General features: G+C 39.3%; 6 protein-coding genes, 2 long non-coding RNA genes, 1 other non-coding gene and 2 pseudogenes across 26 annotated transcripts; 9 read left to right on the top strand and 2 right to left on the bottom strand.

The window, feature by feature from the left end:
- The first annotated feature begins 5,452 nt into the window (after positions 1 to 5,452).
- LOC129464302 (U6 spliceosomal RNA) lies at positions 5,453 to 5,559 on the top strand. The gene has a single exon (XR_008651529.2). It is a non-coding gene; the product is annotated as a U6 spliceosomal RNA (small nuclear RNA).
- Positions 5,560 to 57,245: 51,686 nt separating this feature from the next.
- On the top strand, positions 57,246 to 61,139 carry LOC129464065 (uncharacterized). Its single transcript, XR_008651417.1, has 3 exons — positions 57,246 to 57,306; positions 60,025 to 60,100; positions 60,254 to 61,139. It is a non-coding gene; the product is annotated as an uncharacterized lncRNA (long non-coding RNA).
- A 38,711-nt stretch (positions 61,140 to 99,850) lies between these two features.
- Positions 99,851 to 156,213, top strand: RCBTB2 (RCC1 and BTB domain containing protein 2). Of its 9 annotated transcripts, XM_063619151.1 has the most exons (16): positions 116,052 to 116,144; positions 119,844 to 119,942; positions 122,206 to 122,301; positions 122,643 to 122,707; positions 129,350 to 129,505; positions 129,733 to 129,883; positions 132,193 to 132,359; positions 132,914 to 133,072; positions 133,208 to 133,315; positions 134,334 to 134,476; positions 142,159 to 142,349; positions 143,210 to 143,336; positions 145,319 to 145,458; positions 148,727 to 148,857; positions 150,458 to 150,514; positions 154,926 to 155,007. In XM_063619151.1, exons 4-15 carry the CDS (start codon positions 122,666 to 122,668, stop codon positions 150,494 to 150,496), a joined length of 1,554 nt encoding a protein of 517 aa, XP_063475221.1. In that variant the 5' UTR covers positions 116,052 to 116,144; positions 119,844 to 119,942; positions 122,206 to 122,301; positions 122,643 to 122,665; the 3' UTR covers positions 150,497 to 150,514; positions 154,926 to 155,007. The 9 variants fall into 9 exon arrangements, with proteins under 9 accessions (XP_055100917.1, XP_055100918.2, XP_063475218.1 ...); XM_063619148.1 differs by lacking the exons at positions 116,052 to 116,144; positions 122,206 to 122,301; positions 150,458 to 150,514 and adding exons at positions 111,156 to 111,288; positions 127,483 to 127,809 and having other exon boundaries at positions 154,926 to 156,213; XM_055244938.2 differs by lacking the exon at positions 150,458 to 150,514 and having other exon boundaries at positions 116,059 to 116,144; positions 154,926 to 156,213.
- Positions 134,485 to 139,517, top strand: LOC129464063 (uncharacterized). The gene has a single exon (XM_055244945.2). It carries the CDS (start codon positions 138,393 to 138,395, stop codon positions 139,014 to 139,016), a length of 624 nt encoding a protein of 207 aa, XP_055100920.2. The 5' UTR covers positions 134,485 to 138,392; the 3' UTR covers positions 139,017 to 139,517.
- Positions 156,214 to 163,273: 7,060 nt separating the features above from the next.
- RB1 (RB transcriptional corepressor 1) lies at positions 163,274 to 347,079 on the bottom strand. 4 transcript variants are annotated; one of them, XM_055244932.2, is made up of 27 exons: positions 346,745 to 347,079; positions 343,390 to 343,516; positions 304,414 to 304,529; positions 301,976 to 302,095; positions 299,304 to 299,342; positions 298,155 to 298,222; positions 282,823 to 282,933; positions 279,989 to 280,131; positions 277,983 to 278,060; positions 275,351 to 275,460; positions 274,350 to 274,427; positions 269,444 to 269,531; positions 265,859 to 265,975; positions 263,236 to 263,292; positions 262,801 to 262,832; positions 262,644 to 262,720; positions 261,439 to 261,635; positions 186,030 to 186,148; positions 182,691 to 182,836; positions 179,194 to 179,339; positions 175,225 to 175,329; positions 173,993 to 174,106; positions 173,736 to 173,899; positions 171,778 to 171,808; positions 168,333 to 168,475; positions 167,772 to 167,821; positions 163,274 to 165,161 (listed from the first exon to the last, which is right to left on the bottom strand). In XM_055244932.2, the coding sequence occupies exons 1-27, from the start codon at positions 346,879 to 346,881 to the stop codon at positions 165,088 to 165,090; spliced, it is 2,787 nt and encodes a 928-aa protein (XP_055100907.1). In that variant the 5' UTR covers positions 346,882 to 347,079; the 3' UTR covers positions 163,274 to 165,087. The 4 variants fall into 4 exon arrangements, with proteins under 4 accessions (XP_055100907.1, XP_055100909.1, XP_055100908.1 ...); XM_055244934.2 differs by having other exon boundaries at positions 261,439 to 261,631; positions 262,640 to 262,720; positions 346,745 to 347,060; XM_055244933.2 differs by having other exon boundaries at positions 163,274 to 165,180; positions 346,745 to 347,060.
- On the top strand, positions 194,761 to 252,956 carry LPAR6 (lysophosphatidic acid receptor 6). 6 transcript variants are annotated; one of them, XR_010116041.1, is made up of 8 exons: positions 194,761 to 194,881; positions 215,872 to 216,012; positions 222,171 to 222,422; positions 244,857 to 244,951; positions 247,339 to 247,497; positions 248,751 to 248,839; positions 250,935 to 251,128; positions 252,715 to 252,956. XR_010116041.1 is itself a non-coding variant. In XM_055244944.2 (4 exons), the coding sequence occupies exon 4, from the start codon at positions 226,330 to 226,332 to the stop codon at positions 227,362 to 227,364; it is 1,035 nt and encodes a 344-aa protein (XP_055100919.2). In that variant the 5' UTR covers positions 194,772 to 194,881; positions 215,872 to 216,012; positions 222,171 to 222,422; positions 225,641 to 226,329; the 3' UTR covers positions 227,365 to 227,613. The 6 variants fall into 6 exon arrangements, 1 of the variants encoding a protein (XP_055100919.2); XR_010116040.1 differs by lacking the exon at positions 250,935 to 251,128; XR_008651413.2 differs by lacking the exons at positions 222,171 to 222,422; positions 244,857 to 244,951; positions 250,935 to 251,128 and having other exon boundaries at positions 194,765 to 194,881.
- Positions 316,982 to 322,830, top strand: LOC129464064 (PEST proteolytic signal-containing nuclear protein-like; annotated as a pseudogene).
- Positions 330,452 to 334,052, top strand: LOC129464057 (protein phosphatase 1 regulatory subunit 26-like; annotated as a pseudogene).
- An 84-nt stretch (positions 347,080 to 347,163) lies between the features above and the next one.
- LOC129464066 (uncharacterized) lies at positions 347,164 to 353,139 on the top strand. 2 transcript variants are annotated; one of them, XR_008651419.2, is made up of 3 exons: positions 347,164 to 347,308; positions 348,272 to 348,426; positions 352,842 to 353,139. It is a non-coding gene; the product is annotated as an uncharacterized lncRNA (long non-coding RNA). The 2 variants fall into 2 exon arrangements; XR_008651418.2 differs by lacking the exon at positions 352,842 to 353,139 and adding an exon at positions 349,370 to 349,804.
- Positions 353,140 to 389,678: 36,539 nt separating this feature from the next.
- On the bottom strand, positions 389,679 to 418,870 carry ITM2B (integral membrane protein 2B). The gene is made up of 6 exons (XM_055244286.2): positions 418,500 to 418,870; positions 397,588 to 397,716; positions 395,180 to 395,386; positions 393,332 to 393,442; positions 392,613 to 392,763; positions 389,679 to 390,411 (listed from the first exon to the last, which is right to left on the bottom strand). Exons 1-6 carry the CDS (start codon positions 418,614 to 418,616, stop codon positions 390,326 to 390,328), a joined length of 801 nt encoding a protein of 266 aa, XP_055100261.1. The 5' UTR covers positions 418,617 to 418,870; the 3' UTR covers positions 389,679 to 390,325.
- A 91,323-nt stretch (positions 418,871 to 510,193) lies between these two features.
- Positions 510,194 to 510,370, top strand: LOC129463567 (DNA-directed RNA polymerases I, II, and III subunit RPABC4-like). Its single transcript, XM_055244213.1, has one exon. The coding sequence runs from the start codon at positions 510,194 to 510,196 to the stop codon at positions 510,368 to 510,370; it is 177 nt and encodes a 58-aa protein (XP_055100188.1).
- The last annotated feature ends 5,089 nt before the right edge of the window (positions 510,371 to 515,459 follow it).

Raw genomic sequence — 515,459 nt, 5'->3', positions numbered from 1 at the left:
CTTGTTCCTCCATAAAAAATCCTCTTTCAGTCTTCACCTTCCTTCCCCTCTTGTTTGCATAGTTGACCATTGCCACTTTCCTGAAACTTTTCCCTTGTTTCTCTGACTTTCTTGATTATTTTTCTACCCCTCAGATCGCTCTTCTTTGCCTCACCTTCTGATGACTCTTCTTCCATCCCTTTTCTACGTGTGAGCTTTCCCCAGAGGTCTGTGTTCCGACTTCTTCCCTCCTTCTCTTGCTTTTATCTATCTGATCCACAATCATGGCCAAATTTAATGTGGCCCAGATGGAGCTTTTCTCTTCCCCTCTTAGGCCTGCATCCCCCCATCTACTCTGTCTAAGCAAATGGCACCACAATAAGTTAGCCAGTTAATCCATCCATAAACCTAGAAGTCACTTTTAACTTCCCTCTTTCTTCCACCACCCACTTCTGAGCCAACAAGTTCCATTTGTTCTGCCCATAAAATATGTTCCAAATCCAGCCATTACTCACCTCCCCATCACCGTTCAAATCCTCATTTCCTGGATAGAAAGCTGCAGTAACATTAAGCAAGAAAAATAAGTAAAAGGGATCCAAATTGGAAATACATAAGTAAAATTATGTCTGTTTGCAAATGATAAAATCTTATATGTAGAAAAACCTGAAGATACCATTCACACACACATACACAAAACCCCAATAGAACTAATAAGCAAGCAAATTGAGCAAAGTTGCAGGATAGGAAATCAATACATAAAAATCAGTTGCATTTATATACACTAACAATAAACAATCCAAAAACAGAAACTAAGGAAACTATTCCATTTACAATAGCATCAAAAAGAATAAAATACTTTGGATATATACTCAGTAGTAAGGTTACGGAATCTTGTTGAGATCTCTGCACTCTCATGTTTACTGTAGCACTATTCACAATAGCCAAAATAGGGATCACCCGAAATGTTCATCAACAGAAAGATGGATGAAAAATGTGGTATATATTCACAATTGAATACTATTTATTGATTTAAAAAGAACAAAATTTGTCATTTGTGGCAACATGGATGAGCTTGGAAGACATTATGTTAAGTGAAGTAAGCCAGGCATAGAAAGATAAATACTGCATGTTCTCACTCATATGTGGAAGCTAAAAAAGTTGATCTTATAGAAGTGGAGAGTAGAATAGTGGTTACTAGAGGCTGGGAAGGGGAGGAGGCAGGGAGAGATAGACAGAGGTTGATTAATGGCCACAAAAGTTGATCAATGGACATCTAGGTAAGAGGAATGTGTTCTAGTGTTCTACAACACTGTAGGATGACTGAAATAAACAACAATTTATTGTATGTTTTCAAATAGCTAGAAGAGCAAATTGTGAATGTTTTCAGAAATAAATGCCAAATGTTTAAGGTGGTGAACATGCTAATTACCCTAATTATACAGAAGAGCTGGCAAAGCCTGCAGCTGCCCTTGTCCTCTTCCCACTCCCAGCTCCCTCCCACATATGAAGAGCTCCACACTTTGGCATGGGGAATTCTAGTCCTCACGTCCATGTCCCCTCTCCCCTGAAAACAGCTGCTCTTGGCCACCTGTAGAACATAGGGCTACACAAACTGTATGCTCTGATGCAATTAGGGAAAAGGCCATAACCTTTGAGGTTCCCCCACTTGGCTGGGGAATTCTCAGGTATCCAGAGCACAATACAGACAAAGAAGTGTCTCTCAGCCCCACAGACTCCCAGCCCCCTCGGGACAAGAAAGGGCTTGGATGAGGATCAGGGAGGACTCTAACCTGTCTCTGGTCCTCATTCAGCCCTTTCCTGTCCTAAGGGGTTGGGACCCTTCTGATCCTTTCTGGTCTAAAGAATGGCACCAGGACAGTGTGTTCTTATGCCCAAGTCTAGGAGTACTTCGTCCTTCATGGTCCAACCCCAGATCCCCTTTCAGGTTCTATTCCTCTTGGTTGCCCTCCTGCTTTCTTCCCATGCTCCGGTCAAACTGAACTATTTGCTTATCCCTAAAAATAAAAAGCACTGTCTTGGGGCCTGAGAGGAGCACAAAATGGTAAACAAGGAGACTGGCTGCATTGGAAAGAGATTAGCAAATGCTTTCATGAAAATAAACAAGGCAGTCTTTGTTTGTTTTGCTTGTTTGCAGTTTGTTCGCTGGAACTGGAACAGACCTTAACAATCATGGAGTCTAATCCCTTCATGACACCCATGAAGAAACAGAGGCGCAGACTTGTTGAGCAGCTTGGTCATGGCACACAGCTAGTCAGTGTCACACTAGGCCTGGAACCCAGAGCAGGGCCTAGAGAGCTTGCTAACCGTCTCCAACACTGCCCTACCTACCCTATTCTCCTTGTGCCTTCTGCTGCCTCATGGCCATGGGAAAGACAGGCCCTGGCTCTTGCTATCCCCTCACCCAAGGCCTCCTTCAACCCTGGAAACCACTGGTTCTAGTGCACTTCCCCATCCCTTCCAAGCCCCGATGCTAGCCTGGTGCCAAGAGCCAAACCTCACACTATCTATAGCTCCCACAAGTGCCCAAAATCTTGAAACTTGGGGAAAATGAAAAGTAGGTCTTCATGGAAAGCTCTGAACTGCTGCTGCTGTGACAATGAAGAGGAAGAGGCCCTGGAGCCATTTCCTGCATGTCCCAGACCTCTCCAGCAATGACCATCACCAGGACAATGTAAATCTTACCTTCACATTCCAGAACTGGGGGTGAGGGTGAGTGGTTTTCTGTGCAGCTTCTTCATGCAGCTGTGGAGAAGGGGCTGGGACCAAGGTTGCTCCTCTGAAGACAAGGTTCTTCCTGGGTCTGGGATTCTATTTCTAATATTTTATTTATCCCAATTAGAACTCACAGTATACAAATGTTATAGTACCATTCTCATCTTTAGGGGGCAAAAAGCTTGAAACGACATTTAATTCTATAAGCAGTCACTATAGATATTCATTATCCTCCAATAAAAGCCCAATTGGCCGGGCGCGGTGGCTCAGGCAGGCCTGTAATCCCAGCACTTTGGGAGGCCAAAGTGGGCGGATCACGAGGTCGGGAGTTGGAGACCAGCCTAGCCAATACGGTGAAACCCTGTCTCTACTAAAAATACAAAAATTAGCCAGGCATGATGGCACATGCCAGTAGTCCCAGCTACTTAGGAGGCTGAGGCAGGAAAATCGTTTGAACCCGGAAGGTGGAGGTTGCAGTAAGCCAAAAAGCCCAATTAATTGACTAATGTTCATCTCATTAAAATAAATAAAGTGGGCTGGATGCAGTGGCTCACCCCTATAACCCTAGCACTTTGGGAGGTTGAGGCAGGAAGATTTCTTGAGTCCAGAACAGACTGAAAGCAGTCTGAGTGACACAGGGAGACCCCATCTCTAAAAAAAAAAAAAAATACAAAAATTGGCTGGGCATGGTGGCATGTGCCTATAGTCTCAGCTACTCAGGAAGTTGAAGTGGAAGGATTGCTTGAGCTGGGGATGCTGTGGCTGCAGTGAGCTGGAATCATACCACTGCACTCCAGCCTGGGTGACAGAGCAAGACTGCCTCAGAAAAAAAAAAAAAAAAAAAAAGGCTCATGCCTAATCCCAGCACTTTGGTGGGCTGAGGCGGGCGGATCACAAGGTCAGGAGTTTAAGACCAGCCTGGCCAAGATGGTGAAACCCCATCTCTACTAAAAATACAAAAAGTAGCCTGGCGTGGTAACAGGCACCTATAATCCCAGCTACTTGGGAGGCTAAGGCAGGGAATTGCTTGAACCCGGGAGGCAGAGGTTGCAGTGAACTGAGATTGTGCCACTGCACTCCAGCCTGGGCGAAAGAGTGAGACTCTGTCTCCAAAAATTAAAAAAAAAAGATAAAAAATTTTAAAAAATTAAAAACTTTAAAATAAAATGAACAGTGAAAAAAAAAATCGATCCTACACTCCGAGAGCTAACTTTTGAATATTAGGTTTTCAAGGAGCAGAATATGTTTCAAGAGTATTAGATAATGAGAGAAATGCTTTCTCCCTACTCCCTGCTTCAGAGTCTGTAAACCTCAGAGAAAGGAGAAACCTATTCAAGACTTTCTTTTATTTTTAGGACAGCCTGGGATCTCTAAGCCCTCCATAGGCAGTAAATTTGCTGGAGAGTGCCCTTTAGACACTCTTTCTTTGTACAATTTGGACAGATGATATAAAGAGATGCAATGTCATTTTAACCAGATTGGTCAGGATGGAGCATGAAATCATTAATTTAGAGTAGATAGGCAAAGGGTCGATGACTTTAAAAAGAAGATAATCCTAGGGAGCAGAGAAAGGAATAGATGCATTATCCTATGTGCTGCTCTTGATGATTTAAAGGAAAACATGGAAGCGTGTTTAATGTATATAGCACACAGAGAACTTCTCTGGAACTTTCAAAGGCCTGCAGAAGTAATCAAGAAATGAGAATCAACTCCAGTTTTGTAGGAGACTTCCAAGTTTGTTCTCAGTTGAACAAAGTGAGTTTAAGAGAATCAGGGCCAGTTTCTTGCTGATTACAGTAAGGTACTAGCCACAAGGCCTTTAGTTAGACTTTTAGAGACATAAGCTTGAGTCTAGAGGATATGTTCTGTAAACACAAACCTGTGATTTTCAAAAGATCAGAAGCACTATTAAGTTGCTAAGGCATCAGAGACAGTAGTTTGTTTTCATAGCCCAAGATTAAATACAAAGGAAGAAGTCAGCGTGAATCACGTTTCTATTTAGGTCATTAAGAAAGTGGAAGAACAGGCTGGGCGTGCTGGCTCATGCCTGTAATCCCAGCACTTTGGGAGGCCGAAGTGGGCAGATGACGAGGTCAGGAGTTCAAGACCAGCCTGGCCAACATGGTGAACACCTATCTCTACTAAAAATACAAAAATTAGCTGGGCATGGTGGCAGGTGCCTGTTATCCCAGCTACTTGGGAGGCTGAGGCAGGAGAATCGTTTGAACCTGGGAGGCAGAAGTTGCGGTGAGCCGAGATTGCACCATTGAACTCCTCAGCCTGGTCAACAAGAGCAAAACGCCATCTCAAAAAAACAAAAAGAAAGAAAGAAAGGGGAACAATGGAAACAAACTTGAAACCTCATGGAATTTAGAAAGCAACCAACTTTATGTGTAAGAGAGCCTGTTCTGTGATAAGACAGAGAAAAGAATTACCTAGTGTAGTGGGCTAAACATTGGCACCAAAGACATGCCCATATTCAAATTCTGGATTCTGTAAATGTGACCTTATGTGGCACAAATGGTGGTTAACTAAGGATCTTGAGGCAAGGAGTTTATTTTTCATTATCCAGGTGAGCCCAAAATACAATTACATGTATCCTTGTAAGAGAGATGACAAAGGAGTGTCAACAAGCTCACACAGGGGAGAAGGCCATGTAAAATGATTAGAGTGATGCAGCTATAAGCCAAGGAACACCTGGAGCCACTAGAACTGGTAAATCAATGAAAGACTCCCCCTAGTGCTCGCTTCGGCAGCACATATACTAAAATTGGAACGATACAGAGAAGATTAGCATGGCCCCTGCGCAAGGATGACACTCAAATTCGTGAAGCGTTCCATATTTTTTCAATCCTAAGCCAAAAGAACAAAGCTGGAGGCATCACGCTACCTGACTTTAAACTATACTACAAGGCTACAGTAACCAAAACAGCATGGTACTGGTACCACAACAGAGACATAGATCAATGGAACAGAACAGAGCCCTCAGAAATGATGCCGCATAGCTACAACTATCTGATCTTTGACAAACCTGACAAAAACAAGAAATGGGGAAAGGATTCCCTATTTAATAAATGGTGCTGGGAAAACTGGCTAGCCATATGTAGAAAGCTGCAACTGGATCCCTTCCTTACACCTTATACAAAAATTAATTCAAGATGGATTAAAGACTTATATGTTAGACCTAAAACCATTAAAATCCTACAAGAAAACCTAGGCAATACCATTCAGGACGTAGGCGTGGGCAAGGACTTCATGTCTAAAACACCAAAAGCAATGGCAACAAAAGCCAAAATCGACAAATGGGATCTCATTAAACTAAAGAGCTTCTGCACAGCAAAAGAAACTATCATCAGAGTGAACAGGCAACCTACACAATGGGAGAAAATTTTTGCAACCTACTCATCTGACAAAGGGCTAATATCCAGAATCTACAATGAACTCAAGCAAATTTACAAGAAAAAAACAAACAACCCCATCAAAAAGTGGGCAGAGGACATGAACAGACACTTCTCAAAAGAAGACATTTATGCAGCCAGAAAACACATGAAGAAATGCTCATCATCACTGGCCATCAGAGAAATGCAAATCAAAACCACAGTGAGATACCATCTCACACCAGTTAGAATGGCCATCATTAAAAAATCAGGAAACAACAGGTGCTGGAGAGGATGTGGAGAAATAGGAACACTTTTACACTGTTGGTGGGAGTGTAAACTAGTTCAACCATTGTGGAAGTCAGTGTGGCGATTCCTCAGGGATCTCGAACTAGAAATACCATTTGACCCAGCCATCCCATTACTGGGTATATACCCAAAGGACTATAAATCATGCTGCTATAAAGACACATGCACACGCATGTTTATCGCGGCACTATTCACAATAGCAAAGAGTTGGAACCAACCCAAATGTCCAACAACAATAGACTGGATTAAGAAAATGTGGCACATTTACAAGAAAAAAACAACCCCATCAAAAAGTGGGCAGAGGACATGAACAGACACTTCCCAAAAGAAGACATTTATGCAGCCGAAAAACACATGAAGAAATGCTCATCATCACTGGCCATCAGAGAAATGCAAATCAAAACCACAGTGAGATACCATCTCACATGGAATACTATGCAGCCATAAAAAATGATGAGTTCGTGTCCTTTGTAAGGACATGGATGAAACTGGAAAACATCATTCTCAGTAAACTATCGCAAGGACAAAAAACCAAACACCGCATGTTCTCACTCATAGGTGGGAATTGAACAATGAGAACTCATGGACACAGGAAGGGGAACATCACACTCCGGGGACTGTTGTGGGGTGGGGGGAGGGGGGAGGGACAGCATTAGGAGATACACCTAATGCTAAATGACGAGTTAATGGGTGCAGGAAATCAACATGGCACATGGATACATATGTAACAAAGCTGCACATTGTGCACATGTACCCTAAAACCCTAAAGTATAATTAAAAAAATAAATAAATAAATAAATTAATTAATTAATTTAAAAAAAATTAAAAAAAAAAAAAAAAAAAGAAAGACTGCCCCTAGAGCCTTCAGAGGGAGCGTGGCCCTGCTGGCATCTTGATTTCTGACTTCTGCCTCCAGAACTGTGAGAGAATGAATTTCTGTTGCTTTAATTTAAGCCATCAAGTGTGCAGTACTTTGTTATGGTAGTCCTAGGGAGCACATCTACATTTACCTTCTCCAACCAAGGAAACCCAAAATTTAGGGAGAAAGTTGTAAACTTGCCATAAGACACGCAATAGACTTAACTAATTCATAGTGAGTTTGCATCCTTTTTAGTTTGTTTTGATTTTCAGTCTCTCATATGTAATTCTCCCTTCAAAAAGAATAATTTAGGTTCCCAAGCAGTGTCAGCTCTCTGGAGAGGTGCTGAGGCTGGAGTGAGCATTAATATCCACTCCAGTTCAATCAGAGTTGGGAGAGGAAGTAGCCAGAGAACTGTGCAGTGCGTGGGTCACATGACACCCTCTCCCCACCCATCCCTGGCGTCCCCCCACATGCACATACATACACACTTACCTCTTTATCTAATTTTTTTTAGTATGTTGAGCAAACTGGAAGATTGCCAAATTAAGGATTCCAAAAGGGGGTTTTTCCAAAAGGGAGTTTTTCTTTGCATAATATTGTATGAGAGTGAGAATCAGAAGATTCCAGTTTGGACCCTAAGAGACCCAGCCAATGGCCCTTGGAGAGGAGCAGGCCCATGTCCCATGGCATGATTTATATCACAGGGTTCAGACAGAACAGTCTTTGTGGAGAGCATTGAGGACTGAACTCTGACCTTTTTCTCTTTGCTAAAAATTCTTTCCAAAAAAGTCCTGGAGGGAGTCATATCTACAGACCATCAATCTGGCTAAACATGTCATTTTGACCCAATATATTGTATCTTGCTCTCATAACCTGACTCTGGCATAGCATCACATGATGACTAGCAAGCTTCCTTCCTTTCACTTAAACATTTCTTTAAGCTGACTCCAAGTTTTTACACAGAGCTTTGTTCCTTTAACCAATTAAAGAATCTTTGATCCCACCTATGACCTGTAAGTCCCCCAATTCATGATATCCCACCTCTTGGGGTTGAACCAATGTATAAACCTCCATGTATCAATTTACAACTTTGCCTGTAGCTTCTGCTGCCCTGAAATGCTTAAAACAGAGTTACAGTCTGACTGCCTTGGGACCCCTTACTCACAGCTTCTTGGGTTTGTGTTTTCCCTGGGCCGTGGTAACTCATATTGGCCCAGAATAAACCTCTTTGAAATGTTTTGCAGAGTTTGGTTTTTCTGCTGACAGCATAAACATGGAGAAGGGAGCCAAAGTTACGTTAACACTCTTCAGTCCCCTATCAGATCCTTCCCTTTCTTTCAGCCACCTTTTCTCACATCCCTAAAATTTCCTGCTGCTCATGTAAGGCCTTTCCCATCCTGAGGGTACTAATTAGTCAAGTCACATAAGGCAAATTAGTGACTAAGAACATAGCATTCTGGAAAAAGAGCACAGAATTAGAGCCTCCACAAAACTCATGGTACAGAAGAGACCCTAAACCTGCCAGCTTAGTTTCAAATCTGCAATTCCTCATCATCCCTTTCTGTTCTCTTCTAAATCTTTGCAGTGAGTCTGAGCACTGCTTGACTGGACCTTGAGGCTGGCTCCCTGGATTCCGTGGCTTCAGTCTGGGCAGGTGAGTCCTTCTTCACTCATGCCTCTGTAGCCCTAGCTTCAGGCAGCAGGTGGCCACCAAGAACATGAGATGGAGATTTGAGAGATGATCTGGTCCTATTTCAGCCAGGCTGGTGTAGGGTCTTGGAAACACACCGTGGGAACTTCCAGGGCTTCTTGCATATTGCGTGTATACAAGGCTCTGGGGATGAGGAAGGAAGAAAGATACAAAGATAAGTAAGACCACTTCTAGAACTCAAGGGATCTCTGGAGTAAACTTAATTTCTTCACATGAAAATCATTCATAGTACCATCTCCCAAAAGACAAGCTTTTGGTGCATTCTCTGCCAGACAGTTTTCTAAGCTGTTGCTTGCTCATTTGTTGCTTCATTTCATAAAAATTTGCATCCTGCATTTTTCCCATTTACACTGTAACACAATGTTTACCACATCAGCATGAATGTTTTAATGATTGAATTATATTCCTATATTCCATCAACAGGATGCGCCGTAGTGGGGAGGATAAACTACATTTCTTGTTATTTTTTCCCCTTATGCATCCAGCTTTTCCCTAATCTAGGATCTAGGTTAGTTTCACTAATAGAATGTAAGAGGGAGTTTGCAAACAGTAAGTTTCACATGGCAGGTCAGGGAAGAAGGACTTCTTGAAAAAAATAGCAACTGAGCTATCAAAAAATCCTAAAGAAAGTTCTATTTTCCACCTACCCTGGGTTGAGACTGAGTTTGAAGCTAGAGCTTTAAGCACTAATGTAGGTGACTCAAGGGGAGGGTCCTCTCTGATAACACATGTGGTGGCCAGGCTCAGGGCCAGAGCACTGCGGCACAGCTACAGCACCTACCAGGGAGGTCTGCCGAGCACTGGGCACAGCACATGCAAGGCAGGAGCAGCATCATCACCTGGCTGCCCTCTGGGTGTGGCTCAGTGCAGAAACATGCTCAGACATCTAGCAGTGCGGGTGGTGGCTGCAGTGGGGCTGGTGTCTTTCCTCCTTTCCCACCTGTGGACGGGAGATGACCCAGCTCGAGCAGAAGACTCAAGAGAATTTGGAAAATAGGCATGAGGAAGGCTGGGCACAAGGACAGGAGGAGAGGAGATAGGTTGGAAACAAAATGTCACCCCAGATGAAGACCTCCAAGTCAGATAATTTCATTTGGTACCTTTACTGCCCAGGCTCGCGGGCCCACTGGGTGGGCTCAGTTCCCTTCCTCACCTCTCCCTTTCTCTACTCTCTATAGGGTGCAGTGAGGGCTCACCCCTAAAGCTCAGACCCCCATATCAGCCCAGCTTCTGGCTGGATTTGGCGCTGGTGGGAGGTGGGAAGGTGGAAAAAAAGGAGAAAAAAGCCAGAGCATTTCTCCCTGTATTAGTCCGTTCTCACACTGCTATAAAGAACTTCTGAGAATGGGTAACTTATAAAGGAAAGAGGCTTAACTAACTTATAGTTCTGTATGGTTGGGGAAGTTTCAGGAAACTTAACAATCACGGTTGAAGGTGAAGGGTAAGCAGGTACATTCTTCACAAGGCTGCAGGAGAGAGAAGTGAGGGAAAGAGCCCCTTATAAAAAAGAGGGAAAAGCCCCTTATAAAACCATCAGATCTCATGAAAACTCACTCACTATCATGAGAACAGCATGAGGGAACCATCCCCATGATTCAATTACCTCCACCTAGTTTCTCCCTTGACACGTGGGGATTATGCGGATTATAATTCAAGATGAGATTTGAGTGGGGACAAAAAGCCTAACCATATCACTCCCCATCTGTTCTGCAGGTGGCATTTCTGATGGCAACTATGTGTTCTGTGTGGCCCCAGCTTCTGTTGTGTGACTCCCAGGCTTGGGGAAAGCTGTCTCCTCCCTGTATCTCTGCAGCCCAGGCATGGTGATGGCTTCTTGCTGTGTTAAACTCTGTGTTATCTCAGTCCCCTGTTTGTCTCTCAGCCCTTTCATCACCTGAGTAAACCTTCCCTGCTTTAAATATTCAGAACAAATTCCCAGGTCCCTGTAACCTGAAGGGTGGGTTACTCTAGTGAGCTTCTAGCTCTATGAGGAGCACATGTTCACTATGTCCAAATACTCCAAGAGCCAGGTCCTGGGCTTCATCCGGGTGCCAGTTCTGTGTTAGGCACCTCACACAGATCTCATGTAGCCATTGCAATGACCCTTTGCATTTGTTATTGTCCCATTCTGAAAATACCTAAATGATGAGAAACTTGCATTTCCAAGATGCTAAATAACTATGCACCCTTTCTACCATTAGCCAATACTAGGGATACCAACAATAGATCCCTTTGACATTGTAAATATATCTTCCTCATATTAGGGACTTTCTACTTACTAGCAGAAACTATGGGCTTCTCTTGGCATTGGTGAGCATTTACATGACGCTCACATTAATTTGGTGCCACTATTGCCTTAGTTTATCTGGCTTTCCTTCATTTAACAGAGCTGAAGATAGGGGCAGCAAGTGCCTCTTAAAGTGAGCATGTGCAATCAAATATGCACAAGCTCATGGCCCGAGAAAACAACATCATGAAATGTACCATGCATTTAGTATCTAAGAGTACTTTGCAGTGGTTTTAATAGCTGGAGACTCCAGAATTCCACAGAGCCCAGGAAATTGCATTATTTCATCCAGGTCATTAGGAAGCAGGGGTTATTAGTCATTCATCCACTTAGGAACTGCCCAGACCAGACAATTCACTTTGCTTCTCAGAGATGCTCCTCTGGATGACAGTCCCAGGTGCAGTTAGCATTGCCCTCTGCTCTGGTGGGGAGGGGCAGATGCTGTGGAAAAGAGCCCTGCCTGGAGGCCAGCCTGAGCTCCATGCTGGTGGGGTGCAATGGGTGCTTTGGAAAAATAAACAAATGGGAAACGTGGCAGTGGAGAAGACATTCTGAAATTTGGATTTCCCACTTTCCAGGGATGTCAGTGTTTTTCACTTTCTTCTCCTGGTGCACATAAAAAGATTCTTCTGTTTTGAATGTGTTAAGTAATCAGGGGCCTAGAAGCATGAAACCCCAGGAAACCTAGTAGGGTATTTTAAAGAACCAGCTTGATACAAGACTGTTGCTTTCCTCTCTGTATAACATGGTAGAAAAATAATAAATCAGCTTCTCATGTGCCAGAACCAGAACACCTTAAGTATCAGTAACCCCTTTGTCTAAACTGTGACTGCCACATAACAAGTGCTCAATAAATATTTGTTGTATGGATGAAGAAAGGAATTGAATCACCTTGCCAACTTTAAGAAATACACCTGGTTTTCCCCTTTCCTTCATTCTTCCCTCTATCCATTTGCTAACAAACCCTAAGCAGAAGTGTGCCAGTCCCTGCCCTGGACAAGAAGTATACAATGACACCTAAGACATGGCTCCTGCACTTCAGAGGATCACTACTGCTAGAGAGAGGCAGGAGGTGAACGTTCCTGAGCACTTGTGCTGGCAGGGCATGGAGGAGGGAATGGCCGGTCCCAGGGCCCAGCTACCGCCTACAAGTGCCTCTGTGTGAAGGCTGACCCTTCTGGGTGTTAGGATTACCATAAGGTTTTCCTTTCATTGTTAGCCATAGCCTGGGGCAAGGACTCACCGGTTGCCAGGAACAGTAGCTGAATTTCCATCCCACCCCTTTCTTGGTCCAGGGCACAACTAGCACCGCTGTCTTGGCCTGCCCTGGTCAGCTCTTCCCAAGGAAGAGCACATCAGAAAATGCTTCTGAGAGGCAGTGGGGCAGGAACTGACTCTGGAAGAGAAGCAGGTGCCCCAGGTGAAGGCAGGGCCTTTGTGGCAGAGGGAATCATGGAAAAAATGCCAAGGCATTCTGCAGAGGGCCACATGTGCCAGCACAAGTGCTCAGGAACGTTCACCTCCTGCCTCTCTCTAGCAGTAGTGATCCTCTGGAGTGCAGGAGCCACGTCTTAGGTGTCATTGTATACTTCTTGTCCAGGGCAGGGACTGGCACACTTCTGCTTAGGGTTTGTTAGCAAATGGATAGAGGGAAGAATGAAGGAAAGGGGAAAACCAGGCCAACCTGGGCTTTAATCTATGTCATCATTTCCAGCTCTGTGTCCACATGTAGATGACCTACCTTCTCTGCTGTAGACTGAATGTTTGTGTCCCCCAATAATTCATCTGTTGAAATCCTCACCCACAAGGTGATCGTATTAGGAGGTAGGGCTTTGGGAGGTGATCAGGTCATGAGAGCAGAGCACTGGTGAATGGGATTAGTGCTCTAATAAAAATGACCCCAGAGAACTCCCATAGGATTTCAGACTTCTAGCCTCTACATCTGTGAGAAATAAATTTCTGTTGTTTCTATTCCACCCAGTTTGTTACAGCAGCCCAAGTGGACTAAGAGACGCTCTGAGCCCCTTTGCTCCCCATGAAATGGTGGTGAAGTGCACAGTGGGGTTGTTCTGAAGACTGAGTGAGTTCCTGCACATGAAGTGCTTAGCACAGGACCTGCTAACACACAGCAAATTCTGCTGTTTTGGGGGAGGATAAAAAATGAATTATAAATAGAGCCTCTCCTTCCAACAAATCTATAATCCTATATATATATATATATATATGATCTCATTTTATATTTGACGACACATGGTTGGAACACTTAATAAACTGCTTAAAATTACTTTGATTTCAAGAATATCTGACTCCAGAGCCTGTGCTCTTATTTTTATCCTCACCCCCTTCTCGCTTACTGGCACGTGGGGACCGGCGTAAGGCACTGCAATGGATATAAAGGCAATGTAAACTGCCTTAAAGAAATGGAGCCTATCAGAAAGGAGCCTAAAGTCTAGTACTTCAGAAAAGGCATGGACACAAAATTTGGACTCTAGATAGAATGAAAATTTTGCAGGGGAAGCTGATGAGTTTAGACTCCTATAATGTTGATTATCTTATAGGCAGGTGTGATGGTTATTGTATGTGTCACTTTGTCTAGGTCCAATTGTTTCGTCAATCACCAGTGTAGATGTTGCCATGAAGGTATTTTGAAGACGAGATTAATATTTAAAAACGTTGAGTAAAGCAGATTAGACTTCGTAATCCTTGATTAAGAGCAAAGACTGAGGTTCCCCAAAAGTAGAAAAAATTCTCAAGACTTCAACATGGAAACCCTACCTGAGTTTCAAATCTGTTGCCTGCAGAATTTGGACTCAAGACTACAACATCAACTTGTCAATCGAAGAAGATGATGAGACAAGTCTCAGTCATTTTTGGAGATTTATTTGCCAAAGTTAAGGATGTGCCTGGGAGACAGGTCTATGCTTTTCTCTGAAGATGATTTTGAGGGCTCCAAATTTAAAGGGGAAAGGGCAAAGGGTGGGGATATTGAGAAGCACACAGTTTTCACATAAACAAAAGGGGCAGAGGAAAAATGGGGGAAATCTGCATTTTACATAAGATAACACAGACAAAATGGGGTAGGGGAACAATCAGATATGTATCTGTGTCTGGCAGGCGGGAGTGACTACACCTGTAAGCTATCAATTTGCATTGCCATGGTGAAGTTTTAACAGCTCACTAGCAATTTCCTTGCGGGCAAAATATGGGGCAGGCGGGTAGCTCTTCATCTTGTAGACATCTTATTTGGGAACCAATAGGTGGAGGCAAGTTTGCATGACCCAGTTCCCAGCTTGACTTTTCCCTTTGGCTAAATGAGTTTGGAGTCCCCAAATTTAATTTCCTTTCACAAACTCTTCCTGGGATTTCCAGCTTACCAGCCTACCTTATGGTTTTTTAACTTGCCAGCCCCCACCACATGAGCAATTTATTAAATTAAACAGATCAGGCCCCACGTGCGTGTGTGTGTGTGCGTGCGCGTGTGTCCTTTTGGTTTGGTTTCTCCGGAAAACGCTAATACTGCATGGTTTGGGAAACATTTCAGGAAAACGTTGGCAGGGAGAGGGGCACAAAGGATAATTACCAACTAAATATCCAACTCTCTCACTTTGCAAGTTTCTAATTTGTGGCCTCCTTAGTCTCAGTTCCACATTATATTAAAACAGGCCTTCCTGAGAGTCCACAATTTCAAACAAACCTCTCAAGGAATTCGATTCACTGACCCAGAGGAGGCAAAGCTAATTATTTACTATTTGACTTGTAGCAGAAGCTACCTGACATTTTTATGCATGCTTTACGCCCTCTATCCAACTAGACTATAGCTTCCTTAGGGACTCTTAGCACCTAGCCTGCCATTCTAAACGTAATGCTCAATAAATGGTCAAATTGAATTGAGTCAAATATGTGGTTCTCAGATTGCTCCATTACAGTATGTCAACCTCCACAAATGGGAGCATTCTAGGCAGACCCAAAGGGATAGGAGATCATTTAGAGATAGCTCTTATCTCTTACTTCTTTTCTTCCTCCCCTCCACACACATTTCTAAATCTCATTTCTGCTCCCTGTTCTTCTCTCTGTGCCTGGCCTCATGCCCAAAATTTAGTCAGCAATTCTCAAGAACCAACTGGAGGTAGAGCCCTGCGCTTGATACCTGGTGGGGAAAAAAGGAACACAACTGCAGCTTCTTCGTTTCTTGGCCTCTTAGTCTAGTGGTCACTTTCTCCACCCACTTTAGCCATCTGTCCCTATGGACACAGCCTGCCTGGACTGTCTTCACCAATAAACCACAGCATCTCTAAAGTCTCTATTTCAAACATCCTGCTTATTCTTTTTTTTTTTTTTTTTTTTTGAGACAGGGTCTCACTATGTTGCTCAGGCTGGTCTCGATCTGAGCTCAAGCAATCCTCCTGCCTTGGCCCCCTAAAGTGCTGGGATTATAGGCGTGAGCCACTCTACCTAGCCAGTCCTTCTCATTCTTGGCCACCATCTCCTCACCTCCTGATTCACTCACTCAATTCCCCCACCCAGCTACACTGCAAACAAACTCACAATGTCCTCTACTCCCCTGTACACACACCATGCCATACAAACAGCCGCTCACTCAGTTCTCTCTTCCCTTGCTTAGAGCCCGTGGTCCTTTAGCCCCTTTCCTACAATCTGCCTCTTCTCTCCCTCCACTAGATTCACCTGGTAAAACTCCACTCCCGATTAAATGCAACTGTCTGCCTCCTTCACGCCAGCACTTCCGGGGAGGAAACCGGATGATGTCAATCAAACAATCTGACTGCTTGTTTTTCTCTTTGAACTCATGACAGTTCCCAATGGACGCTACATCTCCCTGGTAGATCCAGTCCCCTCTCTTTGTGGAGACTATTTGGCACCTTCTCCTCCCTTCTCAAACCCCTGAAAACCTTCTTTCTTTGCTTTTAGCTTGTGACTGCATTTCACACTTCACTGAGAAAATACTTACAATCAGATGAGAACTACCTCATCTTCCCACCACCAAACTCCAGAAACCTGTGTCCAGACCCACATATTTTGTCCTCTCACCTGATACAGAGGAAGAAAGACCCTGATCCTCTGCAAGGCCAGCCCCTGTCCTAGTGCTCTCCATCCAATGACCTCTCTCTACTCAAGATCTTGCTGCCATAGCATCAATTTTTTCCTTGCTGCCTCATTCCAATCAACATACCTCTATGCCTTAATGGGACCTATTTAAATAAATTCCTTGACTCCATGACCCTCTCTAGCTGTCTCTCAATTTCTCTGTTCTCCTCTAGAGCAGAAAAGTCATCTATCTTTCACTTTCTACTCCCTCACTCTCCATTCTTTATACAACTTCCTCCCACCAGGCTTTGTCCTCATCAGTCCACTGAATGACTCTTTGCAAGATCATCGACAGCTGCTTTGTCAAATCCAATGGTCAATTCTCTGTCCAAATCCTGCTTGCCCTCAGCAGCACTAGACATTGACCACTGTCTCCTCTGGGAAACACATTCTTCACTAGGTTTCATGACACCATAATATCCTGGAGGTTATCCTACTTGAGTGGTTACGCATTTCTTTTTCTATTTTACTTTTATATCATGGAACATTTTTAATGTATATAAAAGTATTCAGAAAAGTATAATAGCTTCAGCTATCTCTAAATAAGGACTCTTTTATAAGAGATGTAAGCACACTATCATTATAACATCGAAAAAATAATAATAATCTTTAATATCATCATCAAATACCAACGGCTACTTCCATCTATCTCTAAATAAGGACTCTTTTATAAGAGATGTAAGCACACTATCATTATAACATCTGAAAAAAAATAATAATCTTTAATATCATCATCAAATACCAATGGCTACTTCCTCTTAGCCTTTTTGCTGGCTCTCTCTTCTATCTGCCTTCTAAATTTTGGAGCATCAGGCTGTGTCCTCTGTTTTCTCTGTTTTTTTTTTTTTTTTTTTTGAGATGGAGTCTCACTCTGTCACCCAGGCTGGTGTGCAGTGGCGGGATCTTGGCTCACTGCAATCTCCACCTCCCAGGTTCACACCATTCTCCTGCCTCAGCCTCCGGAGTAGCTGGGACTACAGGCGCTTGCCACCACACCCAGCTAATTTTTCTATTTTTTAGTAGAGACGGGGTTTCACCATGTTAGCCAGGATGGTCTTGATCTCCTGACCTTGTGATCCACCTGCCTCGGCCTCCCGAAGTGCTGGGATTACAGGTGTGAGCCACCGTGCCTGGCCTTTTTCTGTTTTTATACCCTTTCTCTAGGTGACCTTATCCAATCATAGCACTTTAAATGCAACATGTATGCTGATGACTCCCCTGAGTTCCAGTTTTCTATATATAATATATTTATATATTATAGTATATATATACTATATATAGTACTATACATATTAATTAGGTTTTTTAACTCTTAGCTTAAATTTTAGTGAAAACTTTGGAGGCAAGAAATCTTGAATTGTCTGTCACATATTAGTATTTTATAGATAAGAACCATTTTTAGAAACATGTAACAATTTTTTAAATTAAAATGATCCAGGCATTTAATGAGTATTTATTATTTAACAAAACTTTAAGATTTCAAATTACATGAAAAGTTTATTTATAATGTTTACCCCATTTACATGTCAAACCCTGACATCTTAAAACATTTAGCAGAGACATGTATAAAACTTTCTGACCAGTAAACCTAGGAAATAAAATGTATGTTGACAATTTTGAAGACATTTCTATGATTATTTTACCAATAATTTTAACGAGCTTATTTATTAAATATTTACTTAAGTCATATGAACTTGGAAAATATTTGGGCTTGCTAATTTATGAGCTAATTCATTTATAAGTCAATTTGATACCATGTAGATACAACCTGTAACATAATATGTGTACATATACATAACACATATGCACACATAGAAATGAAGATCTTATAGCATTCATTCCTAGAATTTTGGTCATGAGATAGTAATACAGACTCACTGGTTTATAAAAGATGTCTGGATTCAAATTATATTTCTGACAAAATAGGGACCTGTTCACATGGCTAAACTTTATTTGTCCTGATGGGTAATCTAATGAAGGCTGTCAGCCAAAATTGTGTGCAAAGCAGTTTCATGGCAGTTTGGTTTAAAAACCTGTTTACCACCCTTTTCCTTTCAGTTTTAAATGAGTTTATGGTTAAATTTTCAATGTTTACATTTTAGCTTAAAGTGGCTGAATTGTATAAGAAAAACAAAATCTCCAAGTAGCCTTGAATTAGTACTATCTTAAAGAGTGTGTTTTTATCTGAGCATCAGTAGAAAAGTCATCAGATTCAAAGTAGGCAGGAAAAAATACTGAGATAGACAGAAGACTTAGAAGACTCTGCATTTTGACTTTACAGTTAAAATGGATTTTTGAATAATGATCATTTGAGTTCCAAATTTTTCGTGATGTAATTTGCCCATTGGTTTAAAAAATGCACAAGAACAGGCCATAATAGGTAGCCATCTGGAGTCCTGGAAAACCTGGCAGGCCTTAATGTTTGAGAATTCCATTTTTGACCATTTCAATATAGAATTTCCTTTAGTAAACCCCTCCCATCAAGGGAGATATTTGCAAGCATAGGCTCATTATGTGTTATACATTAAGCCACTCCTTCTTTTATCTTTCGACTAAAAGAATTTTCTTTCTTAAGAAATGAAAAGTTTTATTCAGAAGTCTTATTGAGAACTATAGACCAAGGCCTAAAGCTCAGGAGAAGTCTTTCAGAGATGTTCTGTCAGACTTCTCCAATGTATTTCAGTTAACGGTTTATATACAGGTGGTAAATATTAAGTACATACAAAATCACGTCAAAGTTTGGGTAAAAGAGTACATCTAGTTATAGACTACAGAGGAATAATCACTAACCCTGTCAGATGTTATCTTTTTTTTTTTTTTCTTTTTTGAGATGGAGTCTTGCACTCTGTCACTCAGGCTAGAGTGCAGTGGCATGATCGTGGCTCACTGCAACCTCTGCCTCCTGGGTTCATGCAATTCTCCTGCCTCAGCTTCCTAAGTAGCTGGGATTACAGGCTTGCACCACAACGCCCAGCTAATTTTTGGATTTTTAGTAGAGGCAGGCTTTCACCATGTTGGCCAGGCTGGTCTCGAACTCCTGACTTCCAAAGTGTTGGAATTACAGGCATGAGCCACTGAGCCCAGCCCAGATGTTATCTTTGGTATAGAAAAAGGCAAGGACTAGGATCCTTTATTTTTTAATGAATATAGTGACTTAGACAAGAGATGTGGAGGCCATGTGCTCTATTCTGTTTTGTCTTCAAGACATTTTCCTGGAAAGCTGCATGTCATCAGAGTCACGAGTTCAAGCAGAAATGAGCGAATATAACTTCTTACATTTACTACTTTGTCTTTCAAGACTTACCAGCTAAGCCTACCTCGGTATACCCCAGATAAAAGGATGAACATGATTACCCTAGGCAGGATGTGAGAGACAAAGCAGCCACAGTGTCAGTCTCTATTTGAATATAGTAAAGATGGAAAACAGAGAAAACAATATTACTCTGTTTTTTATGGGGCAACGATTGAACACAGATGAATAAAAAGAATTTCAGATGAAGAATGTTTAAGCAGGAAAACAAGGTCAATTATCCCAAATCTGCAGAGTTCTTGGTTTCAGAAAAATAGAAATCAACTCCAGCTAGCTTAGCAGAAGAGAAATTTATTGGAAAGCCCTTGGGAGCACAGAGAATTGCTAGGAAGGCCGGAGAACCAGGCTTGGAAGAGGCAAGGAACAAAGGGAATCAAGGCACTAACCCCTTCTGGGTCATCCCTCAGGACAGGCTTGTTGGCACATGGTTGCCCCTGAACATGGTTGCCCCTGAACATTCCACATTGCCCTGGCACTCAGCAGTGGCCTTACCACCACTGGACACTGGCTTCCCTCACTGCTACATTGCCATGAGCCCCTGAACAAAGGGAACCATACTGCCACCAGAACATATTTGAGCTGCCCTGGCTTGTTTGCGTACCTCACTCTAGATTCACAGTCCCTGGAAGAGCCCACAATGGGCCAAGCTTTGACCACATGGTCCCTCTGTAGCTGCTAAGGGGCAAAAAAGGCAATCATGGTCTTTTCAGCTTTCCTGGTAGAAGGTAGAGCCCTGCTTTACGGCCACACTTACACAGCACCAGGTTCCTCAGACATGGGAGGGAGGTTTAGATCACAGGTACCCTCTGCCTTAGTCTGCTCAGGCTGCCACAGTTAAATTCCAAAGACTGGGTGGCTTAAATAATAGAAATTTATTTCTCACAGTTCTGGAGATTGGAAGGCCGAGATCATGGTGTCAGCAGGGTTGTTTCCTCCTGAGTCCTCTCTCCTCAACTTGTAGATGGCTGTCTTCCCCCTGTGTCCTCACATGGCCGTCTCTCTGTGCATGTACATTCCTGGTGTCTAGATGTGAGTCCAAATTTCCTCTTCTTTTAAGTACTGCAGTCAGATTGGATTAGGTTCCACTCCAACAACCCCATTGTAACTTAATTTAAAGGCCCTATATCCACATATAGTCAGATTCTGAGGTACTGAAAGCTAGGGCTTCAACACACAAATTATGAAGGGACACACTTCACCCAGAACATTCTCCCAAATGGAAAATGCCTTCTACTCCAGTAACTAAAAGTGAGACAGTAAGTGGGAACTAGGTCCAGTATGTGCTTAAATATAGAATACCGAACTTGGTAGAAAAGCTCCTTGTAGCTGAAACATTGAAGCCAACAAGTATACTCAAGAAGCAATTATTCTAGGTCATTGCCTCTCATTCTGGTGGGCCAGCAGCAGTAGTGTCGCCTGGGAGTCCGTCAGACAAGCAGAACCTCAGGCTCCACCGTAGCCCCACCCAGTCAGAACTGGCACTTTGCCTGCATCCCAGGTGATGCTTCTGTACCTCACTGTTGGAGAAGCTCTGCTCCAGGCATTTCTTTAAGTAAAAATATTTGCTTCCTGCAGATAAGAGTGTGTGGGTTCACATGCCTCTGGGGTTCTGCCTGAATCCTGATGCAGAAAAGAGACCTAATCCCAAAAGCTATTCCAATGGGCTTCCTGCCTTAAGACCTGGCCACTAGCAGGAGTGGGCCCAGAAAGCCTTCATTCAAGGCCACCATGACAAGAGCATGGCAGAGACTGTTTCCTGGTTCGAGAGGGTCTCTAGTCTGTTTCCTGGTTTGAGAGGGTAACCGTTATAACATTTTGATATTTATTTTTAAATGTTTGTAGTAGACCGTGGGCCACTCTCTGAGTTTCCACCATTTCCTTAGGCAAGGTTCTTAAGCTCCTTATAGCTCAGTTTTCTCATCTGAAAATAGGGATAATAGCCCCTATCTCATAAAGCTGTCAGGAATCAATGGGGGTAATCCTTGTAGTCTCAGAATAATGCCTGGCACATAGTAAGTGCTACAGATATGAGCTATTACTATGATTATATTTACTCCAGAAAAGGCAAAAGTAGTACTGTGACCTCTTTTTTAGTTTTATTATACCCTAGGAGTCAACATCCAACCAGAGAATATATTCCTTGTGATCCATCTGGATGCCTGAACTGTTTGCCAGAATTTAAACTATTCATGCAAATATTTTCAAACCATACAAGCTCCTCTGGCTTTAGGGCCAGTTTCTGGCTCTGTTATTAAATATAATCTGGCTAGCAAATAGATTTACATGTGAAAGTTGAGTTACTGGAATCTAATAGTCAACCCCTAGCCTTAGGAAAGAGTGGAAGACAGAGACATACTTCTTCTAAAGGGGAGAACACAAAAGAAACCCAGTCAGATTGGGGGAAAACAATACAGAGCATTTTATACTTCTTTCACAGAGATGTTTTGTGTCTCCTTTGACAGGGAGAGAGAAGAAAGGAAAATTCTTAGAGCAAGGAGTCAAAGGAAAAAGACACACATTTTCACTATATACACATACCAGAAAGGCAAATCATTACCCTGTTTTGGTTAGCTCCAAAGCTGTCAGTCAGCTCTTCACCTGAAGGAGAAGGAAACTTGAACATTACAAAACACAAAATCAATCAAAGAGAAGCCATCAGGTCCTAGCTGAAGCTTAAAGAGTCATCTGAGGACAGCCAGTATGCCCTGGTCCCTGGTCACTACCAGACGGGGAAAGAACTGTGCATATTCAAACCCAGGGGTACATGGAAGAGGGAAGTGTGTTTGGTAAGATTTTGTTTTGTTTTGTTTCCCTTGAGCTCTGAAACCTTAATAGAACAGAGTAAGGCAAATCTGTGATCCAATGTGTCTGAGCCAGAAGCTTCAGGAACTGTAGAGGACGAACCAAAAGCCAGGGTGAAGAATCATCCTGCTCACTCTCAGTGCAAATGGGTCTGCATCTGGGGACTCCTCACATGAGAACAGGCTCTGCCTTTCTAGAAATAGTTTGGATCCCTGTCAAGTATAGTCTATAATTTCAGACTTCCAAGGAAATAATTAGGTGAACTCTCAAGGTCTTAATCATCTTCTGTGGAATTTGTGAGATTTGCCATTTTCCCACTGCTTTCCTTAGAAATCTGCCTTGGTGTCCAACTTGGCAAAAGCCTATATTCTGAATAGAAAAGGAACTGACCTCCTGCCACTTGAGGCCACAAACTTGATTCCACCAAAAAGCAGCTGTCATTGCCTTTTGCTGTTTGCTGACCTTGATGACAGGTGATAGAAGGAAGGGAAATCTAGCTTGAGAGAAGGTGTGACACAGGCCAATGTGCTCTGCCGGGAGTGTTCTCCCTTCAATTTGCATGCCTAATTTCTGCTCACCCATTAGATCTGAGTGTACCTATCACCTGCACAGAGTAGCCTTCCTGGTCACCCGCTCTACTGGACAAACCCGTGCAGTGATTAATTTTATGTGTCCAGTTGTCTGGGCCACAGTGCACCAAGATATTTGGTCACTTTATTCTGGATGTCTTTGAAAGACTGTTGTTGGGTGAGAGTTATATTGAAATCACTTGTCTTTAAGTAAAGTAGCTTGCCTTCCCTAGTGTTGCTTGGCCTCATCCAATCAGTTGAAGGCCTGAACAAAACAAAAGGCCAACCTCCCCTGAGCAAAGAGGAGTTCCCCAGCAGACGGCCCTCAACTTCATACAAAACGTGGGCTCTTCCTGGTACTACTGCAGACTGTCTTTGGACTGTAAACCAAAAGTAAGTTTTTAAGGTCCCCCGACCATCTGAATGGACTTCCTCCTCAACCAGGGCTCTGTTAAAATTTAACGTGACAGACTGTTACAGGCCATGATGGGAAGTGGGGGTCAGACATGCCCCCTCATACCTCTCTGGCATTAACATCAACACAAGACTTTAAGTCTGATAAGAAACATTTCACCTGTTCTCTCTGAAGCCTACTACCTGAAGGCTTCCTCTACAAATAAGAACTTGGGTCTCCACAGTCCTTTATCTTAACCCAGACACTCCTTTCTATTGATTCCAGGTCTTTAGGTAAACTCAACCAATTGTCAACCAGAAAAATTTTAAATTTACCTATAAGCTGGAAGCCCACCCCACCTCCCACCCCCACTGCTTTGAGATGTCCCACCTTTCTGGAACATAGCAATGTATTTCTTCAATGTATTTGACTGATGTCTCATGCCTCCCTAAAATGTATATAACCAAGCTGCATCCTGACCACCTTGGGCACATGTTCTCAGGACCTCCTGAGGACTGTGTCACAGGCCCATGGTTACACATATTTGGCTCAGAATAAATCTTTTCAAATGTTTTACAGAGTCTGACTCCTTTTGTTGACAGTACTCAAACTGTAACTCCTTCCTGCTGGCCTCTCCCATGAGACTTTGGACTCACCAAACCTCCACAATCACATGACCCAATTCTTTAAAATAAATGTCTTTCTATATCTATACACATCCTATTGATTCTGTTTTTCAGTAGAACCCTGACTAATACACCACCCACCCCACACACATTCTTAACCTCAGCCCTTGTTCATGCCCTTCAGAGGCTCATTCCAATATGCAGCCATTTTATTCATTGTTTCATCTGTTTCTTTGACGTCTTTACAGAATGTAAGTTCATAAAGGCTGGGCACGTCTGTCTTGTTCTTTCTGTTTGTGTCCCTAGTTCTTTTCAGAATGCTGGGCACATAGCCGAAGCTAGTAAATCTGGGTTGAATGAATGAATGGCTAAAGTTCTCCAATAGACTATGTACTGGGGAGGCCTCTATATGCAAACAGTTCTTTTGTTTTTTTTTGAGACAAAGTCTTGGTTTGTCACCAGGTTGGGGTGCAGTGGCAGGATCTCGGCTCACTGCAACATCCGCCTCCCGGGTTCAAGCAATTCTCCTGCCTCAGCCTCCCAAGTAGCTGGGGCTACAGGAGTGTGCCACCATGCCCAGCTAATTTTTATATTTTTAGTAGAGAGGGGGTTTCACCATGTTGGCCGGGATGGTCTCAATCTCTTGACCTCGTGATCTGCCCACCTCGGCCTCCCAAAGTGCTGGGATTACAGGCATGAGCCACCACATCCAGGCACAAACAGTTCTAATACATGTGAGAACACTGTGTTAAAAGTGCTCATGGCCAGGCAAGGTGACTCACCTGTAATCCCAGCACTTCGGGAGGCCAAGATGAGAGGATAGCTTGAGCCCAAGAGGTTGAGGCTGCAGTGGGCTGTGATTGAGCCACTGCACTCCAGCTGGATGGCTTCTTCTTTTTTTTTTTTTGGAGCCTGTTTCAAAAACCAAACTTGATGTGGTTTTTCTGTGTCCCCATCCAAATCTTGAATGCTAGCTCCCATAATTCTCATGTGTCACAGGAGACACCTGGTGGGAGGTAATTGAATCATGAGGGTGGGTCTTTCCCATGCTGTTCTCATGATAGTGAATAAGTCTCATGAGATCTGATGGTTTTATAAAGGGGAAGTTCCCCTGCACATGCTCTGTCTCCTGCCTGCTGCCATGTAGGACATCCCTTTGCTCTTCCTTCGTCTTCTATCACGATTGTAAGCCCTCCCTAGCCATGTGGAACTGAGAGTCCATTAAACCTCTTTCCTTTATAAATACTCAGTCTTGGGCTGGGTGCGGTGGCTCATGCCTGTAACCCCAGCACTTTGGGAGGTCGAGTCAGGCAGATCACTTGAGGTCAGGAGTTTGAGACCAGCCCAGCCAACATGGTGAAACCTCATCTCTACTTAAAATACAAAAATTAGCCGGGTGTGATGGCAGGTGCCTGTAATGTCAGCTACTTGGGAGGCTGAGGCAGGATAATTGCTTGAACCCAGGAGGCAGACGTTCCAGTGAGCCAGTACCGCACCACTGCACTCCAGCCTGGGTGACAGAGCAAAACTCTGTCTCAAAAAAAAAAGAAAGAAAGAAAGAAAGGGCATCCAAATTAGAAGGGAAGAAGTCAAATTATCCTTGTTTTAAGATGACATGATCTTATATTTGGAAAAACCTAAAGACTCCACCAAAAAACCATTAAAACTGATAAGCAAATTCAGTAAATTTGCAAGATACAAAATGAATATATAAAAATCAGTAGCATTTCTATATATCAACAGCAAACAATCTGAAAAAAGAACCAAGAAAGTAATCCCATTTACAATAGCCACAAATAAAATAAAATACCTAGCAATTAAACAAAGAAGTAAAAAATATCTACATTGAAAACTATAAAACACTGATGCAAGAAATAGAAGAGGACACACAAAAAATGGAAAAATATTCCATGTCATTGGATTGGAAGAATTAATATTGTTAAAGTGTCCATACTACCCAAAGAAATCTATAGATTTCATACAATTTCTATCAAAATACCAATAACATTCTTCACAGAAATAGAAAAAACAATCCTAAAATTTTAAACAATCCTAAAATTATATGGAACTGCAAAAGACCTAGAATAGGCAAAGCTATCCTAAGCAAAAAGTATGAAACTGGAGGAATCATATTACCTGACTTTAAATTATACTATAGAGCTACAGTAATCAAAATGGTATGGTACTGGCACAAAAACAGACACACTGACCAGAGGAACAGAATAGAGAACCCAGAAATAAATCCATACATCTACAGTGAACTCATTTTTGACAAAGGTGCCAAGAACATACACTGGGGAAAAGACAGTCTCTTCAATAAATGATACTGGAAAAACCAGATATCCATAGGAAGAAGAATGAAACTAGACCCCTATCTATCACTATATACAAAAATCAAATCAAAACGGATTAAAGACTTAAATCTAAGACCTCAAACTATGACAACCAAAGAAAAAACTGAGCAAATGAGTTCACATCAAGTTAAAAAGCTTCCACACAGCAAAGAAAACAATCAATAAAGTGAAGAGACAAGAATAGGAGGAAATATTTGCAAACTACCTACCTGACAAAGGATTAATAGCCAGAATGTATTAGGAACTCAAACAACTCTATAGGAAAAATCTAATAATTTGTTTTAAAATGGACAAAAGATATGAATAGACATTTCTCAAAAAAAGACATATATATTGCAAACAGGTATATGAAAAGGTGCTCAACATCATTGATCATCAAAGAAATGCAAATCAAAACTACAATGAGATAGCTCACTCTGGTTAAAATGGCTTTTATTCAAAAGTCAGGCAATAACAAATGCTGGAGAGGATGTGGAGAAATGGGAACCGTCGTGCACTGTTGGGAATGTAAATTAGTGCAACCACTGTGAAGAACAGTTTGGAGATTTCTTGAAAAACTAAAAATAGAGCTACCCTATCATCCAGCAATCACACTCCTAGGTATATACCCAAAAGAAAGGAAATCAGTATATAAAAGAGATATCTGCACTTTTTTTTTTTTTTGATACGGAGTTTTGCTCTTGTTGCCCAGGCTGGAGTACAATGGCACAGTCTCGGCTCACTATAACCTCTGCCTCCCGGGTTCAAGTGATTCTCCTGCCTCAGCCTCCTGAGTAGCTGGGATTACAGGTGCCCACCACCACACCTGGCTGATTTTTGTATTTTTAATAGGGATAGGGTTCCACCATGTTGGTTAGGCTGGTATCAAACTCCTGACCTCAAGTGATCCACCCACCTTGGCCTCCCAAAGTGCTGGGATTATAGGTGTTAGCCACCGCATCCAGCCTAGATATCTGCACTTCTATGTTTGTTGCAGCATTGTTTACAATAGCTAAGATTTGGAAGCAACCTAAGTGTCCATCAACAAATGAACAGATAAAGAAAATATGGTACATATACACAATGGAATACTATTCAGCCACAATAAAGAATGAGATCTTGTCATCTGTACAACATGGTTGGAACTGGAGGTTGGAATTTCATTAAGTTAAGTGAAATAAGCCAGGCACAGCAAGACAAACTTCACACATTCTCACTTTTTGTGGGAGGTAAAAAGTAAAACAATTGAACTTATGGCAATATAGAGTAGAAAAATGGTTACCAGAGGCTGGGAAGAGTACTTGGGGTTGGGGGGTTGGGGACTGTGGGGGAGAAGTGGGGAAGGTTAATGGGTACAAAAAATAGAAAGAATGGATGAGACCTAGTATTTACTAGCACAACAGGATGACTATAGTAAACAATAATTTAATTTTACATTTTAAAATAACTAAGAGTATAATTGGCTTTGTTTGTAACACAAAGGATAAATGCTTGAGGTAATGTATACCTATTTACCCTGATGTGATTATTATGCATTACATGCTTGTATCATAATATCATATGTGACCCCTAAATATATATACCTATTATATACCCACAAAAATTAAAAATAAAAATTTTTTAAAAAGAAATGAAATACTGATGCTGTATAACATGAATGAACCTTGAAGACATTATGCTAAGTGGAAAAAGTCTATCACAAAGGATCACATATTGGATAATTCCATTTATATGAAATGTCCAGAATAGTCAAATCTGTAGAGTAAAAACATAGATTAGTGGTTGCCTAGGACAAGTGGGGAATAGGAGGATTATGGAGGAGGGATGATGCCTAAGGGATGTGAAGTTACTTTTTAGGATGATAAAAATGTTCTAAAATTGATTGTGGTGATGGTCATTAAATTGTAGTTTTTAAATGAATGAATTGTATGATATGTGATTGTATCTCAAATATATTTAAAACTTTTTTAATAAATAAAGGTAAATATTTAGAGATTTTTCTGAAAAGCAATTATTCATGCAAAAAATCATATAGGTTAATTATCTCCTTCCCCCATCATTCTCCCACCCCAGAAGAAAAGAGCTAGCACTTGTTGAGCACCTCGTTGGTGCCAGGCAATTCTGGTTCCAACTCTGCCAAGGTCATACAAGCAATAAAAAGGGAGACCAGATCCCCTTGAGGAAGGACTCCGCTACATTGCCAAAAATGTATACCGTTTATCTTTCTCCCAGTCATCCCCAAAGGGACCTGCAGCGTTTTATCAGAGGAACTGTGCACTGGGGAAAAAGAAATAATCAGATTGTTTCAAGGATGACTGGACACTGGCTTTGAACTGATACTAATTTCAGGAGACCCAAAATATTACTGTGGTCTGCCAGTCACAGTAGGGGATTATGGCTGTTAGGTGAGGGGATGGTTAATTTTACGTGCTAACCACTGGGCTGCAGGGTGCCCAGATAAACATTATTTCTGCATATGTCTATGAGATTGTTCCTGGATGAGATTAGCATTTGAATCGGTGAACTCAATATAGATGGCCCTCTCCAATGCAGATGGGCATTATCCAATGTATTGAGGGCCTGAATAAAGCAAAATGTGGAGCAAGGAGGAATTTGCCCCTTTTATTCTGCCTCACTGGGACATCTCATCTCATCTTCTGCTCTTGAACTGGGATTTACACCATTGGCACCTCTGGTTCTCACGCCTTCAAACGTGGACTGAATTACACCACCAGCTTTCCTGGGTCTCCAGCTTATAGATGACAGATTGTGGGACTTCTCAGCCTCCATTATTGTGTGAGCCAATTCCTCATAATAAATTCCTCATTCCTCTCTCTCTCTGTCTCTCTCTCTCTCTCTCTCTCTCAGTCTTTTTCTCTGCAAATCCCTGACTAATATGGGTGATCAATAGAGTTTAACTACGTCCATCTCATAGTAGACCCAGCGGGTCCCTGAACGCATCCTGTGGTTATTTCCCCGTTTCTAGAATGCATAATTGGAATAGACTTACCCAGCAGCCTGCAGAATCCCCATATTGGTGGAATTCTAGACTGAAATTCAAGTCTGTTTTTTCTACTATGCTGAATGTCTCAAGGGCAAAAGACCAAAGTACTACCATGGGTGCCGGCAGCCCTGGAATTTATTCCTACTTTCTATGTAATGAATTTATGGTTGGGGATCTGGTTTCTCAGAGGCGATTAGAAGCAGCAAATTAGAAGGAGACACAAACTAGACAGAGACATCCTAATGTCAGCAGTGAGGGATAAACACTGACAACCTACAGTGAGGCAGAACCCACAGGAAGTAGGCAGGAACTCAGCGAGCAAAGCAGCCTGCCGAGGATGGGCAGAGGCTACCCGCCTCCACTGCCCTCAAGGGAACACCTCAGAGCAGAGTGGCCCTTCTCAAACTTCAGCATGCATGAGAAGCACCTAGAGGGCTTGTTAAAGCACAGATTGCTGGGCTCCACCCCCTGAGTTTCAGATGCAGCAGGTCTGGGGTGAAGTCTGCACTTACGTTTCTGAGAATTTGCGTTTCTAACAAGTCCCCAGGTTGAGGGGTTGCTGATGCTGCTGGTCCAGAGTCCACACTTTGAGAACCTCTGGCATATATTGGTGTTCCCAATAATGATCCTGAATCTTTAAAACAAGATTAGATTATTCTGGATTCCTATGTACAATGAATTTAAAGTAATTTGGGTCAAAATTAGTAAGAATAAACTCTTTGGCATTTAAAGAGTTAAGGTTTGAAAATTGGAAAAATTTATTCATAAAGACCCAGCCCCCGCATCACCAGAGGAGGTACAGGGCCTTCCCTGATTACTTAATCTGGTGGCCTCCTACAATATCACTCCCCCAATCTCCTGCCCACTTTATATCATTTCATAGCGCATATTGCAACCAGATATATGTTTATTTGTTTATGGTCTTTCTCCCACAAAATATAAGCTCCATGAGGACAGGGCTTGTTATCTTTTGTTCACCACAGAATCCCAAAATCTGGAACCTGGCCCATAGTATGGTCTTAATAAATAACTATTGAATGAATAAGTGAATAAACCAAATAAAACATTTATTTTGCTATAATGCTTGGAGGAAGCCAGAGTACAGGAAAGGGGCTGATTGCTGGGAGGTTACTCTTCAAGCAAAAGGACCCTTCCCACTCTACATGTCCTTTAAGAAAATGGAATTTAAGGGGAGCGGTAAATGAGAGAAAAGAAAATGCTGTTTTTGAAGAGGCTGTTCTCCTTCTCCATCTAGATGCTAAGAATGCAATTTCAGGCCTGACAAAGCGGCTCATGCCTCTAATGCCAACACTTTAGGAGGCGGAGGTGGGAGAATCACTTGAGGGCAGGAGTTTGAGACCAGCCATGGCAACATATGTAGATACTCTGAATGCTGAGGTGGGAAGATTGCTTGAGCCCAGGAGTTCAAGGTTACAGTGAGCTGTGATTGTACCACTGCACTCCAGCCTAGGTGGCAGAGCAACCCCCTGTCTCAAAAAAAAACCTCAAGAAAGGGGCGGAAAGGCCCCACAGAGCTCAGCACTCATACAAATTCCAGGTTATTTCTACCCAGGGACCTCCAGCTGAGCTCATGATGCTCCTTGGAAAAGTGCTGCCAGGGCTTGAAAGACTGGCTCAGCTTATCTAGGTTTATCTGCCATTCTGTGAGCTCAGTGTTGCTGGCAAAGGGGGCAGCGCTCTGTGGCAAATTCCCTGCACAGTGACTCGCCTGTGCTGCTGGAAAAGATTAAGGTTTCTGCTGGTGGAAAAATACAGAAAAAGCAAAACCACACATCATCCTTCCTCCTCTCCCTTTCTCTGCCAAACTATGTAGTGTTTTCCCTCCTAGTCACTCTTCCAAGAGGCCCACCACATACCTTCCTGACCGAGAAATATTAAACCAGGAAGCCAGGAGGTCAGCTAGGCTCGTTTCTTGATTACAGACGATGTCATTAAGTAGCACATCCAGGACTGAAATTCAACTCCATCCCACAACAGAGCTTTCTACCAGCCCCACCCCCCATCTGAAGACTATGAGCTCCTGTGGGGAGACAGCTGCTGCGTTCTCATGAACATGGTGTCTGGCACCTTAATAGGTCTCAAGAAATAGTTCAGGAATGAATTTGTGAATGGCTCACTCTTGTCTATTCCCACAAATACTTTGCAAGAGGTAGTATGATTGTTGCTGACATCTCTGTTGAGGTTTCAAAGAGAGAAGGATGCAATAGAGAAGTTCTAGAAGGATATGCAGGTATAGTGTGTCTCAGGAAAATTAATTTCATGAGGTCAGCACTTCCCAAGGTCTAGTCTAGTTGTTTGGGTCTAGAAACCCAATCTTTACAGTGCATTCATAGTTGAGTGTTGGAAACTGCCTCAAGCTAACTAAATTCACAAAATACCAGAATGCTATTAATTAATTCACAATATGCCAAAGGGACTGAGTATTTGAACTGGCTAATTCAACCGTTCTCTCCCCAAGGAAATATATAATTTGGGAAACCACCTCCTTTAACTGTGAGTACGTAGAGGGCCCTTATTATGTCACTCCAACCCCTAGCACAGTGAATAATCACATGGAAAGTTATTTTTCGTAGAAGATAGGCTCCATGAGGGCAGGCGTTGCCTGTCTTGTTCACTGCTATATCCCAGGCTCCTAAAAGAGTGCCTGCCACATACTAGGTTCTCAATGAGTGTTTGTTGAATGAATGGATACTGGAAGAGTTCTTTAATCAGCACAAAGTTAGGACAAATAAATTTTGTTTTATTGCCCTGTTGCTGTTGAAAAGCTTATGTGAAGTGATACAACCAACTCTGTTAAGAGAATGCAGCTGCCAAGCAGATGTTAAGGCCATGCTCCCCACTCCTGACTGGCATCTTCTTCATTGGGTGGTATTGAAATCACTGACATTTTGCTCTTTGACCTCTCTTTCACTCTGGAGATCTGCCCTCTGGTTGGCACATCCTTTCTTGAGACAAAGTGCTAGCCAGTTGTAATTTTCTCTGTTGTACTTGCCTTCTGATCACTCCTCCCCGTGACTACACCTTGGCATCCTGGTCACCCTGCTTGAAAGGCATGAGCTGAAGACTTGCTAACTGCACATCTGTACTTCTTGGAGGGAGTCCTATTCTACACATGTTGATTCATCCTTGTTTCCTCCACAAAGGGCAATAGAGTGTCCTGGTAGCCTAACCATAGTCTGTAGCAAGTGTAGGGGTGAAAGGGTAATGCCTGTCCTCACTCATTGCAAGGTCCCCAGCTAACACCCCTATGATGAAAGACAGATTCACAAAAGTATAACAAATTTATTTAACAAAGTTTTATGTAATACAGGAGCCTTCAGAAATGAAGACCCGAAGACCCAGAGAAAACTTTTTTTTAATGCTTAGGTTTGATGAAGACTGTACAGCCATGTAGAAATGTGATTGGACAAAAAGGGCATGTCCCAATGGTAATAAGCTGAGACAGGAATCCATCATGGCTTGTTTGTTTAGCTTCTTCTTGTGCATAATGCCTTAGAGTTATTGGCCTCTTGTGTAACATTTCTTTCTCCAGGATAAGGCAGGATCATCTGTCAAATGAGAGTTTTAAGGGGAGAAGAAAGGTCAGAGACTGACGTTTTTAGGTTTATGGTTTGCTTTGGGAAAGAGGGGTTCTAGTTTCTATGACTTGCCGTGGAAAAGAAATGAAAGAAAGAGAAAGGAGAGTGTGAGAAGGTCGGAAAGAACATCTTGCTTTGAAGGCCCTTCCAATCTCCTTCAGTGCAAAGTATTCAGCATACCAAAGTGCTATACTTGAGGTTCTCATGTTCTGATTCCCAACACAAACATTCAGAGGGAGTTGTGGAAAGAGCAGGCAATTGGAAGTACAAATGAAACGGGGGAGTTCCCTGACCCCCCTTGCAGGACGTGTGATGGGTGTGGCTCATCAATTTTGCCACCTTGCTCTCAAACCCCTTATGGGAGGGGAAGCATGCACACAGGCATGTGTAGGAGCTGGGGAAAGCACTTTTGGGCTCCAGCCCCATTGTTGCATCTCGGGGTGGGTGCCTGTGACTCCTGAAGCCCAAGTGGGCATGTGTTACAGTGCGCTCTTTCACCCTTGCTGTCCATGGATGGCTTAAGTGTTAAACAGCTCAGTGGACCCTCTGCCTTTTCGCAAGGGCAGAGGGCCAGTGTGACAGTTTTCTGTATTCCGAGCTCTTGTCCAGGGTCCAGGAAAAATCAGGTCACACCTGGACTTAAAGGATGGTAAACATGGGAGTTTTACTGAGTGGTGGAGGTGGCTCTCAGTGGGATGGATGGGGAGCTGGAAGGGGGATGGAATGGGAAGATGATCTTCACCTGGAGTTTGGCCATGCAGTGGCCAATCTCTTCTCCTACTGTCCCCAGCCTAGCTCCTCTTGACATTAAGAAGCTCCTTCTCTTCTCTCCTTCTCTGCTGTTCTGTTTGTCTGCTTGTGGAGCCTGGGGTTAGGGTTTGTAAGGGTACAGGATAGGTGGGTGTGGTGGGCCAAAAGGCAACTTTTGGGTGCAAAAACAGGAATACCTGTTCCCATGTAGGATTGAGGGTTTCCAGGATTGAGGGTGAGGCTTTTGCCGAGGAACCACCCTCTTCTACCTAGTATTTCCCTGTTTGCTGTCTGTATCATTTATCCTTGCACTCCATCTCCAAAATATGGGGCCCTCCTGAGCCACTAGCTCTCAGGTCTACCCATTCACTGCAAATTCCAATTAACATGTGCATAGTGCCTTAGAGTTTATTAATACTCTACACACTTTCCCTATTGCAGTTCCTCTGTCATAATAAATTGGCTCTAACTGGGTAGTGGGCAAGAAGAACCCATGGGGTGGTTACAAATACAAATTTAATTAAAAAATTGTGATATCACTCTATTAGTAGCTGGGGGAGGGAGAAGAAAGAAGGTGGAGAATGTTAAGACAGCTAAAACTTCATCTGCCATAATAGAACAACAATGGCTACTGTCTGGAACTGACAAGTTGGGAAATAGCAATATGTACATATTCCTTAGGAATATGGAGTTAAATACCAGAGAAAAATAGAAAGGGTTTATAAGGTTAAAAGTGGTTGCCTTCAAGAAACAGGAATAAGGAAACAGAAAGACAGAAATGTGAAGCAAGAAACCACCATTATTTGTGTAGGGGAGGAGAAAATAATTTTTTCTCTACCTTTCCTGAGTTTTTTGTTAGGACAGACCCCTGTACCAAAATTAACAAAAGAAAAAAAACACAAGTTTATTAATATGTATATCTCATGTATACATGGGAGATAGCCAGGGAATGAATAATTCTTGAGAGCAGATCTCAAATAGGTAGCTTTGACTTCAAGCTTAAAAACCATCCTTTGCTAGAGTTGGAACCAACCCAAATGTCCAACAACGATAGACTGGATTAAGAAAATGTGGCACATGTACACCATGGAATACTATGCAGCCATAAAAAATGATGAGTTCATGTCCTTTGTAGGGACATGGATGAAACTGGAAAACATCATTCTCAGTAAACTATCACAAGGACAAAAACCAAACACCGCATGTTCTCACTCATAGGTGGGAATTGAACAATGAGAACTCATGGACACAGGAAGGGGAACATCACACTCCGGGGACTGTTGTGGGGTTGGGGGAGGGGGGAGGGACAGCATTAGGAGATATACCTAATGCTAAATGACGAGTTAATGGGTGCAGGAAATCAACATGGCACATGGATACATATGTAACAAACCTGCACATTGTGCACATGTACCCTAAAACCTAAAGTATAAAAAAAAAAAAAAAAAAAAATCCTTTGCTAAAACAGAGAGGGAAGGGTGTGGAGAAGGCCAGTTTTTTTTTTAATTTTATTATTATACTTTAAGTTTTAGGGTACATGTGCACAAGGTGCAGGTTTGTTACATACATATACATGTGCCATGTTGGTGTGCTGCACCCATTAACTCGTCATTTAACATTAGGTATATCTCCTCATGCTATCCCTCCCCCTTCCCCCCACCCCACAATAGTCCCCGGAGTGTGATGTTCCCCTTCCTTTGTCCATGTGTTCTCATTGTTCAATTCCCACCTATGAGTGAGAACATGCGGTGTTTGGTTTTTGACCTTGCGATAGTTTACTGAGAATGATAATTTCCAGTTTCGTCCATGTCCCTACAAAGGACATGAACTCATCATTTTTTATGGCTGCATAGTATTCCATGGTGTATATGTGTCACATTTTCTTTTCTTTTCTTTTCTTTTATTATTATACTTTAGGTTTTAGGGTACATGTTCACAATGTGCAGGTTTGTTACATATGTATCCATGTGCCATGTTGTTTTGCTGCACCCATTAACTCGTCATTTAGCATTAGGTATATCTCCTAATGCTGTCCCTCCCCTCTCCCCCACCCCACAACAGTCCCCGGAGTGTGATGTTCCCCTTCCTGTGTCCATGAGTTCTCATTGTTCAATTCCCACCTATGAGTGAGAACATGTGGTGTTTGTTTTTTTGTCCTTGTGATAGTTTACTGAGAATGATGTTTTCCAGTTTCATCCATGTCCCTACAAACGACATGAACTCATCATTTTTTATGGCTGCACAGTATTCCATGGTGTATATGTGCCACATTTTCTTAATCCAGTCTATCGTTGTTGGACATTTGGGTTGGTTCCAAGTCTTTGTTATTGTGAATAGTGCCACAGTAAACATACATGTGCATGTGTCTTTATAGCAGCATGATTTATAGTCCTTTGGGTATATACCCAGTAATGGGATGGCTGGGTCAAATGGTATTTCTAGTTCTAGATCCCTGAGGAATCGCCACACTGACTTCCACCATGGTTGAACTAGTTTACAGTCCCACCAACAGTGTAAAAGTGTTCCTATTTCTCCACATCCTCTCCAGCACCTGTTGTTTCCTGACTTTTTAATGATGGCCATTCTAACTGGTGTGAGATGATATCTCATTGTGGTTTTGATTTGCATTTCTCTGATGGCCAGGGATGATGAGCATTTTTTCATGTGTTTTTTGGCTGCATAAATGTCTTCTTTTGAGAAGTGTCTGTTCATGTCCTTTGCCCACTTTTTGATGGGGTTGTTTGTTTTTTTCTTGTAAATTTGTTTGAGTTCTTTGTAGATTCTGGATATTAGCCCTTTGTCAGATGAGTAAGTTGTGAAAATTTTCTCCCATTTTTTAGGTTGCCTGTTCACTCTGATGGTAGTTTTTTTTGCTGTGCAGAAGCTCTTGAGTTTAATTAGATCCCATTTGTCAATTTTGTCTTTTGTTGCCATTGCTTTTGGTGTTTTAGACATGAAGTCCTTGCCCATGCCTATGTCCTGAATGGTAAGGCCTAGGTTTTCTTCTAGGGTTTTTATGGTTTTAGGTCTAACATGTAAGTCTTTAATCCATCTTGAATTAATTTTTGTATAAGGTATAAGGAAGGGATCCAGTTTCAGCTTTCTACATATGGCTAGCCAGTTTTCCCAGCACCATTTATTAAATAGGGAATCCTTTCCCCATTGCTTGTTTTTGTCAGGTTTGTCAAAGATCAGATAGTTGTAGATATGTGGCATTATTTCTAAGGGTTCTGTTCTGTTCCATTGATCTATATCTCTATTGTGGTACCAGTACCATGCTGTTTTGGTTACTGTAGCCTTATAGTATAGTTTGAAGTCAGGTAGCATGATGCCTCCAGCTTTGTTCTTTTGGCTTAGGATTGACTTGGCGATGCAGCCTCTTTTTTGGTTCCATATGAACTTTAAAGTAGTTTTTTCCAATTCTGTGAAGAAAGTCATTGGTAGCTTGATGGGGATGGCATTGAATCTATAAATTACCTTGGGCAGTATGGCCATTTTCACGATATTGATTCTTCTAACCCATGAGCATGGAATGTTCTTCCATTTGTTTGTATCCTCTTTTATTTCATTGAGCAGTGGTTTGTAGTTCTCCTTGAAGAGGTCCTTCACATCCCTTGTAAGTTGGATTCCTAGGTATTTTATTCTCTTTGAAGCAATTGTGAATGAGACTTCACTCATGATTTGGCTCTCTGTCTGTTATTGGTGTACAAGAATGCTTGTGATTTTTGTACATTGATTTTGTATCCTGAGACTTTGCTGAAGTTGCTTATCAGCTTACGGAGATTTTGGGCTGAGACAATGGGGTTTTCTAGTTATACAATCGTGTCATCTGCAAACAAGGACAATTTGACTTCCTCTTTTCCTAACTGAATACCTTTTATTACCTTCTCCTGCCTGATTGCCCTGGCCAGAACTTCCAACACTACGTTGAATAGGAGTGGTGAGAGAGGGCATCCCTGTCTTGTGCCCGTTTTCAAAGGGAATGCTTCCAGTTTTTGCCCATTCAGTATGATATTGGTTGTAGGTTTGTCATAGATAGCTCTTATTATTTTGAGATATGTCCCATCAATATCTAATTTATTGAGAGTTTTTAGCACGAAGTGTTGAATTTTGTCAAAGGCCTTTTCTGCATCTGTTGAGTTAATCATGTGGTTTTTGTCTTTGGTTCTGTTTATATGCTGGATTACATTTATTGATTTGCATATGTTGAACCAGCCTTGCATCCCAGGGATGAAGCCCACTCGATCACGGTGGATAAGCTTTTTGATGTGCTGCTGGATTCAGTTTGCCAGTATTTTATTAAGGATTTTTGTATCAATGTTCATCAAGGATATTGGTCTAAAATTCTCTTTTTTGGTTGTGTCTCTGCCCGGCTTTGGTACCAGGATGATGCTGGCCTCATAAAATGAGTTAGGGAGGATTCCCTCTTTTTCTATTGATTAGAATAGTTTCAGAAGGAATGGTACCAGTTCCTCCTCGTACCTCTGGTAGAATTCGGCTGTGAATCCATCTGGTCCTGGACTCTTTTTGGTTGGTAAGCTATTGATTATTGCCACAATTTCACAGCCTGTTATTGGTCTATTCAGAGATTCAATTTCTTCCTGGTTTCGTCTTGGGAGGGTGTATGTGTCCAGGAATTTATCCATTTCTTCTAGATTTTCTAGTTTATTTGCGTAGAGGTGTTTGTAGTATTCTCTGATGGTAGTTTGTATTTCTGTGGGATCGGTGGTGATATCCCCTTTGTCATTTTTTATTGCGTCTATTTGATTCTTCTCTCTTTTCTTCTTTATTAGTCTTGCTAGCGGTCTATCAATTTTGTTGATCTTTTCAAAAAACCAGCTCCTGGATCATTAATTTTTTGAAGGGTTTTTTGTGTCTCTATTTCCTTCAGTTCTGCTCTGATTTTAGTTGTTTCTTGCCTTCTGCTAGCTTTTGAATGTGTTTGCTCTTGCTTTTCTAGTTCTTTTATTGTGATGTTAGGGTGTCAATTTTGCGTCTTTCCTGCTTTCTCTTGTGGGCATTTAGTGCTATAAATTTCCCTCTACATACTGCTTTGAATGTGTCCCAGAGATTCTGGTATGTTGTGTCTTTGTTCTCGTTGATTTCAAAGAACATCTTTATTTCTGCCTTCATTTCGTTATGTACCCAGTAGTCACTCAGGAGCAGGTTGTTCAGTTTCCATGTAGTTGAGCAGTTTTGAGTGAGTTTCTTAATCCTGAGTTCTAGTTTGATTGCACTGTGATCTGAGAGACAGTTTGTTATAATTTCTGTTCTTTTACATTTGCTGAGGAGAGCTTTACTTCCAACTATTGGTCAATTTTGGAATAGGTGTGGTGTGGTGCTGACAAAAATGTATATTGTGTTGATTTGGGGTGGAGAGTTCTGTAGATGTCTACTAGGTCTGCTTGGTGCAGAGCTGAGTTGAATTCCTGGGTATCCTTGTTAACTTTCTGTCTCGTTGATCTGTCTAATGTTGACAGTGGGGTGTTAAAGTCTCCCATTATTATTGTGTGGGAGTCTAAGTCTCTTTGTAGGTCACTCAGGACTTGCTTTATGAATCTGGGTGTTCCTGTATTGGGTGCATATATATTTAGGATAGTTAGCTTTTCTTGTTGAATTGATCCCTTTACTATTATGTAACGGCCTTCTTTGTCTCTTTTGATCTTTGTTTGGTTAAAGTCTGTTTTATCAGAGACTAGGATTGCAACCCCTGCTTTTTTTGTTTTCCATTTGCTTGATAGATCTTCCTCCATCCTTTTATTTTGAGTCTATGTGTGTCTCTCCACATGAGATGGGTTTCCTGAATACAGCACACTGATGGGTCTTGACTCTTTATCCAATTTGCCAGTCTGTGTCTTTTAATTGGAGCATTTAGTCCATTTACATTTAAAGTTAATATTGTTATGTGTGAATTTGATCCTGTCATTATGATGTTAGCTGGTTATTTTGCTTGTTAGTTGATGCAGTTTCTTCCTAGCCTAGATGGTCTTTACAATTTGGCATGATTTTGCAGGGGCTGGTACCGGTTGTTCCTTTCCATGTTTAGTGCTTCCTTCAGGAGCTCTTTTAGGGCAGGCCTGGTGGTGACAAAATCTCTCAGCATTTACTTGTCTGCAAAGTATTTTCTTTCTCCTTCACTTATAAATCTTAGTTTGGCTGGATATAAAATTCTGGGTTGAAAATTCTTTTCTTTAAGAATGTTGAATATTGGCCCCCACTCTCTTCTGGCTTGTAGAGTTTCTGCTGAGAGATCCACTGTTAGTCTGATGGGCTTCCCTTTGTGGGTAACCTAACCTTTCTCTCTGGCTGCTCTTAACATTTTTTCCTTCATTTCAACTTTGGTGAATCTGACAATTACGCGTCTTGGAGTTGCTCTTCTTGAGGAGTATCTTTGTGGCGCAGAGAAGGCCAGTTATGGGGAGACCGCCAGGAAAGCACCTGAAACCAGGGTGAGGTTTGTGATGCAGATTTAAATCCATGCCTTTTCATTGATAAGAGTTTCTAGTGATTTAGAGTCATCCTTATCTTCCTGTAGCAGACAGGAAGACATCCTTATGTATGGAGATCTCCTTTATAGACATAAACTTTCTTTACAAAAGGGTAACTTCTACTCTTGTTTTCAGAGATTCTCCTCTGCTGCAGTTTCTCAAAATAATCAGCTCTGGCTGGGCGCGGTGGCTCACACCTGTAATCCCAGCACTTTGGGAGGCTGAGGCGGGTGGATCACAAGGTCAGGAGATCAAGACCATCCTGGCTAACGTGGTGAAAACCTGTCTCTAGTAAAAATACAAAAAAATTAGCCGGGCGTGGTGGCAGGCACCTGTATGCCCAGCTACTCGGGAGGCTGAGGCAGGAGAATGGCGTGAACCTGGGAGGTGGAGCTTGCAGTGAGCTAAGATGGTGCCACTGCGCTCCAGCCTGGGCGACAAGGTGAGACTCCGTCTCAAAAAAAAAATAATAATAATAGTTATTATTATTATAATAATCAGCTCAAAATAATCCTCATGCTAAAGAGGCATATTTGGGGGTGGCATGTTTCTGGTCTCCTAAAGTCATATTTGGGGGTGACATGTCCTGAATCCCATCATTTGTCTTAAGTCTTTTACTACTATTTGACATATATATGGCAAATATATATATATACATGTTACAGGAAAGGCATCCAGATCCAGACCCCAATAGAGGGTTCTTGGATCTTGAGCAAGAAAGAATTCAGGGCAAGTCCATAGAGTAAAGTGAAAGCAAGTGTATTAAGAAAGTAAAGAAAGCTGGACGCGGTGGCTCACATTTGTAATCCCAGCACTTTGGGAGGCCGAGGCAGGCATCTCACGAGGTCAGGAGATCGAGACAACGGTGAAACCCCGTCTCTACTAAAAATACAAAAAAATTAGCCAGGCTTGGTGGCAGGTGCCTGTAGTCCCAGCCACTCGGAGAGGCTGAGGCAGGAGAATGGCGTGAACCTGGGAGGCGGAGCTTGCAGTGAGCCTAGATTGCGCCACTGCACTCCAGCCTGGGTGACAGAGCCAGACTCCGTCTCAAAAAAAAAAGTAAGCAAAGAAATAAGGAAAGGCTACTCCGTAGGCAGAGCAACCCTGACAGCTACTGGTTGCCCATTTTTATGGTTATTTCTTGATGACATGCTAAACAAGGGGTGGATTATTCATGCCTCCTCTTTTTAGACTATATAGGGTAACTGCCTGATGTTGCCATGGCATTAGTAAGTGTCATGGCACTGGTGGGAGGGTAGCAGTGAGGACGATCAGGGGTCAGTCTCATCACCATATTGGTTTTGGTGGGTTTTGGCCGGCTTCTTTACTGCAACCTGTTTTATCAGCAAGGTCTTTATGACCTGTATCTTGTGCCGACCTCCTATGTCATCCTGTGACTTAGAATGCCTAACCTCCTGGGAATTCAGCCCAGTAGGTCTCAGCCTTATTTTACCCACTCCTATTCAAGATGGAGTTACTCTGGTTCAAACGCTTCTAACACACACACGTGTATACACACACATACGTGTGTATTTATGCTTACATATATGTGTATATGTTTGTATACACATATATCCACACCTTTTCTTGATAAAAGTTAAAAATGAGCAAAGAAGGCTAGGGTATGCAATGCATGATAAGGAAATTTTTATCAAAAATAGGTAGGGTCAAGAAGCAACCATTTTAGATTTAAGATGCAACCTCCAGCTCTCTGAAAAATGCTCTTCTTCACTCCCACACTGAAGTCAGCATGGCTTACCATATTCACTACACAAATCTCCTTTCGGGCTCTACCCGTTCCATTACCTGAGCAAACAAGAGCAAGCAGCAACCCAGGCTGCCAACTCACTCTCTGAGGTGAGTTCCAGAACCTACAGGGTGGCATTATCACATTCTTGGGCTGACAGCACTTTTGCCTCCGTGGCTCCCTCTTCGTTAAAAAAAAAAAAATTAAAAATTGTATTTGAAACAACTGTATTGGTATAAAAATTGACATAATCTAGATTCATTATTAGTTGTTCATTAATATTATATTTTTTCTTCTGATTTTGAAAGAATTAAAACACTTTCATGGGTCCCTAAAAGTCTCATGGGCTCTAGGCACAGTGCCTGCTCCACCTAATGGGGAAATCGGCCCTGAGAACCTGAGGCAGGAAGAAGGGACAGATCAGCAAAGCACTCTGCCACCCTCTGCAGGTCCTGGTAGAAAACTATCAAAAGCAAAGAAATAATAAAACCCTACTGGGGCAAAGTCATCCTTACATCAGCTGGTATTTGTTAGGGAGTTGTCAGGTGCAACTTGCAAAAACATCTTTTCAAATGTCCACAGCTTTCCTGTGAGGTAACTCTCACGTCCACAGATATCCAGTGGCCCCAGAGGTTAGGTTTCATGTCTCAGTTCACTCACGCCATTCATGGCAGCCCAGGAATGTGTAACCACTCAGCCTGGCTCTCCCCTGCTTGTCAAGGAGGTGAGGCCGTAGGGTGTGGGGTGGGTGGGACATCTGCTCCCTGTCACCCTCCAAGTCCTCCCTTCCACACCCACACTTTGCCTTGCACGGAAATTAAACATCAGTGACTAATAAATTTGAAGTCAAAATCTAATGTGCTTTTTTTCACTAGCGTCCATGTGAAGAGACCACCAAACAGGCTTTGTGTGAGCAACAAGGCTGTTTATTTCACCTGGGTGCAGGCGGGCTGAGTCTGAAAAGAGAGTCAGCGAAGGGGGGATAAGGGTGGGGACATTTTATAAGATTTGAGTGGGTAAAGGAAAATTACAATAAAAGAGGGGTTGTTCTCTGGCGGGCAGGGGTGGGAGTCACAAGGTGCTCAGTGAGGGAGATTTTTGAGCCAGGATGATCCAGGAGAAGGAATTTCACAAGATAATGTCATCAGTTAAGGCAAGGACCGGCCATTTTCATTTCTTTTGTAGTGGAATGTCATCAGCTAAGTCACCAATAGGCCATTTTCACTTCTTTTGTGATTCTTCAGTTACTTCAGGCCATCTGGGCGTATATGTACAGGTCACAGGAGATGTAATGGCTTAGCTTGGGCTCAGAGGCCTGACACTTTTACAATTCCATAAATATGCTTTCCTTTGCCTCTACAAAGATAAGAGTTTTTGTGACATTTTCCCCCTTCTATTTTAGTTCTTTCAGGCTGTGCATTCTGTTTAGTTCATTACAAAAATATCATAAACTGGATTGTTTATAAACAACAGAAGTTTATTTCTCACGGTTCTGGAGCTGGGAAGTCTAAGATCAAGGTGCCAGCTGATTCAGTGTCTGCTGAGAGCCTCTTTCCTGGTTCATAGACGACCGTTTTCTCACTGTTTCCTCACATGGAGGAAGTGGGGAGGGAGCTCTCTGGAGCCTCTTTTACAAGGGTACTAATCCCATCTGTGAGGACTCCTCCCTCATCACCTAATCACCTCCCAAAGGCCCTACCTCCAAATACCATCACCTTGGGGGTTAGGATTTAAACATATGAATTTTTGGGGGACGCATTTAGTCCGTTGCATGTTCAAATCTGAAAGATTCCTTAGTGGCATCCTTGTGTTTCTGTCCTATTAGTGTTGTGCTACTAACCTGGGTGGCAAAGGCTGAGCCTCCACTCCAGCTGGTCCATTTTGCAAATGCTGTGCTACGAGTATTTGCGTTTGCACAGTCAGGGTCACCTTTCCCCTGAAAATTCAACTGAGGCCACAGACAGCTGGCAATTTCAACTCCACCTCATTTTCCTCAGCTCTTACTCATTTCTGTGCCTGAGAGGGACTGAACGGGTGGGGGAAGGTGACAATTTGCATTTATATAGAATCCCAGCTTTAAGTTAATTAATTAAAACACTAAGCTACCCTGACAAATCCTTCAGGGAAAGCAGAAAGCTAAACCCTGCTGCACCTTGTTTGAAATAATGATTCAGGCTGCAGCAAAATCTCACAACAGGCCCCCTGAAGCTTGCAACCTACTACCTGCGGAAAATCTTTCTACAGAAGGACTTCGTTCACTTATCCCAACAAGATGATTTTCCTTTCCACTTTTCCTATCTCACCTCTGTACCCACTCCCCAGGCAAAAACACTCCATGAGTAAAGAGAGAAAATATGCTCAAGAGGAACAGAGATGTTTCCTGAAGTAAATAAGAAAAGTAAAACAATCCATGAAGGGCTGGGTTGCACGCCTGCCCTCAGGTGGGTTGAGACAGAGTGCCAGGCCCCAGGCAGTGGACACACACCAAGCAGGCATGACATCAGCAATCACACCCTTTGGGTTCCTCATGACACACTGTGGGAGGCTGTGAGGAAACCACCGAGGGAAGAATGGGCAGACTTGATGCAGAAATTTGATAAAGGATAGAATTCACCAGGAAATTAACATATGCAATGAATATTGGGGTGGGCCCCAAACTGTCCCTGGAGTAATTACTTTAGGGGAATAGGATGGAGAAGGAGGTGCAGGCATTCTTCACTTTATATTCTTCTGGAGGTTTGATACTGCTGGCCCTTGAATAACATGGTTTGAATTGCACTTTTATGCAGGTTTTTTCAATAAAAGTTACACTGAGTGTGCTGCCTCTCCTGCCTCTCCTTCCGCCTCCTTCACCTCTTCCACTTTTGCCACCCTTGAGACAGCAAGACCAATCCCTCCTCCCCACCCTCTTCCTCAGCCTGTTCAACGAGAAGACAAAGATGAAGATCCAACTTCACTTAATGAAGAGTGAATATACTTTCTCTTCCTCATGATTTTCTTAATACCATTTTCTCTTCTCTAGCTTACAGTTTATAATGCATATAATATTCTATATATGCATTAATCAACTGTTTATGTTATTAGTAAGGATTCTGGTCAGCAGTAGCCTATTAGTAGTTAAGTTTTGGGGGAGTCAAAAATGATACATGGATTTTCAACTGCATGGTGGTGGGGGCAGCAGTTAGTGCCCCAACCCCTGTGTTGTTCAAGGGTCAACTATCCTATTTTTGTTAAACAAAGAGCATGGATTGCTTTTACCACCAAAAAAAAAGCATTATAAAAAATAAATTATTTTCAGCTACTGCATAAAAGAAATTAAATTACAGCCACAGGAAAACCCCAAGGGGGAAACGATAAGGACAGAGAAGCTAGAATTAAAGGACTTGAATTCCTTATTCAGCTTTCTGAGCCTCAGATTCTTTATGCAAAAAATTGAGGAAATTGTAATACTTGCCCTCTGTGGTCACCCTAGGACGATTAAATGAGATAATAGGTGGAAAAAAGTGCAGCTTATTTTTCACTTGGTCCTTTAACTTTACGCAGTAATGAAGTTTAAATGCTATGGCCCCTGTAAACGAAAAATAAAATTCTAAGCCCCCAGCAGACTGAATGGACCCCCGGATTCAGGGGACCCAAAGAAAACCGGAAAAACTAGTTTAGGCTATGAGGTGAAGACAGGGAGTCAGACTTGTCTCCTTATACCCTCCCCCTTCTGGAATTCCCTTCTGGAATTCAGGCACAATTGACCCACATTAACATTAAAAACATTGCTACCTTGTAGCAATAAGATATCAAATTCCAACCTGACTCTAGTATAACATCACATGACAGATGAAGAAGGAAATCAAAATGTTTTACTCCAAAATATGTTTCTTTGCCATATTTTGAAATGGTCCTGCATAGCCATCTTTTATGGGGGAAAATTTGCATCTGTAAAGAATCTCTGTTAACATAGACTCTTTCCCCTTCCAGGCCCTCCTGATCCTGTAAAGATTAAGAGTCTAGCACCTTTTAAAGGCCTAAATAAGAAACATTTGCCAACTATTGTCTCTAAGAAGTCTCAACTGTGAGACTTCACCTATATAATAAGAACCTTGGTCTCCACAACCTCTTATCTTAACCCGGACATGCCTTTCTATTGACTTCAGGTCTTTAGATAATAACTTAACTCTTTCAACCAATTGCCAGTCAGAAAATCTTTGAATCCACCTATGACCTGTAAACTCTCCCCACCAAGTTGTCCTGCCTTTCCAGATCAAACCAATGCATACCTCACATGTATCGATTAATGTCTTGTTCTCCCTAAAAGGTATAACACCAAGCTGAGGGAAGAGAGAGACCCTCTCATATTGTTTTATATTGTTTCATACTCAGTACCTGTTTTAAGAAAAAACAACAAGGAAATAAAACCAAAGACAGGCAGCCCGGCGCCAGGCCCAAAACCAGGCCTGGGCCTGCCTTGGCTAAACCCAGTAGTTAAAAATCAACTCATAACTTAGAATCGGATGTTATTCATAGATTCCAGACATTGTATAGAAGAACATTGTGAAACTCCCTACCCTGTTCTGTTTCTCTCTGACCACTGGTGCATGCAGCCCCTGTCACGTACAGCCTGCTTGCTCAAATCAATCACGACCCTTTCATGTGAAATCTTTAGTGTTGTGAGCCCTTAAAATGGACAGAAGTTGTGCATTTGGGGAGCTCGGATTTTAAGGCAGTAGCTTGCTGATGCTCCCAGCTGAATAAAGCCCTTCCTTCTACAACTCGGTGTCTGAGAGGTTTTGTCTGCGGCTCGTCCTGCTACAAAGCTATAGCCTGACCACGTTGGGTACATGTTTTCAAAACCTTTGAGACTGTGCCTCAGGCTATGGTTGCTCATATTTTGGCTCAGAGTAAACCTCTTTAAATATTTTACGGAGTTTGGCCTTTTCATTGACACTCCCAAACAAAATTTTTCAAGGGACTTTCCTTCAGGTGTGTCTTAGGCAGTTTGAGGGCCACCAGCCCTGAGGAGCTGCCCAAGGAGACAATGGTGACCTCTCAGCCAGGTGACCAGGACAAAGCCATCAGACTCACAGACATGTCACCTAAACGGGTGTGCACACACACTGTTAGGTAAAGACAAACATAGAAACAACATTTACCAACATGAGGCAACAGAGAGGCCAAAACAGGTGTCACGGGCCAGGCACTGAGGGAACATGACTCTCAGGCTGGAGGGAAAGGGCATTTGTCCCTAAGCAAAATTCAGCTGCCCAAAGCAACATCCCGCTGAGGAATGAATGGTACTCTCTGAATTCCAGGGTCAAGTCAAGCTGCCACTAAAGTCTGATTTTGCTTCTTCTTTCTTTACTCATTCCTCAGCAGCCCCTCATCCTCCACAGACTAAGAATCACCACACACACTGGCCACCCCGCCAGCCAAGGGCGAGAGGTGAGGCAGAGAACATCTACAGTGGTGATATGGTTTGGCTGTGTCCCCACTCAAATCACATCTTGATTTGTAATCTCCATAATCCCCACGTGTCAAGGGAGGGCCCAGTGGGAGGTGATTGGATCATGGGGGCAGTTTTTCCCATGCTGTTCTCATGATAGTGAGTTCTCACAAGATCTGATGGTTTTACAAGGGGCGCTTCCCCTTTTGCTTCCTTCACACATGCTCACTCTCTCCTGCTGCCATGTGAGAAGGTCCAAGCTTGCTTACCCTTTGCCTTCTGCCATGATTGTAAGTTTCCCGAGGCCTCCCTAGCCATGCAGAACTGTGAGTCAATTAAACCTCTTTCCTTTATAAATTACCCAGTCTTGAGTAGTATATTTATAGCAGTCTAAGAACAGACTAATACAAGTAGGGTGGGGTGTGGGTGTGTCTTAGCTCAGGCTGCTGTGATAAAAATACCATAGCCTGGGTGGGTTAAACAACAAACATTTCTTTCTCAGTTCTGGAGCTAGAAGTCCAAGATCAGGGTACCAGCATGGCCAGGTTCTTGGTGAGGGCATTCTTTCTGCCTTCTTGTGTCTTCACCTGGCAGAGAGAGGAAGCAAGCTCTCTCCTGTCTCTTCTTACAAGGGGACAAATCCCATAATTAGCTCTCCACCCTCAAGAACTAATTAACTCCTGGGTTTCAATATATGAATTTGAAGGGTGGGGAGTGGGACACAAACACGGAGTTCATAACAGGACACTCTCCAGATTTGGACCCAGAACACTGCAGGAAGCAGAAACCAACTGTAGAGAAATAATATGCACCATCCCTAGTCTAAAGTATAACCTACCCACAATGGTCACCCCAGGAAGATTAAATGATATGCTAGTGGGAAAAAGTGCAGAAAAAAATATCTGCACTGGGTTGATAAGAATGGCATGCTGGGTTCCGGACAGAAGTATAGTTATAATTAATCATTAATCAGGCCACACTTTGGCCCAATTCTGTTTGCTAAAAGTCACTAGATCCTTACTATTTGCATCCCCATTGTTCCTAGAGATAGGATTTCTGATGTTAGGTCAAAAGACTATTTAAAAATTGATTTGCATCCACATTGTTACTATAAATAGGATCCCTGACATTAGAATCATTAGACTTTTATTTAAGGATTGCTTAAGATATTTTTCAGCCCCTAAATTCCAGCAACCAGTTTGAAAGCCCCCACAGAGAAACAGGATGAGCATGAGAGCACAACTGCTTTCATCTACCTGTCCTGTGACTGCACCCTGCACTCTTCAACCAATCAACACTCTCCACCCTTTGACCCCCTCCAAAACCCTTAAAAACTCGAACCCCAAATTCCTCAGGGACATACTTTTTTTTTTTTTTTTTTTGAGACGGAGTCTCCCACTATTGCCAGGCTGAAGTGCAGTGGTGCAATCTCAGCTCACTGCAGCCCCCGACTCCTTGGTTCAAGCAATTCTCCTGCCTCAGCCTCCTGAGTAGCTGAGATTACCGCATGCACCACCATGCCTAGCTAATTTTTGTATTTTTAGTAGACGGGATTTCACCATGTTGGCCAGCATGGTCTCGATCTCCTGACCTCATGATCTGCCCACCTCGGCCTCCCAAAGTGCTGGGATTACAGGCATGAGCCACTGCACATGGCTGGGAGATTAATTTGAGTTTTCCTCCCATCTCCTTTTTCAGTGACCCTATGATTAAACCTCTTTCTCAGCTGCAACCCAGTGTCTCAGTGTAATGACTTGCTGTGTGCATCGGTCAATGAGCTTATTAAAGTTAAACGACTACAAAGCTCATTGGGGAAGTGCCCCTCCATACTCACCCATCTGCCCACTGGAGCTGACAAGAATAGAGACTTGGGTGCCAGCAGACCAGATGGGGTGAAGTGGGGATTACTTAGAGAGAACTGGAAAGGAGGGGACTTTCCAACCAGAGGAATGGAAGGAAAGCATCACAAGTGGTCTAGTGGCACAAAGAGGCCAGGCTGCCTGGCTGGGTGTGTTCTACAGAAGGTGGTCGGTGTAACAGAAGAGGCACCAGCAAAAAGTCAGACTCTATGCCCCTGCCTCTCCTGACTGACACTAACCCTCAGCAAATAAGAGAGGCTGAGGGACAGACTGGGGAGATTTGGCTCGGGCCTGACGATGGGCACTTCAAATGTCAGAGTGGGTAGTTCAGACTTGATCCTGCCAGGGTCATCCTCTCTCTTGTGTCTAAGCAATGTAACTGCCCAATGGGCTCATCTTGCCCACTGCCCAGATACAGCTGATTTATCAAGACAGGGGAATTGCAATAGAGAAAGAGGAGTTAGCTAAATGAAAGACCAGGTTTTATTATTACTCAAACCAGCCTCCCTAAAAATCCAAAGGCTATAGTTTTTTAACAATAGTTTGGTGGGCAGGGGGCTAGGGAAGGAGTGCTGCTGATTTGTTGGGGATGCAATCATAGGGTAATGGAAAATAGTCCTCATGCACTGAGTCAGCTTCTGGGTAAGGGCCATGGGTCCGGGTGGAGTCGTCTGGTTGTCAGAAATGCAAAAATCTGAAAAGACATCTGGAAAAGCCAATTTTAGGTTCTACAATAGTGATGTTACTTACAGGAGTAATGGAGGAAATCACAAATCTTGTAACCTCCAGAACAATGACTGGTAATCATTTAACTATGCCCGCATCTTAGCAGAATTCAAGCCCCTCTAATAATCCTAACCTTCCTAACCTTGTGACCTTTCATTAGTTTTACAAAAGTAGTTTAGTTTTGGGAAGGCCTATTATAATCCTTGCCTTAAGATTAAACCAGAAACTAAATTTATCCAAAAGTTAGCTTGACCCATGCTCCAGAATGACCAAGGTTAATTTGAAGGTTAAAGGCAAGATGGAATTGGTTAGAGAAGGTCTCTGACTGTCATAACATTCTCACTGCTATAATTTTTGCAAAGGTGGTTTCAGCAATCCGGGGTAACTTGTATAACAGGTATCCTGTTCTTTTTCTTAATTTTATTTTATTTTATTTTATTTTTGAGATGGAGTTCCACTCTTGTTGCCTAGGCTGGAGTGCAATGGCATGATCTCAGCTCACTGCAACCTCCACCTCCCTGGTTCAAGCAATTCTCCTGCCTCAGCCTCCCATGTAGCTGGGATTACAGGCATCCACAACTGCGCCAGGCTAATTTTTTGTATTTTTAGTAGAGACGGTCTCACCACGTTGGCCAGGCTGGTCTCGAACTCCTGACCCCAGATGATCCACCCGCCTTGGCCTCCCAAAGTGCTGGGATTGTAGGTTTAATCCCACCACACCCAGCCTTTTTTCTCTTTTTTTAAGAAAATGTCTTGTTCTGTCACTCAGGGCGAGTGCAGTGGCAAAATTATGGCTCACTGCAGCCTCAGCCTTCTGGGCTCAAGCAATCCTCCCACCTTAGCCTCCCAAGTAGCTGAGACTACAAGCACATACCACCATGCCTGGCTAATTTTTCACTTTTTAGTTTTTTAGGGATGGGGGGATCTCACTATGTTGTCCAGGCCGGTCTTGAACTTTTGGACTCAAGAGATCCTCCCACCTCAGCCTCTCAAAGTGCTGGGATTACCTCTGTGAGCCACTGTGCCTGGCCTCAGATTAGCCTGTTCTTAAGCGTTTCTAAAATGCTCATCCTGCCTAGCCTGCTTCCAGGACTTCTGGGTATCTCTGCTTCTTCCATCCTTTATGTTAGTGCTCAAAATATCTACCAATTTCCACTTCCTAGTTGCTTTCCTGTGATTGTTTCTAAACCTTGTGGCCAAGCTATTAGCACTTCATTTCATCTAAAAAGTCAAAACATGCTTACCTTCCTCACCCCAAATATGCTCATCTCTGATGGTACAAATGATCCCCTGTGATTAGACCTTCCTGTCGTGTCTCCCCTGCAGCTAATCAGGAAAGCATCCACCTTTGACAATCACTCATCCTGGCAGCTCTGTTTCCTCTTTATCATTCATTCCCTGTTGCTTCCCTGAGCATAAGATCAGCTCGTGTTAGACCAGATAACCTGGAGCCCGTCAGCAGGCTCCAACACAGACCGCTGTAGACAGAGGCTGGACGTTAGCCCAACTCCGAGAAGGGGCCGCAGCCTTTCTGTGGGTGCAAGCACTTGGGAGGAAAACTTGGTTGTGGCAGCAGTCAAGACGGGAGCCTCCAGAAGTGAACACTGAAGCCTTCCGTTGTTGCTGCAATGCTCCCCTTCATGCCCCCAGATGACTATGTTAATTTTCGAAAGTAAAATAACGGGTTTCCTCCAAAAGTTTAACCCAAAATTTAAGTATCATCTTTAATTCATAAAAGCACTACTTAATAACTGAAAGGGTAGGTACAAGGTGATTGTTCTATTACTAGATTCAGAACTCATGGGATTCCCTAACCCATATAACCAAAGGATTTGAGAACTGCTGGTCTTCCTGCATGTTCCATGGTTGAAATAAAGGGATTCTTTTTTTTTATTTAAGAAAGTGAGACAAGTGGTGACAGAGATGGAAATAAAAAGGTGAAAGCTGAAAGGCAATAGTTATAAGCATCAAAAAAAAAAAAAAGAGAGAAAACAGACAAACCTCAGTCATTAAGGAAAAGTGTACCTTGTATGTATAACTGATAAATTCACTTTTGGTAGATAAAGAGTACATGTTCTTTTTTGATGTGTAAGGTAGTTCAAGGCTGTGTAGCAGTATTTCCTGAGATGAGGGATAAACAGATGAAACAAACATTTCAGTAAGGTATGAAAATTAGGACATTTGAATCCCTGTATAGAGTTGCCAGGTGAAACACAGGACACCCAGTCATATTTCAATTTCAGATAAATAATTAATAATTTTTAAACCCAAGCATGTTCCAAGTCTTATGTATTAAAGATTATTCATTATTTAGATGAAATTCAAATTTAACTGAGCATCTTATATTTTTATTTGCTAAGCCTGATAACCCTAATAATGCAGGAAAAAAAATGGAAAACAAAAACTCTCATGGAGTTTGGCATGAGAATGGCATTTAGAACACAAGAGAAAGGTCAGTGAGAGGTCATCCAATGAACACCACAAAGGGTTTTTATAGAGGATGTTGAAAAAAACATGTGGTAAAGAGCCAGCTTCTTGGCTCTTTGAAAGGCTGGCTTTGTTTCTTAGCAGGATGGAGGCTGCCCTCGCTAACCCCAATTTACAGCCAGATTGGAAAACTTTCTCAGAGTAGAACTGGTCTCCATGAGAACATGCTGGCTGCCAAATACCCAGAGGCTTTTTCAAGTGCCAGGTGTGCAGAGCCCAGAGAAAGCGCTCAATGGGAAATGGCAGGTTGAGTGAGAGGCAGTGGAGGAATTCTCTAAACTTTAGCATCTAAAGAATGGGCAACTATTTCATAAAATGAATTAGCAATCCAAAGTGTTCCTATCTGGACTCGTTGGCCCATGTTCAATTTTTAAGTATAAAAATAAACAGATTGGCCAGGCACAGTAGCTCACGCCTATAATCCCAGCACTTTGGGAGGCCAAGGTGGGTGGATCACTTGAGGCCAGGAGTTTAAGACCAGCCTAGCCATCATGGTGAAATTCCGTCTCTACTCAAAATTACAAAAATTAGCTGGGCATGGTGGCACGCACCTGTAATCCCAGCTACTTGGAAGGCTAAGGCACGAGAATTGCTGGAACTCGGGAGACGGAGGTTGCAGTGAGCCAAGATCGCATCACTGCACTCCAGCCTGAATGATGGAGCGAGACTTGGTCTCAAAAAAAAAAAAAAAAAAAAAAAAAGTCCTGTGTGGTGGCAAACGCCTATAGTCCCAACTTCTCAGGACGCTGAGTTGGGAGAGTTGCTTGTGCCAAGGAGGTAGAGGCTGCAGTGAACCGAGACTGCACCACTGCACTCCAGCCTGGGCAACAGAGCAAGACCCTATCTCTGGAAAAAGAAGAAAAGGAACAGATCTTCAGCCAAAGTCACTCAGTTGTTTAACAGCAGCACTAGGAACAAGAAGCTCCCAGGCAAGAAACCATCATGTCGGGCCATCTACCTTAGCACATATTTCCATTCAAGAACTTGCCTTCCCACTTGATAGCAAGACTTTCATCTTTATAGTATAGAATGAAACCACACTTTTCCAGAGGCATAATTGTTTATGCATTGAGTAATAAAACAATTTACACAGTCCCTGTTTTCTCAGTTCTTTGGTCCAGCTCAGTTGGTTTGCTTTGGAAAACCCTAACACTGCAGAATCCTTCCAACTATCCTCCTATTTATTTGCGGATTTATGATTATCCAAATGAACTTGGTCCCTGTCAATTTAGATATGCTTTAGGTAGAACTTTTTCGTCCCTTGTCCTGTTAGGTTGATGGAAAAGTAATTGCAGTTTTTTCCCATTAAAAGTAATGGCAAGAACCACACTTACTTTTGCACCAAAATACTTCTCGTTTATCCTGTCCCCATTAAGTGATGGTACATAACCCATCATTTAAATCTAAGCTACACATTTAGTTGGGAGTTGTATACTTTGGAGGTTCGGATGAAGTTTAATTTCTGTTTATTTTATTATGCATCTGTGTCTTTGATAAAATTTGGAAAGATTCCCAAAGACCTGTGGGCACTTGGCATGTTTTTAAAGCTATGGGAATCAACAAATGAATCAGGATCTTGAGCACAGTCTCTCCTATGAAAGGGAAAAAAAATCCATGAACTCAGACTGGGCTTCCTGTTTTCCCATGGATGCCCAACACACCAAGTTCGTCACTGAACTTGGGTCTACTGACCTTTAAGCACCAGGCAGCACCTTTGAAATGCTATCTGAAAGTATGCCATTGTGATATTGTAAAACGTATGTTTGGTCTTCCTACCCATTTCCTGAAATATAACTCCAAGAATTCTTGGAATCTTCAGTGATATGTGTCCTTCTGTGTGCCAACCAGCTGACTGGTGGCCGGCAGCCCCTAGATAGCTTCAGGATGGGGGCTGGTCACCAGAAAGACCAAGGCAGGACTAGAAGATGGGGACTTTCAGCCCCAGCCCCTACTTCCAGGGAGGGGAAAGGGGCCGAAGTTTAAGTTGATCACCAATAGCCAGTGGTTTTATCAATCATGCCCACATAATAAAGCCTCTATAAAAACTCAAAAGGACAGTGTTAGGAGAGCTTCCAGATAGCTAAACTCATGGAGGTTCCTGAAGGGTGGTGCTCCTGGGAGGTCATGGAAGCTTCATGCCTCTTCCCCCATACCTTGCCCTATGTGTCTCTTCATCTGTATCCTTTGTAATGTCCTTTATCATAAACCAGTAAATGTGTCTCTCTGAGCTGCTCTAGCAAACTGATTGAAGCCAAGGAAAGGGTTGTGAGAACCCCAATTTGTAGCCAGTAGGTCAGAAACACTGGCGAAATAACCTGGAGCTTGCAATTGGCATCAGAAGTTAGAGGTGGGGGCAATCTTGGAGACTGAGCCCTCAGCCTGTGGGATCAGACATCATCTCCAGGTAGACAGGTTGGAATCAAACTGGGCTAGAGGATACCTAGATGGTGTCCCCTCCAGAACTGATTGTTTGCTTGCTTGCTGGTGGGGAGACATCCCACACATGTGGTCACAGGTGTCTTCTGTGTTAATTGTTGGGGTATGGGAGCAGAGGACAAACAGTCTGAGTTTTTCCACACTTGGTCATCATCCATGACAAATTCCCTGATCACAATCACAATTCCCTCACCCTCATGGATGCCTTTTGCTGGAGCTCCAGAAGAAGCTATCAGGTTTTAGAACCCAACATGTTGTTCTTTAGACGTGTGGTGAGAAGAAGTGCCTGCTCTGATCTGAGGGAGTACAAATAGCAATTTCTGAGTACCTGCCCTGTACCAGATATTGAGCTAGACAGCTGGGAAGTACAGAGATGGAGTTGACTCTCTCTCTTCAAAGGGCCTTGAGATATGTAGTTAAAGAATTATAACGCAAGGCAAAACACAAGACATGCCCTTAAAAAGTACAGAATGTTGGCTAGGTGCGGTGGCTCTTAGCTGTAATCCCAGCACTTTGGGAGGCTAAGGTGAGTGGATCGCTTGAGGTCAGGAGTTCAAGTCGAGCCTAGCCAACATGGTGAAACCCCATCTCTACCAAAAATACAAAAAATTAGCCGAGGTGTTGGCACGAGCCTGTAATGCCAGTTACTCGGGAGGCTGAGGCAGGAGAATTGCTTGAACCCAGGAGGCAGAGGTTGCAATGAGCTGAGATCATGCCACTGCACTCCAGCCTGGGCAACAGAGGGAGACTCGGTTTCAAAAAAAAAAAAAAGGTACAGAATGTTAGAGGAGTGAAGAGGAAGCAGTAATCAGGAAATAGTATTATAGCTTTAAAAAGATTCCTATTTTTACAAAGGTGAAAGTCAAGGCGAGTCAGATATGGTGCAAAGGGGGAAGCAGGTTCTATCAACGGGCAGTGGTGCAGTACCTGAAATATCCTGGTCTGACTTTCAAGGTGATCCTCAGCAAACAGTGAATCATCTTAGTGTCTCCCTCTCACCCAGGCCCTATGGTGTAACTATCTTCGTCCACCCTAGGCACTTTGTCCAGCCACCCACCAGACAGGAAACCTCTTGACCTGTCTGTATGAACAGACAGCTGCTGTAAACTGGCATTCAGCTTTTGCTAGACAGCTCCTGGAGGCCAAAGTCATCTTCCAGACCTAGAGAAGGACGAGTTATTTTCCAGGAGTACTACTCTTGAAAAAGCATGACACAGGCATGTCACAGCCATGCCCTCTACGTGCCCCTGAAGGAAAGCTGTTAAAGACCAGAGCAAGAGTGGAGAGATAAGAAAAGCTACCTGAACATAAATGACCTCTTGCACCCTGGTCTGTGTCCAGGGCATGGCCCCAGGGAAGCTGTGTTCCTCCTCCAGTGAATTAGGCCAGCTGTCCACAAACTGAAGGATGTCACCCCTTAGATGGGATGTGGGCTCCACATCCTCAACCTCTGCATGTCCTCCTTAAAACTGATTGTCAGGGAAGTTCCTGGGGTAGCTCAGTGGGCTGCTCCCCTGCCTCTTGTACATTTCACAATCTCCCTTCTCTCTGTTTACAAGAGAAGACATACACCTTTTACCATCCTGAAACTTATAATACACTGTCCTGGTAATCCCAGCACTTTGGGAGGCTGAGGTGGGCAGATCACCTGAGGTCGGGAGTTCAAGACCAGCCTGACCAACATGGAGAAACCCCGTCTCTACTAAAAATACAAAATTAGCCAGGCGTGGTGGCACATGCCCGTAATCCCAGCTACTCGGGAGGCTGAGGCAGGGGAGTCACTTGAACCTGGGAGGCAGAGGTTGCGGTGAGCCAACATCACACCATTGCACTCCAGCCTGGGCAACAAAAGTGAAACTCCATCTCAAAAAAAAAAAGAACTTGCACTAAACAATGGGACAATAAGAAAATTTAGAGCTAAGACAGGAGAGTCCCATGAAAGTAAAACTCCTTTTGCTTTCTCAGAAGGCACCCCTAAAGGGGCAATGCCTGGGTCACCTGCGCCCGCTCTATCTAGTCACCTGCCTCAGTGTTAGAAGTCAGCAGTGCAATGATGTTCTCCAAAGCACTGTTCTGTTGAATTTAAGTCAGTCAGTGATATGGTTTGGCTGTGTCTCCACCCAAATCTCATCTTGAATTGTAGCTTCCATAATTCCCACGTGTTGTGGGAGGGTGCCAGTGGGAGATCATTGAGTCATGGGGGCGGTTTCCCACATACTGTTCTCATGGTAATGAATGTCTCACCATATTTGATGCTTTTATACGGGGTTTCCCCTTTCGCCTGGCTCTCTTTCTGTCTTGCCCGCTGCCATGTAAGACGTCCCATTGCTCTTCCTTCATCTTCCACCATGATTATGAGGCCTCTCCAGCCACATGGAACTGTGAGTCCATTAAACCTCCTTTTCTTTATAAATTACCCAGTCTCGGATAAGTCTTTATCAGCAGCGTGATTAATTTTTCTGTCAGAAAGCAATTCAAAGTTAGCTGATTGGTTTGACAATGAGGGCTGGCTTTGCCCACCAGGTGATACGGACTTTGTTTTTCATAAACTAAACTGGATACGCTCAATCTGCAACTATTTAAAGCTCAGAAAATGTGTGGGAAAGAACATCCTTTGCAACTATTAACATGATAAGGCAAATTTAGATGTCAACTTAAAAACATGCAAGGAGGCACATGATTATTCACAATTATTTTGGGGGGGATGTGAGAAAAGTCTGGAAGACCATTGAATCTTCCAGTTCTCTTCAAATTAACCAGTGTTGGGAAGTTCGTTTAACCACCTAGAGTTGTGATCCTAGTTTTGCTCTGCAGAGGGCAGCATTGCTAAAATATTACTCGACTGTAAAGAAAGGACTTTTTTTTTTTTTTTTTTTAACAAGCTCTTTTTAGGCTAATTTACCTCTCCTGTCTTGTGGCATTTTTTTTTTTAATTCTTGATTTTTAATTTTTGTGGGCACACAGTAGGTCTATATATTTGTGGGGTACATGAGATATTTGGGTACAGGCATGCAATGCATAATAATCACATCATGGAAAGTAGGGTATCCATCCCCTCAAGCATTTATCCTTTGTGTTACAAACCATCCAACTATACTCTTTTAGTTATTTTTAAATGTACAATTAAATTATTATTGACTATAGTCACCCTGTTGTGCTATCAAATACTAGGTCTAAGCTTCAGCATTTATGGCCTCGAGGAGAGAGTTGCTATTTGACCAGAACAGAAATACAAAAGACCTCTGTGTCAGGCACATTTTTCCAGGGCAGAAACAGCATTTTTTTCCTTTTCTAAACAATTATCTTTCTTTCCAGAGTCTAACACAGTGCCCAGCACCAACAAGTGAGTGCCCAAAAAGTGTATGATGGGTGAAAAGCAGTGCAGTCTCCAACTCCAGGGAAGCTTTGGGTTAAACATGCAAGACATGGCTCACCAGCATTCCTGAAACCCTAAAACCCGCCTTGATCAGATTGCTCCAAGTTCAAACAGTCCTTAGAAAGAGTAGCCACCACCTGGAAGGACTTTGGTACCGGCTAACACAAAATGGCCTGACTCCAGCTACACCTGGTTACGGTGCTCTTTGGCCCCCGGAAATCTTCTGATGCCATTTCACTAAGAAAGTCACATGATTTTCTTAGAGTTCGTAAATTCTTGCCAGGCCTTAAATAAATGGCCAAAATTTTACACTTAAAGCGCAGGTTAAGTACGGAGACAAATTACCCATACTTCCTGGTGAATTCAGCTGTAACAGGAATTGAAACTTTCTCTCAAAAATAAGAAAGGGAAGGGAGATCAGGTTGAAAGAAAAAGCATGAAGTAATGAATTTTGACTCTGAGGCTCTCAATTCCTCTTTTCCAACTTTGCGTCTCCTCCCTGTGGTGTTCAACTCCTACCCCCAGCTGAGTGTCTGCAAGTTATTTCTGGCTGCAGAAATTGTTTTCAGGCAAGTTTTAACTTGTGGGTGTTAACTGCTTCCACCAGGGCATCTGAGTATTTGTTTAATTTGAACTAAAATAAAGGGTTATGCTTCCTGTAAAGGGATCCCAGTATCAGGAACAAGTGTGGCAGGCAGCGTTTCCAGAGAACAGGCTTTCTGGCTGCTGCTAAACCTGGAGACAGGCAGGGGAGGAATACAGCGGCTTCCCCCAGTAGCCTCCCATGGAGCTGCAAAGGTCCCACCACTAATAAGATAGGGTGGGACTGAGTCAAGGTCTGTTGAACTAGAAACCTGTGTTCTTAACCCACCGGCTCTGCTATTCTCACTCTCTGGACTGGCCCAGACTGGCCCTGGACAGGCTCAATACACATTTGTTGAGTTAAAAACAAAAAAAAAACAAAATCTCATTGAGAAAGAAAAGAAACTTTATCTGAAGAATGTGAACCATTTTAAATTATCAGGCGCAAAGAGGCATTGAAATGTGACAGCAATTATGTCTCACTCCCCGCCTTGAGCTAAGTAATCACCTCTTGAAGCCACTTGCTATGTGGGCTCAAGACTGACTGACACCAAGTGGCCGTACATTAACCTAACAATGCCATATGCTAGATACCATAGCTCTTACCCTATAGCTCAACAAGGTATAGCCAATCACAAATCAATATTACTTCTGTAAGCCAGTGAGAATTCCTGCCAAACAACTTTGTATCAGCCTATTCCTTGTTCCCTTTTGCCTTTGGAAACCTGCTTGTGGTCGGGTGTCAGGGCTCATGCCTGTAAGTCCAGTATTTTGAGAGGCTGAAGCAAGAGGATCACTTGAGCCCGGAAGTTCGAGACCAGCCTGGGCAATATAGGGAGACCTTGTCTCTATGAAAAATTTAAAAATTAGCCAGGCATGGTGGCATGTACCTGTAATCCCAGCTACTTGGGAGGCTGAGATGGGAGGGTTGCTTGAGGCCAGCAGGCCAAGGCTGCAGTGAGCCATGATTATGCCACTGCACTCTAGCCTGGGTGATGGCGTGAGACCCTGTCTCAAAAAACAAACCAAAAAACAAAGACCCTGCCTGTGCAAATACATAAGACAACTTGGAAGTGTTTCCCGGGCTGCTGTCCTCACTGTGACTCAAGTTAACTCCTTAAAATTGTATTTTGTGCCTCAGCTTCTTCCTTTAGGTTAACTCCCATGAAGAGCTTTGAAAGAAATAAAAGGATATTACATCCTCTTGGATCAGTCTTGTAAGTAAAAATCACTAGGAAATACAATATTCATGGTCATAGCTAATATACTATTTCCGTTTGTGTCTTAGAAGGAGGAAGGGAAGGGAGAAGGAAAGGTGAGAGGAGAGGATGTGATGTCTTTGACCTGTGTCCACCTCTTTTTCCCAGTAGGCAAATGGAGAACCTGCTCTCTGGGAGAAAAGTCAAATCAGTCCCACGGGTCTCTTCTCCCCCTAAGAAAAACTGGTTCCTTCCTTCAGAGGAAGATGTGTTATTCCCACCAGTAGTGGTGAGCGCCTGGATTCCAAAAGGGTTAAGAATTCGGAGATGTGACCTGCCTCATTCTGAAGAACATGGCCCAGCATGTGTATGAAGCAACTAATTGCTCCACAAACCCTGAGAATTTGATCACTGGCCAGAGTAACGCTGAGGAGCCATCCTGTCTTCTGCTTGAGTGTCTTCACTCTGGGGATTCTAGTAGGCTGGTTTCCTGGCCAGATGTTTCTCATCCACACCTGTGGACCTCAGGAAACCAAAGGTAACCTCTGCTGGCAAGGCCTTGATTTCCTTTCCACCAATGCCCATGAGATGTGGAAATTGAGCGAACATCCACACCAGGACCGTACACTCAAACAAGCAGGTTGGAGCAGGGAAACTCCATCACATCATGGTGAGGCAGAGATGCTGCAGCCCCCCAGATCATTGTGTGGTAGAGGTGGCATCATTTTACTATGTCTCCTCCCTGCATTCAGTGAAGTCTATGAAGGGAGGGGTCAGTGCAGCAAGGAGCTCGCTCTTCCCCAGAGGAGAGGGTGGAATGTTTGAGGACACATGAAGGCAGTTACTCTGCCTACCTTTTAAAACCCTTTCCTCCTGGGGAACTGGTTTATTCTGTACTCCTAAACAGACTATATCCATTTATTCACTCCTTCTATAAGTATTTGAGAAAAACCTACTATATGCCAAGCACTTTTCTAGGCAAAGGAAATGCAATAGCCCTTGCTTCCCATAGCTTCCAGCCTGGTGGGGAATAAAGGAATTAAATAAGCAATTACAATAAAGGGTGCTCAGTGTCATAACAGGAGGGGTACAAGTGTCACAGAGCAGGTGCACCTAACGTTATTCAGGCTGTTTCTGCCAGCTGTGGGATTTGGTTTCATCCTACTCGTAAGCTAATTAGTTAGCCTGTTACTGTATCATGGATGTTGTCAGATGACATGAGACTCCTGGGTCAGAGACAAGGGGCCTTATTACTTACAGTCACCAAGCAGCATAAGCATTATGTTTGAGCTGTTTTCTTTGCTTCCAAGTCCCAGAGGGCAACATGGGGCTCAGATAAATGCTGCCATGCAATAGGTTGTATTACAGGAGAAAAACCTAGGCTTGGGGAATCCACCTGTTTCACAGTGGGTGGTAAGGAAACCTGCTCCTTGTTGGGGGGAGATATTATCTCATCCCTCAAGGTTATTCAGAGCAAATAACCTGAGAAAGGGCCCAAGTGAAAAGCAGTCAAGCCCTTGCATTCTTGGAAAAACCAGCAAGAACATTCTGAGCTCGAGTACAAGGATGCTCAGGGCCTCTCATAATAGTTCTCCAGGAATTCATATTCTGAATCCCCCTTCAAGCTCCACAGCTCTCTCTTTTGTCCAGAATTCTTTTTCCTTTTACCTTCCATTTTGATTTTAATCATGTGCTGCTTTTTGTTGCCATCTTTTGTAGTCCCACGATGTCATCCACAAATATTGGCTCCAAAACAACTTCTGAAGGAATAAAAGAAAGCCCTTCTGTAGCTACCTGTAGGTGACATGTGGACAGAGAAGAGGCAGGAACTCTTCATTTGTGATATTAACTCTGAAATTACCTTGGGCAAAGGGCTTAATTTCTTCCTTGTTAAATTCCTGGCCTGTAAATTGAAGATAATGATATTTGCCTACCTTGCCTTTGGAATTAATTAGTGGTTGTGTTGCATTTTGAGTCTACAGATGAAAGCCTTTTTGTAAGTACAGGGCACCATCATCATCATTATTATCACCATCATCATCATCTTCATCATTGCTATCATTGCCTTGGGTTCTGAAGATAAAAGTGGTGGAATTCCCACACATAGCTCCCAAGAAACTTGACCTTTCTAACCCTTTCAACCTCCTCCTCTATGCTTTTTAGAAGGACTAACTCACTTTCCCCTTTGTTGAGACCTCACTGTCAGGAACTGAGAGCCAGCCATAATTTCTGAGAGACCTAGGTTTTGTACACCCTAACTTGACTGTGCATTTCTCTTGGCAATCAAGCCTAGACCTTTCAACCATACTTCAAATCCAGAATATAAAAGAGCTGTATTAGAAGCAGAGGTAAGGAGACGCTTTTAAGAAAACTTTCCAAAAAAAATCTCGACCTGGCACAGTGGCTCACACCGGTAATCCCAGTACTTTGGGAGGCCAAGGCGGGTGGATCACAAGGTCAGGAGATTGAGACCATCCTGGCTAACATGGTGAAACCCCGTCTCTACTAAAAATACAAAAAATTAGCCAGGCGTGGTGGCACCTGCCTGTAGTCCCAGCTACTCGGGAGGCTAAGGCAGGAGAATAGCTTGAACCCGGGAGACGGAGGTTGCAGTGAGCCAAGATCAACCCACTGCACTCCAGCCTGGGTGACAGAGCACGACTCCATCTCAAAAAAAAAAAAAAAAAAAGAAAGAAAGAAACAAACTGCTTCCTTGTTTGAGGATTAAATGACTTATTTATGGAGTGCAGTGGCGCAATATCAGCTCACTGTAACCTCTGTCAGCACAGTGAGCAATAGGAGTATTCCCAGCAACAGCTTAACTCTACCTGGAAGAGGTTACAACACATATATACACATCCCACTAAACCCAAACTAAATGAATCTCCCATGCAACTTCCTAGAAATGCACAGACACACAATGCCACTGATAAATGAGGAAGAATGATGGGGGGAATCAGAAATGGGTGGAAGCGAACAGGGTTTTAATTGTTGGTGGTTCAAATATTTCTTACAGATTTTACAGAAATCATACGACCATAAGGTCTATCAAGCTTTTCCTTCTTTTTTTTTTTTTTTTTTATTTGTTTTCTCAAAAGTTATTTCTCTTCTTTTTTTTTTTTTTTATTATACTTTAGGGTTTTAGGGTACATGTGCACAATGTGCAGGTTTGTTACATATGTATCCATGTGCCATGTTGATTTCCTGCACCCATTAACTCGTCATTTAGCATTAGGTGTATCTCCTACTGCTGTCCCTCCCCCCTCCCCCCACCCCACAACAGTCCCCGGAGCGTGATGTTCCCCTTCCTGTGTCCATGAGTTCTCATTGTTCAATTCCCACCTATGAGTGAGAACATGCGGTGTTTGGTTTTTTGTCCTTGCGATAGTTTACTGAGAATGATGCTTTCCAGTTTCATCCATGTCCCTACAAAGGACACGAACTCATCATTTTTTATGGCTGCATAGTATTCCATGGTGTATATGTGCCACATTTTCTTAATCCAGTCTATCGTTGTTGGACATTTGGGTTGGTTCCAACTCTTTGCTATTGTGAATAGTGCCACGATAAACATACGTGTGCATGTGTCTTTATAGCAGCATGATTTATAGTCCTTTGGGTATATACCCAGTAATGGGATGGCTGGGTCAAATGGTATTTCTAGTTCTAGATCCCTGAGGAATCACCACACTGACTTCCACAATGATTGAACTAGTTTACAGTCCCACCAACAGTGTAAAAGTGTTCCTATTTCTCCACATCCTCTCCAGCACCTGTTGTTTCCTGATTTTTTAATGATGGCCATTCTAACTGGTATGAGATGGTATCTCACTGTGGTTTTGATTTGCATTTCTCTGATGGCCAGTGATGAGGAGCATTTCTTCATGTGTTTTTTGGCTGCATAAATGTCTTCTTTTGAGAAGTGTCTGTTCATGTCCTCTGCCCACTTTTTGATGGGGTTGTTTGTTTTTTTCTTGTAAATTTGTTTGAGTTCATTGTAGATTCTGGATATTAGCCCTTTGTCAGATGAGTAGGTTGCAAAAATTTTCTCCCATTGTGTAGGTTGCCTGTTCACTCTGATGATAGTTTCTTTTGCTGTGCAGAAGCTCTTTAGTTTAATGAGATCCCATTTGTCGATTTTGGCTTTTGTTGCCATTGCTTTTGGTGTTTTAGACATGAAGTCCTTGCCCACGCCTATGTCCTGAATGGTATTGCCTAGGTTTTCTTGTAGGATTTTAATGGTTTTAGGTCTAACATATAAGTCTTTAATCCATCTTGAATTAATTTTTGTATAAGGTGTAAGGAAGGGATCCAGTTTCAGCTTTCTACATATGGCTAGCCAGTTTTCCCAGCACCATTTATTAAATAGGGAATCCTTTCCCCATTTCTTGTTTTTGTCAGGTTTGTCAAAGATCAGATAGTTGTAGCTATGCGGCATCATTTCTGAGGGCTCTGTTCTGTTCCATTGATCTATGACTCTGTTGTGGTACCAGTACCATGCTGTTTTGGTTACTGTAGCCTTGTAGTATAGTTTAAAGTCAGGTAGTGTGATGCCTCCAGCTTTGTTCTTTTGGCTTAGGATTGACTTGGCGATGCGGGCTCTTTTTTGGTTCCATATGAACTTTAAAGTAGTTTTTTCCAATTCTGTGAAGAAAGTCATTGGTAGCTTGATGGGGATGGCATTGAATCTATAAATTACCTTGGGCAGTATGGCCATTTTCACGATATTGGTTCTTCCAACCCATGAGCATGGAATGTTCTTCCATTTGTTTGTATCCTCTTTTATTTCATTGAGCAGTGGTTTGTAGTTCTCCTTGAAGAGGTCCTTCACATCCCTTGTAAGTTGGATTCCTAGGTATTTTATTCTCTTTGAAGCAATTGTGAATGGGAGTTCACTCATGATTTGGCTCTCTGTTTGTCTGTGATTGGTGTACAAGAATGCTTGTGATTTTTGTACATTAATTTTGTATCCTGAGACTTTGCTGAAGTTGCTAATCAGCTTAAGGAGATTTTGGGCTGAGACAATGGGGTTTTCTAGATATACAATCATGTCATCTGCAAACAGGGACAATTTGACTTCCTCTTTTCCTAATTGAATACCCTTTATTTCCTTCTCCTGCCTGATTGCTCTGGCCAGAACTTCCAGCACTATGTTGAATAGGAGCGGTGAGAGAGGGCATCCCTGTCTTGTGCCAGTTTTCAGAGGGAATGCTTCCAGTTTTTGCCCATTCAGTATGATATTGGCTGTGGGTTTGTTGTAGATAGCTCTTATTATTTTGAGATACGTCCCATCAATACCTAATTTATTGAGAGTTTTTAGCATGAAGGGTTGTTGAATTTTGTCAAAGGCCTTTTCTGCATCTATTGAGATAATCATGTGGTTTTTGTCTTTGGTTCTGTTTATATGCTGGATTACATTTATTGATTTGCGTATGTTGAACCAGCCTTGCATCCCAGGGATGAAGCCCACTTGATCATGGTGGATAAGCTTTCTGATGTGCTGCTGGATTCGGTTTGCCAGTATTTTACTGAGGATTTTTGCATCAATGTTCATCAAGGATATTGGTCTGAAATTCTCTTTTTTGGTTATGTCTCTGCCAGGTTTTGGTATCAGGACGATGCTGGCTTCGTAAAATGTGTTAGGGAGGATTCCCTCTTTTTCTATCGATTGGAATAGTTTCAGAAGGAATGGTACCAGTTCCTCCTTGTACCTCTGGTAGAATTCAGCTGTGAATCCATCAGGTCCTGGACTCTTTTTGGTTGGTAAGCTATTGATTATTGCCACAATTTCAGAACCTGTTATTGGTCTATTCAGAGATTCAACTTCTTCCTGGTTTAGTCTTGGGAGGGTGTATTTGTCGAGGAATTTATCCATTTCTTCTAGATTTTCTAGTTTATTTGCATAGAGGTGTTTGTAGTATTCTCTGATGGTAGATTGTATTTCTGTGGGATCGGTGGTGATATCCCCTTTTTCGTTTTTTATTGCATCTATTTGATTCTTCTCTCTTTTCTTCTTTATTAGTCTTGCTAGCGGTCCATCAATTTTGTTGATCTTTTCAAAAAACCAGCTCCTGGATTCGTTAATTTTTTGAAGGGTTTTTTGTGTCTCTATTTCCTTCAGTTCTGCTCTGATTTTAGTTATTTCTAGCCTTCTGCTAGCTTTTGAATGTGTTTGCTCTTGCTTTTCTAGTTCTTTTAATTGTGATGTTAGGGTGTCAATTTTGGATCTTTCCTGCTTTCTCTTGTGGGCATTTAGTGCTATAAATTTCCCTCTACACACTGCTTTGAACGTGTCCCAGAGATTCTGGTATGTTGTGTCTTTGTTCTCATTGGTTTCAAAGAACATCTTTATTTCTGCCTTCATTTCATTATGTACCCAATAGTCATTCAGGAGCAGGTTGTTCAGTTTCCATGTAGTTGAGCGGTTTTGAGTGAGTTTCTTAATCCTGAGTTCTAGTTTGATTGCACTGTGGTCTGAGAGACAGTTTGTTATAATCTCTGTTCTTTTACATTTGCTGAGAAGAGCTTTACTTCCAACTATGTGGTCAATTTTGGAATAGGTGTGGTGTGGTGCTGAAAAAAATGTATATTCTGTTGATTTGGGGTGGAGAGTTCTGTAGATGTCTATTAGGTCCACTTTATGTAGAGCTGAGTTCAATTCCTGGATATCCTTGTTAACTTTCTGTCTCGTTGATCTGTCTAATGCTGACAGTGGGGTGTTAAAATCTCCCATTATTATTGTGTGGGAGTTTAAGTCCCTTTGTAGGTCACTGAGGACTTGCTTTATGAATCTGGGTGCTCCTGTGTTGGGTGCATATATATTTAGGATAGTTAGCTCTTCTTGTTGAATTGATCCCTTTACCATTATGTAATGGCCTTCTTTGTCTCTTTTGATCTTTGTTGGTTTAAAGTCTATTTTATCAGAGACTAGGATTGCAACCCCTGCCTTTTTTTGTTTTCCAGTTGCTTGATAGATCTTCCTCCATCCCTTTATTTTGAGTCTATGTGTGTCTCTGCACGTGAGATGGGTTTCCTGAATACAGCACACTGATGGGTCCTGACTCCTTATCCAGTTTGCCAGTCTGTGTCTTTTGATTGGAGCATTTAGCCCATTTACATTTAACGTGAGTATTGTTATGTGTGAATCTGATCCTGTCATTATGATGTTAGTTGGTTATTTTGCTCGTTAGTTGCTATAGTTTCTTCCTAGCCTCGATGGTCTTTACAATTTGGCATGTTTTTGCAGGGGCTGGTACCGGTTGTTCCTTTCCATGTTTAGTGCTTCCTTCAGGAGCTCTTTTAGGGCAGGCCTGGTGGTGACAAAATCACTCAGCGTTTGCTTGTCTGTAAAGTATTTTATTTCTCCTTCACTTATGAAGCTTAGTTTGGCGGGATAGGAAATTCTGGGTTGAAAATTCTTTTCTTTAAGAATGTTGAATATTGGCCCCCACTCTCTTCTGGCTTGTAGAGTTTCTGCTGAGAGATCAGCTGTTAGTCTGATGGGCTTCCCTTTGTGGGTAACCCGACCTTTCTCTCTGGCTGCCCTTAACATTTTTTCCTTCATTTCAACTTTGGTGAATCTGACAATTATGTGTCTTGGAGTTGCCCTTCTCGAGGAGTATCTTTGTGGCGTTCTCTGTATTTCCTGAATCTGAATGCTGGCCTGCCTTGCTAAATTGGGGAAGTTCTCCTGGATAATATCTTGCAGAGTGTTTTCCAACTTGGTTCCATTCTCCCCATCATTTTCAGGTACACCAATCAGACGTAGGTTTGGTCTTTTCACATAGTCCCAAATTTCTTGGAGGCTTTGTTCATTTCTTTGTATTCTTTTTTCTCTAAACTTCCCTTCTCTCTTCATTTCATTCATTTCATCTTCTATCAGCGATACCCTTTCTTCCAGTTGATCGCATCTGCTACTGAGGCTTCTGCATTCTTCGCGTAGTTCTCGAAACTTGGCTTTCAGCTCCATCATCTCCTTTAAGCCCTTCTCTCCATTGGTTATTCTAGTTATCCATTCTTCTAATTTTTTTTCAAAGTTTTTAACTTCTTTGCTATTGTTTTGAATTTCCTCTCGTAGCTCAGAGTAGTTTGATCGTCTGAAGCCTTCTTCTCTCAACTCATCAAAGTTATCCTCCATCCAGCTTTGTTCCGTTGCTGGTGAGGAACTGCATTCCTTTGGAGGAGGAGAGGTGCTCTGTTTTTTAGAGTTTCCAGTTTTTTTGCTCTGTTTTTTCCCCATCTTTGTGGTTTTGTCTACTTTTTGTCTTCGATGATGGTGATGTACAGATGGGTTTTTGGTGTGGATGTCCTTTCTGTTTGTTAATTTTCCTTCTACCAGACAAGACCCTCAGCTGCAGGTCTGTTGGAGTTTACTAGAGGTCCACTCCAGACCCTGTTTGGCTGGGTGTCAGCAGCGGTGGCTGCAGAACAGCAGATTTTCGTGAGACCACAAATTCAGCTGTCTGATAGTTCCTCTGAAAGTTTTGTCTCAGAGGAGTACCCGGTTGAATGAGGTGTCAGTCTGTCCCTACTGGGGGGGTGCCTCCCAGTTAGGCTGCTCAGGGGTGAGGGACCCACTTTAGGAGGCAGTCTGTCCGTTCTCAGATCTCCAGCTGCGTGCTGGGAGAACCACTACTCTCTTCAAAGCTGTCAGTCAGACAGGGACATTTAAGGCTGTGGAGGGTCTCGCTGAGTTTTTGGTTGTCTGTGCCCTGCCCCCAGGGGTGGAGCCTACAGAGGCAGGCAGGCCTCCTTGAGCTGTGGTGGGCTCCACCCAGTTCGAGCTTCCTGGCTGCTTTGTTTACCTAAGCAAGCCTGGGCAATGGCGGGCGCCCCTCCCCCAGCCTCGTTGCCGCCTTGCAGCTTGATCTCAGACTGCTGTGCTAGCAATCAGCAAGACTCTGTGGGCATAGGACCCTCCGAGCCAGGTGCGGGACACAATCTCCTAGTGTGCCGTTTTCCAGGCCCGTTGGAAAAGCGCAGTATTAGGATGGGACTGACCCGATATTCCAGGTGCCGTCTGTTTCCCCTTTCTTTGACTAGGAAAGGGAACTCCCTGACCCCTTGCGCTTCCCGAGTGAGGCAATGCCTCGCCCTGCTTCGGCTCGCGCACAGTGCGCTTCACCGACTGTCCTGCACCCACTGTTAGGCACTCCCTAGTGAGATGAAACCGGTACCTCAAGCAGAAATGCAGAAATCACCCGTCTTCTGTGTCGCTGGGGCTGGGAGCTGGAGACCGGAGCTGTTCCTATTCGGCCATCTTGGCTCCACCCTTTTCCTTTTTTCATTCATAAACTGCTATAGACACCTTGCTTTTGTAGTACTGCTTCAGACATGCCTATAAACTCAGAGATAGATGTTGTGGCATGTGATTCTCATCAATACAGGAAAGAAAAATACATATGGTATATTAAAGTCATCTATGCTGCATTTTCCGGTATATTCCTGACAGGAAAGAACTTGTATTTTGACTAGTCTTCTTTGACAACTGAATTTTCTACTTACTGACAATTGCAAGAATGCTCCATAGACTATCTTCCAGCTCCAAAGATTTCAAACCTTGTTTATCCTCCACTCTCCTTATACTTAAGGACATGGTCATGTTATGACATGGCCTCTGTCTCCTTCACCTTCCTGTCACGGCTCCCACGGAGTCAGCACAGTGAGCAATAGGAGTATTCCCAGCAACAGCTCAACTCTACCTGGAAGAGGCTACAACACACATATACACATCCCACTAAACCCAAACTAAATGAATCTCCTGCGCAACTTCTTAGAAATGCACGGACACACAATGCCACTGACAAATGAGGAAGAATGATGGGGGGAATCAGAAATGGGTGGAAGAGAACACGGTCTTAACTGATGGTGGTTCAAATATTTCTTACAGATTTTACAGAAATCATACGACCATAAGAACCTAGTTCTAGAGCCTTAGAAGGGCTGGCGCAAGTGAGGGCCCTGCCATGTAAGTTTCATTTCCTCTAGTTGGTGCTCAGGCAGGAAACAGGCAAATGTGCTAGTCCCTCCACCATGATGGAAACCATTATACACCTCTGCCCTGAGGATCCCAGGAGCTTGAAGACAGTGAACGGACAGGGCTGGCATCTGGCTCCCCAAAGCTGACCTTAGCTATGTGACTTGAGCAGGGTGAGTTGGGGGCAAGGATGGAACATTCATATCAGTATCACCCTGGGAGTGCTTTCCCTGCCTGCTGGCAAAGGATGTAGTGTGAGTGTGTATGTGTGTGTGATGGGAGAGGGCAAGAAAGAAAGGAAAAGCCATCTAACTTTTCTGACCCTCGACAGCTACTAGTAGTCACCAAAGGTCTCTTCTGACATTGAATCTTAGCTTCCCATCACCAAAATAATAAACTTATTTATGTATGACCATTTTTTCTAAACACAGCCATTTCTCCTTTATGTGCATGTATGTACACATTCTGTGAATTGTAACCACAGCAGACTACCACAAAGAGCACTTTGGATCTGTCTGTCTCATCATCAGTTGTATGTTCAAAAGAAATAAAAATTAATATTACTGGTAGACCAAGTAAAACATATACCAACTGGTGGATCAGTTTAAGGCAGAAAGGTAACATAACATATCCCATAGCCAAACAGAAATTATTCTTGAAAATCCTCTGTTTGCTTCGGGCTCTTGGAGGAAGAAACATTTTTAGAGGCCTACTTTGTGCCATTCATATTGTCTCCTTTAATCCTCACAAAGCTCCTGGGAGGAAGTATTTTTATGCATATTTTGCAGATGATGACACAAGACCATAGTGGAGAAGAATAGCAGGAAGTGTTGGGCCTGAACGAGACGACACAGATAACAAGGGTCATGTAACCCTCAAGCTTGTTTTCTCGCTAGCCTAGATTGATAACTGAAAACCCCATAGCCTCAAGTTCCCCTGATGGCCAGAGTCCTCCTCACCTAAGTGCTCAGCATGCAGAACTGTCACACTGGGCACCTGGGCCCTGACTGGAAGCAAAGAGAGGCTTTCCTTCAGAACCCAGCAAAACACCTTCCTTGGACTTTATAGGCTCCTCAATGTTTGCTGACTGAGCCAGGCAACTGATCAACGTATTTCATTATTTTTCTGAAGAATTACCACTACCCTTAGAGGTGAACCCCTAAGCTGGGATGGTTAGTAGAAAACTTATTTTAGAAGTACCTTAAAGCTCCATTTTGCAAACTCTACATTAAGGAGCATGGAAGGTCAATTGTGCCAAGTATGGGGTGCACTATATCGCAGAATTCACCCCTATATAATTCATCCATATAACCAAAAACCACTTGTACCCCAAAAGCTACTGAAATATGTGTATATAATATAATACACACACACTTTTTTTCTTTTTTGACCCAGGGTCTCACTCTATCACCTAGGCTGGAGTGAAGTGCCACGATCACAGCTCACTGCAGCCTTGACCTCCCAGCCTCAAGTGATCTTCTCACCTCAGCCTCCTGAGTGGCTGAGACTACAGGCACATGCCACCATGCCCGGCAAATTTTTGTATTCTTTTTGTAGAGACAGGGCTCTGCCATGTTGCCCAGGCTAGCCTCCAATTCTTGGGCTCAAGCAATCCTCCTGCCTCAGCTAGGAGTACAGGAAAGTGCTAGGAGTACAGGAAAAAAATGTTTAAAAAAAAAAAAAAAGAAATATAGGCCAGATGTGGTGGCTGATGCCTGTAATCCCAGTACTTTGGGAGGCCAAGGTGGGCAGATCACCTGAAGTCAGGAGTTCAAGACCAGCCTGGCCAACATGGTGAAACCCCATCTCTACTAAAAATACAAAAATTAGCTGTGTGTGGTGGCGGGCACCCGTAATCCCAGCTACTTGGGCAGCTGAAGCAGGGAGAATTGCTTGAACCCAGGAGGCAGACGTTGCAGTGAGCCGAGATCACGCCACTGTACTCCCAGCCTGGGTGACAGAGCAAGACTCTGTCTCACAAAAAAAAAAAAAAAAGAGAGAGAGAGAGAGAGAAAGAGAAGTATAAAAAAGAAAAAACCCTCCTCTAAATTCTGTCATCCAGAGACAAATACTGTTAACCTTTTGATGAATATTCTTCTGGATATTTCTCTATGCATCTACATTATTATCTATCTAAAAAAGTAAGAATGAATGTTCCATTTTCTCCAACATCTTTGGAGTCCTTTAAAATGTTCAAAAGGCCTATTGAGCATTTTCCATATTGACCTAATGAAATAATGAAAAAGAGTATTTGTCTACCTATTTATCCATCTACATATTATTCCCCATAAAAACTGCTGCTGGATTTAAAAGAATAGTGCCAAGTACGATGATTTTTTTTTTTAAAGTTCTCATTTTTTAGCCATTTTAAATAAATACAAGCAACGTTTTCACTCTGTACTCCTAGGAACCAGTCAGCCAAACATTGGCTTCCTCTCTGAGTTCACAGATCTGTAAGGAAAGTTGATACTTCTTGCTTGCGTGCCTGGGAGTTGTTTCAAAATGAAACCAGAATGTTCCTAGTCTGCAGGCAGCTGTGGTAGCTACAGACAACTGGAAATTATTCAGTTGCAATGAAGTAGGTTAGGGACTCTTCCAGCACCCCACACACAAACAGAGTGGTGCATAGATTCTTTTAAAATGAAGACTCAGGGCTCCATGACCGCAGTTACAGAGCAGCAACCCTCCTGGGGCTGTTTGCTGTCTGTGGAGTGGGCGGTGTGGGGCCTCAGGAGAGGAAGGGGCCTGGGGTACTAGCCTTTTGATTCTGCCAAAACTTTAGAGACATTTTTCGAAGAATAAGCACACTATCTCTTTCTCTCTCTCTCAAAAATAAAAAATAAAATAAAATAATTACATAAAACACATGGCAGGAAATGAAGGCTGTTGGGTTTTCTCCCACAATCTCGTATAGATATTTTAGGCTCTGTGGCAGCGAGAATGTCCTCCACCTGTCTGTGCTATTCACCATGCCCAACCCATGCCTGCAAGTTCAAGCTGCAGATAACTTTTCTTTGTTTCTTTTTTTTTTTTTTTCTGAATTATGGTCTCACTCTGTCACTCAGGCCGGAGTGCAGTAGCGCAATCATAGCTCACTGCAGCCTCTATCTCTCCAGGCTCAAATGATCCTCCTACCTCAGCCTCTAGAATAGGTGGGATTATAGGCATGCACCCATATGCCCAGCTAATTTTTTAAATTTTTAATAGAGAAGAGGTATCACTATGTTGCCCAGGCTGGTCTTGCACTTCTGAGCTCAAGCGATCCTGCTGCCTTAGCCTCCCAAAGTGCTGGAATTACATGTGAGTGTTTTTCATGACTTTTTAAATGACAAAAATAATCATCACTTATAAGTGACATCTTTCTCTTGGGCAGCACAAAGAGTTATATCCTTCTGGTTAGCCCTAGCCTTTCCCTGTGAAACTCTACATTTCATTCCACACAGGACTGTCGCGTGGCCGTTGGTGCCTGTGTCTCCCTGTCTCCAAGCATTCTCTCTCCCTCCCAGTGCCCTGTCATCTTCATCCCGCTAGAAGCCCAAGCCTCTTCTAATGACCCTAGATTCTCAGACCCCTGAAGCAGAGCTCAGGAGCTGCTACTACAGCCTTCCCGCTCCAGACCCAGAGGCCGGACCTTAATTGTGAGCTGTTTACAAACACAGGGTCCTAGAGCCCAGCTCAGACAGACCTGCTAAATGGAACCTGCATTCTGATGAGACTTTAGGTATGTGAAGCACTGGTCTACACCATTCTCCTGGGGCATAGTTTGAGCTTTGTCTCCTCAAACTTGCATGTGACCTGGGACAGGTCAGAACACATCTCTCGGGCCTCATTTTCTCATTTGTGGGGAGGAGGAAGTAAAGCCACTCCAGGGGACAGTGTGATAAACAGAGCAGGCTGCGGAGTCAGGCTGCCTGTTACACCTAAGTGATCCAAACTCTCTATGCCTCATTCTACTCATCTGCAAAACACCAACAGTAAGTACCCAAGTGTTAGGGCTGTCACATGAAGGTGGAGTGAGAACATCTGTATTCATTTCCTATGGCTGCTGTAAAAAAAAATTACCATAAATGTAGTAGCTAAAAACAACACAAATTTTTTAATCTTCCAGTTCTGGAGATCAGGAGTCTGAACTGGGTTTTGCTGGGCTAAGATCAAGGTATCAGCAGGGCCAGGAGGCTCTAGGGGAGAATCTATTTCCTTGCTTTTCTAGCTCCTAGAGGCTGCCTGCATTGCTTTGGCCTGTGGCCCTCTTCCATCTCAAAAACAGCAGTGACCAGTCAAGTCCTCAAATCACATCACATCACATCACTCCATCATGTGCTCCTGTCCTTTCAGCTCTTTCTCTGACTTGCCTGCCTGCCACTGTCACTTGCAAGGATGCTGTGATGACATGGGGCCCACCTGGATAATCCAGGACACTCTTCCCACCTCACGGTCAGCTGGTTAGCAACCTTAGTTTCTCCATTGCCTCGTAACATAGAATATTTACAGGCTACAGGGATTGGGGTATAGAGGTCTCTAGGGGGCCATTATTCTACCCACCACACATAAAGGGACTGCTTCTGTGCCTGGCAAGTAGCACACGATAAATGTCAGCTGTTTTTCTTGTGTTCTGTGATTCTGAAGACAGCCTGCCCCACCACGCGAGAGCAGAGCACAGGACTAGCTGTGTTTTTGCAGTGAAGCGACCAAGACATTGTCACTAGAAGCTTTCTCTTGTTCTGTCTTGTCTTACGCTCTCTAAATTTGGCTGCTGTGGCTGGACACCCACAGATGTGTCTCCCTCAGCCTCTGGCAAGCCAGTCACGGTGACCCACCCACCATTCCATGTCTGAAGATTGAGAAACTTTTATGTATTAACTATTCATGGTTGCTAAGTTATAGCCTCACTATGCAGTTATGGAATCCACTGCACCCATTTATCTGAATTCTTTCCTACAGACCACCCACTCTATTTTGTGCATTCATTCATGTGTGCATGCATTCATTTATGCAGGAAATATTGAACGCTTATCATGTGCTAGGCGCTGGAGTTAACATGGATGAGTGGTACTATCTGTCTCTCAGTAGAGGCCTCACTCCCTGCAGAGATGTTTTGTGAGCTACCAATGGGATCCAGAGGAAAGCTGAATGTCCCTGAGTCCCCCAGGCCTTGCTTCAATAGAGCAGCATCAAGTTTTTCTGTTTTACATATTGGGGTTCTTGTAAGATTTTGTTTGAAAACAGAGTCTTCTTTCTAGTGCCTGGCACACAGTAGGCACTCATAAATGCGAATGAGTGTCTGGAGACCGCTGGCTCAGGACATCAACTGCTGACACCCTGGGATCCTCATTTCAGGCTCCTTTGTCGCTAAGCCTGGAAACTCCTTTCCCCCCAGGCTCTCCCTATATGTGTAGCCTCCTCCTCCGACCTTTATTGGCCTTCATTTCTGATTTATTTATTTGTGTATTTACTGCTATTTCTGAGCCACATCTTTTGCCCTACTTCTGCTATTTCTGAAGCACATTTGGCCGTTCCTACCATCCTTTTCTCTCCTGTTAGCTAAATCCCATCTCATCATCGTAATTGCATTCTACAAACTGTTGTCACCTCTCGTGCCTTCCCCAACTTCAATATCTCCCTCCCCAACCCCAGCCCACCTTTACTGGGGAAGAGGAGTCATGCTACCTTCCCCACCTCAGCCCGCCCTCTCTTCTCTTATTACCACAGGGCAGTGCAAATATCTAACACTCTCACACAGCTCTTTTTACCCTGAGGCATTTGAGATTACTTGAATTAAGCTGCCCCATTATTTACTTTCAACAGCTTCTAATAACACCTTATATTTATAGTTCTTTAGAGTTTGCAAAGCTCTTTGACATTATCACATTTAATTTGAGCCTCAAACGCCCTTATGAGGTAAGCAAGAACGTGACTTTTATTTTTGCTTTACAGGGAAGGAAACAGCCTCAAAGAGAACCAATGCTTTGCCCAAGGCCACTTGGCACTAAAGCAGAAAAACTGGCCCCAAACCCAGATTTTCTGAAGTCCAGCACTTTCTGCACCGTGTGTTGGGCCTCAATTTCAAAGATGACAAAGCTTCAGGACCTGTTTCAGTTTTGTTTTACGAATGGATTTGGCAAAGGAAGAAGGCAGTACAGTTAATCCTGGCTGCAGCTGCTGGAAAATTTGCTACACCCTCCTCAGTGCTAGCTGTGTATTGAATTTGGAACCTCAAACAAAGCTTGGTAGAAGGAAGACAAAAAAGCTTCCGTTTGCATTCCATTTTGGTTCCCCATTTGACTTCAAAGAAAGGAAAGAGAAGGAGGAAATTCACATTTTTGTCATTGTTACAGTCATATTAATTATACAATGCTTTGTTATGAAACACAGTTTTCTTTTTATGAAATAGTGCAGCCCTTTGGAAGCAGTGAAAATGCTAAGTTCAGAAAAATTTTACACGGCACACCATTGACCTGCACAATGATAGAAGGATAATTAAGATGCTGTATCTTAATTATCTGGTAGCAGAAATATGAGTCTCCTAGTCTCAAGACTTCAAACAGTAAGCAGTGGACTGTACAAGATCACGAGGCAGTCACCCCCTCTCTGCTCTGTTCCCTCTCCTCTACAATCCTTGGAGAAAGCTGTATAGGTTGGGTCGTCCTCAAAACCTTAGACATATGTGAAATACACAGGATTTTGGAAAGTGGTGTTTTTGTTTGTTTGTTTTTTAAGGTACTAAAAGAAATAAGAGATTGTACCTTCTGAGTCAGGCAAAATGAATGGAAACTGTTGAAACTCCTTAGGAAAAGGGATCACGGTGAAAGCTAATCAGCCTTCACATCAGCTTTCCCTTACTGAGTCACTTTAGGAGCAAAATAAGAAATAAATGATTACAAACTTGAATATGAGTCAAGAAGCACTCCTGACTAGGGATCACTGATTTGAGTTAAAGAATGTAGAACGCCTTTCCATTAAAGGAAAAACTCTGTGGTTTTGAATTGGGAACAGGGGATTCAGTATGATTCAGTCACAATTTAAATAAATATGTATTCTGGCTATCTTTACTAAAGGGGCCAAGAAGCAGTAATATCTCAGTAGCAATGAACACATCTGATACCCAGATTTTGGTTTCTAAATATCATTGCACTGGGCATCTTGGAGAAACCGAATAGGTTCAGGGCTAGGAGAGGGAAAGTACAAGGTAAGCCTGTTCTGTACCAGAAAGTAGAAAAACATTCAAAGACCTATAGGTTTATGTAAAAAAAAAGACTTAAGATCATGCAGGCCCAAACAGGGATAAATGGCTCCCTGAGGAAGGAATCTAATGGACAGAAACAACTCTACCCACCAGTCATGTGGTTAATGATATGTAAATGATGCTTTTGAAGCCACTTAAACCATATAAAGTTTTTTGCTTTTTTTTTTAAGAGTTTCGCTCTTGTTGCCAAGGCTGGAGTGCAATGGCGTGATCTCGGCTCACCGCGACCTCTGCCTGCCGGGTTCAAGTGATTCTCCTGCCTCGGCCTCCTGAGTAGTTGGGATTACAGGCATGTGCCACCACACCTGGCTAATTTTTTGCATTCTTAGTAGAGACGGGGTTTCGCCGTGTTAGCCAGGATGGTCTCGATCTCCCAACCTCAGGTGATCCACCCGCCTTGGCCTCCCAAAGTGCTGGGATTACAGGCTGAGCCACCGTGCCTGGCCTATAAAGTCTTAAATACCCCAAATTAATCTTTGTCTTCTTTGTATATTCATTCTCCTCTTTCTTGCTCATAAGATTAGGTACTTAGTTTATATTTATGGATTTGATTTAGTTTTTTATTCTGTTTTGTTTTGTTTTGGTTTTTTCATTAAAAGGGACTTTTGGAAAGTAACCAATTATTTGATCATATAAATAATCACCTTGAGGGTTATCTGTTTTCCAACTTTAGATTTTCCTATACTGGATTTCCTAAAAGCAAAGAATACACACTTTACTCATATATGTATGCATATATTACAAAACTAAAAACTGTAAGTGGTGGTGTATGAAGTTTATAAATGAATTTAGGTAATTACTTTAATGGGAAAATTAGAATAAAGTTCCAAACATATTGCAAATTGTTTAATAGATGTTTGATTCAGACATCATCTTAAGTTTTATATTGTACTGTAAATATATTGAATAAGCTTTAATAACGAGTACAACTGAATTAAACACATAAAGTTTCTCTCCATCATCCCCTAACGCGCTCCCCACAGAAGACTTAAAGGCTTCATAATAACTAAGGGCCTGTGTGCCACAGACCCTAGGACACAAAAGGCAGGAATATCTTTGATGAGATTCTCACTCTCTAGTACCTCCTCCGAAATCTGGAGAATCCACCTGCGGTACCTCTGAGATGAAGGACATTTTGATTTGGTGTGGCAAAGTCAGATGAGCCACATGAAATTTCAAGAATACATTTCTCATGTTCCCAGTTGCAAGTATACCTGTGAAATATAGCCTAATGAATGGAATGTTACCTGAAGCCTACAGAAATTAAAGGCTGATGCCTCACGCTGTCCCTGGGCTAAATCTGTAGTCCTCAGAAGACTGACCTCACCAGCATGCCTCATCTGGGGCACACGCACATGCACACTCACACTCATGCTAACACACTCACACATACCTATGTTTGCCCCTCCCTGCTCTGCCTGATCGAGTTGCTTGTGTGCAGACTGTTTCATCATTGCAACTACTACTTGTTTTCTGGTCTGTACCTTGGCTAACTTGAGGAGGGCCACAGTTTTCTGTGTGCAGATATGAGAAAAAGCCTGAATTCTTCCTTCTGGTTGAATTAGTGACTACAGGAGTTTCTTATACTCTACCTAAGATTGGTGAAATAATCCAAGAATTCCCTGACTCAGGTGCAGTTTGGTGGCCTCTGGCCACGCACATTGGATCGGGTACCTTAAATCATGACCTAGCAGCCCCATCTCAGTCAGAGTTTCCTGACACCAGGCTTGGCGTATGGGAGGCCTTATCTATCTGGTCAACCTTCCAACTCTCTAGCAACAGAGCTGTTCCTCCCCTAAAAAGGCATACCACAGAAATCATCGGTCCACACCAAATGTTTATTAATTTTATCCTTATAATGCTCATCAGGGTTTCTCAGCTTCAGCACTATTGACATGTCGGACTGGGTAGCTGTTGTCTGGGTCTTTCCTGTGCATTGAAAGATGATTAGCAGCACCCCTGACCTCTACTCACTGAATGCCAGCAGACCTTCCAAAGTTGTGACAACCAAAAATGTCTCCAGGAATTGCCAAATGCCTCCTGAGAGACAAACTCATCTGTGAATGAGACACACTGATATACACAAATAATATTGTTCAAATTGGCTAAACATCTTGGGTTACAATCACCTGAAATCTGTACAATCGTCTTACCATTTCATACTTAGCAATTACCTACATTATCATAATGCAGGTATCAACTACATTTTAAAAAGCAGAAAATATTGAGTGGTCATAACAGTTTGAGCTATCATAGTCTTGGTTTTAAACTATATTCCTGCTTCCTCTAGTCAAATATATCTGTGACTTTTTTAGGCCCCTTTTTCCCCTCACAATACTCAATTCTAAGATAAATTGCAGTGCTCATTTGTTTTTATTTTCTTTTGCCTAAAGAAAGGACACGGGACAAAGTTACTGATAACTCCAAGTTGCAGAGTCAGTATTTGTAAAACCTCTCAAAGTGTCTCTTATCACTGTTATAATACAGCAGGTCAGCAGTCAAAAGAGGAAAGGAAACAGGGAAAGATGGTCTTTTTAAACCGGTGTAAACATCCTTCTTTATTTGCCATGGCCCCTTATTATCATCACTTTTTCTTAGCTGGGATAGCATAAATATTTTTTTCATGAGACATTATTGCCAATTTCTCCAGAGATAAGATAGCATTTATTTATCATTATGTCTACATAAGAAACTTGTGTTTTTCTGTCTTTGAAGTAGCAATTTCATTTTCAATCTCTCTCCAAGATGCTGATGGGCAACTGTATATCCTATCTTCCCTTGGGCGTTTTTACCAACAAACAGTCTAAAACATTAGCAGAATCTATTGCTGTGTCTTCCGGGTGAGTCACATAGCTTATTAAAAGCTTATCAAGGCCAGAGAAAGCTCAAGTGACTTGATAGTTGATGAAACAGAAAGGTTTTTTTATTTTTTAATTTAATGAAGTCTCACATGGCCTAATTAATGCTAAGATTCCTACGGCCATTGTCCCTTATAGTTTAAACACTTATATTTAAATATGATAATTACCCTTAAATAATTATAGCAATCCAGGCTTGAATACAAAGCAACCAGAAGAATGGGATTGATAATTGGAAACTTTATAGAATAATTAGGGAAGAAATTACTTTCTCTTGGTCCTCTGTAGAATTGGGAATTTTTAGAGCAGGGAGAGACTTTGGGGATTACCTAGACCAGTCCCTTTATATTACAGATGAGGAAGCTGGGAGTCAGGGTGATCTGGTGATTTATCTAAGGTCAGCAGACAGCTGTTGACCAAAAACAAAAAAAAAGAGAGAGAAATTTTCCCATGTTTTTCCATTAGACCATTGATTTATATTATTTTTGGACATTTGGACAATAAAGAAATCTATTTGTTAATTAAATTGAGTCTTTTTATAGCTAGACATGATAACAGTCAGGGACCATGATGATAATAAGGGGCCATGGCAAACAAAGGAGGATTTTTACACCAGTAGCACCAGTAGTGCTAGACGTTATATGTATCTCTTAGAAAGAGGTTTGTAGTACAGAGATCTGGGCATAGAGAAAAGTGTATTATTTATGGCTTCAATACAGATTTCTAGGAACATTTAGATATTGGGTACATTTAAGTTCAGTGAAGAAGAAAGAAAATCAAGTTCAATATTTTCTGATTTTTTTTTTTTTTTGAGACAGAGTCTTGCTCTGTTGCCCAGGCTGGGATGCAGTGGTGCAGTCTAGGCTCATTGCAATCTCCACCTCCCGGATTCAAGTGATTCTCTTGCCTCAGACTCCCGAGTAGCTGGGACTACAGGCATGCACCACCACACCTGGCTAATTTTTATATTTTAGTAGAGACAGGGTTTTGCCATGTTAGCCAGGCTGGTCTTGAACTCCTGACCTCAGGTGATCCACCCGCCTCGGCCTCCCAAAGTGCTGGGATTACAGGTGTGAGCCACTGCGCCCGGCCTGATTTTAATGAAGAACTGATTGCATTTGAAACAATTTTGACCAGCAGAGGAGATAGTCAAGTATTGCTGGAAATAAAATGTTTTCTGCCAGTTGCTTTTGGTTTCAGCAATCTTGAGTAGAGATACCATTGAAAAAGAAATCTGATAGGAAGAATTCAAGGCAAAGAGACCATTGTGGTTGAAGAGGCCTATCATTCTAGACAGAGACGGGAAATGGCATTGCCTAATATCTAAGTTAATCTAGACAGCAGCAATGGTCAGGAGCCCTTGTTCTGCAGCCTCCATTGCCCAGTTTCAAGCCACACCTGCTGTATTATATTAACCTCATCCACCTTTATCCTGCACGGCACTACTATAATTAGGTTCCTTCTCCCTTCAGGTAAGAAATCATTAAAAATTTTTTTGGTGTTCCCCTAGACTTTGTCCAAGCTTAGGCGTATTATTTAGTTGGTCTGAGGAAATTGTACCAAGTTCGAGTCTGCAATTTTGGGCAGAGAGGTTTACTCCATGGCAGAACAGAAACCCACACCTGAACCTCCCTGGTTCAAATATGAAGCCACACTTTGCATGAGTAAGTACTTCTGTGGTTCAGAACCAGCTCTCACTGCCTCTGTGGGAGCTAACTCTCATGCGAGCGGTCTGAGGTTTCCTTCTCTGAGGTGAGTGGTGCTTCCTGCAGATAAGGGACTAAACAGCTCACATCAGGGTGTATCACATGTTCTATGAAGGTGATATTCTGTGAAGAAGACACTGGTCCACATAAATTCTATTTGCAGTAGACTTGTTTTTTGATTTATCATCGTCATCCTCAAAGAATAGCTTTCAACAGCAGGTTTGTGTATACTTTTGGTCTGTGAGTCCATTTCAGTGAACATTTTCTAAACACTGTCATTGGGTTCACTGTTTTGACAGGTCCAGTAGAGAAAATGGTCCTTTCAGGGAGCAACATCTAGTTTATTTTTCCTGTCGCTTTACTGTAGTTTAGATACATTTGCTTCAAGTTGCATGGGTTGTTTTGTGTATCTCAGTCACTTACTTCCTTTTTCAAAAACATCAGAGCAGTAAATGGTGCAATTGCTGCTTAATTTTTTCATGTACTTTATTCCCCTGATTAAGAGTGTGTAAATTCACTGATTCAGATGCTACATAACAATAAACCTGAAAATAGTAATATCAATATTTATCAATGTTTACTTGGTAAATGACAAATTTATCATGACCTTAAATATTTAGAAAATTAAATATTACTGCAAATAGAGTCACAAAAAATGACTGAGCATTTTGGGTTGGATTTTCAAAGTCTTAATGGAATGAATAAGTCTGTTTTCTTAGCACTAATCTCTCAAAAAATCAAGGTGTTTGGGAAAGAGCCAATATTATAATGAGCTTGAAGAATATTATCAAATTAGTCCTTGTTGATGCAGTGACTGTCCTAACTTGTGAAGCCACCAGTCTCCACTGAAGATGTCAACATCAAAAGTGAAACAGTGCCCACAGTGCTCCAGGCAGTGAAGAGGAAACCGAAATGAAAAAGCCTCACCCCCACGAGCTTCTAATTACAGGGAAATAATAGGTAGGAGATTGTAAGGGACAAATGAACAGAAATAACAAGATAATATTGAGCAAGAAGAAATTTTAGAATGAGCTCGGGAAAATAATTCCATCAAACTTCTCAGTATAATCACTGGAGCCATTATACTGCATAATGTTGTTAGGGCTATTAGTATTAATAATAGTAATCATCATTATTACAAGTGCAGTGGAGAGAACAATTTTGCAGCTGTAGAAAGATAGTACAGATAGACTTCAAGAGAAATGTCCCTTCAGTCACATGATGCCATGTACAATATGAATTCTAAGAAGAAAACATCCTAACCTTTTCATTACCAAGAAAATGCTGCCTGAACACATTCGAGGGAAGTGTCTTCTTTACAACCACACTCTTTTAATTATAGAAGATAATTTTTTTTTTAGTTCGGGTCTCACTCTGTCTGCTATGGCACAATCATGGCTCACTGCAGCCTCTACCTCCTGGGCTCAAGCGATCCTCCTATCTCAGCCTCCCGAGTATCTGGGACTACGAGTGAGCCCCATCCCACCTGGCTAGTTTTTGTTGTTGTTGCAGGTCTTGCTATGTTGCATAGGCTGACCTTGAACTCCTGAGCTCAAGCAGTCTCTCGCCTTGGCCTCCCAAAGTCTTGTGATTATAGTAGTGAGCCCGGCAGAGAAGATGATTCTTAATATAACTGACTTGGCTGAAAAAACACTGGAACCAAGAAGGGTTGTTTTACTACTTGTTAGTTAGTAGCACATTTATCCATCTTACTATTTTCTTTCGTCTTTCAGAAATAACCCACAAAATAAGTTTACCTTGTAACCCTGTGTAAGAAATCAGGTAAATGGTATAAAATAGAATTTTAGATAAAAATTAAAGATGTATAGATTTAATAGAGCATTTTTATAGAAATTTTTTATTGAGATAATTGTAGATTCACATGCAGTTGTAAGAAATAATCCAGAAAATACTTTCTACCAGTTTCCCTCATTTTGCAAAACTGTAGTATAATATAACAATCAGGATATTGACAGTGATACAAGCCACCTATCTTATTCATATTTCCTCAGTTTAACATGTAAATATTTGTGTATTTAATTCTATCCAATTTTATCACGTATATAGGTTCGTGAATCCATCACCACAGTTAACATATAGAATATTTCATCACCACAAGGGTCCTCCTGCTGCCCGTTTATAACAACACCCACCTCTCCCCTCCCCCATCCTTAACCCCTGGCAACCACTAATCTCCATTTCTAAAAGTCTGTCACTTTTAAAATGTTACATAAATAGGATCATACAGGATGTAACCTTCCAAGATTGGCCTTTTTTCATTCACCATAATTCCCTGAAGAATCACCCAAATTATGGCCTACGTCAATAGTTTGTTCCTTTTAATTCCTGAGTAATAGTCCAAGGAATGTGTGTATCACAGTTTGTTTAATCATGTCTTGAAAGACATCTGGGCTGATTCCAGTTTTCAACTATTACAGAAAGATGCTATGAACATTCTTATACAGCTTTTTATTTCATTTGATCAAGAGTACAATTGCTCGTCATATCATAATTACATATTTAACCGTATAAGAAATTACCAAACTGTTTTCAAAATGACTGTATCATGTTGCATCCCCACCAACAATGTAGGAGTGATCCAGTTTCTCCATATCCCTGACAGCACCTGGTGTGGTCACTGTTTTTTTATTTTAGTCATTCTGATGTGTGTGCACTGATAGCTCATCATGGTCCTAAGCTGGATTTTCCTAATGGCAAGAGATGTTGAACATTTTTTCATATGCTTACTTGACAACCGTATGACCTCTTCAGTAAAATGTCTTTTCATGGCCTTTGTTCATTTTCTAATTGGATTGTTTGGGGTTTTTTGAATGTTACATTTTGAGAATTCTTTATATTTTCTGGAAACCAGTCCCTTGTTGACTATGTTGTTTGTAACTATTTTCTCCTAGTCTGTAGTTGATCTTTTCATCCTCTTCCCATAGACTTTTGCAGAGCAAAGTTTTTAACTTTGAGGAAGCCCAACTGGTGTAAAGTCTAAAAACTTTTTGCCTAGCCCTAGATCTTGAAGGTCTTCTTCCTGTTTTGTTTTTGGTTTGTTTGTTTGGTTGTTTTTTTGTTTTTTTTTTTTTTTGAGACAGAGTCTTGTTCTGTCACCAGGCTGGAGTGCAGTAGCACGATCTTGACTCACTGCAACCTCTGGCTCCTGGATTCAAGCAATTCTCCTGCCTCAGCCTTCTGAGTAGCTGGGACTACAGGCGTGCGCCACCACGCCCACCTAATTTTTTTGTATTTTTAGTAGAGACAGGGTTTCACCATGTTGGCCAGAATGGTCTCCATCTCCTGACCTCGTAATCCACCCCCCTCGGCCTCCCAAAGTTCTGGGTTTATAGGCGTGAGTCACCGCGCCCGGCCTTGTTTTTAACATTTTGTAGTTTTGTGTTTTACAGTTAAGTTCATCTTTCGGTTGTTTTGTATAATGTATGATATTTGGGTTGAGTTCTTTTGTTTTTGATTTGTATTGTTTTGTTTTTTGCCTATGGGTGTTCAATTGCTCCAGCACCATTTGTTGAAAAGATTTAACTTCCTCCATTCAATTGGTTTTGTGGATGTATTGTCAAATGATTTTTGTGTGAGTTGACACTGTCATATTATCTTTTCTTTAGGCCAATATACCAATGATTAATTTTGAATGTTGAACCAATCTTACATTCCTAGAATAAGTCCAAATTGGTCATGGCGTAGAATTCTTTTACACACTATTGGATTTAGTTTGCTAATATTTTGTTAAGGATTTTTATGTTTAAATTCATGAGAGATATTGGTTTGTAGACTTCTTTTCCTTTCTTCTTTATTTTTTAATACTGTCTATGTCATATTTTAGTGTCAAGGTAATACTGGGCTCATAAAATGAGTTGGGAAGTATTTCCACTGTTTCTATTTTCTGGAAGAGTTTATGTAAAACTAGTGCTAATTTTTTTAGATGTTTGGATAAATTCACCTGTGAAAACATCTGTGACTGAAGATTTATTTTTCATGAGCTTTTAAATTATGAATTTAATTTCTCTAATCGTTATAGCTACTCAGATTGTCTATTTCATCTTAGTCTAGAGTGGGTAATTTTTGGTTTTTAAAAAATTGATCCACTTAAGTTATCAAATATATAAGCATAAAGTTGTTTGTGGCATTCTTTTATTAACTTTTTAATAGCTATAATATCTGTAGTGATAGCTCTTATTTTGTTTTTGATTTTGATGATTTATGTCTTCTTTTTTATTTTGATCAGTCTTGCTAGAGGTTTATCAATTCTATTGTTTTTTTCAAAGAACTAGCTTTCAGTTTCATTGATTTCTCTCTGTTGTTTTCCTATTTCGATTGCATTGACTTCTGTTTTTACTTTGTTTCCCTTCTTCTGTTTACTTTGGATTTATTTTGATCTTTTTTTAAAAGTTTCTCAAGGTGTGAACTTAAATTATTGATTTGAGGCCTTTCCTCATTGCTAATTAAGCATTTACCGCTATAAATTTCCTTCTCAGGACTGTGTTAGTTGCATCCCACATGTATTGATATATTGTATTTCATTTCACTCAGTTCTATGTATTTTCTTTCCTTTGAGAATTCCCCACGGACAATTGGTTAGTTAAAAGTATATTATTTAATTTCCATATGTTTAGAGACTTTTCTATCATTTTTCTGTTATTAATGTCTAGGTTAATTTCATTGTGGTCAGAGAACATACTCTGTATGATTTCAATTTTTCTGTTGAGAGATTTTTTTTTAATGGCCTATGATATGATCTACTGGGAATGTTCTATGTAGCCTGAAAAAAAACTGTGTCTTCTGTTCTCATTTGGTGGGGGTATTCCATACATGTCAGTTAGAACCTGTTGTTTGACTGGGTTGTTTAGATCCTCTCAATCCTTGCTGTTTCTTAGTCTGTCAGTTCCTAAGAGAGGGTAGAAAAACATTTTGAACAGAAAACCTAGGCTAATTGTTTACTTTCTTTCACATATTAGTTTACTAATTCAATATGCACAGAACATTAAGAAAAATATTTAGCATTTTATGAAAAATAAACATTAATGATTACTGAAATAATCTCCACCTTTTTAATTTCAAAGAAATCTAAAAGTGAATGATTCAAAACCTAGAAGCTGTTTCTCCAACCTAAACAAGGCTTCTTTCCTCATTAAATCTTAAAGAGACCATTCATATTTTGCTAAATTTGCACCAGTTTCACATCTGATGATCAAACATTTTATTGTACCAAAATTCACGTTGTAAAGTAATCCATGCTGTTGTTTTCTACTATTTCTAAGATTTCTCTGTGTGTGGTAGGGATTAGTCTTGACTTACATGAATTTCGAGTAATGCAAAATCTCCACAACTACATGCCTTCCATGAAGTGTGACTGCTGTATAATAAAAAGCTAGTCAAGTGAAAAGAATATGGCCTTAGAGTTAAAAGGCCCAAGCTGATGAAAGAATCTTCAGATTGTGGAAGTATGAGTTATTAGCAAAAAAAAAAAAAAAGGAAATTTATTTTAGCTATTTCATAGTGAATCTGCATAATAAGAAGACTAATGAGGAAAAATGTTAAAGCAACCTGAGGAAAACACATATATTAAGAAGAAATGAAATTTAGACTCCAACAGCACATGACTCAACAGCAACAACAAAAACCAGATGGTAGTAGTCTGTTATCTTCAAATTGCTAAGGGAAAATAAATGCCAATCTAAAATTTTATATCAAGCTAAACTACGATTTAAATGTAAGGACAAAATGAAGACTTTTCAGCTAATGAAAACTGAGCTTACCATTTTTTATCACTCAGTGGTTGCTGAGTAATCAACAAAGGAATATAATTAAGTAAATAAGAAACAGGACACAAAATGAATATGGAGATATAAGAAGCAACATTAAGCAAAAAAAAAAACTGGGTAACGTGGGTATATCCAATGAATTATTAACTATAAACTGATTTAAATGATTAATTTTGAGATGTTTAAAGGGAATATAGAACCATAAAAAGACTACAGCATGGAATATTGGCAAGCATGGGAGAAACTGGAATTAAAGCATAAGAATGGCATGTGATTTAGTATGAGGGAAAAGATTTCATTAACATTTCAGTTATCTGTTGTCATGTAGAAATAGACGCCAAGTATCAGAGGCTTAAAACAACACCAATTTATTTGCTCACAATTCTGTGGGTAAATGGTTTTTTTCACTCACTTAATACTTGTATTAATTACTTTATTACTTGTTTTAATTTACTTGTATTAATTAATTGTTTAGTAGTATAGAGGTGGTTCAAACAACTGGATGCTGGCTGGAACACACAACTGGGACCATATGCTGGGACCTCAATTCTCATTGTCAGCTCAGTTCCTCAGTTCTCTTCCATGTGATCTCAAGGCTTCTCCCTCTCCATGTGGTTTTTCTATACAGTCTCTCCATGTGGCTCTCCAGCAAGTTAGCCCATGGTGCCTAAGAGTGCAAAAGAAGAAGCCGTTAGGCCTTTTAAAATGTTATATTCAGATCTGATGTCACTTCTGCCACATGCTATTGGTTAAACACAAGCCCAGATTCAAGAGAAGCAGACTACACAAGGGCCTGAATACTGAGAGACACTGTTCAGTGTGACAGAATATTACAATTAACTTTAGAGTTTGTTATATCAGTTATGCATGCTAAAAATTTAAGGTAACCAGTAAAATAATTAAAATAAAGTGTTGAGGGCCCAAGAAAACTCAATAAATCAAATACACTAGAGAAAAGTGATGGTAATAGGGAAAAGTAAAAACAAAGCATAGTAAATGCAAAACACAGAAAAAGATAGCAGACGTAAAACCAAACATGTCAGAATTTACAATAAATATAAATGGCTTAAATTAGCTTTTTAAAAGAAAACTTTTTATAAATTATAAAAAAATTAGCTTTTTATAAGAAAACACTCAAATTATAATGATCCAGAAAAATTGAAAGAAAAAAGAAAAAAAGAAAAATATATTAGGCAAATACTATCCAAAATGAAGATGATGTAGTTAAAGTAATATCAGATCATAGATACTTTAAGAAAAACTTTGGTTTTAGTGATAAAGAGGATTAAGACCTAGTGACAGAAAAAAACAATTGATCAGAAACAATCTTGAACCTGTATGCAATGAACAATATAGTCTTATATGCATATAAAGCAAAAAAAAATAGGAGAAATTGTGAAAATCTCATTAGGATGAGTGAAAGAGAAGAAAGAAGACAGAAAAAATAAGTCAATATATAGAAAAATTGAATAAAATGATATTAACAAGCTTAATATAAGAATACATGAGGAACTCTTACCAACAATTAAAGTTCTGAGCACCTATAGAGAATTTATAAAAACTGAGCACCCTTCTAGGCCACAAAAGAAGTCTTAAAATACAAATTATCAATAGCATATATAATAAACTGGTCACAAGGCAATAAAATTAGAAACTGAAATTTCAAAGTAGTCTGAAAGAAACAATTATAACTAAATTTGAGATGTGTTTAAACCTGAATGGCATTCTATTAGTATTGCATTTTAAAACTTATGAATTACAGATAGTGATACTAAGAGGAAAAATTATAGTTTTAAATGTCTATATTTTTAAGATAGAAAACAGATGAGTTAAATGTTCAATTAAAAGTTAGGAAAAATAGAACAGAGTAAACACCCCAAAATTAGAATTATATAAGAAAGTCTAAGTAATTCTCTGACAAGATTGATCAAGAAAAGAAGGCACAAACAAACCATATGAAAAATAAAAAAGTTTAACATAAAGATCATTAAAACTTAACTAAATACTATGAACAACTTCATGATAAAAAGGGCATTTTTGGTTTAATGTAAATTATGTAAATTGACTCAAGAAGAAATAAAAAACTTGAATAGGTCTATATCCAAGAGTAATATTTTAAAATATTCAACTGATACAGGATAGACAATGATGAAACCAAAGGACAACTAACAAATCCAAACAGACAATTGCTGAAAAAAACTGGTATTGACTTATCATGGGTATTAGATTATTTTCAACCCCACTCATAACTTTTGAAAAAATTAATTCAAAGGTTTAAAAAATAAACATACCAAGAAAGCACTATGCCCAGAAGAGTTTACAAACAAGTTTTACCAAAACTTTAAGGGGCAGGTAACTCTTTTTAATATTAGAAATGTTTCTAATAGAGGCCAGGTGCAGTGGCTCACGCCTATAATCCTAACACTTTGGTAGGCCAAAACAGGCAGATCACCTGAGGTCAGGAGTTTGAGACCAGCCTCGCCAACATGGTGAAATCTCATCTCTACTAAAAATATAAAAATTAGCTGGGTATGGTGGTGCACACCTGTAGTCCCAGCTACTTGGGAGGCTGAGGCAGGAGAACCGCTTGAACCCAGGAGGCAGAGTTTGCAGTTAGCTGAGATCATGCCACTGCACTCCAGCCTGGGCAACAGAGTGAGCCTCCATCTCAAAAAAGAAAAAAGAAATAAATGTTTCTAATGGAAAAGAAGACTCATTTCCCCACTTAGAACCAGGCAAGAAAATATAAGAAGGAAAAATTGAATGTAAGCTTATGTATAAATATAGATGCAAATACTGTAAATAAAATTTTAGCAAACTGAATTCAGCAATGTATGCAAAAATGTTATCATGACTTAGAAGCAGATAGTAGAATGATGGTACTAGATCCTGGGAAGGATAGTGGGAATAAGGGATGCCAGAGGTTGGTTAAGGGATCAAAAGTACAGTTAAATAGGAGAAATAAGTTCTAGCATTCTATAGCACTATAGGATGACTATAGTCAACAATAATTTATTGTATATTTTCAAACAGCTAGAAAAGAAGATTTTGAATGTTCCCAACATGAAGAAATAATAAATGTTTGAGGTGATGGAGATGGTAATTACCTTGATTTGATCATTACAGATTGTATGCATGTATAAAAATATCACCCTGTACCCCATAAATATGTAAAATTATAATAAGTCAGTTAAAAATAATAATTTAAAAAATTATTATGACTAACCAGTTTATCACAGGAATGTAAGGATAGTTTAAGGCATAAAAATATATTAATATAATTTGCCATATTAAAAAATTTTTTAAATATATGATAATCACAATATATGCCCAATAAAAGCATTTAATAAAATTCAACACTTATTCATGATTTTAAAATAAACAAAAAGAATATTTAATTGAAGAACAGAAGGAAATGTTCTTAAACCATCAAGAACATTTATTAAAAACTTACTACAAATGTCATACTTGGTGGTGAAATGAACTTTAAAAGATTGTGCTCTTAGTTCTTAGCGATGTAAAGGGAAAATGCAACATTATCACAAATGGGAATGAATTTTATTCCTTTGGCATTTCTCTTCATATCTAAAAATTTATTATTTGCTCTCATGATATACACCAAAAATATCTAAATTTTGTAGCATACAGTCCAAAGCTTTCTTGATTATTGCCACATAAAGTAGATAGTATCCCCACTGGCATCAGTTAAGATAGGTTCAGTTGGCCGGGCGTGGTGGCTTATGCCTGTAATCCCAGCACTTTGGGAGGCCAAGGCGGGCGGATCACGAAGTCAGGAGATCGAGACCATGGTGAGACCCCATCTCTACTAAAAATACAAAAAATTAGCCAGGTGTGGTGGCAGGCACCTGTAGTCCCAGCTACTCAGGAGGCTGAGGCCGGAGAATGGTATGAACCCAGGAGGCGGAGCTCGCAGTGAGCCAAGATCGCGGCACTGCACTCTAGCCTGGGTGACAAAGTGAGACTCTGTCTCAAAAAAAAAAAAAAAAAAAAGATAGGTTCACTTACAGTGTGCAGAACACACAAACAGTGGCTTATAGAAGACAAAAGTATGGTATGGCAACTCTACAGTCATCAGAAACCAAGGCTGTTTCTCAATTGTTGCTCTAACATCTTCAACATATGGTTTCCATCCTGTGGTCCAAGAAGCTACTTTAGGTCCAGCCATCACAGCCACGTTCTGGCCAAGCAGATGGAAAAAGTGAAAAAGATCAAATATCCCCTGTCTCTAAGGACATTTTCAGGATGTTGTACACATCACCTTATGCTTATATCCCATTGTCTGGAACTTAGCTATATGCCATACCTAGCTGCAAGGGCAGCTAGAAATGTAGTTTTTATTCCAAGTGGCTAGTACCCAGCTAAATTTTGGAGCTTCTATTATGGGGAAAGAAAAGAAGAACTGATATTGTGAGAATAATCAACAGTTTCTGACACACCATCCTTCTCCCTTTCTTTTCTCCTTCTCCAAAAGGGAGAATACTAATTTGATTCCAGAATATTGACTGGGTCATGTTGTCACAGAATCCTTGGGGTATCACTTCACCAGCCATAAACCTCTGTGGCCAGGGTGCCTTTTGCCTGAGTATTTCTCATTCTGCCCACTTGGCCCAGCAGGCTGCACTCAGCTCACACTACTGGCCCAGATCCCACACCTGCCAATTGCCAGCTAGGCACAGAGCAATGAGGGATGTGTGGGCGAGTAAGCACAGGGTCCAGACACTGCACACAGCCAGTCACACTGGTGGGGCAGGCAGCTCCAGGCATGGGCATAGGTACCAGCTCCATGCAAGGCTGCAGCTGGACTAGATGTACTGCATGCAGCTTCCACTATGGGCACCTGCAGCTGGACAAGAGGAATGTGGTGGCACCTGGAAGTTTGGAGATGCCAGAAACTGCAGAACCCCAAAGAGGCTGTCACAGCCTTGGTTCAGGGAGCCCCTAGGTCTGGGATGCCCAAAGGGCCATAGCTCTTCTCTCCTTGTCACACACAACATGGTGAGAGGGCAGCTGGGGGATGCATTTCAGCCCTGTTTGTGTTACAGCTCTTTTAGTCCTGCCATTTGGCAGGTCCCGAGTTCTTGTCCCATGTCCAGGAAGAATGAGGTACACAGACAAGTGGATGGTGAGCAAGGCAGAGAGGAGCTTCATTGAGCAGCAGAACAGTTCTCAGGAGACCCTAAGTGGGTAGCTCCTTTCTGCAGGCAGGTTGACTAATGAGTGTCCAGCCCTCAGTGGAGAGGAGACCCAGAGTGGGTAACTCCTATCTGCAAAAGGCAGGTTGTCCCATCATCAGTCTGAGTCTGGCTGAGTCCAGAGTTTTTATGGGCTTCAGAGGGGAGGGAGTGCATGCTGATTCATCGTGAGTGGCCATGGATGGGCCGGGAAAAAGCACCATAAATTCTCACCCCATTTGCAGAACCGGCAGCCTGGCCCCTCAGCTTCATGCCATCCCTGGCTTGAAGGTGGGGCTTCACTGGGGATCCGTCCCTTTCCACCCAGAAGCCTGTCTGCCTCCTGCCACCATCAACCTGCCCTCTATGGCACCCATGGCACCCAAGCTGTTTGTGCTCAGGGGTGCCTGGAGGCCCCTGCAGAGCTGTCCTCAGCATCCCCTCATCCTCCCTCTGGTGCTCATGTTGGAGCCCAAAGTCTGGAGGGAGCTGAGGTGGCAGGGGCTGGCATGTCAGTGCTGCTCCAAGCATGTGCACACCTGGCCAGGTTGCAACAATACTTGGGCTTGGCCTCAACTTTGCTCCTAAATTGGAGCAGGCACTAGGAGCAGGGAGAGGCCAAGCAGTGGGTACAGGCACTTTCAAGCCTGCAGGGGCAGGGGGGCTTCCTGGGTCCCCAAGAGCACAGGGATGCCTGGGTCCTCAGCCTCGGAGGGGTGGCTGCAGCTGTGCCCAGGAGGGCAGGGCTCTACTCCTCCAACTCAGAAGCCCCCACCTGTTCCCTGCTCCTGTCAACTCCATGGATCCTGCAGCCCCTGCTGCATCTTTTCCACTGCAGTTGGCATCATGACTGCTGCTGCCATCGATATTTACTCTTGAACAGAGCCACTGCACAATAAAAGGTCTCATGCACAGATGCATTGACGTAACCCTTCTTGGATGCTCTGCTCCATTTCTTCCCTACATTAAGCTGAACTGGTAAACGGATCAAGGCTTGGTCTGAGGGATAATCTAAGCATCTTTGTTTCTGGTCTCTTTTTCTTGATTTATAATTGTCTGGTTGTTCTCAGGGCAGCAGTTTGCTAGTGGCTTGCTTTGGGCATGCATGGGATGTGAATCACATGCTTCCTTCTACTTTACCCAAAAGTCATGTCTTAAGGGTTATGGGCTTGAGACCAGCTAATATGCAAAATAAAATGGATATATTGGTTTTAGTTTTAAAGAAAAAGTACTTGGAATCAAAGTCAAAATCTCAAGGCACTGCTCAAGTAATAAAAGATGGTAGCTAAATTGTTTTACATATAGAAGGAACCAAAGAGGCTGGAGGCTGTGAGGTGGAAGGATCAGAGGGAAAACCACCTACAGTAGGATGGGGCAAGGAGAGATGAGAAATGACAGTGGGGATCTGCAGGCTATGTTCTGGGCAAATACGTTGCCAAACTTCTCTTTTTTCTTATCTGTGAAATATTCAGTACAGTGTTCATTGTTCATTAAGGTATTATATAAGTAGATTCTTGATGGAATTCAAAGAGGAGGAGGAGACAGGTGACAATCTGGATTCTACCACTTGCAAGTTCAGAAACTCAAGACAAACTAACTTAAGGAAGAGAAAAGGAAAGTAAGTTTGCTTATAAAACAGAGAAGTCTGGGGATGAATTTAGATTTATGCATAGTAAATAACATTGTTTTCTCTCTCATTTCCCTTCTCTCTCCCTGCCCTTCAATCTCTCTCTGTCTCCTTCTCTCTCTCTCTCTCTTTCTTTCCATGGCTGCTTCTGTTTTCCTCTTTCTGTTGGCCTCACTCTTTTCCTTTCCACTGAAGACAGGCTTCCTCCATGCAACCAGGGAAGGCACCCACTGGCAGCCCCAGATTCACATTCTCCCAGCCCAGCCATCCCAGCACAAAAGCAATTCACTCACCACTTTTGTATATCAATTCAAAAGCAAGCTGTTCCTGTGGAATCATGTGGCTATTCTTAAACCAATCAGTATATCAAGCATATAATGAACCATGAGTGACCCAGTCTGGATCACATGACCATCCCATGGCCAGAAAGTAATTGACATCCTGTCAGTCCATTTGTGGTGCTATAACAAAATACCTGAGACTGGGTATTTTAGAAAGACAGAAATTCACTTCTTACATCCCTAGAGGCTGGCAAGTCCAAAATCAGGGCACAAGCGTCTTCAATCTGGTGAAGGCCTTCTTGCTGTGTCCTCCTGTGGTAGAAGATAGGACAAAAGGGCTCAAACTCCTTCCATCGAGCCCTTTTATAATGGCATGAATCCATTCATGAGGACAGAGCCTATATGACCTAAACACCTCCCAAAAGTCATCATCTCCCAACACTTGCACTGGGGATCAAGTTTCCAACACATGCATTTGGGAGGACAGATTCAGACCATAGCACAACCCCATCCAGACCATATGGAGTTAGGAAAATGTTCCCCAAGGCAAATGGGGTACTGGGACCAAATGTGCTGGGCAGGCAACAACAACAACAATAACAAGACCAAATAACCCAACAGTTTCCCCAGTCCACTATACTATGTTATGTTTTCTATCTTTAAACTAAGATTAAATCACCACCCCAGAACTGAGCAATTCATATTCTCCTACCACTGTGAAAGTGTTGAATGGATGCTGTGGAGAAATAAAAATGGGCCTAACAAGGACTGAGAATACCATTTTTGAGTCAGAGGAAAATTATGGAAAAAACTGGGTTTGGCTTGGCAGCTTTTGCAGGGATGCCAAGTTCATGACAGAATGGATTCCTAGAAATAAGATTAAGATGTCAAAGTATGTTCATATTAAATACTGACAGATTTTACCAAATTGCACTACAAAGAAGGGGTTTCAGTGTACACTCCCACCAGCAATGCCTGCTTCCCACACCCTCACCAAGCCTTTATATTGTAGAACTATTTAACCTCTTCCCTCTGAATAGTTTATATGATGGCTTTGCAAGGCAGGGTAGCTTGCAATTAATCATGAGAGAAAATACACGGTTTTTTCACCAGATTTCTTAGCTGAGGATGGATTCTGTCTTTTGTGTATGTAATGATCCACACCTATAATAAGTCCTTTTTATTTCCTTTTTTAAAATGAAAGGATGTTTTAAAATGGAGATAGTAATGTGCATTTACTCAGTATAGAGAACATATGTGTATTTTTTAGACCAATTCCATCAGTGTAGAATGTGATTTCATTTCAGGAGTTCAAGTGAACAGACTGAGAGAAACTATTGAAAAATACAAAAAATTAAAAGGCCTGAGAGATAAAACAGTTTTCATAGGGAAGAGAAAATCTTCTGGAGAAAGAAGCTAATTTTAAATTAAACAGACTGCATTCCCAAATTCACTTGCTGTATTTATGAAGCACTGTTGGAGAGAATCTGTGCTTCATGACCTGACACTGCTGAATGGTGCAATCCTCCCACGAATACCAGGGCCGGCCTATACCTGTGGTTTTGCCCCCAAAAGCCAAGGGCAAAGGTTACACTCAGCCAGAGTCTTAAATGCCTGGCTAAAAAAGTTCTGAAACACAAAAGCAAATATGGGTAGGTTTTCATTTATTCTTTTTCCAAAATGTCAATAGCAGATATTTATTTATTTATTTATTTGAGATAGGGTTTACTTTGTCACCCAGGTTGGAGTGCAGTGGGAGGATCATAGCTCACTGCAGCCTTGAACTGTTGGGCTCAAGTGATTCCCCGACCTCTACCTCCCCAGTAGCTAGGACTACAGATGTGTGCCACCACACCCAGTTATGACCAGGCCCATTCCAGAAATTATAAGAACACTCCGAGGTGCTAGAGATGGGGGTCTCATTATGTTGCCCAGAAGGTCTCGAACTCCTGACCTCGGTGGATCCTCCTAAAGTGCTGGGATTACAGGCATGAGCCACGTGCTTAGCCTTAATTTTTCTTTTTTTGAGACAGAATCTTGCTCTGTCACCCAGGCTGGAGTGAGTGCAGTGGCATAATCTCGGCTCACTGCAACCTCCATCTCCCAGGTTCAAGCGATTCTCCTGCCTCAGTCTACCGAGTAGCTGGGATTACAGGTGCACACCATCATGCCCAGCTAATTTTTGTATTTTAATAGAGATGGGTTTTCTCTGTGTTGGCCAGGCTGGTCACGAACTCCTGGCCTCAAGCAACCCACCTGCCTCGGCCTCCCAAAGTCGGGGGATTACAAGCATGAGCACCACGCCCAGCCTGGCCTTAATTTTTTAAATAAGAGGTTGTATACATGTCTTACCTACTAGATTTAAATAGAAATTTTCTGTGTGTAATTAAGACTAGTTATATATTAAGATAGAATTAACCATGTAAGCCTTCTGATATTGTAGCAACAAACACAGATGAAATGAAAGGATGCAATTTATACATTCTCATGAAACGGTCACTTGAGTTCCATTGAAATCTGCGTTCATAGCCTAAATGTAGTAAATTGAGATAATATGGATAATCTCAGTCAAAACTCATTTATCTCATCATTATTTAACTATATCAGGTCCAAGTTACGCCATGTGACTCAGCTCTTCATTTTCTAAAACTTTAAAGTTTTAAATCCATAGGAAGTTTCATCCATTTTTAAAATATGCTGTAAAAAGATGCTGGATTCAGACAGACCTGGGCTTGGTACTCAGTTCATCTTGAACCAGTTACTCAGCTTCTTTAAGCTTCCCTTTTATAAAATGAGGACAGTGACACAGTGCTCATCTCATGGAGTTATTGTGAGGCTTAAAATAAGTCATATGTAAGGGCTTGCAGCAATGCCTAAACATAATATGCATGCTCCAATATTGTCATTATCACTATGATTAATGGCCCATGGTGCCTAGTACACAGCACTCAATAAATGTTAGTTCCTTTTCTAACAGAAGCTCTTGTTGCCATGGTTCTGCATTTCAAATCATTTGCCATATACATGTCTTACCACTAATTTATATTCTAAAGCCAAATCAGTTCAGGGTAAAGGAGTTACACTGAGACAGGAGTTTCATGGACAATGCTAAAAACATCAACTTTGTATCTAAAAAATAGTTTTGATCATATTCTGTGAACAGAAGAGAAGTGTATGACTTAGCGGTGTCAGCTTTCTAGCATTATCTTCAAAACACAATTCTCCATTTCACAGTGGATGCATTCATAGGGATCCATAAGCCTGTATCCTCTGATGAGCCTAGAAAGCATCAGAATAATCCTCTTCAAGTCTCAAACACTGAAAGAAAAAGGGAGAGGACCAGCAGGTTTCCTGAGGATTGTCTCTTTGGGGTAGAAAATCCTCTGAGCTTTTTGGAAGATATGGGAGATGTGTCTGATCCATGAGCTGGTTCAAGTGGTCCTAGTGGGGAAGGAAAGGGAACAGGGAACTAGGAAGACTGGTTAAATGAGGGCCTGGACATTCCCATGAATGAAGTAAGTGGCAGTGCTGGGTCATAGGTGATCAGGAAAGACAGACTGCTATGGAAAATGTTGAGATACATAGGTGTGCTGGGAAAGCATTCTAGGATGTTGAAAACCCGAGTGAGCCAAGGAAAGCTAAATCCTAATCAAAGAGAAGTCCAAAAGAAAGCCCTGTCAATCTTGTGGAAAGAGATCAGAAATAGAAGTGAATTGAGGTGAAAAGTAAATAGAAGCGAGCATGGGGCATAGCCACAGAGCCTGGAGCATTGCATTGCATCTTCCCAGTTTCTCAATAGTGTAGGTCCTGCCTACTTGGCAGCCCTGTTGTAAACCATTGACTGATAATTGCCTCCAAATTTGCCTGTCTTATGCTTCATTTCTCCTTCTATAAATTACTTGAGAAGTCCCCTGGGAATAGAATCAACAACCGTTTCGGTGGTGATGTTGAGACAGGTTTTCAGTCCCATGGGCCATATCCCAGGCTGCATAGCTCCAGGGGATAGGGCCAGAAATTTTCTATAGACCTCTCTCTTAATTTTAATTTTGGAAACCCTGAAGCTGAGTTTACCTCAAACCCATCACAAGGGTAATCATTTCAAAGTACAGAAAAAATTAAAATGTTCATGTTGTTTCTTATTCCACTGTCAGGTATATGAGACCATCAGTTTAGACTATACTATTGAGCTTTAGAAACATTATACCAGGTCTTGCAAAATGAGACGATACATTGGTTTCCAAGGTTTCTCTAGCGACTTGTGTCTCAGGCCCCAAACCCTAGCTAGGAACTAGCATACCAGATAGGAATCTCAGGAGAGAGGATTAAATGGACACTGGTTCTAAATAATACAGACTCAATACCGTTTCTTCTAGGTGATGCTCTTAAACTTTCTCACTGACCCATGCATTGTGATTTCACAGCTGGGATGGCATTCTTGAGCCGAAGCTGATGTGAGATTCTGGATTTTGAAAAGCTTGGTCGGGAGACAGCCCCAACCTTCCTTCCAGGTTGCAGATTTGCTACAATATCTCCAGACCCATGTTGGCTCAGACTGGAACGGCAAGATCAGGTTTGAGTTCCTGCTGTTCCAGAGAAAACTTAGGAAGGGCTCATCTGACCTCTAACTAGATTTCAGAAGAGTCTGTTCCCTAAAATGAAATTCGAGTGAAGAGCCAGTTTTGTAGGAAGGCTGCAAATGATCATGCCCATTCCAGAAGTTATAAGAACACTCCAAGCTGAGGGTGTGAGGAACACCACCCCACTGAATACCCTAAAAGGAGAATAGAGAGAGGATATCAAGGCTCCAATATGGCCCTGGGATTGATGGCCTACTGTTTTTGTACTGGGTCAGGATCACATCTTTATCTGTATGTATGGGGAGGTGATTCCTACTGTCAGTCATCAAGTGAAGAGGTGGATCTGTCCAACCAAAACACAAATCTGCAGATGTCTTGGCTTAGTTTTACGAGTTCCATGCTGGCTGCCAGGAGCCAACTGTTCCTCCTTTAGAGCTCTGACTCAAGGATGGACAGAAAAATCTTGTTTTCAGTTTAACCCTTCTGAAGACTCCAATGATGCTAAGAGAAAACAAGAAAGAAATGAACAAAGAGACTATACAATGTAAGTATTTGCCTAATTCCTGCTTTCTCCTCTCCTCTCCATCTTAAAACCACTGCTCAAATTCCTCTGGATTCCTTCAACCACGTCTGTTTGTTTCCCTACATCCAACCTGTTCCCCTCATGTCATCCTCCAGACGGTATCTGCTCTGTTTAATATTTATCAATGCCCTTGAGGAACTGCCTTTCTAGATTAATCTCCAGCCTCGGCTCCACATGTTTCTTTCTGGCATTTCTGACTTTACGTTATGAGATCCAGAGAGTAAGCTTATAGCTTATGTTGAATTTGTCACAACAACTTTCATAACGCAGGGCATGCAGCACTGAGCCTATTTCCTTTGTCTACTGTGATAGCCTGGCCTTGACTCCCTGTGCAGGACCAGCCATTTAAAGGGTCATTAACAAAAGAAAGAAGACCCTTTTTCAATTTTACTCTGGAAGCCTAGAAATTTTTTTAAAAATATCCTTTCTGTTTTAAGAATATGCAGTGTCTTAGGAGAATTAAAAGGACCCAAGAAATTGAAATTTCTTAAAGGTAGGCTAAAGGGAGACTGCTTATCATTTTTACCACTAAGTGAAAAATGTACTAATTTCGTTTTTCTAGTGAGTAGAAAACATCTGTCTATAAAACTCATGTTTTTCTGAAAGTGTTTTCTCTGACAAGATGACTGTGTTCCACTGGGCTGGAAAGCATTATTAAGTATAACAATAAACTACACAAAGAAAAAAATCACAAAAATTTTCAGATCAGGAAATGCTTAAGTGTTTCCAAAAATGTTTATCAGTAAATGTTATTCTAGAATTAAAACATCTCCTGTTAATGATCATGCCATGGAGAAAATCATGTAATGCCAGTTATGAGATCTTATATATTTAGAAAAAAAACCCATTATAAGTAACATGAGATAAATAGGAATCATACTTTTTAAAAAAGATTATTATTCACATAAAAATTTAAACCTTAAACAATATAAAAATACAAGAGAGAAATAAATTAGTCAATATTTCAACTCTCAGAAATGACCACTCAATATTTAAGTATTTCCAAGCAGGTCTCAGTGTAAATAGACACACTTGTGTTCAATTTTACATATATAGTTTTTATGACTTGTATTTATATCAGCAACACATCCTGGACAGCTTTCCCTGTCAAAAAGTCCAGATCTGCAGTATTAGTGTTCACAATTGTGCATTTGTGTCACATGTATCCATTGAGATGTTCCAGGCTTCAGCAGCACCTCTCCAAACAAATCCTCATGTGACAACCTAAAAAAAGCAGGAAGGGAAGGAGGGGGCAGCTGGGTGGGTGGGCGGGCGTGTGTTTTCAGAAGCCTCCTAGTGGACTTCCTTGTATGAAATTGAAGCATGATATTTCCCTGACCCCTTCGTGGGACTCGCAAAGGGGCTGTCTTGTTTACTGAGCCCACAGCTCTCAATTCCTTGAGGGAGGGAGCATGCGAGCAAATGAGGGAGGAACTGGAGTGCACGGGTGCTGGAACTCGCAGCTGCTTCAGTGCCAGCAGGAGTGAACTCCACTCACTTGGATCTGCTGCGCTCCACTCCTTACAGGAGGGAGCACATAGGTGAGCAGGTGCAGGAGCCAGGGCGAGTGCTTTTGGGTACTGGCAGGAGTGAACTCTGTACAGGTCCTGCGGCCGCATCTGCAGGGGGGTGTGCCTGCAACCCCTGAAACCCCAAAGGGAGTGCTACAGTGCCCTTTTAGCTTTGCCTGCTGTACACAGACAACTTGAGTGTTAACAGCTCAGCAGGCCCTCTGCCTTTTCGCTTGAGGCAGCTGCCTTCTGCCAGTGAGGGCAAAGGGCAAGTGTGACAGCTTTTTTTGTATCTTCACTCATGGCTCCTGAGCTCTTATCCAGCATCCAGGAGAAATGAGGTCTCATGAATGAATTGAAGGATGGTAAATGCATGGATTTTATTGCCAATGAAAGTGATCTTCATTAAGAGAGGGAGCTGAAAAGGGGACAAGATGGGAAGGTAATCTTCCCGTGAAGTCTGGCAGTCTCCAGCCAGATTCTTCTCCAAAGTTACGCCACCAAGCTGTCCTTCTGAAGTCAGGCCGCTTCTCTCTGATGCCCAGCTGTAGTCCCTGACATTCAGCTGCTTCTCCTCTCTCTGCCAGCTGAGCCTGATGTTTTTATAGGCACAGGATCGGGGGCAGGGTGGGGCCATGGGTGCCTTGGAAAAGGCAGCATTCGAGCAAGGAAACAGGGGTGTAAGTTCTAACTCTGAGCCACAGTCTCAGGCTTTTCAGCTTGAGATGGGGCTTCACCGGGGACCTGCCCTTCTTTGCCTAGAATTTCTCTGTTCCCATCCCTATCAAAATGTCCATGGCTTGGACCAGTCACATGGCCACCCCAGACACTATCAAGTGAGAATGAATTGATATGACTGTCTCAGACAAGCCAGTCTTGCTCCTCTGTGATCGTCACAAAAATCAGAGTCCTGTGGGCAATAAAATGAGCTTAAATTCATGAATTCACAACAATATCAACAAAGAAACTCAATTAGTGGCCATTGCTGACTGCTAATGACCAACCCATTATTATAAAATTATTATAAAAACTGGCAAATTAAGAGACAGAATCAAATGCTTATCACACTTTTCCTATGTCATTGGGAAATCAAATCATTGAGGGAGAAAGTTTCCCTTTATAAAAGCATGTCAGCTAATAAATGAAGATGAAATGATAGGGTTAGGATATCACCATTTCCAGTATCTGTTAATGGATCTAGGTATTGAGCACTAACAGCTACCAATATCACAGAAAGAAACAACCCAACATTATATGCCTCCTGGTGGAAGGACACAATACCATTTAGGAAGTCATCTTGCCAAAAATATAGAACCTGAATCTAACCAAGACTCTGGATCTAATCACACCAATTTGAGGGAAATATGAAGGGTACATTCAAGGAAATCAGATTTTGGAAAACTCAGTGATTGGCACAATTGTAGGCTACAGTTTGTTTACACCTCTACTTGGTTTTTTTCTTTTTTTAATTTATTTTTTATTATTATACTTTAATTTTTGGGGTACATGTGCACAACGTGCAGGTTTGTTACATAGGTATACATGTGCCATGTTGGTTTGCTGCACCCATCAACTCATCATTTACATTAGGTAGTTCTCCTAATGCTATCTCTTCCCCAGTCCCCCACCCCTCAACAGGCCCCAGTGTGTGATGTTCCCCTCCCTGTGTCTACGTGTTCTCATTGTTCAGCTTCCACTTATGAGTGAGAACATGAGGTGTTTGGTTTTCTTTTCTTGTGTTACTTTGCTGAGAATGATGGTTTCCAGTTTCATCCATGTCCCTGTAAAGGACATGAACTCATCCTTTTTTATGGCTGCATAGGATTCCATGTACACCTCTACTTGTTATAATTCATGATGCACAGAAAAACCTTTAGGCCAAACTTAAAATATGTAAGGAGGCAGTTGTAAGCTAAACTTGATTTAACAATTATAAATGTTTCCTATCAGATTTAAGGTCTGCATTAATGTTAATGCTGGCTGGCTTTTCCTGAATTCCAAAAGGGAGGAGAGTATAATGAGGCATGTCCAACCCCTCCTTCCCATCATGGTCTGAACTAGGTTTTCAGGTTAACTTGGAGTGCACGTAGCCAAGAGGAGGGGTCCATTCAGATGGTTGAGGGGCTTAGAATTTTATTTTTGATTTACAACTATTAAGCATGAACCTAGCTTTCAGTGTGTGCAGCCACTTACTAAAGATTTCTTTGATCAAAAATGACTATTGGCTATTAAATTTTATCAAACATTTTTCTCATCATCAATTAAAACATTTCTATTCCTTTGACCTATCATTATGGAGGAATATATTAATCAATTTCTTAACACTGAATCATATTTACATCTGAAAGGAACCCAATCTTGGTAATCGTACAATATATTTTTAAAATTATTGCTAGTTTCTATTTGTTACATTTTATTTAATATATTTTTCCTACTTAATATGCAAAAAAGTGCCATCTTTATCACATTTTGTTATCAGTTGGCTTTGCAAAAATCTTAAAATATTAAAGAAACACTAAGTCTAATCCTCCATTTTTAAAGGTAAAGATTTTTGAGGCCCTCAGAATATTAAGTGACTTACTAAGTTCACACTGTTTTTTTATTCCCTGCAAGTGTTGCACATCTACTCTTTTTTTTTTTTTTTTTTTTTTTTTTTTGAGTTGTGGGGTCTTGAAAACTCTGTCACTCTGGCTGGAATACAGTGGCACAATCAAGGCTCTGTGGCCTTGAACTCCTGGGGCTCAAATGATCCTCCCACCTCAGCCTTTCTAGTAGCTGAGACTACAGACATGAGCCACCACATCCCACTAAGTTCTTTTGTGTGTGTGTGTGTGTGTGTGTAGAGACAGGATCTCACTGTGTTGCCCAGCCTGGTCTTGAACTCCTGGCCTCAAGCCATCCTCCTGTCTCAGCCCCACAAAGTGCTGGGATTACAAGTGTGAGGCACCACACCTGGCCATTTTCTACTCTTTATATCCAGTCTTGCTAATTTCGACTCCTAAAATTTTCTCAAATCCATGTTCTGCTCTCTCTTTAAGCCCACGCCACTGTTACACTGAGTTCAAGGACAGCTGGTGTCCTGCCAGGGTTGATGCAATAGTGTCTTCAAGTGGTTTCCCCGGCTCCAGGCTCACCCTTCTCCCCACTGGCATGATGGTGAGCCATCATGTTGTCCTCCTGCTCAAAATCTTTTGTTAGATCCTATGATACATCTTGCTATTACATTGCCAAGGCCTTCTATTATTTGGCCCACTTACCTTTACATCTCATTTGGAAAGAGGCCGCATGGCCCAGTGGAAAGAGCTTCAGATGGGAATCAAAGATGGATTTGAGTCCTAGTTCCACCTCTTACTACTTATGTGACCTTAGGCAAGTTACCTAAGTCTCCACTATCTCACCTGTAGGATGGGGCAAAAATGACTTAAGTTGCCAGTAACTGTAATAAAAATGACTTAAGTTGCCAGTAACTGTAATGTTGACAAAAAGAGTCAAACTCTGTAAAATATTTGAAGGGGTTTATTCTGACCCAAATATGAGTGACAGATGGCCCATGACACAGCCCTCAGAAGATTGTGAGAATATGTGCCCAAGGTGGTCAGGATAAAGCTTGGTTTTATACATTTTAGGGAGACATAAAACATCAGTCGATACATGTAAGGGGTATATTAGTTTAGTCCAGAAAGATGGGACAACTGGAAGGAGTGGCTTCCAGGTTATAGGTAGATTCAAAGTTTTTCTGATTGGCAATTGGTTGAAAGAGTTAAATTATTGTCTAAAGACCTAGAATCAATAGATAGGAATGTCTGGGTTAAGATAAGGGGTTATGGAGACCAGGGTTTCCATTATGCAGATAGAACCAATAGAAGGGGATGTCTGGGTTAAGATAAGGGGTTGTAGAGACCAAAGTTCTCATTATGCAGAGGAAGTCTCCAGGTAGCAGGCATCAGAGAGAATAGATTGTAAAAGTTTCTTGTCAGAGGTGATTCTCTCCTGGAATAGGAAAAAGGAGGGAGAAGGAAGGGGATTCTCTTTAGAATACAGATTTTCCCCAGAAGTCAGCTTCACAAGACTATCTCAAGATATGGCAAAGAAAATATATTTGGGCTTATAATATTTTGATTTGCTTCCTTATCTATCATGTGATGTTATGCCAGAGTCAGGTTGGAAAGTAGGTCACGTTATATAGCACTAAGTAAAACCTGTCTGATGAGACTATGGTTTGGAGGGCATGACTCCCCAGGCCCCAACATGGTGAAACTCGGTCTCCACTAAAAATACAAACATTAGCTGGGTATGGTGGCACGTGCCAGTAGTCCCAGCTACTTGGGAGGCTGAGGCAGGAGAAGCACTTGAACCTGAAAGGCAGAGGTTGCAGTGAGCCGAGATCGTGAAACTGCACTCCAGCCTGGGTGACAGAGGGAGACTCTGTCTCAAAAAAAAAAAAAAAAAATTGCTATTTTTAAACAACTAATTTTTACAAATTTATTTTTTAATTAACAAAATTCTTTATATTTATGGTGTATAACATGATCTTTTGATATATGGATACACTATGAAATGGCTGAATCAAGCTAAGTAATATATGCATTACCTCATATACTTATCATTGTGTGTGTCTGCTGAGCACATTTAACATCTGCTTTCTTGGTAATTTGTAAATATACAAAACATTGTTATTAACTACAATCATCCTATTGTACTATAGATATATTGAACTTATTCTTCCTACCTAACTGAATTTTTTTATTCTTTGACCAATATCTCCTTGATCCTCTGTAGCCCCAGCCCCTAGTAACCACCATTCAGCTCTTAACTTCTATGAGTTCAACTTTTTAAGGTTCCACATATGAATGAGATCATGTGATATTTTACTTAATGACCTCCAGGTTCATCCATGTTGTCACAAATGACAGAATTGTCTTATTTATTTTTTTAAAGGCTGATTGATTTTTGACAAGGCTGTGAACACAATGGGAAAAGAACAGTCTCTTAAAAAAAATGGTGTAGGTAAAACTGGATAGCCATATGCAGAAGAATGAAATGAAACCTTTTTCTCACACCAAATACAAAAACCAACTAAAAATGGATTAAAGACTTAAAACTTAAGACCTGAAACTATAAAACCACTATAACATAGGGGAAAACTCAATGACATTGGTCTGGGCAATGATTTTTTTGAAGATGACCCCAAAAGCACAGGCAACTAAAGCAAAAATAGACAAACGGAATTACATCAAACTATAAGTCTTCTGTACAGCAAAGAAAACAATCAACAGAGTGAAGAGAAAAGCTAGCAAGTTGGAGAAAATATATGCAAACCATACATCTGTTAGGGCGTTAATATCCAAAATATATAAGGAATTCAAACAATTCAATAGCAATAAAACAACCCAGTTTTAAAATGGGCAGTGGACCTGAATAAGCATTTATCCAAGAAGAGACACAAATGGCCAAGTAGATGAAAAAAATTTCAACATCATTAATCATCAGGGAAATGCAAGTTAAAACCATGATGAGATATCACCCCACACCTATAAAGACGGCTATTACAAAAAAGATGAAAAAATAACAAGTGTTGGCAAGATGTGGAGAAAAGGGAACCTTTGTTGATGGGAATGTAAATTAGTACAGGTATTACGAAAACCAGTACAGAGGTCCTCAAAAAATTAAAAATAGGACTACTTTTAGCAATCTCACTACTGAGTATAAGTCCAACGAAAATGAAATCAGTATGTTGAAGAGATATCTGTGCTCTCATGTTCACTGCAGCACTATTCACAATTGTTGAGATACAGAATCATCCTTAGTGTCCATTCACGAATGAATGGTTACTTTAATTTCCTACCATTGCCCTATTCCCTCCATATAGCCTTTGTTTCAGCCTTACTGAGCAATTTATAATTCTCAAACACATCACATTTCTTATTCTACTTAGACTACTTCCCTTCCCTAACACTTCCATCCCTAACCTTTGTTCTCTTAGCTAACTCATATACACACTGACTCAGCCTCCCAAGTGGCTAGGATTACAGGCACCCACTGCCATGCCTGGCTAATTTTTGTATTTTTAGCAGAGACAGGGTTTCACCATGTTGGCCACACTGATCAAGAACTCCTGGCCTCAAGTGATCCGCCCGTCTCCGCCTCCCAAAGTGCTGTAATTACAGGCATGAGCCACAGCACTCAGCCCACACTGAAAACTTAATACTAAAGTAATCTGTTTTGGAAAGCCTTCTTTGATCACCTCTTGGTATTTTGTCATTCTTTCACTATTGCCACAGTAAGTGTATATGTGCCTATTATCATCTTTATCACTTTTATATTCTAACACCAATTATAATACCATGCTGAGATGAACAATGCTATACAGCACGGTAATAGCATGCATCAGTAAAGGTGCAGTGTGACTGATATCTCTACAAAACACAGAGCTGGGCAGTGCAACAATTTAATGAAGTCTCAAGCAATTTAAGTTCTAGAAAACTAAGGTGCTACCCAAGGTCATTCACCTAATCAATGGCACATAGGGTACCAAAGTGCAGGCTGCTTGCAGTCATTCATTCATGCATTCAATCTGTAATAAGCAGAATGATGTAGAAATTTACTGGTGCTAAATTTTTGTTCCGGAGACTCAAAGAGGAAATAAAGAACATTTTCCTCTTCCCTGAAGCATAATTAGACTTTCTGAATTTCCAAGAAAAAGTCAAAAGATGGCCCCATCCAACTTTTCTTGTGATTAGGGCCTTGGTGCCTGGATACCTGAAAAGAAAAAAGCGAGATGAATTCCTCTGCTTTTGGATAAGTAAAGGAGGCTTAAAGATACCCCAAAAGCAGAAATAATTAGGGGGTTTTAAAAAGGGAAGAAAGGGAAGACTTTTATTGCAGCTGGATCCCCATTGTGGGCTGGAAAAGGACAAGGGCTCCTAGTTTCACAAGAGTAGTGTCATGAACTTGTTAGGACATAAGAAGAGGCAGGACTAAAACCATGTCTTGAAATAAAATTGCTAAGGGAATGAGAAGACAGAGAAGTCCAAGAACCAAACTCTGGGCATGCCAATGGCTGGAGAAGTGGAGAATGAGCCAATGGAGCTGCCAGTGAGGTGGACGAACCAAGAGACAGGGGCCACCTGAAGGCCAAGAGAAGATGAATGCTTCAAGATGGCAGCTGTAAGCAACTGTTTCTAATGCTGCTGATAGTTCAGGTGAGATAATGGAAAAGTAACCACTGATTTAGCAATTCTGAGGTCACTGGTGACTTTGCTAAGAGGAGTTTCAATGGAGGGGTAGGGGCAAAAGCCTGGCTGAAATAGATTCAAGAATGAACAGGAGGGCCAGGCATGGTAGCTCACATCTATAACCTCGGCACTTTGGAAGGCTGAGGTGGACAGATCACCAGAGGTCAGGAGCTCAAGACCATTCTGGCCAACATGGTGAAACCCCATCTCTATTAAAAATTCAAAAATTAGCTGGGCATGGTGGCACACACCTGTCGTTCCAACTACTTGGGAAGCTTAGGCACGAGAATCACTTAACCCGGGAGGCAGGAAGGTTGCAGTGAGCTGAGATTGCGCCACTTCACTCCAGCCTGGGCAACAGAACAAGATTCTATCTCAAAAAAAAAAAAAAAAAAAAAAAAAAGAGGATGAATAGGAGGAGGGGATGAGGATACAGTGAGTATAAGTGACTCTTTTAAGACATTTTGGAAGAGACCAGAGAATACGTTGGTAGCTGGTAGGGGACATATAATCAAGGAACTTTTTAAAAGATAGGCAAATGCTGCACAATGTTAATATGCTTATGGGGATGATCCAAAAATTAATGATACAAAAATTAATAATGTAGGATTGAGAGGTGACGACTACCTGAGTGAAAACCTTGAAACTGTGAGGAAGACAGGATCTAATACAAAGTGGAAGAGTTGAACTTAAATAAGAGCATGCACAGCTCATTCCCAGTAACGGGAAGGAATACAGAGTGCACAGGTCCAGATGTAGCTAAACTTGGGAGATGTGGTGATGGGAACTTTAACTCCTGAAATACTAACCTATACTCTCTCAGAGTCTAAACTTTTCGTCTACTGAATTCAGCAATACAGTGAAGTTTAGTAGACCAAATTATCCAAAAATTTTGAAGGAAACTTTTATGTGATCGAGACATTTTTACCTCTTACTTTTAATTTTGACCGCCCTGGGAAAAACTGTTGGACCCATATGAAATTAAAATCTTTAGTGAAACACATTCTTTTATAGGTATATTTTAAAGTTTTAACTTCTGAGATATCACAGTTTTCAAAACACTAAGACATGTTTTTATTGTTAGCTAATTGTCAGGCTTCAGCTGAAGCACAGTGTAAGGCCTGCATGAACTTCAGCTGTCCATAATGTGTAAAAGACCAAGTGTGCAAGGCAAACAGATCTTGCCATGGTTGCTGATGAAAGAAACTTAATCTCTTGGGGCCGGAGTTGCCTTATCTGTAAAGTAAGGATAATCCTTGCCTTACAGGATTATTGTGAGCTCCAAATAAGATAAAGCTCTTGGCACACAATAGGTGCTTAAAAAAAAAATGCCAGCTATCATCACTGAAGTGAGCTTTTTCTGAGAGCAAACATGTTTAACTCATAAATTTCTTTCATTGATAAGATGTAACCAATGGAGAAACTTGAGGCAGGCACACGATGCCTCTCTGCACTATCTTTGCAACTTCCTATTAATGTATACTTACTTTTTCTTCCATTTAGAGCTCTACAAGAAACACCTGTGTACCATCTTGCGCGCCTCCTTCTGAGGCTCAGTGGGCTATGCTCAGAGAACAGAGATAAATGTCTGCCCTCTGTAGCAGAAAGGCAGTTATACATTTTAGAATGATGTTTTTCCGAAGAAATGACAAAAGCCAGACGAAACAGACTGACACGCTCACTGTGGTTTGGAATCTCAGTTTTTCTATTTGGCTTTACTACTTTTGGCTCTACACCGGAGAGGAACCAGTGTCCTCATGAAACAGCCAGTATAAAAGCAAGCAGCTTACTTCACAGGAATAGCTAATAACATTTAACTGTTGAGCATTTCACCAAAACCCACTCAGATCAATTTAAGTGTAGTGCAGTGGAAGAAATTATTGCACACTGCAAAGTTGTGGTGCATTTTACTTAAATCTACAAAGGCCAACAGAAGTGCAGTGTAATATAACAAATTACTACAAGATATTATAATAATAAGGGGAGAAGGTGGCTGTTTCCGAAGCCCTCGGCCCCAAGGTAACTGAGGTTATCCCCCTGAACCCCCCAGCACACATCCCTCATTATTTCAGCATTTGTACTATAGGGGGTTACAAGACTTCCGTCCCACAGCAATGGGGTGAAAACGTGAAGTGATCGGAGCTCCCAGATGGAGGGGTCACCACTAGAAGAAAAGCTGGGGCAGGCTGGAGGAGAGGGGCTGTGGAAAAGGTTGCTCTCAGCATCATACACGCTTCATCCTTCTAGGTCGGGTATCCACAAATGCCCAAGATTTGCGAGAACATAACCCTGGAGAAGCTGGGGGTGACCCACGGAGGAACTCCCTGGAAAAGCGGAGGCGTCCCCAATGGGAGACTCCCGGGGGTCAACTCCGAGGGGAGGGGGCGTCTGCGAGAAAGGGGAGGGGCGGCGGTGGGCAGCCTAGGGAGGAGAGGAGGGGCGAGGCGCCGTCGCCAGCCCCCTCCCCTCGTCTGCGCTCCCTTCCTTTCCCTCTCGGCCGGGCACCGGAGCGCATCCCGCCGAGGCCGGGCCGTTTCAGGGGGAGGCGCCAACTCGTCGCGGCGCCGGGCCCCTGACCGTTGCAGTAACCGCTACCCAGGAGGCGGAGCGGACAAGGCTCCGGCCTGCGCGGAGGTAAGAGGGTGGAGGAGTGGTGTGGGAGGCCGAGGGGGATCGCGGCCGTGACGTGGGATGCTGTCAGGTACCCCTGGGGCAGGCCACCTCTCCCCGCCCCTGCGGCCCGACCTCCCCGCCAGAGACCGCTGGGGGGCCCAGGGGACTAGAGCCGCGACCGTGCCACAGGCCTAGGCGTCGTCGCGCATGCGTAAACCTGCTAGCGGGAGTTAGGGGCTAGGTTCTGGGGCTACACCCAGCCCAGGCCGCGGGCAGAGGCTGCCCTGCGCATGCGCAATTCCGCTGGCGTGGGCCCGGCGCGCTGCTCTGGGACTACATCCTGTCCAGGCCGCCGGCCCAGTCTGCGCTGCGCATGCGCGGGTCCTCTGGTAGGGGTCGCGTTTGGCGTCGTTCCTGGGTGATCACCTGCCCGGAGGCGGCTGTCATCCTAAGCTCCCGCGTCTGGTGTGGCTGGCGCGGGGGGCGGGGGGGGAGCGTCACAGGTTCCGAGGGAGCGTCCTGCCTGAAGTTTCTCCTTCCTAACCCACTCGCTGCACTGCATAGGTTGCTGACGTTTTCATTTCTGTGGCCTCGACCCCTAGGCTCCCGTCCCATAAATCTAGTACCCCAGGTCCCGGGCCCCGGACCGGCTCGCTAACTCAGTGGCAGTATATGCTTTCGACATTTGGTCCTGATGTCCAGGAATAGCGCGGAAAGTTTGACTTTGTTAGACGAATCTGTTTTGGAACTGTGGAGGGATGGGAAGAAATCGCCGAGCGTCTTAAGCCGCAACATACTGCTCTGCTCAGCCCTGGAAACAGATTTTCAGACATTGAAAACTTTCCAAGTGCTCCGTCTTGGCGGAGAAAGAACTGAGTTGGAAGGCGAATTTAGAATGAACTTTTTGCTTTTGTTCTTTGCAAAAATTACATAAAATGTTGCAACAGTTCGAGACCAGGACTATAACAAAACGCATTTCGTGGAGCTACTTTGTACCGTGCTTGGCGACTTACCTTGTGAGAGCTGAATAAAAGTGGTTGAGTTCACAAACAGTGCTCTGGATCCTTGCTCTTTCCCCCAGACTCGAAAGTGACAGTCACTGTTTAACGTTTTTATTGAGCCTCCTGGCTTTGCACCTTCCTAGTATTGCGTTCCTGCTGGGTTTTACACCTTACTAGACAGTGGGTCTTAGTTAAGTCAGTTTCGTGACTCCTGGGGCTACTGTGAAGAGTTTCTAACAATACTGTGTGCTTTGTAATCTTATATGATGTGCTGATACAGATATTTGGAGGCTGGAATAGAAGAGCCACTTAGGCTCAGAGAATGAGTACTCTAGGTGAAATGTAATCTCTTTATTTCCTGCTAGTACATGCGTGTTATTAAGCAGCAGGTAAAAGCAACAAGAATGATACGTTCTTGCATACCCCACTTCCACCACTCAGGCCTTATTGCTCTTGCTGGGCTCGCCAAGCGGACCCTCACCCCAGGGCTTTTGCGTTTGATATTTCCAGTATGCTCAATGCTCACTTTCCCATTCCTCGCAAATCTGCATGGCACAGAACTTTATTTAAGTCTTGAAACAATTGCCATCATTTCAGAGAGGTGACTGCCTCACCTAAAATGGCTGGCTCTCCAAACTCTTGTACGGCTAGTTTGGCTTTGTAGCACTTAATCACCATCTGATATTATATATTTGTAAGGGTATGATCAATCTATCTCCACCATAATTGAAGCTCAGAAGGTATTTGTTAATTGTAGAAATAAAATTGGAAACTAACTTACTCCAGAGATATTTTTGTACTAAACTCAACCTAGATTCATTCATTTATTCAACAAAAATTTATTTTCTATCAGGTCCTGTCCTTGATGCTTGGGATGCATCAATGAACAAAAGAGACAAAGATCCCTTCCCTCTGGAGCTTACATTTAGCAAAGAATGATAAAAAACATATTTGCATATTAGGTTAGAAAAGCACAAATGCTATGAAAAAATGAAAAAGGAGAACAGAGAAAGGGAATTGGGAGTGCAGGTGTGGGTTGCAATTTTAAACATCATGGATATGGTGAGTCTGAAGGATAAACCAAAGGTGATGTTTAACATGGAGAACTGGGTTTTAGAAATAAGTGTTCTTCTGGGAGAAAACGTTCTTTGTCATGCTCTACAATGTCTTTTATGGGAGCCCACAGCATGACCCTTGTGATAAATGTCACCATTTTTTATAGTATATAGGTGAAAAAACTTTTTTTTCCCAAATAAAAGTTCAAATTATTCAGGAGTTTACAGTTTAACTTAGCACATCCAATGAAGACACTGGACTTTTACAAGGAAGAGCTAGCCAGACATCTATGTAAATTGTGCTGAGAAAAACTGTACGTTGTCTCCACAGTTTTTTTGCAATTGCTTCTAAATGTCCCTCTGACTGTGGATGACTAGTGAAGATCTTTTCTAAGAATGGTCATTGCTTTTCTGTATTTGAAACTGTGTAGGAGAGGAGCTTAAATCACCTGGTGTGATGTTATGCTATAAGGTATTAAATGACCTCTCTTAAAGGTATCTGAATGAACCAGATAACCTAACTAAATTTCAATCCATAATTAAAGAAGTCTTAGAGAAAGAGGGTGATGGAGAGGAATAATGTTAGAAAGTAAAGTGTGTTTCCCCTCATGTCCTTTACTTACATAGATTACAAATACTCTGTTCAAACACCAAAATATTATTAATCTAGGACCATAAATGTAAGGAGTCCATGGAATTTGCTTATGCCCTATGAAATTGTCATATTCAAGTTTGGTTTTATCAGTTGGTTAAAGTAAAATTTAAATGCCCCAAGATACTGCTACTGTTGAGGTTTACTTGGATTTAAATTACTACAAATCAGGCCGGACGCGGTGGCTCACCTGTAATCCCAGCACTTTGAGAGACCGAGGCAGTCAAATATTCTTGAGCCCAGGAGTTAGAGACCAGCCTGGACAACATGGCAGAACTCTGTCTCTACAGAAAAACTAACAAAAAAAAAATTATCCAGGCATGGTGGCACACACCTGTAGTTTCAGATACTTGGGAGGCTGTGGTGAGAGGATCACTTGAGCCGGGAAAGTTGAGGCTGCAGTGAGTCGTGATCACACCATTGCACTCCAGCCTGGGCAATAGAGTAAGACCCCATCTTATAAATAAATAAATAAATATCGCTACAGATTAAAATTGTCCAAGAAAAGGCAGATTGGAGACCAGGAATTATTGGAGCTACAGAATGACATTAAGGACTCTTGTTAAAGACTAAAAGGAGTTCTACATGGAGATTTTACTTCAAAGGAGTGGATAGCTTGCCTCCTGGTAAGGGATATCATAATGTCCATCAATGGGAGGCTGAGATGATACTTCCAGCTTTCATTGTCTGGAAGGAACATGTGTCCAGTTCACATGGTGATCACATTCTAACAACGTGAAGGTTTCCAGGAAACTTAAACCATAATAATTTTTCAGCATTAATCTGACATTAGAGCAGGTTTCTTTTATGTCTTCAGCTTTGCTAATTGGCCTGAGCTAGTATCTCTTATGTATATCTCCCTATGGAAGATGTTTTGAGCTAACAAGTACCAGTAGGAGATAGTACATGAATAAAACATAAATTTTGACTGCATTATAATATGTCCTGTATGATGCTGCATGTATGCATGTATATAATAGTGAACAAAACCAATCTCAAGTGGAAATGAACCAAGGCCAAGAGGGCCTGCCATGTTGAAGGAATATATATGCTGTGGGTCAAAGATCTTTAACAATTAGGATCTCTGTAACAGGAGTGTTAAGATTTTTTTTTTGAAAAATTGGATTAAATCTATAAGGACCTAGATTTAAAATGGATTTACAAATGAGATCTCAAGTCTCAACTCACATTAGTGCATATAACAACTTAAAAATATTTTTATCATTTATGTTGGTTATTTTTCATATTTGAAAATGACACTTTTGCTGTATGTGGCTGAAAAGACCGAAGTTGTCAAGCTCAGTAATCTTTTCAATTAAATACCGCTTTGCTTTGTACTGAAGATCTGACTCATCACTCTTGTTGAAATTTGGAAAACTTTTTAAAAAAACAAATAATTAAAATAGCAACAGTGTTTCTGTATTCTACACAATAGTTTTCTGTTTTTCATGAACATATGGCAATACCATTTCCTTTGAGGTTGTGTGCTAGTTTTAGTTATGCTTTTAGTGTTTTAGTTTTGTCCGTCCTGTTTATAATTGTTCCATTTTAATTAGCCGTGTAGGTATTTTACTGTTACTTGTCATTGATTTTAGACATCTCATTTAAGTGGAGCTAACATTACAGCTAATACTATCCTTTTTTGCAAGTGAAAATTGGGATCATGTTTTATTGTACATGTATTTACATTATTTATAACTTGAAGATGACCCTTAAAAAGCTATTAAAGATACTATCTAATGACTTACCTAAGGATATATTTGGGACCATCATTATCCTATTGAAATTTATGTGGTCTGCAGCTCGTTAACACACCGATGCTGTAAACTGCATGCTGGTGCCCTGAAAGACATCGATATTATTTAATTTCCTGTTTCTTTTGATTATAAAAGCATCATCAAATGTGTTACCCACCCAGATGGGATAATTTTAAGCATAGATTTCTATATTGAGAGAATTCTAAAAATATTAATGTGTTTCTCAAACATAGCTTTAGAGTTGATCTCATTAAGTTGAATTTTAAAATATGTAATACTGGGACTTCTCTGCAGGAATTGCTGTTTTTTTCACCGCTTCTTCTGTAATCACTTCTAAAGAAGAATTATTAGCATTTAGAAGCCCCTGATTAACTGCAAAATATCAGCACTTAAAACCTACCATTGGGTTGAGGTAATGTGGACGAAGTCCCTAAGAGCTGGATATTGTTTTGCTCTGCGTTATTCTGTTTTCTCTCATGTATTTGCTTTCAATTCAGTGCCTACTGCAGGCACTGAATTAATATTTGTTGAATGAATTAGGCAAATGAACCTATGTCCCATAATCAGCTTAACTCATTTTTTAGGTCAGAGGTATTACCGTGTAATATAACACATTGTGTAGCAGATACACTGATTAATACTGATTACTTTACCAAAAATAATATGTACAGACTGCCTGTTATATGTTTTGCACAGGGAAATGAATTATTTGACTTTATGTGAGGATTAAGAATGAGTGTGTTTATCACATTATCCAAAGAGTGTCCCCTTGTTCAGTAGTCTTCAACTGTGTAGTTTTTAAGAGTGTAGAGAAAACTCTCAACATAGAGTATATAGAAATAAGGAGTTATCTGCCCCAAACAGGGATACTTTAAAAATAAATTAGTGAACCGTACAATTAGGAAAACAGCTGAAATAGGAAATGTCATGTGACAGATTACCTTAGTTGATATATATTTGGCTTTGAAACATTACTTTTGTACAGACTTGAAATACTGGCCACCGAGTGTCCCATTTGGAACCTTTAAAGACAGAGATCAGTGGCAGGAACTTCTGCTTGGAGAGGGTACTTATCATTCCGTTTTCTATTTATACTGCAAGGCAAACATTAGTACAATAAGATTCTGTAAAAGCAGTTTTAGGTTACATTTTAATAAAATGAGGAAATACATAAGAGTCTGTTTTGCAAAGAACAAAGCACTTTTTAATATAAATAACTATATATCATACATATATATCATATATATCATATATATCATATGTATATGATATATATGTATGATATATATGTATGATATATATATGTATGATATATATATATATATGTATGATATATATATGAGCCAAGTCATATATCTGAAAACAAACACATAAGGGAAAAACTAATAAAGTAACACATAGTAAGATAGTAAGATAATCTTACTGTCACCCAATAGTAAGATGATATGAGATGATCTTATGCTGTAACACCGTCACTATGAAGAAAATCTTCCCAATACTGTTGCCAGCTTCTGCCCTGGCTCTACAAAAAACATTGCACTCCTATGCAGAAGAGGGGGACATTTGTAAGCAGATTTAGACCATAGTATTTCTAAAATGGCACATTTTTGCCATTTTAATACACTGATATTAAACATTTTTTTTAACTATTTTGGATTTTTCTTACAGGTACAATAGTATAAATACTACTCATTGGATATGTTATTTAATCCTCCTATTTTAAAAAATCTATTTATTATTATTATTTTTTGAGATGGAGTCTCACTCTGTCACCCAGGCTGGAGTGCAGTGGTGTGATCTTGGATCACTGTAACCTCTGCCTCCCAGGTTCAAGTGATTCTCCTGCCTCAGCCTCCCAGCTAGCTGGGACTACAGGAACACACCCTTATGCCTGGCTAATTTTTGTATTTTTAGTAGAGATGGGGTTTCACCATGCTGGCCAGGCTGGTCTCCAGTCTTCTGACCTCAATTAATCCTCCCATCTCTGCCTCCCAAAGTGTTGGGATTACAGGCGTGAGCCACTGCGCCCAGGCTATTTTTATTTTTTTAGAGACAGAGTCTTGCTCTGTTGCTTAGGCTAATGTGCAGTGGTGTGATCATAGCTCATTTAGAAAAAGTATTTATTTATTTTTTATTTTTTGAGATAAGATCTTTGTCACCCGGGCTGAGTGCAGTGGTGCGATCATGGTTCACCGCAGCCTCGACATCCTGGGTTCAAGTGATCCACCTATCTTAGCCTCCTGAGTAGCTGGGACTACAGGTGTGTACTACCACATGTAGCTAATTTTTAAGTTTTCTGTAGAGACGGCATCTTCCTATGTTGCCCAGGCTAGTCTCAAACTTTTGGGGGTCTCAAGCGATCCTCAAAGTGCTGGGATTACAGGTGTGAGCCACCATGCCTGGTCTTCCTAGGGTATTGATTCAATTTTATTTTATAGATGTCTAAAGAAATTATAGTTTATGAGTTTTCATTACCAAACGTTTATTGAATTTCCATGTCCTTGGTAAAGGCAAAATTAGAATGACAGAATTCTCATTTTAAGAGTTTATTTTCTTTAACATTGGGTAACCTTAATCTCTCCATCCTGAGATGATTAATTTAAGCTTAAAATATTGAAAACCATGTTGCCAGATGGAAAAGCCATAGCATATCAATTCATTGACAAGAGTTACATGGGACCTTTTATCTCTGGTGTTCCCTCCACCAAAACTTCCCCGTGAAAAAATTCCCTTCAAAGTCTAGCCATGCATGTGTTGGTATCCATAACACATTAAAATAGTACTATCTTCTGCATATTTTAAAATGTTATCAAATAGTATACCATATGTATCATTTTGTGACTTAGTGATTTTGGTGAACATTGTAGATATACCTGTTTTGATTCTAGATAATTTATTTTAGTAGCTATATAGTATGCATATGCCACAGTTTATTGGTTTTGTTGATCAATTCGTTTGTTCTTTCTTGCTTTTTGCTATTGGGAATATTTGTGTGTATGCTCTAGAGTTTATCTAGGGCAGTGTTGCTAAAGTTGCAGGACTTGTTAGTGATCTGGAAATTAGTGGGCTGAGATCAGCATTTTCTTTTAAAATGAAATTGAACAGGATAAAATAGGATAGAGTAGGGTAGAATAAAATAGCATAAAGTAGAAAAATGGAAAAGATATCAAGCATCTCATGTAGGAGGAGTAAGAATTATTTTGTGAAATTTTTGTTTCAGTTATATATACATATCAAAAAAAGATGGAAAGACTGCTATGGTCTAAATATTGTTGAATTGTTCTGTAAAGTCACTGTACCAATTTACATTCCTTCTAGCAGTATATATGAGTGTGCCTTCTCATCCACATCCTCGCCAGCACTTGGCATTGTCCCCCTTTAACTTTTGATGATCTGATAGAAGAGATCTCTTATTGTGGTTGCATTTCTATGATAAATAACATGGTGAACTTGAGTATCTTTTAATACATTTATTAATTTATTCTTCTGTGAATTGCATGAATCCTTTGCTCACTTTTGAATTGTGTTGTTTGTTTTATTTTTACTGATTTGCAGGCATTCTTTATATATTTTGTGTATGGATCCTTTCCAAGCTGTCCATTACGTATGTTACAAATATCTTCTCCCATTCTGTGGCATATTTTTCCCTTTGTTCAAGTTTACTGCTCTTTTCTTTGTGTTTTATGCTTTCCTGTCTTATGTATGAAATCTTTAACTGCTCTGGGGTCATAAATATATTTCTATACTTCTAAAAGTTTGAAAGTTTTGATTTTTTTTACATTTCCACATGGATTCTCTTTTATTTTCCATATGGAAATACTATAGATTAAATTCTCCTTAGTGTGCATTTTTTCATGTGTTTCAGTGTCCAAATTGTTGAAACTCTCTCCTGAAGCTTATAAAGTATGATATTCTAAAGTTACATTTTACAACTTTAGTATTTTTATAATAGAGCATCTCTGCTGCTGACTTTTTAATAGTAGATAGCACAGATACAATTTTAAACTGTATTTTTCTCAGATAAAGAATGGATTGTTAAATTTGCAAGATAGTGTATTCTTTTCCTTCTGTTTTTCTCTAATAGAATTTATTTGTGTATTTATATTTCCAGTCACATTAACTTTGCTCTAGAAGACAACTTTACAAGGATCTAAAAGGAACAGGATTAAAGATGACTGAATACTGGGTTCCAGAAATTTAAAACAATCAGGTACAAAAGTTTTTGGAGGGAATGCTCCCAGCCAGTCAGTATAAAATAAAACTGTTGAGAATGTACACAAGAAAAACTTAAAGTATCTAGCCCTGAAATACAGTGGAGGGTCCCAAAACAAGGGCTTTGGAATAGTCCTGGTTCAAATAGTTACTGGCTCTGACACTGATTGGTTGGTGACTATTGGTCACGTTACTGAAATGTGTGAATAAAATGGAGGCAATGATTAACCTGTTTCATTTGGATATTATAAAGATTAAATGAGATAAGGTGAGGCACTTAGTGCCTGGCACAGAATAACTTTATTTTTACTGTTGTTATTGCTGTTGTTATTTAGAATACATTTTATCACATCATGGATATGGCTTTCTGTATGTATATTGTGAATTGTTATTTTAAGTATATATATCAACATATCATTAATAGCCTGGTGAAATCACATGGATAACAGGGTAAGGTAATCTTCACATGTATTGCACAAACTATACATGCAAATTGGGGATGATAGTTTTCTTTATTATGTATGCATCACATTGAAATAATGTAAAAAAAAAAAGCCAACCATCTCCCACAATGCTAAAAAATTCAAAACACTTTTTAATAGTATTATCCAATAGTAATTAATCTTGATTTATTTTTAAATCTTGAAGGACTTTCTGATTGACAAACATGAAATTATGTTAATCTTATATTTCATTCAGTTTGAATCCTGCACATCATTTCTTTGAATGTGGTAATTTCTATGACATACATACAATTATGTCTTAGCCTGATGTCAGATAAACAGAATGGTCTGTTTTCCCACCATTCTAATTTTAAAGAGTTTAATTATACTTGAAATTGATAAAAGACACTGAAAAGAGGTTATTTCCTACTCAAAAGCCCAGAATCACTTTTTCATGATTTTAGCACATTAGCAAGATTTCCCTTCTGCTAGAAACGAAAGGGGCCTAGGGTAGTGCAGTGAGGGGCAGTCATATCTCTACTTGGTCCCTTCTCCTTTTTTCTCTTCTCTCCCTCTTTCTTCTCCTCTCCTTTTATTTTTTATTCTAGTAAACTTGGGGCAAATATGGAAAAAGTGTTTCCTGGTAGGATGAGGCAGAAAGAGAGGGAACTTTGGTTACAGGCCAGTTCCAATATACAAAAAACTGGGTTCTAAGGATGCTTTGTATGAATACGTTGCGTTTTACTCTGAGCCATGGCTGTGGGTTATAGCAATGAAAGAATCATCGTCTGCCCTTTTGAAGAGCTTACCAATTAATAGAGAAGGTACATCATACAAGAATAACTGTCATATGAGGCAGAATTTGAAAAATGCCATCAATGTAGTTAAAAACAAAACAAAAAGTGCTGTGGAAATACAGAGAAGAGGTCCCAGCCCATTTGGGTAATTAGGATCCACATTGATGTAAATCTCAGTGGCAGTCATGCTGGGTCTTAGAGAAAATTAGGATTTTAACAGATCTGCTAAGATGCCATAGATAATATGTAGTAAGTATTAAGTAAAATGACAGAATATCTTTCCATATTGTCAGTCAGATCGATTTATAAATTTTTAAGTGAGAAACTTCTAAGTGATCTTCTTAAAAGCAAGCATATCTTTATTTGTTTCCAAATGTTAGAAAGTACTTTGCTATTAATTTTCATAATTTTAAGTTATAATAATTCTGAATAAATTATGATTTTTCGTATTCTGAGAGATCTTTTTATAGCTGAGGAAAAAAATTACTAATATCCTCAAGGGCATAGAAGACATTGATAAGGAACACTGTTTAGACTTGGCCGTATTTTGATTATTGTTTTTATCTGTCTATTATGAGGCTGTCACTCTACTGTAGAAAATATCAGATAAAATGTTCTGATGTTAGTACCTGAAATAATAGATTGTACTTAAGTAAATAGACCCTACCTAGTCAATTAGAAAAAGCAACATCATTAAATACAGCCTTATTAAATTACTTTTTGGAGGAGAGAGAATATTTTATTTTTATTTATTTTTAAATATGAAATAGTTAACTACATAATGATTAAACCGCAGTCCAGACATATTGCATAGCTTCTGCTAGAGCTGCTCCTGCTGTTACTTCTACCTGGTAGAAAGTAGGTGATGTGGGCATGGTTATTAAGGCAAGAACATTCACTGCATTGCTGCATATTTGATGGCTGTTGTTGCAGATTTTTCATTAAGTCCAGAATAACAAAGCCACATTCATTCACTCATTTTTTTCATCATTTTCATTCATTTCTCCTTTTCTTTTTCCAGCTTAGCAAATCATATATTCTTCTGTGGAGCTGAGAATTGATGTCTGCTCTTCCCAGTGATCTGGAACTTTCCAATCCCAGAGAAAAGTTGACAAAGGTCTAAAATTTATTTTTGCTTATCACAGGAAGTCAACTCTGAAATGAAAATTTTCTACCCATTTCCTTTATAGAGTTAAGGACCCATGTATATTTTGAGACTACTCAGACCTCAGCAGGAAGATTCCCGTAAGAGGCCATCCAGTAGTTCCAGAACAGTTAAAACATATTTGGAGTTTTATAGCTGTTAATTCCCATGCCTAAAGCTTAATTCCTTTATCTTCCTTTCACAACATTTGAGCTTAGCTTATTTTCTCTGCTAATTAGAAGTAAAGTAATTTTAACCTGCCTGGTTCCATCGAACATAAGGGATCCTGATTTTACCACATACTTTTTCCTCAGGGACTGCCCAGGACTGAGTCCATATGGAAGAAGAACTTCCTCTTTTCTCTGGAGACAGTGGCAAGGTTAGAAAAAAATCATGCCCTTGGAGCATGTGTGTTCTGTTGCATGAAACATACTTCATGAAGCACCTATTGGTCACCGGTAGGAAAATCAATGAGATACTATCTATCTTTGAGGGGCTCACAGTGTAATCACTGAGATGCCAACAGATAATCGTTGTGGGTATGGAGAATGCTGAAGGGGCCAGCAGGGAACTGATATACCTCAGGTGCAGAGAAAAGGCTCCCAGAGATGGTGACAGTGACGGATGAGGCTCAAAGGCCATCCTCTACTTTCGGACAGTGCTGGCCTGAAAGAGGCTATGAGTTGATCAATGTTTATCCCATTCCCAGAGATTTTTAAAATTATAAACTGTCTGATCTTAGATGATATGTTCTCAATTCATCATAGACATTCTTTAATTTCTTTCTTCATCACATCTGAACATGAGAGTCAACCAACTTAAGTCCACCCAGTGTCCAGTTGATGTTAAACCTCACATCTTCCTGCACGCATATTGATTTCCATCTTGTGTTATTTTGTTAAATTTGCATAATATCTGCTTATTGCTATTAACAGCTTAATATTAACTGTCACTATTATTTAGTAAAATCAGGTCAAAATTCAATAAAACTGTAAATAATTATGCAAAGCCAGCATCGTGTACAAAGATGGCAAAGCTTTTGAAACTAAACTGTAGCATTACCATGTGCAGACTTGTGTTCATTTGTGAGCCCTTGTAGGAAAGTCCAAAATTAGTTTACAAAAAGTAATGTATAGAACTCGAGAGTCTTACAAAAATGTTAACAGAAAAATCCCTAATTTTTCCTAGGACCAGGTTTCATAAAATAAAGAATAGATTCACAGAATCAGCAATGAAATTACTGTATTATTACTACATAGTGATTGAACATATACAAATATATATACAAAGTGTTATAATGAATGTTTATAATATAATGAATACTATATAGTGAATATATTTATAAGATATAATGAATATATATGAAGTGTTATAATGCTAGGAAGTACTCAAAAGGTGAGGTGTTGGCATTTTTTCTTAACTCTTTTTTGCTAGATATGCCTAACATGTAATTTTGATTCTCTTTAAATATACTGTATTTTAAATTGAATTGCAACAACTTGATAGTTGTCTGTAATTAAGTGAAGTATGGTTATACACTCGATTCTTCATATTGCTGGAGAAGCATAGTTATACAGGTATCACACACTCAAAGGAATAATAAGGTGCAATTTGGTCTCTAATTTTGTGGCAGATGTATTTCCTTAATTATGTTTTCCTTGAGCTAATGTTAAAATTTCACTACTTGACATTTCTCAAACAGACGCCAGGTCTTGAAGGAAGGGGAGGTGGACTAGATGTGAGAAAAGTAGTAAAAGAAAGCCAGCCTGGGTTAATTATCACCTGCGGTAGTGTTATTTGCAGTAAGGAGGGTTACCTGTGCCAAGCCAGGGCTGAATTCTAGACACCATATTGCCATGCTCTCATTCCTTAGTAGTGCTTTTTTCCCCATACAGATTTTTCTTTTGACCATACTTGGCTCTTGCTCAGTCAGTTTCTTACTTGACAGTTGGGCACGGAGTTGATTGGGTCATTCTGCAGAGACAGCTGCTGTCATGCAGAATGGCTGCAGATAGATTGAGGCTCCTACGGGGGACTATTGTGTGAATCCTACATTGTTTCATGAGTGTGCTGGACAGAATGTATATTGCTTCTGTGAACAAAGATGCTGTAATTCCTTTCTAGACTGACACAGGTAGAGTATTCCTTATCCGAAATGCTTGGGACCAGAAGTGTTTGGATTTCAGAGTTTTTTTTTTTTTAATTTTGGAATATTCGCATTATACTTACCAGTTGAGTATCTTTAATCTGAAAACCTGAAATCTGAAATGCTCCAATGAACATTTCCTTTGAGCAGGACCTTTGAGCATCGTAATTGTTGCTCAAAAAGTTGGGTTTTGGATTCAGATTTTTGAATTAGGGAGGCTCAGCCTGTATTAAATATGTACTTAAAAAAATGCAAATACGGCCAGGCGCGGTGGCTCACGCTTGTAATCCCAGCGTTTTGGGAGGCCGAGGCGGGCAGATCACGAGGTCAGGAGATCGAGACCACAGTGAAACCTCGTCTCTGCTAAAAATACAAAAAATTAGCCGGGCGTGGTGGCGGGTGCCTGTAGTCCCAGCTACTCGGAGAGGCTGAGGCAGGAGAATGGCGTGAACCCGGGAGGCGGAGCTTGCAGTGAGCCGAGATTGTGCCACTGCACTCCAGCCTGGGCGATAGAGCGAGACTCCATCTCAAAAAAAGAAAAGCAAATACATGCATTTTATAAATTTAGTCATCAGTTCCCTATGTAATAGTTGCCCTAACAGACTTAAAAGTTGAGTCTTTGATGACTAACTTCCAACAGCCAGCCTTCTGCTAGAAATTAAAAGCAATGTATTCACATCTCTGTTGTACTTAGGTTATATCGTAATTGTTTTCTATTAAATTGTGACCTCCTTGAAGGGAATGATCATGTCTTATTTTTGTATCTTAGTCAATGATACTATCAGATCCCACATTCTCTTGACTTGTAGCATCATTTCATAAAACTTACAGACTGGAGGTTTCATTAAAGAAAACACACACATTGGAATCCCAGTAGCCAGTATAGTTACGGGCTGGGTACCATAGGTTTTTATACAGGTGGGCCAGGAAGAAAGCCTAGAACTAATCATTTGTAGACAGGTGTGTAAGAGCTGGCTGGAATTTACAGCCTAATTCTAGACATCCAGAAAACCACTTGATTTTATAGCAGAGCAGGACGAAATATAAAACTCTGCTTGCAAGGGAAAAATGAAAGAGCAGTCAGTCATTGTATCTTTCCATGTGTGCTGTTTGTGGAAGACAACCCACAGTAGGTATTATTGCCTGTTCCTTAAGGAGTCTGAGAATAGACAAAGCCCTGCAAATGCAAGCAAACACTAGGTCTACCAACAGTATCACAGTTTATGTAAACTTTTTACTCAACAATCAGATGATATGTGGAAAGAACTCTGGGCTTTAATCTGGCTCATCCACTGAGAAGCTAGTGATCTTGAAAGATTACTTAGTCTCCCTGTGCCCCAGTTTCCCCATAGGTAACATGAGGATAATAATATCTATGTCCTACAATTGTTGTGAAGATCAGAAATAAGATATAGACATTATTAGATTATTCACATCTACATTAAATACTTGTTCCACTTCCTAAACCTTGTTCTTTTGGAAATTTACAGACTTAAAATAGGAAAAAAATTAAAAATGAAGACCTCATAGAAAATAAGATTTCTTCACGATATTGGGTGGTGGCGTAATTTAAAGTAGAAGCTTAACTAAAAACTAACGTAACAAAATTCCATCCTTGGCTCTATTGTGGCCTTGGGCAAGTTGCTCTTTTTTCAGTAAACTAAGTGTCACAGAGAAGAAATACAAATTTTAAATAAAGATTCTTGGATTCCTCGATTAATGTAACATCACCATAGAACACTGTGTTCCTAAAATTATATATATAATAAAATTGGGGACATAGTTTTACACTTGCATATAACTGGAACTTCTTACATATGTGAGTTTTTTTTTTGAATTCCAAATTCCAAATCAAGGTTGTCCTGTAGGAAATGCCTGTGGATTTTCCTACCTCTAATATATATATCATATATGAGATATATATATCATATATGAGATATATATCTCATATGTAACATATATCTCATATATGACATATATGCTCATATATGATATATATGAGATATATATCTCATATATATCACATGTATCATATATATGTATATATCCCATATATATCATATATATCTCATATATATCATATATGATATATATATCATATATATCTCTCATATATATCATATATGATATATATATCTCTCATATATATCATATATATATATATTTTTTGCAAAGTACTCTGTAACTAAAGTAAATGCAAAAACAGTAAGCACTGTTTCAAAAGTGAATGGGAGAACCAACTGTTGGTGTTGCCCAAAAGATAACAGAAGGTGTCCTTCTAAGGGCAAGGTCTTATGATCCAAGTGGCACCTGAGGGAACATGACTAGATTTGGCATCAGGAGAGCTTAGCCCTGGTACAGGCTCTGCCATTAACTCACAGGGTGATGCTGATAGCAGGGACAAGCTGCTTGTCTTCTCTTTAGTTTCTTTGTGCTGCTGTAACAAATGACTACAATTCAAACAACAGAAATTTCTTTTCTCACAGTTCTGGAGGCTAGATGTCTGAATCAAGGCATCATCAGGGCGATGCTCCCTGGATATCTCTCAGGAAGAATCTTCTCAGCTTCTGGTGGTGGCCCCCAGCAATCCTTGCTGCTCCTTGAATTCCAGATGCATTACTGCAGTCCCTGTCTCTGTTATCACCTGGCCTTCTTCCCTGTGTGTCACTGTGTGCCCTCTTGTCTTCTTATAAAGACATTTGTCGGACGTACGGTCCACTCTAATCCAGTATGACTCCATCTTAACTCATTACATTTGCAAAGACCCTATTTCCAAACAAAGTCACCTTCTGAGGTTCTAGGTGGATCTGGACTTTGTGGGGAAGCCATTCAACCCACTGCAGCTCCTCTCTGGGGTTTCTTCGGGTTTCTCAGAAAATTATCTCTGGAGCTCTTTTTAGCTACAGCATTCAATAGTGCCATGAAGATTATTCAGAAAAGATAGAAACCTGAAAACAAAGCTTTATTTACAAGAAAAAAGCTGGTGGCTCTGCTTGTTTTTGCTTTAGGTCCAGTGGCCATTGGGACAGCTGCTCCATGCATCCTAGCTTCCCTTTACTGACTGCAGACTTTACTTTGGATACAAGTTAATACTGTTGGCCGTGATCAGAAGGAAACTTAAAAGTTTGAGGACTTGGTAACAAAGTTGTGTTTGATGATATGGCTCAGGTGAAGTAGAAATGGAGAGCTCTGGAGCCGAGAGCAGGGATTTGGGGCTCAGTTTTCGGAATGACTTCCATGTGAAGGAGTTACAAAGGATGGGATGGAAAGGAGGCCTGTGAATCTGGAAGTGAGTCACAGCCATTCATTTACTTGTTCATTTCACCAACACAAAGGTAGGTATTGCATTGTTAGCTCCTTTCAAGGGATGGATGACATGGTGGTGAAAGACTCAGTCTCGGTCCTCCTGAAGTGTACTCAGGAGTCTGTGAAGGTGGCCTCAGAGAAATTCATGGTAATGAGGACAGGGGAGGCTCACTAAGTTAATAGTTTGGACTTGAGAAGAGCAGAGTTGCTGACTTGCACTCTCCTAAGGTGGAAGGGACAAGTAGGTGTTCAGATCTGTAGAAGGTAAGTGGATAGTCCAGTCAGTTATACACCAGACCGCATTCCCAGTAAGGTTGATTTAATCACTGATGGGCAAGAGAGGCCTTAGAAAATCTTTATTGCTTTAAATAATGTGTAAGTTTGTTGGTGTTGTGGGAAATAGCAGACATGCCATTTGATAGACATATTGGCTGTTTATGTATCTTATTATAACCTTCAAAATGTTGGCAAGTTGAAAAGTATATCAATAAAAATGCCTCCAAAGTAGTAAATAGGTAAAACTCTTTCAAACAAATTTATAACTTGCTCTTATAGGAGTGTGGGTGCTCGTGATCTTAATGTGTATGCTGTTAGGGGGTTAATTGTGACCCTGCAATATTTATGTGTTGAAGTCCTAACAGCCAGTACCTCACAGTACAACTTATTTGGAAATGGGGTCAATGCAGATGTAGTTAGTTAAGATGAGGTCATTAGGGTGGACCTTAATCCAGTATAATTGGTGTCCTTATAAAAAGGGGAAATTTAGATGCTGAGATATGCAGGGCATGGGGGGAGATGATGTGAACAGACATAGGGAGAAGACAACCATCCACAAGCTGAGAAGCACAGCCTGGAAGAGATCCTTCCCTCACAGCCCTCAGAAGGAGCTAGCTACCTGATACCTTGAGTTTGGATTTCCAATTTCCAGAACCATAAGACGGTAAATTTCTGTTGGTTAAGCCACCTCGCTTATCACTACTTTGTTACGGCTGCCTTAACAAACAAGTACATGTGTTTTCTGGGTGTTTCTTCCTGCCAACCCCCAAACTTGCTTGAGGGATGAGGAAACCCACCAGTTCCTCAAACTGAAGGCCAGGTAAAGCTTGCCCATCAACTGAAACTTCGGACCATTTCCTTGGTGTCACTTTCAGCATTGTTCTTTACCAAGCATTGTTCTTGACTTAGGCAGCAGATGACATGGCATCTCTCTCTCTCTCTCTCTTGCTTTTACAACCAGCCTAGTTTCCACAGCTACTTTTAAGACATAGCCAATATTTAAAGTATCTGCTGAACATTCAGTTCCCAGAAGCCCACCCTTGGATGACTGCTGTGTCCTTGAGGACAATGAGTAGGGGAGACCTGGTTCCATCCGGGCCTCCGCTGCTCGATGGCTGTGAGCCACCCAGAAGCAGCTGGCAGAGGCAGTCCCTGCAGCTGCGAGAGGCCTCTCAAAAATACATGCAGTGTGTTCCTCCCAAAACCAGTGTTCGCCCTCTTCTGCAGAACTGAAGGGGCAGAGAAAATTCACTTTTTAATTTGTCGTTTCAACATATATTTTTTCCTTTTCAGCCAGTACAGGCTACTCTGTCATCTTTGAAGATGTTAGATGTGGGAAAGTGGCCAATTTTTTCCCTTTGTTCTGAGGAAGAACTACAGTTAATTCGTCAGGCTTGTGTCTTTGGCAGTGCTGGCAATGAAGTTTTATACACTACAGTAAATGATGAGGTAATTTTGAAGAAAATAAATCAGCTACTCACATTTTTAGAAATGGATTTGCCAAATTGAAGATCTTGGGGGAACTAAGGAATAAAAGGTTAAAAAAAAGCATGGAAATTAGGTTTTATTTATTATATAAAGAAGCAGTTTGCTTAAGGAAGAGATTCCTATTTGGATGTAATTTATAGATTTGTTAGAAATAGAGCTGCTTGAACTAACAGTGGTTTTTCCCTTAGATTTTTGTGCTTGGCACAAACTGCTGTGGCTGTTTGGGGTTAGGTGACGTCCAGAGCACCATTGAACCTCGGAGACTGGATTCTTTAAATGGCAAAAAAATAGCCTGCCTCAGCTATGGGAGTGGTCCACATATTGTCCTTGCAACAACAGGTAACCTAGGAACCCCATGTAGAATTTCAGCTTTATTTGCAGCTGCCCTTGAGAACATTGTTTAACTGGTTGAGAGTTGCTAGCTCTTCCTGTGAAATTGACTATGTTTTGGATACCATAAAACATGAATGTATCTGAATGCCAGCATAAGGTGATGTGGCAGATGGAATCCAGGAATCACTGGCATTTTAGATGTATGAATGACAATGCTATAAGCCCAGTAAACACTGCCGAACTGATTGTGGACTTTGGCAAGTCTGTCTGAACTTTGGATTCTTGATCTATGAATTGAAAGACTAAACCTTGTGTCTAACATCCCCCCGCCAACTCTTAGCATTCTGTGATTCTTACACTAAAGAGTGACCGATGGCTGTAGTTGGCATTAGTAGTGGGGATTAGCCACTTCATAAGGGATTGACTAGAAAAATTCCTTGCACTGAGTGAAGCAAGGAGGAAAAAAGGAAGAAAATAAAGAAAACTTCTCCCCAAAAGGTTGTAGCCATGGATTTGTAGTTTAATTCACATGAAGACTGAACGGTCTAAGAAATCTCAACCCTTGAATTTATTCAAGGTACTGGATGGCAAGTGCCTTAAGGGCATGATAGAAGTTAATGCAGATCCTTTCTAGGGGAAGGCACCTTTATCCTAGGCCTGAGAGAATTAACCAAAATAATTGTTCAGTGGCAATAGGCAGCACATAGTCAGAGATAACCAGATATGCAGTAGTCTTCCGTTATCCTTGGTTTTACTTTCTCAGGTTTCAGTTACCTGCAGTTGACTGTGGTCTGCAAGTATAAATGTAAAATTTCCAGGAAAAACAATTCGTAAGTTTTAAATTGTGTGCCATTCTGAGTAGGGTGATACTTCACCGTCTTGCTCCATCCCACCTGGGACATGAATCATCCCTTTGTCCAGCATCTCTGCCGTAGACACTCCCACCGGTTAGTTACTTAGTAGCTGTCTCAGTTATTAGATTGACTGTCTTGGTTTCATAGTGCTTGTGTTCAAGTCACCCTTATTTTACTTAATAATGGCCCCAAAGTGCAAGAGTAGTGATGCTTGCAATTTGGATATGCCAAAGAGAAACCATACAGTTCTTGCTTTAAATGAAAAATGGAGAGTTTCCATGCTGAGGTTGTTAAGATTTATGGTAAGAACAAATCTTCTATCTGTGACATTGTGAACAGTACATTTTGTAATTGTTCTATTTTATTATTAGTTATTGTTGTCAATCTCTTACTATGCCTAACTTACAAATTAAACTTTATCATAAGTATATACATATAGGGAAAAACAGTATATACAGGTTCAGTGTGAGAGTCTCAGAATGTATCTCCTGCAGATAAGGGGGGCTTGTGATGCAAGGAGACAAGGTACCATGAATGGGAACCAGAAGAAACAACAGACAGCAAGAACGGAATACTAAATATCAGGCATTAAAATTATCAGACACCAATTATAAGACAGCTGTATTTATTGTTTGAAGAAATTAAAATGAGCTTGAAGATAATCTGCAGAGATTATAGAAGATTTGAAAAGATCCAAATAAACAATATGATTATCAAAATGAAAATTCAGTGGACAAATTTTGTAGCAGTTTGAACACAGCAAATTAGTAAAATTAGTAAACTGGAAGATAAATGAGAAGTCATTATTCAGAATATAACACAAAGGGACAACATGCTGGAAAATACAGATGAAATGAGTACAAACTGTATGATTCCATTTATTTAAATTTCAAAAACAGGAAAAACTAAACATTTGTATGCAAGATGCATATGTGAGGGCCTTTTGGGGGGTGATTATAAGGTTATATTTTTTTACTTAAGTAGTAGTACATGGGTGTGTGCTTTATAATTTATAAAACTGTACATATATGTTTTATGAACTTTTCTGTATATTATCCTACCCAATAAATAATAACAAAGATTTTTAAAAATCAACTTGGTGATTATTTTAAAGACAAGGAAATTAAGACCCAGGGGAATTAAGTGGCCTTATAATCTTTTGACTTCATTCTAATGTTTTTGCTGTTACTCCCAGCAGCCTTTTCTCTGCTCTTTATTAAAAACTTATTTTCCAGTTATTATAACTGCATGCATTTAAATTTCACCTTGTTGCTTTGAGGTAGAATGCAGTTTATACTTTCCAAATAGATTCTTTTGTAGAATGACTTTGGTGGAATGGGGAAGTTGACTAGCTTTTTGCACCTGAATTTTTATATTTCATTTGTAGAAGCTGTGCTACATATATTTTCGTATAACGAAGTAGATGTTGTAAAAACTGGTTGTCTTTCTTTTTATTTTCAGAAGGAGAAGTCTTTACCTGGGGTCATAATGCTTATAGCCAGCTGGGCAATGGGACAACTAATCATGGTTTAGTGCCCTGTCATATCTCTACTAATTTGTCAAACAAACAAGTCATTGAAGTTGCCTGTGGGTCTTACCATTCTTTGGTGCTAACATCTGATGGAGAGGTGAGAATAGTCAGCATAAAGCTCATTGATTTTTTTCAATAAGATTATGTAGACTTCTATAGTAGTCCTGGAAATACAATCATTTGATTAAAATAACCACCTCCCTCAAATTCAGCCTTATTTTTGGTACCAATTCAGAGTCAGGGTGTTGATGTTGTGACATTTACCTGTACGTAGTAAGGTCTTCCATAATTGCAAAATTTAAAAGGAGGTATTGTTCCTTCTCTGTTGCTGTAGTAAAGAGGTTATTTGCAATAAGAAAAATCCCCAAATGCTGGAAAAGATGGCTGGGGCAAAGTAGATACTTTCGTGTTACATTTTATTTAATAGTAATTATTACTGTTTGTATAGATAACACCAATAACCTAATTTTATAAAATCATGTACATTGTGTAAAAATGAATTTTGTAAACACTTCTCTGCCTGTGTTATGAGGATTTATGAATGTGAAGCACTTTGAGAGGAAAGACTGGGTGCCACAAGTACATATCAGTGTCCAGTTGAGACACTTTATAAATTAATGTGTTTCATTTACTGATCTTTCCTTTAAACAGGTATTTGCCTGGGGTTATAATAACTCTGGGCAGGTAGGATCTGGATCAACAGTTAATCAGCCAATCCCTCGAAGAGTCACTGGCTGCCTACAGAATAAAGTAGTTGTGACCATAGCATGTGGGCAGATGTGCTGCATGGCAGTAGTAGACACAGGGGAGGTAAGGAAGTTATTTTACATCGTTTAAAAACCATGTTGCCACATCAGTCTCATGCCAGTATGGTATGTCCCACATAACAGACAACTTGCTGGCCATTTGTGTCTTGAGAGGATTGAGGGTCTCATTTTCTCTCAGGTCTATGTCTGGGGTTACAACGGAAACGGGCAGCTCGGACTTGGCAACAGTGGCAACCAGCCAACCCCTTGCAGAGTGGCAGCTTTGCAAGGCATCCGTGTCCAGCGGGTACGTCCACTGTCAGTTTGTGTGCGTGTATTTTTAAGTCTTCACTGGCAAAGATATCAATGTATTAAAAACATAGATTTGTTGGCAGGATGAAAAGTTTAGCTGCTTGGATGTCTTCATTAAAGTAAAGGTTAAATCTCTTTTTCCTTGAATTAAATTGCAGCTGTTCAGAAAATTTCTGTTCCAGGGCACTGTCACATACCTTTCGGAATATAAATTGTTACAAGCTTTCCTGAGGAAGCTTTGGCATAGTGTACAAGAGCCTTAAAAGCCTTTATACCCTTTGACCTGTTGTTCTACTCCTAGGGAATTTCCCTGAGGAACCAACAATTCCTGTAACTGTCTATAGAATTAGTTAAGAAGATACATATACATATAAAAAAAGGATAACTTTAATAAAAAACAATAGGTGTAACAGAATTTACCAATCAAATCATAAGTTAATGATTAGATAAATTATGCCAAGTATATATGCTGGAAATGATGTATTGTATACAAAGAATTTTTAATGATGTGGGAAACTGCTATGTGTAATGGTAAGTAAAATGAAGCAAGATACAGAACTGCTTATACAACATGGTCAGTAAAAAAATGCTATAGGTGCATATCTCTATGTCTATATAGAAATAGAAAAAAAATGCCTCTGATCTTCAGAGTACTTTTATATTTATATTTTTCTATATTTTTCAAATTGAACATGTTTTATAATCAAAAAAGAAAATAATTATTTAAAAAATATAAGTGTCTGTTTCTTACATTCCCCTCATACCCCTCGATTTCTGTGAGTATTAAAGCTCCAGTGAACTGGGGCAGGTGCTCACGCCAGGGGACTCATGGCAATCTTACTGCAGTTCTGGCCCACATGTTCTGGAAGGATGTTGGTTAACTTAATGCTTGCCTCTACTACGGGTAGGCTGCCTCTTCCTTTTTTTTTCATTTTTGATTCTTAACCTACTTTGTGGAAGCAGTGAAATAATTACTTCTATTTGCAGTCCTGAGTGGATTTTTTTCCTTCCAGGTCGCCTGTGGCTACGCACACACATTAGTATTAACAGATGAAGGCCAAGTGTATGCTTGGGGCGCCAATTCTTATGGGCAGTTGGGCACTGGCAATAAAAGCAACCAGTCCTATCCTACTCCTGTCACTGTGGAAAAGGACAGGTAACATGGGCATTTTCACAGTCCCCACACTGGTCTTTGGTGATTGTGATTAAACAGGACTTTGATATATAGAGAATGGTGGAGAATGTACTGCTAGTGTTAGAATATTATTTAACAAGAGTATTTATTCCTTTAGAAAAATTGGCTTTGGAATTGTTGGGGAGTTTGATTGTATGTTAAATATGCTATTTTCACTTACCCATGTTTCATCTATACCTCCAACAGCTATTCTAAGCAAACTGCAGTGACTAAACTTGCAACAGCTATCCTGTTACTCTTCTACCTTACAAATCACCCTTTTGCCCTCCTCCTTTTCCTGTTTTACATTCTTAAGGGGGTGTCAATAACATTCGAGGTGGCTCTTCCCTGGCTTAGGAAAAGGTACCTTGCATGGGGTATAAAGCTGGTCACTCAGCTACATAGAAATTTGGCAGTTGAAAAGGATAGGGTTATTTCATTACTTTAACTCCCAAGCTGTCACTACGAGGAAGAGTAAAATGGTTAGGAAATTAAGATTTACTTTTGTGCACTTGTTTGCAAGGTTGTGATATGTAATTAGCACATCCAGAATTAGTTTCCACGTTATTCTGATGTTTTTGAAAGCCTTTGGAATTTCTCAAACATGGTCAGATCGCTGCCTTTTCACTTTTCATTTCTTGACAGTAGTATAGAGCAAAAACGTTTCAGTATCTTTTCTTTTAAACCAGGGTTGCAGTCATTGTAGAAATGAATGCTGCTGTTTTTACTGCGTATATCTTTATTATATTTAATTTTAAAAGAAATATATAGACAAACACATTAGCTCGCATTTATATGCAGTTCTTTTCTAATTTTCTGTTGGAATACTTAACAATGAAAATGAAGAACCAAATTGTCATTTTTCAACTGCCTCAGTTTTCATTTGAGTATTGTGAACTTGGTTAACTTTAACCTATGTTTTAAAAGTTTTATTTAACCAATTTAACATAGGTTAATTTTATAGGTTAAATAAAACTTTTTTCTCCAAAAACCTTAAAATTTAAGACCCCTGGCCCCTTCAGAATTGGGAGGAGGGACAATAATGGAGGCAAGAGGTGGTGCAGGCAGATGCCTGCAGCTGTTCATTCATACATCTTGTAGCTTAGAGCTCCTCAGAAGAGAAGGGACAGTCCTGAGGCTTTGAATAACCACGAAAGTGCCTCAGTTGGTAGGGACACTTAACATTTAAACTGAAAAACAGAGTTAAAGGATCAAATAAAGATGGCATGGAAATAAAAACGATGGATTTGTATGGCCCATTTTTTTTTATTTTTATTTTTTGAGACACAGTCTCCGTGTCGTCCAGGTTGGAGTGCAGTGGTGCAATCACTGCTCACTATAGTCTTGACTTCCCAAGCTCAGGCGATCCTCCCACCTCAGCCTCTGGAGTAGCTGGGACTACAGGAGCGTGCCACCATACCTAGCTAATTTTTGTGTTTTTTGTAGGGCCAGGGTTTTGCCACGTTGCCCAGGCTGGTAGCTCCTGGGCTCAAGCGATCCTCTTAGCTCGGCCTCCCAAAGTGCTGGGATTACAGGTGTGAGCCACTGCGCCTGGCCTGGCCCATTACTTTTTATGGTGCTCCTACACTTACCCAGAACTTTAGCACATCCGTCCCTGGTCTCACAGAATCTGCCGTCATTGCCCACCAGTGACTTGCTGCATTGCACTGCTGGTCCCTGATCCAGAATGATCACCCAAGGCTTCTGGTTCAGGTTCTCACTGGGGCAGATGGATTGTGGGGCATCAAGGTGGGAGAAAGAAAAAGTAGCAGAGAAGCAGGTAATGGGAATGGAAGCTGTGTGAGTGCCAAGTTGCTTTACTGGACGTTGGGAGTTATCTATTGCATTTCTGTCTTCTTAAACTACAGTTATTTTTGAATTATAATTTGGCTATAAAAATCGTGGATGGGCCAGGCACTCATGCCTGTAATCCCAGCACTTTGGGAGGCCAAGACAGGCAGATCACCTGAGTCAGGAGTTTGAGACCAGCCTGGCTAACATGGTGAAACCCTGTCTCTACTAAAAATACAAACATTAGCTGGGCGTGGTGGTGCACACCTGTAATCCCAGTTACTCGGGAGGCTGAGGCACGAGAATCCCTTGACCCTGGGAAGTGGAGGTTGCAGTAAGATTGCTACACTGCACTCTAGCCTGGGCAGTAGAGTGAGACTCTGTCTCAAAAAAAAAAAAAATCATGGATGAATGTTTTAAACGAGATGTTCCTGATTTTCTCAGTTTTCTGTACTTGAATTTCAAGTGGTGGTTTCTGAACTTGCACAGTTTCAACCAGGCACTCAATCACAGGCGTATTCCGAGGGAGGGGTTTATAGGTCTGTGCTGGGACTTGTTCTGCACTTCTCCACCCTTTCCAGGGATGGGAAAGTCAAGTATATGTCATAACTTATCCCTCAGGAACCCCGGAGCCTTACTTCTGACTCTTCTGCGGCCCATTACAGGAAAGCCTGACTAATTAGGAACTGGACTGAACGTAGGGTGGGGTGGGTTTCAGTTCTTAGTTACCTGTTCACAGAAGTGGGAAGGAGAAATCTGTCTACATTGTTTTCTTTGCTGGAACAACCATCCAAAGGAAACCTTTTAAAATCTCTCCCAGAAAAAGATTTTATTTATGATGGAGAATACTGATATTTGTCAGCAATTTATGTTTACATAAAAATAAGTTTAATGATTAAAATGATTGTCTTCTCCTAATCCAGTCATTCCCAATATTTCTGAAGTTTCAGTACCTTGGGCACAGATTGACCAACATTTGTATCTTTGTTCTTAACGTTCCCTAACAGCATATTTTAAACTAAGCTGAGGTAAAGCTAACTTTTCCTTGAATTTCTGAGAATTCTTCGACTTCTGAGGTAGTTGGTATAATACTTGGGCTCTTACAAAACCAGCATTGGGAATCCCTGCTGTGGATCTGTCATCTTTGCTGTTTCTTCAATATTCTTCTCCCTCACAGATGACCTTTCACCCCTCCTCAAGGTTTTCTGGTTTCTATTCTTTCTCACTCTCTGCTTTTTCATTTCTAGTACTTCATAGCCAATAAGCTCAGCAGTTGTTGTTGATCATTCCCTTGAGGTGACACAAAACCTGTTTATTATCAACATGTAGTGATTTTTTTTTCCCATTAAGATTGGCTACAAAATAAAGTGTGAAATACGCCCGACATCCTGACAGTAAAGGTTAGCTCAGTTGATAGTGATCGTCTGTCGCATGTTTGACTAGAAAATTGGAACGTCGGTGTTTGCTGCTTGGTAGGAGTCCAGTGTAAAAACCAATGATGACCTTAGGCAATGGCAGGGTTCCTTAGCGGTTGCTTGGGTCACAAGCCTAGACCTGAAAGTACCCTCTAAACTTTCTCCACTCTCATTCCTGTAGCAGCTACTGCAGCCAACGAAATCTGCGCCCCACCCGACTTCCCATGTGGAGCCGGGTGTGCCAGGTATACGTCACAAGGCCATGCTCAGGGATGGGCAGCATCACGTGGCCTTCCCTGACCGACCCTTTGGCTCTGTCTGTCCCAGCCCTTCTCTAGAGAGTAGTGTCCCACTTCAGGTCACCAGCTGCTCTAGGGGCAGAGGCTACCCCCTTTCATGGACGCTAATAACAAATAACAAACATCTCAGAAGGGAACATAGGAACCGCATTATTTGGCTTTTCTGATGTTGGGCAGATCAGTGAAAGATGCTGTTGTGCTTCAGTCACTGACATTTTTCATAGAACATTACCCCAAAAGACACAGAAATGATTCCAAAAAATGTAGAAGTCCTTGCCTAGTAGGTCACTGCAAAGTGCTAAAATCTGAAGAAAGGAAGAGCAGTTCACAAATGCTTATCTCCACATTGTTCATTGGGCTACCCTAACCTCCCCTGCTCCCAGAGAATACCAGATGGCTTTACAATCGAGGTGGTTCAAACACAGATGGCCCTTTTTCCTTTTATTAATTGCTCAGCTATCTGTACACTGGCCCCCACACCCGCCACCTGACCAGCACGGCTTCTGCCTCCCTCAGCACTGCCAGGCAGGGGTTTTCTTACACTCATCCTCTGGGCCACCTTCCGCTCCTCTCCCTCCCTCTTCATTAACATCCAGGCCACCCTCATTACTCCTTGGCAACCTAGCTTGGGTTGGCCTCCCCAGCCAGCCTTCCAGACTGTTCTTTCTCTCCCTTGCAGCCTGTCTTGCACACCACTGTGGCCAGGTCAGTCTTTCCGAGAATAGCATTTCCTCACATCATGGCCCTGTTTACAAAGCTGTTTCCCATTTGCCTATCACATCAGATCACATCAGAACCCTTCGGCTCTGCATTGAAGCCGACGCCACTGTTCCTGGCAAGCCTCGTTGCCCTCCAATCCCGGCGCTGGCCTCCGTCCCTGTCAGGCCTCGTACGACGCTGCTGTCTGCCATCCTGCCGTCTCCAGCTCTGCCTGCATGTTGGTCCTGCATTTATCTCCACCTCACAGACTCTTACTCCACAGCTCTGGGCAGTCCAAAGCATACATGGCCCAGTTAATTCTCTTTTACTTGAAATATTCCCTGAGGAGCCCCCAGGTATTTTTCCTTACTCACCGGAGACTTGTAGTCAGGGCCACACTGATGTCATTTGGGAATTATTTGCAAAGTCACAGATCTGGACTTCTCTATCCAGCTAAATCATGAGTTCCTCAGCTAAATCACGGGCCCACAGTTCCTGCAGCAGCTGGTAAACACTTTTAGTCACGGAAGGAAGCGTTTTTCGGTTCTCAGCTCTGCCAAGGAACTTATTTCACGTACACAAAACCACAAACCTTGAGAGGATTGCTGCCTGTATCCTGTTCCCCCTCATCTTTTTTTTCTTTAAAAAGATGGTAAAGCTGATTATAAGAATTTAAGTAACATGGCCCTAGAACTACACTCTGACTCTGAGCCCCGTGTCCTGCCCACAGCACCAGGCCACGAAGACAGACCATGTCGCTATCCTTACATTTGCTTGTAACTTAGGAGGCTTGCCAGTAAAATCGATGGTAACAGTGGACGTACCTCTCTTTGCATAAGTTTATTCTATTTCCTTCTCCCATTTTCTTTATTTGTTGAAAAGAATGGTGCTGATTGAGAAGCCAAATATTATTAACCATTTTCCCCATCTGGCACAGTTCTTTTGCACAGCACTGGATTAGGCCAGGGGACTGGCCTAACTCTGCAAATACCAGGAAAGGACTCTTCTAGGGAAAGTCGTACGAATCTGAATTGATCACTAGAAATACATGGTCTCTACCTAAAAGATGCTTTGTCACTTAAAAGGCTGAGTAGTCGTCATAATGTAAAGAAACCTCTATTGTCATGCAACCATTTGCACCCAGACATTGTGCCTGGTTGGCACTTAACATTTTATCATTTGATTCTCACACTAGCCTTGCAATGTGATGAAACCAAGGCTCCTAGGTGCTAAGTGACATTCCCCTAGTCACGCAGCCTAGTGGTAGAGCGAGGATTCAAACCTAGTTTTTGTTTTCCTTTGAACTGGAGCTGCAAGAAAAAAAAAAGAAAGAAATAAAAAACAAACCTAAGTTTGACTCCAAATCCTGAGCTCTCCGCTGTGGGCTATCGTAGCCTCTTTCCTCTAGTATTTGTGGGTAGTTTTCAAGGGCTAAGAACGATCCTCTAATAAGTCAGTGAAATTGCTGCACATGAGAACAGCATGTGTCAGCCTCTGAGGCGAGCCGGTACAAGCTCCAGGTTCTGTGATGACACCTCCCTCCTGGTTTGAGAGCAACTGCCTAAAGGAGGCAGCGGAGGACCATCCTCACCCTCAGGTGCTAGCCCGTGTCAGTAGGGTCTTACACAACCTTTGCTCTGTGTTGTTGAGTCTTCCTCAGTCAGTAAAGTGACCCATAGATTACATTCAGTAAGACACCATGTTATGTGCTTAGAATTAAGCCAGTGATTAGGCCTGCCGGAAACTGGTCATCTCGCTGAACAGGTGAAACGGATACATAAAGTAACAGGGCCAGGCTAGAGTGGTGTGGACAGGAAGTGCCGCAGGAGCTCAGGTGAGCGGGAGACCTCAAACTTGGGGCAGTTTGAACCGGGCCTTACAAGATGGGTAGGGTTTGTAAGGCAGAGAGAAAGAACATTCCTGAACAACCATGTATGAAGACATTGAAGGGCAATGAGAAAGCCTGTTTGTTGAAACAGGGTGTGTGGACAAACTTGACTTGTGAGATGTCTGTACAGAGGTGATGCCAAATCGTGGATGGAGTTATGTCTTGTGTCAGGATTTTATCTGAGAGAAGCCACTGCCCGTGTGAAAGTTCTGGTGAGAACGGTGTTCAAGAGGATGAGTAACCTGCCAGCACTGTGTGAGTTGGGGCAGAAGAGAGAGTCTAAGGCAAGGGAGACCCGGGAGGCTGTTGCAAGGGCCAGATGCGGGGTGTGCCTGACCCCCCAGTGGTGGCTGAGGGGAGACGTTACAAAGAAAGCATCTTTGTTATTTAACTGGATATTCTAAAGAAAGTGGTAAATGAGGAGGGAGAAGTCAAAGATGACCCTGAAGTTCTAAGCCTAAGTCTCTGAGGATGCTGGTACCATTGTCTGCTGTAGCAAAATCAAGATGGGGACTTCCCCTGGGTTAAAAGAGTTTACCATTTTCCTTTAATCTGTATGGTGGCTTATTCTGATGGAAAAGGAATTACTTCCAGATCAACAAGACAATGTTTTCCATTAAGAATTGTTCTGAGGCCGGGTGCAGTGGCTCACACCTGTAATCCCAGCACTTTGGGAGGCCAAGGTGGGCGGATCACTTGGGCTCTGGAGTTCAAGACCAACCTGGGCAACATGGCAAAACCTTGTCTCTACAAAAAATACAAAAATTAGTCAGGTGTGGTGGCTTGCACCTGTAGTCCCAGCTACTACAGAGGCTGAGGTAGGAGGATCGCTTGAGCCCAGGAGGCAGAGGTTGCAGTGAGCCAAGATCCAAGATGGTGCCACTGCACTCTAGCCTGGGTGACAAGGCAAGACTCCTCTGTCTCAAAAAAAAAAAAAACTGTTCTGAGAACTACCTCCTCATCAATCGTGAACTTAGAGCAGTAGGACATATCACATAGTGATCCTAGGAAACTGCTCTCCTGGGCTCCAGGTCATACAGCCCAGTGTGGTAGAACTACTGAATTTACTCTCTGCAATAGGAGTTGGAATGACCCATAGCATTCTAAAAATCAGTGAAGTCTTCATTAAAATATTTATTTATTGGCCCTCAGTCCAGATGACCCAAATCTTTATTATTTTCTTCAGTAAGTGATGTTTTAGGGGGAAAAAATTTAAACCACCCTTTTTTGGTGGGGGAGACCACTACTCTCTTGGGTTATACTTGAATTTCAAAACAGGATGGTGCATCTTTTTGTAGGCCTACTGGCTAGAAGTGGTACAAACAGATCTTCATGAGTTATAAGTGCCATTGAAGTGTGGCTTAAATGTAAATAACGGTTTGGTGCCTGATACTTTAGGAGATGAGGTGTATGAGTCATGTAGTGTTTTTTTTTGTTGGTTTTTTTTTTCCTTTTCCTGACCCTTTTTGTAATTTTATGATGTCCCACATCAGTTAAACCTGGCGGGAGGAGGACACAACTTATTTCTGCCCCTGGTCACTGTGCTTATGTGGTGTGTGTTTGTGAATTTAGGATTATCGAGATTGCAGCCTGTCACTCCACACACACGTCTGCGGCCAAGACGCAGGGTGGGCACGTGTACATGTGGGGCCAGTGCCGGGGTCAGTCCGTGATTCTCCCGCACCTCACCCACTTCTCCTGCACCGACGACGTGTTTGCCTGCTTTGCCACTCCCGCCGTCACGTGGCGCCTCCTCTCCGTAGGTAAGCTGGTCACTGTCCATTTGGGGGATGGCCTGAAAATCTGGGAAAGAACTCAGGGCTTTACTTTGATAATGAGGATTTTGTTAGGTGCACTATCATAATTTATTTCTCTCTGATGGGCTTCTGCAAAAGGGAACTAATTTTATTTTCTTCAGAGCATCAAAAATCAACACCAGTACTAAACTAAAAGTAATTTTATTTGACTACTATTTTTTGTTTGTTTGTTTAAGAGAGAAAGATGAGGTCTTGCTCTGTTGCCCAGGCTGGAGTGCGGTGGTGCAATCATAGCTCATTGTACCCTTCAGCCCCTGGGCTCAAGCGATCCTTTTGCCTTAGCCTGTTGAGTAGCTGGGACTATACATACCCACTACCACACCTGGCTAATTTAAAGAAACTTTCTTTGGAGGTGGGGTCTCGCTGTGTTGCCCAGGCTGGTCTTAAACCGTGGGCCTCAGGCCATCTTTCTGTCTCTGCCCCTGCCAAAGTGTTGGGATCACAGGTGTGAGCCATTGTGCCCTGCCCTTATTTGACTGCTTTTTAATTTTACCGAGAAACTGTGTTTTTTACTTTTAGCTAGCATATTTACTCAAATGTTTAAAATTTCATGCAAAATTAGTGATGTGGCTTGGGACTTTTTATTGTTATTTTGCCAGATGTATAAGCAGATATGTGTGAGATTCTTATTCTTAATGATTACAGAGATGCAAATCTGTCTTCAGGGGAAAAACCCATTGCTCAGTTGCTCAGTTATTTTGAGGAATTGGTACTTTGATGAGCATCAGTAGAGTAGTGCCATATCCTGTCCTGTGTGTTCATTATGTCTGTAGCTAACTCTGGAAGCATTTGCATTATTCTCCTAGAACCTGATGACCACCTCACGGTGGCTGAGTCACTGAAGAGGGAATTTGATAACCCGGACACTGCAGACCTGAAGTTTCTAGTTGATGGAAAGTACATTTATGCACATAAAGTCCTTCTCAAGATTCGGTAAGGAATCATTTATATGAGAATTGAGAAAAATAATTCATTCAACAATTATATTCTAAGTGTCGAACTATATTAGGCACCTCAGTAATAAAGAAAAATTGTAAGACTGTTTTTGCTCTTACAAGCATACAGTGGAGCTGGGAGAAATATACGTGAAACAAGAAATAACACAGGTTGTGTGTGGTTCAGGGAATCAGTACCATAGGCATTCCTTAGGCTTGAAAAGTGGGATGGTTACCTTGGCAGCAGGGAGCAGCCAGCGCACGCTGCAAGTGTGTCCTGTGCTCTGAACACCGTATTGATACTTGGACGTCCATCAGTTACCCTCTCTGCCTGGGAATCAAGCTCAGCTCATAATAATCACCTTCTTATAATCACTTGTGGGGTACTTTTAGATGGTTTAAAAAAGAGAAGATCAAGGCCTTTCCAGACCAAAAAGGTCTATAGTGAGGCTAGCACAGAAATTTTAAAAAATCACATTTGTGAATGTTTTTGAGCAGTGAGCTGTGTGCATTTCAAGTGTGCAGTTTGATGAGTGCTGACACATGTCCATGCCTGTGAAACCACTGCCCCACATCCAGACAGAGAACATTCCCATCACCCTTCAAAGACCCCTCGTGTCCTAGCCCTGGGTGACCGCAGCTCCTTCTGTCACTGTAGATGAGTTAGCATTTCTAGAGTGTATTTAGATGGGATGATACAGGATGCATTCATTTGTGCCTGGCTTCTTTCTCTTACATGATGATTTTGAAATTCATTATGTTGTTGTGTAACAGATATTTAAATCCTACTGCAGTGAGTCACAAACTCAACACAGCATTTTAGTCTCAAGTTCCTCTTTAGTAAGATCAAGCTGTGCAGCGTTTGTTCACTCTCTCTGTATCACATCAACCTGCATGAAGGAAGAGGGGTGGATTTGTTTGCTGTAACACTGTACTATAGCCCGGGTGGCTTAAGCAACATAAAGTTCTGGAGGCTGGAAGTCCCAGATCAAAAGTGTCAGCTGGATGGGTTTCTTGTGAGGCTGTGAGCGAGAATCTGTTCCTGCCCTCTTTCCTAGCTGCTGGGGATTTGCAGACAGTCTTTGGCCTTCCTTGGCATATGGCTGCTTAACTCCAGTCAGCATGTGGCATTCTCTCTTTGTGCATGTCTGTGTCCAAATTTCCCCCGACCTTTTTATTTTAGATGACAGAGTCTTTCTCTATTGCCCAGGCTGGAGTGCAGTGGCCTGATCTCGGCTCACTGCAACCTCCGCCTCCCAGGTTCAAGTGATTCTCCTGCCTCAGCCTCCTGAGTAGCTGGGATTACAGGTGCACACCACCATGCCTGGCTAATTTTTGTATTTTTAGTAGAGATGGGGTTTCACCATATTGGCCAGGCTGGTCTCGAACTCCTGACCTCATGATCCACCCGCCTCGGCCTTCCAAAGTGCTGGGATTACAGGTGTGAGCCACCGCACCCAGCCCAAATTTCTCCTTTTAATAAGGATGCCAGTCATATTGGATTAGGGCCCACCCTAGTGACCTTCTTATAACTTGATTACCTCTTTAAAGGTTCTCTCTCCCAGTAAGGTCACATTTTGAGGTATTGGCCATTAGGACTTCAACACAGGAATTTTGAGAGGACATCATTCAACCCATAATGGAGTGAGGAAACAGAATTACTTAGATTTTATAAAAATAAACCCACTGATTTCTGTAAATGCTGACAGTGGTTGTGGTGTGAGAGAGATGCCAGGGAGCCCAGCTCCGTCCTCATTAGCACGGCCACTGGGGCTGCTTCCCAGGCCACCCCTGGCAGCAGGTTTGCAGGTACACCCTTGCTGAATAAATGATTGTTTGAAAACCCAGGCCAGCAAAGAAAGTGAGGAGCCACAGCAGGGACGTGCCAGTGTGCACCTTCGAGAGAAGGATGTGGTCCTCACAGAGGCCGTCTGTCCTGGCTGGGAAGCTAGGACCTGACATGCTGCTTTTTCCCTTCAGATGTGAGCATTTTCGTTCGTCATTGGAAGATAACGAGGATGATATTGTAGAAATGAGTGAATTTTCATATCCTGTTTACCGGGCCTTCCTGGAATACCTGTACACAGACAGCATCAGCCTTTCTCCTGAGGAGGCAGTAGGTAATTGCCAAAGACTTCCAAAAACTTGGCAAAATGTTGAGGAACTGACAAGGTGGTTTCTATAGAACCTAAAAGAAAGTCACTGTGAGGGTAATTACAGAAGTATTCCTTTTTGTGTGTGTTGAATCCAAACATGTTTCCCTTGTTACTACTTTATTACAAAGGTTGACTGGACAGATAGAGAGGAATCAAATCATCACCACTGTGGAGCATTGCAGGCAGCAGCATGGAGGAAGGGACAGAGACCGAGGGCCATGCAGCAGATCCCCGTGTCTCCACCAGCAGGGCCTGGGAATTCCACTTATTTCAGACTGTAGGCCTGAGTCAATCAAGTCTGTGCCCAGTGGCTTAGGAGGCTGGGAAAATGGGCATTTCCAGATGGCTGTAGCTTGGCTAAAAATTCTATGGTTTCAGTAGAAAGGAAGAATGGATGTGTGTGAGAGAGAGAGAAGAGTGTGTGTGTGTGTGTGTGTGTGTGTGTGTGTGTGTGTGTGTGTGTTGGGGTAGGGGTTGGGAGGGAGGCAACTAGCAGCTTCTGCCACAGGAGAGATGTGGTCTGTGTTTAAAACATCTGTTATTATATTGGTTCAGGTGTGAGATGATGGTCTCCTGGGTTGGGGTTGTATAGCAGTGGAAGTATTGCAAAGAGATCAGATTCTAGATACATTTTAAAGAGGTTGCTGATGGGATTTGTTGATAGATGGGATGAGAGGTGTGAGTTGAGAGAGAAGGTTGGCTGCACTGAGGTACTTGGCCTGGGTAGCTGCCTTAATGGAAGTCCTATTCACTGAGGTGAGGAAGATGGAGAACAACAGGCTTGCTCTGGAATTTGAAAGTCAAAGGAGTTTGAGCTTCCCATTAGATACCCAAGTGGCAATTTTTTTTTTTTTTTTTGAGATGGAGTTTCACTCTTGTTGCCCAGGCTGGAGTGCAATGGCGCGATCTCGGCTCACCGCAACCTCCGCCTCCCAGGTTCAAGCGATTCTCCTGCCTCAGCCCCTCGAGTAGCTGGGATTACAGGCATGCACCACCACGCCTGGCTAATTTTGTATTTTTAGTAGAGGCAGGGTTTCTTCATGTTGGTCAGGCTGGTCTTGAACTCCCGACCTCAGGTGATCCGCCCGTCTTAGCCTCCCAAAGTCCTGGGATTACAGGCGTGAGCCACTGCGCCTGGCCCCAAGTGGCAGTTTTTTATAGGCCCACCACTAACATTTGTGGGGCTCTAGTCAAGACTCCAAATGGAGACCTATGTTCCATACATCTAAAAATTTAAAGTTATATGTCAAGCTAATGAACTTCAGATAAAAATATGTCCAATCCTCCCACCTTGAAAAATGTAATTTCATTAAGAACTGAAAGGACAGGTTTCAATTTTAGTTGACATTTAGAATTGCAGGACTTCTTGTGCCAGAACCCAATGGCACAGGCAGGACAGACCCCTCCTCCAGCAGAAGGGTGTGTGGGCACCCTAGCTTGCATTCCAAGCCCTATCCACTCCCAACCCAGGTTACCCTTTTGGGCCAGGGGGTCTGCACATTGATGGTGGGGTCTAAGGGAGGAAATACCCACACTTGTGGCCTCAGGGCCAATTATGCAGGCAGTCCCAGGTTCCCAGGTACCCAAAGTGTGGTCTAGAAGTGGGCATGTGGCTCCTTAGCCACCCTGTGCTGTGGGTGTGCTTGGAGGAGGCGCAGAGCCGCGGCTTGGGGCAGAATCCTCTCTTAGGGCAGTGCAGCTTGCATGTGTGTCTGAAGCTTGGGGCCAAAAACAATGAAGCCATTCACAGCTCAAGATTTCAATGTCCTCCAGTGAGCTATCTGTCTTTCCTCTATAACTTTGATAATATTTGTTATTAAAAAAGCAAGTTTCCAACCAAAGTCTACCACATGTATAAGATTTATTAGCAGATAGACAGAAAAACAATTAACATGGTAAAATTGATGAAATCCCAGCTCTTTATACTTCGTACACTCTATTAAGTACCTTGCATGAAAAGTTAGCTTGAGGTGGACATGACAGTGTTCTAGTAGCCGGATTCAGCTAACCTTTTGATCCTGGCTACCACTCATTTCACCAATGACAAACTAATTCTGACATTCTTTATGCTAATTACAAATCCTGTAATGAAGATTCAGAAAAACAAATAGGATCTTTCAGATGCTGATTGACTGCTTCAATTAGAGTACTTCCTATCATTCCTTGGGGTAGATTAAAATTAATTTACATATGTCACCTCACCCAGTCTACATTGAATTACTTGAAAATAGGTGACAGGTAATATAACAGGACTCACCTGCATATATAGATGATATTTAAAACCCTGGGGCTGGGGTTTTGGGAAGTAAGTGAGGAAAGTATCTGAAGATTTAACCCTGGGGCACTCAAACATTTGGAAGTCAGGAAAAATGATCCAGCCTAGAGAACTGAGGAGCAACTAATTAAAGAGAAGAAAAATGCAAGCAAGTGACAAAGTATCCTAAGGAGAGCATTATCGACCATATCAAATTCTGTGTAAATGTCGAGTAAGAGGAAACCAGAGAATATTGCACCCTCAAAGCCATTGTGACCGCCACAGGTGTGACCACCAAGGGTGTGACTGCAGTAATGGTGGGGATGAATGAGGTCAGAATGGGAGGTGGGAAAATGGAGACAGCAGATACAGACAGCTCTGTCTAGGAGTTTTGCTGTAGAGAGGAGCAGTGGGATAGGGTAACAGGAGGCAGACACGTGTCCATGAAAGGGTCTCCTCTCCCCTCCCGTCTTCTCTTCTCCCCTCCCCTCTTCTCTTCTCCCCTCCTCTCTTCTCCCCTCCCCTCTTCTCTTCTCCTCTGCCTTCCCTTCGCCTCCCTCTCCTCTCCTCTCCTCTTTTCTTTTCTTCTTTTGTTTTCTTTCTTTTCATGGCGGGCACTCTTACAGCATGTGTGTGCTCCTGGGAATGGCCCAGGAGAAGCTGACATTGAGATTGCAGGGGAAGGGGTCATTCAAGGCGCACATGCTTTTTTCCTAGGAAAAAAATATTAAAGCTATTTTCCCTGTGCTCCTGTTTTTCAACAGCTAATGATTTGTGTATCATATTTGCTCAGCTTGGCTGCTGTCCTGGGTAGAGCCCCACACTGAAGTGTAAGTGTCAGTCAGCATCAGTCTATGCAGCGCTTCACTGAGGATTATATCCAAAATAGTGTCAAAATCATCTCTGAGTGGCTGAGTAAGCGAGTGTAAATCAGGATGCTTGAAATCACTCCCCCTAATAAACACCTCTTTCTGCCAGGACTGCTAGACTTGGCTACGTTTTATAGAGAAAATCGTTTGAAAAAGCTCTGCCAACAAACTATCAAGCAAGGCATCTGCGAGGAGAACGCCATCGCTCTGCTCTCGGCTGCGGTGAAGTATGACGCCCAGGTAAGGAAAGCTTGCTTCCAGCTGCCGGCCTCTTGGAGAAATGGAACCCAGGTGTCTGCTTCGTACCTCAAACTAAAATAAAAGTCTGGGTAGAGGAAATATTTAATATTTTTAAAAAATGAAGTAACAAGAGTCCTAGACAACATATAAGTGAGTATTTATATAATGTTGGGATGGACATCAAAGGCAGAAGCCATAAAGGAAAGGATTTATAGCTCTGATTTAAAAAGACAAGAAACTTTTATCCATGTAAAAATACCATAGAGAAACTTACAAAGTAATGAGACACTGGGAAAAATACTTGCAACAGATAATGAAGTCTGTTTACCAGAGTGAAAAACAAAAAGACAATAGGAACAGTTTGGTTGAAAGAAATGGACCAAAGAACAAATGGCTCTATAAATAGACAAAAGCATAAATGAAGACAAGGTATAACTTTTCACCTGTCAAAGCAGGAATATATTTTTAGAGATAACGTACAGGATCAGAATAATGGTGTTCTCCTAAACTGCTGATGAGAGTACAAATTGGTATGGAGAACAATTTGGTATAATATGTATTAAGCGCTTTAAATTAAAGACATAATCCTTCAAGGAATTCACTCATAAGTATTTATCTTGAGGAAGTAATCATGGATTTGGACAAAGACTTAGTTTCAAAGGTGTTTACTGCAGCGGTTTATAATTTTGAAAAATTAGAAAAAGGTTAGTGTTAATAGTGGAGGCTTGTTTATAAAATGTTAATATCAAGAAATTATGCAGCTATTCAAGATATATCACCAAGTGAAAAACTGTTATTTTTATTTTTTAAAAAAGTATAAATAGCTGAATAAAAAACTAAAATTCATTATCTACGTAGAAAAAAAGACTGAAAACTATGCTTAGTGGTTATCATTGAATGGTGGGATTGTGGATGATTTTTATTTTCTTCTCTTTGCTTATTTTTTTTAACTTTTACAGTGACCATGTATTGTTATGATAATAAAGAAAGGAAAGAAAACCAATCTTAAAACCAGATCTTTAGGAAACAGGCCATAACATCTTTGAGTCAGTTTCCTTTTGTTATAAGGATATCCTCTCCTTTGGTCAAAAAAACAGAGACATTTTAGTAGATGAAAGGTTATAACTTTTTTTCTGTTTATATAAATAATACTATGCTTATTAAAGAAAATTTGTAAAAGACAAAAAGTGATGAAGGTAATGACTCATCAACCAGAGAACATTAGCACTTTCATATAACAGCTTCTGAGTTTTTGTTTTATGTCACATTATATATTTGTAAATACTTGAAACCTAGATTTTTTTTTTCACTTAACATTTAAAAAAAAAAGTACTACCTCAAAACAATGACATTTAAAAGCACAAAACAATGACATTTAAAAGTGAATGTTTTATATCAAGGCAATAACATATTGGGCACTTACCACACAAAATGTTTCATGGTCAAACAAAATCCATGCACTTTTCCTAGTCCATTCTTTAGTATCACGGTGGTGAACCATGGTGATGGAGGGCCATCTCAGATGTCAAGATGGTGGCACATGGTGTTTGCATCTGAATCAGGCTTCATTTTTAATACTTTTTTATATTCTCTATGGCAGGGACTTTGTTTTGCTCACAACCATATCCCCAGTGCCTAGGACAGCGTCTGACACAGAGTAGGTACTTATTAAATACTCCTTTCATGGATGTTCTGTTTTGCCTATAGAGATGCACTGTTTTACTACAGCCTGTCCAGCTAATTGCTGTACCCTAAATTAGTATAATAGACTATAAGTAAAATAGACTGTATATGTGCTTAATGTAAAATACAAGCTTTTGTAAATAAAGAACAGTGCTGTATTTGATTTGCCTGGCTCAAATAAGCAAGAAATGGGCTCTTTCAGCAAATTATTATCCCTCATGCTGGACTGTCACTTAGTACGTAATTAATATGAGCCAGGGATTATCCTAAGCACAGTTCATGTTTCATTTACTCCTCAAAACAACCTTATATGACATAGGCATTATTATATTAGATCCAGTTTATAAATGAGAAAACTGAAGCTTGGGGAGATTAAGTAATCTGAGTAAACTAGTAAACTGCAAAACTGGAATACAGTCCAAGATTGGGCAAATTTTAAAACCGCATGTTTAATTACAATTCTCCATTGTCCTCAGTATTTTGAAATCAGGAGTATTTATGCATGATTCAACAAATATTCATTGAGTGCCTGTTACATGCCCTGCACTGCCCTAGGCACTGGGGTACTGCAAATGAACAAAACAATCCAAAATCTCTGCTCTCATGGGAATTTCTGGTGAGGGGAGATGGGTGATCAATAAATGAATAAGATATATAGTATGTCAGATGATGACAAGTGATATGGAAAGAAGTAAGCCAGGGAAGATAGCCTGGGGAATGCCATCCTGAGATGAAAGTTGAAATATTAAATAGAGTGGTCAGGGAGGCAACACATCAGTGAGCAGGTGACTCAAGCAGAGCCCTGAAGGAGGTGTGGGTGGTGTGTTCGGGGAAAAGCAAGCCTGGTGTGGAGGGAGCACAGTGTGGAGGGAAGTAGCTGATGAGGCAGGGAGATGGTGCGGTGGAGGTGCACAGTGGCATGTGTGGGAGGAGGCAGGGCCTGCAGAGCCCATAGGCAAGTTTCAGGAATCAGAGTTCCAAGCTGAGTGGCCGTCAGAGGGTTTGGAGAGGAGCAGATATGATGGGCATTTGAAAGTAATCCTCCTGGCTGCTGTGTTGAGGAGGGAGGGAGGGAGGTAGGGGGTGAGAGAGAGAGAGAGAATGTGTGTGTGTGTGTAGGGGAAGGAGGGTACTTAGGAGGCTGTATAATCTAGTAAGTGATGATGGTGGATTGGTCCAAGTTATCACCTGTGGGGATGGTAAAAAGTGGTTAAGATTTCGAATACATTTTGAAAGTAGAGCCAACAGGATGTGTGGATGGATTAGATGTGAGGAAAGAAAAAAGACGACTGAGAAGGTTCTGTGCCTCAGCAACTGTAAGGATGAAAGTGGCATCTATTGAGATAGAGAAGATAGGAGCAACATTTTGGGGGAAATATCAGGAATTTGGTTTTGAATATGAGAAGTATGTGATGTCTATCAGACATCCAAATGGAAATGTCTAATAAGCAAATTGGATAAGCAAGCCTGGAAGGCAGAGAGAAATGTGCTGAAGTCAAAGCTATGAGGCAGTGACGTGAGACAGGTTTGAGGATTAAGTCCTGAGCACTGTGTGCTTAGAGGTTGAGGAGATAAGGAGACTGAAGAGGAGTGGGCCGTCATGGAAGAGAGAAACCAGCAGACCATTTCCCGGAGGCTGGTAAAGAAAGCAAAACAGGAAGGAGGAAGTCCGAACCACACCAGATGCTGCTGGCAGGTCTGCACGAGGACTGAGAACTGACAAGTGGGTTTGGCGATGAGAACGCCGGGGGGGCCTTGGCAAGCAGTTTTAGCGTAGTGAGGCGAGAAGTCTGATCAAAGCGTGGAAGTAGAGGAACTGAAGATGGGGAATAGAGGCAGCTTTTCATGGTAATTTTCTTATAAAGATAAAAAGGAAGAGGTTTGGGGGACATTTGAGGTAAAACATCTTTACTTTTTTAAGATGTAGGAAATGGAAGCTTGTCTAATGATGCAGATGACTCAGTGAAGGGCAACAAGCCAGTGATGCAGGGGACAGTTGGTAGAGCAGGGCCCCTGAGTTGGTGGAGCAGTGGGATCTAGTGACAGAGCAAGGGCTCTGCTTTCTATAGGGTCTTGGACCTTTGATCCAGAGAAGATTGCATCCACAGGCCTCTCTGTAATAGGCAAGGAGATGTAGTGGGGAGAGCTTGTGGAGGTTCTTTTCAAGTGATTCTGGTTCTCAGTGAAATAGGAAGTCATGTCAGCTGAGGATGAGGATGGGAGGGGAGATGTCAGGCTTATGGGGAGAAGTATGAGAGTCCTGTAGGAGAATGAGCAAACTAGGAGAATGTGGTAGGACTGCAGGACAGAACAGAGGGCCCCATTTTGAACATGAAGCCGTATAGAGTGGTAGCATTCAAAATAGACTACAATTCTTTAACTGAAAAATAATGGGGGCCTTGTTTTATATGGACAGAATTCCCTTATAACCAGTACCACCACCCTATGCCAATTTATTGAATTCTTAGAATCACAGGAAGTCTTTCCAAGTCCTGTCCTTAATTTAATATTTAGGGGAAGATCCCACTCTAGAATAAAGTAAAGGAGCATGGATCCAAGTGATAACTTTTTAGGGTCCTTTCATTCTCCCATGAATTAGCAGTTTTCCTGATGCTGTCCAGATCTGTGAGGCATCAAACTGCCCAGCCACCTAACTCCAGACACACTCTAATGTGTGTGGTGTAGGTATGAATTCCTCCATTCCTCTCTGTAGAGTTCAGCCAAAGAGATGATGCATCTCTATCTGGTTTCACTTTTGTGTGCTGTAGGCAAAAATGTCATTTCTAAAAATTTAAGCAACAGCACATAATTTTAAATGGATCCTGAGATATTCAGCATGTGTCATTGAAGCACATTTTTATGTATAGTATGCTGTGATGACAAGTGAGTGTGTGAATTTTCCCTGTTTATCACTGAGGGCTTACCTGGGACAGAGACACATCATATTGCTGGTGTGGTACCAACAGCCTGCCCAGTTATGTTCAGGCATGAAATAAACGTTTTCCTAGTATAGTTTCTTTCTTTTCTTTAAAGAAAATGTACCATAGGTTTATATGTACATTGGTAAGGCTATCAGCATTGCTATTTTTTTTTATTTTTTCCATCTTCAGCATTTGCTATAATTTATGTCTAAAGAAGAAAAGACTATCGTGTATAATGTGCATATGTCATTGCTTAGAAAGTATTTGGGGCCTTTATTTTTTATAAATTACCTACAGTAGCTTGGAGAGGAAACTTTTTTTTTTTTTTTTTTTGAGACAGAGTCTCGCTCTGTCACCCAGGTTGGAGTGCAGTGGCGCGATCTGGGCTCACTGCAAGCTCCGCCTCCCGGGTTCACGCCATTCTCCTGCCTCAGCCTCTCCGAGTAGCTGGGACTACAGGCGCCCGCCACCACGCCCGGCTAATTTTTTTTGTATTTTTAGTAGAGACGGAGTTTCACCGTGGTCTCGATCTCCTGACCTCGTGATCCGCCCGTCTCGGCCTCCCAAAGTGCTGGGATTACAAGCATGAGCCACCGCGCCCGGCCAAGGAAACTTTTAAAAATTGACCACCACCTAGTGGCATCTTGTCCTGGGCCGAGTAGCCTAGGGTTTGAGGCATATTGGAGGTCTCAGCAGCCTGCCCTCACTTCTCCAGGGCCAAAAAGCATCTGGTCAGCCGCATTCTGATTTTCAAGTTATAGTTCTAATTAGGAGAATTATTACAGCGTTATTCTTTGGCCCAGAGTGCATTACAGTAAGCCAGAAAACACCAATCTGTCGGGTCTCTCTTACCAGAGACTTGTAAGTCATGATTTCTTTAAAGCATTTTCCCAGTTGAGATTGCTGAAGGCATATATAGTGTGATCAAATCCATCCATCCCATCCTGTGTCGTCTCATAAAGGGAAAAGGCAGTGGCCTGTTAATGACTTCAGAGCAGCAATTTCCTGGCATTACTGCTTTTTATGGCTTACCTTTTTCTTCCATCAACTCTTTATAGGCAGACATACTTAAAGACCCTGATATAAATATAAAAGAAGAGTATAGGACTTTTAACAATTATTGAAAGTGAAATCAACAGTTACAAATACTGTCACTAGACAAAGGTACCAAGGAATTCACACACTCATGTGCCTATCTCTGGTAAGAAAAAGATTCTTTCCCTAGGTTAGTGCAGAGGAACTTGAATGTTACTCCGTGCTACTTAAATTTTTACAAGCATAGATGATTCATATTTGTTATACTTTTTATGACTATTCTTTAGGTATTACCATGCCATCATTTCCTCCACTTGGCTATCAAATCCTTTTTCCTTGCCTAACTTGTTTTAGCAATTTTCATGCTATGTTGCATTGAATTAGGAAATAATGAATTTATTAAACCATCTTTGTTGTTGTTGTTCCTAGGATTTAGAAGAATTCTGCTTCAGGTTTTGCATAAACCATCTGACCGTAGTAACACAAACATCAGGTTTTGCAGAAATGGACCATGATCTCCTGAAGAACTTTATCAGCAAAGCAAGCAGAGTTGGAGCCTTTAAAAATTGATCCCATCTGCAGGAAAGGAGTTTTTGAGCCTTTCCTTTTCCCCTGCAAAAGCCAGAGATGAATCACTTCTCTTTAATTAATAGTATGTATGATGAGCTACGTTTGGCTGAGTACTTGTATCTGTCAAAAGAAGGATGGTGGTGAGTGGTCTTCGTCTGCCTAAACCCAGAGTTTATGTAGAAAGCATTGACTGTTCTGATCAGATGTGACTAAGGTCAAGGAAAAAAAATTGAAATATCTTATTTACCATTTCCTCTTCTGAGTCACTTAAATTGGACACCTTTGGTACCCTGGTCTCTGTATATGCTAGTCTGGCCCAAATGTTCCATTATTCAGCTGGCTGATACCACATAGATAGCTTGACAAGGAGTGCTGTCCTTACCACATTTTCAGCACTCAGCACAGTGCCTTGTGTATAATAGGCACTCAATTTATTATAAATCTTCAGCATGTCCTGAGAACAGCTTTAGTTGTGGAATACTGGGGGAAGGAATAACTTTCACAAAATAAACTTAAAACAGCTTGTAATTATTGAGGTTCATATTCTTCTGGTATATCATTCTGAGAAATTGTGGCTAATTTAGAACATTGTTTAGAATTCACAAAAGGCCTTGGCAATTAAATTGTCAGAGGCCCAAGGGCTAATTTTAATTTTCTTTTTACTTGGAGTCATTCATTAATCTCTCACATGGGATTATGGAGTATGAAGTATTATCTTTGAATGAAATGCCTTGGCTGATCTGCCTTACATAATCACATAAGGTCCTTTGATTTTCTTTGTGTTAAGAGGGATTTGCCTCCGTAAATGAAAATGACAATGTGCTTTTCTTGTATTTGACTTTCATGTCACTATAAAATAGGTCTCTTAACCTGGCACCAGTATAACTATAAAGCACTAGCTGAGAAGGAACTGATACTTACATTTCATGGACAGCATTAACAAGAATGAGGTAAATTTATACTTTTTAGATTAAAACAAATTACCTAATTGCAAAAGAGAAACTGGAATGGAACATAGTCTCAGATTCTTCTAATGTGTATCTCACAATATCATGTAATGTAAAGAAAACCCTTTTGGAATTAGAATTCTTGTTCTGATGCTGAACTATTTGGTAATAAAGTGCTTATTTGCAGATAACAGAACAAATGTGTTGGGGTTTTTTTTATCCCAAAACAGCAGCAAAATTATAAAATGTCAACCTCATGTCTCTTAGATGTACATAAATCAGTTGGATATATTATACTCTTATCAAGCAGTTACTCAGATAAAGTCTCATAGGAAAGCCCACCCTAGAACACAAATAGCTTATAAACAACCTAATTATCATTCATATTATTGCCTTGGTCTGCTCTTTATTGGCGAGGTGACTTTTTTGAAGACATTTTTGTAGAGCAGTTTTAGGTTCACAGCAAAATTGTGAAGAAAATACAGTTTTCCCTTATGCCTCATGCCCCTACACATACACAGCCTTCCCTGCTGTCAACACCCCCCACCAGAGTGGTGCATTTGTTATACCTGATGAACCGGCTCGGACACATCATTATCACCCACAGTCCATAGTTTACATTAGAGTCCATTGTTGGTGGTGCACATTCTGTGAGTTTGGACAAATGTATAATGACCTGTGTCCATCATTATTGTATCATAGAGAGTGGTTTCATTGCCCTAAAAATCCTCTGAGCTCTGCTTATTCATCCCTTCCTCCTTTGCCCCTAACTCCTGGCAGCCATGGATCTTTTTACTGTATCCATAGTTTTACCTTTTCCAGAATGTCATATGGTTGGAATCATACAGTATATAGCCTTTTTGGATTGGCTTCTTTCACTTAATAATATGCAATTAAGTTTCCACAAGTCTTTTCGTGGCTTGATAGCTCATTTCTTTTTAGTGCTGAGTAATACTCTATTGCCTGGATGTACCACGGTTTATCCATTCACCTCCTGAAGGACATCTTGGTTTCTTCCAAGTTTTGGCAATTACGAATAAAGCTACTATAAACATCTGTGTACAGGTTTTTGTGTGGACATAAGTTTTCAACTCCTTTGGGTAAATACCAAGGAGCATGATTACTGGATTATATGTTAAGAGTATGTTTTTGTTTTTTTTGTTTTTTTAAGAAACTGTCAAACTGTAATTCAAAGTGGCTGTACCATTTTTCATGTCCATGAGCAGTGAATGAAAGTTCTTGTTGCTCCACATCCTCACCAGCATTAGGTATTGTCAGTGTTCCAGATTTGGGCCATTCTAATAGGTGTATAGTGCCATCTCATTTTTGTTTTAATTTGCATTTCCCTGATAACATACGATGGAGTATTTTTTCATGTGCTTAGTTGCTATCTGCATATCTTCTTTGATGAGGCATCTGTTCAGATTGGTAGCCAATTTTTAAATCTTTTTTTTTTTAATTGTTTTGAGTTCATTGTATATTTTGGGTAACAGTCCTTTATCAGGTACGTCTTTTGTAAATATTTTCTCCCAGTTTGTGGCTTGTCTTTTCATTCTCTTCGTTGGGTCACATTTTGAATCCATTATTTCTGCTATGATTTGGATGTGGTTTGTCCTTTGCCAGAACTCATATTGAAATTTGATCCCCACCATGGTGGTGTCGGGAGGCCTTAGGGCCTGGTGGGAAGTGTATGGGTCCTGGGGGCAGATCCATTGTGAATAGATTAATGCCCTCCAGCAAGAGTGGGTTCTGGTTCTCTTGGGACTGAATTCGTTCCCAAGACGGAGTTGTTATAAAAGGGATTTCAGGCCGGGCGCGGTGGCTCACGCGTGCAATCGCATCACTTTGGGAAGCCAAGGCGGGCGAATCACGAGGTCAAGAGTTCAAAACCAGCTTGGCAACATGGTGAAACCCCATCTCTATTAAAAATACAAAAAACTAGCTGGGTGTAGTGGCGGGCACCTGTAATCCCAGCTACTCGGGAGGCTGAGGCAGGAGAATCACTTGAACCTGGGAGGCGGAGGTTGCAGTGAGCTGAGATTGGCACCACTGCAGTCCAGCCTGGTGACAGAGTGAGACTCTGTCTAAAAAAAAAAGCGACCTTGGTTTCTCACCACATGATCTCTTTGTGCACGTCTGCCCCACTTTGGCTTGCCACCATGACTTGAAGCAGCCTGAGGTCCCCAGCAGATGCATCTGCCCAATCTTGAAGCTTCCAGCCACCAGAACCGTGAGCCAAATACACCCCTGTAATTTACTAATTAACCCAGCCTCAGTTATTCTGTTATAGCAACACTAAAGGACAGAGTTTCTCTTTAACAAATTGCTTAACCGTTTTTCTTCAGACTTTATCTGGTAGAGGCAGAGTCTTAGTGTCTCTAGATCTAAATCAGAATCCTGTTTTTAAAACTATATAGTTTTATTCTGTTATTTTAAAAGTAGCATTATACCATTTGTTTTCATTTTTTGATAAGTTTGCTATTTTATCCAACAAAAAAACATTCAAATGTGGCAAGTACCTATAGCATCCGTTCTGGCCATTAGACAACCACAGTCTTTGTGTCTTTGGTCTCTCCCCCACCTTCCTGTGCTAGCTGACTAAGCTTTTGTAGCTTCGCAGTATCTTCCTTTTTCTTGCTTATTTCTGACAGGGTCTTCTGAAGCTCCTCAGTGCCTTTTTCTTTTGTGAACTCATTTCATATAAAAATTGGAACACTCAAAGGGGAACAGGTAAGTTTACTTGGGGATGAAAAATGGACTACCCTTTACACACTCCACCATGGGTCAGTAGGCATACTGCCAGAGTACAGGTTGTTACTCTGGACTCTTACCCCGGTTTGCTCCATGAGCTTTGTTTTGTGTAGGTTTGCATGCTTCTTATCTCTGCACACAACAGAATAATCTATGGAATTTTTTTTTTTTTTTTTTTTTTTTGAGACTGAGTCTCGCTCTGTCACCCAGGCTGGAGTGCGGTGGCGCCATCTCGGCTCACTGCAAACTCTGCCTCCTGGGTTCACGCCATTCTCCTGCGTCAGCCTCCCAAGTAGCTGGGACTACAGGCACCTGCCACCACGCCCGGCTAATTTTTTGTATTTTTAGTAGAGACGGGGTTTCACCGTGTTAGCCAGGATGGTCTCGATCTCCTGACCTCTTGATTCACCCGCCTTGGCCTCCCAAAGTGCTGGGATTACAGGCGTGAGCTACCGTGCCCGGCCTTTTTTTTTTTTTTTTTTTTTAAGACAGAGTCTTGCTCTGTTTGCCCAGCAGGCTGGAGACGTGATCTCAGGTCACTGCAACCTCTGCCTCCCAGGTTCAAGCGATTCTCCTGTCTCAGCCTCCTAAGTAGCTGAGACCACAGGCGCACACCACCATGCCCAGCTAAGCTTTGTATCTTTAGTAGTGACAGGGTTTCACCATACTGGTCAGGCTGGTCTCAAACTCCTGACCTCAGGTGATCCACCCACTTGGCATCTCAGAGTGCTGGGATTACAGCCATGAGCCACCACGCCCTGCCCAAATTCAGTACATTTTAAAAGCTCCACAAGTAATTTGATGTTCAGCCAAGGATGAGAATTAGTGGTTTAGCCCTTAAAACTTCTGACGCCAAACAACAAAGAAGAGCTAGTTTTAGATCTGAGAGATGACAGATGAGTCCTGGGTGTGGGTACATCTGTCTGAAAAAACATACTTTCTTTCTGGTCTTTGAGGATAGGCTTGCCATTGACACTCCTATGGGAAGGAAAAAGATTTCCTTTTTAAAATTTCCTTCTGACAGATGAGTGTTTGAAGAACCTTAGTGATATGTGAGAGAAAAGGTAACTTTTCATAAGGACACTACATTAGAAATTAATGGATCCTTTTTTTTGCACGTTTATCTTAGATTTTCCCAAAAGTTTTGTTTCCTCTCTTGCTCACACGAGGAAGTCAATGTTTTAGTGCTTCTAAAATAATTGTCCACTAATTTACACAGAGAAAGGTTAAGATTTTATAGGAATGAAGAAGTGGCCTCATCTGCTGATAGAGGTTTGTGAAGATGCCATTGAATTCATTTTAAAAAACAAAGGTTAAGAATGTTAAGTATGTTCTTCAGGTTATAGTTCATGTAAATTGCCAGTCATTCTGGACCTTAACATGGAGAGTTTTATTTAGAGGCTGGATTCTTAACCAGGAATAATGAAAAGATGCAACTACAAACTATATAATCTTAACTATCTCATTATGCAACACCCCTTTACTACATCAACAGAGTTGGGTGAATTGTGAAGAGAAAGGAAAAAATCAAATCTTACTGTTATTTTTAATTCAATCTTTGTCAAAACACATAGAAATACAAAGCTTAACAATTTTCTCAGTAAATTCAGTTAAAAATAACATTTTGTGCTTAGGAAGTAACTGAGGTTGGTCTGTGTAGTAAATTTAACCTTTCATATTGTCATTGTTTAATATGACAATTGTCATATGTCAATACTAATATATATAGTCCCAAGAAAATGGACACACAAAAAAAGTATTGAGAATGGATGACTATGCTTACCGTGTATTAAAAGAGCTTGTTTGAATCTCACGTAGGTATTATACAGTGCTACCATAATATATTTCTATTTAAGAAGCTACGCCTATGGTGGAAATTTAATATTTCTGGAGGTAAGGTTTGAGTCGTCCTTTAAAATATCTATTTAGTCCAAAGGAAAATTCTACTGAAACTTTACCTATGCTGTGTGTACTATATTGGCCCTAAAATGAGGAACAAAAATATACTTCTAAAAGCAAGTTTCTATGAAATCATCCAGATGATAATAGAACTAGTATAACTAGTTTCCTCCTGGCCAGTTGTACCTTTAGAAAGCTGCAATGAAAAAGTAAATAGGCCAGGTGCAGTGGTTCACACCTGTAATCCCAGCAATTTGGGAGGCCAAAGTGGGCGGATCACCTGCAGTCAGGAGTTCGAGACCAGCCTGGTCAACATGACAAAACCCCATCTCTACTGAAAATACAAAAAGTAGCCGGCGTGGTGGTGCGCTCCTGCAATCCCAGCTACTGGGGAGGCTGAGGCAGGAGAATTGCTTGAGCCCCGGAGGTAGAGGTTGCAGTGAGCCAAGATCGTGCCATTGCACTCCAGCCTGGGCAACAAGAGTGAGACTCCATCTCAAAAAAAAAAAAAAAAAAAAAGTAAATAATATATGAATTTGAATTTGCCCCTTTTATTATAGTGAGTATTTATTCATTGGAATACTAAATTCATCTCTAGAAGTGAACAATTCTCTGCCATGCAGACAACATTTTTTAGTGTCATTTAGGCTGCTTGATTTTGACGTGACCTAAGAGACTGCATTTCATTTAAGATCTCCGCCCAATATAAATACAGCCTATTGAGATATGCTTGCTGCTTTTCCTGCTCTGCGCACTTTGCCTTTCTTCCTTCAGGAACAAATGTGTCGCTGTTCCAGAAGGAAAGAATTTCATCTGCCGTGTTTTTGAGAAATCATATAAATTTAAGATAGTCCCTTGTCTGAAACCCTTGGTGCCAGATGGGTTTCATAATTTTGGGGGAGTTTAGGATGATAATATGGTACATATGCCAAATAATACATAACAAACACCTAAGGTGGGTCTGGGTTAGCTCCCAATCAAACGTATTAATATTTCTGCAGTGAAATGAGAATATTCCAATTATAAAGATTATAAATAGCTCTGTGCCAGTTTACATATGGTTTTGATGCCATATGAGTTTTGGCACAAAACACACAGACTCACTTGGATTTTAAAGCTTTCTCAATTTTGGAACTACAGATAAAGGATTACAGACTTGTAATATACATAAAGGCCTTTTATATTTTGCATTAGATGAAGAGAGATACTTGCTGCCCATTTTGCTATGACCTCCTAATTGTTCTTCAAACACACCAGACATACTCCTACCTCTCTCTGTGGAATGTTTGACTCCTGTTTGTGTCTGGCTCACTCTCTTGTCTCCTTCAGATCTTTGCCCAAATATCACTCAAGTCTTTCCCTGATCACTCTCTTTTAAATTTTAAAACTCCTTTCCCTACCAGCCTTCCTTGCCCTCCTCTTTGCTTTGTTTTTCTCCTCAGTCTTTAATACAATCTCACATACCATGTATTCCTCATTTATTCATTCATTTGCTCTCTTTGCCTGAAACTAGAAAGTCAGTTCTGCAAGGATGGGGATTTTAGTTTTATTTATTCATTGTTATAGCTCTAGCATTTAGAACTGTGCCTGGAATATGGTAGATACTAGTACATGGCATTTTAAAAGAGGAAGAGAGTGTTGTTTGTTTTCACATACTTGGAAAAATATGGAAAACATATATTCTGTTTCTTCTTCTACAGATGGACTTTCTAGGTGCTAGACCTAAAGTGGTAAATAAGAATAGATAGGCTGATGGTACAATCTGGGGTGGGGAGTGGCTAGGGATGGGGAGACAGGTAACAAGAAAGGCAATTTCAGATGGTGGGAAATAGTGATAGATGGATGCTGTTACACTTTTGAAGGAGAATGATACAATACAAAGTGATGATTTTAGCTTGGTGGTCAAGGAAGCCCTCTGAGCTGAGTTCTGAAAGACAGAAAGGAACTGGCTATGCAAAACTGTGGGAAAAGAGCATTCCAGGCAGAAGGAAGAAGAAATATAAAAGCCTAAGGTAAGAATAGGCTTGGCATTTTAAAGAAAAAGGTTCAGTGTGGCTAAAGCATAGTGACAAGGAGAAAATTCTACAAGATGAGGATGGGAAGTCAGTAGGGGCTTTATAATTCCTGTTAAGTACTTCAAGTAGAGAGCAATGTGAATCAATTTATATTTTTAAACAATCATTTTTGTTCTTTATGGAGTTTGACCGTAAAGAAAGAAAGGGAACAGGGAGACTAGTTAGAAGTCTTCAGCAGTAGCCCAGACAAGAATTAATAGATAGCTCCTAAGTTTTTGACTTGATAAGTGTTTAATAAAATGGAGAAAGACCAGGGTAGGAAAAAAAAAGAAGATTTTTATTTATTTGATTTTAGTTTATATTTTGAGACATTGGGTAGAGGGGAGTAGGAATCAAGAGTTCTGTTGGCTGTAAGAGCCGTGACCTCTGTGAAAAGATCAGGGCTGAAGAAATAAATTTGGGAATCTCTAGCATATAGAGCCCCTTAAAGGCTAGGAGTGGATGAGATACTGGGAGAGTTATCTTCTATCTATCTTCTCCTAGACAGAGAAGAGAACATTAGTGTACTTAATACAAAGAACACAACATCAGACCATTAAGACTCTTAACAACTAATTTATTTTAAAATAGACAAACTATTAATTGTAGAAAATAGTAACATAGCAATTTTAAATGTACAGTTTTAACCAATACAAAAAAGCAATAAAGCAATAATATCTGAAGCATTATTTAAGAAATCTCAATACACGATCTCTGAAGTTCCTAAAATTCTGGCACTAATTCTAATGTGAACTTAGTAGCAAAAGACCCAGAAATAGTAAGCCCTTGACCTAAAAACTAACTGATTTGTATGATATTCATGCAGAAATAATGATGAAATTGAGTCAAATTTTCTAGTGTCGTTGTTATCAAAATAACTGTCAAAATAGTAAGTTTGAAACTTAATTCAGCACAAAATAAAATTTTGTTTTCTAACAAGACCAGATTTCTTTTTAAAAATAATTCTGAGTTAGACAAAGTGATTTTCCTAGAAACTAGCTGAAGCTACCTTAAATATCCCCTATTTTAAGTTACAGCATCTCTAAATAAGTTAATCACACAAGATAGTTTAAATACACCTTTAGGTGTAGGGGAGGGGAGAAGCGCCTCTTTTTCTAATGCAGCTGTTTTAATTTGAAGCTTTTGCACAAAATCAGATAGAAACATTAATGCCTAACCCATAATGACCCTTGATTACTTGTAATTTTGGACTAGAAATAATGTGGCTTTGAACATGCCAGTGTTAGACCATACTGACTTAAAAAAATAAAAGATAAATAGACAATTGCCAGTTCAAAAGATACATGGAAGACATGTACCATTCCAGAGAAAACACAAACCTTCCCAAATTGAGGGCAGAATAATTTTGAGATGCAATTAGACAAATCTCTATGAAAAAAAAAATTAAGTCTCCTATAGTTAACAGTATGTTTATGGAGTAAAATTAATTTGTATCTTAATTCTTCAGGACCCAGAAACATTAGAAAGTGCACTTGGGATATACTGTGTTAGGGTCCTCTATACCTAAGATCTGGCAGAACACTTTACTTTTTCAAGTACTAGATGGGTACTTTATAAATTCAGTGATCTGAATGGTATAAAAACCAAGAGTACTATCAATAATCCTCATTTAAAAACATAAGTTGGATGAAGATAGTAATCAGTAAGTTCTTTTAAGTTCTGAGGTATGAAATCTGTTTCAGTAGTATGATAGTATCATATGGTTATACTTTGCTTCCAGCTTTTATTTAATTAAAAGCAAAACTTTATAAAACAAGCACACAGTATATCAGATTCCAATAGTAAAATAAAATCTAATGTGTAAAATTAGTAATTTTTTTCTAATTTCTAACAATATCCATTTTTGCAGAAGAGTTCAGAACAATTTGGGTGAATGGGCAGTCAATCAAATTGCATTTGGAAGATCGATAGGACACATTTTCTAAGGGTGTTCATGTTAAATTAAAAAAATATACATATAAATTAATAAAAACAAGAGCAAACATCACCTATATGCTACAAAAGAAGGCAAAGTAGTCAGACAGGCATGGGTTATCAGGACTCCCACTCTAGGGCCATTCTTACTATCCATAAAGCACAGCAATTTTACTTTGGAAGAGAAAACAATCTGCTACAACTTTTAAATGGCAGGATTTACACAAGATTTTCAATCTTGTATAAATAACAATGACTAACATTTCAAGTGGCTTAGGAATCACCCAGAAAATTGCATCTGCACATTTTATATCCACAAAAAGAGCTGAAGATATCAAATGTGGCCATAAACAGAACCTGGGAAAGTTATACAGTCACATCTGTGAGAGACGATGAATCCAGAGGTGTACAGTGTCCACCAAGGTCCTGAGTTCCTCATTTCTCTTCCTTGTTTGAGGTATCCATGCTATCATTCATTTTCTGCTTTTGCATTCGTGTTCGAGTAGAAGCTGGAAAAAGGATGAAGAACTGTTAACAGCATTGATGGTACTGGGTAAGTTGGCAAGTGGCTGCCATATATATTATGCTCATGTGAAATTGATGGCGCTCAGGACCTTGCAAAAGCAGTGGTCTTCATTCTAGTATTTGACAGTACTGTAGGGAGTTATAGTTAATTTATTGCATATTTCAAAATAGCTAGAATTGTAATGTTTCCAACGCAAAGAAAAGATAAATGTTTGAGGTGATACGTATCCCAATAACCCTGATTTGATCATTATACATTGTGTACACGTATCAAAACATCACATGTACCCCTAAAATATGTATAACTATGATATATCAATTAAAAAAAACCCAAAAATTCCCTCCCCCCACAAAAAAAGCAGTGGTCTCCAAATCTTTAAAAATCATATATCCCTGTGAGTAAATTTTTTTCCAAGCCTATACCACAAAAATATGTATGTATGTACAAATTATAAAACACATACCCCAAGCAAACATTAAAATGAGATAAATAGAACTTTTATTTTATGTACCCCAAAAGATGATCTTGCATACTTCAGGTATGCCTCATTTTGTAGGCCACTATTCTAGAGATGAGGTGGTTGATGCTTGGCATATACTTCAGCAGACTAGAATACTTGGCTGGCCCAGACTGAATCTGCCAGAGTGAGTGGTGGTATTCTTTACAAAGCTATAGTTTCCCTTATGTTTGCAGATGCCTTGCAGGTACTGCAAATACATCAGATCATAGCTCATTTAAACTGGGCATGGATTTTTTTTTTTTTTTTTTTGAGACACCGTCTTGCTCTGTTGCCCAAGCTGGAGTGCAGTGGCACGATCATGGCTCACTACAGCTTTGACCTTCTGGGCTCAAGCAATTCTCTTACCTCAGCCTCTCCAGTAGCTGAGACTACAGGCACATGCCACCATGTGTGGCTAATTTTTGGATTTTTTTGTAAAGATGGGGTCTTGCTATGTTGCCCAGGCTGGTCTTGAACTCCTGGCCTCAAGCAATCCTCCCACCTTGCCCTCCCATAGTGCTGGTATTACAGACATGAGCCATCATGCCTACCCAGGGCATGGCCATATTAAAAGCATATTATGAATTACAATATAGACAAAGCCGGGATACTTATTAAATTTCTTAAAAATTCTTAACTTGATTTTAGAGGTAGGCATGAGCTCTTTATAAAGAAGCACATTTGGAAAAATGGAATGCCCTTCCATTCTGGGCAATCCAGCATTGTATGATGATCTTTTCTAAATGTAATTCTTTAAGAAAAGCTGAAGAGCATCCTAAAGAAATGCCTTAGCCTCAGGGGTTAAAATTCTGCCTGCTTTGTCACAATTTTGTAGATGCACAAAGGTCCTGAACTTTGGCCTGGCAGAGGAAGCTCGCCATCATAGCTAAGTGTGTCACTGGGAAGTGTACTAACTATAGCAACTGAACTCTTCTCTAGAAAATATACATGTTTTTACAGCTTTCAGCTCCTTTTTAAGTGCATATTTGTGGGTTCCAAAATGTTTCCATATGTCTTCAAGGCCTGATTTTGGTTATAAGCCTCTTGTCTATTTTTATGTACTGAGGGGAAAAGATGCAACTATTTAAAAGTTAAAATAGGAATATGTAAGTTGACATAAAACCCAAAAAGAGATTCGTTTATAACTAGAAAATTTTGTTTTATTTAGTTTTAATTACACTTTAAAAATAACATAGAAAAAAGCATTCTTTTAAATATCTTATTTTCAAAGTTAGTATCTACAAAGATGTATTAAAAGAAAGCCTCTCATTTTAATTGGTATTGTTCTCATTAGTGTGTCCTGTGACCTAGGAATGATAGTTTTAACACCTATCTCCTGAATATTTGTCTTCTTTCAAAATCCCAGTTCCTTTTCCTATCAGTGGATCTGGCAGCAGATACCGGGAAATGTTACACTCACTACCATAGCTACCTACCTAAGACAACCCAATAGTAGTTAGTGAACATTTATCTCTTTCCTAATGTGCTTTCCATCTACTATACTTGGATTAATTTTTTTTTCTAGTCTCAGAGTAGTTTTGAATAGAATTCCACTTACCCTAACATGATATCACTCTGTATAACTTGGAAAATGACATAGTGTTCTTTATTAAAATTCTAATTTCCAGTAATGGAAACTTTTGTTTGAAATTGTTTTAAGATTTGCAAATAAGGAAAGTTTAGTAATGGTAGAATCAAAGGTTATTCCTTAAATAAGGGTGATGATGTTTACATATGCTAGGTTTATAAAACCTTTCCCTATATCTAACACTCCTAAATAGTTCCTCTTTGTAGTCCTGCTGAAGTATTTTCTAACTGTAGCCATTTGTGTTGAATGTGGTCAAGCAATGTTTCACTTCTTAGTCTTCCTGCACGAAAGATCATAGAAACGGTGAAAATGACCTTCACTTTGCATCATACATTTAATCCACAAATGTTTGTAGATAAATAATATAACCTTGATTGAATTATATTTTAAATGCATAAACAAACCTGCCAACTGAAGAAATTATACATTCTTTTATATAATGGAAAGACTTCTTGCAGTGTAAACAATTGTTTCTTTCATTTACACAAGGTGAAATAAGTACTTACTCATTTCTGCCAGTTTCTGCTGAAATTTGGACTCTCCTGGGAGATGTTTACTGCAGATTAAAAAAATGCAAAACATTTCATGTGTATTTATAAATGGAAAACTCAAATTTCCAGTAACTATGATGCTTTCGATGACTTATTTTATGCTATTATTTTAGTGAGTAGCTTTTAATTTTAAAACTTAAAAACTAACCATCTAAAACATAAATGTCACAAATTTATGATGCTATGTATTTTTTCAGTGGTTCTTAAAAAACACAGTGGTTAATATTTTTCAAGAGTAAACATTTTTAAATTTAATGTTAAGCATAACAAAATTTTATCAATAGCTTTGTAAAAAAGATCAGGGTTTATTAGATATCTTCACTGAATGTTGGTACGCAATTTGTAAGGTGTTTTTAACTTTGCACTACACTCATATCTATTATTTTGAGCCATTCTCACAACTTCCAAATAAACTTGGCATGAAAGAAATTGGTATAAGCCAGGAGCAGTGCTGAGACTCTGGATTCCCCAGATGACCATCTCAGGTACTGGAAAACATTCAAAAGTGGTTCCTACCTTCCATCTGCTTCATCTGATCCTTCAATATCAAAGCGTAGTTTTTTCAGCGGTTTAGGAGGGTTGCTTCCTTCAGCACTTCTTTTGAGCACACGGTCGCTGTTACATACCATCTGATTTATTTTCTGGAACTTCTCAGAAGTCTACAAATTACAGAATTCTTTACTTTAAATCATTAAATGCCAGTGTTTTGTAGTTAGCAACCTCAAGTTATAGTTTGAGGTGTGTCAAAAATCAGGCAGAGGTAATAACTTCATTTAAATTTTCTCCTTCATTGGACCAAATAAAAGATATGAAAAATCTAAAAATCAGAATAACTACCTAATTCCATCCCCAATTAAACACCCACTCTTTGTAGATCCTCCTGTCTTTTCCCATGCAGCTCACATTCTTCCTCCAGCAACTGCCTACTCTGCAAGTCCTGGTTCCTCATTTTCAGAACCCACTATACAGGACTACTTTTCAGAAGTAGGCAAGTCAGAACAGCTTTCTGGAAACTTGCTTTTGTCATTTTTTTTTAGGCTATTATACAACCAGAAGGAAGGTCACAAGAATTTGATAAGAGATGATGTGTTCAATGAATAATAATTTTTTATTCACTTTATGGGTATTATGTTGACAAGTCACATAGACTTTCTGACAGAAATTATATCTGATTTGACTGATAGATTCAACAGTGAGGATTAGCTTTGCCAATTATACTTTATTTTCCAAAAATTAAATGAGCGAATTCTCCCAATATTAAATTCAAAACAGGTTTTGATGTTAAATCTATTTGGAGCACATATACAAATTTAACAAAAACTAAATCCCATGCTGCTATTAAATGTATAATATTTTAAATTATCAGCTTTAAGATACGGAAATACATTAAACTTTTTCCCAATATTTTAGAGGTTATGGCAAGCAAAAATGTTTGAAGACCATTATGTGATACCTAGCCAGCTCCAACTGTCCTTATAAGGCCCCACAGCTCCTTTGTAAAGCCTGACAGCTGCAGCCCATCGTGAACTATTTGTAGCACACATTTTAATATTTGGTCATTTGGCATACAAACTTTTACCTCTCCCTAGTTACTTGAGGCAGTGTGGTGGGCAGCCTCTCAGATGGCTCCCAATGACCCCACCTCCTGGTATTCACCTCCTTGTGTGATCCTCCTCCCCTCGTGCGTGGGCTAGATCTACTGTTGTCTTGCTTCTAACCAAAATAATATGCCAAAATTATTGGGCTGTCATTTCCAGAATTAGATTACAATAAGACTGTGACCTCTCTCTTGCTCTTTATTTCCCTGCCTCCTTCAGAGTCCCTGCTCTGGGCAAAGCAAGCTGCCATGTTGTAAGTAGCAAGTAGCACTATGGAGGGGCCCAAGGGCAAGAAACCAATAGAGGGGCCAATAGCCATCGAGGATCAGCCAACAGCCATTTGAATAAGCCTGCCAGTGAATGCTCCTCTAGTGGAGCCTTGAGATGGCTGCAGGCCCAGCTGACACTTTGATCACAGACTTTGGAGAAACTCTGGCCCAGCTAAGTCATGCCTAGATTATTGACCCACAGAAATGGAGATAATAAACGTTTGTTTTAAGTCACTAAGTTTGGGGGTAATGTATTATGTAGCAATACATAACATAGGCAGTCTTCCCATTCCTATAAGAATATAAGCTCTCTGGTCAGGCGCAGTGGCTCACATCTGTAATCCCAGTTCTTTGGGAGGCTGAGACAGGGTATCGTGGAAGCCAGGAGTTCAATACCAATCTGGCCAACATAGCAAGACCCTGTCTCTACAAAAAATTTTAAAATTAGCTGGACATGGTGGTGCATGCCTATAGTCCTGGCAACTTGGGAGGCTAAGGTGAGAGGACTGCTTGGGCCGAGGAGTTTGAGGTTACAATAAGTAGGTGACAGAGTGAGACACTGTCTCTAAAAATAAAAATTAAAAAATTAAAAATATAAGCTCTCAGGGGAGTGGAGATGGTGCAACATATTAACAGTAATGCATACTGAATATGGGACTGCTGAATTAGTGACTTTAATGGAAGGCCAACTAGGCTTGTGGATTTGCAGCCTAGAATAAATGTTTCAAAGCAAAACTTTCCCTTGGATCTCCTAGAATGAAGCTCTGCCACTTTCACTGAGGCAAGATCTCATGTAAACAATTTGTAATCAGTGTACCAGAAAAAGAATATCCTAGAAGTCTGAGAGAAAGGACAAGCAAAAAGTGCATATGTATGGAAGGAGACCACTAGGCAGGGACAGGCTGGTGACATTTGGATATCGGGCTTACATTTTGGAGTATCTCATTTCAAATCACACTCATAATGAGTGAATTTCAAAACTGTTTTATAAACATTCCTGTGAGGTTATGTACATACATACATGGTATCATCGAAAGATATTTGGCCTTTGTCCCCGGTTCCTGGAACAGAGCTCCTAAAACCCTTCGAATTTCCTGAGTGATAAGGGTGATGGGACCATCTTTTGTTCTAATGAGGTGATACTTGGTAGGTACCTAGCTAATTTAGGATGGAAGCTGGTTGCCAGAAAGACCAAGTCTTGAGTAGAAGCTTGGAACTTTCAGCCCCACCCTCTATCCAGGGAGGGGAGGGGGTAGGAGATTGAGTTAATCAATTATGCCTATATAATGAAACCCCCATAAAAACCCCTCAACAATAAGGTTGGGAGACCTTTGGAGTTGGTAAACATGTCTAAGTGCTAGGAAGGTGGTGCACCCCAACTCCCCAGGGACAGAAGCCCCTGTGCTAGGGACTCTTCTGGACCTCACCCTATATAATACTTCTTCATCTGGCTGTTCATTTGTATCTTTTATGATGAACTGATAATAGTAAGTAAAATATTTTCCAGAGTTTTGTGAGTATTTCTGGCAATGGATCAAACCTGTAAGGAAGAGGCACTATCGGAACCCCCCAACTTTGTATTCAAGTCAGACGGAAGTGTGGTGTAGCCTGGGGACCTGACACTTGTGACTGGTGTCTGCAGTGAGACCATTTTTGTGGGACTGAGCCCTTGAACCTATGGAGTCTGATGCTGACTCTGGGTAATTAGTGTCAGAATTGAATTGAATTGTAGAACACCAGAGAGTTGAAGAATAGATTTGTGTGAGAAAAAATCTCACACATTTGGTGATAGAAGTGTTGTGAGCAAAAACAGCTCACGTATATATGTATGTATATACACAAATGTATATATGTATTATATAATCTCAAATGGATATTTAGAAAAGTTTTGAAGTTCACCAATTAGGAGTATGATTTGAGATTAAACTTGATTTGAAATTAAATCTGAGATATATATATTTCATAAAATTCTATGCAATATGCCTGGATGAGGTGTTTGAATAATTGCATTTGGAAATTCACATTATAGAAAGCTTTAATTTCTTTTATACTTACAATGCATACTATTATATTTCATAGAAAGAAAATACTCACCCCAAATGATTCACCAATTGATACTAAGATTCTGTCAAGTTAAGATGAAATACCAATTAGTAATAAAAAACCATACACAATTTTGCAGAGATGAGCATAGATACATCACTCTGAACTATTAGGAATACCAAATTAAAGGTTACCTCTACCCTAGAACCACTGACAAACTATATTCATTTGGGAATTATTCTAAGAGTGCCCGTTTAATCATATACTCACCTAGTCTCTTAGTTTTAAAGCAAAAGCTATAGGTCTGCAAGAACATATTCTGCCATTGCCCATGTTTAGGGAGGGAAAAGGAAAGTTTCAAGTTTACCCCTACTTGGTTCTTCATAAATCAGTGGGTAAGTTATCAAATTTCTTTCATATTTTCTCATTTAAAATTCAAGTTATATTTGGAAAAAACTTGGAATATTAGGTAATAATCAGAATTCCAATTAGCATCTATATTGATACAGTAAAGGCTATTTATCATATATCATATATAGAGTCAGAAATCTTTATTAGTCTGTCTTTATTTGAACCATATAATTTATGTTCTTGATAATAAAGCTGAAGAACATCATTAGCCTGACATGACTCAACAAAGATTTGAAAACATGAACATGGAACTAGTGAATATAGAGATTTTTTGTCCTCCAATTCCTTGATAAGTGGCCATCATTCTACATATAATATTTGATTAACCAGAGTACCTAAATATACTGGGTAGAGTGTTAAGATGCTCTCCTAATGCCTGGTCAATGATTTATTAGTTAGGATGTTCAGAATGTGATGTTTTTGCTGAAGAATACCAACACAGAATTTATTTCACTAAGGATCAGCAAGTAGCCATCATTATCACCATAATATGGACTAATTATCACTATTAAAAAAACTACCTAAGTGTACATTTTCATATACTGGCATGGAACAATGTAAATTTTCTTAAATAGACATGATGTGGCATCTTAGCAGCTTAGAACAAGTAGTAGATATCAGTACACAGATATCCAACTACAAGAACATCAAATAAATAAAGGATGATACAGAGACACATGAGAGCATTTGTATCATATTGCCAATTATTTCTTACTTCATATTTTTCTGTAGAGTCTGAAATTTTTATAATGAGTATGTACTACTTAAATAATTAAATATACCACGCAAGTATTTTCTGAAAGGCCAATATATGCCCCCTTTTCTTGCCCATTAGCTACAGCCATACAGGCTGATAATTCCTGAGATGAGACCACATTAACTATACTAGCTAATCTGCCTCCTACTTTACACAAATAAAGTCAGTTTCAAATAGCCCATGGTAACATATAATTAGGCAATTGAAGCACTTCAAAGCCAGAGAGCACTTGTGGTTGGATGTGGAAGATAATATAATGATTTGTAGTTGCATACAACCTTTCATCTGAGAATTTAAAACAGCTTCATACTCATCATTTCCCTGATCCACAGCACCCTTGTGAAGTAGAGATAGAGACCTGCCCAAGGTGAGGTGGTAAAGAGGCCACCAGCAGGATTAGGGATGGACCTCTAAAGACTTAATTGACAGTAATCTACATTTAATATAACAAGCAAAAATCCACAGGAAGCAAAATTTACAGGACATCCAATAAACTACAAACTAAAAGTACTCAACCTAAAGTAACCTGCTTTGTTTAGCAGATTGGCTATTTACAAAAATATGAAAGTGTTTTGAAACATATAACCAAAGTGGTTCTCAAATCGTTCTCAAAAGAAGATACCCTAACAGTCAGGAAAGCTGATAACTAAATCTGTAAACCCATCCAAGTAAATCGATTTTCTTCACCTCGCCCCCATATTCTTATTATGTTTACTTAAATAAGCAAATAGAGTTTCAAGAGTCTAGCTTATTTGAAATGAAGAATGCTTTATATTTTTTATTCTTGGATCAAAATAATCCCCCTCATTCTTTACTACTTCCCTAAAGAGAAAACACACACCTTGATCTTGGAGTCATTTTTGTTGGTGTTGGCAGACCTTCTGAAATTTTATATGGACTCTTCAGGGGTGAAATATAGATGTTCCCTCCAGGAATCCGTAAGGGTGAACTAGGAAACTTATAAGGGCTTCGAGGAATGTGAGGTATTGGTGACAAGGTAGGGGGCTAGAGCAAAAACAAAAAAGTAGATTATTTATTTAATGTTTTGGTGGACCCATTACAGTAGATTTTTCCAATCAAAGGATACTTTCGACCTACCCTGGTGGAAGCATACTGCAAAATATTTGTTTTCAGTCTCTGCATGAAGACCGAGTTATAGAATACTATAATAGAATCATACTCCTCTTCTTTGATCAAAACACGTTTGAATGTCTGAGGAAGAACAGTAAAAAAAAAAAAAAAAAAAAAGTAAAATTTACTTGTTAAACGAATTTAAAAATTTCTGCCTGTAGATTTTCTTTTCTAATAGTTTATAATACTTTTTGACTGGTAAGAAGCACATATTATAAAGGAAAAAATAATAAATAAAATTACTTCTTAGGCTTGGATTATAGCTGCTCTTCTAGAAGTGAAATGTCACAGAATGATTGAGAGAAATAGCCAGGCAGCAGCAGATGGAATAGCTGGCCATCCAAGAAGAGAGGAGTAGATAGGCTGGTAGAATGGAAAGCATGATGGGAATCAAAGGGCCAGAGCTGAGCAAAAACCAATAATATTATCCATCAATATTTGGACTACATTCTCTGGCCTATACCTCCCGGTATCCCCCCAATCTATAAGGGTTTCAGTATGCATTACTCAATTGCAAGAAGTAGACATTTAGTAAAAGCACTATATTTTAGTGATAGTTAGATTTCACTCAAATTTTAGGTAAAAACACAGAGGTTATATCAGATGCCTCTGATATATACAATTAAAATGATTGAATTTAGAAAATAACTTCAAACATACAAACAAAAATGACTGGGTTTGTATTACTTTTGAAAACTCCAATAATAAATGGGAAAAATATCCCACAACTCACTTTTCACAGAACAATATGAAATGTGTCATACCAAGTATATTTTACTACTACTATTTCTCTAAAGGGAAGGTAAACCGGAAACACAAAATGTGTTTATACTGAACATTTGTATTATTTATTTGCAAGTCTGCATTTATACTGGATTTTCCTATAAAGTAATAAAAATGACTTCAAAGAATATCTAATGTTCTATGACTCATGTCAAGTTTATTACAAATACCTGCTTATTACAGAGATAAAATATTACTTATTAACTTTATAAAAAACTATGAATATGGGTAATTTCATAATTACCCTTATCTTTCCAATTCTATTTAAGTTACAAATAAATAATATAGAAGTTTTTATTTGGGAATTTACATAATAAGGTCAGACAGAATATATGATCTCATTAATGAATAAAATTACCTATGTTATGTTATGGATATGGATTTATCAAAAAAACTTACTATGGAAAATTACCTACCTCCTGAACAGCATGAGGAAGATCCTTGTATGCTGTTACAATGATTTTGAATTTAAGGTCTATATTCTTCACTTTGCATATGCCATACATGGAACACATCATAATCTAGTAAATAAATATGATGTAAAAGTAGTCAGAATTTTATTACATAGTTTTGTTCTTTAAAAATATCATTTTCTTTCTTTTAGCCTCAAAAAAGAAAGGTTTAATTTCCTACTGAGTTATTTCTTTCCATACTGAGCTCAGTTTGAAAGTCTACATGAAGTGTTTAACCCAAAGTGTGTTTAAAGAACAAAATGCAAATCACCAAGGCTCAATTATTCAGGACTGATCACCTGGTTTGTAAATTACCCTACCTTTGGCTCTTGTCTCTTAAATGTTTCCCAGAAAAGTTGAAACTAGAATCAGTTAATTTTGTATAACTAGCACTTTAAAAAGCCAGGTGTGAAAATGTTTCAAACTATTAGATAAAATAATATTGAACACACTTGGTGGTGATGGTAAGGAGGCTATGGTGACTGGAAAAGCATGTAAGAGAGTCTTCTGTGTTGCTGACAATGTCTTGTTTCTTGATCTGGATGCTGGTTATATAACTAAGTTCAGTTGATGAATTTTTGTTAGAATGTATCCTTTTGATACACAGGTTTTTACATATGTGTATTACATTTCAATAAAAGATATTTTAAATGCAAAAATAAGATCTGAAAATGATTCCCTGTGACTTTAAAATGTCAGACTTTATTTGTATGAATTTTATAGCCTAATTTAAGTACTCATTGCTTCTGCAACATTCTTGCTTTTACCTACTATTGCCAAGAATGCCAAATCATTTTTGCTTGGCATCCTACAGCCAAGTGTAGACAGTGTAGTCCTGGCATAAGAATAGCTTATGTAGATCAATGAAACAGAATTGAGAGTCCAGAAATAAATATTTATATATTTACAGTCAACTGATTTTTTGACAACTGTCAATGAGGAGAGAAAAAAACTTTTCAAAAAATGGTGCTGGAACAACTAGTTATCCACAAACAAAAGAATGAAGCTGGACTCCTACCTCAACTATATTAAAAAATTAGCTCAAAATGGAGCAAAACCTAAATGTAAGAACTACAACTATAAACCTTTTGGAGGAAAACAGGGATAACTCTTAACAACTTCAGATTTGGCACTGGTTTCTTAGATATGACACTAAAGCATCGGTAACAAGAAAACAACTACATAAATAGGACATCATCAAAATAAAAAATTTGTGTTTCAAAAGACACTAGCAAGAAAGTGAAACAACTCATAGAATGGGAGAAAATATTTTCAAATTATATATGTGATAAGGGACTTGTACGTAGACTACATAATGACCCCTTACAGTTCAATAATAACAAGACAAATAACCCTATTGAAAAATGGGCAGTCCGGGCATGGTGGCTCATGCCTGTAATCCCAGCACTTTGGGAGGCCAAGGTGGGTGGCTTACTCGAGCTCAATCGTTCGAGACCAGTCTGAGCAACATGGCAAAACCCTATCTCTACAAAAAATACAAAAATTAGCTCGGCGTGGTGGTGTGTGCCTATAGTCCCAGCTACTCAGGAGGCAGAAGTGGGAGGAACACTTGAGCCCAGGAATTCAAGGCTGTAGTGAGCTGTGATCATGTCACTGCACTCCAGCCTGGGTGACAGAGTAAGACCATGTCTCAAAACAAAATGGGCTGGGCATGGTGGCTCATGCCTGTAATCCCAGCACTTCGGGAGGCCAAGGTGGGTGGATCACAAGGTCAGGAGTTCGAGACCAGCCTGACCAACATAATGAAACCCCATCTCTACTAAAAATACAGAAATTAGCCAGGCATGGTGGCACACACCTGTAATCCCAGCTACTCAGGAGGCTGAGGCAGGAGAATTGCTTGAACCCAGAAGGTGGAGGTTGCCGTGAGCCAAGATCGTGCCACTGCACTCTAGCCTGGGCAACACAGCAAGACTCCGTGTCAAAAATAAAAAATAAAAATAAAAAAATAAAATGGGCAAAGGGTCTGAATAGACATTTCTCTAAAGAAGATATACACATGGCCAGTAAACACATGAAGAGGTGCTCACCATCACCAGCCATCAGAGAAATTCAAATCAAACCACACTGAGATGCCATTTTATACCCACTACGATGGCTATGATTAAAAAAAAAAGATTAAAAAGTTAGTGAGGATATAGAGAAATTAGAACCTCATACATTTTATTGGTAGGGATGTAAAATGGTATAGCCACTTTGGAAAATGATCTGGGCATTCCTCAAAAAGTTAACATAGAATTATCATATGACCTAGCAATTCTACTCCTAGGTATGTACCCAGGAGAAATGAAAACATGTACATGAATGTTCACAGTAACATTATTCATAATAGCCAAAAAGTGGAAACAACCCAAATGTTTATCACTTTAGGAATGATAAGCATAATGTGATATATAGCCATATGATGGAATATTATCTGGCAATGAAAAGGAATGAAGTACTGATACAAGCTACAATACAGATGAACCTTGAAAACATTATGCTAAATGAAAGAAGCCATACGCAAAAGACCACATATTATATAATTCGATGTATATGAAATGTCTAGAAGAGGCAAATCCATAGAGAGAAAATAGATTAGTATTGCCTTGGGCTGAGGGGGTAGGGAAATAGGGGGTGACTGCTTGAGGGTATGGAGTTTCTTTTTGGTGTGATACAGATTCTAAAATTGAATTGTGGTGGTGTTTGTATAACTGTGTGAATATACTAAAAACCATCAAATTGTACATTTTAAATGGGTGGTTTTTATGGTGTGTGAATTATTTCAGTAAAGCTATTAACTATATATGTATTTTTTTAATTAAAAAAAATTTTTTTTGAGACAAGGTCTTGCTCTGTTACCCAGATTAGAGCACAGTGGTGTGATCTCAGCTCACTTGCAACCTCCATCTCCTGGGCTCAAGAAATCCTCCCACTTCAGCCTCCCAAGTCACCATACCTGGCTAATTTTTAAATTTTTTGTAAAGACAGAGTTTTGTCAGGTTGGCTGGTTTCAAACTCCTGAGCTCAAGCGATCTGCCCACCTCAGCCTCCCAAAGTACTAGGATTACAGGCGTGAGCCACTGCACCCAGCCAAAAGTATATTGTTCTTATTAACCTATTTTATAGAGTAAAAGGAGGATTTGAAAAATGATTCTCTCATTGTAAACTAATTGACTTCATTCATTCATTCAATAGGTATTGTTTTAAATCAAGTGATTCTTAAGTCTCATGCTTTTTTCACACTAAAATGATATCTAGCTCACTACTACATAGAAAAAGCCTACGATAAGAAGGTTCTTCAGCTATTTTTTTTACAGGTAAGATCTTTTGTGTCATTAAATAAGCAGTTACTAAAATATACTCTTGAGTGTTAAAGCTTTAATTTGTAAGAATTACAACAAAAATGTAAATGGTAGCCAAAAAGTGAATATATACTAAGTCTAATAAATTGATCTAGTTTCTCATTTGAATCTAATATTTTCTTTAGAAATCACTTAACAAGGCTGGGTGCAGTGGCTCATGCCTGTAATCCCAACACTTTGGGAGGCCTTAGGCAGATGGATCACCTGAGGTCAGGAGTTTGAGACCAGCCTGGCCAACATGGTGAAAACCTGTCTCTACTAAAATACAAAAATTAACCAGGCGTGGTGGTACACACCTGTAATCCTAGCTACCTGGGAGGCTGAGGCAGGAGAATCACTTGAACCTGGGAGGCAGAGGTTGCAGTGAGCCGAGATTGCGCCACTGCACTCCAGCCTGGGCAACACAGTGAGACTCTATCTCAAAAAAACAAAAAAAAAAAAAAAGAAAGAAGAAAGAAAGAAAGAAAGAAAGAAAGAAAGAAAGAAAGAAAGAAAGAAAGAAAGAAAGAAAGAAATCAGTTAACAAGTAAGTAGGGAGGAGAGAAGGTGAAGTGCTTGATTTTCTTACTTGGTCCAAATGCCTGTCTCTCATGAGTTCATACTCATTCTGCAGGGTATGCTGGAAGAGGGTCCAGATGATGTGTTCTAGTTCTGGGTGCTCAGACAGAAGGCGTTCACAAAGTGTATTTAGCCGGAGATAGGCTAGCCGATACACTGTGGGAATAAGAAAAATTAGTCATTTTTACTGTTCATTTTGAATTACAAGTAGATTTTTTTCAAATCATGAAATTGCTCTAATTATAATGCTGTTAAGTAGCATTTTAACAGAAACCTCATTTCTACCACTCTTTTTTTTCCCCCCGAGAAACATGTTTACTGGTTTATTATGAAGGATATTACAAGGGATACAGATGAAGAAATGCAGAGGGCAAGGCATGTGAGAAGGGGCATGGATTTTCCTTGCCCTCCCCAGGCACGCTATTCTCCAGGAACCTCCAGCTGGGCAAAAATCCAGAAGCTCCCAGAACCAGGTCCTTTTGAGTATTTATGGAGGCTTCATTATGTAGGCATGAGTTTTTTTAAAAAATAGGTGTTTGGGGGAACAGGTGGTGTTTGATTACATGAATAAGTTCTTTAGTGGTGATGTTTAAGATTTTTCTACCACTATTTTCCTTAAAAATAATTGATTCCTTGTGTTAGCACAGTTCTAGGTACATATAAGGCAGAATGATACTTGCTGAACTAACTATTACAGCATGAAATTGGGGCAGAGGTGGGAAGTAGTGGAGGAAAGGTCATAAGACACTGTAAAATTAGACAAACCCAAATAGGGTTTGTTTCAATTCCATTAATAATCAATCACTCACCACTGGTCATTCCCACTATCAATATTAAAGAGGAACAATCATTTTTTTAAATTATATAATTGCCAGTGTCTATGAATTTTTCCAATCCTAAAAAAATTAAACCACACATTTCTCTATAAAATACCAATGGAACATACTCTGTTGAAAAATGGTAAACTTGTAGATTACCTAAATGTAAAATGACTGCAATATGTAATTTATTTAGTTTATAAAAAATACTACTGAAAATGCAAATTTGGTGAAAAGGAATCCATAAAATTGAATTTTCCTTCATCTACTTTAAATATCATAGAAAGATCCTTTATAAATCTCTTTCAACGACTTGCATGAGGTAATTTGAAATTTTTAAAGCTAACAATTTATCTCAGTGGTCTTAAACCTTAGCATACACCAGACTTAGCTGGAGGGTTGTTAAAACAAGGTTTTGAGGGCCCTATCTTAAGAGTTTCTGATTGAGCAGGTCTAGGTTGGAGCCCCAGAATTCTCATTTCTACAATTTCCAGGTGATGTGGATTCTGCTGGTTGGGAACGACACTTTGAAAACCACTGCTCTAACCTAAGGATAATATCTGACAATATGCCTGTAAAGCTCAGCATAATTCTTACTTGAATAAAATCAGGAAAAAGATTATCATGGAGGAACATGACCTTTTACCGTCTTTCAAAGAGCTCCAAGTGGATGTGCACTAGGAAGTATATACGCATGCACAGACACTCAAATCAACCTCCCCACCCCACCATATATATATATATACACTCAGAGAATGCTACATGACCTGGTTACTGGCCTTCTTAAATGTCCTGAAAATATCCAGGAAATGTGTCTGCAGTAGGCAACAACACACTACTTTTGTATGTACGTCACACCCGCTGCAGCAGGGAGGCATGGATGCGGCGGCATGCTCCAGGAAGCCCGGAGGAGCCAGGGACAAGCAGGAACCCCGCCCCTTCCGAGTTGGGACAGGAGCACCCCAGTGCTTCTGCAGCCACCCAAGCCACGCTGCGGACCCAGGCATCCCTGTGCTCTCTGGGCTGGGGAGCAGGTGGGAGTCCCACCTGCTCCCCAGTGCAGCTGCAGCCACCCAAACCGTGGCTGTGGACCCAGGCATCTCTGTATTCTTGGGGGCCTGGGAAGGCACCCCCCTACCGCCACCGCCCTCGCAGGCTCAGAAGTGCCTGCTCTCACTGACGGGTTTCTCCCTGCTGCCAGCGCCCACTCCAATCTTGGAGCAAAGTCAGGGCTGAGCCTGGGTGCTGCTGCAGCCCAGCCAGATGTGCGCACGCTCAAGGCAGCGCTGACACGCCAGCCCCCTGCCGCCTCAGCCCTCTCCAGACTTTGGGCGCTGACAAGCATGGGGGGGAAGCCGAGGCGGGGGCTGAGGGCAGCTTGGCACTGGCCTACAGGTGCCCATTGACGCATGGATGGCGGCAGGAGGCAGATGGGCTCCTGGGCAGAAGGGGATGAGTCCCTGTTGAGGCCCGACCTTCAGGCCAGGGAGCGCCTGAAGGCTGGGGGTGGGCGCTGCCAGTCCCACGGACAGGAGTGAGGACTTGTGGTACCTTTTCTGGGCCCACTAGTGGCCGCCCATGTACCAGTCGGTGCGCACTTTCTTCCCGCTGAGGCCCATAGAAGCCCGAGGCTCAGCCAGAGCAGAGCAGAGGATGGAGAGACAACTTAGCTGCAGAGAGGAACTACCCTCTCTACTGATAGCTGAACACTTGTCAGGACGAGCAGCTGCAGAGAGGAGCTACCCTTTCTGCTGAGAATTGGACACTTGTTGGGACGACCTGCCTGCAGAGAGGAGCTACCTTCTCTGCTAGGAGCTGAACACTCATCGGGACGTTGTGGTTACAGAGAGGAGCTGCCCACTGTGGGTCTTCTCTAAGCTGTTCTATAGCTCAATAAATCTCCTCTTAATCTTGCTCACCCTCCTCTTGTCTGTATACCTCATTCTTCCTGGTTGCAGGACAAGAACTCAGGACCCACCAAATGGCGAGGCTAAAAGGGCTGTAACACAAACAGGGCTGAAACATGCCCCTTGCTCGCCATGTTGTGGGTAAAGAAGAGAGAAGAGCTGCGGCCCCTCGGGGAGCCCACAATTGGGAGCTCCTTGAGCCAGGGCTGTGACTCCCTCTTTGGGGCCCTGTGGTTTCTGGTGTCTCCAAGCTTCTGGGAGCCATTTTATTGTTCCCCGGTGCCAGCTGTGGAAACTGCTTGCGGTGCGTCTGGTCCAGCTGCAGCCTCACAGAGAGCCGGCACCTGTGCCAGCACCTGGAGCTGCCTGCCCCGCTGCAGCAGCCAGCATTTCTGACTGTGTGCAATGGCCAGATCTCATGCTTGCTCACACACCCCTCTCCATTCCACGTCTGACTTGCTCCTGGCTGGCATGGACCCAGGCCAGTAGTGTGAGCTGAGTGCAGCCTGTCAGACCAAGGGGCTGAAATGAGCCCAGTGGGCCTGAGCAAAACTCAATCAAAGGCACCACCGGCTACAGAGGTTTCCGGCCAGAAAAACGACTCTGAATAGTCAGGAAAGATCTCGCAACATTATCATTTCCATTTTATAGATGAGGAAACTGAGCCACAGAGATATTAAGTGACTTGCCCAGTAATGTACCTAGAAAGTAGAAGAAACACGATTTGAACCCAGTCAGCCTAGTTTCAGAGTCCATGCTCTTGAAAATAATCATCTACTAACCTTTTTTATAAAACAGTGAAAGAGAGGTAGATTTCAATGGCTTCTGGGTCTGGAAGGCTGAGGTTGCTTGTGTCTCTGCATTTGCAGTAGAATTTACACGCGTAGTTGAACCTTTTTTCTTTGGAGATCTTACAGGAGAAAGATACCTAGATATATTTAAAGGAAAAGTCTTCATTTCAAGTTGGCTAAGAATCACAGATTATACATACACTTCAAGGTTGTACACCCAGATACATCTTGTCTATTTAATTGGTATTATATGAGCAGACTATTTAAATGCAAGCTGGGAAAGATATATTAATAGGAAAACTGCTTGTCATCATCCTATCTAACTCTATTTTAATAAATGGCTTTTCCTGGGGATTACTGCCTTATTAGAAAAAATAGCTATATATGTATAATGTACACTTTTAATAATTATAGTGGGATTGAGACCATAAGGTGATTCCAGCTTAAAAAACAATTTATTGATATTAAATAGTGTTATCTTGTTTTTGTGATTCTCCTCCTAAAAATTTTTTTATTGATAACTATGGTTCATATCTAAGATCTCAGTTACACACACACATTTACACACACAAAAATTACACAGTACAGAATTCTATGAATTAATACTTCAAATAACATTATTCAGACAGATTTACAGCATACTAAATATGTCAGGCATAACTCAAGGCAGGGATATTAGCAAATATTATAATTCTGTGCTGCCCCTATTTAACAGAATAATCTAGATCTACTTTCTGATTTTCTTTTGGTAGCCGGCAAATGAACTTATTTTTAAAGACATAAACTTTAAGAACAAAGAGAACAGGAAGTAGAATTTGTGCCTTATTATGGATGTTTCTACAACATGCAGTATATTAACCAGTACACTAAGAAAAGCGACTCATTATCACAATGATTTTAGAAGGACCCGTGTCTGGTCTAGTATCCACTTTGGATTTTCATTCAGTTCACTGACAGTATCGTAAACTGGCCTAACTTGGGCAAAGTTAGTCTCTGAAGTTCTAGGTGTAAATATCCAATTACCTACCAGATATAACTACTCGAATCTCAGACTTAATAAGAACAAGGCAGAGCTCTGGATTTATTTTCCCATCTCAAAGAATAGCTCTACATTACATCTAGTGTCTTAAGTCAAAAACCTAGGAGTTATTTTTAATTTCTCCATTTTCCAAATTCCTGAAATCCAACATAAAACCAATGTAAAACCTATTAATTTATCTCTAAATACACCCCAGATCTCTCCATTTCTATTTCTAATACCATACCTTAGACCAAGTCACCTACATCCCTCATCTGAACTACAGAAATAGTCTCCAAATTGGCTTCTCGCTTTTTGCCTTGCCCTGTCCCTTTCTTTCCTCCAAACCCACCTGGACTTCAGACAGCAGCTAGAGAGTGGACCTTTAAAAATACAAATTATAGCAAGCTCCATTCCTGCTTAAATGGTTTCCCACTATCCTTAGAGAATCCAAACTCCTTACTATGGCCTGTAGGAACCTATAAGATCTACCCCAGCTTAGCTCTTCAGTCTCATCTTGCACCACTCTCCTCTTCCAATACCCCAGCCACACTAGGATTTCTTTCTTTCTGTTCCTAAATCCAACTAAGTTTGATCTGCCCTACAGCCACTGCACTTGCTGTTTGTTCTGCCTGGAATGCACATAATGCAGATTTTTGCCTAGCTAGCATCAGCTTGCCCTTCCGGTGTCACGTCAAAATGTCACTTTATCAGAGAAAGGAAAGTCCCACTAAGCATTCTATCAGCCTCTCTGTTTCTCTCTTTCACATCATTCTGTTTATTTCCTTTGTAGCACTTATTATACTCTAAAATCATCTTACATCTTGGTTTACTTGTTCATTGCCTATGTTCCTCCTCCAGAATGTAAGCTCTATGAGGAGAAGGACCCAGGCCATCTTACTTCTGTATTCCCAGTGCCTACACCACTTCCTGGCAGTTAACAGATGACTGCTTCTTGAATTTAAAAAAAACAAGGCTTAACTTATTTATATAATGCATTACTTAGGAAACAAATGTATACATGAAGGCAGGGTCTCCATATGCCAGAAACACTTTGGGTACAAGTTAGCATGAAAATAACATCTCTGGAAAATGGCCCCTGCACTAATACAGAATACTGTAATGTCAGTTCCTACACAGAATTAAACAGAAACAAAATATTAGGCACATTTCTGTGAAAGGCAATGTAGCTAGAGTGATTAAGAGCCTGGGCTTTGGGATTAGATAGCTTAGGTTTGAATTCTGTTGACCTTAGGCAAGTTATCTTATTTCTCTAATTCCTATTTTATAGATAACAGGCTGACAGCAGTATCTACTACCTTATGGGCTGTTACGAAGATTACATGAAAAAATAAATCTTAAGTACTTAGGCCATTGCCCAGCACACAGTTAGTGATTGCTTTTGTGAAAGGAAAATAAACACTTGGGACCCCAATTCACTATGCCAAAAGGAAAAAATTAAGCTGAAATCTGAGTCATGCAAGAAACTGCCTTTCCTTTTGTTCCCACACAAATAAATACAGATAAAAGGTTAAATACTCCCACAGATAGCGGCTCTATGTTCACCTTATCTTATGTAAAGTGTGGATTCACTCAGCATGAGCTGGATAGATAATTGACGATTCCTCTACCTGCTCTTTTTCTCTTGCAACATGTGGATTACCATACCCTTTTTCTTTCCCCTCCAGACTGACTTTCTCATTTAAATATTGGAGCCCTCAAAATCATCATTGGAAAAAGGCACAGATCTCTCTCCTGGGCATGTCCTTAACCTTGGCAAAATAAACTTCTACATTGATTGAGACCTGTTTCAGATACGTTTGGGTTTACATTTTCTTTTCCCATCATCATCACCAGCACACACTAATCAACTGTGTGTTAGTCCACATCCCATACTTCTTCCTACACTTATCCTATGCTTCACTCCAAATGGACTGACCTGCACACACTGAAAAATGTTTTCTGCTTCCTTTGATATTTTTGAGTTAATGCCATTCTGACTCTTGGAACACACTCCTCTGTCTCCTCTATCCTCTCCAGTTTCCATGTTGAAATCCTATTCCACCTAAACTGCCAACTCTGCCATAAAAACTGCTCTCATTATGCAAATCCTAGGTGATTCAGTAGCACTCTGTACTCTTTTATATTACTTTATTTGGGTCATGTACCTTTTATTACTAATTTCTTAAAAACAGAAACAATTCTTATTCAAAATTCTATTCCCTACAGTTTCTTTATAGAATGTTACATTGCACTTATGCTTAAAATTTATTTGCAGTTTGAATGGTCAACATAACATGTATTTTGCTTACATATCTGCTGCAGTGTGATTATTCTGGAGAGGAAGATTAACAGGACAAGCAGATTCAAAGTGATCAGTTGGTCCTTCTCGGTCCTTTGATTGTTTAATAAGATCAAATAAAGGCGAATCCTATATGAAACATGATGAGATTAAAACCACATTAGTAAGCATAATTTTCCCAGGTACATATCAAAATCATATTGTTTGACATGGTAAGCACTATGAATTTTAGGCACAATTGACAGTGGCAATTTAAAAGTCAGAATGAAATATTTTTCTCTACTTCGAAATTCCCAATTGACAATTTTTGTACTTCCCACACACAAAAAAGTAGAAAAATGTGTAACCTTCAATGCTTATATTAGAAAATAAGTTAGAAGTTAGGGGGAAAGACAGAAAAAAACAAAGGAAGTGGAGAGAAAGAAATGAAGACATGAGCAGAACTTAATGAAACTGAAAACAAAGATAAAACACAGTTTGGTCAACGAAGCTAAAAATGGGTTCTTTGAAATAACTAGTAAATCTCCAGTCAGATTGATCAAGATAAAGAAAAGAGATAGATAGGCAGTATTAGGTATGAAAAATGGGACATAATCACAAAGATTAAAAAGATAATAGGGAATTATTATGAATAATTTTATATCAATAAATTGGAAAACGTAGACCAAGTGGAAAATTACTACAAAAATACAAATTACCAAAACTCAATAAAAAAGAAATAAAATAACTTACATAGTCCTGCAACTATTAAATAATTTGAATCAATAATTTAAAATCTTCCCATAAATAAAACATCAAGCTCATTTGGTTTTACCAGTAAATTCTACCAAACATTCAAGGGACAGATAATTCCACTTTTACTCAGATTTTCTTCCTGGAATGGAAAAACTAGAAACATTCCTCATCTCGTTTTATGAAGCTAGTACAATATTGATACTAAAACCAGTTCAAAGAGCAAACAAACCCCAAAGCTAGCAGAAGACAAAAAATAACCAAGATCAGAGCAGAACTGAAGTAGATAGAGACACAAAAAACTCTTAAAAAATCAATGAATCCAGGAGCTTATTTTTTGAAAAAATTAATAAAATAGACCACTAGCTAGACTAATATAGAAGGAAAGAGAGAAGAATGGAATAAATGCAATCAGAAATGACAAGGGAGATACCACCCTTACCCCACAGAAATACAAACAACCATCAGAAAACACTATAAACAACTCTATGCACATGAACTAAAAAATCTAGAAGAAATGAATACATTCCTGGACACATATACCCTCCCAAGACTGAACCAGGAAGAAATCAAATCCCTAAGTAGACCAATAACATGTTCTGAAATTGAGGCAGTAATAAATAGCCTGCCAACCAAAAAAAAAAAAAAATCCCAGGATCAGATGCATTCACAGCTGAATTCTACCAGAGGTACAAATTTCTACTGAAACTATTCTAAAAAATTGAAAGGAAGGGACTCCTCTGTAACTTATTTTATGAGGCCAGCATCATCCTGATAGCAAAACCTAGCAGAGATACAACAAAAAAAGAAAATTTCAGGCCAATATCTCTGATGCACGTCAATGCAAAAATCCACAATAAAATACTGGCAAACCAAATCCAGCACACACCAAAAAGCTTATCTACCACGATCAAGCTGGCTTCATCCCCAGAATGCAAGGCTGGTTCAACATATGCAAACCAATAAATGTGATTCATCACATAAACAGAATTAAAGACAAAAACCACATGATTATCTGTGGTTGCAGAAGAGGCCTTTGATAAAATTCAACATAATGTTAAAAACTCTGAACAAACTAGGTATTCAAGGAATGTACCTCAAAGAGCCATCTATGACAAACCCACAGCCAATATAATACTGAATGGGGAAAAGCTGGAAGCATTCCCCTTGAAAACCAGCACAAGACGAGGATACTCTGTCTCACAAATCCTATTTAACATAGTATTGGAAGATCTGGCCAGGGCAATCAGGCAAGAGAAACAAATAAAGATGTTCAGATAGGAAGAGAGGAGGACAAATTATCATCTTAACCCAAAACCTTCTTAAGCTGATAAGCAACTTCAGGAAAGTCTCAGATACAAAATCAATGTGCAATAATCACTAGCATTCCTATACACCAACAATAAGCAAGCAAAGAGCCAAATCATGAATGAACTCCAATTCACAATTGCCACAAAATGAATAAAATACCTAGGAATACAGCTAACAAGGGAAGTGAAGGGCCTCTTCAACAACTACCAACCACTGCTCAAAGAAATCAAAGAGGACACAAACAAATGGAAAAACATTCCATGTTTATGGATAGAAAGAATCAATATTGTGAGACTGACCATACAGCCCAAAGTTATTTATAGATTCAATGCTATTCCCATTAAACTACCATAGGCTTTCTTCACAGAATTAGAAAAAACTAATTCACATGGGACCAAAATTCATAAAATTCATATGGAACTAAAAAAGAGCGCAAATATCCAAGACAATCCTAAGCAAAAAGAACAAAGCTGGAGGCATCACACTACCTGACTTCAAACTATACTACAAGGCTACAGTAACCAAAACAGCATGGTATTAGTACAAGAGCAGACACACAGAAGAATGGAACAGAGTAGAGGACTCAGAAATAAGACCACACACCTACAACCATCTGATCTTTGATAAACCTGACAAAAACAAGCAATGGAGAAAGGATTCCCTATTAAATAAATGGTCCTGGGGGAATTGGCTAGTCATATGCAGAAAATTGAAACTAGACCCCTTCTTTAAACCTTATACAAAAATTAACTCAAGATGAATTAAAGACTTAAATGTAAAACCGAAAACTCTAAAAATCCTAGAAGAAAATCTAGGCAATACCATTTGGGACATAGGCATGGGCTAAGATTTCATGATGAAAACACCAAAAGCAATCACAACAAAAGCAGAAATTGACAATGGGATCTAATTAAATTCAACAGCTTCTGCACAGAAAAAAAAAAAAAAAAAAAAGCTATCATCAGAGTGCACAGACAACCTACACAATGGGAGAAAATTTTTGCAATCTATCCATCTGACAAAGTTCTAACATCCAGAGTCTACAAGGAACTTAAACTTACAAGAAAAAAAAACAACTCCATTCAAAAGTGGGCAAAGGATATGAACAGATCTGAATTCATATAAATTGGAAACTTCTGGATGACTAAAACTACAACAAACTAAATTAAATGGAATCTTTGGAAGATAAATAACATTGGTTAAAGATGGCAAATTGAATGCATACATTAACTTTCTCTCATAAAACCCCACTAAAACGGCAATAAACTGACTTATTTTAAAAGACACAAACCTTTCAGATACAACTTTTTTTTTTAAGAGACAGGGTCTTGCTCTGTCACCTGGGCTGGAGCATAGTGGCACAATCATGGCTCACTGCAGCCTCCTGAGTAGCTAGGACTATAGGAATGCGCCATGGTGCCCAGCTAATTTTCTAAAAATTTTTTTGTAGAGACAGGGTCTCCCTATGTTGTCCAGGCTGGAGATACAAAATTTTGAAAGTTTGGAAGGCAGATACACAAATGGTAACCTACTCAGCAGGTGAGAAAAAACTGAATTGGAACTCAGCAGTAAGGAAAGCCAACAGGCAAACCAGATAAACTTTTAACCCACCAAAAGGATGTGGCTTTTATGTGGCAATACCACGTACTTTGGGCAGTGAGGTACTGAGTAACAGGATAAAAGACCTAAAGATATGCAATGCGGGTTTCTTAAGAAATTACTCTATCAAATAACTATACAATGAAGTTCACAAACCTCACCCAGGTGCTCAGAGCTTCTAACTAATTTTTAGTGATTTACTCTTTTATATGAGCGGCAATCAAATATTTCCAGAAAGTCCCTAATATAAATGTGCCAAAACAAAACAACAAAAAGGAGATCTGGGAGATGCAGAAACTATGCAGGAGGAGAAATTTAAAAAGAAAGAAAAAAAATGGCGATTACTCAACAGTTCTTTCAAATAGGAAGTTACTCATGCCTAAGCAATACATTCCTAAATACTATTTTTCTTATTTATCCTGCTCTTAATTCACTCGACAAAAAAAAAAACACGAAGAACAAGTTTAAAAAAAGCCATTAGCAATAAAAGCACAGGTCCTGGAATTAGAGATATATAAGCTCAAATTCTTGTTTACTAGTTTGAAGTTTACTAGTAATGAAACGTTTTGCTCTCTGAACCTCAGTTTCATTACTTGAAAAGCAGGAATACAGCACTCATTTTGCAGGATTACATGATACATCACATGAAGTGACTTCAAGTAGCCACTTGAACATTCAACTCTTTTCTCAGCTTTCAGTGATTTGGCTTGATTATTTTATCTGAATCTCTTGGATGTGTGTATGAATGTGTTAAAGATGCGCTTTCAACTCTAAACTTTCAGGAGAAAAAAACTGTCTTCTTAAATTTACTCTTTTCCTTTCGACATGTCAAGTAGGTACTTGATAAGCTGTGAATAAAAAGAGGCATGATAATCATGTAGTCATTACACATATCACTGCAAAAGTTTAACAATTTTCAGCCCTTTTTCAGTTCCAGCAGACCAACAGGAGATGGGTTATTATCTGTAATAGTGACTCACTACAGAAATAATTCTTAAAGTGGAGATGGTGAGCATGAGTTGTCTCCTATGGAGGCATCAGAAAAAAAGGTGTCCTACAGGAGCTGGATTTTATGGGGGCAAGAAAAACAGAAGGTGGCATGTATGCTTTGGAAAAAGAAGCAGACTCTACAACTCCCATCATATAATTTTTGTTGACAAGTCATGTTTTCCTATATTCATTAGGGGCACTGCAGTATAAATAACGGCTTTCATCTGAGCTAAGTAATGCTAACAATTAACACTTAAGAAATTCATTCTAGCTGATACACATATTGTTATACTAAATATTTTATACTTCCTAGCCATGGATGAATTGAATATCTTTATTTAACTAAAATGGTATGAGTATAAACCCACATATATTCAAGAGTGGCCTACTACCAATTTTTCTCTCAAACAATGAAATTTTAGGAGACTATTGAGACCTTGCAAAGATGTGTGATTAATAGGACTTAAGTACACTAATTAGATATTTTAGATACCTTTCAGATATGAGATAAAACCTAGTTTGTGCTTCAGATTCACCCAATAGGATTATACTAAAAGCAAATTTCTCTTCCAAGGATTAAGGTGGCATTTTTCACCAATAGTCTTCATATTTCATTCAAATATCACTTTTATCACTCCATCACCCCAAACCAAATGGTCACACAGATATATAGATATTGGTTTATGATGATGAGTATGTCATGATCATGGGAAAAGTATAGTGCAGTAGGTAGGAGAACAAACTCTGGAGCCACACACAGTACATGGGTTCAAATCCTGGCCACCTGTAGTTACATGACCCTCAATAAGCTTCTCAACTGTAGAGCAGAGATACTAATGGTAATAGTAGTAACTTGAATCATAGTATATGAGAAGTGAATTAATAATGTTAAGAATTGGGAACAGTGCTTGACACAGAGTAATATAAAATATTTGATGTTATTATGGTTGTGATTCTTATTTACACCTATGAGTGCCATTATACAAAGAACACTCTATTTCCTCAAATGTATGACTGTATGCCTAGCTATCCATCCATCCACCCAGTGTATGTTGTATGTCTATGCTAGGAGGTAGAGCCATAAATGTAATAATGCTCCATTTGTCGGATACTAAATAGTCTTGAAGGAGTATTTCAGAAGCATCTGCCCTATTTGACCTTACTCAACATCTTCACTTGATGTCTATGTATAAAATAAACTTTAATCATCCTCTACCACCCCCCAAAAAGGCCTGCTTCTTCCTAGTCTTTACCATATCATTAAATCACTCCTTATATCCAGTTGCCCAAAGCAAAAAAGACAAGGAGTCATAATTATTATTCTTTCTCTCATACTTATCCAAGACACCAGGCAAGTCATATTGGCTCTAAATTCAAAATATATTCCAAGTCTAACTTCTTTTCATTACCTATACCATTGCTAGAGTCAAAGCAATTCTTATCTGTTTTCTGTCCCACTGCAAAAGCATCCTACAAACTGGTTTCCATACTTCTACTCTTGCTGCCTCCTAGATGTCCTCAGAGAGCTAATACGTTACTCCCTATCCCACCTCCATATTCAAAACCCTGCAAGAGCGTCCTGTCACACGTAGAATAAATTAAAATGCCTTATCTTGGTTTACAAAACACTACATGAGTTCTGGCCCCTTGATACCTCTCAGACCTCATGCTCTAACACTCTTCTTACTCCAGCCATCCTGGTCATCTTTCTATTCCATGACTGTGGCATAATTCTTCCTTTCTCTGGGTTTTTGTACTTGCTGTTTCCTCTGCCCGAAATACTCTTTGACCACGCTTCCTATGACTCACCCCACTCCATTATTCACACATGTCCTCAAATAGCACCTCCTAAGCAAAGCCTTGTCTAAACTTCTTGCCTAAGACAGCCATAATTCCCATTTATTTGCTACTCCTACCTCTGCTCTATTTCCTTCATAGTATTGATCACCACTTGAGGTTATGTTATAAATTCACTTATTTTCTTATTTATTATCTCTCTACTAGCAGGCAAGGTGCAGGAAGGCCTGGGCTTTGTCTATCTTATTCAATAGTGTCCCCAGTGTTTAAAACTGCCCGGCATGGCCGGGCGCGGTGGCTCACGCTTGTAATCCCAGCACTTTGGGAGACCGAGGTGGGCGGATCACGAGGTCAGGAGATCGAGACCACGGTGAAACCCCGTCTCTATTAAAAATACAAAAAAATTAGCCGGGCGTGGTGGCGGGTGCCTGTAGTCCCAGCTACTCAGAGAGGCTGAGGCAGAATGGCGTGAACCCAGGAGGCGGAGCTTGCAGTGAGCTGAGATTGCGCCACTGCACTCCAGCCTGGGCAACAGAGCGAGATTCCGTCTCTTAAAAAAACAAACAAACAAACAAACAAAAAAACTGCCTGGCACACAGTAAGGGCTCAATAAACATTTGTTGAATAAATGAACAAAGTGAGAAGGTTGATATTAAGGTAACTTAATCTCAAAGTTATCTGAGATTAACTCCACCTCAAAGTGAGAATAAGATTTAAAATGGGGCCAGGCGTGGTGGCTCAGGCCTGTAATCCCAGCACCTTGGAAAGCCGAGGCAGGTGGATCACCTGAGATCAGGAGTTCGAGACCAGCCTGGCCAACATGGCGAAACCCCATCTCCACTAAAAATACAAAAATTAGCCGGGCATAGTGGCACGCACCTGTAATCCCAGCTACTCAGGAGGCTGAGGCAGGGGAATCGCTTGAACCCAGGAGGCAGAGGTTGCAATGAGCCGAGATCGTGCCACTGTACTCTAGTCTGGGTGACAGAGCAGGATTCTCTCCCCCCAAAAAAATAAATAAGTAAAGGGAACCTTCTTAGTTATATATACCCTAAATCCTCTAAAAATATGTGTTATCTGCTCCTTTCCCCCATGTTTTTTACCTCAAATATTAGTCAAATAGAATACATGTACATGTATACCTTAGCCATTAAGTATAAACAGACACACAGTTTCAGACTTGGGTCTTTGAAATAATACTTCGTTCCTATTTACATGGTGCTTAGGGTCTGGTGAGAAGAGGCACACAAACAAGGAAATAAATATGTGATGACAAATTCAGAAAAATCCTATATAAGAACAGGGTTCTCTCATGAAGAATAAACAGGGAGATCCAGGTGGATGGGGTGAGTTCAAGGAAGGCTGATCTGGGAAGGTAACATGGATGCTGAGTCTTAAAATGTGAGAAAGAGGCTGTGCTTTGAAAGGAGAAGGGGCAGAGATCTTCCAAAAGATGAAAGATCATATACTAAGAAACTGATGTTCTTTCAGAAAATGAAAGAGGCCACCAGAACTAAAGTACCCAGATGGGATAGTGGAGAGGTTGCTAAAGAAGAGGTTGCTGTATGATCATGCAGAATCTGAAAGACCATGTTAAAACATTTAAATATTCTAAGAGAAACAGGAAACCAATTACAATAGAAACTCTGTTTTAGGATAAGTCACTAATATAGAGATAGCTAGTTCAATTGTGTCTGGCTTCCTATCACATCACTAGCACTTAGTACAGAATTGGGGTCCTAAAAATATTTGGCAATGATGACCTGTGTTGCTTTCAGGAAAGTATTCCAAGTGATAGGACCCACCATAATCCATATGGCCTTAGCTCTGTTACAAGTGACAAAATTTTCTGTCAATTTCCAACTTCCTAGCTCCAATGTCTCAAGAATATGCCAGGCGGGTGTAGGCACAGCTCCAGTGACAGCAAACAACTTTGGGGTTGTATGCATATAACTCAGGAGTTAACTCTATTGATCTGTGAAATTAAAAAAAAAACAACTACTATTTACTCAATTTACTTAAGTCTTTAACTTCATATTATGCAAAACTGAAAATATATAACAACTGTTGTGTTGTTATAATGTTGGGTGTGGTAGGCCTCAGGGGCAGGCCTCAGACCTTCTCTTGCCCTCCTTTAACCTGTTCCAAGGCAGGACTCTAATTTTTCCCCATCGTTGTAAATTGTGTGTCTTTAAGACCCTCCCCAGAGATGGTTTTTGCCCTATAGTGTAAGGGAGGAATGCTGACATCATAAAAATCCCAATGCTGACATCATAAAAACTGGATTAGGAGAGCTTCTGGATAGCTGAACACATGGAGGTTTCTGGAGGGTGGGGCCCCCAGAGGGCATGGAAGCTCTGCACCTCTGCTCCCATACCTCACCCTACGCATCTCCTCAACTGCATCCTTTGCAATATCCTTTGTAATAAACCGGTAAGTGTGTTTCCTTTGATTTTTTCTTTTTGTTTTTTCAGACAGTCTTGCTCTGTGGCCCAGGCAGGAGTGCAGTGGCACAATCTTGGCTCACTGCAATCTCTGCCTCCTGGGTTTAGGTGATTCTCATGCCTCAGCCTCTGGAGTAGCTGGGACTACAGGCGCATGCCATCACACCCAGATAATTTTTGTATTTTTAGTAGAGACGGGGTTTTGCCATGTTGGCCAGGCTGTTCTCGAACTCCTGGCATCAAGTGATCTGCCCACCTCGACCTCCCAAAGTGCTGGGATTACAGGCTTGAGCCACTGTGCCCAGTATCCTTGAGTTTTGTGAGCTGCTCCAGCAAATTAATTGAACCTAAAGAGTGTGATGTGAGAACCCCAATTTGAAGCCGGTAGGTCAGAAGTTCTGGAGGCCTAGGATGGTGTCTGGGGGTATGAGGGGCAGTCTTGGGCACTGAGCCCCCAACCAGTGGGATCTGACACTATCTCCAAGTAGACAGTATCAGAACTGAAATGGAGGATGCCCAGCTGGTATCTGCTGCTTAGTGTGTGGGGGAAAAAACCCACACATTTGGTCACAGAAGTCTTTTGTGTTGACGACTCTTGTGGTGGTATGAGAGCAGAAGAAAAACACAGTTGGAGAGAGTTTTTTCCTACACATCACTATGTTCTGGGTTTTTATTTCAGCAATAGCATGTCATCAACGAAAATGTTTTTCAGCTTATCTTTTTCCCAAAAGAAAAAAAAATGTATATAAGCAATATAAAACATAGCCAGGTCTAAAAGCAACAGTGGTGCCTAAGATGGAAAATTTAAGGAGGCATTTACTCTCACTTGCACAATCTTAGTATGAAATGTACCCTTGGTGCGCTGAACACTAACTGACAATAAAAGCTAGTTAATTTAAGATACACTGGCAAAATAGAATGATGTGTCTTACTTTCATGGTTTCCTTACACAAGAATGAAAGTACTTTCAGTTTAAAAGGTTTTATTTGAATGTATCACCTCATTTAATCTTCAAAATAAGTTAAAATTAAGTATTATTATTCATCTTATGAATCAGAAAACTTGGCTATTTTAGTAAACTGTGACTGAATACATTAGAAATATTTTTTGAGTGTGGAATAACATTTGAAGTTTATAGATATTAAAACAAAAACTCTTTTAAACTTCTTTTTAAAAATAAAAAAGCAAATGAATAGAGAAGCTTCCTAGAATTAAGTATTGAGATATTTATGACTCTTTATTTAAAACATTTTATTAATTTATTATTTTTCAGCTTTATCCATTCACTGAAAAAGGAATCTTTTTTCTTAGCTAAAAAATAGCTGAGCATTTTTTTAAGTCTTTCAAAACAGTAATCCTTTTGCTAAATTATAGATACTTTTAAGAACATAACAATGTTTAAAGGAATAGTAATGTTATATCAATGACACAATTTTATACACATGAACAAACACATTTATACCTTAAAATGTCTTTCAAAGTGGATTTATTAATTGATATCTTGGTCAAAATTTTCAAAGAAAATGAGAGATATATCAATTTGATTAGGTCTGATTTCAAAAATTTTTATTTTATTTTAAACTATGTTACTTTGTGATGTTGGGTATTTTTTTAAATATTTAAAGTATTTTGAAAAGTGCAATATGTAAAATATATTTTGTGTTTGTTCTGTTAATTTTAAAATATTGTTTAAAGAAAGGACTTCCTAACTCAAAATTAGCCAAGATTTCTAAAATTGGGTCCAGGTTTACTTGAGGATGTCTGATATACCAGCTCTGGGAGGCAGCTCCAAGGGAGATGACAAAATTCATGTAATTTTTTTTTTTTTTTTTTTTTTTTTTTTTTTTTTTGAGACGGAGTCTCGCTCTGTCGCCCAGGCTGGAGTGCAGTGGCGCCCTCTCGGCTCACTGCAAGCTCCGCCTCCCGGGTTCACGCCATTCTCCTGCCTCAGCCTCTCCGAGTAGCTGGGACTACAGGCGCCCGCCACTACGCCCGGCTAATTTTTTTGTATTTTTAGTAGAGACGGGGTTTCACCGTGGTCTCGATCTCCTGACCTCGTGATCCGCCCGCCTCGGCCTCCCAAAGTGCTGGGATTACAAGCGTGAGCCACCGCGCCCGGCCATGTAATTAAACTAAAATAGCCACTTATCTGAATGAGGTGTTACAGAAGTCAAAGTCCTCACCCATCATTACTATCTTCAGTTCAGTGAGGGTCTTCCTCCTTTCTAATAGCCAGGAAAAAAACCTTGTTAAAGAGTTTTTGTGGAATTTATCCTAAGTACAATAGGAAAGTTACCTTCTGAACCCAAAGAAAAAAATCTTGTTCTAACTGAAATGATAAGACAAAAATATCTATGATGAATATTTGCAAAATGAATAAAAATTCATACTGTATCCATCCTGGCTATCACAGTGAAACCCCATCTCTACAAAAAAATACAAAAAATTAGCCGGGCATGGTGGCATGCACTTGTAGTCCCAGCTACTCGGGAGGCTGAGGAAGGAAAAAGGCGTGAACCCAGGAGGCGGAGCTTGCAGTGAGTGGAGATGGTGCCACTGAACTCCAGCCTGGGCAACAGAGCAAGACTCCATCTCAAGAAAAAGAAAAAAATTCATACTCTAGGAAGAATTAATACTATAAAAGGAACTAATACAATGTGAGAAACAGACATTAAAAGAGGAACAGGAAAGTTCTTGAAGCTAGCATGTCTGAATATGATGAAAGTCAAAGATGCCTCACCAAATTTTGAAGGAGAGGGTTACGACTGAATAGAAAAACACAAGAAGGGTAAATTAGAGTTTAAAAGTCAGAAATAAACATGCTTGTACTGTTAAGTGACAAGGCATCAAATTATCTATTAATAATGCTCATGACTAAGACTTGTGAATAAGTTAAAAACAAGTGAATAAACAGATCCTATAATTAAATGATCAAAATTAAAGTCATTTGTAAATAATTCCTGCCTCTTAACTAGGACCTCTATACCACAGAATGAAAATCACCAGGTTTTTGCTGATAGGAATCTAACTGGTACCCTTTACCCATATCTATAATTCTATGATAGTAAATTGTGTCAAGTTTAAGCTATTCCTAGTGCTAAAGTTTTTTGTTAAAAATTGCTTAGTGATTAAACATGGTATAGTTTTATTTTCCAGTAAATAACACTTAAAAATTAAGCAACACTATTAAAAAATTTTACTGGTTTTTTGGGTTTTGCTGCTTCTACTTCTAGGTGGACCTACTCCAAGTTCCCAGAATTTCATAATCCTTAAAGCTTCCAATTCTGAAGCGGAACTAGATCTGAGACAGTAGGAGTAGGCTTATTAGCTAGTATTGGGTTCCTACCAAGTGATTTGTGTTGATATGCACATGTTACTACTTCTATAAGTTTGGAAACCCATTGGTCATTCTTGCCCTAGTGCCTTAAAATCAAAGGTTGGCCAGATACAATAGAAATGTGACATGTAAAGGTAACATAAGGGTCTTCAGGCACAATTTAGTTTCAGCACATCCATCATGAAAAGGATGATTAGTATCCTTATAAAAAGGACCCAGAGAGCTGCCTTGTCCCTTCCACCATCTGAGGACATGATAAGAAGGTGCCATCTATGAACCAGGAAACAGGCCTCCACCAGATATCAGATCTGCTGGAAACTTGATCTTGGACTTCCCAGCTTTCAGAACTGTGAGAAATACGTTTCTGTTGTTTATAAGCCACCAAGTCTATGTTATTTTGTTAAAGCAGACTGAACAGACCCAGTGTAATAAGAGTTCAGAAAATCTAATGATTAATTTCAAGCTTAGACTATCAAGGGCCTAGGTCATCCTTAGAATGTCTGTAGGATTCTTTTTTTCTTCCCTACATTTTAATTATAAGCAAACCTTGAATATTACAATATAGGGCATTCGTTTCTTAGCAATACAGATGAGAGTTTAAAAATCATAATTTTAAAATTGTTTTCTCTGATAACTATGTGTTCAATTTGCTTTTTAAGCTCCTTTCATTTTCTATTTATTATGAATAAATTAATTTTTTAAATGAAAAGTTAAGCAAGTATAAGAGATGTCTCTTTTTTACCCTTTAACAAAGAAAACCCTTTATCTATGAGTGCAACTACAATTTTAAATTTAACTAAGTTCTTCTTGGTTAAAACAAAATCATATAATTAATATTGACTCTACCCCTTGATCATAAATTCTTTGACACAGTAGAAGAAAGGCAAGGCAAGGCAGATCACCTTACCCTAATCTTTACATATATGAAGCCAAATACTAAATTTCAACCAAAAAATTAAACTTTGGATCATGTGCCCATCAGGCTATGCATGTAAATAACAAACATTAACGTTAAAAAATATGCATTAGCTATTTGTACATACGTAAATGAAAATTAACAGGGCCCAACATAGACAATATCATACATAAAAGAAAGATGTCTTCATCAACTCTAGCCTCCCTCGTCTTTGCCTCACCAAACATAGCAAAAGTTATCTCCCAAATTTCAACCACTTCTATCTCAGGAAAAATAATTAATATTTTCTAGAACATCTGACTTTAGTTTTCAGTTCTATTTTATACTGTAAACGCCTATTTTCTGATATGGCTTGTAATTTATTTGGGAGGCAGCATATATCAGAGTCCCCAAGGAAGCTTTATTAAACATGCATGCCAGGTTTCCCTTTTGCTCTCAGGATTTTGATAAACCCAAAAAGAGAGAATATCTACATGTTAGAAAAGCTCCTAAGCAGATTCTAATGTAATCTTACTATTCTATCTCTTTCCTACCCTATTCCTGATACTTCTCTCATATACATACAAATATATTTAGACCTATGTATATATGTATGCATGTATCTATCTAATCTCCTCCACCACCTCCTTAAGAAGTACAAACTACATTTCTGCGTTTTTCTAATTCTGATATAAATTTCTGAAAAGTGACTCAATATTCTTTCTTAAATAGCAATATTGTGATAACAATTCAATTTCTTGTCTTCTTAGGTTCAAAAAGGCCTTCTTTCAACTCTTCCCCAAAGCCTATTTTCTGGATACTAATAACTCAGGCAAATTTGAGGTCTATCAAATGTAAAAAGTACAGACTCTACTGTGAATCTCATCTCTAAATCATAACACATTCAATAGCTGACAGAAGACTTTTGTTTCTCTTTTTCCCAGCATTTGGGCTTAAGTGATGATACAGTAAGAAGGCAGAATATTCTAAACATTTCATTAACTTTAGTTTATGAGAATTAATTTTTAATTTTATCCCAGACTCAGTGGGCAAAAATGTTGTGTGGACTGGTGAGGATACTGCACTGTAAGGAAGATTAACAACCGTAATCTTTCTATCATGCCTGATTTTGATAACTATGATTAATGATTCAAAGTCATTACCTTATACTTCATGATTTTATTTTATTTCTCTCACTACCAAAATTCTGTCTTCATGATTATCTTAATTTAATAATAGTACTAGTTAATATTTATTGAATATCTACTATATGCTAGGTTCTATGCTAAATATTTTACATATATTATCTCATTTAATCTTCAAAATATGTCCATAAAGTAGATATGTGTATTTTATAGAAATTATAAATTTTGCCCCATATTATATGGCTGATGAGTGATGGAGCAGTGATTCAAACCCAAGTCTACCTGTTTCTACAACTTGTGCTGTTAGCTGCTATACTAGTATGGGAGTCACGTTCCCTTGCTTACTGTCTCTTTCACTCTTTCTTTGCCCATTGTCATGCTTTTAACCATGTTTCTAGGTTGCTGTTTACCCCTACAATTAGTTCCACTGGCCACAATTCCATCTATCATTCATTCACTGATCCATTCATCTGGAGATGCTAAGAGAAATGGCACATTCACAGTAGTACCCACTACATAGAGTTGTTGTGAAAATAAAATAACCTATATAAAAAGTTTGGTATGACACATGGCACATGATAAGCAATCAATAATTCTACCCTCAAAGAGTTTAAGAGATAACATTTATTGAATGCCAGACATAGCACTAACCACATTACTTATATTATTTAATTCTCATGACGAACTTTAGAAAGAAGGTAACTATTTTTAAAATGCCATTTTATAAGTGAAGAAAGGTAGACAAGGAGTAAATTGTCCAGTCACATGAATAAGTGGTGGATCCAGGACACAGTTCCAAACTGTTTGATTTCAGAGCCCTTGTTTTGAACTTTTATGCTATAGTTTACAGTCTAATGAAAAAAAAAACAGATAATAAAAAATAGCAATACAAAGTGCTAAGTACCACAATAAAAGAATACATAGGGTGCCATGAAAATCAGAAGAGACAACTAACTCAGATTAGGAGCATTAGAGAAAACTTCTTGGAAGAGATTATGCTTGAGTTGAATCCTAAAGAAAGAACAAATTATTTTAAGTAAAAAGCAGAAGAATAGTGTGCGCAGAAGCAAGAGAAGAAAAAGTAATATGGCCCTAGGGAAACTTCATGTAGCTAATCTACAAGATAAGAAAAATAATACTTACTATAGGGCTGTTTTGACAATTAAATTAGATAATAAATGTAAAGTGCTTAGAAGGGCACCTAGCACACAAGCCTTTGAGACAGAAATTTTTCTTTCCATAATGCTAAAATACAGATTTCACAGCAAGGAAATAGCAAAATATAAACTCACTGAAGGATTTTAGGCAGGTGACTACCAGGGTTCAGATGGGACTTTCAGGGAGTTCTTAAAATAAAATTCCAGTGCCAAGCATATAATGGACACTTGGTAAATATTTCCAGAATATTGACATATGATGCAGCCATATCATGAGTTAAATTAACTACAGCAAAGCACAAACAAGAAAACTGATAATAGGATTTGTTTTCTAATTGACACTAAGTCGTAACTACGGCAGCCAACATCCAAGATCACCCCAATAATCTCTGACACTGGGTATTTACACCCTTGTGTAGACAGTTCCTAAACTGTACCAGGGTTAGTCTGTGGGCCAATGACATAGGGCAGAAGTGATGGCATGTCACTTCTGAGATGAATTTACAAAAAACCTGCAGTTTCCATCTTAGGTTCTCTCCCTCTCTAGGATCTCTTCCACTGGGGTTGAGGCAGGGAGCTGCTATGGAGTAGCCCTAAGAAGAGGCTCACGTGGCAAAAAAAATGAAGCCCCTGGCCATCAGCCAGCAAAGAACTGAGGCCTGCCAACAACCACACGAGTGAACTTGGAGGTAGACTCTCCAATCCCAGTGAAGCCTTAAACTAGCTGCAGCCTTGGTTGACAATTTAAGAATCTCTCATGAGGAAACATGAGTCAAAACCACACAGTTAAGCCACTCCCAGTTTCCTGACTTTCAGAAATTGTGTGAGATAATAAACGTTAGTTGTTCCAACAGATAATTAATATAGCAATTGATTTTTTTAATTATAAAGAAAAGATTTCATGGAATACTTAACTTTTGAAAGTAAAATATGTATATTTCTTTCTAAAGCATTGTTTCTATCCAGGACTTGGGCAGTAGTTTTCTCTTGTACTCGTCTCATGTTATTACTTATCTACTCAAATTAACTGTCAGCCTAATTGCTCTCTGTACAACACTTCACTCTGTTTTGCTACTTAGCCTTGTGAAGGAAACCAGGCTCTCACTGTCAGCAAGATTAGTATAAATTTCACTGGGTAAATAATATTGATAGAAAAAGTAGAAGCTATAAGTCTGTTCTACATGACTTTTCATAACTAACATACATTTCTAAAGCAAGCATGAACTTGTCTAGAGAGTAAAGGACTCCAAGGCTATTAAGTCAAGGTGCTCCTAAAAGAGATTCTGATTATCAAAGTAAGTACAAGTCAGTAGTGCTAGTAGAAAAATTAACAATAGAGGAAGTAGAAGGCAGAAATTGCTATTGTTTTCTGGGTATTTTAAGGAATATTATTAGAACTACATTACAGGAAATGTTTTTGTACTACCCTAAGCTAAATTCCAAGACTGTTTTGCCTCACAAGAGGAAACTAGAATAGAAAATAGAAGAATTTTGGCAGACCTTGGCCTTTCTGAAGATCTTTTCCATTTTACCTTGCTGGTCCTTTAATACTAATATTTCTGCAGATCTGCTTGCCAATACATATGCTGGCTGAGCCACTATCAAGATTTTTTATTTTTATTTTTATTCATTTATTTATTTATTTATTTTATTTTATTTTTTTTTTGAGACAGAGACTCGCTCTGTCGCCCAGGCTGGAGTGCAGTGGTGCAATCTCGGCTCACTGCAAGCTCCGCCTCCCGGGTTCACGCCATTCTCCTGCCTCAGCCTCTCTGAGTAGCTGGGACTACAGGTGCCCGCCACCACGCCCGGCTAATTTTTTTTGTAGTAGAGACGGGGTTTCACCGTGGTCTCGATCTCCTGACCTCGTGATCCGCCCGCCTCAGCCTCCCAAAGTGCTGGGATTACAAGCGTGAGCCACCGCGCCCGGCCTTTTTATTTTTTTTAAGAGAGAGTCTTGCTCTTGTTGCCTAGGCTGGAGTGCAGCGGTGTAATCTCGGCTCACTGCAACCCCGTCTCCCGGGTTCAAGCGATTCTCCCGCCTCAGCCTCCCAAGTAGCTGGGATTACAGGCATGTGCCACCACACTCAGCCAATTTTTGTATTTTTAGTAGAGATGAGGTTTCACCATATTGGCCAGGCTGGTCTCGAACTTCTGACCGCAGGTGATCCGCCTGCCTAGGCCTCCCAAAGTGCTGGGATTACAAGCATGAGCCACAGCACTTGGCCTCATGATTTTAACTATATCTGTATTATTCCTAAGTCTACATTTCTGACTAAAACTATGCTTTCAAGTTCTAGATCCATATTTCCAACTGGAAACCAAAGATATCCACATGAATATGTGGCAAACATCTCAAATATAATAGGTTCAAACATTAACATGAACTAATTTCCTTAATCACCAACCACTTATGAGATGGTCTTTCAATACCTACTTTGGTTAATTGTGTTATCAACCACCTAATCACCCATAGCACAAATCTTAAAATTATCCTCAGTCCAGGACCTAATCTTTTCATTCATCCTTTTAACATATTCGTGTCTTTATATTTACAATAGATTTCTTTTGGATAGCATAGAGTTGGGTTTTGTTTTTCATCCACTCTGATAATCTCTGCCTTTTAATTGGGCTGCTTAGAGCACTGACATTTAATGCAATTATTAATATAATTAGTTTAAATTCTACATCTATTTGTCTCATCTTTTCTTTGTTCCCTTTTTGACAAAGATACAAAAGCAAATCAATAGAAAAAGGATAGACTTTAAAACAAATGGTACTGAAACAACTGAACATCCATGGTGCCCAACTCAGCACCCCCTAAAAAGAACCTCAACCCAAATCTCAAACTTTGTACAAAAATAAACTTAAAATGGATCATGGACTTAAAATGTGAAACTATAATTTTTTAAGTGTAAGGGAAAATCTTCAGGATCTGGAGTTCTTAGATTTGACACCAAAACACAATCCATAAAAGGAAAAAGTAATAAACTGGACTTTATGAAAATTAAAAACTTTTGGATGAGAAAGATGATGTGAAGAAGATGAAGAAAGAAGCTACAGGCCAAGAGAAAATATTTGCTAACCATGTATCTAACAAAAAAGACTAGTATTGAGAACATATAAAGAACCCTCAAAACTCAATGGTAAAAAACAAACAATCCAATCAGAAAATGAGCAAAGACATGAGGAGAAATTTTACCAGAGAGGAAATACAGGTCACAAATAAACAGGGAAAGGTTAATCAATATCATCAGCTATCATCCTGACGGGAAATGCAAATTATAACTTCACCGAGATATCCTTACACTATCAGAATGACTAAAATAAAAAATAAAGACACCACCAAATGATGGAAAGAATGCAGAGAAACTGGATCACTCACTCATATATTGCTGGCAGAAATTTAAAATGATTCAACCATTCTGGAAAATACTTTTGCAGTCTTTTATCAAAGAAAATGCACAATAACCATACAACTCTTCAATTTTACTCATTAGGCATTTATCCGAGAGAAAAGAAAACCCATGTTAATACAAAACATAAATGTTCATAGCAGCTTTATTTGTGATAGCCAAAAACTGGAACCTGCCCCCATATTCTTCAACATGTGTCTGGCCAAAGAAACTAGTACATTCATACTACAAAATACTAGTCAGCAATAAAAAGGTATGAACTATTGATACATGCAATATCGTGAATGGATCTCCAGAAAATTATACTGAGTGAGAAAAAAACTAATACTGTTTGATTCCACTTATGTAACATTTTTGAAATGATAAAATTTGAGAACTGAAGGGCAGATTAGTAGTGGCCAGGTGTTAGGGACAGGGGTAGAGACGCTGGAGGGATGTGGGTGCAATTGCTTGTGGTGGTGGATACATGGACCTACACATTTTCACCAGGTCAAGCTGCCTGGTGGAATGGTGTATAGTGGAAACCCCTGAATAGTGTCCCTCTACAGGCCTGGTGTTCCTGGGCTGAGAAAAAGAGTCTCGGCTGTAGGGTCAAAGAGACTTCCTGGGCCAGGGTGTTTTTTGTGGCTGGGTCCCTTCTGCTGGTTTCACTTGCTTGCCAGGAGCTTCCTAATGGGGAAGGGAATCTTTGGAGTCTTAGGCTTGTTGCATAAAAGCACCTGAAGCAAAATGACTAATGCTATTTCCACATATTGCTGACAGAGCAATATTGAAATAATCTATCTGTTAAAATTTTTTTCTCCCTTTTTATTATCAAGATTGAATCCAAAAACAGATTCACTGAAGAATAATTTTATTTATTTACTTATTTATTTATTTATTTATTAAATGGAGAGAGATTCTCATTATGTTGTCCAGGCCATTCTCAAACTACTGGCCTCAACTGATCCTTCTGCCTCAGCCTCCCAAAGTGTAAGGATTACAGGCATGAGCCACCAGGCCTGGCTCATTAAAGAAGAATTTTAAAACTTCAATGTTTCAATTTATAATATAATAAAATACAAAGCTATTGTGATTGAAGAAATTATTTAATTCTCAACATTTTAAGAACGTATATTCTTGTAACCTTTAAATAAATATTGAGGCCAGGCACAGTGGCTCATGCCTATAATCCCAGCACTTTGGGAGGCCGAGGCAGGAGAATAACTTGAGTCCAGGAGTTCAAGACCAGCCTGGGCAACACAGCAAGACCCTATCTGAAAAAAAGTATATATGTATATATATATATATAAATAAATAATATTGAGGTAATAAAGACAAAAGTTGTAAGATATGCTTCTTCTCAACAAGAAACCAATTCAAAGATGATGAATGGAATAAATCCGAATAAGCCAAAGTCCTTGTTTATCTAGTTTAACTGAAAGTTTTCCAAAAGATATCATTATTTTGTAATACAATGCCTACCTACTAAAGGTAAAAAAAAAAATGCATTTTTGTTAACAGTAAAACAAATAAAGCAGTGGAACAGTTTTATCAAGTATCAGTTATGCTTTTGTCATAGTATTTGGTGTAAGTTATAAAAAATGGTTTAATTTAAATACAGTATATCCTATGTGGCATACTTATTTAAGACTTATTTAGTGGCAGAAATTCTCTGAACAAAAATGTTTTCCAGATTCATCTCCAGCAGGTACTCTGAGGAAGTCCCTGAAAAAGCTCTTTTAAGTTACAAAGCAAGGTAACAGAATCCCAATTCTCTTCTTCAAATAGCATACATCTTAAATAAGAATTTTAATGCTTCTAATCAAAGATAATTTTAAAATTTAGAGTTAGTGGTATATTTAAATAATTTTAAATGTTTTAAAACATCAAAGTACATTTTCCTATGTTCTATATTTACCCAGGTATACTGGAATAAATAGAAAAGCACGTATGTATCTTTTTGAAAAAAAAATTAACGTCTAAAAGAATCTATTTCTAATAAGTCACGTTTTAGATATTTCATAATACTGAGGTTTAGTAGTTTACATGTATGTTCATATCAGAAATTAATTTATTTCTCATATTGTTTAAAATGTACAGTGGTTAAAATCACTTTGAGAAACTTATGGTATGACAGAGTTTATAAGACATAGTAGAAAGAGTTCTTACCTAAGAGCACATAAAAAGAAAGAGCAGTATTCCATTCCAAATCTTAAAGATATTATTCTCTGATTTCAACAATATAAGCATAATAGCAAAGATTGAAATTAAATCTGGAAAATCATAAACAGCTGATTTATTAGAGTTGTAGGGTTATGCTATCTTTTTTCCTTTTAATTTTATTCTGTCTCTTATAATTGCTTTTTAAGAGCCTTAATAGTAATATCTCTCCTATATTATAAATTAAAATTTTATTCCAAGGAAATAAAATTTTATATTCCTGTATGCTCACTCAAGCATAGTTAGGACAAATAATTAACAGAAGTCAAGGAAGACAGTTGACATAGGCTGTCAGATGTCCCTGCTATCAGGGAAATTAAATTCAGGAGAAGAAAGTTCAGTCTCTTGAGGTAAACAGGATGCTAACCAAAGCATCAAAGAGTGAAAGACATGAACCTAATCACTGAATGGGGAGAAGAGACAAGTCAGGGTGGAATGTGACTGAAATGGAACTGTTGACCTGGGGCTCTTTAATGAGAGACAGCTACTATCTTAGAAGTATTTAGTTTCAGAACACTGGCAAGTAGCCCAAAAACAAAACAAAACAAAACATGCATTCCTATTTTATGAGGTGCCATGAAAAATAAGAATCAGAAGCGGAAATGTAGAATCTTACCAAGTTGAAATATTGTTTAGAAATTTCTAATTGCCCCAAAGATCTTAGGGACATGAACATGGCGAGTGAATTTCTGGGAGGTGAGCTGAAAATACAGATTGGAGAAGGCCTTTTAAAGATGTTGAACAGTTAAAGGTTAATTCCCTGAGACAGCCACATGATTCATTCCTTCACTTCTTTCAAGTCTCTGTTCAAATGTCCCCTTATTAGCAAGGCCTTCTTTGACCTCCCTATATAGAACAGTAAAAGCCCACCCCCTTTTTCCTCCTAAATTATTTTTCTTCAGAGAACTTATCACCATATGACCAGTTGTATAATTGTTTATTTACTGATTGTCTTCTCCAAATAAAATATAAGCTCAGGGATTTTGTTTTATTCATTGTTATATTCCCAGCACCTAGAAAAGCACCTGGTACACAGTTACACTCAATAAATATTTTGCTACTGGATAAAAAATTAAGTATCAGTTGACCCAGAGATGAAGACAACATAGGCAGGAAAAAATTTTAATATGCCTGTCTTAATTTCCTATTTATATGGCCAGGGCAAAAATCCAGCAATCTTTTTCAGTTAGGTTGAAATAGTCCACTTCTGTTTAACTAAAACAACAACAAATGGCTGGGCTTTAACAGGGGGCCTTTTGTAGAAGCAGTCCTTTGGTCTTTTGTTTCTAACCTTTGTGGAGTAGTGCTCGTATCTTCTAGTATAGACAGGAAACCCTCAAATTTTCCAAACATGTGAAAACAGTTGATTAAAGCAAGCACACTAGAAAACCAATAAAAAGAAGTAACCACAGAAATTTCGTTCTGGGAATAGATGACTAGTGGCTTAGAATCATACCAATAATTCTTCTTTACCTTTGAGTATCAGTATTTGTTAAAGAGCTAGTCTCTTTCTTTGAATTCCAGTTGGGTTAAGAGCGAAACATTTATCTGCATAAATGCCTAAAGTCAAAATATGTTTTTGGTTTTAAGCATACTTGCTTTAATGTTCATAGCACTAGTCCTTAAAAATCAATCATCTATAATAAAAAGAAAAGAAAGAAGTCTAATCAAATATATAGTCATTTTTATTTTGAAGGCCAAAACTTAAAAAAAAATACAAATATTAAATTTGGGTACCTAAAATTGAGAACCACTTTTAAGTTAAGGACAAAATGATATGCTTGTTTAGATGCATTTCCCACCTTTTTGAATGGGTTGTTATTTTTTGTTAGTTTGTTCTAACAGACTTGTTTCCATAAAGAAATTTGTCATTTAACTATTCTGTAAATGTTATAACTCATATGATTCATATGATGGACTGATGTTTTCTTTCCACTTTATGTTGTTCTTGCAACAAAATTATTTAGTCAAACCTATCTTTTTATAAACATTAGATTTTATATAATACTTAGAAAGCCTCTACTGCTATTTTTAAATATTTTATTTTATTTTAATTGTTAGAGTTGGGCTGTCACCCAGGCTGAAGTAAAGTGGCACGGCTTACTGCAGCCCCAAACTCCTGGCCTCCAGAAATCAATCCTTCTGCTTCAGCCTCTTTGCTGGGATTACAGGTGTGAGCCACAGCGGGCCTCTACTGTTTTTTGTTTTTTTTGTTTTTGAGATGGAGTCTTGCTCTGTCACCCAGGCTAGAATGCAATGGCACAATCTCGGCTCACTGCAACCTCCACCCCCTGGGTTCAAGCCATTCTCCTGCCTCAGCCTCCTGAGTAGCTGGGACTACAGGCACGTGCCACCATGCCCAGCTAATTTTTGTATTTTTAGTAGAGACGGGGTTTCACCATGTTGGCTAGGCTGATGTCAAACTCCTGACCTCAGATGACCCATCTGTCTCACCTCCCAAAGTGCTGGGATTATAGGCATGAGCCACAGTGCCTGGCCTCTACTGTTATTTTTCTAACGTGCTCATTTTTTTCCAGAACTTATATGGAGTCATTTTTTAAATAGAGTCATTTTTTATTGAGATTATTGATCTAGCTAGAATTTATTTTGGTATAAAGAATAAATCAAAGTCTACCTCTATTTTTCAAATTGCTATCCTGATAACTCATGAGCATTTACTGAATTATCCTGAATTTTCTCCACTGATTTGAAGTGGATAAATTATCATACATTAACTTCCCCTGGGTATGGGATTATTTCTGGACTCCTTATAACTAAAGAAATGCAAACTAAACTAGATACTACTTTGACCTGTTAAAACTCTAATAATAATCTGGTTTGGGTGAAGGTGTGGAGAATGCAAATTAGGAAGGGATTTTTTGCTTAGAAATGAAACTGCTAGGCGATATAACCCACAGTATCTACAGGTGAACAAACTTGTAAAAACATGCACTGAAAACATACGAGATTTTTACTGGAATGGCATTAAATGTACAGATTTGTCCCAGGAAAACTGCCTGGCACATGTTCAAGTGTTCTCTTACGGCCTTTATTAAAGTTTTGTAGTCTTTTGCTTTGTTTTCATCTACATCCTGCACTTTGCCTATTAAACTTATTCCTAAAGTATCTTATACTATTTGTTATTGCTCTAAATGGAATATTTTTCATTACATTTTCCAGTTGATTATTGCTGGTACATAAATTGTCTTATTTGAGAGACTGGCACCAGTTAATTTAAAAAGCTAAGCAGGAAATCATTTAAAAATAATATATATAATTCCATATAACATTTTACTTTAATTTTAAAAACACAAAAAGTATATTCATTTGAAAATCTCTTTACATAAGGTCGTTTTTTGTTTTTTTTAGTTCTAAGTTGTTTTTCTTCTATAAACCACACCAATAATGTGGGTTTATGATTTTCACTATGTGCAGGGTGAGGACATAAAAATGCAAAGGAGTCTGAGGCCTAGAGACACAATCCTTCTACATTCCGACCTGGGCGGGTTCGCCCCTCCTTAGGCAACCTGGCGGTCCCCTGCTCCCTGGAGGTCACCATATTGATGCAGAACTTAGTGTGGACACCTGATCAGCATAGCGCACAGCCCAGAACTCCTGGGCTCCAGCGATTTTCCCACCTCAGCCTACAGAGTAGCTGGGACTACAGGCACGTGTCACTGCACCTAGCGATCCTTTCTAGTTTCTTACATTGCCCCCTCGTATCTTTTCTACATCTAACTCTACAATGTTTTCTGCAACTTGCCTCTGAGTCATTTCAAAGCACCGAACTTGGTTTGATTTAAACAACCCTTTTTTGCACTTCCATTTTATAACATTACAATAATATGAAAAACCAGCAAATATAAATCTGGGAGTAAACAATGCTTAAACTTTTAATACACACACAATTTCACTACTGGGAGCAAAAGAATTCAGGTATATCAGAGAATAGCTTTATAGCCACAAGCATTCAGCTTCCAGGAGCATCCTGAGAGACCAATCCTTTTCAACTTCTACCCCTCAGTAATAGGTAAAAGATACAAGTCAATAAGTGTTTACTTTAACTGAAGAGTACTTGGATTTCTGATAATAATCTATGCTGGAAGGTGTTAAATTTACTATTCACAGAAAACCCTAGTTCTAATTATTTGAAAGCAGCAGAGATATTTCCTGCTTTTGTATAAAACTTGGCACACTACTACGTACAAATGCAAACTTTTTAAATAAATAAAGATGAAGCTAAAAATGAAGGATGGTCATCATACGATTTTAATCTACAGAAGGATGAAAATGTCTAAAATCTCTTAATCTTAAATTTCTATCATAATGTTAGAATTTAGTGTTTTAAAAAGTCTATATAGCTTACTCATTTAAAGACAAAGTTCTTTGCTTAATATTTACCTAAGCTATGGACCAAGTTTCCTATTTTATGTCTGATAGGGTTTGAATGTTTGTCCCTTCCAAATCTCATGTTGAAATGGGATCCCCAATGCTGGAGGTGAGGTTTGGTAGAAGATGACTACATCATGGGGGTGGATCCCTCATGAATGGTTTAGCACCACCCCCTTGGTGATAACTGAGCTCTCGCTCAGTTAGTTCACAAGAGATCTGCTTGTTTAAAAAGGGTGTGGGACCTCCTCCTTCCTCTTGCTCCTATTGTCACCATGTGACATGCCTGTTCCCCCTCCGACTTCTGCCATTAATATAAGCTTCCTCAGGACTCACCAGAAGCTGAAGAGATGCTGGTGCCATGCTTCCTGTACAGCCTGAAGAACCGTGAGCCAACTAAACCCTACTCTTTTCTTTATAAATTACCCAGTCTCAGGTATTTCTTTACAGCAATGCAAGAACGAACTAGCACAACATCAGTAAGGAAAAAAGGGTGAAAGCTACCTGTTACAATGAGAACATTTGACTAGAAGTCAAGAAACTAGGATTCGAGTTCCTGCTCCAGCAATAATCAGCTATGGTTTTAGTTTCCTAAGTTGTACTTGAGTGACTGGAAGGAGAGTTAAACTATATACCAAAGAAGACGAATGGCTAGTTGTAACAGGGGTAAGGTGGACTTTTATTCTGAATTTCTAGGATCTAGTGCTAGCTCCAACATTAGAGGATATTAAGACTAATGCAATATGCAACGTGTTAACCACTAAGCAAACTAACTTAGAAATATATCTGGTCTTTTATAAGCAAAGCCTATGTCTATTTGATTTAAATTGGCTCTATATTAGCAGTGCTAAAAAAGGCATACCAGATGCATCACATGATCACTTCTTTATCTGACAGAGCACATGCATTCTATCTGGTCAAGAAAACAAAACAAATCTCATTGTTCCATGTTTTCCCACAACATAACCTTTATTTCTATAAAGTTAAGATATTATAGGTGATGTCATCTATAATAGTATCTTTTTAGAGTTGTACATTTAAAATATGTTTTCATTTCATTTTATTCTGAAAACTCTTCATAAGGTCAAAAGGACACGTCATATCCATCTTAAAGTTCAGGGCAGAGTTTGCCCAAGGTAAGGTCAAAATTTAGAAATCAAGGATTCTGGATATCTAGGTCACAGTGCTTTCTATTATCCCTTTATGCATGCACTCACTGACTTGTATTCTTTCATTAGACAAACGTATAAGGAACTGGGTTGGGTACTTCTTGTGAGGACCCAGTTTTTAGTTTTGACTTCATCATTCTCCACCAATAATCACTTTGTAATCCTAAGCAAGTCACAACCTCTCTGAATTTTAGTTTCTTGGTCTGTAAAATTGAGACAATAATATATGTTCTTTCTGTCATTCAAAATTAGTGTGGAGACTAAATTAGATAGAAAGCTAAGAGCTGAAAAGAATTCTATAGGTCTAATTTAATACTCTCCTTTTAGAAATATACAAGAGAGAAGCTAAATTATTTGCTCAAGGTCATGTCATTTTTTTTCCTTTAAGAGTTGAGGTCTCTCTATATTGCCCAGGCTAGACTGGAATTTCTGGGCTCAAGAGATCCTCCCACCTCTGCCTCCTGAGTAGGTGGGGCTCAGGAGACACACATTAATTTTTAGTAACTGGGATTAGAATCCAGGTCACTTAACACCTAGTGAAATTAGTCCTTTCATTACACTTTGCAGCTTCTAGAGTAGGTGAAAAAATTTTGAAAGCTACAACCCATCTAGCCTTTCCCAACTAAGGTTTTATGACCAAATTCAGCCTTTATGCCACAAGGCATATATTGTATGTGAAGAATTAACATCTTCCAGGAATTCAGAGTAGGACTAGGTTACATAGCATCCTTGAGAGAATGGAGAGAATAGTCACTCAAATAGTTTTCTGTGTTTTTGGATGAGAAAGGCAGCATGACTATATTAATGGGACATTATTACCAGGAATGGCTCTAGCCTTCAAGACCTGAAATTTAAAATTTGTATTCAACTGTAAAGGCTAGCCTTCATTACACATCATCTCCTCAAGAAGCTCTTTACTAAATTCGTAGACTCTCATGTCTATGTGTTACTAATAGCTGTTGTTATATCTTGTATTGCAATTATTTCTTTGTTTTGTATTCTTTTTTTTTTTTGAGACAGTCTTGCTCTGTCACCCAAGCTGGAGTGCAGTGGCATGACCTCCGTCACTGCAACCTCTGCTTCCTGGGTTCAAGCGATTCTCCCGCCTTAGCCTTCTGAGTAGCTGGGATTACAGGTGTGAGCCACCACACCTGGACAACTTTTTTGTATTTTTAGTAGAGACAGAGTTTCACCATGTTGGCCAGGCTGGTTTCGAAATACTGACCTCAAGAGGTCTGCCCGCCTTGGCCTCCCAAAGTGCTAGGATTACATGCATGAGACACCACACATGGCCTTGTTTTTCATTCTTAATTGAATTGCACGAATATGTCTTAAAAGGCAAACTAAGTACTGTGGAATTACAGAAAAGGAATTGATGAGATTAAGAAGACTCCATAGAAAAGACGTGATATGATTCTAAGAGTTGGAGATGAAGAAGCAACAAAAGAGTTCGGAAAAAAAGATAAGGAAGAAGGGACAATTCAAGTGTATGCACAGATAAATATGCTTATTCAAGTTTTAAATCTTACCACAATAACATTTTCACTCCTCTTGATTTACTTTCCCTACTTGTCTGAACCTGCTTCAACCATCATTCCCATCAACTTTTACTTTGCTCTAATCATCATTCATCACCCTTTAAATCCTTCCTCTTCTACTCCCATCCAACTGTATAAAAGTTGGTTCAACTCTTTGAACTTGGGTAGATGACTCACATTCTGGTAAAAAGTAACATAAAGTATTAAGTGTTTACAATAATGAAAGGAAGTTAAATCACTTCCAAATGATACCAATAGACTTATGGTAATACTAGTCTAGAATTTAAAATTTGTTCTCCTTAGGCTAAAAGATCTTTTTATAGAATATAAATATATTCTGTCAACATAAATTACAAATGTTCATTTCCCAAATTGAAAAAGGTTTATTTGTTTCTACACCTAAATAGAAAATTTTATCATAATGAGCATCAAAAGAATCCCAGATGAGAAAACTGCTTTTTTCATAAGTGTAAATTAGAGATGGAAGTCACATTTCACCATGGCAAACATTTGCTGCATGCAAAATGACTAAAGTAAGTTTAGAATAATTCTTTTTAAATTTTAAAATATCAATGTTCCATACTTTTTTCTTTCTTTCTTCTTTTAAGAGACAGTGTCTCATTATGTTGCCCAAGCTGGAGTGCTGTGGCTATTCATAGGTGTCATCATAGAGCAATGAAGCCCCAAACTCCTGTGGCCTTAAGTGATCCTCTTGTTTCAGCCTCTAGAGTAGCTTCGACTACAAGCGTGTACCACTATGCCTGGCTCACACTTTCTTTTGAACTTAAATGAATTTATTTCTGTTTTAAGTCTCACATACTCTCTCATCTGATTTTTTTTTTTTTTTTGCATATTCCCTGTTCTCAATGTTATGTACAATTTCAATTATGGCCTTCAAAACTTTTAATGAGAGAATTCTTTAAAGTTTTAATCGATTCCTCTGATCAATTTTATAGTAAAAGAACACGGTGCCTTACTGTGGAAAAAAATAGGTCTTTTAAAGAAGAATGCTATTGAAACATAAAGGGAAGCCTTTTACAAAATATTTAATCTTATACATGTTTCTTGTGCAACCTGGTTTCAAAAATCAGAAATCCTTAAACATAAAGAATGTAAGGTGACTCCTTGATGTATCATACCTAAGAGTGAAAAAACCCAACCTGCGGAGGTTGCAGTGAGCCGAGATCGTGCCACTGCACTCCAGCCTGGACGACACAGCAAGACTCCATCTCAAAAAAAACAAAAACAAAAACAAAAACCCAACCCAGCAGCTTCAGCAGTGAAAGTATTCAAAGAATCAGAATCAGATGTCACTAAATTTTAAAAACCGACGCATTACATAATGAAATTCACTATATTTCATTCTTTTTATTTATTTACTTATTTATTTGAGAACAAGCCTCTCTCTGTCACTCAGGCTGGAGTAAAATGGTACAATCATAGCTCAGTGCAGCCTCAGTCTCCCGGGCTCAAGTGATCCACTCACCTCAGCCACCCTAGTAACCAGGACTACAGGTGCACACCACCACACTTGGCTAATTTTTTGAAACAGGGTGTCACTATGTTGCCTAGGCTGGTCTTGAAATCCTGGTCTCAAGTGATCCTCTCATCTCAGCCTCCCAAAGCTTTGGGATTATAGGTGTGAACCATAAATCCTGGCCAAGATTCACTATATTTTGAATTGGTTGTATACGTAGGCTATATTCTTTCCTTTTTGTTTTTTTTTTTTAGACAAGGTCTTGATCTGTCACCAGGCTGAAGTGCAGTGGTACAATCAAGGCTCACTGCAGTCTCAACCTCCTAGGCTCAAACAATCCTCCCACTTCAGCCTCCCAACCAGCTGGGACCACAGGTTCACGTCACCACACCCAGGTAATTTTTAAATTTTTTATGGAGACAGGGTTTCCCTATGTTGCCAAAGCTGATACACTATATTTCAAATCAGTCTACAAGGTCATTTGCAACAGTCCTAAAAAAAGGCTTGTCTTCACCATTTTTTTAAAGTATTATACTTTAAGTATTGGGATACATGTACAGAACGTGCAGGTTTGTTACATAGGTATACACGTGCCATGGTGGTTTGCTGCACCCATCAACTTGTCATCTACGTTAAGTATTTCTCCTAATGCTATCCCTCCTCTAACCCCTCACCCCGACAGGCCCCGATGTGTGATGTTCCCTTCCCTGTGTCCACGTGTTCTCATTGTTTAGTTCCCACTTACTGAGTGAGAACATGTGGCGTTTGGTTTTCTGTTCCTGTGTTAGTTTGCTGAAAATGATGGTTTCCAGCTTCATCCATGTCCCTGCAAAGGACACAAACTCATCCTTGTTCATGGCTGCATAGTATTCCATGGTATATATGTGCCACATTTTCTTTATCCTATCATTGATGGGCATTTGGGTGGGTTCCAAGTCTTTGCTATTGTGAATAGTGCTGCAATAAGCATATGTGTGCATGTGTCTTTATAGTAGAATGATTTATAATCCTTTGGGTATATACCCAGTAATGGGATTGCTGGGTCAAATGGTATTTCTGGTTCTAGATCCTTGAGGAATCACCACACTGTCTTCCACAATGGTTGAACTAATTTACACTGCCACCAACAGTGTAAAAACATTCCTAATTCTCCACATCCTCTCCAGCATCTGTTGTTTCCTGACTTTTTAATGATTGCCATTCTAACTGCTGTGAGATGGTATCTCATTGTGGTTTTGATTTGCATTGTGGTTTTGATCATCACTGATGATGAGCTTTTGTTCATATGCTTGTTGGCCACATAAATGTCTTCTTTTGAGAAGTGTTGGTTCATATCCTTCACCCACTTTTTGATGGAGTTGTTTGCTTTTTTTCCTGTAAATTTGTTTAAGTTCCTTGTAGATTCTGGACTTTAGCCCTTTGTCAGATGGATAGATCGCAAAAATTTTCTCCCATTCTGTAGGTTGCCTGTTCACTCTGATGATAGTTTCTTTTGCTGTGCAGAAGCTCTTTAGTTTAATTAGATCCCATTTGTCAATTTTGGCTTTTGTTGCCATTGCTTTTGGTGTTTTAGTCATGAAGTCTTTGCCCATGCCTATGTCCTGAATGGTATTGCCTAGGTTTTCTTCTAGGATTTTTATGGCTTTAGGTCTTACATTTAACTCTTTAATCCATCTTGAGTTAATTTTTGTATAAGGTGTAAGAAAGGGGTCCAGTTTCAGTTTTCTGCACATGGCTAGCCAGTTTTCCCAACACCATTTATTAAATAGGGAATCCTTTGCCCAGTGCTTGTTTTTGTCAGGTTTGCCAAAGATGAGATGGTTGTAGATGTGTGGCATTATTTCTGAGGTCTCTCTTCTGTTCCATTGGTCAATATATCTGTTTTGGTATCAATACCATGCTGTTTTGGTTACTGTAGCCTTGTAGTATAGTTTGAAGTCAGGTAGCATGATGCCTCCAGCTTTGTTCTTTTTGCTTAGGATTGTCTTGGCTATATGGGCTTTTTTTGGTTCCATATGAAATTTAAACTAGCTTTTTCTAATTCTATAAAGAAAGTCAATGGTAGCTTGATAGGGATAGCATTGAATCTATAAATTACTTTGAGCGGTATGGCCATTTTCACAAGATTGATTCTTCCTATCCATGAGCATGGAATGTTCTTCCATTTGTTTGTGTCCTCTTTATTTCCTTGAGCAGTGAAGTTTGTAGTTCTTCTTGAAGATGTCCTTCACATCCCTTGTATGTTGTATGCCTAGGTATTTTATTCTCTTTGTAGCAATTGTGAATGGGAGTTCACTCATGATTTGGCTCTTTGTTTGTCTACTATTATTGTATAGGAATACTTGTGATTTCTGCACATTAATTTTGTATCCTGAGACTTTGCTGAAGTTGCTTATCAGCTTAAGGAGATTTTGGGCTGAGATAATGGGGTTTTCTAAATAGACAATCATTGTCTCTGCAAACAGAGACAATTTAATTTCCTCTCTTCCTATTTGAATATGCTTTATTTCTTCCTCTTTTCTGATTGCCCTGAACAGAACTTCCAATAATATGTTGAATAGGAGTGGTGAGAGAGGGCATCCTTGTCTTGTGCCAGTTTTCAAGGGGAATGCTTCCAGCTTTTGCTGATTCAGTATGATATTGGCTGTGGGTCTGCCATAAATAGCTCTTATTATTTTGAGATATGTTCCATCAATATGAAGTTTATTGAGAGTTTTTAGCATGAAGGGTGTTGAATTTCATTGATGGCCTTTTCTGCGTCTATTAAGATAATCACGTGGTTTTCTTTCATTGGTTCTGTTTATGTGATGGATTACATTTATTTATTTGCGTATGTTGAACCAGCCTTGCATCCCAGGGATGAAGCCAACTTGTCTGTGGTGGATAAGCTTTTTGATGTGCTGCTGGATTCAGTTTGCCAGTATTTTATTGAGGGTTTTCACATTGATATTCATCAAGGATATTGGCAAAAATTTTCTTTTTTTGTTGTGTCTCTGCCAGGTTACGGTATCAGGATGATGCTTGGCTTATAAAATGAATTAAGGAGGATTCTCTTTTTTTCTATTGTTTGGAGTAGTTTCAGAAGGAATGGTACCAGCTCCTCTTTGTACCTCTGGCAGAATTCGGCTGTGAATCCATCTGCTCCTGGGATTTTTTTGGTTGGTAGGCTATTAATTACTGCCTCAATTTCAGAACTTGTTATTGGTCTATTCAGGGATTCAACTTCTTCCTGGTTTACTCTTGGGAGGGTGTATGTGTCCAGGAATTTATCTATTTCTTCTAGATTTTCTAGATTATTTACATAGAGATGTTTATAGTATTCTGATGGTAGTTTGTATTTCTGTGGGATCAGTGGTGATATCCCCTTTAGCATTTTTTTATTGTGTCTATTTGATTCTTCTCTCTTTTCTTCTTTATTAGCCTGGCTAGTGGTCTATCTATTTTGTTAATCTTTTCAAAAAAACCAGCTCCTGGATTCATTGATTTTTTGAAAGGTTTTTCATGTTTCCATCTCCTTCAGTTCTGCTCTGACCTTAGTTATTTCTTATCTTCTGCTAGCTTTTGAATTAGTTTGCTTTTGCTTCTCTAGTTCTTTTAATTGTGATGTTAGGGTGTCAATTTTACATCTTTTCTGCTTTCTCCTGTGGGCATTTAGTGCTATAAACTCCCCTCTAAACATTGCTTTAGCTGTGTCCCAGAGATTTGGGTATGTCGTGTCTTGGTTCTCATTGGTTTCAAATAACTTCTTTGTTTTTGCCTTAATTTCATTATTTTCCCAGTATTCATTCAGGAACAGGTTGTTCAGTTTCCATGCAGTTGTGTGGTTTTGAGTGAGTTTCTTAATCCTGAGTTCTAATTTGATTGCACTGAGGTATCAGAGATTGTGTTATGATTTCCATTGTTTTGCATTTGTTGAGGAGTGTTTTACTTCCAATCATGTGGTTAGTTTTAGAATGTGATGTGGTGCTAAGAAGAATGTCTATTCTGTTGATTTGGGGTGGAGAGTTCTGTAGATGTCTATTTGGTCTGCTTGGTCCAGAGCTGAGTTCAAGTCCTGAATATCCTTGTTAATTTTCTGTCTCATTGATCTGTCAAATATTGACAATGCGGTGTTAAAGTCTCCCACTATAATTGTGTGGGAGTCTAAGTCTCTTTGTAGGTCTCTAAGGACTTGCTTTATGAATCTGGGTGCTCCTATATTGGGTGCATACATACTTAGGGTAGTTAGCTCTTCTTGTTGCATTGATCCCTTTACCATTATGTAATGCCCTTCTTGTCTTTTTTGATCTTCGTTTGTTTAAAGTCTGTTTTATCAGAGACTAGGATTGCAACCCCTGCTTTTATTTATTTATTTATTTATTTTGCTTTCCATTTGCTTGGTAAATCTTCCTCCATTCCTTTATTTTCAGCATGTGTCTTTGCATGTGAGATGAGTCTCCTGAATACAGCACACCAATGGGTCTTGACTCTTTATCCAATTTGCCAGTCTGTGTCTTTTAATTGTGGCACTTAGCCCATTTACTTTTAAGGTTAATATTGTTATATGTGAATCTGATCCTGTCATTATGATGCTAGCCAGTTAGTTTGCCCATTAGCTTCTTCATAGTGTCGATGGTCTTTACAATTTGGTATGTTTTTGCAGTGGCTGGGACCAATTTTTCCTTTCCATATTTAGTGCTTCCTTCAGGAGCTCTTGTAATGCAGGCCTAGTGGTGACAAAATCTCTCAGCATTTGCTTGTCTGTAAAGGATTTTATTTCTCCTTCACTTATGAAGCTTAGCTTGGCTGGATACAAAATTCTGGGTTGAAAAATTCTTTCTTTAAGAAAGTTGAATATTGGCCCCCACTCTTTTCTGGCCTGTAGAGTTTCTGCAGAGAGATCCACTATTAGTGGATGGGCTTCCCTTTGTAGGTAACCCAACCTTTCTTTCTGGCTGCTCTTAATATTTTTTCCTTCATTTCAACCTTGGTGAATCTGACGATTATGTGTCTTGGGGTTGCTCTTCTCGAGGAGTATCTTTGCGGTGTTCTCTGTATTTCCTGAATTTGAATGTTGGCCTGTCTTGCTAGGTTGGGGAAGTTCTCCTGGATAATATCCTGAAGAGTGTTTTCCAACTTGGTTCCATTCTCCCTGTCACTTTCAGGTACATCAATCAAACATAGGTTTGGTCTTTTCACATAGTCCCCTATTTCTTGGAGGCTTTGTTCATTTCTTTTCATTCTTTTTTCTCTAATCTTGTCTTCACACTTTATTTCATTAAGTTGATCTTCAATCTCTGATATCCTTTCTTCCGCTTTGGCTGTTGATACTTGTGTATGCTTCACGAAGTTCTTGTGCTGTGTTTTTCAGCTCCATCAGGTCATTCATGTTCTTCTCTAAACTAGTTATTTTAGGTAGCAATTCCTCTAACCTTTTTTCAAGGTTTTTAGCTTCCTTGCATTGGGTTAGAACATGGTCCTTTGGCTTGGAGGAGTTTGTTATTACCCACCTTCTGAAGCCTACTTCTGTCAATTCATCAAACTCATTCTCTGTCCAGTTTTGTTCCCTTGCTGGCGAGGAGTTGTGATTCTTTGGAAGAGAAAAGGCATTCTGGTTTTTGGAATTGTCAGCCTTTTTGCGCTGGTTTTTCCTCATCTTCATGGATTTATCTACCTTTGGTCTTCAGTGTTGGTGACCTTCAAGTGGGGTTTCTGTGTGGACATCCTTTTTGTTGATATTGATGCTATTCATTTCTGTTTGTTAGTTTTCCTTTTAACAGTCAGGCCCCTCTGCTGCAGGTCTGCTGGAATTTGCTGGAGGTCCACTCCAGACCCTGTTTGCCTGGATATCACCAGCAGAGGTTGCAGAACAACAAAGATTGCTGCCTGTTCCTTCCTCTGGATGCTTTGTCCCAGAGGGGCACCCACCAGATGGCAGCTGGAGCTCTCCTGTATGAGCTGTCTGTCGATTCCTGCTGGGAGGTGTTTCCCAGTCAGGAGGCATGGGGGTCAGAGACCCACTTGAGGAGGCAGTCTGTCCCTTAGCAGAGCTTGAGCACTGTCCTGGGAGATCTGCTGCTCTCTTCAGAGCCAGCAGGCAGGAACGTTTAAGTCTGCTGAAGCTGCACCAATAGCCACCCCATAGCACCCTTCCCCCAGGTGCTCTGTCCCAGGGAGATGGCGGTTTTATCTATAAGGCCCTGACTGGGGCTGCTGCCTTTTTTTCAGAGATGCCCTGCCCAGAAAGGAGGACTCTAGAGAGGCAGTCGGGCTACAGTGGCTTTGGTGAGCTGCAGTGGGCTCCACCCAGTTCAAACTTCCTGGCGACTTTGCTTACACTGTGAGGGGAAAACCACCTACTCAAGCCTCAGTAATGGCAGATGCCCCTCCTCCCACCAAGCTCCAGCATCCCAGGTGACTTCAGACTCCTGTGCTGGCAGTGAGAGTTTCAAGCCAGTGGATCTTAGCTTGCTGGGCTCTGTGGGGGTGGGATCCACTGAGCTAGACCACTTGGCCCCCTGGCTTCAGCCCCCTTTCCAGGGGAGTTAACAGTTCTCTCTCGCTGGTATTTCAGGTGCCACTAGAGTATGAAAAAGAAAACATCCTGCAGCTAGCTCTGTGTCTGCCCAAATGGCTGCCCAGTTTTGTGCTTGAAACCCAGGGCCTGGGTGGTGTAGGCACCCGAGGGAATTGCCTGGTCTGAGGGCTGTGAAGATCACGGAAAAGGCATAGAGTCTGGGCCGGAATGCACCGTTCATCATAGCACATTCCCTCATGGCTTCCCTTGGCTAGGGGAGGAAGTTCGCTGGCCCCTTGCGCTTCCCAGGTAAGGCGATGCCCCACCCTGCTTTGGCTTGCCTTCCATGGGCTGCACCCCATGTCTAACCAGTCTCAATGAGATGAGCTGGGTACCTCAGTTGGAAATAGAGAAATCACCCACCTTCTGCATTGATTTCGCTGGGAGCTGCAGACTCCAGCTGTTCCTGTGTTCACCATTTTAACATCTATCTGGCTCTGTTTAATTTTCGCTCCCCCCAAAAAATCCATATAAGAAATAAGTTGATTCTCAGAGTTAAGTTCCAGAAGTGTAGAGATCTCACATTAAAATAACAGTTTGCCTGAGTTTATCAAATACAAAAGTATCTATTAAATATAATTGATTATATGGATTCATTACCTCCCTTTGCAAGTAGTTACTCTGTATTTTTCCAATTATAACCTAAGAATTTTTCAAAGTTTCTAAATTCCCCTTTGCTTCCTTAATTAGAAGCCAAATTTAATATCTGGAAAAAATGCAGTATTCAATTATCTTCTTCCTGTTGAAACAGTCCCTCTGCTACCGCTCTTCCTCAGTAGAAACAACTTGCAACAAAATTCAAGTTTATGATTCACTCATCAGCAAACATGTGAGAATCATCTACAAAGAACCAAGAATTGTGTTAAGAATTATACAAATATTTACTATGATACTGATAATAATGAAAAGCCTAATTCAACAAATAGTGATCTATCCATTTTTAAGCCCCAGTAACTCAAACATTAAAAAACTATAGATGAACAGGCTGGGCACAGTGGCTCACACATGGAATCCTAGCACTTGGGGAGACAGAAGCAAGTGGATGACTTGAGGTCAGGAGTTCAAGACCAGCCTGGCCACATGGTGAAACCCTATCTCTACTAAAAATACAAAAATTGGCTGGGTGTGGTGGCGGGTGCCCATAATCCCAGCTACTCGGGAGGCTGAGGCGGGAAAATCGCTGGAACCTGGGAGGCAGAGGTTGCAGTAAGGCAAGATCGCACCAGTGCACTCCAGCCTGGGCGACAGAGTGAGAAAAAAAAAAAAGAAAGAAAGAAAAAGAAAAAGAAAAGAAAAGAAAAACTATAGATGAATGATTTAAGTGAATAACAAGTCAAGTGAGTAATGACAATATGTAGAATATTCCAAGTAGAATTAATACATTTTAATTCTTTGAATGAGAAAATGCCATATTCAAAATGAAAGTAAAAGTAGGATGAGATCAGCATATATAACTGCATATATTTCATTAATTAAAGATGACTAAAGAGGAGACTATCAATTTGAAAGAAGATTACTAAGATTTTGTTTTTTTAAAACATACTGAACCAAATAAAAAAAAAAACCAGTAAGACATAACTACTAACAGAAAATTTTTTCCAATGAGAATACAAGCTTATTAACCACTCCTTTTTTCATTAATGCTCACTCAGCTTCTACCAGCCTTCTAATAAGAACACACACATACCTTTTTTCTATACCAAATGTGATATAAAGATATTCAGCCCTTCAAAATTTTAAGTACTGGTTATAAATAATGTTCATCTTTTTTTGTCATTTGATAATAGATGAATTTTCTAGTCCAGACAGTAGAAATAGATTATAGTTCATCAACAAATGACAAAAATTGCTGAGTGTGAAAGAATGGTGCAAAACAACACAAAACATGTTACTGTAATAAGTTATTTTTAAGCTAGCTAAGTAATTTATGAGAAAAAAATAAAATTGTTCTTAAATTACTTAATACCAAAGAGGAAGAGTTTCAGCTTAAACTAGACCAAATTAAAAAAAATAATAACAGTAAGGCATAACTAGATCTAGCCTTTTCTGAAAAAAAAATATTTAAAATAAGAAAAACATGTGCTAAAGAGGTTGTGATATCCTCAATCTTTGAGGAAGTAACACCTACATTTAAGTACCCTCACTTACACACACTTTCTTCTTCTGATTTTGGAGTCTTTAAAATATAAGTATACTTTTTTTTTTTTTTTGAGATAGTCTCGCTGTCACCCAGGCTGGAGTGCAGTGGCTTGATCTCGGTTCACTGCAACATCTGCCTCCAGGGTTCAAGCAATTCTCCTGCCTCAGCCTCCTGAGTAGCTGGGACTACCGGCACGCACTATTGCCCTAGGCTAATTTTGTATTTTTGGTAGAGATGGGGTTTCGCCATGTTGGCCAAGCTGCTCTTGAACTCCTGATCTCAGGTGATCCACCTGCCTCGGCCTTCCAAAGTGCTGGGATTACTGGCGTGAGCCACTGCGCCTGGCCCAGAATATGAGTATACTTTAAATATAAATATATAAACCATTCATAGAAACTTTTAGATGAAGACAAAATCTGAAATATATTTCAATATATAGTTAATGCCATATTAATGGGTTAAGGGAAGAGCTGGGAGGAAGAAGGAAGATAAGACTATGAACCTAAAATTTTGCCAAGTAGTAGGATTTTTATTCTCTAAACCTTATTTCAACCAATTTAAGGTTAAAAAAATTTTGTTTAAAAAGATGCAACTTCATTTTGTGCTTAGAAAGCAAGATTAACACCACACCAAAGATAAACATTCTTGAGTTTGTTCTTTGGAGAAATGAGTAATTTAAAAATTTAAACAGCTCTAAAATATTAATTCAGCTTCATAGGAAAGAGGAAAGAATGTTAGAAAATTGCTTATCGAAAACTAATGAGACCCAGGATAAGAGCTACTCATAATGATAACAATTAAATACTGAGGATTTTTCAGAAACCAAGAGTCAAATGCTTTGTATACCTTAAAGGTTAAAGGCCTCTGTTTCATAGTCATTAAACAGTTCTTTGAAATGCTATGTTAAGATTTCAATTTATAAATACACACCCATATACATTTCAATTTATAATGTATAAATTTCAATTTATAAATACAGACCCATATACATTTTCTTTTCTAAACTGTCATATCCCAAACACGAAAAGAATCAAATAAGAGAACAGGCTTAATAGTGATTTTTTTCTTTCAATTATTACTACTGAAACAAATCAAAACAACTCTGAGAGGTTGCCAGCACCCCAGAAGGCATTTCCACATAAAAAGAGTTAATGAGCAGACCAGCCAGTGACCATTTGCAAGCCTCCTAGGTATATTCCCAGCAGACACATTATCAGATTAAAGGAAGTGCAAACAAACTGGGCTGAAAGTTTCTTTGTCCAAACCCAGCCTCTTCTTCCTGTGATGTCATATTACAAATCTAGGAAGCCTTTCTTTTTCACTTCAGAGAAAGCGACCTCAAGATACAGCTGGCAACTGAGGAAAAGGCCTCAATTCAGCAAGAGCTAACAAGCTTAAGGAATTTATTTTGGAATCTTTAAAAGACTCTTCTGCTTACCCACCATCTGGGATCCACTGCAGGAAAACAAAAAAGGAAAACTTAATTTAAAAGAAGCAAGAAGTAAAATGGGACAAATTGGGAATGTTTAAGTCTCTGAAACTCTGCACTGAAAAGAAAATACGATTGATAACTTAAGCTTAACATTCTGAGGCATGAAGAAACATTAACCTTGGAGTATTCATCTTAACTACTGAAATACAAGTTTAGAAGACAAGTGGTTTCCTTCTGGTCACAGATCACAGCTTTTCTTTAAATTTATGATTCTATGGGTTGGCCTCGTTGACTGTATTTTTTAAAGGTTGCTCATCAGTTAACTGAGCCTTGGAATTCATGGATTTTCTAAAGACTAACAAATGAAAATATTTTCCTGTTGAAGAACCCAGCGGAAATTTTACAGCAACAAATTTCATGTTTCTTTTGGATATTTCTGATAAAAAGGAAATATTTATAAAACCATCCAAAGATCCAGATAATTTGCAAATAAATTGGAGGTTATAGAGGTTATAATCTGGATACCAAAGGAGACTGCAGCTGATGAAAGTGCTTCCAAACTGAAAATTGGACGTGCCTTTACGATGGTAAGCGTTAACAGCTCCCACTGCTTCTATAATGACTCCTTTAAGTACACTTTGTATGGGTGCATGTTCAGCATGGTGTTTGTGCTTGGGTTAATATCCAATTGTGTTGCCATATACATTTTCATCTGCGTCCTCAAAGTCCGAAATGAAACTACAACTTACATGATTAACTTGGCAATGTCAGACTTGCTTTTTGTTTTTACTTTACCCTTCAGGATTTTTTACTTCACAACACGGAATTGGCTATTTGGAGATTTACTTTGTAAGATTTCTGTGATGCTGTTTTATACCAACATGTACGGAAGCATTCTGTTCTTAACCTGTATTAGTGTAGATCGATTTCTGGCAATTGTCTACCCATTTAAGTCAAAGACTCTAAGAACCAAAAGAAATGCAAAGATTGTTTGCATTGGCGTGTGGTTAACTGTGACCGGAGGAAGTGCACCCGCCGTTTTTGTTCAGTCTACCCACTCTCAGGGTAACAATGCCTCAGAAGCCTGCTTTGAAAATTTTCCAGAAGCCACATGGAAAACATATCTCTCAAGGATTGTAATTTTCATCGAAATAGTGGGATTTTTTATTCCTCTAATTTTAAATGTAACTTGTTCTAGTATGGTGCTAAAAACTTTAAATAAACCTGTTACATTAAGTAGAAGCAAAATAAACAAAACTAAGGTTTTAAAAATGATTTTTGTACATTTGATCATATTCTGTTTCTGTTTTGTTCCTTACAATATCAATCTTATTTTATATTCTCTTGTGAGAACACAAACATTTGTTAATTGCTCAGTAGTGGCAGCAGTAAGGACAATGTACCCAATCACTCTCTGTATTGCTGTTTCAAACTGTTGTTTTGACCCTATAGTTTACTACTTTACATCGGACACAATTCAGAATTCAATAAAAATGAAAAACTGGTCTGTCAGGAGAAGTGACTTCAGATTCTCTGAAGTTCATGGTGCAGAGAATTTTATTCAGCATAACCTACAGACTTTAAAAAGTAAGATATTTGACAATGAATCTGCTGCCTGAAATAAAACCATTAGGACTCACTGGGACAGAACTTTCAAGTTCCTTTAACTGTAAAAAGTGTCTTTTTGGACAAACTATTTTTCCACCTCCAAAAGAAATTAACACATGGACATTTTAAAGTCTTTAGTGTAAAGAAAATTTGTATTCAATGTGTTAAGCATTAACATGTATTTTATTTGTGTATCCACTCCATCTGATTTTTCTGAGCCATTTTGATTTGTTCCTTCATTAAAAAAACTCTTAAAGTTATTTAGTGTCTAAAAGTGACTGATTTAAATTATGTGGTGACAATCTGTAATGTCTTTGAATTCCTTTTTATATTAAATGATTTAATTTACTAAATTATTTTATACTAATTTATATGTTTAAATATGTAATATTTTATTCAACATACCATTTTTATTTTGAATTAAAACTACTAATCATATTTCTTAAACTATGATTAACAAATGAGAAAGAAGAGTAATTTGAAATAAATGTTTTGGGAATATTTAAAAAAAAAATATATATATATATAAAACTAAAAATGTAGTCTTCTGTAGAAATGATGACATATTAACGTTGTTGGAAGATCTTGAGCAGTAACACACTGATAACATTTTGGGAGTTTGGTCTGTGTAGGCAATTTGTAGAAAGCAGATGCTATCTATATGGCATGCTTTGAAGTTACTATTTTGATTTTCTGTATATAACGCACCCAATTTCAAAATGATATATGCCACAAAAATTGAGAGGGAGAAAACAAATAAAATGTCATTTTGCTAAGTTTTTACTTAGCAAAAAAATAAAATACTACCAGAGGTACATTTTATTTTATTTTTTATTTTTTATTTTTATTTTTATTTTTTTTTATTATACTTTAGGGTTTTAGGGTACATGTGCACAATGTGCAGGTTTGTTACATATGTATCTATGTGCCATGTTGATTTCCTGCACCCATCAACTCGTCATTTAGCATTAGGTGTATCTCCTAATGCTGTCCCTCCCCCCTCCCCCCACCCCACAACAGTCCCCGGAGTAAACTATCGCAAGGACAAAAAACCAAACACCGCATGTTCTCACTCATAGGTGGGAATTGAACAATGAGAACTCATGGACACAGGAAGGGGAACATCACACTCCAGAGGTACATTTTAAAGGTGCACTTACATCACAGTCAAGAACTTAATGTTTTAAGTATGTTAGGTCAGAGAAACACCAGAGATAGTGAAATATAGTACTTGGCATTTAGAAAGTAATATACAGTCACGTGTTGCTTATGATGCTTGCTTAGGTAATTATGTCGTGCAAACATCATAGTGTGTACTTACACAACCCTAGAAGGTATACACTATTACACACCTAGGCTTATATAGTGCACCCTGTTACTTCTAGGCTACAAACCTATACAGCATGCTACTGTAAAGAATACTGTAGGCACCTGTAAAATAATGGTACTTGTGTATCTAAATATATCTCAACATAGAAAAGGTACAGTAAAAATATAGTATGATAATCTTATGAGACCACCATCGTTTATGCAGTCATTGACCAAAATGCTGTTATGTGATGCATGACTGCAAATATTTTCTTTTCCTACACTCTTCTGGCCATTTTAGGCCAAATATTGGACAGTTCAAAACATTATTTCAAGTAGGCAAGATGTTATTGTACATCAAAATGATTAAGGACACAATTCCTTACATTATAAAGTAACAAAACTACAAGGCCAAATAACTAAACAAAACTATATTTTCATTTCACTAAACATAAAATGGGTCTGGCTCTGAGGTATACTTTAGAAAAAAAGTACCAAGTACACTAAAACTTTATTATCCAACATATTCCTTTTTTAAAAAAATTCAGGACGGGCGCGGTGGCTCACACCTGTAATCCTAGCACTTTGGGTGGCCGAAGCAGGTGGATCATAAGGTCAAGAGATCAAGACACTCCTGGCCAACATGGTGAAACCCCGTCTCTAATAAAAATACAAAAATTAGCTGGGTGTGGTAGCACACGCCTGTAGTCCCAGCTACTCGGGAGGCTGAGGCAGGAGAATCGCTTGAACCCAGGAGTCGGAGGTTGCAGTGAGCCAAGATCTCAACACTGCACTCCAGCCGGGTGACAGAGCAAGACTCCATCTCAAAAAAAAAAAAAAAAAAAAAAAAAAATCAAGCAGTTCTCCAAAGTTAACTAAAGAAGAATGCCTTCTATTTAAGAAAAAGGACATGTAATTAAATTCAGCATACCTCCTATCTGATTTCTACTGTCTTTATCTTTCAAGTCCTCCATATAACTTGGACAAAAAACTCTTTTAAGACATAAATTTGATTTTTGCTGTTCTGTGGGTTTGAGCTGTAATGATTTCAGAAAAACCACAATCATTTGCTAGACAGGTAAACCCATTTTCAATAAAATAACAGTGGGGAGTTTTCTTTAGGGATCCATGGTTTCCTTTAGATAAACCTAAAGCAAAATACATCTTTAATGCCTTCAGCCCAGGAGTTCCAAGTTATAGTGAGATATGATCACACCACTGTACTCCAGCATGGACGACAGAGCAAGACCCTATCTCGAAAAGAAAAGAAAAGAAAAGAAAAGAAAAGAAAAGAAAAGAAAAGAAAAGGCCGGGCGCGGTGGCTCACGCTTGTAATCCCAGCACTTTGGGAGGCTGAGGCGGGCGGATCACGAGGTCAGGAGATCGAGACCATGGTGAAACCCCGTCTCTACTAAAAATACAAAAAATTAGCCGGGCGTAGTGGCGGGCGCCTGTAGATCGCGCCACTGCACTCCAGCCTGGGCGACAGAGTGAGACTCCGTCTCAAAAAAAAAAAGAAAAGAAAAGAAAAATGCTTAAAAAAACCCCCAAAACTAGTGAAGATACTAACCATGGTCCTTTATATCCCAAGAGAAGTATATACATAATATAAATGTGTTTTCTTCCATTGACCTGAAATTCCTTTATTTGATATTACACTTCAGTAAATAAAAATACACTCTTTCTTAAACATACTGAGTTGAGAAGCAACTAACAGTCTACTGATCTGGGGGAAAGGGGTGTTGAATTCTATAACTTTGAGATTTCTCGGAACTCTCCTCAGCTTAAAGATCTCAACTTAAGGCAAGATCACAAAGCATGAATATAACTTTAAAATGCAAGTAAAACAGTCATTAAATAGTTGTTATTACTATGTTCATAAAGAAACTTTTTGGTGTCTCTTGTCAACAGGAAGATAAATCAAAAGTTTTGTAAGATTCTTCATAAAGCAATACATAACAGATAACAAATATGGTTTTCTCATCTAGAACTATGGAAAAAAAGTGTACCAGAACAAAATTTATTTTCCTTTGCTAGTGTTGTACTTTGTGGTAAGTCATATATTCTGAGGGTTTTCTCTTCCCTTCCCCCTTTATTCAGAAAAACCTATATTAATATTAGAACTCTGATGGTTTTACTTTTGACTACCTGAAAATGATAGCACTAAGCCCCCCTATAAAAACTGTGCCCACTGTTATTAACATTTTCATAAAACAGTAAATGATTTGACTAATCTTCCTTCCCACATTAATTCCCTTCAAAGGAACACAGTAAGCTGAGAAAATTTTTCGGTGTGGAAAATGGCTTTCCAGCATCCTAATAATTTCTGAACTTAGAAATCATCTTTTCTGAGAAAATATCAAGTATCTAGTTTATTTTAAAAAGCATAAAAATATATGTATTATATATAATATATTCACAGAAAATTAAACTGAAGACACTACTTAAGGAGCTATCAACAAACCTTAATATTCTACATTCAAAATGCTGAAAAATAAATTGGAAATACAAATCCTAATTATAGATATTGGTATTTAAAGAAATTAGTCACTAAATTGAGAAATATAAAATAGAAAATGGAGCAAACTTCATATTCCCATCCGAGAAACATTTGGTTCGTGAATGGTACATAGGTATCAAGAATCTGAAGCAATTGCTTTTTGGTCCTACAATTTTGGACACCTGATGAACCAAGTATTTTGTCTTTTGTCAATATATTAAGTTACTATTTCCAAGAAGAAGCATTACTACCTTCCAGCACCTAAACTTTTTTCGTGCCTAAATGCCAGTTCAACTCTGGATGTCACAAATGTTCTTAGTTGTGAATAAATTTTTGTGTAGAAACAATTTTATAAACAGTGCTTAGGCAGGGATGAAATCTTAAAGACTCAAAAAACAAACTTTTTAAAAAGCTTTTTGGGGCTTTCCTGAAAACTGAATTACCCATTTATAACACGGCTTCTAAGAAATAAATTACAAATTAAAAAGGACTAATGAAAAAACTTAAGAATGTAGAACATATTAATATCTAAACCGACCAGAGTATTTAATGATCAACAACATTACTTATTTAGCAATATTTTCCAGAGATCAACATGTACATAACTCCTAAAATCTCTAATTCTCAAATTTCTATTTTCTCTCTTTATCATTTTTACTTGATGTCAGTTTTATAAGAGTACAAAGAATGTCAATTAAGGCAACAGATCAGATAATAAATGAATAGGAGATTAACACCAGGCAAACTTCTCTCTCTTTTTTATTACCTTAAAATGATAGTGTTAAGCCTCTCCTACCTTCCTGTCTTCCTGCCCCCAAAAGATTTACTACAATAACCTCTTAAAAGGGTAGAAAATTACCTCTTTCATTGGAAAAGCAGTGTTAAAAACAGAATTCAAAAGATAGAGCCCCAGAAGGGGTATAATTCAAAAATTTAATAATCAGTTTTCTCAAAACTTGGTTTACTCATAATAGATTTCAAGTGATTTTTAAAAATAAATAATTGTAAGAAACAATTATGTATTGTATACTTACAGCAGAGTTACAGTTAATAGCCATGGGGTAAATGTGCTAAGTTCCATTATCGTCCTATCAAAATGGCTTCTGGAACATTCACAACTTAGAACAGAAAGGGTCTGATGGTCATCTGATATAACTACACCTTAGGCTGAGGAAACTGAGGAACTGTAAGACTAAATAACAGACACAATGTCACATAACAAATTAATATAGAGTTAGGGTAAGAACCTGTTTGTGTGTTTGTTTGTTTTAATAGAAAGATGAGGTCTTGCTGTACTGCCCAGGCTGGACTTGAATACCTGGGCTCAAGCAATCTTCCCACCTCAGCCTCTCAAGCAGCTGGGACTACAGGTGCAGGCACTGCACCTGGCTGAACCCAGTTTCTTTGTTTTTACTTGTCTAGTTATTTAATGGTGGCAAGGCAAGCGCCACAGGCAAAGGCCCTGTGGGACAGAACTTGGATATTGATAGAATTAAAACATTCAAAGTGGCTGGAGAAATAGGGCTGACATCTTACATGTACTTATATGCCATGTTAAGACCACGTTCAGTGCTGAGAAGCTGTGGAAAGTCCTCAAGAATTTCAAGGTAGGGGAGACATGATCAAATACAGGTTCGTCTGATACAGGGTAGAGATGTATTTGTCCTCAGCAAGAAAAGGAAAATAATCACAATAAGAACTATGTTTATACAATTTAAAGGGCTCTTCTTATCCTTTTTTTCTGATTTGTCCTTTCTCCTTTATTAAAATGGGAGAAATTCTTTTTTAAATGATGGTGATAATAGATGAGAAGAATATTTTAATGTCATTATTTGGCAAAATTTGGACAGTAGCCATCATGGAGAAATTGCTACCTTCATACATTTCTGGTGGGAATGAAAAACAGTACAAACCTTATGGATGGGACTTGGCAATATCTAACACAGACATACACACACACATTAACCCTTTGACCCAGCATTCTCACTTCTGGGTATTTATCCTCAAGACACAATTTCAATTATATGAACATATACACACATAACACACATATATACATACATACATACGCGCACACACACACACACACACACACAGTTATTTATTGTGGTAATAGTTGAAATTGCAAAATACTGGAAACTACCTAGATGTCCAATCATAGAAAACTGGTTGAACAGACTGTAGTATATATACAGAATACAGTACTATGCAGCTGTAATAATGAGAAATAGCTCTATAAACTGATATGGAATGACTTCAAGAAGGTAGTGTTAAATGAAAAAAAGCAAAAAAGAGCACACACAGTATGCCACCTTTTGTATAAGAAAAAGGCAAAATAAAACGTGTATAACTGCTTATTTTTATAAAAAGAAACACAGGAAGGATAAACCAAAAAACAAGAGTGGGGTTGGAAATGGGATAGAAGGAATATCAAAGAATATGACATTTTTCAGATTATACTTTTTTGTATAGTTACGACTTTGGGAAACATGTTAATGTTTTATATCGGGTATTGACAAACTTTCTTCTCAAGGAGTCGATAGTAAATATTTTAGGTTTGCAGGCTCTACTTTCTTGCTGCAACTTCTCAACTCTGTACTGCAGTGCAAAAGCAGCCACAGACAATATATAAATGAATAAAGTGGCTGCGTTACAACAACATTTATGGTCTGTGGGCTGTGCATGCCATCTCCTGTTATATGCGGTCAAAACTATGGGCCAACAAGGATGGGGAAAAAACACCCTAGAACTTCATTTATTTTAGGGTCTGGCACATAATTGGTCTCAATAATTAGAATGAATCTTAAAATTCTTCAAAAGCCCGAGGAAAAAAGGCAAATTTTCTTTCGTTAATACACAAATTCATTATTACTCTTATTACTTGATTTATCAACTTTAAACTGTATTTGTTAAATTCCCACCATTTAGATGAGGTTATACAATTGCTAAAAGAAACCATTTTGTTGTTGAAGGTATTCTTTATGAAACTATCTGATTTCTCACGTGGAACAAACATTTTCTGGGCTTGTTGCATCCTAGGATTTTTTGCATTTTTCTCTCTGCACTGGTGTGACAGTTTTTTTATTAGGTCTCATGATTTCCCTTTTGTGGATTCTTTTTTCATTTTGTTAAAGCATATTCCCTAGTAATTTCACTTCAAAAGAGCAGTCAAGAGATAAACATTCTGAGTCCTTGCATTTCCAAATTTCATTTTGCTGTCATATATGACAAATTTTAGGTTATAAAATATCCAGTATTCCTAGTGAGAACTTCTGTGCTGATCTGGATCTCATTCCCCTAAAATAACTTACTTTTTCTCTCTGGAAGCTTTTATAATGTTCTCATTATCTTTAGAATTCTGAATTTTTCGCTGGGTGGGGTAGCTCACGCCTATAATTCCAGCACTTTGGGAGGCCGAGGCAGGCGGATCACGAAGTCAGGAGTTTAAGACCAAGCTAACCAACGTGGTGAAAACCCGTCTCTACTAAAAATACAAAAATTATCTGGGCATGTTGTCGCGCGCCTGGAATCCCAGCTACTCAGGAGGCTGAGGCAGGAGAATCGTTTGAACCCAGGAGGCAGCGGTTGCAGTGAGCGGAGATCACACCATTGCACTCCAGCCTGGGCGACAGAGCGAGACTGTCTTAAAAAAAAAAAAAAAAGTGTCCACATTCATTCATCATGCTTGGCACTATGGGCCCTTTCCATCTGAAGCCCCCTGGTTTTCATTAGTTTTGAAATTTTTTTTCTGTTCTTTTTTATTATTTTCTCTCCATTTCCTCTGGTCTTTCTTATGGTAATGAATAAATATTGAACTGAGGTACCTGAAAATACCAAAGTAAGGAACTACATAACCTACCAGTACAATAGTTTGTTGTATTTTCCTCCTAGGAAGAATTGCCTTTCCTATTTCTTTTTCTTTAGGTCTGTTACAGAAGTCTGGGTTTACTACAATTTCTGTTCTGCTTCTCTTTGGCACCATCAGGAAACCTTAGCCCTGTGTCTGTAAGTGTACACAAAATTTGAAGGTGGACGCAGGCTTGTATCTGTATGGTTTATGCACTGCACAACAGCATGGGGCTTCAGCCTAAACTCTGCATACCAAGCTTAGGGTTGCTGTGTCCAGACGGCATCTTTTTATAATTCATTAGTAAAGAGGAAGGTGCTTTTTTTTTCTTTTTTCTTTGAGACAGTATCTCATTCTGTCACCCAGACTGGAATGCAGTAGCACAGTCACGGCTTACTGCAGCCTCAACTTCCCAGGCTCAAGCAATCCTCCCACCTCAGCCTCCCAAGTAGCTGGGACTACAGAGGTGCATTTTCTTTATTCTCCTAGGCTGGCATGGCCTTAGATGGGGGACTGGTCCAGGTGTTTTGCATTTTAAAATGTTGCTCACAAAGTGTAGTACCCAGACCAGCAGCATCAGTATCACCTGGAAACATATCAGAAATACAAATTCTTGGACCCTACACTGGAAACTTTGTGACTGGGCCCAGCAATCTGTAATATGTGTTTTAACAAGCCCTCCAGGTAATTTTGATGCATGTTCAAGTTTGAGGACCATTGCCAAACAGCACTTTAGAAAACCTTCCTGATTATTGCCCCACTCTCTGTATCTGCTACTTTGAGCTTGGGGGTTCTCTAAGACTCCCACTTCCACCAGTCCCCTTTCCTGGGGGTGTTGTGTGCTGTGGTTTTCTCTACTTTATTGTATCCACAATACACTGTTATTTTTTATACTAAAAAAAAAGAATCAACTCCTCCACTTCCCTCCACAGTTTTTCTGCTTCACAGTCTGAGTACTGCTGGGTTTCACTCCCCTGTGATATGTGTCTTTTTTGTCACTTCTGTAGGGTTTGTGGGGAGAAAGGAGGTAGAAGTGTGTGGTCAGTCTGCTATTCCGATACGCTGAGTTCCATTATCTCATTATAAATGAGAAATAGTTTCATTTTTAAAAGCAATTGCACAGTCCAAGTTACACAAAAAGTCTTACTACTTAAGCTTTTTTACTGCTGCTAAAAAATAAAGTGTTTTTACATCAAAACACAGGAGATCTTTAAATTACTAACAACATAACCTTCAATTTAATTTTCTTTTAAAACTGATAATTTTCCAATTAATTTTACCAATTATTGTTAGCTCATATTTTAATAGGACATAAAACCTATGAAACATAGGTTTTATATATAAAAAAGGTAAAAAGGTTTTATATATAGTACTTTATGAACAGAAGCAGTTTATTTAAATAAAAATGAATACTACTTAAGACTTAGCTCTAAAAAATTATACCATTTGATTTATATGTCATATAGGTAATTTTTGCTAATGGCCAAAATTATTGGACAAAAATTACTATACTTTATGTTGTGATCTCATAAGACTTCCTGAGATGAAAAAGACTGAAACACACGATTCAATATAATCTTAGCTACCTAAAACAAGGGGAAAAATGGACCTGCATTTAAAGAAAAACAAAGCAAAGGACACACATAAGTTTCTGTAGGCCAAGAGTAGTGGCTCATGACTAATCCCAGCACTTTGGGAAGCCAAAGCAATAGGATCACTTGAGTCTAGGAGTTTGAGACCAGCCTGGGCAACAGCAAGACCCCGTCTCTACAAAGAATAAAAAAATTAGCTGGGTGTGTTGGCTCACACCTGTAGTCACATCTACTAGGGAGGCTGAGGTGGGAGGATCACTTGAGCCCAAGAGTTCAAGGCTTCAGTGAGCTATGATTGTGTCATTGCACTCCAGCCTGGAAAAACAGAGTGAGACTCGTCTGTTAAAAAAAAAAAAAAAAAAAAAAAAGGTTTTCTTTTCTTTTTTTTTTTTTTTTTTCTTGAGATGGAGTCTTGCTCTGTCGCCCAGGCTGGAGTGCAGTGGCGCAATGTCGGCTCACTGCAAGCTGCGCCTCCCGGGTTCACGCCATTCTCCTGCCTCAGCCTCTCCGAGTAGCTGGTACTACAGGCGCCCGCCACCACGCCCGGCTAATTTTTTTGTATTTTTAGTAGAGACGGGGTTTCGCCGTGGTCTCGATCTCCTGACCTCATCATCCGCCCGCCTCGGCCTCCCAAAGTGCTGGGATTACAAGCGTGAGCCACAGCGCCCGGCCAAAAAAGGTTTTCTACAAGGGATTTCTTTACCACTCTCCATCCCTTCCCTAGGCCATTTGTTCTTCACTGGAACTGAAATGTGCAAAAGTTTATTTTCAGAAGACTCCATTAAAATATGTGGGTTCAACTAAATCAGATGCCAATCTAAAAGTGTATACTATTAAAGGTGCCCAATATTCGTATGAAAAAGATAATGCAAAAAAATTATATTTTCAAGAACAGATAGTAAGTTCAGTATTGGATTAGGGTATCCTATATTCATTTTTGTTTATGACTCATGTAAAAGACAAGTAATTTCACTTCTCCACCTTTTTCATCTTAATGTTTAAAAGAAAAAAAACTAAATGATAAAACCTAATATAAAAACTATCATTACTTAATATGTAAGTTTAAAAACTTTTAGACAATTAAATTATCTTAAAATAAAAAAAGGGCATAATGATAAAACGACCAGACTTAAAAGATAGCAAGACAGATTTATGTTAGTCTTTGAAGAATTCTTAATGAATATAATCAAAATCTTAAAGATAAATTTGTTGTTATCTTTAGTGGAGATAAGAAACACAGAAACTTAACCAAAGCCAGGCAGAGACACAACCAAAAAAGAGAATTTTAGACCAATATCCTTGATGAACATTGATGCAAAAATCCTCAATAAAATACTGGCAAACCAAATCCAGCAGCACATCAAAAAGCTTATACACCATGATCAAGTGGGCTTCATCCCTGGGTTGCAAGGCTGGTTCAACATACGCAAATCAATAAATGTAATCCAGCATATAAACAGAACCAAAGACAAAAACCACATGATTAACTCAATAGATGCAGAAAAGGCCTTTGACAAAATTCAACAACCCTTCATGCTAAAAACTCTCAATAAATTAGGTATTGATGGGACGTATCTCAAAATAATAAGAGCTATATACGACAAACCCACAGCCAATATCATACTGAATGGGCAAAAACTGGAAGCATTCCCTCTGAAAACTGGCACAAGACAGGGATGCCCTCTCTCACCGCTCCTATTCAACATAGTGCTGGAAGTTCTGGCCAGAGCAATCAGGCAGGAGAAGGAAATAAAGGGTATTCAATTAGGAAAAGAGGAAGTCAAACTGTCCCTGTTTGCAGATGACATGATTGTATATCTAGAAAATCCCATTGTCTCAGCCCAAAATCTCCTTAAGCTGATTAGCAACTTCAGCAAAGTCTCAGGATACAAAATCAATGTACAAAAATCACAAGCATTCTTGTACACCAATCACAGACAAACAGAGAGCCAAATCATGAGTGAACTCCCATTCACAATTGCTTCAAAGAGAATAAAATACCTAGGAATCCAACTTACAAGGGATGTGAAGGACCTCTTCAAGGAGAACTACAAACCACTGCTCAATGAAATAAAAGAGGATACAAACAAATGGAAGAACACTCCATGCTCATGGGTTGGAAGAATCAATATCGTGAAAATGGCCATACTGCCCAAAGTAATTTACAGATTCAATGCCATCCCCATCAAGCTACCAATGACCTTCTTCACAGAATTGAAAAAAACTACTTTAAAGTTCATATGGAACCAAAAAAGAGCCCACATCGCCAAGTCAATCCTAAGCCAAAAGAACAAAGCTGGAGGCATCATGCTACCTGACTTCAAACTATACTACAAGGCTACAGTAACCAAAACAGCATGGTACTGGTACCACAACAGAGATATAATCAATGGAACAGAACAGAGCCCTCAGAAATAATGCCGCATAGCTACAACTATCTGATCTTTGACAAACCTGACAAAAACAAGAAATGGGGAAAGGATTCCCTATTTAATAAATGGTGCTGGGAAAACTGGCTAGCCATATGTAGAAAGCTGAAACTGGATCCTTTCCTTACACCTTATACAAAAATTAATTCAAGATGGATTAAAGACTTAAATGTTAGACCTAAAACCATTAAAATCCTACAAGAAAACCTAGGCAATACCATTCAGGACATAGGCGTGGGCAAGGACTTCATGTCTAAAACACCAAAAGCAATGGCAACAAAAGCCAAAATTGACAAATGGGATCTAATTAAACTAAAGAGCTTCTGCACAGCAAAAGAAACTACCATCAGAGTGAACAGGCAACCTACAGAATGGGAGAAAATTTTTGCAACCTACTCATCTGACAAAGGGCTAATATCCAGAATCTACAATGAACTCAAACAAATTTACAAGAAAAAAACAAACAACCCCATCAAAAAGTGGGCAAAGGACATGAACAGACACTTCTCAAAAGAAGACATTTATGCAGCCAAAAAACACATGAAGAAATGCTCATCATCACTGGCCATCAGAGAAATGCAAATCAAAACCACAGTGAGATACCATCTCACACCAGTTAGAATGGCCATCATTAAAAAAGCAGGAAACAACAGGTGCTGGAGAGGATGTGGAGAAATAGGAACACTTTTACACTGCTGGTGGGACTGTAAACTAGTTCAACCATTGTGGAAGTCAGTGTGGCGATTCCTCAGGGATCTCGAACTAGAAATACCATTTGACCCAGCCATCCCATTACTGGGTATATACCCAAAGGTCTGTAAATCATGCTGCTATAAAGACACATGCACACGTATGTTTATTGCGGCACTATTCACAATAGCAAAGAGTTGGAACCAACCCAAGTGTCCAACAACGATAGACTGGATTAAGAAAATGTGGCACATATACACCATGGAATACTATGCAGCCATAAAAAATGATGAGTTCGTGTCCTTTGTAGGGACATGGATGAAACTGGAAAACATCATTCTCAGTAAACTCGCAAGGACGGCCGGGCGCAGTGGGTCACGCTTGTAATCCCAGCACTTTGGGAGGCCGAGGCGGGCGGATCACGAGGTCAGGAGATCGAGACCACGGTGAAACCCCGTCTCTACTAAAAATACAAAAAAATTAGCCGGGCGTGGTGGCGGGCGCCTGTAGTCCCAGCTACTCGGAGAGGCTGAGGCAGGAGAATGGCGTGAACCCAGGAGGCGGAGCTTGCAGTGAGCCGAGATTGTGCCACTGCACTCCAGCCTGGGCGACAGAGCAAGACTCCGTCTCAAAAAAAAAAAAAAAAAAAAAAACTATCGCAAGGACAAAAAACCAAACACCGCATGTTCTCACTCATAGGTGGGAATTGAACAATGAGAACTCATGGACACAGGAAGGGGAACATCACATTCCGGGGACTGTTGTGGGGTGGGGGGAGGGGGGAGGGACAGCATTAGGAGATATACCTAATGCTAAATGATGAGTTAATGGGTGCAGGAAATCAACATGGCACATGGATACATATGTAACAAACCTGCACATTGTGCACATGTACCCTAAAACCTAAAGTATAATAAATAAATAAATAAATAAATAAATAAATAAACACTAAAACTTAGCAAAGTAAGAAAAGTCTTTTTTGAAAAGGCTAAGAAACAAATCCAGCTGTTTCCTATTCTACATTTCCTTATCATGTTCTAAATCTAGGACTTACAGGAAGACACCAAAAATACCTTTGATATTTGGCCATTTCTGAGAAAAGCTGAAAATATGAAGAACCAATTAAGTAAATTAGTAACAACACCAAGGACCACAAATGTGTATGTTGAAACAGACTGGGTCGTGACAGTTCAGAGTTTTTAAAACATGCTATAAATATTTGGAAAAATGAAATGCCAAAAAGTTGTTCTATTTTATAATTAAAGTAAGCTTAGATGACTGAAGAACAATTTCCTTAGAGTAGTTCTAAAATTTTAGTAAACTCAATAATTAATAACCACCTTTTATTTTGCTGCAGAAATTCAGAAGCCACACTAATTAGGATCGATTTCTCCTATTTCTCTTCTTTGTTTCTTGCATATCCAGAATTCTAGAGCCCTTCCTCACAATTCCAGTTAAGCTATGACTGTAAGTTTACAAACTGAAAATTCTAAAACTAATTCAAGTAATTATCTAACATCATGACTCTTTATAAAATTCTCTGAATAAGAGTATATGTGCTTCTACCCCACAGGTTAAGTACAGAGAATATGTCCTAGCTATTCTTCTACCATTGCTACTTCCCTTCTTGTTTGTACTTGAATAGTGAACTAACACCACCCTCAGGGTAATTACTGACATGATTCATAACTAAAGCAATATAACAAATTCCAACTGTAATATAACAGTGAACACTGCCCATACTTAACAATGCTGGAGTCCCATGATGCCTTTTCCCCCTGAACTTTTTCCATTTTGAGAAGGTGATGGGGGAGGAGGGGTGCCTCAAGAGAAGAGAAAAATTCTCTGTACTTAGAGTAAGCCAAGATAAACAGGTTAATACTGTGTAACTCTATCCTCGGTTCTCTGTTCTTATGAAATCATTGCATAGTAGAGGAAAAGGAATGAAGGGTACTAACAATTAATTGTTACGTTTCTAATTACTATTCTCATAAATGCTCATTTATTCCTCATAACAACTCTGAAAGTTATCCCTATTTTACATACAAGGAAACCTGAGATACAGAGACATAATTTGCTCAGAACCACACCAAAGCAAGTTACATGACATCTCTGGACCTCAGGTCTCTTTATCTGTAAAATAGGGATAGCAATGTTTACACTTCCAGGCTTCTGTGAATATTAAGTAAGATCCGCTAATTCAAAGTCCAGGCCCTTTTTGCCATAGCATAGTAACACTCACAAACACAAAAATACAAACACAGATAAAACATGAGCAAATAAACTAATCATGACAATGCACATACCAAACAGTAAACTACTATACACTAAGAGGCAACATAGAGGCTAAAAGTATAGTCTCTGGAACCAGATAGCCTGAGTTAAAATTCTGGCTCTGTCACCAACCAGTTTTGTGGACAAGGGAAAGTTTCTCCATCTGTGAAACAGTGATGAGAGAATCTATTTCATAGAGTTGTGAGAAGTTATGAGTTAATACACTGAAGCACTTTTAACAGTACCTATAATAGGACATATGCAAAAACATTACCTATTATTACTTCTACATTGAAATGTCACACATATAAATGAGAGTTATTTTGATGCTGGTCTATATAAATTACCAAACAAACTTCCAAAGAAGTAAGCAAGTGATGAGTACTACTTCCTAAACTAAGTTTCTATGAGCTACCTACAGGACATTCCTGAGTTGTTAGATTTTTGTTTGTTTTTTATTTTTGGACATCCTTGAATTTCTTAGTCCCTTTTGCCAATTAATGAACAAAGAGAACGGGTAATGTGTATGATATGGATGGTGTGGTGGGGAGGAGTGACATGAATAGACAAGTTATGAATATTTCTCTACAGTAAACTGGCATTTTTTCATGTGTCAGAGTGTTTTAAAATTAAAGCAGGGGATAGATACATAGAGAAAAGAATAGACTTAGGGATCAGACATAGGACTCAGGTAGTATAAGTTACTTTAGCACAGGTTTAGAAATGAAAATGATTTTATGTTTAAAATCATAAACAGATCTGGATGAAGAACTCAGGCTTACATAAGCATTTAACACAGAATACCTGCATTGATTTATAAGTTATCTCAGTTTCTTTCGATTTTCTTATTGTTGCCCTTTTTAACATATGAGGACCCACATGAAAACCCATTTAATGCCTTATTAATCCTTTACAATGATGAAGAAAGAGAGTTATTTTATTACATTGAGCTTATATTCCTAGATCTTTAAGCAATCATCTAATTACATTTCATATGTAGCATATCCTTGCTACATTTCAGCGGATGATTATTCATATGAGTTAAATTACTATCCTTTTTTTGTTTGTATTCTTTCTGCTTATCTATCTTAAAATTTTTGTAGATTATTAGTTCACCAGCAGAAAAATAATGTCACTATAAAATATTTATTCCTAAGATATTGCCTTCTTTTATTTTCCCTTCTTTGTCGTTACATTTTTTCATTCGTATAGAAGATGACTTTAGGCATACCTGGAATCTTTTACTAAAAACAGAGAAAGAGTAAAACAACAACAAAAACCTCAGGTCTAATGTTTCAGTCTACGAAAACAATCTAGATGTCCATTTCACCTCATACTCACCCCTTCCCTTGAAAGTTCATCCAAATACCTAATTTCAACCTAAATTATTGTGGATTCTGAAAACACTTAGAGTAAAGTCTCATTTCTAGGAGGTGCATGAATGAAACATATATGCATATTAGCATTTACTTTTATAATATAGTTTGCTAATTTTTGTAAAGTCTTCTTTTAATCCTTCTTCCTGAGGAATAAATCAGACCAATAGTCACAGTGCACTGCACAAAGGAGCTAGTCAACAAATGTTACTTTTCCCTTTCTTGTTACTTATTAGCTCCTAGGCAAAACACTTCCCTTCTTACTCAGGATAAAAAATACACATACATATTATGCTTTCACTTAGAATAAAATTAACTTACTATTTATATTGCTCCCTTTATACTGTCCCATATGCCTGACTATATATTATAGAGGTAATAAAAACAGCATGAATGATTCCACAGAAATAATATAGTACAGTGACAGAGACCTTTACTAGAAACCAGTATGGAATCTGGAATCAAACCAATATGAGTTCAAATGCCAACTGAGTGACCTTAGACAAATTACTTAAAGAGAGCTGATGATCTGTTCTAGGGAAGTGTAATGACGTATATTAAAATAATAATATAATAAATATGAGAGACAGCTTTAAAAAAATTACAAGACTATCAAACTATTGAGAAAGAAAAGGAGAAAATGCTCAGTATTTAAGCCCAGATGATTTGAAAAGTAATGGAAAAATAGACATAGTGGGAAGCAAAGTTGCATTTAGAACAAGCTAAATCATTTCAGTTTTGAATAATGAAGTCAAGTCTCCTAAATCATTTGAGAAACTAGTATTTAGCTATGGAAGTCAAGGGCAAAGCTATATTAGGAATACATTGGGTCAGAGTGAGAAAGGTTAAAGCTTTATCTATGTTTTCAGAATTGAATTTTTTTAAATTAAAATAAAATGTTTCCTCTTTCTCACAAAGAAAAGCAAATACATGGTTATTTTAGGTAATTCATGAGAAGCTTTTAAAAATATAGCATAATTACTTTATCATTATATTAGCATGGCTGTTGTGTAAAAGTATATATGGCATCATACTGCTTCATTGTCCTGATCCATGCTTTTAAAAAGTGTTAAGTGTGGCTTAATCATTATCTTACAATTCACTTGCCTTCCTGAGTTGTAGCTCTCAGCAAAATATAACTTAAAACAAATAATGTCTAATGGTAAATACTTAAAATACTTCTGCAAAGTGCACCAAAGGTTAATGACCCACCATACAAACATACAACAGATATCCTTTTTGGTTTTTTGAGAGCCACAGACTGTTCTCCCTTTTGTGTTTGCTTCCCGTCATTTTGACATTTCAAAAGAATACCAAAAAAGCTTAAAATTTTATTTATAAGTTTGTCAATAAATCAGGACTCTAAAACTATGGGCTATTCATTACAAATTGTACTCACACATAAAATGACTCTCGATTTAAATTTGAAAAAATAATTTGAAAGATATATTTTAAATATTTTCTCTTTTTTTTTATTATACTTTAAGTTCTAGGATACACGTGCAGAACGTGCAGGTTTGCTACATAGGTATACGCGTGCCATGATGGTTTGCTACACCCATCAACTCATCATCTACATTAGGTATTTCTCCTAATGCTATCCCTCCCTTAGACCCGCACCCCCTGACAGGCCCTGGTGTGTGATGTTCCCCTCCATGTGTCCATGTGTTCTCACTGTTCAGTTTTAACTTATGAGTGAAAACGTGTTGTTTGGTTTTCTCTTCCTGTGTTAGTTTGCTGAGAATGATGGTTTCCAGCTTCATCCATGTCCCTGCAAAGGACACGAACTCATCCTTTTTATGGCTGCATAGTGTTCCATGGTGTATATGTGCCACATTTTCTTTATCCAGTCTACCACTGATGGGCATTTGGGTTGGTTTCAAGTCTTTGCTATTGTGAATAGTGCTGCAATAAACATATGTGTGCATGTTCTTTTTAGTAGAATGATTTATAGTCCTTTGGGTATATACTCAGTAATGGGATTACTAGGTCAAATGTTATTTCTGGCTCTAGATCCTTGAGGAATCGCCACACTGTCTTCCACAATGGTTGAACTAATTTACACTGCCACCAACAGTGTAAAACTGTTCCTATTACTCCATAGCCTCTCCAGCATCTGTTGTTTCCTGACTTTTTAATGATCACCATTCTAACTGGCATGAGATGGTATGTCACTATGGTTTTGATTTGCATTTCTCTAATGACCAGTGATGATGAGCTTTTTTTCATATGTTTGTTGGCCACATAAATATCTTCTTTCGAGAAGCGTCTGTTCATATCCTTCACCCACTTTTTGATAGGGTTGTTTGTTTTCCTGTAAATTTAAGTTCCTTGTAGATTCTAGACTTTAGCCCTTTGTCAGATGGATAGATTGCAAAAATTTTCTCCCATTCTGTAGGTTGCCTGTTCACTCTGAAGATAGTTTCTTTTGCTGTGCAGAAGCTCTTTAGTTTAATTAGATCCCATTTGTCAATTTTGGCTTTTGTTGCCATTGCTTTTGGTGTTTTAGTCATGAAGTCTTTGCCCATGCCTATGTCCTGAATGGTATTGCCTAGGATTTCTTCTAGGGTTTTTATGGTTTTAGGTCTTATGTTTAAGTCTTTAATCCATTTTGAGTTAATTTTTGTATATGGTGTAAGGAAGGGGTCCAGTTTCAGTTTTCTGCATATGGCTAGCCAGTTTTCCCAATATAATTTATTAAATAGGGAATCCTTTCCCCATTGCTTGTTTTTGTCAGGTTTGTCAAAGATCAGATGGTTGTAGATGTGTGGCATTATTTCTGAGGTCTCTGTTCTGTTCCGTTGGTTTATTTATCTGTTTTGGTACCAGTACCATGCTGTTTACATTATTGTGGCCTTGTAGTATAGTTTGAAGTCAGGTAGCGTGATGCCTCCAGCTTTGTTCTTTTTGCTTAGGATTGTCTTGGCTATATGGGCTTTTTTTAGGTTCCATATAAAATTTAAAGTAGTTTTTTCCAATTCTGTGAAGAAAGCCAAAGGTAGCTTGATGGGGATAGCATTGAATCTATAAATCACTGTGGGCAGTATGGCATTTTCATGCTATAATTCTTCCTATCCATGAGCATGGAATCTTTTGCCATTTGTTTGTGTCCTCTCTTATTTCCTTGAGCAGTGGCTGCTCTTAATATTTTTTCCTTCATTTCAACCTTGGTGAATCTGACGATTATATGTCCTGGGGTTGCTCTTCTCGAGGAGTATTTTTGTGGTGTTCTCTGTATTTCCTGAATTTGAATGTTGGCCTGTTTTGTTGGGTTGGGGATGTTCTCCTGGATAATATCCTGTAGAGTGTTTTCTAACTTGGTTCCACTCTCCCTGTCACTTACAGGTACACCAATCAAACATAGGTTTGGTCTTTTCACATAGTCCCCTATTTCTTGGAGGCTTTGTTCATTCTTTTTCATTCTTTTTTCTCTAATCTTGTCGTCACACTTTATTTCATTAAGTTGATCTTCAATCTCTGATATCCTTTTTTTCTGCTTGATCGATTCAGCTATTGGTACTTGTGTATGCTTCACAAAGTCCTCATGCTGTGTTTTTTCAGTTCCATCAGGTCATTTATGTTCTTCTCTAAACTAGTTATTCTAGTTAGCAATTCCTCTAACCTTTTTTCAAAGTTCTTAGCTTCCTTGCATTGGGTTAGAACATGCTCCTTTAGCTAGGAGGAGTTTGTTATTACACACCTTCTGAAGCCTACTTCTGTCAATTCGTCAAACTCCCCTTGCTGGGGAGGAGTTGTCATTCTTTGGAAGAGAAAAGGCACTCTGGTTTTTGGAATTTTCAGCCTTTTTGTGCTGGTTTTTCCTCATCTTCATGGATTTATCTACCTTTGGTCTTTGATGTTGGTGACTTTCAAATGGGGTTTCTGTGTGGACGTCCTTTTTGTTGATGTTGATGCTATTCATTTCTGTTTGTTAGTCCTCCTTCTAACAGTCAGGCCCCTCTGCTGCAGGTGTGCTGGAGTTTGCTGGAGGTCCACTCCAGACCCTGTTTGCCTGGATATCACCAGCGGAGGTTGCAGAAGAGCAAAGATTGCTGCCTGTTCCTTCCTCTGGAAGCTTCGTCCCAGAGGGGCATCCACCAGATGGCAGCTGGAGCTCTCCTGTATGAGGTGTCTGTTGATTCCTGCCGGAGGTGTATCCCAGTCAGGAGGCACGGGGGTCAGGGACCCACTTGAGGAGACAGTCTGTCCCTTAGCAGAGCTTGAGCACTGTGCTGGGAGATCTGCTGCTCTCTTCAGAGCCAGCAGGCAGGAACATTTAAGTCTGCTGAAGATGTGCCCACAGCTGCCCCTTCCCCCAGGTGCTCTGTCCCAGGGAGATGGGAGTTTTATCTATAGGCCCCTGACTGGGGCTGCTGCCTTTCTTTCAGAGATGCCCTGCCCAGAGAGGAGGAATCTAGAAAGGCAGTCTGGCTACAGTGGCTTTAGGGAGCTGCAGTAGGCTCTGCTCAGTTCGAACTTCCTGGTGGCTTTGTTTACACTGTGAGGGGAAAACTCAAGCCTCAATAATGGGGGATGCCCCTCCCCCTACCTAGCTCTAGCATCCCAGGTCAACCTCATAGTGCTGTGATGGCAGCGAGAATTTCAAGCCAGTGGATCTTAGCTTGCTTGGCTCCATGGGGGTGGGATCCACTGAGGTAGACCACTTGGCTCCCTGGCTTCAGCCCCCTTTCCAGGGGATTGAATGGTTCTGTCTCGCTGTTGTTCCAGGCACCACTGGAGTATGAAAGAAAACTCCTACAGCTAGCTTGGTGTCTGCCCAAACAGCCACCCAGTTTTGTGCTTGAAACCCATGGCCCTAGTGGTGTAGGCACCCGAGGGAATCTCCTGGTCTGTGGGTTGCGAAGACTATGGGAAAAGCATAGTATTTGGGCCGGAATGCAATGTTCCTCACGACACAGTCTGTCACAGCTTCCCTTGGGTGGGGGAGGGAGTTCCCCAACCCCTTGTGCTTCCCGGGTAAGGTGATGCCCCATCCTGCTTCAGCTTGCCCTCCGTGGGCTGCATGATCTGTCTAACCAGTCCCAACGAGATGAGCCAGGTACCTCAGTTGGAAATGGAGAAATCACCTGCCTTCTGGGTTGATCTGGCTGGCAGCTGCAGACTGGAGCTGTTCCTATTCGGCTATCTTGCCAGCCCATCCTAAATATTTTCTTATGTAAAAGTATGTTGGCCAAGTACTTGTGTAACTGAATGAAGAAATTTGCTAATATTTGGTGACCACAGAAAAAGAGTATGACAGAATCCAATTAGTAAGTCAGCTACATTTGACACATTTAAAGGAGACTCAATGTTTATGTGACTTACCAAAATTTAATACAAGAAAATAGTTAATAACTAGTACTTCTATGTTCTCCATATAGTAAGCACCCCTCTGAAACAGTATAATGCATCAGTCAGAAGACCTGATGCATTTAACACAAGGAAGCAGAAATGATACCCTAAATATTCTGTAAGTATACATATTTCATATTTATAAATAGTTCATCAATCACTAAGCCTTACATTTAGTAACCCTGCCAGCTCTGATGAAGAAACAGGGACCAGATTCGTTTAAACAACCACAAAATTGAAGAACATAAATAAAAGAATACTTTTTACACAATAAATAACAGGCAGTACAGAACAGCAATCCCTGGGAGAAGGAAAACAAATGGTGAGCCTCATTATTGCCACAGCTTACTGCCTGGGGACAGTTTATGGTCCACAGTCCAGAGATGAGAATCTGGAATGCAGGCCAGTGGTCCCCCAGTTGAAGAAACAGAGTTAAGAAATGGGAGATGCCAAGGCAAACTAAAATTAGCAGGACAGAATACTAGAGAGAAGAAAGCTACAAAAAGAGAATTCCAGAGGTCTGCAGAGGGTTAAGCTTGAGTCTTTAGCTGAGTACTGATCAGTGCATGGATGTGAGGATACTACTCAAAACCAGGGAAGAACCATGGGAAGGAGTAGAATCCTTCCAGGAGCTGACACAGGGTCAGGAAGAGTTCTGCTTTCCACTAGCCAGAGTGGAAAAACCTTGTCATATATGGGACATTCAGTAAAGTACTCAGAAGAGCAATGCCTGGATAGTGAAGGAAAATCAGCTATTGATTAAAGGCTGCTCTGACTGTGTCCAAAAACAAAAACCAGATAAATAAATAAATGAAGCCTTAAAAAAGTCAAATTATTTCCAGATAATTTAATTGTGTTCCAAAACACAGGTCAAAATAGTGAAAGGAATACAAAAATATCCAGGACCCAGTAAAGCAAAATTCACAATATCTGGCACCTAACAAAAAAATCACCAAGCAGACAAAAAAGCAGAAACATACGATTCTTTAAAAAAAAAAAAAAAAAAAAAAAGAGAGAGAGAGAGAGAACTATCAGTCAAGAGAAACAGACCTAAAAAGACATAGGTACTAGACTTAGTAGACAGGGACATTTAATAAGTTATAATACCTATATCCCATATGTTCAAGAAGGTAAAGAAAAGCATAAACATAATAAAAGTAGATATGGAAGATATAAAAAGGACCCAAATCAAATTTCTAGAAATGAAAAATATAGTAAGACTAAAAATACAATAAATGAGATTAATAGCAGATTAGATACCTCAGAAGAAAAAAATTAATAAACTTGAAGTCATAGCTTTAGAAGGTATTCAACATGAAATACAGAAAGAAAAACCTGCAGGAAAAAGATACAGCAAAAAAAGAACAAGGCCAGGCGTGGTGGCTCATGCTTGTAATCCCAGCACTTTGGGAGGCCAAGGTGGGTGGGTCACCTGAGATCAGGAGTTCGAGACCAGCCTGGCCAACATGGCGAAGCCCCATCTCTACTAAAAATACAAAAATTAGCCAGGCATGGTGGCATGTGCCTTTAGTCCCAGTCACTCGGGAGGCTGAGGCAGGAGAATCGCTTGAACCTGGGAGGCAGAGGTTGCAGTGAGTTGAGATCATGCCACTGCACTCCAGCCTGGGCAAAAGAGCGAGGCTCCATCTCAAAAAAAAGAAAAAAAGAAACAAGGCAAACCAGAAGACAGTAGAGCAATATTTTTAAAGCACTCAAAGAAAAAACAAAAAGACTGTCAACCTAGAATTCAATACCCAGCAAAAGACCTTTTAAAAATAAAGGTAAAATGTTTTTTTCCAGATATAAAAGCTGGAAGAATTCATCACTAGTAGACATGCACACAAGATATGTTTTTTGTTGGCTGGGTGCGGGGGTTCACACCTGTAATCCCAGCACTTTGGGAGGCCGAGGCAGGCAAATCACGAGGTCAGGAGTTTGAGACCAGCCTGATCAACATGGTGAAACCCTGTCTCTACTAAAAATACAAAAATTAGCCAGGCATGGTGGCATGTGCCTGTAATCCCAGCTACTCAGGAGGCTGAGGCAGGAGAATAGCTTGAACCCGGGAGGTGGAGGTTGCAGTGAGCCAAGATTGCGCCACTGCACTCCAGCCTGGGTGACAGAGAGAGACTCCATCTCAAAAAGAAAAAAAAATAGAAATGCCTTTTGTTTGTTTTATAAGAATAGAGACAGAGTTTTGCTTTGTTGCCTAGGCTTGTTTTGAACTCCTGGCTTCAAGAGATCCTCCCACCTCAGCCCCGCTAAGTGTTGGGATTACAGGTATCAGCCACTGCCCCTGGCCAAGAAATGTCAAAAAAAAAAAAAAAAAAAAAAAAAAAAAGTTTTACAGTCAGAAGGAAAACAAAAGGAATCTGGATCTACACAAGGAAGGAAGAGTACTGGAAAGGTAAATATGTAATCAAATAAAAATATCTTTTTTCTCTTGTTTTGAACTCTCTTTAAGAGATAATTAGTTTAAAACAAAAGTTATCTATGTATTGTAGAGCTTATAACTTCCGTTGAAGCAAAATGTATGACAACAACAGCCCAAAGGTTGGAAAAGGGAAAATGGAAATATACTATTCTAAGATTCTTATACTATATGTGAAGTAATGTAATACTATTTAAAGACTATGAAAGATTAAAGATGCATATATAAATCAAAAAACACCAATTACAAAATAAAACAAAGAAGTATAGACAGTAAGCCTACAAAGAAGATAAAACAGAGTTTTAAAAATTCAATCCAAAAGAAGGCCGAAAAAGAGGAAAGGGAGGAAAAGGAGATGAGAAAAATAGAAAATGAATAATAAGATGGAGAATTTAAACCCAACCATATCAATAGTCACATTAAATTTAAATCTAAACATCCCAATTAAAAGGCAGATATTGTTAGACGAGATTTAAGAAAGCAACACCCAACTATATGCTGCCTATAAGAAAATCACTTCTTTAAGAATAAAGACACATATAAGTTAAATAAAGAATGGGGAAAATATCCCATGTTAATATTAATGAAAAGAAAGCTGGAATGGCTTTACTAATATCAGGCACATGTAATTTTCAGAGCAAACAATATTACCAGGGATAAAGAGAGGGTCATTTTATAATGATTAAAGGGGTAAATTCATCAAAGGACATTACAAATCTAATGCTTTATGCACCTAAATTCTATATGTTAGACATTGGATTAGGTATTGAGAGAGAGATCTGTTTTTTTTTTAAGTGAGCCAGAAGTTTTGCTTTCAGGACCTCTCTAGCCCTCTGCCCCATTTAGTCCCACTTGTCTCCTGGTTACTCCCCTCAAGCATTGAAGATGTTAGTCTTTAGTTCAGTCACATTCCTCCTCGCTACATGTCCTGGACTCTTGCTCACTGTACTTTTTGGTTCCTTGACCAGGATCCTCATGCACTCCCAAGATCTGTTCTTAGAATACAGTAAACTACTCAGAAATGTTCTGTCTCCAGAAATTCTAAGGTGAAACAACTCTTTGACTACAACCTCCTACTCTTTCACTCTCATTATTACTCCCACTACACCTATTAAACTTCATTAAATTCATTAAGTTCAACTTCATTATTTAATGAATGAATTATTTAATGAAATATCCTGTTACTTTTTGTTTGTTTGTTTTGGGGTTGTTTGTTTTGTTTGTTTTTGAGGCAGGGTCTCCTTCTACCACACAGGTTGGAGTGCTGTGGTGCAATCACAGCTCACTGCAGCCTTAACATCCCAGGCTCAGGCAATTCTCCCAGTTCAGCCTCCCAAGTACCACAGGTGTGTGCCACCACACCTGGCTAATTTTAAAAATTATTTGTAGAGACAGGGTCTCCCTATGTTGCCAAGGCTGGTTTTGAACTCGGGCTCAAGCAATCCTCTCACCTTGGCTTCCCAAAGTGCTGGGATTACAGGTGTGAGACACTGCACCCTGCCAAATATCTTGTTTCTTAAAACCTCTACTTTCACTGTGAATCTCCTATCTTCTCTCTGCAGGTGAAAACTCCAAAGCTTAACATTCTAACCACTCTAGGGAGGGAGGATGGGAGGAAGAGAGCTGAGTGTGCACCAAGGAGCGGTAAGATGCCAGACTTGTGAGTGAAGAAGCATCTTGGAAGTGGACCCTATAGCTCCAGACACCTGCTGACACATAGTCAGAGACAAACCACCCAGTCAAGTTCTCCCCAAATTCCTGACCCAAAAAATCATAAGCAAAATAAAATATTTGTTTAAAGCCACTAATTTGTTATCTGGCAATAGAGAATACTTCTAATGGCTCTTTTCCATCAATATTTAAACCCTACCTTTCTCATTTAAAAAATATGTATATATTCCCCCACTTCACATACATCAAGCTGTATCTTTACTTCTGTTATATCTTTATTTCTCTTCACAGGCAAAACTTTTGGTAAAAGCCATCTATTATGACGGTGTCCACTTTATCTCTCATTCAGATCTCATCCTATCCCCACCTCTTCATTTAACAGTTCTTGTTGACTGTCACCAGTGACTTCATTGTTGCTAAAACTTTCCAGCTCTTATCTGAAAAGTCTGAGTGAGCAAGCACTCACTCAGACTTTGTAATGCTCTCTCTCTCCTTTTCCTTTTCTTCAATTTTTATTTTATTTTATTTATTTTTTTTTTTTTTTTGAGACAGAGTCTCGCTCTGTCACTGAGGCTGGAGTGCAGCGGCACAATCTTGGCTCACTCAACCTCCGCCTCCCGGGTGCAAGCGATTCTCATGCCTCAGCCTCCCAAGTAGCTGGAATTACAGGCATTCACCATCACACCCAGCTGATTTTTGTATTTTTAGTAGAGACAGGGTTTTGTCATGTTGGTCAGGCTAGTCTCGAACTCCTGGCCTCAAGTGATCCACCTGCCTCAGCCTCCCAAAGTGCTGGGATTACAGGCGGGAGCCATTGCACCTGGTCGGTCTCTCTATGATACCACTTCTCCTGATTTTCCTCTTATCTTCCTGGCTGTTCTATTTCAATCTCTTTTGTAGGCACAGGCTTCTCTTTTCTGTCCACCCTTTAAATGCTAGAGCTCCTCAGAATTCTATCTTTAGCCTCCTTCTCTTCTCATACTATATTCTTCCCTCAAGTGATCTTATCCCTTCTCCAAACTTCAGTTACTCAGCAAAACGTAAGGATTAATAGCTTTGGAGCCAGAAAGACCTGGGTTCAAATCATAGATTTTGCCATTTAGCTTGTGTGGTCTACGGCAAGTTATTAAACTTTTCTAAGCATTCATTTCCTGATCTAGGGTAAACTACTTCATGGATATTATGAAAATTAAATTTAAGAAGTGCTCACCAAAGTGCCTGGCACAAGATAAACTGTCAAAAAAGGGTGGCATTTTTTATTACACATGTGTGGCAGCTCTTAGATCCATAATCTCAGCCTAGATTTCTTTCCTAAGTTCCAGACACACATATCCAACTGCTACTTGACACCTCTATTGAAATGACCTATAATTACTTAAAACTCAATCAAATGAAATTCATCTTCCCAAGCAAACCTCATTCAATCCTAGGTATCTTATTTTAATGAATGACACTACTATCCACTTAAGTTATACAAGCCAGAAACCTGCATGTCATCATAAGTTGACTCCTCTCTGTCCTTTACCCTTATGTAATTAACTGCTACATTTTATAATACAATGTCAGATATTGTTTTAAGTACTTTACATGAATTTAACATGAGATATGCACATATAGTAAAACAAAGTTTATAAATGACTAGTAAGTATATAGATAATAAACAATTTAAGACTAAATGAGGGAAGAATGACTATAGACTAGGATGATCAGGAAAGGCAAAATGGACCTTAAAATCTGGTCAAGAAGAAGGCAGAGGAAAGCATTTCAAGACTCAGGGATAGGCAAAAACAAACACGGCTGTGTGAGTGAAAGACAAGTCTGAGTGGGGAAGAGAATATAGGCAAGGGTTCTCAAACTTTTTGGACTCAAAACCCTTTTATATTCTTAAAATTACTAAGGACCCCAAAAGCTTTTGTTTGTGTGGGTTAAATCTATTAATATTTACTTTGTTAGTAATTAAAACTTAATTTAGTTAAAATTTAATTAAAACTGAGAAATTAAAAAAATTACATCCTATACAATTCACCTATTTAATGTGTACAATTCAATAGTTTTTAGTATATTCACAGAGATGATAAAAGTGTTATAAAATTGACTATAATAGTGAGTCAATTTTACAACATTTTCATTATCTCAAAAAGAAACACCATATTGTCTAGCCATCATCCTCGAAACACCTAGTCCTCCCCACCAGCTTTAGGCAACCAATAATCTACTTCCTATCTCTACTGAATTGTCTCTTGTGGACATTTTATATAAATGAATTTATACAATATGTAGTTTTCTGTGACTGGCTTTTTTCAACATCATGTTTTCAAGGTGGTTATATATTCTTCCATTAGGAAGCATAAAGTAGCTAATAGCTTTTTTATATTAAAGGATGTTGAGGGCTCAAAAAAACTTGAGAAAATTTAAAAATATTTACCTTAATAAACCCATTATGTTAACATAAATAATTTTTAATTAAAAATAACCATATTCTACAAAACAAAAAAGATAGAACAATAGCACTGTTTTATGATCTTCTGAATGTGTTTACTATCTGGCATAATAGAAAAGAGCCGAATTTTCCTATCTGCTTCTACATTTACTTTGTTGCAATATGCTGTTTAGGTTGAAGTATACAAAGAAAAATCTGGCCTCATATGGAAAGAGGAAGAGTACTTTAATACCCTTTTCAGATAATTATGGTTATTGTTTTCTGACACTACGCCAAAACTCAACAAGTCATAGTTTCTTAAAGATTAGTTGCAGGGTGGAACTGGAAACAATCTTATTGAACCGAAATAAATTTTTCGTATTTTAAGACCTTAAAATCCATTGGTTTATCTTGAACTTTTAATGAATCTCTTACCCATGAATGATTTTATAACGATGTATTTGGTCATTTGGAAATACTGTTTCACTGAATTATGTACCTCTTGTAAATATTTACAAATCTCTGTATACAATATTTTAAAAATCACATTCATTGATATCACCACCAATTTCATCAGAAAAGTATTTTATATATTAGGACTCTGTCAAGCTTTCAGTGGTGGATACAAGTTTCTAAAATTCTAATTTTTACTTGAAAACACAAAATTTATCATTGGCAACCTTTACTGTCAGTTGTTTTCTTTGAAGTGACAGGCTCACTTTGTTCACTTTCAAGAATCTACTACATACCCAAGCATGAATAAACACAATTGCTCATCAGTCTTACAAGTAACACATGTGTTTCACAAAAAGAGTGACGGGTTCAGTTCACAATTCAACCAATAAAATAAGTATTTTTCCTCAAGACAACTATCATACTTTGGTATGCAACTCTCTACATACTTCAATTTCATCACATTGAATATTAAAAAGACATACTCAAGAGTGGAGATTAAAAAAATATATATCATACAGGTCTGTAGCCTAGAAGCAACAGGCTATTTCTACCCTGATGTGTAGTAGGCTATACCACCTAGGTTTGTGTAAGCACACTCTATGATGTTCACACAATGACAAAATTGCCTAAATGAAGTGTTTCCTAGAATGTATCCCCATCATTTAGCAATGGCTAACCAAAGTTAACTTAAAGCTCCCATTCTAGTTTTTTTGTTTTTATTTTTTATTTTTTTGAGACAGAGTCTTGCTGTGTTGCCTCAGCCTCCCAAGTACCTAGGACCACAGGAACATGCCACCATGCCACCACACCTAGCTTTTTTTTTTTTTTTTTTTTTTTTTAGAGATGGAGTCTTGCTTTGTTGCCCAGGCTGGTCTTGAACTTCTGGGCTCAAATGATCCTCCCACCTCAGCCTCCCAAAATGCTGGGGTTACAGGTGTGCACCACACACCTGGCCTAAAGCTCCTATTCTATAAACCTGCATTTGGTTTCTTTGACCTTCTTTCTATGCTGGATAATTTTAGAATTGTATCCTGAACATCATAAATGTTAAATTGTGAAGATCTTAAATTCTGTTATTTTTCTAAAATGAGAATGGTTTTGTTGTAAGAAGCAATTATCTTTGCTTAACTTGAACTGTTCTGTTTATTGGGCAGCAACTCCAGTCTCAGTTCAGATCTTTTGCCCTTCATTTGGCTGCTCTGAGTCTGTGACACACAGGAATTATTCAGGTTTCAGACAGAATCTGGGTACCCTTTCTTGGCTCTTTCCCTTGCAGGATTCTTCCACTCTCTTCAGTGGCCAAGGTTTCCCCAGCTTCAATTTTCCAGTTTCCCTGGTGAAGAGACCCATAGTTTTCCCACTGACATCCCTGCCCTACCTTACTGTCCTTCCCTATACCTACTGCACTTAGCCCTAGACTAAAAGCCTTCTCCTCAGGCTCCCAGCTCCCCTCTTCTCTTTCTCAGCTAGAGTCTGTTCTTCCTGTTCAGCAATTTCAGTCAGTTACTTTTTGTATTCCAAATAGGTAGTATAGTGGTCTTTTTTGCAGAAAGTCATATGGTAGGGTCTTCTTCCAACATTACCAGATGAATATGTCCTCCACAGGAGGTTTTTACCTGAGGAATTAGCATGATGAGATTTACATTATGAGCAGATTTCTCTGGCTGCTGTGAGAAAAATGGTCTCAAGGTAGCAAATGAGAGATCAATAGGAAGAATCCAGAATAATCCAGGAAAGACAGACCATATAGGGAATAAAGCATCTGACATACATTGATTTATAAACATTTATTGAAAAAATATGATAAATTATGAAAATACTGAAACTAAGGCATCCAAATTTCATTTCATCACCTGCTGGCATTATAAACCTCTTAACAGATTTAATATGGCCAAACTCTTGGAAGTCATTTCATCTAACCCTTAGGTATGATGCATTCTAAAGCACCTGTAATCCCCCAAATTTTCAGAGAATGAGATTTCACTAGGTTTCTCAACAGACTTTTCCAGCATCTTACACTCATATATTGCCCGTTAATCTCTCTGGGATGAAAAGAAACAGAAGTGGGCTTTTTCCTTCTTGATTTATTTTTTCTCAAGGCTGTCAAGCAAAAATGCTGAACCCAGTTCCCCACACAACCATTAAAAATAAGATGATGTTCTTTCTTTCATTAAATTATTGGCAGGAGAGAAGTAAGCAGCACCTCATTTGAAATTTCCCTCAGTCAACAACTCTGTGTGAATATGTTCCTATCAATCTACAGTTTTAACAAGAATTTTTTATTATGACACAGAATCGAAAGACTATGAAAGCTTGCTCTGGATCTTTATCTGGGTGTTGTTTACACGGATGTGTTCAATTTGTGACAAATTCACCAAACTGTCACTTGAGATATATACTTTTCTCAATATGTGTTATATTTCAAATTTAAAAAAAAGTCTGTGAAAACGCAAATGTATCTATGCCATATCCCTTCTCTATAATGTCAATTATTCTCACAGGAAAAATACACAGTATCCTGTTTGTGTGGCATAACATCTTCACAAAGTCATCCACTACCACTCAAGGTTTTTATGATTAAAAATGTAATATAAGACTCAAACACAAAAAATATATGACTAAATAAAAGTCTCTATAGTTTCATCTGCCAGAGATACTACATTTAATATTTAAATTCAGAGGCTTATGACTTCCACATCTCCTATTGTAAATCAATCATACTCTTTTTCAAACTTTGGGCTTGTCACTTTTTCTCCAAAAATTCTCAAAAATAAAGGAATATTGTTTAGAAGCCCTAAATAACTGAGCTAAACAGGCTTGAGTACAAGCAATTTTTAAACAGTAAATTTCTATTACTTCCTCCACAATTTTCCAAGCCTTTATCTTTTTTGTATCTTCACAATATCTCTCTCAATTCAAGGCATATGGTGTATGTTCAATAAATATGTGTTGATAGAAATAAAATTAATTCTCTAAAAGAAATAACAATAGTCACTTTCAGATGATACAGGAATATCTCAATATCAATTCCTGGGAGGAGAGGACACATAAGCCTTTAAAAAGTACTCTATGTGCTTATTTTATTTACTTATCTATTTATTTATTTTTACTTTCACTTAATTCCCCAGATTCAGAAAGCTTTCTTCTAAGTACTCCTTTTCAAGTGTAAATTCATTCCATAAGTAGTTATGAAATTCAATAATAGGAGTGTAACATTCTTCTATCAATTTCCCATGTTTCTCTCCTCTATTCACTCTGTCTATATGGCAATACAAGAAAACACTAAGAAATAAATTATCACTTAGTCATTAAAAATTCAAAACATAAGGAAATTAAAACTAAGGTTACATGTGCAAATTAGGATTATGGCATACCTAAAGTCTTAATTTTTTAATTACCATTTCTATATACTGATACAAATTAAAAGATATACACTTAACATGCAACACAGTTTCAAAAGAAACCATTAATCTACAAATCTGATGATTCACAAAGTATTATCCAACTATGTAGATTTGAAGACCATAACCTAAAGTTGCCACTTTTATTAAAACAAAAGCCTTATCAATAGTTATAATGCTATAAAGAGAATCCTAGACAATATAATTTGTGCCCCTATATTGATTGAACCAATACCTATAATTGAATAATAGTATAGATTTTTATACTTTAATAATGGGAAAAAATGAATCCTACTATATTTAACAAGAAAAAAATGCACTTTTTAATAATCTAAATAGCATAATCTCACAATTTAAGAGCAGACATTTACATTTTCAAATATATAACAACTGTTCTTTAAATAAATTATCTAAATACTTTAAAGAATCCGGTTTTGGTTTAGAACAGGGCCCTCAGAAGTAATACCACACATCTACAACCATCTGATCTTTGACAAACCTGACAAAAACAAGAAATGGAGAAAGGATTCCCTATTTAATAAATGGTGCTGGGAAAACTGGCTAGCCATATGTAGAAAGCTGAAACTGGATCCCTTCCTTACACCTTATACAAAAATTAATTCAAGATGGATTAAAGACTTAAATGTTAGACCTAAAACCATAAAAACCCTAGAAGAAAACCTAGGCAATACCATTCAGGACATAGGCACGGGCAAAGACTTCATGACTAAAACACCAAAAGCAATTGCAACAAAAGCCAAAATTGACAAATGGGATCTAATTAAACTAAAGAGCTTCTGCACAGCAAAAGAAATTACCATCAGAATGAACAGGCAACCTACAGAATGGGAGAAAATTTTTACAATCTACCCATCTGACAAAGGGCTAATATCCAGAATCTACAAAGAACTCAAACAAATTTACAAGAAAAAATCAAACAACGCCATCAAAAAGTGGGTGAAGGATATGAACAGACACTTCTCAAAAGAAGACATTTATGTGGCCAACAGACACATGAAAAAATGCTCATCATCACTGGCCATCAGAGAAATGCAAATCAAAACCACAATGAGATACCATTTCACACCAGTTAGAATGGCCATCATTAAAAAGTCAGGAAACAACAGATGCTGGAGAGGATGTGAAGAAATAGGAACACTTTTACACTGTTGGTGGGACTTTAAACTAGTTCAACCATTGTGGAAGAGAGTGTGGGGATTCCTCAAGGATCTAGAACCAGAAATACCATTTGACCCAGCCATCTCATTACTGGGTATATACCCAAAGGATTATAAATCATGCTGCTATAAAGACACATGCACACGTATGTTTATTGTGGCACTATTCACAATAGCAAAGACTTGGAAGCAACCCAAATGTCCAACAATGATAGACTGGATTAAGAAAATGTGGCACATATATACCATGGAATACTATGCAGCCATAAAAAAGGATGATTTCATGTCCTTTGTAGGGACATGGACATAGCTGGAAACCATCATTCTGAGCAAACTATTGCCAAGACAGAAAACCAAACACTGCATGTTCTCACTCATAGGTGGGAATTGAACAATGAGAACACTTGGACACAGGGTGGGGAACATCACACACCGAGGCCTGTCACGGGGTAGGGAGAGGAGGGAGGGATAGCATTAGGAGATATATCTAATGTAAATGACGAGTTAATGGGTGCAGCACACCAACATGGTACATGTATACATATGTAACAAAACTGCACGTTGTGTACATGTACCCTAGAACTTAAAGTATTAAAAAAAAAAATTCTGTTTTGTTTTAAAGTGCCATGTTTTAAGAAAAGCTATTCTTTTTTTTTTTTTGAGATGGAGTCTTGCTCTTTCGCCCAGGCTGGAGTGCAGTGGCGCAATCTCGGCTCACTGCAAGCTCCGCGTCCCGGGTTCACGCCATTCTCCTGCCTCAGCCTCTCCGAGTAGCTGGGACTACAGGCGCCCGCCACCAGGCCCGGCTAATTTTTTGTATTTTTTAGTAGAGACGGGGTTTCACCGTGGTCTCGATCTCCTGACCTTGTGATCCGCCCACCTCGGCCTCCCAAAGTGCTGGGATTACAAGCGTGAGCCACCGCGCCCGGCCACGAAAAGCTATTCTTAAATAAATCACTGTGCTGTATTAGATGGTTTAGGGTGCTCGAATAAAGCTCCATTCTAATATTCCACTTGATTCTTGGGCTACAGACTGAAATAACATTATTCATTAAATTCCCTATTTGTTCTTGAGGTAGACGTTAAGAAATACCTCTCACTAACGATAATTTGTTAGCCATATGCACATGAATGAATTTCTTCAATTATTTAGCTACTTACTGAGAGCCATGCAAGGGATTCCATGATTCGATGTTCACATCGTTCTAAATGTTTTATCATTTCTCTTGTCAAGTTGCCTTCTGCTTTGATAAAACTTTCAATCACTTTGTAAAAATCAAAGGCTTTTAAATTAAGCACATTCAGAATCCATGGGAAAGACAAATCTGTTCCAGAATCAAGATTCTGAGATGTACTTCCTAAAAATGGAAAAAAAAAAGTAACTATTTATGAAATATTAACCCTTGAGCTAGGTATTTTTTTTGGAAGGTTTTATCAGACAAAGAAAACAGTAGAAAGGTTAAACAATTTTTATTTAGAGCAGAATTTTTTATTTTAGAGTCTACGGACTCATAGGAAATAGCCTTCCAATTTTGAGTGTACGCACATCTGTGTTTTTCCTAGAGAAAGGACTTAGAGCTTATCTCAAATTTTCAAAGATTTAAATACCCTAAACTTAAATCAGGAACAGATTTAGTATCTTATCAGCCATTCATTAGCATATCTATTTTAATTCTCATTAATCCTTGGTAAGAGGATAGACAGATTCTTCAAGATTCTGCTAATTTCATTAGTTACAAAATGGTATCTCTTTAAAATACACATTTCTTGGTTATAAATGAGGATTCAGTTTTCCTTATTTGTTTACTAATAAGGAAACTAAAAGTTCCTCTTTTTCTGTGTTTTGCATCCTTATACAAATGTTCCTTTTGTTTCTGCAAGGGAAACTTTCTTTTCACATTTGCAACATAATTTGCAAAGTGATATACATTCATATTTTTAAAAACACTGTAATTGGCCTTTGTTCTGTTTATCCGGTGGATTCTAGCTTCAATCTTTAGTTTCATAACCATGGAGGTTATAGCAGTGCTTCCATATCAGTAGAGGCCACTCTTGAATACTCCTTTGGCACTCTACAATCTCAAAGGTCTTCGGAGGGATTTCAAAAGGTACCTTTTTTGGATTCAGTATACCAGTATGCTCAGAAGAGGAGCCTAGTGAATATTATCCCCAAGATGGCCTCAAATAACTCAAATAAGCCTCTTAAATGGCTTATAATGACCAATTACATTCTTCAGTATATAGTGATCTAAAATAAGCATTCCTTCTCCGTAACCTCACACTATCCCTCTCCCCCAACCAAAGAAACACACCACATTTTAACTTTAAATTGAACAAAAATGTTTATTTATGAAAATTTAACTTACTGCTATATGTGGCCATTACAACCTCAAGAGCGCATGCCAATAAAGACATATGAAAAACGTTGTCATTCAGAAGTTTGCTAAAAGAAAAAAAAAAAGATTATAAAATACTTACTTCTATAAAAAGAAAAAATTTTTTTACTAAAAGTAAAAAATTTACCTAAAATTTTGAATGGATAATCGTTCTTCTTCCTGAAACAGATAATTTAAAAAAAAAAAAAAGAAGAAGAAGAAGTTGTTTAATTGAAACCTTATTTGTGTCAGCATTGAATTTTTTTTTTTTTTTTTAGATGGTGTCTCGCTCTGTTGCCAGGCTGGGGTGAAGTGGCACGATCTTAGCTCACTGCAACCTCCACCTCCCCGGTTCAAGGGATTCTCCTGCCTCAGCCTGCCGAGTAGCTGGGACTACAGGTGTGCACCACCACGCCCAGCTAATTTTTGTACTTTTAGTAGAGACAGGGTTTCACCATGTTGGCCAGGATGATCTTGATCTCTTGACCTCATGATCTGCCCACCTCGGCCTCCCAAAGTGCTGGGATTGCACGCGTGAGCCACCGCGCCTGGCTGAAACTTTTTTATATTGTTTTTAACTTACTGATTTAAGCATGGATTCCATTACTCGGTAATACAAGCGAACTCCAAGTTTGTATCGCTACAAACAAACAAAAAGAAAAATAAGAGCCTGCTATTTTAGAAAATCACAATTATGAATTTTTTTTTTTTTTTTTGAGATGGAGTCTCACTGTTTTGCCCAGGCTGGCCTTCACACTCCTGGGCTCAAGAGATCCTCCTGCTATGGCCTCCCAAGAGGCTGGGATTATAGGCATGTACCACTATATCCAGCTGACAATTACTAATTGCTTAAAAAGCCTTTTCTTAAAACATACTTCTCACCCTTCTTAGAAATATTGCCGCCAAGACAACAAAAAAGCTGGCTTGTCTAAAACTCACGACTTAAGTATTAAGTGGTGATTAACATTCCCAAGTAAATTAACACGAGGGTAGGTCCAGTACCTGGATTTCCTTAACTCCATTTCAGTTTATATCATTCATACTAAAGATAGGTTATGTGCCCAGTACTATTTTAAGCACTTTATGTACCTTATATAACATTTCTCATGACCTAGGACATGTATTTTCAAGATAGCTGTTTAGGATTAAGAGGACAGTCTTTGTCCATAAATTTAGTAAAACTGACATAGGCAAAAATCAGATCAAACTGACCTTATGAGCAAGAAGTTTTAGCCAAATAACTAGTTCCCATTATTTGAAAGAATAACCAAATTTTAGAGATATAAACACACACCATATTATTTCATTCCAAATTAAGAGCAAAAATCTTATAATCATGCACCGCATAACAATGTTTTTGGTCAATAACTGACTGCATATTATCTAACAGTAGTCCCATAAGATTATAATGGAGCTGAAAAATTCCTATTGTTTAGTGTAATGTTGTAGTGCAATGCATTACTCACATCTTTGTGATGATGCTGACGTAAATAAAACTATTGCACTGCCAGTCATACAAAAGTATAGTACATACAATTATGTACGGTACACAATACTTAATAATGAATATGTTACTGGTTTATGTATTTATTATACTATACTTTTTACTAGTTTAGAGCATCCTCCTTCTACTTGTAAAAAAAAAAAAAAAGTTAACTGTAAAACACCCTCAGGCAGCTCCTTCAGGAGATATTCCAGAAGATAGCATCATCATCATAGGGGTTGACAGCTCTATGCATTTTATTGTCCCTGAAGACTTGGGACAGAATTTGGAGGCAGAAGACAGTGGTATTGTTAATCCTGATCCTGTGTAGGCCCAGGCTAATGTGTGTGTTTGTCTTTGTTTTTGGCAAAAATGTTTATGAAATTGAAAAAATTTTTAAATAGAAAAAAAGCGTATAGAATAAGGATTATAAAGAAAGAAAACATTTTTGTACAGCTGTACAAGGTGTTTGTGTTTTAAGCTAAGTGTTATTACAAGAGTCAAAAGTTTTTTACAAACTGAAGATTTATAAAGTAAAAACGTCGCAGTGAGCTATGGTTAATTTACTAATGAAGAAAGAAAAAATGTTTATGAAATTAGTTTAGCCTAAGTGTAGTATTTATAAAGTCTACGATAGTGTACAGTCATGTCATAGGTAATGTTGTAGGCCTTCACATTCACTTGCCACTCACTCACTGACTCATTCAGAGCAACTTTCAATCCTGTAAGCTCCATTCATAGTAAGTGCTCTGTGCAGGTGTTCCATTTTTTATCTTTTGTACGATATCTTTACCTTTTCTATGTTTGGATACATTTAGATACACAAATGGTAACACATTATGTTACCATTACTGACAGTATTCAGTACACGTGCTGTAGAGGCCTGTAGCCTAGGAACAAATAGGCTGTATCATACAGCTTAGATGTACAATCGGCTATACCATCTAGGCTTGTACAAACACACTCTACCAGGTTCACACAACAAAACTGCCTAATGATGCATTTGTCAGAACATATCCCTGTTAAGTGGTGCGTTGCTGTAGAATCAAAAAGAACCATTAAATATCAATGTTTAAAACACTGATGGCATCAAAATATAACCTCACTACACTGAAATACATGTGTACAGTAGACTCCAGTTTTCCAATATATTTTTGTATATTATCCTCATTAATGCCACACAACAAAGCAGAGCAAATATAGAACCTGAATCTCAGAGAAGTTAAATGACATGTCCAAGATCAACAATGGTAGAACCAAATATAAAGCCAGGGCTGTCACTCCATGGCCCATGCTCTTACCTATTATATTAGCTTTAGATTTCCTGAAATAATAATAATATCACTCAATAATATCACTGACAAATGGCATGTGTAGTCCCATTCACATTAGGATATGCATACATGAACAGTCATACATGTAGAAGTCAAAGCAAAATCAAAAATTTAATATCAAAGATTTCAATTTTTTTCTTAGTTGTATACTTTCCAAAATTTCTACAATGGCTATGTGTTCCTTTATTACATAGTTTTTATAATGGGGTGGGAGGTAGTTTTCCATAGTTTCCCATAAATAGCAGCATACATAGGCAGCAGGGATATAGTATCTGCCAGTATTTTATACTACTAGACAAATACTGTTAGAGTATTTATACAAACTGGAAAGATGATGCCTTTAACATTATTACTCTATAGTACCACTAATTAAAACAAATTTAAGTTACCTGTGATCCAATTTCGACACATCCCTGTCCCACAGCTTTAGCAAATTTCTCTTTAAAGATGTATCCTATATCCTTCACTCTTTTCAGTATACTTTCTTTTGGATTCACTGTGCAGTTCTTTAGGAGGTAAAAACAGAAATCAATGTCGAGGATACTGTGTAATCAGAATTAATATTTTCTGCTCCATAATATATGACTTTTTAAATTGTTTATAAAAATGTGGAAACACTTCCACAATAACTAGGTAACCACAACTACTGAACATAAGCAGACAGTATCATTTCACTGGATGTTAACGACCAAAAAACACTAGAGTACAACTAAAAAACCCTATTATCTAAATCTTCTGCCACTAGGCTAGAGAAGAGCAAATTTGTTAAGCTTTCCATCCATCAGAAAGAGCCTCATACATTCTCATAAAATATCTTCAATTAAGAGTTATATTGGGATGTATGTTGCTTCCAAAAAAGCAAATGAAATAAAACCAAGGCTTGAGCTTGGTATCATTTCCTAATTTTTTTTTTTTTTTTTCGAGATGAAGTGTCACTCTGTTGCCCAGGCTGGAGTGCAGTGGTGCAATCTCGGCTCACTGCAACCTCCGCCTCCCAAGTTTAAGTGATTCTCCTGCCTCAGCATCCCAAGTAGCTGGGATTATAGGCACGCGCCACCACGCCTCACTAATTTTTGTCTTTTTAGTAGAGACGGGTTTTTGCCATGTTGGCCAGCCTGGTCTCGAACTCCTAATTTCAGGTGATCCAACCACCTTGGCCTCCCAAAGTGCTGGGATTACAGGTGTGAGCCACCATGCCCGGCCCATTTCCTAATTTTAAAATGTGCTTCGAAAGAGTTATGAATTAGCTAAACCATTTAATTACATTTTCAGAAATACAAGATAGGGAAATTGTTGCAAAAGACGTTCCAATAGATGTATCATTTGGAGTGGGGCTATTCAACTTTAATAATTAAAACGCATCACAAGATGATGTATTAAAATGCATATTATAACATTATATAATTCATATTATGATATATAAAAAGTAATCACAGCATGATTCTCATCAGCTACAAAGATTTATTCTATTTTTTTATCCTTTATACATAAAACACATTCAATATATACATTCAAAAATAAAGTTTCTAAAATTAAGATTATGGCCAGGCACAGTGGCTCATGGCTGCAATCCCAGCACTTTGGGAAACTGAAGTGAGCAGATCACCTGAGGTCTGGAGTTTGAGACCCGCCTGTGAAACATTGTGAAACACCATCTCTACAAAAATTACAATAATTAGCTGGACATGGTAGCAGGCTCCTGCAATCCCAGCTACTTGGGAGGCTGAGGCACAAGAATCACTTGAACCCAGGAGGTGGAGGTTGTAGTGAGCCAAGATCATGCCATTTCACTCCAGCCTAGGTGACGGAGTGAAACTCTGTCTCAAAAATATATATATAAAAAAATAAAAATAAGATTATAATTTTCATTGTAATGTGCATTATCTGTCAACATTTTCACATTCTAGAATATCAGCAATTCTATATTCCTGAAAAAAAAAACAGCACACAAATCTTAGAAACATATAACAAACAAGCATTTCCTGTCATAAAAGAATTGTTGCCAAACTGTCCATTAAAATGTTCATAGCTTCTAAGATTTTACATGGAGGGAAGGTGGTGTTAATTTTAAAAATGAAGAAACGTGAACTAATAAGGAAGTAAAATGAAGGAAAAACATAATGACCTTCAAGGCATGTTCACTTTGACATATGCAACTTATCATCTACATAATTAAGCTTTTAAGCTTCATTAAAAGTTAAGCTTTAAATTGAGCTCTAGAAAATGTCTTTCACATGCACTCATATGTTCACTGGTGTGCTATTCACAATAGCAAAGACATGGAATTGTCTATGTAAGGGCAGTAGGTGCCCTTCAGTGGTGGATTGGATAAAGAAAATGTGGTACTTATACACTGTGGATGGAGTACTATACAGTCATAAAAAAGAATGAAATTATGCCCTTTGCAGCCACATGGATGTAGCTGGAGATCATTATCCTAAACAAATTAATGCAGAAAGAGAAAACCAAATACTGCATGTTCTCACTAATAAGTGGGAGCTAAATATCGGGTACTCATGGACATAAAGATGGCAACAATAGACACTGGAGACTACTAGAGGGAGGAGGGAAGGAAGGGAGCGAGGGTTGAAAAACTGTATAAAAACATAAATAAAGATCATACAGTTTCCAAGTTTAAAAAAAAGTCTTTGAGGCAGAATTTTTTTAAATAAAAAAGAACTCCTACATACTCCAAATATTGGAGGAAGTATTCAAAATGATATGAGAAGAAAGAGCTTATCATTCTTTTAAATTCTTTCATTATCCCTTGCTAAAAGGTTTAGGTAATTGGGTACATATGTTTTGGCATATATTCTTGAGCTATAGATAACTCATAAACAAAAGCGACTTTATGCATGTTGGACAAACAAAATCAATTCTGAGCCAAAACAATTATGAATATGATGACAGAAATTACTTTGCTAATTCCTGGGGGAACATAGCAAGAAATGACAACAGATTATGACAAAATCACAGGCAGGTTATGGCAATTAATGAATTGTTAACAAGTACAAAAAGCACAGTTGCTGAAATAAGCCAAATTTTAATAAGTCTCCTGACCCTATGTCCAATTTTAGCGGATGAGCATTTCAGTGGGTCCCAACCCTCATCTGAGTTTAAGTAAGGACTGAAGGAGCAAGCAAGCAATATAGATGATAGTTTCATTCTCTCTCTTTCTCTCTCCTTGTCTTCAGGGGAGAGAGGGTAGCAGATGCCTTCAGATATCAAACTCATTGTCTTAGCAGATGCCTTCAGATATCAAACTCATTGTCTATCAGGAGTTGCAAACTACAATGCTAACAGGGCCAGGTAAGAATTGTAAATAAAAATGGGTTAAATATTGGATGAAAAAGATAGTAGGGGTATGGGGAATGTTAAGTCCTATCTAATACTACATTCAAAGAAAAGATCTTAAAAGTAACCAGAGAGAAAAAGATAGATTAACTATAAAGGAACAACAGTTAGATTGAGTGGCATAAGACTTCTTAATTAGCAAAAATGGGATCCAGGTAATGTATTATCTTCAAACTTATAAGAGTCTAAAAAGTAAATGTCAACCTGGAATTGAAGATCCAACAAAGCTATCTCACAAAAAAATAAGGATAAGGAAAATTTCAGATCAAAAAACAAAACAAAACCTCAGAAAGTTCATCCCAAATTAATACCACTAAAGTAATTATCAAAGGATATATCTGAAGAAGAAAAAAATTATCTCAGAAGTGAGGCATAAGTTGCAAGGAAGAATGGTGAGCAAGGCAAATAGGTAAACAAAAATTTTTCAAATAACACTGTATGAATAAAACAATATTACTAATAATATATAATTTATAGGATTAAAAAAGCAAGAAAAGATTATGCATAGCTACATGTTAGATAGGAGATGAGTATTTTAAAAAGAACTCAGTACTTTAACTTTTAATTTCAAGTTTCTTTGCCAAGATATTACAATAAATAATGTTTCATATATGGCTTACGTTAAAATAGGAAATCAGATTTTCTGAAGGTTGATCACTTGCTGAATTTAAAATCATCATTAATTGTTGGATAGTGGTCATAACAGTCCTAGAGGGGATAAAAATAGGAAAATGTGTTAAGCAATGAAGGGAGAAAAAAAGAAAAAATGAAATGTTTTCTATCTCCCAAGTTAAATGTATCTTCAAATACACTGCCTCCCACTTGTCTTTACATTCCCTCAAATAAGACTGTGGTTTATAAGTAATTACATTTTACTTAAATCTTTAAGAAAATATGTATTCATAATCAATAAATTTATAGTTATAGAACAGATATACTTATTTACTAATAAAACTACATGTCAATAAAATAGTGGCATTATTTTTAGGAGAAACTACATAAACTGGCTACAAAATGGTATTGTTTTAAGAAAACATTATTACAACCAAATATTAAACATTTTCAAATTAAAGACAATAAGATATTTAGCAACTCAAGTAAAGAATCAGATGATTCTTCTTTACAGAGACCTTCAAGAAGAAAGAATACTAAGATCCTGTACATTTAAAAATCACCATTTTCACAGCATAAAATTAGGTCAATCTCTTAAGATCTTGTTAATTCTATAATTTTATGTGTGTGTATTATGAAGGGGGCAGTATATGGTAAATATCAATGTTACAATTTTGGAGTAGCTGAACATTTGGGACACTTAAATTATGCAAAGAACTGTAGAATGTTTAGGGCTGAAAAGATCCTCAACTATTATTTAGTAAAATATGCTCAGTGTTCTCAGCTAAGCATGTCTAAACCAGTATTTACACTTCCTCATCTTTCTTTTCTTTTTCTTTTCCTTTTTTTTTTTTTTCTTTTTGAGAAGGAGTCTTGCTCTGTCGCCCAGGCTGGAGTGCAGTGGTGCAATCTTGGCTCACTGCAACCTCCGCTTCCCAGGTCCAAGTGATTCTCTTGCCTCAGCCTCCTGATTATCTGGGATTACAGGTGTCCACCTGGGCTAAGTTTTGTATTTTTAATAGAGATGGGGTTTTGCCATGCTGCCCAGGCTGGTTTCGAACTCCTGCCCTCAGGTGATCCGCTCACCTTGGCCTCCCAAAGTGGGATTACAGGCGTCAGCCACCACACCCGGCCTTGTCTTTCAAATATATTGCAACGCAGCTTCTATATGCTTCTGTGTCCACTAATCATATTTAAGCTACAGTGATTAAAGCCACAAATGACCAACTGGTAAAAACAAAAGACTTTTCTCATTTGTTCTAATACTTGACCTTGCTTGAAGCATTTGACACTGTTAGAGAAATACTTGCTTTTAACGAAACTCCCTCCCTCCCTCAGCTTTCTTGGCTTCACTCTGTGCACTCCCCAACCATACTTTCCCATTCTCTAGAACAGCAGTCCCCAACCTTTTCGCAACAGGGACTGGTTACATGGAAGACAATTTTTCCATGGACCACGGAGGGTAGGGGGAATGGTATTGAACTGTTCTACCTCAGATCATCAGCCATTAAATTCTCATAAGGAGCACACAATCTAGATCCCTCACATGCGCAGTTCACAATAAGGTTCATGCACCTATGAGAATCTAATTCCACTGCTGATCTGACAGGAGGTAGAGCTCAGGCAGTAATGCTCACTTGCCTGTCTACCACTCACCTCCTGCTATATCACCCGGTTCATAATGGGACACAGACCGGTCTCTGGCCCGGGAACTAGGGACCCCTGCTCTAGAACCTAACAATTTCTATCTAGTCCTTAATGCTAGCATCCTTTAGGCTTCAGCCCTTAGCCACCCACTCTTGCCATTATGCACCCTCCCTTCAAGCAATCTCATTTCTTTTTATGGGTTTAACTCCCCTGATGATTCCCAAATCTATAGAAGGCTATCCTACTGCTTACTAGATATCTTCTTCAGAAATGCCTCAAGAACAACATTCTAAGTATGAATTCATCAAATATTTATCAAATCTGTTATTGTTCCTTCATTCCCACCACCATCGTTGGTTCAGATCTTTAAAACCTCTCAAGTAAACTGCTGCAACAGACAAGTCCAGAGATTTTTATACACTATGTCTGTGGTAGTAAGGCCTAGGCATATTCCTCAGTGGAATGGGACACAAAATTTTTAAAAAGAAAAAACAAAATTCCTCAGGTTATTCTAATTTGCACACCTGGTTAAGAACCACTGAGACAGACTGACAGGTCTATTTCTCACTTTTTCTTATTCTCCTCAGCCTATGCCCCCATAGACTATTACCATGTGAACTTGCAAAAATTATGTCTGATTTTATCCTTACCCCTGCTTAACATCCATTTATAGCACAGGCTATATCATGCACACGCTACAGTCCAAATTTGTGAGTATGGCATATAAGGCCCTTCATATCTAGTACCCACTCTCCTCTCCTGTGACTTCCTACTCTCATTTTATAGTCAATCAATACAGAGCTGCTAATAGTTCCCCAGACACATTGTGTTGTGTGATATTGTGAAATAGATGTTTGGTCTTTGACCCCATATCCTGACATACAACTCCTAAAATACTTAGAAACTCCAGTGATGTCTTTTTGTGTGCTAATGAATTGACATGGCTGGCAGCCCCTAGGAAGCTTCTGGATGGGGGCTGGTCACTAGAAAGCCCGAGGCAGAGTTAGAGGGTTGGAACCTTCAGCCCCAGCCCCCAACCTCTGGGAAGGGGAGGGAAGCTGAAGGTTAGGTTGATAAATAGCCAATGATTTAATCTGTCATGCCTATGCAATGAGGCCTCCATAAAAACCCAAAAGGGCAGGGTTCAGCGAACTTCCGGATAGCTGAACATGTGGAGGCTCCTGGACGGCTGTCCGGCCAGGGAGGGCATAGGAGCTTCCCATCCCATCCCCCATACCTCATCCTATGCATCTTTACATCTGTATCCTTTGTAATATCGTCTATAATAAACCAGTAAACAGAAGTGTTTCCTTGAGTTTTGTGAACCACTCTAGCAAATTAATTGAACCTAAGAGGTGTCATGGGAATCCCAACTTGAAGCCCCTTTGGTCAGAAGATCCAAAAACCCAGACTTGCAACTGGCATCTGAAGTTGGGGCCAGTTTTGGGGACTGAGCCCTCAATCTGTGGGATCTGACACTATCTCCAGGTAAGCAGTGTCAGAAGTAAATTAGAGGACACCCAGCTGGTGACTGCTGCAGAGCTGATTGCTTGTTTCTTGGTGAGGAAAACTTCCCCACATGTGCTCACAGAAGTCTTCTGTGTTGATTGTTGTCGGTGGTATGACAGCAGAGTTTTCTCCACTTACATGTTTCACACTTCCATCCCTTTGAACATGCTGTTCCCACTCCCTAAAATCTTTATCCTGTGACACAGGCCTTTGCATGTTTCAAAATTCAGTTCAGACATTGCTTTATAGTCCCTTCTGTGTCATCTCATTATCTTGTCCAAAGTACATACTATACTTATATGAAAATGTATTCATTTACATATCTATACAGTCATTTGAAATATATTACTGATTGCCTACTATGTACCAAGTTTTATAACAGGCCCTAATTATTAGACCTTGAACAAAAAAGTTATGGTCTCTGTGATATGGAATTTTAAGGCTATTTTGGGTATTAGTAAAAACAAGCAAACACAAATGAATCTATCAATATAAATTGGGATACATGCTATAAAGGAATGGAACAGGATGCTATGAGAAATAATAAAATACTTCAGAGAGAAATATCTTTTCAAAAGCAATATTTGTGCTGAATGAAGAGTAGCAGTTGGTAATCCATGGAAAGAAAAGGAGGAAGTTTCAAGAAGAGGGAATATCAAGTACGAGGGTTTTCAAAAAACTTGGAAAGCCCAAGAAACTGAGGGAAGGCCAATGTGTGGCTAACACAGAGTGAGAAAGAAAACAAGATGAGGTTGGAGAGGCAACAGAAACCAGATCATATAAGATCTTTTAGGCATTGTTAAGGAATTTGCACTGTATACCAATTGCAATGGGAAGCAGTCAGAGGGTTTAACAGCAAGGTGAACGTAACTGATTTACATTTCTAGGAGAAATTCTGGGGGCTCTATGGAGAATAGCTTTGATGGTGAGGAGACAGGAACAGTGATGAGACCAGAAGGAGCAAGATCAGGTAGTAGGCTACTGCAAAAAATCCAAGAGAAAGAGAACAATGTCTTGGACAAGAGTTGTGAGAGCAGAAATGGAGAAAAGTAGATGGACTCAGGAAATATTTTGGAGGTAGATTATTCAACAAGCCTTGATAACAGATTTTGATGTGGCAAATGAGTGAGGAAAAAGACATAAAAAATGGTTCTAATCCTTTAAGGTTGTATGCAGATCAAATAATGATACTTTAATTTTTTCTTTTTTATTTACTGAAATGGAACACATTCCTATTTTAGGTTATGTTCCTTAAGAACAGACAAAACTAGGTCCAACAACCATATCTTCAGCAACCAGTAAAATGCCCAGCACACACAGATTATATATATACATTTTTTTTTCTTTTTTTTTTTTGAGACAGAGTTTTGCTCTTGTCACCCACGCTGAAGTGCAATGGTGCGATCTCAGCTCTCTGCAACCTCCGCCTCCTGGGTTCAAGCGATTCTCCTGCCTCAGCCTCCCGAGCAGCTGGGATTACAGGCACACACCACAACCCCCGGCTAATTTTTGTATTTCTAGTAGAGACGGGGTTTCACCATGTTGGCCAGGCTGGTCTCAAACTCCTGACCTCAGGTGATCTGCCCACCTTGGCCTCCCAAAGTGCTGGGATTACAGGTGTGACCCACTGCACCTGGCCTTCAATATATATTTCTTACATGTATGTATGAATACATAAAGAAATGTGAACAAATCTGAAACACTATAAAGCAATGAATAACAAAATTATAATATAATTAAAAGTAGGAAAACTCATACCTAACTGGAGTGTGTGGAGGAATTACATTCACCTCTTCATCAAGGTTACTTTTTCGTGGTGTTCTCTGTGTTTCAAAACTAAATAACAATAAGCGAAGTCATTCACATACTGAAAATTTACAATTTGTGCTTTATGCATCAAAAAAGCAGTATAATGCTTCTGTTGTCTCATAAAATCATATAAAATGATAATTCAATAACAGATAGGATAGAAAATAGATGACCCAGCTGCTGCTTAAATAAAATATTTTTCACTACTGTTTTTAATTGTGGGTCTGTTTCCATTATGTTTATGACAAAGAGGTATACCAATCATTAAGTATTTTTTTAAAAGTGAAAGTCAGAGGCTTTCTCCCTGGTGGTATTGATAACCAAGTTGTTCAGTATTAAAAAGCATTAAAACTCAAGTTTTTCAATGCATTATTCCTTCTAAAAACTTTATTTCCACTTAAATAAAATTTAAAACATTTTACTGTGTTTAACTTCTAAATTACGCATATTTTCAGTTTCATATTAAAAGAGTTCATGCTAAAGGCACAAAATTAACTTTACTTATGATCAGTCAAAAATTTTAACAATCACTCTCAACCATTCCAATTTTAGGTTTCTACATGATAATAAAAGAGACTACACTTTTGTATTAACTTTTTTTAATAAACCAGGCAGGCAATAGTATATGAAAGGATAGAAGTAAGATAGAGATCACTATTTGAAGAAACTAATTACTTTAGCCATTATCGTTTGGTGCACATTTAAAAAAATTATATTCAGTTAACTATAAAAAGGTAACTGTTATAGGACACATGATTCACATTAAATCTATATTTGTAGATAAGTTATATGCTTAAAATACTGTTAACCTTTTCTTTGTATAAAGACATTTGAAAGTAATTTGTTATAAATGATATCTAAAGGTCACTAAGCTAAAAACTATATAATCTACCTATATCAGTATCAACCTATATCTAAAGCAAATCAATCAAATATACCATGTGCAATACCTGTCTATAGAATCAGTCTGAAGAGTTTTATCATGATCCAAAAATAATCTTGCATCTAGATCTTTATTTTTAAGATAAATTTCTTCATATCGTTTAGACAGACTTTCAACCTTGAAAGAAAAAAGTCACTGACAATTATCCTTTACATGTCATTACATCTATCAGCACACAGAGGCACAGATTTCATTAAAGAACTTTTGTATAATATACATTTAATTTTGCAATATACACTGAGTCCGCATGCAATATAAATAAGGTCTATCTAAAAGTGAGGTACAGAAAATTGCAACATTTGTTCAACTTTGATTTTAGGTCTATTTCATGCATAGAAAAGATTTATTAGAATTTTATGTAGACAAAGATAGCCAATGCTACAAAACAGTACCTAAGATAAAAATAGATATTATAGTAACTGTTTAACTGCCAAGATCTTCCAAACATCCCATATATGCTTTACTTTTAATCTTTTTTTTTTTGAGATGGAGTTTCACTCTTTCGCCCAGGCTGGAGTGCAGTGAAACGATCTCAGCTCACTGCCACCTCTGACCCCGGGGTTCAAGCAATTCTTCTGCCTCAGCCTCTCGAGTAGCTGGGATTATAGGTACCTGCTACCACACCCGGCTAATTTTTGTATTTTTAGTAGAGACAGGGTTTCGCCATGTCGGCCAAGTTGGTCTTGAACTCCTGACCTCAGGTGATCCACCTGCCTCAGCCTCCCAAAATACTAGGATTACAGGCGTGAGCCACTGCGCCCAGCCTACTTTTAATCTTTTATGCTTATCAATATAAAATATTTTTTCAAACATTGTTGCAAATCCTCTTGATTACATATTCTACCAATGTTTTCTAAACCCTTTGGTTCACTCCAGTACCCTTCAGTTAAGTATCTTGGGCAAGACAATTAGCTCAATTTATCAGTTCAATTAACACACTTGCACTATTTATTCCCAATCTTAGATACTTTTTCAATTGCTAGAATTCGTAAATCTTCCATCAGTTCTGATCCATAATTTTTTAATCACACTTTAAAAACCAATGCCCAAGAGAAAACTATTGGCATGCCTTCTACTGTGACTTTTAACACCAAAGTGATTCCAACCTCAGAGAAGTAAAATTGCATTTTAAAAGGAGTGATAGGAAGAAATCCAATTAAATGCAAACTTTTCATTAATCTTCGTAAATGTTTTAGATAGAACAGTAATCCATGCTTGATTAAGTTTAATCATTGTTCCTGTCCTACCTTAGTTGAGGCACTAATTACCAGTCAACTATTGATTGGCTATATTACGTGAAATATTGGAGAAAAAGTAAAATTATTTTTACATTTATATAAAATTAAGATTTATATTAAAACTGTAATCCTTTTAAAGGAGAAAAAAAGATTGCTACAACAGATTTTAAAGTTATGAACAGCCTATTTTTTGGTACCAAAAGTGGTAACAAGACTCATTAATATAACATTTGGTCCCTTCTTGCCTCTTCAGTACCATATTTTAATTGTTCTGCCCTGTATCCCAACCTTAATGAATTACTTAGAGTTCACTGATCAGACCATACTATCATACATCACTGCACCTTTGAATCTACAATGTCCATCCCTTGGAAATGCTATATCTGTAATGCATACTCAGATTTGAAATCACATCACCTCTAAACTATTTTCCACAAAACCTATCAGCCCTAGTTTGGATTAGGTATCTCTCCTTTGAGATATCACAGAACCCTGTGAATACTTGTAGACTCCTGTAATGGTCTATTTCTTTGTCAGCCTCTCCCACTAGCACTTTAAGGATAGTGACTGAGAGTGAAATCTCTGTATCCACAGTATCTAGCACATGCCTGACATATATTAAGCATTCGAAAAATATTTATTGAATTAATAAATTAATTCAAAAACTAGCTATCAATTCAGGTTACAGAACTAGCAGTCTAGCTATTTTATTTCATGCCTTTTGGTCATAGTGACTAATACTAGGTCTTCTAAAATACTGGTTTTGTTCTTCATCACTTATCACAGCATCCTTTTCTCCACATATTTCATCTTACCATGCAAAGCTCTCAGTTATTCTGTTCTCATTGGAAAGACATTTGCAGCAAAATGCGAAACAAAACAGATAGATGGATGGAATATCACTAAGGTAAAACACTTCTGCAATAGTCACAGTCATTTTAACAAATACATTTGTATTTTCAATTAAGCAGTTCTTAAAAATCCTCAAAAGAGATGTTCCACAATATAGTAATGCCAATAATGTTGATGGCATTAATCATGGTTCCTACACTTAATGATGCTTATCAAAGCAAATTTAACAGTTTATATTTAGCTATTAACATTTAGCTATTTAATGGTATTTAGAAGTTTAAAAGTCTATACTTTGATTTTGGAAAAAATTCAATAAAGATTGATTTCTAGTATAAATCACAAAATGATGCTAATACATTTGATTATATATACTCAAAAGCTTTTTGTTACTATACAAAAGTTAGTTTCACCACAATTCTACTTGGCTAGATTCTTCTTGGGCAAAAAAAAAAATTGATACACAGTAAATTGATCTAAGAAAGTTAGACAATTATCCTCCCTCCACAGTCTCAAAACATTAATATTTTATTAAATTTCCTTTCAGATTACCTCTGGAAGTCCATTAGATGTTACAAGTCCAAGAGAATTCATAAAAGGTATAAAATTTTTGAAATAAACATTTTTCACCTGAAAAAAATGAAGTTACAACATGATCATTAAAATTTAAAACAAAATCTAATCTCTTGACTCTTGAACAATGCAGGCTAAGTAGAAGTGTCAATCCCCCATGCAGTAAAAAATCTGTGTATAACTTTTTTATTTTTTATTATTTTCTTAGAGAAGGGGTCTCTCTATATTGCCTAGGCCGGAGTGTAGTGGCTATTCACAGGTGCCATCACATACATTACAGCTTCGAACGCTTGGGCTCAAGCCATCCTTCCACCTCAGCCTCTCAAGTAGCTGAGACTACAGGCCTATCGATTACTTTTGAGTACCCAAAATTTAACTAACAGCCTACTGTTGACTGGAAGCCAACCAATAACATAAAGATTCAATTCACATATATTTTGTATATGTACTATATATACATACTATATATGTCATCTTCTTATGATAAAGATAGAGAAAAGAAAATGTCAGGAAAATTGTAAGAAGACAAAATACATTTACAGTAAGTTTATGTCATCTGTTAACAAAAATCATCTGCCTGAAACAGCAGGCAACTGCAGCTACATTTTGTATATATTTTATGGTATAGTAAATGATAAAATAGACTAGTATCTACATATATTTTGTACATGCATGACATGCCTTTTTCTTAATTCTTTCTGTATTTGTAGGCTACATGGTTTGCTACAAGTTTTTTCAAATTATTGCAAATCTCCAAAATTTTTTCTAATATATGTAATTAAATATATCTGTGTGTAAGTGGACCCATGCAATTCAAACCTGTTGTTCAAGAGTCAACTGTATATTTGTTGAAATTAGTAAGCCATAGTGTAAAAACTATGATATATCTTGATAAATCATTCTAATACTTCTTAAACTAGATTTTAGGACCACACTCTCATTCCTTCCCAAAGTTAACAGAGAAATTTCAAAGATGTAACATTTTTTACTGCTATCTGGTGTTAGTGATTGTGGACAATAAAACAAACTATGAGAAAAACTGTATGCTAAAAAGGAAAGAAGCAGTAGTACCAGATATCCCAAAGTCTAATGTAGACTCTGTAAATAATAAGCTATTAGTCCCTGGAAGCTTGTTTACTCATTATAAAAAGGAGATTGAATATATTATTTGTAAGATTCCTTCTAACATCCACATTCTATGAACAAGACAAGTAATTCCTGGGTATTCGTATGTATTCTCCAGCAGTCATTATGTGCTGTAATATTTAGAAAGAGAGTAATTACAGAAGGCCAAACAGAAATTTAATGTTGGTATCACTTATCACTAAACTAAAACACTAGAGCACTAGAGTTTTCTAAGCAGGGCTTTTTTGGTTTGTTTGTTTTTGGAGACATAGTCTCACTCTGGCACCCGGGCTGGAGTGTGGTGGTGCAATCATGTCTCACTGTAACCTCAAACTTCTGGGCTCAAGCAATCCTTTTGCCTCAGTCTTCCAAGTAGCTGGGACTACAGGCACATGCCACCATGCCCAGCTCATTTTTTTAAATATGTATTTTGTAGAGATGGAGTCTCACTATGTTGTTCAGGCTGGTCTAGACCTCCTGGCCTCAAGAAATCCTCCCGCTTTGGCCTCCCAAAGAGCTGGGATTACAGTTGTCAGCCACCATGCCCAGCCTTGGCAGGGTATTTTAAAACATTAGGGGTATCAGTAACCTCAGAAGAATAAAAAAAAAAAAAACTACATTTGAAAACTATTGTCTTGATTATATACTTTTCAGTGATTCCAGAGTGAGGGAGCTACTCTCTTTAAAATCAAAGTAACTAAATATAACGAATTAATTTTTTCTAAATATTTTGCTACTGCAAAAGAGTTAGCACTAATCACAAAAAAACATGCTCATCACAAAAGAAGTAAATATTGTTAGGGAGAACTTATATCTAAATCTACTTTAACTGTTTTAAAGAAATCATGAAGTTAAATTACCTCATCTATATTACATTCATGTTCTTTACAGAGAACTTCAATAATTCTTGTATCATTTTCTAGTTGTTTTGCTATCCGTGCACTCCTGTTCTGACCTCGCCTGGGTGTTCGAGGTGAACCATTAATGGGTATAACAGCTGTTTCTGTAAAAGTGGTAAATTAGATAAGAACAATTGTATATCCATCATATAAAATAATGAAGTATTCTAACCACAACTTAGGTCAAAAATAATCTTGGTAACATTCTACTACTTTTACTTATTAGGTTTCATTAGAAGGATAACAATTTCATCCATATCTACTACGAATTATGTACTAATAATTAGTTTTTGCCATCCCTCTTCTACTCTGCTCCCAAATAGCCCAAAAAGGACTGTAAACTACAGTCTCATAAACAAATACAAAGAGAAGGCATGGAAATAGCCAACTTTCAAACTAAATCTAAGTGTATTTTCGTCTGCAAGAGGAAAAAAATGTTTTCTGTCCTACAGTCTTAAAAATAATTAGCAAATATTTCTGAATTCAATTTCTAGACATAGCATAAAAACAATATTTTAAGTTTTAGTAAATTATGATATCTTTAAAAGATAGGTATAAAATATATTAGAGTAAATATAATAATATGATAATAAACTGTGATTTAAAAAAAATCTCCTGGATTATTTTCAGCATTCCCAATCCAAACTAAATACAGGTTCAGCTATTAAAAATATTACAGTGGCTGGGCGTGGTGGCTCACGCCTGTAATCCCAGCACTTTGGGAGGCCAAGGAAGGTGGATCACGAGGTCAGGAGTTCAAGACCAGCCTGGCCAACATGGTGAAACCCCATCTCTACTAAAAATACAAAAATTAGCCTGGTGTGGTGGTGCATGCCCATAGTCCCAGCTACTTGGGAGGCTGAAGCAGGAGAATTGCTTGAACCCGGGAGGCAGAGTTTGCAGTGAGCCGAGATCGCGCCACTGCACTCCAGGCCTGGGTGACAGAGTGAGACTCTGTCTCAAAAAAAAAAAAAAAAAAAAAAATTACAGATGATTAAGTATAAAAATTATGTATTGCCTCTAGATCCAATCAACAACTTACAAGAAATTGAGAGGACAGAGGAACATGTTAAACTATACCACAGAATATGATCAGCAAAAACCACACTGTGGAAAACTCAAGACAATCTGATTATTTAAAAAATAAATTACAAGGAAAAAAAGAAAGGATGGAAGAAAAACTTTTAAAAGAGTTTTTAAAACATGTCAACCAAACACAATGTATAAATCTTATTTAGATTCTCATTCAAACTGTAAAAAATTTTTTAATTATTTTTATCAGAAAATCCGAGCACTTTCTAGATATTCCGTAATATTAAGGAGTCACTATTTATTGATTTTTAGGTGTGATAACAAATGGCACTGTAATTACGCTTTTTAAAAAATATTTTTTAGAGATACATACTGAGATGTATAAGGATGAAATGGTATGCAAAGATGTGCTTCCAAATAATACAGCTCAGGGAACTGAGCAGGCGATGGGGCTACAGATTAAGTCGTCTGTTGAAGTTACATGATAAGTACATGGTGGCTTATTATACTACTATTTTTGTATTCATTTGAAATTCTCTACAACAAAAATTAACTAAGAGTTACCATATTCAGTCAGTTCAATAATACTCCATGCTGATTTCTCTTTAACAGAGCACTTAGAGAATTCAAATGTACATTTGAATTATCCAAAAGAACAAAGATTGTCAACCTAAAGTAACTTGCAACATCAACTTATTAAAGTTATAACATTGAAAAAAAAGTGGGGAAAGGGTATATAAAGGAAATTTATAAAATTTGGGAGAAAATTTGAAGTATATTTGTTTTCTATATAGAATTTTTTTTCTTTCTTTCTTTGCATGTGGTTTCTGCTAAATGAACATTTCTGCCTTCTCTGCCAAACCATGTTCAACACATTTTCAAAATTCTGCTCCATACTTCATTTTTCCACTAAATTCTTGTTCACAAAGTTTAATGAGGCTTCATCCTTCCATCCATTTCAACAACATTTTGAAACTTCCATGTTACCTATTATTTTTAGCATTAATACTTTCATCATTTCAGAAGCAAGGAATTAGTCTGACCTTAGGTAAGTTTACATTTTTCTGTATATAATAATATAATAAGTGACTTTGAAATCCTACTCTTGAAGCCATGAAAGGAAGCAATTCTAGGCTAAAAGGAATATACCTTACTCATACTTCCTTAATGCTATCTAATTATATTAGCAAGTTATTTTTATTTAAATAGACTTCCCATCTCATCACTCATCACCCACTGAAATAGTATGAGTTATAGCTTATATACAAAAAAACACATAGTTATTACAACATCCAATAGTAATAAAAACTTAGTTAAGCTGTTCCCTTAGAATAGGCCACTTTTTCCCATGCAATTTCATTCATATCTTTTTCTTGTTTCTTGCTTTTCTTCACTGGGAATGCCCTCCCCCAACATCTTTACTGAGAATGCCTTTCCCCAGTCCTAACCACTCTTCCATGTTAATTTCAAATACTACTTCTTTTATATGGTATTCTTTGGTCTTCCACAGCTGGAAAAACGTTCTTGTCTCCCAAACCTCCATTTGTTGTATTTTGACCCAAACCACTTTCTACCATATACTCTAATCATTTGTTTCCCTGTCTTATCTTTCCTTCTATAACTTACACTACTTATGGGCAAAGTCCATGTCTGATTTATTTTTTATCATCCTGTCAGCCTTAGAACCATGTTTGGTACCCACTAGACATTCAATAAGCAACTGCTGAATGAGAAAGTAGAAGGGGCATAAATTAAATACTTACTATATGGTTCTTTGAGCAACACAGGAGGTGAGAGTTTAATAAAATAGTCAAGGACACATAGCATTAACTGAAATGAAATCACCAGATCATCTTCCATTTGTAATACTTCTCCTGAAAAAAAATTTATATTTTTAAAGAAAGTTAGATATTCAGATCTTTGTATGAGAGAAAATTGTAGGGTAGAGTATATCCATAAATTCATTCATTCAACAATCACTATCAGCATGGTAAAGATTTTCTTTCTTTTTTTGTAAAAAAAAAAAATCTGTTTTAAAGAGTATAAAATATGTAAAATAGAAATATATAAAGTTATGGAATTATAAATCAAGTGTTAAGTCTACTCTGAGAATTTTACATTTAAATATTTCTGTAATAATTAATTATGTCAAATCATTATAAATTTTGCTTTTTAAATTTATTTCTAATTTTAAGAACTATAGAATGTATGACTCCAGAGAAAGATTTTGAAGTATAATAAATGCTAATCTTTCATTCTAGTTTTATAAATATTTTATTTATATTTGTATAATAAATATTTTATTTATAATATAATAATTAGAATTCAAATATTTAATTCCAATTTTATAAGTATTATATTTATTATATAAAATTACTAAGTTTATTAGAATTTATTCTAATTCCAATTATTCAATTTATTCTCATCTAAAAATTTAAAATAATTATTTTATTTTATTTTATTTTATTTTTATTTTTTATTTTTTTGAGACGGAGTCTCGCTCTGTCGCCCAGGCTGGAGTACAGTGGCGCGATCTCGGCTCACTGCAAGCTCCGCCTCCTGGGTTCACGCCATTCTCCTGCCTCGGCCTCCCGAGTAGCTGGGACTACAGGCACCTGCCACCACGCCCGGCTAATTTTTTGTATTTTTTTTTAGTAGAGACGGGGTTTCACTGTGTTAGCCAGGATGGTCTCGATCTCCTGACCTCGTGAGCCACCCGCCTCGGCCTCCCAAAGTGCTGGGATTACAGGCGTGAGCCACTGCGCCCAGCCTAAAATAATTATTTTATTTATAAAATTATGATTTTATTCCAATTATTTATATATAAACCTTATATATTTTTAATTTCAACCCCTCTAAAATCTTACAATAACCAAAGCCATTAAGAGATAACAAAATTAGTATATAAATTTAAAGTCATCTATAAAATAATTGTTCACCATAAAATCTTTAAAGTTATTAGAATATATACACAACTAGATGGCTGTGAGAAAATAAATGCATATAACAGATACCTAAGAAAACAAATAGTGTAGCTACATAAAATATACAAATCATGATAAAACACAGCTATTACAAATTTGCTTATGGCTCCATGTTATACATTATTTTTAAAAGAGAAGTTCAATTTGATTCACTTTCTATTTCTGAGTATCTGACTGCTAAACTAGTAATAATCTCAGCAAACACTGGAAGTGCAGAAACTTTGTGAGAAAACAGATAACGTTGCATCTTTATGGGTTTTCTAGATACAATGGTATGGTGCAAAAAATATGTTTGCAATATATTCACAAATAAGTTATTTTAAAATATCATAGTGGTAAAGAACGATATCAAGGATTTCTAGGTAAAAACGGTAAAATGAAGTCAGATGAAAGAATCTCTCTCAAGTATATTCTTTTGCTTTCATTTCATTAGGTATTAAAGTGCTGGTACCGCCGGGCGCGGTGGCTCACGCTTGTAATCCCAGCACTTTGGGAGGCCAAGGCGGGGGGATCACGAGGTCAGGAGATCGAGACCACGGTGAAACCCCATCTCTACTAAAAAAAAAAAATACAAAAAATTAGCCGGGCGTGGTGGCGGGCGCCTGTAGTCCCAGCTACTCGGAGAGGCTGAGGCAGGAGAATGGCGTGAACCCGGGAGGCGGAGCTTGCAGTGAGCCGAGATCGCGCCACTGCACTCCAGCCTGGGTGACAGAGCGAGACTCCGTCTCAAAAAAAAAAAATAATAATAATAATAATAAATAAATAAAGTGCTGGTACCAATATCAAATGAGAGACTGACTGAGCGAAACTAACTCAAAGGGTATCCTCATCTTTTGCCTCTCTGACTTGGAGGGAGAAACTGCTGATAAGAGAAGGGTAAAATGGAGGAAGTAAACAACTATAGCTTATTTTTCTGACAACATAGAGACTCTAGCATACTGTGTTGAACTGGGGACAATTTGAATCCCAAACAATCCTGCTATAGAAAAAAGATAAACTGCCACTAGAAGTGTTCTGTTATAAAGTTCATTCTAACAAAAACTCAGAACAACGGCTTATATCATTACAGTTGAATTATCTACTTTCTCCCTTACCTCCTGACTAAAAGCAGATATAATAACAATGCCTGCTCCCATACCATAGCTCTTTGGGGAACAAAAACAAGTCACAGATTAAGTGCAGAGTGAAGGGATACTCACATTAAATCAGAGAAAACAGAACATCAAATCAGGGTTACACACACACAGTCCCAGCAATATGAGGAGGAAAAGCACAGTGATTATGTAAACATAGAAAATCAAAAAAGAATCACAACATAAGAAGGCGAAAAAATCAGACAGAGAACCCAACCTGAAAGATAATCTAAAAGAAGAAAATGCCCTATGAGTTCTTGCACTAAGAACTTAACCAGCTGAGGCTGATTTGAGTGATAACTCCAGTTCTCCCACATGGGCCAGCCTAGTGGTCAATTAAACTCTCTCTACTGCAATGCCACAATCTTGGTGGATTGATTTTGTCTGTGCAGCCAGCAGGAAGAATCCATTGGGGGATTACACTTTCCCTTTACATTCCTTATCGCAAATGTAGTTAAGTATTTCTGTGATTGTTCATTTAATGTCTATCTCCCTTACTTGACTGTAAGTTCTAGCTGAGCAAGGACCATATATATCTTCCACCACTTTAACCTAGCACCTAATATCATGCTTGAGACATTGTTAATTCTAATAAATAACTAGCTGTTGAATCAATAAATAAATGGTAATATTGAAGCTTCTCCTGATCATCATCTTACCCTCTCTGATGCACAACCATGAACTTTAGTCACCCGTAATGTACTATATGAAATGTAAACGTGCCTCTGAGATAAGAGGGTAGCATCACCATCACCACCTCATAGCTTTTACATGGCAGCCATCACATCACTAAGTGTACCCCTCCCTGTGGAGACCTGATCCTCATCTAGAGTCCTTCTTAACAGCATGGGCCGGGAAGCCACTAGCAATTGATCTGGGTTAGCAGGAGGGTTAAACTCCATTTGCTATTCTCAATATATTTGTTTAGTGATCCAAATACATATTATTGAATAATTCATCTATTATAAATCCAATTCAATAAAATGTATCATAAAAAAGAAATTGATGAACAAATTATATAAAAGTAAGGAACTAGACAAGCTAAGAAAAAAGCTGAGGACCAAATAACACCATTACAAAAATAGTTTAGCTCAAAATGGAAAAAATGCTTGAGATAAAAACAGCCAATATGTAAGAAAAAGATTTAAAAATTCAGAATAATATGAGAGAAGACAATAAATAGGGATGATAAAAGCAATCCAACATAAGAAAATGTTCCCAAAATACAATGGTATAGAACAACCTAGCTGAATAGAATATTTTTAAATAGAGTATGTTAAGATTTTCTAAAATGAACAGCAGAACCTTCAGTTTAAAAAGGGATATGGTGTTCAAAAAAAAAAAAGCTAATACAGAATAACAAAATCAAGAAATATTAACCTGGTTAAGATATTAAACCTCAAATTAAAAAGAAATTCTTCAGGAAGTAAATGAGGAGCGGAATTACACTAGTCTCAGCTTTCTCAACAGCAATGTTCAATGCCAGAAAATATTGTCCTTAGGGAAACAAAATATGGCACAAGAATAGAATACATGACAAAGCTGTCCTTCAAGTATAAAAACTATAGACATGATTCATAAACATGTCAAACATAAAGAACATGGAACCAAAAAGCATATTTTTAAAAACTTGCTGATTGTAAAACACAGCCAGCTAAGAGATGAATAAAAATAAAGAACTGAGAAATAGAGAAACTATGATACAGGAGTTACGATAACCTTAGAATCCATTTAAATACAGAACTGAGACTAACCAAATGCAATAATTATAATGACAAAATAGAATTTAAATGTTATAATACTTGATAATGTCATAACAATAAAATGGACTAATCTGAAAATGGAGAGGGGGAGGCACCAGGAAGAGTGAGGATAGTAACCTTCTTCAAACCAGATTAATGTATGTTGCTTTAAATAAAAACAGAAACTTAAATAAAATAAAGATTGCAACCTCTTAATTTTTTCACATTTTTTCCTAATCTTGGAGAAATAATTTTAAAAATAATATCACTTAAAGTGACAAAATACTTATCTAAATTTAAGCAATTCCTTCCACTTCTCTATTTTCTTCTATAAAATTTCAGTGAAATTAATTTTTATATTTTAAAGGTAGCACTGTCACAATTTCAGAGCCTGTTACTGGTCTATTCAGAGATTCAACTTCTTCCTGGTTTAGTCTTGGGAGGGTGTATTTGTCGAGGAATTTATCCATTTCTTCTAGATTTTCTAGTTTATTTGCATAGAGGTGTTTGTAGTATTCTCTGATGGTAGATTGTATTTCTGTAGGATCGGTGGTGATATCCCCTTTTTCATTTTTTATTAGATCTATTTGATTCTTCTCTCTTTTCTTCTTTATTAGTCTTGCTAGTGGTCTATCAATTTTGTTGATCTTTTCAAAAAACCAGCTCCTTGATTCATTGATTTTTTGAAGGGTTTTTTGTGTCTCTATTTCCTTCAGTTCTGCTCTGATTTTAGATATTTCTAGCCTTCTGCTAGCTTTTGAATGTGTTTGCTCTTGCTTTTCTAGTTCTTTTAATTGTGAAGTTAGGGTGTCAATTTTGGATCTTTCCTGCTTTCTCTTGTGGGCATTTAGTGCTATAAATTTCCCTCTACACACTGCTTTGAATGTGTCCCAGAGATTCTGGTATGTTGTGTCTTTGTTCTCGTTGGTTTCAAAAAACATCTTTATTTCTGCCTTCATTTCATTATGTACCCAATAGTCATTCAGGAGCAGGTTGTTCAGTTTCCATGTAGTTGAGCGGTTTTGAGTGAGTTTCTTAATCCTGAGTTCTAGTTTGATTGCACTGTGGTCTAAGAGACAGTTTGTTATAATTTCTGTTCTTTTACATTTGCTGAGGAGAGCTTTACTTCCAACTATGTGGTCAATTTTGGAATAGGTGTGGTGTGGTGCTGAAAAAAATGTATATTCTGTTGATTTGGGGTGGAGAGTTCTGTAGATGTCTATTAGGTCCACTTTGTGCAGAGCTGAGTTCAATTCCTGGATAGCCTACCAATCAAAAAGAGTACAGGACCTGATGGATTCACAGGCGAATTCTACCAGAGGTACAAGGAGGAACTGGTACCATTCCTTCTGAAACTATTCCAATCGATAGAAAAAGAGGGAATCCCCCCTAACACATTTTATGAGGCCAGCATCGTCCTGATACCAAAGACTGGCAGAGACATAACCAAAAAAGAGAATTTTAGACCAACATCCTTGATGAACATTGATGCAAAAATCCTCAATAAAATACTGGCAAACCAAATCCAGCACCACATCAAAAAGCTTATACACCATGATCAAGTGGGCTTCATCCCTGGGATGCAAGGCTGGTTCAACATACGCAAATCAATAAATGTAATCCAGCATATAAACAGAACCAAAGACAAAAACCACATGATTATCTCAGTAGATGCAGAAAAGGCCTTTGACAAAATTCAACAACCCTTCATGCTAAAAACTCTCAATAAATTAGGTATTGATGGGACGTATCTCAAAATAATAAGAGCTATCTATGACAAACCCACAGCCAATATCATACTGAATGGGCAAAAACTGGAAGCATTCCCTTTGAAAACGGGCACAAGACAGGGATGCCCTCTCTCACCACTCCTATTCAACATAGTGCTGGAAGTTCTGGCCAGAGCAATCAGGCAGGAGAAGGTAATAAAGGGTATTCAATTAGGAAAAGAGGAAGTCAAATTGTCCCTGTTTGCAGATGACATGATTGTATATCTAGAAAACCCCATCGTCTCAGCCCAAAATCTCCTTAAGCTGATTAGCAACTTCAGCAAAGTCTCAGGATACAAAATCAATGTACAAAAATCACAAGCATTCTTGTACACCAATCACAGACAAACAGAGAGCCAAATCATGAGTGAACTCCCATTCACAATTGCTTCAAAGAGAATAAAATACCTAGGAATCCAACTTACAAGGGATGTGAAGGACCTCTTCAGGGAGAACTACAAACCACTGCTCAATGAAATAAAAGAGGATACAAACAAATGGAAGAACATTCCATGCTCATGGGTTGGAAGAATCAATATCGTGAAAATGGCCATACTGCCCAAGGTAATTTATAGATTCAATGCCATCCCCATCAAGCTACCAATGACTTTCTTCACAGAATTGGAAAAAACTACTTTAAAGTTAATATGGAACCAAAAAAGAGCCCGCATTGCCAAGTCAATCCTAAGCCAAAAGAACAAAGCTGGAGGCATCACGCTACCTGACTTCAAACTATACTACAAGGCTACAGTAACCAAAACAGCATGGTACTGGTACCACAACAGAGACATAGATCAATGAAACAGAACAGAGCCCTCAGAAATAATGCCGCATATCTACAACTATCTGATCTTTGACAAACCTGACAAAAACAAGCAATGGGGAAAGGAATCCCTATTTAATAAATGGTGCTGGCAAAACTGCCTAGCCATATGTAGAAAGCTGAAACTGGATCTCTTCCTTACACCTTATACAAAAATTAATTCAAGATGGATTAAGGAGTTAAATGTTAGACCTAAAACCATTAAAACCCTACAAGAAAACCTAGGCAATACCATTCAGGACATAGGTGTGGGCAAGGACTTAATGACTAAAACACCAAAAGCAATTGCAACAAAAGCCAAAATTGACAAATGGGATCTAATTAAACTAAAGAGCTTCTGCACAGCAAAAGAAACTACCATCAGAGTGAACAGGCAACCTACAGAATGGGAGAAAATTTTTGCAACCTACTCATCTGACAAAGGGCTAATATCCAGAATCTACAATGAACTCAAACAAATTTACAAGAAAAAACAAACAACCCCATCAAAAAGTGGGCAAAGGACATGAACAGACACTTCTCAAAAGAAGACATTTATGCAGCCAAACGACACATGAAAAAATGCTCATCATCACTGGCCATCAGAGAAATGCAAATCAAAACCACAATGAGATATCATCTCACACCAGTTAGAATGGCCATCATTAAAAAGTCAGGAAACAACGGGTGCTGGAGAGGATATGGAGAAATAGGAACACTTTTACACTGCTGGTGGGACTGTAAACTAGTTCAACCATTGTGGAAGTCAGTATGGCGATTCCTCAGGGATCTAGAACTAGAAATACCATTTGACCCAGCCATCTCATTACTGGGTATATACCCAAAGGATTATAAATCATGCTGCTATAAAGACACATGCACATGTATGTTTATTGTGGCACTGTTCACAATAGCAAAGACTTGGGACCAACCCAAATGTCCAACAATGATAGACTGGATTAAGAAAATGTGGCATATATACACCATGGAATACTATGCAGCCATAAAAAATGATGAGTTCATGTCCTTTGTAGGGACATGGATGAAACTGGAAAACATCATTCTCAGCAAACTATCGCAAGGACAAACAACCAAACACCGCATGTCCTCACTCATAGGTGGGAATTGAACAATGAGAACTCATGGACACAGGAAGGGGAACATCACACTCTGGGGACTGTTGTGGGGTGGGGGGGGGGGGAGGGACAGCATTAGGAGATATACCTAATGCTAAATGACAAGTTAATGGGTGCAGCAAAACAACATGGCACATGGATACATATGTAACAAACCTGCACATTGTGCACATGTACCCTAAAACCTAAAGTATAATAATAAAAAAAAATTTTTCAAAAAATAAAAAATAAAGGTAGCACTGTAATATAAACCTAGTTTTAGAAAATTATATTCGTGAATGCACTCAACTACCCATCTTTTTAATCAAAATGTATATATGAAGATATATCTGGAATGACAATTACATAATTTTTTAAATTTTAATTTTTGTGGGTACATAGTACATATATTTATGGGTTATGTGCGATGTTTTGATACAGGCATGCAATGTGAAATAAGCACATTATGGAGAACGGGGTATCCATCTCCTCAAGCATTTATCCTCTGAGTTACAAACAATCCAATTACACTCTTTATTTTAAAATGTACAATTAAGGTATTATTGACTAAAGTCACCCTGTTGTGCTATCAAACAAGTCTTATTCATTTTTTCTATGCTTGTGGACCCATTAACCATCCTCATCTCTCCCAAACCTCCACCACCCTTCCCAGCCTCTGGTAACCATCCTTCTACTCTCTAGGTCCATGAGTTCAGATTTGATTTTTAGATCTCATAAATAAATGAGAATATGTGATGTTTGTCTTTCTGTACCTGGCTTATTTCATTTAACGTAATGATCTCCAGGTCCATCTATGTTGTCACAAATGACTAGATCTTGTTCTTTTTCATGGCTGAATAGTACTCCATTGTGTATATGTACCTTATTTTCTTTATCCGTTCATCTGTTGATGGACACTTAGGTTGCTTTCAAATCTTAGCTATTATAAACAGTGCTGCAACAAACATAGGAGTGCAGATACCTCTTTGATATACTGACTTCCTTTCTTTGGGTATATACCCGGCAGTGGGATTGTTGGATAATATGGTAGCTCAATTTTTAATTTTTTTGAGAAACCTCCAAACGGTTCTCCATAGTAGTTGTACTAATTTACATTCCCACCAACAGTGTACAGGGGTTCTCTTTTCTCCACATCCTAGCCAGCATTTGTTATTACCTGTCTTTTGAATATCAGCCATTTTAACTGCAGTGAGATAGATATCTCATTGTAGTTTTGATTTGCATTTTTCTGATGGTCACTGGTGTTGAGCACCTTTCCATATGCCTGTTTGTCATTTGTATGTCTTCTTTTGAGAAATGTGTATTCAACTCTTTTGCCAATTTTTTGGTCAGATTATTAGATTTTTTCCATAGAGTTGAGTCCCTGATATATTCTGGTTATTAATTGCTTGTCAGAGGGGTAGTTTGCAAATATTTTTTCCATTCTGTGGGTTGTCTCTTCACTTCATTCATTGTATCCTTTGCTGCATAGAAGCTTTTTAACTTGATGTGATCTCGTTTGTCCATTTTTGCTTTGGTTGCCTGTGTTTGTGAGGTATTGCTCAAGAAATTTTTGCCCAGACCAATGTCCCAGAGATTTTCCCCAATGTTTTCTTATAGTAGTTTCATAGTTTGAGGTCTTAGATCTAAGTCCTTAATCATTTTGATTTTTGTATATGGTGACAGATAGGGGTCTAGTTTCATTCTTCTGCATATGGATATCCAGTTTTCCCAGCACCATTTATTGAAGAGACTGTCTTTTCCCCAGCATATGTTCTTGGCCACTGTCAAAAATGAGTTCACTGTAGGTGTGTGGATTTGTTTCTGAGATCTCTGTTCTGTTCCATTGGTCTATGTGTCTGCTGTTATGCCAGTACCATGCTGTTTTGGTTACTATAGTTCTGTAGTATAATTTGAAGTCAAGCAATGTCGCCTTTTCGCTTAGGATAGCTTTCACTATTCTGCGTCTTTTGTAGTTCCATATAAATTTTAGGACTGTTTTTTCTATTTCTGTGAAGAATGTCATTGGTATTTTGATAGGAATTGCATAGAATCTATAGATTGCTTTGGGTAGTATGGACATTTTAACAATATTAATTCTTCCAATCTATGAACAACATAAAATATTTTTTCCATTTTTTTGGTGTGCTTTTCAATTTCTTTCATCAGTATTCTATGGTTTTCATTATAGAGATCTTTCACTTCTGTGGTTAATTCCTGGGCATTTTATTTTATGTGTGGCTATTGTAAATAGGATTACTTTTTAAATTGCTTTTTCACATTATTCACTGTTGGCATACAGAAACACTACCGATTGTTGTATGTTGATTTTCTATCCTTCAACTTTACTGAACTTGTTTATTAGTTCTAATAGTTTTCTTATGGAGTCTTTAGGTTCTTCCAAATATAAGATTGTATCAGCTGCAAACAAGGATAACTTGACTTCTTCCTTTCCAATCTGGATTCCCTTTATATCTTTTGCCTGACTACTCTATCTAGGACTTCCAGTACTATGCTGAATAACAGTGATGACAGTGGACATCCTCGTCATGTTCTAGATCTTAGAGGAAAGGCTTTCAGTTTTTCCCCATTAAGTATTATACTAGCTGTGGGTCTGTTATATATGATTTTTATTACATTAAGGTATGTTCCTTCTATCCTCAGGTTTTTTAGGGTTTTGGTCATGAAGGGATGCTGAATTTTATCAAGTGCTTTTTCAGCATCAATTGAAATGATCATATGATTTTTGTCCTTCATTCTGTTGATATGACTGACATACCACATTGATTTGTGTATGTTGAACCATCCTTGCATTGCAGGGATAAATCCCACTGTGACATAATGAATGATCTATCTAATGTATTATTGAGTTCAGTTTGCTAGTGTTTTGTTGAAGATTTCTGTATCAATATTCCTCAGAAATACTGGCCTATTTTCTTTTTTTAATGTGTCTTTATCTGGTTTTGGTATCAGGGTAATACAGGCCTTGTAGAATGAGTTTGGAAGTATTTCTTCCTACTCTATTTTTCAGAATACTGTAAGTAGGATTGGTATTAGTTCTTCTTTAAATGTTTGGTACAATTCAGCAGTGAAGCCATCAGGTCCCAGGCTTTTCTTTACTAGGAGACTTTATTATGGCTTCAATCTCATTACTTGTTATTGGTCTGTTCAGGTTTTGGATTTCTTCCTGGTTCAATCTTGGTAAGTTGTACATGTCTAGGGATTTGCCCATTTGTTCCATATTTTCCAGTTTATTGGCATATAGTTGCTTATAGAAGCCACTAATGATACTTTTCATTTCTGCAGTATCAGTTGTAATGTCTCCTTTTTCATTTCTGATTTTATTTGTATCTTCTCTCTTTTTTCCTTAGTTAATCTAGCTAAAGGCTTGTCAATTTTGTTTAACTTTTTAAAAAAACACTTTGTTTCATTGATCTTTTGCAATTTTTTTTCATTGCAATTTCATGTATTTCTGCTCTGATCTTTCTTTTCTTCTACTAATTTTGGGTTTGATTTGCTCTTATTTTTGTAATTCTTTAAGATACAATGTTAGATTGTTTATTTGAGTTTTTCCTCTTTTTTTGACCTATAACTAACCCACAGCCAATGTCATACTGAATGGGCAGAAGCTTGAAGCATTCCCTTTGAAAACTGGCACAAGACAAGGATGCCCTTTTTCACCACTCCTATTCAACAAAGTATTGGAAGTCCTAATCAGAGCAATCAGGTGAGAGAAAGAAATGAAGGGCATCCATATAGGAAGAGAAGGAGTCAAACTATCTCTGTGGCAGATGACAGGATTCTGTATCTAGAAAACCCTATAGTTTTAGAGCCGAAAACCTCCTTCAGCTGATCAACAACTTCAGCAAAGTTTCAGGATACAAAATCAATGTATAAAAATCACTAGTATTTCTATACACCAACAAGAGCCAAGCTGAGAGCCAAATCAGAAAGGCAATCCCATTAAAAATTGCCACAAAAAGAATACATAGGAATACGACTAACCAGGGAGGTGAAAGCTCTCTACAACAAGAATTTCAAAACACTGCTCAAAGAAATCAGAGATGATACAAACACATGGAAAAACATCCCATGCTCATGGATAGGAAGAATCAATGTCATTAAAATGGCCACACTGCCCAAAAAAATTTACAGATTCAAGGCTATTCCTATCAAACTACCAATGACATTCTTCACATAAATAAAAAAAAACTATTTTAAAATTCAGCTGGAACCAAAAAAGAGCCCGAATAGCCAAGGCAATCCTAAGCAAAAAGAACAAAGCTGGAGGCATCACACTATCCAACTTCAAACTATACTACAGGGCTACAGTAACCAAAACAGCATGTTATTAGTACAAAAACAGGCACTTTTTTTCAGAATAGTGTAGACCAATGGAACAGAATAGAGCACCCAGAAATAAGGCTGCACACCTAGGACCAGCTGATCTTTTTGACAAAGCTGACAAAAGCAAGCAATGGGGAAAAGACTCCCATTTCAATAACTGGTGCTAGGATAAGTGGCTAGCCATATGCAGAAGATTGAAGCTGGACCCATTCCTTACACCATATACAAAAATCAACTCAAGATGGATTAAAGATGGTCAGGCCAGGTGCGGTGGCTCATTCCTGTAATCCCAGCACTTTGGGAGGCTGAGGTACATGGATCACCTGAGGTCGGGAGTTCAAGACCAGCCTGGCCAACATAGTAAAATCCCATCTCTAGTAAAAATACAAAAATTAGCTGGGCATGGTGGTGCACACCTGTAGTCCCAGTTACTCAGGAGGCTGAGGCAAGATAATCACTTAAACCTGGGAGGCAGAGGTTGCAGTGAGCTGAGATTGTGCCACTGCACTCTAGCCTGGGCAAGAGAGTGAGACTCTGTCTCAAAAAAAAATACATCCTGGACATAGGAACGGGCAAAGACTTCATGATAAAGACACCAAAAGCAATCACAACAAAATCAAAAATTGACAAGTGGGATCGAATTAAACTCAAGAGCTTCTGCACAGCAAAAGAAACAATCAACAGAGTAAATGAACAACCTACAGAATGGGAGAAAAATTTTGCAAACTATGCATCTGACAAAGGTCTAATATCCAGCATCTATAAGGAACTTAGACAAATTTACAAGAGAAAAAAACCCAACCCCATTAAAAAGTAGGCAAGGCACATGAACAGACACTTTTCAAAAGAAAGCATATATGCAGCCAATAAGCATATGAGAAAAAAGCTACATGTCACTGATCATTAGAGAAATGCAAATCAAAACCACAATGAGATACCATCTCACACCAGTCAGAATGGCTATTACTAAAAAGTCAAAAAATAACAGATACTGGTGAGGTTGCAAAGAAAAGAGAACACTTACACACTCTTGGTGGGAGTGTAAATTAGTTCAAACATTGTAGAAAGCAGTCTGACGATTCTGCAAAGAGCTAAAAGCAGAACTACCCTTGGACCCAGCAATCCCATTACTGAGTACGTACCCAAAGGAATAGAAATTATTCTACCATAAAGACACAAGCACGTGAATGTTCACTGCAGCACTATCCACAATAGCAAAGACATGGAATCAACCTAAATTCTCATCAATGACAGACTGGATGAAGAAAATGTGGTACATATATACCATGGAATTCTATGCAGCCCATAAAAAAGAATGAGATCATGTCCTTCACAGGAACATGGATGGAGCTGGAGGCTATTATCCTTAGCAAACTAATGCAGGAACAAAAAACTAAATACTGCATGGCCTCACTTATAAGTGGGAGCTAAATGATGAAAACTTAAGAACACAAAGATGGAAACAACAGGCACTGGGGTCTACTTGAAGGTGGAAAGTGGGAGGAGGGAGAGAAACAGAAAAAATAGCTATTGGATACTGGGCTTAATTCCTGGGTGATGAAATAAGCTGTACAACAAACCCCTGTGACACAAGTTTACCTATGTAACAAACCATCACACGTATCCCCGAACCTAAAAGTTTTTTTTAAAAAAAGATGTTTTCCTCTTTTGTGATGTAGGCACTTACAGCTATAAACTTCCCTCTGTACTGCTTTTACTGTATCCCATAGGTTTTGGTTTGTTATGTTTCCATTATCATTTGTTTCAAAAAATTTTTTAATTTCCCTCTTAATTTCTTCATTGACCCCCGGTCATTCAGGAGCATATTGTTTAATTTCCATGTATCTCTACAGTTTCCAAAATGCCTTGTTACTAATTTCTAGTTTTATTCTATTGTGATCAGAGAATATGCATGATATTATTTCATGCTTTTTTAATGTTTTAAGCCTAACACATGGTCTATCCTTGAGAATGATTAATATGCAGAGAAGAAGAATGTATATTCTTGGATGAAATGTTCTTTAAATATCTATTAGATTCATATGGTCTATATAGTGCAGATTAAGTCTGATGTTTCTTTGTTGATTTTCTGTCTGGAAGATCTGTCCAATGCTGAAAGTGGGGTGTTGAAGTCTCCAGCTATTTCTATTGTATTGGGGCCTATGTCTCTCTTTAGCTCTAATAATATTTGCTTTAATCTGGGTGCACCAGTATTAGTTGCATAAATATTTAACACTGTTATATCCTCTTGCTGAATTGACCCCTTTATCATTATATAATGACCTTCTTTGTCCTTATAGTTTTGTTCTTGAAATCTACTTTGTCTGATATAAGTATAGTGACCCCTGCTCTTATTTTGGTTTCTGTGGGCATGGAATATATTTTTCCATCCCTTTATTTTCAGTCAGTATGTGTCTCTATAGGCAAAGTGTGTTTCTTGTAGGAAACAGATCAAATGGGTCTTGTTTTTCCATCATTCAACCAGTCTGTGTCTTTTAATTGGAGACTTTAGTCCATTTACATTCAATGTTATTATTGGTAAGTAAAGACTTACTCATGTCATTTTGTTATTTGTTTTCTGGTTATTTTGTGGTCTTCTCTTCCTTCTTTCTTTCCTTTCTGTCTTCCTTTAGTGAAAGTAATTTTCTCTGATGATATGCTTTAGTTTCTTGCTTTTTATTTTTCATGTCTACATTGTATGTTTTTTGGTTTGAAGTTACTATGAGGCTTGCAAATCCTATCTTATAACCCATTATTTTAACTGATAACAAGTTAACACTGTTTGCATAAACAAACAAAAATAATAAAAACTCTATACCTTAACTGAATCCCAATTATGTAATTTTAATGCCGATTATCCCTGGGTGGATTTTAGGTAATTTTTCTTTGTGCTTTCATGACCAAAATTATTTTGAGTTATTTATCATGAGCAAAATATCATTTTTATGAAAACAGTAACATCATTATTCTTCAAAAAAAAGAAAGGGAGGAAAGATGGAATATTAGAAACATAAATGAAATAAAGCATTTCCAAGGTTGTTTCTAGTACCAGAATTATAAGAACTTGCTAACAGTTAATAAGCCATGCAGAGAATGAGGGAGGAGTACATTACTCAATAAAAATTGGGGAATTTAGTCCAAAGGAATGCCAATTTAATTATTACATTTGAAATATTAGCATTTAATAAATATAATGAACTTACCTTTAGCTAATAAAAATGTGATCCAAGAAACTTTTAGCACCAATGCAGAATTTATTTCAGTAGATATCCTATTAAACAAATAGCAGAAAAAAAAACAGGAAAAATGTATCACTGAAAGAAAGTTTTCCAGATATATCTTTTGGGTGTTTCTTGTTGTGCATTTAAAAAAAAAAGACCTTAGTTAAATGCATAATAGAATGCAGTCCATTTTAAATGTGTAATTTACACCTGAGTTTATCTCTATTCATTTAATGTTTCTATGTCTTATAATTCTAAGATATGGTATTTAGCCCACAGAACAGTACACATTCTTGACCATGAGAAGCTGGAAAAAAAAAAAAATTAAGAAAAAAAGTATACATTTTGAGAGAAAAATTTTGTAAAAGAAATACTGAATATTTCAATTCTAATATAAAAATATATAAAAGACATAGTATGCTATAATATACTTTGTTTCAAATTACCTTAATATTTTTTGCTGTTTTTTCTGATTAATTATCAACACTGTGAGCAGAAAAATGATGGTTTGGATGACTTTAGTTTGCCAATTTAACACTTTGCCTTGATAATCTTTCCATAGACATTCACTTGTTGGAATTAATAGATTGATATCAATTGATCAGTAAATATACAATTTCCCTTTATATTAATTATCTTCAATACTACTCCAACGAGGCAGAAAATCTCATGCACTACTCATTCTGTTTCCAAGAAAAAACTCTGGAGCTCTTCATGGGCATACTGTTAGAGCATGCATTATACATTTAAAATAATCATTTGGAAATTTTAATACAGATTTTTACATTTATTCTCACACAGAAATTATGCTGATTATTAGTTAATAAAGTGCCTGTAACAGACCCTCAACAAAGATTTAGTCAATGAATTTGCATTTTTCTCAGAGTTGGTGATATGTTGTCCTGAATCAATTCCACCTTATTAGTTCTTCCTTGTAGCACAAGGCATGTATTTTATACTATTTTCTTTGTGAGAAGATAAATAATCTACACAGGACTTAAATCTACAGGCTTAATTTATGAAGTAGCCTGCTATAATCGATCAAACTAACCCTAACTATCAAGATGTTTGAGATTATTCTATAAAAATCTTTTTTTTTAAGTGAAAAATAACATTCTGTGAACTACTTACGAACTGCTGGGTTGTGTCAAATATATAAGTTCACATGTCCTGAAAAGAAAAACATTATGACTTTTTAACATTTTTTCATAATTTAGAAGTCATAGTAGTTTTCTCATGCTTTGTTCATCTTCTTTTAAGAAGTATACATTTTAAAAACAAAAAATGTACAGCATTATAAAACAAAGTTCAAGTAGATTTTCCCAATTTATGACATCTCACATCATTGTAATATATAATAACAGTTAATTCTCTCAATTACTCTTCAAAAAAAAGGTATAAATAAGATAGAAAAAACCCAGCTGATCCACCTAAGGTTAGTAAAGTTTACTCTTTACTCTAAATTATCTCATATGATTTGTCAATAAAAATTTTAACCCCTTTTACAAAGTCCTGAGTGGTCTTTTGAGGCCAAATCCGACTGTTACTCCCTAGTTTAAAATCATGCAAGGAGTTTCCACTGCCTGCAGGGCAAAGTCCAAGATTACTACCAATCTGACCCCTTCCTACCTTTCAGCCATTAGCAATATCAAAGTACATCCTGATATCACTGCTTTGGCTTTGTACACATGCTAATCTCTAAGATGCTCGCTCCCGTTCCCACTCATTTTGTTTGGTGAATTTCTATTTTTCCTATAAACCCTATTTGGACATTGCCTTCTATGGTTTTTTCTCTGACCAAAATCACCACTATAGTTACCTTTCACCCTTAAACATATACAATGTAATGCTTTGTCCACTATGTAATTTCTGCTTCTTACAACAGAAACAAATATCCAAGCAGATTCCTTATCTCAGACAGCAGAGCAAACGACTTGGAAGCATCCAGTCAAAATTACTATAGCAGGAAAAAAAAAATCAGAACTGCACCCCAAATCACTCCTACCAATGAGTCCCCAAATTCTATACCTAGAAAAAAAAACCCTGATGATTATAGCTCTTAAAGTACTTATATATATAGAATACTCATTAAAGTTGGCTTAAAGAAGTTTTTGCTTGCTTTGTTTACTAGAGAGGTAATACATCCTCCTTACAAATGTAAGTTACTCATATAAAACTTGGGTTAACATTGTGGTAAACTTCTCTCCAGTCATTTCATTCTATGCATTAGTTGTCTAGGTTTCTTCCTTACACATAGTCATAATCAGTATATATCCTGCTTCATTTGTTTAACATTAGAAACACTTTCCAATATTGCCATTATTCTTTATCACATTTTATTTTATATTTATAACATTTTATGTTTAGATATGTTTAATATTTATTGTTTAACTTCAGTTGTGAATATACAGTTGTTTCTAGTTTTTCAGGGGTCTAAATAATATTGTTCCAAAAAAAAATCTAGGGCAACGTTGTATTTAGGATCATATTAAAATAAGCTACCAGATATGAATTAAAAGGTTGTAAACAAGTTTAAAGAATAGAAAAAAATTTAGAAAGTCACAATTAGGTAAATTTTAAAAGCCAAACACACACACACACACACACACACACACACACACACACATATATAATATTCTACTCAATGTGAAACAATACCCAAAGGAAAGAAACATTCTAAAATATGAAAAGTGATTCTCTCCACTGTTGACATTTTGGTCGATTCATATTTTATTTATGCCTTTCTGTGTTTTCCAAGTATTCTATAATTAGTTCATGTTTGTTATGCAAATTAGTTAGATAATTTATCTCCATTAATAATTAAAAATTCCCCTTTTTCTTGTGCAAAAAGCTTCTATTCTCGTCAAGAAAAGACCAAAAAAAAAAAAAAAAAAAAAAAAAAAGATGGCCAATGCTACCATATTACAATTAAAACCAGGGGCAAGAAAAGACAGTCCTTCAAAAGCCCTAGGCCTTTGAGTTTTTTCTCTAATTTTTCTCATCCTCTACCACAGTTGTGAAGTTTTAGTGATCAAAAAAGAAAAAGGGGGAGAAAATAGAGGCATCCTCCTAAAGAGATGCTTCTTTCCACCTCTATCTCCGTCCTCATTCTCTCCAGAATAGGGCCATGCCTCTTTTACCCTTCTCCCTTTACCATGCTATTACACAATTGCTTATTTAGCTAACACAGTAACTTTCATATTCTCTTAACTGCAAATGAAATGAGCCTCAAAACAAACATGATAACAGACATGTGCCAAATTAAGGGCTGAAACATTTGGGGTAGGGGACTACAGTTTTGATGAAAAGTATAGAAAACACTTAACCGAAGCATATTAATTATGCTCCTACTTGAACTGTAATGGAAAAAGTCCTCTAAGCCACCACTGGGAATACAAATCATTACCTCATAGTATAGGTCATATTCACCATCCATTGCCAGTGTTTTCTCATTCCAAACTAAATAACACTATTAGGAAGAAGTTTAAATTTATGTCACCATTCTATTCAGAACTAGAAGTTTTCTGGCAAAGAAGGCTAAAATGGGAGATAACCTTAAAGTTTTCGAAAACAAATGGAAGACATGAAAGGATAATAAAACGGTTAATTTTCCAGGAAGCATTCAGAATGCATATTACTGGATAAATAAGAAAGCTAAGAATTAATGAGCTAACATTAAAAGGGACAAGTCTAAGAAGTAATACTTACTAACTTTACTAAATGTGTTAAATAATTCCCAGAATCTAATTATGAACAATGACATAAAAAATCAGAGTGTAACCCTAATAAAATGTTTACTTTACCTTTCCAATTTGCTGAAGAGTGCAAACAATACATCATACTTCTTCAACAGTCTTGACATAGCATTATCAACTTTGGTGCTGGTATCAATTTCTTTTAGTAAGTTAAAGAATTTATGGACACTACAAAGGAAAGAATAGAAAAAAGTAAATCAGTAATCTTAAAAATTTGTGTTATTTCGTTTTCAAATCATAGATACTTCAACTCAAAAGATTATCAGCTCTACATCAAATCACTACTATATCCTTTGGAAGGAATTACTTTTTGCAAAATCAATTCGCCTTCAACTTACACCTCTATTATCTATATACCTATGCTTATATCTATTTATCATTGAGAATATAAGAAAACGAAGGATCAAGAAGAGATATGCGTATATTTATTCTGTATCTGTCTATGTGTTTTAAAAAACATGAGTTCACATCCATTTATCCAATTCCAATATAAAACCATATGCTTCATTTTAGTGTTTCCCTTTCTATATTTGTAACTCTTCTTTGACAGTGGGAAACCTGGAACCCATTCATCCTCAGTTTACTTACTCAATCCCCCTGTAAGTAACCATCTTTCATCTCCAAAGCCACCCCCTCCCCCATGTGGACACTTTTCTGTTCTTCTCAGAACCGACTCCCAGTTCTGGACTTACCCCACCCCTTAGCATAGACACTTCCTCACCTCACTTGTGCTCTGACTCCCTGCACCGGCTGCCTGCACACCCTGCTTAGTCTCTGACACTGCACACAAAGCAGCCACATCAGGTTGCCCCCACACAAAGGATGCCCTCCTCACCCTACTTTGACTCTAACATCCTGCTCTGGGCCCTGTGGCACCCTCCTGTCAGAGATGCACACCAAAATGCATACTTTATTTGCCCCACCAATGATTTTAGAATTGAATTATTTTTGGAAAAGGAAAGTTGATTTTAAAAATTTAAGCAGTTTAAATAATAACTTTAAATCACTCTTCGTTACTGTTTTCAATAAAAATTAACCTATTTGAAACATCAATATATACATTTTCCAATAGGATATTAAAGATAGCAATCATTAACTACATCTCACATGCTAATTTCTAATCATGAATTTTGTATAAGGAATTATACCAAAGCAGCTAACTGAACCAAAAGATAGTCACTTGACCCATCCATAGGCTGTCCAGCAACCAATGAGTTATAGCCCTCACTCAAAAAAATGGGCTGGACCAATCAAACACTGGGGAAATAAGAGCTTCAGCTAATCAGCAGAGGAACCAAAAGGTTATTAAAGTTCCTATGACACAGAAAGGAATGGCGGAGCCATGACAAGCTATGTGAAAAAGCAAATAAAGAAAGAGTAGAAATGACAAAGAATAGAAGACCAGAAAGTTGATTAGAAGAGAAAAGGGAAAGGAACAAATGTGCAGATATATCCAGAGAAAAAGAAATTAGCCTCGGAATAGCATTTATTAAAGAACTACTCTCAGTTCCAGTTTTTTTGAGGTATATGGCAATATCTGTCCTGAGATTACCATGAAAACTGAATTGTTACAACAAAGTAGGGGAAACTTAAGGGAAGAAAAGAAGGAAGGGAGAGAAGCAGTGAGTGCCTGTAGTGTTGCAGGTATTGACTCTATGAACTATTTATGTTATTTCTATTTTTTGTATATTTACGAATATACAAGGCCTTCGTTTCCACATTTTATTTAGATATAGCCAAAAAAGTATTTCAAAAATGCAACAATTTAATCTACCTCATTTAAATAAAACATCAATTATGTTTAATTCTAGATGTTTTTGTTCAAGGAGAAACATAATTACCTATTTGGTAAAAATATATACTGTTGCATTTTTGTAAATATGTTGCAAAGAAAATGACTGGAAGTCCTGGATACTTTCTGAAGATAAAATTCATACATTATTGAAAACACATTAATAAACTCTTCTTATGAGGCTATAAACTCTACAACAAACACCTATTAAGTAATTAACTGGCTCAAGTATTGTAGCATGTTCAAATCAATATATAATCTGAAAAAAAAGCATTTAATTATAATATCCTCTATGTTAAAACAATCTTAGGCTTTAATAAATCTTACCTAAATTCCTTTAAGATAAACTCAAACTACTTATATAAAGGTTTTAATATAAAACAAGCCTATTTACAAATCTTCGCTTTTCTGTTCACTTTATTAACAGCCACAATCAAGAAAGCTTACACATGAATAGTGAGAGACACAATGAAAATTTTTCCAGGACACAAACTGCTACCTTTTAAAGAAATACAGCATAAATACACTTTCATAATGGCTCCATGAGAGAATGGCAGTTCACTATTTGGTCCAAGTTCTTTACGTTTTATTTTATTTTAGCATTTCTCACTAATTCACTAAAGTCTATTGAGAGGAAAATCCAGAATTTGTTTCCTTTTATGGCAGAGGCTTATATTTATACAAGAAACTTCACCTGATTTCTATGTTTTTCTGTAGCTCAGTAAAAGTGAACGGCATCTCATCTAGGTCAACTGCTGCAATAAAGATACAGATTCCCCACAGTTCCTTTTTCTTTTGAATATAACCTCCCTGGGAACAAAAAATAAAGATAAAATATTTCATTAAATAATTCACACACGGGATACTATGTTAAAACTGTATTATAACTGATTTTTTCTTATTCAGCATACAAAATAAATGTTTGTAATACTGTATATTTGTAACACATCCTTCTGATGGCATATATTTGAAAGGATTTCATTTCACACTAATAACAAACATACAAATTTTATATTATAAGGCAAAAAAGTACTAGAAAGATCAAAACATTAAATAAGTTACAGTAGAAACTTTAGGGGTCAGTCAATTCCTCAAAATAGTTTCATTTTTCAATAATCCAATGTCATCGAAGCCAAGTTAAGAGATTTAGAATCCATAACATATAATTTGTTTGAAAAAAACAAGTCCATGTTCTTATTCGCTTATTCTTTCCTTGCTCTATTCATTCATTACTTTTATCAATTTATTTATTCAAGTATTTTTAACCTTGTATTTCATGTTTCAGTTCCTTAACTGCCTTTTTTGTAAAATCAAAATAAGAATATGTACCCCATTTTGTAAGAATTAAATGAAATTATATTTATAAAGCCTTTGGCATAGTATACAGTATATAGTCAGTTCTTAATGATTGACAGCTATCATTATCACTAGAGTACTTTTTCATTATCTTTAGAACACGTTTTTCCCCACAATATATACCACCCCTAAATATTACATTTTATGGGTAAAATTTGGATTATATTAAGTTGGAAACAAAAGAAATGTCAAATTAATGTGGAAACAAAAGAAATGTCGAATTAATATTCATTAAATAGTTGGAACTATTTACTTACTCTTAACTGGAGATTACAATAGAGCTAAAAAGCATGTAATACGATTTTACATTATTTTGAAATATCAATTATATAAAAGCTTTAGGATAAGTAAGTTGTTCCAGATTACCAAATTTTACAGGTAATTAAAGGTTTACCACCATCCAACTCTAAACTTTTTCTTAATTTTAGCTACTTGGGATGTAAATATTTTACAACTTAAATTACAATTATATACCCACTAGAATAGTTAAAATGTAAAAGACTGACAATATCAAGGGTCAGTGAGGATGTAGTGCAATGGAATACTTAAACATCACTGGTAAAAATGTAAAATGGCACAATCATTTTGGAAAACAAGTTTGGAAGTTCTTACAGAGTTAAATATGCACTTTCCATAACACATAGCAATTCTACTCCCAGATATTCATACCCAAGAGAAATGAAAACATTATATGTGAATGTTCATAGCAGCTTCAGTCATAATGGCCAAAAACTACAAACAACCCAAATAAAAAAAAAAAAAAGAAGTGTATGGAAAAATAAATTGGGGTATATCCCTACAATGGAATGTTATTGAACAATCAAAAGGAAATGTCCTAATATATATAACAACATAGATAAATCTCAAAATTATTACACTGAGAAAAAGCCAGACTTAAAAGGATGCACTGCATAATTCCTTTCATATGAAATTCTAGAAAAGGCAAAACCAATCTTTAAAGTCAAAAAGTAGATCCATAGTTGCCTGCGGAACAGAAGGGAGGTGTTGGGAAATGACTGCAAAGGGGAATGAAAGAACTTTCTGGAGTGATCAAAAAGTTCTATATCTTAATGGTGGTGATTATATGAGTGAACATGTCTGTTAAAACATATTGAACCGTGCACTTAAAATTGGCATATTTTGTGTATGTAAATTATACCTCAATAAATCTGATTTGAAACTATGTTACATACTTACTGTTTCTGAAACTGAAGATACAAAGTATATACTGCTTCACTGTTTTCATGACTAATTAAGAATATATATTTTAATAAAATGAACAAAAATCAACTTCTATATTTGTGTTTATGTTAATATGGTCAATTCCTTGGGAACTAATAAGATGTCAAAGGTTGTTTGTCTCTTTAATAAATAACCCCAACTACCATAGTTTTTAAATTTTTATGCTTATTTCTTACCATTTTGGTTTGCTTCTTTGCACTCAGGCAATAACTGCTCTCAATATATGTCCTTTCATCAATTCCAGCCTTTTTTTTTTCTCTCTCTCTCTCTCTTAAAGATTAAAAAATGAAGCGAAAGTTGCTAAAATTTAGTATGTTTCTTATTCATTTTTTTAAAACAGCGAATTTTATTAGAACATTTAGTAGTCAAAACAATGAAACACAGGATAATCCGATATGATAAAATGCATAAGTGAAATGTTCTACAAGTAGGTTCTGATTTTTAAGGGCCCAAAGAACTTCCCTATGAGCAAAATGTGACCTTTATTTCTGATGCAGCTTGTGTTTTTACTTCCATAAGAAGTATATTCCAAGGAACAGAAGTTTTTAATTTTGATTAAGCTCAATTTATTCATTTTTTTCTTTTATGGGTTATGTTTTCAGTGGTAGGTATCTATGAAATCTTTGCCTAACCCAAGCTCATTAAGACTTTCTCCTATGTCACTTTCTAGAAGTTTAGGTCTATGCTTCATTTCTGGTTAGTTTTTATAAATGGTGTGAGGTAAGGATTGAAGTTCATTTTCTGCATTTGGATACCCAATTGCTCCAGCATTATTTGTTGAGAAGAATATCCTTCCTCCATTACCTTCGCATCTCTGTAGAAAATGAACTTATAATAATATATATATGTGGGTCTACTTCTGGATTATCTGTTCTGTTCCATTGATTTACTTGTCTTTTTTCACCAATATCATGTCTTCATTATTGTAGTTTTAAATATTTTGTTCATTTTTAGCTGAGTTTGATTCAAAATTTTTCAATCTAAAAAAGTCATTGGATTCACTTCTCATCATACAGATGAAAAATTAAAGACTAGAAGATAGCCGAATAGGAAAAGCTCCAGTCTACAGCTCCCAGCATGGGCGATGCAGAAGATGGGTGATTTCTGCATTTCCAACTGAGGTACCAGGTTCATCTCACTAGGGCATGTCAGAAAGTGGGTGCAGGACAGTGGGTGCAGCCAATCAAGCATGAGCCAAAGCAGGGCGAGGCATCGCCTCACCTGGGAAGAACAAGGGGACAGGGAACTCCCTCCTAGCCAAGGGAAGCTGTCACAGATGGCACCTGGAAAATAGGGTCACTCCCACCCTAATACTGCGCTTTTCCAACGTTCTTAGCGAACGGCACACCAGGAGATTATATCCTGCACCTAGCTCGGAAGGTCCCACACCCACGGAGCCTCGCTCATTGCTAGCACAGCAGTCTGAGATCGAACTGCAAGGCAACAGCGAGGCTAGGGGAGGGGCACCCGCCATTGCTGAGGCTTGAGTAGGTAAACAGAGCAGCTGGGAAGCTCAAACTGGGTGGAGCCCACTGCAGTTCAAGGAGGCCTGCCTGCCTCTGTAGACTCCACCTCTGGGGACAGGGCATAGCTGAACAAAAGGCAGCGTAAACCTCACTTAAATGTCCCTGTCTGACAGCTTTGAAGAAAGTAGTGGTTCTCTCAGCATGAAGTTTGAGATGTGAGAACGGACGGACTGCCTCCTCAAGTGGGTACCTGACCCCTGAGTAGCCTAACTGGGAGGCACCCCGCAGTAGGGGCAGACTGACATCCCACACAGCTGGGTACCCCTCTGAGACGAAGCTCAGGCAGCAACATCTGCTGTTCAGGCAGCAACATCTGCTGTTCAGCAATATTCACTGTTCTGCAGCCTCCACTGCTGATACCCAGGCAAACAGGGTCTGGAGTCAACCTCCAGCAAACTCCAACAGACCTGCAGCTGAGGGTCCTGTTAGAAGGAAAACTAACAAATAGAAAGGACATCCACACCAAAACCCCATCTGTATGTCACCATCATCAAAGACCAAAGGTAGATAAAACCACAAAGATGGGGAAAAAACAGCAGAAAAGCTGAAAACTCTAAAAATCAGAGTGCCTCTCCCCCTCAAAAGGAATGCAGCTTCTCGCTAGCAATGGAACAAAGCTGGATGGAGAATGACTTTGACGAGTTGAGAGAAGAAGGCTTCAGATGATCAACTTCTCTGAGCTAAAGGAGGAAGTTCGAACCCATCACAAAGAAGCTAAAAACCTTGAAAAAAGATTAGACAAATGGCCAACTAGAATAACTAGTGTAGAGAAGTCCTCAAATGACCTGATGGAGCTGAAAACCATGGCATGAGAACTACGTGATGAATGGACAAGCTTCAGTAGCTGATTCGATCAACTGGAAGAAAGGGTATCAGTGATGGAAGATCAAATGAATGAAATGAAGTGAGAAGAGAAGTTCAGAGAAAAAAGAGTAAAAAGAAACGAACAAAGCCTCCAAGAAATATGGGACTCTGTGAACAAAATCTATGTCTGATTGGTGTACTTGAAAGTGACGGGGAGAATGGAACCAAGTTGGAAAACACTCTGCAGGATATTATCCAGGAGAACTTCCCCAACCTAGCAAGGCAGGCCAACATTCAAATTCAGGAAATACAGAGCATGCCACAAAGATACTCCTCGAGAAGAGCAACTCCAAGACACATAATTGTCAGATTCAGCAAAGTTGAAATGAAGGAAAAAATGTTAAGGGCAGCCAGAGAGAAAGGTCGGGTTACTCACAAAGGGAAGCCCATCAGACTAACAGTGGATCTCTCAGCAGAAACTCTACAAGCCAGAAGAGAGTGGGGGCCGATATTCAACATTCTTAAAGAAAAGAATTTTCAACCCAGAATTTCATATCCAGCCAAACTAAGCTTCATAAGTGAAGGAGAAATAAAATCCTTCACAGATAAACAAATGCTGAGAGATTTTGTCACCACCAGGCCTGCCTTACAAGAGCTCCTGAAGGAAGTACTAAACATGGAAAGGAACAACCGGTACGAGCCACTGCAAAAACATGCCAAATTGTAAAGACCATCGAGGCTAGGAAGAAACTGCATCAACTAACGAGCAAAATAACCAGCTAACATCATAATGACAGGATCAAATTCACACATAACAATATTAACCTTAAATGTAAATGGGCTAAATGCTCCAATTAAAAGACACAGACTGGCAAATTGGATAAAGAGTCAAGACCCATCAGTGTGCTGTATTCAGGAGATCCATCTCACGTGCAGAGACACACATAGGCTCAAAATAATGGGATGGAGGAAGATCTATCAAGCAAATGGAAAACAAAAAAAGGCAGGGGTTGCAATCCTAGTCTCTGATAAAACAGACGTTAAACCAACAAAGATCAAAAGAGACAAAGAAGGCCATTACATAATGGTAAAGGGATCAACTTAACAAGAAGAATTAACTATCCTAAATATATATGCACCCAATACAAGAGCACCCAGATTCATCAAGGAAGTCCTTAGAGACCTACAAAGAGACTTAGACTCTCACACAATAATAATGGGAGACTTTAACACCCCACTGTCAACATTAGACAGATCAACAAGACAGAACATTAACAAGGATATCCAGGAATTGAACTCAGCTCTGCACCAAGTGGACCTAATAGACATCTACAGAACTCTCCATCCAAAATCAACAGAATATACACTCTTCTCAGCACATCGCACTTATTCCAAAACTGACCACATAGTTGGAAGTAAAGCACTCCTCAGCAAATGTAAAAGAACAGAAATTATAACGAACTGTCTCTCAGACCACAGTGCAATCAAACTAGAACTCAGGATTAAGAAACTCACTCAAAACCGCTCAACTACATGGAAACTGAACAATCTGCTCCTGAATGACTACTGGGTACATAACGAAATGAAGGGAGAAATAAAGATGTTCTTTGAAACCAATGAGAACAAAGACACAACATACCCAAATCTCTGGGACACATGTAAAGCAGTGTGTAGAGGGAATTTTATAGCACTAAATGCCCACAAGAGAAAGCAGGAAAGATCTAAAATTTGCACCCTAACATCACAATTAAAACAACTAGAGAAGCAAGAGCAAACACATTCAAAAGCTAGCAGAAGGCTAGAAATAACTAAGATCAGAGCAGAACTGAAGGAAATAGAGACACAAAAAACCCTTCAAAAAAATCAATGAATCCAGGACTTGGTTTTTTGAAAAGATCAACAAAATTGATAGACCGCTAGCAAGACTAATAAAGAAGAAAGAGAGAAGAATCAAATAGATGCAATAAAAAATGATAAAGGGGATATCACCACCGATCCCACAGAAATACAAACTACCATCAGAGAATACTATAAACACCTCTACGCAAATAAACTAGAAAATCTAGAAGAAATGGATAAATTCCTGGACACATACACCCTCCCAAGACTAAATCAGGAAGAAGTTGAATCCCTGAACAGACCAACAACAGGCTCTGAAATTGAGGCAATAATTAAGAGCCTACCAACCAAAAAAAGTCCAGGACCAGACGGATTCACAGCTGAATTCTGCCAGAGGTACAAGGAGGAGCTGGTACCATTCCTTCTGAAACTATTCCAATCGATAGAAAAAGAGGGAATCCTCCCTAACTCATTTTATGAGGCCAGCATCATCCTGATACCAAAGACTGGCAGAGACACAACAAAAAAAGAATTTTAGACCAATATTCCTGATGAACATCGATACAAAAATCCTCAATAAAATACTGGCAAACCAAATCCAGCAGCACATCAAAAAGCTCATCCACCATGATCAAATGGGCTTCATCCCTGGGATGCAAGGCTGGTTCAACATACACAAAACAATAAACGTAATCCATCATATAAACAGAACCAAAGACAAACCACATGATTATCTCAATAGATGCAGAAAAGGCCTTTAACAAAATTCAACAGCCCTTCATGCTAAAAACTCTTAATAAATTAGGTATTGCTGGGACATATCTCAAAATAATAAGAACTATTTATGAAAAATCCACAGCCAATATAATCTTGAATGGGCAAAAACTGGAAGTATTCCCTTTGAAAACTGGCACAAGACAGGGATGCCCTCTCTCACCACTCCTATTCAACATAGTGTTGGAAGTTCTGGCTAGGGCAATGAGGCAGGAGAAAGGAATAAAGGGTATTTAATTAGTAAAAGAGGAAGTCAAATTGTCCCTGTTTGCAGATGACATGATTGTATATCTAGAAAACCCCATCATCTCAGCCCAGAATCTCCTTAAGCTGATAAGCAACTTCAGCAAAGTCTCAGGATACAAAATCAATGTGCAAATATCACAAGCATTCCTATACACCAATAACAGACAAACAGAGAGCAAAATCATGAGTGAACTCCCATTCACAATTGCTTCAAAAAGAATAAAATACCTAGGAATCCAACTTACAAGGGATGTGAAGGACCTCTTCAAGGAGAACTACAAACCACTGCTCAATGAAATAAAAGAGGACACAAACAAATGGAAGAACATTCCATGCTCATGGGTTGGAAGAATCAATATCGTGAAAATGGCCATACTGCCCAAGGTAATTTATAGATTCAATGCCATCCCCATCAAGCTACCAATGACTTTCTTCACAGAATTGGAAAAAATGACTTTAAAGTTAATATGGAACCAAAAAAGACCCTGCATTGCCAAGGCAATCCTAAGCCAAAAGAACAAAGCTGGAAGCATCACCCTACCTGACTTCAAACTATACTACAAGGCTACAGAAACCAAAACAGCATGGTACTGGTACCAAAACAGAGATATAGATCAGTGGAACAGAACAGAGCCCTCAGAAATAATACCACACATCTACAACCATCTGATCTTTGACAAACCTGACAAAAACAAGAAATGGAGAAAGGATTCCCTATTTAATAAATGGTGCTGGGAAAACTGCCTAGCCATATGTAGAAAGCTGAAACTGGATCCCTTCCTTACACCTTATACAAAAATTAATTCAAGATGGATTAAAGACTTAAATGTTAGACCTAAAACCATAAAAACCCTAGAAGAAAACCTAGGCAATACCATTCAGGCCAAAGGCATGGGCAAGGACTTAATGACTAAAACACCAAAAGCAATGGCAACAAAAGCCAAAATTGACAAATGGCATCTTATTAAACTAAAGAGCTTCTGCACAGCAAAAGAAACTACCATCAGAGTGAACAGGCAACCTACAGAATGGGAGAAAAATTTTGCAATCTACTCATCTGACAAAGGGCTAATATCCAGAATCTACAATGAACACAAACAAATTTACAAGAAAAAAACAACCCCATCAAAAAGTGGGTGAAGGATATGAACAGACATTTCTCAAAAGAAGACATTTATGCAACCAACAGACACATGAAAAAATGCTCATCATCACTGGCCACGAGAGAAATGCAAATCAAAACCACAATGAGATACCATCTCATGCCAGTTAGAATGGCGATCCTTAAAGTCAGGAAACAACAGATGCTGGAGAGGATGTGGAGAAATAGGAATGCTTTTACACTGTTGGTGGGACTGTAAACTAGTTCAACTATTGTGGAAGACAGTGTGGTGATTCCTCAGGGATCTAGAACTAGAAATACCATTTGATCCAGCCATCTCATTACTGGGTATATACCCAAAGGATTATAAATCATGCTGCTATAAAGACAGATGCACATATATGTTTATTGTGGCACTATTCACAATAGCAAAGACTTGGGACCAACCCAAATGTCCAACAATGATAGATTGGATTAAGAAAATGTGGCACATATACATCATAGAATACCATGCAGCCGTAAAAAAGGATGAGTTCATGTCCTTTGTAGGGACATGGATGAAGCTGGAAACCATCATTCTGAGCAAACTATCGCAAGGACAAAAAACCAAACACCGCGTGTTGTCACTCATAGGTGGGAAGTGAACAATGAGAACACTTGGACACAGGAAGGGGAACATCACACACTGGGGCCTGTCATGGGGTGGGGGGAAGGGGGAGGGATAGCATTAGGAAAAATACCTAATGTAAATGACGAGCTAATGGGTGCAGCACACCAACATGGCTCATGTATACATATGTAACAAACCTGCATGTTGTGCACATGTACCCTAGAACTTAAAGTATAATAAAAAAAAAAATTAAAGACTAGAGAGTTAAGACTTACTCAACACAACCAGTTAATTGTCACAAACCCAAAACCCACGTTTCCTAACACTTAATTTAGTAATCTTCCATTTAAAGGTTTTTTTCTTATTACATTTCTATATTGATGTCCTTAACATTTTCCCTATCAAAATCCTTAATCTCATTGCCCCCATCAAGAGTTCTGTCCTCTTAACTAGGGGTCTTGATTTCTATTTTATTGGGAAGGCTGAAGATGCACATTATCTAAAAAAAAACCTCATATTCTTCTCCACATCAAATCCTTTTTTTTTTTTTTTTGAGAGAGAGAGTTTTGCTCTTGTTGCCTAGGCTAGAGTGCAGTGGCATGATCTTAGCTCACTGCAACGTCTGCCTCCCAGGTTCAAGTGATTCTCCTGCCTCAGCCTCCCAAGTAGCTGGGATTACAGGCACACCCCACCATGCCCAGCTAATTTTGCATTTTTAATAGAGATGGGGTTTCACCATGTTGGCCAGGCTGGTCTCGAACTCCTGACCTCAGGTGATCCACCTGCCTCAGCCTCCCAAAGTGCTGGGATTACAGGCATGAGCCACCACACCTGGCCCCACATCAAATCATTTCTAATCATCATATATTCTGGTCTTTCTCAAAATGTTTCTGCATCTTTATCTATAAATTCCTCTTCTCTTCTGACCTAGACAAATGGATATTCTCCCCCATTCTCAAATTAACAACTCTAATACCACCCCTATTCCCTCCCATTTTAGATCACACTGCCTCTCATATCCTTCAAGACCTAGTGTATTAATTCCTTTCTCTGTCTTTTATAACTTCTCTAACAGTTCTCTCTCTCAAAGTTTCCCTTTGGCTACAGGGAAGCTTACAATACTTGTCCCTCCATCCCTGGACCTTATCAAGCTACTGACTTCACTACACATATACTCCCCCTCACTATATACACACACCTCTCATTGTTCTCACTATTCCCACACACACTCACCATACGCACTATCAGAGTACACACACACCACACACACTGAACACACACCCCTCTCACCACACAAATACTATTTTACTGAGTCTATTCTCTAAGTCTGCAAAAATCTTGGCTTTCTAAATCAAATGGCCTTTTTTGGTTTCATCCAGAAAGACCTCTATGCAGCATCTGACACTGTTGCAATTTTTCTCCTTCAATATACCTCCATGCCACTTTTTTCATTAGCTTTTTTAAATGCCCTCACATCCTCATTCTCTTCTCTTTTCCTCTCACAACCTTTTCATGGGGTTTCTCAATTCCATGGGCTTTTTTCCCACCATTCCCTTTTTTCCTCAGCATTCTCATCCACTCCTATAGCCCTCATCATCTCCATATACAGATGATTCTCATATCTCATTCTGCTTTCCAGCCTGATTCCTCTTTTAAGCTCCAGGTCTCCTTTTCCAACAACAATTAGCAACCTAAAATCTGTAACTGACGTGTTTTCTTGAAAATTATGAAAAGGACTCAGGATAGCACTTTAAAAATTGTTGAAACAGAAGAAAAGTAATTCTTACCTAGCCAAAACAATTCCACCCCCCACCAAAAAAAGAACAAAAAATGGGGGGAAAAATGGGCAAAGAACAAGCACTTTGAAAAAAAAAAAAGGTACTTTCAACAAACATATTTTGAAAATGGTGAACCTCAGAATAATGTCAATTGAAGGACATTTTGTTAAGGTACATAAAAATCCTTAAAATACCTCAGTTTTATAGCTAAGAATTTAACAAGTAAAAACAGAGTTGAGTCAAGATTTAGAGTAACAGAATTGCATGCCTGCATCGGGGCATTTCATGTGCCCCATAAATGTGTACACTTGATATGTACCCACAAAAATTAAAAATTAAAAAAAGATTTAGTGTAATAGATGTTTGAAAAGTTATTTATAATAGCAAAAATAGTAAGAAGAGCCTAAAAATCTTAAAACAGAATGGTTAAACATATTGTGATAGAGCTATATCATAGAATAATATAAAACCCCAAAACAGTTTCAAGGAATATTAAAAGGATATGTAAAAATACCCAACATATAACGTTAAGAAAAAACAGCAGAATAAAAAGTTCTGCATATGTTTTGATTCCAATTTTGTGAAAAAACAAAAAAAGAGAAAATGAAAATATATATTAAAATGTTCATGATTATCTCTACATGGTAGGATTACGAACAGTTTTCATTTTCCTTATTAATCCTACATACATTTTCTAAATTATCTACAATTGTAAAATAGGAGAAAAGCCAATAAAAGCACTATATTTACATAAAGCAGGAGAGAGAAAAATTAGAAATACTCAAGAAAAATCTTTATCAAAATTTTAATCACATATATTACAGTTTAAATCAAAATCTACACTCAGTACTTGAAGAGAGTACCAATTATACCATCACTTAGTTGAGTTCATTTGAACCAATCTAATGATAACTCCTAATTAGTGACAACTTATACTTGCTTTTTTAAACAATGCACTTACTTATAAAAGAGCTCCACCAAGTGGTGACATAAATCATCTTGGAAATATCAGAAAATTACTACTATGCATGCTATCATAACTAACATAAATTTAAGTTGCAATTTCAAAAGTTAAAAATAATGTTCTATCTAGCTTGCACTTTGTGAAATATGAAAGATGAAAATAAGCCATAAGAAACGTGCTTTTGTGCTCTACCTCAGGGTCAAAAGTTACATCCTTACACATAGTTCATGAGACTGTAATAAGTAATTAGCAGTAGGGTTACATTAAATGAGATATGAAAGTATTACAGAGAAATAGGGGGAAGAGCTGCCTTTATCTTTTGCTCCTAGATTTCTTCCTTACCTAGGTGATACATAGGAACAAAAGGAATAACATGCTAAGACGCCAGAAAATTTCACCTGTATAATATGAGCTTACAGCAGTCTAGTGTTAAGGACATTCTTGGAAGTGCACAGAAGTAAAAGGCAAGAGTGGCAAAGCCAAGAAGAGGAATGTAAAAACTGACCTTACTTGTACTCAATCACATTTTTGAAACAACATGCAGGGGTGAACACCATGTGAATCAGTCACCCAGTTACACAATGCCTTTGTGGGTAAGAAAGTTGATTCTATTCCCAGAAAAACATGTACCTGGCAAATTCAGATTTACCTGGCCATCTGCCCAAAAGTTGAGCACCTGGGACTCCCTCCCTTAAGAACTCTTACAGATCATGCAGCATATGGTCAGAAAAATTAAATTTGAAAAACTCCTATGGAACTCAGTTCATAAACCTATGTCAGCTCTTAACGGAACTGTGACTTGCTTGCTTGCTCATTTGTCCCTATCTCAACTACTAATATGTAAGCATCCTGAAGGCAGAAATATTGTATCTAATTCACTACTTTACCCCAAGAGCCTTGTAGTGCCCAGCACTAACACTAACGTAGTTCTAAAAAGGAAAAAAAAAAAAAAAAAAAAAAAAAAAAGCTGTGGCAGTAGCTACAGAGTGGCTTTTTCTTTTTCTTTTTTTTTCTCCATATGCTCAGAGAAACAAGCAGCAACTGAACCACCGAAGTGTAAGTTAAGACTGTTGGTTCCACTATAGTTTCTTCAGCTCCCATTCACACATTGATAGCAAACTGGTAAGTATCAATAAGGGTCACACACACACACACAAAGAATGACATTACAGACCTCATTTTCTGAACAGATGACACATAACCTACCTAGAATTAAGTTTCTGGTCAAGCTCTCTGCTTAGATTATTGAGCTCAAAGCCCAAAAATGATCCATCCAAAAAGGTATAACCATATAGGAAAGAAAACTGCCACCATACTCAAAGGGCTACTAATTAGCTTTTCTGCAAAATAGCTACAAAACTGAAGTCTATTACTCTTGGAAACAAAGTTGAAAACCATTGAGTAAGCAGATTAATTCCTACAACTCAGATCCAATTATATGGATTAACAATATCAACTCCTTTTACCAAATATCACATATGCTGTTTCAAAAAAGGAAATCACCAACAAACAAATGAGGTGACATTTTTTTCCAGCTTTATGGAGGTACAATTGACAAATGAGAAAGTTTATATTTAAGGTGTTCAATGTGATATTTTGATACATCTATACAATAAGAAGTGATTACATCAGTCTTTCCATATCCATGGTTTCACTTTCCACAGTTTCAGTTTTCCATGGTCAACCATGGTTTGAAAACAGGTGAGCAGAGTACCTATTTTGAGAGAAGCAGACTACATTCACATATTTTTATTACAGTATCTTGTCATAATTGTTCTAGTTTCTTAGTCATTGTTACTAATCTCTTACTGTGGCTAATTTACAAATTAAACTTTAATACAGGTATATATGTACAGGATAAGAAAAAACATAGTATATATAGGGTTCAGTACTATCTGTGGATTCAAGCATCTATTGAAGGTCTTGAAACATACCCTCTGAGGATAAGGGGGGACTACTGCACTACAATTAAGCTAATTAACATATCTATCACTTCACATAGTCACCATTTTGTCTGTGTGTGTGTGGTAAGGATACTTAAGATTTCTCTTAGTGAATTTCAAGAATACAAAACATTATTATTAACTATAATCAACCATGCTGTAAATTAAGTGTCCAGAACTACTACTTTTTTTGTTTTTGTTTTTGAGACAGGGTCTCATGACAGGGTCTCACTCTGTCACCCAGACTGGATTGCTGAGGCACAATAATAGCTCACTGCAGCCTCAACCTCCTGGGTGCACAAGCACTCCTCCTATCTCAGAGTCTCAAGTAGCTGGGACTACAAGTACATGTCACCGCCTGCAAAATTTTTTTTAATTTTTGGTAGAGATGGGGGTCTCCCCATGTTGCCCAAGTTGGTCTCTAACTCTGGCCTAAAGCAATCCTCCTATCTTGGTCTCCAAACGTGCTGGGATTATAGGCGTGAGCTGCCACATGTAACGCTTATTCATTTTATAACTGAAAGTTTGTACCCTTTGACAAACATCTCCACATTCTCCCCAGGCTCCCCACCCCTGCTAACCACCTTTTTACTGTTTGTATGTATTTGACTTTTTAAAGAATCTACATGTAAATGAGATCATGCAGTATTTGTCTTTCTGTGTCTGACTAATACAACACAATGTCCTGTGGGTTCATCCGTGTTGTTGCAAATGGCAGGATTTCCTACCTTTTTTAAGGCTGAATAAAATTCCAATATATATAACAGATAGTCCTTGACTTACAATGGTTCAATTTGCGATTTTTCAACTGGGTTTGTCATGATCTTAATGCAATTTTAACTTAAGATATTTTTGACTTACAATGGGTTTATCAGGATATAACCCAATCAATAGTTTAAAACCATCTGTACCACATTTTATCTATACATCAAATGACAGACACTTAGGTTGTTTCCATATCTTTGTGACTGTGAATAATGCTGCAACGAACATGGGAGTGTATGTATCTCTTCAACATACTGACTTCATTCCTGTGGATATATACCAAAAGGTAGGATTGCTGAATCATGTGGTAGTTTTAGTTTTAATTTTTTGAGGAGCTTCCATACTGTTTTCCATAAAAGACATACCAATTTACATTTCCACTAACACTGAAAAATAGTTCCCTTTTCTCCACATCCTCTCTAACATCTGTTATCTTCTGACTTTTTGAATAATAGCTATGAGTCCTCAGAGTCCTGAGGTGGTGCAGGGTATCGCATGGTGAGAGAACTGAGCACGCTAAGATGTTAGCTTGGGATAAAGCCACTGATGCTACTCTCATGAAAACCAGTTAATCCATGAATAGATTGATCCATTCATAAAGGCAGAGACCTCAGGACTCAATCACCTCTTAAAGGCCCCCTCTTTAATACTACCATATTGGGAATTAAGTTTCAACATGAGTTTTAGAGGGGGAAGACATTCAAACTGTAGCAGATGTCTTTTATTTCTTTTTCTTGCCTAATATCTCTGGCTAGATTTCCAGTACTATGTTGAATGCAAGTGACAAAGTGAGTATCCTTGTCTTGATCCTGATCTTAAAGGAAAAGATTTTAGGTTTTCCCCATTGAATATAATGTTAGCTGTGGGCTTATCACATATAACCTTTTTTGTGTTGAGGTACATTCCTTTTATACCTAACTTGTTGAGAGTTTTCGTCATGAAAGAATGTTAAATTTTGCCAAACACTTTTTCTGGATCTATTAAGATGATCATATAATTTGTCCTTCATTCTGTTGAAGTGGTATATTTCTAGATTTGCATATGTTGAACCATCCTTGCATCCCAGAGATAAATCCAATTTCATCGTGATGTATGATCCCTTTAATGTGCTGTTGCTAATATTTTGTTGATGATTTTTGCACATATGTTCATTAGGGATATTAACCTATAATTTTCTTTTCTTGTGATACCCTTGCCTGACTTTGGTATCAAGGTAATGCTAGCCTTGTTAAATGAGTTTGGAAGTGTTTCCTCCTATTCAAATTTTTGAAAAAGTTTGATAAGGATTGCTATTCTTCTTCAAATGTCTGGTAGAATTCACCAGTGAAGCCATCAGTTCCTGAGGCTTTTCTCTATTGGTAGATTTTTGATTACTGATTCAGTCTCCTTATTTTTTATTGGTCATTCAGATTTTCTATTTCTTCATAATTCAGTCTTAGCAGGTAGCATGTGGCAAAAAATCTGTCTCTTTTAGGTCATCCAATTTGTTAGTATATAATTTGTTCAAAGTATTCTCAAGATTCTTTGTATTTCTGTGGTTTCAGTCATAATGTCTCCTCTTTCATTCCTTATTTTATTTATTTGAATCTTCTTTTTTTCTTATTCTAGCTAAAAGTTTATCAATTTTGTTTATCTTTTCAAAAAAACAACTCTTCATTTTGTTGCTCTTTTCTATTGCTTTTTGAGTCTTTCATTTATTTCTGCTGCGATCTTTCTTATCCCCCTTCTTCTATTAACTTTGGGTTTATTTGTTCTTTTTCTACCTAGTTCTGAGAGATGAAAAGTTAGGTTACTTATCTGAGGTCGTACTGTTTCCTTCATGTTGGTGTTTATCACTATAAAATCTCCTTTTAGAACTGTTTTGCTGCATTCCACAAATCTTGATGTGCTGTTTCCATTTTCATTTGTATCACATATATTTTTTTAATTTCCATTTTGATTTCTTATTTGACCACTGGTTGTTCAGGAACATGTTTAATTTTAACATATTTGTGTATTTCCCAGTTTTCCTGTTATTTTTGCTTTCTAGTTTTATGCCATTATGGTCAGAAAAGATGCTTGATATTATCTCAATCTTCTTAAATATATTAATACTTGTTTTATGGCCTGACATATGATTGATCCTGGAGAATATTCCATGTATGCTCAAGTATAAAGGCATTCTTTCCATGGTAGTTGTCAAAATTGGTGTTTCTGAAGGACAGCGCTACTATTCCACCATCGTGCTGACATCAGCTGTCTAACCATTCTTATTCTACACAATGCTGAAAATTATCTTAAACTGAAATTTCCATTTTGGGGAATATGTCCTGAGGAGGTACCAAGACAACAGAGGAAAGAATGGGTCTTTCCAAAAGAGCAATGAGTTGGCATTGGAATAAGAGAATTCCAAGTTGAAAGAGAACTGAAAGAGATCATTAACCATTAAGTCTCGTGGTTTGGGAGTTTCTAGGGTTCCAAGTCATATAATGATAATCTGGCGAATTTTCCAATACTTTAAAAAACCTATATGTTTGCTTTCAATAAAGCTATAATAACTAAAATAGCAAATACTTTACCTTTGCTAAAATTCAACGCAGTATAGTAACACAATTTACCTGATGCTGATGAAAAGCACTAGTTGGCAGCTTTGTATATCTTGAATAAAACTAGGGAAAATAATTACTTAATGAACAAAGTTTGGTAGACAGTTCCTGAAACACAGATTCAATGTGGGTGAAAACTAATAACGGGTACCTGATGATTTTCAAGTATACTGTAATTCTGAATCAACCTGTCTTTAAAAATAGTTTTTAGAATATGAAAATGCAATATCAAGATGCATATAAATGAGGTAAATTAAAACAAGAACATAAATAGAAATGTTTATTTTATATTCTTTGTTTGATAAAATAATTTACTCCCAAACTCTGCTAAATATCTAGGTCTCATAAACTTGACTAAATGTTTATAGTTGAATACATAAGAGACAGAAATAACTACCAATCTGAACATCAATAATTATGACTATCAGGCCTTTAAAATTATAATGTACATAAATAAGGAAAGTTATAATGTATATAAATAAGGAAAAAAATACTTCCCTGACATTATAGCCATCTATTTCAAGACATCTGTTAGATCTATAGTATATTTATATAGAATGTAGAGATATTTAAAGCACAGGAAAACAATTAGTTTTATTAAATTGAGACTTAAAGATATCCTAACTCATCTGGAGCCTATAATAATCTCCACACTGATTTGAATCCTATGAGAGAGGTGTTATAGCAATGTTTGATGTATCCTTCTTGTATCTACTTCTGAGAGAAAGGACAAAACTTAGGGCTTGACTCTTGACTGTTGGGAGCTGGGGGTGGGGAAAGTTAAAAGAAATACTTTGTAGCTATTTTCTATATCTAATTATTTATATCCCAACTTGTATTAGAAAGATTTCTAAAATCTTAAAAAAACAAGGCGGCGGGGAAAATGGCTGACGGGAAGGCGGGAGAGGAGAAGCCTGAAAAGTCGCAATGAGCTAGAGCTGCTGGAGTAATGGAGAGGAAAGTTCCAGTCGCAGCGCTGAGAAACGATCAGCTGAAGAAGAAGCTGCAGACCTCCAACAAAGCCTGCAAAGATCTCCAACTTTGGATTTGCCATAGGTAGTCAGACGACAAAGAAAGCATCATCCATATCCATCAAACTTGGATCAAGTAAGCCTAAAGAAACTGTTCCAACTCTTGCTCCAAAAACTCTTTCAGTAGCAGCAGGTTTTTTTTTTTTTTTTTTTGAGACGGAGTCTCGCTCTTTCACCCAGACTGGAGTACAGTGGTGCGATCTCCGCTCACTGCAAGCTCCGCCTCCCGGGTTCACGCCATTCTCCTGCCTCAGCCTCTCCGAGTAGCTGGGACTACAGGCGCCCGCCACCACGCCCGGCTAATTTTTTGTATTTTTAGTAGAGACGGGGTTTCACCTTGGTCTCGATCTCCTGACCTCGTGATCCGCCCGCCTCGGCCTCCCAAAGTGCTGGGATTACAAGCGTGAGCCACCGCGCCCGGCCAGCAGCAGCTTTTAATGAAGATGAAGACAGTGAACCAGAGGAAAAGCCTCCAGAAGCAAAGATGAGGATGAAGAATATTGCAAGGGATACACCAACATCAGCTGGACCAAACTTCTTCGATAAAGGAAAGCATGGGTTTTCGATAACCAGAAGCTATGGGAGCGGAATATAAAATCTCATCTTCGTTAATTAAATGATGTGTTGAAATTGGGGTGTGGGTGGGTATAAAGTTAAAAAGAACAGTTTCCTTTTTTTAAGAATGGTGTAAGACTATCTTTGGAGCAGCTTTTTTTTTCTTTTTCATCTTTTTAAAAGATTGAGTGGTACACTAATAAATGAGAGTTTGGAATTAGAGGTAATTTATGTTTTATATACAGATTTCAAGACATTTGCTAATTTGGTAGTTTCGTGTGATTAGTTTCCAAAGATTACAGATAATAAAGAAATCAGAAATGGTACCTTTTTAAGAATTGCCTATTTTTTTAGACACAACTATTAGCACATTAAGAGGGAAGCAAAAAGTTAATTGTCTATTTAAAACTGCAAGCAGTTACTCTCTTAACTCCCTTATTACCTAAACTTGTCTGGCTCCCAGGAACAGCCTTATAGAGAGAGGGAGTATTGTATTGGGAGGAAAATGATACTGAACTATTGACTGAAAGTATATTTAGATAAAATTAAAATACAGCTTTTTTTCTTTATGGGCATTTGTTTTCTTTCAAGTCATCATAAACTAGGTGTTGCATTGCTATCAGTGGATACAGACACTTAGCTCTTAAAATAACTTTTTTATATGTAAACTGTTGAATATTTGAAATAGCCCACTTCACCTTAATGGGTCTTGTCTATCTTCATTAGTCTTCAAAGAAAAACCATTCGCTACCAAAGTAAATCAGTATTTTGAATGTGCTTCTCTTAGCTAGTTCCTGTAAGCATTTCCATCAGAACTTGAAGTGAATCATAAGAAAACTGTTTCTTTTAAAATACAAACCACCACCAAAAATTTAAATGTACATATTGCTTAAGTATTTGGCTGCTTTTATTTTTTAAAAGGTATAAACACCAAAAAAAAAAATTTAACATTGTATGAAGATGGAAAACAAGAAGATGCACTTTCTGTAACTTTGTCTAAGGATTTAAATTACTAACTTGTGAAATCCAATTTGAATTGAACTTAACTACTGGCTTTCTTACTAGTAAAATTATATGGTTTATTTTAAATGTACACATATTGACCAATGGCCTCTCAAAAAGCACATTTTAGATACTGAAATAGAAGGAAAGAAAATGCATCTTCAAACATTTTTTGGAATCTCACCACACATACTTTGTTAATTTGCGTATTGTAGGGTGTTTTCGTATTTTTGTATTGTATACAAACTTTTTTTTAATGTGACAGTTAAACACATCTTTAAAAGCACAGTCACAGACAAAAAAAAATACAGTATAAAAATTTCCTTGAAAACTCCTACTACAATATTGTATTTGGAGGCAGCTTCAGACTGTTTCATTGGTGGTAACTGCTTGCTGACCTCTTTTAGTCAGTAATAACTCAGAGAAACAGCCTGTGTATATTCCTAACACTTTGTTCACCAGTATTTAAGTTTAGAATAAGCCCCAGGTAAAACAATGGAAATGTATATAGAACTCTTAGTTCTTATATGATTTAATTATATCAAGATACACGAATTTAACTCACTGTAATGTAGGCAAACTATCCATTTTTGTCCATTTTCCTGTTTGTTAAAATAACATACCTCTTTTCATATTCTTTTCTTGACCCAAATGAAATACTAACCTAAGGTCAAGCTGGGAGAAAGAAACGACTGAGATGAATGTCTTTAGTAAAATACCAATAAATTTGTCAAACTCAAAAACAAACAAAAAACAAGACCAAAAACATCCAAAATAAGTGGGTAAAGAAAGTCAGCATTTTTTTTGTATTCACTGAGATACAGAGGAAAAAAAAGAAATTGGGCATTTTTATGGAGGACAATTTTGTATACTGTTTGCTTATGTATTCGATTTATTCAATAAATATTTATTAAATGCCTACTAAGCACCAAACACTATTCTAACTAGTGAATAATTCTAACTAGTGAATTATTAGTGAACAAAACAAACATTCCTGTTTCCTGGAGCACAGGGAAAAAGACAGTAACCAAAAAGCAGTGTAAATAGGTAAACCATATACTATGCTAGAAAAAGAATAGAGTGCAATGGATAGAGAAGTTCAGGGAGAAGTAGGGGCAGGTTACAGTATTAAGCAGAGTGGTCACGATAGGCCTCTTTGGTAAAGCGAGATTTGAGCAAAGACTATTCTATGAGCAAAGACTTCATTCTATGAGCAAATTTAAAATTTTTAAATGTGAATACCTTCTGACCTAGCAGTTCTACTTCTAGGAATCTACACTATAAAAGTACTCTCATTTGTGCATGAAAATGTATATATAAGGATAATTCACCGCAACGGTTTGTAGTATCACACATTCAAGAACAAACTAAATGTCTCTCAACAATGAAATTCATAAATAAATTATGATATACCCAAAAAATAAAAAAAAAATCCACTAAAAGGATTAGGCTAAATACAGAGGGAGATGTGCTCTTCAATATATATTGCTAAGTGAAAAAAGCAAGGTGTAGAATAATGCAAAACTAGAAACTTTATTAGTTGCCTCTGAAGAGAAGTGGGTGGCTTAGGGAAAGGAATAGGAGACTTTTTACTGTTTATACTTTTCTTTCTTTTGAATCTTGAACCATGTGAATCTGACGCCTATTCCAAAATTACTGATGATGACTTGTTAAAGGGTGTAGATAAGTAAGACTTCAACTGGGTAAAATTAAAATCCTTATGTATATGCTGGAGGAAGGAAAAACTGGAGGGACAGAGTAAGCAAAAACTATCAGTGGTCATTTCTATGGATATAACTAGGAATAGAAAGAGAGCAATGTTTTTCAGGGACATGGATGGAGCTGGAGGCCATTATCCTTAGCAAACTAACGCAGGAACAGAAAACCAAATGCTGCATGTTCTCACCTATAAGTAGGAGCTAAATAATGAAAACACATGGACACACAGAGGGGAACAAGACACACTGGGACCTATCAGAGGGTGGAGGGTGGGAGAGGAAGCAGATTAGGACAAACAACTAGTAGGTATTAGACTTCATTCCTGGGCAATGAAATAATCTGTACAACAAACCCCCATGACATAAGTTTACCTATGTAACAAAACTGCACATGTACCCCTGAACTTAAAAAAAAAACAAATCCCATGCAATGAGATCCTACTCAGTAATGAGAATAAATTGTTGACGCATATGCCAACATGAATGAAGCTCCAAATAATTATGTTAAAACAGTAAAAAAAAAAAAAAAAAAAGTACAACTGCTTGTGGCAATGTAAATTAGTAGAGCCACTATAGAAGAATACTATGGAGGTTCCTCAAAAAAATAAAAATAAAACTACCATATGATACAGCAATCCCACCACTGGGTATATATCCAAAAGAAATAAAAACAGTGTATCAAAGAGATATCTGCATTCCCATGTTGAATGCTGCATTTTTCCCAACAGCCAAGACATGGAATTAACCTGAATGCCCATTAATGGATGCATGGATAAGGAAAATGTGGTACATATAAACAATGGAATGTTATTCAGCCATAAAATAGAATGAAATCCTGTCATTTGGAACCAGAGAACATCATGTTAAGTGAAATAAGCCAGGCACAGAAGGACAAGTACCGCATGTTCTCACTTATATGCAAGAGCTTAAAAAAAAAAATTGAACTCATGGAGACAGAGTAGAATGATGATTACCAGAAGCTGTGAAGGGTAATAGGGATGGGAGGATAAAAGAGGAGTTGGTTAATGGGTACAAAGAGACAGTTAGATAGAAGGAACAAGATCTAGTGTTCTATGGAAACACTATATAGTCACAATACAGTGACTATAGTGAAAAATAATTTGTTGTATATTTCAAAATAACTAAAAGATTAGAATTGGAATGCTCCTAACACAAATAAATGATAAAAGCTTAAAGTGATGGATACTCCAGCTACCATGATTTGATCATTACACATTATATGCTTGTATCAAAACATCACATGTATCCCGTAAATATGTCCACCTATTATGTCTCCATAATAATTAAAAATAAAAAATTTTAAAGTAAAAAAAGAGAGCAACAGAGACCCACTCTTTATTACTATAAAGTGTGATTTATGTTAAAACAAGTCTATTTATTTACTTATAATTGTGAAAGTAAAATATAGAAAGGTGAAAAAAATGACGAGAAAAATGTTAGTATCCCCCAGAATGCATGCTATCATGAAAGCTGGCAGTTAAAACAGTAACAAACAATTATAAGATTCATAGTATCCATAAGGTTAAATTAAATTAATTAGTTAGCTTCTCCAGAAAAGCTTAATGGGTCTTGGACCAAAGATTTCTTCCATGGTTTCTCATGAAGAAGAAAACACACTGTAGTAAATAATATTGGCCAAGAGTGAAAACTTTTATGAAGTCAAAGCCTTTAAGAAAAAGCAATTCTAAAAGTACAATTATATATAAGATATATCTGGCTATTTCATGATGAAAATACATGATGATGAACTTTAATAGAGTTATCCAATACACACATTAAGTATAAACATCAGATAGTGAAAAAACAGGGAAAAATTGTTTGATTAAAATTTTTTAGAGAATAGAGAAATAAAGAAAAATCAATAAAACCAGAAAAAAATTTTAAATCACCAACATTGAGAAACTTCTAGTTAGACTGACCAAGATAAAAGAGAGAAGGCTCAAATTAACCAAAATCAGGAATGAAATAAAAAAATTACTACTAACCTTACAGAAATAAAAAGGATTATAATGGCAATACCATGAACAATTATTTGCCAATGAACTAGGTAACTTAGATGAGGTAGACAAATTCCTAGAAAAATATAAACTATAAAAACTGATTCAAAAAGAAACTGACAAACTGAATAAACCTATAACAAGTAAAATGACTGAATTAGTAATTTTGAAACTTTCCACAGAGAAAAGTCCAGGCCCAGATGGCATCACTGATGAATTCTACCAAATATTTAAAGAAGAATTAATATCTATTCTTCACGAACTGTTCCATCAAAACAGAAGAGGAGGGAACACTTCCTGGTCCATTCTGTGAAAGGCCAGTATTATCTTGATACTAAAATCAGACAAAGACATCACAAGGAAAAAAACTAAAGACCAAAATCTCTTATAAATACACGTATAGAAATCCTCAAAAAAAAAAAAAAATTAGCAAACCAAATCTAGCAACATATCAAAAGGATTATACATTATGACCAAGTGGGACTTATTCCAGAGATGCAATGTTGGTTTAACACCTGAAAATCAACTAATATACTACAGCATTTCAATAAAGAACAAGAACTACATTATTATATCAATAGAAGCAGAAAAATCATTTGACAAAATCCAACACCTTTTCATAACAAAACACTCAACACCCTGGAAATAAAAAATTCTTCAGCTGATGAAAGGCATCTACAAAAACCCTAACAGCTAATATCTACTTAATGGTGAAAAACTGGATGGTCTCCCACTAAGATCCAGGAAAAGACAACAATGTCCTTCTCATCATTCTATTCAATATTCTATTGGAGATTTTAGACAAAGCAATTAGGCAAGAAAAAGAAATAAAAGGTATCCAGATTTTAAAGGAAGAAGTAAAACTATCTCTATTTGCAAATGACATTATTTTACATATAGAAAATCCTAAGGAATTCACTAAGAAACTACTGAAGCTAATAAATTAATTCACCAAGTTTTCAGAGTACAAAATCAACATACAAAAACCAGTTGTATTTCTATATACAGCTAAGTAATATGGAAACAACCTATGTGTCTGTCAACAGACAAGTGGATAAACAAAATGTAGTATATATAAACAATGGAATATTATTCAGCCATAAAAAGAAAGGTGATCCTGTCACTTGCCACAACACAGGTGGACATGGAGGCCATTATGCTAAGTGAAATAAGCAGACACAGAAAGAAAATTATTGCATGATCTCATTTATATGTGGAATCTAAAAAATAGGGGGTGTCACCAAAAACAAATGCAACAAAAACAAAACTAAGCAAATGGGACTTAAACTAAAAAGTTTCTGCATAGCAAAAGAAATAATCAACAGAGTAAACAGACAACCCTCAGAATGGGAGAAAATATTTACAAATTATACATCCAACAAATGATCCAGAATCTACAACAAACTAAAGAAAATCAGCAAGAAGAAAACAAATACTCCCGTTAAAAAGTGGACAAACTAGATGAATGGATTTTTGTTTTGGTTTTTGTTTTTGCAACGCAGTTTCACTCTGGTCGTCCAGGCTGGAGTGCAATGGTGCAACCTTGGCTCACTGCAACCTCTGCCTCCTGGGTTCCTGTCATTCTCCTGCCTCAGTCTCGAAGGTAGCTGGGATGACAGGCGCATGCCACCACGCCCAGCTGATTTTTGTATTTTTAGTAGACACGGAGTTTCACCATGTTAGCCAGGCTGGTCTCGAACTCCTGACCTCCAGTGATCCACCCGCCTTGGCTTTGGAAAGTGCTGGGATTACAGACGTGAGCCACCGCGCCCGACCAAAGGGACATTTTTCAAAAGAAGATACACAAATGGCCAACAAACATGAAAAATACTCAACATCACCAACCACAAGGGAAATACCCATTAAAACCATAATGAGACATCACCTTATCACAGTCAGAATGAGCATTATTAAAAAATCAAAAAAAGGTGCGGGGCGGTGGCAGCGGCGCTCGGGGAGGCGGGGCCCGGGCGGAGGCCCTTGCCCCTCCTCCCCGCGCGGGAGCCGAGGTGGACAGGGAGGCCATTATGCTAAGCGAAATAAACAGACATAGAAGGAAGATTATTGCATAATCTCATTTACATGTGGAATATCAAAAAGGGAGTGTCATCAAAAGCAAATGCAACAAAAACAAAACTAAGTAAATGGGCCAGCCCCAGAGACCCGGGCCCGCCGCCTCCCCCCGGATGCAGGACGCAAGCGCAGGCAGGGTCCGCGCCGCGGGTGGCAGGGGGCCGGGCCAAGTCAAAACTCTATTGAAAAAGCAGAGAGAGGATGCCTCGGAGTGATGAAGGCCTTATCCCTGGGGCGTCTGGGGACACTGGCTGCAGTTTCACAGTCGACCTGGATGCAAAGAGAATTTCAAGAGTTTGTTGGTCAGGTCAAGAATAAATCTATACGTAACGTCGTCCTGATCCTGGGTTTATAGTCGTCGCCCTTTTTAAACTGCAAAGAAGCATTTGCAGACTTTATCTCATGGGCACCACTTGCCAATCTTTTTTTTTTTTTTTTTTTTTTTGAGACGGAGTCTCGCTCTGTCACCCAGGCTGGAGAGCAGTGGCGCGATCTCAGCTCACTGCAACCTCCACCTTCCGGCTTCAAGCGATTCCCTGGCCTCTGCCTCACGAGTAGCTGGGACTACAGGCTCACACCACCACGCCCGGGTAATTTTTGTATTATTAGTAGAGACGGGGTTTCAGTATGTTGGCCAGGCTGGTCTCAAACTCCTGACCTCGCGATCCGCCCGCCTCGGCCTCTCAAAGTGCTGTGATTACGAGCGTGAGCCACCGCGCCCCGCCGCCAACCTTTTGAGTATATGAAGCTGGCAGAGAAATAAAGCGTCGTCCCTCTGCGCCTCCCTCCCCGTCTGCTACAATGTTTCTCAGGAACTCTACTCCAGGGGTTGCTCCCCACTCCAAATGGGAGGCCTTTGGCCTACCAGGGAGCTTTAGGTTCCCCGGGTGCTTCTCGGAGGCTGACGAGGGCGTGGAGAGCGTGTCGGTGAGCGCGCCGGTGCAGATGCTCATCAGCCCGCTGCAGCGCAGCGGGGCTGCTTAGGGCACCAGCGATGAGCGCGCTGCACAGAGGGGCCACAGGGCAGACGCCAAGCCAGCTGCCAAGCCCACCGTGCACAAGGAGCAGCCCACACTGCCTGCCTGTAGTCTTGTTGCTGACTTTGACCCCATGAGGAAAGAGGAAACTGCAGACTTTGGCCCGTTGGTGGTAGATTCAGACAATGATTCCGTGGACCGGGACATTGGGGAAGCCATCCAGGAGTACCTGAAGGCAAAGAGTAGAGCCGCACAGGCTGGGGCGGCAGGGGCCAGCCAGGCGCAGCCCAGCCTTTCAGGGCCACAGGCAGTGGCAGTAGATGTAAGCCAGAACTATCTCACGGCAGTGCCCCGACTTCCGTGTGTCCCCCCAAAACTTGCACCTGGCTCAGGTGGTGGCCCTGGCAGCCAGGTGAGATCCAGTGAAGACTAGGGTTCCGCCTCCCCGGTCAGCGCGAGCAGCAACGACTCCTTCGAGCAGAGCATTAAGGGGAAAATAGAACAGTTTCTGAATGAGAAGAGACAGCATGCGACCCAAAAATGTGATGGGGTCAACAGATAACCAGACCCAAACGAAAATTCGACCAAGTCACTCTTGAAATCCCACCAAGAGCCAGCCGCAAAGTTGGCGCATCGGTAGGGTCTGAGGGGCACCCATAAAGAGTTCGCCTTTCGCAAACCTCCCCGGTTAGCAAAGACGAACGTGCAGCCCAGAAGCCTCAAGTCCAGGGTCACGACCAAGCAGGAGAACAAGGGCAGCCCGAAGCCAGCAGCCCCCTGCCGCCCTTCAGAAGCACCACAGAATAAAAGCGGGGTCAAGAGGAGCGCTGGCGCCCTGAGAAGGGGAAAGCAAGTCACGAGTGCGCCACAGGCGCCCGAGGCGTCCGACTCCAGCAGCAACGACGGCACTGAGGAGGCCATCCAGGTGTACTAGCTGCGGCAAACACGCAAGGAGGCCAACGGGGACCTGCCCCAGAGGGCCCAGCTCCGGGAGGAGAGAGGACACCTGACCGTCCCGCACACAGCACAAGCAGCGCCACAAAAAAGTGCCTTGCGCGAGACCCACAGGAAAACACCCGGTTAGAGGAAGCCAGTGGCCACCAAGGCCACAGACCCTTGCCCGGGGCGCCTTGACGCTGACCATTCCCCACAAGCTCCCGAAGGAAACCAAAGCTCCGCCTCCAGCAAGCCTGGCTTCCAGGAGCGAGTTTGTAGAACGGTCCTCATGCCAGGCAGACAAGTCCGCTGAACTGACGCGCGCGGAAGCAATCTTGGGCATTTCCAAGACTACCTTGCTGGCCCCCATGTAAGGCAGCGACAGGTCCCTGTCTGCAAGCCCACTCTTCTAATCCCCGAATGTATCTTCCCGCTCTGACGGCGACAGTAGCTCCGTGGACAGCGACGACAGCATCGATCAGGAAATCCAGACGTTTTGACCCTCAAGGCACAGTCGGGGAGTTTGCTGGCCAGAGGTGAGAGCTGCTCGCAGGCTGCCCACGGCCCACTTTCACCGCCTGGCCCCAACAGCCAGACCAGTGGCCCCAAGGCCCGCCTCTCTAAAACACCGGACCCGCCGCTGAGCCGCAAAAGGAAACATAGAGGCGGCGGCCATGCCATGAGGCCGTCCACGCCCAAGAAAACGCCGGAGGTGGTGAAAGATGGTGGCCAGGATGCCAACCACAGCCAGGCGTGAGCCGTGCCCGGCCATGAGGGGCAGGACCTGCCCGTCCAGGGCAAAGCCAGCGAGGTCCCGAGAGGGGAGGGCGCAGCTAAGGGGCCCGGCGACACTCGCATGACGCAGGGCCAGGGTAAGACAGACGAGGTGAGGCACCTGGACGAGAAGGAGAGTTCCGAAGACAAGAGCAGCTCCCTGGACAGTGACGAGGACCTGGACACGGCCATCAAGGACTTAAGGTTCAAGCGAAAGCTCAAGGCGAGGTGCAGGGAACCCAGGGCTGCGTGCAGGAAGGTCAGGTTCAGCACTGCCCAGACGCACTTCCTGGAGCAGCTGGGCGGGCTCCGGTGAGACTGGAAAGACAGAAGCCCGCCGGTGCTTAATAGCTGATTCTCCAAGTGCAAGAGAGACAGCGGCGAGGGCCCAGGGAACAAACCTCCCAGTGTCTGTGGCAGTATGGCAGAGAGGACGAAGCAGGAGGGCGTCAGGAGCCAGGCCTTCCGAGTGAGGGGATGCGCCTCTGCCTCCGCCTCTGAAGAGAATCCATTTCCCCAGGGAATGCCAGGGCCCAGCTCCCAGCCCCGACTCCCTGTCTGACGACAGCAGTTCAGTGGACAGTGAGGAGAGCATCGAACTGTAGATTAGTAAGTTTTTGGCGGAAAAGGCCAAGGAGTCAGTGAGCAGTTCAGAAGTTCAGGCAGAGGGCCCTGCTGCTCTCGGGACGGGGGGCTCATTCAGGCCAGAGTTGCTGTGCAAGGAGCGGGCCCCACCGCCTGGCGTGTGCACGCGGAGCCAGTGGGCCAGGGGGGTCCCACAGCCGGCAGAAGGGCCGTGAGGTGCAGAGAGCGCTGGAGCACAGAGCACAGCCGGCCTGTTCAGCCAGGGCGGGAAGGGGCTCCCCGCTGCTCCCGCCCAAGGGGATCCGGCGCCGCCCAGGAGCACCAGTGGCAGTGTCTCCGCCAAGGGGCTCTCAGCGAGCAGGAGAAATGTTTACATTCAGAAAGACCAGCGCTCACGAGGGCCCGAGCATGCTGCCAAGCGCTTTTGTTCAGCTGCCCAGCAGTGCCACAGCGGGCACCGAGGCCGGAGGTGCTGGGGGGACCTTTCACGTGGGCTGCGGGAGCCGGGGCTTCCTGACCCCCAGCCAGGAAGCTGAGAGGGACTCTGGAGCCCAGGCTGACCACACTCTGCCCTCGAGCGACTTCACCCACTGGACCCCGTGCGCGCTGCGCTCGGAAGGTAGAGATGCGGAGTGGAGGCGGGGCGTCCGGGGCGGGAAAGACAAGGGGTCCGAGGGCCCCGCCTGGGTCTGCCCAGCCTACCCCTTGCGGGCTTCTCCCCGCGCTGTCCACCCAGCTCTTCCATTTTAGAAAGGATGTCTCCCGGGGGGCAGGCGGGCCAGCCTCTTCAGCCCGACATGGGGCTACCTCCGCAGGGCCCGTCCTTCTCTGCCTTCAGGGAGGCCCAGGCCGGGCCCAGCCCTGTCTTTGGAAGCCCACACTTGCTGGCGAAGGACGGCGGGCCCTGGCCAAGTAGCAAGGCACAGACAGGGCTGAATTTGCCCGACAGGAGGAACTCGGGCTCGGAGGAAAGCATTTTAGACCTGAGGTATTGACGAAGGGTCATCAATAGGGACGACCAGGACCAGGACGCCTTGGGCGGGGACGCCTTGGGCAGTGACCCCAGTGACTTCAGCGACACTCCGTGCACGGAGGACAGTGGCGGCAGCAGCTCAGCAGTGAAGGTCTAAGCCCTCGAGTTGTGGGTTCGCGTCCAGGTTTCCGTGCATTTGTGGAAAGGGGCGTATCTGTGCGTGTATCCGTGTGTGTGTGTGTGTGTGTGTGTGTGTGTGTCTGTGTGATGGTTCTGTGGTTGCAGGGAGGGGAAACAGGAGTCCGTTATACATAGCCCTGTATAGACGTACACCAACATGAAACAATGCTTTTATTTAACAGATGTGTCCTGGTAAATACGATTTTTGTAGCTTTTTGTAAATTATTTAAAGTGATGTGAAAAATATTTTTAGAAAATACTGTTGTTCAATTTTGTAGGGTGTTCCTAACTGCAATTTTCTGTGTTCTGCATACAAGTCTTAGATTAGAAAACATTTGGTTCTTATCATCGCAGCCAAGTTCACAGAGACTCGGATGTTTTTTGGTTGATTGCTGGTGAGAATGTCCGTCGGTGCCCTCCCTGGGAATCGCTCAGATGCCCCAAGGTGTCCGTCGGGAAGCTCGCAGGACAGCACTTTTTATACAGAGGACACCCCCGCCCCCCACCGCCCCCGGGTCCTTGGAGGCCAGAGCACATTTGAAAACTGCAGTCACAGCTGTCCGCTGGAAAAACGATTTGAAGCACAATGGCCAGCAAGCACGTGAGAGCTCCCTGTTGCATGTGAAATCCCCGCGGATGTCAGCGGCTGCTCTGCAGCTCAGCCCTGGGCCTGGGTGGATTCATGTCCAACCTTTTTAATCACTAGATGATTCTAACATCAAAATAAACTCCTTTTTATACGGAAAATAAAGTAAAAAAAATAGATGTTGGCGAGGATGCAGTGAAAAGGGAATGCTTATACACTGTTGGTGGAAATGTAAATTAGCACAACCTCTATGGAAAATAGTACGAGGATTTCTGAAAGAACTGGAAGCAGATCAACCATTCGATCCAGCAATCCCACTACTGGGTATCTACCCAAAATAAAAGAAGTCATAATATCAAAAAGAAACCTGCACTTGTTAGTATTGCAGCACAATTCACAACTGCAAAAGTATGGAATCAACCGAAGTGCCCATCAACCGATCAGTGGATAAAGAAAGTGTGGTATATAGCTCAACAAACTATGCATTGAAGGAACATATTTCAAAATAATAAGAACCATCTATGACAAATCCACAGCCAACATCATACTTAAGAGGCAAAAGTTGAAAGCGTTCCCCTTGAAAGGCAGAACAAAATAAGGATGCTCTCTCTCACCACTCCTATTCAACATAGTATTGGAAGTCCTAGCCACAGCAATCAGACAAGAGAAGGAAATAAAGAGCATCTGAATAGGAAAAAAGGAAGTCAAACTATTCCTGTTTGTAGATGATGATTTTACACCTAGAAAATCCCATAGTCTCTGCTCAAAAGTTCCTTCAGCTGATAAGCAAAGTTTCAGGATATAAAATCAATGTACAAAAATCACTAGCATTCCTATGTACCAACACCCAAGCTGACAGCCAAATCAAGAATGCAACCCATTCACAATAGCCACAATAAAGAATAAAATATCTAGGAATACAGCTAACTAGGGAGGTGAAAGCTCTCTACAAGAATTACAAAACACTGCTCAAATAAATCAGAGATGAACAAATGGAAAAACATTCCATGCTCATGGATAAGAAGAATCAATATCATTAAAATGGCCACACTGCCCAAAGCAATTTACAGATTCAATGCTGTTCCTATCAGACTACCAATGACATTCTTCACAGAATTAGGAAAAAGAAAAAAAAACTATCTTAAAATTCATATGGAACCAAAAAAGAGCCCGAATAGCCAAGGCAACCCTACACAGAAAGACCAAAGCTAGAGGCATCACATTACCCAATTGCATCCTTTGAAAAGATGTAGTTCAAAGGATACGAAGTAGCAAATACATAGGATGAACAAGTCCGGAGATCTAATGTACAACATGAGGACTATAATAAATAAAATGGTACTGTATTAGAGATTTTTGTTAAATACATAGATTTTAGCTGCCTTTTTTTTTTTTTTTTTTTTTTTTGCACAGGCTGGAGTGCAGTGGCGCGACTTCGGCTCACTGCAACCTCTGCCTCCCAGGTTCAAGCGATTGTCCTGCCTCAGCCTCCAGAGTAGCTGGGACCACAGGCACACGCCACCACACCTGGCTAATTTTTTGTATTTTTAGTAGAGACAGGGTTTCACCATGTTGGCCAGGCTGGTCTCAAATTCCTGACCCCAAGTGATCCACCCACCTCGGCCTCCCAAAGTGCTGAGATTACAGGTGTGAGCCTCCGCACCCAACTGATTTTAGCTGCTCTTATCCAAAAAAAATAGATTTTATTTCTATCCACCTACAATGAATAAGCCCAAAAGGAAAGAAAACAATTCCATTTATAATAATATCACCAAGAATAAATATTTAGTAAGATTTATACTCTGAAAACTAAAACACTGTTGAAAGAAATTAAAGAAGACTTAAATGAAAAGACATTCCATATGCATGCATCTGAAGACTTCATGTTGTTAAGATGGCAATATTCCCCAAATTGATCTACAGATCCAACATAATCCCTGTCAAAATCCCAGCTGCCTTTTTTTAAAACAGAAATTAACAAATTGATCCTAAAAATTCACATGGAAATTCAAGCACCAAGAGTAACAAAAGTAATCTTGAAAAAGAAAACCAAAGTTGTCTCACACTTCCCTATTTCAAAACATACTACAAAGCTATAAAACATACTACAAAACAGTATGGTACTATCATAAGAATAAACATATGGCCGAGTACGGTGGCTCACGCCTGTAATCCCAGCACTGTGGGAGGCCAAGGTGGGCGGATCACGAGGTCAGGAGATTGAGACCATCCTGGCTAACACAGTGAAACCCTGTCTCTACTAAAAATACAGAAAAATTAGCCAGGCGTGGTGGCAGGCACCTGTAGTCCCAGCTCCTCACGAGGCTGAGGCGGGAGAATGGCATGAACCCAGGAGGCAGAGATTGCAGTGAGCCAAGATTGTGCCACTGCACTCCAGCCTGGGCGACAGAGCAAGACTCCATCTCAAAAAAAAAAAAAAAAAAAAAAAAAAAGAATAAACATACAGAGCAATGGAATAGAACTGAGACTCCAGAAATAAACCCTGGTTTTTATAGTCAACTGATTTTCAACAAGGGCACCAAAACAATTCAATGAAGAAAGAATAGTCTTTTCCATAAGTGGTGCAGAGACAACTGGATATCCACATTCAAAAGACTGGAGTTAGACCTCTTCCTCACATCATACACAAAAATTAACTCAAAAAAAAAAAAAAAACCCAAGACTTACAAGAACTAAAAACCATATGACTTTTAGAAGAAAGCATAGAATAAGCCATCATGACCTCGGGTTAGTCAAGGCCTTCTTAGATACAACATCAAAAGCCCAAGCAACCAAAAAAAACAACCACCAAAAAAAAAAAAAAAATAGAAAACTGGACTTCATCAAAATTAAAATCCTACACTGCAAATGACATCATCAAGAAAGTGAAAAGGCAACTCACAGAATGGCGGGAAAAGTCTGCAAATAATATATCTTATAAGAGATATGCATAAAGGAGAAGCTTTAACTGCATCTTAAAAACAGAATTTAGGCTAAAGGAAAAAAGAAGGGTATTCCAAAAAAAAGGGGAGATAGCATGAATATGAGTACTAAAGGAGGAGAACACAGGCATTGGGGGCCATCAATGGAAATAAAAAATAAGACTGGAAGGAAGGTTAAAGCACAGACTATGGAGAACTACAAATACTGAGACAGTTTGGACTTTACTTCTTCATAATGGTGGTGGGAGCATGGGAGGGTGTTACAACGGAGGCTATTGAGAGTGGGTTGTAAAATGAAAGATAAATTTTAAAGCAAAAAGGGCAAACTGTAAGCCAATCTTTTCTAAAAATCAGGCACAGGATGGACTGGATGGAGAAAACAAGAGACTAGTCAGAAAGAGGCACTAAAACATGCATAAAAAAATGCTCAAGTCAATGACATAAGCTTCCACCTTCTGAAATTAAAAAAATAAAAAGGAAATTAAAACCAAAGCAAACAGTAAAAACCAAGCACTGCTGGTAAGAGAAATGAAGGGACAGATGTGAGAGGCAATGCAAAAAGATAACTTGAGTGGATAGGTTTAAAATAGAAGGAGTCTGGTATAGTTTTAATTAGTCCTATGGACAGACACTCAATACCAAGGTAAACCTGTAAAGAAAGCAAATGGTAATGTAAAATTCTACTTCTTCCTAGAATGTAGAAAGCTGCAAAGAGTATTGCTCCCACCCTCACAACAAGAACAAGCCAGATAAGGAATAAAAACATAACCTTTCTTGAAATCAACATATCCTTTCCTTGTATTTCAGATTATTTAATTTCCCCTAAAAAAAGGAACCTCCAGTGAGAGAAAAGATATAAATAATGGCTTATCTGTGGCACAACATGAAAGGAAGAGACATGGGGAACCCTAACAAAAGTAAAAAGTATTCAGCTAAAAATTTTTAATGAATGCTGATTACAAAACAACAAAAATCCATTTAAATATAAAAAAGAAATAGGTTAAAATCAAAATGAAGGTAAAAGATACACAATGTAAAGAGTGATCACAAGAAAAGTGGAATGGATATGTGGACACTGCAGAACAAAAAATATGTTTGGATTAAAAAGCACATTACATAATGATAAAGGTACCAATTTACCTAGAAGGCATAAAAATTCTAAACTTGTATGCACCCAAGAATAAAACTTTAAAATACACTAATAAAGGCCAGGCACAGTGGCTCACACCTGTAATGCCGGCACTTTGGGAGGCCGAGGAGGGCAGATCATGAGGTCACGAGTTCGAGACTAGCCTGACCAACACGGTGAAACCCCGTCTCTACTAAAAATACAAAAATTAGCCGGGTGTGGTGGCGCATGCCTATAATCCCAGCTACTCGGGAGGCTGAGGCAGGAGAATCGCTTGGACCCGGGAGGCAGAGGTTGCAGTGAGCGGAGATCATGCCACGCACTCCAGCCTGGGCCACAGAGCAAGACTCCATCTCAAAATAAAATAAAATAAAATAAAAAATACATTAATAAAAAACAGAATTTAAAAGGGCCATTCTAATTATAGTTGGAGGCTTCATATTTCTCCCTCAATAATTAGTAAAACACATAGAAAGAAAACCAGTAAGGATATGGAGGATCTACTTGTACCTTTTCTATGTATAGATATACAAATACTTACCGTTGTGTTACAATTGCCTACAATGTTCAGTGCAGTAACATGCTGTATACATTTGCAGACTAGGAGCAACATGCTATACCACACAGCATAGGTGTGTCATAAGCTATACCATCCAGGTTTATATAAGTACATGCTATGATGTTCACACAACGATGAAATCACCTAATGACGCATTTCTCAGATGTGTCCCCATTGTTAAGCAACACGTGACTGTATTTATTTAAAATATAACCACCATATCACAAAAATAAGTAAGTGGCTCTATCAAGGGCAATATATCCCAAAGCTCTTTATGTATATCATACATTTCATATACATATATATGTATGTATAACAAAAAGCCTATGAGGTTCACATTCAGGCATTATTTCTGCCTTACAGGTGAGCAAACTGAGACTCATAGAATTAACCAATTTGCCTAAAATCATATAGCTACAATATAATTACAACCAAAGTTTTCTGCCTTGAGGTCCAAGGCATTTTCCATTCTACCACACTACCAATCAAGATGCAGAAAGTAAACCAAAATTCTAACAGCTGATTCACCCTAAGTCTCAATACGAACAGCACCTTAGCCAATTTCTTAATGGAAAGTCCTATTCATATGCTATAAGCAGCATGAACACAATCTAACCTTATGAGCAAAGCTAATCTTTATTATTACACTTTACTAAATATTTATTTTAAAAAAAGAAAACACTTTTCTAGACAAAATACCACAAACTTTTCCTTTAAAGGGATTAATATATGCTTTCATGTATGCATAAACAACTTTTCTGACTCTAAAGTACTTAAGAATTTTAACAAACATACTACATCAAAATCACTACAGTGCATTTAAAATTGTAACCATTTTAACTGATATCCTAAGTTCTCCTAAAAAAATTACATTAATGATAAAATTTTCTGGGGTATTTCTTAAGTAAAATTATTCTGTTTGCAAGACCTAATATACACACTCACTGACTCTAATAAGAGCTTTATATGCATTAATTTATTTAATCTGCACATAACTCCAAGATCCAGAAATTATTGTCAGTCCTTTTTACAGATAAGAAAACTAAGGCTTGAAAATTGTAGATAACATGTTCAGGATAATGGAGTTAGGACATGGTATATCTGTTTGACTCTTAATCCTTGCTCTTAACCCATCCTCTATCCCAATAAACATCATCTACTTTCTACTGTTAAAAAGGGTTTCCTTTTTTGACAATATTCCTCCTCTTGTTTCAAAGAAGACAGACAACTGCCACTAGAACAGGTGCACTGGAAACACATTCATTCTGTCATTATATTTGCTTCTTAGAACACACTCTATCACGTTCTCCCTTAGATATTATTATATAAATGAAGGTTAAATTCTCAGGCCAACCCTCAAAAACTTAACTCTCACTTAAAATCATATTTCAAGGAAAAGTCTGTTGATTTACAACAGGACAACAGGACATCACCTTCCGTCATACCCTTCAAAAGCATACCTCAAATCCCAAAAATCCCTTTCTTACCTTCCTCCAGTACCTAGCCATAAATAATTTCACACATCCTAGTCCCCATCATGAGCTCCATTAGGAAATAAGATTTAAACTGGGCCAGTTCCCAGGGAAGGTAGAGACAAAGCCAGGATGAAAAAAGGGTAATAAAGCAGTAACATTTGCTTATATATGTATTCAATTCTGAAGCTCAAAAGAGCCTCTACTGTTAAAACTATTATTGTTACAGTTTAGTACAAAAAAATAAGTTATGTGAACTAGGCTGAAAACCTAACTACTATATCAAACTTGCAAACAGATTTGGAACACAATGCGCTTATAAATCGAAAACTACAGTATGTATATTCACTAATACTCTTTATAATCAGCTATCCCTTCCAAAATTTCTGAACACTAAAAATCTAGTATTTTAGGAAGAGAAAAGTGAAGGAGCTCTGATCCCATTTAATTGTATATGCACAAAAACAGCTTTGTACATGAAGTACCCAAGTCAGTTAAAATATACATTAGATGCCTGGGGATTATAATACCCAAGTCATACATTCAAGATAGTTCAGTATTCCTCTCTTTTTAGATAAGAAATGTGAGACTATGTTCAATTCTTTGGAAATTATGACACTTGTTTTCTCCTTTTTACTGCCAGAGATTTTATTTAATGGTTTTAAACAATTTTCTTATGGGACATACATAAACACATTCTGCTGTGTTAATCAGATCAGTAAAAACAGATATATACTCTTATACTACCATGTTGAGAAAGTAAATTCATTAAAAGTATCTGTCTGAAGTGTAATCTAGCAATAATCATCAAGAGTCATAAAAATGTTCATAGCTTTTGACTTAGTAATTCAACTTATAAGAATTTATTCTAATAAAATAATCAGAGGTTCATTCATTAATTTATTTAACAAGTTATCAAGGACTCACTTTGTGCCAGGCATTATTCTTATGAATACAAATGTTTATTACATTATTTTATAGCATCAAAAAGTTGGAAAAAACCCAAATATCCAGTAAGAGTTAACAAATTAAAATACATCCAACAGCTAAAATATTATACTATCACTAGAAACTATATTACAAAAAAACTTTAATAAGAAAATGCTCATATGAGAAAAAAACAGGAAAATACAAAACTATGTGTAACTACATGTAACTATATGTAAGTACATGTATAATCTCAAATTTATATTTGAGATCTTATTTCCTAGGAACCTTGGTCAAGTTACTCAACCTCACTCTACTCAGTGTCTTCATCTGTAAAATGAACATTTCACATTTTACACATAAAATAAAGATTTTATATTTCATATCTCAGTGATTTTTAAATGAGTTATTTGTAGATTTGTAAAGTTGTTTTGTTTTTTTTTTTTTTTTTGAGATGGCGTCTTCTCTGTTGCCCAGTCTGGAGTGCAGTGGCATGATCACGGCTCACTGCAACCTCTGCCTCCCGGGTTCAAGCAATTCTCCTGCCTCACCCTCCCAAGTAGCTGAGATTACAGGCATCTGCCACCATGCCTGGCTAATTTTTGTATTTTTAGTAGAGATGGGGTTTCACCATGTTGGCCAGGCTGGTCTTGAACTCCTGACCTCAAGTGATCACCTGCCTGGGCCTCCCAAAGTGCTGGGATTACAGGTTTGAGCCACCACGCCTAGCCTTATTTTTATTTATTTATTTTTTTGGCAACAGGGTCTTCCTCTGTTTCCCAGGCTGGAGTGCAGTGGTGCGATCTTGGCTTACTGTAACCTCCGCCTCCCAGGTTCAAGTGATCATCCCATCTCAGCCTCCCAAGTAGCTGGGACTACAGGCACACACCACCATGCCCCGCTATTTAAAATTCTTATACTACTGCCCCAGTACATATAAAACTCTAGTAATTATTTGCTGCTTTTATTAAACATATACATACATACATATGCAAAGAAAAACATGAAAGGAATATATCAAAATATTTTCAAGATCCTGAATTCTAACAAAACTAATTCTGAGTCAATCAGGAAATCTGAACACTGATTGCATATTAGAAGGTATAAAAATTATTTTATAAGGTATGGCAGTGTTTTTTTTAAAGTCCTTGTATCATAGTGAATAAAATATAACTAAGACCTGCTTTAAAACAGTTTGGTGGGAGGCATTTATGGAGGGATTTTTTTCAAACTTTTTTTTTTTTTTTTTTGAGACAGAGTCTCGCTCTGTTGCCAGGCTGGAATGCAGTGGCATGATCTCGGCTCACTGTAACCTCCACCTCCTGGGTTCAAGCAATTCTCCTGCCTCAGCCTCCCAAATAGCTGGGAGTACAGGCACATGCCACACCCTGCTAATTTTTTGTGTGTGTTTTAGTAGAGACAGGGTTTCACCATGTTGCCCAGGCTGGTCTCGAACTCCTGAGCTCAAGCAATCCACCCGTCTCGGCCTCCCAAAGTGCTAGGATTACAGGCAGGAGCCACCGCGCCCGGCCTCAAACATTTTTAATGTTAGCAGACGTAAATTTCCTCTGGGTAATGGAATTATTATTAGCTTCTATTGTCTTTATATTTTTCTACTTTTCAATTTTTGTATAGTGATTTGAAGTTGTTTTTAAAATGAGAAAAAAAAATTTTCAAAACGTTTTAAGAAAATCCTTACCAATACTCCATCCACAGATGAAACTTTCTCCCAAGTTAACCAAGCTCTCTCTCTGACATGATCTGGTATCTTTAATTTCTGACATAACGCAGTAAAATCAGGTTCTTCTGTTTCTTCAAACTCAAGCCTACCAAATGAAAATAATCATATAATTGGCATATACTTATATAGCAAATTGATTCAGTACACACTTGTTTCAATAGTTTGCACATAACACTATTGTGAAAGAGAACATTATTAAATACTTTAAGACCTTATTTTATCTTAGAAAAAATTACACTTCAAATTTAAACACATGATTATCTTTTTCATGGTCATTCCAAAATAAGGATACCACACGGTGAAAAATATTTGCTTGCATGGTAAGTCAAATATACTTCAAAGCAGCAAAACACTTCTGTGAAGGAAAGTAAATGTAATAGCTAAAGCTGTTTGGGAAAATAAGATAAAGATAACAACAAAAAGATAAAAACCCATAGATAATATTATACAATTCAACGCCAGTGACTTTGTTAAACTGTAGTCTTCTCTTATCAATGTTTCATATAATCTCTCTACCTACTAGCACATCTTACATGATATGACTGCTTATTTTTGTCCTTTCCCCTTAACAAAGACAAGCATTCAATAAATTCTTGTTGGCTAATTCATTTCCATTCATCTAATTTCTATGTGATATCTACTAATAAGAATAGTATGAAGAATAATTAATAATTTTTGAGTATTTACTATGATCCTGTAGAAAGTACCTTAAACACATGGTTTCACTGAATCCCGACATCAGCCCTTTTAGATAAGTATTCTTATCTGTAAACGTAGACATTTACAGATGTCTGTCAAATCAGAGAAATTAAAGAACTTACCTGAGGTCTCAGCCGGTAAGAGGTAAACCACCATGTGAGCCCAACAGTCTAACTCTATAATCCACGCCCTTGACCACTATTCTAGACTGCCAATTCTTCCTTCAAAACATAGTTTTTGGTTTTTTTCTTGTTTTGAAATAGGGTTTCACTCTGTTATCCAGGCTGGGGTGCAGTGGTGAAATCATGGCTCACTGCAGCCTCAAACTCCTGGGCTCAAGGGATCCTCCCACCTGAGCCTCCTGAGTAGATGAGCCTACAGGTGTGCCACAGCGACTGGCTAATTTTTTAAAATTTTTTTTTAGAGACAGGGTCTTGTTTTGTTGCCCAGGCTCCTCTCAAATTCCTGGCCTCAAACAATCTTCCCACCTTGGCCTCCCAAAGTGCTGGCATTACAGGCGTGAGCCAACATGCCTGGTCAGCTTTTTTGTTTGTTTTTTTAAAGACTGGGGTCTTGCTTTGTTGCCCAGGCTGGCCTCCAACTCCCAAGCTCAAGCGATCCTCCTGCCTCAGTCTCCTGAGTAGCATGGACTACATGTACACACCATCATGCCCAGCTCGAAACATGATTAACCTTTGGTTATTTCAACAATGAATGTGGTATGCTGTTCCTACTGACAGTTTCCCTTCCAGCTACATTACTTAGGCCAGAGATAAGGCAACAGAAATAAGATCTCAACTCTCAAATCAGGAATGGAATCTGTCACTGAAAGTGCAGTTGGACTGAGCCTTGATTCCAACTCCAGGCAAGATGCTCAGCATCAGACTGCACGGCAGTGGTCCTACCCTTGCTGGTTAATTTATAGCGTTCAACTGTCTATGTTAATGAAACCCTTTGTGGGTATGGATAATCAAGAACAGACTGTATCTTGTATGGTTTTGACTTATAAGAGAATTTTTTATAGTTCCATTACTTAAAATATATAAAATGAGTTTAAAAAATGAAAGAAACAGTCCTCTTTTTTCCAAGCAGTGGCCAGAACGTCAATATTCCGGGTTACCCTACATTAGAGTACGCTTCCAAAGCTGTGTGCATAACATGGAATTCTTTAGAGTAGCCATTACTGCATTTTCCCAAGGGAAATTTGCAAGAATTGGATACATCAGAATTTAATCAGAAACTAAAGTCATGTCTTTTCCCAGAACATGCCCCAGACGTGGTTTTTAATTTTTTGTTGTTGTTATTTTGGTTTTTTAACGAATATGGTTTTTAATTGACCTATAAGACAGTCCATTTAAATATATAAATTTTTAACAGCCTTCCACGGGCCATTTCCTAAATCCCACTTCAATCTTTTCTGCCGTGAATTCTGTTAGTGTCTACCGAGTGGAAAGAAATGGGTGAGGGTGAAAGGATTTGGTGATGGACAAGAATGGGAGAGAAAATAGTGAAAAACAGAAACAAGTCCCATTCCCCCTGCAATGAACTTGTGGTCTCAAAGTAGAACCAGTGCTGACAATAATGACAATTACACTCTTTCAATCATAGCTATTTAACCATAAAGTAGAACAACCAAGAAAAGTAAGACGCTGCAATACAATAAATACTTCCCTTCAAGTTCTAGTGCATTCGTATGGACTTGCTTAAATTTAGATTCCACTTAATAAGGGAAAACGAAAATTTCCATTTAAGCACAGAACCACTAATTTTGTGCCAAAAAGAGGGGACACGAGGATCCTTGCTGGTTCAAAGTCAAAAGGCAAAATGGAAGAAATAATGAGACAAGCTGAAGCCGACTAACACGCAGAAGAGTTCGTCCAACAGGAAAAAAAAAAAAGTTTAGAAACTTTCAAGCACTTCTGATAAATGTCTCACGAAAGTTTTGCCCATGTATCAGTTCCTCTGAGTTACGCTCCATCAATCACTACAGATGGCTTTGAGTCCCCAAGGCCTCGATGCATTATTGTTCTAAGGAAACGCCGCAAAGCTCCTGAGCCGAGTATCCTGTGGGCAATGGACACTCAGGACCCTGCGCTTCTTAAGAAGTCCAAGGCTTTCTGGTCGGCCTCTCCCACGAATGGACTTCAGATGCAGTGCACGCCCGGAAGAAAATACTTCCCAACTGTTGCATCGCGTGAGACCAAAACAGAAAGTCAGACGACCACCGGAGTACTCCAATTCTCCAATGAAAAACTCTCCCACAGACACCATTTTTGTATTTTTACTTTTCATTTTTTGCGTCTGATGGACGCTCGCAACGACCCTCTGCCTCCGAGCCTCACAAGAGGGAACTGCACCTGTCACTTCGCTCAGGACCCTAGCCCCACCCGCCCGACACCTGTCAAGTTGAAGCCGAGACCCCTCGCCCAAGACCCCAGAATCCTGTCACCATTCTGCAGACGCTCCGCGGTGGCGGGGGGCAGGGAGGGCACCTCCTCCCGCCGGGACCCGGCCCCTGGCGAGGACGCGTCCCCGCCGAGCCGCCTTGGCGCCCGCCCTACGCACACCCGGGGCGCACTTCCCGCGTGAGGCGACGGCGGCTCTGCTCGCTCACCTGACGAGAGGCAGGTCCTCCGGGCCGCTGTCCTGCTCTGGGTCCTCCTCAGGAGGTGGCGGCGGCGGCGGTGCCGGGGGTTCCGCGGCGGCAGCGGCGGCGGTGGCGGCCGTTTTTCGGGGGGTTTTGGGCGGCATGACGCCTTTCCGCGGCGGGAGCCAGCGAGCTGTGGAGGAGCGCCGGGGAGGACGACGCGCGCGCACGTCGGGGCACGCCCCGTCCTCTCCCGACTCCCGTTACAAAAATAATTTCAACGTCCCCTGAGAAAAACCGGACGCGCCCTCCCCCGCCCGGCAACTGAGCGCCGCGTCCAACCGCGGGAAAACGTCACTTCCGCCCGCGGCGTCACGTCCGCGAGGCTCCCGGGCCCGCCGGCGTCTGTGGTGAACTGGGGCGCCGGTCGGTGCGCGGGCTGGGACGCTAAGTCATGAGGGATTAAACTGGGAAACCTGGCGTGGGTCCAGGCGCCTTCCAGGAGGCATCCGGCGCGGCCCGGACGTGTTTCTACCCGGAACCACCCCCTCCAGGCCGGGGTGCCCTTAACGGGGCTATACAAAGAGTCTGGTGGGTGACTGTGGGCCTCATCCCTATCCCGGGGTCTGATAGGGAAGACTTTCGGGCCCCGCAGGGAATATCTGGCTAGTGCACCCTCTGCGGGCGCGCCCCTCTCCCTCCCCGGGCGGCGCCCGCCCTCTCATCCCGCCCAATCCGTTTTGCAAAGTCGGCCAAAACGAAAACAAACTTGAAGCGCTAATAGGTGCTGAACTTTACCAGTCACTAGAAGATAGAAAATGTTAGACAGTTGCTGGCCTTTTGGGGATCACTGGTTAGGGAAAGGAAGGGAGGGAGCTGTGGGGAATGAACGGATAGTAGTGTAATAGAGGATCGTAGTGGTGTAAGAACGGGAAGCACCGTGGAAACGTCTAAGGAAGATTTTCAGGGGAGCAGTAGCTGTTGAATAGAAGTTTGTCAGGCAGGCCTGACATTTACTATGTACCAGGAACTCTGCTGGCCACCTTACATAATTATCTTGTTTAATCCCCAGAAACAGTCTTTTTCTTTCTTTTTTTTTTTTACTTTAAGTTCCGGGATACAAGTGCAGAACGTGTAGGTTTGTTACATAGGCATACGTATGCCATGGAGGTTTGCTGCACCTACCAACCCGTCATCTAGGTTTTAAGCCTGGCATGCATTAGCTAAGAAACAGCCCTTTCAAATGGGTAGTGTTAGTTAGTCTACGTTGCAGATGAGGAAACAGGCTCAGAGGAGTTAATTTGTCCAATACCAGGGCAGATGGGTAGCAGAGAATTTGAACTCAACTGTATTTGATTCCGCTTGTCCATTATATTATGTTGATGAAGAAAACAGTGACAGAGAAGGAGCATGTGCAAAGGCACAAAGACATCAGAAAAGAGCTTGCTGGACTACCACCATCAAACATTGGCTTAAAGCTGTATCACTTCTATGTCTTGGTATTTGTACCAATACATTATCTAGTTTGAGTACATGTTTTTTTCTCTTTGGCAGACACTGTTATTGCCCACTGTGAACTCGTCAACTGAGAAGGAATGAGATGGTTTATGCTGTGAATAAAATACAGTTGTGCTCTGATGTAAATCCCCTCATCCTGGAGCAGCTGAGCAAGGTCTAAGGCAGGAAGAACCTTCAAGCAGGTCATGGCTGTAAGCCTCCTGAGTTTATCCCAGCAAGTTGTATAAGGGATTATCTTTTTATCTGCATATTATGACATATGTGAGGATGTGTAAAGGTTTCGCAAGCACTGGCCTACTCAACAGCCAGTCCTACCTAACTTCAGAAATCTTTCTTGGGGGCAAAGGTCAGGAGATAGGGCCCAGGCCCAGGTCCAGCTACAAAGAATGAATACAATTAAAGTGCTACTTCCATTCACCTCACCCCAGATTAGTTTAAGCAAGAACTCAGGATGCAGTTTTGACTTTTGAAAGATAAGGAGTAGTCTGCTGGGAGCCTGATAAATTTAAACACAAGGATGGCACAGTTCTAAATATTATTAAATAATAGTAATAATATTAAGTATTACTGAGGATGTGACACTTTTGATTGCTGCAGCCATTGTAACGTGAGGCAAGCCAACCTTAGAGAAGGTAGAAATGCTGATATTGGTGCAGGAGGAATTTCAAAAGAATCTGGATCCTCAGTGTTACAAATGAGCCTCTGATTTGGCCAGCCCTGGAGCTGACCTAAGCTGAGCTGAGGTTTTCACTTGTTTGCAACAGAAAGCATCATGACTGATAATGTTTCTCCTGTGCGTACCTTCAGGATAGAGACCAAATCTTGGGTATCATCGTTGCCTTAGTACCTAGCACAGTGTTACACACACAGTAAATGCTTGCTTACTAAAAGTAGGGATGGCAGGAAAGTGAAGGAAAGTTCTAGGAACTGAAGTAAACTCTTCATATGTAGATATCACTTGCTGTATTTAAAACCAGTTTATCAACATCTAGATTACATTTATGTAATCTAGATTTATTTATTACCATGTTACAATTATGATAAAGAGATTTCTCTATTTACAAAAGAATGTATATCTTGATCATGGATTAATTTAACTATGTTCACTAGTATGTAAAATATATTTTCCTGCAGCCATAAAAAGGAATGAGATCATGTGCAGGAACATGGATGGAGCCAGAAGCCTTTATCCTCAGCAAACTAACGCAGGAACAGAAAACCAAACACTGAGAACACTGCATGTTCTCACTTATAAGTGGGAGCTAAACAGTGAGAACACATGGACATGAAGAGGGGAACAACACACACTGGGGATTACTTGAGGGTGTAGGGTGAAAGAAGAGAGAAGATCAAAAAACTACCTATCAGGTACTACACTTGTTACCTGGGTGGTGAAAAAATCTGTACACACCAAACCCCAGAGACACACAGTTTATCTGTATAACAAACTTGCACATATATCCCTAACCTAAAATAATAGTTTGAAAAAAGTGTGGTGTATATATCATAATATATACACATAAATAGATACACACACACACACACACACACACACACACACACACCATAAAATAGACCCAGGAAGGGGAACAACACACACTGGGGCCTGTAGGGGGGGAAGGGTGGGGAGAGGGAGAGCATCAGGAGAGCTAATGGATGCTGGGCTTAATACCATGGTGATGGGTTGATCTGTGCAGCACACCACCATGGCACACATTTACCTGTGTAACCTGCACATCCTACAGATATACCCGGGAGCTTAAAATAAAAATTGAAGGAAAAAATAATAAAATATATTTTCATCCACACAACTCAGAAGCAATTAAGTTCACCATCAAAATCTTTAGTTTTCTGTTGCACTACCAAAGAAGTATTAGAATTTTGGCAGAGTCTAGACCAGGCACGGTGGCTCACGCCTGTAATCCCAGCACTTTGGGAGGCCAAGGCGGGTGGATCACCTGAGGTCAGGAGTTTGAGACCAGCCTGGCAAACATGGTGAAACCACATCTCTACGGAAAATACGAAATTAGCTGAGTGTGGTGGCAGGTGCTTGTAATCTCAGCTACTCTGGAGGCTGAGGCAGGAGAATCACTTGAACTCAGGAGGCAGAGGTTGCAGTGAGCTGAGATCATGCCACTGCACTCCAGCCTGGGCGACAAGAGCAAGACCCTGTCTCAAAAAATATATATATTTGTATATATATTTATATATATATATATAATATATAAATATATATATAAATATATATAAATATGTATATACATTTCAGCAGAGTCTTAAAAAAATTCCCCCTGAACTTCTTGAAATTCGTGGATCTCTTCCAACCTGCTTGGTAATTTTAAGAAGATTGCTGTAAGACTTCTACAAAAAATATATGTATTTCTTAGATTTTCTATCTAGAGAGGGAACTCTCTTCAGTTTGAGACTCCTTCAGTGATATTAAAATTTGGGGAAGGGTCTAAAAAGTCTTCATCGGTCTAAAAAGTCTTCCTTCAAAGTTTTTATACCCCCAAGCTATCACACTATTTCCATTTCTTAACCACCTAGCTCCTTAGAAGGGTAGTCCCCATTGGTTCTCTCTGCTTCCCCAATTTCTCAGCCTGCTGACCCCTGGCTTTCTTTCACTACCACCAAGAGCACCCTACTGAAATCACTCTTTCAAATGTCACTGATGATAATTGTCAATCCCATGGCTTCTTTTGGTCCTCAACCTACTTGACCTTTCTTGCAGGCAATATAGTTAACCACTTCCTCTTAAAAATTCCCTAGTCTTCCACAAATCTATGGTCTCCTTGTTCTCCTCCCTTGTTACTTCATAAATTCCTTCACTAGTTCTCTTTCTGCCAGTCCCTTCAATGCAAGTGTTCCCTAGAGTAATGCTACTCAAAGCGTGGTTCTTGGACTAGTGTCAGTCTGCAAACTGTTTGTGTTTAGTCCACAAGGAAATAAGTACAGAAATTAAAAGGATAAGTGCTTAGCAGTGTTGATATCAATTTGACATTTCAGGAATATCCAAGTGCATGATCATTGGACATTGCTTGTTAAACAGTTCAGGTATTCTTCAACCTGGTTCTTGAGTTGCAGGTGGCATGGTTGTGTCCTTGTCGTGCAATAGTACGATATTACAATGAGTAAAATTTCAAGGTTTGTCACCTGCAACCCAAGAGTAAAACTCTATGAAAATGTAAATATTTATTTACTTATATAACTTGTTATTTTTACAATCATTTTCATTTTTAATCAAGCCTATTTTTTGTAAATTCTTAGCTAAATTAGTAAAATTTGTGTCATTTGTTTTTAACCCTAAATTATAGATGGCAAAACAATCCTTACTGTCCAATTTTGCCAATACAAGACACACATCAGTAATGTGTTAGTAATCATAGTAGTAAACTAAATAATGATCAGAGAAGTAATTCCAAAGAATTAAACAAATAGGAGTTTGTACTAATTTTACTCAGAAGTATAATCCCTTGTTATTGAGTTTATAGCCATAACTCATAGTGAAGTGCTAAAATCATTGCAGACTAATGAAACAATAAAGCCATCAAACTTAAAGGACAGTTATATACAAAATATTAAAAAACTAATTATAAATTTGATAAAATATCTGAGTATTTTCTATCAAAACAAGCTCCACATGCAAGAAATTCATGGATCCAAAATCCGTTTATTTCATTGAAAGATAACTTGAGTGACAGTTTTTGAAACTGGCTACTGATGAAAGATTGAAGATGAATTTTGAAAATAACGCATTGTTTCCATCATTAAGGATAAAAGTTAAAAGTGATTATCCTGATATTGTTAAATTGCTTTAACTCTTCTTCCGTTCCCTTCAACATATTTTTGAGAGACTAGTTTTTCTACTACTAGTGTTGTTAAAATAAAATATAAAAGCAATTTAGATATACATCATCTCCTGCAAGTAGCATGTTACCAATCCAACCTAGATTAGATAATTTAACAAGCAAAGAGCCCACTGATTTGTCACATTAAAACTTCAAATATTAACATTCATGTTGTTTAGTGGGAAATTGCTACTTCACTCCCAACTTTTTGTTAGTTGTTATGGCTGTGAAGTGATAAATATTAGGAGGATAATGGCAATTCTCTTTATTAATTATCTATCTGGACACTTTGAATAAACAATGTACATTTTGTAATTTTTCTTTCATTTATGTTCTGATGATTTTTATTGAAATGTAATTCTATTTCTGTTTAATCTAAAATGTGAGCTTGTACAATATTTGGTGTGCCTCTGTTTTCATTGTAATTTTTTGCAATTTGTTTCTATTTTACATTCCAAAGTGTTAATATCAGTTCATGACAAACAGGTAATGAAAAAGAATGAAAAGTTCCTTCACAGATAGTGTGGGAAACACTGGTCTTCAAGCATCTTCAATTCTCCTCTCTTCTTGCTCTATTTCAATCCCATGACTTAAATAACTTCCTATATGTGCATGTTAGATTCTTTCAGGTTTCAAGGACTAGAGACCTGTTCAGTTTATCTGAATTATTCAGGGTTAATAATAAGGTTTGGGGGGAAAAGTGAAGAAAACAAAAAAGAACCCCTGCTGCTCCACTTATGTATCTTTTCATCCCCCAGCAGCAGACTCCCCTCCTTCCCGCCATTGTGAATATTATCATCTTCATCTTTTTATATTGTACTACTGCTACACTGACCTTCTCTCCATGCCACCAAACCACACTCCTCAGTGCAGAGAATATGATTGATTCTCCTACTATACCAATTTCCATGAGCAGGACCAATTACATAATCTGCAGGGTCCAGAGGAAAAGAATGCAGAACTCCTTATTCAAAAATTATTAAGAATTTCAAGATGGTGACAACAGAGCATTCAACCAACCACAGGGTCTTTCTAACATGGAGAACTAAGTGACTACACAGGCTGCATGTCCACGAAGCCAGACAGTCTATGAAGGTAGGTCTATATCTGTTCTAACCAGTGGGGCTGCATGCCTAACATGTGCCTGGCACATAGTAGACATTTGACAAATACTTTTCCAATGAATGACTCTAACAACCTCATTTTAACTTAATTACCTCCGTAAAGACCCTATCTCCACATGCAGTTTCATTCTGAGGTACTGGGAGTTAAGACTTCAAAATATAAATTTGAGGGAAACAGTTCAGCCCATGACACCTGGGGCAAGAATGTTGGTGAGACTTTAAGCTCTCTTCTGATAAAGAGGCTAGCTATTTCTCAAAACAGATGGGGAAGGAAATCAAATATTCAAACAAATCTAGCCATCACAAAGGCTCTGGCTCATTTCTGGGGTGGTGGGGTGGGTAACAGAGGTATAAAGATAACAGGCAGGCCTTTTAAAAAAAGAAAAAGTTAAAACATTTTTCATAATGTTTGTATTGATCCAATATTCTCATGCCTTCAGTGCAGGCTCAACTCTGCCTGGCAGTGGCAAGGGCCAGGGCCAGTGACTGAAGCAACAAAGTGCCAGATTACTGCAGCTCAAGCCAGTGCAGAAAGCCACTGCACCAAGAGAGGAAATTCTTCCATTTCCAAGTGTGTTGATTTCTCCTCATCAAGGAAAACAGCTAAGGCAATGTGTTGATATTTTCTTTGACCAAGTCATCAGGAGTCACATAGACCTACAGCACTTAAGAAGTGGCTGTGACTAAAGGCACATCTCGTTCATTTACAACCCTTGTAATCCCAACCTTTGTCTGATGCACAAACCCTTCCCTAGTTCTCCCCACCACCACCACTGCACCTCCAAGTGGGGACAATGAATTGTTTCATTTGCATGTGGTTTTTCTCATCAAAAATATCATTAACATGAGACAGCCCCAAACCAAGGAAACCAGAAGTGGGGTTTGTGCTATGTCTTACTGAGAGCTTTCCCTACTTGACCAGACCCCAACACTGTTCTAGATTTGTCTCTTGTGGGCTACAGGAATACAAATATTTTGTAGTTTCCTCTTTTTTGTTTTCTTAATGGCTTGATGAGCCACACATGTTTCTCTAAATGCACAGATTTAAATTCACACAATTTCTGCCAACTAAACTTAATGCATTTTCCTCCTCTTCTAATCAATAAGGGCCATCAGAATGTTTTGGGTGAAGATGAGCAGAAGGTAAGAAATTACATACTGTGGGCCAGGTGTGGTGACTCACACCTGTAACCCCAGCACTTTGAGAGGCTCAGGCATGCAGATCGCTTGAGGCCAGGAGTTCGAGACCAGCCTGGGCAACATGGCAAAATCCTATCTGTACTAAAAATACAAAAATTACCCAGTCGTGATGGCACATGCCTGTTGTCCCAGCCACTCAGGAGGCTGAGGCAAGAGAATCACTTGAATCTAGGAAGTGGAGGTTGCAGTGAGCTGAGATCACACCACTGGACTCCAGCCTGGGCAACAGAGTGAGACTCTGTCTCAAAAAAAAAAAATTACATACTGTCGAGTATGGCCTAAAAACATAGAGAGACTATATTTCAATAGTATGACAGGATTATGTTAGCTGCTAATAACAGAATCCAAAATAACAATAGATTAAATGAAAGATTAGTATCCCAGGTAAAAGTCTAGAGGTAGGAATTCTAGGACTAAGTGAAGGTTCTGCTCAGTGAAGTCCTCAGGGACACAGGCACCTTCAACTCATAACTCTATCATCCCTGGAGGGTGCTTAAGGGTCCAGGATGGCAGCCAAAAGTCGTACCCACATTTTAAACAGCAGGGTGCGGGAAGGCATAAAGAAAAAGCCAGGGGCACACGCCTGTTCTCACTTAAGGAAAATTCCTGGAAACTGCCACAATACACCTTCGCTTACATCCCATTGATCAAAACGTGGATGCAAAGCCACACCTTACTGTGGGGTACAGGGAAAAAAAAATTTTTTTTGAGAATCATGAATTCATTAACAGAATTCAGGGATCTCTTAATACAGAAGCAAGGGAGAACAGCAGTTTGGGGACCATCAGAAGTCTCTGCTCTAAAGAACAATGTAAATACCTGGTGGTAGACTGTAACACTGATGGCCTACAATGAATCACACCTACTGACATTCATGCCTTTGTGCAGAGTTCCACACTGATGCTGGGCTTGGCCTTGTGACTTGTTTGGCCAATAGGATCTCAGCAAGCACCTTGGTAAGTGCTTGTGCATTAGGGCTTGCTGTCCTGAAATCCCGGTGCCATGTAAGAAGTGTGGGTTAGTCCCTATGAAGATGACAGACCACATGGAGAAAGAGGCTGAGCCCATACCCACCCACCTGCCAGCGAGAATCAGCAGAAGAACCAGTGAATCATTATTGCTTTAGTCATTAATTTGGGGGCAGTTTGTTATACAGCGATAGATAAGTGGTACAGTACATAGACAAATTTCTGCAGTTCATCGAGCATTAGCACCAAATAAGTATACAACAGTGTTTGGAGCACTAAGGAGAGTATGCTTAAAATTGTTTCCTTGGCCTCATGAAACAGAAATCAGCTCTGATTAGCAAGCAAAAAATGAGAATTTATTGGAAGAACACTAAATGGAATTAAAGAAATGCTGAAAACCAAGATTCAAGAAGGGCAGTATTTTAGACATATCAAGCAGTGTATATGTCACCTATAAGCCAAACAGACTGGCCTAACTCCAGGGCCATTGACCACTTGTTTTCCCCAACTGCCACCATAGCAACCAACTGTATGGGCTCTGCCCAGAGACTACTGAAGCAACAGACTTTACATGGGCACATCCCAATGGTTCCCCTCCCTTTCCCCAAGCCACACACATCTCACCTCCCACCCCAGGAGGGCTGAGATAGTGCATAACTGTTGGGCTTGTAACAAAGTGTAGCCGTAAGTGCAGTGGAGTTAATGTCCTTGGGGTAAATCTAATCAAAACAAGGTGGGTCCAGCAGATAAACTCTCCTTCCTCCACCCAGACAGATTGTTCTGAAACACAGTAGTCCATACTACCTCTCAAAATATGACCCTCATGATACTAACCAATCAGCCGGGTTTGATACCAAGAGGTAGCTAGTTCAGTAATACACTATCGTATTATTAATAGTTTCTCTTCCTTCTTTGCCTAGCCCATTCGTCTTCACTCCAGTTTCTCTCAAACTACACTCAGGCTCTGTTTTCTACAGAACCCAGGCTAAAAGACTTGGCACCAGGAGTGTCCTGCAGACACTCAGGATGGAATGCTAGAGTTGGGTTACTTACCGACCATATGGCAATAAAGACCCATGGCACGGTGAGTGGGTAGTTATGAAGCAACACAGTGATACCGTGATTACAAAGGCTTCCCACCTGTAGCTAATTGAGATGCAGTGCAGATAGAAGGTGGGGCATTGGGATAGGTAGTAGCCATACTATTTGAACAGTGTGGGGACAGTAACTGTAAGGCCTATAGAGGGGCTTGATTCTGTTGATGGAATTGTATACCTTGTAAAATAAGATGATGCCTCAGGGCAGCCACCTCTCACCTTAAGTCACACCATGAAAGCCAGAGGGCCTCTACTGGCAATTTTTAGTAATATTTAGTATAGTTTGCTTTAGGCTACAGGAAGTCACAGGAGCTGATTGTAAGGGCAGACGAGTTGAAAAGGCAACCAAATGCATGGACTTTCAGAGTCTCCTAGCCCACATCTTGTTCTTGAAAGGAAAAAGAGTATTACCTTAAGACCTAGGATGGGGCATTTGGATAGATGAGCCTAAGAATATTGCATCTTCCAATTTACCCCTGACTCTGTAATGTACTGGAAAAAAATTTAACAACCAGCTCTCAGGAGAGAGGGTGGTGGGGAAGGACATTTTAATATTTGCCAATTTCTGTTATGTAAACACTCCCACCTTGGTCAATTTCAAGCTACCAGCATAATGTCACCAAACACAGAATTAAAAAGAAATGCACACAAATGGCTTCTGCAAGGTGGAATGTGCTCACTGCAGCCTGCTAGTGCTCTGAGCCCTCTGGCTGGCAGAAGCAGCACCTCAAGCTTGAGGAGTCTTCTCTTGCCTATAAGTTATGTAATGACTCCTTTTGATAGGTGGCTCCCCAAAATGACTTGTGGCCATTTGCTAGGTGAGAGCATGCACTGGAAGAAAGAGGAATTTCAAGTATTCACGAACTGTTAGATACAAAGTCTGAGCTGACCCTGATACCAACGTAATTCTCCAGTTAGAATGGGGACCAGTGGAATTTGGGCTCAATTCCAACTCACAGTGGATCTGATTGCCCCATGAATGCATTTTATGGTTAAATCACTGAATGTATAATTAAGGTAGTTAATCTTAGCTGGCAAAACCTTCACATTGGCTCCCTGGCCTATGGATTAATAGTCATTATGTAGGAGGACCAAGTAGAAGCCTTTGAAATTGCCACTGTCACCCCAAGTCAGGATAGTAAATCAGAAGCAAGACAGCATTCTAGGAAGAATTGCAAAGATTTACATCACCATCAAAGATTTAAAGAATGCAGGGGTCGTGGTTTCCCTTATATTACCATTCAATTCTCCTGTCTGACCCCTGCAAAAAATGGGATCATGGCAGATGACAGTAGATAACTATACTCTTAACTAGGTATTAGCCCCAAGAGGCGCTGCCATGCAGCATGTGGTATCTTCCCCTGAGAAAATCAACATTGACCTTGGTATGCAGTTACTAACTTGGTAAATGTGCCTTTGTTGATTCCCATCAGCAGGAAGGATCAAAAGCAGTTTGCCCTCATATACAAAAGATAAGAATACACATTTACTTTCTGGTCCAGGGCTATTTTAATTCTCCTACTCTCTGTCCAGGAGTACAAAGTACAAAGGGGCAAATACTCTGGATCAATGCTTCTGAAACTCTCCAATCCTTTTTTTATTTTTTCCACACTGTCTTAGAGCAATACTTTTGGAAATAACTGAGCTTGAACAGTATATATCTTGCTGCATGTGCAAATCACCATATGAGTTTGACAATAATCACAATGATCTATACTTTGTTCAATGAGATTAGTCTTCTGATCGTGTGCTTGGAAGTCACAGCAATGGCAAATTGCTATAAAATTTCTAAATACAGATTTTCAATTTATGAATTTATCTTTCCACAGGCCAGTAGCCAAGTGTTCACCAGCCAATATCTGTCTGTAGACTACACTTTGAGTAGAACAGGCTAAGTGGCCAGTAAAATACGTGTAACCCAAAGAATGGGAGATAAACTCCAAGATAATTGAGGGCTTGCCACATTGATGAAGTTGTTAAGATTCAGTGCTCTGGGTATGCTGGGAGCATCACCTTTAATGTAAACGACAATTTATTGCACTTCTCACCCCCTGCCACTAAGAAAGTGGCTTATCACTTAGTGGGCCTCCTTTGATTTTGAAGGCAGCATGTACTGTCTTTGGGAATACAGCTTCAACCCACTTATCAGGAGACTTAGAAAATGTCCAGTTGCTAGTGGGTACCGTAGTCGGAGACATCTCAAGATTAGCTCCAGGCTGCGGTGAAAGCTGCTACTTGAACTATATAATCCAGCAGATCCAGTGGTGTCAGAGGTATTTGCTGTAGATAAATGCTATCTGGTGTCCCTGGAAAGTCCCAATAGGAGGCACACCCCTGAGGTTCTGGAGCAAGGCCATAACTTCTGCAACAGAGAATTACTTTCTGTTTGAACTGCAGGCAGCCTCTAGGAGCTGACGGCACCCTCCAGCTGACATCCAGAAAGAAATTGAAGCCCTAGGTTGTGAAACCACAAGGACATGAATTCTGCCAACACATAATGTGAGTTTGAAAGCAGATCCTTCCGCAGTTGAACTACCATCTGAAAATCCAGTTTGGTCTAACAACTTGATTGCAGCCTTTCAAAAAAGAATCAGCTAAGCTGTATCCAGACTTCTGACCCACAAAAACTGTGAGATAGTATATGTGTGTTGCTTAAGCTGTTTATTTTGCAGCAATATTTAAGTTGTTGCTGTTAAGTTACATAGCAATAGATAAATATAAAATAGTACAACCACTCTGGAAAATAGTTTGACATTTTCTTATTGCATTAAACATACACCAACCAAATGACCCAGCAATTCTACACCCTAGAGAAGTGGAAAACATAGGTCCCTCCCAAAGACTTATACCTATGTTATAAATACCTCATTATTCATAACAACTTCATTTGTAATAGCTAAAAATCGGGAAAAAACGTCCATCAATACAAAAAAAGGATAAAGAAATTATAATATATAATTATAGTATGTAATTAATAGTATATATTAATTATAGTATATAATTAATACAGTACAATGGATGCAACTCAGCCATAAAATTGAATGAACTTTTGATATAAACACAACATGAATGAATCTCAAAAACATTATGCTAAGCTAAGGAAGCTGGACACAAAATAGTATGAACTGTGTGATTTCACTTTTATGAAATTTTGATACAGGCAAACATAATCTATGGTGAAAGAAATTGGCCCAGTGGATGCTCTGGGGATTGAGGGCAAGCATTGACTTGGAAAGGGAATGGGATAACTTCCTGCAGTGATGGACATGTTCTGTGTCTTGAGGTGTAGGTCACAGAGGTATATGCATTCGTCAAAACTTTGGAACTTAAGATCTGCCTTTGCTATTATTTGTAAATTATACCTCGATTTTCAAAAAAAAATTTTTAGAAAGCAAATAACAAGGGAACTATCTGTTTGCTAAAAGATGGTAGCATGTCTCAGCCAAATTACCCCCAAGACACTTGCAAAAATAAAGAGACTAACTAATGCCCTGTGGAGTCTGAAAGAACATAAGGCTCTGGGAAAAAAAAAGACACCTCTGACTGGTTGTGCCCTCTCAGTTGATCTTTTTGCTTTGAGCTTCATTGATTCAGTCCACCCAAAGAAAATCATCCCTTCAATGAAAGCCGTGAACTCCATATCCCATATGTAATCAATACGTAGTCAGAAAATAAGCTATACACAACCAAAGCTGCTCAAACAAGTTTCAGTGATAACTTGATCATCCTTACCATGTAGCTACTTCAAACATGATTTGCTTTTCACCAATTATAGATATTACTTAATTCAAAATAATATTTGTTGTGGTACTCTAGTGTAAGCAAAGTACAGAGAATAAATAACCAAAAGACCTATGAGCTCAAAACTGTCAGGGACATCAAAAATGAGAAAAATCTGAGACACTATCACAGTTTCAGGAGCTTAAGGAGAAAAGACGACTAAATGTAATGGGATATCCTCAATGGAATCTTGGAACAGGAAAAGGATATTAGGTAAAAACTAAGGAAATCCGAATAAAGTATGGACTTTAGCTAATAATAATGTTTCAGTGTTGGTTCCTTACTTGTAACAAATGTACCATATTAACTTAAGATGTGAATAATAGGAGAAACTATGTGCAGGGCCAGAGGTGGGAAGGTATGGGAACTGTATCATTTTATCTACTTCTCTATTAATGAAAAACTGCTCACAGCTAGGTGGGAGGAATAAGTTCTAGTGTTCTGTACCACCATAGCATGACTATAATTAACAATACTATATTATACAGTTTCAAATAGCTAGAAGGAGGGTATTGGAAATTCCCCACACAAAAAATGATAAATATTTGAGATGACAGATATGCTATTAATAATTATCCTGATCTGATCACATTATATATATTGAAACACTGCTGTGCATCCACACATATGTACAATTATTATGTGTCAATTATAAAAAAGAAATGCAAAGTTCTTGTTCCATCCACCACTCACAGGAAGATAATCATTACTCACGTTAGTGCTTTAGTTTGGACTTTGCTATGACTTGAATATGGTTTGTCCACACCAAAAAACAAACCATCAAACAAAAAAAATGCTCTAAAATTAAAATTTGTTTTTTTAAGAAGTAAAACCTATGAGAGCAAATTTTTATATAATAGGAAGTTCTGGGAGACAAGCACTGCAAGGGTGTGCTCTGGGAGATTTATCACATACAAAAGAGTAAGAGAGGACAGGATTAAAATATGAGGTCAGAAGAAAAACTCAACACCCCAGGAACAGAATCAGTGCTTTTTCCTCCAAATAGTTATTCTGAACGTAATCAGCATCAACCAGCCTCTCTTCTGCCAGCTCCTATTATTTCTATTTTATCCCCTGCCAATCTGGATGTGGGAAAAGTGCAAGTTCCTCCAAAGAAACTACTGGTGTAAAAGTATAAATGGGAAACATAGTTGTTTTTGATGATTTTGTAGGAAAAATGGGGAAGACATTTATGTTGAACATGGAAAACATGTTTTAAATCTCTTTATATTGGAGATTAGTAAGGATATTATTTGGACGATAGGGGAAATTTGAATATGGACTGAATATTAGATATTGTATTGTATCAAGTTTAAGTTTCTGAGTGGAATAATTATATTGTGGTCATGTAAGAGAACAGCCTTGTTCTTAGGAGACACATGCTGAAGTATTTGGTGGTGAAGTGTCATGATGCTTACAACCAATTCTCAAACGGTTCAGAAAATTATACACATGTGCACATTTGTCTCTTTATCTATTTATCTGCCTATCTATACACAAAATGTGTATACACAAATATTTATTAAAATATATACCCTCTTTTTCTATGTATTATATGTAAGGAGTATATGAATAATTACTATACTATTCTTGCAACTTTTCTAAATGATTGATATTTGTCAAAATAAAACATTTGTGAGAATCCCCCTTAATATGTCTGTTCCTCAAAACCCACACTTGGCTCCTCACTTCCAGGGTGCTCGTCTTTAACACTGTCCCAGCTTTGATGGCTCTGGAGTTTTCCACAAGATTTCTGTCTCTCTCCCATATCAAATATATTTCTTCTGTTATACAAAATGTTTACCTCTGCTTGGCATCTACCTCCAAACTCACAATCCTAAGCCCTTCAAAATGTTCTGTGAAATCTGGTGAGTTCCAGTTAATAAGGCCTGCTCCTCTCCTGAGAAGACAGTTTAGCTATCACCATGGGCAACCTGAGCATGCGTTTTTGAGATATCATCCCTACCCCAGGTCACAGAATACAGTGGTGTTTCTACCCAATGCTACTGCACAAGAATTCTGAGGAATGGAATTTTCTTAATGTCATTTCATAACTAGGACTCCAACACGATGCTAAATTAGAAACACTGACGTTATTTCGAAGCTTCACGCATGTCGCATGTCATCTGACGCTTGATTGGAAGTCGACTTCCTAATTCCCAGTTTTCAGAACACTGACAAGGACTTTCTCACGGAAGTATTAAACTTCCAGAGACGTCACAAAGCAAGAACGACTAGTTGAACTGACAGCCAAGGGCTTTCATAGTAAGCACAATAACTAAAAAGGATTTCTAGTAGTTGAAAGGTTGAATATTGATTTCTAAAGCCCCAAGTACTGTTAATGTCTTATACTAAGGGCATTTGGAAGTGATTGTCCTATTCTGGAACTCTAAGTACAGGTCAATTACACCTTACACTAATTCTAAATGGATCTCCAAGGTAAATGAGCAAGAGACTGACAGCTAAGCATCAGTAAACAGGATTTAATGTTATAATTATTTGACCTCAAGGCAGGATATCTGGGTTTGCCCCTAATACCCACATATCCCCTTTTCTCCCTTTTCCCCTCTTCTGAAATAGTTTTTTCCAATATGCCCATGTCCTTGTGTTGAGCTCTCTGTTTAGAGACCGCAGATGTGCTCAACACTTACATTATTCCTCCCCATTGTCTCCTCCACTGCAAACTGATACCCCAGATGGTGCAACTTTTTATTGTTTCAGAGCTCTTTCATGTAATTGGATCAATCCTCTCACTAATTCAGTGGGATGTGTTTCATTAGACCCTTTTTACAACTGAAGTAACTAGGCTCAGAGAAGTTAAGAGAATGCTAAAGGTCACACATCTATTAATGGGCAAAGTCAGAAATTCAACCTGGGTTGTGATTTTAAACCTAGCATTTTTTTCATACCTCAGATTAAATTCTAATTTCAATGGTTTAGGTTAAAGTATTTATGAATTCTGTATGAGAATCACAATGAAAACAAAAGGAATATTGGACATTCATTGGGCCCTTTTCCTTCTTCCTTTTTCTGTTGTCTCTTCTTTCTCATCCCATTAGAAAGAAGATCCTTTCCCAACTCCTCTCCTCTTCCTTTAAAATGCCCTCTAAGGCCGGGCGTGGTGGCTCACGCCTGTAATCCCAGCACTTTGGGAGACCGAAGTGGGTGGATTACTTGAGGTCAGGAGTTTGAGACCAGCCTGGCCAACATGGTGAAACCCCATCCCTACTAAAAATACAAAAATTAGCCAGGCATGGTGTTGGGCACGTGTAATCCCAGCTACTCAAGAGGCTGAGGCATGAGAATCACTTGAACCCAGGAGGCAGAAGTTGCAGTGAGCCCAGATCATGCATGCCACTGCACTCCAGCCTGGGCAATGGAGCGAGACTCAGTCTCCAAAACAAAACAAAACAAAACACTCTCTATTCTCACACTAGGTCACTAGGGACCCACATCCCACTCAGACCTACCTTTTAATAGTGAAACTAGGTTAGGGGATGCTATTTTTTTTTTTTTTGAGACGGAGTCTCGCTCTTTCACCCAGGCTGGAGTGCAGTGGCGCGTTCTCGGCTCACTGCAGGCTCCGCCCCCCGGGGTTCACGCCATTCTCCTGCCTCAGCCTCCCGAGTAGCTGGGACTACAGGCGCCTGCCACCTCGCCCGGCTAATTTTTTGTATTTTTAGTAGAGACGGGGTTTCACCGTGTTAGCCAGGATGGTCTCGATCTCCTGACCTCGTGATCCGCCCGCCTCGGCCTCCCAAAGTGCTGGGATTACAGGCGTGAGCCACCGCGCCTGGCCAGGGGATGCTATTAATAAAACAAACACTTTGTCCACATGATATGCGTATGAGGGATATTTGCATTTTAAAAGAGAATTGTGTAATGGTTTCAATTTGCAGCCCACAAACCTAGCTGTATAAAAACGTAACAAATTTATGTTTCTCTCTAATATTTTTTTCTATTTAGAGCCTCCGTCCTCTAAGCAGTAACAATTTAAAATTAGTCAATATGTAACTGCAGGGAAATAACTAATTTCTAGGGTGCTTGTGGCATGTCAACATGTGGGGAGATGGGGTACCTGGTCCTAGACTGCTATCACCTGGGCCTTCACTGGGCCATCCATCATCCTGTTTAGTGTTCGTTTCCTGACATGCAGATGATTGCTACCTTGTCCCTATGATCCCATTTAAAAGGCTCCTGCAGGTTTGACAACTATCCTTTCAACTTCTGTAAAGCCTTTGGGGTGCCCAGGAACTCATTCGACTGCCAGGCTGAGTCATGGAAACTGCAGGCTATGACCCAAGACCCATGGACTCCTGCGGCACTCTCAGGCCCCAGAACCATCCGTCTGCTTCCAGGCCACACTGTGACATATGGGACTCTGTAAGCTGTCCCAGACTCATATCTGCCATGTAGCACCTTAGTCTCTGAGATCTTGGGTCTTCTTGGGCCTTTGCCTGAGAACACTTCTAGATTGCCTCCCGTTTCAGTTCCCACAAACTTACCTGACATTTCTGTCATCTTCCTCTTCCCCACTGGAGCAGGCTTGGCACTCTTTTCAGTGACCCACCAGGATAAGTTCTCTCCACACTCCATTTACCATCTGGACGTTCCCTTTCCCCTCAGCCCAGGGAAGCTTTAGGCTGAAGTCAGGAAGCTTTTTCCCGATTCATATTACAATTAATTGTATATAATTTTTGTGCTCTCAGTCCTCCTCACAGGATGTGTGTGTGTGTGTGTGTGTGTATGTGTGTGTCTACACTCACCTGTGTAAGTATTTGGGGTGGGCCAGAGGGGAGGAAAGAGAGAGGTCGAGGAGAAGAAACTAGAGGAGAAGCTAGTCACTCATTCCTGTAGCTGTCTAATAACAGCATGTTGCATAGAAGGAAAAACTTCATAGCTATCACAAATGTGATAGAGCTATCGAAAGTGCATGAAGTTATAGGACTACATCTGTACTCACCAACTGGTGAAGCCCACAATAGCAACTTTTCCATATTTATTTTCGTTGATTTATTCGTCCAATAAATATTTATCAGACTCCTACTGTGTGGGTACTCAGAATTCAGGGGGAACTTTGATAGATATAGATCCTGCCTTCATGAACCTTACAATCCACTAAAGGAGGCACACATTACTCAGACCTGTAATTACAACCTATGGTGGAACGGGAGGCAGAGCTAGGAAAAGTATGATGGGAGAGTGGTGACTCAAGGACAGCTGCCCCGAGGAAGTGACATTTGAGCTGAGCTCTGAAGGATGAGTGGAAATTAATGAGTTGAAGAGTCAAAGGGACCAGCCTCTGGAAGGGCCTCAAGGCACTTGAGGAGCTAGAAGAAGGCCATGTGGCCTGAGCACAGCAGGGAGGAAGAAGGTGGCATGAGATGAGACCTGAGAGGTTGGCAAGGTCAAGGGCATGAAGGATCATGCAGGCCACCATGTGGGACACAGGAAAGGGTTTTAAACAAAGGAAGGACACAATCAGATTTCCTGACTACTGTGTGGGGAATCAAGAAGAGGGAAAGCACGGGCACAAGGACACCGGTTAGGAGGCCATTGTATTACTGCCTGATGTGGTAAGAACATCCTCATAGTCTCTTGTCTGGATCTGCAAGCCCAGCATCTTCTCGATGATGGGCTTCACCAGGAGGAGAAGGCCTTCAGGACATCTCTGTGACACCAGGTCAGTCTTTGGGCTGGTTGGCAGTCAGCCTTGCAGGACATGGTTTGATTAATGAGGTTTCCCAGACCACCCAAATTTCCAATGGCCTATGTAAGATGTGGGGGCTTGGCATATGGATCACAGGAAACACAATGGCTAAGACCAAATGGCTAGAAGTAAGAGAAACAGAAGCCCCTGGGGAGGATCATTTGAAAGGGACAATGCTGAGCCTCCTGTGGGCAATGGTACCTGGCTACACTGACTCACTCTTGGGTATCATCATGGGGGGCGGCATCCTTGGAGATGGGGAGGTAGGGATGTCAATCTTGAGTACTTGAGGCCCCTGGATAAAGTAAACTTGAACTGTTGTTACATTTTTGGTACAGCTAGTTTTATTGCCTGATTGACTTGGGGAGTTGCTGCCACTGCTGGAGAAGGTCAGTGAATGACTCCTGAAATTAATGACACAGTAAAGTTGGTGCCAATCTCTCTTTGGGTCCAGGAAGTGAAGGTTAGAGAAATTGTGGACCATTTACCAACTCTGATGGGTCATTAAACCTATACAAAAACCTATCCTATGTAGATGGCTCCGTCAGGGGATCTGCTTATGTTCATAGAAAGCTAACAATCTCCCTCCCAGTCCAACGGAAAATTGATTGTGTGTGGGACCTTGGCCACAGCTGTAGGATACAGGACCACCTATTAGCTTTATATTAATAGGAGTATCAAACTAGCAGAGTTCTCTGTAGGGCCTGACTGTGGGCAGTTCAGCTGGTAAGCCTTGTATCAGAACTATAAGTCTATGAACAAGTCTTTTCTTTGTGTTGATATAGCATTTTTATGCATGTAGAATGGCTAGATATGCAAATAGATTCTTCACAGTTTTACCGGAGAGAACTAGGGGTTGAAAAATAACATAAGTTCTCTTGCTTCTTGCTAGGAGCAGGAGCTGGCAGCACAGAAGGCAGATAGAGATAGAAGCATGTAGCAAGTTCAATCTTACTATTTATTTATTTTGAGATGGAGTTTCACTCTTGTTGCCCAGGCTGGAGTGCAATGGCGCCACCTCGGCTCACCACAACCTCTGCCTCCTGGGTTGAAGCAATTCTCCTGCCTCAGCCTCCTGGGTAGCTGGGATTACAGGCATGCACCACCACACCTGGCTAACTTTGTATTTTTAGTAGAGGCGGGGTTTCTCTGTATTGGTCAGGCTGGTCTCGAATTCCTGGCCTCAAGTGATCTGCCCACCTCGGCCTCCCAAAGTGTTGGAATTACAGGCATGAGCCACTGCACCTGGCCTGCAAGTTCAATCTTTGTCTAAGAAGCAGAAGAGACAGGCAGTACAGAATGAATCTGAGCAAAGATCAGGAATTGATATAAAATGATTCCAGTTCTCCATAGCTCACTCACTAGGTCTAACCAAATTAAGCACATTAGCCCCAGATATTTTGAAAATAAAAGGGATCTACTTAATGAGTACTTGGATAAAACTCAATATCAAAAAAGAGATCAGTGCCTCTCTAGCATCCCACTTCTGGTGGCAGATGCACACACGGACATTCCTCTTCAGGATGGCTGTGTTGCCAGTGGAGACACTGGCTCTATTTCTCTTCAACTGGCCTGTCTTTAGGCCAGAGTTAAAACAGGTCAGCGTAGGTTTCAAAGCATCATACGTATAAGCAAGATGGGAAACTCAGCAGCCTCACCCTTATAATGCTCCATCCAGATCTGTCCATCACAACAAAGCCAACTGCTTTTTGATTTCTCCACCCTAAAGCCACCTCATTAGAAGTGGAGGGCTCATTGAACTTAGGGAAACAAAATTTGAAAATAAACTGTTAGAAATCACAACACTTTTCTGGCCGGATTGAGGAGATCAATACAGAATGCCCTCTCATCCACTGTACATGTGAAACCAAATATTAAACGTTACTATACCTCTTGTTTCTCTTTTTCAAAGAAGTAAAACAAGTTGGCATGGACTTTACTTTTTTCCAATCCTTATGATTAGATAACCACAAATAAAACTCTAAAGAATTTCATCTATTATAGCTAACATATATTCTGTGCCTTCTTTCTTAATTCTCACAAACGTATAAGTTAGGTACTACCATTATACCCCTTTTATAGATGAGAAAACTGAGACTTTTGAGGGGCCCAGTAAATTACTCAAAGTTACAAACTTCACATGTAGCCAAGAAAGAATTTGAACTCAATCTCTTTGTGCTTTTACTTTCAACCATCCTAACACTACTGCCTCCTGACTGTGAGGATTGGCTGACAAGAAGTGAGTACAAAGACATTGGTGGGAAGTTGGGTGATGATTGGATGGCTTTAAGATAATTAGCATATGCCCCAGAGAGGCTTGAACAATCCTAGCCCAGCAATTCTCAAACATTTTGGCCTCCGAATCCATTTACATTCTTAAAAATTATTGAGGACTCCATATAGCTTTTGTTTATGTAGGTTGTATCTATCAATATTTACTATATTAGAAATTTAAACTAAGAACATTTTAAATATATATTTATCGATTTAATTAAAATAAAATAGTAAGCCCATTACATGTTAGCAAAATGACATAGTTTTATGAATTCGTTCCAAAATAAAAACATTTAGTGAGAGTCACATCTTATTTTAGAAAATCTCTAAGTGGAAGACAGCTGGATTCTTATGTCTTCTGCATTCAATGAGTTGCAATATCACCTGTCATATAACTCCTTGAAAAACTCCATTGCATACTTGAGAGAATAAAAGTGAAAAAGGGAAATAATATCTTAACTCATCAAGAAATAGTTCTGACCCCAAAGCCTCCCTGTAAGGATCTCAGGGAATCTCAGGGACCTTCAGTTTACACTTTAAGCCACTGTCCTAGCTTCCTGGTGAAAATGATGGAGAACAGATGCTTTCTATCGGATTGTTGGGAGGTTTGGAGGACATGGGGAGGTGGCAAGTATGGAAAGTGCTGCCCAAGTCAAACAACATTAAGTGCAGATAGAGGTGGGCCTGTCCCACTCACTGCCCCCAATTACAAACTGAAAATCAGGGGTAAATTGAGTCACTTTCTTGGTTGCCGTTTCTAGCCATGCCACAAGGAAAGAACACTGATAAAACTTTACTGCCAGGAAAGGAAAATGCTATGACATCTCTTGCCTCCCATCCGTTTCCAATTCAACCCAACAATTTGGGATTATTCGTGCACTATATGTTTCAACAAAGGAAGGGTGAATCTAATATTATCTAAGTTGGAGTTTCAATGGGATTTAAACTAAGAAGAGATGGCGCAGATAAGAGAAATAAAATCCTTCTTTCCAATCTCCTTCCCCTGGCTCCTTCAGGGTTCTTTAGAACTCCCTAATGTGCACACTATTTGAATTCGTTTTTATATTTATGTATTATTTACATGGTCCTTCATTCAGCTTTCTGCCCAATAAGTCAATGCAAAGTTTAAGAATCTCTCTAATTGCTTTTTTTGGCAAGTATCCAACCTGCAAAATTTTAAACTAAAGGCTAGAGGGAGATAAAGGACCTTTAAATTTTCCCTTTCACAAAGGTCATAAATTGATTTGCAGCTCTATGCCTCCTGATCTCAATGGTTGTCTGACAAAGAGCATAAACAACCACATGTACTATAGTAGGAAAGATCTAAAGATTCTACATTTCTAAGTTTGGTTTTTAGATGACACAACTATTATTTAAAATGAATCTTGATAGAATTGAAATAATATCATATGCTCTATTGTTTTTTATTTGGCAAAAATTAGCCAAATTTTTCTAAATCTTCAAAACTGTATGGCAATTGTTCTCAAAGTATAGTCCTGGACCAGCAGCAGCAACATCACCTGGGAATTGTTAGAAATGCAAATTATCAGGCCCCACCCCAGACCTGCTGAATCAGAAACTCTGAGGCAGGCTGTGTTTAATAAACCTTCCAGGTAATTCTGATTCAGTAGCCTAAATAAGTGATAAATTATACAATGTGGATTAGAAGCCAACATTATAAATATGTGAATTCTCCCAAATGTTTATTGACAGATGAATAGACAATGTACAAAATGATAAACAAAATATGTGGTATATAAGTACAATGGAATATTATTCAGCCTAAAGAGGAAGGAAATTCTGTCACATAGTATGCATACATAAACCTTGAGAGCATTATGCTAAGTGCAACAAGCCAGTCACAAAGAGACTAATACTGTGTGATTGCACTTATATGAGGTACCTAGAGTAGTCAGATTCACAGAGACAGACAGTAGTATGGTAGTTATCAGGGGCTAGGGGAAGCAGGGAATGGACAGCTATGTAACGATATTGCGTTCCAGTTTTGCAAAATGGAAAGAGTTCTAAGGATTGGTTGCAAAACAATCACTGTGAATGTACTTAACACTACTGAACATACACTCAAAATGCTTAAGATGGGGACCGGGAGTGATGGCTCACACCTGTAATCCCAGCACTTTGGGAAGCTGAGGCAGGTGGATCACGAGGTCAAGAGATCGAGACCATCCTGGCCAACATGGTGAAACCCCAACTCTACTAAAAACACAAAAATTAGCTGGGCGTGGTGGTGCGTGCCCGTAGTCCCAGCTACTTGGGAGGCTGAGGCAGGAGAACCACTTGAACTTGGGAGGCAGAGGTTGCAGTGAGCCGAGATAGTGTCATGGCACTCCAGCCTAGGTGACAGAGCGAGACTCCATCTCAAAACAAAACGAAACAAAACAAAACATGCTTAAGATGGTACATTTTAAAGTTTCGTGTATTTTACCACAATTAAAAAAATTTTAATTTTAATTTAAAAAATATTATCAGGCCAGGTGCAGTGGCTCACACCTGTAATCCCAAAACTTTGTGAGTTCGAGGAAGGTGGGTCATTTGAGCCCAGGAGTTTGAGACCAGCCTGGGCAACATGGTGAAACCATGTCTCTACAAAAAAAAAAATTTTTAATAAATAAATTAATTAATTAAAAACATTATAAGTCAGTTGCAAATGTATAGATCTTATCTGGTTACTGATTCAAACATACAAACTCAGGAAGAAAACAAAACATTTATGAGATCATTCAGGACATTTCAAGAGTAACTGTATACTTAATGATGAAACTAGACTGGCTAAGAATTGATAATTGTTGATGTTGGTTGATGGGTACATCAGAGTTACTTTTTCTGACCCCCACACCCAACCACACCCATACACTCACCCACACCCACACACCCCCTACATATATATATGTATATTTATACATAAACCTTGAGAGCATTATGCTAAGTGCAACAAGCCAGTCACAAAGAGACTAGTACTGTGTGATTGCACTTATATGAGATACCTAGAGCAGTCAGATTCACAGAGATACACAGTAGTATGGTGGTTATCAGGGGCTAGGGGAAGCAGGGAATGGACAGCTATTTAATGATATTGTGTTTTATATATATATATATATATATATATATAGAGAGAGAGAGAGAGAGAGAGAGAGAGAGAGAGGTCTTGCTTTGTTGCCCAGACTGGAATGAAGTGGTGCAATCATAGCATACTGTAACCTTGAACTTCTGGGCTCAAGTAATCCTCCCACCTCAGCCTCCTGAATAGCTGGGACTACCAGCATGCACTACCACATTTGGCTATTTTTTTAAAAAATTTTTGTAGAGACATGGTCTTGCCATGTTGCTCAGGAACTCCTGGCCTCAAGTGATCCTCCTACCTTGGCCTCCCAAAGCACTGGGATTACAGGCATGAGCCATCACATTAGGCCTCACTATATATTTTTAAAAATACCTTTTGTTTGAACATGGATGATATCTCTATACTATTCTTTACTACTGGATATGCATATAGAAAAGATGCTATGCTTCTGTCAATTTATTCTCAGCTCACAATGACAGAATTGTTTTCAACCTTGTGTAGTAAATCCGATTCCTTCTGTCAAGTACCATGGAACTAAATAGTTCCCGCATTTCAATTGCTCAGAAGCCAGAATAAATGGCCATTTACCACATGGCACTATCAGTTCCTGTACACAATCCAGAAATATCATTAGAAACTGGACAACTAATGAACATGTCTGTCTGCTGAAAGATATCCTGTGAGCCACAAAGTGTCAAAAACCTGTTGACTGATTACTACCCTACAAACAGGACAGCACTGGAGACACTGGGACTGATTTTAAGGTTAAATTTATCCATGAAGGAAACAGAGAGGCGATGTTTATATGAAATGGTAGGAAACTGGATACTAAGCACATCTTCTAGCTACTTCAAACCATTGTCCCAAGAATCTGTTGCTGAATGAACAATTAGCTATTTCCTGCCATTTGTTTCTGCCCTTTATGTTTGCACTTTAAAGTATAGCGTGATGAAAGATTTTCCACTAATTTTCCCTAGTGAGTTTTCCATATTTGTACATTTCTATATTCAAGCATTTCTATATAAGCCTATGTTCAGTAATATTACAAGCAATCTTATTCTCTACTACCTTTCTTTTGGAATTAAAAGGTTGAATGTTTCTTAAAAGGCATATTTATTTAAATTTAATCATGTATACAATTAGGTAAAAATAAAGAAACCCAAGAGAAAATATAATCTTAGCCTTATTTAAAATGTGTTTTCTCTCCCTGTCTGATGTCCTTATTGGAAAGCTGGTCCTCAGCTTTCACAATAGTAGGAAACCCTTCTTGGGATGTGTTTTACAACAGTAAGACATGCTTCTGAATCCAGTAAGTTCACTACTCATCCTAAGTGTAATGAAAAGATTACTGAAGCATTTTCTTCTGTTCATAGAAGAAAAAATCCTCAGAACAGGTTGAACTCATACAATGGTAATATACAACTGAAGGTGTAAAAGATGTTAAGTTCAATTCATGCCTTGTTATCAAAGTAGTTCGATGAGCTGCTGAAAAATCACTCAACCCATTGGAGTTTTGGCCTCCTCATTACATATTGAGAATATTCCAGCAGGTAATCTTTAAGACACCTGTCAATTCTAATATTCTATGCTTCTTTGAATTAACTCATGTGATTAAAATTGGTATGACATAAGATTTATAGATAATCCAAAACCCAATGTCCTCCATTACAGATTTTTGCCTACCTTTCTATTCTTTTTTCTATTTTAAGTTAAAAACTCTAACAGCCAGTACCACAAGAAAAGAGCAACAGTAAAGATGAGGCCAAACATGGAAAGCATGCAAAGCTGTGTTTTTAATCTATGAAAATGGAGGACTTTCTGTACTTGTTTTCATATGCCTAAATGAATTTGCCTGGCTAAATGTCAAATAAAATCTCTCAAGTATTCTAAGCCACTATTATGTTTTTTCATGCCCATCAAGTACATTCTTAACTGGCTAGATAGAATGGTCTTGTTTAACATCAATACCACAACATTCAGGAAGGAAATAAATATTAGGACTTTAGACTTGGAATCAAAAGACTCCACAACTCTTTGGACTTAGAATTAAAGACTCCAAGAGATCTGAGTATCAATCTCCTCTTTTATAAAGTGAGAATACAAGACCTTGCTGACAAGGCCATTGTGAAGATAAATACAAGTAATGTAAAAGTAATTGCTATGTAGCAGGTGCTCAAACTGTATTTTCTCCCTCCCTCCCTCCTTCTTTCTTTCCAGAATCACAAAAATAATATCAATCCAAAATATTTGTTAACCAGTGGGCTTATTGGATAATCTTTAAGGGGGCAGTGTAAATTCAGTAAGGAAGAGAAAGAAGGAAGTTTTAAGATTGATCAACCAAATAGAAAAAAAACTGAAAAGGTATATGCCAAATGTGAACAGTAGGCGTCTTTGGATTATAGGAATACCCTTGCTTTTTATTTTCCTCTTTGTTGCTATCTGTATTTTCTAATTTTTCTGCAATGAACATATTACATTCATAGTTAAGAATCTTGGCCGGGCGCAGTGGCTCACGCTTGTAATCCCAGCACTTTGGGAGGCCGAGACGGGCAGATCACGAGGTCAGGAGATTGAGACCACGGTGAAACCCCGTCTCTACTAAAAATACAAAAAATTAGCCGGGCGTGGTGGCGGGCGCCTGTAGTCCCAGCTACTCAGAGAGGCTGAGGCAGGAGAATGGCGTGAACCTGGGAGGTGGAGCTTGCAGTGAGCCGAGATTGTGCCACTGCACTCCAGCCTGGGCGACAGAGTGAGACTCTGTCTCAAAAAAAAAAAAAAAAAAAAGAATCTTAAATAAAATTAGATGAATCTACCTGAACCAATTAATTAAGCCGAACATCACTCTCTATTGATGTGATGCAATAGGAAGATTATAACACAATCAATAAAGTATTCTTGTCCCACAGATTAACTAATTAACAATAATAAGAATTGAATTGAAGCCCTCTCTACCTATCTGTTCACAAAACACATGGGGATACAGGGACATTTAAAATGACACCGTGGAGATTCCATCAGAAAAATCCAGAATGGGGAGACTTCTACAGGACATATGACCCAACTTTTCAATCAATAAATGGCAGGAAGGTGGAGAAAGAAACAGAAACTTATAGATTAGAACAGACTTAAGGGATATAGCAACCAAATGCAAAGTGTAAACCTTGTTTGAATCCCAATTCAAACAAACCACTATAAAAAGTGATATTTGAGCCAACTGAGCAAATTTGAACACAAATGTAGGTGTGTATTAGAAAATAAAAAATGATTACTAATTTTGTTAAAGACAGAAATAATAGTACTGGGATTTAGTTTAAAAAAAGATATATATACTGCAGTATTTATGGGTGATATGATTTGATGCTTCGAATTTGCTTTAAAATACTCCAGCAGAAATAAAAATGAAATCAAATAAGGGGATAGAGATGAAATGAGAAAGATAAATTATTGCTAATTTGTAAAGCTGAGTGATGGACTCATGAGAATTTATTATATCATTTTTGCCACTCTTGTGTCTGTGTTTAAAAATTTCCCTAATAAAAAGTAAAAAATGTATGTGATCTTTAAAAAACAAAAAGGAAGTTTAGTCCATGGACAAAAGTGTCTCTTCTGTTCCTGGTTGTTTCCTGCTGTGCTCCCTGCCTTGTCCCCTGTCCTGATCACATACCGTGTGAACACTTCCTCTATTCAGTAAGTCCTCACTTAATGCCATCAATAAATTATTAGAAACTGTGACTTTAAGTGAAACAACATATAACAAAACCAATTTTACCATAGGCTAATTGATGTAAACAAGAGTTAAGTTTCTACTCTATATTTCTGGTCACAAAAACATCACCAAATTTCTAAATAAAGACCTAGTATTAAACATCAAAATAAACGTGAGCTACATATTCATGTAAGAAAGATTAATAAAAACATTCCAGTTTAAGGTGGCTGGAACATATTCCGGCAGCTCAGGGCGCAAGGCGGGAGCCAGTGCTGGACAGGACACCATCCCATTGCAGGGCGCACTCTCACACACACCCACACTCACTCGCACTGAGACAATTTATACTCACCAGTTAACCTAACATGCACCACTTTGGGATGTGGGAGGAAACAGGAGTACCCAGAGAAGACCTACGCAGACATGGGGAGAACATGCAAACTCCACCCAGACAATGGCCCTGGCCAGGAATCCTTTTTTTTTTTTCCCTCTCATCAACATTATAAAGAACATTGTCGAGTGAACTAACATTATTCAAGGACCTGCTGTACATCTAGAAATGGCTGGGTGGGTCAGTAACATTGAAAATTGTGTTTCAAAGTCATTGCTGGGAGATTCGAAATTTTTAACAGTCATTCCAGGAAGCTCAAGGCTTTTGGGTAATGTATGACTCATGGAAGAAAGGACCTTCCATTTTTTAGCTAAGCCTCGATTCTTTGAGAAATCACAAGTTAATTGGTAGCAACTCATCTTAAGAACATCATTTTAAGGGGACTGCATCGACAATCGTCATCAACACTAAGCCAAGGAAGTTTCAGCCTGTTACCTTGTATCTTCATGTGGAATTGATTGTTTTTTGTTGGTCTGAACTCTTTTTTTTTTTTTTGAGACGGAGTTTCGCTCTAGTTGCCCAAGCCCAAGTGCAGTGGCGCAATCTCGGCTCACTGCAACCTCTGCCTCCCAGGTTCAAGTGATTCTCCTGCCACAGCCTCCCAAGTAGCTGGGATTACAGGCACGTGGCACCATGCCCAGCTAATTTTTTGTATTTTTAGTAGAGACGGGGTTTCACCATGTTAGCCAGGCTGGTCTCAAACTCCTGACCTCAGATGATCTGCCTGCCTCGGCCTCCCAAAATGCTGGGATTACAGGCGTGAGCCACTGCACCCAGCCAGTCTGAACTCTTATCTGTGACTTTTCCATTCTGGTTTAAATTTTCCTTGTCTGCAGTGCCCTGTGTTTGTAGATCTGTGATCAACCAGAGCCAGTCCTCCCCATCTTTGGCCAAACTCCCTGTGCCTGGAGTTGGTCTGTACTAGACTTTGATTGAGCAAATGATTAATATGCATTTTTTACTTTGCAGATTCAGACTTTGTGTATCCTCTGATACTTAAAAAGTGGGTTTCTTTGTTGTCTCTATTTATTCTGATTAGAATTTGGTGGGTAGAATGCCCTTGTGCTTGCAAGACCATAATAACCATCTTCCTGACCATGTTCTTTAAGTATCTGGGGAGGATGAGCTACATATTCAAGATTCACAACCTCTCAGGCCTGAGCCTCATGCCTGACTCCAAAATGAGCAGACATTATATCAAATCTGATATGTCAATATCTTTTCTTCCACTGGAAGCAATAGATTTACAGAGAAAGGAGTTTGAATCATAATCCCAAAAGACAGAGTCCTGAACGCCATAACCCTAAATGCTGAAATCCCTTAAAATCAAAAAATTCCTAAAATCTAAAATCCCAAAAATCACAATCACAGGGTAGGTATATCATGTTGGGTGGAACTATTACCTTGCTATTGTCTTTATTTGGAAATTAAATATGGTTGAAGGAGAGGCATATGGGTGCCAAGTTGACAAGGGGTAGACTGTGGACCTAATTTTAGGTGTCAACTTGACTGGATTAAGGAATACCAAGAGAGCTGGTAAAACATTATTTTGAGTGTGTCTGTGAGGGTGTTTCCAGGGGAGGTTAATGTGTGAATCTGAGTAGATTTAGTGGTGAAGATGTGCCCTGAACATTGGCAAGCACCATCCAATTGCCTGGGGCCCAGAGAGAACAAATATAGGAGGCAAATTGGTCTCCCTCTGAGAGCAGGGATGGATTTTTCTTCTGTTGCCTTGGACATCAGAATGACAGACAGGTTTGCTGGCTTTTGGACTCCACGACTTACACCAATGGCCCCCCCAGGTTCTGGGGCTTTCAGCCTTAGACTGAGAATTAACCATTAGCTTCCCTGGTCCTGAGGCCTTGGGACTTGGACTAAGCCATGTTGCTGGCATTCCAGGGTCTCCATCTTGCGACAGCCTGTTGTGGGACTTCTCAGCCACCATATTTGTGTGAGCCAATTCCTCTAATACATCCTCTCTCATATATCCATATACATATCTTATTGGTTGTGTCCCTGGAGAACCCTGACTAATATGGATTTGGTATTGGGGAGCCAAATATCAACCTTTCTAACTGTATTGCTTACAACACAATGGAAGAGATCTGTGAAATTGTCCCCTCACAAAAATGCTGTGATAAGTCTACTTACCAATAGTAAAGATGAAAGTTTAAAAGCTAATCATTATTGGTACTGCAAAAGCAGAAAATCACTTAACTGCAATGTCCAGGCAGGAACCAGACTTTAAATGGACATCATATACCTACAAAATTCGTGGACCACAACCACTTTCCAAATACAAGTGCGGTAACTGTTTCACAGATCACAGAAGTTAAAATGCAGGCAAAAAATACAAGGAATGTCTCCTGTTAAATTATCCAATCGTGTACAACTTCTGTGCCTTCACACAAAGCACCATGCTTATCTTAAATAATGCCCTTCATTGGCGAATAAAAAGAATTTGACAAGCTCAGTGACTTTCTGAACCAAAGACACTTGCTGATATTGAGGTTCTTCCAGTGTTAAAAATCACATTAAATGTTGAACTATTAATTAGGGATTTGACTGTCAAATAAAATAGACTTATATTTACCATTAAATCTAACATAGAAAAACTAGCACATGCTTCACTTTGGCTAATGGATGGCACTTTCAAAACTGTTTCTTATTAACTACATACAACTCATGCTCCTGTGGAATCTGAAAATTCTAGAACTCCTTTGCTCATTTATGTATTAATGACTGGAAAAAGTGAAACACTTCATAAATGCTTATTTGAAGATTTAGTGTAGAAGAAAATAGATTTTAATTGAATCCCCAAACCATAATGACAGATTTGGAATTAGGTAAAACCAAGGTTTCTAAAAGCAAATTTTGAGGGGTTGCCAACAAAGTTTGTTTCTTACTTTCAACCAAATGTGTTTGCATTTGAAAATTCAGATGAGTGAATTGGTCATGCAATACAGCAATGATGAAAACTTCAGTTTAAAAATGTGCCACTTGCCTGCATTGGCATTCCCTGTAGCTGATGACATGCCAGGAGCTTTCAATAAATTAAAGCAGCATGTGCCTGAAAAAGTCGGCTGGTTCAAAAATAATTAAGTGCGTGGTAGAATAAGAAGACACTTACATGACGGTGTTGCTGTTCAAGCACCAATATTATTTCTCCTGAATTTGTGGTCTGTATATGAGTGCATGTGAAATGGATTTATTTCCATGTGCACAAAAGACAACAAAGAAGCATGGCACAGAAAATGCAAAAATTTTATAGGGAATGCTTATGTCCATGTATACTGAATCCTAGAATAATTTCAAAAAGAGTAGTGCCAAATAGAAAATGAATGTGAAAGAGAGGTATGCTTTAAAAGAAAAAAAAAAGGCAGCTATTCATAGAGACCCAAGACTTCAAAATGATCATGAAAGTTGGCCAGCTCTTAGAAATTAGCTCTGGTGCAATTGCTCATACTCTATCCCTGTAATATACTTTTTCATATGTTAAATTTTCTTATTATTTGTGTTTTGGGATTTTTTTTTTTTTAGTTTTTTTTCCCACTATTTTAAATTGTCAGCATTGGTTTTTACAATTTGCTATGCTTTGAATCATTTCCAATACCTGAGATGTGAACTGTGTAAAGACTTTTAGAGTTCTAACTCATTTTATGCTTTTTTTTTTGCAAATTTGACTCCACAAGTGTTCTCACAACGACTTTGTGTGTAAACATTGTACTTTGTATGTATATCTTTGTGTAAAGATATTGAAACTTCCTCAATAAGTGATAAGATGTCCTTTTTGTACATCTGCATTTGTGAAAGGTAAAATCTCTTGAGATTTTGGTTCTTTGGACGACTGCCTATGTGGTGATGACCCATCATGGATTTCGATTGATCTCCTCAAATGACTTAGGTTGTCCATCATGGTATTTCAGATGACCACAGTTATATAAGCTATTTATGAATATGGTTCATCTGCTCATAATTGTCAGACCTGTGCAACTGCCATTAGTATGCCTGAGTGTTTATGCTTGCAAAAATATGTTACTCTTACCTATTTTAACGTGTAGAGTGGCCTATGAAGTATTCTGTCATATTTTTATGTTTCTCAAATAAATCTCCTTTGAAAAATGTAAACAAGCAACTTTTAAATAATTATTTAAAGTTATTTTTTCCAGAATTATATTTTTGGGATTTTGCTCTTTCAGGATTTCGACATTTGGGATTATGGCCTCGAGGATTATTTTTGGGGATTATGATCAACTCCCCAGAGAAAGATAGCCAAGTTTATTATTCTCCTTTCAACCAATACTCCCAGGCAGATAAGACCTGCAACCTCCTTTAGGGCAGAGTTTAGTGCTGTAATCTGCACATATGGGTGCTCACTATATGTTACTAATCAACTACCAGGAAATTTGAATTTCTGGGTCATGTTGTAGAAACTATTTCACTCTAATAACAATGTGGACTTCCAAAAAATAGAATTACACTAGATACTTGACAAAATTATTTGTTGGGTTGGTTGTAGTGGTTCATGCCTGTAATCCGAGCACTTTGGGAGGCTGAGGTGGGAGAATCTCTTGAGACTAGGAGTATAAGACCAGGCTGGGCAACATAATGTAGGCAAGACCTCATCGCTACAAAAAATAAAAACATAAATATTTATTTCTTTAATTTAAAAATTTGACCGGGCGCAGTGGCTTACGCCTGTAATCCCAGCACTTTGAGAGGTCGAGGCGAGTGGATCACAAGGTCAGGGGTTTGAGACCAGCCTGGCCAATATGATGAAACCTCATCTCTACTAAAAATACAAAAATTAGCCGGGTGTGGGGGGAGGGAGGAGGGATATCATTAGGAGATATACCTAATGCTAAATGACGAGTTAATGCTTCCGGCACACCAACATGGCACATGTATACATATGTAACAAACCTGCACATTGTGCACATGTACCCTAAAACTTAAAGTATAATAATAATAAAAGAAAAAAAAATTAGTTGGGCATGGTGGCAGGCACCTGTAGTCCCAGCTACTTGGGAGGCTGAGGCAGGAGAATTGCTTGAACCTGGGAGGCAGAGGTTGCAGTGAGCCAAGATCACGCCTCTGCACTCCAGCCTGGGCGACAGAGAGACTCTGTCTCAAAAAAAAAAAAAAAAAATTTAAAATTTAAAAATTATGTTAGAATGAATCAATGAGAAGCAGCTACCATTTCTATTTTGTGTCTCTACTATTCAAACCCATTCAGACCCCAAAACATGCAGATTTTTTTAAAAAGCAGTCCCTTTCTCAGAGTGTTGTCTCCAAGAGGCCTTTTACTTGTGAATCAGTCTGAATTTCAGTACACTCTTTGCCATTTTTTTTCTCCATTGTGATTCAGCACTATCACATTTAAGGGATCCCTACATTAGAGGTAATTTGAACTTCAGATATTAAAATAAGGTAATAGATTTTGATTCTGTCTACCGAAGGCACAAGGCCCAGCTCACTTTCTTAACATGGCAACATCACTAGCACCAAATCTGAGGTGTATATAACTTGCATTCCTGTGGCCATTCCCAGTCCTAGATGAAATTCTGAAACTACAATTAAAGAAAAAAAAAAAAGGGAAGAAAGCCAAGTTTGGTTTTGTTTGTTATCAGTTGCCCCTGAAGTCTATATAACAGAGCCAATTTTTGAAAAGGAGGCTACATAGAACCATGTTAAATTTATTGAACAAAATTCATTCAGTAAATATTTAGTGAGTACCTAATACATGCCAGGTGCTTTACTAGGTGCTGAGGATGTAACATGAACAAAAATAATAAAGTCTCTGTTTTTAGGGAATTTACATTTTATTTGTAGAGACAGACAATAAACAAATACAAACATAAATATATGTCAGATGGTCATAAGTACTATAGAGAAAAATAAGGTAGTGTGGTCATGGCCAGGAAGGCCCCTAAGAGGGCAGAATGGAAAAGTCTAAGAGCAGAGGCATAGATAAGGAGCAATGCTCATAGCCACAGGGATACCCGGGCATAAGCCTTCTTGATCAGCTCACTGGGCAGCAATATGATGGGGTTAAAGGAAGGGAAGCAGTGCCCACGGTTCTGTGCTTCTCTGCCCTAGTGGACATCTCACTCCACATGGGCTATGGAAACGACCACCTTCTGGAGGAGTCTCTGTGAGAAAAGAAGGGAAGACAAGGGAAAGCTTGTCTCCAATTACTCTCTCATTTATCTTTGCATTTCTTCTTAGCTGTTTTAGGAATCTTGAGCCAAGTCCTAGTCATTATTTTTGCCCATCCTCGAACTTGAAGCAGTCTTCATGGTCTGGCCTGCATTGTGCTAATCTGTATCGTTAAGAATACACTACAAACAGACATTGCCAGCATTGAGGGTGGAGGTGAGACTCACTTTAGAAAAGGTGATCAGGCAATACCTAACGAAGTGACATTCCAGCAGACTTAACTGAAGGAAGGCAGTGAGCCTTGGGATATATGTGAGGGAAGGAGGGTGTGGAATTCCTGGCCCAGAAACAGCAAGTGCAAAGGCTCTGAAGCAGGATTGCCCTTGGTACATTCAAAGGAAAGTGAGGCAGCTGTGTGGCTGTAGAGGAGTGAGAAAGGGAAAGAGTTATAGGAGGTGATGTAAGAAGAGCTTTGGAGGCCTAGGTTGCCTACAGGTAGGGCATTGTTCGACTTTTATTCTGAATAAAATGTTGGGATTTGAGCAGGGGAGTGACATGATGTGGCTTAGATTTAGCAAAGATCGCTCTAGCTACTCTGTTTAGAAGAGGCTCTAGGGGCCAAGTATAGAAGCAGGAAGATCAGTTGTGAGGCCATTGCACCAATCCAAGCAAGAGATGATAGCAGCTTTGACTAGTATGTTAGCAGTAGAGACAGTGAGAAGCGGCTGAATTCTGGATAATCTGTATCTTGAAGTTAGAGCACACCAGATTTGCTGATGGATTTGATGTGAGGTTTATGAAAAAGAGAGGAATCTAGAATGACTTCCTATTTTTAGCCTGTGCAACTGGAAAAAAAAAAGGAGCTGAGATGAGGAAACCATGGGAGGAAAATCAAGTTTGCCTTTGAACATGTTGTATCTGATAATGCCTATTGGATAAGCAAAACGGGAATTTGGAAAAGACAGCAACGTATGCCTTAAGGGGAATTTATATGAGAAGCTACCCAAGTTATGCTAGTTTACTTGAAGGGATACATTACATATTTGGTTAGACCTTCCATTCTAAAACAATGAGAAACTGAAATTTATAAATGGTTCTTAGTGTTTGTTATGACTGTAAACCCAGTAATACTTGGAATCCTGCATTGTGATGTATTTATTATTTACATTTTACCAATCTACCCTCAAAAAGATATGTTTACAATAAAGATGATTTTGCAATGAAATCATTAAATACTTTTTAAAACATGAGCTGTCTACAAAGACTTGTACATGCATGTTCATAGCAACTTTATTCATACTTCCCAACTTGGAAACAATCAAAATACCTACACAGAAAAAAATGATAAATTGTGGTATATACAAAAAATGGAATACTGGCAGGGCACAGTGGCTCATGCTTGTAATCCTAGCACTTTGGGAGGCCGAGGAAGGCGGATTGCTTTGAGACCAGGAGTTTGAGACCAGCCTGGACAACATGGCAAAATCCCGTCCCTACTAAAAAAAATACAAAAACTAACTAGGTACGGTGGCATATGCCTGTAGAGTCTTAGCTACTTGGGAGGCTGAGGTTGGAGGATGGCTTGAGCCCGGGAGACAGAAATTGCAGTGAGCTGAGATGATGCCACTGCACTCCAGCCTGAGTTGACAGAGCCAGACTCTGTCTCAAAAAAAATAAATAAATAAATTTCAAAAGCAGACACACACAAAAAAACCCAAAAGAAATGTACACAGCAACTGAAAAGAAAGAACTGCTGAGTCATGCTACAACATGGAGAAATGTCAAAACGTTATATTGAATTTTAAAAGCCAAACAAAAAGATTATATATGTACGATTCCATTCAAATAAAGTTCAAGAATAGCCGAAAACTAAACTATGGTCATAGAAATGAAAAAGTAGTTTTAGGAGAGGGAAGGAATATTTGCCGGAAAGGAGCACAATGGTATTTTCTGGGGCAATGAAAATGTTTTGATGATTGTTAACATGGACAAAGAGAAGTGTCAAAACTCACTGAGTTGAACACTTAAGATATATGCATTTCATTGCATGTAAACTATTTATAAAACTCACAACAAAATATGAGCAAACTGAAGGGTTACTTCAAGCCCTACCGAAAGGGTAATATACAGAAAAACCTAGGCTGAAAGTAATTAATCTAAGCACCGAGCTTGGCTCTTAGTTTCCCAGTAACCAAGGCAAAAGGGAAGCAAATAAATTATTTAGATGTACTACCTAATATTAACATGTATCCTAAGGAAAAAAATTTTCCTAATACTAAATTTTTAAATACTTGGATAAAAAGTACTAGATATGACATAATGCTTTTAACAGCACTTTTACAAAAGCTGAAGAAACATTTCTGGCTCATTTTTATTTCTATCAATCCTCAACGAAAGTCAAGAGAATAATATGCCATGGTTATACAAAGACATTTCTATGGGGAGCTAAAGGAAGGCACTCATAGTAGTTTTTTAGAGTGTCAACTAGCTGCAGGGCTAGAATCTAGGGACTCATTCCAGAGACATGAAGGATTCTCAGATTTCACAGGCTCATCTTCCTGGATGCCTCAGCAGTGTTTCTGACAGAACTCGGGTATCAGATAATTAGGGGTTAAATAAAGTGTAATGTTCCCTGGAGTTGATTAAAACTAGGTAAGTTTTAGCTGTTAAACTAGTATTTGGCTAATGATATGTTTTAAGAAATGTTCTAAGAACTTACCGTATTCATACCCAAATGGAAAACTATTCCTGCATCTTAGTCTGAAGGCTTAATGGATATATTTATCCCTGACATCCTGAAAGCTCTTCTCTCTCCTTTCATGCTTCCCAGCAGGGGCATAATTGGCAAATCAGGAAGGGCAGTAATTTGTTGTGCAGGACTCCTGGACTTTTAAGACATTTAGCATCCTGCCTGGCCTCACCTACTAAATACAAATGGCATCCTCTAGTCCTGTGACAATCAAAAATTCCCCCTACATTTTAAAATGTAGTGCCAATCCCTTTTGATAATCACTGGGCCTTAAAAGAATGTTGGTATGTTTTAAATGTGGAAAACCATCTGGCCCAAAATACTATCCTGGAAGAAGGTGGCATTATGGAAGAAGACATAATCTTGGCTTGAAATATTTGTAGATATATATATACTTCTGTCATATAAAAATCTTAATATGGCCCCCACAGAACATTTTACTTAAAATGAGGCTCTAACTTTGAACAAGCCCACCAAGATGAAATAGCCTCCAAGTATAACCCTTACCAGCTGAACGAGTTAATCCATAAAATGTAGCTCATTCATTCAACAAACATTAATTTCCATCTGAATAATGAAGATTGTCTGCCCAAAAAAAACCCCTTTGGTTTTAGTGAAGTAGATACCGTATTTTCTTTTTTTCTAGCTATAGTTACCAAGATGTTTATTCCTTCCTTCAATGTTAAGAAAACCTATTATGTGCCAAATACTGAGGACACAGTATGAGCATTTTGCTAATAGTCTAGAGGAGGACTGCATGAAGACAGGTGATAAAGTGTCATGAAAGATAGGAGAAATAGAGAGCTATGGTGGCATCTCTGAGGAAACTTTTAGTCTGAGATCTGAAAGATGAGTAAGAGTTAACTTATCTTTGTGGAGGGCAGGGGGTGGAGTGGGGACAGAGACAACTGTTTCAGGCAGGGCTGCAAGCTTATATGAAGCCAAAACTGAAAGGTTAGGATGCAAACAGAGAAATGGTGAGAGAAGTCTAGTGAGGGCAGGATTTTAGGGCTTGAAAAAAGGATTTTCTCTTAAGTGCAGCAGGACACCATCACTGAATCTTACAGAAGACATGATTAGATTTATATTCAAGGCAACTCACTCAGACCCATGGGAATGAGATCTGAGGAGAAAGCCAGACAACTGGTTGGGAAATATAATACCCAGAATAAAAATGACAGTGGGCAAGACTAGAGTGGTACAGGAAGGAATCATTCATTCATTCAATAAACAAGAGCTCCAACTATGTGTCAGGTGCCCTACTAAGGTATTGAGTAGTCTAGTGGGGGAAATATATTAACCAAACAAGCAACAAGGACAAAATATAAAATATTAATTATATTCAAGTCACAAAAAAAAGAGACAGATGATGCTATGAGACTGAGAAACAAGAGAAGCCTTTCCTAATGATTCAGGAAAGGTTTCTCTTGAGGAAGGGTCACCTGAACTAAATTCTGAAGGTTGAGTGGAAGCTAACTGAAGGGTGTCGGGGGAACAGATGGAAATAATCTTCGGGAAGTAGGAATAGTATTTACCAAGAAACAGTAAGTAAGTCAGGCAATGTGGTAGGACACTAGGAGCAAAGAGAGGTGTGATTAAGATGAAGCTGGAGAGTGGGTTGGGACTGGACTGTGCAGCATTAAGTATTTTGGTCTTTATCCTAAGAACCAGGGGAAGCCAGGAAAGTGTTTTAAGCTGGGGTGTGACAATGAAACCATCAAATTTGTGTTTTGGAAAGACTGTTGTGGCTCATGGGTGGGTGTGGGGAAGTAGAGAGAACCACTAGAGCACAACAGCAGGAAGCTATTAGGAGGTGGAGGTCACAGTGACTGTGAAGACTGTGGGGTCTCTGGCTTGGGTTTCTTAAATATACTCCATTTGCGATGGGGGTAAGACCACATCATTTGAAAAGAAGAAGGCGTTTGCATCTTCTTAGTCACTAGGGCAAGAACTAGGTCATTTTGTATCACACATTATTGTATCGCACGTTAAACTGTTGGGGAATGGGACTGAGGAAGGAGGATGGTAGAAGGGGGGGAACATTTACTTTTTACCTTCAAAAGCTGTATTGTTATTTTTACAATGAAAATATAAACACAAATGCAAGCTTAAAAATCAGATACAGAAGTCCCATCAAATTGTTATAATTGGGAGGAAGCTAGGATTATCTTGTTTTATACCACTTAGGTCTCAATTTTGACCCCTAAGCCCACTCCCACTCATCCTGCTTCTCAGAACCAATCTGCAATAGGTGGCTGGAAGATCAAAAGTGTGGAATCTACAATCCATACATGTGTGCTATCAGGAAATAATTTATGGCCTCAAAATTCAGTAAATATTTCAAAAAAAATCTTAAATTGTGCTTAATTTTTTCAGTAAGATAAAAGCCTAAAATGATCAATAGAGAGCTGAGACTAAATCATGCTTCTTCCTCAAAAAAGCATTAGCCACAAAGACTCAGAAAGAAGCAAGCTAGCAATAACTTTGGACAAGCTATTCAACAAACTGATGGCTGTGTAGCTTTGTGGAGATGAAGAAATGTTCTTTTTCTAAATAGAGACACATGAAGTCCTTATCTAGGAATCTAAGTCCCAAAGAGTTAAACATGTAAAGATTAGTGTCCAATAGAGTAGGATTTATGTAACTCTGGGCAACAAACTCTTGCTAGGTGGAAGAGAAGATGTCTAGTAAACTATTAAATGTGCACTTAGCAGAATCTTAGAGATTCTGCCAACATTAATTCATAACCACATTCAAACATAGAATCTAGACATTTTCTATTCAATAATCCATTTGCCTTTTCATTTGCATTATTAATCAGCCTTTAAGTTTTACACTCCTACTTCTATTATTCGAGATAAACAACATTTAGGACACTGTGTACATTTTTTTTTCTTGCTTCTCACTAATATGGGTGTGGAGTCTAAAAAGGGATACAGGGAAAGCAGAAATGAACAATTACACATTACAAAACAAGATCAGTGTTTGCTTGCTAACATATAGCAGTGATACGTTTCAAAAAAGGCACTGTCAACAACTGTACAGAGCTGTATGAAGTACTTTCATGCCTATTATTTTAATTCTCAGCCACCTTTTGAGCCAGATTCTCCAGATTCTCACTCCTGCGTCACAAATGAGCAATCACGGCCAACAACTTCTCAAGATTTATATAGTCTCATCTTGACTTCTGTACTCTTTTTTTAAACCAATGCAATAGGGGCAGAATGTGTTGCAAAGCAGCAAACTAGAGCTATCTTAGATAAATAAATTAATACACACACACACACACACACGATGGGGTGCATTATGGAACTTGCTATGGTTTGAATGTTTGTGTCCCCCTAAAATTCATGTTGAAATCCTTACCCCCAAGGTGATAGTATTAGGAAATGGGGCCTTTGAGAGGTGTTAGGTCATAAGAGTGGAACTCCCATGAATGGAACTAGTGTCCTTGTAAAAGGAACCCAGAGTAATCTGTGATATAAGGTCACAGAGAGAAGAGAGCTGTCTGTGAGGAAGGAGGACCTTATCAGACACTGAATCTGCAGGTGACTTGATCTTGAACTTTCCAGCTTCCAGAACTGCGAGAAATAAGCTTTTGTTGTTTAAAACCACTCAGTCTATGGTATTTTGTTATAGTAGCCCGAATGGACTAAGACAGAACTCAAGAACAGGGAAGGATAGCCAAGTCTCCCTGGAACCCACTGGGAGACCTGGCAGTTCTCTCTGCATGTCTGATTCTCTGTCATCTTCTCATCCACATCCTTCACTCTCTGGTTTTTCCATGCCACACCAAGACCACAGTTTCCAGCATGGCACAAGAGTTCAAAGGGCACATTATTCATTCAGGCCTAGAACAAATAATGAGCCTGAAATCTCAGTTGGAGTTCCAAAATTCCTGGGACATGACTAAGCTTAGGTGAGAGGCGTATTCTCTACTCAATTGACTCTAAAGGAAATTATCAGAATAGTAATGGAAATGAAGTAAAATCATGGGTACCATGTTAGACCAATCTGGCCAAATCAATGATTGCAAATGTTGTGAAGAATTATCAAATGTTTTACTAAGATGATTACACAAAAACCTTTAAAAATTCAAATGAAACAATTATATTTAGTAAAGTGTAAGTTTGGGTCCCTGGGAGTCTGGAGGTTGCCTGCCTTACTGGACTGTGATGAAAGCATATTCCTACTGCATTAAGCCAGTGAGATGTTGGGATTATTATTGCAGTTCAGCTACCCTGATACTGCATTACTACTATAATCAACAGGAAAACAAACTAATAAGCTCCTTCCAAAATGCAAACCTTCAATAGTGGCCCATGGTCTACTGAATGAAGTCCGTAAGATGACATACACGGTCTTCCATGACCTAATCCCATGCACTTCACATTCTGAAAGTCTCACTGACTCTCCTAAATGTTTTCCAAAGAACCTAGACCTGTTCTCCCTCACACTACTGATCCCACTGTATTGTAACTAGTTGGTTGCTGTCCCTCTCTTTTCCTAGGCTGTGAGTCTCCACGATGGCAGTGGCTTTTTTTCTTCTTTGCAGATTATCTTCAACACAATATCGTATGTTGGGCATATAAAAGATGCTGAATGAATAATGTGCTCCTAAATGTTCACAGCTCCCTAAAAATTCATGTAATTTTAGAGCCTGGAAAGTAGGAAAAACCAATTCTCATTTTATTGAAACATATTATCTTCTAAAATTGTTAATTCCTGAATACCCAACTCACTGACTTAAAGCTCTGACAATATTACTGAAATGAAATGAAAAGCCATGAGTAAATAATATCCTTTTGAATTAGAATTGGTTTCTAGGCCAAATCCTTTAAGAGTTTGAAGCTTTAAAAAACTCTGGCTTCCTAAAGTCAGAATTGAAATTTTTTGTCTTAGGAATTTGAGGTGAAATGAATCACAGATATTTTATTAAATGGGGGTGGATTCTGAATTATTTCAGAGAGGAAGCAACCTTAGAAATATAAAAATCATCATTATTAACTCAAAATGTTCCATTTGTGAGGGGGGTATTCTCAGAGAAGCACAGTTATTTTATGTTCCTTGGAAACTTTAGGCTTTGATTGCCCTTCCATCAAAAATAAAAGCATTTTATATTAAACAACATGATTCAAGGTTGAGGCTTAAATGTTACTTTAATAGTATCCACAAAGAATCTGGTTTAGTTATTAAAATGACTTATTTTTATTTAAAGAAAAAATCGTGATTTTACTCATTGTATATATAGAAGTGAATTTTTAAAAAATAGTTTCTTCTTTTATGTGGATTCTCTTGAGATACGAAGAACCGAACTATTCTTTGGTTTTATTATACGGGAAAAACAACACGCAGTCTAGTTAAACAACTTTGTGATATTTATATTCCATTGCACAGATATGGGTTATACAAATTAGTAACACAAGTTATTTCTTAAATTCCAAACATTTTCTAAAATATTATTACAGCAGATGCCTAGGATATTAAAACATAAAGGTGGAAATCATTCTCTAAATAGTTAAATATGATACTGAAAATACTGCACATTTTAATTAGAGGAAAATTAAAATGTGTGCTCAAATGCGCTAACAAACTAGGTAGCAGGGCAACTAACAACTACAAATAAGTCACTGTGGTCCATTTTTACGTATGCATATATATGATTATTCTCTAGATAATCCATCTTCTTGAAAATGCTAATAAAACATAAAAATCCAGATAAATGATTAAAAGAAATTGTAATTCTTCCTACTACCTAAGGTGACATGTACTATTATCTATGACTTCATACAGTTACTAATTCAAATATAAAAGACACCACACTTCGAAAGAAAAAAATTTTAAAGTAATGGTTTTAATTGAATTAATGAGATGAAAAGATAGTAAAGCCCTGTTTGCTACTTACATGAAAGAAGATTTTAAAAAATAATCACTGCACAAAATGTAAAGGGTGGGGTTATGCTGTGATATTAATTTTCCTCAATAATGTTTTTCTTGACTGTTCAAGAACAAATTAAAGTTTCCACGGCAAATTTGTTTTCAAAATGCCGAATTGCGAAACAATTGCTGGCTTCACGTTTCTGAATACCTGTTAGAGACGGGAAAAAAGTTTTTTAAAATTTTGGTTCTTTAAATAATAAATATTCACATCATTTTTATAGTTATTATTTAGACATATAGAAGTATTTCACTCTATACTCCATAAAAACTTCTACAGTTTGAATGTTTACACCGAAGAAAAGTAATTTTTCTCCCTTTTCTGAACCAAGTATTAATATCTTGACAGATCACAGCAACATTAATAATGCTATACAGACTGCTTACAAATTCATGAACTTGAAGGTATTGAAAATGTTTTGTATCTTGACTATGGTGGTGCTTGCAAGACCATGTGTATCTTTGTGGAAACTCAAGAGTTGCACACTAAAAAGGGTAAATTTCATGGCACGTGTAAGGCTGACTTTAAAAAAAATTATGAACCAAGAGAATTTTAAAATGTAAGAAATCAACACAGCAATAAAAAAGAATGAAATCATGTCCTTTGCAGCAATATGGATGCAGCTGGAGGCCATTATCATAAATGAATTAACACAGAAACAGAAAACCAAATACTTACCTTACGGTGCTCTCACTTATAAGCAGGAGCTTAAACACTGGGTACTCACTGACATAAAGATGGGAATGATATATACTGAGGACTATAAGGAAGGGAGGGAGGGAGGGAGGAGGTAAGGGTTGAAAAACTACCTATTGGGGAATGCTTTTACACTGTTGGTGGGAGTGTAAATTAGTTCAACCATTGTGGAGGAGAGTGTGGCAATTCCTCAAGGATCTAGAACCAAAAATACCATTTGACCCAGCAATCTCCTTACTGGTATATACCCAAAGGATTATAAATCATGCTGCTATAAAGACATATGCACATGTACGTTTACTGAGGCACTATTCACAATAGCAAAGACTTGGAACCAACCCAAATGTCCATCAAAGATAGACTGGATTAAGAAAATGTGGCACATATACACCATGGAATTTTATGCAGCCATAAAAAAGGATGAGTTCATGTCCTTTGCAGGGACATGGATGAAGCTGGAAATCATCATTCTCAGCAAACTATCACAAGATCAGAAAACCAAACACTGCATGTTCTCACTCATAAGTGGGAGGTGAACAATAAGAACACATGGACACAGAGAGGGGAACATCACACACTGGGGCCTGTCGGGAGGTGGGGGCCTAGGGGAGGGATAACATTAGGAGAAATATCTAATTTGGTGACAGGTTGATGGGTGCAGCAAACCACCATGGCACCTGTATACCTATGTAACAAACCTGCATATTGTACACACGTAACACAGAACTTAAAGTACAATTAAAAAAAAGAAAAGAAAAACTACCTATTGGGTACTATGCTCACTACCTGAGTGATGGGATCATCTGTACCCCAAACCTCACATCAGATAATATACCCTTTGTAACAAACCTGCACATGTACCCCTGAATCTAAAACAAAAGTTGGAAAAAAAAAAAAAAAAAAAGAAATCAAATTGGTTTCAGATGACTCAAAAGCCGGAGATGAGAGAACAGTATTATTTTAAATGCTAGCAAAAAGCCAGGAAAGCACTTTTACTGGGTGACACAATTCCAAAGAAATCACACCACAGTGTATCTGAATGGCACTTCTTACTTTCCACAGCTGCCACATGTACTTTCTTTTTATTTTCATAATGCTCTTAAAAGGAAATGGGGAGATATTGTAATTCTTATATTTCAGGTGAGAAAATAAAAGTTAAATGATTTGGCAAAGCTACAACATTAGTTGTATCAATGCTCTTAGTTCTTCACCCAAATTCCTTTCCAACTACCCTGACAGTGATTATTCCCAATATGATCCAAAAGGCAAACAGCCTGCTTAGAATCCAGATCCCTGAAAACACAGCTGAAGAGCTGGTCCCAAGAGACCCTCTGGATAATAAAAACCCTTTCAGTATGGCTGAACCAAAGTGGTAGGATGGGAAATTGGACAGGGTGACTAACTAGATGGAAAATGAGGTACCAGCATCTCAAGGCAATCACATTTCACATTGACCTTTTCTCTCCATCTGAAAAGAGTAGACTTATTAAATGGAATTAAGATAATTCTATAGAAACCTGGAAATATTATATATAACGACACAATATTACCTCACTCATGGCAGGTATATTGGTAACAATGACTAGGCTTTACCTAAATCTAGTTTAACGCACTGAACTTTTCTGCCCAACACTTTAATATTTTAAAAGTATTACCTTTAATAGTTTCTCTGCGTTGCAGTTTGTAAGTTTCCTTGTCATGACACAGTCGATAAATAAAGAAACCCAGGTGATCAATGTTTTCAATGCGATCAGTAATAACCATGTGCTCATGAATCAGATAGGACTGAGGCAAATAGGTTCCAGCCTACATTCAGAAAAGAATACATGACATGACTATCTCAGAACATACACTGAGTAGACTAGAGTAACAAGACAAAATTCTTACACATTATGGTATGGAACAGGTTGCCAAACTACTACCCACCAACTGTTTGTTTGTTTGTTTTATGTTCTCACTATGTTGTCCAGGCTGGTCTCAAATTCCTGGCCTCAAGCGATCCTCCCACCTAGGTCTCCCAAAGTCCTGGGATTACAGGCATGAGCCACTGCCCCCGGCTTGTTTTTATAAGTAGAATTTTTTTTGGAATATAGTCATGTTCATCTGTTTTACGTATTGTCTATGGCACCAGAATTAAGTAGTTGGCTAATATTTACTCCCTGGCTCTTTAGGAAAACTTAAAACATTATTTGAGAAATTTATTTCAATTTCAAGATACAAAACATTAAAAACAAAAACCATGAGTATTAGTTCCTCCTTGTAAAATTCTTAACTACAGTGTGATAAAATGGGCTCTATAGGGCTAATTTCTCAATAGGGAATTCCAAAACACTATAAAGGCATCATTCATCAAAAATAGTCAACATTCTTATACCTTGATGTTAATAAGTAACTCCAGTAGGTTTCTGGGTGGCATAACAATGGAAGTGTTCAGAGGGATCACATAGCACTTATCCAGGTTAAGATCTAAATAGGCTGTAAGTTTCTGGGAAGAAAAAAATACAGTGTAGTTACGGTAATACTTGCAAAACAGGCAGCAACTGGATTTTTAAGAATAATTTGTATAATTAAAATGAATTGGCTTTAGAATGTATAAATCACTTGCATTTCAACAAATTTGGAATTTGGCTGGATAAAGCTGGAAGTGGGAATGGGAGAGGAAAAAATATTGCTACCAGTAAACAAAATGCTCATCAAGGGTATATTTCTATAATAAGTAATAATACCTATTCAAATTAACTGCAAATACTCATTATATAATTAAGCAATTTAACTTCCTCAACTTATAAGCTCAAATGCCCTCTAAGGTTATCTGTCCATCGTATGTAAAGATTAACTTTTCTCGTATGTATCTTGAATACTACTACTATCCTTAGAACATTGGAAAAACAGTCATTTAAATGATTTTGTGTTCTGTGGTTCAAATGAGAAACGCTGGTTGGGAAAGACTGTCTCATAGAACGGTTTTTAAGAATAACTTAAACCAAACAATGTCAACATTTTGATTCTAAGAGCTCAGTAAGTGTTAACTATTATTATTTACTATTTGCTTTGGATGTTTATTTCCTTGAAATAAGTAAATTTTCAAACTGGTTTATAAACATCCATCAGATGTATTTATCAGGCACGAAATGTTTGCAAAGCTAACTTCAGTAATATATTCGAGTGTTCAAAATGGCAAGCTTACAGAGAGACATAAAAATCACAGGTGATACATGAACTTCTGAATCTATGAATCCTGATTTGAAAAAACAAAAAATTCTTGGGACAAAAATTGGGGAAATGTAAACATAAACAGAAATGTAAACATATTAAATACAGTAGTCCCTCTTATCTGAGGTTGTGCTTCCTGAGTTTCAGTTACCTTTAGTTAACTACAGTCCACAAATACCTAGGTGAGTACAGTATAATAAAATATTTTGAGAAACCACTTTCACATAACTTTTATTATAGTATTTTAACTGTTTTATTATTAATTATTGTTGTTAATCTATTACTGTGGCTAATTTGTAAATTAAATTTTAACATATGTATATATGTACACTAATAGAAAAAAAAAACAGTATATACAGGGTTTGGTACTATATGCAGTTTCAGACATCCACTGGGGGTCTTAGCATGTATCCCCCACGGATAATGGGGGACTACTGTCCTACAAGATGTTAATTTTCTTAGATGTGATGATGTGGTTACGTAGGAGGACAACTCATTCTTGAGAGATAATAGCATAAGTACTTATGTCAAATGACAGTAAAAGAGATGAAGCAAATATGGCAATATTTGGAACAAAGTGGAGGATTTTGGGTATTCAACTTTTCTGCATTGCATAAAAATGCTCAAAAGCTGGGGAAAATATAGAATGAGAACTTAAGAACAGATTAATAAAATTATTGATTTTGAAAACGCTACCAAGAAACAGGAACATAAATTACCTCTTATCTAAGAAAATGTGGGAACATATAAAAAATATTAGTTTGCCAGCAAAGGAGGAACAGTCATGAGGTGGACTTTAAGAGTAGGTAAGGCAAGGGGAAGGAAAGACAAGATATGAGAAGGCTGCGTCAGCAGGGTCTGCTTCAGACAAAGCAGAGCCCACCAAATGCTGACAGTTTATTAAACTAAACTCTAAATAAAATAAATTAGCAAATATTGGAATTAAAACTACAAAAAGCATAAACTACAGAACCTGCATTCTTTCTACAATTCTGGACACTTGGCTCACCTTGTTAAAGTCATGAACAATGTTGGCAGGATCACTATCTGCAAACTCTGGGACAGGCACACTGATAAATTCAACTTCCTCTTCTTCAAAGATTTTAATATTTTCTTCAATTGTCTGGTAGAGAGCAGCTGGGGCATCTGCGGAGGGCTCATTTAAGATGACATCATCTTTGATGTACTTTATTCCACAGTAGTACACGTCATCTGGCTATAGAGAGTTTAAAGATCCATTTCAGCAATTTAGCATGAGACAGGTTTTTAAATAAGCATTACTTAAGCTGCCACCTCTATCTAAATAGCATTTTGCTTGCAAACTCTTGCTTTTAGATGACAAGTCAGACAGTTTAATTACAGAGTTAACATATTCTTTAAGATCAGGTTTTGAAGCACTGTAAAAGAACAGCTTCAGAAGAAGAAAGGCAGCTGGTTTTCTCTTTACTTTTCATGGTAGGTGAAAATAGAACATAAAAATAATTAGCTATCCAGTAACAAATAAATATAAAGAAACAACAGACCTACTCTACCTGTCAGCAGTTTTTATAGAAGAATATATTCCAAAACTAGTCAAGTTTTTTCTGAAAGAATATATTAAAAAGTTTTGATATGGTCTACTAATTACTTTTTTCTTATTAGCCAAAAAAGGGATAATTTTTCTGAAATTTCCATATGCATATAGGTAGTTCTACTTTTCCCTTTATATCACAATTCAGTGGAAAATTAGATTACAGCACATCTTTATGCTACTGTCTCACTTTTACAAAAAGAAAAAACAGTATATATGGTCGGGTGCAGTAACTCATGCCTGTAATCCTAATACTTTGAGGGGAGGAGGCCTGAGACAGATGGACTGCTTGAGCCCAGGAGTTCAAGACCAGCCTGCGCAACATGGTGAGACCCTGTCTCCACAAAAAATAAAAAAAATTAGCTGGGCATGGTGCCACGCACCTGTAGTCCTAGCTACTACTGGGGAGGTTGAGGCAGGAGGATTGCCTGAGCCCAAGAGGTTGAGGCTGCAGTGAGCTGTGATTGCACCACTGCACTCCAGCCTGGGTGACAAAGTGAGACCCCATCTCAAAAAAAGCCAAACAAACACTACATGTACACACACACACACACACACACACACACTACACACACAATAAAGACTAAGGGTATATAAAATGTCAATACAGCGGGCCAGGCGTGGTGTGTCACGCCTGTAATCCTAGCACTTTGGGAGGCCAAGATGGGTGGATCACCTGAGGTCAGGAGTTCGAGACCAGCCTGGCCAACATGGTGAAACCCTGTCTCTACTAAAAGTACAAAAATTAGCCAGGAGTGGTGGCAAGCGCCTGTAATCGCAGCTACTTGGGAGGCAGAGGGAGGAGAACTGCCTGAACCTGGGAGGCAGAGGGTGCAGTGAGCCGAGATCACGCCATTGGACTCTAGCCTGGGCAACAAGAGAGAAACTCTGTCTCAAAAAAAAAGTTAATGCACCAAATGTTATCTCTGGAAAATGGAATTGCAATGATTTTTCCTATACTATATGTATTTCTTGCAAAAAAAACTATATTTAAAAAGATGACTAGTATTTTGGTAATGTCTATCAACATGTGATTATCTTGAAGAACACAGAAAATGAGCATGAAATTGAGAATGTTTCAAAATTAGTTAAATTATTTTAATTAAGTCTAGTTGTCAACTGTTTCTCCAAATTTTGAAACAGATGAAGTAGTCATAAACCTTGACAGTAATTTCCCCTTCAAAACTCCTAAAAAAAAAAACAAAAAAAAACTTCTGAATTATTGCCAAGAGAAATATATCACAAAATAGATTGTAAATTATAATTAATCAGGAGGAAGACCTTTGTCTTAACCCACTGGGATGACTATTAAACACTCAAAGTTATAACCAACTTTCATCCTATGTTATTTCAGTATCACTGCTGAAGTCACCCAGTTCTTTAGTGAAACCATGACTGGAAAAGAAGCAGAGACACAGTCTTACTGTATTCTGGGCCCAAGGGTACAGCAGGACCATAGGGGAGTCCAAGCTGACTATCAAGCTATGGCCTATCAACATGACAACATTTGTGGCTGATGTATTAATTCAACTGGCAATTGATAATACTATTCCTCTCAACCCTTAATTATAGTAGGAAAATAAAGGTTAGTAAAATCACCCAGTGACCTAAATAAATCCTTTAGTCAGCAACATTTCAAGTTACTCTGCTTTTAGTGACTGTGTGTGATGGGCTCAGCAAACATATCATGGAGAGATGTTTAAACACAGCTTTAAAATAGAACTACCACTCTGGCTGAAGGTCACAGATAAAAAGTACAAGCTTAGCGCAAATTGTAAACAATTTTGTAATGCACATCAGGAAAGGCAAAAAAAAAATCAGAGACACAAAATAATTTTTCCACTTACTTGAAGTGCAAAATATTTGTACAAGTATGCGCCTCCTAGAATAACACCTGCAAGCATAAATGCTAGTCCAAAGCACATGCACCAACACCAGGCTCTTCTTTGGCCAACTGGTACCACATCATCTGGGTCCTAAAATATGAAGAAGACAGTTAAATATCTTATCTCCAGACAGAATAACAGAAGGCTCAGGATTGGAAAAACCTTAAGGATTATCATTTTAATAAATGAAGACATAAAGACCAAATTAGTTGTGTCTCTCATCAAAATCAACCCAGGAATGATTAAGTGGTAGCTCCAGGGCTCATCTTAATGGTTCTTCGACTCGGACATTGGTCTCTAGGAGAGTTGTCTACTTCTAATCTCAACACCCCACCTGCTAACCCTGCCTCAAGCAATGATACACTCCATAATTTTTATTTTCCATGCACTTTTGGTGATATATTCTAAAATTTAATAATTTAGAAGAGGTTATGCTACAACTTAGTCATATAATATGACGATGAGCCTTGTAAATTATAAATCCAGGGCATCTCTCTATCTGATCATTTATGAAAGTATGTGTTAGGCCTGCTACAGGTGGTTTATATTTCATACGAGGTATAAAACTGTTCTAAACCATCCACAAGAAAAAATTACAGGAAAATAAGGAACAGAACAATGATACTAAAATTAAACAATTAGAATTTCAAAAAATAGGACAAAATTATATACATAGAAATACATAATCCTATTATCCCACTACTCTACCCTAAACCATGGTCTGATAAAATTCTTCACTTTCTTTTAAAGACAGAAGCAGTAGAAAAAAATGAGAAAATATTCAATGACAAAAATTTACTTATAAATTCAAGAAACAAAACTAGCACAAAATTTTATAGAATTTTCATTTTTATCCACTTAAGAAAACAATTTAGCATTAGAACATTATTTGGGGTCATGACATTCATAATTCCTAGATACTCCCTTCCTGTGCCCTTCTAACCTGATCCCTCTATTCTGCCACTTTAGAATTACAGCAAATTTCTGATTTGTACCCAAGTTCATGTGCAAAGAGCTAAGAAAACAAAGATACTTAAATAAGCAGTTACTCAATAAATAGTATTTATGCAAAAATTCACAGTATACATGAACAGCCTCTTGAAGTACAAGACTCTGTCCTTTACTTGGAAAACCCAATATGGGGTGGGCTTAAGGGAGAAAGTAGACTTCGCCTAAACCTATATAATAGGATATAAAATTAGGAAGAAAAACTGAATGATGCACAAAAACAGGATCGGTCCGGTCGGTCATTGGAACAGCACTCCACAACCTTTTTTGGCACCAGGGACCAGTTTCGTGGAAGACTATTTTTCCACAGACAGACTGAGGGGGGTTGGGATATGGTTTCGAGGTGAAACCGTTCCACCTCAGAAGATCATCAGGCATTAGATTCTCATAAGGAGCGCACAATCCAGATCCCTAACATGCACAGTTCACAATAGGGTTTGCGCTCCTAAGAGAATCTAATGCCCGGCTGATCTGAGAGGAGGCGGAGCTCAGGCAGCAATGCTCACTGTGCAGCCAACTTCCTAGCCAAGACCAGTGCCGGTACTGGTCTGTGGCCTGGCGGTTGGGGACCCCGGTATTAGAACATAGATTTGGTTGAAGCAAGAATTCAGTTACGAATGAAACCTAAGATTATGTTTTTAATTCTAAGATGAGGAACTTTAACATGATACAACTGAGAAAGGTCTAATCCCAGATGTTGAAGCAACCAAGAAAAATGTGATATGATATAGTGTGTTCCTAGGTTGAGATTTCAAACATAGAATTTAACATTGAACAACAAATACTGTTTATTCTAAGAATCAGTGCACTGCTATGAGAATGTCATGGTTTCTGTAGCACTTGTCAATATACTATGTGTGTAAGACAATGAGTGTATTGCAAGGAAGAAAAGTATGTAATGAGAATAAGTCTGAAGATTTTATCAAGCCATGTAAGATATCCCAGCTGTGAAAAGAAAGCTACAAGAATTCCATGGAGTCATAAGGTATTATGAAACTTTAATGATAAAGTATACATCTTTTGCTTGAGCCCTTGTCTGACATAAATATCTAACGAGGTAAGAAATCGTTCCTAACATAATTAATTTTAGAGTGGAAGGAGAGTGGGGGGGATGAAAATGACAGATGGAAATAGTTATTTCCAACATTTGGTATCAGCTGCTGAGACAGCCAAATGTGCGCACACACCCACCCCATTTGGCAGGCTTTCTCTTCCAATAGTACATAAATAAATAGCCAAACAGCACAGGCAGACATCTGTAGAAGAATATGCAGCCCCAACTGGCAAATTGATGACAAGTTTCAAGGCATTGTAATATATCATTTTTAACTGTTCAACAATCATTTTGAGAATAAATTATAAATGTCTACTATGTGCCAAGAACTGTGCTAGGCACTGGAAATGTATGCTCTGCCAAGAAAGAGACCCGTTGGATCAGTCCAGAAAACAGATAAATATACAAAAAGAAAATAAATATGATACGAACTCTAATAGGAAAATGCACAGAGAGCACATAAGAGGGGATGAGTTTCAGGAAGACTTCCCAAGGGAGAAAATACTTTAGTGAAATGTTAAAGGACAAATACTAATTACCTCAGCAGAAGATAGAGTTAAAGGAAATTATATATATGGCAAAATTTTTTCAAAAATTATGGAGCTAAAATGCATGACATTTCCAAGAGCCACATGTGCTTTGGCTGGAGTGCCCAATATGGTAGAGATGGGTATGAGAAATGATGGACAAGAAGCTGGTGCAGGTCACAAAAGACTTTTGTAAACCATGCTAGAGTTTGACTTCTCATGTTCATTCAAAAATCACTTCTCAGCACTATTGAATTTTTTAAAAAATTCAGTTTCTTGAGGAATTTCACTTACAAAATACTTCACTTATCCACAGGTCAATTTATTCAGCACCTCAACAACGTGAAACGTGGCTTAAGAATCAGGAAATAAACAAGAGTCTTTGGTCAGGCAAATTATAGACCCCAAACCTATGCACCACCATCATGTACTTCATAGAAGAGCTGTTAAATCTTCAAAGTCTATCTAATCTTTGTTCTCTAAATTCCTAGTTATCACTTTTCTTTCATTAGAATAATTCACATAAAGATCTTATCTCTCTCTACTAGGCTATAAGATCTTTTGAGTATCCGTTCATATTCATTTTGCATTACTGGCAGCTCCAAGCCAAGCTTAGGCTTGGCATTAGCTGGCACTCATATATTTGATGAGTGAATAAAACTTAGATCTTTTTTTTTTTTTTGAGATGGAGTCTCGCTCTGTTGCCCAGGCTGGAGTACAGTGGCGCAATCTCAGCTCACTGAAAGCTCCGCCTCCTGGGTTCACGCCATTCTTCTGCCTCTGTCTCCTGAGTAGCTGAGACTACAGGTGCCCGCCACCACGCCCAGCTAATTTTTTGTAGAGACAGGGTTTCACCATGTAGCCAGGATGGTCTTGATCTCCTGACCTCGTGATTCACTCTCCTCGGCCTCCCAAAGTGCTGGGATTACAGGCTTGAGCCACCGTACCCGGCCAACTTAGATCTATTTTTTTAAAAAGCCTGGTTATTTAATTTTTTATGATTCATAAAAGTTATACCAGCAGCCAGCGTGATAATGAGGGAAGGGAGAGATGCAACATAATTCATAACGTAAAACAAACTGTGGCTATTTAGCAAGAGCAGTAGCCTAGTTCAGCATTTATTAAGGCCTGCTATTTGCAATATACTGTGCTACATCCTGTGGGAAATCAAATGTGATTAAGACATGGCTCATACCTTGAGCGATTTATAGTCAAGAATTAACATCATGTATGATAGATAAATGATGTTCCATAATACAATCTGAGTCATGGAGAAGGGATTAAAGTATGCTCAAGATTTTAAAGTTTTTAATCTAAGAGATTTATTAAAAGTGTTTTTAGAGTGATTAAATTTTAACACTTCGAAGAGTAAGCTTTACTTAAAGAAAAAGCCACATAAGATTTAAGAAGAAAAACCTCATGACTATCTCAAAATATACAGAAAATGTATTTGACAAAATTCAATGTCCATTAAAAAAAAATCTTTGCAAACTAGCAAAGGGTGAAATTCTTTAACATCAGTAAGGCTAATAATCAAAAGCCTACAGAAAGCCTCATACTTAACGATGAAACTTTTATACTTCACCATACCCTTTTAATTGAGGAATACAGGAATGCCCACTAAAATTGACTGTTTCCATTGAACACTGTACTAGAGATCCTACAGCAAGTACACAAACGATAACAAGGTTAGGTATTAGAAAAAAGAAAACAAAACTTATTATTTGTAAATAATCTGTCTATGTAGAAAATCTAAGAAAGTCAAATTATTTAAACTAATCAGAGGGTGGCAAGATTTTTAAAGATCAATAATAAAAAATCAACGGAGTCAAAAATTTGTACATGAATATTTACAGCATCATTATTTATATACTCGCCCCAAACTAGAAACAACCCCAATATCCATCAACTGATGAATAAATTAATTGTGGTATATTCATACCATGAAATAGACAGCAATACAAAGGAACAAAATAACACACACCAGCAGGACTGAATCTCAAAAACATGCTAAGTGAAAGAAGTCTAGCACAAAAGATTACTCACTATATGATCACATCTTTATCAAATTCTAGAAAAGGCAAAACCATAATGACAAAAGCAGCTTACTGGCTGGGGAAGGGGAGACTGACTACAAACAGGCATGAGGAAACTAATTATTAGGGTGATAGAAATGTTTCATATCTTGATTGTTGGGGTAGATATACAACTTTATACAATTACCATAAATTCAATCAAATTGTACACATAAAATGCAGGAGTTTATTCCATGTAAATTATATTTTGATATGGAGGGTGGGGAAGAAATCAACTGAGTTCCTATCTACCAGACAATAAAAGAATGTCTAACACCAAGTGCTAGAAAAAGTGTGTAACAAAGAGAGCTTGGGAACTTCCACTCAACTGACAGAAATTTAGGTCCAATTGCTTTGGAGAACAATTTGGCAGTATCTAACAAACATACATCAAGCTTGTCCAACCCATGGCCCATGGCCGCGTGTGGCCCAGGACAGCTTTGAATGTGGCCCAACAGAAATTCATAAACTTTCTTAAACCATTATGACATTTTTTTGTGATTTTTTTTCCAGCTCATCAACTATTGTTAATGTATTTTATGTGTGGCTCAAGACAATTCTTCTTCCAATGAAAGCCAAGGAAAGCCAAAAGATTGGACACCTCTGACATACATTTATCTTATGACCTAGCAATTCCATTCCTAGGTATAAATCCTGGATAAACTTTTGAATATGTAAGGAAATATGTCCAAGAATATACACTACATTGTCAGCAACAACAAAAAAATTCGAAATAAATTATTATAGATTCATATAATATTGCTAAAAAGATTCAACTAGTGACCAGGCCCAGTGGCTTGTGCCTACACTCTCAGCAGTTTGGGAGGCAGAGGCAGGAGGACTGCTCAAGCCCAGGAGTTCCAGACCAGCCTGGGCAACATAGCAAGACCCTATCTCTTTTAAAAAATAAAAATAAAAATAAAAAAAACATATGTACTAGCACTGCTGATTTTTAGATAAGCCTAAGAAACGTAATTGCTGACCCCCCAAAAAAGGCAGGTTTCACAATATATAACACCACACATTTAAGTGTTATGTAAGTATGTGATATTTAAGACCTTCAAAACATATAAAATATACTTCAGGTTCTCTATATTTTGTGTGCTTGAAATATTCCATAATTTAAAAAAGAAAAAGAAAAAACACTAACAAGTAAGAGCTTCTTCACTGGGGTATATAACTTTACCTGGCCTAATTTAAAACAAGTCACCCAGACATTTCCACCCTTCTACTGCAATAAAACTGGTGCACCTTGCATCACGCTTAAAAGGTAACAGAACTCCCACAGGTGCTGTACAATTATCATCTAATTAATCTTCCTAAACCTCAAGTTTTTTAGCCCAGTTTATAAATGAAGACACTGCAGCACACACTGGCCTATAACCACCTTGCAACAGTAGATATAGAAAGACCTGGCTTTCAGAAGCACTCTCACTCTGGCACAGTACTAATTTCTAGTCCAAATAAATCTCAGCATTGGATAATAAAATAAAATTACTTAAGAAGTTATATCTTAAACAAAATGAAGGACAAATTCTTTTCTGGTACTTCAATTAGTTAAGATTTAGGTCACCTCAATCAGTTCCCTAAGAGGCTTTAGTAAATGTGCTTCAATTATAAACTTAAATAAAATGTATATTTTTTCATATAATTTTAATTCTGTTCTCAAACTGACAAATCACTTTACATTCTTAGGCACCTCTATTTGAACGTTTTTTTACAGGATGACTGAAGCTTTTAAGAGACATTTTTCAAAGTGCTCAGATACAACATTTTACATTTCTATATCAAATTCTACAACAATGCTTTAGGAACTAGGATACCAATGAGGAAAACATCACTTAGGGTTGAAAATTATATTATCAAAAAATATATATAAAGAAAAGAACCAATACAATTTATTCAACTGAAAATATACTGAACCTTCAGAAATAGATTTAGTTATTTAGAAACATGCTGGGTAACATAGGTAAATATGGGGGTGCACAGGCCAGCTGCCCACAGATGTGTTGTTTGGCTGGTATAATGCTTTCCAAAATGGAAAAACAGCTGGGACATTAAAAAAATTTAGTGATTCGCACTTTTAAAAACTAGGATTTCCCGGCTGGGCGCAGTGGCTCACGCCTGTAATCCCAGCACTTTGGGAGACTGAGGCAGGTAGATCACAAGGTCAGGAGATCGAGACCATCCTGGCCAACATGGTGAAAACCATCTCTAATAAAAATACACAAATTAGCTGGGTGTGGTGGTTTGTGCCTGTAATCCCAACTACTTGGGAGGCTGAGGCACGAGAATCACTTGAAACCAGGAGGCAGAGGTTGCAGTGAGCTGAGATGATGCCATTGCACTCCAGCCTGGTGACAGAGAGAGACTCCATTTCAAACAAAACAAAACCAAAAACTAGATTTCCCATCAATGTTCTAGTATTTTCAACTTCTCTCTTATCTTTTTTTCTCTCTACTTGGAGACCAAATATAGGTTTTGAACTCTGATCTTCATTTCCAGCTATGGAGACTCCATTTCAAACAAAACAAAACCAAAAACTAGATTTCCCATCAATGTTCTAGTATTTTCAACTTCTCTCTTATCTTTTTTTCTCTCTACTTGGAGACCAAATATAGGTTTTGAACTCTGATCTTCATTTCCAGCTATGACTGGGTATACTTCCTTCTGGGATCCTATTTATATTAAATAATCAATCAAAACTACTTCTCCATATAAAGAGTTTTGAGTTCTGGGTTTTGTACACTGGGACATATTCACTTGGTTTCTACATTAGGTTTCTTTCCTCAGTATGAAAGCATCAAAAGGACATGATGTGGTGATCCGCTAATTATTAACTGCATTGATTACCAGATATATCTGCTATATGTAAGACACAAAATCTCTGGCTGAGAAGTTAACAATCCATGAGGACATCAAACATTTGTTTGCATTTTTTCTTATTCACTTAAATCAGTATCTGAATTTTGCTTTTTAATTTGCCTTTTGAAATGAGATTGCTGCTGTCTTGACTGTAGTGAGGAAGTCTACATGATAAATGTTATGTTTGACACATAAAAAAGGAAGCAGTTTTCCAAGTGTCTGGCATTATACAGAAAGCTGCTCTCCATATTTGTGAGTACGGTATTTCACAAAGGCCTCTGACCTTTTGTCAATATTAGATTTCATTTAGTTAAGTTAAATTAGTATTTAGAGTCAAAATTGGGAATTATACCAACATGTTATGATTAATGAAGTTATGGAATTATTCTGTACCGGAATTCGAACAGAGGAAGGCTTTAAAAAGGAGAACTTAGGTTGCGTGCGGTGGCTCACACCTGTAATCCCAACACTTTGGGAGGCCGAGGCGGGTGGATCATGAGGTCAGGAGATTGAGACCATCCTGGCTAACACGGTGAAATTCCATCTCTACTAAAAATATAAAAAATTAGCTGGGGGTGGTGGCAGGCGCCTGTAGTCCCAGCTACTCGGGAGGCTGAGGCAGGAGAATGGCGTGAACCCAGGAGGCGGAGCTTGCAGTGAGCAGAGACCACATGCCACTGCACTCCAGCCTGGGCGACAAAGCAAGACTGTCTCAAAAAAAAAAAAAAAAAAAAGAAAAAGAAGAACTTAAACTACAAGGTCTATAAAACAGATTTCTCATTAACATACCTTTTTGTTAAAAAAATCCTGCAACATAAAAGCAGTAATATAGAATGAAAAAAATTAAAATTTAAAGCCATTGCATAATAATGTAACTATTGTGAGAAATCTATGAAACTTGAACCAAATTACTAGCATCACATAAAACTAGCACAGTCTTAGGTTAAACAAAAACAGGTTGGAACTTGAAAAAAAAAAAAAAAGGCAGACTATCAATGCAATGCATTTAGAACTGGATCATAACTTAATCACTTTTGTATCAGAGACAAGCAGAGTATCTAGTGCAAAGTAGAATATTTGTATGAATAAATTTAAAATCTCTTACTCTTTTTTCTACATAGTTTAAAAAACGGGTCGGGCGCGGTGGCTCACGCTTGTAATCCTAGCACTTCAGGAGGCCGAGGTGGGCGGATCACGAGGTCAGGAGATCGAGACCACGGTGAAACCCCGTCTCTACTAAAAATACAAAAAAATTAGCTGGGCGTGGTGGCGGGCGCCTGTAGTCCCAGCTACTCGGAGAGGCTGAGGCAGGAGAATGGCGTGAACCCGGGAGGCGGAGCTTGCAGTGAGCCCAGATTGCGCCACTGCACTCCAGCCCGGGCGACAGAGCGAGGCTCCGTCTCAAAAAAAAAAAAAAAGACCATCATTTCTATATAGTGTTTATTCAATCTATGCTGAACAGAACTGTATCCTTTTTTTTTTTTTGAGACAGAGTCTCGCTGTCACCCAGGCTGGAGTACAGTGGTGCCATCTCAGCTCACTGCAACCTCTGCCTCCCAGGTTCAAGCAATTTTCCTGCCTCAGCCTTCCGAGTAGCTGGGATTACAGGCACATGCCACCAGGCCCAGCTAACGTTTGTATTTTCAGTAGAGACGGGATCTCACCATGTTGGCCAGGCTGGTCTCGAACTCCTGACCTCAAGTGATACGGCTGCCTCGGCCTCCCAAAGTGCTGGGATTACAGGCATGAGCCACTGCACCCGGCCTTGTATCCGTTTTATAAAGTGAAATTTTAGCAGAATTTCAAATTCATATTGGTGAGTAAAAGGCATTGGGATAGCAAAAAGAAAGCCTAGATTAGCACAAACAGGTAAATGTTCATAAACAACAGCATTATATACAAATGTTATTTATTGTTAATAATATCCTTTACCAGGGATAAACTGGTGAAGACAGATTTTCTCTACCACTGGCTGAATGAAACTCGAGTCCACATTGTTACCAGTATCAACAGTTTCCCTAAAAATTTTAAGCACAATTCGAATGCTCTAATTTTATATAATTCATTATAAAATTCAGTGTCAAGATTAAAGAAAAAAAAGAACAAACCTGTTCTAGACTCACTTTTATACAAATGCTGGCTTTTAATGTCTTTCAACAAGATAATTATGCATTCATATTCAAATATGGGTAATTTCATTTAAAATGCAGAACTTTTGGTAAGAAAATTCCAAGTATATTCATCTGAAATTGTAACATAATTTAAATGCGGACAGTTAAGAGAAAATTTCTGTCCAAGTTTGGAATTTTAAATGTTAAACAAGATGACTACTAGAAAAAATAATTCTAGTTCTTGAGATGAGGAATACTTGTCTCTCTACATGTGGGAAGTGCTTTGACCCTATGAGCTCTACTGCCTAGCACTGAATGCATGTGCAATAAAAACTCAGTAGTAATACTGAATGTTGCTCCCTTATTCCACTACTCTCCTGGCTCTTGGATCCAGGGGTATGATTTTCTTCTAAGAATAAATATAGGCATTTAAATAGGTTGTGACTAATTTGGTTTTCATAACTGGTTGGTCTTTCCTAGCTACACAATGTTTCTTGAAAGCTGGGGTGCTTAGCAATTTTTAAATTCCAGGTATAGTACCTGGCTATCCAGTAGGTGCTTCTGAATATATGATCAATACAGTTCTCAGGAATAGATCCCCTATGGAAGTACCATGAAGGTAGTTTAATCCAATACATCATTTACAGATAAATATGAGGCCCAGAGAAGTAAAATTATTTATGTAATATCACAGAGCTAATAAAGTCTGAATATTATCTTGACTCCATGTGCTGCTTAAGGAAGCTGACTCAAACAGCTTAGGCAAATTAACTCTGGTAATAAATGAAGTGACAGACGCCATGTCACACTTGGATAATACTCCTTTCTAACCAGAAACCACATAGCCTGATTTTTTTTTATTAAATATATTTTTTAATTAATTAATTTTTTTTTTTTTGAGACAGGGTCTTGCTCTGTCACGCCAGCTAGAGTGTAATAGTGCAATCATGGCTCACTGCAGCCTCAACCTCCTGGGCTCAAGTGATCCTCCTACCTCAGCCTCCCGAGTAGCTGGGACTACAGATGTGCACCACCACACATGGCTAATTTTTTAATTTTTTTGTGGAAGTGGAGGTCTCACTATGTTGCCCAGGCTGGTCTTAAGCAATTCTCCTGCCTCAGCCTCCCAAAGTGCTGGCATTATAGATGTGAGCCGCCATGCCCGGCCCACAGCATGAATTTCTACTGTTGTAAAAGGTTTACTTAAATTGACCCACACTAATAAGCCCTACATGTGTGAACTATTACAAAGGCAGTAATATTACTTTTAATATGTTGTCAAAATCAATAGGGCTTTTCTCTGTTGTTCAACAAATTACAAAGGATGGTAGCAAAAAGTATTAAAATCATATACATGTGAACCTAAAACAATAAAGAAAAATAACTAAGGCACACCAGCACATAAGCATTTCAACATAAATGAAAAAGGCAAAATATTAATCACAAAAATGAAACTTAATAAGAGTTAGTTGGAGTAATAATGCCACAAAGCAAAACTACGAAGTTGGTAATGAGTTGCCTCTAAAATTCCTCATGAAGGAGACAATCTTGGAACTTTGAAGAGGACGATCAGAGGATGCCTCATCAATCTTTCTAGACTATCCTGTCTGATCTTAAATTAATGCTAATGGTAATTCAGATGGTTTCCATTATTATCCATTATTAATTATCATTAAGTCAATTTTTAATGTAAAAGGAAATATTCTAACAAATCTTTAAAAAGCTATCAAGATAGCTGAGTTGAAGTTCTAGTATTGATTTCCAGTTAAATGTTTGTTTACTTCCTCCTGAAAGCTCAATAAAGTGACAGTAAAGAGATAAAACAAATAAACCTTAAGCCACAAAGAATGAAAATGAATGACAGCAGACAAGTCATGTCAATAAAAATGTTGAAAGCTGAAAGCATAAGAAAAAAGAAAAAAAAAGGTATAAGGAGAAAATCTCCAGCCTGTAGACAACCAAAGGGGGAAAAAAAGTCATGTACAAACAAGGAATCAGAATGGCATCACATTAGAAGATAATGGAGCAATGCCATCAAAATGCTGAGAGAAAAATGAATGCTAACCTAGAATTTAACACCCAGATAAATTACCAAATATGAGGATGGAATAACAATTCTCAGACGCGTAAGATTTTTTAAAAATTTATCTTTTTCTTCAGATTTATGAAACTGTAGATCTAGCATGTGATGAAGACAAAGGCAATTCTTCCAAGATGATTATGACTCTCAGGACATTTGTATGAGTGCAACCAGTCTGGACTAGAAAACTAATGAATGATGGGCAAGAAATCATCCAAAAAAAAAAAAAAAAAAAGAAAGAAAGAAACTTGGTAAGTTACCTGGTGAGTTTGAAGATATAGAAAGGCAATTATACTGCTGTCAGAGTCTGAGGAATGAATGAGCAGTAAGTATAAACAAAATTAAGGAACCCTCTCTCCTGCCCCAAGAAGCATGATCAAATCCAGGGAAAATAAAAAGTTGTTATACAAGAAAGGAAGTAAAATAAAAGTATACTACAATACTCAAATGTAAATAATGTTTATGTTAATTATAATAAAAAACACTAAGTATCAATTTAACCAGAAATTGCTACAACAGGAGAAGAGATTATGTGTGCAGTGTGTAAATACACAGAAAAAGCTAAATATTCACCTCCCATGTAGCTATTACCAATAGGTATTATCTAAAACTGCAAAAAATTAAACAAATGAAAACAAACCATCAAACAGCAGTATAAGCAAATATTTAGAGTAGATGTTCTGCAAATGTGGTCCAGGAACACACCCTTTCAGGGGGTCCACAAGGTCAAACTTTTTTCATAATAAAACTAAGACTGTGTTAGTTTAAATAATAAAACTGTCATTTTCACTTTCATTCTCTCGCAATGTTTATATACAATAAAAATTGTACAGTGCAATTTTCCAGAAGCTAAGCATCATATCACAACAGACTGAATGAAGAAGCTGATAGGAAAATCCGGCTATCTTCTATTAAGCTATTCAGCAAAGGGCATTGCCGAATGTAAAACAATGTTACTGTTAGTCTTCTTAAATCTTTTTGGTTGTTTGGAAATATATATAACCTATATAAAACAAAAGCTCTTTGGGATCCTGAACAATTTTTAAGAGTATAAAGGGGTTCTCAGAGCAAAATGTTTAACAACCACTGATTTAGAGAAATAGGGAGTTAAAAGAGAAACATGGAGGGCCAGGTGCTGTGGCTCAGTCTGTAATCCCAGCACTTTGAGAGGCTGAGGTGGGTGGATCACTTGAGGTCAAGAATTCCAGACCAGCCTGGTCAACATGGTGAAACCCCGTCTCTACTAAAAATACAAAAATTAGCTGGAAGTGGTGGCGGACACCTGTAATCCCAGCTACTCGGGAGGCTGAGGCAGGAGAATCACTTGAACCTGGGAGGCGGAGGTTGCAGTGAGCCGAGATCATGCCACTGCACTCGAGCCTGGGTGACAGAGCAAGACTCTGTTGCCCGCCGCACCACGCCCCACAGGGGCAAAAAATGAGAAACATGGAGTTAAGATTGCCATGTATGGTTGGGCAGGTTGTTTCCAGTACAAGGACGCCAGGCCAAGGGAATCAGTAGGTCTAGAATCCAATTGATGTTCTATTCTCCAAACCACCAGTGAGGGGATCTTTTTCTAAACTGCACAAAGGCAGAAGAGGGTCTAGTGGTCACCATGGTAATAAAAGACCATAAGAAGCTAATAAGTTAATATGATTGCTTTGAATTAATCTATGGGGAGAAAAATTAGAATAGTGGTTACCTCTAAGGAGAACAAATTGTAAAAGGACACGAGATAACTTTCTGAGTTGATGACAATGTTCCAGCTTGATTGGGAGTCAGAGCCCAGGTATATAGACTTAAAATTATCTAACTGTACACTCATGATCTATGCATTTTACTGTATACAATGATGCTACAATTTTTTTAAAGAGTGTTCCTCTGACATAGGGCAGGACTATGTATTTGCATATTAAAATTTAGTATTACTTTGGTAAAACTCAAATTCTATTAACATCTATTATGCAATGAATAAATAACATTTTTACATGAAATGGGTACAGTTACTGAATCCTAAGGGTTTTTATGTTACAGGAATGAATCTTTACCAGAATGCCTAGCTGTGAAAAAAGTACCAACATTATTGTTATTGACATGTGAGACAGGGATAAGCAGTAACAGTAATATAAGAAGTAATATTCCAAAACAAGAATGATGAGGAGAGAAAACTGAGACTTTAATAATAGTAGCTGATCAAGAGGTCAGGAGTTCGAGACCAACCGGGCCAACATGGTGAAACCCCCGTCTCTACTAAAAATACAAAAAATTAGCCGGGCATGGTGGCAGGCGCCTGTAATCCCAGCTACTTGGGAGGCTGAGGCAGGAGAATCACTTGAACCCGGGAGGCAGAGGTTGCAGTGAGCCGAGATCGCGCCATTGCATTCCTGCCTGGGTGACAGGGCGAGACTCTTTCTCAACAACAAAAAAATAAAAATAACAGTAGCTGAAATCTACTAATTTTTAACTCTGTTCCAGGCATTGCGCTATTGTTGTTACACATTATTATTTTCCCTATTTTGCTGATGAAAAAACTGAGACACACAGAACTTAAGTAACTTACCCAAGGTATCACAGTAAGTGGTACAGACAAAACTTAAATCTTTTGAAGAATGACTGTATAACCTGAATTCTGCTAGTGCTACTGCTTCCTGAATAGCAGCAGCCCCTCCCCACCAATTCAGTAAGGGTACAGGGCAAAAAGGAGAAATATCATTCCTTTGATATTTTTCCCAACCATTAAAAAATATAAAAATCATTCTTACCCCATGGGCTACAGAAAAACAGCAGGCAGGCAGTATTTGAAGATATAGGCTATAATTTGCCAGTCCTGTGTTCCACTTGAAAGGAGATTATAAAATAGTGGCCCATGCCTTAAGTGTTTTGGGCTAAAATTCTTGTATAAATTAAAATAGTACTGATTTGTAGCTTGCCTTTGAAAATTGGAGGATCGAGCAACACTGGACTCATGTTTTAAAAACGAAAACCAAGAATATTCTTTTGTTTTTTGAGACAGAGTCTTGCTCTGTCACCCAGGCTGGAACGCAATGGCACAATCTCAGCTCACTGCAGCCTCCATCTCCCAGGTTCAAGCGATTCTCCTGTTTCAGCCTCCCAAAAAGCTGGGATCACAGGCGCATGCCACCACGCCCAACTAACTTTTGTTTTAGTAGAGACAGAGTTTTGCTATGTTGGCCAGGCTTATCTCAAACTCCTGACCTCAGGTGATCCACCAGCCTCAGTATCCCAAAGTGCTGGGATTACAGGCGGTGGCTTGCGCCTGGCAGTAAAACCAAGAATATTCTTACTTGTTTCATATGCAAAAAGCCCGGCTTCAACAATTCGTCTGCTTCAGCCCAGGAGACACTGAATTTGCCTTCTCTGCTTAACATGCCTAGCACGGCCCTAGGTAAAACTGACAGACAGGAAATTTTATGTCCCAGTATTAAACGGAGGAAAAAATGAATTGGATAAAGTTATATAAAATGAAAAACTGAAAACTGATAATGCAAAGCTAAATAGACTGGCTCTCAAAAATCATTTTCCCCAGCATAAAAATGGGTCTGCTTTTGGATATTGCAGAGATTCAAGTGATTTAATTAGCAATGCATCTTTTTAAATTTTTATATAAAATAATTTAAAACATTATAATCATATATAAGCAGACAAAATAGTTCAGACTTAAGCTTTATCCTTAACTCATTCTGAAAACAAACAACTTTTAAAAATAATTTGCACCTTGGCTGCTCTGCCTATGCAGTGCCATTCTTTTACTCTTTACTTTCTTAATAAACTTGCTTTCACTAAAAAAAAAATAATAATTTGAGCCTTAATCATTCAAATAAATACAAAAATCCACCAAACTTGTTTTTTTTAAAGTATGAAATTCAACTATGCCAAAAACGGTTTATGCAAATATTTCAAAATTTCAAAGTATAAAATATCCACCACCATATTTAGTATCACTTTCCCAAATAAATGTCCAGGATATTTAACTTAGAAGTGGTATTATATATAAGCTGTGCAAATTTTATTTCTCTTTTGTCATACTTATGTTAGTTCAACATCATAAAATTATTGCTGGTAACTTATCAGTACTGAAAGATAAAACATTAAGTGAAAAATCAGAATATATCTCTACCATAAAAACAAGGGTAATTTTCTCATCGCTACAACTCAAGATTCAAACTTTTCTGTTTAAGAATAAAAAGTCTACGTTCATTCTTACCTGATTTTTCCCCAAGTACAATTATAGAAATACTGCAAAAAGTTTTTTTCCTCTCATAAAAGAGCTTAAAGAATGCGCAATAATTTAAAATAATCTTGTTCATTCAATTGTTGGTAACACTTATAAAATGAGGTTGTATTGTAGATCTCCTTAAAGCTATTAAAAATGTGTATTGTAAGTACTAATTAATAGGGATAATCACAATTAAGTGGAAATTTTTCAAAAATGATGTCCTTAGTGTTATACCTATAATTTCCAATTTTCAACTTTCAACTGTCTACTTTGTAAAAGACCTTCATTGTGAAGCACAGCTCCAGTGTTAATATTTTGTACATCATTTAGGCAAAAATCACCTCATTCAGAAATTCAGAATTGTCAAATCCTTTAACAGGTTTCAGTAACGGTCTAAAGTCCTTAATTTCTTTTCCTTTGGTCTTTAAGCTCTAATAAAATGCCACATTTGCCAAAAAATTTAAGAGGATGATTTCACTGGTAACCCAAAAAGATTTTTCTTTTCTGGATCTTCCTTTACTGACACTGACATACAAAGCAGTTCAAGAAGCTTTAGTTAAAATAGGAATTCAGGAAGTAGTATTTCCTTTTGGAAAAAGAATGTGGGTTTTGAATAGACACTCTAGACATTTAAGTTATGGTATGATAAAACTAAGAGAAATAAAATCTCCCCCAATGACTACTTAGTACATTTTTCTATGTACATTTACACACAAGTCAAGCTTTGGTAATGCATAATAAACACCTTGTAAGTCAAATTCTAAATTAATTTAAATAGGCCTGTACCATAAATGTATTTGAGATATTTCTGCTTAAAAAATACTTCCAGTCACATAAACCTTTCATATGTCAGAGCTCAATTCCATGAGGTCATTCAGGCTTATTATGCCAAGTATATTATACTCATTTCTGTCTAGTTGGGAAGACTACAATCCTATGCAATATGCAACCTTGCACACCCAATATGCAACAGCAGTGCCGTGTCAGGGATGTGTACACAGGAGGTCCTGCCAAGGCATTTGGGATGCACAGAGGCAATTCATTTATTTCCCAGCACTAAATCCTCTATTCAGATATTAATACCCTCATAGAGAACCAAAATGTAATGTAAAAGTTTCACTAGCCAATATCTGCAAACACGGAATTACATAACTAGGTAATAAGATGCACTTTGGTTACAAAGAGAACCAGGCTCTCAATCCCTTGAGAGCATTATATCAACATTACAGTAAATGGCCAGCCATGCATTTTATGTCCCTTCTCCTCACTCCCCCGAAAACACACAAACAAAACCACCACCACAAACGAAAAGCTTAATTATCAAAACCTTCAGTCTTGATTGTGTGAATAGGGAAAACCAGAAAGGGTAAAGAACCAGGGTCTAAACAGCCATTTGTCATGGGTAACTCAAAACTTATACTGGGTTAGTCGGCCTTCACTTTCTCTCATGCGCTCACCCTGCCACTATTTTCTCTCCTATATATATCAGCACTTTACTTTTCTCTCTCCTTTTAAAGAACATCTACAAAGTGGGGTAGAGAGAAAGCAACACTATTTGTCAGCAAAACAACTTGCAGGGATACATATGAAGCAAGCTTAAGCTATTCTGTGGCCTGATACTGGAAAAGGGGTTTCATAAGCAGGCATTGCAACAAAGAGGTGCTAACAACTTCACTGTTCACTGTGAGGTAAACAAAAGTGACAATGTGCTTTATTACATAATACCTCTACCCATCTCCTTTCTCTTTGACCCACTGCTACTTGATATGAGGGAAGAATGTAACATGTTAAACACCAAAAGGAAGAAAGGGAATAGCCTGGTTAGAGTGAGGAGGTAGTTGTTATTTTTCACAATTAAAACAATGTCTGCCAAATATAATTATGTAATCCTAGCATCTTCATAGATTTTTGAAACTGGAAGAATCCTTACAGGCCATCTGGTCCTACCCTCTCATCTTACAGACAGAAAACCTAAAAATTTAAGCCCAAGATCAAGCAGTTATGTAATGACAAAACTGGGACTTCTGATACAGTACATCAAGTATTTTGTTATTTGCAAATATACAACAATTTCCCAAGGTTCAAAGTATTGACACAAAAATAAATGAATTGTTGCCTATAGCATAAAACATGTAAATAATTTCAAATTCACTTTTGCTACCCAAAATACATCCCAACTTTGCTGTCTCTATAGCTCTAAGAGCTTTATGCCTACTAGGAGAGGAGGAAGGTGAAAACAAGGGGAAAATGCAGGAAAAGAATAAACAGCAAGCCAGTTGAGATAAAACAATCAATAGAAATGGCTGTTAGGATTAATAGCTGCTGAAAAGATAAGACTGAAAAATGGGGTAATAGAACTGTTTCTGGAGAGTTCTCACCCTGCAGAAGAAAAAAAACAGAAAGACAGGAGCAATGTAAAAGTACTGGAATGCATGTTATATAAGCCAGCTGATTAGAGTGATCAGAATTCTTGTGGCATAAGGTAACAGAATCTGCATTTTAAAACCAGAGCAGGTGGTCCCTATGAGCACATTTTGGAAACACTGGTCTGCGGGATATTGTGATCTAGGAGGGTTAAAGATAAGAAAAATTCTTGTTCAGGAGTTCCAGGCCATTAACTAGCTTGGTTTGATTCTTTCAACCAACCAGGCAAAGGAAATGCCCTCGGCAAAACACATTAAGGCTGATTCTGTTCCCAGTTCAGGCAGTCAGACAAGGTGGCTGCCACAGAGCCACCCGCAAGGAGCCAGAGAACATTATGTAATCACTGCCCAAGCTCTGAAATGAAGAGATGAGAACTTCTTTCACAAAAGTCTGTCATTAAGGTTTTCCTTTTCCCGTCAAGAGACTGACTGATTATAAGGATTCTACTTTTAATGCAGAGAAATATTTTGTCATCCCCTAAAGAAGTCTTTCAGCTTATAGCTGGAAAAAGAATTAGTCATTTTGTATCTACCAACTCATCCGTGACTGCTGGGTGGTTTACAAAGACGACTCTGGCCCTCACTCTTTAGTCCCAATAGTATTTTTCTTTGGATATGGAGGATCTGAGAAAATAAAAAACGGAAAACAAAGCACGGAGCTACCAATGATTACTTATAGCTGCAATGACCACAAAATTTAAATATGGTGAACTCGTGAGCAATTTTGAGAATCTGGCAGAGTCACTATTTCAGAAATGACAAAAATTGTCAGAAGTCAGATTTAATGGTGCTCAGCAAATGTAATTCTGATGTTTGTCCAGAGTTTCAAATCTCCACTACAGCGGAACAGAGAAAAGCTGTCTGAGGTGACATCATCCAATGCGCGCTCACTCTCTCTTTCTAAATGAGAGCAGTTATATTTGTCAATAGGATTTTTAAATGTATATATAGATATGTGGTAGCATTAAGACTACATATATTTGAGATTGTTGTGACTGGATACTTGACTGTCAATCTATTTTAGGTACAATGAATGTTAGATAAACAAAGAGCTAAGATAATAATTTGCTACTGCAATTTTCATCTGTGCATTCCAAACATTTTCTTTAAAGACCAAGATTGTTTGCAATGGCTTCAGGAAAACAATACCAATACGAAAACCAAAACCTTTAATCCTTTTAGGGAATCAGTTCACTGTTCCTATTTCAAGGCAAGGCAAGTCATTTAGAAATCAACCTCTGACGTGTCTGTTTTTATCAGAACATTTCCAGAAAGTAAGATTACCATTATATTCTGAAGATAGATTATATTCAGAATATAACAAATTATAATATAATGTCTAGATTACCATTATATTGTGAATTTTTTACAGTATATTAGTGGCCTATTTTTCAGTAATTTTCATTCGTCCATATAAAAACTCCTATTATTCATACGTAGCACACCAATTTTTTTTAAGTTAAAACTAAATTTACCCTACTGATAATAGGTCTTGAAAAATGCTAACAACAACAAAAAAATTAGATAAGCAACATAACTTTACAGTTAATTTCTAATTTTTGCAGCCTAAAAAGGATCTGGTTAAGAGGCTGTGGGCTTTTTTAACTTACGAGACAATTACACTCATATTTAAGTAAATATGATCGTAACCTACTAAAAGTCAACACAGTAACAGCCCCACTTCATGAATTTTCCTAGGATTAAAGGGAGATTTTGTAAAATGAAGGAGAATTTTATTAGGGACCCAGGGGCAAATTTCTCATGTTTAGTTTCACACAGCAGGAGTCCTCACAAAGACGCTGATATAATTTAAATGCCAACAATTGGTTTTTCACTAACATCCACATAGTCATTACTGGCCTTTACCAGTAATGGTAAGAGACAGCCCAAACCTGCTTCGGGCGGACTGTCCCTTCGTCCCCTCTCCAGGTGAAGTTCACCTGCCACTACCGAAGGGCCGTGGAAAAAGGAGGTAAAGAAATGCTTTTAAAATTAAGGCGCTTACAGTTGCTGGACTTAGTCCAAGTGCTGTTCAAGCCTAGAAACGAAAGTGGGAAACAACAGAGGTTTAGGCTTGTAATGATGTCAGCCATTTTAGGTACATTATTTATACTGGGAAGGAAGTGCCAAACTCGGTTGTTGTTGTTGTTGTGCCTGTCGCTGCCGGTCCCCAGATCGAACGAGCCAAGTCCCGGCTGCACGCACGCTCCCCCGACTGCACAAACGACCGGGAATTCGGCACAATTAGCCAATCGTTCCCTCTCCAGGCCTCCCAAGCCCCCGACCCCACGTCAGGCACCGCTTCCAGCACACGCACTTCCTTACAAAGGAGCTGCGGACCCACAGGAAAGGGGAGCGGCGGGCTCTCTCGGGTACTTGTCCCCGCGGCGCGAGCCCCGCGCCCGCCACCTCGGGGCGCACTGCCGCTCCAGCCCGCGCAGCCCTCCCCGGCCGGGCCCAGCACCCGCTTCCCCGACCTCCCCGGGCTCGGACCTTGCAGTCCACTGCGACGGCGTCGGGGGGGATGATGAGCGCCTCCTCGCCGCTCTTGGGCTCGTCCTTCTTGGCCTCCTTCTGGGCCAGAGCGGAGTTGAACGTCACCTTCACCATGGCGCGGCCTGAGGCGCCCTCGAAGGGCGGCGGCGGGCTCGGGGCGCGGGCTGCAGGCTCCCTGCTGCGATTGCAGCGTCTACGGCCGGGCTCCGGGAGCGGCTCCGGGCGGCTTAAGAGGTTCGGGAGGCTCCGCGGCGGCAGAGGCGGCTACTGCGGTAGGGATCTCGCAGCCTCCCAGCTCCCGCGCGAGGGCGGAGACGGCTCGCGCATCCCCTGGGAGGCGGGGCGGGGGCGGGGGCGGGGGCGGGGCCAGCGGCCGGGGGCGGGGCGGGGCGGGGCTCTGCGCAGGACCCTGCCCTCGACCCGCAGCTGGGCGCTGGATCCCGGCGCGCCTGGGAGAGGGATGGGCGTCACTCTGGGCCGCCTGGAATTTCCAGTTCTGAATTCGCTCCCAACCAGGTTACCTCCAGGCCCAGTGCTGCAGGTTTGTAGCAAAATCGAGTGAACTTTCCTGAGTTCGCCGGGTACGAGGGACTAACCTTCGGCAGCAGCAGACCGCCGCTTCTCTGTCCTCTGTCCCCACCGCGAGCCTAAAGGCTATGGAATTTTTGTGCATCCACATCTTCATTTTCTCACTTATTAGGGAACCGACTCAGTGGAGCACAAACATATTTAAAGCTCTCTGTCCTTGAGATCTGACTTTATCTTTCGCGGACCTCACCCAAGGGCGTTTACCTGGCTCAGACCTTCCTGGTCTTCCTTCCCTCTCTCGGGAGGTCAGGGCCTGTTCTGCCTAGTCTCAGACCAATGTGGAGGAAGCCTCTTGGCAGATTTGTATTTCAAACATTTCACACTCGTAAAACGAAATGTTCCACTCTTGTGCGTACTTGGAAAAAAACCACATGCACGCTTGGCTGATTTGTGACTCAAGGTAAAGTACTCGATGACGAGTCCCTTTATTTTTCTGCAAAATGAAAAATAATTAAGGATAATGCAAAATTCTCATGTTTTGAAGACGTTTCATTTACAACTAATGCGAGGTAGAATACTGGCTCCCGTCGTTACTGCATTCATTACTGTGTCAACAGACGGCCTCCTTGGACAAATGGGTTATCTTGTATCCTTCTTCCACCCCATTCTGTCCTGGTTCATCCAGAGTTGTGGGTGTGCTCTAGAATGTTACAGCTGTGTCAGCTCTGCCTTGGGCCAACCCTGAAAAAAGTGGGTGGAGTCTGAGATCTTTGGGGATTTGGCCCTGCTCAAGGAGGGAGTTGGGTATCTCCATAGAATGTCAGATCATAAGTCCCTGGGAAACAGCCCAAGATCTCCAAATCCTTATGTTCATGTATTTCAGAAACATCCTGGGCTGAGATAGAAACCCAGGCCAGACTTTGAGTTTGCTTTGGGTATTCAGAAATTCCTGTCAAAATGAAATCTGCTCAACCGAGGGGAGGATGAGTTAGGTTCCAGTTCTGGTGAGTTTTAACAGTAGCTAACCCTACTTGCAGCAACTTATTTAAACTCCTGGGTCTCCCTTGTCCAGGCATCAGCTCTGTGAGGTTGACTCTATGGACTGGCCTTTCACAGTATCTAATGTTATCTAATTCCTCAAAGTTAATGACTGCTTCCAGCTCCCTAGTTTAATAGGTTTCCTGAGACATTACAGTTGAAGACTAAGTATTTCTGGAAGCAAGATCTGGAGGATTATAAATAATTATATGTGCATCCTTCTTACTTCGTTCTATGTTAAAATAAGATGGTAGAAAAATACTCAAGGCATTTTGCAGTAGATGATAGAGAAGAATCTGGCTGTCATTATACTCCGGGGGAAAAAAAAGAATTACAGAAGAAAATAAAACAAAATTCTACATGAACAACACTACTGAACAGACTAGGAAGCTGAGGCAAAGGATGAACAAATGAGGTGACAGAACTAGAAATCCTCCCCTGCCCCAGGATTTCTATTTTGAAAGATTCATGAATAAAAGACCATTCATTATTTTGTGTACTTGCAGCGAGCCACAGTTTAAAATCAGTTGGCAACCGGTCTGGGAATAATCTCCTGGTTTTGTTTCTCCATTTTATCTCATGTGTCTACAGAACTGTGTAGTGCACAACAGCAGGGATAATAAAGACGCTGGAGCAAGACCAAACATAGCAAATCCAGTCTTGTGATTTAGAAAAGGTTGCCCGTTGACCCTGAAAACTTAGGAGCGAGGGAGGAGGAGAGTCCATGACTCAACAAAAGAAAGTTAAAAACATAAGTTACTATTAACTACCAAATGTAAAGGGTGTCTTAGAGGACCTTTGTTTTCCTTTTTGACGTTGATTTTGAGAGAGCAAGATGAATCTGATTCCAGCTCTGCATGTCACCAGCAACCATGTTTGTTTTTATGCTTACCTAAGGAGGGAGGAAAAAATGGAAGTGGGGAACTGAATTCTAAAATATTTTATTAATGGATTTGTGTGATGTGCTTCAACAGGGATTTTTTTTCTTTTTAGGTTGTTTACATCTCTATTCTGTCTGTTCTTTCTCAAAGAAACAATTCCTTATTCAGAGAAATTTCTTGTGGTTTTACAGAATGATTGGAAAACTTTATTTTATTTTATTTTTCACAAATATAGGGTCCTTGGTGAAACAATGTCACTGAATATGCCCTTTGAAATGTGCTCCTGTTGCCTCTTCTCTTAACCCAATGTGTGAGTTTAGCTGGGCATCTTGTGGCTTTGTCTGAACTTTCATAAAAGAAGTGTTTCTTCTAGGTGAGAGGTGAAGGCTTTGACTGACCTCTTCAGAGACTTAAGCACTGTTTATTTTTCTTACCGACTTCCTATTTCAATATTATATATGCTTTTCAATTATTTTAATTTATTTATATAAATTATTTTAATGTAATTTTAAAATAATTTATCATTATTTTCCTTGAACTAGCAGATGCATTTTTTTTTCTTTTTCAAATCTTGGGCTCTATAATATCCCGAGACCCTTTAGGAATTATCCTAATAACAAATTCAGATCTCTTTTGATTTGACTGGCTGTGGCACTTGGGATTTTTATTTTGCTTTGTGAAAAGACTGGATATGCTCTGCACTGATGAAAGAGAGGGAGAAGCCGGGTGCGGTGGGTCACGCCTGTAATCCCACCACTTTGGGAGGCCCAGGCAGGCAGATCACCTGAGGTCGGGAGTTCAAGACCAGCCTGACCAAAATGGAGAAACCCCGACTCTACTAAAAATACAAAAAATTGACCAGGCGCGGTGGCTCACGCCTGTAATCCCAGCACTTTAGGAGGCCGAGGCAGGCGGATCACAAGGTCAGGAGATCTAGACCATTCTGGCTAACACGGTGGAACCCCGTCTCTACTAAAAAAAAAAAATACAAAAAATTAGCCAGATGTGGTGGCGGGCGCCTGTAGTCCCAGCCACTTGGGAGGCTGAGGCAGGAGAATGGCGTGAACCTGGGAGGCGGAGCTTGCAGTGAGCCAAGATCACACCACTGCATTCCAGTCCGGGCAACAGAGCCAGATTTCGCCTCAAAAAAAAAAAAAAAAAAAATACGAAAAATACAAAAATTAGCCAGGCATGGTGACACATGCCTGTAATTCCAGCTACTCGGAAGGCTGAGGTAGGAGAATTGCTTGAATCCAGGGGGCAGAGGTTTCGGTGAGCCAAGATTGCGCCATTGCACTCTAGCCTGGACAACAAGAGCGAAACTCCGTCTAAAAAAAAAAAAAAGAGAGAGAGAAAGGGAGGAAAAAGATGGAAAAGATGAGAAACACAAACCATAAAAAGAGTGAAATCAAAAGAATGGCAAGACAAGCCACAGACTAGGAGAAAATATTTGCAAAAGATGTATCTGATGAAAGACTTGAATCTAAAATACACAAATAACTCTTTAAACTCAACAATAAGAAAACAAACCACCTCATTCAAAAATAGGCCACCAAGCCAAGTGCAGTGTCACAAGCCTATAGTCCCAGCTACTCAGGAAGCTGAGGCGGGAGGATTGCTTGAGTCCAGTAGTTCAAGGTTGCAGTGCATTATGATGGTACCTCTGAATAGTCCCTGCACTCCAGCCTGGGCAACATAACAAGACCCCATCTCTATTTTTAAAAATTATTTTTCTTAACAGGGTATAGTGGTGCATGCTATATAGTCCCAGCTACTTGGAGGGCTGAAGCAGGAAGATCACTTGAGCACAGGAGTCCCTAAAAATAAACAAATAAATAAATACAAATCAAAATTAAATAAAACAAAAAATCCAGTTCCCTAGTTGCAATAACCACATTTCTAAAAAATGGGCAAACGTTCTGAAGAGACCCCTTACCAAAGAACATACAAAGATGGCAATTAAGCATATGAAAAGATACTCCACATCTATCTTTAACTGTATCATTAGGGAATTGCAAATTAATACTACAATGAAATACCCTGAACACCTATTAAAATGTCCAAAATTGGCAACAGCGACCACACCAATTACTGATGAGGATGCTGGGCAACAGGAACGCTCATTCATCACTGATGGAAATGGAAAATAGTACAGCCGCAGTTTCTTACAAAACTAAACACACTCTTACCATAAGATCCAACAATTATGCTCCTTGGTATTTATCCCAAGGAGTTGAAAACTTATGTCCACCAAAAAATGCTGCATATATATGTTTATAGCTGCTTTATTCATTATTACCAAAATGTTAAAGCAACCAAGATATCCTTCAGTAGATGAATGGATAAACTGTGGTACATCCAGATAATGAAATATTATTCAGCACTGAAAAGAAATGAACCATCAAACCATAAAGACATGGAGGAAATGTAAAGACATTAAGTCAAAGAAGCCAGACTGAAAAGGCTACATACTGTATAATTCCAACTGTATGACATTTTGGAAAAGGCATAACTATAGGAACAGTAAAAAGATCACTGGTTACCACTAATCAGTAAAACGATCAGGGTTAGTGGCAAGGGAGGAAGGGATGATTAGGAGGAGCAGGGAGGATTTTTAGGACAGTGAAACTGTTCTGCATGATACTACAATGGTGGATACATGCCATTATCCATTTGTCAAAATCCATAGAATGTATCAATGTAGGTTCATTGATTTAACAAGTGTATGAGCCTGGTGGGGGCTGTAGACAGTTGGGGAGGTTGTATGTGTGTGGAGACGGGGTATATGGAAACTCTCTATACTTTCTTGCTCAATTTTGCTGGGATCCTAAAAGTGCTCAAAATATAATGTTTATTAAAATGAAAGAGAGAGAAATGCACAAAGGTTGGTGGTCGAATGGATAGAACCCACTCAGAAGACTCAGACCCTTGTCTTGTCTGAACCTCACCGTGCTTCATATTTTCATTGGTAATACTCTGCAAATAAACCAACTGTTTATAGCATGATATTGGAGTCTAGAATGAGCTGGAGCAGCCTGGTAAGGTTTCACAGAAGAGACAAAATTTTGGTTGGAGAAATGGAAAGGGTTTCGGTGAAGACAAAGGAAATGGAAGAAGAGCCTGAGTGGGGGAAAGAGCATGAAGAAGAGAACTGAGACCAGGAAAGAGGACTGAGGCAAGAGGAGAGAAGCCCCATGCAGGCTGAGGGTGTATGCTGAGTAACTGTGGGGAACACAGCTGGATTGGCAATGGAGTGATAAAGCTGCATGTCCTGTTAGAATTAGTAGTATGGACTTTACCCTCAAAGGGACTGTGGAAAGTTTCTGCAAACATCAGTTGTTGTTTTTTACTTTATTTATTTATGTTTTGAGACGGAGTCTCGCACTGTCGCCCAGGCTGGAGTGTAGTGGTGTGATCTCGGCTCACTGCAGCCTCTGCCTCCTGGGTTCAAGCGATTCTCCAGCCTCAGCCTCCCGAGTAGCTGGGATTACAGGTGTGCACTACCATGCCGGCTCATTTTTGTGTTTTCAGTAGAGATGAGGTTTCACCATATTGGCCAGGCTAGTCTCAAACGCCTGACCTCAAGTGATCTGCCCACCTTGGCCTCCCAAAGTGCTGGGATTACAGACAGTCGTGAGCCACTGCACCCAGCCATGCAAATATCAGTTTTTAAAATAAAAGGCTGCTCTATAAAGATTGATCTGGCTTTCTGAGTGAGTGGGAAGGAGGAAACACCAGAAGCAGAAAGAGAAGTTCAAATAGCTTCTCTCCTTTTTTATGAGGATAAATGAGATAAGATTCTAATGCCCTTTTATTTATGTTGGAAGAAAGAATACTAAATAAATCCAGCATTACTAATAACAATGTCTAATAAACAGTACTTGTGTTTGTAAGTCAAGTGACGTAAAAGACATATGCACCAAGGCTGGCAGAACATTGTAAAAGTCTGTCCTCCTTTGGTTGAACCTTACCAAGTGTCCTACTGGGCTTCATCCAGGAAGGCTTTGAACGTCCAGGCAAATGGCATAAAGGCATTGATGTTGTCATAGCCATTGTTTTAACAACATGGATTGTAGAAGGAGACACTAATATTTATCATGATTGCATTTATAATAAATATGTGGCGGGGGTGTGCGTGCGTGGGTGTGTGTGCGATCTAAACTCCTCTGTATGTTTCTTAAGGCCCTCCATAACCTGCCTGGTGACATCCCACCAAGCCAACCTTATATCTCCCATGTACTCTCTCCACTCTGTTCTGTCCAGCGTTTAGTGTAGGAATCTGCCTTGCTTATTATCTTTATCAAAATCATGACTCTAATTAAGATAGAGAAAGCATGTAGCAAATTTTGTTATAACAAAAGAGGAATATGAAGTTAGTAAGAAGAAATTTCTTTCAGTGGGTTTCTTAGATGCTTGATCAAATTTCCAAAGTACCATTTTCTTTTTCCCCATTTTTCTAAAATGAGATAAACCTGACATTTATGTAGTAGGACACATAAAGGTTCCTGAAGGCAGACTCCATCTAATCTTGATTTTTAAAGATGTATCAATTACCCCAAGATCTAATTTAAAGTCCTCATGTGATCCCTAAATTTTTTTTTCTTTTTCTTTTTTAACCTTTTCCCCAGAGCTGGGACAAAAGCCATGGTAACTTTATGTGAGTTGCTATGAATTATTTAACATTATGGCACTTTAATGAAAAAAGAAAAGGTTATCACTTAACCTAAACTCTGAAAATATCTCTTAAAGTGTGGCTGCTTTCATAAGTGGAACATATGAAAAGGTACATTATTTCCTGGAAATATTTGATAAATCTAATTGTTAACTAACTTTAAAATTTTGCCCAAAACCCTTATGAGAAAGACTGACAGAGACTAACCATGGTTATATGATATACCACATCTTTAAATATATACATGATATACCACATCTTTAAATATTTTTGTATGTTATGTCTTAGATAGTTGGCACTCCATATCTATGTATTCTGTATCTGTGGGTTTTGCATCCATGGATTCAACCAACCAGGGGTCAAAAATATTTAAAAAAAAGAAAAAAGGATGGTTGTGCCTGTGCTGAACATGTACACACCTTTTTTCTTGTCGTGGTTTTCTAAACAATACAGTATAACAATTTATATAACAGTTACATTGTATTTTGTATTGTAAGTAATCTAGAGATAATTTAAAGTATATAGGAGGATGTGTGTAGGTTATACGCAAATACTATGCCATTTTATATAAGGGACTTGAGCATCTGTGGATTTTGGTATCTGAGGGGAGTCCTGGAACCAGTCCCTCATGGATACTGAGGGATGACTGTATTTTGTAAATACTTATTATATCTAAGGCATATGTGCAATTTAAATCTAAGTCAAAATAGGAAAAAAAAAGTGCTGGGCAGGAAATCAAAAAACAAACTTGGCTGGCATGGGAAACTCAAATTTCTGAAAACCATAAATTTGAAGTCTCATCTTCTCAGACTTAATAGCCAGAAGACTTTGCCTTGTGTTCAAACGGTGTTCTAGCTAATAGAATCAAAGAACTGGGAAAAAAACAAAACAAACAAAAAACATTTAAGATGACTTCTGATAGTTCTTTTTCTGCCTAGTCCAAGGACAGATTGCAACCCAGTCTAATGGGAAGGTCGTGCTTATTTAGACAGACTTCTTTTTTTTTTTTTTTTTGAGCCACAACAGAATTACTTTTCTTATGATCATTTAACAAAAATACCGAAAAAATCAAGGAAAACTTGAACTATTTTTATCTCCAGAAGAGCTGTGGTCAATGGCAGCTATAGGTGGTCAGACACTAAAGTGATCTTTCCAACTTGAGACCCCAAGACACATTGCATCTGGCAATAGTTATTAAGCAAGAAAAACATTCATAAAGCAACATAATTAATGGGATTTAAACAGTAACAGCTTTATCCCACATTTAGTCTTCCTGGCTTCTGGGTGGTATGCAACCTAGCCATAGATACTGTTGAGGAGACTGTTTTCTATTAACTCTGGGATCATTTCCTAGTCCACCGTGATAGACTATGCCTAGTTAAACCCATCCCCCATATTCCCAGCCCTTAGTAGACACACAGACTGGGAAAGGCCTTACAATGAGTTATTGACAGACCCTTAGAAGTGACTGGCACAGTGAGTCTGTGTTGTCCAGACTCCTTGAATCATTTCCTAGGGAATGCGGGGGTAGTGCTTGTACTTGAAAGGTACATCTCTCAAACTTGGTGAAAACTGCAAGATCTTTGGGTTGATGCGATGAATTTGTTCTCTTGGGTTCTGCCCCAATACTTCCTGTTTTAAAATTTCTGAAGATTTGTTTTGATGTTGAAGAAGAGACTATTAAACAAATGTGTCCCCTTAGTGAAGTGATAGCTGTAAAGCAAATTGGGAGGTTATAACCAAAGGAGCTCCAGGTGGGATGAAAGTATATGAAATGAACTGTGCTGGGTGACCCATGCCTGGAACCAAATGAGGCCTGAAAGAAGTATGTTTGAGACCCCTCCCATTACAGATGGCTTCCTACAGCACAATTCAATACAAAGGGGATTATTTTATTCCCAAATCTGCCTGGGTTCCAGGTTAATTTAACCAACTCGTGAAAGAATATGAGAAATGCATGGGCCGGGAGCGGTGGCTCATGCCTGTAATCCCAGCACTTTTTTGGGAGGCCGAGATGGGCGGATCACGAGGTCAGGAGTTGAAACCAGCCTAGACAATATGGTGAAACCCCGTCTCTACTAAGAATACAAAAATTAGCTGGGCATGGTGGCGCACACCTGTAGTCAAAGCTACTTGGGAGGCTGAGAAAGGAGAATCGCTTGAACCCAGGAGGCGGAAGTTGCAGTGAGCTGAGATTGCACCACTGCACTCCAGCCTGGTCGGCAGAGCGAGACTCCATCTCAAAAAAAAAAAAAAGAATATGAGAAATGCAAACAAACCCACCAAAACAAGAGAAATCTACTTGGATTTTTACTTTGTTTGTTTGTTTGTTTTAGATGGCGTCTTGCTCTTGTTGCCAAGGCTGGACTACAGTGGCACGAACTCAGCTCACTGCAACCTCTGCCACCTGAGTTCAAGTGATTCTCCTGCCTCAGCCTCCCAAATAGCTGGGACTAGAGGTGTGCACCACCATGCCCAGCTAATTTTTTGTATTTTCAGTAAAGACAGGGTTTCGCCATGTTGGTCAGGCTGGTCTTAAACTCCTGACCTCAGGTGATCCACCCACCTTGGCCTCCCAAAGTGCTGGGAAGATTTTTACTTTGAATCTGGTATAATCAACTTCCTTGTGCTTGGAATCATTGAATTACAGTAAGAACATATACCCAAGAGAAATTTGTACTTTGAGTGAGAAAGCATCTAAAAAGACTGTTTCTGTATAATCTTTCATCTACTTTTCCTCTGGCTTATATTCAGAAAAGGGAGGAAAGGTTTGATTTACTAAAATTCCAGAGAACAAAGATACAAATATTTACATAAAAACTCCTTTTTGAATTTTTAAAGTTTTCCTTAGAGGAGGTTTTAGACAGATAAAAATAAGCACAGTGTCAAGATATATCTTTGGAAGACCAAGGGAAATTCAGCATGTTAAGTATACAATATTATACATAATATAGTATATTATATAAATATAGTATATTTATATGTAGGGAGAAACATGGAAGTTTCTCCTTAGGATATTCTTGGGTTTGGTTGATCACACAGCGTAAAAGGCCTGTAAATTCCATCTTAGAGAAAGTGCATGACCTAAAGCAGAAATAGCATGTTTAACTGCCATTTGCTTTAAGAGACCACACACAGAGGGGAAAAAAAATTATAAAAGAGAATCTGATCAGATGCTAAAAGATATACTAAGGAAGTAGTCTGCTTTTGGTTTCACCAGTGAGAACAGCTAAGGAATAGAAAATAGTCAGTACCTCCTTTCCCTTTCTAAACGCTCAGGGGGCCATTTTTTAGGCATAGAAGGATTAAGGAACAAACACAATAGACATTCCCTAAGAGAATAAAATTACATGGAACTGCAAATAAACCTCTACTCAACAGAAAAGAAACAAAAATTGCTAGTGGTTCAAGAAATACCCATATAGTCAGGAACTTCTTCAAGTAGTCTAGTCTCAGTTAAAGTCCAGTGAGTCACTAAATGAGGGGAATAATACATCAGTGTAGCTATGCACTGTTAGCATTTGTCCCACTTGACTCTTTTAATGCCTTTGTCTTTAGCACTATGGGTCATACTATTGAGGGAGCCTGCTGTTTCATATGTATCTTAACTAGTTTTTCCCTTTTTTTGGCTTGATTCATTTTTAAACTTTGATATTCATCTCTTTCTGAAAGTGAAACTAACTACGTTTTGCAAGGAAAAAGGATACTCTTGGAGGCATAATAAAACATTGCATGATAGTCATTACTAAGAAATTGCACAACTATCATTCTGAGATCCCAGCGCTAATTTTGTTGTTTTTTGTTTTGAGGCTGATGGAGCCTTACTCTATTGCCCAGGCTGGAGTATGGTGACGCGATCTCGGCTCACTGCAACCTCCGCCTCCCAGGTTTAAGTGATTCTCCTGCCTCAGCCTCCCGAGTAGCTGGGATCACAGGCACTCACCACCAAGCCTGGCTAATTTCTGTATTTTTAGCAGAGATGGGGTTTCACCATGTTACAGGCCAGGCTCAGACTCCTGACCTCAGGTGATCCGCCCGCCTCTGCCTCCCAAAGTGCTGGGATTACAGGCGTGAGCCACCATGCCGGGCCCCCAGCACTAGTTTTATGAAGAATTGGACTGTGTATAACAGAAGCAAACACATATATACTGCAAACAAGGAGTCTTAATGGTATTTAATCAAAAGCAATTCAATTCAGTGTTTAAAAACCTTTTGCCACATACCTATGCACTTTATAAAAATCACATTCATCATCATGGCGATGAAAAAGGTTCCTTGTTAATGGCAAGTAAGTGGGTGGTTGCAGAAGACTGTGCAAAGATACAGACATAAAGGAAGAGAGAAATTGGGCAGAGAGGGCGTGGGGTATGGGAAGTAGAAGAAAGGACACGTGCCATTAAGAACAAGTCGTTCTGTGAAACAGGAATTTGAACTAATAAATCCTGTTGTCTAATGGAATGCACCCAAGAAGAAAATAAACAGCTCAGTTGGTTGAAGACAGATTTCTAAGAAGTTTTTCTTATAGAGTACCCAAGGGAAAGCCAGTGTTTCAGAAGCTCTGGTGTCCATGGTCAAATGGTATTTTCAAACAACTGTGGAGAGAAGTCAAGATGCACACACTTGGAGTCATTAAATAATGAGGAAGACAAGGTGGTGAGAAATCATTGCTAAACTGCAGTTCACCCCGTGCCCGCCAACAGATACAGAGCAGACAAGGTTGTGTTCCTGAGGTGATGCTGCTCTCATTTAGGGCACCACTAAGCCAAATGAAGAACATTACTTATATATAGCAGGCTCTCCCTCAGGGAGGAACCCGAGGAAAGTCACAAAAAAAGTAGAGGAAGCCAAAAGAGTGTTTTTAGTCTCACACATCCTGTACTTTTTTTTCAGCTGCTATTTTGAAAGATAAACATTACATTTGTGGTTGAGTCGTCTTCCAGGTTAGAGAAAACAAAACAATATGGTTGTGAAAGGAAGAGGACTGTGATGGAGCTAATGACCTTGGAAAGGCAGACTGCTTTCCTGGTTTTCAAAACAAAACAAAACAAAACAATCCATTTTTAAAAAGTGGTTGAACAACAGTAAAGCCCTTGCATCTGTCTCCAGTGCCCCTAGGCCCCCAGCTGGTTCTAGAGTGACCTAGACACAAAGATGCTGTGTCCAGTGTGAGCAGAGGAATGGCATGTCATCCCTGTATAGCCACATTCCACCTTCAGCTTTCATTTGATTGGCATTTTATAGGCAGGAAGTTGTGCTCAACTCAGGTTTTATTGAAACTGGGGCATTTCTATATTCTTCTTAGTTTGAAAATGAAAGCAAATTTTATTTAGGAAGCTAGCAGAGTTTTCTTGTGGGTTTGAAGGCAATCTCACTTTACCAATGGGTCAATTCCACAGGTCCTTTTGTTTCCTATTAGATACCAAAAGTGGTTCCTACTTACTATATCCAAAACCCTGCTGTCATCACACAGGGCACCGCTAAAGCCTATAGTTAGCTGAGAGATCAGAGAATTTGAGAGGAAGAAACCAACCTATATGGCATTAGTAGAGCAGCGGGTGGAAATGCCTGCTGGTCTAGATATTATTGAGACTCCTTGAGAAATTACTCAATATGACTGATAACATGTGTTGAAAGGTGTTGCAGAGTGGCTTCCTTTATACAGTCTACAGTGGGATTGACTTGTAATGGTGCCATTAGGTCAGAATTGGAAGACAGATAGGGATCCAGAAGACCCCAGATGCCTGATTCTTAAACCTCCCAATAATAAAATATATTGTTGATTGGCATTGTGTTAGGATTCCTATGGCTGCTCTAACAAATTATCACAAATTTTGTGGCTTAAAACAACTGAAATTTATTCTCTCACAGTTCTGGAGGCAAGAAGTCCTAAATCAGTGTCACCAAGCAGAAATCAAGGTACTGGCAGAGCTGTCCTCCCTCCAGATGCTCCAGGTGAGAATCTGTTGTCTGCCTTTTCCAGTTCCTGACATTCTTTGGTTTGTGGCTTTATCATTTCATTCACTCCATCTTCAAATTTTTCTCTGCTCCTTCACGTGATCCTCTCTCTGTCTCAATCTCCCTGTGTGTGTGTGTGTGCGCGTGCGTGTGTGTGTGTGTGTGAGAGAGAGAGAGAGAGAGATCTCCCTCTGCTTCTCTCTTATAAGGACACTTATAATGATATTTACAGCTCACTGGATAATCCAGGATAATCTCCCCATCTCAAGATTCTTAATCACATCTGCAAAGACCCTTCTTCTATGTAAGGTAATGTTTATAGTTTCTAGGGATTAGAACCTTATATCTTTGGGATCATCATTCAGCCTACCATAGGCATGCACTCTGTTCTCTCTCACACTCATAGTAACACTATACTATTCTAGGAGTCACCACTGGACGACTTGGAGAACACTAACTAATAAGTGCTTATTGAGCACCTGCTCTGTGCTGAGCTCTGTCCAAGTTGCAGCAGCAAAACAAGAGAAGTATGAAACACAACCTCTGCCTTGAAGTAAAAGACAAATATGGTTGGAAGAAAAGACTCATACATAAGTGACATAGATAGAAACTCTACAAAACAGAAGATAGTCATATAGTATAGATTATAAATGCTATAAGAGTTCAAATAAAGGAGATCTTTACTTAAAAAGAATAGAAAATATTAGCAATTTTAAAGCCTGCAGTTTTTCAGAGACAATCTACATTTTTCACTATTTGGGGAGTTCCATATAAAATTACTTGTAACACCTACAAGGCACAAGTGAATAAAAAACTGGATGATTAAATAATCAGTGGTATTATTGACTTTTGCAAAAGCTTGAAGCAGTATCTTATATCCAACTGGTCATCTTTGTTATTAATTATAATTGGATGTTGATGATACTCTGTATTGAAGTACAAATTGATTTGTAGAAGATGAATTTCTTTTTTTTTTTTTGAGACAGTGTCTCACTCTGTTGCCCAGGCTGGAGTGCTGTGGTGCTATTACAGCTCACTGAAGCCATGACCTCCCAGCCTCAGGTGATCCTCCCACCTTAGCCTCATGAGTAGCTGGGACTACAGGCACATGCCACCATGCCCAGCTAATTTTTTGTAATTTTCTTTTTTTTTTTTTTTTTTTTTTTTGAGACGGAGTCTCGCTCTGTCGCCCAGGCTGGAGTGCAGTGGCGCAATCTCGGCTCACTGCAAGCTCCGCCTCCTGGGTTCACGCCATTCTCCTGCCTCAGCCTCTCCGAGTAGCTAGGACTATAGGCGCCCGCCACTACGCCCGGCTAATTTTTTTTTGTATTTTTAGTAGAGACGGGGTTTCACCGTGGTCTCGATCTCCTGACCTCGTGATCCACCCGCCTCGGCCTCCCAAAATGCTGGGATTACAAGCATGAGCCACCACGCCTGACCAATTTTTTGTAATTTTCTTTGTAGAGATGAGGTTTTGCCATGTTGCCCAGGCTGGTCTTGAGCTCCTGGGCTCAATCTATCCACCCACCTTGGCCTCCTAAAGTGATAGGCTTAAAGGCGCAAACCACCACACCCAGCTGGAATCAGAACTATGGATAAAATGGGGCATATTACCAGAAACAAGATGTATATGCTTGAAAGTGTTCAGTGGGCATCGTAGTGGATGTCCAAACATTCGTTCCAGTCTGGTTATATTGCCAGGTATTTGTTTCTGTATTGGGTACCTACAAGGAGGAGATAGTCCCTTCTTCCTCTAGACTTTGCCATATCTGGATATGATGCTTGGGATTACTTAGCCACTTTACTACCAATATTTGCAAATCTAAGAGCTGGATAGAACTTGGTGTATGATGGCATTACTGAAAGGATATATTGAGCAACTGCAGATCTTGCCCTGTTCAGACCTCTTATTAAGTGAGTTAAGACAGTTCCTTCTTCTTTAAATCAGTCTTTATTTGGTTTCCTAATATTGTACTATACAGAATCTTAGCTGATACAAAGTATAAAAATAAAGAAACCATGTATGTCTTAATGCAATTTGAAAAAGAGAAAGCAACAAAATACAGAATATATATGAAAATATGTAACTGCTAGTAATGGTTAACACTTAAATGGGATTTATTTGGTATTTATTATAGGTTGGACATGGGACTAAATTCTTTATATATACTAACTAATTTAATCTTTACAGTGCTTCTAATTAGGTGGTTACCATTATCATCCCCATTTAGGAGATGATAAAGTATATGTTGTTAATTTGCTAGTAATTGGCAGAGCCAGGATTAGACCCCAGGCAGTCAAATTCTAGACTCTAATTCCAGGCACTGTAATTCCAGTGCTCTAATACATTATGCTAGACTGCCTCTTGCTTCTCTTTATTCCTCTCTGATTTTTTTTTTAAGTGGCTATTGGGCCAGGTGCTATGGCTCATGCCTGTAATCCCAGCACTTTGGGAGGCTGAGGTGGGCGGATCACGAGGTCACAAGTTCGAGACCAACCTGGCCAATATGGTGAAACCCTGTCTCTACCAAAGATACAAAAATTAGCTGAGTGTGATGGCACTTGCCTGTAGTCCCAGCTACTTGGGAGGCTGAGGCAGAAGAGTGGCTTGAACCCGGGAGGCGGAGGTTGCAGTGAGCCAAGATCATGCCACTACACTCCAGCCTGGGCAACAGAGTGAGATTCCATCTCAAAAAAATAAAAAGCGGCTATTTCAAATAATTAAAAAAATATATGTCAACATCCCAAATTGCACTCAATAGGTGGTTAAAAGACATATGTATGCTGTATCAGTTATCTATTGCTGAGTGTACTAATCTGTTCTCACACTGCTAATAAAGACATACCTGAGACTAGGTAATTTATAATGGAAAGTGATTTAATTGACTCACAGCTCAGCATGGCTGAGGAGGCCTCAGAAACTTACAATCATGGCAGAAGGGGAAGCAAACACATCCTTCTTCACATGGCGGCAGGAAAGAGAAGTGTCAAGCAAAAGGGGGAAAGCCTCTCATAAAACCACCATATCTCATGAGAACTCACTCGCTATCACAAGAACAGCATGGAGGTAACTGCCCCCATGATTCAATTACCTCCCACCGGGTCCCTCCCATGACACATGGGGATTATGGGAACTACAATTCAAGGTGAGATTTGGGTGGGGACACAGCCAAACCATATAATTCCATCCCTGCCCAAATCTCATTTCCTCACATTTCAAAACATAATCATACCTTTCCAACAGTCCCCCAAACTCTCAACTTAGTCCAGCATTAACCCAAAAGTACATGTCCAAGGTCTCATCTGAGACAAGGCAAGTCCCTTCTTCCTATCAGCCTGGAAAATCAAAAGCAAGTTATTTATTTTCTAGATATAATGGGGGTACAGGCATTGGGCAAATACACCCACTCCAAATGGGAGAAATTCACCAAAACAAAGGGGCCACAGACCCCATGCAAGTCCAAAATCCAATAGGATTTAAACCTTATAATGTATCTTCAGCCCTGCCAAATGCTGTGTTCAAAATTTTTAATTATTTTTGAGGTTTTTAAGTTAGCATTTTTTTTACATTGTGACTGCATTTTTCCCACTTCACAGCTGAATTCCTATTTGTATTGTCTCATGTATAAAAGTGTCATTAAAACTTAACCAGTCATTAAACCTTAAAGTTACAAAATGATCTTCTTTGACTCCATGTCTCACATCCAGGTCACGCTGATGCAAGAGGTGGGCTCCCATGGCCTTGAGCAGCTTCTCCCCTGTGGCTTTGCAGGGTACAGCCCCCGACCTGGCTGCTTTCACAGCCTGGCATTGAGTGTCTGCAGCTTTTCCAGGTGCATGGTGCAAGCTGTCGGTGGATCTACCATTCTTGGGTCTGGAGGACAGTGGCCCTCTTCTCACAGCTCCACTGGCCAGTGCCCTAGTGGGACTCTATGTGGGGGCTCTGGCCCCAAATTTCCCTTCTGCACTGCCCTAGCAGAAGTTCCCCATGAGGGCTCTGTCCCTGCAGCAAAGTTTTGCCTGGATATCCAGGCATTTCCATACATCCTCTGAAATCTAGGCAGAGGTTCTCAAACCTCAATTCTTGACTTCTGTGCACGTGCAGGCTCAACACCACCTGGAAGCTGCCAAGGCTTGGGACTTGCAACCTCTGAAGCAACATCCTGAGCTGTACCTTGATCCCTTTTAGCCCCAGCTGGAGTGGCTGGGATGCAGGGCACCAAGTCCTGAGGCTGCACACAGCAGGGAGGCCCTTGATAGGCCCAGGAAACCATTTTTCCCTCCTAGACCTCTGAGGCTGTGATGGGAGGGGCTGCCATGAAGGTCTCTGACATGTCCTGGAGGCATTTTTCCCCATTGTCTTGGTGATTGCATTTGGCTCCTTGTTACTTATGCAAATTTCTGCAACTGGCTTGAGTTTCTCTCCAGAAAACGTATTTTTCTTCTGCATTGTCAGGCTGCAAATTCACTTCTTAAATGCTTTGCTGCTTAGAAATTTCTTCCACCAGAGACTCTAAATAATCTCTCTAAAGTTCAAAGTTCCACAGATCTCTAGGGCAGGGGCAAAATGCTGCCAGTCTCTTTGCTAAAGCATACCAAGAGTCACCTTTGTTCTAATTCCTAGGAAGTTCCTCATCTCCATCTGAGACCACCTCAGCCTGGACTTAATTGTCCATATCTCTATCAGCGTGTTAGTCAAAATCAACAAGTCTCTAGGAAGTTCCAAACTTATCACATCATCCTGTCTTCTGAGCCCTCCAAGTCTCTAGGAAGTTCCAAACTTTCCCACATTTTCCTGTCTTCTTCTGAGCCCTCCAAACTGTTACAGCCTCTGCCTGTTACCCAGTTCCAAAGTTGCTTCCACATTTTTTGATATCTTTACAGCAGCACTCCACTCTTTATGGTACCAATTTACTGTATTAGTCTGTTCTCACACTGCTAATTAAGACATACCTGAGGCTGGGCATGGTGACTCACACCTGTAATCCCAACAATTTGGAGGCTGAGATGCATGGATCACCTGAGGTCAGGAGTTCAAGACCAGCCTGGCCAACATAGCAAAACCTCGTCTCTACTAAAAATACAAAAATTAGCCATGCATGGTGGTGCATGCCTAAAATGCCAGCTCTTGGGAGGCTGAGGCAGGAGAATCACTTGAACCTAGGAGGTGGAGGTTGCAGTGAGCTGAGATCACACCATTGCACTGCAGCCTGGGCAACAGAGCAAGACTCCATCTCAAAAAAATAAAAAATAAAAAAGACATATCCAAGACTGGTAATTTATAAAGAAAAGAAGTTTAATTGACTTACAGTTCCACAGAGATGGGGAGGCCTCGGGAAACTTACAATCATGGTGGAAGGGGAAATAAACACATCCTTCTTCACATGGTTCAGGAAGGAGAAATGCCAAGCAAAAGGAGAAGAGCCCCTTATAAAACCATCAGATCGTGTGAGAACTCACTATCACAAGAGCAACATGGAGGTAACCGCCCCCATGATTCAATTACCTCCCACCAGGTCCCTCCCACAACACAGGGATTATGGGAACTACAATTCAAGATGAGATTTGGGTGAGGACACATCTGAACCATGTCACTGAGTAGCAAACCAGCCCCAAATTCTGTGGTTTACAACAAAGACAATTATTTATTTATCTTGCCCATCAATCTTTAATTTGGGCAAGACTCAGCAAGGATGCCTTATCCCACAGCATCATCGGGGTGGCTGGTTTGGGCACTGAAGGATATCCCTTCAAGATGACTCACCCATGTGGCTAGCAAGTTGCTGCTGGCTGCATACCCAGCACAGCCCAGGCTGAAAGCTGGGGCCCTCAGTTATGCTCCACTGAGGCCTCCTCATTGGCTTCTTTGGCTTCCTTACAGAATGGTAGCCCAGTTCCAAGAGCAAGGGTATTAAAATAACCCAAGCAGAAGTTGTTTTGCATTTTATAACCTAGCCTTGGAGGTCACACAGTGTCAGGTCTGTCAGTCACAAGGCCAGACAGAATCGAGGAGAACATAGATCTCACTTCTGAATGAGAGGAGTGTCAAAGAAGAGCATGTGGGTTGTTTGGTTGCTACAGACAGATTGGAAGAATATACTCTGCCACAAACACTTTTATACATGAGACAATACAGATAGGAAGTCAGATGTGAGGTGGGAAAATGCAGTAACAATGTAAAAAATGCTAAATTAAAAATCTCCAAAAGAATTAAAAATTTTGAACAGCGTTTGGCAGGGCTGAGGGTACATTATAAATTGGTTTAAGTTTTTTTGAACACTACTTGATAGTATTCATACTCTGAAATAATATAAAAATATGGAAGCATTCTAAATACTAATAAGTTAGTAAACACGGTGATTCCATATTGTTTAATAATTATATGGATAGTAAAAATGGCAACTTTGTAAACTTGTAAGTAAATGGACACACTAACAAAACAACACAAAGGTAGTATGCATAAAGTACTAGAATTGTGCAACAGGTATATATATATAATGATAGATTAGAAGTGAATAGAGAACAATAGAAATAAAATTGAATGGTCATTGTGTTCTTTTTTCTATGAACTTGCTTAAATGTATGGTACTAATAAATAATTTTAACACACTATATAAACTAAATGTATCACAAACTCCAAAAATCATAAATACAATACATTAAAGAAAGAACTCACAAAAGATACAGCAATCCCACTACTCGGTTTATATCCAAAGGAAATGAAATCAATATGTTGAAGAGATATCTGCACTCCACTGTTTATTGCACATATAGACAATATATGGAATATATATATTACCCAAGATATGGAATAATAATATATTAATATATATAATAATAATAGCCAAGATATGGAATCAACCTAAGTGCCCATCAACGGACGAATGGATAAATAAAATGTGGTATATATATACAATGGAGTACTATTAAGCCATAAAAGAAAACATGGCCAGGTGCAGTGGCTCATGCCTATAATCCCAACACTTTTGGAGGCCAAGGCAGTCAGGCAGATCACTTGACCAGCCTGGGAAACACAGCAAAACCCCATCTCTACAAAAAATTAGCTGAGTGTGGTGGCATGTGCCTGTAGTCTCAGCTGCTTGGGAGGCTGAAGCAGGAGAATGACTTGAGCTCGGGAGTTTGAGGCTGCAGTGACCAAGATCATGCCACTGCACTCCAGCCTGGGTGACAGAGTTGAAACCCTGTCGCAAAAATTAATAAATAAATAAACAAATAAATATAAAAAATAAAAGAGAACAAAATCCTGTCATTTGCAACAACATGGATAGAACTAGAGGTCATTGTGTTAAGCAAATAAGCCAGGCACAGAAAGACCACATGAACTCTCTCATATGTGGAATCTAAAAAAGCTGACCTCATAGAAGAGGAGAATAGAATGGTGGTTACCAGAGCTTGCGCAGTTAGGGGACAAGGGGACTGGGAGATGTTGGTCAAAGAATATGTAATTACAGCTATATAGGAGGAATTTTAAAATGTCCAGAATAGGCAAATAAATACATGATTGTTCAGGGCTGGAGGGGTAGAGGAGAAAGGATGGGTTTTGGAGGGTGGAGAGAAATGGAGAATGAGTACTAATTGTTATTAAGTTTCTTTTTTGGAGGATGAACATGTTCTCAAATGATAGTGGTGATGGTTTCACAACTCTGTGAACATACTAAAAACTATTGGATTTTACACTTTGAGTGAATTGTATGATATGTGAATTATAACTCAAAGCTGTTTAAAAAAGTCAAAAAATAGAACCATCCTACTTTTATCATGTATAGGCTAGTAGATACTATTGATTAACAACATGGAATATTTAGTTAAGAATAATTTGCTTGCCGTTTAGAATTTAGAAGAATCGCTGAGCTGTAAAGTGGAGGCTTCTGGTACAACTTAAAGCAATGGTCTATAAAGTTAAATCTTGCCCACTCTTTTCTGCATGCTTTTTGTTATTATGGTAGAACTATCTTTCTAGGAGATTAAATTGGAATGGAGGACTGTGCAGAAGGGTCTCTCTACCCACCTGCTCCAATGCCTTAAGTTTGCAAAAAGTTATAAAGAGAGAGAAAAATTAATACTATTGCTTGAAAATAACAAAATGTGCTATCAGTATATCTAAATTTTTTTAAAATTCCAGAAATATTGAAAGCATATTATCAGATTAACAGAGCAAACCTCAGTTTAAAACGTAATGTAAAGCCTAGTGCAGATTATAACAAATGTACCAAACTGCTGCTGGATGTCGATGGTGGTGGAGGCTGTGTGTGGGAGTGGGTGGATTATGTAATTTCGGCTCCATTTTGCTTTGAACCTAAAACTACCCTAAAAAATAAAGTCTATTAATTTAAAAAACAAAACAACAAAAAAACCTAGTGTACCAGAGACTTTACAGGTAGGAGTTGTTGCAAGAATGTTCACATGTTCTAAGCTTTGGATTTAGCTTATGTTCTAGGCATTGGATAAAGGAAGAGGAGAGTTCTTTGGTCAACTGCTTTGGAAGCAGAAGGCAAAAATAACATTTACTGGTAGGACACTTAATGCAGAAAAACAGGGACATTCTTCAGAGCATGATTTTTAGCTAGAGGTGATATTACTCCCACCAGGGCAAAACTTAGGTCTTGGGTGGGAAATTTTGGGGAAAGAAAACAAAAAAACCTAAATATTGCTATAGTCTGTGGCTCCAACAGGCCACAGTACGTACACAGAGATGTAGCCCATCTGTGGTACTAACATTTCATGAAGGAGAGGTGGTAATTAGGGAAAAAATGTCTACAGAGTTTCCTTAGGAGGGTGATAATGAAAAAAAGATTGAGAAGCATTGCTCCAGAACATAGAAACCCAGAAGAGGGGTGGAAGAAGGGATGGGCTGCTAGTTTTGACATCTCTGGCCTGGCTCATCCACAAGCAGGGCTGTGCAATCACAAAGATCAGCAGCAAGCCAAGAATCACAAGACTTTTAAGGAAAACCAACACTGTGAAAGACAGGCACCAAACCCAATAAATATAAGTATGAATGCCCAAGGAAACAGTTAATAGAGCAAACAAGATTTTAAGTTGGACTATAATTAAAAACCTTAGAGCTATAAAAGGATACTGCAACCACAATAGCAGGTAGTTTTTAAAGTATCAGTTATTGATTTTGAAAATAAAAAATATGGGCCAGGGGGCCAGGCACGGTGGCTCACACCTATAATCCCAGCACACTGGGAGGCCGAGGCAGACAGATCACCTGAGGTCAGGAGTTTGAGACCAGTCTGGCCAATATGGTGAAACCCTGTCTCTACTAAAAATACAAAAATTAGCTGGGCCTGGTGGCATGTGCCTGTAGTCCCAGCTACTCAGGAGGCTGAGGCAGGAGAATCGCTTGAACCCAGGAGGCGAGGGTTGCAGTGAGCCAAGATTGCACCACTGCACTCCAGCCTGGGTGACAGAGAAAGTCTCCATCTCAAAGGAAAAAAAAAAAAAATTGGCCAGACGTGATGGCTCACTCCTGTAATCCCAGTACTTTGGGAGGCCAAGGTGGATGGATCACTTGAGGTCAGGAGTTCGAGACCAGCCTGGCCAACATGGTGAAACCCCGTTTCATCTAAAAATACAAAAATTAGTCGGGTGTGGTGGCACACACCTGTAATCCCAGCTACTTAGGAGGCTGAGGCTGGAGAATCACTAGAACCCCAGAAATGGAAGTTGCAGTGATCTGGGATCTTGCCACTGCACTCTAGCCTGGGCGACAGAGTGAGACTCTTTCTCAAAAAAAGAAAAGAAAAAAAAAAATATGATCACTGAAATAAGGGGCCTACTAGATAAACCAAATAGCAGAATAAATACAGCAAAGAATAAAATAGTGAACTGTAAGAAATGAGCACAAGAATTCAGCCAAAGTGGAGCATACCACACAGAGATGGAAAGCACAGCCGAAAAAGGAATAAAACAATAAGTTCATGCATCTTAATTGCATAATTGTATGTTTTTTTGGGGGGGTGACAGAAAAAACTTATACCTACAGATAGATATGATAGGTAGTCTTCTAAAATGGCCCCGTTTTCTTTTCCTTTTTATAGGAGGGGAACTTCCTAGGACAACTTTATAAAATTCTTACTTCATAGAGTTATTGTGAGAATTATTATCACAAGATGAACCTCATTTGCGCAGCTCACGAAGTAAGACACTTTCCTTTATTCTCAACTGCACTACCATTACCTTACTGTGTGACTGAGATCTTTTTTGTCATTACATGGTGAGATCTTAGCATCAATAAGCAGGTTTGAAATGATTCAGTACTTTCTCTAACTTTATTGCACAATAGTAGTGAGTAGAGCACTGAGTCAGTTGGAGAAAAAATAGCCTGTCTTAAGTCAAGTGAGTAAGAACCATGAATAATAGAAGCCCTCAAACTGCATATTAATTGCACTTTACAATTAGTTGTTAGCTCTAATAGGAAACTAATCATCCACATGTTATAGGTTCAGGAAAATAGAAAGGCAGAGTTTGCATGGTTTTTTCAATCCTGTCAAACAACAGCAATATCGGGACATCCCATAATTCCTTTCTGCTATTCCACTGGACTTCTGCAATGCACTTGTGGCTCATGTAGACTTAACGATTCTCTGGTAAAGATAATAGCAAATATTGATCGAACACTATTATATTTCAGGCATGTAGGTGCTTTACATGTATTAACTCAGGTAATTAATCCACAGGACATCCATACAAGGTAAGTATTACTATTATCCCCATTTTACAGGTTAGAAAATTGAGGCTCAGAGATGTTCAAGCAATGTGCCTAACAGCTAGTGACAGAGTCCGGGGTGAACCAGGCAGTCTGGCTCCAAAGCCTATGCTCTTAACTTTGTGTGCAGTGGAGACACTTCAGGTTTATAGACTGAGACTGGAAGTACTGGAGGCTTTGAAGCGTTTCCTAGGGTGGAAGTAGAGAAATGCATTGCACTACCGGGCATCTCAGACATTTCAGAAAGAGTTGTTACTGGCTGGCAGTAAATGCTGATTCCGCTTCCAACAGTTTACTTGTATCTTACTTTGTTACTCTTTCTCTAGACTTATTTTCTTCCTTTTTCTCTATGGCTTGAGATTAAGCCTGACTAAGGAGGAGGGTGGCCGTAAGTACCAAGCTGGCAGGCCCCTTGTACTGAACAGTGTGTACACATGAGAGAGCAGTTTCAAGGTACAAGGGGGAGGCACACATATGGTGATCTTTCAAATTTCAAAGTAAAGTATGGGAAGCCTACTTTCATTCTTTTGCCATATTGGTGTTTTTCCAATTACATCTGCTATTGGTTTTGTTTTTGTCAAGATTTTCATAGAAAGACGTATCTGTACTACACTAGCTTGTGACCGTGTTTAAAAAAATTATAATAGTAATATATGCTCATCATAACAAAAAATTGAAGAGTACAGATTTGCATAGAGCAAAAAACTTTCCTTTGGGGCAGAGATTTAAATGCAAATATGAACCTTAAATTACTAGAAGAAAATACTGGTGAATTTAAATAATTATCTTAGAATGAGGGAAGGACTCGAGGCATAAAATAATACCCTGTAATAATAAAGGAAAACATCAGTACATTAAATTGCATAAACTTTCTCATGAAAAATGTACCATAAAAAACTAAAAAGATAACAAAAGCAGGGGGATACTATTTTTAATACTGTGAGAAATTGCTGTTTTTAAAAACCATACAAACAGCTGCTTCAAATCAACAAGAAAATTATAATTAAATAGAAAAGCAGGCAAAAGGCATGGAAGTTTAACACAAAAAGCCTATAAAATGGATGTAATGGATGTATTTTTCATATGATTACTAAAGATTTAAACTTGGAGACGGAGTTTCACTCTTGTCATCCAGGCTGGAGTGCAATGGCACGATAGCTCACTGCAACCTCCGCCTCCCAGGCTCAAGTGACTCCTGCGTCAGCCTCCCAACTAGCTGGGATTACAGGCGCCTGCCACCACACCTGGCTAATTTTTGTATTATTAGTAGAGACAGGGTTTCACCATGTTGGCCAGGCTGGTCTCGAGCTCCTGACCTCATGTGATCCACCTGCCTCGGCCTCCCAAAATACCGGGATTACAGGCATGAGCCACCATGCCTGGCTGATTTAAACTTTTTATAGTATCCAGTGTTGGCAAGGATGTGAAGAAGTAAGTAGGCTCACATACTCTTAGTGGAAGTAGAAATTGATATAACCTTTTGGAAGGCAATATAGCAGTATTTTTTTTATTATACTTGAAGTTCTCAGGTACATGTGCACAATATGCAGGTTTGTTACATAGGTATATGTTGCAGGAAGTCAGGGACCCCGAATGGAGGGCCCAGCTGGAGCCGAGTCACAAAAACATAAATTGTGAAGATTTCATGGACATTTATCAGTTCCCAAAATTAATACTTTTATAATTTCTTACACCTGTCTTTACTGCAGTCTCTGAACATAAATTGTGAAGATTTCATGAACATTTATCACTTCCCTAAAATACTCTTATAATTTCTTATGCCTGTCTTTTTTTATTTTTTTGAGACGGAGTCTCGCTTTGTCACCCAGGCTGGAGTGCAGTGGCGCAATCTCAGCTCACTGCAAGCTCCACCTCCCGGGTTCACGCCATTCTCCGGCCTCAGCCTCCTGAGTATCTGGGACTACAGGCACCCGCCGCCATGCCCAGCTAATTTTTTGTATTTTTTTTAGTAGAGATGCGATTTCACCATGTTAGCCAGGATGGTCTCAATCTCCTGACCTCTTGATCCCCCTGCCTCGGCCTCCCAAAGTGCTGGAATTATAGGCATGAGCCATCGCGCCCGGCCACCTGTCTTTACTTTAATCTCTTAATCCTGTTATCTTTGTTGGCCAAGAATGTATGTCACCTCAGGACCACTATTGTACAAATCGATTGTAGAACATGTATGTTTGAACAGTATGAAATCTGACTGTAAAACGTGTTTTATCAATATGAAATCAGTGCACCCTGAAAAAAACAGAATAACAGTGATTTTCAGGGAACAAGGGAAGATAACCATAAGGTCTGACTGCCTGTGGGGACGGGCAGAATAGAGCCATATTTTTATTCTCACAGAAAGCCTGTAGACGGATGTGCAAGTAGGAGAAATATCACTGAATTCTTTTCCCAGCAAGGAATAACCCTGGGGAAGGAATGCATTCCTGGGGGTAGGTCTATAGACAGCCACTCTGGGAGTGTCTGTCTTACATGGTTGAGATAAGGACTGAAATACGCCCTGGTCTCCTGCAGTACCCTCAGGCTTACTAGGATTGGGAAATTCCAGCCTGGTAAATTCTAGTCAGACTAGTTCTCTGCTCTCGAGCCCTGTTTCCTGTTAAGATGTTTATCAAAACAATATGTGCACAGTGGGACATAGAACCTCATCAGTAATTCTAATTTTGCCTTTGCCTTGTGATCTTTATGGCCCTTTGAAGCGTGTGATGCTTGTGATCTACTCCCTGTTCGTACACCCTGTCCCCTTTTTAAAATCCCTAATAAAAACTTGCTGGTTTTGCGGCTCGGGGTCATCATCACAGTCCTACCAATATGTGATGACACCCCCGGAGGCCCAGCTGTAAAATTTCTCTCTTTGTACTCTTTCTCTTTATTTCTCAAACTGGCCAATGCTTAGGGAAAATAGAAAGAACCTACATTGAAATATTGGGGGCTGGTTCCCCCGATAGGTATATATGTGCCATGTTGGTTTGCTGTACCCATTAACTCGTCATTTACATTAGGTATTTCTCCTAATGCTATCCCTCCCCCAACCCTCCACCCCCCAACAGGCCCTGGTGTGTGATGTTCCCCTTCCTGTGTCCATGTGTTCTCATTGTTCAACTCCCACTTATGAGTGAGAACATGCGGTGTTTGGTTTTCTGTCCTTGTGATAGTTTGCTGAGAATGATGGTTTCCAGCTTCATCCATGTCAAAGGACATGAACTCATCCTTTTTTATGGCTGCATAGGATTCCATGGAGTATATGAGCCACATTTTCTTAATCCAGTCTATCATTGATGGACATTTGGGTTGGTTCCAAGTCTTTGCTATTGAGAATAGTGCCACAGTAAACATACGTGTGCCTGTGTCTTTATAGTAGCATGATTTATAGTCCTTTGGGTATATACCCAGTAACAGGATTGCTGGGTCACACAGTATTTCTAGTTCTAGATCCTTGAGGAGTCACCACACTGTCTTCCACAATGGTTGAACTAGTTTACAGTCCCACCAATAATGTAAAAGTGTAGCTATTTCTCCACATCCTCTCCAGCATCTGCTGTTTCCTGACTTTTTAATGATTGCCATTCTAACTGGTGTGAGATGGTAGCTCATTGTGGTTTTGATTTGCATTTCTCTGATGACCAGTGATGATGAGCATTTTTTCATGTGCCTGTTGGCTACATAAATGTCTTCTTTTGAGAAGTGTCTGTTCATATCCTTCATCCACTTTTTGATGGGTTTGTTTGTTTTTTTCTTGTAAATTTGTTTAAGTTCTTTGTAGATTCTGGGTATTAGCCCTTTATCAGAAGGATAGATTGCAAAAATTTTTTCCCATTCTGTAGGTTGCCTGTTCACTCTGATGATAGTTTCTTTTGCTATGCAGAAGCTCTTTAGTTTAATTAGATCCCGTTTGTCAATCTTGGCTTTTGTTGCCATTGCTTTTGGTGTTTTAGTCATGAAGACTTTGCCCATGCCTGTGTCCTGAATGGTATTGCCTAGGTTTTCATCTAGGGTTTTTATGGTTTTAGGTCTTACATTTAAGTCTTTAATCCATCTTGAGATAATTTTTGTATAAGATGTAAGGAAGGGATCCAGTTTCAGCTTTCTACATATGGCTAGCCAGTTTTCCCAGCACCATTTATTAAATAGGGAATCCTTTCCACATTGCTTCTTTTTGTCAGGTTTGTCTAAGATCAGATGGCTGTAGATGTGTGGTGTTATTTCTGAGGCCTCTGTTCTGTTCATTGGTCTATATATCCGTTTTGGTATCAGTACCAAGCTGTTTTGGTTACTGTAGCCTTGTAGTATAGTTTGAAGTAAGGTAGCATGATGCCTCCAGCTTTGTTCTTTTTGCTTAGGATTGTCTTGGCTATGCAGGCTCTTTTTTGGTTCCATATGAACTTTAAAGTAGTTTTTTCCAATTCTGTGAAGAAAGTCATTGGTAGCTTGATGGGGATAGCATTGAATCTATAAATTACTTTGGGCAATATGGCCATATTCACAATACTGATTCTTCCTATCCATGAGCATGGAATGCTCTCCCATTTGTTTGTGTCCTCTTTTATTTCGTTGAGCAGTGGTTTTTAGTTCTCCTTGAAGAGGTCCTTCACATCCTAAGTTGGATTCCTAGGTATTTTATTCTCTTTGTAGCAATTGTGAAGGGGGTTTACTCATGATTTGGCTCTCTGTTTGTTATTGTTGTATACGAATGCTTGTGATTTTTGCACATTGATTTTCTATCCTGAGACTTTGCTGAAGTTGCTTATCAGCTTAAGGAGACTTTGGCTGAGACGATGGGGTTTTCTAAATATACAATCATGTCATCTGAAAACAGAGACAATTTGACTTCCTCTTTTCCTAACTGAATACTCTTTATTTCTTTCTCTTGCCTGATTGCCCTGGCCAGAAATTCCAATACTATGTTGAATAGGAGTGGTGAGAGAGGGTATCCTTGTCTTGTGCCTGTTTTCAAAGGGAATGCTTCCAGTTTTGCCCATTCAGTATGATATTGGCTGTGGGTTTGTCATAAATGGCTCTTATTATTTTGAGATACATTCAATTAATACCTAGTTTATTGAGAGTTTTTAGCAAGAAGAGCTGTTGAATTTTGTCGAAAGTGTTTTCTGCATCTATTGAGATAATCTTGTGGTTTTTGTCTTTGGTTCTGTTTATGTGATGGATTACATTTATTGATTTGAGTATGTTGAACAGCTTTGCATCCCAGGGATGAAGCCGACATGATCATGGTGGATAAGCTTTTTGATGTGCTGCTGGATTGAGTTTGCCAGTATTTTATTGAGGATTTTCACATCGATGTTCATCACGGATATTGGCTTAAAATTCTCTTTTTTTTGTTGTGTCTCTGCCAGGCTTTGGTATCAGGATGATGCTGGCCTCATAAAATGAGTTAGGGAGGATTCTCCCTTTTTCTATTGATTGAAATAGTTTCAGAAGGAATGGTACCAGCTCCTCTTTGTACCTCCGTTAGAATTCACCTGTGAATCCATCTGGTCCTGTGCTTTCTTTGGTTGGTAGGCTATTAATTATTGCCTCAATTTCAGAACCTGTTATTGGTGTATTCAGAGATTCGACTTCTTGTGAGTTAGTCTTGGGAGGGTGTATGAATCCAGGAATTTATTCACTTCTTCTAGATTTTCTAGTTTATTTACATAGAGATGTTTATAGTATTCTCTGATGGTAGTTCGTATTTCTGTGGGATCGGTGGTGATATCCCCTTTACCATTTTTTATTGCATCTATTTGATTCTTCTCTGTTTTCTTCTTTATTAGTCTTGCTAGTGGTCTATCTATTTTGTTGATCTTTTCAAAAAACCAGCTCCTGGATTCATGGATTCTTTGAAGGGATTTTTGTGTCTCTATCTCCTTCAGTTCTGCTCTGATCTTAGTTATTTCTTGTCTTCTGCTAAGTGTTGAATTTGTTTGCTCTTGCTTCTCTAGTTCTTTTGATTGTGATGTTAGGGTGTTGATTTTACATCTTTCCTACTTTCTCATGTGGGCATTTAGTGCTATAAATTTCCCTCTACACACTACTTTATATGTGTCCCAGAGATTCTGGTATGTTGTGTCTTTGTTCTCATTGGTTTCAAAGAACATCTTTATTTCGCCTTCATTTCGTTATTTACCCAGTAGTCATTCAGGAGCAGGTTGTTCAATTTCCATGCAGCTGTGCAGTTTTGAGTGAGTTTCTTAATCCTGAGTTCTAATTTGATGTGAGATCTGAGATCTGAGAGACAGTTTGTTGTGATTTCTGTTCTTTTACATTTGCTGAAGAGTGTTTTACTTCCAAGTATTTGGTCAATTTTAGAATAAGTGTGGTGTGGTGCTGAGAAGAACGTATATTGTGTTAATTTGGGGTGGAGAGTTCTGTAGATGTCTATTAGGTCTGCTTGGTCCAGAGCTGAGTTCAAGTCCTGGATATCCTTGTTAATTTTCTGTCTTGTTGATCTGTCTAATATTGACAGTGGGGTGTTAATCGGACAGTCTCTGATTATTATTGTGTGGGAGTCTAAGTCTCTTTACAGGTCTCTAAGAACTTGCTTTATGAATCTGGGTGCTCCTGTATTGGGTGCACATATATTTAGGATAGTTAGCTCTTTTTGTTGAATTGATCCCTTTACCATTATGTAATGGCCTTGTCTCTTTTGGTCTTTGTTGGTTTAAAGTCTGTCTAATCAGAGACTGGGATTGCAACCCCTGCTTTTTTTTGCTTTCCATTTGCTTGGTAGATCTTCCTCCATCCCTTTATTTTGAGCCTATGTGTGTCTTTGCATGTGAGATGGGTCTCCTGAATATAGACCACCAATGGGTCTTGACTCTTTATCCAATTTGCCAGTCTGTGTCTTTTAGTTGGGGCATTTAGCCCATTTACATTTAAGGTAATATTGTTATGTGTGAATTTGATCCTGTCATTATGATGCTAGCTGGTTATTTTAACCATTAGTTGATGCAGTTGCTTCAAAGTTTTGATGGTCTTTACAATTTGGCCTGTTTTTGCAATATCGGTTACTGGTTGTTCCTTTCCATGTTTAGTGCTTCCTTCAGGAGCTCTTGTAAGGCAGGCCTGGTGGTGACAGAATCTCTCAGCATTCGCTTGTCTGTAAAGGATTTTATTTCTCCTTCACTTATGAAGCTTAGTTTGGCTGGATATAAAATTCTGAGTTAAAAATTCTTTTCTTTAAGAATATTGAATATTGGCCCCCCCGCTCTTCTTGCTTGTAGGGTTTCTGCTGACAGATCCGCTGTTAGTCTGATGGGCTTCCGTTTGTGGGTAACCTGACCTTTGTTTCTGGCTGCCCTTAACATTTTTTCCTTCATTTCAACCTTGGTGAATCTGATAATTATGTGTCTTGGGGTTGCTCTTCTCAAGGAATATCTTTGTGGTGTTGTCTGTATTTCCTGAATTAGAATGTTAGCCGGTCTTGCTAGACCGGGGAAGTTCTCCTGGATAATATCCTGAAGAGTGTTTTCTAACTTGGTTCCATTCTCCTTGTCACTTTCAGGTACACCAATCAAACGTAGATTTGGTCTTTTCACATAGTCCCATATTTCTTGGAGGCTTTGTTAGTTTCTTTTCACTCTTTGTTTTCTAATCTTGCTTCTCACTTTATTTCATTAATTTGATCTTCAATCACTGATATCCTTTCTTCCGCTTGATCGAATTGGCTATTGAAGTTTGTGTATGCTTCAAAAAGTTCTTCTGCTGTGTTTTTCAGCTCCATCAGGTCATTTATATTCTCTACACTGGTTATTCTGGTTAGCCATTCATCTAACCTTTTTTCGAGGCTTTTAGCTTCCTTGCAATGGGTTAGAACATGCTCCTTTAGCTCAGAGAAGTTTGTTGATACTCACCTTCTGAAACCTACTTCTGTCAACTCGTCAAACTCATTCTCTGTCCAGTTTTGTTCCCTTGCTGGTGAGGAGTTGTGATCCTTTGGAGGAGAAGAGGCATTCTGGTTTTTGAAATTTTCAGCCTTTCCACTCTGGTTTCTCCCCATCTTATCTACCTTTGGTCTTTGATGTTGGTGACCTACGGATGGGGTTTTGGTGTGGATGTCCTTTTTGTTGATGTTGATGCTATACCTTTCTGTTTGTTGGTTTTCCTTTAAACAGTCAGGCCCCTCAGCTGCAGGTCTGTTGGAGTTTGCCGGAGGTCCACTCCAGACCCTGCTTGCCTGGAGGGGCACCTGTCTGTATGAGATGTCTGTTGGACCCTACTGGGAGTTGTCTCCCAGTCAGGCTGCACGGGGGTCAGAGACCCACTTCAGGAGGCAGTCTGTCCATTATCAAAGCTTGAACACCATGCCAGAGAACCACTGCTGTCTTCAGAGCTGTCAGGCAGGGATGTTTAAGTCTGTAGATCTGTAGAAGCTGTGACCACAGCTGCCCCTTCCCCCAGGTTCTCTGTCCCAGGGAGATGAGGGTTTTATCTATAAGTCCCTGACTGGGGCTGCTGCTTTTTCTTCAGATATGCCCTGCCCACAGAGGTGGAATCTAAAGAGGCAGTCGGCCTTGCTAAGCTGCGGTGGGCTCTGCCCAATTTGAACTTGCTGGCAGCTTTGTTTATACTGTGAGGATAAAACTGTCTACACAAGCCTCAGCAATGGCAGATGCCCCTCCCCCCACCAAGCTTGAGTGGCCCAGGTGGATCTCAGACTGCTGCGCTAGTGGGGAGAATTTCAAGCCAATGGATATTAACTTGCTGGGCTCCCTGGCGTGGGACCCGCCAAGCCAGGCACTGGAGGGCATCTCCTGGTCTGCTGGTTGCAAAGACCATGGGAAAAGTACAGTATTTGGGCAGAAGTGTACCATTCTTCCCAGTATAGTCTCTTATGGCTTCCCTTGGCTAGGAAAGGGAAATCCCCTGACCCCTTGCGCTTCCCAGGCGAGGTGATGCCCCACCCTGCTTCAGCTCACCCTCTGTGGGCTGTACCCACTGTCCAATGAGTCTCAATGAGATGAACCAGGTACCTCAGTTGGAAATGCAGAAATCACCTGTCTTCTACCATCTTGGAAGAGTCTCCAACAATATAGCAGTATTTATGAACATTTTAAATTCTCAGACTTTTTGACCAAGCAATTCCACTAGAAATTCATTTTATGCACATATTGATACACACATACCACAATGTGTGTCACCGTGCCATGTTTGTAATGGGGAAAAACTGCAAAAGACCTAAATATTCTACAGTGGGAGAAGCTATGTTGTGTCACTTCCACAAAATAGTACCCAGTGTTTGAATAATGAAGCAAAACTAAATGTGCTTAGTTGGAAAGATGGTCACAATATATCATTTAGTGAAAAAGGCAATTTGCAGTAAAACATATATAAAATGATCCCATTTGGGTATGTGTATTTTATAGTGTATATATGTGTGTATGTGGTGTGTGTGTGTATTGGCTAGGATGCTTTTGTTGCAAGTAAATGGAGAACCATGAAATATATTAGGTTCCATAGTTGGAAGTGCAGAGGCTGGTTAGGTTTAGGGTTGGTATGAGTGGCTTAATCCAGTGGTCTGACTTTGTTTCTGTGATTCTCATGGCTCAGCTTCCTCTGCTGACTTTTCCTCAAACTGGTTCCACATTTGGGTGTCACCTCTAACCTTGGTTCTCTGAGAAGAAACCCCCCCCAGCAAATTTCTCCTTGAATCTCATTACTCTGAACTGGGCCATGAGAGCGACTCATGTGCTCATTCTCAACCCAGTCCCTAGGACAGGAAAATATCCTTTGCCAATGGCTTAGGCCTGGATTTCCGAACCACTTACTGGTAAAGGAGAAGGATGTAACATAATTATCTAAGACTAATCAGGGCTTACCCAAGAATTAGAACTCACCAAATGAATGGCAATTATACATGGAGTGGAATGGAGTCAAGGGCTATGGGGGTAAACACAGATTTTTATTTTTCCCTTTGTAGCCTTTTAAACTGTTAACTTTTTTTTAATAGTTGCATGTGTCTGACTCAGGATCTTAGCAGGAAGCATATGAACAGATGGCATACTCAAAAGGGCTTAATAAAGAGACTTTAATGAAAGGACTATTTACCTAGGTGTGGGCAAGGTTAAAGGAACAAAAAAAGAGGTCGTGAAGCATGCAGGTACTAACAACAGCAGGAAGTTATTTCTACTCCTAGGCCTGAAGGGGAAAGGGGGTAGAGGTGGAGTGAAATGGTGGTGAGGAAGCCTCAAGTGAGCCTATGCTGAGCAAGAGGAATGAAAAGCAGCTGCTGCCTGAACAGTAGTGAGCCAGGAAGTGGGTGCTCATGTGGGGCAATAAATAAAGACTTCTTGCCGGGCGTGCTGGCTCACGCCTGTAATCCCAGCACTTTGGGAGGCCGAGGCAGGTGGATCACGAGGTCAGGAGTTTGAGACCAGCCTGACCAACATGGTGAAATCCCATTGCTACTAAAAATACAAAAATTAGCGGGGCATGGTGGCTTGTGCCTGTAATCCCAGCCACTCAGGAGGCTGAGGCAGGAGAATTGCTTGAACCCAGGAGGCGGAGGTTGCAGTGAGCTGAGATGGCGCCACTACACTCCAGCCTGGGTGACAGAGTGAGACTCCATCTCAAAAAAAAATAATAATAAATAAATAAAATAAAAATAAAGACCTCTTGCTCTCTGTCTCCTGATGGTGCCTCCCATTAGCCACCGAACCAGAAACCAGAGAACATGGGTGAGACAATCTGTAGAGGTCAGCTTCTGGGTCTCAGAGCAGTGGGAGAAGGATGGAGAATCAGTGATCTCAGGGGAGAGCACACGGGGGAGACAATCAGCCAGCATAGCTTATTTTACCTAATTGAAAACATGAATGCTCCTTCCTTCCTTCCTTTCCTTCTTTAGGAGTTTCACTCTTTAGCCCAGGCTGGAGTGAAGTGGCATGATCTTGGCTCACTGCAACCTCTGCCTTCTGGGTTCAAGTGATTCTCCTGCCTCAGCCTCCCAAGTAGCTGGGATTACAGGCATGCACCACCATGCCTAGCTAATTTTTGTATTTTTAGTAGAGGCAGGATTTTGCCATGTTGGTCAGGCTGGTCTTGAACTCCTGACCTCAGGTGATCCAGCTACTTCAGCCTCCCAAAGTGCTAGGATTACAGGCATGAGCCACTGCGCCTGACCTACATGAATGCTTTTTTTAAATTAAAAAAATGTGGGAAATTCTTTCACATGCTACAACATGGATGAAGCTTGAGGACATTATGGTAAATGTTAAATAAGCCAGTCATGAAAAGACAAATACTGTATAATATCAGTTATTTGAGGTAACAAAAGTAGTTAAACTTATAGAGACAAAGTAAAGGGAGTTGTTAATGAGTATAGAGTTTCAGTTTTACAAGAAGAAAAAGCTCTAGAAATCTATTGTACAACAACATGAATGTACTTAACACTACTGAACTGTACATGTAAAAATAGTTACAATGGATTCTAGCCATTCTATTAGCTATGTAGGGATATCTCATGCTTTTAATTTGCAATTTCCTACTGACATGATGTTGAGCATTTTTTTTTTTTTTTTTTTGAGACAGAGTTTCGCTCTTGTTGCCCAGGCTGGAGTGCAATGGCCCGATCTCGGCTCACCACAACCTCCACCTCCCGGGTTCAAGCAATTCTTCTGCCTCAGCCTCCCAAGTAGCTGGGATTACAGGCATGCACCACCATGCCTGGCTAATTTTTGTGTTTTTTTAGTAGAGATGGGGTTTCACCATGCTGGCCAGGCTGGTCTCGAACTCCTGACCTCAGTTGATCCCCCTGCCTCAGCCTCCCAAAGTGCTGGGATTACAGGCGTGAGCCACCGTGCCTAACCTAAAAGTATTTAATCTTAACAAAATCCAGCTTATCAATTCTTTTGCTAACAGCACCAAATACTGGCAAGGATGAGGAACAACAAAAACTTTCATTTATTTCTGGTAGAGTGTAAAATGAAACAGCCGCTTTGGAAGACAGTTGGCAGTTTGGTAAATATACTCTTACAATATGTTCTAGTCTGTTTTGTGCTGCTATAACAAACACCTGGGACTGTTTAATTTATAAAGAACAGCATTTTATTTCTCACAGTTCTGGAGGGTGGGAAATCCAAGATCAAGGCACCAGCAGGCTCACTGTCTGGTAAAGGATCCTCCATGCTTCCAAGATGGTACCTTGTTACTGCATCTCACAGAAAGGAAGAACACTGTGTCCTCACACACTAGAGGGCAGAAAGGCAAGAGGAGCAAATGCTTCACAAAACCATTTTTTTTTATAAGGTGCTTAATTCCATTCACAAAGGAGTAGCCCTCATGGCCTAATTGTCTCTTAAGGCTTCACCTCACCAGATGTGGTGGTATCCACCTATGGTTCCAACTACTTGGGAGGCTGAGGCCAGATGATCATTTGAGTTCAGGAATTCAAGACTAGCCTGGGCAACATAGCAAGACCCTATCTTTAAAAAAGGAAAAAAGATCCACTTTTCAGTACCATCACATTGGCCATTAAGTTTCGACACCTGAATTTTGGAGGGGATACATTTAAACCATAGTGCCATATGATCCAGCAATCATGCTCTTTGGTGTTACCCTAAGGAGTTGAAAACTGTGTTCACACAAATACCTGTACATAGATGATTATAGCATCTTTTTTCATAATTGCCAAAACTTGGAAGCAACCAAGATGACTTCAGAAGGTGAATAGATGAATGAACTGTGGTACATCTATATAGTGGAATACTATTCAGTGATAAAAAGAAATGAAATGAGATATCAAGCCATGAAAAGACATGGAGGAATCTTAAATGCCTATTATTAAGTGAAAGAAGCCACTCTGAAAAGGCTACATACTGTATGATTCCAACTATATGACACTCTGGAAAAAGGCAAAACTATGGAGATATTAAAAAGATCAGTGGAGGCTGAGCATGGTGTGATTCATACCTGCAATCCCAGAGCTTTGGAAGGTCTGAGTGGGAAGATAGCTTGAGGTCAGGAGTTTGAGACCAGCCTGGGCAACATAGTGAGACCTTGTCTCTACAGAAGAGTTTTAAAATTAGCTGGGCTTGATAGCATGCACCTGTAGGTCCAGCTACTCAAGAGGCAGGGGCAGGAGAGTTGCTTGAGCCCAGGAGTTCAAGGTTGCAGTAAGCCATGATCACACTACTGTACTCCAGCCTGGCGAACAGAGCAAGATCCTATCTCAGAATAAAAAAAAAAAAAAAAATCAGTGGTGGCCAGGCACGGTGCCTCACACCTGTAATCCCAGCATTTTGGGAGGCTGAGGCAGGTGGATCACGAGGTCAAGTGTTCGAGACCAGCCTGACCAACATGGTGAAACCCCGTTTCTACTAAAAATACAAAAATTAGCTGGGCATAGTGGCACGCACCTGTAGTCCCAGCTACTCGGAAGGCTGAGGCAGAAGAATCGCTTGAACCCGGGAGGCAGATGTTGCAGTGAGCCAAGATCGCACCACTGCACTCCAGCTGGCAACAGAGCGAAACTCCATCTCAAAAAAAAAAAAAATAAAAAAAGTCTATTAAAAAAATGGTTACCATAGTAAATTTTATGTTCTGTGGTGTTTTTTTAAATCACAATATTAAAAATTATAAGTCTTTTCTTTATTCTCCATCCCCCAATCCCATTTGCCAGCAACAAAGACCATTAACAGTGTCCATATTTTTAATCAGATTTTAAACTTCACACTCTTTTATTTCCAAATGATTATTTGAAGACAAATACTGTTTTCAGAGTATTTGAAGGCAAACACTATGCTCAGAAAGAAGTCCTGACTCAGAAAATACAAATTTGAGGGTTCCTGGCATGGGTGTGATACTTCTGTCATGGGAGTGGACAAGCTCTTTAGGGACTATGTGCACAGAAAGCAGAAGAAGCTAAGGGGAAACCCAGGGAAACCTAGATTAAAGAGTGAGAGAGAGAAGGGGAAGTCTGCCAAGAATGAGAAATAAACAAAGAACTAATAGAAAAGGCATGAACCAAGAGCAGATAACATTTTAATAATAAGCGTGGCCAGGTGCAGTGGCTCATGCCTATAATTTCAGCACTTTGGGAGGCCGAGATGGGAGGATCACCTAAGGTTAGGAATTTGAGACCAGCCTGGCCAACATGGTGAAACCCTATCTCTACTAAAAATACAAAAATTAGTCTGGCGTGGTGGCATGCATCTGTAGTCCCAGCTACTTAGGAGGCTGTGGCAGGGGAATTGCTTGAACCCCAGAGCCAGAGGTTGCAGTGAGCTAAGATCATGCTACTGTGCTCCAGCCTGGGTGGCAGAACGAGACTCCGTCTCAGGAAAAAAAAAAAATGCATGAGTCAAAACCACAATGAGATATCATTTCACACCCATTAGGATGGCAATTATCAAAAAACCTGAAAAGAACAAATGTTGGAGAGGGTATTAAAAAGTGCATTGCTGGTGGGAATGTAAAATGGTGTAGGCACCGTGGAAAACAGTATGATGGGTTCTCAGCAAGTTAAAGATAGAATGTTTAACATAGAATGTTTGGTATGATGCACCAGTTCTACTTCTGATTATACAACCAATAGAATTGAAAGCAGGGACCCAAATATTTGTACACCAATGTTCATAGCAGCACTACTCACAATAGCCAAAAGGTGGAAAGAATGCAGATGTCCATTGATCAATGAATGGATAAACAAAATGTAGTTTATATATACAATGGAATATTATTCAGCCTAAAAAAGAATGAAGTTCTGATTCATGCTATGAAGTGGATGGATCTTAAAAACATGCTGACCAGGTGTGGTGGCTCATGCCTGTAATCTCAGCACTTTGGGAGGCCGAGGTTTGTGGATCACTTGAGCCCAGGAGTTTGAGACCAGCCTGGGCAACATGGCAAAACCTTGTCTGTACACAAAATACAAAAATTAGCCCAGGATTTTGTGTCCTTGTAGTCCCAGCTACTCAGGAAACTGAGGTGGGAGGATTGCTTGAGCCCAGGAGACAGAGGTTGCAGTGCATGGAGATTGTGCCACTGCACTCCAGCCTGGGTGAAAGAGTGAGACCCTGTCTCAAAAACAAACACACAAGCAAAACCATTATGCTAAGTAAAATAAGCCAATCACAAAAAAAAATTGCAAAATTCGAATTATAGAATTTAGAATTTAGAATAGGCAGAATCATAGTGACAGAGTAGAATCGATGTTCCAGGAGCTGGGGGAGGGAAAATGAGGAGTTATTGTTTAATGGGTTCAGAGTTTCAATTTGGGAAGTTAAATAATTTCTAGAGATGGATGGTGATGTTGGTTGAACAGCAATTTGAATGTACTTAATGTCACTGAATTGTGTATTTAAAATGGCTAAAATAATAAATTTTATGTTATGGGTGTTTTATCACAACAAAAAGAGGAATAAATGCATAAAGAAGCCAGACACAAAAGAGTACATACTGTTTGAGTTTATTTATATGAAGTTCAAGAATAGGCAAACCTAACTGGAGGTGGGGGTACAGCCAGAACAGCAGTTACCTTGGTGTATGCATGTGGGAAGGAAATTGGAGAAAAGAAGAAACAAACTGTACATTCAAGGAGTTTGAAAAGGGGACAAATATTATTATAAATAAAGGGTAATGTTGGCTAGGAAGCCTAGCTTTTTTTAGGAAGGGGAAAATTGAATGTATTTTTAGTTCGAGAAACAGATGGAGAGAGAGGGAAGGATGACAATGCAAGAGAGGGAAGAGACAGATGACATCCGGAGGTGTGAGTGGAGGGAACAAAAAAGGGAGGGTGGGACTAGCCTTAGAAAGGGGTAGGGACATATCTTCCACTGTGCCTATGAGAAAAGGGAGCAAGAATGGGTGAGATTGGCTAAGCGAGGAAGTGGAAGGGAAACACATCAAAGGAGTCAGAATTGCATAGTTTTTCTTTTTCTTTTCTTTTATCTTTTTGAGACAGGGTCTTGCTGTATCAAGGGTATACTCCCGGGCTGGAGTGCAGTGGCACCATCTCCACTCACTGCAACCTCCGTCTCCTGGGCTCAAGTGATCCTCCCATTTCAGCTTCTGAGTTGCTGGGACTACAGGTGCACTCCACCACTCACAGCTAAATTTTGTATTTTTTGTAGAGAGGGGGCTTCACCATGTTGCCCACGCTGGTCTCCAATGCCTGGGCTCAAGCAGTCTGCCCACTTTGGCCTCCCAAAGTGCTGAGATTACAAGCATGAGCCTCAGTTCCTGGCCGCTTTTGGTTTTTTTTTTACTATACTGAACTGCCTCCTCCTACCTGCTCTGTATCACCAATATGCTGGCAGGATTCAACCCCTCTGATCTATTTCTTACTCTAAAACTAAGGCTATGCCACTAACTACCATTTCCAAAATCATTTCTGTTGACATTTTTCCCATCTGAACATATAGGTATTTGATCAGAAGACCTCTACGGTTTATGCAAGCTACAACATTTTGTTTTGTTACAGATGTGAATTTTAGAATAAATCAGTTGGAAAATATATGTATTTTTAATTTCCTCTGTGTCCTGAGTTTAATAAGTGCAGCTGGGAAATAGACGTACTTCCAAAATTATGTTGGTAATACAAAGCTATCTGCCTTTCTTACAAAAATTCTGAGTTGTTTTTCTTTTTTTTTGAACTGAGAATTTTCTTTTTGTTTTACAAGGAAAACTGATTTCAGACTTAGATAGCTAGATTAAATATATCCACATGCAATTGATGTATCAAAATTTTGTTAGAAGGAGGTAAATAATTGGAACAGGTTTCTCTCTCTGTCAATTCAGAACAGTGAAGACTTCATTGTTGTGTATTAGCCCATGATAAGATTCTGGGGCAGCTGCAGGGTGTATAGTCTCATTTCTTCAGAAGCAGAGGCCTTTGCTGAAGAGCAGGCAACATTGCAGTAGGAGCCTGGCTAGAAAACTACTTCATCAAAGGTGCTCAGAAAATCCCCTTTCAAAATACACACAGGCAATTCAAAAGGCAAAATTTTGGGTGGTTAATGCATGTAGAAAAATGGGAAGCTTCATTAATATTCAAAAGATGCAAATTAAAATGACACTCAGATGCCATTTCAACTTATCCAATTAGCAAGATTTGTAAAAGTAATGCTTAAGGGTAAAGTGTAATGGGAAATCTCATGGACTGCTTGTAGAGTATAAATTGGTTTAATTTCTTAAAAAGTGATGGAAGAATGTCTACCAAAAGCCTTACCAATGGCCATACCTTTTGAATCAATAATGGTAGTGCTAGGATGTCATGCTTTAAAGAATTCAGAAAAGTGGATAAAAGCTTTCTCCCACAAAGAAACTCATTGCCCTGCTAATTATGGTAGAAACAGCTGGAAACACCTGAATGTCTAACTATAAGGAATTCAGTGTGTGTGTGTGTGTGTGTGTGCGCGTGTGTGTGTGTGTGTGTGTGTGTATTGAGACAGGGTCTCTCTATGTTGCCTAGGCTGGTCTTGAACTCCTGGGCTCAAACAGTTCTCCCATGTTGGCCTCCCAAAGTGTTGGAATTACAGGCGTGAGCCACTGTGCTCAGCCAAGCATTTCAATTATGAAAGATGCATATGATATTACACATTTTATAGCCATTCAAATGCTTATGAATAATTTTTAATGATGTAGGGGAAATGTGACATAATGATTTATTTCTTCTGTGTTAAAATATGTATGTGTATAGAAAAAGACTGGAAAGTGTCAGAATGTAAAGTAGTTACATCTAAGTGGCAAGATCTGATGATTGTGTTTTCCTTCTTTATACTGCTCTCTATTTTTCACAATGTATGATCACTATTTTAAAAATCTGAATCTAAAGTTATTTTTTGACAAAGGAAGAAAATGTCCTTTGATTATTTTTGGTAATCGTTAAATCCCTGTACTCCAGAGAAATGGGCCAAAACATTCAGCTAAGTCCAGCTATTCATTCAACAACATTCAATAAACATCTACTGTGTACTAGGCTCCACAAAATGTACTGGGAATTCAAGGGTAAAGAAGACGCCCAGACTCGTGCTGGCCCTCAGTGAGCTTAGTCTAGGGGGGTGTGCAGTAGATTAGTTTGCCAGGGGTGCCATAACAAAGTACTCCAGACTGAATGGCTTCAAGCAACAAAAATTAATTTTCTCACAATTCCAGAGACTAGAAGTCCAAGGCGTTGGCAGGGTTGGTTTCTTCTGAGACTTGTCTCCTTGGCTGGTAAATGGCTGTCTTCTGGCTGTGTCTTTATATCACCTTCCCTCTCTGTGTGTCTGTGTCTAAATTTCCTCCTCTTATCAGGACACCAGTTATATTGGATTAGGGCCCCACCCTAATGATCTCATTTTAACTTAATTACCTCTGTAAAGATCCTATCTCTAAATACAGTCACAATCAAAGGTACTGGGAGTTAGGACTTCAACATATAAGTTTTGGGGGGAACAACTCAACACATAATATCTAGCAATTAAATAATTGCATCAGGCCAGGCTCGGTGGCCGACACCTGTAATCCCAGCACTTTGGGAGGCCGAGGCGGGTGGATCACCTGAGGTCGGGAGTTCGAGACAAGCCTGACCAGCACGTAGAAACCCCATCTCTACTAAAAATACAAAATTAGCCAGGCATGGTGGCGGGCACCCGTAATCCCAGCTACTCGGGAGGCTGAGGCAGGAGAATCGCTTGAACCCAGGAGGCAGAAGTTGCGGTGAGCCAAGATTGTGCCATTGCACTCCAGCCTGGGCAACGAGAGCGCAACTCCATCTTTAAAAAAAAGAAAGAAAAGAAAAATTGCTTCAGAAAGAAGGGCTGGAAAAGCTGAGATTTAGACTAAACTGTATCCTTGCACTCCTAGCACTACTGGCAGTTTCTAGGGAATGGTGTGATTACTATTACTTCAGCATTTGCTTTTAGTCTTCTTCAGTGCATGGTTTGTAGCTTCTTTATTTAACAGCTTAGGAGTAATGAAACAAATTTCCATCTAGTTACAATAAAATGCAGCTGACATTTTAAATGTATCTTCTCTTCAGAGAGTCAGAGAATGAATATTTATTATTTGATGACTGATATTACAAAGTCGTTATCTTATCTTTCAGAGTTCAGATTGGGGTGTGAATCAATACTTGCTAAGTGCCCAGATGAGTATATGGCATGACTTCCAAGAAGGGCTTGGCTGGTTCTAAGTCCCTAAAGCTGTAAACAGAGTTCTGGAGAATAAACTCTGCCCTGTCTAATAACTTCTCTGTCATTCGTTTTCAATACTTTTCAAAATTCAGAAGAATATTTTTTTATGGAACCGTGTATAAAATCTAACTAAATTCATAATCTACTTCCTATACACCTGTCATTTGGCATCGAATTCTTTATGGCATGTGGCAGACTACAAGTAAATTCATTAAAAATAAAACAGATTCTTTAGGCTGCATAGATCACAGTTGGAAAATACTTGTTATATTACATTCATATATACAAGTAATTGCCCCTCCATTTCAAGAGACAGAATTTTGCATAATCACTTGAGAAGCAGTAAAAAGATGGGGTAGTCTGGTGGTTAAGGGTCTGGGCTCCTGGGAGCAGCTCTACCACTCCCAACCTCCAGGAGGATGGTGAAAATGAAATAAGCAAACCCTCCTTTACAACAGAGCTCCCTGAGGAGCCCTTTACAATAGTTCCTGGTGCATAGTGACATGTGCAATATTCAAGAACTGCTCTTATTAGACATTGCAGAGTTGATTTCCTGTCTTTGATGCATTCTTTCTTTCTTGCCTTTTTCCCACACTGTGTCCAGACTTAGCTCAGTTACCCAAGGGCTAGTTCAGAATAAACAGTGAATGCTCTATGACAACTTTGAGCCCTCTTGTTGATGACATTTTAATAAGGTAAACACTTGACCCCTTCAGTATTTGAAGGTCACCTTTTGGCTTGTGAAACTGTGAGCCCTTCCTCTTTGTGGTCCCCCTCCCCCAGTATTCTTTAATCACACCATCTCGTGTTGTCTTTCACTTATTTTTCTCTTTTTATTGGATTGTAAGACTATGTCTTATTAGTTTTATGAATCTCTAGCACTTGGCCCATTGCCTGGAACATAGTAAGTGTTTAACAAACTTTTGTTGAAGAAATGAAAGATTTAGTAAAGAGATTCACCCATGAAAATGTGGTAGTTATAATAGGCTCCTTTGTTTTCTAAGAATCTGGCTTGAGACTAATGCTGTAAAGTGTAAGCACTGGATCATACCACTATGTTAATACTCCTGCTCTTCCACTTGCTGGTTAGCAACAGGGGGTAAATTACCTCTCTGAGACTAGATACATCATATATAAACTTTCATAGGGTTGCTTTGAGAATTTTACTATTTAGATCAGTGCTCGGTATATAGCAAGCACTTAAGAAACTTAGCTACAGCTATTATTAAAAATGACATTGGCCAGGCACAATGGCTCATGCTGTAATCCCAGCACTTTGGGAGGCTGAGGCAGGTGAATCGCTTGAGCCCAGGAGTTCAAGACCAGCCTGGGCAACATGGCAAAACCCCATCTCTACAAAAAATGCAAAAACTAGCCAGATACAGTGTCGTATACCTGCAGTCCTGGCTACTGGGGAGGCTTAGGTGGGAGGATTGCTTGAGCCTGGGAAGTCGAGGCTGTAGTGAGCCATGATCATGCCACTTCACTCCAGCTTGGGTGACAGAGCGAGATCTTGTCTCAAAAAAATAAATAAAGATATTAATATATCAATACTTACTTATTCAAGGAGACCAGGAAAATAACTGTCACATCATTAACACCACCTGCATTTACTGAGTGTTCAATTATCCAAAGACCATGGAAAATTCACCATCAGCATTAGACCTAGGTGTGGTGATAGGAAAAGAGAGTTTTTATCCATGTGGATAACCAGCAATGTCAACATTTAGAATTCTTTGCATAATTAGATTTTTCATTTTTAAAAAATTGTGGTAAAATATGCTTAACATGAAGCTTGTCATTTAGCCATTTTTAAGTATACAGTTCAATGGCATTAAGTACGTTTGCACTGTTGTGCAACCAACACCACTATACATTTCTAGAACTCTTTTCTTCTTGCAAAACTGAAACTCTGTACCTATTAAATAACAACTCCCCATCCCCCCTTCACCCAGCAGCCCCTGGAAACCACATCCTACTTGCTCTGTGAGCTTGACTACTCTAGGTAAGCTCATGTAGCTGAAATCACACAGTATTTGTCCTTTTCTGTCTGGCTTATTTCACCTAGTGTAATGTCTTCAAGGTTGATCTATGTTTGTAGCATGTGACAGAATTTTCTTCCTTTTTAAGGCTGAATTAAGTTTTTAAATTTTAGTGGGTGTAAAATATTCCCTTTCTATTGTTTTGGTTTTTGTTTGTTTTTTGCTTTTGAGATGGAGTCTCACTCTGTCGCCCAGACTGGAGTGCAGTGGCACCATCTCGGCTCACTGCAACCTTTGCCTCCCGGGTTCAAATGATTCTCCCTGCCTCGGCTTCCCGAGTAGCTGAGATTCTCCCTGCCTCAGCCTCCCAAGTAGCTGGGATTCTCCCTGCCTCAGCCTCCCAAGTAGCTGGGATTACAGGCACCTGCCACCACACCTGGCTAATTTATATATATATATATATATATATTTTAGTGGAGACGGGGTTTCACCATGTTGGCTAGGCTGGTCTTGAACTCCTGACCTCAGGTGATCCACTCTACTTGGCCTCCCAAAGTGCTGGGATTACAGGCCTGAGCCACTGCACCTGGCCCAGTTTATATTGTTGTGTGTTTAGGTGGTTCCCCATTTTTAGCAACCACAGCTAACGAAAATCAGGCTCTTTCAGTATAAGTTTTTTTTTTTTTTTTTTTGAGATGGAGTCTGTCGCTCTGTTGCCCAGGCTAGAGTGCTGGACTGCAGTGGCACGATCTCAGCTCACTGCAAGCTCCACCTCCTGGGTTCACGCCATTCTCCTGCCTCAGCCTCCCCAGCAGCTGGGACTACAGGCGCCCGCCACCACACCCAGCTAATTTTTGTATTTTTAGTAGATAGGGGTTTTCACAGTGTTAGCCAGGATGGTCTCGATCTCCTGACCTCATGATCTGCCCGCCTTGGCCTCCCAAAGTGCTGGGATTACAGGCGTGAGTCACCATGCCCGGCCCATCAGTGTAAGTATTTTGAGGCCTCAAATAATAATGGAAGATTGAAAGAGAAAAGACAAGTCTGGTGCCCAGAAAATCTCATTAAAAGCACATCTTTTTCTTTTATCAGAAACACTTATCCTGTATTTTAAGATGCATTTAATTAAGATTTTGTTTAAGACATAAGGAAAAAGATTGCTCAAATGTGTAGCTTTGTTGTTGTTCATCCATAATGATTACCACATCATCTTGGTCAGTGTATTCACTGACCATAAAAGCAGAAAACTGTGCATTTCTGTGATAATATTAGTAATGAGTTGGCAAGTGATCTCTGAGCCCTGGGATGGGGTGAAAGATGAAATGGAAGATGTTCTAACCTGCCAAGACTTGAGTTAAAGCCTTTTAAACTGTTTCTTTTCCAATAATTGCTAAGATTATTAAATTGCAAAACTGGATAAGGAAGCTTGTGGCATGTATTTTGTTTCAGACAGTAAACTATAAAGAGCAAAACAGTGAAACATCAGGGAAGCAAAGAACAAAATTACATATAAGAATCTTGATAATTTAAAATGTATTTTTCAATATAAATGAGAGCTCTGATAACAAGCTAAAAACTTCATGGGTATGGATGTTCCCCTTTTCTTTAAGGGAAGGAAATTTTACATTGTACTTATTTTATTATCCCAGGTGGAAGAAACATTTTTGCATTCATTATTTATACGCTGCCTAGTACAAAAATTATTTGAGGCAATTTGAGAGACTGTTAAAGAATGCAATTGAAGAAATCTAAGTAGAATTTCCCCAGCTTGTCTTGTATAGTTCAGGCACTGACCTTTTATCTGAAAATACTAACAGAAACCTTAAAAAAGAACATAAACTTTGATGACTGGAGGGAAATAGTTTAGCAGCTTCTTGCATGGCAGTGGCTAGGTCTTGTCTACCTAGGGCTGGTCAGTTCCGTTTTCTCTTGTAATTAGGAGCTTCTTGGCCTGTAAATAAAGTAACCATATGTTCTAGATTTTCTGGGGCAGCCCCAATTAAAAATATTCTTTCCTGTTGTTAGACCATGTGTCAGACCATATGTACTGATATTTTTATGAAAAATGTGGTCAGCTTACTCAAAATTGTCGATATTTCCCTAATGGGCCCTTTCTTCAAGGTACCCAGACACCTCTGTGTGGGCTGGGGTTCACGTCCCACCCATTCTGTGAGAATCAGCTGATGTCTTTGCATTTTTGTAAAGCCTGACCTGCTTTCTTCCAGAAACCTTCCTTCTCCCATCTCTCACTCCACCTATGTAGTGCTGCACTCTGCCTAGCATTATACACCATCTTTTATTGTTATGTGTGGTTAATTTCATCTCCTCAACAAAATTGCAGTCTGGAGGAAAGGAATATCACCTAAGTTTCTCCCACAACTTCCATGGGGCCTCACTGGGGGCTAGGCACATGGCAGTTCCTGTTTTAAAATAAAAAAATAAAAAGATTGATTAATTTGTTTGTGTCATTCAGGGCAGGGACCCTTTTAGTCTCTACCAGAATTCTGCAATGAACTTGTAAATATTTTACTATTGGTTAAAACCCTTACCACAGCACCAGATTTCTATTCTAATTCTAAGCATTTGATTTTATAAACACACACACGCACACACACACACACACACACGGACTTCAGAAAGTTCATGAAAAAATGGAATTAAAATACATAAATAAAAACTGCAAACTTTATTTCTCAACATAAGTTCCATCAAGGTCAAGATGTTTTTGTAAGTGATACCAGCCAGTTAGTGCATTCCTAAAGAACTGAGGGTCCTGGGAATTTACCCATATCAATGCAATCCTTTTTATATTATTAACTGAAGAAAAATGGGTACCCTTTACAGATTTCTAAGATTAGAAACCAAAAAGAAGTCCGAAGGAGCCAAATCAGGACTGTAAGATAGATGCCTAATAATTTTACATCAAAACTCTCCCAAAATTGCTCTCATTTGACATGGGCAGGAGTGTTGTCAGAGTGGAGAAGGACTCTCTGGTGAAGCTCTCCCAAGCATTTTCTGTTGAAGCTTTGGCTGACTTTCTCAAAATGTAATCATAATAAGCAGAAGTTATCAGTCTCTGGTCCTTAAGAAAGTCTCTAGAAAGTTTTTTGGGATGCTTAAGCAAAATGCCTTGAGCATCCCAAAAAACTGTTGCCATGACTTTTAATCTTAACCAGCCCACTTTTGCTTTGACTGCACCACTTCCACCTCTTGGTAACCATTTCTTTGTGCATTGTCTTCAGAATTACACTGGTAAAGCCATGTTTCATCTCTTGTTACAGTTCTTCAAAGAAATGCTTCAGGATGTTGATCCTACTTGTTTAAAATTTCCATTGTCTGCAGCTGATCTGGGCTCAACAGTTTTGGCATCCATCAAACGGAAAGTTTGCTCAAGTTTAATTTTTCAGTCATAACTGTGTAAGCTGAACCAAGTGAGATGCCTATTGTGTTGGCTACTGTTTGTGCTGTTACACTAGTCCTCTTCATTTGGGGCATGGACAAGATGAATTTTTTCCTCACAAATTGATGTGGATGGTCTGCCATGGTGAGCTTTATCTTAAATATCACTTCGTCCTTTCTTAAAATGAGTTATCCATTTGTAAACTGCTGATTTTGGGGGGGCACTGTCCCCATATATTTTTCATAAAGCGTCAATAATGTCACCATTCTTCCACCCAAGCCTCACCATCAATTTGATATTTGCTCTTTCTTCAATTTTAGCAGAATTCATGTTGCTCTGATAGAGGCTGTTTTCAAACTGATATTTCATCCTTCTTAGTGCCTCAACGAGATCCCGTTCAGACATGCTATAACAAATTAGTATGAGCTTCTTTTAGTGCCAAAAAAATTTGAAATCTACACATAGTTTTTTCATTAAATGCATTTTCCATGAACTTTTAGAAGTCAGTCCCCTTGTGGCCGGGTGCGGTGGCTCACACCTATAATCCCAGCACTTTGGGAGGCTGAGGCGGGTGGATCACCTGAGGTCAGGAGTTCGATACAAGCCTGGCCAGCATGGTGAAACCCTACTAAAAACACAAAAATTAGCCAGGCAAGGTTGCAGGTGCCTATAACCCCAGCTACTCAGGAGGCTGAGGCAGGAGAATCACTTGAACCCGGGGGGTGGAGGTTGCAGTGAGCTGAGATTACACCACTTCACTCCAGCCTGGGCAACAGAGTGAGACTTCATCTCAAAAAAATATATAATAATAATTAAAAATAAAAAAAGAAGTCAGTTCCCTTGTATATATTTGGCGAGTAAAACTCAGGCCTTAGTTTCACATATGTAATAAGGAAAAATGGTTTTAGGACTTTGTAATTTTGTCCTAGAACTATAGGTAGATATAAAGTGCTATCATTTATTTTTCAGACTTATCTTCTTTCTCTCCCCTCACTATGGGTATCCTCCCAAGTGTCAGTGCTAGACTCTCTAACTAACCATCTGCTCTATGGAAGCTGCTGATGAAGGGACACACTATTCTCTCCAGGTGATCACTGTCAAATCTGCATTTCCACAGCAGCTTTTCTCTGCGCTACAGCCAGTGAGTCAACTAGGCAGAAGGTATAATATATGGGGCACAGATAGAGGAGTATGGAGTAGGGAGTTTGGGGAGTTGGACAATATCAGGAAACAGAGAATGTTTTCAAAATATTTATAGTAGATGAGATTTAGTAGGTCTCGGGTGGGACTTGGGCAACTGTATGTCGAGGGACTCAGTGATTCTGATTTCAGAGAACCACAGTTCCAGATCTCTTAGTTTCATTTCCTTATAGTACAACTTTAAAGGTTGCTATCAGCATAGCTCTATGACACCGCCTTCCCTTTCCAATTTCCCTATTTGGTTCATATTAATACTCTTGCTTTTTCTGAGAAATTGGAATGTTTAAGGGAGTTTAATTTGCCATATTTGTACATTTGATGTATTAGGTTGATAAGAGTTATTTAAGTACTTGGGGGAGGTTTTGCTTATTAGGTTATAGGTTAGCTCTTCAGGCATTTGAAATGTTTAAAATAAAAACTGACTTTATTAAATTTATAAATACAGTTTAAAATGTTTAAGGGGATTTAATTATCTACTTTGTAAATGGTACTGAATTGTTTAATTAAATTTAGTTTCTTTAACATCAGCTCACCAAATATTAATCATAGAAAAGTGAATTATTCTTCATTTGCATAACAAGATTAGTAATTTAAACTCAAGAAAAACTAGATTCTTAATTGTGTAATAAAAATGGAATATTAATTTGCTATCCCAGTTAAGTGTAAATAGTTTTTTCTACTTCTAAATGTTCCTTTCCTGCCCAAGACCTAAAAACAAATGAATAAACCTACACAATATCAAAAGACAGAGCCTAAATATGTTTAAATGTAAGTAACACTTATTCCCCACAGTTTCTATGCTCCTTATGGTTCTGAAATTTCTGGAATATAAGTGACTCAAAACACCCTTCTTTAATCTGATGAGGAGAATTATGAGCACCTTTCAAGTTATCTTTTAAATACAAAGTTCCTTCAACCATTGGATATGTAATTTGAAGTACATTGTACTATGGAATGGAATTTGCTCACTTGGTGAGTACATGATTTGTGTTAATCCAAGCCTATCACTAAATAAATTATGGAGACTCTTCTTTTAGCTAGAAAAATATCTCAGACCTGGCTGGGCACAGTGGCTCACACCTGTAATCTTGGCACTTTGGGAGGCTGAGGCGGGTGGATCACAAGGTCAGGAGTTTGAGACCAGCCTGGCCAACATAGTGAAACTCCGTCTCTTCTAAAAATACAAAAAATTATCTGGCCATGGTGGCGGGCACCTGTAATCCCAGCTACTTGGGAGGCTGAGGCAGGAGAAATGCTTGAACCTGGGAGGCAGAGGTTGCAGTGAGCTGAGATCCTGCCACTGCACTCCAGTCCAGACAACGGTGTGAGACTCCATCTCAAAAAAAAAAAAAAAAAAGAAAAAGAAAAATATCTCAGACCTGATGCCTCCTCCTCTCCTCCAACTCCCCACCTCCATTAACTTTGAGTCTTAGGGTAATCCAAATGAAATAAAGAATTGTGATGCCAGCAGATCCTAACATAAATGTAAAGCCTAAAGTCTTCAATATTGGGAAAGTTGACATAGTAGGCTGTCGTTTTCTCACTTTCAGACTGTGCACGTCTGCTCCTATAAAACTGCAAATGAAGCCACTACTACCTACTACTGTGCAGGCACACTGCGCCTGATTAAATGCCTAGCCAGGCTCCATAGCATCTTTCAAATGCTGTCACTCTCTTGCCACATTGACTGGGCAGGAGCAAATGGCCTCTGTCATGATCACTTCACGCTATAGATGACCTCTTTTTTTTTTGTCATTGTTCTTGCTTTGGAGGCTTCTTGCTATTCATATTTTTACTATGGAAACAAAAATTCCTATGACACTACCTTCTGAGTTAGTTTAATTGAAGGGTACCTTGGGATTGCAGGAAAATTGTAAAATACAAAAATAAAAATAAAAATTACCATATGTAAGTACTTATCATGTGAATCAAAGTGAATCAGGATTTTTCTTAGTACTGTAAAATCAAAATAAAATTCAGAAATAAATTGGATACTTGGATGCTAAAGCTAATGCAAGATGCAGCTATCTTCCATCACCCCCAGAATTAAAATGTTTGTTTATTTAATTGGCTTTCTTTATCTTTTGGTCAACTCTATTATAAACACAGGTTATATGTTTAAAACTATAACATAAACCATGCTAACTTTAACAACCCAGGTTTTTTGTCTGCTTTATACCACTAGTATTTCACATAAGATTTCATTTTCAGATGTGGCACATATACACCATGGAATACTATGCAGCCATAAAAAATGATGAGTTCGTGTCCTTTGTAGGGACATGGATGAAACTGGAAAACATCATTCTCAGTAAACTATCGCAAGGACAAAAAACCAAACACCGCATGTTCTCACTCATAGGTGGGAATTGAACAATGAGAACTCATGGACACAGGAAGGGGAACATCACACTCCGGGGACTGTTGTGGGGTGGGGGGAGGGGGGAGGGACAGCATTACGAGATACACCTAATGCTAAATGACGAGTTAATGGGTACAGGATATCAACATGGCACATGGATACATATGTAACAAACCTGCACATTGTGCACATGTACCCTAAAACCCTAAAGTATAATAAAAAATAAAAAAATAAAAAATAAAATAAAAAAAAAAAAAGATTTCATTTTCAGAAAGTGTTCTCTCCTAAGGAAAGTTTCAAAAGCCACTGATTTATTAGGCTACGAGCCTCCTAGTTTTCCTCTGGGATTCCAGTCCTTCCCTTCTTTATCTTACCTAGAGCACCACCAACATAGTAATTTTTCCAAAATTTTGTTATATATTCTCCCTCTTCAATAATCTATAAAGCCACTTTGTAGACTATGAAATTAAATTCAACATTTTCAACCTGGCTTTCCAGACAGACGTAATCCGGCCCTACTCCAGCTATCCAAATATGTTTATGTAGTCACCCATACGGACTCTGTAGTCCAGGAAAAGTAAGTCTGTGGTGCCTCTACTTCCTCATCTCCTGCTCTTCACAGATCCTGCCAATCCTTCTGCACTGAGCCATAGCTCACTGGTCACTGGCTTTTTTTGGTAAGGCCTGCCCCTTGGGTGCCCTGCATTTTGGTGAATTATGTACTTAAACCTGAGACTTTTGCCCCTCTCCATTCACCTACTCTAATTCCTTCTTATCCGTCACGGTCCACATATGTATGGAGGCTGCATTAGCTTCCTAAGTGCACGATGATCTCTTCTTCCCACTGATTTATAGTTTAGTTTTGCCTAAGAGCTTTCTTTGTTCTCTGGTCTTCCTTCAGGATCACAGATGTCTACATTTCTTCACAAGGTTGTGATGTCTGTAGGGATCTATTCTTGAAAGGTAGAAGGTAACTTGGACAAGAGTGGTAGTAAAAGGGGGTAGATTGATGATAGGTTTAGGAGATAGGATTAAAAGAGCTGGAGGTAGATTGGATGCAGAGAAGGAGCATGAAGGAATAGTCCAGGATTCCAGCTTAAGCAATTGGGTTGAAGAGATACCATCCATTCATTAAAATGAGCAAAGGTAAAGGGGGAGTAGAATAGATGTGGCTCTGGCTGGGAATGCAGGTATTATGGAGTGAATATGAGTTCAATTTGAATATTTTAAGTTTAAGAAGCATATGGGACCTCCCAGGAGAAATGCCAAGTGGCCATTTAGGTATATGGCAATGAAGATTAGTAGAGAGGTCCAGACTGTCCCAGACATTTGGAAGTCACTGGTGTATAAAAAGCATTTAAAGCCCTTAGGATTAGAGAAGTCACCTAGGGAGAAAATGTAGAAAAGAAGCAAAGAGAACCACCAGTCTCTTGTGAGTTATGTTCTCATCAGTCAGATTCCTACAGCCTATCAACTCCGGATGGGTTAATAAAATCAGATTTCTTAACTGGAACAACTTCATAATCATTTCTTCCTCCGTCATGACTCCAGTAAGGTAGCTAGCCAAAACAATCATCAGACCATTCCATCATGGCAATTCTATTTTAAAACACAGCAGAGATTATTATCCCCATTGTACAGAGGAAAAAGTGACTATGAAAGCTTAAGCAATTTTGTTAAAACTGTAGAATCAGTGAGTGACAGACAGGAATGAGATTAGATTCAGGGCATAGAGTTGCAATTAAGAAGAGTTCTTTCTACCTTTCAAGAATAGATCCCTACAAGTCATCACAAGCTTGTGAATAAATGTAGACATCTGTGATCTCAAAGGGAACACCAGAGAACAAAGAAAGTGCTTAGGCAAAACTAAATTATAAACTGATGGGAACAAGAGATCATCATGAACTATTATCCTGTGATTAGATTATTGCAAAATTCTCCCAACTGGTCTCACCATTTCTAATTTAATGACCCCTCCAAACCATTTTTTAAAATTTTTATTTATTTATTTTTTGAGACAAGGTCTCACTCTGTCACCCAGGCTGGAGTGCAGTGGAGCAATCATGGCTCACTGCAGCCTTGACCTCCCCAGGTTCAGATGATCCTTCCCCTTCAGGCTCCTGAGTAGCTGAGACTACAAGTGCGTGCCACTACACCTGGCTAATTTTTGTATTTTTAGTAGAGATGGGGTTTCACCATGTTGCCCAGGCTGATCTCAAACTCCTGGACTCAAGTATCCACCAACCTCAGCCTCCCAAAGTGCTGAAATTACAGGCATGAGTCACTGCGCCTGGCCTCCAATCAATTTTTCACATAGCAACCAAAGGATGTTTTTAAAGCGCAAATCTCATCATATATAATTTTATCCTTACATATCATATTCAAAATAAATCCAAGCTATCTCCAAGTGGCCACTAAGGGCCTTTGTGACCTGGTCCCTGCCTAGCTTTCCAGGCTCATTTCCTGTGCGTTCTTCTCTCCCTTGATCCCTTCCAATCCGTATCAGCCTTTCCAGATCCTCAGATACACTAAGCTCTTTACTACCTTCTGCTTGACAGCTTTCCCCTCACCCCATCATCTGGTTAACTCCTAGCTCCACTTAAAGTTTAAGAAAAGCCTTTTCTAATCCTCTAACACAGTAATTAGCACAAGATGCAATTATATTTTTATTTATTGGATTATTTGTTTGTCCATCTCCCCTCTGGACATGAGAGCAGGAACTACTTTCCACTAACTTATCTAACTTACCACTGTATAGTCATAGTGACAATTAGAGCCAAGTATTTGTGGGGTCTCAGGAGAAACTTTGTTCTATGAGTTTTACCTGTGTTGTCTGTCAGGCACATGCGTCTTGTTTGGATGGTGCTGGATAAACATTACTAATGCCTGCCCTCCCAGCTCTTCAATTCCTCTCCCTTCTACTAGATCCTTGTGTGTACATGCAATTATGTTGCTTCAGACAATCAGATTATAATATCATTGACTGGGTAATGGAATTACTCTACTAATAATAACAGTAGTCATGCCACAAATATCACACTTTAAGGTTTTCTAGGCCGGGCGTGGTGGCTTATGCCTGTAATCCCAGCACTTTGGGAGGCTGAGGTGGGCGGATCATGAGGTTAGGGGATCCAGACCATCCTGGCTAACACGGTGAAACCCCATCTCTGCTAAAAATACAAAAAATCAGTCGGGGGTGGTGGCAGGCGCCTGTAGTCCCATCTACTCGGGAGGCTGTGGCAGGAATGGTGTGAACCCGGGGGGCAGAGCTTGCAGTGAGCCAAGATTGCGCCACTGCACTCCAGCCTGGGAGACAGAGCAAGACTCCGCCTCAAAAACAAAAGTTTTCTAAATGCTCATAGTGAGCATTATCTCATTTAATCTTGGAGTCTGGACCCGAAGATGCATTCTGCTACCTCAATTCATTTGGATGATTCCCAAAGCTGTATCAACAGTAGCTTATATTCAATTCATCACTGAAGGAAGGGCTGCTTCAGCTGACAGCTGATTTTATGCTTTTATAGTGGTTCCATTTCAAGACAGTGACCTTTACATTACTCAAATTCTGGGGACTCTTACTGTATGTATCCCTCAGTTTACTGACTATAATTCCTTCTAGGATTATTGGAATGGATAAGTGAGATAATAATAAGTAATATCTGTTGAATGCTTACTATGCTCTGGACAATGTTTTAAGTGCTTTATTTGCACAAGTTTATTCACGCCTCAAAACTCCCCACGAAGTAGGTAGCATTGTTATGCATTGTTATACTCATTTATAAAGGGAGAAATTGAGACACAAGAATTATACCAATTATTACTTTGCTAATAAGTGGAGAAGTTGGACTATGAATCCAGCAGTCTGATTCCAGAGTCTAGGCCCTATGCAGCATGTATGTAAATGCTTACTCTTTGTAATATTTATCCTTTAATGACATTACTTTTTAATGTATTTACCTACATTTTAGGGAGAGCTTACTGTTTGCCAGGCATTAAGTGCAGTGCAGGAACATAGTTTGCACTGTAGTGAGGAAGGTGGATTTGAATGATGATTATAACAGTGATGAGTGTTATGATTGTGAGGGACCTGTGTGTAGTGGGAGCATAGAGCAGTGGGACTCAGTCTAATCTGGGGCTCAGAAAGTGCCTTCCTGAGGAAGGAACCTTTTGGTAAGATGTGTGCATAGTGTGCCAGAGCATTCTATGAATGACGGAGGAACTAAAAGAAGTCAAGACAGCTGGAGTTTCTTGAGCAAGGAGGCAAGTGGAGTGAGATGATGCAGAACCAAGCACTGGCTCCCATCACAAGGGCCTTGGATGCCATAATAAGGATCTAGTACTTTATTCTAAAGGTCTTGATATCTGTTAAGAAGATCTCAAGTACAGAGTTTGGAAAAGACTGTGCCAGCCAAGCATGGTGGCTCAAGTAATCCCAGGAGTTTGGGAGGCCAAGGCAGTCAGATCACTTGAGTTTAGGAGTCTGAGACCAGCCTTGGTAACATAGGGAGACCTTGTCTCTACTAAAAAAATCAAAAAGTTAGCCAGGCGTGGTGGTGCACACTGTAGTCCCAGCTACTGGGAGACTGAGGTGGGAGATCAATTGAGCCATGGAGGTAGAAGCTGCAGGGAGCCATGATCACACCACTGCACTCCAGCTTGGATAACTGAGTAAGACCCCATCTCAAAAAAAAAAAAAAAAAAAAAAAAAAAGACTGGCTGGCTGTGGTGGCTCATGCCTGTAATCCCAGCACTTTGGGAGGCCGAGGCAGGCAGATCACCTGAGGTAGGGAGTTCGAGACCAGCCTGACCAACATGGAGAAACCCCGTCTCTACTAAAAATACAAACTTAGCTGGGTGTGTATGCCTGTAATCCCAGCTATTCGGGAGGCTGAGGCAGGAGAATCGCTTGAACCCAGGAGGTGGAGGTTGCGGTGAGCCAATATCATGCCATTGCACTCCAGCCTGGGCAACAAGAGTGAAACTCCGTCTCAAAAAAAAAAGACTGTTCCAGCAGAGACAAGTGGGAGTGAGAAGGCAGAAATCAGTGGGGAGGTTGTTGTAATCTTCCAGGAGAGAGGGGCTTGTTGTGTGAGCAAGGATGGCGGCAAGGGTCATGTGAGGGAGTGGGTGGGTTCTCAACATATCTCGGAGGTAAAGTGGACAGAACTTGGTGGTTGATCGGATGTGGAGGGTGAGAGGAAAGGAGCCAAGGTTTCTGACTTGAGCAAAGTTTTGATAATGGAAATAGAAGTGGATAAGAGGAATGAAAGCAGTGTGGGTAAGGGGATTGACAGAATAATGAATTGAATTTCAGGGGTGTTGAAACAGAAGTGGACGTGTCCAACAAGTAGGTGGATTATAAGGGTCTAAAGCTGAGCAAGGAGAGGTGGGCTACAGAATATCTTTAATCTTAAAATGGACATTATTCACATTTATCATTTCCAAAATTATCATGTATCTTAAAATTCAGTTTGCTTGCCAGGCGCGGTGGCTCATGCCTGTAATCCCAGCACTTTGGGAGGCTGAGGCAGGAGGATCGCAGGGTCAGGAGATCGAGACCATTCTGGCCAACATGGTGAAACCCCATCTCTACTAAAAAAACACAAAAATTAGCTGGTTGTGGTGGCATGTGCCTGTAATCTCAGCTACTTGGGAGGCTGAGGCAAGAGAATCCCTTGAACCAGGGAGTCGGAGGTTGCAGTGAGCCGAGGTCATGCCACTGCACTCCAGCCTGATGACAGAGCGAGACTCCATCTCAAAAAAAAAAAAAAAAAAAGAAAAAATTAAGTTTGCTTATCAGTGTTCCTTTTCTCCTGAATATTATTACACATTAATGATAAACTATAATTAACAGTGTCTTAAAATAGAGGATATTCTATGAAGTAAGAATATCCTATAAAGGAACAATTAATTTGTACTTAATGATGTTTTGAGAAATCGGAGAAAGAGCCTTTAAAATACCTTTTTATCTTGAAGAAAGATACGTTTAGCATAGGTAAAATTCAGCACTAGCATGAATTTTGGCACAAATGCCAAATTGGTACAGTCCAACTTAATGGGGCTTTACCGTAATTGTTAATGGGCTTGAAGTGTTTATTCTTTTTAAATAAGTCCAAATCCTTCCTTCTTTCAATTCTACCTCCAACACAATTTTGCTTACACCATTAACTTCATTAGCAGTCTCTATCTCCATGTTACAAAGGTATGCCTTTGTCAGCGTGGGATACAATAATGTGCCTGATTTTTAGGAACTCAAATTAATATGATTTTACTGTAGTGTGTTTGTTTCCCTGAGCATAAAATGCTGAATCATGTCAGGGCGCGGTGGCTCATGCCCGTAATCCCAGCACTGGGGAGGCTGAGGCGGGCGGATCACGAGGTCAGGAGATCGAGACCATCTTGGCTAACACAGTGAAACCCCGTCTCTATTAAAAAATATAAAAAATTAGCCAGGCGTAGTGGTGGGCGCCTGTAGTCCCAGCTACTCGGGAGGCTGAGGCAGGAGAATGGCATGAACCCGGGAGGTGCAGCTTGCAGTGAGCCGAACCCAGATCGCGCCACTGCACTCCAGCACTGTAGCCTGGGCGACAGAGTGAGACTCCATCTCAAAAAAAAAAAAAAAAAAAAAATGCTGAATCATTTGGTATAATTGTGGCAGTGTTTCACATATTCATTCCTCCATCCTCAGCCATATAGGTGGGAGAAGAGGTAAAGAAACCATAAACTTAGTTTAGAAGAAGAAAGAGTTTACCAACATTCCATTCTCAAATCCTACATCATTTACTGTCTCTAAGGTGTTTTTCGTTTCTGGGGTTTTTTTTTTGGCCAATATACTGTCTTCCATTGTTAATGTTTATATCTATCTATCTATTTATTTATTTATTTTTGAGATAGGATCTGGCTCTGTCACCCCAGCTGGAGTGCAATGGTGTGTTCTCAGCTTACTGTAACCTCTGCCTCCTTGGCTCAAGCGATTCTCCTGCCTTAGCCTCCTGAATAGCTGGGACTACAGTTGCATGCCACCATGCCCAGATAATTTTTGGATTTTTTAGTAGACGGGGTTTCGCCATATTGCCCAGGCTGGTCTCAAACTCCTGAGCTCAGGCCATCCAGCCGCCTTGGCCTCCCAAAGTACTGGGATTACAGATGTGAGCCACCACACCCAGCCTTCCATTGTTAATTTAATATTCATAAATGTGTATATAACCTTCCCAATGAGATATTAACCTAGCAGGGGAGCAAATAACTATGGCTACTCCCCGACAATCTTTACGTCTGGGATCTTTACCTAGTTTTCTGTTCCATTCCTACCAGGTCTTCCCAGGCCCTCCAACTAGGGCCATCCAGATCTCACAAAGATAAATCACTCCTTAGCACAGTCAAGGTTCAGGGAATATTTTGAAACAAACCATTACTTCCTAATCTGTTCTTCCCTAATCTCCAAACCAGATAAAGAGATTACAAGAAAGAAAAACTGCCAGGCACAATAGCACACATCTGTAGTCCCAGCTAGTTAGCAGGCTGAGGCAGGAGGATCACTTGAGCCCAGGAATTCGAGGCCAGCCTGGGCAACATGGCGAGACCCTATCTCTTGTTTAAAAAAAAAAAAAAAAAAAGACAAACAGGAAAACTACACAGCAACTACACAGCAGTATCTCTATGAACATAGATGCAAAAGTATTCTAACACAAAATATTAACAAATTGAATCCAACACTATATAAAAAGAATTGCATACTGTGACCAAGTGGGATTTATTCCAGATATACAAGGCTGGTTCAACATTCAAAAACCAATCAATATGGCCAGGCACAATGGCTCACGCCTGTAATCTCAGCACTTTGGGAGGCCAAGGCAGGCGGATCACCTGAGGTCAGGAGTTCGAGACCAGCCTGACCAACATGGTGAAACCCCGTCTCTACCAAAAATACAAAAATTAGCTAGACATGGTGCCAGGTGCCTATAATCCCCGCTACTCAGGAGGCTGAGGCAGGAGAATCGCTTGAACATTGGAGGCGGAGTTGCAATGAGCCAAGATTGCGCCACTGCACTCCAGCCTGGGTAACAGAGTGAGACTCAGTCTCAAAAAAACGAACAAACAAACAAACAAAAAATCAATGTCATCCACCACGTCAACAGGCTAAAAAAGAAAAACCATATGATCAAATCAATTGATACAGAAAAAACATTTGACAAAATCCAACACTTACTCCTGATAAAAACTCTCAGCAAACTAGGAATAGAGAGAACTGCTTCAACTTGATAAAGAGCATCTACAAAAAGCCTATAGCTAAAATCATACTTAATGGTGAGAAATTGTATGCTTTTTCTGTCTGATCAGAAAAAAGGCAAGGACGTCCCTTCTCATCGCTCCTATTCAACAATGTACGGGAAGTCCTATTAGTGCGATAGGACAAGACAAGGAAATAAAATGTACACAGATATGGAAGGAAGAACTAAAACAAGCTTTGACTAAGAAACAAGTGGAAGCATCTCCAGTTTCTTTTTTCTTTCTTTCTTTTTTTTTGGAGACAGAGTCTTGCTCTGTCGCCCAGGCTGGAGTGCAGTGGTGCAATCTTGGCTCACTGCAACCTCTGCCTCTCAGGTTCAAGCGAGTTTCCTGACTCAACCTCCCGAGTAACTGGGACTACAGGCTCACGCCACCATGCCTGAATAATTTTTTGTATTTTTAGTAGAGACAGGGTTTCACCATGTTGGCCAGGCTGGTCTCAAACTCCTGACCTCAAGTGATCCACCTGTCTTGGCCTCCCAAAGTGCTGGGATTACAGGCGTAAGTCACCACACCTGGCCTCAAGTTTCTTTTCGAATTTATAGACTTTCTTTATTGCATATTTGTTTTCTATTTCAAAGGTTTCTGCTGTTATCTTTTTATTATTGACTTCCTTCGGGTTTAATTTGCTGTTCTCTTCCTAGCTTCTTAAGATAGAAGCTTAAATCATGTGAATTTCCAATCATTCTCTTTCTCAAATGTATACATTTGAAGCTATGAATTTCTTTTTAACCCCCCCCTGCCCCTTTTTTTTTTCTTTTACAAGAGTCTGGCTCTTGTTGCCCAGGCTGGAGTGTCGTAGTGTGATCTCGGCTCACTGCAACCTCCACTTCCCGGGTTCCAGCAATTCTCCTGCCTCAGCCTCCCGAGTAACTGGGATTACAGGTGCATGCTACCATGCCTGGCTAATCTTTTGTATTTTAGTAGAGACGGAGTTTCACCATGTTGCCCAGGCTGGTCTTGAACTCCTGAGCTCAGGCAACCCGCCCACCTCAGCCTCTCAAAGTGCTGGGATTGCAGCACTTTGAGCACTTGAGCCACCACACGTGGCCTTTTAACCCCACTTTACTTGTATCTCAGATGTTTTGATATGTCTTATTTTTATTATTATTTAGTTTTAAATATTTTCTAGTTTTATTGCTATCTCTTCTTAGACTTATGTGCTATTTAAAAATCTGTTGCTTAATTTTCAAACACTTGTGGGGAGGGGTTTCTAGTTATCTTCCTGTTAGAGATTTTTAGTTGGATTCCATTGTAGTCAGAGAACACACTTTATATAATTTCAGTCCTTTGAAATTTTTGAGACTTGCTTTACACGCTAGCGTACGGTCCATTTTGATAAGTATTCACGTGCTCTTGAAAAACAGTATTTAGTCTGCATTTGTCAAGTGCAGTGTTCTATATGTGTATGTCAACTAGGTCAATTTAGTTACTTCTGTTATTCAAATCTTATATATCCTTACTAATTTTTTTGTCTGCTTGTTCTATCAGCTATTGAAACAATCTCCAATAATGATGGTGGATTTGTCTATTTCTCCTTTTAGTTCTGCCAACTTTGCTTTATGTATTGAAACCACGCTAGGAAACATTTTTTAAAAGATTTATAAATTATAAATTCTTAGGTATATTTAAATTTAGGACTGTTAATTGATCTTTTTATCATTATGAGACATCCCTCTTTAGAGATCTTTCTTGCTCTGAAGTCTATGCTGTCTGATATTAATACAGCTATACCAGCTTTTTTTTTGGTTACTGTCGGCATGGCATGGCATTTTGTTTTTCCTATTCTTTTTTTTTTTTTGAGACAGGGTTTGTCTGTCTCTCTTGCCCAGGTTGGAGTACAGTGGCGTGATCATGGCTCACTACAGCATCAGCCTCTTGGGCTCAAGAATGATCCTTCCACTTCAGCCTCTGGAGTAGCTAGTACTACAGGCCTGCGCCCACCATGCCCAGCTAATTTTTATTTATTTTTATTTTTTTAATACCGAGTCTTGCTCTGTTGCCCAGGCTGGAGCACAGTGGCACGATCTCTGGTCACTGCAACTTCCACCTCCCAGGTTCAAGTGATTCTCCTGCCTCAGCCTCCAGAGTAGCTGGGACTATAGGCTTATGCCACCACACCCAGCTAATTATTGTATTTTTTTAGTAGAGATGGGGTTTCGCCATGTTGGCCAGGTTGGTCTTGAACTCCTAGCCTCAAGTGATCCACCCGCCTCGGCCTCCAAAAGTACAGGAGTACTGGAATTATAGAAGTGAGCCACTGTGTCCAGTCTCCATTCTTTCTCTTTAAACTTTGTGTCTTCTATTTAAATTGAGTCTCTCTCTCTTTCTCTTTTTTTTTTTTTTTTTTTTTTAAGACAGTCTCGTCTGTCACCCAGACTGGAGGGCAGTGGCGTGATCTTGGCTCACTACAATCTCTACCTCCTGATTCAAGGGATTCTCCTGCCTCAGCTTCCTGAGTAGCTGGAATTACAGACATGCACCACCATGCCTGGCTAATTTTTATATTTTTGGTAGAGACAGGGTTTTGCCGTGTCGGCCAGGCTGGTCTTGAACTTCTGGCCTCAAGTAAACCACCCTCCTTGGTCTCCTAAAATGCTGGGATTTCAGGCGTGAGCCACTGCGCCCAGCCTAAATTGAGTTTCTTGTAAACAGAATACGTATTTTTCTTTTTTGTCTAAAAGTAATTCTGATCTTCTAATTGGGGTACTAATCCATTAACATTTAATGTAATTATTGAAATATTTATGTTTAACTCTATTATCTTGTTAACTTGTTTCTATTTCTGTTCTTTATTCTCCTTTCTTGCTTTTTGAGGGGAGAGAATCAAGTACTTTTATTATTCCTTTTTTTCCTCTCTTGTTTTAACTTATTGGTTATCAGCTTTAAGAGATGGGGTCTCACTCTGTTGCCCAGCCTGGAGTGCAGTGACTATTCACAGGTCTTTCTCGGGGTTTCAACCAATAGTTTTTACCTATTCACTTTGGTGGGCTTTGTTTTTCTCTCTCCTCAGTACCATGCTGCTGCAAAAATCTTTGCCCAGCTCTCCAGCCTCCTAGCTGCTGCTTTTCTTTTGGTTCTCCTGCAGTCTCTGCTTGTACTTGCTCAGCTTAGGAGTTTGCAGACATCTCAAGGGGAGATTGCATGTAGCCTTTTGGGTTTATTTCTCTGCAACTCTCTCCTCCTTGAGATTTTACCATCAAGTCGCAGCCACTTGAGCAGCTTTGAACTCTAATCCGTCTCTTCAGCCTAATGGAACTGCCACTTACTTTATTCCCTGACCTGTGAGTTGGGCCAGGGTGAGTATAGAGATCACTTTGATGTGCCTCCCTTCTCTTAGGGATCATCGGCCTTGGTTGCCCTCCAATGCCTTCAAATGTTGTGCTATGTACTTAGTCCATCTGTTACAGTTGTTTTCAATGGGAGGGTTAGCTCAATATAAGCTACTCTGTTATGGCTGGAATCAAACATCTTCTATTTTACAATAAATGAAAAATCTAAAAGAATTCAAAAGACTGGAATAAAGAAATTACAAAAGCCTAAAAACTGAATCACAGATTACAAACTTCAGTCCTAATCTTAAGCCATCCTTAAGTCTTCTGAATTCAGCATTCTGTTTAGAACAAATGCACTCTTTTCTCATCTTCAGTTTGGTTTTTTGGCAAGAGCTTTAACCTAGACTAGGAAAGTCGTGGTTTGGTCTCTGGACTTTTATATAAAAAGTACGTGATTCTGGACAAGCTCATTTTTATCACTTTGTTTTATCACTAGTCAGGGAAGATGGCCCTTAAAACCTGCTTGCCTTAAGTCCTTTAAGGAATAAGCTGGGTATAAGTAAATAAATAAATATAATGTAAAGTGCTTGCCCTGTCTTCCTTGCAGAGTTGATATGAGATCAGCTTAGCTGTAGAAGCAAAGTTCACAAGGGTGCCTTCCCCATAGGGATGTGGGTGCTTTTACAAATTTTCTAGCTCTTGGACAATTTCTTCTCATGCTCTGTTTTTCTTTTATCCCCTAATTAGAGCTGTGAATTAGACAAAAACATGATTGCAATTTCCTCCCCCATCTGGGTCAGATTGTCCTGCCTAACCTCTAAAATAAAAGAGAACACAGGTGTTTGAGTGGGATGCCAAGTTGGGAGAGCTGGCTGGCCAGGTGAGCCTGACCGGAGAAAATTCCCTGTGTACAGGCCAGATAGGACCCCAAACTATCAGAAAGATTTTGGGCAATGTGGAATCTGAACAAAAAGAGCTATTTATGTAATTCAAAAGTAGAACAGTATTAAGTTCAGGCAACCAGATGGATGTGTTCTCATGATTGGAATGACATTTTGGGCTGAATTTTGGGGCCTGATGGGACATGCCTTCAGAGGCACAGCCTCGCTTTGTCTCTGACTCTGCTTTTTCTAGGCTTTGTGTCTGAAAATCCCCTTCTAGTTGTCATATCCTCCTTTAGGTGTTTTACCAACTTCAGCTTGGTTGGTATCCTGCTGGTCTCTTCATGGTCACCTTATGTCTCTGCTCAGGTGCTTTATGTGCTCAATTTCCATTGTTTTTAGAGCACATTGTTGCTTTCTGTTCCCAAATTTGCAGGGAGGACCTTATTATAATCCCCATGTCCACAGTACATAATGGACCAGGTGCTTTATCTCCTGATCTTCACTCCAGTCTGGAAGGTCATCAGCTTCGTTTCCACAAAGATGTGGAAGCTGAGGATGATAGAGGCTAAGGATCTGCCCAAGGTTGGACAGCTTGAATGTCACAGAGTTTGTGTTCAAACCGAGGGCTTACCCCAAACTCAGAGTTCTGCCTGCTGCTGCTGTTGCTGCTGAATAAGCACCAGATTGTGAATTACTCCAAATTTTCAAGTCACCTGTAGAGGAAAGGGGAACTAAAAGAAAAAATGGTTTAGTCAAACAAAAAACTTCCCAATGTAGCATACCTTTATGTCTTTTTGCCTTAATTTGTGTTTCTTTTCCTAGAATTCCATCTGTTTATATCTATTGAACATCTACTATGTGCCAGGAACACATAGTAATACAAAAGACATGAAGGCTATAATCTAGTAAGAGTGTAATTGGTACAACCTCTGAAGATGGTAAGTTAGCAATATTTTTCATCTTCCAAATGTGTATAATCATTGACCAGAAATTCTACTTCTGGAATTACTCACATATGTCCATAAAGCCTATAGTCTAACTGTGAATATTGGAATATACATAATAAATGCAAAGTATATAATCCCAAATTGAGATAAGTATCACAAAGGAAAAAAGAGGTGCATTAGTCAGGGTTAGACCAGAGAAACAGAGACAGTATATAAATATATACATGTGCATATATACATATATACACAGAGAGAAGGAGAGCAAGAGATTTGTGACAGGAGTTGGCTTATGTGACTGTGGGGACTGACTAGGCAAGTCTGAAACTGTAGGACAGGCCAGCAGGCTGGAAACTCTTGAGCAAGAGCTGATGTTGCAGTCTGCAGGTGGAATTTTTTCTTCTTCAAGGAAACTTGTTTATTCTCTTAAGAACTTTCAATTGATTGGATGAAGCCCACCCAGATTAGCAAAGATAATCTACTTCAAGTCATTTTAAGTAGATGTTATCACACCTACAAACCTTACTAGTAACTCCTAGGTCAGTGTTTGACTGGATAACTGGGTACTGTAGCCTAGTCATGTTGACACATAAAATAAACCAGCACAAACAGGTCAAAACTATGTTGCTTAAGATGTATTCAACAGCAAGAAACAGAAAATCTAAATCAAACTACCTTAAACGTACGAAATGTATTGGCCTACAGCATGGGATGTCCAAACATAGGCTGGGGTGTCTGGCTCTGGCTGTCTACTTGGCCCTCCCACCTTTGGGGGAGGGATTTGTGCTCAGGCTGCCGGACAAGATGGTGGTGGCAGTTCCAGACCTCATCTTTTGTATAAGGAAGAGAGAAATTATCTCTTCCTGCAACTCTCTGAAGAGTAGGAAATTTTTCAGATGCCTCCAGCAAAACTCTTGTCACATCTCACTGGCCTGAACTGAGTCATGAGTCCACTTTTGGGCTAATCTCTGTGACTAGGGAATAGCATGCACTAAATGACTTAGTACTGAGGTCCTGAATCAGTCACCAGTGAGGGGAATAGATGACTATAATTCCCTTAGTCCGGAGCCTCCCTATCTTTTCAACAAATCATAATGCTTACATAGCTAGCAGATTGCAATGACTCAAAGCAAGCATCCTGGGCCTCCAGGTGGCCCAGGATTCAGCTGGCTATCCCAAAGGATAAATGTTTTTGCGTATCAATGGGTGGCAGTATATATATTGGATTAGACCACCTGGGGACAGGATCCATTCCTAAACTACAAGGCTTCTACCCAGTGTGGGAGGAGTACAATGGCTACTGAGCAGACCATGGATAGCGAGGGGAGGGATAGGAAAGGTTTGAGAATCAAGGATGTTTCCCAAGGTTCTGGTTTCAGTAACTGGGTAAATGCCAGTGGTGTCCTGGGTCTCAATTGCACTGGCTCTCAAGAGCCAATTGTATGCATTTTGTCCCAACTCCATGTTCATTGGTGGGAACTGATACAATTGATACAAATTGGCAAATGATACACAGATCGGTGCTTTTTATTGTGATGGGGAGGCATCTTTTGTTCAACCTTGATCAGCACATCATTAGTAGAGCCATGCCAAAAAGACAAGTGCACTGGAGGAAGGACAGGCTTCGCCTTTAGCTCCCTGTTGCAATCTTGCTCCTCTTTTTTGTTGTTGTTGTTAAATTGAGGTAAAATTTACATAACATAAAATCCACCATCCTATTCATCCGTTTTGAAGCTCACTCAAGCTTATGTATTACTGCTTCTTTATTTATTCTTCATTATAATAGTATATTTCTTTTTAGGCTGGGTGTGGTGGCTCACACTTCTAATCCCAGCAGTTTGGGAGGCCGAGGCGGGCAGATCACTTGAGGTCAGGGGGTTGAGACCAGCCTGGCCAACATGGTGAAACCTCATGTCTACAAAAATACAAAAATTAGCCAGGCGTGGTGGTGCATGCCTATAATCCCAGCTGCTAGGGAGGCTGAGGCCAGGAGAATCACTTGAACCCAGGAGGCGGAGGCTGCAGTGAGCTGAGATCGTGCCACTGCACTCCAGCCTGAGCAACAGAGCAAGACTCCATCTCAAAATAAATAAATAAATAAAATAAATAATAATAATATTTTATTTATTTTTGAGAAAGTAATACATTTACATGGTTCAAAATGCAGAAGGTACATACAAAAAGATATACAGTAGAAGGTCTGTCTCTCCGTCTGTCCCCCAGCTGTCCAATTGCCTTTTCTAGAGATAAGTGAATGGATTTTAAAAATATACCTCCAGAAAGTTATACAATAATAAATATTTAGAATATTTCTAAATGCATTTGCACACGTGTTACCCACATATACATGCACACACACAAGCATTGCTCTCTCCTTGCTTTTCTTCGGTTAACAAAACATCTTGAAGATCATTCTATACCAGTACATGCAGAACTTCCGTAGTCTCTTCTACAGTTCTGCACAATAATCTATTTGCAAATCAACAGAGCAGTTGCAAATAAATTTCTATGTACTTGCTTTTTTCATATATATGGTTATATCTGTAGGATGAATTCCTACGAGTAGAATTTCAGGTCAGGGTTATATACATTTGCAAACTAAAAGATACTGTTTAAATTGCCTTCTGGTGAGATGGTACCAGTTTACATTCACTAGCAACAGGTAAGATGCTTGTTTTCTCACAGCCTTGCCTGCAAAGTACATTATCAAACTTTTTGCAGTCTGTCGATCTGATAGGCAAAGAATGATATATTAGCGTAATTTAAATTTAAATTATATTTAAATATAGTAAAATTGAATTATTTAAATTAACTTATAAAAACATTTTCTTTTTTTTTTGAGACGGAGTCTCGCTCTGTCACCCAGGCTGGAGTGCAGTGGCGCAATCTCGGCTCACTGCAAGCTTCGCCTCCTGGGTTCACGCCATTCTCCTGACTCAGCCTCCCCGAGTAGCTGGGACTACAGGCGCCCGCCACCACGCCCGCCTAATTTTTTGTATTTTTTAGTAGAGACGGGGTTTCACCGTGGTCTCGATCTCCTGACCTCGTGATCCCCCCGCCTCGGCCTCCCAAAGTGCTGGGATTACAAGCGTGAGCCACCGCGCCCAGCCTAAAAACATTTTCTTACATGTTTATGAGGCACTTCTATTTCCTTTTTTGTAAACTATCTGCCTGTATCCTTTTCCTTTTTTTTTTTTCTGTTGGGTTTTTGGTCTTTTTCTTACAGTATTAAGTTTGGAGTTCTTTTTATCTGAAGGAAATTACATGTTTGTGATGAGAGTTGCCAACACATTTTTCTCATTTTGTCATTAGTCTTTTTTTGGCTTTGTTTCTGGAAGTTAAAAAAAACTGTATATTGTTCAATCTATCAGACTTTTATGGTATTTTGGTTTTATGTAATACTTAGAAAGGTCCTCCTTACTCCAAAAACTTTTTTTTTTTTGAGACGGAGTCTCGCTCAGCCACCCAGGCTGGAGTGCAGTGGCGCAATCTCAGCTCATTGCAACCACCATCTCCTGGGTTCAAGCAATTCTCCTGTCTCAGCCTCCTGAGTAGCTGGGATTACAGACACCTGCCATCATGCCCGGCTAATTTCTGTATTTTAGTAGAGACGGGGTTTCAGCATGTTGGCCAGGCTGGTCTTGAACTCCTGACCTCATGATCCACCCACCTTGGCCTCCCAAAGTGCTAGGATTATAGAGGTGAGCCACCATGCCCAGCCTCCAAGAAGTATTTTAAAAAACCATTTTTTCTCTATTACTTTTATTTTTACATTTAAAACTCTGCATCATATGGGTTTTGTCCTGTTTTTTTTCCCATGAGACTATGGTTGCCTCAATATTAGATCTTGTAATATTCATATTTTCTTCCACTCTTCTGAAATTCTGTTTTTTAGACTTGAACTTATAGAAGAGAAAGCTGTTAAGTATTGGTACCTGGGCTTTATACAAATGAGAACTTTCCCTGTCTTTGGCGAGTGGCAGCAGAAGCATATAGCTACCTGCTTAAAACAATAGATGTCTATGTGTGCTTTAATCTCTTATTAAGAATTCTATGTGTGGGGAGAGTGGAACAGGGAGCACAAGTTGTTATGACACTTGAGAAACTGAGTTACACAATTCGTTGATTTTTTTTTGATAGGGAGATTATACAAATCAGAGAAGGAATCAAATATAGAAAAATCTCTTTTTTGCGCCTCTACTTTCAGCTGCATGGTTAGTTCCTCCTGTTATCAAGAAGTTCCTTGTTTATTTCTTGATGGGGTAGCATAAGTTTTGCTATTAACTATCATCACACAGAACAAAAATGAGCACAGTGAAAAATACATTAAATATTTCATATGAAAGAAAGTAAAGTTCCTAGCCATAAAATAAAATATTTTGGTCATTGTTTTGGAGGATGGAGAATATCATCTTGACCAAAGCTAATCTTGGCATCAGCATATGTAGCTAGTGGAAACATCAACGGTCATTGTTTATGAGGGGAGAGAGGAAAGGAAAAAGGAGGAACTGCAGATAGCTGACAGAGTGACCGGAGGTTGTGGCTCTGTCACAAGCTGGTCTCCGGAAATGGTCTAGGCCCGGGAGATGAGGGCTTCTTTGGTTGGAGGAAGTAAGTGGCCAGGACAGTGTGTTCATTATGGGCTTCAACTTCTCTACTCCATGGGGTGCCGAGCAACTGAGCAGAGCTGGGAGGTCGGCCAGGCTGCCTGTTGGAGCTCATGGAGGCATCCCCACCTAGGGGAGAAGAGGGCTTGGCCAGCTGAGGCTTGAAAATATCAGTAACTTTGTCTTCCAAACTACACCTAGCAACCCAGAGAATCTGGAGTGACTTACTTCCCCCTTCTTTTGTCCACACACTCTGCTTTCTTGGCTTGTAGTGGCTTCTTTACCCTTTGTGGGGTCCTTGGTGTTAATTTTCATTTGATTTCACCTGTATGTATCGAAGTGGGGAAAAGGAGGCCAACAGGGAGAAGAGGCACATTATGGTTGCCCCAACTCTACAGAATAACCCTGGGCTCCATGTGCCCTCCCCACCTGAGGAAATCTTACGGAAGGCGTGAGTAGAGAGCAACCTGTGGGGTCTTTGCCGCTGCCTCAGGGTGGACTGTTAACCAGGGCTCACTGGTCAGGGCTGATTTTAACTTGTTCTTTGCCAATTTGAGAGGGAGGGGGATCTTGTCCTTGGTCTTGTTTTTTCAAACCCTCAACTCACCCTTCTTACCCTCTGACACTCTTTAGGTGGCCCTGTGGCTCTCAGCACCTGATCAATGATCCCTTCACTCTTAACATCATGAAACAGAGGGAAGGCCTTTTTTCCCCATCATGGCTGCTAAGCCCATTGAGTAAAAAAGGCCAGCTCACTGACACGACTCTATTCTCAAGTAAAGTATTAAACCTATTGAAAACCAAAATGAGTGATTGAAGCATAAGATTCAAATCATCCAGGTTTGGAGCCAGTGTGAGGGTGTGCCCGGGAAAAAAACATGAGTCACAGAAGCATCTGTGGCTGTTTTTTCGAAAGAGATTCTCAGGAGGTTTAGTATTTATTCATTTTCCTTTAAAAGGGGTGGAGGAAGGGCGGCAGTGAGACCAATGAGAATGTATTTGTGAGACTTAACTAGTGCCCCCAAAATCTACATTTCACACAAGATAAGGCCAGCGTTGAAGAAAAAAGGAATAGAGGAAGCAGAGGTCTTGGGGAGTGATGAAGGAACCATTAACCTCATCTTGTCTTTGTTCTGTGTCTGGGAAGACAAGCTAGTAGTCTGTTGAAAGGGCTGGTTTCTGTTTAGACCTTTGAGAAGGAAACCTAATGACTTTTATCGAGGGAGGAGGTGTCAGATTGTGGCCATGAATTCAGCTTCCAAGCTTTCTTTGGGGCTCCTTTGACCAAGAGAGGGTCCATTCAGTCAGTTGGGGGCTTAGAATTTTATTTCTCACTATATTGTGTAAAGAAAGTACTAAATGATTAAGTACATATAAGACAAATACGATTGCAATCCTAATATGTCTGTGTCTTGAGGGGTAGGAGAAAAAGGAGAAAGAGAATGTAATTATAGAGAAACCAAGGAGAAAAGAACGAGACAAGATATACGAAGGGGCCATGGATTCAGTGGAGGCAGGTGACAGTGTTGACTCCTGTATAGCTGCCCTCCCTTTTGACGTGCCAAAATTTAAAAAGCCCAACTATTTACAGTTTTCCATTTTGCTTCCATCTTTAACTATAAAGGGTCAGTTCTGACTGAGGTAGCCAAACTGTCGCCACAGTGGAAATCATTTTCTAACCTGCAAAAGCAAGAACTTGTTAACTACATCAGGGTCCCATCAGAAGCCAGAGAACTAGAGAACCCATCTATTGCCTGAAGGTCATGGTTGTAGTGAGGACTAGGGGTACAAACTATGCATGTCTGTGCCACCAGGAATCTGTATTTGAAGGTCATTTCAAGGATTCTGATGCTAGTGAAAATTATTGGCAGGTCTCATAAATATTTGCATTTCAATACAGACCTCTTAAGTGCCAAGTCTCCTGCAGTTCACGAAGGAATGAGTCACTAATGGTAAAACTTCAGGCGCCACTACAAGTAGAGATTCGTTTCTCAGGGTGAGGAGGAGGAAAAAAATTTTCTAGTTTTTCTCGAATAATTTTTTTTTCTTTTTTAAGTTTCAACTCTGCCATAAGCCAGAGATGCTCTCCCTTAAGAGATCCTTTCTGGAAATATTTATGTCAAAACACCTTCTCCCTATTTTTCACCTCCTTTCTGACCTTGTACATATGCTAAGTGCTGCTTATTAAGTACCTGCTGCTGGGAAAAGGGAGAGGTTGTAGGGGATGGGGCCTCCCTCTCTTCAGTTATTACCAGCTTCTCTGGCTCCCATTTCTGCAGGATGACAGGAAGGGTCCCACCCACTGTGACTAATGCCCCTGGTGAAGCACTTAATTGCTGCCCCCTGAAGCATCTAGTGGCCTACGTGCTACACCCCCACTCTGAGGATAATCCATAAACTCCTGCTGCTGCAGGGGGTGTTTTGCTGCAGGGGGAGTTTTGGTTTTGGGGATGAGGGTGGAGAATGAGTCACTTTCCACTCATTTTCTAGAACCTTCCACAGCAGAGTGCCTTTAGAGAGCTGGGTAATGTAGCCTCTCCTAGTTAATAAAGCCAATGACAATATCATGCCTAAGAACGTCATTGGTTTGGGAGCATTGCATTTAATGACAATAGTAATTTTCCACAGCCTCTGAAAAACACAATTTGGCTTTACTGTAGTAGAAAGTGCTTACTTTCTTTCACACCAGCCCAATGAAGTTTTCAAGTTCAGAAAACTTTCCTCACTACCAGTGGATTAATAACTGCAGGTGGAAATGTCTTTGTCAGTGGGGTTGAGGTAACCAGCATGTAGAAGATTCTTGCCACCTAAAGCAAGAGGAACTGGTTTTCTGTGACCAGTTTTGTAACACCAGTGGGAAAGCTCCGCAGCTGGTTTGTTCTGGATTTTCATGCCTGCCTCCTTCTCAGTCCTCATCTTCTGTCAACCATCTCTCCCTTGGTTTCAATTCCAGAAGTGCAATCTTCCTGACGTGATTCTTCTCTGACAACCTGGGTACCCCGCTGCCTCTGGCCGCACCTTGCTTCTAAGACAAATAAGGAACTTTAATTTGGGCTCCCGAGTGGAAATAACAGATAGTTATCAAGAACAGAGGGCTCAGGCTGGGTGTGGTGGCTCATGCCTGTAATCCCAGCACTTTGGGAGGCCGTGGCGGGTGGATCACCTGAGATCAGGAGTTGGAGACAAGACTGACTAACATGGTGAAACCCCGTCTCTACTAAAAATACAAAATTAGCCGGGCATGATGGCACATGCCTCTAATCCCAGCTACTTGGGAGGCTGAGGCAGGAGAAGTGAGCCAAGATCATGCCATTGCACTCCAGCCTGGGGGGCAACAAGAATGAAACTCTGTCTCAGAAAAAAGAAAAAGAAGAAGAAGAACCGAGGGTTCTTGCCTGGGCTTGCTCAGAAAATCCCCGCTTCAGAGGAGGGTGCAGCTGTCGCTCCAGCTTCCTGGTTATGCATCCCTTGTCAAATTAACAGGAAGTTTAATTCTATTAAATATTAATCCTTGTCGAGAAGGCCTTGGTTGCTTTAGTAGAGAGAATTGAGGGTAGAAGGTGAAAGAAAAAAGAAAGGGAAAGAGCATGTAGAAGGCAAACAGAGGAAGAGAGATGAAGTCAGGGAGGATCAGAAGGTAGAAGGAAGAGAATATGAGGGAGAGGATGGCAGTTCAGCAGGTTAGTGGGGGAGTTTCTGATCCCACCACCTGCTCTTTGCCGATCAGCTCTCTTGCCACTGTTCCTGGCTCCGTCAGAGCTTTCATTCTTATTATCTCGGACAAAAATACGTAATTACACAGTGAAAAAAGTCAGGTTAAAAATGGCATGTACAGTATGATTCCCTTTTATATTTATTTATTTATATATATTTTTTGAGACGGAGTTTCACTCTTGTCTCCCAGGCTGGAGTGCAATGGCACGATCTCGGCTCACTGTAACCTCCTCCTCCTGGGTTCAAGCAATTCTCCTGCCTCAGCCTCTGGAGTAGCTGGGATTAACAGCGCCTGCCACCATGCACTGCTAATTTTTTTATTTTTAGTAGAGACGGGGTTTCACCACGTCGGCCAGGCTGGTCTCAAACTCCTGATCTCAGGTGATCTGTCCACCTTGGCCTCCCAAAGTGCTGGTATTACACACGTGAGTCACTGCCCCCGGCCAATTCCCTTTTAAATACATGTTTGCACAAATATCTTGAAGGCTGTGAATAAACATTTTCATTATTTTGGAATGGTAGAATTATGAATTCATTTTTATTTTCTTTTTTTGCTTATCTATATTTTCTATAATGAATATCTATGCGTATAATAGTAAAGTTCAAGTTATATTAAAATTGAGGGGAGACCAGGCACGTTGGCTTATACTTGTGATCCCAGCACCTTGGGAGGCCGAGGCAGGAGGATCATTTGAGAGCAACCTGCGCAACTTAGAGAGATCTCCATCTCAAAAAAAAAATAATAAATTAATAAAATAGAAAGGAAAGGACAGAGACAGAGGAAGAAAAATATGGAGTTGGGAGGAGAGCACAATGTTTTTTGAGGCACATGATGATCCAGATAGTCTATTGAACTATACATTTCCCAGCGTTAATTGACTGATCTTTGCATTCAGTAGCCATTTGACTACTTTTTGATTTGATTCTATTTTTTTTTTTTTTTTTTGAGATGGAGTCTGGCTCTGTCACCCAGGCTGGAGTGCAGTGGCGTGATCTTGGCTCACTGCAACCTCCGCCTCCCGGGTTCAAGCAATTCCCCTGCCACAGCCTCCCGAGTAGCTGGGATTACAGGCACCCGCCACCACACTGGGCTGATTTTTGTATTTTAGTAAAGACGGAGTTTCACCATGTTGGTCAGGATGGTCTTGAACTCCTGACCTCATGATCCGCCTGCCTTAGCCTCCCAAAGTGCTGGGATTACAGGCGTGAGCCACCGCGCCTGGCCTTTAGGGGTTCTAATTATTGTATCTTTAGAATTGTATTTTTTTTTTTTTTTTTTTTTTTTTTTGAGACGGAGTCTCGCTCTGTCGCCCAGGCTGGAGTGCAGTGGCGCAATCTCGGCTCACTGCAAGCTCCGCCTCCCGGGTTCACGCCATTCTCCTGCCTCAGCCTCTCCGAGTAGCTGGGACTACAGGCGCCCACCACCACGCCCAGCTAATTTTTTGTATTTTTAGTAGAGACGGGGTTTCACCGTGGTCTCGATCTCCTGACCTCGTGATCCGCCCGCCTCGGCCTCCCAAAGTGCTGGGATTACAAGCGTGAGCCACCGCGCCCGGCCTAGAATTGTATTTTTAAACCAAAGGTGCACATGGTAATCAGCAGGGAAACTTTTTCAAAATGTCCTTGCTAGTGTTTTAGAATTTTGCTCCTGGCTCAGCTAAAACCAGGTTCTTGTCACATGACCAAGAAAATTAGGCACGTGGACACATTGAAGGGTGAATAGAGCAGGATTTTATTGGGTGAAAAGGGAAAAATGAAAAAAAACCTCAGCAAAGCGAAAACAGGCTCCCCACTTCACAGATTGAATCCCAGGGCTCCTCCCCCTGCCTGTGACTCCACCCTGCTCCCCCAGGGCTCATGTGGGCATGCTCAAACAAGGCCCTGGGCAAGTTCCTTCATCTGCACAAAAACATCTGATGTAAACACCTGTGGGGAGGGTCAGCGATTCTCCGGGGACCCCTTTTTATCTGCCTAGGCATTTGGCTGTCTCATTAGGGCCATACCCTCAGAAGTTCTGATTCAGGATGCCTAGGTAGGGTCTGAGTAAGAGTCTTTCGAAAACCTTGTCTAAGTGTTTGGATATTCATCATGGTGGAAAATTTCATGGTGTTTAAGATGATCCACTGAGGTACTAGAGGAAAATATTAGAACTTCTAATTTTATTTTCTATTGCATCCTTTAAAAAATCCCTACTTATTTGTATATTAGTATTGTACTGATATTGATATGACATGTATAACCTGAAAATAAATACATTTACATATTTGAGGGTATGCTGAAATGTTTTTCTTATAAGGTTGTACAATCAAAAAATTAGGAAACAACTAATGGCTTCAGAAGATTCATTATAAGTGAGATAACTCGTGTCCAGCTGAATTGAAAACTTTTCTCTGGGCTGAGGTAACAATAACCTAAGAAATTTCACACAACGGATGATGACTCATTGTGACCTACTTCATTTCCTACTTATAGGTGTATTATTTTTTATTGGTCTTGCGTCACCATTTGTGGGTACATTACCTTCTCCATGTCGGCCACAGCTGTCTCCTTTGTAAATATACATGCACATACATGCAGATATGACAGAGCTCAGCACTTGGGAACCACTCAAAGCCTTAAAGGCTGATCATTATTTTGCAGTTCTTACAGGCTATACTCTCATAGCTGCTTTGAAAAAAAATGAACTAGATTATCTTAAAAAGCAAAACAATTCTTGCCAGGTGCCGTGGCTCACGCCTGTAATCCCAGCACCTTGGGAGGCTGAGGCGGGCGAATCACAAGGTCAAGAGTTTGAGACCAGCCTGACCAACATAATGAAACCCCGTCTCTACTAAAAATACAAAAATTAGCTGGGTGTGGTGACACACACCTGTAATCCCAGCTACTTAGGAGGCTGAAGCAGGAGAATCAAAGCAGGAGAATCACTTGAACCCGGCAGGCGGAAGTTGCAGTGAGCCGAGATTGCGCCATTGCACTGCAGCCTGGGTAACAGAGAGAGACTGCATCTCAAAAAAAAAAAAAAAAAAAGTAGAACAATTTGCGATAATTAATAGTTTGTAACTAAAACATTGATTAAACAATAAAACAACAGAAAAAATTAAAGAGTGATAAGTAAATCTCCCAACTTCCAGGTGCAGATGGAGAGCAAAACACACACACACAGACACACACATCTGGCCTTCAGGGTTGCTATTGAGAAGTCTGATGCCATTCTGATTTGTCATCCTTTAGGTAGGACTTGTTTGCTACTCCTCTTTGGAAGCCTGTAGCATCTGTTCTTTGTCCTCACTGTTTTGAGATATCACACTGGTTTGCCTTAGTGTGGGTCTATTCTCTTTGTGCTGGCATTTGGCATTTTTTATCTTTCTAATAAAAAGGGAAGAAATGATAGCAACAACATTTTTTTTCAACTCCTCATAGCAACAATATTTTGAAAGCTAGAAAGTAAGAAGTATGGCCAACAATACAACAGACCTAGGAAAACTGAATCCTAAGTCAGCAGTGAGGAAATTTGAGAAACCAACCAGAATCCCACAAAGGCTCAGGAATTGGCAGCGCCAGGTTCCTGGAAGTGATGTGGGGCCTCCTAAAACTGGGAGTGGTTCAAAGTCTGTTTAGGAAGCAGTTTGACTCTCAGGTCCCTCCCCTTTCAGCACAACCAGGCCAGTAGCCTGTCCCCACCGCAGAGTCTATAACGGAAGGTCCACAGATAGGAGGACACTGGGCAGAGTTGAGGGCTAGCTGCTGTGCTGGAAACCAAGAAATTAAGTGAACAGACACTGAGACCCACTGCTCTTTCCCCAATGAGCTCCCATGATGCTGGTGGCCAGATTATACCCTTTGAGCATGAGCCCGGAAGAGTCTTCTAAGGGGAATTTGATCTCCCCAAGAGTGAAAATTTAAAGGCAGTACTGTGTGGGTCCTTCAGCCAGATAACCCAGCCAGAACATGTCGTGGAGCCTCCAGCCAACAAGTCCCTATTGGTTCAAAATCTCTACTCAGCTTTTTAGCTCTGTTCTTAAATATTAACAGATAATCAAGGTTTAACAGGCACCGAGGAAAACCTCTCACACGAAAAACAGAGACCAAGATGAATAGGAAAAAGCAACTTCAAGGAAAGAGAGACTGTACAGGTTGAAGAAAATGTCAAATATCCTCTGATTAATATCCTCAGAGGTAAGATACATAACCATCAAAAAGGAATATAACATTAGTAAAAGGAGCATTCAGGGAACACATAAGAACTCTTGGAAATTAGAAATATGATAACAAAATTAAAAATTCAGTAAGAGAAAATAAAGAAAAGCAAATCTCTGAAATTATAGCAAAAGAGAAAAAAAAGGACAAATGAAAGGAAATACAAGAAAATCAGGAAAATACAGCTGGGCTTGGTGGCAGGCACCTGTAATCCCAGCTACTTGGGAGGCTGAGGCACAAGAGTTGCTTGAACCTGGGAGGCAGATGTTGCAGTGAGCCAAGATTGCACCACTGCACTCCAGCCTGGGTGACAGAGCGAGACTCTGTCTCAAAAAAAAAAAAAAAAAAAGGAAAATCAAGAAAACAGAACAGAAGGTTTAATATTGCAAATAGGATTTCCAAAAAGAGTGAACAGAGAAACCAGAGGAGTGGAAGTCATTAAAGAAATAATTTCCCACAACTAACAAGCATGCATTTTTGGAATGAAAGGGCCACCAAATGCCAGCACAAAGAGAATAGACCCACACTAAGGCACACCAGTGTGATATCTCAAAACAGTGAGGACAAAGAACAGATGCTACAGGCTTCCAAAGAGGAGGAGCAAACAAGTCCTACCTAAAGGATGACAAATCAGAATGGCTTCAGACTTCTCAATAGCAACCCTGAAGGCCAGATTGGAATGGCTTTCGAAATTCTCAAGAAAAATTGTTTCCACTCTAGAATTCTATACTTGGCCCAAAGAATCCATCAAGTGTCAGAGTAGAGTAAAAATAAACATTTTCTGACATCCAACTTCTCGAGAATTTATATTCCATGTCCCTGCCTTAGGATGTCCCCAAACATATGTCAAAATAATAAACTAAGAAAGAAGACTCCAATGTTTAAACAGGAACGAGGCAAGAGAATCTCTGGGATGCTGGTGAAGGGAGATTCCAAGATGAGAGCTATGTCTCAGGTGCAGGTTAGAGCATATTCTATAAGGCTATGGGAGAGATTTTTTTTTTAGGAGACTGGTGAAATTACTAGACTATCTGAAAATTCTGAATGCCTTGACAGCAGACATAGACCAATAGCAAATATAAATATGTACATAGAAAATGAAGCAAACAAAAACCAAAACAGTTATTACCTCCAGCAGCAACAAAGAAAAGTGTGCAGGAGGCTGGGCGCAGTAGTTCATACCTATAATCCCAGCACTTTGGGAGGCAGAGGTGGGTGGATCGCTTGAGATCAGGAGTTCAAGACCAGCCTGGGCAACAAGGTGAAACCCCATCTCCAAAAAAAGATACAAAAATTATCGGGGCTGGGTGACAGAGCAAGACCCCGTCTCAAAGAAAAAAAAAAGGTGTTCAGAAAAGAGAAAGTGGTCATAGTTTACTATATGGCTTAGCTGTGACTATTGCTCTAACATACACATTAAACATTCACATTACCAGCATTACAACATAATTCTGTTGGAAGGATGGGAGATGGGGAAGGATGAGTGTATCCCACTGCGACAGCAGGAGGAAAGACACCAAATCCTAATCTTCTACCCATTGTCTATAGATAATGGCTATAGTTGAAAAATCAAGGAACAGTATTTCAAGCATGTTAATGTAGAGACCTGGAAGTAAATACCAAAAGAATTATCTAAAAGGTTAAAGTGTAGGAAATGGGGAGGAGAGACTAAAGGACTGCTATTTTTTTTTAATAACAAGACTTGGTGTTTGACATTTTGGATTAAGTGCATGTATAACTCTGGGAGGAAAAGAGGAAAACAAAAAAAGGATCTATTAAAATTGTATTTAGGAAAAAAAACAAGTAAATCTCTTTTCCTCTCTGGATTCCAACTCTCCTGGCCCAGATCACTAGAGACCCTCACTGTTCTTAGTGTGTCCTTCCAAAAATATCCTATGGGGGTCCACTTAGGACTGCTTCATAAACCGCAGGGCTGAATGGATCTTGTGAGCCACCATGGACTTTTGAAGTTGAGACATCTAGGCCACTAGCCTCATGTTTTCACGCTCCTCATACATTAACAAAGGAAACGATGCAAAAATGAAATTATTAAACTGGCATGCTTTGCATGTTTTTACATTAACAAACACCTTATCAGATATTGAGAGATGTCAGGAGTCTAAATTTCAGGAGATACGTGAATGGAGGCCCAGGCCAAGTGGCCCTCCTGCATTCCCTCACACCCCCTACTCTGCCACTGACCTTGTCTCTGGACACTTTTCCAATTTTGCAAGGTCTTCCCTAGCCCTGCCAGTTATTGTGCTATGTCCTTCCCTGTTACAGACGGTATATTATCCTGAATTTGCCTTCTCTGAACAGCATTCAACTCCCAGCAACTCATCTGGCACCTCCTCAGCCTGCTGTCACCTGCCCTCAGAATCAATAAACCCTCCGTCCTAACAACCCCCATTAATGAATTAAAATGCCCTCCTCCTCCTGTTTTCCATTTGGTGCCACATTCACATTGAATATACATGCTGGCCATTCCATTCTGCAGGTCACAGAATGAGAATCTTCATCACCTGTGTTCTGTCCTCCCAGATTAATGATAACCCACCAGTACTCATTCTCTAGGAATGCAGCCACGTCGTAATTATGTTGGTTAGAATTTAAATTGTAGACCAGTGGTTTGCAAACCTGGCTGCATATTAGAGATGCCTAGGGAGATTTTTAAAATATGGATCCTGGATCTTACCACAATCCTATCATACTGTGCTAAAAACTTGGCCTGATAAATGAGCCTGGTCACCTTAGATACACAATTTTCTTTGTCTATTAAAGAGAAGAAAAGTAAAATATTGGGGTGACTTGCAGGGCCTTGCAACAAAAAGGAGAATCTGCCAGACTCTTAAGTTATACTTTCCTTTCCTTGCATTCTAATGAAAAACAAAATTTGAGAACTTGGTCATGGGTTTTAGTTTCCTGTTTCTGCTGTAAAAAAAAAAGTTTACTAGAAATTTAGTGGTTTAAACCAATGCAAATTTATTATCTTGCAGTTCTGGAGGTCAGAAGTCTGATGTGGGTCTCACTAGGCTAAATCAAGGTGTCAGCAGCAATGTGTGTCTCTTTGATAGCTTTAGAGTACAGCAATCTGTCTCTTGCCTTTTTCAACTTTTTTTTTTTTTTTTTTTTGAGACAGAGTCTTGCTCTGTCGCCCAGGCTGGAGTACAGTGGCATGATCTCGGCTCACTGCAACCTCTGCCTCCCAGGTTCAAGCAATTCTTCCTGACTCAGCCTCCTGGGTACCTGGGATTACAGGTGCCCACCACCATGTCTGGCTAATTTTTTATATATTTTTTTAGTAGAGATGGGGTTTCACCATGTTGGCCAGGGTAGTCTTGAACTCCTGACCTCAGGTGATCCACCTGCCTCAGCCTCCCAAAGTGCTGGGATTACAAACATGAACCACTGGGCCAGTCCACCTTTTCCAACTTTTTTTTATTTTATTTTTGAGGTAGAGTCTTGCTCTGTTGCCCAGGCTAGAGTGCAGTGGCATGGTCTCGGCTTACTGCAACCTCTGCCTCCCAGGTTCAAGAGATTCTCCTGCCTCAGCCTCCTAGTAGCTGGGATTACAGGTGCCTACCACCACACCCGGTTAATTTTTTATATTTTTAATAGAGACAGGGTTACAACATAACTCTGTTGGAAGGCTGGTCTCGAACTCCTGACCTCGTGATCCACCCTGCTTGGCCTCCCAAAGCACTGGGATTACAGGCATGAGCCACCATGACCAGCCAACCTTTTCCAACTTCTAAAGGCTGTCCATATGCCTTGGCTTCTGGCCCCATTTCCTGGCAATGTGGAGCTGAGTCCTTCTCACGCTGTTACCTCTCTTGATCTCTCTGTTGCCTCCGTGTTCAGCTTTTAAGGACCCTTGTGATGACTTCGGGCCCCCTCAGAGAAACCAGGATAATCTTCCCATCCGTCAGTCAGTTAAAACAGTAGATTAGTAACCATCTGTTTTTACTGTGTGACCTAACATATTCACAGTGTCAAGGAGTAGGATGTAGACGTCACTGGTAGGGGGAGGGGATGGGTATTATTCTGTTTATCACAAGACCATATTCAGTTTTCTTCTAATAATTTTTAGGTATGATACAAGTGGGTATAAAATCATGTTGCTAGAATTCTCCATGAAGTTCACAGGCCCCTGGGGAGAGTGACACACCCTGCCTTGTACCTGAAGGCCTGGTTCTGAAGCCAAGGGAGCTGCTATAACCAGGGTCTGGTCTCACGTCAGTCTGGAGAGTGGTTGCCACTTCTTGGCTTTAGAGAACCCCCACCTTATGTGGCCAGCGGCCCCCCCATCATCATGGGATCATTGTGCTCAGTGTAAGCTGGAATTCTTTTTCCATAGGTACTGGGGAAGGGAGGTCCTGGGATGGTGGCAGTGAGATCATCTCTGGGTTAACCTCATTTTGCTGTCAATGTCTACGGCTGCACGAAGGCTTCTAAGCCATAGGCTCCTGTTGGGGAGCCCCTGGTACTTTCCTGTGTTTCCCAGTGAATCAGAAGCTGAAGGGGTGGGCCCAGGAATCCGTATTTTTAAAACTCCCAGTTTAATTCTGTGTACAGTCAGATGTAAGAACCACTGGTTTAGACCACATTTTTAATTTTACTTTATCTTTTTTTTTTTTTTTTTTTGAGACAAAGTCTTGCTCTGTCATCCAGGCTGGAGTGCAGTGGCACAATCTCGGCTCACGGCAACCTCCATCTCCCAGGTTCAAGCGATTCTCCTGCTCCAGCCTCCTGAGTAGCTAGGATTACAGGCATGCACCACCATGCCTGGCTAATTTTTGTATTTTTAGTAAAGATGGGGTTTCGCCATGTTGGCCAGGCTGGTCTTTAACTCCAGACTTCAGGTGATCTGCCCACCTCGGCCTCCCAAAGTGCTGAGAATACAGGTGAGAGCCACCACACCCAGCCTCTATGTCTGACTTTTAAATGTTGGTTGATTCCAGGTCTTCTCATTTCTACAATCTCTACTTGGTAATCTCATCAATCCCATTATTTAAACATCATCTACATGATTTTTTTTTTTTTTTTTTTTTTTTTTAGAGACAAGATCTTGCTCTGTTGCTCAGGCTGGAGTGCAGTGGTACAATCATGGCTCACTGCAGGCTTGAATTTCTGGGCTCAAGCAATCCTCCCACCTCAGCCTCCCAAGTAGCTAGGACTACAGGTGTGCACCACCATAGCTGCTAACTTTTTAACCTCTACCTCCAGGGTTCATGCTATTCTCCTGCCTCAGCCTCCTGAGTAGCTGGGATTATAGGCACCCACCACCACGCCTGACTAATGTTTTTGTGTTTTTAGTAGAGACAGAGTTTCACCATGTTGACCAGGCTGGTCTCAAACTCCTGACCTCAGGTGATCCACCCACCTCGGCCTCCCAAAGTGCTGGGATTACAGGTGTGAGCCACCATGCCCAGTCTAAAAAATGTTAGAGTTCTAATCAAATGTTCTCTCTCATAGGTGATCACTAACCAAATAAATTAGAGAATTTCTTTTGAGGAATATGGACAGAGATTGAGATTGAGATTGAGGGAGAAAGAGAAATACCCTATCAAGAGCAATAGAAGCAGAGGCAGAGTGGCTCTGTGACTAGAAAGATTCCTGTGGTGGGCACGTGAACATGTAGGCTGGTCCCAATAACTGCACCTCAATGACCTTTCAGGCTCCATGAGTCCTGATTGCTATGTGACAATGTATTCTAGCTTCCTGTGCAGCTTTACAATAACCTCAGTATCTGAGGTCACTTATCTCTGTTCCTCTTCTGGCAAAAGAACCTAATAAAATACATTCTTGAACAGTTTCACAAGGTTGATTCAACAACTGTTTATTAGCATGTCCTGCTGTCATTTTCTCATTCACTTTCATAATTTCGCACTCTGCTGTTAATTCATCAACTGCATCTCTATCCCGACCAGTTTCCTGAGGTACCAGTTCCAACTTCTGGGCCCCACTGGTCCCTCCAAAAAAAAAAAAAACAAAAAAACTTCCCAAACAAATTTATGATTTCTTCCTTTCTTTTCTTCCCATGCCCTCCCTGGCACAAATCTGACCTTCCTCTTTGTTTGCTGTCTCAGCAAATGACATAACCTACTCCTAGTGACCTGGGCTAGGGGCCTTGGACTGATCTTTGCCACATGCATCTTTATCAGTCAGCATCTGTGGGTGCATTTGTCTCCTTCTTTCTCCTTACAATGGCTTTCAAGGCTATATATGACCTGACCCTCCTGTACTCCTTCTCCTCCCACCACTCCCCATCCCTGCCTTGCTCACTCTGCTCCCAACCACACTGACCTCCTTGCATTCCTTGAACAGGCCAGATACAATCCTGCCCCAGGGTCTTTGTATTTGCTACTCCCTTTGTCTTTTTTTTTTTTTTTTTTTTAGAGATGGGGTTTCGCTCTTGTTGCCCAGGCTGCCATGCAATGGTGTGATCTCTGCTCACCGCAACCTCTGCCTCCCGGGTTCAAGCGATTCTCCTGCCTCAGCCTTCTGAGTAGCTGGGATTACGGGCCCTTGCTAATTTTGTATTTTTAGTAGAGACGGGGTTTCTCCATATTAGTCAGGCTGGTCTCGAACTCCTGACCTTGGGTGATCCTCCCGTCTCGGCCTCCCAAAGTACTGGGATTACAGGTGTGAGCCACTGCGCCCAGCCTGTTCCCTTTGTCTAGAATGTTTTTCTTGAACTCAATTTCTCATCTTCTTCACATCTTCACTCAAATATCCTTGCACCACCTTACCTCATCACCTCTTTAAACTCTAAGAACCTGACAACAGACTCTCCTGAACTCCTTCCACTGTTTTATTTTTCTCCATATGTGTCTAACATGCTATATTTGCTGCTACTTTTTATGTATTGTTTCCCTCTCTCCTTATCTTGCAACCCCACACTGTAGCATGTGTGCACCATGAGGGCAGGAATTTTTATCCCTATGGCTCACAATAGTGCCCAAACATAGTAAACATTCAATAAATAAGTGTTTAATTAATTAACTGCTCTACCTCCCGCCTGCTGCCATTCTTGGAGTTTCACTGCAATGCTGTATGGTGGGTACATGTTTCTGATCCACATGGAAAAATTACAAGTCTGCCCATTTGGAACTGTCATCTGGAATGGCGTGAGCTTTTCCTAATAAGCTCTATGTCTGGGTGGCCACTGTGGACTTAGATTTGGCATAGTGTTCCCAGCTAAAGCAAACCCTTCTTTGACCTTCCCTCAAAAGGCAGTATCCTGTGCCTTCTGGAGAACTGGAATACCATCTGGCTCCTTCAGGAATTCAGTGGAGGTTGAATTCTCCATGTCTCTGTGATCTTTTTCTTTTAGTTTTCTACTAGTACTGAAGCTTTTGTCCCTCCCTCTTTTCTAAGAAGTAAATATCAGCTTAGGATGATTTGTTTCTGCCTAAAAGCCATGCTATACCTTGCTTTTTAAAAAAGCTTTTTTTTTTTTTTTTTTGTGAAACAGAGTTTCACTCTTGTCTCCCAGGCTAGAGTGCAATGGCACGATCTCGGCTCACTGCAACGGCACGATCTCGGCTCACTGCAACCTCCGCCTCCTGGGTTCAAGCGATTCTCCTGCCTCAGCCTCCCGAGTAACTGGCATTACAGGCATGTGCCACCTTGCCCAGCTAATTTTGTATTTTCAGTAGAAACATGGTTTCTCCATGTTGCTCAGGCTGGTCTCGAACTCCTGATCTCCCGTGATCCACCTGCCTCAGCCTCCCAAAGTGCTAGGATTACAGGCTTGAGCAGCCACCGCCGTCCTAAAAAAGCATTTTCTTATTATAAAAACAACACATGCATGTTTCATAAAAATCTTTTAAATAACGGCAAAAAAATCACCCAAGGACAATCATTATTCATATTTTGTTATGTGTCTTTCTGTTAATATTTTCCATATAAATATATATTTCCTGCCTTTTTAAAATAAAAATCATTATAGAACAATACTTCAGTATGAATATAAAACTATTCATACACATAATTCTTAATAAATAAGTTTTTAATCTAATTTAGGCTATTTATTTTTTTCCTTTTTTTAATCATTTGCTGACAGTTGGACACATTTCCAATTTCTTGCACTAAACTAAAATTGAGATTAACTTCCTTGTGCATGCGGTTTTTCTGAATCTGGGATCGTTGTCTTAGACTAGAGCTCCAGAGAGGAATTATTGGATCAAAGACTGAATGATTATAAAGCTCTTGATATCTATAACCTAACTTCTTTTCAAAGGTGTTTTCCTTAAGCTCTTTTGGATGCAAAGAATCACTCAGGTTACCTCAGTCATTGGGAGGTTTGTAGGAATGACAATTGTAGAAATATTTAGGGCAGGAATCTAAGCCATGAAACCAGGCCTCATAGTAACTGCAAAGAACAAATAAGAACTCACTGAGCCACACAGGGTGCAACTGAAGGTTGTTCAGGATGCAGGGGAGCTCTGGGGACCAGCTACCTTGTCCATCAGCAGTCACAGCTCAAGAAGCTCTGCTCCAGAAATCAGCCATTCGCAGCTGGCCTTTTTCATCTTCTGCTCCCATTACCAACTCTTCAATTTCTATCCATATTTTTAGTTCATTTTCCCCACATAAGAAATCGGACTGGCTTAGCTAACAGTCATCATGCCTATTTAGGCTGCATTTTCCTTCTGGCTACCTCATTGGTCACTCGCACACATTATATTTGGCTGTCTTTGGTAAAGTACCTACCTCTGTCTTAGTCCTTTGTGGGGTTAATGGGAGCAGAACATGTCCCCCACTTTGTTGAATTTATGGTAATCTGTTTATAATTATTCAAAATATTTAACCCTGATGGCACAAGCACTGGAGGATCAGTCCCAACCAATGTGCCATTATGGAGCAACCCTGCCAGATGCGTGGATGAGAGCCTAGCAAGCATGGTAATCAGTTTGTCCAATACCAGTTTACACGCCCTTCAAAAAGGTAAGAGATCGTAGCAGCACTGTTCACAATAGCCAAAAGGCAGAACAAACCGAATGTTCATCAACAGATTAATGGATATAAAAATTGTGGTATATACATACAGTAGAGTACTATTCCATTATAATAAGGAATGAAGTTCTGATCCATGCTACAATTTAGATGAATCCTCTTGAATACATTACGCTAAGTGAAAGAAGCCAGATGCAAAAGACTGCATATTGTATGATTCCACTTATATAAAAGGCCAAGAATAGGTAAATCCAGACAGAAAGCAGATTGGTGGTTGCCAGAGACTGGGGATAGGGGAGGTTGGGGAGTGTGTTAGTTCATTCTCACATTGCTACAAAGAAATTCCTAGGCCAGGCTTGGTGGCTCAAGCCTATAATCCCAGCACTTTGGGAGGCTGAGGCAGGCAGATCGCTTGAGTACAGGAGTTTGAGACCAGCGTGGGCAACATGGCAAAACCCCATCTCTACAAAAAAAATTACAAAAATTAGCTGGGCATGGTGGTGTGCACCTGTAGTCCCAGCTACTCTGGAGACTGAGGTGGGAGAATCGCCTGAGCCCAGTGGCAGAGGTTGCTGTGAACCTTGATTGCACTGCTGCACTCCAGCCTGGGCGACAGGGCAAGACGTTGTTTCAATAAATAAATAAATAAAAGAAATTCCTGAGACAAGGTAATTTATAAAGAAAAGAGGTTTAATTGTCTCAGGGTTCTGTAAGCTGTACAGGAAGCATGGCAGCATCTGTTTCTGGGGGGGCCTCAGGGAGCTGTTATTCATGGTGAAAGGCAAAGGGGGAGCAGGCGTCTCTACATGGCAGGAGTAAGAGCAAGAGAGAGTGTGGGGAGGTGCTACACACTTTTAACAACCAGAGCCTGCAAGAACTCACTCACTATGACGAGAACAGCACCAAGTGGATGGTGTTAAACCATTCCTGAGAAACAACCACCATGATTCAATCACCTCCCACCAGGCCCCACTTTCAGCACTGGAGATTATGGTTGAACATAAGATTTGGGCAGGGACATAGATCCAAACCATATCAGAGAGCAACAGCTTAATGAGTACTAGGTTTCCTTTCGGGGTGATGGAAATATTTGGAACTAGATAGAGGTGATGGCTGATGGTTGCTCATCATTGTGAATGTACTTAATTGTCTACTTTCCAACGGTTAATTTTATATTATGCAAAATTTACCTCAACTAAAAGATATGAAAATGTAGAAGGTTGCTTTACACCTTCTAGTGACAAGTGAACAGTGGCCTTCTTTTTAATTTTTTTTTTTTTTGCCTGTTTTACAGGCCAAATTAGTGTCTGTTTGTTCTAAGGTCCGTTTATTTTATTATCAGTAATGTTTATTCACTTGCCCAACAAATGTTTTAATAAGGGTCTTCCAGGTGTCAGATGCAGTGCTAGGTGCAGTGAACAGCAGCCACTGCCCTGGTGGAGTGTAGGAGGCCTTCCCTCCCCACTTCTCCCACAGTGAATTGGAATGATGTGCAAAGCCCCATGAAGGAGCTGTACGGGTGCTTTACTAATGTGGAACGAGGGTTCTGGACTGCTTTGGAAAGCCTCCCTGACAAAGTGGTCTTTTAGATGAGATCTGACGTGTGAGGAGGAGTTGGTTAGGTCAGAGGAGGTGGGGTAATGAGTGAAGAGTAATGAGTGAAGACAAAGGATAGGGCAATGGGGGAGGGTACATCAGTATTTAAAAGCCCTGACAGGAGAAGAAGCCTTAAAGAAGTTTAATCTTTGCCTTGTAAGCACTGGGAGGTCAGTGAAGGGTCTTAAAGGTGTGTGCATTTGAGATATAATTAGACTCGTCTTTTAAAATGATCTCACTGTGTAGAGAATGCAATGAGGGAGACGTAGAGGGAGTCCAGGAAGGCCATTTAAAGGGTGTTGTGCTAGTCTTTTATTTTTTCTTTTCTTTTTTTTTTTTGAGATGAAGTCTCACTCTATTACCCAGGCTGGAGTGCAATGGCGCCATCTTGGCTCACTGCAACCTCCGCCTTCCAGGTTCAAGTGATTCTCCTTCCTCAGCCTCCTGAGTAGCTGGGATTACAGGCATGCACCACCACGCCCGGCTAATTTTTGTATTTTTAGTAGAGATGAGGTTTCACCATGTTGGCCAGGCTGATCTCGAACTCCTGACCTCGCAATCTGCCTGCCTCAGCCTCCCAAAGTGCTGGGATTAGAGGCGTGAGCCACCATGCCCGGCCTGTCTTTTTTTTTTTTTAATTGACACAAATTTTTTAATTGACACAAATTTTTTAATTGACACAAATTTTTTAATTGACACAAATTTAATTGACATAAATATATATATTTATGTCACAATAGTATATATTTATGGTGTGAAACATGTTTTGAAATATGTATACATTGTGAAATGGCTAAATCAGGCTAAATGGCATTGTGCATTGCCTCGCTTATCAGTTTTTTAGTGGCAAGAACATTGAAAATCTATGCCCTTAGCAATTTTTCAAGAATACAGTATTGTTTTTAACTATACTCACCATGTTAAACAATAAATCACTTGAGCTTATTCCTCCTGTGTAACTGAAATTCTGTATAGTTTGGCTGATATCTCCTCAATTCCTCCCCCTCTCTCAGCCCCTGGTAACCACCATTCTACTCTCTGCTGCTATGAGTTTGACTTTTTTAGATTCCACATATAAATGAGATCATGTGGTATTTGTTTTCTGTGCCTGGCTTATTTCACTTAATATGGTGTCTCCCGGGTTTATCTATGTTGTCACAAATGGTAGGATTTCATTCTTTTTATGGCTGAATGGTATTCCATTGTGTGTGTGTGTGTGTGTGTGTGTGTGTATTTTTTTTCTTGATCCATTCATCTGTTGATGGATACTTGTATTGTTTCTGTATCTTTGCTACTGTGAATAGTGCTGTAATAAACATGGAAATGCAGATATCTCTTCCACATACTGATTTCATTTCCCTTGGATATATACCCCAGAAGAAGGATTGAGGATCACATGCTACTTTTATTTTTTAATTTCTTGAAAAACCTCCATACAATTTTCCATAATGTCTGTATTAATTTACATTTCCACCATCAGTTCATAGGGATTCACTTTTCTCCATACCCTTGTCAATGCTTGTTGTATCTTTGTCTTTTTGGTAATTGCCATCCTAATGGGTGTGAGATGATATCTCATTGCTGTTTCAATTTGCATTTCCCTGATGATCAGTCACATTGGGCATTTTTTTCACACACCTGTGAAATAATGTACAGCTCTTTTTCTTTCTTTTTGAAACAGAGTGTTGCTCTATTGCCCAGGCTGGAGTGCAGTGGCAATTCTACTTCACTGCAGCCTCGAACTCCTGCGCTCAAGCTATATTCCTGCCTCAGCCTCCCAAAGTATTGGGATTACAGGCATGAGTGTCTGTGTGTCTTCTTTCAAAAATGTTTGTTTAGGTGCTTTGCCCATTTTGTGCTAGTCTTGAAGAGAGAAAATGGTGGCTTAGACTAGGGTGAGAACAATGGAAAGATACTTAGAAGGCAAAATTGACAACACTTTGCAGTATGTTGAATTTGTGTGGAGCAGATGATGGAAGCTAATGATGACTTCTAAGCTTAATACTTTTATGTTTTTAGAATTTCTTATTCATGTCCGTAGCTTATTATCAATTAGATAGTTTTAATGTTTTCCTTTTATTTTCTGTAAATGGGGGTATTCAAGATAATAAATCCCAGTGTTTGCCTTTATTTCTTTTGAAGTGGGGATGTTTTAAATTTCTCACATAATTAAATATTTTCATTGGTATTATCCAGTTTTTCTTAAGCTGTTACATTAAATTCACTCAGATAATTTTCACAGTTTTTTTGATAGAGAGCAGATTATATGAATACTGCAGAAATGAATAGGCATGAATTTTAATCTGATGGCTAATGAGCAACTGAACAGCGTTTCAAAAAGATGCCAAAAAGGTGTCTGGAAATACCCCCCTCCATGAGTGTGGCCAAAGTGAAGAACAATATATTAAAATTTAGCCGGGCACGATGGCTCACGCCTGTAATTCCAGCATTTTGGGAGACCTTGGCCTTTAGGATCACCTAAAGTCAGGAGTTTGAGACCAGCCTGGCCAACATGATGGAACCCCATCTCTACCAAAAAATACAAAAATTAGCCTCAGCCTCGGGAGGCTGAGGCAGGAGAATCGCTTGAACCTGGGAGGCAGAGGTTGCAGTAAGCCGAGATCTTGCCACTGGACTCCAGCCTGGGTGACAGAACAAGACTCTGTTTCTAAAGGGAAAAAATATATATATATACGTGTATATATATATATATATATACACGTATATATATATATATATACATATATATTTTTTTATTTAACTTCTGAATAGTGAATATACAACTCTTGTATGGGGCTATAGAGTGAACAATCTCATTCCCACCTCAGTGCATTCCACTCAATGTCCCCTCCCTACAATCACTTGTATTCATTTCCAGAACTTATTTATGTAAAAATAAACAAAAGTTAATGTTTCTATTCTTCCTTCTTTATTTTTAAAATGAAAGGTAGCATGCTGTACACATTGTTCTAAGCTTTGTTTTTCTTCATTGGGCAATATATCTTGTAGCCCTTTCCATATCAGAATATAGACTGTGTCCTCATTTTTCAGAGCTGTACATTATTCCATTATGCAGGATGTACCATGATCTGTTTAACCAGATCCCCACTGAGTTCAACCTTTTTCTGTTACAGTTTTGCAGTGACTAACCTTGTACACATGCCATTTCATAACTGTACAAGAACAACTCTAAGATAAATTCCCCCAGTTGAAATTTTTCTGAGACATTTGGGTAATTACAAATACTAATCCAGGTTGTATACCTGAACAATTATAATTTTGTGAGCCTTCATTAAGAAAAATGATACAAGAGTGAGAAATTTCATCATGCTGTGTAGGGACTAACAATGGACACCCAGAAGGACATTCAAACCCCAAAGCAGCAGCCAATGGCATGTAACTGTAGAGAATGTCACACAGAAAATGACATGAAGTCTAGCAATCCAGTCAAATGTGGAGAATGTGGTTACAGAATAATATATAAGAAAAGGACTGAAAGATTGGTGGGTTTTGATGCTCGATGAAACCTGGAAATTCAGAGAACATTTTCATTTGTACTTGGATTTGCCATTAATGTTTCTCATTGTATAGCTTTCAATTTAACGTTCTTATCTTTATGATTACAACAATATACACATGAATTCATTTTATTTTATTTTAAAAACCATATTGTATTTAGGCCTCTATTAACACTTTGTATAACAAGTATTTTTCTTCTATTACATGATTTACAACTTAATGTTACTGAATATATAACCTGACACACAATGAAGGTTAAAATTGCTTCCCAAAACATACTTTTAATTCACCTAGAATCCTCGTTAAAATGAGGGGAAGTGGGGAAGGGCATCCAGAGAGGAGGTCCTCCTTAAAAATGCAGCTTTCTAGGGCCTTCTGAAGTTCTGATTAAATAAATACAAATTATCAAATCTAAAGTAGGTACAAAACCAAATAACTAATGTAAACAATAAAATGAAATCACAATAAATTACTAATTTTAAAAAGCTAACAAATACCATAACTATCACAGAACCTTGAAAAATAACATAATATTTTTACTAATTAACTCTGACACACATTTATAAAGCTTTTTTCTCTATCTTTTTTCGCTGTACAGACTTGGATTACCTCCTTATGTGACCACAGTTTTGTAACATCATTTTAAAGACAGAAAGCAGAAAGAGAATTCAGTCTTCTCTTTAGCATGGTTGATTGAAATTCTTGTTTTTATTATTGACAGCTATGATGCATTAAGCATTCAGTTTCACACAGACATGCTTGCTATGTCTAGTGCTGCTATAGGTTTGTATCCTACAACCCGGAAATTCTGAGAAATTCTATTTCATGTGATTCCCATTTTTAAAAAAAAAATTATGAATATATGATGAGTTCTTTAAATGCTGCATCATCAGGTACATTCCTGATAGGCTAAAACACCCATTTTGACCAGGCATCTGTAATAATGAAACATTCTGCTTGTTATCTTACATGACTAGTATTAAAATAATTTTCCACAGACTGGCTTCTGGCTCCACATATTTCAATCCTTGTTTCTTTTCTACTACCTACATAATTCTGGTATCAAGCATTATAAGACATGCTTATGTTTCAATATGACCTCTGGTTCTGCATCTTCTAGTTAGAGTGGCAGGTGGTTAGCACAGTGGGCGGTAGGAGTATTTCTGGAAACCATTCCTACACCAGGACACCTAGCCACAACCTGGCTATACATGCGGAGATTGCACAAGACATAAATTCATCCTAATAAACCCAAACCTTAATGAATCTCCAGGTCAATTTCCCTTTAGCTAGATCCCAAAAGTTCCTGATGCCGCTCCATTGCCACACTTCACAAAGGAAAGTGTGATGGAGGAGATGTCCAAGTAGAAAGAGAGCAGTGGTCTTAACCAATTGTGACTAAAATCCCTTACTTTGCAAAGATTCCAAAAACATATAATATTATTGAAAAATCATTAGGGCTTCTCCCAGAGCCTCGAAAAGGAGTTGTGCAAGTGAGGGTCCCTGAAGCTTATGCTTTGTTAGTTTCAGGATAAATCGTCCTTTGGCTGTGTGGATTTGTAATTTTGAGAGACACTGCTGAATTGTCCTCCATAGAGGTTGTACCAATTTACCCTCCCACTCATAATGCAGTCTTCTCTTCCCGAGGTCTTGACTACAGAGCATGTATGAAATTTGTAGATTTTTGGCAATCTGATGCATAGGGCACAACAACTTAGTATAATTATATCCTGTGTTTCTCTAATTATGACTTTAGTTGAGCATCTGCTTTTAGGTTTAAGAGCCTTACCTGCCTCCTTTTCTGTGAACTCTCAATTCATTTTCTCTGCCCTTTTTCTATTGTTTATCAGTCCTTTCCTTATTGATTGCTAGGAACTCTTCATATATTGGTAGATTGTTATTTTATCTTGATATGGGTGGCAAACCTTTTCTATTTGTTTGTTGTTAATCTTTTAATTGTTCTTATTATGTGCATATGTTTTGTTGTTCTTTGCTTTTACTAAAGATTTTAATTATTCTATTAACTTTACTAACTTTATCATTTTCCTTTGTAAGCTCCTGATTTTTAGAAATAGTAGAAAGCCCTTCCCCATTTTAAGATGATAAATAAATTCTTCCATATCTAGTATAAAAATTATTTCATTTTTTATATTTGAATCTTTGGTCTATGTGGTATGGAAAGCTTTTAAAAGTTGATGTGAAGATGCTAGGGTCTTCAGAAGATGGAGTTCTGGATACTAATCAAAGGAAGAGAACTGTTCCTAAAACTTACCTTAGAAAAGCCGTACTTCTAATTAAAGCTTAAATGTTAATATACTTTCTTTATTGAGCTAGTATTTATTGGATACCTGTTATGTGCTGAATCATTACATTTCCCTATGTTGAAAAATACAACACTGGGAATAAAAGAGTTCCAAATAAAGACGAGTCTATTATCAAAAATAGAAATGATAAATAAATGTAGCCAGAAATAAAAATTCTTCATGTTTCCCAGACATCTTAATATTTATAGCACTACAGATAGTTCTGTTCTTTTTTCACGGTTGGTGCCACATGCTTCCTGTGGGGGAACTCAACCTTCTGTGGAGACAAGCAACCTTTCTTTGTAGTGCAGGTACTTTTTTTCCAAGTAAAGATCAAATGCTCCTCTCAGCTGGAAACACCTACTCTCCATGTAGTTTCAAAGGGTTTCTCACTCTTGCATTCCAGACATGTCCAAACTAAACCCTGGTCAGAAAAAGACCTAGCACTGATATCCAACACAACTTATCTTTCACTCTGGAATTAGATCAGAAAAATATGCTTAATGGGGAGCTGCAGGACAAAGGATACAAAATAGAAGATATGAAGGATGAACAAATCTAAAGATGGAATGTACATGAGAACTGTATTTAATAATTTTTGCTAAAAAAGTAGATTTTAGGTATTCTTGTCGCACACACAAAAAAACTATAACTGAGATGATGGATGGGTTAATTTGCTAACTATACTAACCTTTTCACGCTCTATATGTATATCAAGACATTATGTAAACCTTAAATATATACAATAAAAATTTATATGCTTATTAGTTATGTACAATTACAATTTAATAAGTATGTAACAATTTTACATTAATACTTATTCAAAACTCATCATTAACAAAGGTAGTCTTTATTCTTCTGTGGTGTTAAAGATGAATCCCAATCAGTCCTTTGGTTCTTCCTTTGGTATGCTCTTTGAGCAAATTTAGGGAACTACAACCGACTTATTGCTGAGGAAAAGTGCCATCTCTGAAGCATAATCAGAAACAATGAACTAAAGTAATATGAAAATTGAAAGGTGCCTTTGAGATTGCTTGGTGCAACCCTTTCATTTTAAAGATAAGGAAGCAGAGGCCCAGACAACTTTGAGCTTAATGACACGTTACCGATATTTATCTCAAGTTATCACGCCATGAATAAAAGAGCTACTCAGCCCTCTTTATTAATTTTATTTGATTACTTCATGTAGTTAGTATGTTAGTTTTGCTTATTCTTAAAAAAATGTGTAAGTGTAAAAAAGTAGGGGAAAAATCACCCCAAATCTCTCTGCCTAGGTATATTCACTGTTAAAAGGCAGCAGGACCATCACAAAGCTTTGTTGTCAGTCAGTACCAGGTAGAACCCCATCAGCTCTACCACTGACGGGCTGTGTGATCATGGTCTAGTTACTTAACCTTTCTGAGCTTCAGTTTCTTTATATGTAAAAGAGAGATGACAATATTCATCTCATTGTGAAGATTAAAGTATATCACACAGGTAAAGCATTCAGGTCAGTGATTGGAACTGTTGTATTTAATTCATGTTAGCAATTATTAGTATTACAGTTGTGATAATACACTATAAATTTTTGTATCATGCTTTTTTCACTTATTATATATATTTTCCCAGGTTACCAATGAATCTTTATTAATGTACATTTTTATGTCATGAACATCTTTTTTTTTTATTTGAGATGGAGTCTCGCTGTGTCGCCCAGGCTGGAGTGCAGTCATACAATCTCAGCTCACTGCAATCTCCATCTCCTGGGTTCAAGCGATTCCTCTGCCTCAGCCTCCCGAATAGCTGGGACTACAGGCGCCTGCTATCACACCCTGCTAATTTTTTTATTTTCTGGTAGAGACGGGGTTTCACCATGTTGACCAGGCTGGTCTCAAAAACTCCTGACCTCAGGTGATCTGCCCTCCTCGACCTCCCAAAGTGCTGGTGTTACAGGCATGAGCCACTGCGCCTGGCCCATGGACATCTTTATAGAGCAAAAAAAGATTATTTTCTACTCTAAACCCAAGGTTACATATACCCTTTCCCCAATAAGCTGAATCAGCAGCTCTCAACAAAGGAAAAAGGAAACAAGGGTTAATTCAGAACTATTTTGAAATAAACAGCTGGATTTACAAGGGTGTGCATGAACATGCTTTGATGCATCCATTTAGAGAGTAAAGGATATAGAATAATTGATGGCTATCCCGGCAGATCAAAGCATCTCAAGAACATTGCAGGCTGTGGAGTTAAACTGTTTGCACTTTTCCTGCATTGAGTGTGTGTATTTTGTGAGCATACTAATAATTTGTCTTTACGCAGGACCTTTCATCTAGGGAGGAGCTGAAAGCCCTTTGAAGATGTTAATAAGAAAGAGAACTGCTAATTAAGATTGCTTAAAAATAAAAACTCTTTTTCCAGTATGTTTACTTGATTGCTGGGAAGGTTCTGACTCAAAGAGATTTGCTGTCACAAGTGAGTTGTTTCATATGTTTTCTTTCAAAATCATACTGTTAGATTCCATGTACTGATAAAATGGCTTTCTCTAGACAGTCACACCAGATGTAAAAATACTAATTCAACAATTTATGGCATGCTTGATTTGGAGATCAGATATTTACCCAGAACATTTTGGGACAGAGCAAGGAGCGGGGCCATGTTGAATATTTGTAATGAGTTTTAAGATTATCAGACAAAGCTGTAGACTAAACTCAGCGAAACAAGTTTAGAAGAAGACAAAGCAAGAGCTGAGCACAGTGGCGTGTGCCTGTCATCTCACAGAGGCTGAGGCGGGGATCGCTTGAGCCCAGGAGTT

The sequence above is a fragment of the Symphalangus syndactylus genome, chromosome 15, assembly GCF_028878055.3.
Source record: "Symphalangus syndactylus isolate Jambi chromosome 15, NHGRI_mSymSyn1-v2.1_pri, whole genome shotgun sequence".
Lineage (NCBI taxonomy): Eukaryota > Metazoa > Chordata > Mammalia > Primates > Hylobatidae > Symphalangus > Symphalangus syndactylus.
The sequence above is the reverse complement of the archived record's forward strand: the minus strand, read 5'-3'. Positions and strand labels throughout refer to the sequence as shown.

Coding starts and splice junctions, on each gene's coding strand:
- RCBTB2 (XM_055244943.2), top strand. CDS start 110,917: ATGCCCAAGATTTGCGAGAACATAACCCTGGAGAAGCTGGGGGTGACC. Junction 111,289..129,349: donor AGGCTCCGGCCTGCGCGGAG/GTAAGAGGGTGG, acceptor TTTCCTTTTCAG/CCAGTACAGGCTACTCTGTC. Junction 134,477..142,158: donor GTCACTGTGGAAAAGGACAG/GTAACATGGGCA, acceptor TTGTGAATTTAG/GATTATCGAGATTGCAGCCT.
- LOC129464063 (XM_055244945.2), top strand. CDS start 138,393: ATGGCTTTACAATCGAGGTGGTTCAAACACAGATGGCCCTTTTTCCTT.
- LPAR6 (XM_055244944.2), top strand. CDS start 226,330: ATGGTAAGCGTTAACAGCTCCCACTGCTTCTATAATGACTCCTTTAAG.
- RB1 (XM_055244932.2), bottom strand. CDS start 346,881: ATGCCGCCCAAAACCCCCCGAAAAACGGCCGCCACCGCCGCCGCTGCC. Junction 304,530..343,389: donor CATCTGTGGATGGAGTATTG/GTAAGGATTTTC, acceptor TTTTGTTCCCAG/GGAGGTTATATTCAAAAGAA. Junction 168,476..171,777: donor CAATTGGTGAATCATTTGGG/GTGAGTATTTTC, acceptor TGTAATTTGTAG/ACTTCTGAGAAGTTCCAGAA.
- ITM2B (XM_055244286.2), bottom strand. CDS start 418,616: ATGGTGAAGGTGACGTTCAACTCCGCTCTGGCCCAGAAGGAGGCCAAG. Junction 397,717..418,499: donor CCGTCGCAGTGGACTGCAAG/GTCCGAGCCCGG, acceptor TTCATATTTTAG/GACCCAGATGATGTGGTACC. Junction 390,412..392,612: donor ACGCAGAGAAACTATTAAAG/GTAATACTTTTA, acceptor CGTCTCTAACAG/GTATTCAGAAACGTGAAGCC.
- LOC129463567 (XM_055244213.1), top strand. CDS start 510,194: ATGGACACCCAGAAGGACATTCAAACCCCAAAGCAGCAGCCAATGGCA.